At 40.9% G+C, this 415,231-nt stretch overlaps 23 protein-coding genes across 29 annotated transcripts; 15 read left to right on the plus strand and 8 right to left on the minus strand.

The window, feature by feature from the left end:
- Positions 1–43,132: 43,132 nt before the first annotated feature.
- On the minus strand, positions 43,133–52,327 carry dolpp1 (dolichyldiphosphatase 1). Its single transcript, XM_030065142.1, has 8 exons — positions 52,186–52,327; positions 50,900–51,000; positions 50,376–50,460; positions 50,032–50,131; positions 48,919–49,017; positions 46,151–46,279; positions 45,898–45,987; positions 43,133–44,604 (listed from the first exon to the last, which is right to left on the minus strand). Exons 1-8 carry the CDS (start codon positions 52,259–52,261, stop codon positions 44,568–44,570), a joined length of 717 nt encoding a protein of 238 aa, XP_029921002.1. The 5' UTR covers positions 52,262–52,327; the 3' UTR covers positions 43,133–44,567.
- Positions 52,328–55,092: 2,765 nt separating this feature from the next.
- On the minus strand, positions 55,093–71,110 carry miga2 (mitoguardin 2). Its single transcript, XM_030065141.1, has 16 exons — positions 71,052–71,110; positions 69,027–69,399; positions 68,611–68,821; positions 68,388–68,503; positions 68,151–68,271; positions 67,446–67,573; positions 66,134–66,251; positions 65,141–65,247; positions 64,831–64,943; positions 64,653–64,725; positions 62,327–62,413; positions 62,115–62,213; positions 60,753–60,887; positions 60,581–60,634; positions 59,457–59,573; positions 55,093–58,871 (listed from the first exon to the last, which is right to left on the minus strand). Exons 2-16 carry the CDS (start codon positions 69,120–69,122, stop codon positions 58,683–58,685), a joined length of 1,764 nt encoding a protein of 587 aa, XP_029921001.1. The 5' UTR covers positions 69,123–69,399; positions 71,052–71,110; the 3' UTR covers positions 55,093–58,682.
- Positions 71,111–72,503: 1,393 nt separating this feature from the next.
- Positions 72,504–75,335, minus strand: LOC115369542 (zinc-binding protein A33-like). Its single transcript, XM_030066175.1, has one exon. The coding sequence runs from the start codon at positions 74,657–74,659 to the stop codon at positions 73,238–73,240; it is 1,422 nt and encodes a 473-aa protein (XP_029922035.1). The 5' UTR covers positions 74,660–75,335; the 3' UTR covers positions 72,504–73,237.
- Positions 75,336–77,425: 2,090 nt separating this feature from the next.
- On the plus strand, positions 77,426–81,709 carry st6galnac4 (ST6 (alpha-N-acetyl-neuraminyl-2,3-beta-galactosyl-1,3)-N-acetylgalactosaminide alpha-2,6-sialyltransferase 4). Its single transcript, XM_030066044.1, has 5 exons — positions 77,426–77,875; positions 78,047–78,190; positions 79,419–79,828; positions 79,992–80,099; positions 80,207–81,709. The coding sequence occupies exons 1-5, from the start codon at positions 77,864–77,866 to the stop codon at positions 80,391–80,393; spliced, it is 861 nt and encodes a 286-aa protein (XP_029921904.1). The 5' UTR covers positions 77,426–77,863; the 3' UTR covers positions 80,394–81,709.
- A 2,301-nt stretch (positions 81,710–84,010) lies between these two features.
- Positions 84,011–89,490, plus strand: st6galnac6 (ST6 (alpha-N-acetyl-neuraminyl-2,3-beta-galactosyl-1,3)-N-acetylgalactosaminide alpha-2,6-sialyltransferase 6). The gene is made up of 6 exons (XM_030065609.1): positions 84,011–84,084; positions 84,523–84,601; positions 84,725–84,934; positions 85,854–86,266; positions 87,620–87,727; positions 88,503–89,490. The coding sequence occupies exons 2-6, from the start codon at positions 84,578–84,580 to the stop codon at positions 88,687–88,689; spliced, it is 942 nt and encodes a 313-aa protein (XP_029921469.1). The 5' UTR covers positions 84,011–84,084; positions 84,523–84,577; the 3' UTR covers positions 88,690–89,490.
- A 906-nt stretch (positions 89,491–90,396) lies between these two features.
- On the minus strand, positions 90,397–96,409 carry spout1 (SPOUT domain containing methyltransferase 1). Its single transcript, XM_030065607.1, has 12 exons — positions 96,292–96,409; positions 96,137–96,176; positions 93,954–94,067; positions 93,697–93,856; positions 93,504–93,593; positions 93,370–93,419; positions 92,617–92,747; positions 92,375–92,447; positions 92,132–92,230; positions 91,823–91,925; positions 91,459–91,606; positions 90,397–91,089 (listed from the first exon to the last, which is right to left on the minus strand). Exons 1-12 carry the CDS (start codon positions 96,337–96,339, stop codon positions 91,000–91,002), a joined length of 1,146 nt encoding a protein of 381 aa, XP_029921467.1. The 5' UTR covers positions 96,340–96,409; the 3' UTR covers positions 90,397–90,999.
- Positions 96,410–98,150: 1,741 nt separating this feature from the next.
- denr (density-regulated protein) lies at positions 98,151–104,608 on the plus strand. The gene is made up of 8 exons (XM_030065611.1): positions 98,151–98,308; positions 99,757–99,872; positions 99,987–100,006; positions 100,104–100,188; positions 102,431–102,511; positions 102,849–102,965; positions 103,064–103,203; positions 104,427–104,608. Exons 2-8 carry the CDS (start codon positions 99,767–99,769, stop codon positions 104,469–104,471), a joined length of 594 nt encoding a protein of 197 aa, XP_029921471.1. The 5' UTR covers positions 98,151–98,308; positions 99,757–99,766; the 3' UTR covers positions 104,472–104,608.
- A 234-nt stretch (positions 104,609–104,842) lies between these two features.
- Positions 104,843–107,069, plus strand: LOC115369094 (hydroxycarboxylic acid receptor 3-like). The gene has a single exon (XM_030065608.1). It carries the CDS (start codon positions 105,212–105,214, stop codon positions 106,202–106,204), a length of 993 nt encoding a protein of 330 aa, XP_029921468.1. The 5' UTR covers positions 104,843–105,211; the 3' UTR covers positions 106,205–107,069.
- Positions 107,070–107,215: 146 nt separating this feature from the next.
- clip1b (CAP-GLY domain containing linker protein 1b) lies at positions 107,216–136,694 on the plus strand. Of its 4 annotated transcripts, none has more exons than XM_030065604.1 (23): positions 107,216–107,277; positions 110,644–110,844; positions 111,776–112,189; positions 112,306–112,439; positions 112,598–112,722; positions 112,901–113,102; positions 113,406–113,603; positions 114,326–114,429; positions 114,638–114,698; positions 116,926–117,030; positions 119,101–119,262; positions 119,570–119,665; positions 120,100–120,157; positions 120,309–120,406; positions 121,565–121,639; positions 126,227–126,333; positions 129,908–129,953; positions 130,171–130,214; positions 132,025–132,112; positions 132,252–132,417; positions 132,599–132,651; positions 133,421–133,533; positions 134,538–136,694. In XM_030065604.1, the coding sequence occupies exons 2-23, from the start codon at positions 110,757–110,759 to the stop codon at positions 134,770–134,772; spliced, it is 2,772 nt and encodes a 923-aa protein (XP_029921464.1). In that variant the 5' UTR covers positions 107,216–107,277; positions 110,644–110,756; the 3' UTR covers positions 134,773–136,694. The 4 variants fall into 4 exon arrangements, with proteins under 4 accessions (XP_029921464.1, XP_029921463.1, XP_029921465.1 ...); XM_030065603.1 differs by having other exon boundaries at positions 107,248–107,336; XM_030065605.1 differs by having other exon boundaries at positions 107,248–107,336; positions 112,384–112,439.
- Positions 136,695–136,947: 253 nt separating this feature from the next.
- Positions 136,948–144,899, minus strand: bcl7a (BAF chromatin remodeling complex subunit BCL7A). Its single transcript, XM_030065610.1, has 6 exons — positions 144,697–144,899; positions 143,160–143,241; positions 142,356–142,452; positions 141,621–141,770; positions 140,525–140,628; positions 136,948–139,264 (listed from the first exon to the last, which is right to left on the minus strand). Exons 1-6 carry the CDS (start codon positions 144,786–144,788, stop codon positions 139,190–139,192), a joined length of 600 nt encoding a protein of 199 aa, XP_029921470.1. The 5' UTR covers positions 144,789–144,899; the 3' UTR covers positions 136,948–139,189.
- Positions 144,900–148,421: 3,522 nt separating this feature from the next.
- On the plus strand, positions 148,422–154,139 carry eif2b1 (eukaryotic translation initiation factor 2B, subunit 1 alpha). The gene is made up of 9 exons (XM_030065389.1): positions 148,422–148,802; positions 148,906–149,007; positions 149,851–149,987; positions 152,027–152,143; positions 152,284–152,396; positions 152,488–152,556; positions 152,649–152,724; positions 153,165–153,290; positions 153,718–154,139. Exons 1-9 carry the CDS (start codon positions 148,790–148,792, stop codon positions 153,871–153,873), a joined length of 909 nt encoding a protein of 302 aa, XP_029921249.1. The 5' UTR covers positions 148,422–148,789; the 3' UTR covers positions 153,874–154,139.
- Positions 152,977–160,170, minus strand: ddx55 (DEAD (Asp-Glu-Ala-Asp) box polypeptide 55). The gene is made up of 14 exons (XM_030065388.1): positions 160,012–160,170; positions 159,848–159,898; positions 159,548–159,634; positions 159,013–159,104; positions 158,659–158,721; positions 158,375–158,524; positions 158,040–158,229; positions 156,974–157,056; positions 156,746–156,877; positions 156,553–156,645; positions 156,353–156,467; positions 155,325–155,493; positions 154,912–155,204; positions 152,977–154,320 (listed from the first exon to the last, which is right to left on the minus strand). Exons 1-14 carry the CDS (start codon positions 160,117–160,119, stop codon positions 154,135–154,137), a joined length of 1,812 nt encoding a protein of 603 aa, XP_029921248.1. The 5' UTR covers positions 160,120–160,170; the 3' UTR covers positions 152,977–154,134.
- Positions 160,171–161,349: 1,179 nt separating this feature from the next.
- On the minus strand, positions 161,350–164,800 carry tmed2 (transmembrane p24 trafficking protein 2). The gene is made up of 4 exons (XM_030065677.1): positions 164,425–164,800; positions 163,659–163,851; positions 163,016–163,123; positions 161,350–162,934 (listed from the first exon to the last, which is right to left on the minus strand). The coding sequence occupies exons 1-4, from the start codon at positions 164,602–164,604 to the stop codon at positions 162,810–162,812; spliced, it is 606 nt and encodes a 201-aa protein (XP_029921537.1). The 5' UTR covers positions 164,605–164,800; the 3' UTR covers positions 161,350–162,809.
- Positions 164,801–166,388: 1,588 nt separating this feature from the next.
- On the plus strand, positions 166,389–181,450 carry ptpn11a (protein tyrosine phosphatase non-receptor type 11a). The gene is made up of 16 exons (XM_030065169.1): positions 166,389–166,630; positions 167,932–168,054; positions 169,550–169,744; positions 171,794–171,986; positions 172,542–172,661; positions 172,765–172,878; positions 173,414–173,510; positions 173,655–173,734; positions 174,232–174,390; positions 175,874–176,005; positions 176,948–177,102; positions 177,228–177,295; positions 177,965–178,116; positions 178,200–178,318; positions 178,425–178,529; positions 178,623–181,450. The coding sequence occupies exons 1-15, from the start codon at positions 166,617–166,619 to the stop codon at positions 178,492–178,494; spliced, it is 1,791 nt and encodes a 596-aa protein (XP_029921029.1). The 5' UTR covers positions 166,389–166,616; the 3' UTR covers positions 178,495–178,529; positions 178,623–181,450.
- Positions 181,451–182,489: 1,039 nt separating this feature from the next.
- LOC115368810 (cytochrome P450 2D15-like) lies at positions 182,490–188,871 on the plus strand. Its single transcript, XM_030065170.1, has 9 exons — positions 182,490–182,866; positions 182,982–183,144; positions 185,075–185,227; positions 185,332–185,492; positions 185,568–185,741; positions 186,077–186,215; positions 186,597–186,784; positions 187,234–187,375; positions 188,575–188,871. Exons 1-9 carry the CDS (start codon positions 182,708–182,710, stop codon positions 188,763–188,765), a joined length of 1,470 nt encoding a protein of 489 aa, XP_029921030.1. The 5' UTR covers positions 182,490–182,707; the 3' UTR covers positions 188,766–188,871.
- Positions 188,872–189,300: 429 nt separating this feature from the next.
- rph3aa (rabphilin 3A homolog (mouse), a) lies at positions 189,301–217,671 on the plus strand. The gene is made up of 16 exons (XM_030066132.1): positions 189,301–190,052; positions 205,007–205,142; positions 205,291–205,420; positions 205,867–205,950; positions 207,643–207,811; positions 208,177–208,368; positions 208,497–208,712; positions 208,934–209,013; positions 209,405–209,479; positions 214,101–214,210; positions 214,318–214,444; positions 215,075–215,128; positions 215,779–215,930; positions 216,106–216,187; positions 216,311–216,407; positions 216,548–217,671. The coding sequence occupies exons 2-16, from the start codon at positions 205,027–205,029 to the stop codon at positions 216,679–216,681; spliced, it is 1,818 nt and encodes a 605-aa protein (XP_029921992.1). The 5' UTR covers positions 189,301–190,052; positions 205,007–205,026; the 3' UTR covers positions 216,682–217,671.
- A 1,098-nt stretch (positions 217,672–218,769) lies between these two features.
- pla2g3 (phospholipase A2 group III) lies at positions 218,770–224,959 on the plus strand. Its single transcript, XM_030065573.1, has 7 exons — positions 218,770–219,420; positions 219,966–220,098; positions 220,700–220,834; positions 222,355–222,776; positions 223,327–223,456; positions 224,099–224,209; positions 224,463–224,959. Exons 1-7 carry the CDS (start codon positions 218,853–218,855, stop codon positions 224,680–224,682), a joined length of 1,719 nt encoding a protein of 572 aa, XP_029921433.1. The 5' UTR covers positions 218,770–218,852; the 3' UTR covers positions 224,683–224,959.
- Positions 224,960–233,571: 8,612 nt separating this feature from the next.
- ttc28 (tetratricopeptide repeat domain 28) lies at positions 233,572–343,366 on the plus strand. The gene is made up of 35 exons (XM_030065842.1): positions 233,572–233,583; positions 233,987–234,346; positions 295,470–295,617; positions 302,718–302,990; positions 303,339–303,469; positions 311,770–311,991; positions 313,552–313,740; positions 313,869–313,965; positions 319,808–320,004; positions 320,275–320,428; positions 320,528–320,699; positions 322,240–322,408; positions 322,506–322,666; positions 322,758–323,246; positions 324,962–325,154; positions 325,293–325,373; positions 325,465–325,717; positions 327,481–327,590; positions 329,150–329,279; positions 329,575–329,802; positions 330,556–330,718; positions 332,120–332,260; positions 332,398–332,542; positions 332,691–332,870; positions 332,984–333,558; positions 333,695–333,942; positions 336,609–336,733; positions 337,306–337,383; positions 337,493–337,652; positions 338,572–338,648; positions 339,069–339,092; positions 339,519–339,648; positions 339,825–339,932; positions 340,038–340,665; positions 341,439–343,366. Exons 1-35 carry the CDS (start codon positions 233,572–233,574, stop codon positions 342,616–342,618), a joined length of 7,731 nt encoding a protein of 2,576 aa, XP_029921702.1. The 3' UTR covers positions 342,619–343,366.
- Positions 343,367–343,847: 481 nt separating this feature from the next.
- pitpnb (phosphatidylinositol transfer protein, beta) lies at positions 343,848–362,359 on the plus strand. Of its 2 annotated transcripts, XM_030065043.1 has the most exons (12): positions 343,848–343,898; positions 348,692–348,722; positions 352,200–352,345; positions 353,040–353,131; positions 353,332–353,339; positions 353,832–353,906; positions 355,120–355,203; positions 357,116–357,193; positions 357,338–357,442; positions 358,095–358,217; positions 358,456–358,539; positions 359,223–362,359. In XM_030065043.1, the coding sequence occupies exons 1-11, from the start codon at positions 343,879–343,881 to the stop codon at positions 358,501–358,503; spliced, it is 810 nt and encodes a 269-aa protein (XP_029920903.1). In that variant the 5' UTR covers positions 343,848–343,878; the 3' UTR covers positions 358,504–358,539; positions 359,223–362,359. The 2 variants fall into 2 exon arrangements, with proteins under 2 accessions (XP_029920903.1, XP_029920902.1); XM_030065042.1 differs by lacking the exon at positions 358,456–358,539.
- A 1,269-nt stretch (positions 362,360–363,628) lies between these two features.
- On the plus strand, positions 363,629–380,841 carry naa25 (N-alpha-acetyltransferase 25, NatB auxiliary subunit). The gene is made up of 24 exons (XM_030065337.1): positions 363,629–363,777; positions 365,055–365,140; positions 368,415–368,553; positions 369,262–369,380; positions 369,501–369,575; positions 369,703–369,810; positions 370,180–370,258; positions 371,331–371,442; positions 372,846–372,935; positions 373,147–373,319; positions 373,406–373,518; positions 373,620–373,827; positions 374,687–374,776; positions 374,856–375,036; positions 375,124–375,223; positions 375,343–375,494; positions 376,119–376,244; positions 376,340–376,583; positions 376,724–376,847; positions 376,974–377,039; positions 377,138–377,235; positions 377,796–377,906; positions 378,041–378,181; positions 378,271–380,841. The coding sequence occupies exons 1-24, from the start codon at positions 363,720–363,722 to the stop codon at positions 378,391–378,393; spliced, it is 2,916 nt and encodes a 971-aa protein (XP_029921197.1). The 5' UTR covers positions 363,629–363,719; the 3' UTR covers positions 378,394–380,841.
- Positions 380,842–382,126: 1,285 nt separating this feature from the next.
- On the plus strand, positions 382,127–393,387 carry brap (BRCA1 associated protein). The gene is made up of 13 exons (XM_030065725.1): positions 382,127–382,520; positions 383,278–383,439; positions 383,528–383,753; positions 383,847–384,036; positions 384,481–384,594; positions 385,871–386,019; positions 386,442–386,517; positions 386,652–386,790; positions 386,946–387,055; positions 387,130–387,219; positions 387,364–387,467; positions 388,390–388,529; positions 391,755–393,387. The coding sequence occupies exons 1-13, from the start codon at positions 382,442–382,444 to the stop codon at positions 391,982–391,984; spliced, it is 1,809 nt and encodes a 602-aa protein (XP_029921585.1). The 5' UTR covers positions 382,127–382,441; the 3' UTR covers positions 391,985–393,387.
- Positions 393,388–393,554: 167 nt separating this feature from the next.
- Positions 393,555–401,609, plus strand: tor4aa (torsin family 4, member Aa). The gene is made up of 3 exons (XM_030065018.1): positions 393,555–395,270; positions 398,043–398,495; positions 399,732–401,609. Exons 2-3 carry the CDS (start codon positions 398,043–398,045, stop codon positions 400,587–400,589), a joined length of 1,311 nt encoding a protein of 436 aa, XP_029920878.1. The 5' UTR covers positions 393,555–395,270; the 3' UTR covers positions 400,590–401,609.
- Positions 401,610–401,698: 89 nt separating this feature from the next.
- LOC115368717 (voltage-dependent anion-selective channel protein 2) lies at positions 401,699–411,085 on the minus strand. Of its 3 annotated transcripts, XM_030065019.1 has the most exons (10): positions 410,950–411,085; positions 409,606–409,676; positions 408,884–408,933; positions 408,452–408,454; positions 405,821–405,973; positions 405,623–405,675; positions 404,983–405,204; positions 403,552–403,702; positions 403,384–403,441; positions 401,699–403,187 (listed from the first exon to the last, which is right to left on the minus strand). In XM_030065019.1, exons 2-10 carry the CDS (start codon positions 409,670–409,672, stop codon positions 403,096–403,098), a joined length of 849 nt encoding a protein of 282 aa, XP_029920879.1. In that variant the 5' UTR covers positions 409,673–409,676; positions 410,950–411,085; the 3' UTR covers positions 401,699–403,095. The 3 variants fall into 3 exon arrangements, with proteins under 3 accessions (XP_029920879.1, XP_029920880.1, XP_029920881.1); XM_030065020.1 differs by lacking the exon at positions 408,452–408,454; XM_030065021.1 differs by lacking the exons at positions 408,452–408,454; positions 408,884–408,933 and having other exon boundaries at positions 410,950–411,070.
- Between the last annotated feature and the right edge of the window lie 4,146 nt (positions 411,086–415,231).

A 415,231-nucleotide genomic window follows, 5' to 3' on the forward strand; every position in this document is an offset into this window, starting at 1 on the left:
CGACTACATGTATGATAATAACAACAACAACAACAACAACAACAACAACAGCAACAACAATAACAACAATAATAATAATAATGAAGTAAGATTCAGCTGGGTGATGCAATAAATGAACAAATTTCTTAGCTGTACAACCATAGCACAGTGTCGCGCAATAAAACTGTCTTGACATGATGCACAACTCAAAAGGCAAAAGGGACACACAAAAATAAACTAACTAAGTGTAATTCCAGCTTTGTTGTACACAAGTACACATACTACACATGCCAGTGCTGTGGAGTCTGGCATCTTGTCGGAATTCCCACAGGTCATGGGATTCCCGTGAGGCGGGAGCCAATTTCACTCGCAATCCCATAAGTGGGTTGAGTTGGAGAAAAAAAAAATCAAGGTGAGTGGGCATAATAATAATAATAATAATAATAATGAATTTGAATTATGGGGTTAGGTTGAGTATTCTTCCAAGATCTGCTCATTTTCTATTGTGAAGCCCAGATATTTTTTTCCCCCAAATAAACAGCTCCAATTAGGCAATGAAAAAGAGTTTGTGTTTCTTAAAAACAGGACACAAGGAAGGTATTTTAAGTGCGGGAGAGGAGATAAATACAACTTGTAAATATTTTGTGAGACAGAAAAAAAGACTTGTTTCTACTGTCAGTGTTTTGTTGGCCTGCACAAAACACAGACACAGGGGACTCGGTTGAAGAAAAGCAAGTCGACTTTACTGGAGGCTACTGGAGGTTATAGGGCTCTGACTTGAGACGAGCATAAACTGGCTAACAGACGACAAGCTGACTGGGAGGACGAGGAAAGCTCCAGCAGCTTGGACGGCACGAGATGAACTCGCAACAGGTAGAAGGTGGGAAGGCCGGTGGCAGGGGGAGAGGCAGGCAGAGACGAGTGGGCCCCATCAAACAAGCTGTTTTATTGCCCAATTCCACCTCCATTCACTTTGTATTGGATGTTGATGTTGGCCATCCAAGAGAGCGGGCGGAGGGGTGGGACAGTAGTCAAAATACAGTTAACTTAATGCAAATACAGGCTCTGTTTGCAGGTCGATGAGAAATTTTCATCGGACAAAGCGCGATGAGGACTTGTTGTACTCCCTCCCACCACTTCTCCCCCAGGTTTCCAAAAGATGGCAGATAAAATAATCACTTCTGATCCAGGACAGCCTAAACTATATGACCCTTTTTGTGACATCTCTTCCCACACACAACAGCAGACGAGAGAAATGCTGTTGGGTGGAAAGTGGCCAAAATTGCTGGCATCTGTTGTAAAAAAGTATTTGAACTCAATCTTGTGTGACGTGAAAAGTAGCAAAGTAGGCGATTTCAGTAATTGCCCTGGTTTTACCAAGACATACACACACACTCACACACACACAGTCATTCACCGATATAGGGGACAACTACGGAGCCACGACACACACATTTGGTAGAAGTGTGTTTTGGATGTCAGAGTTTTACACTCATGAACTACACTGTTAAAGTGCTGCATTAGCCACCCAGCTTAGGCCCTGTGCCAGCGCTGAAGTCCAGATGAAACGGCATTTCGAGAGTTTCTAACTTCCATACGGTGACGTATTTCCAAGTGAAACAGGATAGACAGGCGAGACATAACATCGGGAGGAATTTGTTTTGAAGCGGAATTTGATTTGGCGGAGAGAAATTGTCTCTCTGCCAGAGAACAGTCTCCTGAGAAGCATTACTTTTGCACAGCCAATTAACAGTTCTGGGTCATAATTGCGTGGGTGTTTCAACCAAACACTCATATTTGAAAGTCAAAGAATTTTGGTCATAACGCTGTGAAATCTGAAGGAGTGTCAGTCCAAAAAAAAAAACACAGTGATGGAGGTAAACCTGCATGCAGCTCAGGCCCCGAGGCAGATACAGTGATTCCCCACCAGCAGACATGGGGCAATCCTCAGTCCCTATATGAATGGCACATTTAAGTCCAGCAGCTCTCTCTCCTTCAGTCTTTGTCCTCCTTACACAGAGGCAGCCAACTACGAGTGAGAATTCCTAAACATAAATATGCCATTCATACGGGAAATAGGTGAAGTAGTATAAATAGCAGCATGGATGTAGCCCCGGCTCTCTGGGGGAAGTTGGTATAGAAGCAGTCGAAATATACACAAGGGGAGGGATAAACAAAAGAAACTTCCTGAACCTTCACATTAAAGGCTACCAGGAACCCAGGCCTGAATGAAAAGTTGGACTGTATCAGACTCCGTACTCCATCCCACATCTCTCCCTCCACCCTGCACCCACCTCCTTCTCCCTGTTCCGCCTCCTCCCCTCCTCCTCCACCACGAGGAAATACTGGAATCCATACTAAGGAATCAGCTCTCTGGTTACTCTACAGATTTTTCACCTTTTTCCAGTGTCTGTATGAGTTTTTTTTCTGCCTTGATCAAACTATGGACACATCCATTTTCATAATGGCACCTCCATCCATTTGCATTAAGTCAGGGCCAAATCGCCTCGACTTAAAAAGTAGTCACTTCCAGGTGGTTCATTTTAATTGCACAGGCTCGTGGGATCAGTAAAGTTAGTTATTCCTGTGGTCATTATTTAGCCATAATTGTAACATTCGAAGATAAACAGTCTCTGATGTAATTAGCTTGTGTTTACTCAGCTAGAGTCTGCACATTTAAACACCGGTTGAGCTAACTGCTGGTTTATGGTAGGTTCTTGGGGAGCAGGTTTTCACTTCTCAGATGGAAATCTGCAAAATCAAAGTCCTTCTCCATTCTTTACCGTTACAGGACAGCCCCAAACACATCAAGAATACACCATTTTCTTTTGAGCTGAAATTATATCTCAGCTCTTACTTGTTCTTTTGCACCTGTTTGCTTTGTGCTGAATTTCTATGTACATGACAGAGTTTCTCTATCAAGAAGTTATTGTTAAAAACAAAACAAAACAAAACAAAAAAAACCGATTTGGTCTATGTGTGTGTGTGTGTGTGTGTGATCTAACTTTTACATATGTGCTCAGGTGAAGAGTGAATAGTTGAAATACATCGGTGTTAGCCTGATCAATAAAGGCTATTTTAATGTTTAGGTAAGAAAACATGCATTAGTGATTTGGGGTTTTGGTTTATTGCTCACTAACAATCACAAGCCAGTCTCTCTTGTTTGCCTAAATCAAACCTTCTGTTTGTTTTCTTCCATTTGTTACAGGCTTGTTAAGATTGAAAATCATGAATGCACCTTTGTCACTTTGTATGTAGTTAACTGTTCAAAAACAATGAAACTGGCTATTCCAATTCAGCTGTCGCAGTGTTTTATATTTTGCAGATCATTTGTGTCTGTCTCGGCTCTTCTGGTTATAGTGACAGCATGTCTTGGAATTGAGAGGCTGGCGCCAAGTCTTAGCTCAGTCTAATATGACTCTTGTAGGAGGGAAAATGACACATCACATATAACAGTAAGGTCCTAAACAGCATCGAGTGTGTTGTAATTTGGAAAGCCTGTGCGAAGAATTATGTTCTTCTCCTTCCCCTGAAATCTTATCAAGTGGAAGTGCTTGTGTTTAAGCAGCACCACTGATTCCTCTCAGTAATAACTATGTGCATGTAATATAGAAACTAACTGTTGTAAAGATACAAATCATGCATGAGCAGCTTCTCTAAAATTCATTGGTATTGAAAGTATAATGCCCAGCCCTCAGGGAGCTAACAATTAATCAAATACTTAAAAGAGAATTATATTGGGTCTTCATTTTAAAGCAATGTGACTATATGGTCTCACTGAAACCTTTGATCTCAGTCACTTTCTAATCCTATTATCTAATCCTGGTTTCCTTCATCTCTGCAGGTAACCTAGCCACGGGGTTAGTTGAGCTACACATATATCCCCAAGGCTTACACTGACACTGTATTGTATTACTTGGTATTCCACTGTTTTTTTTTTTTGTTTGTTTTTTTTTGTTGTTTTTCTGTTGTATTTATTGCTTTTGATAAATTAACGCCTTTGATATAATCTTCTATATAACTTTTTATGTTTGATATATTTTGGCACCAAGTCATAGTATAGATGTTATATTAGTTGTGTGTTCTTCTAGATAACATGAATAATTGCTGATGACTTGGAGACGCATGTTAAATGATGTCATTTATAATGAAGGATGTAATTTATGATATTTATAATAAATGTGCCAAAAATGTGTTGTTGACTCCTGTGAAAATGACTCACTGTGGGAAATGGTTTGACTAATGTTTTGGTGTAAGGTATAGGTCAGTACAGCTAAAATGTATGTAACTATCCAGGGAGAAGGCCTGATTCTCGCTTTGGGTGTCCCTGAGGCCGAGTGACAAATCTCCCTTCAAAGTGGATGCATTTACACAGTCGACATGGCTAGGGGAGCCACTCTGCGTATTTGCACCCCGTGGATTGATCCTTTGGTTGCAGGTGATCACGACCCATCAGCTGCCCATTGTTGTGGTTGCCCAGAACAGCCACAGAGCCAGATGGTATGTGGACCTTGTTAAGCTGGCATTTACACCTCTATGCCTGATTCTGGGTCACTGTCTGATGGCTTGGCTGTTGAGAGGGACCTCCGAGGTGGCATGGGCCTCTCCTCATCAGTCATCAGTACAATTCAATTGACCTTTGCCCTTCTACATCCCAGGAGTGTGAGAGGATCATCAAGATGTTAAGGATGCAGTTGCGGACATGATTCACCTCTTCTGAGGGTGGTCCTCCATGCTTCGCTGGTGAGGTTTTCTTTGTGAGCAGTCACTAGAGATGCTCTTCAGTGATGGTATTCACATGATTGCCCCTGCCCTCCTCCTTGTCCTTTCACCAGCAGGTTTGTGCTGGGTTATAGTGCTTTGGTGCCAGGACCTGCAGGAAAGACCTCCAGGATCTTTGCCATAGATGCTGGCCAATGGCAAAGCCCATTCCAGGGTGAAGGCCGTATGACACAGAAACAGTAGTTACCTGGATGTAACTTCAGCTCTGTGAGTATGGGCATAACCCTGTAACATTAGCTCGGTTGGCCTCGGTGAATCAGGATTTGCTGAGCTCTGCTGGAGACGAGCTGCACTCCCACCATCTTTTTACAGACATGGTCAGGATGAGGATACCAACCACATGATAGGTTGTGAATATTCTGTGAATATTCATTAATTCATTCATTTTCAAACTGTTTGTCCTTGTCAGGGTTGCAAGGGGCTGGCGCCTATCCCAGCACACACCAGGCCATATTCTCTGAATATGCTGTCGCCTATTTTGTTATGTATATGGTTTTAAGCTTAATAAAGGAAAAACACACACATCATTTTGAACACAGATGTCCCACTGGGCTTGGTGGTAGTACTAGGGGGGAAAGTCATAGGGTCACCAAAATTGACAGGTTTCATCCACTAGCCAGTATGAGTGTTGTCACCAAATTTAATGGCGATCCATCAAATAGATTTTGAGGTATGCTGCTCTGGATCTAACTGCTGACAGACCGACACACAGGCCCACATGGTCACGTAGGCCCCTGCATCCCAGCAGGGCAAAATCCTATGCAGCATACAGCATATGCATAGTAGACTGAATAAAACGAGACACCGCATGAAAAGATTGTGTAGTACCGGGAGGGAGGAACAGAGACTTCCCCTTGGCTCAAGTCAAGGGTATTATCATCCATATTAAATCAACGGTTGATGAAACTTTTACCATAAGTTTGCACATTTTAAGCTTACATTTAATAGTCATCTGTCATATGATGCCAAAAAATGAAAAAAAAAAAAAAAAAAGTGCAATGACCTCTGAAAGCATGCTACTCAGATTTAACCAGACACATTGATAGGCTTCATCCCAAGATTTTATATTTGAGGACTCAGCTTTGACTGCCCGTGGCTCTAATTATTTACTGAGGCAGAATGTGAATACATGGCTAAGGAGGAAAACAAGAAAATAGCCTATCAATCCAATGTTAATTCATCATGTTCCGGTTGTTGAGCTTCAGGACTGGAATGCAAAATTTTAGCAGATTGTGCCCTCCTCACTTCTAAGTTTGATGACTCAATGCTGCAGGGATTGAAACAATCAGAACATTCGAGACAAACTGAAAGGGAGCATATCTTCTTCTTTTCCCAAGGCACTAAATTCTTTCATTATAATTTTTTCAAACTGGAAACAGACCCATTGCCCCTAAAGAACAACAGCACTGATAGCTCTTCTACATTAACAAAAATGAATAATCTGTTAATACATGTTCAGTAAGTAATACCTGAAGTGGTGTTTCAAGACAACCTGCTTCCAAAAGCTATTCTTCAAGAGCTGTGGGAATATAGAGTCATGCATCATTTTTCTACGTAGGGTGGACCCCTACTGCAATGATGTGCAACACAGACAGCTTATGTAATTATGAAGAAATTAAGCTGCAGGTAGCTGGAAGCCTTTTGTACCTCCACACACCAGAGTCCACAACATCCTTCAGTCATCCTCTTCACAGGCATCTGTGGCTTTAAAAAGCATGGCAAGATTCCTGAATGACATATATCTCAGAATCAATACCTTCTTAATATAGCTACTAACAGTGACAAACCACACTTCACTTGCCTTTTCTTCAGACCTTTATTTACCTTCACTGCTATCAGTCAAGGTAACTCAAGTTCAGATTCCATAGTGATCTTTATGTTACTGGTGATGAGTAAATAAAAACACAATTCCAAAGAAAAAGGACTGTGTTATTTCACTCATCTTTTATGGCAACAGGCAATGCTATCAAGATACCTTTGAGTAATGTGATATTATATATTGGACTTCTACTGTATGTGAGGGATGACATCAAAGGCCTAGTTTAGACACTGTGTCAGAGCCATGCTGAACTCAAAATGATGTAGCAATATTTACCTTTTCCAAAATAAGTCCAGCAGACTGAAATGACGGAGTTCCCTTGGCCACACTTCTAATGTTAATGGGTCATCTGCATAACTCAGTCATTTCAGACGCTGCTCCACAGCCAAACTCTGACAGCCGGACCCATTTCCACAGGTCATGCACTCTCAGTGGGGTTTGACACCTATCCTGTTTGCTCAGTTTTTCTCAGACCGTGGTGCCCTTATTGAGGTAGTTCGGTTCATTTGGAGAGGTGAGAACACGCATTTGAACTCTGGTTAGCACCAAACAAACCATGGTCTGTCTGAAAGTCAGGACTCTGTACGGTTCATTTCAAGTGAGAACACAATCCGACCTAAACTATAGGGAGTGAACTGTAACCTTGCATGCCATACAGCTAAGAAATACACACATATAGCCTTTAAAATGACACCAAATCCCTACCTACTCATAAGATACATACTCATCACAGTCCGCCTTCTTCTTTGGTATTGTCTCTTTGCAGCACATGTCTTTATGTAAAGCATTGTTCACACACTGTCTTGACAAGAGCTCATATTCCTCACAATGAGCAGTTGTTCTTATTTGGTAAGAACATCAAAGCAAAGTCATAAAGTAAAGCAAAGCAAAGTAATAAAACCCAGGATTGCCATCGCAGTATATTGTTGAGGAGTTTCTCTCATAAAAAAAAAAAAAAATCTGTCCAATGGAAAAAGAACCTGCGGTCATTTGTTTACAAATTTTTGTCCACTTAAAACAGGGCCATCTGAACACTGATCGGAGCTTATGAAAAACACAAGTTACAGGTCACTACATGTATGACAGGTTGTGCCAAGACATTGAAGTTAAGTGAAAAGTTAAGGGAGACAAAAACAGTTTGATGCCAGGAGAGGAGGACAGTTAATACTGTAGGTGCACCTACATATGGGATGACTCCAGCAGGATATATAAGGTGCATTCAGGGGTGGAGTATCAGACTGATTATACCTCAACTACAGCCAAGAAGAAACAGATTGACAGACTGCTGGATGGTGAGACAGAAAAAAGTCTGGAATAAGGACTTGTGCAAATAGAGCAGAGCACCGGCTCCAACTCTCACAGAGTGGGAAGCATTCTGTTCTGACTTGTATCACACTGATGAGAAGGCGGCTATTCTCGGTGTTTTGCCTAAATGCTGAATATTTCAAAGTTCCTGTCCAGCCAAGCGCCCTTCCAAAGTCACTTCACGGCCGGCCTTGGTGACACAAGCTTTGATGGGAGTCTGCTGTCAGTGTTGATACAGGAGTGCGAGGCGCTAAAACACAAAGCTGACATTGCTGCAGTTGGAAGACACAGAAGACAGCAGCAAAAATCTGCCTGGTTTAGTATGAGAGCAGGGAGTTTAACACACTGTAACATGCATGTAGCTTTGCTGCAGATCTTGTGAAGCCTGATCTATCTACACCAAAAAGTAGGCCTGAGAAAGTGCATCGTAGCGCATTCTGGAGGAACAGAGTAGTGAACATAGAGCAGATGGGCAGTGTATCAGTTTGTAAGTAACATATCATATTCACTTATACTTTGCATTTTTGGTCTTTCAAGTGTTTGATAGGTTCAATTGATCAGGCAGGCAGGCAGCCAGTTATAAATACTTAAAAAAATCGTTGAAAAATGCTGAAAAATACAGCTGCCTGATACAACCCTAATAGTGTCTGCTACTGCAAACCCAGCGGTCATCAAGTGGGGGAGTTGGCCATAAGGAACAGAAGGACAAATGTCCACAGCAATAGCAGCCAAGCGACGCCCAAACATGCAAGTGAAAAGCTGAGGATACCAAATTCTTACCGGTGGGAGTTTTGCCCAAAGGATTTGTAAGATTCAGCTGTTGTGGCAAATGGCTGCCTTGAAATAAAATGTCCATCCAAATGCATGAGCAGCACCACTGTGGAGGAATTCAGACCAAGATTTTTGAGACTGAATCTGAGTTCTGTGATATTATGGTGTGGAGTTTGACAGGCAATGTGGTGCTACAGATTGAGCTTGATCCAGAGGGAAGGCACAGCTGGAGACGGCTCAGCGGTTCTCAGCAGTACTCTGTCCCACATCTTACGTTTGGGCATCACTGGTATGATCCTTTCATATGGACTTGTGCAAAATATATACAGTAACTTGTATGCATAATATATAATATCAGCCAACCCAATACAAACACACTTGTAGGTTGTACTTGTACTTGTAGGTTATGCCCCCACCCCGTCCATGTACTGTTTGTCTGCTCCTGACACTGATGTGATGGTGGATGTAGGCTGTTAATGGGTACTGTGAAACTGAATTGCCTTTTTAAGGATAAATAAAGTAGTGTGAAGTCTGAAGTCTGAAGTCATGAAAACGACAACCTGCAAAGCTACATGGGTGAAACAGTGTGAACCAAGTCTTATATGACTGTGGTACTCAAAAGATTTTCCTGAGGTCAGCAGGTCACCTTCACCACCACCTTCAGCTCCTGGTCCTGACCACCTTTCCCTGGCCCAGAAAAATGATGATTTCCATCCCTGTTCTGCATTTTTCTCATGTAGTCCAACGTAAGTCATACTTCTGGAATTAGTCATATAGGTAGTGGACCACACTATAAAACAAATAAGGGCTTCACCGATCCAGAAGGGGGGGTACACTCTGATCCCTCTGTATGGAGAACTGTATCAGTAGCAGTGTGTGTGTGCGCGAGCGTGTGTGTGCACGCGACTGCCAGTCTGACACACAAAGAAAATGAAAGCCTATGATACAGACCACATTGCTTTCATGCAGAAAGTCAGCTTGGTCAGTTTACAAATCTGCTGCATTCCAACTCATCCAACCGGCCCACACATTCACCGGCCCACTGGATTCCTCCCAGTTCTCCCGACGGGCCAATTCACATTGTGTTAAGACCACTGCAGTCTTCACAGACAGATCTATCTTCTCACTTGGTTTTGCTTTGTTTGAGAGCTGTGCAAGCGCACCACATTCCATCTGACAGAGCCTGCCTTTGTGCAAATCAAAGTGAAACTTAAAATCGTACAGTAAACTCCAAACTGCTCGCCTCTGTTTGTCTTGTACAGTAACTGGATAAGTGTCGCCATGAGAATTATCCAGTATGGTGAACACAATGTTTTCCATCCATTGCCTCTACTCAGGAGTTTGGCTCCTCATTCCTCATAATTGACAAGGTTTATTGATTATTAGGTAACCCATGACAGGCCATAACAAATCAGAGTTAAATCACAGGTAAGCTCAGCTCCTTGTCTTCACAGCAAGGTGCAGTGTTAGTATAGCTTCCCTGCTGAGGTTGATATTTCGGCCATCAGTCTTAAGCATGTTGAAGAGGCAAAGGTTTTCATCACAGAGCCCAAACTTTGACCACAAAGCCCTTCATTCATCTGCGGAAAGCGGATTCACAAAATAAAAGATCCTTTTTGGGATATCTGGGTATGATCACAGAAGCATGTAACTACTACTAGCCAATTGTCCAGGCCTAAATCGCTGTCATGTTGTCAGGCAAGGCTGAAGAATATTCAGATCACTTTTTTTTTTTTTACCATGATAAAAAGACTGTAAGGTCTGGATGGAGGGTAGTGAATGCCAGACGGCTAGAAACACCCTGCACGGGCCAGCAGCTCATCACAATACTACCACACACATTACCACACGGACGCACAGTCAAAACTATAGGCAGCTTCGACTGATCGGTCGACTTGATCTGCAAGGAGGTAGCCCAGGAACAGCATGCAAACTCCGCCTGGAAAGACTCAGGGCCAGGATTCAAAGTGGCAGCTGTGATCTGATTCATTTAATCCCTGCAGCACTGAGTTATCAAAATTAGAGGTGAAGCAGGCACAGTCTGTTTAAGTCCCAATTGTGAAGCTAAAGTCGTGTGTTCTTGTTTTTCACCCCAGCCATTTACAGTGACATTCAAAATCGAATAAATGTTTGATACTTATTCAAGATCACAGAATTTTGAAGTGATAAAAATGCATATTTGACGAATGCTTGAATGAAACTGACACATCTAAAGGTTGTTGTTTTGTTTTTTTTTTATCTTGTGCACACACAATTTGGTAAGGCTTTCTCAAATTGTTGTCACGTCAAATATTTCATTAAAATACTGACATGTGTTCTTAATACACAGTGTGATTTTTTTGGTATTTGAACAACTAATACCAGATATTAACTAAATTAATACAAATCCCCTATATGTCATTGTTGCAACTGCCAGTTCTTTAACTTAGAAAAAAGACTGCTGAAAAATATGTTCCAGTTTGTTTGTTACAATATCAAAAGCGATTAGCAAAGCAGTTCAGAGCCAAATTGTCCTCAGCTGAAACTATCTCACTGCCAAACTGGAGCTAAATTCAAAGTTTATTAATAAACCTATCATTTAAAGTGACCACAACATCCAAGACCAGTATATCAAGTTTAATTCTTTACAGATTTAAGATCTAAGACAAAGGATAGAAAGCCAAAGATTCAAAACTGAACGAACTCCAGTTAGTAAAAGTGTAGTCAAAAGACAAACTGTTGACTTCATGAGAGAGAAGCAGTTTCCAAATCACCCATTCAAGGACAAAACATGTCTACAAATACCAGGTCTACAACACCAAAATTTCACTCTTTAACACTGGAGGAATGTCTTGTGTATGGATGAATCACTGGTCAGTCTTTACATTTGCAAACTGTGAGTTACAGAGGTGCAGGGGAGGTTAAGGCAACCGTGCATCAAATGTATGATGGACTGAATATTCAAGCGTGTTCAGGATTCAGGAATTTTCACTCACTCCAATGTTGGTGACTTGCACAATATCAACTACTTATTGATCAAAAACAAGCAGCACTCTATACTGCAGGAGCATGCTATCCTCTCTGGCTCAAAGTTGTGTGTAAGTTGTGTGTAAGAGTCCATGTCATAGCAGGACAAAGATCCAAAACATGTATAGAAAAGATGCATATTTGAAGTGCAAGGAGGAGCAAGAAATGGTAAAATTGCATGGCTTTCCCTCATCAGTCACCAGACCTCAGCCTCACTGAACATCTTGGAGAAATTTTGACTAAAACTTTTGAGTAATTGGTCTACTAACAAACATTTTTCTTCATGTGGTATGTAATACAAGCAAACAGATTACAGAGGCAAAATACTAAAATGCTATTGTCCCAAAACCTAGCAAGCACACTACACAGGGACTATAACACTTTGGAAAGGTTTTAATTGTGTTCTTGTTTCCTCCTAGTTAACGTGAAGCTGCAGTGAAGATACAGCCGTGTCGAAGACCACTCAGATCCACAGCCACAAAACCAACTGTTCCTCCTTTCAAGATTACAGGCAGGTGAGAAGAGCATAATGCTTTTCACAGATTACAACACTTAAAGCTGTTAATGAGCAGCACCGTTGCTATTAGATTCGATGTGTTGCTTTCCCTCCTGCTACAGTCACACGGCACAAAGCTATGACGACAGACCTCAGCTCCCAGAAATCTTCGCAGTAATATCAGACTACCTGAGGCAGACAGATAATAACCTAAATATCAAACTTGCTGTATCTAAACCACAGAGCAAACACTTTTAACAGTTCTTTACATTACTAATCTTGTAATATAGATAGATAGATAGATAGATAGATAAAGACAGAGCTAGAGATATGCAGAGATATAAACATATAGATATTTAGAAAAATTGATATAGATATTGAGATATTGAGATATAGATGTAGAAATAGAGATATAGAGATATTGTGATAGAGATATGGATTATAGATATAGATATATAGAGATATAAAGACAATAGAGACTTTATACTATGGTGTTTTTCAAGTCATGTGGACAACAGTATTTTTTTACAGTCTCAAAAAATGTTTTTTGTTCTTTTTTAATTTTTTACATGTTCAAAAAAAAAAAAAAAAAGATTTCTTGTGGTTGGTCCTTTAGTTTCAAAAAGGAATTCAACACACACATGACCAGAGACTTTGCTGCGGAGCCTGAGGTGATGAAGAATGCAGCAGGAAAAGCAAGTCTTCAGCTCTCAGATCAGCTCAAGATCCTTTATTAGAACTTCCCGAGCCTCCAGTCTCAGATCTTCACCACAACAGACATGAAGGCTGTGATGAGGAGTCAAGCCATTCATCCCATCGCCTAATGAATCATGTATGGCTTTGAGTGTGATGAAGTTTTTTTTCATGTTCTCATAGTGGTATTGTCTTTGAAAGATCAACCATTATGCAACCATTTAATGAATAATGAATATCACACTTTCCAGGCTGTTTTAGGCTGATATGAAGGTAAAAGCCCAAAGGATGGCGTTACATATCTGAAAAGATCTCCTGTGCACTCCTGTCTTCAGCCCCCATTAGTTTAAGCCAAACCTCCCTTCATCTCATTTAAAATCATACTAGCTTTATTGGCTATATAAGAAAGAGATGTGTTACCAAATTACTAAGCTAACACAAAGCATGATGTGCATTTAAAGCGTGTCATTTTCTCCCCATTTCCCCTCGTCTCTCAGAAATCAGAGGTAGGGGGGAAAAATGAGCCAATTTTCACTCAAAGTGTTATCTTGGCAAGTAAACTAAAACAAATGTGCCTACCCATATTTCAGAATGTCAACTGTCTAATTGTCCGGCAATTATCTGGCAGCTACAAGAAAGAAGAATGACAATAAAATTTCTTAAAAAACATGGCTGCTCGGCTCAGTTTGCCTCAAGTTTGGGGTAAATTGGTCCGAGCAAGTCGGTAAATTGAGCTGCTTGGGGGCAAACTGGTCCACTGAATTATTCATGTTTGAGTCTAGGGGGGTGGGGAAATAATGAAATAAATTATTTCAATGTCAAAAGAGTTTGAAGAAAATGTTTAAACTTTTAACCTCTTTACTAAAATAACAATTTAGCTTATTTTTCTCATAGGTTTTTCCCATGACAAGTGAGGATGAACATGCGATCCCAAGTGCAAGCCTGAATTAAATTCCCTGCAGGCAGGTTTGGTGAATGGGAGTCATTTTGGTAAGAAAAAAAAAATTTGAATGACAACCGCTCCTCTTTCCTTGTTGAAGTTCAGCGCTGCCTCCTAGTCCCTCCAACCCTACAAGCACATGAATGCTGCCTAAATGCTCCCAAATGCTCAATCTTCCAGCACTTTAGCTGTTTGGATGTGTGAGCCGGCTTTGGCAGTGATGGAAAAATAAGTAAGTCACTCTTGCAGCAGAGCCTGGGTGCCCTGTGTGTGTATCATCTAAAGAGGGAAGGCATAATGTGTTATTGAGTAGCGTGTGAGCCCACGTTGGTGCAGAGTGAGTGAAATTCTGTGCATTTGTTATTGTTGTGAATGGGTTTGCCCCCCTTCTGTTTATGCCAATGAATGTGATGCCCATTACAATGAATGGAGGGTCTGATGTACAATGCAAAATATATCAGGATGTTTTTGCTCATTGATGTGAAGGACGAGCTCTTCTTTCTGGGGTTCAGTCTTTAAAAAGTAAAGGTAATCACAATCTGTGTTTTACTGTGTATCTACATTGTTCTTGCTTGTTATGTCGACTTGTAATGAAGACACAATTGCACTGATGGGGCCATATAGATGAGTTCACCAGCACATAAGGTTTATAAATCTTCATTTTGTAGATTGTTCCCAAGAATGAGGTCTTTTTAATGCATGGGGATGTTTGCAGTTTAAATTTATTATATTTAGAGTGGCTGGTAAAGCTTTCCTCACACACACTCTAACACATGCACCCACTCAGAGTGTGTGTCGAAACCAACACCTCATGCTTCATTTCACCTATTTGCTTGTTAGGTTTTTCAGATTACTTTTAGCCTGCGTGCACCACAACAAAAATGCTGACTGTGCTGTGGCCCGAACTGACGGTGGGGACGTCCGGATCAAGATTCAGCGGCCAAAATATCCGAGAGGGCAGCACGCAAACCTGTTTTTCAGCTTCTTCAATCACTCAGCTTTCATTGCCATGCTATAACTTCACCAGGGCCCTGATTTTGAAAACTTTTTTATCTTGATCAGAATTGTCAGGATAATCAAATCTTGTGTTTTTTTGCAGTCCAGGAACAGAATGAGCTCACCAATTAAATGTAGGATTGGATCCAAATCCTAAAGATCAGAATTTCCTTTATCAGTTTTGAAAAACTCAATTTTCAGATTTTATCCAAACCGATTACTGCTATCCTATCAGATAATAAAATAAAATAAGATAATAAAAAAAAAAGGAAATTAGTTTTTTTGTAACTGAAAGGAAAATTGCATGCCGCTTTGCAGCCTGTAATTTATAATTCGGTCACCTTTTCTAATAGCGGTAGAAATGTGGTATACACCCATTACCAGCAAAGATGAAGGACACATCACTCTAATGTAATATCTTATAACTTCTGACCACTGTCTGTGTGCGTGGCATACTTGTGTTCTGCCGGTCTAACAGAGACCTTTTTGTAGCAAGCCTTACAATCTGCACATTTTAATCTATAAATGGATGTTTTTGCTATTAATCAGTGAAAGGAGTCACACGTTCCACTGTAATGTTTGTGATTTCAAATTTCGCCAAAGCACCAGGGGGCCTAATGAAGGCTCTGTTGATATTTTAGGTCACAGACGATATAGAGGAGTGAGTGACTATTTTATTGATTTTTCAGTTTAACTCTGTTGTAGTCGTCTGGTGTGTGCCCTTTTCTACACTTTTCTTTTGCAATTAATGCAGTCTTTAATGTGGTACTTATGTGGTGATTATGGATACGTTTTTTGTATGCTGTAGTACTCCATATAACTTCAATGACTGCACTGATTACATCTGAAGGAACTCAGTGAGTGCATTCGTGTGGGAGCGAGTATAAGGTGTGTATGGTCAGTTTCTCCTACAGCGTGGGGTGTCTCCTAAAAATGATCATTGGAGCTTCAGGGAAAATCACAAACAGTGAGGCATCACTCTCAGTAATGCCTCAGTTCCTTTTGATGATGTCTCTTACGTGTTCTCCTCCAGCGCTACACCTCATTACAAAATAAACTCTATCTGGTGTTTGTCAGGCATCCCTCCTTTGTAGTGGTCTGTTTCAATCTACTTGCTGGGCTGCTATAACAGCATTTTTGAGAACTTTATTTTTTTTGTAACAGTAGAAAGCGAGATTCCATCTGTTTGGGTTTCACATCAAAATCATTCTCCCTGATCACACATTTTACACACGCTGAAATTGGCCAAATGGAATGTATTTCACTCAGTTTGGATGGAAACTATCTGTATGTAGGATAGTACTGCTAACTGTTGGTTCTCTAGAAATTGAAATATTGTAATTACAGTACAAAAAAACAAAGCTTAAAAAAAAATCCAAAAGGGTAGAAAGAGGTACAGTCTACATAACTGTACATCTTCAAAAACAGAAGGTGCTACATCTAGATAAAGAAGGAAAAAAGGGGAAACAAAGAGATGAGGCTATCCTAGTGGGAGCAGATGGTTAAAAAATTAATGAAATCAATGAAAAACATGAATGAAGTAACAGCATCCAAAAGCCAAAAGTACATATATACAATATTTACAGCAAAACAAAGGAACAATGTGTATGAGCAAGTCCCAATGTGCATACAGTCTCAGGAAACATGATGAGTTCTGCTCCTCATTCAGTCCTTTGGTGTCCAAAAGGTGTATCCATCACGCTTCACGCTGCACGAATATCCTGTCCTGACGCCCCCCGCCTGGGGCGTCGGCTGACCGGTTCAATGGCCCAAAAAACGCAGGTCGTCGCAGCTGTGTATGTTTTGGAGAAAGTGTTCGACTCGAGGGGCCGCGGTGTCCTTCCGTCTTACTGCACTTTTGTGTTGTGTAATGCGTGTGCATAGGGGTCTGGACATTCCTCCAACAGCGAGCAGCGAACAAGGGCATTTCATTTTGTGTATGACTGATTTGGAAGCACAAGTGGTGAAGTGTTTGAGGGTGACGGGCTTGTTGAGTGGGGTCAGTAAAGATTTTGTTCTCTGGGAGTCAATGGTGCTCTGTGTTATTTCTTTGTATGCTGAGTGATGTTTTGACCAGTCTGTCTCTCAAGCTGCTGTTGTGTTTGACTGTCACCCTCGGCGTTTGCTTGAAGGCATCATGTTTCTGTAGTGCGCTCCAGTGTCTAAGCAAGGTGCGTTGGATTTTGTTGCCCACAGGGGAATATTGTAGAGTGAGCATAATGTGGGGTGGAGTAAGAAACCCTGACATGGGTCTTTATTTATTTATTTATTTAGTCAAATGACAATGATGAGTGATGTTTTGACATTGGCAAAAGTCTCTGAGTAGCACTACACAGACATCCTCAGTAAAAAAAAAATCCCCCCCCAAAACAAACCTGTTATGGTGATTGAAGTTAAAATCCTCCTTCCATTTTCCCTTGGCAAAGACCATCATATGAGGGACTAAAGCAATCTAAAAACCCAATCCTGAAAGATAGATATTCTTATTAAGACTCTGTGCCCCGAGTGACACTATGAATACAATAGTGAGCATATCTGAATTAAGTTGTGCTTTTAAAAATCACCAGTCGCTCCTACGCCCTGCTCATGTTCAACAACCACATGCAGAAACTCAGAACCTGTGGGAGCCAAAAAAGCCTCTATGCCAGTTGCTTATTTTTGTAAAGAATCAACATTCAATAAGAATCAACACATTTCGATGCTGGTCCAGTAAGGCAGTCACTCTCTGATACCACTGGTCTACCAGGAGGTCATAGGTAAACACATTTTACAGAGAAATGCTTTTTCTTGCTGTGCTTTAATGCGCACATGTACAGTATTTCTCCTGTGGTGTTTTACCAGGCCTGCTAGAGTATAAAAATCAATTTTTATGTAATACTGGGATGCTGGGAATTTGATATATTATGAGATTCCACCAGCTTAACAACATGATCCAGCACATGGAGCAGGTGGCTGACAACATATGCTGTCTATACCATCAAATACACCTTTGTTGCTTTGTGGGTCTTTACATCATCATAAATCTGTGTAATCAGCGACACATGAGCAACAAATTCGTTCATATAGATTTGTTATTGTATGGGTATTATCAGTATGCTCACAAATGGGTTGAAACATTTTGTTGTTAATACGAGTCCTGTAATTATATGAGGTAACTTTGCATGAAAAAAAACGTTCGAAGTAGAAACTTCCTCAGTGCAGTTGACATTCGCTTATTAGTTTATTACTAAGACCAAGCTCTGCATGGTCTTAGTCCTATATATACTGCTGACCTCCTTCAACTATATGTCCCTGCCAGAGCCCTCAGATCCTGTGACTCTCTCCTTCTGCTTGTTCCCAGATCCAGGACTAAAGCCTATGGTGAAGCCGCTTTTAGCTCTTACAGTCCCTGCCTTTGGAACAGTCTTCCACCGTCTCTGAGGGCAGCCAACTCTGCTGAAATTTTTAAATGGCAACCCATCTCTTTAGCTTGGCTTTTACTTAGGCACTGCTCCAATTCTTTCCTTATTATTTTAAAGCTTTGTTTATATAGAACCTCTAAAAGGTTACAGAGAGCTTTACATTAAAATGCAAGATAGAAAGAAATAGCTGATAAGTACAATAGAACAATATAAATAGAAGCACAATGAAAATAAAATAATTTCAGGTCAAATTATACTTCTGCTTTGAAGGTTTGCCAGAGCTGCACCACAGTGGCCTGCGCCGGTGTGAGTATTTATAGTTTTGTGTTCAAGAGTCGGTGCCACACTGTGCCAGTCGCTGAAACACTGGACAACAATGTCAAAAACACAGATAAAAACAGAGGCAGCTATGTTTATAGATGGCCAGTACAACTGGAGACGTGCTGACTCCTTTATATCTGATCTTTCTCAAAGGCCTCTCAAAAAAAAAGAAGTAAGTTTCCGATTTTTTATTTTCTCATGGAACTGCTGTGTCTGGGTATTTCTTGGTTGTTTGCACAGATAATGCTAAATTACAACCTACAATTGCCATGTGTTCATGATTATTTTATCAATGTTTGGAACGTATCACAGACAGTGCCTCCCATAGCTACCTGAACCAGACATTATAGTTGTCAGTCAAGGATACATTGAAATATCAAGTTTTCAAGTCTCATGGTGTAGTATAAAGCAAATGAAAAACGCAGCATTCAGAGGTAGGTGGAGTTTATGGTTTATGGCACTATCAACTGGACATTACTGCTGCAGATTGGGGTTCGACTCCTGTGTCAAGAGTTGTGTTCATTTATAGCTAACATTAGAGACCATTAGCTAATGTTTCCTAACCTTAACCATGACCTTTTCTTAACCTTAACCAAGTAGTTTTGGTGTCTAACAAAATTAACAAAGCAAATGACAGTGGCTAAAGTAGCTAATGAGCTACATTCGTTTTGTTAACAGTCACATGACATTGGCCACCATATTAGGCTGTAAGTCTAAATGTTGATATGCATTTAACACATTTTTGGTTTAGAAGTGTTGCCATTTCAGTGTATTTGTTGGTTTGCAAAAAACACATGATCAAATAAAATAGCGACATCGCATTCTGGTGACTTGGTTGTATTGCTTCTACAAACCCGAAATTTGTGGGTCACACAACTGATTTGAAATTTGGATATGGGATATTAATCTACAGAATGTGCAGTTTCTTAGAAGCTTTGAATGTAGTTGAAGTGGGGGTGAAGAAGCAGGGGGAGGAGATTATTCAGGCCGATATGGAAATGTGAGATTATTTGAGCTGACATACAAATTTAGAAAACTCAAACTGGCTTTCACATTGCCACGGGTCATTTTACTGCAATAAAATGCATGTAATATTGCTTAATGTAGCTTTAAGATGTTTATTTAAGATGCTCTGTATATAAAAGTGGATTCTCAGTTATAACGTGATATACATTACAAAGCTAATTTTGACACATAAAATTATCATTGTGTCCACTTGGCTATTTTGTCATAAAACAGGAATATACCAAGTGAACAAAAATATGAATGTCCAAGGTAAGTTGTTACAAAAGTTAGAAATCACTTTCATGTGGGCGCCCCGGTAGCTCACCTGATAGAGTGCATGCCACTTATCAGGGCTGGGTGCTAGGTTTCCAGTTTCCAGTGGCCTAGGTTCAAATCTGAGCCCGGGCTGTTTGCTGTATGTCATCCCCTCTCTCTCCCCTGCCCTTCCCGTCTATCTCTACTGTCAATATCAAATAAAAAAATATATATATTACTCAAAAAAAAGAAAGAAATCGCTTTCATGCTATCCAGATGATGAACCCTGTCAACTTTGGTGACTTCATGATCTTTCCTGCAGCATCCACCTCAGGCCAAAATATTCAAACCGCTTACTTCTTCCTTTCCCCGAAAAAGACCCAAGCCAGCGGCGCACAAGTGGCAGAGGCCCTGCTCTTGTGAGGAGGCAAATTAAAGAAGCACTGAGACAAATTGCTGAGGGTTGATTTCAGTGAGGACCATTTGTACTAAACCGACAAGAAACTCAACTATCAAATTACGTGATTATTCCATGTTTTCAGCCCTTACTTATATAAATCTTCAGCAATTTTGCATAGTGCACCTTTACAGACAAATGATGTGATGTAAATGAAAAAATAAGCACCGCTCAAAATGTCAGTGAGGGATGATTCCAGGACAAAATAGTCTCCTTTTTCATGATAAATAGTGTTTATATTAATTCAGCAAAACACAAAATTATGACCAACTGCAATCTACAATAAAAGCTTAACCTGAAATAGTTTAAAGTCAAGGTGAGGACACAGAGGCTGAGGTATTTTTTGTTTAACTTCCAAGTTAAGAAAACATCTGTACATGTGGAAAGATGATGATCACTGTTTTCCTGGTGTAGGGGATTACATGGCACCAAGGAAGTGTCCCCTGTTGCTTCAATCAAACTGCAGTGCAGATTAAAGTGCCGCATGAGAGCCAAAGTGGTCTTTCTTTCAGATGACACTCTCAGAAGTGAAATTGGCAGTTGCTGCATGAGACAATAAGGATGATTTCACAAAAAATAGCGGGTGAGAATTTAAAAGACAGGAACAGATGAGGAAACAGATGTTGAACAAGATAGTCTGTTTGGTACTTTGTAGATCCTGTTTGTATATTTTATAATGTTTGGCTCATCCTCAAAAATGTTTCAGTGTTATATTTTTCTGTAATTCTGTTGTCAGCTCTGCGAGATACTGTAACACAGATCATCTCCATGGTGTGAAACTGCAACAAATTAATTTAGAAAATGTGATATTTTTCAAAACGTTCTCACCATTTTTTTTTTTTTTTTCTTAAATATGGAGACAGTCGACTGTTTGAGTCTGCTTCTTCTGGAACTTGAAATCTTTGCCTCCCTCACTACTTTCCCACTGTCTAAACAACTTCCCACTCTACTCAAACAAACAAATAGATAAATATTCAAAGCTTCCAAACTTATTGAGTACTTGGTAAAATTCCTCAAGCTTTGCTTCCCCTGTTGCGATCTTATCTAAAAAAAAAAAAAAAAAAGAAAAGAAAAGAAAAAAAAGAAAGAAAAAGATTCAATGACTTAAATTGGAAAATACTACATACAGCATACAACAATTTACAACTTAAAACAATCTTTGCTCCAGGAATATCTGCTTTACCACTGAGAGAACCTGCTGTGAGAAAATGTTGCTGTTTGGGAACCAGTGAAATTACAGTTGAACTCATTCAGCATAATAGATTTATTAGATGACTTGAACATTCAAAACTTGTATGTTGACAAAGCCCAGCTGTTGCTCTGACATGAAACGCTCATACATGAAAAGCTGTTGAAAAGCCGTTGTAGGCAAGACAGCGTGTGCTGCCGCCAAGTGGACAGACTCTGGAATGACAGATGCACTAAGGAGAGATACAAGAGGTTGAGGAATTAAAGTGACATACTGGCATCCTTAGAAAGGGATTAACAATGTGTCATCAAGACCGCCCCAGTTGAGACAAAGACAAGACCAAAGTCTGATCTAATCAAGACTGAGCCAAGATCAGTGCGTCTGTTCAGCTGTCTCATTCTCAAACTGGAAACACTGAAAACATGAAAAAACATTGACAGATGCCTTTGCTAGCAGGAATCTATTTAATTCATATGAACATGATACGAACATGTTTCCTCTGCTGTGGCAATCCTCTGCATTTGAGAACTGACAGAAATCTAGGAAAGTCTTACATGCAATTTGGTGTTAAATCAAAGTTTTGAAGCATAAGGGAAGAAATTCTGGTTCATGTATAAAAGCTGCATTAAATGATAACACAAGCATTAAATTGTCACAAAATGACTCCTTGCAATGCGTGTGTCCCTTTCCACCATGGATCTACAAGTCAGCCTTTTGATATTGTCAAATAACGCAGATTTACTTAATAAGAAAGAATTAACCAAAGAGTAAATTTAATACATAAAGAAAGTATTTTCTTTGTTTTTCATTTAAAGTAATATAAATTTGCTCAACACATGAGACTTAACATAAACAAAATGATTTAACTTACACGGAAAAACAAATACATTTGTGTCCAACTCATTTAACTCTGATAATTAACTCTCATATCACATTTAATACCTTGTGACACACAAAGAACCAGGGAAATTAATCACCGGAAATCCAATGTGGTGTTGGGAAACTTTAAGCCCTGATCACTTATCTGAGCGAACACGTAGAAGTCAAGTGGGAAAATAGTTGCACACTGTAACTGAGACCCTTGACAGCTAAATCCAGAGGCCTTACAGGAAAAGGTTATTTTAAACCAATGCCTTATTGTCTTAGCTTTTGCCATCATGATTATGGGTTGTGTTCTGGACATTTCTTTTCTCTGCCATCTCTAAGTTTCCTCAATTTAACACCACAGAAGTCTGCATTTAATTTTTCAAATATATCAGAAGTATAATGTGGAATATTTTGTTTGATCAAATGTGCAAATGACCATAACACACCACTGGGAGTTCACATGTGCTGTTGATGCCAGTAAATTCACTGTTACCACAAAGGCTGCTGAGATTTGGCGCTCTGAAAAAAGGCAAATCTGGCCTGTCCTCTTTGTTTTGTTTTTTGGGGAATCCCACTACTCTCTGCACACTCCAACACACACATAGCCAGGCTGATGTCGGCTGCATTGGACAGCAGAGTCTTTTGTTAGCTGGCAACACACACACATTTCAAGCTGGTGAATGGCTGGACTTCTACATTTAGCTTGGAATAACATTACCTTCTGAAACTACTAATACTTTCACATTAATATTACCTTTATTATTAATAATAAAGTCTGTCTTTTGTAGGATAACTCATGGAATTATAAATCCATTTTCATGAAACTATGTGGAAAGGTTGGTGATGGGGCATGGAAGAATTATTCACATGTGGAAAAAATATGACTTGGCCTATCTTGTGAGGATAAACTTTAAAGAGTACCATCCAGTGAGTTCAGCTTCTTTTATCTCTTTTGCAATATCTGAAACAACCATATATATAACAATTTACTACAAAGTCCCTTGCTGCAGTGCTTGCGCAGCCATTGGACTGGAACAATCTTAATCTTGTGTCTATTAGAGTGTGTGGAAGAGGATAGTATGGAGTGGTGCCATACTGCTCAGCTGTACATGAAACAGAATGGTTAGACGCCTGAGTGTGGCCATCGTGTTGACCATGTATGTTGAGGTGAGACCTCTGCAAGGGACCTGGTGCCTTGGCAGAACACCAAGGTCATAACATGGAAAACACTGTATTTGAATGTGCTAGTACAAACTGCCCTCTGCTGTAACCGTCATCAGCTGCTTTCAGTTTGTACCCTCAAGTACAAAGTGTGGGTCTTCATAGAGTTTCTGGTCTTCAACCATGACTTTGGTGCTGTGATGCTGTTTAAGGAGAGGCTTCAAGATTTGAAATGTGTAGACCTTCTGATAACATTAATACAGGCAAAGTAGATGAAGAGTATTGTTATTTAGTCTCCCTTTTGTCCAGACAACAGGGCATATACGGATATTGAGGAAGGTGTTAATGACAATGAGCAAATCAAACGGTGTATATACTGACCAAAAAGGCACACGATCAAGAAAAGATTCCAGATGTCTTCAGTGCCGTCAGCAGTACACAGGTGACCATTAGGGTGCCCACATGAGCAAATGTGTAATAGGAAAGGCACATAATGAAGAGTTTGTGAACATTGCAGTGGTGCGTCATGCAGACACAGACAATCATTTTCACAAACTTTCGACGCACTGGTTGGAGAGTGAGTTGTTGGTGAGTTGGAGAACATGCAGTTGCACAGTTGACCTGTCCACTGACTGCACTAGGAGCTACAAGGATTTGGCAATTACCTCCCACCAGTCACTGTCCATTTGAACTCCTGCATCCTACTAGACAGTGCCAGTTGAGCGAACTACATCCCTGGGCAATTAAGTTACTGGACAAATCAAGCAGTGTCATACTTCCACCATGAAGTGGTATAGTGTCATGATGTGTGTTTGTTGTGTCTGTAGTTGATTAAAGGCCTGATTCCACCCGGCCCAGCTGCGTCACCATTCGGCTATGGTGAGGCAGCCAGAGCTGATCGGTCTGGAGTTTTAGATAATGTTTGTGATTCCACCAGACGCACAGCAGTGCATTTCAGAGGCATCCCAGAAGCGGCTCTCCTCCGGCTCTGCTCCTCTAAAAATATGTGCCTATTCTATTTTTGACGGAAGCCGCATCAAGAAGCTGCACAGAGCAGATTGAGCCAGGCAGGAAGTCAGACACAGGAACGGCATTCAGCATCCGGTTACTGTGGAATATATATATATATGACAACTGGGGGTAAAACCGGGGGTGACAAGGCTTATGACACATCAAAAAGTCCACCCTGGTTGAGCCGCCTTTGCCCCCCCACATGATCTGCAAAATGATTTGTTGCAATGTAAAATGTGGGTAAATTGTAGTTAATGGTTCAGACATTCAAAATCACTGCTATGGTCCTTTAAAAACAACAGATAGACATGAAAACAGGAAAAATAAGTTGGGCAACTTTGCACTATAACAACAGAGAGAACTAAAAAGCCAGGGTTTTAAATACAGAAGGGTGCAAGATTAGGGGAAACAAACACTGGCAGTATTGGTGTCTGTGCACGGTGGATGAGGGGCGGGGGTGCTGTCTACTGAAATCTGATCAAATCATAACATAAAGAAACCATATAGAGCACACTGTTTTGCCTGCTGTCTTGCATCCTCTCCACTTCTTTCTCCCTCTCTCCCTCTCTCCCTCTCTCTCTGCTCGTCTCTGGTTTCAGATGGTGTGACGAGGCCTTCTCTGTCCTGCATTAAGCCAACCCACACTCCTCTTATCCTTGTCATTTCACTATATGTTGTGGAGGTGGAGGATAACTGATATTTAACAATTTATGCCTGCAATCTGGACAGGTAATTCACAACGGTTTCACCTGGTCTGGTGTATCACACACTCCCCTCTTCTCTGGTTTCAGTGGGTGAGGAAGCTATTTGTATCCTGCACAGATTAAATACTGATTGTTATGTTGTGACCATGAGGACACATTAAGAAACCATGCGAACATGGTAATATTACTGTAAGTATGAGCGAGCTCCGTTCTGACAGACTAACATTAACAAGAGTTATTTGCATATTTCTCCTGCATATGTGGGTGATGCTAAACCCAAGTGTGGAGAAAGATGTCCAGTGCAGATGGTCTGGCAGTGGCACTTGCTACTTACACAGTCTGGTAGCATTGTTAAGGTAACGTTTAGCTTCATACTAACAGTCTCTCCTCTCGTCTAAAAAAACACTCATGGAGCTGGTGATAATCCACTGGTTACAGCTTGTCTAGCACTCCTTTACTCTTGGTCCACTACTTTGATAAACCCATGAGAGAAAGTAGGAAGGGCTCTTACTGTTGTGGTGAAATCTATTTCATAATAAAAAGGCAAACAGTTTGTGTCCTGTAGTCATCACAGTAAACATGGATGTGTCCAAATTCAAATATTGTATGCAGCAAAACACAAATGTTTGGCGCACACACACACACACACACACACACACACACACACACACACACACAGAGCCAAAAGAGAGAAAAAGAGAGAGAGGGACACTTGTTCTTATGCTTTTTGTTTGTTATGGAAATGGTCTAATTGTTCTGATTAATTAAGGATCAACAAATCTGTTACTTCTTTTCTTCCTTATTTTCTAATTGTTGTCATGAGTATTTGTTGTTGTGAATCTGCCCCCATGCTCTGCTGACAGTCATAGCAGTGGGGAGTGGATTGAGAAACCTCATTCTCTTCATTCTCGGTCTGTTCAATACGGAAGGAAACTACTTGTGCAGAAATGTGTAGTCGCAAAAATACGATTCAGAAATTTGAATACGGGCACAATAACCAAAGATGTAGGCTCTTCCTCCCAGGGAATCTTTTGATTTTTCTTGCTTGTAGTCATGAATATGCTAATTAAAGGAAAAAGTCAAGGCAAAATGAAAGTAAAATGAGGGTTTTTTTTTTTAAGACAGAGAATTGCAGATTTTTTTTCCAGTTTATTATTATCAGCTTAGTGCGCTCCTTTAATTAATACGAGCATACAGTAAGTTCAAGGGGCAGATTGCCAGGTGATTTTTTTTAACACTTCAGTCTAAATCACACACATGTCCAGATTGTATCAGAGTACAGATACAAATATAAAGAGAGGCATCTCTGCACACTCCTAGCAGGAGAAGCAGCCAGTCAGGTCATCTCCTTTGTCTGCAGGGAGAAAAAAAAAAAAAAAAAAGGCTTGAGGCCTGGAGACAAACTGAAGACACCTCAGCCATCCTTTGTGCTTCCTGCTGCATTGTTGTTCAAAGTCGGAGGTTGGAATTTCCCAGTTGAAATTTCCGACTTCTGACCTCCAGCCGTTCAGGATGCACCACGCCAAATTCATTTTTGACCACGGCTGACTCTTGCCCCTTATGTTTTTAACACACAAGTGTGTGTAGGGAGTCACTTGCCACGCCTGCCACCTTCTGTCTTGTACCTTAACAAGCTAATAAATAACAGTGGCGACACTGTGACACTTTACATGCAGAAACATATAGCCCGGAACAGCCACCTGGGTCTCAAAACAAATTAAGAGCTAATTCGTCTGTCTGGTTTCCTACCAAAAACTGATGCGATCAGTCAGTGGCCTTTGAGTGACTAAAGGCGTGGTTTAGGTGATGATGAAGAAACAAGTTACAGTCACTAAGTTGGGAAACACAAACAACATTAGACATCAATATAGATTTTCCTTACAGAAAGTAAGATACTGTGTGCCAATGTGCCAACAAGCTGGCAATATGGTCATGGCAATACGCCTGCTCACTTCCTGCAGCTGTGTTGTGCTGTATCACATTTGTTTGATTGGACAGTGAGCTCATGATTGACAGATGGTGGATCCAATAATAAATAATAATAAAGGCAAATAAGGATAGCTGCAAATGATGCCAGTTTTTAACACATACTAACTCCAGCTGATGCGAGCGCAACGTTGGGACAAATGATTCCACTCAGAATTTCATGAACGTCTGCAAAGATTAAGATTGCTTGCTGAAATATTCAATCAATCAATTAAATATTATTGTTTGATTCCTATTACTGATTCCTTGCTAAAAACAAAACAAACAAACAAAAAAAACACAGACTGAAGCAATCCTATTTATACTTTCTGAAAAAGTGAGTCAAGATTATTGGACACTTTGGTATTTTGGGATATTTCTCACCATGAATTTAATGACATTTGTTAATTGTTCATAATTTCGGGGATGAGGTGCACAAAACAAACATATTCATGACCTTTCTCAGCTCCACTGTGTGAGGCAGCATATAAATAGCTATACGTATTTATCGGTATTTATGGATTTTCTTTCTTTGATACATTTCCTCATGCTGCTGCATCAAATTGAATTTCTCCTATGGTGGATCAATAAAGGTACATCTTATCTTACGTAAAAACTGTTGCTGGTAGAGATATTGTCACTTCCATAGCACGATATGATATAAGCCAATAGTCCTGGTCCAGAATGTGTAATAGAAGTGGGTGCAGCCATGTGTAAAACCAACTTGTCAGCAGCTACACACCGAGTCACAGGACATGTCACAAGGCCCCCTTTGGGAAAAAAAAAAAAAAAAAAAAAGAAAAGAAAAGAAAAACACAAAAAAAGTGGGCATGGTTTGGGATGAAGAGTCTGTGGTCCAATCAGCGTGGGTTAACATGTTTTTTCTTAGCCCAGGGTAAACCTTGTGTCTAAATTTTGTGGCATTAGCCTAATCCGTTGGGAAGTTATACGTCTTTTTGTGGTATAGCTGTCAACTGCCACGCCTCCTTTTGACTGAACAGCCTCAAAAGTTAATCAGGTCGTCTGTAGTCCGTGACATACCTGGTCAGACTTTTGTGATGATGTCAGACTTTTGTGATGATTTTATGATGGCCAGGGGGTGCAAAAAGTGAGTCCCCTTTTCCTTGGCCCATGACCAACCTTCCTACCAAGTCTGGTGGAAATCCAAGCGTCTGGTTTGAAGTTACGTCATGGTGTGACAAATGGACAAACAGACGAACGGACAAACAGACAAACATGATTTTATGGACAAAAATCAACTGCAAGCGCAGAGGAATAATTAAAAAGCAGCCAAGTGCACCAATCACAGTCCTTGCAGTCTTGGGTCACCTTACACATTTTTGGAGAGGTGTGTTTAAGCTTTGGAGGCAGCCTCTGCAGACGATGCAGGAACCGCAGACACCTACCGTGTAGCTAGCAGGTGTCTGCATTTTGCTGCAGGAGTATAAATTGGCCTCAAGCGTTAACTGGCCTTTACTTACCTCCATCTGGTTCAGTCAGCAAGGATGCCTGGCCCAAGATTCAGTGATTTTCTGGCTGCTTCTTCTTCTTCTTTAATGGCAGACTACAGCTTTGGTGTACTGCCATCCTCAAATCATTACTTTGCATATCAATATATAACCTAGAGTCCCTGCTCTTAGCAGAGGGAGGGGGCTGGGCTGTGTGTGACAGGCACTGTAATCATCACACATCTTTGGTGTAGAAAAACAAGTACTGCAAATCGGCAAATTAATCCCTGCCAATTTGCCATCAAATGCTGTAAGATTCAAGGTATTAACACTTCTTGGAGATGGCCATGGTCAACGTAGGGTGGGGGGAAATTGATACCGAAACCCATGCTTTTGGTTTTGAAAATATGTGTGCACACTTTACAATCTGCACTGTCCAATTAGTAATTTTTACTTTGAAAAAATTGTAATCCATGCCCTTGATTTAATAAATTTATACAAAAATACCATAAACTATTTTAAAGAATCCTGAATTTAGTGACCACCTGGGTGACAGCTGGAAATAAAGACATTGATTTGATACATCAAATCTTGTCAAATCTTGCCTATCCCTCTCTGTGTCTCAGGTGACTGACCTGGTTCAGCACTTGTAAAACTGAGAGCACAGATTACTGAATTCAAAGTATGTCAGTGGAGTCATTTGGTTGGACAGCACTCTGATGTTTTTATGATTATGAAGCCAAGTGAAAGTTCAGTCAGGAGAACTATGTCTTTGCACATGCTTTCTAAGAGACAAGCACCAATCAACCAATCACAACCTGTCATACAAACCATTAGCCAATCGTTTTGTCAACCTTAGAAGTCTTCTCTCTCTCTCTCTGCTGCCATTCAGACGTTATTTCAGCACTGTGGATGTTTCATGACCCACCTTCTCCCCTTCACCACCTCAACTGTAAATGAAGTCCCAACACCCTGTTCCCTGTTCCTCATCATCATCATCACCATCTGGGCTCTCTGGGAATTTCCTTCATATATGGAGGCACTATGGATCTACTTCCTGCTGGGGTCTAAGCGCCAAAGATTATTTTATCCTGTTCACTAATAAAATTTAATCTTACTTCAAATTCCTCATTCTCTTTTATTCCTCTTGTAAATCTCTCCTGATTGAAATGTATCACCCTGCATTACCTGTATTCAGTAATTGCATTAATGGCCATGATCTAAATTATGACTAAATTTGCACTGCGACAGTGCAAAGATGGATACATTTCCAAAAATGACTTACATTTCCACCACGTTTCCACCAAGAGTTCAAATATGGATGGCCATCAGATGAAGGCAAGGGGAGACAAGAAGCCCCAATAATGCTGCTTTCAGTGTTTTCTGCCCCAATTGCTGACTGTAAGGCAGCGCTGACTGTCAGGCTGTGGTTATGGTTACAGCTATTGTCAACATGAGGGTTAGGAAGCAGGAAAGGCAAGTTCTGGGCAAGAAAGTATCATGAGCAGATATTGCGATGCAAATCTCCAGGCAAGCCAGCTTGTGGTGTGGAAATCTGTGTTCAGTTCAGTTGCTTCAATCCTCACAGAACAATTTGTGTTGACGTAGCTGAAGAATTATTAAAGGCCGAATGAGTAGGATTTTTCTAAAAAAAAAAAAAAAAAAAAAAAAAAAAATGTATAGACTCATACAAAAATAATCCATCTCCTACCCACCCCTCTGGTCACGAAAAAGGCAAAAAAAGAACAGTGGGATCAGCAAGCAGGTGTAGTAGCCTAATGTTAAAGCTATGCAGATTTTAAGCAAATAAAGGTAATATTAGTTATTACATTGTATCATAATAACACGGGTGCCCTGATGGCTCACATGATCGCGCACATACCACATATCAAGGCTGAGTCCTTACTGCAGCAGCCTTGGTTCAAATCCAGCCCAGTCCTTTTGCTGCATTCATCCCCTCTCTTTCCCCCGCCTTTATCATGTTTTAATGTTTTGGCTCATATCAAACCATGACTGAATGCTGTAAGTTGTGCAACCAAACTTCTAAATATCCTTCCAAAGTATAAATAACTATTAAGTTATGGGGGGAAAAAATGGTTGGGACAGTGAATGGGCATGATGCCACTGCTCATACATTTGTTAAAACTATACTACAGTTACATTTATAATCAGCCAAGCTGTTGTATAAGTAGCAGTCTTATCTTTTATTCTGGATCCTTAAAACAAAACGGAAATCTGAGGGCAGTTTGAATTGGCCTCATGCCACTGCTCATACATTTGTTAAAATAATACCAATGTTATCTGTAATATTACAGGTACCGTCTTTAAGTTTTTAAGCAGAGAGAGCATTTGAGAGTATTTTTTTTTAATTATGTCTCTGTGTTAATTTCTTATAAAAATCTAAAATTGTTACTATTGCAGTTCTTAATTAATTGTCAACTTATGCACATGCACATATTATCTTCCCAGCTTTAATCATATTTTTTTTCCAGAAAACAATGTTATCTCACTGTTTCATTGTTTGTTTGAATACTGATCTGTATAAATAGCTCAAAATTGTTTAACTTGTCTGTATACTTAGTTTCAGTCAGAAGGAGAAATAGAGCAAACTGTTCAAGGAGAGAGGGGTGCAGGGAGACAGGAGTGGCAAGATGCATCACTGTTGAGATGTGACTCTGTGGGAAGGAGTTTGCACAAGTCTGGGAAGAGGGGAGGGGGGCTGCCTAGCAGAAGTTTGCTTCCAAGGGAGGCTCAGACAGGCACAGAGTCTCTGGATGTCAGTGTGAGTCCCCGTAGCTTCACCCAGTCACAGTCGGGCCCAACTGACATTTTTACTATCCTGTTCAAAGGACTTTGTCAGGAAATTGAGGAAAGTAAACTTACATTAATAAAGCAAATACAGACGCGGTCATTGCACTTAAAAAGATCTTGTAAAGCAATCGTTAGTGTTACTTTTAAGTTTTTAAACTGTATTTTCACTACATGTCAGTTCATATTTCAAGTGCATTCCCAGTTCCTGCCCTGTGAATTATTTCACTTGTCAGATGTGACTAATCACATGTGCCAGCAATGCATGCAGGTGAGTGGAGTGACAGGAACCTGGGCTAATGCAGTCAATATATTAACAAAATCAAACACAGCTCTCCAAACACGGGCATGCTCATATGGCACCACGACTTGTAAAAGCCCATTATCAGTAATTGTTAGGCTCTCTGACCAATGACGTAGCCTTAGTTATAAATCCACTTAAGTGACTGGTCTTATTTATGTAATGGTTGGCGGTGTGAGCCACAATAGGCCACCCTCTATGTGTCATAGTCACTGAGCAAATCTGGGCCAAACTCATCACAGTGCGGAGGGATGTAAACTGAGCGCCATCTAGTGGTGGAGTTCTCCAGTTCTGTATTAGGATCATAGTGCACACAGTAAAATAGAAGACGAGGAGATTTACCCACTGTAAGAAAATACAAATGCATTTGTGGTGTATTGACTCACCCAGTTACAATGGAGATTGTTTATTGAGCCACAGACTTAATGTCAGCTTGCTGTCCCATTTAATCTTTGAATTTGATGTGGAACGACTCGGAGAAAACATCCGTGCTCCTGAGATCTGACTCATTTTACATACACTGTGCAACTTTGAGGGGGACAAATTTGAAGATTCACAAAAATCTTTCTGAATAAACGTATAGTAACCACAAACCATAAATATGCTTCTGTGTATTGCAAATTGTGGATGCACTCGAAAATAAATTATCAGCAAATTTAAACACAGTAAGTCGGTTACTGTCAGAAACTTGACTCTTCAAAAAGCAAACTTGCAGATGTAAAGTTTAACCAGATAGTGATACTGAAAAGCATAAATTCATAAGAGTGAACAAAGTCAAAGCTGGGTAATTATGCTCTGAAATTCTTGATATTTGCCAGCGTGTGCTGATAGAAAGGAAACTGAGCTATAGCCTGCATTCACTGCTTGATAGTACCTGCTGCATGGACAATAGCACACTCGAACACGTCTCTCAGTCAAGGTTAAACTCAATGACTACTTTGAAATGTTTTCTTTCTGAAGGGATTAAAGGAGCCTGACTCTGTCCTGTGAGCCACTGGAGGAAAGGTGCTGACAGGTGGAACGAAGACAAAATTTTGATGAAACATTGTAACTTTTTTTCTCTTTTTATATCAACTGCTGTGGAAATTTACTAATAACCTCTTATAACCTCTATCATGTCTCACAAGCTAGAGTGAGACACATGTTCTCTGCCTCACAAAACAACAAGCTGTGTGTGTACTTTTCCACCATGCAAAGTAACGACAAACTCAGGAGCATCTGTGTGCTCCAAGGTCGCCGCACCCTGTTATCTGTGCCAGATGCTGTGCAAAAAAGACAAGAACCAGTTCTGTTTCGCCTTATATAAAACCTCCTGTTTTACTAACCTCGGGGAGCCGGTCTCTACATTGTATCAGCCAGTACATGTGGACGCTGTGAGCTCAAATAAATCACCACAAAAGACAACTGAGTCTCATCATCAATTGAATTTCCACGTTGTCCGCTATTGCCATAAAATGGACGTCAGGTTTCAGTGGTTAGTTACTTCACATGAAGACATTATGCAGGCACTGCTGCTAGTAAGGCACGGTCTATGTTGGCGTTTGATCTCCTTCTTACAGATGCAGGTCGAATGATAGCTGTCGCCGTCTCGTACCCATCCTGCATCTCATTTCTGACTCCCCTCTCTCCTTCTAACTCAACTTCAGCTCCTCTTTGCTCCACCACTGTCTCTGTCTCTCCTCACTATCAGCAGAAGAACACTGGCCTGACAAACTGCCTGTAACTGCCTCCGTCACAGAGTTGGATCGGGTTATGTTTTTGCACCATTCTGTGTTTTTGTTTGTTTGTTTGTTTGTTTGTTTGTTTGTAAGTAGGATATCTCAAAAAGCCATGAACAGTTTTGCATGAAACTTGGTGGAAAGGTTGATCGCGGGCCAGGGAAGAACTGATTGATGGGCATGATTAACTTGGTGAATATCTGGGACGCCCCGGTAGTTCACGTGGTGGAGCGCGAACGACTGGCATATCTTGACAACTGCATAGTGTTGGCAGACGTACGCGCACTACTAGGTGCTTTTTTTTTTCTAGTGAAGTATGCGATGCAGCACTTTTCACATTTCTAAACTTGTCCTGACTGAATATTAACGCTCATCCTCAGGATTCAAAGGCTGACTGATCAATTTACCTATGCCAGGACTGAAGAATCTCTAAGCCAGTGAACACATAAAAGGCACATTTTAACTTATTATTACATAAAGAAAAAGTCAAAATCTTTAAAATTTCAAATGTTATGATAAAACTCTCCATATTTGCTAAAAGATATATCTTTGGAGAGTTATGTGAGCATTAATATTACCGTTTAATATCCACATCTACTATGATGAATAATTTTATATCTATATATTTTTTAGAGCTCTTGATCTAAACAAAGCTTCTCCTTGCTCTACGAGGCACAAGACAGGGTGCTCATCCACCCCATCCATATTCAAATGTTTGATAAAGTAGCTATAGGTTCAGTCATTACTGTGTTACCTCACTTACTATGGACAGTTAAAATATTACAGATTATTATTTCAACATTAACACTCAGCAGCTACCCTCTATCAGCCACTTTCCATGTAACATTAGCTACTGACAAACTTTTAAAGTCAGTTCCAGTGGTGACATTTTGAGAAAATTCTTACAATTACAAGTTTTCTACAAGATTACGTCCAAGCAAAGATGAATGTTATTCACAAAGCATCTTAGCCCATAAGACAGCTCAGACGGTGGAGAACCTCAGAATACAGAGAAGGACTTTTTTAAAAGCTTGGGACCTTCTTGAGTGGAGGAGATAATGGCTTCAAGAGGCTGAAGTGGGAGGAATGCTCTCCAAATGCTGAATGACAGGGATTTAATAAAGCACAAAAGATTATATCATGCAGCATTAATGTTTGCGGTTGGTCTTGATCTCATTAGAGATGCACTCACATCTCCCACTTAGCGGTAAGTGACACTATCATGCCATTAATGCTATTGTGATAATTATTATGAAAGTGATCACTACATTAAGATATTTGGCCACAGGGAAAATGCAGCACACAGCAGTGATGATGTGGTCTGTCAATGACTAACCACACAAGCAATTACAAATCTTTTAACATCATGTGCTGCAGTAAGGTTGTATTATCAAACGCTCTGTCAAAATATGTACTGGCCGACAGTTTCTCTGAGTTGATTTGACATATTTCTCCAAACTATGGTTCATGCTCTCAAAACTGTAAACATAGGCATCATAACAGACTCTCATTTTGCAACACCATCCATCTCAGATTGCATCTTTATAAAAACACGTAGTGACATCAAAACTACACTCATGTATGGTGGTGCAGTGCCAGAACGCTGAAAAAGAAAATCAGCTCAGCATCACGTTATAATGACAAACCTTTCTTGTTATCTTGAGATTTCATAGGCAGTCCACTCCTAACCAGCAAATTTATTTCATTATAAGAAACGTGTCATGTTAAAATGAGATGAAACCGTGTTATAACAAGATATTTTGGCATGATCCACATGGTCTTACACATAATTATACACATTTTACACATAAGTATCATTGTGGTTCATATCTGCATGAAAAACACCAAGCCACTATCATAATCTATTCTCCTGTTGCCTCATTATGTTGTAACAAACCTTTTTCTCATTAAAACATTACAATTGCATTTTATAACTAGTTGTCTCGTTATAGCAAAAAAACATTGCATGTTATAACAAGATAAGTTGATATGTCGTGATAACAATAAAAGATGTCATCATAACGAGGAAAAAAACATCTTGTTGTAATGAGAAAAAGATCTACATGTAGTTTGCAATCATAATGACAAACTGAGCTGATTTGTGTGTGTGTGTGTGTGTGTGTGTGTGTGTGTGTGTGTGTGTGCGTGCGTGTGTGTTACTGTGGAAGCAGCGCTCTGCCCGACATGCCATCTGTTGACAAGACACTGATTTTAGATACATTTAGGCCTACGCAAGATTACTGGTACTAAAACATGTTTATCAAATAGTTTATTAAGAAGTTGCACAATCCTTCACCGATGTCTATTTCTCACACTTTGGGGAACGCTGTAATCATGTAGGGGATTTTTAATCTTGGTGATGCTACACCGTATCTGACATTTTGAAAAATATTAGGATCAGCAGTCGGACTGTACACTGTGGTCTCACAAGAGACCGCAGTGTAGCTGAGTGTTATACTTTAATCACCAGTTTCCACAAAAAGTCCATGTGTGAAAATAAGAGAATTGCTGACAAAAGCTGCTGAAAGTGGCCAAAGCTAACATTTGAGTGGTTAAGAGCGACTGATGATAGGAACAGATGATAACAGCTTTTTAACTTACCTGAAGGTGCAGTAGGGATCTACTAACCTGTACTCTGCAGGGGGGGTGATTACATTTGATATTGTCCCTTTAATGTTGTGTAACAGTTGAAGCAGATGCACCTAATTGGCGCGTCTCTTTCTTCTACCATCTTGTCCATTCACCTGTCCAAGTTGTCCATGTCTTTGTTAACTGTTTGCATCCGTCTAATCAAGGCCTCTGTGCGTCATAAACACTGTCTGTTGCCCTGTTGCTTTCCCTTCATGTGCTCCATGGTCTGTGTGCCTGTTTCCAGTCAGCATGCCTCTGTCCAGCTCGTGATGACCTGGCTACGGCATATACGCTTCATGGCAGCCATTAGTAAAAATCCAGTTAGGAATGTTAATTGATGTGCATTGTCCCAATCAAATAAGCAAATGCAGCTGAAACAGTACAAGATTCAGCTGGACACGACCCCCGCTGACACACCACCACAAGGAAAGCTCATTATTTGTTACAGAGGAACAAATGGCTGAAAGAAACCAATCTGCATTTTAATGAAATCAAAACTGTTCCACTCTATAGGACCCGGCCACATCAAAGTGTGCTGTGGTCAAAGGAAATAAATCACAGTATTGTCTAAGCACAGGGGTCCAGATCCCCATTGCACATACTATGTTCTCATCTGAATATACCGTAATATGTGTGTGAGTAAACGTCTATGTATATACTCATCCACATACTGCTGGCTGACAAATGTTCAAAGAGCGGATCCTGTGAGTGTAATCATATTAGTCGTGAAATCTGTTCAAATGTGTTCTGAAACTAAATAAACAAGGATTTGTTAATTATAATGTCTTTCTTCTTCTGATTGAAAACAACTTGTTTTGACTTAGCTTCTGTTGGTTAATATCTTTTATTATTTTATCTATTATGTGTTTCAGTGGTTTCCGTTCTCATTGTTTGGTGTGTTGTGAAGTTTTGTCTTGATCATTATTATTATCGTTGATCATCATTATTACTGTTGCTATTTCAAAAAAAAAAAAAAAAAAAAACAGCAAAGTTCATGAATACTACATATTAATAAAAATGTTGCACCACCATGCTGAAATATGCAGAAAGGCAGTCGTGAATGTGCATGATGCATGACCCACGATGTTTTTTTTTTTTTTTTTTTTTTTTTAATAGGCCTATTTTTTCAGCCTTCTAGATTATTTTAACCCATCTAGTCTGCGGAGCTCAGCCGACTAGTAGTCAGCAACACAGGCACAGGTACAGGTTGAACATTTGCATACTACAACTCACCGACTGATTGTAAAAAATATTGTTATAATATTTCCAGACCTGATGTTTATGGCTCCCCTTTTATCTAATACTAAATAAATAAATCAATAAATGATGATGATGATGATGATGATGATGATTTACAATAGAAAACAGTAACACATGCATTAAAAAAGCAAAGGAAATGAAATAATAAAATCCTAAAAAGAATAGGATAGGACAAGATTAGGACAAATAGGATATTAGGATGAAGTAATAAAATAAATTAAGATGGTCAAACCTCCCAGCCCTAAGATAATAAAAAAAAGTATAAAACAAGTACAAACGGTATAAAACAGTAAGAAATATAAAAAATATGAAATAACAACAATGATGTTATAACATAAAAGAGGTAGAATTAATTGAAAGGGAGATCATAAAATAGTTTTTAAAAAAGTTTTTTTTTTGAAACTATCGGCAGAGGCTGGTTGTCTTGTTTGTGATGGCTGTTTGTTTCAAATATTTGGGGCATAAGAACAAAAAGCTGCTTCTCCATATAAAATTGCAAACGTCTCTACTATTGTTTCTGCTTTTTCACAAACAGTGGACTCGATGCTTTCTGTGATGGTGACCTTTCAAATGAACAACAAATTATCGAGATACATATTAAGATGTACTGCACATTATTGTGCATCTGTCTACAGGCACAATGGATCTGCATAGTAGAAGAGAGAGTCCTTGGCTCACTAAAACAGGCATGCACAAGTCATTTGTCCCCTTGAAGAACCTTCTGAGTTGAAACCTTGACATTGTGGTGAACTTTTCAGCTCTGTGAGGCTCTTCTTCTTCTTCATTCATAAAACCAAGAACAAACACCTTAGCAAGACTAAACCTGATTTAAATGGCAGAAAGACCAACAGAGGAAAAATAAAATGAAAAAAGAGCAAGAAACAGAAGACAAGAGTATTAGGGTCAGTCATCAAGGCTTTACATCCAAAAAAAATTAGCAATTATTGATGAAGATGAATGGAAGACCCTCAGTTGAATTACCGATTTGCTCATCTCTCCATAATTCCTCAAAACATGAAAAATATCCATCAGCAGAAAAAGTAATGCTAGAAAAGAGGGTTTGCTGCTGTGAGAGCTAAAGGTTAAGTCAGGCCAGGGTGTTACAGGTCTGCATATTTCACAATTCATTAGAGCTGCAGTATCTCAGGATAATCCATCAGTTATTCAGCTGCCCAATGACTCGCTGAACACAGAATATGTACATGGTATATAATGTATGCATAGACCTTAAAAAATATACCCCATATCCTTGGTAGGTAATAAATGGTGGACATTTTAGGCCTGCATTCAGCACTATTTTTCTTCTAAGTCTTGTTTATGATTAATGTGTGTTTGTGCGCATGTGTGTGCATGTGTGTGTTAGTCTCATAAAGGGCAACATCACACTTTTGCACTCTGCTGCCTCACTATGTCTTTTTTTCTCTCCCATTAGTCCTTGGTGCCATCACGGCACACATACAGGAGTAGATTCTGACACAGAAGGGCAAACAGCACATATTTAATAAATAATAATAACCATACATATAATTGCAGGTGATGACTAAAGGAGCTTTAAAGAACAAAATCATTCAAATCAAACAAACCTTTTTTCATCACAAAATTACATAATTTCAGTAGACACTGAACCAGTTTTGCAAAAGTATTTTAAAATTGGCCCATAGAAGGCATCCCAGGGGCCAGTCAGCTGTTGTCCAGCAAAAAGAAAAGGGACAATAAATGATCAGCTCACTGTAATCATTATTAACTGAAAAATTTAGCTTTCTCCTGCCTTTGATTTTTTCAGTGAAAAATATCACACCTACACAGAGAAAGTTACCAGGCCATATGGGCCAGCAAACATCAGCCAGCATATTACTAACATCCAATAACAGTAACAACTATCAACTGTTTCATCATGCAGATTAGCTAAGATCAAATAGCCACATTCCCTGTCCAACAGAAAACATCTCTCAACTCGGCATCGTTCCTCGCATCCTTCCTCCCCTCGTGTTCCCTCAGCTGTCACCAGCGGGTATAAAAGCCACCGAGCGGAGGATTCCTGCTGCCTTGTGGCTGAAAAACAGCCAGGATCAAACACAAACTGAGTGTAAACAGAGGACCTCAAAGTCCACAGCTCTGATGCTGCCACATCACTAACTGCTGTTTGGCTGAGCTGCGAGTTAATCCCTCTAGTTATTTACATACATGCATGTGCAGTGCCCAAGTGTGCACAAAGCGAACATGCTGTAAAAGAAAGATAGATACTCATAAAATACAGGAACAGCCATACTCTTCATATAGTAGAGCACAACAACAAATAAAATCCATTGAAATGAGGACAACAATACAGTCATGGGCCTGATCTCTAACAACAAGGAGTCACAGCACACAGGGACGAGGTGTGAAACCTGACAGCCTGGAGCAAAAAGACTGTGGTGGACTTTTGGAAGACAAGGAGAAGAGATCCCGGCCCGGTGTTCACTGATGGTGAGGCTGTGGAGAGAGTCTGCACCTCCACTGTCATCAGGAAGGCACAGCAATGCCTCTTGTTTCTACAGAAGCTGAGGAGAGCCAGGCTGCTGCAGAAACGTGACGTGCTACTTTATAGTGTGCAATGCTAGGAATGCCAGGAAGCTCTGCAGAAGGTCATCCAGATAGCCCAAAACATCACTGGGACACAGTTGCCAGCAGTTGTGAACATCTACCAGGCCCACTATCTGAGCAGGGCCTCCAACATCATCCGTGACCCAGCCCACCACCTCTTCAAACAGGACATAAAGGACAATACCTGCACACACAACACTGAAAAACAGCTTGTTCTCCAGAGCTGTCAAAGTGCTGAATAAGGCCTGGAGCCCCACACACCACCACCCCTAAACATGCTCTTCCTTTTTTGATTTCTTAATTGTTTTAATTGCTCTAATAATGCTTTAAATTGAATGCCACTGTAATTTAATTGTGTTGTCGTCTTGAACAGCAGTCCAACATCAATATAGTGTCTTCTGCACAGCACATAAAACAAAGCACACTTCAGGTTCTTTGAATAATTCACAGAGTATGATCACACACTAGAATGCCTTTTAACCATGATTTTAAATTAATTTTAAATGAACAATACATGTCATGTGTCACAGTCTCTGATAAGTGTTGGCAGACTGTTCCAAGTGCGAGCTGCTCTCACTAAAGAAGATGACTGCCCAAATGCATTCCTCCTCACAGGTATTATACAATCCCCTCGTGTTACAGACCTACTGTCTCATCAGTTGTTTTCTGTTTTGTAAAAACACTAAGGGACAGGAACTAAGCCATGCAGAATACAGACAAGACAATTATAGGCAAGACAAGTGTGTGTAAATTTAATGAGATGGTCGCAGCTCAGTAAATTATGATTTTTTTGAGACAACAACAATGGTGATGACTGTTTGGTTCAAGCACCTTAAGAGCCTGGTGGCATCCTGACTGTGCAGATTTGAGTCTGTTTTACATTTTCAATCTACTTAGTTAAGTATCATGATTATTCTGACATTATTTTTTTTTTATCTGAAATAGCCTATGACATAGACATGCATTATTAAACTGAGAATTATTGTTTAATTGCAAATTAGGCTGTTTTAGCTCAATGGTTGGATGTGTGTGGGATCAAGCAGCTGCTACATGCCTCTGCACACATTCAGTAATTGAGCCAAGCAAAGGGGGGGTCACCTTTTTCTAAGCTTTGTCTGGGGGGAGGCCCACCATCTCAGACTTTGAAAACCCCTGGACCAAGGAACCAATAAGTGTAATGTTCTGGAGCATTCTGAAACCAATTATTTTTTGTGTCTGTCTGAAAGGCTGCATCTCTGTTAAGACTTCAAAAATCCTAGCCTATGTTGTAGTTTAGCTGCTTCTGTTTTTGAACTGCTGAAAAGTTTATTTTAAACCACAGCAGTCAGCCATCCTACACCCTTATTGATGTGGAGACCAAAAGCAAATGATTGGGTGTCGTGTTGTGAGCTCCATGTGATCCTGAGGCTCTGTAAATGAACATGGAAGCTTTGAAACCTCACAGCAATCTCAGTGGGTGCCATCTTGGAGGTCCACCGGCAGAAGGACTGTGTGCCAATAATAGCTAAAAGAACAAAAACAATACAATATGTCCATCATACAAACCACACCAGGAACAGACTAGTTTGAGAAAGGTACAGAGTGTTTAGAGTAACAGCTACGAGTGAATGATCAGATAGATTTGTCCCCACGTTACTATAATAAATTAAAACTATGTCATTTTTAGCCATATCCCCAACACCAACACACTCAAACTTGTTACTTGGGAAGTTAAAAAGAACAGTTTGTCTTACTCCAGTTACTCAAGTTATTGTTTAATGCTATAGCTACAATGCAAATCAGATATGTTAACAAAACAATAAGATGATGGAAAACAAAGGTTGGCTATCTAAATATATTAAAAAAAAAAAAAAAAAAAAAAAAGAATCATAAATCAGTGACAACATGATAAGTCAAACACAGCACATATCAATCATGTCTATTCTGTACTGCTGATGGAAAAAGTAGCAGCACCATGGGGGGGGGGGGGGGGGGGGGGGGGGGGGGGGGGGTAAAATTTTTACTCAAGTATAGACACATTAGCAGGACAATAAACTGAAGGTATCAAAAGTAAAAGTAATAATTCATTACAGGCATTCACGATTGGGAAATTTTTTAATGCTGTACATGGTCCAGATGGCACTAGGTTTCACTACTCCATATACTGCTGAGTAGATTAAACTGAGCATCTATTAAGTATCTATGATCTGTAGCCTTCAGATAAATTTCCTCCATCGTTTCTGTCTGGAATATAGGGAAGTATTAAGACACACAAAATGGAGTTATTAAAGTGCTAATGATTCAAAACTGTGCCTAAGTATTTGTAGTTATCTTCCAGTGTTGCTGGTGGCTCAGCCAAATGATTCATTTAGTGGAGCTGTTGCCCACAACTGTAATGCTCCAAGTGGCCACTAGATGGAGCTGTCCGTCACCTCAAAGCTTTGCTGTCTGTGTACTGCAGCGCGAGGCAGTTGAAATCACTGTTGCGCCTCCTGGAGGGGCGGTGGGCTTCATCCATTGGAATTCAGCGCGATAATCTCATTAACCCTGGTCACCTGCTTTCACCCGTCACTCCAGATTTTACATTTGGTGTCCATATATAGACAACTCAGTGAAGCCGGATGGTGCCTGAGGACAGACTGAGGTGCAAGAATCAAAAATTAAGAGGGTCGGCCAAATAAGGCAGATGTTGCCTTTTGCATTCAGGAAAAAAAGAAAGAAAAGCAGAGTAGACTTTTCTTAAGTTTTAGTTTTTAAATTAGCCTATACAAGGGAATGCAGCGTTCAGAAGGCTTGGACATGAACTGGACTGCAGTTTGTTTTATTCTCCCAACAAATGTAGTTAGTGGATTCATCCTTTCATTCTAAGTTTGCAAACTCGTTATTTCTGCAAAATAGAGGAGGCCTCCTAATTTAATTCCCGGCGACGGCATGGTTTTACGCTTCTTTATTGTTAACCGACTAAGACTGACTATTAGTAGGAGTTTTTGGTGTTTCCCAGCGCCGCTCGGCCTCCTCCGCCCTCCCCTCTTTGTGCACAGACAGTGAATGGAGTCTTTGTCACGGCGCTTCCATGAATGACAAGACAGCGGGGCAAATAACCGGGGCCTTTTTTTTTTTCCTGGGACAACACTGCTCTGGAAAAGTGTGCTGCGTCCAACCACCATCAGGCAGATGGTGCATGAACTTAAACAGGACTGGGGAAACGCCAGGGGTGGAAGAAGTTCATTTCATTCATTTATAGTTTCATTTTGGCCTCTTAAAAGGAAGAGAACATGTAATATCGTCATGCACCACGACCTTTAATGCAAAAACCATAGAAATGTATGCACAATGTTTTATGTTGTCACCATATTTTAAGTATGAGACGTGAACCACCTCTTTTGTACATAAACACATTGTTTTTTTATTCAGCCTGATATGGGTTACACATGGAAAAAAAAAATCAAATTCTAAGAGAACTATTTCCCTTTGTGGAGCTAATGATATGACAGTTTCAAATCAGCTTTAGATCTCCATTTGACAGCTCTGAACATTAGCTGCCCTGGTTGTGAGGAATAAAGCGTAATCACATGCTACGACTGACCTGAGGCTTTTTGTCCAAAACAAAACAAAAAACAAAAACAAAAAAAAATCCCCTCAGCAGTCATATTGTATGCTTTCTCACTAAACGATATGGAATGTTATCTTGGAAATGCAGGTGAAAAGAAAACTGTTCTCTGCAGCAGCAGAAAACAAGATAAGAAAATGAATCAACAACAAAAAAAAAGTTTCCCAGAATGCTGTTCCCAGGCTGCTACTGTATGTGAGGCATTAAGAAAACACCATCTCAGTCCATTTTGAGTGGAACGACAAAGAAAAATGACAACTGAAACTGAACTGTGTTGCAGTTCACTGTCCCGTATGAACAGAACCCACAACCTTGATGCTCAATAGTACAGATGGTATATTAAATTTACACTGCTTGCAAATCAGCTTTGGAATCTAATATATTAGGACTGACAGTCATAGACACAGAAGGAAGATTGATTAGGGAAAAGAGGGCGGTCTCAACATGTAGCTAGTATTAGTTTTTTTTCTTAAGTTGTAAATTTCACAAAGTGCAAATTTTCATTTATCTTACATTATAACCAATTTTAGAAATTGTTCGTTTTCTATTATATAACAATGAAAAACGGTTAAATCCACTTACCCCATCCTAGCCATAACCAAACCCCCTCCCCAGTCTGACTAGCTTCAACCAACCACTCTTACCCCTACTGCGATACCCACCAGCTATCCATCAGAGTATTTAAAAAAGGAATCACTAAATACATGCTGTAATGATACCCACCAATTTGTCTGAAAACTTGACCAAAGCCTCCTTATTTGGCTCCTTGAATCTCTTACAGTACACCATTACTGTCAGCGTGCGTTTACAGTTAAAATATATATTAATCTATCATTAAATAGTATGCCTCTTGCACAGTCTTGCATGCATTGGAGAGCATTTGGGCAAGCTGTACAAGAAGGAGAGGCGTGTGGACGGACTTGCTCAGGCTGTAGGCTCCGGGCCAGGTCCAGGCACTCTTTCGCCACCTGTAAACGGTTTTGCCCTTAACTCCTTGCAACCACGTCAGTCCAAAAGATGGTTCTCCAGTGTTTTTCGAGTGAGCATTTGTGTGTGTACATGTGTGTGTGGTCCTAAACTCAGTTTCACAAAAAGAACTGTATAGATCACTGAAGTTTTGTTCCCAGCTTTCGTTGTCTGTTCCTGCAATGAGAGAAAAATAATTCTGAACATGCAAGCAGACGCAACAAGCGGAAACAGAACAGGTCAGCAGTGATCATGGCGTCCCCCACGACTGGTGCAAGTCACCTCGGGTGCAACTATTTTTATTTTTTTGTATGTGTGATCTGAGAGACTTGCTGAGTGAAACCTGGGAACTTTTTGGCCTGTTGGTGGTGCCATTGCGGGGCAATCAAACTCATTTTGTAGAGGTTGAATTGTTTTTATTCCACATATGCATTAACACCACTTAAGCTAAATCCTGTGTGGAAGTGTTGCTGCAGCTGCACTGTGAACAAACGCTCACACTGTGTAGAGTAGACCATCAGAGTTTCACCCTTCACTGATCACTAAACACCGCACAGCAGTGTCAGGATTTTATCAAGTGCACTAATGAAGCTCAGATAAAAACAGCAACTTATGGCTAGATTCAGTGAAACAAAACTTTCACTCCAAAGCAATGGTTTGATTTATTTTTCACCATGACTTTGGTGACATCTTGTAGTCTTTGGATATGAGCTGGCAACATCACAACAGATACACAAACCTCTTCAGTTTCAGCCGGTTGACGAGACATGAAAACCGGCGTCACACTGTCTTCATCATCTGGCACAAAACACAGAGGAGTGCAGACGACTCTAGCTGACGTAAGCGGTCTCACATCGCCCTATGTGCAGTTACAGTTTTGGAGAGGTGAGTGAGCCTGTCACTGTGTTTTCACACACAAGTAAATGGCCTGAGTAACTGACTGAGGAAATGTCTCTCCATACTGTGTATTCACAGCACTGTTGTTGCATGGGGGAAAAAAAAATAAAAACATCAGGAAGCATGGACAGAGATAGACTCCTTCCATCATTACACCTGTGTTTTATATGGGCTTGTGAAATTTTACGCAAAAATATTTGTTACTGCTTAATTGAAAATTTGTGCAAACTTCCAATTTAAATGAGAAAAATAATCAAATGTGGTCATTTTAAATTAACTATTCGGGTAACTTTAAGAAAATGTGCTGTAACATGATATGTATCATTATCAGGATATAAAATGCCCTATAGTGGGATATGAGATTTAAAACATATTGCACAGGCCTCAGGTTTTGTCCCAAACACACCAGCAGAGTCTCAGAAATCACATATGACTGATGCGTGGAGCCTAATCCATATTCCCTTCAACAATCTTCAATCATGGGGGACAGATTAAACAGTGACAGATGTGGTTTAGTGTGTGATGTAACAGCCCTGCTTAACCCCACCTGCACCCACCCAAACAGTATCTTACCTTGCCTCTGATCTGGTCACTGTATACTCAAACCACAGGATGTTGGGGATTAGGCTTGTGTCTCGCACCAGAAAGTACTCAGATATTGGCCTAACAGTTGCAAAAGGAAAATGACAGGACAAAATAAGGGAAAGCATGAGGATAATTCTTTTTTTCCCATTCAGTCACTAAACGTTTTAACTTTACCAGTGACAAAAGAGTAAAGCTGGGATTTGAGAGCACACTGAGAATGTGACTTTACACCAGTCCTTACCATGCTGCTATCTTGGGGAATAATGGTGTCAGCACCTCTTGTGTGAAGAAGAACCAGATTATCCCAATAGTACTACCAGCCACGCCACCGTAGAAAACCTGACTCCAGGTGTGATACAACAGGTAGACCCTGAGGAAGAGACAAATTCATGTTAAAGCAAACACATCTCTCAAACCATTTGTCAAACTGCATCTGCAGGACTCAAGACTAGCAAAGTCCTAAGACGTTAAAAAAATATGTTTGAGAGATCCCCCCTAACAGAAATCCTCTACCTGACGAGGAAGGGGTTTAAAAAAAACAACAACTTGCTTTTCAACTCTCATATGATACAGACTGAGCTAATTTCTCATTCATCATTGGTTAGTGCCTGCTTCACTGACAGCTCATCACAATGAGAAAACGTGTGAGGTAGGGACAAATTAAAATATTAATCACTGCAATGTATGAGACCACATAGGGGTGTAAGACTTTTCTAAAGTCGACTCCGACTTCATTGCTGGAACTGATTCACTGAGGCAATGGCGTCAATTTTATGTAATATATACAAGACAACACTAGAACCATTAGATACAGAGAAGCAGCAGAGATTAAACCCACCTAAACTCACACACCTCAATTGTTGTTTTCCCTCATCTGACATTGATGTTTGTTTGTTTTTTTTTTCTTTCACACTCAATCACCAAACAGGAGGGATGGCCATCAAAAAGGGGAAGAGACTAGAAGCTACCAGCCACAGTTACTAGCTCTGCACCCACAGCTTGACCCCCGTGGTGCAAGCAGACTGAGGTTCTTGCTGGTACTCCCCCAACCTTCACCCATACTCACAACCACCCATGTAAATCGCATTGCTTTTTTGACCTGCATCTTTGATGTTTCATTGTTCATTTGGTTGGTGTTTAATTCTAAGGGTTTAACTTATGACAAGAATCACACCCGCATTTAAAATTTGGGATGTCCAGCTTTCACTTTGAGAGGATTCTCAAAGGTTTTCAGGACGATCCCAGGACAGTGGTGGAAAAAGTCAGTCTTGAGCCCTGATCTACAATCCTTGCCAAAAAACATTATTAGTATTCAGGGCAACAAAAATGTAGTGGTAAATGAGCTGGTGGACAACCTAGCTTCTACAGTTGATTCTCAGTCAACATCCAACAATATGAACAAAATGAGTAGGATTTTCAAGAAAGCCTTCATGTGTTTCCCATTATAAGACCCAATCCTCTACATACCTTACATAACTGTTTCTGAGCAGTATAATGTACCCTATGAAATTACCTAAATAATTTAAGGGGAAAAAAAGGTAGGAAAACAAAGTCTAGGTTGATTTACACTCTGCCACATCCCTGGTTGAGTGTGAAACCATGTTTGCCATCATTTAAACATGTGTTCGACAGTGACTCATTGAATGGTTACAAAACATCACCTGGTCTGTGTGTTCAGGTATAGCATCACAAAAGCCACAAACATGACAGTAAGTCAATATTTCCAGTGGTAGCTGGTGACACTAGAGCACACCAGCGACAGTGACGCACAGCAGCAAAGTGACTCCAAGCGAGGTGACGGGGGAAAGTTAGAAAGTGCTCAACTTTATGCGAATGTGCTATGATTCGTAAATATTCGAGGACTTACTACCATGCTAGCACAAGCCATCTACTGTTAAACACATTGCTAAATTGACTTGCTAGGTCCAGCTGGCTATCTGCTGTGTGGCAATGAAGTAATGTCAGCTATGTTTTAAGATAAAAAGCTGTACAACCTCAGAACATTACCCACACGGACTTGGATATGGAAATGTGGGTTACACACACACACACACACACACACACACACCACACACACACACACACACACACACACACACACACACACACACACACACACACACACACACACACACACACACACACACACACCACACACACACACACACACACACACACACACACACACACACACACACACACACACGCCTGCAAGCGACAGGCTCCAGGAGACAAGAGACTACTAGAGACATGAGCAACACTTTTCGATGAATGCAGTAAAAGGTCTAAATGCACAGGTAGTCTCACCTACACCCTGTCTGTCATCTGAAGTCATTAATAAAATAATCATCCTGTTTTTCCCTCCTTTCCACAAAATTTCACATTTAAAGAATCTCTCATGGAAAACAGGAGGCAAAGTGAAAAATAGGTCGCATGTCAAAATTTGGAAACAACAGAGTAATGCTGGGAAAAATACTTAAAACCCACTTCATTTACCTACCACACACACACACACTAATACTTCACTTATAGCTTACGTCCACCATGAAATAATTTTTACAACCCACAGATACCGCAAATCAAAATTAACAAGATTTATTACAACCCCAAGCTGTCAAGCACAAAACTGTGGCTGATGGCAGAGGTGAGCAAATGTTTAATGTTCATAAAGCATCAGCTCCCTGCATGTGGGCAGGCTCTTACGCTCTCCTGTCGAATGAGTTGAGTGCAGCCTAACAATGCCTGTTTTTCTAAAAATCCAGATGTCATACTCTGTGTGTGCTTGCATGCGGAGTGCTTTCCCCACCTTTGATTGCGTAAGAGGACTTATCTTCATTCAGCTTCATCAAAGGAAACCTGATTTAAGACTATTTCACATTTCTGGAATACTGGAGAAAGTACAGCACACCGATGGAATCTGAAAAGCTCACCTCAGATTTAATGACTTTATTTTTTATTTATTTATTTATTTATTTAACGATGGGAGATGACAGGGAATCACTTCCTTACCTGCTGTATGAGACTGATAAGGCCATGCCCAACAGGATGATGGACAGTATGTGTCTCCACAGCAGGTCCACACATCGAGCATTGTTCGTCTGATGCATTCTAAACACAGAGGGCAAAGGGAGTTCAAAATGCATTTCGTGTGATGTTTGAGTGACACCATCTTGACAACAGGAGACAGGCCATTTCAAAACGTCATAAAATTACATGAAAATTCATGAGATTACAACTCAAGGTGTACAGTGAGTTTAAGAAAATAAAAACACACATGAAACATTTAAATCACCAGTGATAATGAGTCTCTACATGATGAACCTTGAACACCAACTTGGCGCTCTTGCAAAGGTGCCAAAGGTCAGGATAATTTTGACTTAAATTTCAAAACATAACAGAGTAAGCCTGATATTTGATGGTTGAGTCTACAAGGTTCTCATTGTTGACCTGGCTCACTGATAAATTATTATTTATTCCATTTTTTGGTCATTTACTGAATGGTCTTTGCTTCAATCAGCCCTCAGTTTTTTTTATAATGCACCTTTAATATTTCAATATCATCCTTGAGTCCAGAAGGTTTCTGGAGGAGTGTATTGGGAGCGTATTAATTTTATTTTTCCAGATCCTTTTTATTGTGTGTTGTTATTTATTGATGAGAAGCACCTTAACTCCAAGTCAAATTCCTTGCTTGTGCAAACTTACTTGGCAATAAGGATCTTTCTGATTGTGATTCTGATTCTGCAGTGATGTTAGACAGAATATTAATAACAGAAAGAAATGCTCATTTGTTGCTTTGAAATAGATAAGATCTATGTTTCAACAATATTGCTGGAAGCTGTATATGTGATGTTTATGCTCCATTGTTATTTGTGATGTAACACCGTTGTGGTCAATGTGTGAAAGGTGGCCTTTTGCCTTGAAACAAACTTTATGGATCGTAACTAAGCCTAAAATTAAAAATCATAACTATTAACACAGGATTACACACGTGATCACGTTCAACAACTGAGCTTCGTCATGGAGCCCTATAGACTTTAGCGAGCAGTCGGTATGCTTCTACTGTTACTGCTCAATGCCTCCGCCCCTTAAACTGCCCCAAAGTAAAAGAAGAGTGAAACTCACCTTAAATAAAGGAACAGAAAGAAGTAAACAACAAAGAACCAGATAAGCTGGGAATGGCTGGAGGGCATCCCATACTCTGTGTTCAGGGTTGTATGAGCCCCTGCAAAAACACAGTAGTGTCATATTAGCAGAGTAAGACAGAGATCAAACACAGAACATGTAGTTAATTTATAGCAATATAGTTTTTCTTGTGTTATTCATATAAACTTGTAACTTGGAGTATTTAATTCCCAGGCTCACAAGTCTAGGATGAATTTAGCCTCTTACCCCCATCCTCCAACACACACACACACACACACACACACACACACACACACACACACACACACATGCATTTTATTTACCTGCACAGGGGCGTGGCTCTCTAAGAATGTGCTTCAGCAGCCAGTTCACCCCCTCATTCAGGATGAGCCCCCCAAAGAATGAAATCTGCACAAGTAGGTCAATATTAATTTATCATCTCTATCCAAAACAATATAAAGACCGTACACAAAATCTAGCCCACTCGATATTATCCTTCAGGCTGTCAGATAAACAGAAATTATTAACATCTGACCATCAAGATGGAGCCTGATTCTGTGGTGATGCAATATCTGACCACCTAAGGTATTGCTGAACGATATATCATTACTATATCATTATCTAGATATGAAGCACATATTAATATCTCAGAAGACAGTGATACGGACTACATCAAATTTAGAGTTAGGGTTAGCCTAAGACAATGACTGCTCTGTTCTGATTAATAAAATACTTTGTAAGGTAATTGCTTTTTCTACATTCATTTGGTATTGTTATGCTAGAGGTATGACATTTTGTCCACATCGTGCAGCTCTAATCCAAGTCACAGAGCATGCACATAACTCACCGTGTGCAGTTCCCGTTTGAATACTATGAGCGTAACAAAACCCACAAGAATTGCTATGGGTAGGAGACTGATGTAGGCCAGTACTTCTCCTGTTAGGTCATCTAAAAACAGAGTGACACAATGCTTTAGTTAAGATATATTATAAACCCACATGAAAAAGGTAAAAATATCACCTTTTGGAGGAGGGAGTAACACTGAGCCCTCCTGTCACCTTTAAATTTACTAACTTTTTTTTTAAATCAGTCAGGGTCAATTTGACCCCATTATTTTAGACCTCCAGAAAATGATTACAATAAAAACTGTTACCCAAGTTTATGTCAGACACTTTATATGTCTCAATTACTACCTAAATAGCTCTTTAAATTAAACACATCACCCCAATACATCATAGTTTATGTGGGAATCATGCTTTTCCCTCCCAAATCTCATATGAACTGGGCTGATGCAGTTATGTTATGGTCCTAAAGCTGAGGGAAGTTTTTTGACAGTGATAAATGGCATGCTACAGTTCCTCAGTGTCTTCCAAAACAACTAAAACATATGCGTGTACAATGTTGATGTCCATGTTCACCCCGTTGTCCCCTTTAAATTAGAAAAGGTCATTAAATACGAGGCAAAAAACAATGTTAATCTCGTATTGAGAGATGTATAACACTGAATAGGGGGTGCAGCTGACCCCAAAGAGAAATGGGGTGTTACAGACCAGTGGCGATTATATTAATTTACAGTAAACTGTTCAGGTTTAGGTGAAGGCAGCAGGCAGTGGTTTCCTGACAGACCACAGTACTTGATCTAATTCAGACCCTCCTAGGTGCACTGTGGCTTCGGCTAGAAATTAGTGTCAGGCCAAGAAACTACTACGTTACTTCCAGCTTTACGCTCCCTTTAAACGCGGTAGGCTGTTTTTAATGCACTTAAAAAAAAACATTTTCACATCGTGGAAGCTTAAATTCCGTTGCGTGTTGCGTATCTCTCCACCAAACTGGGAAACCACTGAGCCCGGAGACAAATTGTCAGTGCCGATGTTAAGCTAGCTGGTTAGCTAGCTGGCTCTAGCCATCATTGTGGACTTTCTCCCAACTGCGCATGCGCTCCAGTCTCACAATTTAGCAGTCCGGGTTACATTCCCTGCTGTGCTAGGGATTCTGCTGCATCTCATTATTTGGCAATATCACCGACGGCCGTGTTCATTGAGTAGCGAGCAAACACACGCTGTAAAGATGGTGAAACAGACGGTTATTGGTGCGGCCGCCGTGGTTACAGAGAAAGCTGCTGGGTTTACTCACCCTCAGGGAACTCTACGTGTGTTAGGGATATTGACCGCCATCGAGGTGGTGCCGAGCACTGCTCTTCCAACGCCATCTTACCCGGACACAACCGGGCTAGCACAATGAAACGCCCAAGACAAGTGCTACACCAATGGAGGGCCGAGCTCTTTCTGCGAGACACGCTCCGGCAGCGGCGCCGTCAGCCAATCACAGGCCGAGGCGGCTAATGAGATGCGCTGCTCATAGAGAAGAACTACTGAATGAACAATAACACAAGAAAGCCAGGACTCAGTCAGACAGCCAGCATGCACTTATTCAGAGGGCAGGCCGAGACAATCACTGTTTTATTTGTTTTATCAGATGCTCGCCATTTGGAAATGTATTAGCTTCTGGGTTACTCGACTGGAATCAGTGGTTGCATTTCCATTGACATCTGTAAGCCTTATTTTCTGATCTGGTGTTGCGTTTAGGTGATGCCCAGGGAACAGACCACAGACTCCTTTTGGATTATCTGTCAGGGTCACTTCTTCTCCTCTGAAATTTCTGCCACATTAAAAACTGCACAAGTGTGGAGTGCGTCCACCCACAGAAGGTTGAGGGAACTACATTTTTTTGTATTGCTAATATTGTATATAACACTGCGTATAATATTGTATACTGCATAACAAACTGTGTTTTGTTAAGAGCATGTATTAAGTTTGCAGTAAAATCCTTGAACCATGATTATCAGCAAATCTGTTTTTTTTTTTGAGTGTGCTTTTTTTAGATAATATTTGATAATATATTTATATATATTTAGATAATATTTGTCAATTTTATAAGTGCTTTTCGCACAGCAGCACAACATAGAAGTAGGCTGCATAGAAATATTTTATGTAATAAATAATCAAACACGAAATACAGCATCCAGCAAAAACATCATAACAATCGACCTATATCAAGAGGCAACCTAATGAAGCAATACACAAAAAAAGAAAAACGTGTATGTTGTAATTTAAGTTTTGCTTTACAAACTGTAGATTGTGTTTCTGCACCATGACATTTCTGGTAAGAGAGAGAAGGATGAGCATTCAGGGAAAGTGGCAGCAACAGCCAGCAGACAGGCCTCTGTTGGCTGTCATCTTTATTACTTTCTCATTGGTAATTACAAAATAATTTCTAATGATCAGTTACACTGCATACACTGTCGTACAATAACAATGAAAGTCAGAAAACCTAAAAAAAAATAAGATTTTTGTCCTTAGCACCCCATGGTCTACCAGGAGCCCAGCTTGGCTGAACGCCCCATGAATATGCAAGAAAAAAATGCCCTGGAAAATAAATTACTGCTGCTACTTTTGGTAAATCTGTAAAATTTTCGGCCTGCAACAACATTGCTTCCACAGTGACAGTTCATAAATTTTCTTCAGTGGGGAACACCACAGTGAATGTTACAAGAGAGAAATGCCAATGTGCTAGCAATGTTTTTCTTTTTTTGTGAAATGAATGTGTTGTTGGACTCTACCTTGAACAAGCAGCAAAAAAATGAAGTTTCTTGTCACTAAACCACTAAGCTAAGCAGTGAGGTTGTGCTCTGTGTCATTATAAATGATGGGTGTCAATATTTTAATACAGACTAGGTTGAAAAATACTGGATCTACATTTTAACAAAGAGGCTGTGACAGGCGCAAAATTACGGTACTGGTATCAAATATGTCATTGCTCCAAAGTTAGGCTATTAAAGAAATTATTTTTAGAATATTTGTTCTATTTGCACGGCCATCCATCCGTTTTCAATATTTGTTGCTTATTACTTACATGTTCCTAATCAGGGTTGTAGGGGGACTAAAGGTAAGGGTAAGGGTAATGAAATACTAGTTAAATTAAATATGTTGCACACAGTAGTGGACAGCAGCAAAGTACATTTTTCAAATATCTGTACTTTACTTGAGTATTTGCTTTTTGAGAAACTTCTGACTTTTGGCTCCACTACATTTCCATGAAGGTTGTCTTCATTTTTAAGCATTCCTTTCAAATCAGCTTTTTGTTTTCTAAAAAGCAATTGGCCTCACACTGTGTTCCTAACAGGACAAAAAATAGCAGCATCCATTCGATTTTGTGACTTGGCGGTGATTAGTACATTTGTGTAGCAGAGTGGGTCTACAAGCAAGTCGGTGCATTCATTATTATTCAGTGGTGGAGTTAGCAGGTTCTGTGCATTGTGAAAAACAATGCAGTAAATGTGTTAATATTGAAAAAATTATTTTTGAATGCTCAAGTGTTTTTAAGAGAAAGTCCTCCAGTCCTTTTTCTCAAATAAAACTTTGACTTAACAGCTTTCACTTGTAGTGCAGTACTACTTGGCCAGGGGTATCTGTACTTTGACTCAAGGTTGTGTACTTTGTCCACCACTGGTTACACAAAATATCCTGGATGCTGCTGATCTCATTTTCTTGAAACTTAAGGGCATGGTGTGTCTCTCACTGATCCACGGTGGCATTTTGATAATTGCACTTTTTGACCACAGAGGCCACTCGAATGCTTGTTTACATGTTGGATTTTGCCCAATGGTACATTATTTGTTTGCTTATCATAATATGTCTGACACTTACACATAACTATTTTTCTCACATCTTGGGGAAATGATGCATGTCCCTGCTGCATTACAGTAAAAATTAGACCTAAGGTGGAAAAGGTTACTGCCCTAAACCAGGTGACACATTTGACTCAGAGTCCCAAACAGGACCTGGCAATGATTTCTCCATTTTAGATTCACTTCTAGATTTAAAACCAGCAATGGGGTTAAGAACAGCCAAGCAAACAAAGCTGAAAAGATTGAATCGCTCCTTTTGCGTCATATATATGCCACTTTAACAAATTGAATCTGTGTAACTGGATAATTGGATTGATTCCTGGCAGAACACAGAAATGTAAAGAACCATCATCTGTTGGGAAAAGACATCATGAACACAATTTAATAAGAAAAAAAATTAACATGTAATAGGCAGAATCAAAATGAACTTACAGTTTGTGCTGGCATTGTAATTTCACAATAGAAAAGACAAAAGGCATGAGTAGGACACTTGTAGTGTACAACAGTGACTTTCATACATAAAAAAAAAATGCACATTTAAGCATTCTCTCTCCATTTTTGGCCATCTGAAAATCCTCGTGAAACTATAATCTACTGGCCGGATGCTTCATAAGGAGTCCATGCCTGGATTTTTAGGAAGTTGCTAAATAGGTAAAGCCAGAAGTACCATTGTCTTTATAATGTTTCTAATTGGGATTTTCAAAACTATTCACACCTAGGCCTAAGTCTGAGTTAAAGAACCTACAATGTTGACATGCAAAGGGCGCTGAGGCAGAAAATCTCTGATGATGAATTCTGAGGGCTGTCTAACCAGGAAAAGTTAACCGATCTTTCAATACAACACTAAACGTTAGCATTTCTTAATGATTTTGATCACCTGTGTGATACTGATTGTAGATACACTTTACATTTTACAGTAACAGGAATCAAAAAACAATGGGAACAGCTTTTAAGCGGCTGGCAAAAATCCAGTCAAAAGTTCTCTTTTAAATAAAAAAAACAAACAAAAAACAACAGACTACAACAACTTCTAAAATTAAAATGATTAACACAACGATGGAAAAACAAAAAAATTTGGCCATGTATGCTGCTACCTATTGATACACTTCATTGCACGTTTTCCATAATGCAGTTTTCTGGTTATTTTTTTGCACTGTATAGCATTTATGTTGTTCATTATCAATAATTTCTCATTTCTACGATGTAATAAATGAAATGGAATCAGTAAAATGTGACTTGCCAGCTAATTTGACTAGGATAGAAAGGGTTTTGAGACATTCTGAACTTTTTTTTTTCATAGCTGTTAAAGTGCAAAAAGAAATGAAAAAAAAAATCCAAATAATCCTGGGCAGATTAAAAAAAAAAAAAAGTCATAGGTCATTTTCTGTACTGGTGATGGAAAGGCTCCATTTACATTTTGAAGTTATGGTTCATTTTTGACAGAGTCTGGAATATTCCTACAGTGCTGACGTATTAAAACACACCAAAAAGAATGCAGGACAATGTTAGTTCAGTGTGAGCTAGCCAAAACCACATTTTTGAGGATGAGCTAAGACAAGAGTGGCTGTGAAAGTCTCTTCAGAGGCATGTTGCAACAGGAACAGGACCAAAGACCAGAAAAAAAAAAAAAAAAAAAAAAAAAAAAAAACACATACACATACACACATTTAGTATGAATAACAAATACCTGACTTTCCTGGATATATGGTTGGGTATTGAAAATGAAACTCCTTTGGAACTATGAAACACAAAATGATTGGATGATTAGAGTCAAAAATTTCTTATAAGCATATAAGCACAAGCATACTTCTATTTCTGTTAATAATAAATCATTCTTCTCATATTTCATTAAGTTAATTTAATATTCAACAGCTTCCTACACAAACATAGACTATAGCCTGCATAAGAGATTTGTTTTTTTTTTTTTTGTAACAGTAATAGATTTATCCTTCTTAGGACTGCATCTTAGTGCCCCTTCAGTCTCTCTTTTCTCCAAAAATATCACAATATTGGGGAAAAGAAGACACCTCAGAGGTTATCAGTGCAATTCTTATGTAGGTTACAGCCTGACTGTACAATGCCCTGACCTTCATTACAGACCGTTGTGAAATCAAATTAAAAAAAAAGTCCACACCGGGACTACTGGATGGCACTGTCCCTTTCCCAGGCCCCTTCCATGGCAAGGTATGCTGGAAAGATTGCGCGAGAGACAAAAAAAAAAAAAAAAAAAAAAATCAAACATACATACAGAATGACAACAAATGAATGTCCATTTGTGTCGCTAACCGACCAATCCGCAACACTGAGGTCGAGGGTTTTCAGAGAGACACCAAAGTTGCTGGATGGTGAAATCAGGCCAAATGTGTGTGCCTGGTTCTAGTAAATTAACAGTGATTGAAAACCGAAGGTAGCTTCTTTTTCTTTCTTACACTCTTTTCTGATACTGATTTACAGCCAGCGAGCTATGCACTTCAAAATTACAACTGCATACGTATTTGCACTTCAGAGTGAGCATACTTGGTAAGTACTGTTATTCAAAGTATTTAATTCTTTATACCTTCATATATCTTGTATTAAGACAACTTTACCAGGCACCATTAAACATTCCCGATATGTTTTGCTGTTTAATTGAACCTAGCTGTAATTACAGCTTGGTTTTATGAGGGAAATCCAACTACCTCCATTGTCACAGAAAAGTTCAATCAATCACAACTATTTGGAAGAATGTTGTCTCGTGAGTCAAAAAAAGTACTGCATGACCCCATTACTCATTTCCAAAGTAATTTTTTTTAACTTGTTACTCCCTGAGAGCAGTAATTCATTACACTATTCATGCTACTTTTCTATGACAATTTCAAACTTGGCAAGCATATCCTCTGTAATGTGATGTTGTTTGAACAGGTGTCCCAGGACACTTGGCACTGTGCTGTCTGTAGTGGAAGGGCTTTATGTGCAAGCTTTGCGCTTGCACATAATTTACAATTGGCAACTATGTCCTTGTCATCCTTTGCCTAACGAAATCAAAGTGAAGGAAATACTCTGATTCAGAAAACCTTTGCCATTTTGCTTCCACCCACTTCAACTGAGAAGACAGCAAAAAAAACATCTGATAAAACTTATGTGGTATGGAGGTGGAATTTAGTTTTGCAGTAGTTCAATTTCAGTTTGAGTACTGAAGATTTATTTCACAGGCCATCTCTTCTGAATTTAGCACAAACTTTAGAGTTTTTGCCCTGTTTGCCTGTTGCAGCACAACACACAGAATACAGAGGACTTAAGTCTGACCGGTGAGAAGACAGGGGGAGCAATCCTTCAGCAGTTATCCACCAGTGGATGGTTTCAAGTGGCTACAGGTGTTAAAAGATATCTTTGTTTTAACCAACATCCTCACCCCTTTAACATAAATCATACAAATACACAATATCAACCGACTCTCACACAATTTCCTTTCCCACTGGAACATAAGGAATAATTAAGTCTTATTTCCAAGACCAGCAGTGATGAGTGACTGTTCTCCAAGTGAAGAGAACATTTCTCTACCAAGTTGCATATTCTACCCGCACAGAAACGTCACCCGACGTGACTTGGAGGTGCAGTGAGTTCTTGATACTGGGAATGCTTCCACACACATCGTGTGCAACATGCAACTAGGTAGCCTCGATACATCAGAGAGCATCCAGTAACAAGGGAAAGATGTCCAACCAGCTGTCGTTGCCATTTATACAAGGATCAATGACAAGTCTGAAGACAACGTATCTTCTTAAAATAGTTGTGTTTGATGAAACCCCACTGTTGTCAGTTGTGTTTGATGAATCAAGTGATACTGCTGGTCCATCCAGTCTTTGAATAAATATAGAAGTACTGTTGAGCTGCCGCTTGTCCTTTGCTCCTGGTAGCACACTGCATTTGATCTGGCCTGTGTAAGCCCAACTGAAGGGCCGCATCAGTGGAGCCCCGGCTCTCTGGGCAGGCCTCCGTTGAGCTCCAGAAGGCTATCGATTCCCAGATAGCCCAGCAAAATCTCACTGCGGCGGTGGGAAAGGTTCAGGATGTCTTCCGCCAAGCACTGGACAGTGGTGAAGCGGACCTTGTCATGGTCAAACATATCCTTAAGGTACTGCACGATTTGTTGCTGGAGAGGAAAGGAGAGAAAGAAAGGTTTCAGGGATTACTACCCAATGTCAGGGAGTAATTAGAGACATACAATTAAATTACAAAATAAATGTAATGTAATCTGTTACAGTTACTGAGACAAAAAATGTAATTAATTTACAGTTACCAATCAAAATGTTGGTGATTAAAAAGGGGTTACAACTGAATATATTGTTTTCAGGAAAAAAAACGTATATCTAGACTAAAACATTCATTCTGTTGCTTTACATCTTTTTGCCGTTCAGGAGTGCCTTGGTTTGGCAGATTTCCAGACAATGTGGGTCAGCAAAGCTGCTGGGACAAATTTGAGTGCAACACCATCAAGAGTAGGAGCGTGTGTAAGTCTAGACAGGCACCATGCATTTGGCAGTATGCGCTCAAATTTTCAGAGCTGGTTTTGATTGGTTCTCTTGTTTGAATTCAACAACATTTTCCTTCTGAATCACAGAAATTTAGACTGCAGTTAAAAAAAAAAAAAGTGATTTATGTGGAGGGGTAAGAGCACAGTGAGGTGCTGTCCAAAAGAGAGACAAGATAAAAGCTTTTAAGTCCCATCTGCTCTTACCTTGAAGATTGTGCACACTTCACTCAGGTGCTGCCTGGGTCCCAAAAACCCAAAAGCTAAAACTGGGCTCACATGCTCTGATATGGCATAAAAGTGGGAGATGAAACCATCAGGAACCTGTCATTGGTAGAATGGCAGTTAGAGAAAGATCTGTCACAATCCATCAGGAAAAAAATATACAAAGGTACATTTTGTGAAACAAGGAAGCAATAAGAGGGACATGGATCCTTATTTTCGTGGATGCACAAAGACTGTCACATGCAGCACTGTGACAAATTGGTATTTTAGTGCCCTGGAAACACACTTTGCCAGTTCATGTGGTATTTTCGTGCTTGAGCACTGGACCTGGGTGTGTTTAATGAGGGAGTGGAAGGTGAGATGTTGCTATTTTGGTAAGAAAAAAAAAAAAAAGTCATTGCGATAAGGCCCCAAGGACCATGTCTAATCACAGCACAACGTCACACTGACAGATTCTACCTTTCCCGCACCCTGGAAGGCTGCAAGAGCTCTGGATGGGTGGCCCTTAAGAGACCTATTAAGCATGTTGCAACTTGCCAGCAACATAGATTCAATAATGTGTGGCTGATGGCAAGAACTGTAATGGAGTGAACATTTGGCTCAAAATGTGTTTTATATGCTTGGACAAGTCAGGTGGCACATTATCATACAGAGCTCAGAAAGTCAGGATGTTCTGTGTGGCATGTTGTGTTTTGCACAGTGTATACATTGTACAGGAAGCCAACATGACTTTTCAGCGGAGACATTGCAAACAGTGAGGCAGAGAAAGGCTGAACTGAATGTGGCGATGGCATAACAGGCCAACCTGATCCGCAGCGTACAACATATCGCCTTAGTTACATTCGTTACTTTATTTGATTTATTCATTTAATCCTCTGACGTGATGAATTCTGTGAAGATGATAGCTTCCTCAAAACCACTAATATATTCCACTACAGCCAGCCTCTTCACACTTAGCGCATGTTGGCAAGGCTGCGTTCAGAACAAAAATAGCAAGTGAGTTTGGAAACGCCCTCTTTGACCGTGTGCTAGAATGCAGCACTTGGTGCTGGTTGATGACATTGCAGAATTAAAATAAGGCCCTTAGTCATCAAATTCAAACTCACCATAAGAAGACGCCTTTTGGCTTTTAGCACAGACCAGCAGGCAGTGGCCAGCGCCTAAGATAAATGTACAAGACACACAGTTAGGTCAGATACCAGGTAACTATTTTTAACAATAACAAACATGTTTAGTGGCAGCATGATCAAGGAGTTTGTGTGTGTGCATGTCATTAACCGTTTCTTTAAAGCTGTCTGACAGCCAGCGGTTCCTCAACACAGCCACCACGGATGAGGGAGGGCTCTCCAGGTCTTCAAACGCGTCCATCAGGATGAAGTCCAACACAATGTCAAAGAAGTTCATACATACCACCTGCATAAAGCAAGACGCGAGAAGCCCAACAATACATTTTATTAAATATGATAGCGACAGTGTTTACACATGAAAACAATGCTTTTTTAATTACTGTAAATACTTGTGGGCCAAGGGTGCCATTCATCTTTAGAGAATATTCAAAAATAATTTTTTACATGATAATTCAGCGTCACAGGAATAATATTATGATACACTGCCTCTAGCCCTTACACTCATTACTGTTGGTTGCTTTGGTTGGTTGCTTGTAATTCAAGTGATCTCAGCTGATTCTCTTGCAGTCAAAACTGATTTGAATAAGAGCCTCACGTTTTCTAAGAAATAAGTGCAACCAGGACTTTTGCAAGTTGGCAATTTACAAACAAATAGTGATCTGTATTAACATATATTAATATGCCTATGTAAAACGTGAAACTGAATGTATTTGTCTGTTTGGATGACGGCTGCTCACAGGATAGCTCAAATCTTTGTAAGCCTGCATATGCTCTGACTATGGACCATCATCAGCTTCCACTATGCGAATGATACCTGGCTATTATCTCAGCCTTACTGATATTCTTGTTATCACAGACACAACTTTCTCTGGTCAAACAAAGATCTAATTGAAATTTGGGTAGCTGGACCTGAGGTGCCACAAGAGAACATGATAACACACTTAAGTTATTGTTGTAGAATATTAAATCTTTAACTAAAACTCTTATGTTTAACAATGTTCAAGCTGTTTGAGTCTATCAGGATTGTACTAAAACTTAATTTAATGACCTGAAACTCTTGCCAAGGTGAGAGCTTTTGTAACATGATTAACAAAGAGAAAGTAATGCCCACTTTTACCACTGCGGTGCACTTCTCTGTGGCCTTCTCAAAAAGGAAAGAGAGCAGCTAAAAAAACTGTAGAACACTGCTGCACAGGCGTATTAGCGAGTTGTTAATCTTTTGTTTCTTATTCCGCTTTTTCAGGGACCCTAAAACTGAGGTTGATACTGTACAATGGCTAAATGTGTGTGCACAGACTAACCCAGATACTCGTCACACACAAGATAAGGTCTTATTTTATTTAAGCTATTTACATGAACTTGGAATAACCTACAACTGAGTATCCCTGTTTCCATGAATAAACCACTTATCAGAATGTCCATAACCACAGATAAGTCCTGCCAAAAAAATAAAAGAAAAAGAAAAAGAAACAGGGAGTTAAAAACATAATGTCAAAGAAACGGCATGTCTCACCCCTCGGCCCTCCAGCTCCATCTTGGTGACAGGCCATGTCTCCTCTCTCTGTGTGTAAAGCAGCATGTCCTCATAGCTCTCTAGGAAGGCTTTAGGACTCTTCAGGAAAAAAATGACAGACAACAACTTAACTACAATGGTGCCAATCTATCAACAAACACCACCAAAATGAACAAGCTAATAATTGAGGATCCAGGTAAGACATGCCTTACCTTGTTTGCTTTAACCATCAACCCTGCAATCATTTGCTTCCCGGTCTCCATGAAAAACGTGCGGTGAGTTTCATCCAACAACAAAGTCTGGGCAGAAACAAAAACAATGTGGACATATGTTCAATGCACCTGTTAAATAATACCACAAACTCAAACGACAACAATCCTGAGACGCTCCTCACCCAGTTACATTTACTACATGTGCAGGGACTCAACCCTGCTTTAATTAATGAATAAAACAACAAGAAATTAATAAAAAAAAAAATTGTAAAATTAAAATAAAAATACATTCGTTTTATAATAATCATAACTATCACTTGTTATATCAAACACAATATGAATGTACTTTCTATATGATTTTGTTAATTACAATTTGATTAAAATGTATTAAATTACATTTAATAAGAATATTGTACAGCAACATAAAAACTGTCACTAAAAATAAAAGAATAAAAAAAAAAAACTGCACTTTATAACTATTTGTAAATGCATTAGGGATGAGGGAAACATCAATTCAGTGACAATCACCAGACAAAGTCAGTGAGACACAAATCTTTCCGTCTCCATCAAAATCTAAGCCTACCACTCCTCGGCTGAGCTGGCCGTCTATAATTCACTAGTTTGAAATTTATCAGCCAACATGAATCTGGGCAAAGGGGGCATCTTAAATGACTGTTACTCAAGGCAGCCTTCCTGTTACAAGTAACTTCAGCCAACAGAGTAGCAGAGCTCTGCTGGTGCAGGAAATAACTACATTATTAACTGTGTGAACTGGTCTCATGTTCCAGCTGTGTTTCCACCTAAAGTATGGAGTGTCACTGAGCTTCTGTCTTTCCTCCACTCTTTTAGAGCTGGCCCATGTGTGTGGCTGAGCCTGCAAAAAAACAATGTGCTTCACAACGTCCCAGTCAGCATCCAAAAAAACACCATTTACCCTCCATGTGTGGGTAAATAACATGTTTTTGCTGTGAAATAAAGTAAATCACTTGTAATTACAGCGCAGGGCCACATTTACGTCGCTTTGTTTTTTGTGTACTGGTGCAGACTAATGTGACCCTCATGGTCCACCAAACCTACCATGACGTCAATCAAACCAAAGCTGTTTACTACTATTTGGTGCTTTCCGCGCCATGTCTGCCTTTGTTTTTGCCATAATAAACATCCGCATGACATGCTATTGGAGATATGACGACACATCTCAGGTGTTAAGTCACCAAAAAGAAAACATGAAGACAAAAGAGAAAAGTCACAGGGGTCAGTGTTCTTCCAAGAGCCCTGAGATCCTAGCTAAAATATGAAGCTGAAGAGTATGATGCAGCTGTTTAATATTTTCGACTGGTAAGAGTTCATTTTGGACCCTGGTCCCCAGTACATACAATATGAAACATATGAAACTGCATAAAGACAGCCTCTGCCAAATAGAAAACAGCAAATGACCACCAAAGGATTATTTTTTTTTTGAGTGAGACAAAAAAGGCACTCAGGCACAGGTCTGAGAGCAAATTCTACAGTATGTTCAACAGAGTTATATTATTTACATCATAAAACTCACAACCAGGTCCCACTTGGGGTGAAGTAATGTAGCTGTGTAGAGAGATAGACTCTTTATTTGAATGAATAATGAATATCCAAACTCACCATGCCAACAGTAAGATTACAGTAACCCATGGTTAGAATAATAAAAACGTTTAAAGTTACAAGTTACATTTTTAATTCACTTCAAGTTGTGCCATAGGTTTAAGTTTTATTTTAACTTAAGCGAGCAACTTTAGGTTGTTCAAAAACAAATCAATATGTTTTGAATTTGAAAATTATTAACTGCAGTCACATTTTTACATTCTGGTTGATTTGACACTGGTCAGAGTGCTGAGTGGTTCAGTCCTTTCAGCCTAGTTTCAGTCTCAGTCAAGCTCAAAACTGCACCAGACCACATCGCCTTTCAAGGTATGAAATGCATGTCATATCTTTTCCTGGATGTACAAAAGTAACCCAACCATGGTAAATGTGACAAATAGATAATCCACCAAGCAGCTCTTTATTTCACTGCAACCTTGTGGTATATTTCATTGGAGGACTTTTGGGTATGAGGGGAAAAAAGACAAGCAGTCGGGAAAACATTGTCATTGTGAGGGATCCTCAAGAAAGGGATTTAGTTTGAGCCGATATTTAAAAAAAAACAAACAAAAAAAAGCTTCTTTGGCATGTTTACAACAAAAAAGATCACAACTTATTAGAGCCCCGATTATCTAAGGAGCAATTACCAGGTTCGTGGAAATGGCAAGCATTATTTATGTACTATAGGAAATTCATATAAAGCCTAACAGACCTGGAATGCTTGTCTCACACAGTGAAGCTTGGCAAGGAAGTCTTGGTCACCGTAACATTCAAGTAGCTCAGTCCTGGTAAAGAGAGAGGGGGATGGAATTAAATGAAACTTGATTCTTTTATTAATGACAATGTATTAAAATGTTAAGTACACCACTGAAATTACAATTCTTAGCTACCTTAGAGTTCTGTAGACCACTTGGCCTTCCCGAACCTGATTCACGGCCTCTTCGTATAGAGCTGCTGGTCTCAGTGGCTGGTAGACTTCTCCTAGAGACATGCCGTCAAACAACTGCACAGAAGACACACATTCCTCAGAGCACGTATCCACGCATGGTATTCATGAGTAAAAAAAAACACAAGGCAGTTGTAACACAAAGGTTTATTAGTATGTGTTACAAATGAGTAGATTTAGGAAGTACTGGAAGATCAGTGGTTGTTGTAAGTCTGTTAGCCTGTCAGACAGAGAGCAGAATAAAAGGAACGAACCTCTGCGGCTGAGAAGAAGGAATCGTCAGAGGAAATAGTAGTCGCATCGTCATCTTGCAGTCTGTGGGAGCTCTCCAAGTGAGGCAAAATAAGGGTTCCTTCACTCTCTGCAAAAGGAACATCACAAAAGGTCTGACCCACAGTGCAGTAATTAAAACGTGGATGATTCTTGCAAAGCACTAATGACGACGAACAGAGATCCAAAAGATGTGTCGGCGCTGTCATCACATAAATTGCTCTCTTCCAAGTGCCTTTTTGACAATGCTGTCGTAAAAATTAGCAACATTTCATGAATAAAAGAATAATTTACTTGTACACCACAGCTAAAATAACTCCTGACGACAAATATTAGAGTTATATATAACAGGGGTGACTGTCCCTACAAAACAAAGCACAGAGCCCAGGACCTTAATTTGTGTTTTTCTCAGTTGAGCACATGCAACCCAGTAAGACTCGTGCCCCATACTGAGGCTCTGTTCATTAACGTACTATTAAACACACCATGTGGCCATCTTAATTGTACCAGTCCAATGACCGTTTAAGAAAGGTCTGAATGTAACCTGGACCTGTTCAGGTTGGCACCATGCCTGGTAGGTATGAATTACACCATGGTCTCATGGTACTGAATTGTCCCACTGATTACTTCAACTGTCGGCACACCAAACTTTAACAGTAGCCTGGCCCAGGAGGACAGCCATACCCACTGGATTTCTCAGACTTAACTGAGCTATTGGTACCATATCTCAAATGACACTGCGCCGCTTCCTTTAACAATCATCAGGTATCAGTCTTCCTATCCTGCACTAATGTTACAATCCTTCTCGACCCAAGCAGACCAGAAAAGACCAGCAAATTCACGGTTATTTCAGACACAACCAACCATAACAACCTGGTTTGATTTGAATCCTGGATGGTTACACTTCTGTCTGGTTACTTCTAAGCTCACCGACTGTGATAGTTTGGTTTTGGTTCTGGGAATGCCTGCTCTCTTACCAAAGTCTGCCAGGAGACTATCTGCTGGGATGGTGCTACCAAAATCCTCCTGTAGGTGGTACGCCCGGTGAAGCAGTGTCTCCAACTTCTCAGCAAACATTTTGTTACGGGTTTCAACCTACCAAAGGGAAAAAAACATCACAGGGCCCACAATCAATGCAACTTTCTTTGGGGAAAAAAGCTTTAGAGTGAAAGTTCACCCCAAAACAATACTTGGCCAAAAAACTGGTATTACATATAGAGTGTAGGAGATGGGCAGTAATGGGGGCGTCGTGAAACCAATTCAGTAAGTGTGGTGCTGTGCAATTCTACCATGTTCTTGAAAAAGCTAAACCAAACGATGTTTCAGTGTAAATACGCCGGTTATTTGTTTCGACCTGAATATACAGAAGAAATCAGGGTAAAGCGGAGATGATGATGCAGAGAAGAACCGAGCAGCTGTTTCATCCAGACAGAAACTGGAGGAGCCTAACATTGTGTCAAAAGTGCTCAGCCATGCCTACAAAAATTCGCTCTGTATTCTGTTGCCATGAATGAGATCGTGGACGGTTCTGGTTGACAGACTTGAGACGGCAGAGGAAAACATGCTGCATCTGACAGAGCACAGTTATTTTGATGTCCAACAGAGCAACACTGGAGATGTTAATTCCCTGCAGGATAAATTGAGAGAGAGGATACTGACATGGACAGAAAAGGAAACAAGTTTTCTTAGGCTAATTGTAATATATAATATCTGGGTATTTCAAACCGCATCTGTCAACAGGGTACTCAGTTTCTTTATGAATTTCACTGTAAAAATAAAAATAAAAATGTACTTAATAGTTACAAAGGTTGGAATTATGCTTTATCTCTAGCATTTGTTCATTTTTTGGAGAGGGTATGTTTTTTGCATGAGTGTTATGGGCAGCTTTTCCAGAAACCTTGTCTGCAGTGCTGCAGTAGAGTCTGCGCTGCCTGCAGAGGGCAGCAAACACACCAAACAAAAAGGAACGACGCTGAAATGAATGGTGACTGGGTGTTTGCTTTAGGAAATATGTGGCCTGATTAGTCAGATCTACATGCACTAGTAAAGTCCCACACTAAATCCTCACATGCACTGAATGTTTTAGTCTTCTGGTTTTTGTGTTCCTTTTTCAACTGAAACAAACCAAGGGATGTCAAACAAACGTGCACTGGACACAAACCTACAGTGTCCCAAGTACATGTGATGTCTAGTGCCCCATAAATTACAATATTGCACTTGGGCTGGAAACTAATCCAACCGTGCTATCAAAAGGCATTCCTGCATTGCTGAGGAGTGCGTCAGGCGTACCGTAGGAATGTCTGCACATGCTGCCCCCTGAAGAGCAAGGCTGTTATTGGAGGAAGTTGAGTGGACGCGGTGGCGAATGTTCAGGGCTTGTTCCCATTTCTGCAGAGCCTCCTCAAACAGCTCCATCCCTTGCAGAAAAAGGCAAGGAAAAACAGTAATGATGGAAGAGAAGTAGGAGTAGATGGAGTACATACACCTCAGTTTCATAAGATATCAAATTAATCAAACATTACATTGTCTTTTACTACTGTCAAATGATTCAGACAAATCTGACAATAATATTACATCATACCAGTGTTTCTTTGGTGTTCATTTCCTTGAAAATACAGGTTTCAGTGAATTTTCTCAAAACTGATTTTGGTCAAAAAAGGATACACCACCTCAAAATGAATAAAAAGGGGAAACTTATTTTCATCCCACCTTGAAAGGATGCAAACATTCTTATTTTGGCAAGAGGAGAGGAGTTTTACAAATTTGCTTCCTCCACACGGATTTATCCAGTCAAACTAGTAACGCTAACATAAAAACATACTAGTAACAAACTTGCATCTCTGACTATGACGCTGCCACTGCAATCCATACTGTATCACCACTAATACAGAATCCAGAAGAGTTTTGTATGTCCACAGCGGACATACAAAACTCTTCCTCGGTATTTTAATTTATGACATTTGTATAAAACTATGATTTTTGAGAAACAGCTACCCATTATATAGAGATTCTCTGCATTTGCATCCTCCACTGCACCGGGCTCCTCCACTACAGGCTCTGCCTCCCAGGGAGTGGATGGATTGGCTGACTGGTTTGGAGAGAGCGGGACCCGTATCTGTAACATATACATGCGCAACTCAATTGCACATATTAATATGCTCCTAAAACTTAAAATAAAGGAATAAGAGGAAAAATGACAAATTGGCACAAATAAGTAACTGTAGAACTAACAGATGCCAGGCTGTGCGAGGAACTTGAGTGTTTACTGGGGGCCAGGGAAGAGATGCCACTCATTGTGTCATTGCTCCGCGTGCTCGGACTCATCATCTGTCTTCCAGGAAACTGACCTGGTCCAGAAAGAGAGCATCCTCTTTTCTACACATTTCTCAGTGTTTCAATAACTGAAACGCATACTGCAATTCCAACGTTTTGTTAAACATTAAGAGGTGCTCACCTCTCTTTAACGATGACGGTTTACCTGCCCTCATCAGCGCCTCAGGTATTCCCACTGTCTTCTGGCCTTCCTTGCCTTGTACTGCCTGTTGCCTCTTCCTCCCTCTCCTTTTCAGCTGATGGGCAGTGAGAGCTAGGGCTACACTGCCCAGTGCTGTGGCAAACAGCACCTTCTTCAGGCTTGGAGTGAGCTTTAGCTGAGAAAATATGGACTGGAAGAAGGAGAGGCATGAACGTATGACTGAACATAACAAGCCATGCCTCTGAAAAACAAAGAGCCCTCTCAGATATTTTCTTTAACATTTATTTACTTTTTTCAGGAGTGTAACTCATTGCATTTTTAAACTGTGGACACAATAGTGAATGAAGCATGTGCTCAGAAATGAAACTAGCATGTGCATTATTAAATTTGCTTACCTGCCCAAATGTGGAATAAAGGAACACCGGTATCTCAGCTACAGTCATGGCCAAAGCCTGGGCAATGGACATCCCCTCCGCTCGTTTGACTGACATCTCAGATAGGAAAATGCCCGCAGGCTGCAGCACTCCGAGGCCCCTTCACATTCACTTTCAAGAGGACTTCCTCTCCGCTCTGGGACCAGCCAGCACAGGGCCTGATGCTCAACCGTCTACTGTCATCCACTTCTGAACTGGTAATCCACACTGGTCCAGCGTCCGCCGGCAATTTTATCCCAGAGTACACAACTGCCTTTTGGAACTTATCTGGGAGTGGAGCAAACGAGCTGTGCGGGGCTTCCTTCCTTTAGTTCTTCATCACAGTTCCCAGACCCTGAGAGGAAAGGGACACTGCATCAATAAAGCATCATTTCACTCTGGGGTGAATGATATTTGATCTGCTTGTTATACTTTGTAATAGCCTGGGACAATATGCTTATCTCCCAATTCAAGACAATCTTGACACTTGGGTGCCGATTCAATGTGTATTGTGTTTCTACAAGTATTGTGATTCGCTATCACAATTTATTGTGATTTCTGTTTACTGAATTATCCTCTAGTTTGTGGATGTGAGGTTTCATATGCCTCTGATTATGCTAAAGGTCACAGTGGATCATTTTATATGGTGATGTTAAATTTCAAAAAATGGTCTCACTACAATAAAACAGCTACCATGGGAGCTCATATTGTCACATGTGAATAAAATTGGGCTTACTGAACTTAGAAAAGTCTCAGCTTTGCAATCAAACCCAATTCATGTAACTCCAAGACAGTTTAGGTCCCAGTTTGAAAAAATACATCATTTTAGAATAGACCAAAAGACACAAAAAGCCCAAAAGAATAGACACATTTCCACTGCATGCAAAAAATGCATGGTTTGAGCCTTAAACTGCACAGGATCAGCATGAGGTGGGCATGTCTGCAAAAGGGAGACCCGTGGGTACCCATAGTACACATTTTCATTCAAATATCTAGAGATCGGAGGTCAAGGGAATCCTTTGAAAATCAGTTTTACCCTCGCCAAAATTTAGCCTAACCTTGGAGCAATATTTTGCACCCTGAACGATAACCTCAGGTCGTCTAGTTTCAATGATACCAATATATTTACGATTAAAAACAAACAAACAAACAAAACATAAAAAAGGGGAATCGTAACACCTGAGTGAATCGATTGCTTTCCCCACCCCAGCTTTCTACCTGCAATGATGGTCTTGGCTCCAGTACAATGAACGGGTAACAGTTCATGGTGTATGTTGGGAAATCAGCCTCACATGAACTGTCAAGCCCAGTGACTTGACTGTCTGCCAGCCCCTCACCTAAGCACTCAGTCTGGTCTACAGCTAGAGAGAGAGCTTTTGAAATTTCCTCCGGGATAAAATGAGGTGTCGATCTGTCTATCTCTCCATACATCCATACATCCATCCATCCTGTGCCATAGCGACATTAAACACAGAAGGTTCAGGGCTTGGTAGCTATCTTGGAGCAATTTAGATTCCTTAACCTTATTAACTGACAACCTAATTTTTTAAATATCATTCAAACAGCAGAATTATTGTCGAGGGTGAATCCAGCAGCTGTTAGTTGATGTGATTTGTTAGTAACTGACGGTTAACACCACGTTAGCTAGCCAGTTAACGTTAGCTTGTCTGTCGTCACAGCAGAGGCCAGGAGTCAACCCCGCGGCTACTTTCTCACGGCTCTGGTAAACATAAGGAATCTCAAAGATGTGTGTGATGGTTTCTTTAGAGTCTGTCATGTTGTCCGGGTTAAAGCAGCGGCATGCAGAGGGTCTTCTCAGGCTGCCCAGGTAGCTAGCACGCCAGCTAGCCCTGCCTGATCTGTCAACATCACATCACAGCCCGGGCTCAAGCTTCCCGGATAGATAACACTGGATGGTTGTGAATTGATATTCTATCCTATGGAGGCGTTTGCGGCTCAGTAAAGAGATAATCGATGGTTGAGTGAATATTCTAATTTCCTACATACCTTGGGTATCCAAAAAGTGTCGGAGAAGGGCATTCCTCTATCACATTGAAAGCCGCATTTCATACTTTGTTAAGGGGCGGGACTTTGGGAGGGAAAATGACGGGCCTGTTAGCCAATTGAACACCGAGTACGTGACAGCCGTTGGGTTTTGGACCAATCAGCTGTCAGATGGGTGTGGCCAGAAAGACTAAAGTCCAATCGGGTCGAGATCACAAAGCAGCACGACCAAAAATCAGGAAATTAAAGCGGCACTGCCTTGCAAGCAGCTAAAGGTTATATGTTTCTTGTTAGCAGTGGTATTTATATTTCGGTGTCCTCTGGTGTGTATGCTGCTTGATTTAATCGGCATGCTTGCTCAAAAATTATTCTGTGCACAACCACCACTACAGCATCATGTAAAATACTGATTAAAATGGAAAATATTTGCAGATGTTACAACTGTCACGATAAAAAAAAAAAAAAAGTTACTTGGGTTTAATCAGTGATCCAAATGCCAATATGATATAATTTGTCAACAAAGTTTGTATGAACAAAAATTAATTTGAGTCATTTCATTCATTTTAACCGTCGCCACCACACCACTTTTATTTTGTAATTCATAGAGCCGCAACTTCCGCAACTTGCGTTGATGTGAACTTTAATCTGTGGGAGCCAGTGAGGTGATGAAAAACAAACAAACAAACAAACACACAAAAACAAACACACAAACATGTTTTGATATTTAATATTTCAACAAAATGCAAATAATTATAATGAGAAACTTCTCAAAATAGTATCAAAACAAGAAACCTCAAAATAATGAGACTTTCTCAAAACTAATTCAGTGTGAATAAGGTAAGACATTATGGTGAAGTGGACGCTCAGCATATCATTTTCTAATTATTCATATAAACACACAACCGTACATGATCTTCCTGGCCAGACGTCAGCTGAGCCGTGTGAGAGCGCTGCCTGTGGCACCAAAACACTTTTCAAGGCTGTCAACTGTATCAAAAGCAGTGTTTCGGCAAAGTGCACTCACTAGTACACACACTTTCTAGTGCCTTAGCCTGCTTGACATTTACCAGATTAGTTATTGTACAGTAGTCAATGTAATTACAGCTAGTCAAACTGATGTTGACACCTGTAATGTTAATTGTGGATTCGCTTTTAAATGTTAAAACAGTTTGCCACACCCCTTGTGCTTTCATGACTCGTCTTATTACTCTCTTTGGGATTGTAAAGTCACTCATCTGTCTGGAAAAAGTACTTGGCATGGCAACCACTTGGCAGCCATTTGGTTATACATGACAGTCTGTTTAACATATAATCCTCACAATGCAGTAGTTACAAATACTTGGGCTACCGCTTCTGTTGTGCTTAGTAGTCACCAAAGTGCTTTTACTATTAACTAAGATAGATTATAGTTCTTTTGAAATAAGCATGAGTCACTGAATCTAGTTATTTTTATACTTTTACTTATAACTCTAACGACAAGCAGGCTAGTTTTTTTGTTTTTTTTTTTTTACTGTTCTTTAAAAAAATAATAAAATAAGATAGAAACTGGCAACCCTCCAACCAGGAACCCACTTCTCTAACCTTTAAGCCACGGTTGTACCGCTATTCTCCGTAATCAAGAAGTATGTCAGAATAAATTAAGTATGAATATGAATATAGAAATTCTGTTTGAGATGCATGTCATTTTAAGGGCCATCTGCAGTTTCTGGCTTCAGCAAGTTCCAACTATCTAACTACAGGTAGCCATATGCTTGTTTCAAACAGTGAATGCAAACTGCTGTTGAACACTAATCTTGTACTGGTCATAAAGTAACAGGGGAAAAAAACTGACACTAGAATTTCAAATTGTCAAGGGAAGCTTGGTGTTAGTAGAAGCACATATTCATATCACATTATGCTGTGTCATTGTACATTATTTGTTCCACAGTGAAATATCTAAGCAGAAAGACCAGAATTGCTCTCTTGACGTAGTGACACAACATCAAATCCCTTAGGATCCAATTACCAGTGAATCATGTTTTTCAGAGACTTTATAATCTGTCCCGCAAAAACCCCATGGCTTTCTGAAAATACTGAGATCCATGGGATGTGGTAATTCTTTCTCAGTTTTACATGGTTTCATTTTTACCTGACACATGATATGTGCTGCAACACAAGTAGTTTCTCATTAACATGACACATTATTGTAATCATTTTCCTCCTGTCTTCACATGCTGTTGCACTGTTGCAACGCCCACAGGTAATATTTGCAGAGGGCATGTGTCCCAAGTGTTGAAGTATGGAAAAAGCTTGTCAGTGAAGGTGTGTGTGAAGGTGTGTATGCGTTCGTTAGTTTCAGCGTTAGAGAATGACAGCCTTCCTTTGTCCCAGTCCAGATGAACTCTGATCCTGTGGATCTTGGTCCTCACTCGGAGAGGAGTGACTGGATTTGACAGGGAGTCTGATCTGTATTCATTATTGAAATACCCTATTCTCCATAATCCAGAATCTACGTCTCTCCTCCTCTGGGAAGAGTCTGCTATCACACCCACTACCCAGTATGTGTTGTTCCCAACAGCAACATCCCAGCTGTGAGTCCCTGAGTCAAATCCTTCAGAGCCCAGGACACAGCTGTAGTTGCCCAATCTCTCTGGGTTTTCGGGATGATTCTGTCTGTTTCCCCATCGCACGCTGGTCAGATCCTCTGACAGGATGAGTTCTGGAAAGGCAGTGTTGGGGTCAAGAATCACAGGAGTGTAAGAGACCACCTCCTTCATCTTGTCCCAGACGGAGAAGCTCAGGTTGCCCAGGTGTTTGGCCTGGTCTATCAGAGACCCCGAGGACAGCCGTGGCTCATCCGGCAGGGGGCGCTGGACTCTGGCCACTGTAGTCTTGTAGTTCTGCAGGAACGAGACGTCTTCAGCTCTCATCTCCGTCTCTATGGCCTGGATTCGATCTGAAAGGGCTGCAATCTCTGTGTTCAGCCCCTCAATCTGCCTCTGTATCATCCCACCTTTCTGCTTCATTTCTGCCCTCAGTGCAGCCTTCCTGGCCTCCTCTTCCGCTTGTAAAAACAGGTGAAGCTTCTTAAACTCCACCTCTATCTGCTTGTGTGTGCACAGGGCCTGGTTCCTCAGGTGCACTACTGTTTGACCAAACTTTATCTTAACTTGATGAAGGACCCTCAGTTTGTCCTGTAAGGGCTTCAGTGATTCCCGAAGTTCCTGCCTGTGATCCTGAGCGGCTTCATCGATGGGTCTGAAGTTGTGGCCAGTGTGCACTCTCGAATCTCGACAGACGACACACACCGGCTGCTGATGGTCCAGGCAGAAGAGCTTGAATCTCTCAGTGTGCAGGCTGCAGAGGAGCTCCGACCTAGCTAAAGCTCCCTGATCCCTCTCCAGTAAAAAAGCCTCACACAGGTTCTTCAGCACCAGGTTGACAGGAGGTGTACGGCTTGAGGACACAGTCTTACAAAAAGGACACTGGCGGATTCGTTTGGAGGCCCACCATCTCTGCAGACAGGCTTGGCAGAAGCTGTGGCTGCAAGACAGGACGACAGGATTTTGAAAAACGTCACAGCAGACAGGACAGAGGAGATTCTCCTCTGTGAGAGACTGTCGAGAAGCCATTTCCTTCCCTCTGAGGCCAAGTGCACACGGATGGAATGTTTTTTTTTTGTTTGTTTTGTTTTTGACGTTACTCTGGTGCTGTAGAAGCAAAGACGGACGGACGACGAGGCAGAGCTGCTGCTGAAAGTTACAAATGAATACAAATTGTAAAATAACAGAGTATCCACCACGATTATGGATCCTAGCCTGGAACGTAAATCCCCGGGGGAAAAAAAGGTGTTTTAAATGCCAAGCAAAACTGTTGTTTCCGGGTGTCGCATGAGGCCAAACCGAAAATCAAAAGTAAAAAGTCAAAGAGGCAAGTCAGAGAGTCATGGTGTCGCTGCTTCCTCTAGTGAGAATACTTTGATAAAATACCTATGGTTGATGTTTTTTTCTTTTTTTCTAAAAGAGAGGCTCGACGTGGGCAGTCAAACACAGGTTAAGTATCAATATTCCTAATTTTCAATTTCTCCTCTCTTCTCCCGGTGTGGGTGGTGGCTGTCAACCATGACGCTGAGCAGTACGCCTTGGCCGATGTTTTCTTCTTTATCCGCAAGTCCTGTTTTCCTCTTTAGTCCCCCAGGCCGCCAATGAAGCGACAGTCTTGTGGTTTACAGTTAAAACAAATTCGATATAGTTTTGATGCTTGAACTTGTCCAAGTCCAACATCAACAAACCATCAGAGTCAGTCCACCGTCACGTAGATTGTTGACAAGCAATTGCGCAAGCGCGCAGGGAGTAAGGACCCCTGTAGAGGAATAGGTGGCCACAGACGTCCTGCTCGAAAATAGAGGGTAAGTAATGCAGCTGTAAATCCTATTCCAGTGTTGAGCATTTCAGTCGCGAGTCTCTTATCTATAGGCAAAAAAAAATTGGCAAAACACCCTGATAAAACATGAAGAGGTGCACGTGCATGGTGTATTCAATGTTATATGAGCCTAGTAACAACAAAAAATGTCTATCTATCTATTTATCTATCTATCTATCTATCTATTGTGGAGGTAATTCTGAGCCTAAAAGTGTCCACACTGTAGAGGGTAGCAAATGTGGGAAAAACTCATAATGTGCTTTTTGGATCTACACAAACCTCACAGTGCTGGTGTTTGGAGGACTGGGCTGTGCTTTTTAAATCTACACAGACCTCACGATACTAATGTTTAGAAGATTACACTGTATTTTTAAAATCTACATGGACAACACATCAGTAAGCTTTGAAAGGCTAGACCATCCTTTTTTAAGGTGCACAGACAGGACAGTAGCATGCTTGGAAAGGCTGGACTATCTTCTTTTAAGGTGCCCATACAGGACAGTAGCATGCCTGGAAAAGCTGGACTATCTTTTTTTAATGTACATGGACTGGGCAGTAGCGTGCCTGAAAAGTCTAGACTATGCTCTTTCAATGAGCATGAGCAGGGCCGTAGCAAGGTTTAGGAAGGCCTGACTATACTTTTAAATGAATAGACATCCACCTGCACTGACCACAAAAATGTCTTTCTTGACTTCAGTTCAAAGCCTGACCTACTTTGAGTGTGCCCAATTAGCCCTCTTCTTATCTAGAAAAGTGACCGCAAAGCATCGGCCGGCATCCAAAATCTACAAGCACAAGGTAAATATGTCCCAATTAGGAACTTTTATCTCATCGGCTGGCCGAATGATGACACCCTGGGATAATACATGAGTTCATTGTGTGAACAAAATTGCTGACAAAGGAAAATAGTAAGGGGGGGCACCCAGGGATCGGAGAATATAAACAGGCGTAAAAACTAAGAACACCAGTCGTCTTCCTCTGTCGACTCACTGTTTGTCGACTCACTGTTTGTTTCCATTTGAGATCTTGAATGAAAATAAACCTGCCTGCTTAAGATTCTGCCTGATTCATAGTCTTGATTTTTGGAGCCTCCAAGACTTATTTTATTGGTGTTTTTGGTACCAAGTCTAAGAAGTTTTTTGAAGTCACTCTGGCCTGATTTGGACCGAAGTTTTCCACATCACTATCTATCTATCTATCTATCTATCTATCTATCTATCTATCTATCTATCTATCTATCTATCTATCTATCTATATCTCTCTATAGATTTTACAATTATCCTAATTGAGGCTAGTAAAAGTGACTTTATTATTTTTTTATAGACAAGTTATGAATTCACAAAACAAACATGGTAATTGTGCATTCAGTTGGTCTATGTGGCTGTAAATACTGCCAAAGGGAACAGTTTGTAGAACATGTTAATATCTTAATAATATGTGCAAAATGTAATAAACAGTAACAGTTGTAAAGAATAATTGAACATACAAGGCTCATAAAAATAAAATATAAATAAATAAATGAAATGAAATAAAATTAATGATTACACAAGGGGGAGTTCAGATCAGTTTTGGCTACTCAGTTCTGTGGGAAATTTACGCAACAAGTCATAATTTTAGGGCTTTTGTTACTTTTATCAATTTTAAGGATTTTAAATACAATTTAAATTAATTTATGAAAACGGTAAAAGTGATTTTTAATTGACAGCCAAACTGAAGCAATGAGACGTTTAGGGGGCAGAGTACATTGCTAGAACAACGGATGATGACAGCAACACCTTTTGGCTTTTGGCTAAATTGCCTATCGGTGTTTGATGCCGTGAGTACCTCGTAACCACATGATTTGAAGCAACGGTGACCAGCAAGTCCTTACGTTACGAGGTCCACGTTTTCCATATTTCCCGTTATTCCCAGACACAAACGTACCTGAATGCGCAACAAGTCGAAGAGGGGTGAATTTACGAGGAGGCACTGAAGGCCGCACGTCTAACCGTCCTCTCGCTTTCCGTTAAGCCCAGGAAATGGACGGAGGCGATGGAGGTAAACAAATCACGCTCGCCGCTCACCGTATCAGACAATAGATAAAAAAACAAAGATTTACCCAAGTGATTTTGTATTTTAACCACGGAAGGGAGGTGTTGACTTGTTGATAAGGCGGTAGTTCACCCGTTTCCAGCCTGTGAGGAGGACTATCATGTAAACCGACAGAGAGAGAGAGAGAGTTGTAAGTCGAAAAGCTCCGAAGAAATCATCGTAAACATCCTCTTAACATCTTAAAATATGAAACTCCGAGGTAGCTAGGCAAATATGGAGGCGGTCGATCCATTTCTGTGTTTCTCAAATCTATCTGTCTTTCTGGAGTGACACATGATGAGAGTCGCCGGGCTCTGGACAAGGGGCTTCCCAAACGCTGTGATATGAACAGTCTGGTGAGGATGAAGTTATTACCTGTGTGTGTGTGTGTGTGTGTGTGTGTGTGTGTGTGTGTGTGTGTGTGTGTGTGTGTGTGTGTGTGTGTTGATGTTCTGTACCGTGGTGTTTGCTGTGTGTTGGGATATGCTCCGTCATTTAATCATCACTTCTCTGTCCCCTTCCTCAAGAGGGTCCTCTGGGTCTTTGTGCTCAGCGCCTGCCTCTGCCTGTTGTTATGGTGCAGACATGTGATCAGGTCGAACGGATCCTCGGCGCTGCGCAGCTCCGGCCTCCGGGGCTACAGCCGGATCTCTGCCGGCAGGACCAACCAGGTGAGGCTCTCATCAAGCTCATGACCCTGTCGACGTGCTGTTAAAAAAATGGCATTTATTCAAGTCAGTCATCAGAAAGCAGAGATTCTTTACTGATCCCTGAGGAGAAATTGGATCAGTTGCAGTGGCTCACATTCCCAAGCATAAGTGAAATGATAAGAAATAGAAAAAGAATGAAGAATGTAAGAATATGTGCACTAGAAATTTGTGGTAGTAGTATGTGCATTATGTATAAATGAGTGCATTAATACTATTGTGCATTAATCCTAGTTGTAAAAAAAAAAAAAAAAAAAAAAAAAAAGTTTGTGCATTACCTATAAATAAAGACTTATATGTATTAGAGTGTCACTGTGACATGTAACCATGTAACCCACACTAGTAAATCTAACTGGGCCCATCCTGTTTTAGCCTGATATTATTATTATTATTATTTTTAATACACTGTATAAATTCAGCATGTCTGGTTTTGCTGGGCTGACACAGCACCGCTCAGTCAGTGAATAAATGACAAAATTTCAGAGGTCTGGTTTCTCACTTAGAGAAGCTACATGTGTATTTTGCTGCCAGTAAGCTTTGGCAATATGTCATCATTGTGATATGGATATATTCTGGGACTTTGGATATCATAATAGCATGATATGGCATAAATATAGTCTTTTTCTGGTTTTAAAGGTTTTAAAACTACCACTGAAGCTAATACTTTCTTTATAATGAGTTATGCACTGAACCTGTTGGAGCACCTGTTGTAGATTAAGCTAAACCCACTTTTTACTCACTCTCATATACATTTACATGCACACAATAGCCAGACTCTTCACTTTAGCATCTAGAGAGAGTAATCCACAAAAATCGATGGACTTGCTTGTCCCAAGTTCTTGTCTTAAAAAAACAAAAAACAGTCCTGCTGAGATTAATTCCAGCAGCTTCTTCCAATCTCAGCAAAAGGAGTCTTTTAGAATCATGTAGTCATTGATTGACCATGTTCCCACCTAAAACTGACCTCAGTACAAGAATTAATGTACAGTACTTACCTTTTTTTATTTAACCAGCAATGCTCATTTGAGGCGATTTTCCAAAAATCAGTCTTAAATTTGGGTAAAACCTAATACTGAATAGGTCTTAAAAAGCATTAAAATGGACTCTTTGATACTTACAGACACCCTGGTGTATGTGTGTGTAAACTACAACTCAAACTACAACATCCTTGGTTTCTCATTTTTCTCAACAGCTCCTGGACACGCACTGCAGCGAGTGTGCCTTAGTGTCCAGCTCAGGCCAGATGCTCGGAGCTGGCACCGGAGAGGAGATCGACAGGACCGGGTGTGTGATCCGTATGAACAACGCACCCACACGGGGATATGAGGCGGATGTGGGGAGTCGCACTAGTGTTCGCGTTGTGTCTCACACCAGTGTTCCCCTGTTGCTGAGAAATGAGCGATATTACTTCCAGGACTCGGCGGACACCACGTATGTGTTTTGGGGTCCTGAAAGGAACATGAGGCAAGACGGGAAGGGACACATCTTCAATGTTCTCCTGAAAATAGCATCCAAGTATCCAAATGTGAAGATCTATGCTGTGACCAGAGAGAAGATTCAGTATTGTGATAGGGTATTTCAGAATGAAACTGGAAAAAACAGGTACAGTATGAGTTTATCACATATTATATTATATTATATTATATTATATTATATACAATTGATAACATTGATAGACAGTAATGATGCAGTGCATTATTTATGTGTATTCTGATAGTTGTGAAATGTCTTTTTCAAGCCTGAAAGTTTGATGTCTCTCATTCAGAATGAAGACAGGGGCATTTCTCAGCACTGGTTTCTTCACAATGATTCTGGCCATGGACATGTGTGACAGTATTCATGTGTATGGGATGATTGATGATAACTACTGCAGGTGAGCTATTTGAAAATATGACCTGACTCAGTGATTATTCTCGCTCTTACCACACCTGGCTGTCTTTAGTAACCATTTCCATTTTGGCACTCCTTTCCTCCTGGCAGTCGAGCCAATCACAGTGTTGTTCCATACCATTACTATGAGAAGAACCGAATTGATGAATGCAGAATGTACAAGGTCCATGAGCACACGCGACGCGGCGGCCATCGCTTCATCACTGAGAAGGCCATCTACGCCAAATGGGCAACACGCCACAAGATGGAGTTTAAACACCCGTCTTGGAGCCGGTAGGAAAGGAGAGACTCAAACCCCAAAGGCTGTTCCTCAAACTCTTTTGGCAAGGACATTCACTTTTGCTGGCTATAGATCCTCTTTTTCTCAGTTGTAGAAGAGCACCAACTCCAGCATCTACTGGGCACTGTTACTGGTCGGACTTTAAAATCCACTCACTCAGCACTTTAACTGGACAAACTGCTTTTTCAGGTAGAAGAGAGCTTGGCTGGACACTGGCCACACAGAGTTACCGATGAAAATGAAAGCCAAATTTACCAACATTTCACAAGTGACTAGTTGTAATTTACTACCATTAGTATTACTCCGTTGTGTATTACTGTATCAGTATATGTATGGATAAAACCCATTACCCAGGCAGTGCTAAAATCAGATTATACCAAAGCTATCACATTATTTTTTTAACGAATGTGCCTTCATTTTAATTTAGTCTGTTTGTTGCATAGTTTTGTTTATACCACAGTCATATTGTGTAAGTTGAATGTAAAAGCTACAATATGCAGCTGTTGTCCTTTGAGGTATGAAGTGTATCATTAGAACCACTTTAATCTAGTATACAGTTTACCATTATTTTAATGTAACAAAAAAGTTGCATATTGAAACTTTAGGCCAATTATTTAACATTGTTACAGCTGGTTACAACCTGCCAAGGCTTGAAGTAGTTATGTGCTTTAAAAATGAGGAAATGTGATATGCACTGCTGCAGTGATATTTCAGTAATGAGCGGAGTGTGATTCCAGCTCAACAGCGATCATAAAGTTTGCAGTTGTCACATGTGGCATCCTAGTACTCTGTTGGGAGAAAAGTCTCCAGCATGTTGTGGTCAAACATGTCTTTATGTCTTGTTTTAATTTTTGTATCAACCATTTATTTAATTGACCCAGGACAACAAACATAAGAAAACAAGTTTAAACATTTCTAGTGGCAGTCATGATCTCTGGTACATAGATTTGCTACTTCACAACTGCTGTTTTGACTAGAAATTGCACCTGATTTCCTCTGCCACATTAATTTTTTAGACAAACTTAAAGAAGATGGTATCGGATAGCATTGATATATGCTTAATAATCGATTTGATCACTATCTGCCATGTTTACTATGTAACATATATGTGCATTGCTGCCTATTTACAGTGAAATGTATAGCACTGCCTTTTGAGTTGCATCATGCTTATTTTGTGACTAATTCCAAAGATGTTAATAATGTTTGCACTACTGAATGAACTACTGACTCGCAAAACATTTTACCCTTAATGTGTATTTCAAATAGCCCATGAATTGTCTACCTGAAAAAGTATTATAAATAAATTTGATTTACATGAGAAATCACACTTATGTATTGATCAATACACAGGATATGATGTTGCTGTCCTTTGTGCAATAATTCAAGGTGAGCCTTCCAATATGGGGTTCATTTCAGAGTATAACATGACGCAATACATTTGCCTATTCGGTCATCCACCTACAGGTTCATTTGACAGGCAAATGTATTTACCAGGTAGTTACTCTTGTTTTCGGTGTGACTCAGTGTAAGCGAGTCATCACAGTCACCAAGTCAGAACCTTCTTCATCACTGTTTACATGAATTACGCCCACGACAGCTCAACAAGGCAGATAAGCATATTTTAATGGCCCATAAACAGCCACCTCGGCAAACCAGAGTCTATTACACTGGTGTGCAACCAACAGCACCACAATGCCCATTTCCATTATTTTCCCATTCCAGAGCATGCACATTCACATTACAGGTGATGTTATATGTGAACCCTGTACAATGTTGCACGCTGTAAGACACACAACCCGTCTTAACCTGCACTGGATAAAGCAGGGAGCAGAGCCTTGACCAGCTTTATTCATATTGTTATAGTGGAAGTTATCAGGAAAATTGAGCTGTCTGCCAGAATTCCTGTATCAAGATGTTGCCATGCTCCAGTAGACTCTGTAACACACATCTGAATATCTCGGAAAATATGTTTTAAATCCTTAATTCAACTCAAACCCCTACATTATACAGCAGTGATCTCTGCATCAAGGACCAGAAACACCTCATGAAGATCTTGTTGTGTTTACACACTCAGAGAAAACTGACAATAGCTTTTTGATTTTTTTTTCCTTCTACCTTAAGGAGACAAATAAGCAGAAACTTAATTATAATGGGTGTTTTTTTATCCTTGTGAATTTGCATCGCTCCTGCTCAGTAAAAGAATAAAGCACTTCATCTATCTTACCTTCTTTTGCTTAAATGGATATCTCAATACATCCAGTGCACTTTTAAAAGTAACATGGCAACAAAAAAATACATATATATAAACAACACAATTAGGACTGGCAAGACATGTGTCAGTGTTTTAGCTTTAGGAATTTCATTTGTTCACTTCTGACCTGCATGGTGTCTCTTACTAGAAGTTTTAATGAAGCGTTTCATTGGTTATGAATTGTATTGTATGTCTTACCACATTTTGTTGGCTGTTCCGTTCTGATTTAGTGGGTGAACATCTATTTTGTGTTTTATTTCCCCAGTGGGTGCAATACCTGGCGGTGTAGTGTTAACTCTTTGAAACTCAGGGGCTCATGGGCTGAGTGGGCTTTTATTTTGAAGGTTAATCAGTCTCCTGCTCTTATCTGGTTTTGGAGCTTCTTCCTTTTCTCACCAATACCACACCATCCTGTAAACATAGACATTATCTCTCAGCTTCTCTACCTTCCTCAGCTCCTTTTTTTTATTTTAATGTTTTCAGTGTTTTCATTTTCTTTGGTTCTAAACCATCTTACTCCATGCTCACTGCCCTCTCTTGGCTGGGTGACCACACAGTAAACCACACAATGTCATTTAAAAAATTCTATGTGTACTTACTTATTCTATTACATATTATATAAAAATGTTTTCCATAAAGTTGAACCAAGTCTGACAGTCACCCAGTATTGGGTATCGGGGACTGCCACATGGAAATTATACTAAAAATTTAACATGTATTCTATATATACATATCCTATAGATATTTTGCAGATATATTTCATTATACATATAGTCCATGCAAAGTCCAAAGGTAAAAGGTCTATACATATTATATAGATTTTTAGTATATTTTAGTGCATTATATATTTTTTATTGCTCATATAAAGTAGGTCTTATAGTTTTTGCTTATATTTTTTGTATTGAGCTACTTTATTTATTCTGTTGTTTGTTGTGTTTTTAATTTTTCTGAAGATATAAATTTCTTATAGTGTTGAGAGGTGTATTTTTGTGGCCTGTTATTGTTCCTGTGCTATATCTGGACAAACTGCTGCTAGTTTGGGATCAATAAAGTACATCTATCTGTCTATACATCGATATATTTATCTTTAAAGGTATTGAATACAGGTCAATATAGATTTTGAGTTTGAAAACATGTAGAGTCATAATCTAATGGGTCTGTTTTCATTGTGTTCATGCCAGCTGCAATACAAGCCTTAAGTTTCATTCTGTTATAAAAAGGATTAAAACACTCCTCATGTAATAAACCTTAAGACTATCACCATATGTGTGTGTGTTTGCATCCTAACAGAGTGTGCCGGGACAGCCCACAGTGTACATTACTGTACTGCAGAGGGGGACGTCCTGGTGACGTCAGCAAGTGGCGCAGGAACATGGGGGACGAGACAAATCAGACAGCGAGACCGCAAAAACCAAGCGCACAGCAAAACATGACAGGGTAAGCCGGATTTTAGCCTTGCATTAATGATAACACGCTTACACGGTATCATCTCTGCCATCGTCTTAACCACACCGGGGAAATACCCTGTGTAAACCAGAGCTCACGGTAAAGGTTATCTGAATAGCGAGCGTGGGGTTGCGCAAGAACATGGTGGTGTTTCTATAATTAAATAATAATAATAATAAAAAAAAATTGGTGTGGGTTGCGAGCCTCTCATGTGTGTTCTTGATGTAAAGAAAAAAAACAGATCAGGTACATACACAACGTGATCCGCATGTTTCATAATCCAATAAGACTGTAAATACTTAAAGGTAAATAAGCCTAACGGTTTATGCAGTGGATCTGCTACAGCTGCCACTACATATATGTGTGCTCTTAATGAGCTGCTGTAAAAACTCCAGAAAGTTAAACATAGCATCTGGCATGTCTCTCTAGGTATGATGACTGACAGTCACAACAAATGCATCGCTGCACTGCTTGATCACAAAGCATGGGGCTCCGGCTCACGGACAAGGTAAGAGGAGGCTCAGCAGTGCTCTGGGTGTGGCAAACAGCCCAGACCTCCAGGTCCTGATGACCCATCACTCACTGACACAGCCTTTATCATTATTATTATTATTATTATTATTATTACCAGGCTACACAGCAGAGCCACCAGAGCCAGAGGTTGCTGATCTTCGGGACCATCTTCATCCTGACAACGCTCCTCATCCTCTACAGCTCCAACAGTGGCAATGATGTCATATACACCCCCTTTCATGTGGCCACCAACCATCATGCTTTCAAGGCCACTGACCTGAAGAAATGGGCTGGGAAAGAGGGTTATGTGGCAGTCCACGGAAACAAGGTACTGTATAAAGCATAACAGCTTGAACTTCATCATCCTTGGTGTGGTGTCAGTTGAGTGATTTAAAACTAGTTTAGGTGTTTTTGTTACCAACATCAGTGTAAACTGTAGGGAACAGGCGCTGCAGCAGATGTGACTGAAGTCAAGTGTATCATTATTTATTAAAACTGCACTATGCAACCTCACGTTGGTGGCTCCAACTGGGAACAAGAGGTAAAGGTGAAGAAACCTTGTAACATGACATCCGTGAAATACAAACAGTGTACTCATGTTTACCAGATTGGCCAGTACACCTTATACAGGGTGACTGTAGGTCCTGATAAAGTCTCAAATCAATTTTTACAAACATTAGGTCTTAATAAGTCATGGCATATTCTCAGCTTTGAATTGATGAAGTCATTTGTCCATCTATTTCTGTTATTCAAAATTAGTCAAATTCTTCTGCAGCAGAGTTACAAAACTAAATCCACTGAACTATTATTTATAATTATCTGTCATATTTAACAGTAGCAAGAAATCCAAATGTCCCACGTTCTGTGACAGAAAAGTAATTAGTAATTACTAAAAGTAAATAAAAAAAAAAAAGTACAGTTCAAAGAATCATCTAGTTAATAATCTACCATATTTCTGGCATGCTTATTTAAATAAGATAAAAGATGATATGTCCCAAAAATAGCCTTACGTTTCACTCAAACTTTGTCTTATAAAGGTCTTAAAGGGCTTTAAATTTGACTCTGTGATACTTGGAGATGTCCTGTTATACCAAAGTGATGAGAAAGGCAAAAAGATCCAATATCGCTGAGCAGATGCTTTTATCTGCTCATTTGTAAAGCACTTTGAACTGCTGGTGTGTATGAACTGTGCGATGTAAATAAACTTACAGACTTGCTTGCAGTTCAATATTGCATTTCCCTTCCAGACTATGACCCTGCATTGCCATGACTGCGCGCTGGTGACAAGCTCCAGTCATGTCCTGGGGACCCAAGCGGGAGCAGAGATCGACCACACAGAGTGTGTGATCCGGATGAACGATGCCCCCACCCAGGGCTACGAGGCTGATGTAGGGAACCGGACCTCCGTGAGGGTGGTGGCCCACTCCAGCGTGTTCAGGGTGGTCCGGCGGCCCAACGAGTTCCTGAACCGCACAGACAGCACCCCCATGATCATCTTCTGGGGACCCCCAACCAAGATCGGGAAAGATGCCAAAGGAACCTTGTACAGATTGATCCAGAGAGTCAGCATGACCTACAGTAACCTGTCTTATTTCACCATCACACCAAACAAGATGCGCAAATTTGACAGTCTGTTTCAGAGGGAAACGGGACGAGACAGGTAGGTATTTAAGGAGGGAAGAGTGAAGTCAAAGTAATAGTCAAATGTTTTGGGAAAAATAACCCTTTTCCAACTTACCTGAACTGAGACAAGATGTTCAAACCCATTTTCATCTCTGTACGCCCACTGGTCTGGTTCCTAGAGGAGCATTTCATGTTAGCTTAGGCCTTAGGATAAAGACTTGAAGTCTATGGGAGTCATTAGCCTAGCCCCATTAAAATCAAAACATAAACCTTACAGCAGCTCTGAAGCTGTCTTATTTGCACATTGTATCATATATATTTGCAATACATGTCTTGTGATTAAAAAAAGGAGAGAGTAATTAAAGGAGAAGTTAGATGGTTGGAGCTATAATCACTGAACACATTTATCCTTATCTATCGCAGTGATTATAAGAAGATCCGGCACAAACCTCTACTAAAACAACTCTTGTTCTTGTTTTTTTAAAAATATATTATGAGAAGTGTATTGCAAAAACACATCATACACTGTGTAAAGAAGACAGCTTCGGAGTTGCTGTAAAGTATATTTTTTGACTTTGATGGAGCTAGGCTAACAACTCCCATAGACGTCAAGTCTTTATGCTAAGCTAACACGACATGTTACCTATAGGAACTGAACCAGCGGACGCACAGAGGTGAAAATGGTATCAAACATCTCGTCTCCATCTGAGTAAATAGGAAAAAGGGATATTTTACCCAAAACATTGGAGTATTTGTTTAAAATAGACCTTTTTTACAACAGCCATAATGAGACGAAACAGCAGGTGTTGCTAATGACATTAATTAAGACTCTGTTCTGTTTAAGTGAGTCAGAGGCTTTGCAGTGGTTGAGCATGCACTAGACTAGGACTTTAATTAATGTGATTAGTAACACCTGGGTCATTCCACGTCATTTCACCAAATGACCCACGCACTTTGGTCTATATTTTATGTATGGTGAAATTCAGAATGGGTACTTTACTGTGGAAATTTGGAAGCGAAAACCCAAACTGTATGAATGTGCAGCTTAAGAGATTTGGTAAAAAAAAGTTCACGAAAATGTTGATGTTTTGACAAATAAATGCATTTCTGGTGCAATGGTCATTGTATTTTAGGTTAATAATGAACAAACAACAAACAATAAATGAATATAAGACACAAACGCAAGCTACAATGGTCTAATATTGAGGAATTTCAGTATTTGCGAGTGGTGAAATAGCCCCATGTTTGGGATAACAAAAAAAAAAAATGAAGAACTTGCATAAGTAAAAAATGTTTTATATCCCAAGAAAGAGCAAGCTTTTGAGTGAATGTAAAACAGTTCTTTTCCTCCTCACAAGCTGATCTTTCTCCTTTGTCTGTTCAACATCAGGCAGAAGTCCCAGTCGTGGCTGAGCACCGGCTGGTTCACCATGGTCATCGCCATTGAGATGTGTGATAATATCAAAGTGTATGGCATGGTGCCGCCCAATCACTGTGGGTGAGTGTGGCCAATGAATGGTGACGCAGGAGGCGCTTATTATATTTTATCAAGCCATTACACACACGGCATGCTTTGAAATTAGCATGCATGGAGAAGCCCACTCACGGTCCTGGCTGTGAAATTTATTGCTGTGTTTTGATAAAACCGAGGAGCTCCTCAGGGCTCGGATTTTGCATAACACAAGATTTAAAGTGTTTTTCATTTATTTATTTTTTTAAACATAGCATGGCTGTAATATAATCTCCAAAAAACACAAAAAATTGGGTAATCCCTAGCTTGCTCTGCTCAGCCCAGAGTGATTGTCGTTTTGTATTTTTCATTAGTTTTTATTTTTATTTTTGTTTTCAGTTCAGTTTAATTTCAGTTAGTTTCCAGAATGGGTTTGCTCATTTCAGTTTGGTGTTTATTGTTTAAAAGTGTTAAGTTTTAGTTTAGTTTTTATTAGTTTAAGTGTTCGTTTTATTATGTTGTTAATTATTATAATATGTGGGGTGTTTGTCTGATTCAGAATAGATATTCCAATACAAATCCAACACTTTGTGAAGGCAGCTGACTCCTTTTTATTTCAGTTAATACAAATGTTTTTTCACACCTAGTTTTAGTTTTTAATTTAGTTTTGGTTAACTATAATAACCTTGTTTTGGCCTAATGGATATCAAGATGTTCTTACTGGATAGGAAGTTTTCATCTCCCTTACTGAACACATGCTTGTCCTCTCTGCATTTTTTAGGATGTTGTCAAACTACTGATTTTAAAATGACTCTTTTTCTAGGAAAAAACAAGGGCCCAAGAAGATGCCCTACCACTACTACAAGCCCAGGGGCCCTGATGAATGTGTAACATACCTACAGAATGAGAAAGGCCGGAGGGGCAACCACCACCGCTTTATTACCGAGAAGCAGGTGTTTGCACGCTGGGCAAAGCAGTACAACATCACCTTCGCTCATCCCACTTGGTGAAAGGACTCTGAGGAGCTGTTCTCACACCAGCCCTAACAAGCACCATGGACTTGATGTCATCGTATTTTACTCGGTCAGTCCTCGGCAAACAGCCACACGTGTCAGGGGGATTCTCATGACCTTTCTGTTTTCTCTTCTGAATGACACTTTTGGGAATCGTCACATGGAAGAAAAAAAAAAAAACGACTTTGGAAACATTTACCACTGGTACAAGCGATCAAGGAGATTGCTTAAGAATGTTTTCTGACACAACAGGTGTATAAAGAAGAAGAATCCTGAATCTCATTTTTGGGAGGTTCCTTAAATACTCCACATGAAAATGTGGCAGCCATCTGAAGTGGGTTTTTTTTTTTTTTTTTTGTAAATAGAAATGAAATGACTTTTAAGATGTATTTTTACATGTTTCTAATTTTTGTGTTAAAATATCCTCAAAATGCAGTTAAGTTGCCCGTGTTGAGGAGGTATTATATCAGCCAGTACATCTAATTAGATATGACTGAGTCTAAGTGGCCTGTAAAACACACCCTGTTCAGCCCTCGGTTGGACTGAGCAGATATCTGTCCAGTAAATACAGCACAACACACACACCTCAGTCAGGTGTAATTAATTTAAAGATATAATCTACAGTGGAGCCCCACAAATATGTGAACAGTCAGGCAGTGCTTGTTTGGGATTTTTACTGTCTTTCCACTTTAGATAGCCACTATGAAGTGCGATTCCATAGTTACCTTCAGTTTGAGGGTATTTTCAACCATGTGGAGTGAAAAAAAAAAAAAACAGCACAATACCTATATATTTGGACAAACTCATATCCTGAAAATTATGTAATATGGCCTCAAGCATTATGTGATATGCAGATTGCGACCTATTTTTCAGGGCATGTACAGAAAAAACCCTCAAATTGAAGCTGTTAAAGGCGTTCTCTATTCTCAGTTTCCTGCACTGTGGCTCGGTTCTCATGTCTTCTCACAATCTACGAATACAAAACTTGCCTCATGAACCAAAATATATATTTTTGTTTTACCTCAATGGCATCGTGGCGCATGCGAGTTCAAATAATCCGGAGAATGTATTCATGGTAATGTTATGTATTGCTCTTAGGACTGCGTGATTAATTAAGGTAATAATGAAACTTTAATTATGGAGTATTGACATTCAAGCCCAAGCTGAGCTGCAATTTGTTAGAATTATCTTCCCTATAAACCTTGAATCTGTTGGCATCTCAGAAAGAGATGCTGGTGATATCCTTGAGCTGGAGAAGGGCACTTCAGCGTGCGCGTACTTTATTAATACTGAATTATGACCAGACATAAAGCTCTTTGACCAGAAACCAGTATTCTATATTGAATTAATGAATTGAATGCTATCATTATGTTGCTTGTTACACTTATTGGAAAATGAAATCATTTTACTTTGCTCATGTTATCTTTATTATCTCTACTTAACCAGTGGATTGCACTGACATCACAACCATCTGTTCCTCGAAACACCCAAAGGCTATTATGAAGAGAGGGTGTGTGTTTCAAAGTTGGATGACTCTTATTAGTCTATTGGAAAGCCTCGCAGTTTTCAGTGATCTCAGTGATGGCAGATATTCTTTTGGCCCTTTCGCTCTGACATCCGAGCTTTTGAATGTGATATTTAATATCACAGCACATCACAGATTCACTTGCAAGTGCAATATCCACCATTTGTTTTAGTCCATACTGTGCAGATCCTGTTGTTTTTTTTTTTCTATTCATTAAAATTCTGTATTGTCTGTTCGCCGAAAATACATGCTTTTAAAAATATATAAATACAAGCAAATTAAAATGTGTGTGTATGCATTTATATAGACAAATACATCAGTAGCATCACTGGAAAAACAAGACAAAAACTGAAGAGTAAAAATAAACATTAGGAGGAACGCCAACTGATCTAACTCAGCCAACTATTTCACAAATTAGGCTTAGAGAGTTATCCAGTGAAATACAGATGATGCTGTGTTGGTGATACTGATTTATATCTGTAAAACAAAACCTGAACATTGGGTTTGGGTGTATGATTCAGTGATGCAGCTTAAAGCCCTCAGGCTAACCTGCTAATCCTGCTGGATGAAATATACCAAAAGTATTGTAAAACCACTACAGTACATTCCTGTGTGATGTTCAGGTTAACAGTTGGCTGTACAATAGGCAGTGTTAACAAGTCTAATTAAGAAAAAAAAAAAGAAAAACAGTCAGTCCTGCATCCTGAATGGTAAAAACAAACGAGGTGACTAATCTCTGTGCCCCGAAACCACTGCCAGCAAGTCTTTTCATTTCATTTCTGTCACAAATCCTCCAGAGAGCCACTGGGAGCCGCTGAGAAAGCAGCTGTGATCTTCTGTCTCAGCCCTGCCATGGAAATTAAGATGGCCTCCTGTGGACAAAAAAAAAAAAAAAAAGGGAGAAAAAATGCACCAATCAGAAAAGACGGATCAAATTCTAATCACCTACAGACGTTACAGGCAGCGAAAGCTATCCAGTGAGTGGAAAATTACCTCTCCTCACCTGGCTTCAACCACAAAATATTTCATAGAGAGAATGCTATTGATGAGTTTTTTAATGACTTTTGAATTACATAGTGAGAAAGAAGCAAATGTGTTTGAGCCTTGGTGTTCCTCAGTACATGAATGATCAGCAACATTAATTTTTTGAGTGTGGATACACAGTGTATGTAGGCTAAAGGTCTGGAGTTGAGTGTGTGTGAGTGATTCTTTCAATCCACCAACACCTCTGTGCCCCTCACCTCTGTGCGAATGGTCCTGCTGCCCTGTGCGGGACAGGTGTTGAGGTAAAGGTCGAATAAAACACTCGGGTCAGTGACGTCCAGCTTCTGGTCGGCGTCTACACTGGCTTCCAATCCCTGCAGGCCGCCGAAAACTACCAGAAGATGTCTGAAGATTAAAAGAAAAGGAAACAGGACAGAGAAATTAACAGCAGAAAAGTAAAATGCAGTTCTTTTATTATTAGTTATAATATTTTGTCTGATATACTAATGTAAGGTGTTATGAATCGCATTGTGTACGAAAGGTGCCATGCAAATAAACTCGCCTTCTTGGCATGTTCACAAATATATTTCTGAGATCACACCTCACTGGCTCAAAACTTACTTAAATGGCGACAGGGGTGTTTGATCGATGTCGTTGCCTCTCTCTGATGTGCCGATTGTCAGATCGTACCCGTCTTTATACGGACCTTCTGTGAAAACGTCACCTGCAGCGACAGAAAGGACGGCAAAGAAGTTGAAGCGATCGCAGCAGGGTGATCCTGCAGGGCTGCATGTGTAACACAACCTGGTGGGTTGTGGGTGGAAAGACAGTATTTTGGCGTTTTGTCCAAACTGATTGAAGAAGTCCCTGGAGTGTGTGTGTGTGTGTGTGTGTGTGTGTTTGTCTGAAACTTAAGCTTGTTCAACCTACTGAGGCACGATGCCAGGCGGACACTGTAACCCCAGTAGAGGCCTCCTTCTGTCCTGGGCACATGCGGGGCGACCACCACACCTTTATATCGCTTGCTCTCTGAGGATCAGTGGACACACACACACACACACACACACACACACACAGACACACACACAGTTAATCACTGTGCAATATTTCTGACCACCTCCTCCAAAAACACATCCACAACACTGAAAAGATTAGATTAATGGACAGAAGTACCCTTGTTTTGTGTCTTAATGAGCTGCACCGTGACTCGTAGTCCAGACTGCAGCTGCTTATCGATCTGAACCTCCTGAGGGACACACACACACACACACACACACACACACACACACACACACTGTCAGGCCACTGAAGGCCAAAAGTATTTTGTATCACAGTGGAACATCCACATCAGCTACTCTGTCGTATCACACCGTCCTGCACCCCCCCAAAAAAACAAAAACATACAGCGTGCTCACCTTCCTCATTCCACAGTTGACTAAGGAACCTTTTCCTGGTTTGGTCGGCCGGTCGAGGACGATCCCCTCCCGGTATTCCAGTTCCTCATCTATCCTCATGTGGTGAGGACTGTCAAGAGGATTAAGCAGACCTGGAAAAACAAACGACATGAACGTAAGAACGCAAAGAAAGTTTTACGCTCCATCTGCATCTGATGTAGAAATGTAATCCTTATACAAGTATGCTACATCATGATCCACCTCAGCCTTCCCCTTTCTGTTCACAGCTCATATTTAACATTTATTTTATGCATTCATTTGACGGGAACAATATAGACAGACATTGTTACATTAAGTGATGCAACCAATGTAGTGTCCGTGGTTTGGCTTTTAAAGGCATAATAAAGACAAACTACAACAACGAAGAAAAGAAAAATATAGGATTATGTTTGTGTTTATGTATACATATATAAGTACACACATGTAGACATATATACACACATTTATTATTACATATGAATGATGAAAGTGTGTGTGTGTGTAATGAGTGCTCACAGATTTGGTTCTATATGGTTTCTCGCTTTCTGCATTATGCCCTGACCTCATTTTCAAGTGCACTATGCAAAACAGATTAGCAGATGAGGAGGTGGATTTTTGAGGTAGAACAGGGGCTGCATTTACACGTACATTAACATTTTGCATTCGCATGAGTTTTTCTTGATCCAGTTTAATGCCAGACATGAATAAAATCTGGAACAGATAAAATTACCGTACCGGCATATTGTAAATCTTGATGCTTCGGGAAAAACCACTTGCGCAGATACCTGGAAGGGAAGCAAAGCATAATCAGAATCTGATAAAATAGTTTTTTATTGTGACTTGACAAGTGAGTCAAAGTCTCTACTCACTGTGGACACTCTAGGTATTGGAGAATTCTGGCAAGCTGAAGGCAAGCCTGTCCCCTCTTCCCAACACCTTTGTATTCCCCCTCCACACTCCTGTAGGGTAAAAAAAACAAAACATCTTTCTTTAGCTTTCTGTTGGCTTAACCTCCCTCAGCCTAAAGTGTGTTGACCGTACTAACTACACTTGTGGACTTACGTGACGTGTTCTCCCTCCTCATCGAACACGATGATCTCATCGACGCAGAACACCGCACAGGCTCTGGCGATCTGGCCGGCCAGGTACGTGCGGAGCTCTGCCGACTGGGCGTTGTCCAGGACGGAGCCTGGCAGGGCCACGCTCACGGTGTACGTCCGCCCTGAGACGCACAGATCACAGTGACACTCATTACAGCGTCTGTCATCATTTCACCCCTGAGGGATACGTGGGCCTGATCCATGAAATTATGAGCTCACCTTTGTGGCTGTGGCTCTGGAGTTTTGCTCTGTTGGCTTCTGCCTCTTGCTGCTTCTGCTTTTCCAACTGTTTGACCAGCTTGGCCTCTTTTCTTTGCTTCTTAGCCTCATTTCCTGCGATTGAGGAACAACCAATCATGGCTTAGAAAATCAGATATGTTAAAAAGTGAAGGCATACAATGATGTGGTATTTATAACAGAAACTGTGTGAATTCTATGAATGTAACCGATTATTTTACTTAGCAAATGAGAGATTTGCCAAGTGAAATAACTAGAGGACTATGACTTTTCTGACTAATTTGATATTGAATTTCTGGGAGAAACATATAAGAAAATTGCTTATGTATTTGAAATTACCTTGAAAATGACTCGTAACTGTGCAAGATACTTTTGCCCATCTAATATTAAAAAGTATACAAAATCAAAATTATTGCAAAATCTGTGGGCTGGGCTGTTAATTTTTTTTTTTTTTTTTTTTATTATTATTAAGGCTGAGCAGGAAAATATATGTTGTTACTCATCAGTCTAATGGATTTTTTTTTTTTTTTTAAGTGTGACTACATTGAGGGTCTACTACAGTCCTTAACTTACTGAGGACAACAGATTTCTGTATGTTCACTTTAAGAACAAAGAAATAGTCATTTTTATAGTATTATTCAAATAAAAATGTTATATATCTGCAAAGGAAGGCGTCATTTTACAGCCTCTGATGCTCAAACATTTCCTTTCGTGTCAGTGGTTTCCGACCACATGCCATAGAGCCCCACAGGTCTGCAGGTTTTCATACCAAGCAAACAATAGAGCAGCTGATTTCACTGATCAGATCCTCCTCTCTAACTGCTGGTGTTTGGTTAGAATGAAAAGCAGCAGACTCTTGGCCCTCTGGCACGTGGTTAGACACACTGTGTGACTGCAGCGTGGTGCAGCTAGAACATAACAGACATGCTTTGACACCTGTCTCTGGGTCAAGAAAAAAGTTAAAAATGGTTGGACAACACAGTTTTAGGGTGTCAATCTTCTTATTCACCATGCAAGTAAATACAAATGGGAGACAGTGACAACATTGACTCATTATACTCTAATTTAGTTATTTTACTACTTCTACAATCTGGACTAAGTCATGCTTTTATCTTCTTTTATCTTTCTTTTCCTGCTCGCACTACAGCAACCAAGAGCCTCTCAAATGTCTGAAACACACACACACACAGGCCACTTTATTAGGTAGACTGCACAACTTTCCTGCTTCCTATAATGCTCAGGTTCTCTTTTTGTCACAGTAATAGAGGTGTTCATTCAGTTCTATGTTTTGCACTGAGCTCATAGTCAGTGCTGCTGGTGTACTGCACTACATTTTATTGGTAAGTGTTTCCACTATTCTGCCCCCCTAACTGTATATAAATACGGAGGACAAAAAATCAGAAACACCTCTCAATATAATGTAGTCCAGTACAAGACCTCTGCAAACTACAACCTCAATTATAAAAATAGAATTAAATTTATACATTCTCCACAATGTCAACACAAACTGAACATTATAAACTTTGTTAAAAGGTAAAATTTATGGCAGAGCTGTTGCACTGAACTGCATTAGCCTATACAGGTGGAGCTGATAAAGTGGACACTGAGTGTATAATGTCCCAGAATTTTGTATCTTTACAACAGCACAGAGTTTAAAATGTATTTTCATCTTTAGACACTACTGTGTTTTTAAATGTGCTGCAATGTGATTATTGTTATTGACCAGATCTTTGTGACTCTTGCATGGCATTTATCTGCATTTGATTTTTGCTGTCATTTCATGTGTTTTGATCACTTCCAGCTGTGTGACAGTCCACGCGGTGGCGCTGTTTCGCACAAACCACCAGCGACATGCAGCACCGTATCAATAGTCTCAAACGGATCAATGCAAAGTATCTTACACAAGAACACAATTCCTTTTTAATTAATGGCAGAGGAGTTTCTGCTGAAGAATCAGACCGAGGGGCTCTCGAGTCCTGCGAGCTGCTGCCCTCAGATTACAACACCAGCCTGTTTGTATGAAGAGTGCCATACAAATACAGTCTGATTGATCGATCGATTGATTGATTGATTGCTCAGCAGAACACAGATGCCGCTGTGGGCTCCTCCAGCTCCAGCAGCACCTGTCGTCCAGCTGACAGGTGTGTTTTAGGCTGTTTACTCACGTTCTGCCTTCCTCTTCTTCCAGTCCACCTTGCCCTCGTGCTGCACGACGTAAAAAAAAACGTGGGAGCGATGAGGAACAACAACAAACAATAAACATGGAAATGCAAAGATAATTACCAAAGTGTAAAAGTCTAACACGACAGTAAAACCGTACCTGGAAGGATTCTAGTTTGGGTTTTTTCGCTACGCTGCCGGTAGACATCTCTGTATGCACTAACACGTGAACTTTGTTTACTTCCGGGTCACCATCGGAACTTCAGAGTAAAAGCATATCTATCTGCCTATACGCACACATACATATCTACAAATATGTGTATATCTACGTATGTGTGTATAATAAAATCTGTTTTTATCTGTTTTTGCAGTGAATATTACCATTGGAACACCATCGGAACTTCAGAATAAAAGCATGTCAGTTTTTAATTATCTATCTATCTATCTATCGATCGATCGATCTACACACACACACACACACACACACACACACACACAAATACATATACATATATAAAAAGTTGTATTAATCTGTCTCTCTTTTAGCATTTCATAAATCATAATTTTAAAGATTACAAAAAACAGCAACCGCACACTCAAAATAATATATAAAATATAAAATAAATATAAAATAAATCATAATTTTAACAGGGAATTGGAAGGAAGTGCAGGATTTTCTCTAGTTTTACAGTGACTCATTCACAGTGTGTGAGTGCCATCTGCTGGTCAAACTTATATCCTGCAGTCAAATGAAGTTCCACCGTAACAGGATCCTTTCGTATGTAATGCGCCTTAGCAGTTTACTACTTGTCTACAATGTTGTTGTGTTGTGGTTATATGTCAGTTAGCAACCTTATTCTGTTTCTATTATTTTATTTTTTGTATTTTATTTGTTTTGCTTCCATGAAATATGTTTATATACAGGGCAGAGGGAGTGTACAGACACTGGAAAACAGACAGGCATCACTGACAATGATTTGGTCGATACTTATGGCAAATACAAAACCCTTAATATGCCCTCTGTGTTTTCCTGAAAGCACTTCTTGATAAGTTCTTAATTTCAAGATTCAACACACGCAAATTTAAAAAATGCAATTATATTTCAGGGGTATCTCAGTTGTTTTGATTAAGGGAAAATCAATGATTTCTTGATATCCTTTAGCTTTTCAGGAGCAACTGAAATGTATTTAAAACAGCGTGTTGAAAATGTTGCATTTCTAATCAGGTTTTTATGTTTAAGTGGCGTTTCAAGGAGAGACCTGCCCGAGTTAAAGCTGTGAAAACTCACAATTTTATCTCTAAACTACACAACACCTTCTGAACCTATAAATCACCTGGCGAGAAATCACAAAAACAGGCTCATGGAAAACCAATGAAAAATGACAATATTTTGGGGTTTGTTTCAAAATCTCAAGCCGTTTTATTTGCAGGTGCAGCTTGGGGAGTCAGTGAAATGTGCGTGTGGTTCTGTCCTCCAGGATCTGTGAAGAGGTTAGCAGAGGCACATGTCATTTACGAGACACGGTGCAGAGATGATGGTAATGATGGCATCAGATCTCACTCATTCACAGCACTTTTCTGGGAGGTTTGGGGCTGCTTCACATCATGGCTGGAGGGGCTACTTTAGGGACAACAGTAAAACATGAGTTCATAAAAATCCCAAATAAATTGAAATATCAGTTGAGACTTGAGGTTTTTGTGCAGGAGATGTTTCTGAAATTTGAAGGCATCAGAAGATGTCCAGACATAAGTCACATGACACCAAAGTCAGATGATGTGTTGCAGCCATAGAAATTGAAATTAAGATAGAAAATAATAAACATGGATGGATGAATCATTTTCAGGTCATGAAGTACCACCAGTATGTTGAATTTGTGTCATACTAACTGCTAAAATTGTATGCAGTGTAAATGAGTATACTGTAGGTACTGTGTAGTGTGAGTGTGTGTTGTGCCCACTCCGAGGCAGTAGGGGGCGGTACTGCGTTATCGCGGTTGGAACCGAGTCCTCAAAAAAAGGGAAAAAGAAAACAAGCGCTACTAGAAGAAGAGGCGTGCTTTCAAAAGTATCTCAACTGAGCCTTATTGAATGAAAATTGCTTTCCAGAAGTCAAACCATCGTCAGTAATGCGAACGACTGTGCGGAGCAGACAGCAGTATTAGAGTGTATTTCGAGGGGTACGTAGCCTGTTGTCTCTTCTCTTTAGCGGCTGAAGTTAGTTTGCTGTGCGGGAGGTTAGCTGGCTGGCTAACAGGCTAGCTTCATGCTCCGTGGTCGGCGTCGCTAACGTCGAAACGCTTTTCCTCCTCGTCATGTTTGGTCTGTGGGTGACAGCCTGCCGAGACACACCATGAATGAGATCATCGACACCACAGGCGGACCAAACTTTAGTCACGTTTCGTCCCGACCTCACCGTGACAGTGTTTGTCACACCAGCCCTGTTAGACTCATAGTGATTACAGTCAGTACAGTGAGCGCTGTCTGTCAAACAGCCGCATGTGTTAGCCGGTTGTGCGATCCCATAAGGCCAGCTACCCACTGGTTCTAGCCTCTTGCAGCTGTGCATTTGATTGGGTATATTTCAAATTATATCAGTAAATAATGTACTTCCAGCTGATAAACTACCGTTCATAGGAAGTGTGTCCTCACAGTGGCTGTGTTGGTGTCGTGTCACCAGGGGAAGGCCTCTGAGTCTGGGGGGGATGATGAAATATTGGCTCTCAGACCAGGCATGAAGGCATGAAAGTAGACCCTATGATATTATGTTTCCACGGGTAGCTACTAGGGCTGGGACGATATGCTTTACGATATGATTTACTTTTATTCGATACTATCCTGGGTGTTGATTTGATACATATTGCAATTCTGCAAGTACTGCAATTCGATATTATGAGTTATTGTGGGTTTTTGTGTTTTGAATTATCCTCTAGTTTGTGATTGGGAAGTTTCATGAAGCTGAGCTTATTCTTGAATGCACAATAGGTCATTTTTGTACAGTGACATGAAATTCCCAAAAAAAAAAAAAAAAAAAAAATGGGCTCATTACAATGAAATAGCTACATGAACAAAATGGGGCCCATTGAATCCACGCGAGTCTCAGCTTTCCAGTCATCCCAAATTTTTGCAACTGAAAGACTGTTTAGGCCCCAGTCTGCACAAATACACCGTTTTACAAGAGGCCAGAAGAACACATTTGGACTGCATGGTTTGTGGCCTAAACTGCATGGGATTAGCATAAAGTGGGCATGTCTGTAAAGGAAGCCTATGGGTGCTCATACAACCTATTTTCATTTAGATATCTTGAGGTCAGAGATCAAGGGATCCCCTTGAAAAAGCAAGTTTTTCCCTCAAGAAAATTTCAGCCTAACTTTGCAGCAATGTTTTGTGATTCAGTAATTCAAAAAATGATCAGAAATCATAAATAAAAAGAATTGTGATACTCAAGTAAATCATTTTCCCCCCACCTCTAGTAGGTACCTTATTGGCAATGTCAGAGCGACAAATGTCAACCTTCTGCAGTGATTTGTATATGAAAGAAAAGTGTATAATTTTTTATCCGTCGTTAGCTTTGATCTGTCTACCCCATCAGCAATAGCTGACCAGTGTGTTTTTTTTCTGTGTCCAGATAATTTGTCATGGCTACTACTGAACAAGTTGAATCTAGTTCTCCAGAGTACAAAGGGGAGCATGGGACAGCTGACTCTGATTCAAAGTACCCATTGAAAGTTCTCTACTGTGGAGGTACACATTTTTCACTCAGTTTTATTGTGATATTTTTCCAGACTTGGACAGCATTGTTCTGGATCCATTTGTATAATGTTTGTAATGTTTTTTGTTTGTTTGTTTTCTCTGCAGTGTGCTCGTTGCCTACAGAGGTAAGTTTATCCTGCTAAGATTGATGGACAGTGTATTGATGTAGACATATGAGATATGTACGTCGTTGTAACCTCATGTATTCTGCCGTGTCTGCAGTACTGTGAGTACATGCCCGAGCCAGCCAAATGCAGGCAGTGGCTTGAGAAGAACTTTCCAGAGGTATTTGCCAGGATGAGTGTAGGTGAGTGCCATTACATACTGTAACCTCACATTTTTTCCCCCAGATCCCTGAATCCTTTACTCAAACATCAATACCTCAATGAATTATTTGATTGCTTGGCTTTAAGTGCTTGAGGAAATGATGCACATGGCCTAGTAAAACTGTTAATTGTTTGCTTGGCAGCTGCTACGGTGGGATTAGTATCATACTGTCCCATCAAAGCTCCGCAGTGTGTGGATAAACTCCACATGTTGATGTAATGTATGCACAGAGACCATATTTTCTGTGAGCAATCACACATGCAGATTTCTTCAAGCTTATAAAGAAGTTTTCTGTGTAAGTGAGTGGACAGGCTTTGGCGTCACTGCACAGGGTGCAGAGTGCAGACTTTTAGAAGCACACCAAAGGTCAGTTTTTATTGCAGCATCAAAATGCCAACTTAGCTACGCTTTAGGTTTCTGTGGTTCCTGCGTACTCTACAGAGGTGGCCACTGTAGTGTATGTGCTCCTTTCCAGAAGTGTGACTGCGCTTCGGCCAACACAGGACCACAAGGTCTATTACTGGTCCACTTGACTGCTTTGTCCTGCGTCTGTGTTTTGTGATTTACTGAGAGTTACCCTGGGTTCGAGAAGTCCCAGCTCCCATTAGGAAAAGTGCTCTCAAACACCCCTCCCAATGGGAACTCCCACTGGAGAGCTCGGCTATGATTCCTGAACCCCCACTTTGTTTAGAAACAGCGTATGATGTTAAATCATTATAGTGCATACCATGTATCAAGGCCAAGCCCTTACTGCTGTGGCCTGGGTTTGAAACTGGCCCAGGCCCTTTGTTGTATGTCACTTCCTCTGTCCTTGGCCTTTCCTGTCTCTCTATACTGTCACTATCAAATAAAGCAGAAAAAATGCCCCCCAAAAATATGTTGTCAAGTGAAAACTGTAAGGAAACGCACACATTCTAATATATATATATATATATATATATATATTTTTTTTTTTTTATTTTTTTTTTTTATTGTATTACCCCTTTGTGCCATTTCGTTTTGTGCACCACCACCTTTTTTATCTGACCAAAAAAAAAAAAAAATGCAGGGTAATGCTTTGGTCGTTAGTGATCAGTGAAGACGACCTTATGCATCGTCTCTCCCTCTTGTTATTTTTTGATTTCGTAGTTTCAGCAGCTGAAAGCATAATAAGTTATGTTCACTTGTGGGTGGCCGTGTTTGTTATTTTGTTTTCCCAAGTGGAGCTCTCTAATGTGCCCCAGTGGGAACTGGGAGGTTTGAACTGGGCACTGTCCCAGCTCCTAGGACGTCTCGAACACAGCATTAAGGCAACGTGATGCTTGTTGTCACCTCTTTTCGACCAGCTGGAACTGAGCCGGTTTGCAAATTTGTGCTGATGATGTTAACACATCCCTAAATTATTCAGGCTGCACTAAATTCAGGTGAGAAAAATCCCAAAACATCACTTTGAGCCAAGAGTGGAGTCTCAGTTTCAGATAATGTAAACAATATTGCATCCGTGTTTATCTAAAATATAGATCGATAAATAAATAAGGATGATAATGTAAGAAATAAGCTCTTGACTCTGTTGCCCAGTGTGTCAGTGATCAGCTCAGGATGTGCACTGATTCTCCTATGCAGAGCTGTAAATGCCCACACCAGCGCAGGGCACTACGGCGTAGCCATGGTGACGCTTTGCCTTAAGAGTAAAGATGCCAAGGTCAGGTTGTGTGTGTGCCCTGTGCCATGTCCCACTCTGCATCAGTGTAGTGAGAAATAGTTACGCTGCGTCATTGCTTTTGAATTGATTGTCATCATTAAGACACCACATCAGTATTAGTGCAAATTTGGGGCAGAAATAGGACAAGGGCCCCAAAAAAGCATTTTCATACAAAGGTTGGTTAGTTGTTCCTAAAGCTGTGATATCCCCAAGCACTGGGGTCCCACTTAAATAAGAAAAGTTTTCTTGAGAGCTCTGAAGCCCCACGGCCAAAACATGTTGTCTGTTTTTAATACTTAAGGAATGACATTTCTAGTTTGATAAAAGGTTTTTAACCCTCCCGCTGCCGTAGTCTCCGGGTCCCACTGACCCTAAGCCTTTCCGCTCAGGGTCCCACTGACCGGGAGACTACGGCAGCGGGAGGGTTAACTTTTGTTGCAAGTTCAAGGAGAAAAGTTTGCTTGGAAAACTTTCTAAAGCTGATGCTGATCGGTTTGAATATTATTTTGCTTATTTTACCTCTGTCGCTCTGGCCTGGCAGGGAACACACCCAAGCAGGAAACTGGCAGTGGAGAGGCTCCCCCTGCAGGCGAGGAGGAGGAAAAAAAGAAGCAGAAAAGAGGTTTGTTGTCAAATCTAATTTTGAAAGAAATTCAGAATCAATTTTGTTTTGGCTTTTTTTGTGAGGTGTTATTATGTTACTTATAACCCTAAATCTTATTCCTTTATGTTAAATATAAAAGAGGATTTCCTGTTAACCTACATGGTAAAAAGAGGCTCCTTACTACAGCCTGTGAAGTGTAGCTTCAGTAGGTTGCTCTGTCGTAGCTGCTTGCAGAATATGATTACATAATACCATCTTGAGTTTCCACATCTATGTTAATCTTGTCAGTAAGTAATTTTATTCCTTGTTATGAAGTGCAGTTAAAGTGTGAGCTATTTATTTGACTGTTTTTTAGGTGGAAGAGGCCAGATCAAACAGAAAAGGAAGCCTGTGCCTCAGAAAGTTACGATAGCAAAAATCCCAAGAGCAAAGAAGAAATACGTTACACGGGTGTGTGGCCTGGCAACATTTGGTAAGGCTGAATGTGTAATGTGTCATACTAAAAAAAATACCAGATAGTCAAGTGTGTTTTATTCTGAACATGCATCTTACATGACTGTTACCTTGCAGACATTGATCTGAAAGAGGCTCAGCGATTCTTTGCCCAGAAGTTCTCTTGTGGTGCCTCAGTTACAGCAGAGGATGAAATAATCATTCAGGGAGATTTTACCGATGACATAATTGATGTTATTCAAGAGAAGTGGCCTGAGGTAAGCTGTCTATAACTTGCATTCAGTCAAATGACATGATAGTTCATACCGTGATGATTATGGCTATAATCCACTGCTGAAGCTCCCTGCGTTTTGCATAATTGTCAGTGCACTTTGCATTAATTGGAGATAGTGTCAAGTAGATGTCTGTGGTGATGTTCCTGCGCTGATGCACAGTGGACCTTCAGTGACGCATGTTAAGTCAAAGACCACTTAACAATTTCTACAGGAGCTCCTTAAGTCAAATTATAGCATGGCTCTAATTCATCCAATGACTCCATGACTTATAGGTTTTTTGTTGTTGCTTATGATGGTGTTTTAAAACCACTGCAAATAGATAAAAAAAAAAATTGAGAATAAAGTGGTAGCATTATAAAAACATAATGCTATGAGAAAAAAGTTATTGTCCCACTGTTACAAGAATAAATTGAGAGTTTTAGGCTAACATGAGGAAGGTTACAATGTGCCCTGTTGCATTGGGATTACATGGCCTTGTTGATGAAACCGCCGCTAGCCTTGTCAATCTATAAATGCATTCAAGTCATGACTTTTATTCTTGTAGTATTACAACTTTATTCTCATAATATTGTGACTTTGTTCTAGTAAATTTATGACTTTATTCTTGTAATTTTACAGTTATATTCTCATCACATTACAAGCCTGTTCTCTTAATAGTATAATTTTATTCTCACCCCCCCCCCCCCCCCACCCCCTTTTTTTTTTTTTTTGTTTTGGTGGCACTAACAGTTGCTTGTAAAGAATGAAAAGCATTATTCATTAGCATTGTCACCTGTTGTAGACAAAAAATTGTAGACAAAAATAGGCACTCATTGACCTAAAAGGAGTGCTATGTTATTGGAAGAGGATAAAATGTTTACTAGTGTAGGTTTAAATGTAGGAGAAAGTTGTTGTGTTCAGATGGTGCATGGACAAACTTCAGATGCTGTAACACAAATGCACAGTGACAAACTTAAATATGTGAGCTCAACAACAACAACAACAACAATGATGCATTTTGTCAGACATCACTGTCGGTTTGTTTCAGATTATTTAATTATTTATTTTGTTTACAGTGTTTTTGTTGATCTTCATTTGTAAAGAGTATTTAGCCTCCAAAGATGTTACGTAGAACCCTCAGTTATAAATGTTAGCATGAGAATGATTTGTTTTAACATGAGAGATGTGCCATTCCATGATTAAATTTATGTATCTGTCCATTACAGGTGGATGATGACAACATTGATGACCTGGGAGAAGTCAAGAAGTGAAGCCCCAATATGCACTTTTACTGAGATGGATGTGACCTGTAACAACAACAGCCTGGCCAAATGTACACATTAACATTAAAAGTCATTTTCTATCTATTTTATTTACTGTATATATATTAAAAAAAAAAATCTGTTGACTTGGCCACTCATTTGGCATTTTTAGTTATCAATAGCTGCTTTCTCTCATTTGCCAAAGGTGTGGTATGTGAATTCCTCCCAAATGTTCACTCAAGCAAACTGTAGGCTAATAAATTTCAATCTCATTTGCCTGTACCCCAGAAGTCCTACGTCTTCTTGAATTGGCATATGTTTATATTTCATATAATTTAAAAAGGATTTGTTTGTTCAAGAGTAAGGATTACTGTAGCCATGACCTGTGTCTGAGTCACTTGTGTGGCCACAAGTTAGTTGTTTTTCAGGGATCCTTGCATCCCACTTGATACCCATGAGTAAAATTATTCCTGGGCATAATAGTTTTATAATGAAGACACACTCCCTAGACAAATGTATCCTCAGTCCTCCGGGTCAATTCCACATCCCTAAAGATAACACTTAGTGCACCAACACTCAGTCCACTTGTGTGTAATGATATGAATGTGTTTGCCCGTGAATTGTTTGCATGAGCGCAAACACTGACTCCCCCTCCTATAGAGGTCAGCTGGTACAGCACATCTGTTAACACTGTTAAGAGCAGCAGAGATACACTTAGGTTCACCGATGCTTCACTGCAGGTTCAAAAAATGAACGTCTCTCAGTCACATAACTGCTGTGCCTTCGACTCTCCCATCCTGGACCAGGTTCTGCCTCCGATCCTGGTGCTGGAGTTCATATTCGGTCTGACGGGGAACTTTGTGGCCCTGTGGATGTTCATCTTTCACATGGATGAGTGGAAGCCCAACTCTGTGTACCTGACTCATCTGGCTGTCGCAGACTCCATCGTACTCTTCTGCCTGCCTTTCAGAGCTGACTACTACAGGCGTGGAAAGGACTGGCTCTATGGCGATGTCCCGTGCCGGATCCTGTTGTTTCTGCTGGCAGCAAACCGAGCAGCAGGGATCTTCTTCCTCACTGCTGTGGCTGTTGATCGTTACTTCAAGATTGTCCACCCGCTTAACCGCATCAACCGCATGGGACTGGGCTACGCTCTGTGGGTCTCCCTCGGCCTGTGGGGCCTGATCGTTCTGGCCACCGGATACCTCCTCGCTGATGACCATTTCTTCTACCGTAACAACCGTACACAGTGCGAGAGTTTCAACATCTGCATGGGCTTCAGTCCCCTCTCCACCTGGCACAACACTTTCTATGTCATTCAGTTCTTCCTGCCCACTGCAATTGTTGCCTTTTGCACGGTCAGAATCACATGGCAGCTGAGAGTCAGGACTGTGGACAAACAGGGGAAAATCAAACGGGCAGTTAAGTTTATTTTAGCCGTGGCTTTGATCTTTATTACTTGTTTCTTCCCCAGCACTGTCTCACGCGTCGCTGTGTGGATCCTCAAGGCGTGGTACAACGAATGCAAGCACTTCAGGGAGGCCAACTTGGCATTCTACACCTCGGTGTGTTTCACATATTTCAACAGTGTCCTCAACCCTATTGTGTACTACTTTTCTAGCCCAGTCTTTAGTGGTGCTTTCCAGAAAGTCTTAAACAAACTGTTGAGAAAGCAAGATGAAAAGGAACAGGTTGCATCAAATGGGAACAGCGTTTCCACCATTGAAACAAGAAGGACATGAAGCCAGGTGTTGTCTTGGCCTGCCTACTACTCTCTACTCTGATTAATGATCTGTCTCAAATCTTAATTCTACTTTGACTCATGCACAGTGAATATGAGAGGCCTGGCTGTTGCAGGCATCATTTCTACAAAATCATAGTTTCTCATCAAAGGTGGAAAATCATGGAATGAAGGATTAGCACCACACAGACAAAAAAAAAAAAAAAAAAAAAGAAAGAAAGAAAAAGATGAGCAGTGAGTAATTGTAAATGAAATTCTTAGTGTATGGCATAGTTTGTGAAAAAAAGAAATTGTGAGTATCACTTCAGATATGACCACTGTAATAGATTATATCTAAGTGTATGAATATGCATATCTATCTTACTTTTGCTCTCTGTGCATATATATAGAGAGAGAGAGAGAGAGAGAGAGAATCCCTTTCTCCCTGCAAATGCTGGTTAGTTTACATAATTTAAATTATTCACTTCATGTACTATCCACAGCATATATCGATATCAGAGACTTAATCTGTTGGTACAAGTGCAGTCACTGGCAGAGTGACTCCAGGCTTTGGCCGCAGCCACAGCGAGGCTCAGACAGTTGCCTTAAAGTGCTGTCGGAAATATGGCAATTTTGATTTAAACGGACATGAACGCCATAACAACGTTGTAAACAGTACTGGGAAAATGTGAATTGCTGTAATAGGCGAGTTGCTGAGATGCTAACTTAAAAGGCGGAGAGAATGGCAGTTTTATCAACACTTCATGTAAGAGCAATGTGGTTTATTATTCTGAATTGTTTGTCAATCTAGCTGTTGTTGAACATTTCAGCAATCACGCTTAGTTTGAACCGTGACTGTCAAACTGTTCCAGTGGTTAATTAAACATTTCTACATACCCGATTCACATGTTGTCCTCATTATTATGGTGCTGCAGCCCATATTATCTTAAACCAGCTCAGTGCGCGACATATTACAATTACGGTGCCGGACATCGTATGGAGTACCTGAAGGCAGCATAAGTTTCCAAGGTGACGTCAGAGTTGGTCGGGCTGGGCAGCGGAGAGAGAGCTGCTTGACAAATCTACTGTTGTAAGGTATGCTGCACTTTTTCCACCGCATCATTTACAGAGAGCCGTTCAACCACAGAGACCAAGTAAGCCATCACAGAAACTTTTCTTAGGCGGGCGTGTCTTTGTTTTGCTTTTACAGTCTGTGAGTAGCTCGCCAGTTGCGCACCGTTAACCTCAGTAATGCTATCTCGCTAATCTCTAGCTAGCTAGCTCTCGCAGCCAGGATTGCATTCCAGCAGGGACTGGGAGCTGCAGGCTAATGGAGACAAAAATACGGCAAGGAGGGGAAGTTTGAACACTTGGAAAGCATTGTGATTAACCGCATCGTGACACATTTAAGGTAGTATAATGAAAATAAATTTATACTACGTTAAGGGGGAAAAAACTGTTATGGTGAAGTCACATCCTTACAGAGATTCCTTATTGCAGCAAGAGTGAGCCCAGACACAACACTCCCATGTATTTGTAATGTAAACTAATACGCGCATCTGTGACGATATCGGAAAACTGTGCTTTTCTAATGCTTGTCTCACGTAAAGCTTGAGTCAAACCAGTGCTCCTCTGTGATGCTCCCAGGCTCACGACACGACATGTTCATTTTTGACAGCTGTAGGTGTGCATGTTGTTTTGGTCTGGCCGTGCTAGCTGGGCGGGGTGGAGAGAAAGAGAGAGAGAGAGCTGAGCTACCGTGAGCTACCCTCAGCTGACATGACATCTCGTTTTACCTGGTCGTTGCATTCTGCCATTAGATGATGCATTATCGCTGTTATCCTGCCATCTTGTCATCATTACACTTTAACTAGAACAACAAACGTTTGTGCACGAGGGGAAAACAGTCCTCTGTCAAAATACACCTTTGTTTGGATGGCATACCAACAGGGAAGCCTAAAGGCGCACTACCCATGATGAAGGTGCTCAAACAAAACACATTAGCGTGGCTGGTGTGTAAACATCTCCTTATTGGTGTAGAAGCTAAATAAAGGCTTTTTGTTGGTGAAGAGAAGCCATTGTTTTTTTTTGTTTTTTTTTTCCTTGATGATATTGTGTTCTGAGACACATCCATAGGGCAGCTATTATTTCTAGTCTTGATCATGTCAGGACATCGTGGTATGCATCATTAAAATGTGCATTGCTGGGAAAGGCTGTCAAATAAATTATGAACCGGAGCATATTTTAGTCACAGTTGACAACCTGCAAATGTATACTGTGATGACAGTGATGGTGATAATAATAATAGTTTTCAGCCATTTCAGTATGGACAATACACTGAAGTTGGAGGAGGGGAAGCAGAATAATTTAGGATGTACATACAGATGCTTTTGACTATTGACTTACAAAATTTGGTGAGAGACACTCACCGTACGGCAGCAGCAAGAACTGACCTGCAGAAAAGGTTTGCCCTCCCATTTGAGGGTTTTGCCAACAGCAGAAACTGGAGGCAAGATTGATATAGATTGATGTAAGAGTTTAGCCATTGATTTTCAGGGAGGCATGAGCAAGGACATTTTTTCAAAGATGAGTCTTCATATTCAGGCTGGGCAATATGGATAAAAGCAAACTTTACCTAACTAACTAACCCTAACCACTTTCCTCAATATTGTAGAGATGACTATTGGTGCTTCCACAAAATGTTTACACAGTGACATTTTTGTTAACGTTTAGTAGGTGGATGTGATGCCCAAGCAAGTAGAGACAAATAATACAACAGCTAGGACAGATTAATAAGTTCAGAAAATGCATTGCTTTACTGTAACACAGCCTTAAAAACCACAACAAGACAACATTTATGCCACATTATGATATTACAACATCCAAAATCCCAGATGATATGTCACTATATTAATAATATTGATATATTGCCCAGCCCTACCTCATATGCACAGTTTTGGGCTAGTTTATCCACAGGTCGTTGTTGGCAAACTGTGATGTGAGGTGATCTTTTCTGTCCTGTATTTGGACTCCTCACAGTTGGCAGTCAGTCCCACTGGAGTTGTTTCATCCACAGACTTGCAAGTGTAATCAGACAGTCGACAGAAGATGTAGTCAGTGATTTACGAGAGAGAGAGAGAGAGAGAGCACAGTAGTAGGGCATAAGTTCTTGATAATCTGTCTTCATTCTTGAACTGAAAAGTACCTGAATTTTCTGTTTTGTATTATGCAGTATAGATGTTGCACAAGCGACCCTGTTGATTTCCCTCCTGATGGTGTTTAAACAGGATTGTCAGTTGTCCTAAATAATACTGAATCTTTTTGTAGTATAAAGTAAAACGTGTCATAGCCTTCAGAGCCCGGTCTGTCCCATGCTTTTCTTTTATAGTGCAGTTCTGCTTTTCTTGTGTGGGACATTGCTGTGGCTTTGTTTTGGTGTACAGTGTCCCCTCTGTGTTGTATACTGTAAGTGTTTGTGAGTAAGCAATGTGCATTTATTGTAGTTAGGTCTCGCTATTGTTTGGATATTTACTGTGTTCATACTGGTATCAGTACCATGAATATATATCTACAGCCTATTTTCTGTTTTTTGATGCCCAAAATAAATAACCCCTCTAAAATCATGTGGAGATGTATCAAAGACTTTGTCAGTTATGTAAACAATGTCTTACATGCAACACTTTTATTTTGGGTTTTCTTGTCTTGATTATTATACTCAATGGTTGATTTCTTTGGTGGTATTCCTATTTGTTGGTTTATTGTATCTCTACTACTATGTTTTGATTTCATGAGTTTATTTAATTGCACTTTAAATGTATTCATTTAATTTATTCTTTCTGCCGTACTTGGACCGACATTGGTACTGAAGTGAAAATTTTGGTAGACAACACTAATCCTGAGCTGAGTGCTCCCATACAAATGGATTATTTCCAGCTGTGTAGTTATTAAAGAGGGAAAAGTACTTTCCATTAGCCTGATACTGGCAGGTACAGAGAGTTGTGTGAAAAAAGGACATCTTTAATATAAAGTGACATCGCTCTGTCCTTGCAAAATGGTCTCTTCTTAGTGTTGTTTCATTATCTCTCTGAATGCATTGTATCCGATTGAATGATACCTATTTCTGTGGCGATCAGCACAAAGTAAGGGACATAATGAATAATTAAGTAGCTGTCTGTAAAGTAATCAGTAAGCCTAGTCTAAATTCCTAACACAGCCTTAGAAGCTGTTTGCTACTGTGGCTTGCTGTAATACCAGAAATAACATAGCTTAACAGAGAGATCTTTTTTATTTAATCTGATAATATTCCTACAAAGACTTAAAATTGTGGACTTAAGTATAGTACCAACCCAGATACCTTGTATAATGTCCTTCTAAAACTGATTATAGGATTACTGTAGTGCGTTTTCATTTGGATTTAATCAGTGTACTGTTTTTTGTTGTTGTTGTTGTTGTTGTTTTTAGGTTTTCAGTTCCACTCTGGTCGGGGCATTGTTAGGTGGTGGGGACGGCCTAGTCCCCCACCTTGATCAGGCCAGACACCCCACAGGTCCCCAGCCGGGGGCAGACAAGGAGCCATGAGTACAAGCAAACCCAGTGGGCTCAAACCTCCCAGCAAAATAGGCCGGCCAGCAGGTGTGCCAGCCAGGACATCCCCCTCCTCTGGTGAGAACCAGAAGAAATTATACAAATGATAGATGAGCTACAATAACTGTGGAGAACACAATGAGTAATTAAGTGTTTTTATTATAGTAATTTTAGTGTTCATAATGTTATGTCAGCATGTAATGAGCAAAGATCACACTCAGTTCAACCTAATATTATTTGGCTTGTCTGCACATTGACCACAGGCAGTCTTTAACAGGAAACATAAAGGAAACTACTGCTTCTTCCATTTTTTGATGGTTTCCCTTTCACCTCTATTGTATTTACTCCATTGTGGTCATAATATGTGGCAAGTCCCCTTAGATACTTTGCATTTTAAAAGTTGCACAAGTATTTTCTTTGACAAATTCTTTAAACAAACAGAGCATGTTTTCTGGCTTCAGTGCCTTAGTAAGTGTGCACCAATTTATTGTAATGCATCTTCATGTGAAGGAGGATTTAGAAGAACAGGTGAAAGCAATTAATAATCAGCTACATTGGAGCCTCATCACAAAATCTATTCACATCACCCACCGAGGAAAACAAACTTTTTACATTCATATATAGATAAAGATACAGATATAGACATAGATACATATAGATATATAGATGTAGATATAGATTTAAGTGTTGTTTTGTTAATAAAACTGTAAGTGATAAAACTGTGACTGGTCTAAACCATCATTACTTTTGTGAAGAAGCTCCGATGTCGTCTATTGTGTGTTACTGTCACCCGTTCTTACTCAGTCTCAATTAAATGGAGGTACATTACAATTATGGAATCATGGAAAGGTTTGGGAGTTTATTTGGCAAATACGTGTAGAAATCCTGGTTATATGACACATACATACATGCAGGGGTAGAGATGCCATGTTGGTTGTTGCAGTGCACTGGAGTTAGATGATCTTCAGAAGGACTGAATAGTGTCTCTAAAGCATGATTGTGATTCCAGGCACTCCAAAACCACTTCCTCCAGAGAAATCCCCTGGCAGTGTGACCTCCCCAACCCAGGATGGCGCCGGGGACTTTCAGATAGGAGAGAGGGTGTGGGTCAACGGCAACAAGCCTGGCTATGTGCAGTTTGTCGGGGGCACACAGTTTGCCCCTGGGCAGTGGGCAGGCATTGTGCTGGATGAGCCTATTGGGAAGAACGATGGATCAGTGGCAGGCGTCAGGTACTTCCAGTGCGAGGATGGGAGGGGGATTTTCACACGGCCTTCAAAACTGTCCAGGACTGCACTTCCAGAGAAAGAAGTGAATGGTGGGCAGGCCAGTCCAGCACAAGCAGCCCCCGCACCAAGCGAGTCTGCACCTACTGGCACTACCTCAACTGGTAACACGGGCAAAATTATCAGTGAAAATGCAGGTGAGTATTGACATAAAAAAATTCTGATGTGGTGTAGCATGATCTAACCAGGTTATTTTCCAGGATCAGTACCTGTTTCATTTGTAAGCACAATGAATACTGTATCTGTGGTTCAGTTCAGGGCACTGGCATAAAGACAAGTGGCACAATAAATCGAGCGCTCACAGCCAGCGAGTCATTGTCTAACCTTTCAGAGACAGACTCAATGAAGAAGAACAGAAGAGAGCTGAGGCTGGGAGACCGTGTGCTGGTAAGAGCCCAGTTTAAAGGAAAACTCCAGTGTTTTGGGCAAAATAGCCTTTGGAGCATCCCTTTAGTTGCAACAGTTGACTTTTGAGCAGCAGACTTTATAATTACGCTGTCTTGACATACATTGTGTCTCTATTTTTTTTCTGTCTTTTTGTGTAGGTTGGGGGCACCAAGGCAGGAGTTGTACGGTTTCTGGGAGAGACGGACTTTGCCAAAGGAGAGTGGTGTGGAGTGGAGCTGGACGAACCGCTCGGCAAGAATGATGGAGCTGTTGCAGGGACGAGGTAAAGCAAGCACGTGAGACATAAAAAGTCACATTTTAACATGTGACTTTTATCGCAAGTAGGAAACATGCATTCTAACACAATTCTGCATCACTTATAAAGAAAATCAACAGATATTCATACTGTGGAGATTTGGTCTGATTGTATGGTGAAACTGCTCTTTCCATTTTCCTCTCAGATACTTTCAGTGCATGCCCAGGTATGGTCTTTTTGCGCCAGTCCACAAGGTGACACGTATTGGCTTCCCGTGCACCACCCCCACCAAGACTAAGAGCTCCAGGAGGAGGTCCACCCTCAAGAGGAGTCCCAGTGCCTCCTCCATGAGCTCGCTCAGCTCTGTCACCTCCTCAATCAGCGGCAAACCCAGCCGAGCAGGACTGGTAAGACGCAGAGCGCTATCCTCCAACACTACCATCTTCCTTCTGAATGATTTCTCCCCTCTACTCACTTTCCTTGCATCCCGATCTTCTGTCTCCTTATGTCATATTCCCTTTTTTAAACTGTTGTGTCATCACAGGGCTATTATTATTACAGGATTAAGGGTGCAACCATTGTAATTTTTGGTGATCTTGGAAGTGAATGCTGTTTTACTATGTCACACTCTTAACTTGCTCTGGAAAATGGCATCAGCTAAATGCCTAAAGCGTAAAATGTCCATATAACTGTATCTGTTTTCCATCCAGCTGACAGAGACATCCGCTCGGTACGCCCGTAAGATTTCTGGGACCACAGCGTTGCAGGAAGCTCTGAAGGAGAAGCAGCAGCACATTGAGCAGCTGCTAGCCGAGAGGGACCTGGAGCGATGTGAGGTTGCAAAAGCAACTAGCCATGCAGGAGAGGTGCAGCAGGAGCTGGCCCTGCTGAGAAAGGGACAGGATCAGGTCAGAAACTTGTACACATCAGTATTACCAGCTGCTATCAGACAAGAGCAGAGGCTAAAGTAAGATTAGATCAGAAACATACAGTGTGGCACAAATCTCACTTACCTTTTCTACCCAATAATTGTCATTCACATATTTTAATGTTTATTTCCACCACAAAGGTGAGAACTGCTCGAACAGTCATTTAGTCAATACATTTAATTTATGAACTGGTTTTCTTTCAACAGTATATCAGTGTACTTTTATGTAGACAGACTGCAGCACTGAGGCGAGTAGCTTCATGCTGCAAGAGCTACATTTTCTCAGCGCATTATTAGAATACTGTGGTGTTCACTGTAAATGTGTCCCCAGCCTGTTGCAAATTGCACTGCAACAATCACATTAGAAATGGGACTTTTTAAAATATTGGCTTCATTGGTACCACTTTGTAGAACTGCTGAATAACGGCACTCCACGATGAACTAGTGTTGTTTTTTTCCTTTTAGATTGCATTGTATTTAATTAGTACTTCACAGTAGAAGTAATGTAAGTTTTCTAATGTCGTCTACGTAATAATTTTGGTAATGATGATGTTATGTATCATATTAATTATTATTGTCATGTTGCTGCTAATAAAACTACTACGTTATTTGTTTTAACATGCCAAAAATGTATTATTAATTTATATTAATGTAATGTGAAATTGTATTTTGTGTGTGTGTGTGTGTGTGTGTGTGTGTTAGTATGCCATTGAGATGGAGGCAAAGTTGGACCAGTTGCGTTCCCTGGTGGAAGCAGCAGATCGAGACAAGGTGGAGCTGCTCAACCAGCTGGAGGAGGAGAAGAGGTGGGAGCTCTCTGTTAGCCTGTAGAGTGTACATGGGACATGGACACCGTTAAAGTCAGAGGTGGAGCCCGTTATCTGATACTGTGGACCACCACTAACATGGTTACACTAGGCTTTCAGTTTTCTGTGCAGCTCCATCACATATGTACAGATACAGTTATTTTCATAGAGACAGAACTGTGAGACGGTTGCAATCCTCTTTTGGCAGGAAAGTGGAGGATCTACAGTTTCGTGTAGAAGAGGCGTGCATCACCAAAGGAGACCTGGAGGTAAACAGTAGTTTATATAGTCCTACTCTCGTTCAAACACACATTCTCTCTCACTTTCAGTCTCATTCTTCTGGATTGATCTTTTTCTCTGTGTCTCTCTTTGTCTCTCTCTCTGTCTCTCTCTCTCTTTCTTTCTCCCTCTCTCTCTGTCTCTCTCACTCTCTCCCCCTCATCTCTGTTTCTACCCTCTCCGGACCAACTCTGAGTTAAACAGAGGTTGACCGATACTGGCTTTTTCACGGCTGATCCAGATTTTTAGAGCAGAAAAAAATCTGCAAATGTAACTTTTTTTTCCAGATTAAAAATACGTAAAATTAAAGAGGATGGGCAATTTATTCAGAGAAGCTCTGTCAGCAACGTTTTGGTCTCAGATGGCATTCCTGAGGCAGCAAGTGAGCGAGTAACATAGCCTCCTCCTTATACAAGTCATCCCACATAAGCGTAATCAATAGACAATTTGGTGATAGGCTCTTGTGAATTGTCCATTCCTCGTTAGTATTGCATCAGCACAAAGTCTCTGTTACAGTAAGTTGCAATAATGTAGATAAAATACTTATGGAGAAAGAAATATTTATTGGTTATGCTTCAGCTTATCTAAATAACAGGCTTAGGTAAAAGATGATTATCAAAAGAATGTTTCACGGCTTTCTTTTAGAAATGATTCTCTTTTATTTAGATTATTTTGGGCAGCTCTTTGCAACTGTGGTGTGCCATTAGGACTGCCATTCAAATTAAAAATACATTCAACTGTGAGATTATGCTTACTATAACTAATAACACAGTAGGATGCAGTGGCACACCCCCACTGTCAAGACAACTCTATCTTAAGGTACTCTCATTTATTAACATACTTAATAAAAAAAAATTCCTCAGAATTAAAAGATATAACTGCATATTGTGGGACTGTCACATTTGGTGAACATTCCACATTTTAGCCTAAAATGAGGCAGTAATGTGTAATGGCAGTTCTTTGCCCAAAATAATGCCTGATTATGCTTTAATAGCTAGACGTATATAGATTTATTAGATTTAGGAGAGAATAACTGAAAGTTTGTATAATGTTGAATGCAGAAATATGTCACCAACACTTAAATGTGAAATAAAAAATATAATTAGACGGTGGCTGTCTTCTCCTTATAAATCCTGTGATGTGGAGCTGTCTCTGTAGAAGATATTGAAAAACAGATATCTGACTGATTTTCAGTGCAACAGCACATCGCTAGTGCTCACATCCCCCGTTTACCGTCATGTATTCAAGCACTAATCAGCCAATCCAATCATTCGGTCGACCTCAGAACCTACTGTACATGAATTAATCTCAGTTTGGATTTTTTTTTTCTTTAAATCCCAACATTTCTTTTGGGTTGTTGTTTATTAAACGAAATGATCCCACTCAAAAATACTAAATAACTGGCCACCAATTAGCATTACCTCTATGCATTTCCTTGTTATCATGAACTGATGATTTAATCAATCATTGCAGCCAAGCTTTTTATGTGTCCTGCTTTCTTTAAATCATTAAATCATCATCTTGTTCGTACACCTGTCTCCCTTCCTGCTGCAGTATTTATTCATTCATGCTCAATTCATGTACTCGTCCTGTCCCACATTTTTCCACCCATTCGCAGCATTTACATTCCATTTTTCACTTCATCCTTTTCATCCAGCTGCCTGTCCTTGAAAACTTGGTGCCTGCCTTGCCTTGAGTCTTTTCACATGCCCTCATCTTGCTCTGCTCCCCGTGTTGTCTGCATCTTCTTCATTCTTTGGAGAAACTGATGTCTGAAGGCTTACATCTATGTTTATCCCCCGGCAACTGGAGTAGAAGCAAACAAGTGTCAGTAGAAGAACAATGGTGTCTTTGCTTGCAATATCCTATCAGGTGAGAAGTGTCTGAGGGATGCCAGAACAGACTAAATCAGCTTGAATCACTCCTGAGAGTCTCCAGAACAGACTGAGCAAATGACTTAAGAGTCATTAGATATTGGTCCTAATTCCCATCACTAGTCCATTGTTCAGAGCCGTTTGATATAAATGAAGGTCTTAATTCTCATCACTAGTTTTTATAACCGAAACACCGGGACCCATCAGTGTTTTCTTACTTACCGGTCTTCTCTTGTAAGCCATGTCTTGTTGTCTTCCTTCTGTCTGTGGCACAAAGCTGGCATGTCAGTGTTGCATTGGTGTATGTTTTCCTTCTCTTCCTCTTGCTCTCTCTTACTAACAGACGCAGACCAGACTGGAGCATGCCCACATAAAGGAGCTTGAGCAGAGCCTGCTCTTTGAAAAGACCAAAGCTGAAAAACTCCAGAGGGATTTAGAGGACACTAGGGTAATGCTGGAAATCTGTCCCGGTCCCACAGTAGGACCGGGTGATACACTTTCCCCAGCAGGTCTAATAATGATTCTGATGTACAGCATATATGGAAGGCATCACTACATGCATATATTATGCAAGTTTCTCCCCTAATGGCCTATTCGCTTCGACATAGGGATATTAATATCTCACTGGCCTTGAGCTTTTCTTATCACCCCATTCTATCATGCTGAGCAGTGTGTGTGTGTGTGCGGGTGCGGGTGTGTGTGTGCACGTGTGTGTGTGCACATGTGTGTGTGCATGTATCAGCAATATGTATGACAGAGCGGCAGATCATGATGATCATGATGATTTCTAACCTCCATTTAATCAAGTCTTACCTGTTTATCAGTGGAGTACTGTGGGACCCCTGCGGTCCAAGGAGGTTTGGAACATGTAAGTGAACCTTTGAATAAGTGAGATTTGGGTAGATCAGTCAAATCTATAAAGGAACCTTTCTCTTACTTGCCCTGTCTTTTTGGGACTAGACTTAACAAACCCTGAGCACCCAGGTATTAATCCACGTTAATGGAGAGGACAGTAAGAAAAGAGCCACCACCATAACAGACCTCCGGTGAGAGATGTGTTTGTCAGGTTTGGGCCAAATTGTGATTCCAGCCATGTAGCCAAAAAGGGTGTCCTGTAACCAGATGGACCAATGTTTGAACCCCCATGAGACCAACTTCCTGCCATGCAAAAAAAGACCTTGAGCAAGTCACTTCATCCCTACTTGCACTTGTTTCTCTTTGTGGTGTCCGGTGGAGTTTGACATGAGGTGCAGGATCCAAAATGTTCAAACATCCACAAAAAAAGTCTGTGTTGTGTATTGTCTGTGACCAGGGTCTGCCCCGAAATGTCAGTAAAACACTTGGCAAGGCTTGAAGGATATCACTGGAAGTCTGTGTATAGTCGTGCTCCCGCAGCCACCAGTCGTCCTCACTGAGCACTGGAGTGTTGTTTTTGTGATGAGCTCGCCTGTTAGCCTAGAGTCACTCAGACGGAAATGGATTCTTTAATTCCTCATGCAGTGAGGGCTGCTCAGTTCCCTAAAATTAATGCAATAATTCCTGTTTCTGCCTGCATCTCTTTGCGGTGCTTTTTTTTAAAAAAACAAAAAAACAAAAAACAAAACTGAAATGTTTAGCTGTCATATTTATATGTTTTTAATCCAACAGAAAAAATATTTTTGTCAAATTCAGTAAGCTAATAGTTCATTTAAACTTCCAGTCTTAAAAAATAACATTTAGTTATTTGCCTGGTGAAAAATGTATTATTTGTCTTATTAATAAGGGTGTGGCCTATCTTTTCTGTTATGCATTCTTCTCTGGTGAACAGCAGAAGTGACTAATTGTAGACATTGCAATTAATTTCTTAACACTGTATTAATGTATAAATTGGAAACACAGGTAATGCAAAAACACAAATGCTTTGTAATTTTTTCACATAGCTTTCTTGCACTGATTTCAAACAATTGGCACAGTCAGTAAATATGGGAACAAGTGCAAAACCAATTAGTGCAGGACTCAGGAGAATTATACAGGAGAAATAAGAATTGGGGAGATAATTATTGCCTGTATACAAGGGCATTCTAGCAAGCAGAGAAGCTTGTTTTACATGAGACAGATAATCTAAATTATTTATTCACACAATCACATTATAGCCAGTTTTCTTTCTGTTCATACTTAGAGGTAACCTGCTCACTATTGTATGTGCTGCAACACACTGGATGGCTGTCAGGGATGGTAGATCAAAAAGGCGTTAGATAACACTAGTGCAGCTCCCATAGGTGAAACAGCAATCCCTTTATTATTGGGCAACTTATTTTACAATAAAGCAACATACAACACCGGTAACTCGCTGTGAAACTAATCTTTGAATTATTCTGATGGAGCTGAATCCACCCATTTTGTACTGTAAGCAGGTTAAACCATTTTTAGTATTTATTTATAGTTAATATTAGACACAAGGTCCACTGTTTACTTTTCTCCTCTCAGTCCTTCTCCTTCTCCCTTGCCTTTATGCTTTCTGTCTGCATCCTCCCTGCAGGTTGCCACAGTGTCTGAGCGGTCCAGGATCATGGAGCTGGAGAGGGAGGTGGCTGATCTGCAGCTCAGGCTGAGGGCCTCCCAGCAGACAGAGGATGCCGTATCTCTGTCCCAGCAGCAGCTCAGCAACCTCAAGGCCCAGGCACAAACTCAGGAGAAAAAGGTTGGTGAAGGCTGTCACACACAGTGAAAAAATTTTCCAAAAACCGACTCCAGCTGCACCAAAGTGTTATCTTGGGAAATGCATTACTCATAGGCGTCGTGGTTGTATGATTTATGGTGTGATTGTAGCAACTGGTGCATTTTCTATTTACATACTTCATGTCAGCCTGTATTTAACTAGGGCAAGGTCCTTGATAAGTGTGGATTGTTTAAGCTACTCCCGTAATGCATAATTTACAGCTCTGCTCAGATGTACCTGTGTTTGGGTCATCCTGTCCCCTGTTGTATGTTCCATATGTCGCTTACAGATCAGTGAGCTGAGTGTCGACCTGGAGAGCAAACAGAAAGAGCTTCAGTCTGTACAGCAAGATAAGAGCTCACTAGAACAGCAGCTAACTAGCCTGGTGAGAACACACACTCACACTTTCTCACACTCACATACACGAGATGTAAGAAAGAAAAACAGTCAGCACATAATAATCACAAAAATCATACATGAACAAAAATCAGTTGCTGCTTCAGTGTTGTGTCGAGTATACTGTAGAAATATCTGATAATTGATTGTTTCCACGTTACAGAGACACACATTCACATGATGTTCAGGGTAATGCTTGTAACTGTAGAGTTGTTGAGAGTTGCTATTTTTTCCCCCCATGCTTACATGAAAATATTTGCTCTTGGGCATCATGAAAGTGACCCCCTCAAGAGAGGCAGCGTTTTATGCACGAAACGCGCATGTTTTCTGGATACAGTCATCTTTCCCTGGCTAGCTCCAGGTGAGAGAATGTTACTATGTAACTGTTTAGCTTGTAGTCACGCTGCCCTTTCTTCATTTCAGAGACAAAAGCTTGACACAGCCGAGGAGGAGAACCGGAGAACAGCAAAAACCATGCAAGGTAAACATAGCAGACTGATGTTTTGTCTTGACTGCATACTGGTTATGCACCTTAGAGAAGTTCTTTGTTTTTCTGTTAGGACAGATTATGGAATCTCTTTGGGAGAAAGGCTGGTGATTAGTAATGTTAGTTGATGTGTATTTTGTGTTAGAGCTGGAGAAGAGTGTGGAGCAGGCAAAGAAAGACAACCAAACCCAGAAAGAGGAGAGCTGTCGCAGAGAGAAAGAGCTCCAAGACCAGCTGACACAGGTAGGTTTACATTTGTAGTCATTAATGTCATTAATAAGTTTTCAGTGTATGTAACAGAGTTTGATGCTGGTACAATATAAAACTAAATTAAAAACACAGCAGCATTGAAACCTACAAATGCCACACAATGACACCTTCCATCTTAACCTGATGTAATTTGGCCGCTTATTGCTATGTTTACATGATATACAAAAGAGCCTGAGAGGTAATGTGTCTCTCTCTGCAGTCTGGGAATTGAGTTTGACTTCTGGCTCCGCCAAGAGCTAACTGTCTGTGAATGCAGTTTCTAGATGATGAATCAGCTTTCTGGCATTTGCCAACTCCTACCAGAGCAGACCCACTTGACAAGCATAAACTGCTGCTGGCTGTCAACAGAGTTCAACCAATTAGTGGTGGTATTCTAGGAAGTTTATTTTAGCCATGTATTGAAAAATTGACATTTCACAACAAAGTATTTTTTTTTTACAAGGTTTTCCATGGAAACCTTTCCGTAAATAATCTTCCTTAAAATAATAGTCGTTACTAGGGTGCTTTCATCCAGACTATAGCACACTCACTCTAAAGCTAACTATGGCTACAGGCCGTAATGTGTTAGTGTTGTACTAACACACACATGCACATATTACCCTCTCTCTTTGAGTTTAATAAGTCAGTGCTACCAGCCAGTACTCATTTTTTATTTAAACTTCACAAAATTTTGCAAAGACTAATATGTGCTCTCCCTTAGTTGCTTGCAATATTTACGAGATGGGAACAAAATTGTTATATAATCATTATAGAAAGTTATAAAAAAGGGTATAATGATGAAAACTGACAGATTTTGGGTAACATCACCAAATTAAATAATACTTCATATACGATTCCTTGACAAAATTATTAAACAGCAAAACTGATAAAAACATGATCAGTCTATAGGAAAATGAAGGCTTGCATTGCTGGCTACAGTTATGTCTATATACTTGAAAAAATTCAGAATATTACATTTCATCAATAGAGCATAAGGAGAGTGGATAAACATGAGTTTTCATTCGTTTCTCTGCCTGGTTAAATGAAAGTTAAAACAGATCAACTGGAGAGACTTTCAGATTTTGCAGTGGCCAGTGTGGGGTGATGTTAAGCTAAACGTAGTTATTATTGATGACCCATTGTGTTTTCCAGGCCACGGAGAATTCTGAGTGCACAGCTCAGTCACTTGAGCAGCTGACTAATGAGAAGAAGACACTCGAAACTCAGGTAAGCAGGAAATATACAATACACTACAACTGTGAATCTCACAGTCGCTGATGTCAGCATGTTGTCATTCACAGGCAAATATCAGTCCTATTTTAAATTCCATTTAATTTCTTGGTCCTCTAATTTTAATGGAATGTTGGCTCCAGCATTTTCTCTGCTCAGTACAAATGTGTCTTGTGTAACATCATGTGTGTTTGTATGTACGTGTACATGTTTATTCGAGTGGGTGTGCATCCTTGCGAGTGGATGTGCATGTGCACATGTATAAAATTAGCCTATCCGGCCTGCAGGGTTTTTATTTCATATTCACATTAGGATTCCCACACTGGCAGCGTATGACTGTGCAAGTACTGGTCATCACATTAAATCAGCCATGCATGAAATGCTGTGGGCCATCATTCTTTCTCCACTGCTTTTCCTTTTTCTTCCCTCTCACCCTCTTGGCTTCATCTCAGTGACGCTCATTTTATATGTGCCTTGGTACTTTTACCACTTTTGCTTAATCCACACTACTTTCTAAATGTGGTCTGTCTGCAACAATTCATTTAATCTGTGGCTCTCTAGCGCCCCCTTTCCAAATGTTTGCAATAATATCTGTATTTGTCTTGCTCGGTCTTTATTGCTCTGTCTCGCCCCTCTCGTAATCACCCTACTTCCATGTCTCTGTTGCGCGGGCCCACTAACCTCAGCAGCCTGTGCGCTCCAGATGGTCAGTCTCATGATGGCAGTAGAAATGGATAAGAGATTAGAGTAGGGATACAGTGCACACACACGTACACTGACACAGAAAATCGAGAGGAATATACACTATCAGCCTCAGGCTTTACTGCTCTCCGCTGGTTGCTTTGCATTTGTTGCTACTTCTGTTATTCCATGAACCATCTCTTCACACTGTATTTCAGCACCGCAACATGACTACCATGCTTCGGTCATGATTTAAACAAGCTGCTGTTCCATACTTTGAGAAATGAAAGAAAAGTATTTGTCCAAACCTCTGATCTGTGCATTAACACAGATTTGCAGCTTCAGAAAGAAATATTTTGGAATAGATTGTGAGACCACTGGAGCTGAGTATTTCTCAGTAGGACTTCCCTGTTAATCAGTCTGCACTTTTATTATACAAAATGCATTGAGATATAAAATCTCAAACAACCAATTACATTCTCACGGTATATCAGACTCCAGTTTTTTGTTGTGTATCATAAGAGATTGTGTCATAAGAGATTGTTCTGCCATTTGCACCAGTTAAAGGATAGTAGCGTAAAATCTACAAAATGTATATGCCTCACGTTTCTGCTAATCTTTTCTGAAAGCATCAGTTTTCTTCCCTTTTATCCAGCCATTGGTATCCGTTCATTCCACTACAATATGAAAATGAACTTTGAGAGACTTCAAACTTTATTCACACCAGTATCTCCACACCATAATAAAGTCGTCTACATTGATTTTCATAAAACACTGTTGTGTTTTGATGACTTGAAACTGGGTGTTGAAACAGTCTCTCCACCGGAAAGTAGTCCCTGTGGAAACATTTGCTTTGCACAGAGAATTATCAGTTCTGTGGTTGATGAATGTTGATGACTTTGTTAGCTGCAGAAGCAGAAGATTATAAAGTGGGTGTTGCCACTAAAAAATCAAATTTGAAAAGGGGATTTTGAGGGATTTTGATTTTATGTTGTGAAATCTTGAGGACGTCCTGCATGATTTGCAGAATGGTTTGTTGGTCCAAACATTCAAAACTTTGGTACAGTTGTCCCTCGCTATAACGCGGTTCACCTTTCGCGGCCTCGCAGTTTCGCGGATTTTTTTTAGTGCAATTTTGCATCTTTTTTTTTTTTTTTTTACAGCGCATTGTGTTTTGCGTCCTGATTGGCTAAGGGACTGTAGACCTTTGTCAATCAATCTCTTCCATGGCGTGTCTCCTGTACAGTACAGAATGCGTTCATTCTATAATACTGGACTTATTTTTCTACGAAGGTTTGAACTTTGAAAGTGTTTAAACAAGAGAGAAACGTGAGAAAATGTTAATGCCTGTCTGAGAAAAGTGTATAAAGTGTGTAGTGAGGGGTTTTACAGCCTTAAAACATCTATAATAATTGTAAAAAATAGAGCTTACGACTTTGCGGATTTCGCCTATTGCGGGTTATTTTTAGAACGTAACTCCCGCGATAAACGAGGGACCACTGTATATGGTACTTTGGTGAAACACAGTTATGTTATTCAGTAATAACAAACATGCTGTTGAATCGAGACAGTCTTGAATAGCACCAGTTATAGCTCCACGGAGGGAAGAAAACACTCTGATAGACACAAACACACACACACTGTAGTGCCTTTGATGTGTAGGGATGCTCTTACGTCTGCCCCTTGTCTCCCTCCCTCACTCATGTTCCCTTAGGCTGTGATGTAATCCTGCACATGTCAGAGTGAGCTGGAGTGTGTGTATGTGTGTGTATGCAGTGATGCCTGGTTGAGCAGAACATTGTTTTACTGAATGGATGGTTGACTCAAGATCTGCCTTTCCTGTGCCTTCAGACATCTGTTGGAAGCGGGTGCACAGACACAAACGGCCCCCGACACTACAGTACATAGTAATACAGCACAGGAGTGTGTGGCATGAATGGCAGCCAATTTTATCGTACCTCTGCAATGTAAAGCACTGCGATGTTGACAAGCAGACAGCAGCTGGCGCTTTCTAATGTTAGGTACAGTGAATGAATGGTGAAGCTTGGAGAGGATGGTGCCGGGGAGAGAGAGAGAGAGAGAGGAAACCAAACTGTGAGCAGCAGAAGGTGGGGGGTGAATGTGGGAGGAGCCTGTGAGGGGTTACATAATGGAAGCGCTTTGCCTCTTTAATGCAAGTGTGAGCACGAGAGAGGTTGGTCAGGCGACGCTCTCTTTTTCTCTCTGAGGCGTGCTTGACGGGGGATGTAAGCCGATGCTTTATTGATGCCTGGTTTGTGTCGGTCTGTCTGCGTATGTCATCAGTAGAGTGGAAGTGGCAGGGGAGCAGCAACGCTACTGTGTTTAGCTGGTTGACCTAGGTAGAGAAGCGGCAGTGAGCTCAGTGCCAGCTCCATAGGTATGGACATAGCTGCTCTGCATCAGGGCTACTCAAGCAACATCTACTCCCCTCACTATCAGGTAGGGTTTATTGTTTATTGCTTTCTCCTTAATATCTCTTTTCTGCAGAGATTCATTTGTGCTTTGACCTTTAATGAATTAAGCACATCCCAGCATGCTGTCTTGGCTCTGTCTGGTGTTTATACTCCACATTTATGCCATTGGGTTTACCTGACATTTCTGTTTAAGTTCCACCTTTGAGAGAATTTGCATTTTTAGCGCAGGCTCTAGGAAAAACGACTGAGGGCAGTCCTGACCCGCTTCAACATTTTAATGTCAAGTACAAAGAGGTGGTTCGAAGATGTGGGGTTCAATTTTTTTTAATGTGTAGTCTTGCTGCTGCTTGACTTATTCTGATGTGCTCCTGCAGACGGGTGCTGCAATGTGTGATTGTGGGTGGGTGGTGATGCACTTTATATAGGATTTGACAGGGATCTAGTTCAGGCATGGACCATAAACAAACACTGAAGGCTCAGACAGGCTTTGGCAGCATTTTCAGTCAGGCAATACAGATAACTCTCTGTGCATGTGTGTGTGTGTGTGTGTGTGTGTGTGTGTGTGCATGCATACGCTCTGGAGACTATTTCTCACCTTTGATATGTGCATAAATACTGAAGTGTTAGACGCTACAACTCTGATCATGAGCTCACTCGGAAGGCAACAGAGAAACTGTGGACAGTGGTGGTGATGTGCTAGAGAGACTTGCTGTACATGGCACCCATACAGTTTGGATTGTTATGCATACGGCTTTCATATCTGTCTGATGGCCGCTGCAGTGAAGGCTTTGAAGGCAAGCCGTACTTGTAGTTAGTCTTTTAAATTAATTATTGATTAGTGCTATTTTAAAGCTGGTGAGATCACAGCAGTTCACGTGTCTGGAGAGCAGTCAGACTTGACCTGTCAACACAAGAGATCTGATAACTACAATCACGCAAAAGCTTGTGGTATTTCTGGGTTTGTGGTAATAATATACAATGTTTTGTGTCTCAAACTTCTCAGAGAATAGTTCCCTCTGTCAGCTGCCCCCCTACGGTATCAATGGTGTCTCAGGACATTTTCTATTTTAAGCGTAATCTTTGTTCTAACTTTGGTGGCCCAGAATATTTAGTCTAATTATAGCTTTTTGGAAGAGGCAAAAGTCTTTAATGATATGTGGAAATGTGACGTTGATTTGTGGTTTCTGGTGTGTGCAGAAGAGAGAAAAAACTGTGATTGAGTGTTAAAACGACTTTTGCAGTCAGGTTTGCTTTCAGCATAATTTTAGTCAACAGCCTCCAAACTGGTGTGAGACTGTAAAATGAGGATGCATCCACACACATGATGTTTCATGTATGTGGCTAAAGGTTAAAGAGAAGCATAAAGATAGGAATATATGCTCGAGTGCCGTGCTTTGTTGTTCTGTTCTGTTTTTAAAATATTTTTTTTCTCTCCCTTTCCTGTCCTTTATCTCTGTGACTTGTGCAGCTTGAGGCTCTGAAACAGCAGAACTCCAAATACCAGGAAGAGCTCAGTCTCTCTAAGGAGAGGAGCAGCTCAGAAAACCAACGAATTGGAGTTCTCTGCAAGGAAATGTAAGTTCGCATGATGCGTTTTCTCCTCTCTTGTGTCTTGCCCAAATGTGACCCCAGCTAGCTGTACCTTAGATTGGTGTGTTGAAGCTGTTTCAAGATTATTGTAGAGAATTGGTACATCATAGGAAGGGACACATTGTCATTCTTACTGGTCTAGCGTACATTTCATTCATATCATTGAGGTTCTTCCTCCACTAACTCTTTAGTACCTTATGTAAATGTAGTTGAAATGGTTGTGTAAACCACATAATTCAAGAGGATGCTCTAACTGTGGTTGTGCTTACTTGCTGTGCACAGCAGGTGCACAGCAAGTAAAACCCTTTCTGTTAAATTGACTGCTCTATAAATAGGGCAGGGTGATACGGACAGAATCAAATGTCACAACATTTTTGACCAAATACCCCCGTAGTGATACTGTGACAATATTGTAGCGATGACCACTGGTGCTTTCATAAGATATTTCATAAGATATTTGATAAACAGTCATTAGTACTTTGGATATGATGACCAAGCAGCTAGAGACAAATAGGCTAGAATGGCTGAAACAGTCAGATAAGTTCAGAAAACTGCATCATTTTACTGTAATGCAGTCTTTAAACCCACGAAAAGGCAGCACTTACATCATATCATGATATTATGATATCCAAAATCCCATATGGTATCTAGTCTCAAATCATGACATTGAAATAGTATCAATATTGCCCAGCCCCATATGCAGTGATTTCCAACACATTTGCTGACTGAAAACTTTTAAAAACTGTGCACATGCAAGAGAAATAAAAGGAGAAACAAGTTAGATAATTGGCTACATTTATTGTTATCACATGATTTAGCAGAGCAGCCAGTTCCACTTTGCATGAAAAATATATGTTTGGCCAGCTGCTCAGCTGAAGCTACCTGTTTTATTAGACAGTTTTTAGTGTAAGATTAAGATATCCCATCCTTTGCAGCATGCGTTTTACCTTGCTGCATTGTTGTGGTTGTGGTGGATCTCTGGCCTGTGGAGATCTATTTATAGCCTGGTGTGTACCTGGATGTGTGCACGTGCAGAAGTATGCAGTGTGTGTTTGTGTGTTTGAAGCAGTCATTTTGCCACACCTCCCCTGAGTCATCAAGGCCCTGAGCTGTGATGTCAGAGCTCCAGATGGATCCTACTGGCTGAATTATAGTCATCAGTGTGTGGCATCCTGGAGGAGGACTAGTCGAGCTTGAGGATGCCATCACATCTCTGTTAATTGGAGCTATTAATTATACACAGACACAGTGAGAGGCCACTTCATCCTGCTCTTAGAGCAGCCACTTAAGTGCCTTAATATCTACACACTGTAATTTGTCTGTTTTTAAATATATATAGGATATTAATGCTAAAGACCAATTTCTGATATGGACTGAGCATAGTGTCTCTTGCATGGTATTTTCCCAGCCCCCACCCTTCATTTTTGTCTTGACAATGTGTTCCTCCATCCTATCCGAGGCACGTCCTTCCTCAGCTGTTATGTAATCCCTCCGTCTCTCCTCCTAGGACCGCCTGGCTCCAACATGGTCATTACTCTCACTATGACCTCAGTGTGTGTGTGTGTGTGTGCCGCTGCTTGTTTGGTGTTTGTTTGCTCGGGGTGTCAATGTGGCTTTGTGGTTATCTGACAGAACAGCTGTAACCACCGAAGTTCAGACAAGTGTTTTTGAGTTGGCATGTGTTGGTTAGTGCCATGTGAAGTGCAGATGTGTTGGAACCAGTTAAAAAAAAAGGTGAAAAGTGAAAACACACAGCTCAACCACTTTGCAGAAACTGCATTTGGCTTTTACTGTCAGTGACGTTCTTAACAAATAAAAACATGGGCAAACAGTGAGGTCAAGTGGATCATCACCATTATTAGTCTAAACCCAGTATTTCAGAATTGTTTTAATTTCTGTTTTATATTCTTGAAAAGACTGTATTTTCATTGGACATATGCTAGTAGTCTGGTACTGCTTACAGTAATATACATTAATCTTATTTGGGAAACATAAGTCAGTTTTTTCATTTTATATCTATAATTATGTTTAAATTTAATTTGTACTGGCTGTTCGTCTACATCAGTTTCAGTTTACTCCTGCTTTTTTTCCCCCACAAAAATCAACAGTGTTATACAGATTGAATGCAGTAGAAGTAAAATGATTTTTTTATACTGTGTTTCAGTGGCATTCCCCTTTAAATCAGTCTTGTCCTTGCTCTGTTTGAGGGGATGATGCTATAGAGGCATGGTGAATGTAATTATACAGCAGGCAGCTAAATTCTTCACGCAGATGGCGCCCAGACTGGTCTGTTTGTTACACACAGCTTCAGAGTTCTTCATATGACACAAATCCAAAGGTTGACCCAAATGGGGCTAAACTGGATTTTTCTAGTAAATCATTTGGTGCCGCAGATTATCCAGATTCATAAATTACCAGAAAGCACTATTTTCAACAGTGCTTCCATACAGTTTCATATATATTCTCTGTTTTTCGCCCAATAAGCATAAGCATACTATAAAAATAAGTATACTATATCACCATAGGATCTTGACATTGTGTATGGAAACGACCCTGGGTTTTCCAAGATTCAAAGCCTTTAAGATGTTTAAAAGAGCGCACAGTACTATGTAAGCTGCAGATATAGATAGACAGATGGCTTTTTGAATGATGAGAATTAGTCAGTAGATTACATATCTGAGCTATTTCAGTGAGCCTGGTGGTTTCAAAGATGAGATAGTAAGTTTGAATCAACTGATGTTTATAATCCAAGCTGTTATTGTCTATGAGCTTAATAGAATTTATCTGAGGCTGAAAATATGCAATCACTTATTGAAAAACTTAAATTTATGACCAGGTTGAATTTTAGTCTGCTAAACCGATGAATTTTCTCATAGACTTGGTTGGCTTTAATGAATATTTGCAGTATTTCTACAGGAATATGTCAATATGCGCACTGGGCCCTTTTTGTTATTTAATGAAATATAAAATGTTAAAGGTGCTTTCAAAAAGACATTTGGAGAAAGAAGCATGCATAAAAGATTGCTTCTAGTTCTTAAATTTATGTATTTCAGGAAAATACTTTGTGAAACATACGACCACAATTGGGCACATTATGAGATGACATGTTTTCTCTAGGCATGCAATATTATGCATGCATTCCCTCCATGGAGCTGTAACTGTTACGCATTGGAAGAAACTCACCAGGTCATGTGCCGCCATTATTGTTGCACCTAAACATTTACATATGTATTTCAGAATTTTTTTTTTTATTAGATTAAACGCACAAAGGTCTGAGCAGGTGCATCAGCACCTCGACAAGAATCCTTTAGATCCTGATCTCATGTGCTTTGGCTCTTAGTTTGAGTGGGTGCATGTTTGTTTGTGTGTTTAGCAGATGTGAACAGACGGTTAACATCTGGCACCACACTAGAGTTTTAAACGGTTTTAGTAGGCTCTCTCTGTGAGCCTGTGAATGTGTTACATTGATCGCGACATGAATGTCACCGAGAATTGAATGGATCACAGCCAGCGCAGCATTTCCAATATGTCACCTCTGCTTTCTCCTTCCTCCACTCAGCGAGGAGCTGAAGCTGGCCTCGCAGAAGTCTCAGCACCTTGAGGAGGTACTGACCTTTCCTAAAGTCTCTCATAAATCTTTTTATATGAACAATTTTTTTTCATCTTGTAATAGATCATGGTTTGCTGAGCCAGGAACCCGGATTTAATTAGAAGGTTTTGGCATAGTGAGGCTCGACTGCCTGCTGTGACTGAACTGTTTCGGCTGAGACGGTTTAATCCTGTTTTTAAATACCTCTGTATTTGTGTTTGTTTATGTCTCAGCACAACGAGGATCGTAACAGTCAACAGCCAGACATGAAAGACAGGTAAGAAGCAAAGGACAAACCACTACAAATTGTTTCTTATATGAATCTACTGTATATCACATATGATTGTTCAGCCATTAAGCATCCTGATTTTGCCAAATGCACTGTCTGTTATCTCAGCTGTTTTGGACTCTAACGCTCTGTTGTCCTCTTACTTTGATTTAGTGGTCGACACATCATCTTTTGCATTGCATTTGCTTTAATGCCAACTTTATTATCACAAGTTAGAAAAAGTGTCACATTTCCAATATTAGTGTTGCATTATTGTTTAATTGATATTCATAGTTTGACAAGAAACCAGAGTCATGTCAAATTTATTTGCGACATACTTTTTGAAATAAATTGTTTAAATCTACATTTTGCAAAATAACAAAAGTTACTGACAGGTTACAGAAACAGAAATCAATGATATTGAAAAGGCTACAGGCTAAAGATTTCAACACAGTTTATTCTGACAGAATTTTGAACATCTGATAGGGCAGTGAGATTTATGCCTTTATAATGTATCAAGTTATGTTTGACACCAGTGAAAGCTTGCCATTAGCTTGTTAAATTAAAAAATGGCCTTAGTTCCTACATTTTTAGGCTATTTGAAGCCCATTCTAAAAGTGGAAATCAAAAGAATCTATGACGGCCACTTCTGTCTGTCTAGACTAGAAACAGAGTCTGCAGGTAGTCTTACTTATCTGTTGATTAATCACAGGATTAAGCCATCCTTAATACTGTACATCCCACCACTAGCAGTGCTGATGACAGAGCAGTGATGGAAGTGGAGATTGAGTGGTTGAGGAGTGGAGAAATGATGGACAAGTTAGGCAAGATGACAGCTTAAGGATCAAGGTTTGTGATATAAGATTGGAGAGAAGCAAAAAGAGGCGGTATGATGAGGAAGTGACTGTTTAAATTAAGAGGTGATGGAGAATTTGAGCAGAAATAACAGCTGTGGAGGGAAAGTGTGCCTGTCTTTGTGTCAGTTAACATTTATCAAGATTTGAGTCTAACAGGGATATTTTAGGTGAGTCATCTAATAATGACTTTGCAAGTTTGGTTCAGAAAAAGATGTGAACGCGCAGCCACTGCCTTTATTAATTATTTTTGAAGCAGGTGGGTAAGATCCACAGTACCATTAATCTACTGAGCCACAGCCAAGTTGACTCTTGCTTCTGTCGTTTTTGCTGTGAGAAAAGTTCTTAATATTGTAGTTTGATACACTTTTGTTTTTAATCAAGAGATGACTTACATTTCTGGCTGTAACTTATGCATGTACTAAAAATGAAATGTAGTAATTATTCTCAGATGCTGGATTTTACAACTTCATAAACCTTGCTTTTATTCAGGAACAAGTTGGATTTGAACTTTGGTTATGTTCCACATGCTACATTATCTGTTGTTTTCAATAGGAGAGTGAGAGAAGGAAATCTCAGGAGGTTCAAAGTATCATGCAAGATTTTGAGTTGACTTGACACAAATGAAATGATAAAAACTAAATGAGATATTGTGAAAACGCATCCCAAGAGTTTTGTTTTTGCTAAACAAAGCATTGCTTATTATTTGGGTTGACTTCTCAGCTGTTTTTTGCTTGGCATTCATCTCAAGTTTAAGTCTGTGGATCTTTGGAGAAGTCTATTTCTCCAAAACCACTGTTTTCATAAGCTCCTTTCTCCCTTTCTGTCTCTCTTTATCTGTCACACACACATAGACACACACACACACACACACACTCACACACATAGAGAGTAAAGCACTGTTTCTGTCAGTCCCAGAGTTCGGTTTGGTGTGGACTTCTGTATCAAGTGATCTCTTTCTGCAGAGAACAAGAAGGGGAAACAAACTTCCAGAAATCCACTGGAGCTTTAATCTCAGACAAAGACCGGGAGCTTGAAACTCTGAGGAATGAGGTACGCAGACACTCACACACAGATATTTTTCAGTCTGTCCTCCTGTTTCTTAGGAACACGTCTTTGATCTTATGAAAACTGAACAGTGTAAGGGACTTATCTGTTTGATGGTTATTGCTGAACACTGATGTCCCTGTAGATCGCAGTGCTGCGAGGAGAAAACGCCATGGCCAAGACCCTGCAGTCAGCGGTGGAGACTCTGGAGAGAGACAAAGCCCAGTTGCAGAGCCGCGTTCACAGCCTAGAGCAAAGGCTCATGGGAACGCAGGCCTCAGAGGGAGAGGACAGGGAAGCTGCATCTTCAGGTGAGGAGACGTGATGCGATTCTTCACAACTCTCCAAATCTCCCCCGACGCATTACGTTAGGTTTTATCAGAGTATAAACACTGTTATGGTTAGGAGACATTTCTCTAGGTCTTCTAATGAAATCATAAGCAACATTTGAGTTTGTCAGCATGTTTTCTCATTTTCACTGTGCATCTGCAGGCGATGCTGCTCTGGACCAGCTGCGAGAAGAAAAGGAGTTTGCCGAGGGACAGGTATAACTGGCAGAAATCATCTCAAAATACATCTCTTTCTCGATTAAACTTCTTGGTCCATGTTGTCATTGCATATCAGTGTGATGATTGATTGAAGGAATCCTTTACTTGATCAGGTAGTCTCATTGAGACTGAAATCTCTTTCAAGAGAGACCCAAGCACAAGAAAATATGCTTTAAAAAAAATGAAACGCATACAGTTCATTTACACATTACAAAAACTGAAACAATTACAGCATCAAAGGTGTCAGAAAGTAATGGTTTAAAAGCCCCCAGGGGAACAAGTGAGCCTAATTTCAAAGCCTTTTGCTGATCTTTCTATTTATAAGGTGCAAAGTAACAGAACCTGGCCCTGTCGAGTTCTGTACTTGTGTGTGGATTATCTAATACTAACTCATCCTGTGATCTGGCGCTGCAGTTACTGGATTTAAAAGCAAGCAGGGTGTTAAAATAACTTTGCGGATCAATGTAATACAGTGAAAATCCCTTCTTGTTCTCAAATAAGACCAACCAATTATCTAATATAAATCACAACTGTAATCATGTAATTGATATGCAGTGATAAAGTGCAAAGCACTGAGATCAACTGTATCTGGTGGCTGTAGAGTTGCATGGGCAGCTGCATATGTGGAATGACTCCTTTCATATGATGATGGATTGTGCAATGTATGTCCCATTTTCAAGAGAAGATTAATATTTCTGTAAAGAGTGCTTTTATAATTTTAAATGTTACGTTTATCTGTCTGACTGTTTATGATTGTCTCCATCAGATCAACTTCCTGAACAGCGTGATTGTGGATCTACAGCGGAAGAACGAGGAGCTGAAGATCAAGCTGAAAAAGATGGCTTTGGCTGAGTTCAATGGCAATGATGAGACAGACGGGTGAGACACACCCACACAATTTCATTTATTGACGAGACTATTTGATTAAGGCAATGCACATTAACATAGTGCTACTTCAGCTGCTTACAAACACGTTGATGTAACTAATGTTCTGCATACAGATATTATAGCTGGTGCCATTCTCCAGCTGCTGTTTTTAGTTATGCTTTTCTCAAACAGACAAAAGAGAAAAAAAGCTGCATACAATTATGAAGTATTTAAATGAGAAATGCAAAGACAAAAAATAATAAAATAAGTAAGTCATTACTATTTCTGGTTCAGCTAACATTCATTTTAAAAACCTTAATAACTTGGATTAATTTTATTGCACATGGTGGTGTATTCCACATTTGAGCACCCTGTACAGAAAAAAAAAAAAAAAACAGAATACCCAAAGGAAGTCTTAACTCTGAGCAATTTTACAGTTGCCATTTTCTGAGCCCTTAGTGATTCTACTGACAAACCTGCAATATCATTAAAAACTGTTTGAGGTATGAAAATAGAGTGGAAAATATCAAAAATGAGAAAATTGCATTGTTTGTTTTTTTATCCATGATCTTAAGCTTGGTTAATCCAAACAGCTGTCTTTCCATGCATCTATATCTGGGCTGCCTTTGGTTTTTTCAAGTGTTTTAGTGTGTTTAAACTCTTTTTGATATATTTCCCAAATGTGAGTTTTAAGCCATATACTGTACATAACATTTGAATCAATTATACAGCTCAGATTTTTCTTTTTTTTTTTCTTTTTTTTTTATGGGACAGCACAATTATGCAGTCTTGCAGGTTCAAAGTAATTATTTTGCTTGAAGCCTTAATACACTTCACTTATAAGTGATGTTAATTGATACCTCGGCTTCGAGGTTGATCTTCACATTATAATGATGACATCTCTATTGCAAAGAGGAGTCTTTTGAGAAGTCTGTCTGTCTGGATGGATTATCAGTGACTCCTCATTGGCAGTGAATTCGTTTCTGAAGTCTTTCTACCTCTCTGTTGTCATCTAGGCTTGGCGAAGGCGTGTCAAAGCGGGAGAAGAAGGCTCCTCCACGTCTGTTCTGTGATATCTGCGACTGCTTTGACCTCCATGACACAGAGGACTGTCCCACCCAGGCCCAGAGCCCCGACTCTGTACCCCACTCCACCTACCATGGCAACCCAGCCGACGAGAGGCCCTACTGCGACATCTGCGAGGCCTTCGGACACGCCACAGAGTCTTGCAACGATGATCAGACCTTCTAGAGGTTTCCACACTGACATCTCCAGACGGAAGAACTCTAACTGTAATTAATAAACCATCACCCTCCCTTCCCTTCACTTTGCCCCGTTCATCTCAATCTCAATTTGACCGGCTCCTGCTACTCTCCCTTACTACACTTCCTACAGTCCAGCTCAACATGCCTGACATTAGGCCCTGCACAGCCAAACAACAGATTTTCCATAAGTATTTTTATATTGTATTTATGTATATCATTGTCACCCATTCTCCTAATCTAAATCCTTTATCCCACGAAAGACTCCTAATCTTTTCTCCTAAGCTAAGCTGTTCTGAATATAATGCAGAATGCTTGTCCAAATATGCTGCTTTTGTGCAATATTTATGTTTATAAGAGAAGGGATCCATCCTCAGCACTTGCCATTTATTTTTTTAATGTGTGTTATTTGCTTTTTATTTTGTGTCTAAATACATCATGGGTGATGATGGACATCCAGTTCCTAATGGGCTTTATTTGTTAATTAACAAGGAAAAAGGAAGCACAGATAAGCACAGTTAAAATTGAAGGGAAAATTAAGCACCAGACATAATGCCTCTCCAACATTCCTGTCTTCTGTATCACATTCCATTATTTTTGAGGCTAAAAACCAATAATGCAATGTAAGACGTTTTACATTTGTTTCAGTAACATTTTACAAAGGCTTTATTGTGTATTAACTGAAGTGTTAACCTATGGAAAAGTACTGAAGTACATAATTATATTGTTTAATTCCCTTAGACAGGTACATAACAATGTATATGCTAACATTACAATAGTATAACAGCACAATATAGTAACAAAATGCTGTGTTTGTAATACATACGCATTAAGCTACACATGGTTATTGTGTACTTACACTCTTTTCCACAGGTTAGCATACACAAGACGAGGCCGCTGTAAAATAAGAGTTACCGAGGAATTGTTTTAGCTGATGATGAAATTATGTTATTTATTCTGTCTGGTTATATGAGATTGGTGTATTCAAAATCTGTCACAAATTACAGTAATATTCTTACAGGAAAATAAGCTAGCACTGATACTAGTGTATAGTATATACTAGGACCACTTTATTATAAATGGGTTTTTAAAACACACTGTTAGATGTTACAGGAACTCACCCAGATGAAGACTATAGAAGCCTGTAGTAACTTAGTATTGCACTGTCCACTTTAAAGATTCAACTTTCAAGAGGCTTAAAAATAGTTACTCTGACGCAAAATACAGATGTCAGGTGTTAGCATGAAGGTCAGTCCAGATTAACCCCATTTTATATTGTTTATGGATTTCATATGTTGTCCCGTTAAAGTTATACCTGTATAGTAATGTGAATTTTAATTATCTTAATGTTCTTAAGCACAAGTTTGGATCATATTGAATCTTTCAGTGTAACAATATATAGTGTATGTGACTAACCAGACACTTGTCTGTAAATAATGATCAGAAGTCTCTTCTGGTAAATGTGCACACAGTGCCATGGAACAGAAATACCTTTGATGTGTACTGTATTTTATTTTTCTGCCCTGTTGATAAGATTGACATTGTATGATAAGTAAGTTTCCACTCCAGGGAAAGCCCACTTTGATAGATATTGACTTTAACACATTGTGTACTTTCTACTAAGTGATACGTCTAACTCGTGCAATGTTTTATATATGTAAGTTTCAGGCACCACCTATAAATGGTTTCTTAGCATTATACAAAGTGTTCAAACCATTTACAGGTGTGGACGCATTGTACAATGTCACTGTTTTCTATGTACTGTATACTCCTAACATTTCAGTAGGAATAACATGGGAAAAATAGACCATGTCTGCTTGTTTTGTGCTTTTTTTCTATGACTTTCTTTATACTGCAATACTGTTAAAAAAAAAAAAAAAAAAAGGCAGAAGCATTATGTAGGTCTTTGCTTAATACCCACAGGGCACCGTGGGCAGATCTACTACCTCTCCAGCAGCATTAAAGCCCACTTATTGTCTCACAGGACAATACAGATTAGTGGTGGCACTGCTCATGATTGTTTCATCCCCAGATTCATTACCACTGGCGGGCTCAGGCAGCCCAAAGAGCCTGCTCCATATTTCACAAACTCTGTTGTCATACGACAGAAACCTCTGACTGTCTGACTCTCAGATTGGTGTTGCAAAATGACACAAAGAAGGTGTAAAAGTTTTGTGACTTTTATTAAGAAAACAAAACCATCGGACATGATATAAACCAAGCACTACTGATGGAATAAATAAGTCAAACCAAACCATAAATCTGTACAAGATCTAAAGTGAAACAACATGGTCCCAAGAAAAAACAACATACAAGATTCATATCTCACAGCTCTTTTTTTCTTTTTTCTTTTTTTTTTTTTTTTACACACAGTTATGAGCAAACTATAAGCAATCGGCTCGATCAGGTGAAAGCTACAACATAAGTGAGATTTGTTTTTTAACTGAGTGTACATAATGCTGTTTATAACTGTTAATGTCAATACATAGCATTTTAAGTACCAGCGCTGCTGGACTGGGAATGAGGTATATGCTAATCCATCCTCTAAACTGAGACAATTTTCTTTTTTTTTTTACTTCTTTTCTCTCCATCCATGTGACTGCTGATTTGCTGAGATCATCTGATCAAGTAATTCTGTGTCATAAAGTATTCCTATCTAGCCCCTGTTACGCGAAGTCATTGGTTTACTGTGATTAAATTGACTCCATTCAATAGTCACAAGTAAATATTCATTACTGCAACTAAATCTTACATGTGTGAGGTTGTACATTAGAGGTCATAGGTCTGAATCCTTACTATTAAGTTCAAGTAAGTCGCACATTGATGTCAATGACAAATCTGCACAAAACCAAGAGCTTGATGCCACGTGTATGGATTCAGCCGATAGACAGCACCTTGAAGGAGGATTAGAACCAATGCTCGAGCTAAGACTGGACCCTCTATTGTGAGCTACAGAAAATTCGTAGGTCAATAGGTAAGTAGTGATACACAGAACATTTACAGAGATAAGTGATCAAATGTAAGTCATGATGGCGGACCAGACAGGAAACCAGTACCAGCACTAGTCTGTTTCAACTTCAGAAAAAGGAGAAAACAAAAAAATACATCAACAACAGAGTGTCACCTAAAGCAGAAACAGATCAGTAACCAGGGTATAGAGAGAAACCGCTTCAATTCTCAAGGTGATTTCTGACTCACGAGGTTTGCGATGTGAAATTTACAGGAGACAAAACAATAATATTACTTTCGGGTAGTGTTTAAATTCCAGTCTCCAATTCTTGTAACTAAAAGTCTAACTGAAACTTTTTGCAGTCGAATGTAAATACTGAATAAACATTAGTGACAATTATAAGGCAAAAAAAAAAAAAAAAAAAAAAAAACAGAACATGGCACCAAAAAGTGTAATTATAAACTGGTTGACCTAAGAAGTATGTTTAATCATAGCAACACAAGGCACACCTTCAGGACCTATGCGACCTATGCTACCTATGCCTGTCTTCACTATTTTTCATCAAAGAGTTTAAACTTGGCCAGTACCGTTGTCTCCTTCCTCTACATACCAGAACTAACTCATCAAAAACAACTGAATGAAAAACTTTCATGGATAGAGAAAAAAGACACATCCACTACAGCAGCAAATCTATCTGTGATCGATTGTGATATACCATAACAGTGCATTGACCCTCCTGAGAAAAAAACCCTAAACATTTTCTAAACAAATATAGAACATTAGTCTACCAGGAGGCGAATTGGGAGGATTGAAGTGATGTGGTCTTAGGTAGAGGTTTCCCATAGCCACTGATCTAGGACCAGGTTAGCCTCTGTGTATCCTGAGCTAAACCATTGAGAGTAAAACATTTAAGAAGGTCTCAGACCAGAGTCTAGGATCAACCTCATCCTACTCGCACTGATGTGGGCATCAGCATCAAATCCCCAGTGTTAATTCTTTTAGTCACAGATGCAGGTCAGTGTTTCTCTGCTGGCCTGGCCTGGGCTGAGCTGGGCTGACAGCGCTGCCCCTGGTCATGGAGGGGACTGCAGCCTGCGTTCAGAGCTTCTCTTGGCATTAGTGAGAGTGTGGAGAACTGTAAGGAAGCACGGAGGGGATTAGTGAATAGAGGTAATATCCATTCTCCCTCTGTGGCAGAGGAGTGTTAGGGCAAAGGTGGTGACTGGGGTGGGTTGACGGTTAGGCGAGGGGGGAAGAGAGATGTCCATTCTCCCTTTGGTATTAACGAGTACTGACGGGGGAGGCGAGGAGAGGGCGGGGGGCCTAAGGAGGAGGAGAGGAGAGGGAGGAGAGCCGGTGAGTCCATTATCCCCAAAGTGTTTAAGGGGTAATGGAGGGAGGTATACAGGGAGGAAGAGAGGAGGGTGACGGAGAGAAATGACTCAGCCCAGAACATTTAACTCTCCTCAAAGTCCTGAGATGAGGACTCCAGTTTGCTTTTCTTGCTGGGTGGGGCCTCCTCCTCCAGGTCCTGCGGGATAAAAACACAAACACACAGTCAGGATCCCCTAAATCACCAAAGACAAGAAAAAACATGACACAGAGAGCAGCTTCAGTGGTTTTGGTGCCGACACATATTGACATCTTATAGCCACGCAGACGGTACGAGGACAACAGCACCTCACACAGTACAACAAACAGAGTCCAATGAGACAAAACAACTCACTCTTGTTGATTGCAAGTCTGTAGGCAACTCATAATTCAGTCAATTTTATTTTTAGACATTCTCTCATTGGGCTAACTTCAAGTCATTGAAATTAAAATGTTCTCAATTTTTGTGGGGACCCCCTAGAACCCCCTCAAGGATCCCTGGGGGTCCCCGGACTCTAGGTTGCAGCTGAATTAAAGCATTATGTCTGAATGACCACACCCACACCACGCCTTCTGAGGTAGTTACACTGTGTCAAATGAAATAAACTTGGACCATTACAGAACATGGTAAGAAAAATACCACACTGTGTAACAACTAATCCTAAATATCATGTAAATAAACAGCGACAGGTTTAAAGACAGCTCGATATGATATTGACATAAAGAACTGTATAGCGCAAGTGACTGTTTACCTTTTTTACAATGGCCTAAAATCGCAGTACCATACAGGACTTGAGCTCAGAGCGGGTTAACTTGGCATTTCAGTCCCACATCCTGAACCCTGCAACAGTCCCAGGTAATTTTCTCGTTCAGCAGGGGTGTAAATTGGTCACCTGCTAATTTGTGACCCATGTAGAGGCGAAGATACGGGACATGCTCTACATTTGAGGCAGGCAGCCCTGACCTCAGTGTAACTTTAACCTGTGACTGTGATGAATTACCAATAAATCACCAATAAATCTTTGGGATTGGACTCTGACTCATGTTCAAATAATGTCGTAATGACACACTGTCAGGGAGGAATGTGGGGCATAATGCTGCGTTTTAGTCAGGCTGAAAAATAGTGACACCAGTTAACCTGAAGGTGAAATGAGCAGTCTGGAAATTATGATCAAGTCAACACACTTTTTTGGAGGGTGAGTCCCGGGGTTACAAAGTGAAATCCTTTGTGTAGAGGTGGGATTTTGAGGAACAGATTACCCAGTTGGCAATAATTTAGATCTAGAGGAATGCAAAAGCTGCTGAAAAGGTCCACTGATCCACTCTCTGTGTCCATTTAATCATTAAGCGTTCAAAACCACTACAACATGTGCTACCAAACTGATCACTGTCTGTGAGGCCAGGCTTCAAACCTTCATACCTGAGTGGCTTTGCTGTCTGATGAGTCCTTCTCCCCTGAGGACTGGCTGTCTCTCTTGGCACTTTGTGCTCTCTCTGAGGTCTCTGAGGAAGGGATGGCCTTACCTGAGGAACACAACACATCGCACACCAACTTCAGAGCAGAAGGCACACTTCTGTATTTGGCAGCCGATTCAGAGGAGACTAAACTCTGCACATAGTGGGCCGGCTGTTGGCAGTAACTTATCGGGGGAAGAACAAGAGACGCGGCTATTTTTGACACATCGGTGACGCAGTGTGGCTGCTCGGAGTAACTGCACAGTTTGATGAAATCACTGAAAAGGGAAGGAGATGTGAGCAGCACTGGGAAAACTGCTGCTACAGGTTGATTCTGTCCATCAGACATTAAAGAAAAAGTTGATCAGGAAAATGACAAAAAAAAAAAAAAAAACAGAAAAGAGAGCCATACAAAGAGAAAGAAATATTCCTCTCTCTCCTCCATTGGTTTTAACGGTTGAAGGTCCGATGGGAATAAACACGGCCCCAGCTGCACTGTGTGTCCCTTGGTGTGGGTGTTTATCTATAAGGAAGTGGTCGTTTCACTCTCTGTAAGTGTGACGTTGCTGGTGCTGAAGCAACTAAGTTATGCTTAAATAAGAGTACAGAGGAAAAAACAACCCCCCCAAAAAAACAAACCAACAAAAATTCAAAGTGAGGTGCATCAACCAGCCAATCAGGCAAGGCGTAATACCATCACCAGATGGCCAAAGGATATTACCATCGTCTTTTTTCACAGGGGCCTTTTTTGACATGAATAGCAGGTAAAAACAGGTGTTGCTAAGGATGTTAATAAACGTCCCATACATGCAAGTCTAACAGCATTTCCAATGAACCAGAATGAACAATAACAGGACCCTGGTTCTGTCAGATCTATGGACCAGAACCTGAATTAATGCCGTTAGTAATTCCTGTGTTCACCTGCTATTTCATGTCAGAATGACTGCTGCGAAAAAGGTCTATTGATTGGAAATCTTTAACACAGTCACAGATACACCCAACTAACATTTGTAACTGTGCATGAGCAAGTGTGTGTGTGTGTGTGTGTGTGTGTCTCTGACCCCTCTTGCTGTCAGGGCTCTGGTCGTTCTTGGTCTCGCTGTTTTCGCGGTGAGACACAGCGGTGGGCTCTGGGGCAGGGCTGGTGCTACAACTGTTTTCCTGTTTCACCGGGGAGGAGTCGGCGATGGAGCTCTGGTTGCTGTTGTCATCTACCAGGGACAGAAAGACCAGCAAATTTAGTCTGCGTTTTCATGATGAAATTGCACACTACTACCCGCTGATCATCTAAGACAGAAATTGCTTAGCCAAAAGGCTTTGGACTCCAGCACTATAATCAATAGGCCATCTCTCTATAAAGACTGACCACAATAATCAAAAGTATGTATTTACAACACTCAGCAACAATGGCTATAAATTACTCAGGATGAAATGTAGGAGGATGCATGCAAAATGCCAAGAGCGATAACAGCGTATCAGCATCTCAACACTGTAAATGGGCAGTCTAAGAAAAAAAAAAAGAACAATACGAAATTGTTCAAGGACATGATGTTCAATAATGATCAGTAAAGCAAAAGAGATTAAATAAGAGACACAGTTTGAATATCCTATCCTGTGTTAATCTACGAGTGGACATACAGCACAAATAAACCTGTCCCAGGACACTGAAAATAACGAGTCCTCTATATATATATTTAAGACCTTAAATTTAGATCATTTGTTGTAAGACTTTTTATGGGCCAGCAGAGGCTGAGAATAAAGCCTCAAGCTGTGGGTCTGCGAGAGGCTGTGCTCACCATGCATGTCCATCATCCCTGGGGAAGAGCTGTTCTCTGGAGTGGTCACCTCTGAGCCGTACTTCTCATCTTTGCCCTTCTTCTTATTCTTGTTTTTCTAAAACAAATGAGAAAAGTGACGGTGTTCAAACAGCCGGCCGACACAAAAACGTGAGGATATCAATGAAAGTCATTTAAAATGTACAACGTTAACATGGAGCCAAACACACAGGATCACAGCCTTCACACGCCTTTTGTTAAATCAAATTCAAGCACTTTTTAAACATTTTCAAGCTGTTTCAAGCACCTTCTAAAATAAATATTTAATCACATTAAATCAGATGTATTTTGCTTTAACACCAAAAATCATGTTTAGTGAGCGCATTCTACAAAGAGGAGACAAATTAAAAGGAAAACACAACAAAGTTCCTGACCCAGCGATTTACTGTGAAAGTAATGAAATTACCATTTCAAGCACTTTGATTCAAAATCCAAGAACTTTTCAAACCTTGAGAATACCACATTAAAATTAAAGTATTCAATGATTTACAGCACCTGTTTGAACCCTGAGATCAATAACAGCAAGTCTAGAAAACGTATTTATATGAGGAATAGTATGCCAAAAACTAAAAAAATAAAATAAATTATTTCTCCATTTGTCAATTTATTTAAGCGCTGATCTAATCTGTGGCTTCTTTTTTGTTCATCTTCAGCATTCCATATAAATAATCAGTTCTACCTATTTTTTGTATACATATATAAACAACCTGTGCTCCACATGTGGTACTCAATGCTTGAGACAGCATGACAAGAGGCTGGACTTACATCATCTGACTTGGGCTCCGTCACTGGGACCCATTTGTAGATGCGAAGGGACGTGTCTCCAACAGTCACCCATTTTTTCTCCCTGTGCAGGAGAGAAACCAAACCGACTCAGATAACAGAAAGGATCTATCGTAGGACACATCACCCTGGATTCAAACTCGTTCTTAATAAAGCCATGCTAAACTGATTCTAAAATAAAAGCTAAATAAAACACAAAGAGAGATGCCTTGTGAAAAGTAACTACTGCTGTTTCATAACATCATAATGGACAATAAGGTAATCTCACAGGAAAACCATAACTCTCTATAGGAATAGAGTACTGGAAAAAAAAACCCACCATAAATCATGATAAGGTGACAAAAATAGACTAGAGCCATAATAATCTCCATAAATATTATAATAATAAAGGTATAAATTATAAAAAGCAGACTACAAACTATTGAGCACATAAGAGCACTAAAAATTATCACACAAAGGGTAAAGTGGTAACAAGTAACATAGCATTATTTTAAATACCATAAATTATTAGAATTACTATAAAGTATTTTGGGGTATCAAAGAAACACAATGTCATTGTTTATTGTTGTTGTTGTGTTTGTTTGTTTTTTTTAGCCACCGTTTGTAAATTGTACTGTAAAAGAGCAAAACCAACAAAAGAGAAAAAAAAAATGTGTCCAAAAACCACACAAACAGAAATAAAATGTACAAAGATTGAGCTCCTTTCCGTTTTTCTTTCATCGCCCAACATAAGATGATCAGAACTGTGGATCCCAACTTTACCAGTGGTACACTTATTTTGGACCTGTAGAGGTGAGATTAAACCACCAGATAAAACATCATATTTTCTTATTTATTTTTCTTTTTAAAAAAATGAATGGGCGTACACAACTGATGTTCATACACATGGCTCCCTTTAGAAAATGGTTTCTGGTGTTATAAGTGTATAAAACAGTGTGTTAAATGTGTAAAATGTTAAGACTGAGTCATTGCGTGTTCAGCCATGCACTACAGTAGCCTACTTCCCTCTCCCAACCCCCACCATGCCTTATTCTCTATCAGACCTAAAGGGCGACTCAAAGCGCTTAATTTAAAACTCCAGACGGACTAAACTACTCCGACTCAAGAGCGCCGTCGTCAAATTGTTTCCAAGTCAGAGTTATTGGACGTTTTGACTCGTCCTGCAGCCTTTTCGACAAGCCGCCTGAGATCCAAGCACAACAGCGGGCAGGAGAAAGCAATGGCTTCATGTGACTGCAACGAAATGGCTTCTGGGTTCAACCCTTGCTGTTAAAATCTGCGGAAAAAATATTCCAGGTTATCCGCTCAGAGGCACCCGGGCTCCGGGCTGCTGCATCGCGCTAGTGCGCCCCGGTGCACCTGAGCTGCAAGTACATCTGCTGTAAATCCCGTTCCGAAATTGCCCTTTCTTTCAATTTCATGCCTTATTCCTTCTCGCTCCTTCCCTCTCCTCCCCCAACAAGCAAGGCTTTCTCGTGTTAGATAACGAAAGGGTGTTTTTTCCTCTCTTTTCTCTTACCATTTTCGTACTTTCTCAATAGCGGCCATAACCCTCTTGATGTCATCTTTTGCCCTGCTCCGGGTCTCAGCTCGGACCGACCTGCCCGACATTGCCGCGGTGGGTATAATATTTTTAAAGCTCGCCGGCAGTTCAGACACAATGCAAACAGTAGAGCGCACAGAGGAGCCAGTGCGCCTGCGCGGCCCCGGAGAGGAGGGGAGGGGAGGGGAGAGGAGAGCGCAGGGGAGGAGGGAGCCTGCAGCTGCACTGTGGAGAGAGGAGATCTGTCTCCCTGCTGTGTGCGAGGAGAACAAAAGAGGCTGCAAAAAGCCTGGATATGCACTCATCCAACAAAAACTTTTGCCTCAAACTTCAGCGCCTGAACACCGTGACATTCACCAGACACGAGGAGGAGGGCCAATCCCCCCTAAACTCTGCTCACACACCTTTTATCAGCACTACACCTCCTCAGCCTGACACAGATCTGAAACAAATTATACAGCACCAAGAATACATTGGAGTAAATGGTATCAAACTAGGACTAGGATTAGGGTCTATTACAATAACAAACCAGTAGTGTTCTGAACATATTTGATTGCCAAAAAATATATGTCTGTCTATATCTGTATAACTATATATGTATTTAAGTGATCTATTTTATTTTTTATCTTGTTTTATTTATTATATAATGTATATATTTTTATTTCTTTAAATTTGCTATATATTTTCTTACTTTTAACTTTTCTCAGGGATGCACCAACTCAATTTTGTTGTATGCTGTCCTCAGTAACACAATGACAATAAAGCTTCTTATGTCGTATGTCTTATGTGTTTAGATCTTAAGAGTAAAATTGTCGTGTACAATAATGGTACTGTGATACTTGATTTATGGGATTTCTCTTTTCACTTGTCCACAAAGATATACTGGTAAATCAGAGAGGTGGTTAAACTATGAGCTGGGGATAATCAGAAGGCAAACAGCCACCAGTATGAACAAAAGGCAGTGGTGTTTTCAGAAAACATTCATGCTTTCCCATTTTTCCCTGAAAACTAAAGCCTTGTGTAATTTACATTGGTTTGGTACCACTTAGTATGATGTGTTTCTTATGGCCTCTGCTGTTAAGAGAGGGTACTGATAAATTACTGATAAAAGAGAAGATTTTTTTGTTATGAATTAATTGTTGAACTGTGTGTCTACACTGTATGGGGAGAGGTCTGGGGAGGATTACTGTCTGGGTACAAATCCCGTGGCCCGCGACCAACAGGGGCCCCCTGATCACTGGAGTCTCTAATCATTCTTTGTGTAGTTATTTGGGTTTATGTTTTAAAACTTAAATGCAGACTCAGTACACATTACACATGCCCAGCGGCACTATGGGGCCCCCAGTTTGTTTAATAGTCTTTTCAGTCTCTTTAAAATGTGCACTCTTACTATGTAATGGAGAGCTAGACACCAAATTGGAAAAATAAATGCAAATATTGACTAACTGTCTCATCACAGAAATAGATATCTAAATTACTCAGATAAAGTTAGATATTATTTTAGCCAAGAACAATCAATAAACATCTGCTCCACTACAAATGTGTCATTTTTCATTTTGCCACTTACAGTCATTAGTTATTGGCAAATGTACCGAGCCTTTCTCGCTTCATTTGTTATTCCTCATTACATTCAGTGTGAGCGTGATGGAGGGGAGCCCACATGAACTTTGTGCCTCTAGACATTGTGCTCCTAAGATCTGGCCCTGATTCTTATACATTCTGTCACTTGGATAATTTATAGCAAAATGAAATAATTTGTCTTTTTGTTGAGTGCACCATGAAGTAATATCAGAGTATGTATGTGTATGATTTCCTTGCTCTCCAGTATCCAAACAACCCTCTGCATAAGAAGAGAGGAGATTTCTTGCTCTAAACTAAACCTGACCCACACTGCATGTAAAAACCACACTTTACTAAAACCGACTCTGTGCAGGGAAACCACACTCAGCAGTCATCAGATCATACAGATCATCCATCACTGCCACACTGTGACTCAGTCCAGTTAAAATCAGAGATAATAAAACTGAGCCTCACCTGTTTTGTTGTGTGTAGAGGGGTGTCTCTCGTCTTCCCTTCAGGTCGTCCCGTTGGCTGCAGCTCAATGTGTCTGAGTCATGGCACCAAATTGCTGCGTATGATGCTGAGGCTGGAGCACAGGATCACACTAGAATCGATTAGATGAGTTTTGCTGAAGTTTAAAGAGGCAGAGCAGGGACACAGTCTCATACAGGCTCTGAGAGGGGTGCTGATGAACTCTTTAGTCACATACATGATGGACATCAGGTTGCCCGGGTGACCTTGGGATGATGCAGTAGAAACCTGGCTATATAACCACCTTGTGTGTGCTCAGATGTCCTGAAGGTCTGACACCCAAGTACTGTTATTACATTATCACAGCTCACTCAACAGACAAAGCTCTGCACATATTTATCCAAACCCAGGAAGACATGCACATTTACCAGCAAATGAACCCTCAGTCAAAATAACATCCCCTAACCACAGGACCTCCACATCATACACATGGCATGCACATGGAAGACACTACATACAAAAACCAAAGAACACCAGAGGCATTGACAACTTATCATCCTGTTATGTTTACCCAGTTGTTCCCATTAAATCAGGAAAAGTCATTAAGTCAATCATTTATTTACAGGACGTTTAACACTGAATGGGGTCAAATTGGCCCCAAAGGTAATAGGAGGCTGGAATCATGTTGATGAAACTGGAAAATGACCACACTGCCCCCTGGTGGATTCTCACAAAACTCAGAAAGACAGGACTTGATCTCTGTAGTGAATTTGATAAAAACTTATCCACTATTATATGACATGTGAATGTACTGCATTATACTATGGACATCAGTTGACAAAATCTGGGCACTCCTTAAAGCCTTCTTTGACGGGTTTTATGATTAAAATTGAGAGACCAATCAAAATATCAAGCCTTAAAAAAATAACTCGCCATCTTATGCTCTTTGATCACCTTTATTTGTGAGTGTGCTACATTGTCTTTATTATTGTCACTACTTAAGTTGCTTATTGCCATAGCAACATATCGGCAAGAGCGAGACAGATTTGGTTTCTAAATTAATTATATTAAAACTTAGAAGAAGTAGTTTCACATTTGTCGAGAAGTGCATGATCCTCTCAAGTTTGGAGCTGGTCTGCTCTAATACAATTTTTCATTGTTCTTTTTGCCACTGATAGTATTAAGTTATTTTGCAAATGCACAGAGTCTTGCTCGCTTCATTAGTGTGGGGCCCACATGGAGTTTGTGCAGCAGGGTCCCACGCTCTCATCATCCGGCCCTGATTCTTATCCATTCTGTCAATGGGAAAATTCATAGTGAAATTAAATTGTTTGTCTTTTTGTTGAGTGCCCGATTTTTTTTTTTTTTTTTTTTTTTTTTTTTTGTCATTTACCTTTATTGCAGCAGACTAGGCCTGTCTGTCCAGTGATTGCTGCTCTCATTGATTTTTAATTTATTATGTGATTGAACTTCATATTTTTATGTAATCCATGTGACCGGTGAACAGTTTTAAAGGGCGAGGAAGGGTGACAGATGTTTTGGTCACTTTTTCTTCATAGTGGTTGAAAGTTGCAGACGTCCATGTGACAGCCGGGCCAGTCGGAGCCGGGGTTTGGAGCGGCCTGCTGTCTGACAGAAAGCGTCACGGGCTAATTTTACACACGTGCCACAGGACACTGAACGTAACCGGTTTACGTGCGCCGTCATCAGCTCGCGACACCTCCGCTGGCGGCTGCATCGTTGTAGGATGAGCCAACATTTGTAAGTAAATAGTGTGAGCTAAACTCGCTCGCCAGAGGTTGGTGTAGTGTATTTGCGACATTAAATACCGTGTATAGTTTGGGTGAAAGTGACAATTGTCCACAAAACGTGAAACGAGAGCAATTTTAGGTGGAAAGTTGAGGTTTTGTTTGGAGCGGAGGCTGCAGTCCCGAGTGAGGCAAGCAGCTGTGGCGTGTTGTCAGAAAGTTTGGGGGCATCTTTACACCGCTAGACACAAGACTTTGACGCAAACCATCTCACCGTGCTGCTTTTCAAGATGAATGAAGAAGGTGAGTTGTTTTGTTTCCTCTGTCCACCCCGTTCCTCCTCATGTTAGCCTCATGTTAGCTTGCTAGCATCACAAACGCCTCTAACCTGCTGTCACCGCGCCAGAGCTGGTGGAGTACTTCAGGACCCAGATGAGGAAAGACCCGGACATGGCCTCTGCTGTGGCTGCCATCCGCACCCTGCGTGAATTCCTCAAGAGAGACAAAGGTCTGATCCACCTCCCTCCATATCTCAACACGTTCACCATGAAAAAACATACACTACTCACAAAAAGTTAGGGATATTTGGCTTTTGGGTGAAATTTATGGAAAATGTAAAAAGTTCACGCTACAGTGATGTTATATCATGAAAGTAGGGCATTTAAGTAGAAGCATACACTGGTGATTTCCTCATCTCAAACAATTTCTTGAAACAAAAGCCAACAACAGTGGTGGATATACCACAACAAAAAATGTCAGTGTCAATAACTTGTCATGTGCCCTTGAGCATCAATTACAGCTTGACATCGACGTCTCATGCTGTTCACAAGTCGACTTATTGTCTGCTGAGGCATGGCATCCCACTCTTCTTGAAGGGCGGCCCTCAGGACATTGAGGTTCTGGGGTACAGAGCTCCGAGCCTCTACACGGCGACTCAGCTGATCCCATAGGTTTTCTATGGGATTCAGGTCTGAGAAAGTGCAGGCCACTCCATTTGAGGTACCCCAGTCTCCAGCAGCCATTCCCTAATGATACAACCTCGATGAGCTGGAGCATCAAACACCTGATGTGAATTTTGCCGTTAAACTCCTTGTTAGAGAACAGCAACTTGTGCAAAAAGTACTGAAACATTGAACAGTTGGACATGTGCATTCAAAAGTTTACAGAAGGTCACGTTAAGTTCATCTGTAAAAGTTATAATGCATTTTAGGTTCATCCTGAAATTTCACCCGAAAGCCGAATATCCCTAACTTTTTGTGACTAGTGTATAAAGTGGTCTTGTGGTGCCTGTGGATCTTGATTTGCCTGTCAGCCCAGTTTAGTGAATTTAATCTTAAGTTTCCCTCTTCAGGAGAGACCATCCTGGGGCTGAGGGAGAGCCTGACGTGGGCCACAGACTGCCTGACAGGAGTGGACTCCTCTGTGGCTGTGTCCTCTGGAGGAGAGCTCTTCCTGCGCTTCATCAGCCTCACATCTCTGGAGCACCAGGTTACTGATGCCCGACACATCGTATCAGGGCTGCACAATACCTCACCATTTATGCCAAATATCTCTATCTATACAATGTGGTGTGACTTTGTGTTCACAATTATATGAATTTTTAAGTGAAGCAACAGTGGAAATGAAGTATTCTTCAAAAAACAGCACAATTATACCAAATGGCCATGCACAGAAAATGCAGTTACTTCACAAAGTATTTTACGGATAAGAACAGACCAAGCACTGTCTTAGGCTGCATTAAAATAAATTACCAAAAAAAAAAAAAAAAAACAATATTAAAATCAAACGTGCTTCAACAACATTTTAAGTGTAACAACAGTGAAAATTAAGCATTCTTCAAAAAACAGTATAATAATGCAGTTACTATACTATACTTTTTTTTTTTTTTTTTTTATCAGAGCACACCCATCATTGTCTTAGGCTAACCCTGACCCTAAATTTGATATTGTGCATATTGTTGTCTTTTGAGATATTAATAGTGTGTACATTCATACCCAAAACAGCACAGAAACACACACACATTCTGATCAATAGCACCATATTCTTTCTCGTGTTATTTTTGTGAAACTGAAAATATCACACCTCACACAGCGGCACATCCGATGTTTAACTTTGACAGAAAGTAGTTTTAGTCACACAAGCAGTTCTTGGAGGTGTAAATAACCTTGTTGAATTAAACCAGTGAAGGTATGGCCAAAGAGACACAGTTTTGTGGCTAAATACTGACGGAGAGAGAAGTCCCTGAAAAAGGCAAAGGGTCAATTAGACAGGTTGAGGGTAGCACTAAAAGGTTAGTTAACACATTGGCTGTAAGGCTGGGAAATATAATGCATTTGTGATATCATAAGCCTAGACATCATAATATTGTGATATGACCTAAGTGGTATTGTAATCTGGCTTCAAAGGCTGCATTACAGAAAAAGGATGCAATTTTCTGAACTGTTGACGCTGTTCTGTTATTTGCTTTTATCTGGTTGGCCATATCGACATTACTAATGACTGTTGTTGTTGTGACAAGTTGGGTCACAACTTTGGTTTCGCTTCAGTTTGTTTTGTTTTGTACATCAGGGAGATAAAAAACACATTTTCTAATGTGCTCTGTATTTTGTCCTATTTGCAAAAATAACTTTTTTCATTCAGAGAATTGGGATAACAATGTGAAATCAACGAATATTCTTTCAAAGGCAAAAGTCTACTGAGACAGTTTAAAACAAACATAAAAGCGTATTCATTAAACTAAATGTGTGAATAGGTTCTCGTACGGTGCAGTGTTGCCGTGTATTGTGCAGTGAACGGTTCGTCTTTTTAGGATTTGGTTTTACACTACATAGCATATTTGATTTTGTCTATATCATCCAGCCCTCATTAGCTGACCTTCCAACAAGACTTGAAAGTTCAATTGGTCTGAGTTCATGTGCAGCTGGTTTACTTATACACCAATAAAAACAAACTGGTTCCATTCTTGTTTGCTCACCAAATTTTTAACCATTTTTACAGTTACACCAATTATAAATTGGTTCCTGAACTGAAAAGTTGGTTCTCAGCTAGAACCAGAAGTAGTTTTCAAGTGTGAACCGCTTGGTATGTGTTACTCTTCCAAGAAAGGTGGAGAGTACAGCTACCAAGAAACTTTGTGGTCTGGTTAAAAATAGAGGTTAAAATGTTTTTGTCAACAGTATTTATTTTGCAGATGCATACACATCTGCAAATAAAGCCATTTCACAGACCATTGGTTTTACACATACTCAGGCGGAGTCACTGTTGTGCACGGCCACTATCCATGATGCAATGGTTGCACTCCAAAAACTGGTTGAAATGCGGGCCAGTTCCTTAAAATGCACCCAGGAATTTTGAACAGAACCAGTCTGAGAACCAGGACTTTTTTTTGGTGGAAAAGTTTGGTTTGTTTAGAAAGCCCCATATGTGAAAACAGCCTCATAGCCAGACACACAGGAACTGATAATTCAGGACTACAGAGGCTGTGGTGCACGTTAGCTGCAGGCCTGATCTCATGCTGTTTGTCCCAGGACCTGTCCCGCTGTAAGAAAGTGATGGAAGAAAGAGGGGAACTGTTTCTGGAGAAGATCTCAATGTCCAGGGCTAAGGTGGCCAAGCTCTGCCACACCTTCATCAAAGACGGGGCCGTGAGTGATACCTCAGTCATTTAACAGACTCTGCATCTGTTTTACTGTCGATGCTCCATATTTGGTCAAAGTAGTGATCGTCGGTCATATTTGCATATTTGTATTCATCTTTCTTTTTGTCCTCAATATTTTCCTCACAGAAAATCCTGACTCACTCTTACTCCAGAGTCGTCCTCAGGGTGCTGGAAAAAGCTGCAGCAGAGAAGAAACGCTTCTCTGTGTATGTCACTGAATCCCAGCCTGATGCAGCTGGGTGAGTGAATAGTGACACCAAATTGTGTCCTAGATTTATTCTTAAGGGACACATACTCATTGACACTGTTTTTTTTTTCTCTCCCCTTTAGTCGACAGATGGCAGAAGCCCTGGGGAAACTCAATGTTCCAGTAACAGTAGTCCTGGATGCAGCTGTGGGGTGAATACTCACTATCAACACTGACTTGTGTAATATCAACAAGAACTGAGTTGCATTTGTGCCTCATATTTCTCCCCCTTTGTTTTGCACAGGTACGTCCTAGAGAAAGTAGACCTCGTTATTGTCGGTGCAGAGGGAGTTGTGGAGAGTGGAGGTATCATCAACAAGGTGCGCTTCAGTAAAGATTCCAGGAAAAAGATATTACAAAAAAAAAAATCCACAGATGTTGCTTGTGATAAAAGCCTCAACTGGGGCTGGGCAATCAAATATCACAATATGTTTGACCAAATACTTAGATATCGACATTGTGGAATGATTGTTGGTGTTTACATAACAGACTCTTAATAAAAACTCATTAGTAATGTAGGTATGATGACCAAGCAGGCAGTGGCAAAAAACATAACAGCGACAATAATCTAATAAGTTCAGAAAATGTCAGCTTTACTTTCGTGCTGCCTTTAAAACCAGGAAAAGACAAGTTAGATCATGACATTATAATATCCAAAATCCCAGAAGATATCTAATATCATATCACGATAGATATAATATTGATATAATTGACCAGCCCTAGCCTCAGCCTCACTGTTTGTCTCTCTTTTCTCACACAGATCGGTACTTATCAGATGGCATTGTGCTCTAAGGCTCACAACAAGCCCTTCTACGTCGTGGCAGAGAGTTTCAAGTTTGTCCGACTCTATCCGCTCAACCAACAGGATGTGCCAGATAAATTTAAGGTACGACGTCACTTGTAGTAACATGGAAGGGGAATGCATTCACTTGAGGAAAAAAAACATGTTTTTTCTGAATTACAGAGATAATCATCTGAGAATTATGAGAAGATTTCATGAGGGGTGGAGTTGTGCTGTTTTTCATTATCAGCAATCTCATTAATTCAGATAAACAGTGCAGATTTGTTTTAAGTGGATGCATCATGCTTCCATATAGTCACCATGGCCTGTACAGAAGCAGAGCGGTTTCTTTTCTGTTGGAGTATTCAGCCCAAAACTTCTGTAATTCTTCTCCATTTAAAAAAAAAAATTATGATTTTTAACTTGTACAAAAAGATATACAAGTATGCAACTGCTCTGAAATGCACAGTTGTATGGAAGATGAAAGAAACATTGTGATAAAGTAATAATGAGAAAATCCTCTCCCTCTCAGTACAAGGCAGACACCCTGAAGACCGTACAGAACCTGTCAGACGAGCATCCTATGATTGATTACACGCCTCCCTCCCTCATCACCCTCCTCTTCACCGACCTCGGAGTCCTCACCCCGTCTGCCGTCAGCGATGAACTCATCAAACTTTATTTATAACTGCATCCCACAATCCTCAAATAAAAAAAAAAACATCACTTAAAAAGGGAAGCGAGCCCATGACTGCATGTTGAATACTTCCAACAAATGTTCAAGGTATCACTTTACTCTGTAGAAAACTGTATTACAATACGGTTTATTGACTCTGTGTGTTACAGTGATGCATTTGAAGAGATACTTTCCCAGGTGTGTGTTCGGTTTAACCAGGCAGGAGGGTGTGTCACTGTCCCCAAGCATACAAAACAGAATAAAGCTGTTGTATCATACAGCTTCGTCACCTGAGCTGTTGCACGCTTGTGATGACCCTTCTGTTTTGCCTTTTGTCTTCGGTACGGCCGTTATCTGTTTTTCAAAGTCCTCCTCTGTGATTTGTCCTTTCTTTAGTTTCTTAAGGAGACGAGTATCGTTTAGGAGCTCCGTCATGTCTTCCTCATCCACATCAGAGCCCTGCAAACACACAGTGGTTTAGGAAGAGCCGTAAATCATTTTGGCGCATTGATTCACTCGATTCTGTCAAAGCTTCGGTGGGACTGTTAGTCACAGGAGATCTATTAAGAAAACAGATCTTTCTCCTGTGCCTTCATATGTGACTCAACTCTAGAAAAAACATAGTTCTAACTAAAATATGAACAAGTTACAAAGAGGATCACATAAGGAAGTGATTGTCCAACATGCTTTTTTTTTTCTACGCTTACTGCTGAACTTTCAAAATTAAAATATATATATCTAACTGAATATGAAACATGGGTCTGGTTCAGTAGATTTACATTTGGGACCACCAGATCCACTTTCTCATTCATACAGATTTATTTTGAAAATTCAGCAGTCAGCTTAAAAAAAAAAAAAAGTTAGACACTGAGTCCTTATGCAATACTCTTTTTCTGAACACAATACACATGAATGGGGAGCTGAAAAATGGGAGATGTGCTCTACAGTGGAGCTCCTGGTGAACGTGAGTGGCAGGAGACAGACTTGGAGCTCAAGAAAATACACAGGCAAATGTGTTACTAAACATCCATGTTGCTTTAATGCAAATACCTCGGCACGTTTCCTCTTGGCAGCATTCTTTTTCTTGCGTTCCTTCTTGCTCTTCTGTTTCGACCAGGCTTTATTCTTTATAAATTTCTTCCTGGGTGGATCAGTTGTGGCTTTCGCTTTCTGCTCGGCCAGCATCTTTTGCCTCTGTTTTTCTCTGTTCTTGTCCTTGTAGCGGATGGTGTCCGTGTCTACGGTTGTCTCAGTAAAGTCGGGAAATGTTTTGCCCCTCAGTTCAGGCATCTTGGGCATGCGAAGGAGTGCAAAGCCACGGGCCAGAGCGGCAAAATCCAGATCTAGATGAAACGAAATGAACAAAATATTTTTTAAAAAGCTTTCTGCTGTGTTTTATGTTTGAATGTGTATAATACAGAACAGCACAAATAGGGTTTAAGATCTCACGAGCGTGTTCCCACCTTTGAGCCTGAAAATAAGGCTACATTCGTGTTTGGCATAGGCCTGGACGAAGGAGACGAAAGCCCTCATGCCCCTGTCAAACGCTGCACGGTCTGCCAGAGCCATGGCCTTCACTTTGGGCAGGACATCCACAACATCACTTACAGGGGACATCTTCTGGAGCGGGCACTGGAAAAAAGTTGGAACATATTTCAGCTTTTCAGGCATTTAGCCAAACCTCTTATTATCAAGAGTCAATTTAGAAGAACACTAAGCTTCAATAATCATTACAGGACACAAATAGCAAGGAGAGCTAGACGAGGCCACAAGTTTAATGCAAGAAAGAGTTGTTTATTGAAAGTGACAAGTATTTAAGAGCAAGCAGGGTGGTAACAAAAAGCATAATCTGTGCTCCTCAAGTGTTTCTTGAAAAGTCTTTTCCAGTGAGGACTGTACCAGTGATTCTGCATTTTTTTAGCCAAATATCTACAAAATGTATATACTTCATGCTTCTGCTAATGTTTCCCTAAAACAACCAGTCATGCTTTACACAGCCAATTATGTGGTTGAAGAATGGTGTTTACCACAGAAGCAAAACATTACAAGGTGGATGTTTCAACCAAAAATTTGAATATAGAGGGATTTTGGTTATATGTTATGAAATCTTAAGTATGCCCGCATAATTTGTAAAATGGTTTGTTGCAATGTTAAATGTGGATGAATTGTAAATGGTGTACAGGCAAATGTACACCATTTGTAAGGTCCTTTAAAATAGGAGATAAAGTGGGAATCTGCCACCAAAGGCCCAAAAAAGAAAGGGGTGTAGGCTGGGTTCAATTTTAAAAAGAGCTGAATAAATATGTTTAAAGGGTTTAGAGCAAGAATAATCTTGAAAGTTGTCCAGGGGGAAATGTGTTCATCAAAAAAATTTTTAAATTTAAAATAGCTGGATGACGGAAATCAGACGTGATGCCTGAGAGCTTTCAAAGCTGTGTATCTCGCTTTCAGGGTTAAAAAGAAATCTTTTAACATAAAAACGACAACTCACTTTCTGGTTGATGGACAAGAAGTTGACGTAGGATTCCTCCATCGGCAGCAGGAAGACCAGGGCATTGCCTTGATTGCCTATCCGTGCCGTCCGCCCACACCGATGTACAAAGGCACTGTGATAAAGACAGAGTACAATGGCTAAGCAAAGAAAATCCACAGTAAGGGATCAAAACTTTTAATTTTTTTATGCTTGCTCACCTTGCACTGCTGGGAGGGTCATACTGCAGCACCCAGTTGACGTCAGGGATGTCGATGCCCCTGGCCATCACATCTGTGCACACCAGGATCCCTCTGCAAAATATTACAAGGCTCATAAAAATACACTGAATTAAACAAATGAAGAACAAAGATCTTAATGCGTGCACCAAGAGACACACAAACTAACTCTCACCTTTTCAGAGCCCGGAAATCAGCAAAGATCTTATTGCGCTTGTTTTTCATCTTGCCATGGATGCAGTGGATGGTGACGTTCTTGACGAGGGTCTCCAGAGCACGGCCGTAATACTCCACACAGGCACATGTGCTGAGAGCAAGACAGCAGCGAGACACCTGAATCACTCTAATGAGGCACTTAGATCAGACGCTTTCAGCTTCGCAGTGAGTGAGAGCGGGAACTTACCTAAAAAACACCAGATGTTTCTCGTGCTTGTGTTGTCGGAGAAACGCCACGAGGTTGTTGAACTTGTCCTCTGCTCTACAAATCTGAAACAGCACAACCACAGACATTTTTATGTCTATTGTAGGGAATATTTCTGCCAATATGACACGCTGATGTGTGAAATAAATGTAATTTTGTGCTGTGGCTGTTGTCAGGATTGTCTAAAGGAGAGCATCATCCAAGCCTGTTTCTTTAGAATTGAATCTCACAGTTTTGTTTGAAAGAAAGTAATATAACAACACATGGCATGTTTTGCAAAACCTAAATTGGAGTAAGTAATTTTCTTATTTTGCTCAGTGAATATGTACATTTTGAAAAGTGTTGCACTTCATTTCTGCATCTGCCAGTGAGCCTTCACAATAAGAGCAGGCATAATAAAAATTTTATGCCACTACAGGAGAGTCTTTATATTCTGCGCAATTAGGTAGAAAGAAATATGTGCATGTGCTGGCATCGGCAATTAGCAAAAAGAAATCGGCATATCGGACATCTGCAAAAAAAAAAAAAGTGATATCATGCATCTCTAGTAATTTCTGCTTTCAAGCAACAGCTAGGCAACGTATTGATTTTATATCAATATCATGATATCATGAATTTGGATTTTGTAACATCATGATTCCCTGGTTTTAAATGCTGCATTACAAGTGATGCGTTTTTTTCGAATTTAACAGACTGCTCTAGGTGTTCTGTTATTTACCTCTACCTGCTTGGCCTTCAAATTCACACGACTAATTATTGTGTATCAAAAATCTCATAGTGTTGATATTTTGTAAAAGCACCAACAGTCATCCCTTTAATACTGCCAAAAAAATACCATATTTGATTTTGTCCATACCGTCCAGCCCCAGCTACAGTCCAACATGTCTGCACGGTGCTCAAGTAACTGTGAAACATCCTAACTTGTTACCATTGAAAACAACTATAATTGCCATTTTATTCTGTACCAGCCACATGACCCCCAGCAATGACACATTCTGCAAGCCCAGGGTCATTTGCCATATGATTTTCAGCGACATTTCACACTCACGGTGTAGTAGTTGCTCAGCCGGGAGGGGGTTTTCTGGGTGGAGCTGGCAGCCACGCCCTTCTCTTTGACGGTGATGCGCACGGGGTTCCTGAGGCCGGCCCTCACCAGCTTCTCCAGCTCCTGCGTCTGGGTGGCCGAGAACAGGCCAGTGCGCCTCTGCTTAGGCAGGTAGCCCAGGATGGTGTTCAGACTGGACACAGACAGACTCTTGTTAGTGGCACCGCTCACAAAAATTAGAATATTTTCCGTCTATTACTGTCATGAACCCTGGTTTAGGATTGTCGCTGTGATATTTTCAATCAAATATGACTCATGACTTTAAATGCGTGCTGTACCTGGCCTCAAAACCCATGTCTAGTAATCGATCTGCCTCATCAAGAACCAGCACATCAAGACTTTTGACGGAGCTGGCCAAATCCAGGCCGTCCGCCTTCCTCCTGAACATGTCCTCCAGGCGGCCCGGCGTCGCAATCACAATGTTTGCCCTGAAATGAGGACACACAAAACGTGAGCAGTCAAGAGAGACACTCAGTGCTTTCTTGTATATTTCTGTTTAAACAGCCTGAATGCAGTGACTGTGGTGGCTGCAGTAAAGGGCTCAGCTGATAACACTACATACCCTTGTTCCTTAAACTTCTCCACGTCCTCTATTGGGTTACTTCCACCAATCAGTAAAATCTGACTGAAAACAAAATGTGGGGTCGAAAATGAATGGCACATTCTTCAGGCATTATCACGATTACAGTAGACACCAGCAAAACCACCACTGCTGTGAGGTAGAAGCCACACATCATCTTCACTACAATCTTGTTTGGTGACAGTCATTTATTTTATGAATGAAGACGACACACTTGTTAAAAGATGCTGCGCCTTGTTTGAGGTGGGGGGGTCACAGTCTTGGAGGAAAAATGGAATGGGAGATCTGGCGGCTGTGATTTGATTTTCTGATCCGCCGTCTCCGCTGCCTGCTCACCTGAACTGTGGAAACTTGTGAATGAAGTGATCCATCACCTCACTGATCTGAAGGGCCAGCTCTCTGGTGGGAGTGATCACCAGGGCACCCACCTGGAAGAAACACCCCTCATAGTTAAGAGAAAAATCCTCCATCGGACATCCAGTGCTACTGTCTAACTTTCCAGATGATCAGAGTTAGAATCAGAATCAGAAATACTTGACTGATCTCTGAGGGGGAAATGGGTCAGTTACAGTTGCTCAAAATTGTCAAGAGCAGAATTAAGTCATAAGAATAAAAAAAGAAATGAGGAATATAAAAATATGTACCTGAGAAATGTATTTTAAAAGGTATGTGCATTATGTATACATCTGTGCATTAATCCTACTTGTAAAAAAAGTATGTGCATTATGTCTAAATGTGCATTAATGCCACAAAATATGACATCAACACACACAGAAATAAAGAACTGCGCATATTCATGTTCATTTGTTCACTTATTGAGACCATGCAGCCATAGTCCAGTCAACAGCACGGCGCCCTTCTTGTTACATACCTGCATTTTCTTCAGCTTTTCTTCTCGCTTCAGGAGGATTTCTATTATCGGAATGACAAAGGCGAGAGTCTTGCCGCTGCCAGTCACCTACAACAATATGAGATTTGGTGAAGCTGCACACGACAGACTGGAAAAACAGTTTCATGTTGTTTTGTTTATCCCCTCTGGTGTGTTTTTGAGACATTAGTGTGGGGAAGTGCACACAATATCTCCATCTAGTTGACTTCAATAATTCATAGGAACATTTTAACTACAGTGTATTACACACACACACACACACACACGCACACGCACACGTACCGCCTCAGCAGCCACATCTTTGTTGCTCATGAACAGCGGGATGCAGGCACTCTGAAACAGAAAAACAGACGAGTGTAATGCCTTTCCTCTCCAGTCCTGTTGGCTGACTGGGTGCAAAGTACAGTGGCTTCAAAATAAAAGCCCCGCGTCAGTGGCAGATTTACCTGTACAGGTGTCATGTGTGTGAACTTCAGCTCATCGAGCGTCTGCAAGATGTGATGGTTGAGTTTGAGGGGCAAACTGTCCCACTTTCCCTCCGTGGTGTTGTCCATGTTGGAGACTGACGGAGAGTCCACGCTGCTCCCCCTTCCTGTACACTGATGTTTACAAGCCGGCTGGAAACACTGCTCATGTTTCGTTCCGCTTCTCTCTCTCTATCTCTCTCTCTCTCTCTCTCTCTCTCTCTCTCTCTCTCTCTCTCTCTCTCTCTCTCTCTCTCTCTCTCTCTCTCTCTCTCTCTCTCTCTCTCTCATTATTATTTTTAGAGAAGTACAGCTTTCTATTAAACATGACAAAGGAGGGCAAAGGACGGATGTAAACTAGAAACTGGAAGGGGAATAAAATCGTATGGACTACTGAAATTTAATGATAAAATATACTGTTTTGTTGCTCTTTCTGCAAAATGCTTCCTAAAACTTCCTCCGACTTATTACCGTCTTGTAAATTTACACACGAGCAGCGGAAAGATTAATAATTTCATAGTTAACAGCATTTTCTCAGAATTTGCTCTTTCCTACTGGAACATTATATTTGGTTTCTATGTTTGTAGCAACAATAATGGTTCATTTTTCTCATTGATTTAATTTTACTCGTTGCCATATTCCATATTCACAAATGCAAATTTACTAACTCAATTCTTGACATTCATGAAGGAAAATGGAACAAAAAGTGTCAACGACTTCTTGCTCACAAAAAGAAAAAGCGACCGAAAAAAATGAAATGTATGCAAAATTTTCAGAATTTTTAAGCAAGTTTATCGTCATACACTCGCGATTTTAGAAATTAATTAATTAAATTATTTAACCTTTTCTTGTCTTATTTTTTAGGTTTTGTTTTTGCTCTACTTTTCTCTTTTGCACTACTTTGTGTTATGTCTTGCTGCTTCCTCTATCTAGGCGATGCTGTTGTCTTCTTTGTTTGTTCATGACTTGAAATAAAGATTTATCTAAAAAAAAAAAAGCTAAATAGATGTGTGTGTAAAACCAGGGTCACGCAAAGGACTCCCCTCCCTAACAGGCAAAGAGTTGATCTTCTTGACGTTCCCCAAAGTCCCACTATACATGTTTCCTGGCTTCTTTTAAATGACTTCTGTCATATACTGAACAGCAGTTTGTTTTGTCGTCACGTGCCTTATTAAGCACTTGGCCCCTCACCTCTTTATTTTGACATTATGCATTTTGCAATCAAACTTACAAAAAAAAAAAAAAAAAAATATATATATATATATATATATATATATATATATATCTGTACAAAACCACAAACACCCTCAAAGTCCAAACAAATTTACAGAATATTGGATTTATTATGAAACTTGGGGATTTTTCCACATACATTCTACATTTGTACAGATTGACTGATCAGATTATTTTTTTAAATCGCACAAAGGAGAGACTGTATAGAGCGGTCACACCTGCCTGAGTGCAGCCGTACGTGCATTCAGGCAGGTATAGTACAAAACTGGGGTATATTCAGTAAAATGCAACAGGTGTAAACCTCTGCGTGATGTGTGGGCGAATACCTTGGACAAAGTTCTTTAGCTTGTGAGCACAAAGATATATTCATGTGAAATTCATAGGCACCTCAGTGTACAAATGTAACACCCTACTGGATATACGCCAGGAAAAATAGACAGTATAAAACTGCTTGCCATCGCATAACTTAAAATCCCAACCCCAACAAAATTACTATCGTAAAAGCAACTAAAGCACACAGCAGTCATTGGGTTTCATGTTACCCTCCCCCAACCCAGCATCAATCATGTAACATGTATTTCAGTATTTCTCCTCAGTATTCTTCCTTGGCTTCGCCGTTACAACCCAAGTACAGTAGTTCAGTTTAAATCCGGCCCAACACTAACTCTTCAGGGGATTACGGAGTAGCAGGATGTCTTAGAAACTTACACTGTTGAAAATCCATAATCAACTGGTGAAATCATAGGGCAAATATGGCAAACCACTGACCCATTTGTAATTTTTCTGAACTACAAAAGGAGTCAAACGTTTTCTTTGTATTGCCTATTAACAAAAACATCCACAGAAGCCTCATGTGGCATAGATTTCTACTAAACAACAAAAAAAAAGGAAAGGAACTTTAGTTTCCCTTGAGGACCACCTACAATAAAAATTATTAATTTAATCACTTATTCACCAGGAGTGCAATTTGTTGTTACAGACAATGTATAGAGATGATATATCTAGTTGGAAACTGTGTAACACAGTTGAGACTCTTGCTAACAAGCCCGTGGCCACTCAAACCTCAGGCTGCTGCATTCTTTCTTCATGTTTGCCATTTTTCGCATTGTAAAAGAGTCCTGGAAACAGGATAAGAAGGGATACATTCTCCTGTGGTGGCATGCCTGTTCATCAGTGCGCAGATTTTTCATCTTGTTTACTTCACAGAAAATTATGAGCCTCATCGTCATTCACATGGACATAAAACTGCACGTAGCTGATGGTTGAGTGAATGTAGAAAAACAAACTTAACGAATGCAAACCCAACTGACATCAATCCAATAATGTTTTGGACCTTCCCTGAAAACGTAAAACTATTAATAACCACATTTATAAAGGTGGAACCAAATGGGTCACAGGAGAACAAAACATAGTTAAGATTCAATTGTTTGTTTTGTTTTTTTTTTTAAGGATTTTACTGAAAACAGCCAGTCTCGTTTCCAAAGTGTAAATAACTGTCTTGGTGTTGGAGAGGATGGTGGGGCACAACAGAGGGATCGCTTCGCACACTAAACCACTCGCCGTACTTCAAAGAATCGCTTCAGGTAGTAGATCTGTCCGAGCGTCATGGCCACAAGGACGAGAGCTTCGAAGAACGACCACAGCACCACTCTGCTGTTTGTGTTGTCGTTGACTGGAGGGAGAGAAAGAGACGGGTTGAGGGAATGTAAAATTATAGATGCAACAAATGTGACAAACTTTGTACAGGACTCACTTGCTCTGTGTATCCTCTCGCGGACCTCCATGTACTCCTGCTCGTGCTTGACAGCCGTCATAGCGACTGCAAGCTCATTGATCATCTCCTCCAGCTTGTTTTGGTGAGCTGAAACAGGGAAAAGACAACCCATCAGTGATAAGTCACAACTCAGAACGGCCCTGGTGCAAAAAAACAAGCATACAATCCATGCACAAGATTCTCATGTCTGCAAAATCCCATGCTGTTTGAAATAAACTCTCTACATGTGGGGAAACAGGACCTTTGTTGTCCAGACTTTTTCCTCAATGTGAAAACCCTCACAACCATTCACGAGCAGGAGAATTTATTCACTGGATACTAATGTGTGTTGTTGTAGTAGTGCACAAAATTAGTTAACACAGCTGGTTAGAGGAAACTCTGCAGTGCATCACACACCAAAGTCACTTGCAGAACATTGTTTTAGCTGTAATCTGCCCTATACCCTACCATCCCAGCTGTCACCACCTATAAAGGGGAAAAGAGTGCCCAAATAAAGTCAGAAAAATAGAAGCGGCTAATACAAGCAATGAAAGAAGGTAAAATTCATCTTGAAGTTGAATAATGGCATTAGACTAGGAGTTTTCTTCTCCTTCTTGAGCACACTGGCACAGCACGTGTCTACCTTCTGTCTCCATGTCCTGGCCTTTGGGTGCCTCTCCGATATCGATGGTGAACATGACAATCTTGGGTGTCATGGTGGACATCTTATTGCTGAAGCAGAATTTGTACGTCCCATCCATGTGAGCTGCCACAGAGTACTTCCCACTGGACTCCCGGTCTCCTTTGTAAATCTGCTTGCCATCGGGACCTGTTATCTGTGCAAGACAGAGAGCAGCAGTGTCAGAAAAAAGAAAGAAAAAAAAAAAGCATCCATCTACATAATATTATTATTTCCTCTGCAGTGCATATCAGGCAGGGAGGGCTGCCTTACTGGTAACATATGGCAACATCAGAGCTAAAGATAAAATGACTGAAATAACCATTTTTACATACAGCTATATATAACTAGACATACTTAAATGCGACCTAGCCCTTTTCAATTTGACGATCAAGATGAACCAGTACAACAGCTGATTAGTTACGACTCAGCTAGCTTGCTTGGACAGGAACTAAGCTAACCTTGCACTTCCGCTGCACTTTCCTATCAATAAATAAACGACCCCAAAATGTCACATATGGTTATAAGCGGAAAACAAGTGCATTAACGCAATAATAATGTATTAATTTAACCGCATTAGCTTGTGCGGTGAGCTCCTCGTCCGGTTGCTAGCCTCTGGTTACGGTGGTAGCACCGGCTAACAGGCCCGCATCAGCCCCCACTTTAGCTTAGAAAGACAATTTCCCCCGATTTAACGAGCTAGATCAATATCTGAGTGCAAATATCTCACCTCGACGTCGATGTCCAGGAAGCCTCCCTCAGCTACCTCAAACATAAGGCCCATCTTGGTGCCGGAGTTCACCCGCTCGTAGAAGCACTCCTCGGCATGGGCGTCTATGCTAACAAAGTAGCCGGACGCGGTGGCACACAAGACGGCCAAGAGCACGACGAGCTCCGACACCGTGAACATGCTGCGCTTCTCTCCGGGCTGACGGTAAGGCGATTGCTTCTATATATATTTTTTAAAGAGTATAACTGCCTCGATTTATTTCACAGGGATGCATGCACAAAGTCACAGGTTAAGAGTTCACACAGCAAAATATTGACAGCGGCGGCAGCGCGCAGTGCTAGGCTGCTCCCTAACTGCCACGTACGGGTTTAAACGGCAAGAGGCGAGGGACAAACTTACTGCGTGCGGAGCGCAAACCAGTCCAACCTTTTTTTTTTTTTTTTTTTTTTTTTTTTTTTAAATTTTATTTCAAGTCACGAACAAGATCCTCTAATGATTTAATATTGATGGAGACTGTTTCCCCCAGTGATGTGTTTTAATAGCATTTATTTATTTATTTATTTTGTTTGTTGAGCATGTCTGACATGTTTGTATATCTTGCATACATTCTCACTAAAGATTAAAAAGGAAGAAAGTCTTGTTCATGTCCAGTATGCCCTCACAGATGTGGACCCAATTTAAGCCCCACACATCTCTATTAGTTTACACATTTCACCCCATCTGAGATTTTTTTTAAGAAGTGGGAATAATGGATTTGAACTTGCATTGTGTCTCCCCAACTTGCCAAAATCTATATTTCATCATCAGTATTGAGTTATTGACTTTTTTAGTGCTTGCACAGGCCAGACAATGAATAACAGTGCTTTTGGTTGAACCACAGGCATGCACGTGTAGAGTTCCCTGGTTTGGTGAAAGTATGTCATGTCAATCATGTCAAACATTTCCTGAAAGACAGACAGGTTGTTTCATAATGATTAATAATTAACATGATTAATATATGGCTGTTCATCTTCTTCGTCTTAGCATTGTTTCTTTTTTCTATTTCTTATCATTTCACTTATGCGTATAATATATTCTTCTTTTGAGAGTTTGAGCTGTTGTAACTGACCCAGTATCCCCTCGGAGACCAATAAAGTATTTCTGATTCTGATCCTTAGAAAATGTTTGACCTCTGTTAATTGTACAGGTTGCTCGTGCAGTAAGAAGATTGCATTTTATGTGCAAAACACCACATTTTCTCCTCTCACACGCCATTGTCAGTCGTATATTGAGTATCCTTACTTTGCACAAGTATTGTTAATAAATATTAAATTCAAAGGTTGACAGAGCCTCTGTGCCACCTCTTTGTTGTAAACTCGGGATTTTACCGATTTACGACTGTTGATAAAAACACGACTCAAAGTCTCTCTCTCTCTCTCTCTCTCTCTCTCTCTCTCTCTCTCTCTCTCTCTCTCTCTCTCTCTCTCTCTCTCTTTTAAAATCTTGTTAACTTGATTAAATGTTAACTGTATTAAATGTTTTTTTTAATGAAAATAAAAAATAAAATGAATTAAAATGAACAAAAAAATATATAGTAAAAACAAACAAACAAACAAACAAACAAACAAACAAACAAAAGCTTCAGCGTCTGCTAACTAACTGGAGTAAATTTGAAATGTTTAAGTAATGAAATAATTTTTGCCAATTTGTGATTTGCGATTTTTACATATTATTTCTCATAGTTTTCAAATATGTTGTTAACATCTGAATATTTAAAAATTTAATCTTTAAATAATTGCAATTGTCCGAGACTCTGTCGTCATACGCACGCGCAAAGTGAAAGTTGATGGGTCTGTTTAATTTATTTCCCCGAGTCTCCCGGACGGACAAGTCACATGACAGAGAGGGAAGCCCCGGCGCGTTCACGGCTCACCAGGCTGACAAACCCAACGCACCCTGCGCTTTGTCGCATGTTTGGTGACGTCCGACAATCGAGTCGCTCTGAAGTGTCCGGGGCCGAGGCCTACAGACTTTTTGTGGCTGTCTGACTTTATTAAAAATTTGCCGTCAATGTGCAGATCTCGGTGGCCGTTTTGAGCGCGTGCGGACCGATGAAGCGTTTGGTCCTGTGAAAGGAGCGCGAGACGGTCGGAAGCGTTAGCCAGCTAGCCGCAGCTATTGCTAACTCCCAGCGAGGAAGTGAGGAACGAAAAATGACATCTCGGAGGTAAGGAGCTGGAAAACAATGTCTGGGGATAACGCTAGCTTAGCTGATTAACCACAGCTGTTGTGGAGGCTAGTTTGTTGGTAAACAATCTTTTACCATCGAAGAAATTTCTGGACTTTACTTAACGGCAGTGTTACAGCTCGCCAACGGCAAGAGCAACAAGGGTCCATGAAGCAGCACCGGTAACCCAAATCAGATGATGTTGGCTTTAAACTACACCACTGTTGTGGATAACGCAAGGCTAGCTAACACAGCGTTCACAGATGTGCACTAGTAGTGACTGACTTGTTGTTGACTTTGGCCACTTTTCATCTAAATCCCTCCTGGAAATGCTTTCTCTGTCATGAAGTGCTGTCAAACCCCCCATAAGGACTTCACCTCAGCTGATATTCCCATTTAAATGTCTCTTTTATTCATAACTGAGCCCACGGAGTGTCCATTGAATACTGCATTGCACAGCACACATTGTTACTGTAGGGATAGGACTGGTTGGAAATAAATAATTTGGCAAGCACTCATGTATCTGTCCAGGTTTGCATGTTTACATGGCTTCACTAAATTGTAGATATATTCTTTGTTGTCCTTGAGCAAGGAAATGGATTGCCACCAGTCTGTACAGTGCCTCACATAGACACTCAGGAACATAGAAACAATAAACACGACTGCTTGTCAGCATTAAAGGAGACATCCATACACCATACATAGGGAAAACACTCACATTTATGCACCCAAGCACCTGTATCCAGCTGTTACAGAGGTTTTTTGTTTAATGACGCTGTGGCAGAGGGGACAAAGTTTCTGTCAGAGCATGGCCCTTTCCAGACCTGGCTCTGTGTTTGCTCCCAGTGTGAAGGATGGGTTGAGGGGGTGCCCTGGTGTATAACGCGTGTGTGCTCTGTGTGTGATGGCTCTTCTGTTGAGGTCTAAGAGGTTGGGAGTGGGGATGCCAGTGTGTCTAACCCCATCCAGGTTCTGAACAGTGAATATGTACAGCTACCATCAAACTGGAGATATTGGGTCCCACGTTTTAATAGGGTCAGACTGAAGCACTCTTTTGTGTATCAGTCAATCCTAAAGTTAAATGAGGAGCGCAGTCTGAGATTAAATGTACGCTGAAGTGTCTTGATATCTGCATAGTGTTATCCTCAGTGGCTGTAATTTTATGTTAATGTATGCTTTTTTTCATGTCCTAATTGTCTTTTCTGATATGTGCTGCCATTGATGCACCCAAAAATTCAGCCCTGGCTAACCATAAGTTGGAAAATCATCACTCGTCATCATCATGTTTTTTCTCCTGTCAGGTGGTTCCACCCCAACATCACAGGTGTGGAGGCTGAAAACCTCCTGTTGACTCGTGGTGTGGACGGAAGCTTCTTAGCCAGGCCCAGTAAGAGTAATCCAGGGGACTTCACTCTCTCAGTACGGTGAGTAACCACATTCACTGCAGTATGCACTACAATATAGTTGTATACAATACAGTACACTGTCTGTGTGCCCAGCCATGTCAGCCCTCCAAGTGATCTTTCTTTCTTGGAAGCCCTGGTGCTGCCAGCCTCAGTGTTAGGCATGCCAGTGAATATTTGAACTTTCACCTAACTTTGAAGAACACCAATTTTATGTGCCACTGTTAAAACGTATTGCTTGACTCTACAAACTCACAGTGGCATATGCTGGGTTTGTTGCATTCCTCTTTGCTCCTGTTTTAGTAGACACTTGTATTTGAAGGGCTGTGTCTGCAGATTGGTATCTGTTGGAATTTACTGATACCAGTGTCACTTACGATTACACTGATAATAGTCTATTCAAGAATTTGCCAAACTGTTGATACAAGTGCAACTGTCTCGTGGAAATAAAGGGAAACTTGTCCCAGCTTGTTCAAACCAGCACATTTTTGTATCTCATTATGCAAAAATAATCAGTTTCACACACAAAACTGCCAGAGTTGGTCACAAATTAGTTGAGAAGAAGTAATTTTTTTGTTGTTGTCACATGTCACATGGTGCATTTCTTTAAGATCCACATTTGACAACAAAAAATATATGTAATCAAAAGGTCAGTCGATATTTGTTCAAGTGCCATTGCACTACCTTTTATAATTTGTATGTAGGGCCAGGCGATTAGGATAAACTCAAATATCACAGTATTTCTGACCAACCATCTTGATTTTGATTAAGATCGTAGGAATGACCATTGATGCTTTCACAAAATATTTATACAATCACCTTTTTGATAACAATCGTTACTGATGTGGATATGATGACGAAGCAGGTCAAAGCAAATAACAGAACAGCTACATAAGTCTAATAAGTTGAGAAAAGTCCTTCCCTTAACTGTAATTCAGCATTTAAAACCAGGAAAAGACAACAGTTGTATTGTTGTGTTACGGTATCCAAAATCTCAGACAATATCTAGTCTTATATCACAATATTGAAATAACATCAATATATTGCCCAGCCCTATCTCCATGATTCTGTCATTCACCTTGTGTGTGTGGGAGAGATGGCAAACAAGTCTGTGAGAGGTGCATGTGACTCAGAGCTGAACTAGCTTTTGTCTCTCATTTAAATCATAATACATGCACTGTGCATCAGACATGCTGGAGGACACAATGCATGCATAATGAAGCACTGATAAATCATCTTGACTTCCAGACAGCCAAGTTGGCCATGGCTGAGTTATTTTCGGACATGTAGATTCACTCTGATTCCTCAGCACTGATAGATTTGGAGCTTGATGAGCCCTCTAAATTTAACCAACGGGACCCAAAAATATCACATGCTAATCTAATTCAGTCATAATGCTAAAATAGGCACAATACCTTCCACTTTGCAAAGGAAGGTACCTACTGTAGTTTGATTTTGATTTATTGTCTGCCACAGAGGATGATGTTTTTCTAAATATGTTTGTGCTTTTTTACAGGCGGAATGGAGCTGTCACCCACATTAAGATACAAAACACAGGGGACTACTATGACCTTTACGGTGGGGAGAAGTTTGCCACTCTGGCAGAACTGGTGCAGTATTACATGGAGCATCATGGGCAACTGAAAGAGAAAAATGGAGATGTTATTGAGCTGAAGTATCCACTCAACTGTGCGGACCCCACCTCAGAGAGGTGAGCTATGAAGTTGGGTGCTATATAATGTTCAATGTTTGCTCAGTGTTACGATGCTATTAATTACACTTTTGTTACTGTTATAGATTTAATTTCTTCATCAATTTTTATTACCAGTTATTATGATTGTAATTTTTTTTTTAAGAAATAGAACTACTCATTAAAAAAATGAGTTTTCAATAGTAGCAAATTATATGTAGGTCTGTGCCTCGATCAAGTGGGCCTCCTCTGTTATCAGAATTCTTAACTAGAAAAAAAAAATGGACATTGATGAAAAGATGTGTGCGTTCCCGCCAACTAACTATTCTCCGCCGTACTCCATTGTGGAGAATAACGGACTGGTCTCCCATCGTCTCTCCATTTTTTTTTGTTTGTCTGTCAGTTTGTTATGTGCAGAGTCTCAGACAAACTGATCAGATTTTGATGAAACTTGACGAAGTAACGCATCTCACCGCTGCACGCCATCAGTTTCATAATCACACCGATTGCAGCAAGGATGGCACAGCAATTACAGGTCAAAGCAAGGTGACATACTGTATTTTTTGCTGATTGACCTGGAAGAGGACTTATCCATGAGTGGATGTTGTGGCTGCTGTTAACTTGTTTAACTTGCATGTCAAAGTGAGGTGATTGTTAACGGTTTGCTTGAGTTTTGTGTTGAAGCTGATGGGACAGGGAGCAGACCAAACACTTTCCGCCATCACACCATACTGTCACCTCACTTGCATAAGATAGATTATCTGCAGCCGCTGCATTGTTAATGTTAGAGCTGAAACAATTAGTGGATTAATTGGTTTAGTCGATTGACAGAAAATTATTCAGTTATTTGTTAAGGTTTTATTTATCAAGTGACATACCAAACATTTGCTGGTTTTAGCTTCACAAATGCCAAGAATTACTTGCTTTTCTCAGTTTCATATAATTACAAAACGCGATTGAACATTTTGTGCATACCTGAGTTGTCTTTCTGCAGGTGCGTGGGATCAAAAATAGACCAAATGTTTAAAGGAAGTAGCCTGCATACTGCTGCAACATGTCATTTACCACACAAACCATCAGCTGTTTAACATTCGGCAGAATTTTGCCAGTAAACCACATGTTGTGTGTGTCTATGATCGCTTGATTGGCTGTGCCATGTTTTACGTGCTGTCTCAGTTTTATTTCATGATGGCCTCTGATTGAAATGTCGCCGTTCTTTTGTGAATAATATCAGGATGTTTTGCAAGTTACAGCACTGTGCAGGATTACCTCCTTTCTACATATTACAAAATAATTGAAAAAAAAAAGTTTTTCTTTGGCTGTTGGTCAGACTAAGGAAGCAATTTGAAGACATCACATTGGGTTTTAGGAACTTGTGATAGGCATTTGTCATTATTTTTAATATTTTATAGATGATAGGTGATTAATGGAAAAAAAATAATCAACAGATTAATCGACAGTGAAACTATTAGTTGGTTGCAGCCCTTGTTAATTTCCACTTGTTAAACTAAGCCCAATCTGAGAGCACCTCCCAGTCAGTTAAAGCTCTAGTTTGTAAATGAAACAGTAGAGACGCAGCTGCACAGTGACATATTTATCTCTATATTTATTCTCTATATTTATCTCTCAACTATAGCAAATACATTTGGAGTTAGCTCTTGGTTTCCAGTCCAGATTTAATAGACCTTTTTCACAGCAGCTGTTTTGACATGAAATAGCAGGTAAACACAGGTGTTACTCATGATATTAATGCAGGTTCTGTTCCATTTAAGTTTAGCGGAGACTTCCAATTGGGCCAGCATGAGCAACAGCAGGACCCATCTCAAACCTTAAACAAAGATACGAGCTTTGGGTGTAATTGAAGTTTCTTTGGCCCTCCATCAAAAAGAGCTAAGCAGTTGCCAAGCATTAGATATCCCTCCTCATGCAAAAAAGTGATACCACTTAAATAATACAGTCACACTTCAAATCACAAGGTGTGATTTGAAGCACATGCTGTGTAACTTGGAAGATGGGTTATGGAGTGGGGACTGAGGGGAGTGTGTCTAACCAGTGAATATCTTTGGGCAGATGGTTCCACGGGCACTTGTCAGGTCGGGAGGCCGAGAAGCTGCTGACAGAGAAAGGGAAGAATGGCAGCTTCCTGGTGAGAGAGAGCCAGAGCCATCCTGGGGATTTTGTTCTGTCTGTTCGCACCGGGGATGACAAGACGGACACCAGCGACAGCAAACCCAAAGTCACCCACGTCATGATCCGCTGCCAGGTGAGACACTCATTTGGCCCTCTGTTCTCACTGCCTGTGTCTGTCTGTCCTCCTGTGTCCTCATCACCTCACAGTGTGTGACATTGATTTGTACTGATTGGATGATGGGACCCACTAGCCTGTGATTAGACCTCTGTGTGGCCTTGGGTTCATTAATGAGCTTGCCAGTGACATGTTTTGTTGATCTCCTTAGCAAATAGGGATGTCACAGGACCAGATTTTTGGTAGTCAATGCCAGTACCTGTAAAATATCAATGATTCTCGCCTGGAAAACCAGGACTAAGTGATTTTTCCCATAAATGCAGTACCAGTCCATACTACCAATACTGTATTAACACTAGTACTGGTAGTTTTTTTTTTTTTTTTTAATTTGGCGTTACCGTAGCATCATTAGTATAGCTAGTATCAGTTCTTGTGACATCTCTACTGACAGACAGGTATTCACTCTTACTGTTTTAGTGTTTTTCTGGAAGTGATGTCAGTGATGTTTTTATCTTTTCAAGCTGCATGAGACTCGTGTGTCGTGCGTGTTGCTAATGTGCTGTTCTTATTTAGCATGACTTAAAGTACGACGTGGGTGGAGGGGAGAAGTTTGACTCGCTCACAGACTTGGTAGAGCACTACAAGAAGAATCCGATGGTGGAAACCCTGGGCACCGTGCTTCAGCTCAAACAGGTACCTTCAGTTACACATCAGTCTGCGTTTTTACAGTTTGGCCAGGCAAAGGCAGCCACTCCTGATTTGTAATTGTTTTAATGGCTCTTTCTCTGCTGTCCAGCCTCTGAACACTACACGCATCAACGCTGCAGAGATTGAAAGTCGAGTGAGGGAGCTGAGCAAACTAGCTGAGGCCACGGACAAGGTCAAACAAGGCTTCTGGGAAGAATTTGAGGTGAGCAGTAAAATTTTTAAGGCTTGATACAATAATTTTATTCTGTTTTCTGTTTTTTCTTGATCACTCATGGATGAAACAGTAAAGCCTTGCTGCATACCGTATGTCCTCACTTAGCAGTGAACCTGTAACATTAATTGCAAGGAGTGTGACAAGAAGGTATCTTGAAGGATCATTTCGCTTATTTTCAACACGGTTTCAGCTAGTTCAGCTCTGTGGTCTATGAATGTTGACGAGTTTGTTAGCCGCAGAAACAAAACATTATGACGTGGGTGTTTCAAACAAAAATCTGAAATTTTAAAAATGATGGCTTGTTGAAATCTTAAGTAACCTTCCATGATTTGCAAAATTATTTGTTGTAAATGTAAACTGTGGGTAAATTGTAAACATCACTGGTATGGTCCCTTTTTAAGTGACACAATTTTGAACATAATTAATTGTCATGATGGCAAAAACTAAGAGAATGAAGCCAAGGATGAAAGTAAGCACGTCTTGTTTAAGTCTCATGTTTGACTCTGTTGTCTTTTTCACCCAGACCTTGCAGCAACAGGAGTGCAAACTGCTCTACAGTCGCAAGGAGGGCCAGAGAGCGGAGAACAAAAACAAGAACAGATATAAGAACATCCTGCCTTGTGAGCAACCCCGACTGCACTTTCACTACAACAGCTTTTCATTGTGACAGTTCTGTCATCACCTAAGGGGATTTTTTTTTTTGAAAAGGCTAAGAACTGATGAGTATCTCTCTCTAACTGTGCTGTTTTTGTTTCTGTCTCCAGTCGACCACACGCGCGTGGTGCTAAATGATGGGGACACAAACGAGCTGGGCTCTGACTACATCAACGCCAACATCATCATGGTATTAGCTGCTGTTTTAATAGACTCACTTCCGTTTTCTGTGAATAGAAACTGGTTCCAAATATAAAAGTGAAAGTCAGTGAAAAATAAGTTTTAGTCTAACTCTACTGAATCTTGATCTACTCTCCTCATTGTAGCTTGTATTTGTGTCTAGCTCTTGTTATTATACTATACTTAATATCAAAAGTAAAGTTTGCCCATATGTCTGTTCCCCCCCCCAAATCAAAGGTTTTAAATTGTCTTTGAGAATTGAGAATTTTCATCTGTCTTTTTTGTTTGTTTGTTGACAAAAACGTCATGATATTTGTCATAGTTTTTGAGAGGTAAATTTTTTTTTAGCTTTTGTCTCATTTTTGTCTCGGAAAAAGTGTCTGACAAATACTTTTAGTCACAGCTGACTGTCAACTGACTGTCATGTCTCCCTCTCTCCCCCTCACTCCCTCTCTCTTTCTCTGTGTGTGTGTGTGTGTGTGTGTGTGTGTGTGTGTGTGTGTGTAGCCGGAGCTGGAGTCAAAGTGTAATAGTACGAAAGTCAAGAAGTGCTACATTGCCACTCAGGGCTGTCTGCAGACCACCATCAGTGACTTCTGGAGGATGGTGTTTCAGGAGAACTCACGAGTTATCGTCATGACCACCAAAGAGGTGGAAAGGGGGAAGGTAAGAAAACACGAGAAACTATAAAGTGCTGAAATATAATTCTGTCAAAGTAAAAGTCCACCCACAAAAAAACAATTAACCTTGCATTTGAGCAAGCGGCAGATTTTGGTATCAGAGTCAAAAAGGAAGGGCTTCTCTCTCGGCCCAACATTTTTCAGCAGTACTCAGCAGTCGTACAGGGAGGCAGATATCGATTTCCCTACCAACAGCGGCCTCAAAAGACCAGAATGCAATGTGCCAATGTCCACACTTTGGGAGTCATGTAACTGAGAAGTCCTCAAGGGTCCAGGGCTGTCCCACTGTGAGACCAGCGAGTGTCCGAGGGCTCTCTTTGGGACTGTTTGTGTCTTTTGTGAACACGTTCCCCAAATCCACAATCCTGCAGGCTTTGCTTGAGGGAATTCCCCACAATCGCATTTTGATGTTAAACCAGCATGACCAGGGATGGGAAATCCTGCTGTGGGGTTAAATGGATTAAGAATATTGTTGGATTTCAGCCCAAAAAAAATGTTTTTGAGAAAATAGGCGGTATAAAATTCCCTCTTCAATTTTGATGTCAGTAAACTTCCTGTCAAGTTATCTAATATTCTTTTGTCATTTACCTCCCAGAAGAAAGAACTGCTCTTTCCATCTTTCTTGAAAAATTCTACATTTTCTTCCACCTTTTGCTTTTTTGACAGCATGTTTGCTAAACTAAGATAAAGCAGCACTGGTCAGTGAAGCAACTGGCCTGGTGGCTTTTTCCTAAACTTCTGGCTGATGGATAGTTTGCAGTGCTCGGTCTAATTAATTTATCAATTTATCATAGGAACCTCTTATTTGTTCTTATTACACATAGTCGATAATAATTGAGTACAGATAATTCAGTTAATATTTTGATTTACAAGTGTGTTTATTTATTTATTTTTTTCCCTCTCTTCCTCCAAAACATCTTGGGGTTTGGATGAGATGTGTTCACGGGCCGTATCTCTGACATCTTTTGTTTATAAAATGGCTTCGTCAATTTGAGACAATCATGATATGAAACCTAACACTGTATGGTAATAGGGGTATGGTATCAGCCCTCAATAACAATATGGTAATGGGTAAATAATTGCTTTTTTTTTTTTTGGTAACACAATTAAATGAATAAAAATGAGCATTTAATCAGACACAGAATATCTTGATAAATATAAATATAGCTCCAATTTCAGTGCTTATAAAAGAATATGTGACTGTGTTGTATTTTAAACTGTATCTAGGAGCTGATAGAACGAAATGAGGGAAATGAGGAAATCAGAAACTGGAGCAAAAATAGAACAGAAAGTAAATTTCAACGACACTTGAGTAGAAAAATGTTTCCCGGAATGCACTGAACATCTCAAATTGATATCACTGTGAGAGCATCCATGAGTGGATTCAGATCCTCAAATAAAACTGGAGGTTCACAAAAGCATCAAGTGCAAGTCGAGTGTGCAAAGTGAATATTATTGTGTCTCAACAGAGCAAGTGTGTGAAATACTGGCCGGACATGTCGGCTCTGAAGGAGTACGGCGCCATGCGTGTTCGCAACGTCAGAGAGACGGCAGCACACGACTACATTTTAAGAGAACTCAAACTCTCCAAGGTTGGACAGGTGAGCAGTGTGTGTGAGCAGTGTGTGTGAGCAGTGTGTGTGAGCAGTGTGTGTGAGCAGTGTGTGTGAGCGTGTGTGTGTGTGTGTGTGTGTGTGTGTGTGTGTGAGTGAGTGGAACTGAAAAGCCAACTGTTAATGAGCCAGTTAACTAAAGCCTTAACATTATCATGCTTTTGAAAATCATTTAACAGCAATCAGTTTCACAGATGGATCTTCATTTGATAAAATCTTATCAAATGATTGTGTCTCACCTAATGCACATCTATTTTGAGGGTCTTGGTGAAATTAAACATTGGGCACCTTTGACATTTGCATGATGAATAATAATACCAGCAGTGCTGTGCAGATCACTGAATATTCACAGTAATATCAAAAGTAGAAGTAACAATGGTTATAATAATTATATGAAGAAAAGGAAAAAAGAGAACACAGCAACAATATGAATTAATAACAACAAATAATATTTAAGTAAGGAAATGTGAATTAACATCATTGTGTCATTTCTTTTGGCCAATACTTGTACCACGTCATAGATTAGGAATGCAGTTACACCTTTTTGCCACCAGAGGGAGCTCCTAATGGAGATAAAGTGTAACATTTAGATCGAACCCTCACTGTGCCTGTCTAGATTGTGTTGTTTTTTATGTTTTTTTTTTTTTTTTTTGCCAGCAGCAGTTAGCCGAAGCATGTTGGTGGGGCTGTGCTCTTGATTTAAGTGGAGACTATCAGTCCATGTAGCTCTTTAAAAAAATCTTTGTAGGTAATGTTGAGCACGATATATCAGTGCTACAAGTGTAACACATTGTACTGTGTTAAATTACAATTTGTGAAGCGTTAAGAATCAGACGACCAATGTATTGAGGTGTCAGTGAATGTATTGTGTTGGAAGCTCAGTGGCAGTTTCCACTGTGTTGTAATTTATTTTTAATCTGCACATTCCAGGGGAACACAGAGCGCACAGTTTGGCAGTACCACTTCAGGGCCTGGCCGGACCACGGCGTCCCCACCGACCCAGGCGGCGTGCTGGACTTCTTAGAGGAGGTTAATCTGAAACAGGAGAGCATACTGGAGGCTGGGCCCATCGCGGTACACTGCAGGTACACACACACACAGAAATCTAATTGAGCACTTCTGCATGCAGGTCACACACACTCCCCACAGACACTGTCAGCGATGTGCAGAGAACAAGTTAACACCAGGGCGATCTTATGCTTTTTTTCAGTGCTGGGATTGGGCGAACAGGGACGTTTATAGTGATCGACATCCTGATAGATGTCATCAGAGAAAAAGGTAAGCCTGCATGGTTCATACACACACACACACACACACAAATAATCTGCGATCCTACATAGCCAGTTTTATTCATAGAAATCGGGCTGCTGAGACTTAATTTAACCCTGTGCAACCTGTTCTTCTTTCAAAAGCATGGGGAAAAATGAGCAACTTAGCAAGAAATTTGCAAGGAATTAGTAAAAGGTAATGTAGTAGCTAAAAAAGCTCTAAAAAAAGGAGGAGGAGGAAAAAAGAGAGAGGGAGATAATTATGGTATAGGAAACATATTTTAGTTTAGTTAGTCTTTATTGTTTGGGGGGCTTGCTCTTTGTGTGTGTGTTTTTTTTTTTTTTTTTTTTTTTTTTTTAGTTCATTCAGGTCATTTCATTGTCTCTTTATTTTTTACTTTTCTTTCCTTCTTTCTTTTTTCAAATTTTTAAGCTATTTTCTTGTAACTTTTGACTAATTTCTTGCTAATAATCAGGTTTCCAGCTAAGTTGCTCATTGCCTTTTTTCCCATGTTTGTGAGAGAAATCAAGCCAATTTGCTCAGGTTTCAAAGGGTTAAATGCTTATGAAAGGCATCTGCAGTGTTCAGATGCCTCTCACAAGCATTTAAACACAAGAAATCCAGGTTTTGAAAGTGTTCAGGCCATGACAGTGTAAATAATATTGTGTTCCCTCACAGGGGTGGACTGCGACATTGACGTGCCAAAGACCATCCAGATGGTTCGTTCTCAGCGCTCTGGGATGGTGCAGACCGAGGCTCAGTACAGATTCATCTACATGGCTGTACAGCACTACATAGAAACATTGCAGAGACGCATAGAGGAGGAACAGGTGTGTAGCTCGCCTCTTTTCGCCTCTTTTGCTTGTTCTCGCTCTCGCCTCTCTGACCTTCCTTTTATTTTTCTCCTCTGCAGAAAAGTAAGATCAAAGGGCGCGAGTACACGAACATTAAGTACTCTTTGTCTGACTTGACTGGAGGAGAACAGAGCCCTTTGCCGCCTTGCACTCCTATCCCGACTCCCACCTGCACAGAGTGAGTAACACTGCTGCAGTTTATTTTAAAACGCATCCCAAGAAAAACAAATCCCTGTTTTCTCATGAACACCTTGTGCGTGTGTGTGTGTGTGTGTGTGTGTTAGGATGAGGGAGGACACCTCTAGAGTGTATGAGAACGTGGGTCTGATGCAACAGCAGAAGAGCTACAGATGAGACTCAACTTCGACCCAGCGCTCTACCAGTTCCAGGTAAAGACACCAACATGGCACCCATGCATAAAACCTTAATATCATCTCTCCATATTACAACAGTTCTTTGTCTTTTCTCTGTCTTTTTTTTAGGAACCTGATACCTGTATTTTCTTTTGTTTTGTTTTGTTTTATTTCGTTTTTCTGCCAGCCACACCTTGACGCCTGAGAACTTGACCATGACGACGACATGGAACAATAGGAAACATGAAAACAAAAAACCAAAAAACAAAAAAAAAACAAAATGTGAGAGAGATCGCCAGACACTAGAGTCATCTTCTTCTCGCTCATCCTTCACGAACGTTGGCCCTCTAGTTGTATTCTAAACCACTGTGATCGTCAGAAGAGCCTTTTGAGAAGCCTAACACGCTAAATCCCCTTACTAAGCCACAGTTTGGGTTTAGCCTTCCTAAAACTCACCCCAACAAGGGCTGCAACTTGCAAGCGCTCTCAGAGGGAAATTTTTTTAGCTAACTTTTGCTCATCTCTTGTTTTTGTATGTATTTTGTCTGTGTTTTTTTTTTTTTTTTTTTTTTTTTAATTAACCAAAGGAGAATTACGTAGATTGTTTGTAGATAGAAGTAAGGAGATTCTTGGGAGCTCCGCAGTTAAGGAAAGAGGCCTGTGCCAAAACAAGTGAATTTATCCACATCTCTCCGCCAGTTTCCCTTTGGCCCATTACGTCTTCTAAGCAGCGCAAGACCAGACCTTATTTGCAGACAAAAATGGGGCTACTTTCCCGTTGACGATGCAAAATCTAGTTTTCCTCTGTGTTATGTAGTATAATGTTACTGAATGAAGAATTTTTGGCATTGTAGTGTTATTTCCATATTTACTGTTGATTCCTAATCCACTGACCCGTAAACATGAATTCCCTTTTCTTTTTTTTTTTGCATAAGAACTGCCTTGAAGAGAAACTATGATTCATGCTATTAGGAGAATGAATTTACTTTTCGTTCAAGTTCATGTGGGGATATTTTGTGTGGCTTTTTTTGGGATACTCAGTATCTTTTTAGTTACCATTCCTGAGCTCAAGCCGAATGTCCTTAATGCTGCATTTTTCAGCAGCATAACAGTTACAGTCACGCCTTGATACGCCCGATGGATATATAAGTAACCTAATCTAGGGGATAGAGAGAATTTTCCAGGGGGGCACGTGTTTACTTTACCCCCCATAATCCTGCACTTCTACGTCAGAGTCACTGTGATGACACGCCGAGGCTTCAGGGGCGTCATCGCTGTGTTTTCTCAGTCGACCTAGCAGGCGTTGCCACAGACTCATGGCTGCCAAAAAAAAAAACTTTAATAAAGTTTTCTTTCTTTTTTTTTTAAGTGCATAATATTGCCTTTTTTCTTTCATTCTTGTTCTTTTTAATGTCAGATGCCTAATTGTGTACCATTGCCTTTTGCGAGCACCACATGTACTTAATTTTCAGAGTCACTGTTTTCAGAAGCAATCACAGATCTCGGAGCTTTGGCAGTACTGATAGTCGTTTTTGTGGTTGTCATAGATTTCAGGCTCCATGATAGTCTGCTGGATCAGTAGTTGTCAGGCAAATTTGCAATTGCACATATGACCTCCCCACCCACTTCTCCTCCTCCAGCGTGTGTGCACACAAGTTTCTTCCCTGGGTTGCAACCCCAGTGGATAGATGTATTTTCTTTTTTTTTTTGTCAAACTAAACCTTTTAACTACTTTCTTTTCATCCTGAAGTAAGCTACTTCAATAACTACAGTATTTGGGGAAGGATGACTCCCAAGGAGATGTTTTGTATATGCATTATAATGCTAGCGAGAATCCATTCACCCACTTCATTTCAAATGTGTGGCCTAAGTTTTTTTTTTTTTTTTTTTTTTAATTGTTGTTTTTCAAACTTTCCCCGTCTCTGCACATTTTCTCACTGTTGTTCCTCATCAGTAAACTGCAGTCCTATGATATGATTGAACCAGCTGTAATTTGCTAACTCAGAATCTGTCTATCTTGAGGGGCAGCTCTTACCAACCACTGACCCAGGACTGAACAGCTTTTGGTGTTCAAACAAATTGACCTTGAATCAGTGTTTCTGGGCCGTCTTCTCCTGCTATCGGTATACTTGGCTCGTTCGAGGACTCTTTTCCTACGTGGCCGTATCACAGCAAGTGTTCTTTGAAGTGTTTCTTTTCCTCCTGGGTGAAGACCATTTGACTGAGTTATGAGATCTTCTGCAGTGTGCTGTACTGTATGCAGTTTTCCCATTTATTGTAGAATGTCTGGTTTTGTTTGTACTTGTCCAATGTTAAGTAGAGCGCTTGTGGTGTTTTGTGTCCCGTGGGGTGTGTGTGAGTTTGTGTGTGTCTGTGTGTGTGTGTGTGTGTGTGTGTGTGTGAGAGAGAGAAAAGATGTGCACACGTGCTTGCTGTGAGAATATGGCTGTTCCAGCCGTGGATACCTGGTCTTTCTGGTTTTTGTTTTTCTTCCCAGATCAAGAAACTGCTTTCCATTTACCATGTAAGCAATTTAGATGCATAGATGTGCCTTCTATGCATATGCCTATGTGTATGTGATAGCATGAATGAAACAAAAACAAAAACAAAACAGTGCTCTTTAGTTTCACCACCATTCAAGAACCTGTAACACTTAAATGTGAATTCTGTCATCCTGAACATCCTGAACAAAAAAGGAAAAAACCGTGATCTTAATGCAAACAAACTATATTTTTTAACATGTATATTGTACATGAATACCTGGTAGAGGAGAATGTACTTACTAAACATATCTACTTGCCAATAAGATATACTGTATGTATATTCCTACAGCTTTCTCTCTGTGACACAGAGGGGGACCTCTCGAAAAGCTTATGAGGTTTATTGTATGACTTTCAATGCAGTTAACCATGTTAACTTCCTCAATAACAATAAACGGCTAGCTCATGCCTCATATTACTGTTGGTTCTTGTGTGTGTGATTTGCACATTTGTAGATCGGTTATGCTTGTCATGCACATAAACATATCCTTTGGTTTACTTGGCCATTTGCCAAACGCACATGGACAAAAAGGTAAAACGGGGACAGTCAAGCTGATAGTGAGAAAAGCTCCTGGATATAGTTTTACATGAATTTGATTCTTGATATATTGCTATATTGCTTTCCTTTCTTTTTTGTCCGCCAATTTTATTTGCAAGATTTCCCATTACCAAAATGCATAAATCAATGTTTCTATAAAAACGAGAATTCAAATGAGTGAAATCTCCCCCACCCACACCTCTTCCAGGCGAACACAGTCAGGGCTGCCATTCACATTACAGACACGGAAATACAAAAATTTATATATATATCCAAAAATAAAAACAAACAAATCAATCAATCAATAAATACTGTAAGTGCAAACATATATGTAAAGTAATTAAGATGTAAAACAAAAAAAAAAACAAAAAAACAAAAACAAAGCAAGACAAATGTGAATATGTACTGAAAACAACAAACCTAAATACATAACAATAATAGTGATCATGACATTAATACTGTTTCACAACTAAAGGGATTAAATGAAAAAGTTGTCATAAGATCACTAAGATGGTTTGTCATTTCCCTTCTGATCCATGTACAGAATACCTAACTACAGTGGTAATATCACCTCCTGGATCCACTGAAAATTAATTTACCGTTCTTAAATCACCATCCTGCACCTGGAACCCATTAAAAGGAGCAGGATTTGAGTGGAAAATGCTCTGATGAAGTCTTTTCATGCTCAAGGGGACATCTAATGACCTAAGCATCCCTTTTTAGTGATTACCTATTTTTCCTCTAAATTAGAGCTGAAAGCTAACTCTGAAAAGCCTTCACTTTTGTTGAGCAACCTGATTGCATAGCCTTTTCTCCAGGATTACTAATGGCTGCGTCTGGAAATTGTTAACCCCAAAGCACTGAACTGAGATCAGTATTAGTTTATCCTAATCCCATTTCAGCTGCCATTGTGCCGTGGCCCCCATGGGGCACGGTGCAAGGAAACTGACCCAAGCCCGTGTGCTTAACGAGAGTAACGACATTTTGCAAGAAGGGAAAAGAGCTGAGGCTCAGTGGGAGGAGGAACGGTGCCATGGATGAAACAAACTGACAACAACAATTTGTTAGATTCATTTTGTTGACTTTTTTCATCATCTCCGCTTAATCCCACTGAGAGGGGAGCTGTGCACGCCATAATGGAAACAATCCTTCTTCTCATTGGGGTCTGTTGTATCATCATGCTTCTGCTAAAGCCACAAAGGCCCAAGAATTTCCCACCAGGTCCGGAGCCGCTTCCAGTATTTGGGAATGTTCTGCAGCTGAGCATGAAGAACCCGGTGAGAGACCTTGAGGAGGTACGGTGTGTTGCCTTAGTCTGGATTTACAGGCGAAGAGTTAGTGTGCGATGTGTCTGTTTACAGTGTGCATCATGGTGTGGTTTATGTGTCTGTAATGTATCGTGGTTCCTAGTTGTCTGGGCGTTACGGAAAAGTGTACAGCCTGTTCCTGGGTTGGAGGCCGGCGGTGGTGATCCACGGCCTGCAGGCTGTCAGGGAGGCTCTGGTGACTCGGGCTGTGGACTTTGCTGGACGACCACAAGGCATGATGATCAACCATGTGACTGAGAACAAAGGTGTGCTTCACTTTCCTGTGTGCCCTTAAACAGTACAGCGTGATTTAAAGGTTACCGGTGATGTTTTTATGCAGAGTCTTTCACAGAAATCGTGCTGACCTGCAGCCGCGCGCTTCTGGCTTTTTTGGATTGAGTAATGCTTGCAGCAGATTACCACAGCGATTATGAAACAACCTGGCTTAGACGGTGTGTCACCACAAAATACACAAGCAACACACAGAAATCAAAATGACTTTGGACTGTGAAAGAAGGGTTGTGCTTGACAGACGGTCATCATGCCAAACATCCATCTTGCTTTTTTAATGTTATATTCAACATCGAGTGTCCTATTAAACAATTATAAAGGAATTAATGATGTGACTTGGAACGCCATGGCTCACTATTTCAATTATTATTATTATTTTTTTTAATTATTATTATTTTTTATTACAAGCAGTGGTCAAGTCACAACCTCTATTCTACCTCCTCTTGATTCCTTCCCACTGTCTGCCTCACACCTCCCCAACACCACTGTGTTCCCATTAATGCAGACTGGGAAAGTTCCCAGAAGACCCAGCTCCCAGTACACAGATGATCACATAGACAGAGAGGTGGACTGACTGACGGACAGACATACAGATATATAGGCAGATAAAATCAGTCTGTAGGTAATTAGATAAACCCAGGGCAATCAAATGGGATGCTGTAAGCATTATGGTGGATCACAAAATGATATTAATCAACAATAACAAAAAATAACTTTAATAGTAATTATAATAACCATAGCAATAATAATGATAGTAGTAGCTAGTTAAAGGAATACCAGATGTCATTAAGGGGGAAAAAACTAATGGTGCACCTGCAGTGTTTATACTCAGGCAATTTAAAATGCACAAAATTAAATTAAACAGCATCTTAATCACATTAACAAGAGTAATTGCAATTCATGACCTTCACCCCAGGGGGCTCAACATGGAGCTACAGCTAATGGAAACTCAAGTGAAAGTCTAAACCTCTCTCCACGTTCTTATCAGTTTCTAACTAATCCAATTCAGCAGCATGTCTCCTGCTCTCTCTCAGCCATTGGTTGTCTTGGTGGCTGATTCAAACAGGTCACCCACTGCCCAAAACCAACCACAGTCACCTGACTGTCCCGACCTGTCCAGACCTGTCCAGACCTGTCCCGCCAGAGCACCCTGACCCTCCTGGGCAAGTCATGCTCAAATTTGCTTTTTTCCCCTTGCGCCATGGAGGTCACACCGAAATAAACCGCTAATAAACTCTACTTGCGAATGCTTTTGTAACATGAAATATAGTTGTGGATTTCAGCCGAGCAATGCAAATAAGGTGAGATTTTTAGGAGTAAGTCCAGGCACATTTGTGAATTGCTAACAAATACGTAACACAGTAGACGGAGAATCTGAGAAGTAATCAATTTTTTTTTTTAGATAATTTTCTGTCAGTTTTCAAGTTTTTGCATTTCTTTTTTTTTATTAACAGTCCAGTATTTTTATTTATTTATTTATTTATTTTTACATATTTTGTACCCATTTTTGCCCATTTGTTAATTGCTTTTTTTTTTCTCTTGTTTTTGAAAGAAATCAAGTGAATTTGCCTGTGTCTCTGATCTGAGGCTTGGCCAAAGTCTGCAAATTGAAAATCTGTCTTTCACTTTATACTTTCCCATAACAAAAGTTCTTAAAGTCATAAACCCTTGTTGACAAGCAGGACAGAATTGTTGTGGTCTTGAGATAAAAACGGCAAATCACAAAGCATCCCCCGGTAACACCAGCGCCCTGTGGAGAATTTCTGGGACAGCTCCAGTCAGGCACAAAGTATCAAATCAGAGGAAATTCTCATGAAAATGGAGACGTCTGGTCACCCTACACAAAAACCAAGTGCTGAAGTTGCTTTTTGAGCTTGACTATATCACCCTCCCCCCCTCCCTCAGGGCTGATCATGGGTAACTATGGAGCTGTGTGGCGAGAACACAGAAGATTTGCTCTGGCCACCATGAAAAACTTTGGCCTTGGGAAAAGATCCATGGAGGAAAGGATCCTGGAGGAGACCACTCACATCTGTAACTGCCTGGAGAAGAGCCAAGGTAAATAAGCCATTGAATCCAATGTAAGGTTCAATTAACATTCAATTATTTATTTAATTGTGTAAATTAATGATGAATTGATCTTCATGTTTTTTTTTTGTCAGGCAGGCCGGTGGATCCTCTGTCTTTGATCCACAGTGCTGCGTCCAACATCATCTGCTCTGTCCTTTTTGGGCAGCGCTATGACTACAACGACGACGTGCTCGCCTTTATTATCAACAGCTTCAAGGAAAACGCACAGATCGCCAATGGAGCCTGGGCTGCGGTGAGTTCACTTGGAACAAACGCTCTGTCCGGGAGGAGGATTCTGTAACCCACACGACTCTGTTTGTTTCCACAGATTTATGATACGTTTCCTCTCCTGAGACGGTTGCCGCTGCCCTTTCAGAAGGTCTTCAAGAACTACAGAGATTTGAAGATGCACACTCAGGCCATAGTGGAGCAGCACAAACACACGCGCGTTCCTGGAAAGCCTCGCGATGTTGTCGACTGCTATCTGGACGAGATGGACAAGGTTTTGTGTGCTTTTGAGAAGGATTAAAATGATCTTAATTCTTGTTTTTTACTGTAACTGCTCATGCTTATCAATAATAACTAACTAATGCACCCTTATTTAAAGGGAGAGTTCACCTATTATGAAAAAAAAAGATATTATTTCATTTCCCCCAAGCTGTTATGTAGGACAGTACCATCTTCCTCTCATTGTTACTCAGTGCTGGATACTGGCTGGTGAAATGTGAAATAATATCTCATTTTTCACAACAGGGGAAACTATCTCTTTAAGCCTGTATGCGATCTGGAAAAAAATAAGGTGTAAGACTGTCTGCTCCGTGCCAACATCTCTCCTAGAGGGCACCAGATGGTGGCTTGCTGGATGAGGAGAGGCTGGTGATGCTGCTGCTGGACCTCCACTTTGCTGGGACTGACACCAGCTCCAACAGCATCCTCTCTGCCATTCTCTACCTGGCCACACACAGTCACATACAGGGTGAGCTGGCTGCAGGCGCCACCTCTCACTATTAATTTGCGCCTAATGTCAAATTTACACACACAGGAGTTTAGATGAAGACTGGCCAGTTTTTTTTCTGATGTGGGACAGAGTTTGTGTGTCGTAATAAACTGCCTTTTGTGTTTCCACATTAATGCATGTCATCATCTTTTGGTGCTGCCTTGTAAGGATAAAGGTTTAAATGAAGCATTTATTGTCTTTGCCCCTTGTCTCTGCATTTCTCTCCACTTTCTCATTCAATTTTTTTCCTCTCCGTCTTTGTGAATCGCTCTTTTCCCCTTTTTTCCTGTCTCTGTCTTGCCTCTCTTTCCCTAACCCCCTCCCACTCTCATCCTGCCTCTCTTTTTTCCTTCCCTCCAGCTCAGTGTCAGAGAGAGATAGACAGGGTCCTGGGGGAGAGTTTGAGCGTCTCATTTGAGGATCGCCACAGGATGCCCTTTCTGATGGCGACCATTCACGAAACACAGCGCCTGGCCAACATCGCTCCACTAGGGGTGTTTCATGCCACCACCAGGGATACTAAGTTGATGGGTTATGACATCCCTGAGGTAGACACAAGAACATACACACGTACACATGCACACACACACACACACACACACACACACACACACACAGAAGCATACAGGCAGCATCTGGACAATTTCTCTGAAGGTCTACATACCCAGGGTTATTAATGACATTACCAAACAGAGACATGTGTATGCATGCAGGGTAGGCAGGCACACACACACACACACACACAAACACACACACACACACACACACACACACACACACACACACACACACTCTAAGTCTGCACATGTATTTGACCTTAAGCTCTCAACATGCATGGTCATGAATTTTGCATGTATCCTTCATTTGTCATTTTTTCCCCCCTTTCCTCTTTGTTCTTATCTCTCCCTGTCTCTCCCTCTGTTCTTTTTTTTTTTTCATTTTACTCCACTGGTCTTTTGCTCCTCGTTGCTTTTCTTTATCTTTCTCTTTGGCCAAGGGCACCCTCATCATCACCAACCTTACGTCTGTGCTCTTCGAGAGCACCAGCTGGGAGCGGCCAAATGACTTCTACCCCGGCCACTTCTTAGATGAAGACGGGCAGTTTGTGAAGCCTGATGCCTTCCTGGCCTTCTCAGCTGGTAAGACATGAGTTAACATTAGTTCAGTTAGTTTAGTTGGACCATTTATTGTAAGAAATGCAATTGCGAGTCCAGCAGTGGCGCGATGATGGCAGCATGCAACACAAAAAAATAACATAAACATCCCCTCACATCAGTACAAAGCACTAAATACAGATAAAAATAGTTGTAAAACACCCATTCCACCACACCGCAGTGGTATAGCACAAGAAAAATATAAATATTACATGGTAAAAATAAATAAATAAATAGATAGATAGAGAAATAGCTTCCTGTTATACCAGTTACCATTCCATTACCTCTAAATTTCACAGGTAAAATGTCTGTCTATCTATCTCTCATATATATATTAAAACTTCACAAGCTTATTGTGCTCTTAATGAACAATAGCAGTTTATAAGATTATAGGCAGCAAGTTTCTTACACTTAGAAAGGGTTTTCTGTGTGTTCATGGTCTTTTCAAGCCTCATGTAGTTTCATGCATTCATATCAGAGGTGCTCAGTAACAGCCACAGTCTGGCACTGCGGCCCACTGAGCAGTTTTGGGGGTTAACTTTTCTAAAGGGCGTCTACCAGTGGTTATTTAGGGGGAGCAGAGCATCGCGAATGCACTTTCCCTGCAAAAGCGCTCCCGTTCAGCCTGGGGATGCGAACAGACAGCACTGTCTGGTCACAAGCCTGCTCACTTTGCCGAGTCTCATCCTTTAAGCACAGATGCATCATTTGCAGGTTCCATCAGATCTGTCATCTGTCAGCTGGAATTCAGGCAGAGATATTGTTTACAGTTTCCCCAGTAGTTTACCTAACTAAACAAACTGCACCTTAATGCTCAGCTACGCCTCGAGTTATTTCACGGGCAAATAAATTCAGCCAGGCAGGCGGAGCTGAGGTACCCCTGTCTCACAGCTTCAGCTGATCTGCAGCTTCTTGTCCGAGGCTTATGTAAGTAATGATGTGTTTGCATAACTAGTGTGTAATTATGTTAATTGTAAATAAGGCGTCAGACATTATACAACCTCCGGACAATAGTTTAATAAGGAAAGTTCTTCATCTGGGAAGAAAGCATCTGTGTAATGCAAGTGGCTTGAACTGCCAAAGAGCTTCTTCATTAGTGGCCGCCAGTAATGTCGCTCATGTGTGTTTGTATGTGTGTAAGCCATGGGAAGTGGACATGTCTTGTCTCTCCTCCTGACCATCAGGTCCTCGTGTTTGTCTTGGGGAGCTTTTGGCACGCATGGAGCTCTTCCTCATCCTGGTTTCTCTTTTGCGTCGCTTCCTGTTGGTGTGGCCCGAGGACGCTGCAAGGCCCGATCTAACACCCGTGTTTGGGGGCATCCAGTCACCGAGGCCTTACAGAGTGACTTTCAGACTGAGAGCAAAACCATGTTGAAGTCTCACAGAACAACCTCACATTAGACTCTGAGTCCGATGTGTATGTATGTTTATCCATTGTATATTTGCCTTTTCGTTCTTTAATAAAGGTGAGCCAAACTCAAGTCCCAGGAGTCTTTCAGAAGTTGATATATTCTGTCCTGTGGTTTAGCAAGAGCCTTCGTCGGCCTATGATCTTTCAAGGCTGATTTGCCATTCAATTTCATGCAAATCTCATAGCCGGCGAAATGTTTGGCCAATTAAGTGTTCAATGTACCATAACTACACAGCAGAGGGGATGCCAGTGGCAACTTATTAGACATGATCATCACAGAGCCACACGAGGGCACCAGCCGACCACTGTTTGTTATAGCAGCACAACTTGGCTGACAGGCAGCTTTTTAGTTCTTGTTGAGCTTTTTCTGCCCAGAAAGGGGTTTTCTGGGACGCGCCAAATGGAAACCAGACAATTAAATGGGATAAACATTTGCTGATATTTATTTCAGGGCCATAGTGATGCATACGTTTAACATGTGAGGATAATGTCATGTATGTGTGAGTAAGAGTGGTGGGCTTTATTGCTCCAGTGACCATGTAATTCTTGCAAATGGCTGCACGTTGACTCTTGGCTCCATTTGCTGAATAATAGAATTACATAATCATTATGGACCTTAATTGCACAGTGTAGGATTCCTATTGGATTTGTATTGTATTGTGCATAATAAGTGCAGCTGTTTAGCTTAAGGGTAAATAAAGGGCCAAAAATAGATCTATTAGAAACCATTCCCATATGGCACATGAATACAAGCCTCTGAGGCATATGCATACAGCCAGAAAGATGGTTAGATTGGCAGCAGTGGGTTGCATCTAACAAGCTATTACTCAAGAGGAAATTTTTATTGATAATCATCACTAATGCACATGTGTGCAGTAAACATTAATTAAGTGCCGTTCACGTCTCTTTTTATTGCACCAAGCTCCACTTTGCCAGCGGTAACAGCATCACCACGCTGCCTGCGCCTCGTGATGTGAAAGGTTTCTCCTATGGATTTTAGTGAAACTGACCGAGAAAGAGAGAGAGAGAAAGAGAGATGATAGATGGAGAGATAGATGAGACAGAGAGAGAGGCGGAGCAAGGCTTTTACTACGCTGTATGGTGAGGAGGTTGGTAGTGAGGAGAGTAGTAGGAGAGGGGGCTGGATGCTGACACAGTGCTGCTGGCATGACGAGCTCGCTGTAATCCTGAAGTGTCACGCATCCTGACAGAAAAAAGAAGAGGGAAAAAAAACTGTTTGGAGAGCCACGGGTAAGACAAGGGAGTTTTTTCTCATTATGCAAAATAATTAGATTATGAATTTATAGACTTATACATTTTTGATTATGTTGCAATTATTAAAACTGTAATTACAACTGATAGGGAATAATTTTCATTGTTGCACTGAAAAAATGAGTGTGTTAACAGTCTGTAGCAGCATTTATTGCCAGACCTACACCAGTGTAATCAAAAATCTGTTGTCATCATATAATTATGTTCAGAAAAGTATTAATCTGCTCTTTACTGAAAATATCCTAACCTCAGACTTTCGATGCTGTTATGCCTGATGATATTATGATGCACTGATGATGTAAATTTATCTCAGAAACATGCATGTCAGCCTAAAAAAAGTGCAAATAAAAAGGTGAGTAAACAGAATTTAGGTGGGTTTACCCTCAACTACCCTAATTATGAATTTACTCATAACTGAATATGAATTTACTTATAATTTACTTATAGCTGACCAATCCATTTTATTAGTGCAGGCTTATTTACATCAAGGACACTTGTAGCTCTCATATTATTTAGTAAAGTAGTTGTGTTTACTGTATCCCCACTTACAGCAGTGATTTGTGAATACTGGCTGTACAACATGGTAAATTAATGTGTCTCCCAACTGCAAAAGAGTGTGTCTCTGAGTGTACAAGGAGACAACAAGGGCTGTCTTTGGTCCCCCGCATCTCCTTGTTCCAGAGTAACCTTCATTACGCAGTGTGAAGGGGCATGCAGGCATGGCGGCTCACTGGCTAACACACAGTGGCAGCAGTCAAGTCAAAGCTAAGGAGGAGGGGAGCAGGAGAGAAGAAAGAGTGGGACGGACAGAGTTATCATGTGCTTGTGTTTTATCGATTTGCAGTGCTCTGTCACTTTTTAAAATTTGCTCTATCATCCATGGGCTCCAAACGCAGCTATAGCTTATTGACCAACTCTCCTTTCCCATGCTCCCTCTAATTCCCTCTGAGTGTCCCTTTTTACCCCCAATGAGCCTTATTGACTGCAGTTTGTGTATGCATCCCTGCATCCTCTGTGTATGTGTATGTGTGTGTGTGTGTGTGTGTGTGTGTGTGTGTGTGTGTGGGTGGGTGGGTGGGTGGATGGTGGATTATATAGGTTGCTGAGTGCTCAGGTGCTGACTGGTGTGGGTATGGTGCTGACCCACGCCTACTCAACACCCCTGTTTTGCTGAACTCAAAGGAAATTCCTCCCACTTTAGGGTTTTCCCATGCAGTGGGCGAATATTGATCAATCTTTAAAAAAAAACAAAGAAAAAAGAAAGGTGGTCAGCTGGAATAATCCTGCTTTCGCCGTATTTTCATCTCTTGTAAACTCTTCAACTCTCATTAAAGGCAGCTTGGAGGCTGTCGAGGCTGAAGACTTGAAGTAAGGTCATTTTAAGATCATTACTCCTAATGAGATACGGACTTCGTTAATCGAAAGTGATTTCGCTCATTTGCTCATATGACCACAATTTATGCTCTGCTTTGTTTTATTTCAGGTTTTTTAAAATATATATATACATATATACAGCCTCAGCCCAACTAAGCTTCTATTTAGGTCCCATTTCTCAGCAGGAAATTGAAATTTTTAAGTTGTACAACTGTCTTGGTCAGGCAGGGCACATCCTTTTAAGCCTCCCTGTTTTGCCCAACTTTATAGGAAATATACAGACATACAGTGGGATACCCCACAACATGCAACATCAGAGAGAAGGAACCAAATTACCCAATATCTGCTAAAAGTCTTATTGAAATTATTAAAATTCATTGCTAAAATTATTATCGATTACTTCTAAGATTGACTCACTAAAAATAATCTATATTACAGCTGTGAGGGTCATAAAGGAACAAGCTGAAAAAAAACCCCTGCACATTTTCCCCATCACTGTGGGTGTCTTGTGTTTGTAAGAGTAAATAAGGTGACTGGGAGACTGAGGACATCCTTTGTCATTAAACATGTTGTAATTAATAGCTACAACACACCCATACGCACAGGCACACACACACCTACTGTGTTCAATTATACTCAGCTGAAGAGAAAAAGGACAGTTCCCTTCTATTTTTCATCCATTGTGTTTGACCGCCTGTCCAGCTTACGCGTGTGAAATTGTCCCTCTGATCGTAAAATGGTGTCAGGGTTAGGGTCAACTCCATCTCAGCCTAATCCATTTAAGCAGTCCATTGAAATTCATGAATTGGTCATTTCCCATTACTCCCACTGAGGGCTTTTTCACTTGGTTTCTTTTATTGGGAGCATTTTCCCATTTGGACGGAAATGTACAGTTATTGGCTTTCCTCCTGTGCAGCTGAGGCATTATCATGCACCGATCAGGGTTTCTCTGTCACTCAATGCAGTGAGAATAGGACAAGTGCTTAGGAAATCCACTGCGATCAGAGGTGACTGACAAGCGGCATCTCATCATGCACGTGTGTGTGCATTAAAACAGATGTGTGTCTGTGTGCTGACAGCTGAAAACAGAACACACACTGCTGATTCGCTGCGATGTGTGCATGTCTCCCATCTCAGGATTAACTGAAACACAGGCTTTGGTGTAAGAGAATTCCCTGCCACCGAAAGTAATCTGCAGTAATAATAGCAACAAAGTCAGCAAACGCGGATGGCTTAGTTGATTCCAAGTTGCACGTCCTGATGTTGGAAAGAGAGCGTTTCTGTTTGAACGTGCACTGAAATGCAGCAGCTCCAGACCGCAGGGGAGCGAGATGCCAGTTGCTGACAGTGAGGTGGCGCTGTTCAGGGATTTGAGGGTGATGGTGGTGAGGGGGGGCTGGCATGGGACATGGTATAGGTGCAAGAGTGAAAATGGACCAATCAGCACCTTATGTCAGATGACTACCCAGGGAGTGACGGTTGCCCGGCTTGTGACCTTCTTTCTCTCCTTCAGATTTCTGTCTCCTCACACAGTTTGCAACCAGCCTCTTCATCAGAAAGTCATATGAAACACAAAACCCAATGTTGTGCCCTCTCTCAAGCACATAAAAATGAAAGTTAGATAAAAGGAGACAAACAGACAGACAGACAGAGAGCGCATAAATCATCCCAAAGTTTGTGCTGTTTTGCCCTGTGCAGGGGACTCAGTGCTGCCCCCGGTGCATGCACAGAGTGCGTGCATTTGTATTTGTGTGTGCATGAGAGGGAAAGAGAGACAGAGAGAGACTGTAATTCTCAGCCACCACTCACCATATGGATATTTACTCTCTTGATTGTTGTTTTGTTATGCACAGCACACACACAGACGGTCATATGGCTGCAGCAAATGTAAAGGAAAACAGATCATTTTTGTCTTTTCCTCACCTCCTCTGCGTGTTAAAGGGAAACTGAAGTCTCCATCCTTGCCTCTTGTCTGTCCCGTCTATTCCTGTTTTTTGAGTAAAGAATAATATACAAATATAACACAGATTTTTTTTTTTTTTTTAGCATGCATTTAAATAGACTAGAGTAGATTTATTTTTATTGATCCCCCGAAAGGGAAATTCAAAAAGACATAGCAGCATTAGCAGTAATTTAACATCAAAGCAAGAAATACAATAAATACAATAATTTAGAAATACAATAATTTAAGAACAGGAAATAAAATAGAAATTGGAATAGTTACATACCCCAAACCCAAATGCGAATTTTTATTAAAAAAAAAAAAAAAAAGCGCGCTTGTGATGAGATACATGGCGTGCATTTCCACTGATTGCACATCTGCAGACACGTGTGAGCATGCACGTATGTGTCATCTCAGCGCTTCCCTCCTGCATCCCTTCAACCTACTTTTGTGTGATATGTTCTGAAAGCCATTTAGTTTTTCCCTCTAAACATGTTTTCTGTCTTGTCACCTCCCCGCATGCGGTGAGAAGCTTTTTCTCCTGCAAACGCGGTGACGTCAAGGCTTTCAGCTGACTGGATCGAAGACCTGAGGTTTCTCTGGTATCTGTGCCCGGCTTCACTGTGATAGCATCAAACAGGGGCTTGTGTGTGTGTGTGTGTGTGTGTGTGTGTGTTTGTATATACAAAGGTAAAGGGTCCCTGGAGAGTTATCAGACAGGGGATAAAGTAGGCGGTGATGGGTCTGTGTGAGTACAGAGCTAAGCTGCATAAGCTGCTTCCTCACCACTCTGATAAACCTTACTGGGGGAGTAAAGAGAAAGTAAGGGAGACGAATGGAAGGACGGGTGAGGATGGATGATAAATGGGCGGATGGATGAATACATTGAGCTTTTGTGGAGATTGATGGCGGGCAAGTTGGAAGATTGATGTCGGGACGGGATCTCTGTTGTACGGGTTTGAAAAGTGACAGCTGGGTGGACGAGGGGGGAGCGGGTGGGAGTGTGAGGGAGGGGACAGGATGGTGAAAGGAGGGAAGTTGGGTTGCGGGAGGGATGGCGAATAGACGAGGGTGTGTGGGTGTGCTGAAATGTTCCACTCTAATTCAGATGGGAGGGTTTGCACTCCTTGGGGAATGTTCTGTGTACCGTAAATAACCGGGATGCTTCTGTTGTCATGGATGAGGTTGCTTGAGCGAGGTTTCCTGAGATGACTTACTTCTCCTGAAATCTAGGGGCCGACCCGATTCCCTTGAGCTCATGACTCGTGGCCATAAAGTGGAAAAGAGTGTGATCACCCAAGCAAAGACATTTCTGCTGCATCTAAATTAGTACATTTTTGCCCTTAACCCCAGATGACCCCAATCTCAATGAATGGAGTAAAGCTTTTTTTGCCATTCCTGCCTGAATTATCTATACTATTAAATTCGATTTATTATTCCACAATATATATCATGTTGACACAATGCAAACGTAAGCACAGATTTAATCCTCTTGCTCTGCAAACATGAATTTTACTACATCTCATGATACAATAAGAACGGGGAAAAAACAGTCTGAAGAAGGAAGGCCTCTCGGCGTAAGAGGAAACACAGGAGAATGACGCAATCTGTCAGAGTTTTCCTCCCCGCAGCGCGTATACACACTCTCCCGCAGTATGTATGCTTGCTTGCTCGCGCGCTGGCACGAAATGCTTGTGTGAGTTTCTGTGTGTGTGGCCCCGCAGCTCTTAGTCAGCCCACATAGTCTCGTGGAGCTAAAATGCCTTGGTTTCCTTTTACTTCACGTCAATTTGCAATGCTTGTCCCAGAGCCACTGACCGTCTGTGACAGGTCCTCTCTCTCTCAGTGCACTGGGTCTGTGTGTGTGTGTGTGTGTGTGTGTGTGTGTGTGTGTGTGTGTGTGTGTGTGTGTGTGTGTGTGTGTGTGTGTGAAAGAGAGTAAGAGAGTGAGAGAGCAAAATAAAAAAGAATGGGTGCACATTTTTTATGTGTCAATTTGTATTACTGTTAGTAACAGGTCATTTAAGGTTTTTATGGGAAAAGACCTATTTCTCTGCGTTTGAGGGAGAGACAGTCTGAGTGTAGAGAGAGAGACAGGCAGGCAAACAGATAGACAGGAAGGCATGAAGGACACAGAGGAGCAATACTTGTCAGAGAGCACATGTGGGAACACTTAATAATGTAAACTGATAGTTAATTAAACTTAAGTTAATAATCATATTACTGTTAACAAATGATGAGATGATAATTAATGATGTTTATTTATTACACAGTAAACTATTTATTAACAGGTATTTGTTAATGACTACCGTAAGATATGTAAACCTTTAAGAAAGCGTTTGTAAAATATCTACAAATATAGCGTAGATAGGTGGACCAGATATTATATAACACTTTGTTGATGGGTAATAACTGGTTCATAAACCATCTATGAACATAGATATTTTTAATTAAACTGATGAAGCTTTTAACTTCAAATCAACTTTCAACTGCTTTCATTAACTAATTATTATCAAGTCATAGTTGCAACCTTACAATAGCCAAATAATGTTTATAGATGGTTTATAAGCCAGTTATTACCCATTGACAAAGTGTTATAAAATATCTGGTCCGTCTATCAGTGTAATGTTTGTAGATGTTTAAAAATGTTTAACATGTGATAATGTGTGCAACAATAAAGTATGAATGAATAGCTTACTGTGTAATAAGTAAAAATTATTAATTATGATTTAATTGTTTGTTAATTGTAATACAACTATTAACTTATCAATTTTATTGATGATGGCTTCAAATTCACCCTCAGACAGCAGAGGTGAAAATTTTATTCTTTTGGACCAGAACAATAACTTACTTTTTTATTTATCTATTTTATTCTTATTAGTTTTTGTTTGTTTGTTTGTTTGTTTGTTTGTTTGTTTGTTTTTACATTGTTCGTCCCCTCTCTCTAAGACCAAAAACATCCCTAATCTAACTTTTCCCCGGCGTTAGCCTGTGAGGACACCATCCAGGCTGTGATCCTTGTGATGTCTGTAAAAACAGCTGAGAGTCTATATAGGTGATAATTGCCCTGTGATATTCATCCCTCCAGCGCTGATCGTTCACTTCACAAGTTCACACGTGCAAACTCATGTCTGCACACAAGAGCTCCTGCTCCCTGGAGGTCGTTCCGGCCGGCTCATGTCATAAGACAGGTGTAAATCAAGCCAGGCTGCTTGCAGTGACAGACGTCCTTGGTGTGGGTCATGGAGGAGGAGCTCTGTCACCGTGGCCTTCTCAATCAGGAAGCCTTATTACCGCACTCGATCATCTTTCATAACGTGCTCATCTCTAATAGCAGCTCTCATGCAAGGAGAGTGAGACGCTGTCCATTGGTCGTGAAGGAAAAGCTGTTTTCACTCCTTATGTTGCGTTGACCACCTGAGGTCAACCTAAAATTTAAGCAGGAAGGGGAACTGCTATGCTTGGTTTGATAAGGATGCTGAGAAAAATTTAGTAAGCATGACCAGCAAAGAAATTCACAGTACTATTACAGCAAATGAGAGAAACAATAGAAATGCAAGTTTATTTTTTAAATTTTTATTTATTTATTTATTTTATATTTATTTTTAAATGTATTAATTTTTTCAAATTTAAATTACTTTAATTTAAAAAAATATAAATATTTTTGCAGAAAATTTTCCCCAAATTTTAGGGGCAAATGCCTTCATTCAGTATTGAATGAAGTCACCTTTGACATCATTCAATACTGAAACACAGTCAGGTTACACATCTGAGCAAAGCTCAATAACATAAGCTGGAGCTATTTGGTCCTTTAAAAAGTAATCAATAAAATGAATACTAAAGTCACATGAAAGCCAATATAAGGTAGTCAAATTGAGTGTAATATGATCTCTCCTTTCAGCTCTAGTTATATCCAAGTTGCTCCAATTGGAACATGTTACAACAAGGAGCTTTGCAGTTTTGTAAAAAAAAAAAAAAAAAAAAAAAAAATCTCATCTCCCATCTCATTGTCTGAATAGAACAGAATAGAAAAGAATGCCTTTATTGTCATTGCATAGCTGTACAATGAAATTTGCTACATCTCCTGAGTGGCGCATACACACACACACACACACACACACACTGCATATTTAAAACAACAAGAATCTCCTCCACCTCCTCATCAAGCTGCAGCCGCTCTTTATTTTTGCCTTCGGACAGTAACACACAGACTTTCACATGGTTCACTTCCTGATGGTCTCCCTCCACTGTCTCTGTGTGTTTTCGTTGGTCTCTCTGTAGCTGATTGTGTGTTCTCCCTCTCAAAACACACAGTCTGTCTCTGCTAACCCTCGCTTGCTTCCTTGGCTAAGGTTTCTTTGAGATGTCAAAATTTAAACATGTTTTTGCTAATCTTTTCCTAAATCTTTACCTACCTTTTATCCATCCACTGTTTTCCATTCATTAGTTTTTTCAAAGTAGCAGCGCCGTTGTGTTTTGCTGATTTGAAATTGGGCGGAGCGAAACGGTCCTTCCACCAGTGAAAATAGTCCCTGGGGAAATGTTTGCTTTACACAGCCACTTATCATTTCTGTGGTTTATGAACGGTGACGACTTTGTTCGCCACAGAAGCAGAACATTATAAGGTGGTTGTTTCAGCCAAAAACTCAAATTTGAAAATGAAGGGATTTTGATTATAAGTTGTGAAATCTTTAGCACAGCCACATGATTTACACAATAGTTTGCTGCAATTTAAAAGGCGGGTAAACTGTAGTAAACAGGCCAAACATTCAAAATCACTGGTGTGGTCCTCAGGTTATTATGAAGCGTATGTCATGTAATTTATAGATTAAACATTTTTCATTGCTGTGCTGATGTTGGAAACAGTTATGAGCAATGTGATGCAAGAGGAATAATAATCCTTATACAGTAGATCATTTTTTTTTTTTTTTTCATTCTGACTCTGGCTGAAATAAGACGATTGCCCATGATGAGCTGTCGTGCGATGATATCAGTGTTATCAGGTGTGCACAGCCTTGAGATACAAGTGATGGACATGAGGTGATTTGGGGGAGGCGGGGGCGGGGGTGTCGAGGGGTCAGATGGGCTGGAACAAGGGCTGCTATTGATGCGCTGTCATGTGTAAGTGGTTTATGTCCTCTTCACTGGATGACATTGAGAGGCAGAGAGGGGTGTCATGTCCCCGTTGCTGCACAGCTCCAATGCACATTGATCGACTGTAAGGCAATGGCTGCTCAGGTCAACAGCCCGTTCAATACTGGATATGTGTGTGCACGTGAGCATGTGTGTGTGGGGGGGTGGGGGGACAGAGAGAGAGAGAGAGAGAGAGAGAGGGTTACTAAGCATGATTGTAATCCACAGCTACTACTCCTTGGACATTACCTTTTATTAAGGTCTTCACCTCTGATAATCACTTTTGTATCTGATAAAGTTGTGTGTGCATGTGTGTGTGTGTGTGTGCATTAATTCAGATTATCGTGCAAGTAAAACTAATCTAAAATCCAATCTCCTTCATTGTTTTGTTATTCACATCCCATCTATCTGTCATTTCCACATTGTCTGGGTTTAATTCCAGTGATGTGATGCCTAGTGACAATGTGTGTGCGTGTGTGTGTGTGCGCATGTGTGTGTGTGTGTGTGTGTGTGTGTGTGTGTAATCCTTTGAGTGGTGAGTCATGGACCGAAAGTGTCTGCCATTCCAGAAGGTTCCTTTTCTTAGTGACTCCCCTCCCGTTCGCTCTCACTCCTAGCCCCCCGGGGTTTGCACACACACAACTCACACACACATACACACACACACACACACACACACATCAGTCAGATTTCCACATTGTCCACAATGACAGCAACCCCTGACATTTACAATCATCGGGGACAGGACATTTTTGAGACCGAAACAGTGAAGGAAAGAGGAGAGAGGGAAGAGAGAGTCAAGGAAGGGCGCTGAGCCATAATAAATCAGAAGGACTTTAAAACTATTCTTACTCAGCACTTTTATGAAGATCTGAGACAGTCGTGCAGTGTGTTATATCTTTCGTATCGATTCTGCAGACCACAAAAGGCAAGGCGAAATGATACAACACAGACTGTTGGTGGAAATTAAGACAGCAACACAATATGTGTAGGTCAGACAAGCCGGCACTAATATGGAGATCACCAGAGGAAAGTGCAGATGTTTCCGCTTGTGTTACATAGAGAAAACGAAAATGAGCCAGCTGACAGTCTGCAGGACCCGTTAGTCAGGGAGGCACAGACGGTCTGTGCTGCCTGGCTGGACCTGAGCCGAGGAGCTGAGGTCATGCTGCCGCGTTTCTCCTCCAAACAGCATCCTCATCAGGAGATAATGAGAGTGCCTCTCCTCGGTGTAAATATCTCCAGGCATGCACACTGTTAACCGGAGTTCAATATCCTGCTCCAGCTATCGAGTTTGCTTTACACAACTCGCAGCCCATCACATCTCGGGCCCTATTTTTGTGAATCACACACAGGATCTAGTCCAAGTTCATGCCAGAGGTGATGCACCTGCTGGATAATTGCAAAAGAGAGTGGAGAGGAGGAATAAGTAGCTGTGGAGGAGGGCTGGCGTCAGTCACCGCTGATTAAATGAGCTGCCCTCGTTGCTTTTGAAAGCAGTTCTGCATCACTGACAAATTTGTAATGGATGACATGAGTCCAAAGTGGCAAAACCTTCTCATTGTCCAGGAGGAACAGAGCCACGAGGCATAACACAAATATTTTTTGTGGAGAGAGTGTCCCTTTTTAAGCTTTTGAAAGCAGAGAGCATTCACTTGATTTCTTTCAAAAACATAACATGTTATGTTTGAAATTAAATGAAAGTTGCCACAAAATTAACTCAAAAATTGAAAACAAATTTGCAGGAAAATTACCATGAAATTGCCACAAAAAATTAAATAAAATGAATCACAAAAATGGGGGAAAAAGTAAAAATTACAAGAAAATTATGAATAAATGAGTAAAGTAATACAAGAAAACTACATTTATAACCATTAGAAATATATATTTAACATTACATTACAAGACAAATACCCTGAAATTACCGCAAATTTTTTAAAAAAGTAGATAAATCATAAGAAAAAAATACGAAAACATGCATTTGAAGCCACATTAAGGAAAAGTACATGCTTGCTTTTTGTTGCTTGTTATTTTTGGCTGGATTGACTGCACAGCACAGCGAGCGCTCGGCCCTGTCATGACTGAATGACTGAGAAATCAAAGTTACACGACTGGTCGACTGTGTGATGGACCACCCCTGCTTCTGTTCTGACGATGAAAATATATTGGCACTGTTAAATGTTAAATTAATCAGGGTTGTAAATCTGCTGTCCAGTACAGCTGCAGCTGCGATGTTTTGGCAGTAAAATGACCCCTCGCGATGTGAGAGTCATCACTGTGCATCTTCTTTCCACCACACAAATTACAGCGAACTTGATCTTATTTCCTGGCTTGAGCGTTCTATGTTTCTGTATCGGCCCGAATAATCTCCTCCTCTCCTCTATTTCACCCCCTTGCTGCATCAACTTTATAAACAGATAAACGTCTCCAAATTTAAGGTCAGTCGTGCGAGAGTCTCTGTCGCTGCAATCGGCACTGCAGTGACACAAAACGTTCATTCAAAGCAGCCTTGACGCTCAAAGTCTGCAGCTTCACCACATTTTCAAATTGGAATTCGGAGACAAAATAATCCAAGTAATCCAACAAGAGCTCTGCGAAAGTTAAATAGATCCCTCATTTCCGTCCCCAAAAACACATCTGTTTGCCTTGACTTTTGGCTTTTTGCAAGAGATCTACCATGAACCGTGATGTACCGTGAGTTTGGCTGCTCAAAATGCTCTAGTGGTCAGAAAAATTACTTAGTGCAGCTTTAAACAAAATAAATCTGACACTGATCCAGCATCACTGATCTGACCTTTAAATATCTCATGTTAATAAAAAAAAATTCTTGTCTTTTTGCATTTTTTTTTTTTACTGATGCTCTGGCATTTTATTGTTAATTTGCTCATTGCAATCTGATTGGTTGTGGGGGCCCTATAATGAGGAAGGCGAGGCCTCTAGTCACTGTGTCTGATCTGCCAAGTGGACCTGATGACTCTCTGCCCAAGTATCATTTCCAGTTGGCGAACTGTGTCTCCAGTGTCTGCAGCTGATTGTTGAACTCCCCTGTGTTCATCAGAATAACGTTTTGACTTTCCCGTTGCTCTGCATCACAGTGACGTACTTCATGCTCTGCTGTTTGTGAAACATGCGGCTGGTAGTTTTCCTCTCACTTTGCGGTTGATGAGAGGCTTAGCGGGACTTTTTTTTCTCCTCTTGCTGGCGTGCTCCTCTCTCTGTCACATGCTTTCTCAGTTCTGATTTAGAATCGAGTCCTTCTACCTGTAGGATCCTGATTCTTTACATCAACAACTACATGTGCAGAGTGATTCAGATGGATGACAGTGGCCCTAATAGATCAATGGCTGAGTCCTGCCGGGGACCATCCAGTGAATGTGCAAGCCTCAGTGGCTTTCAGGACTTCCTGGATGAAGAGATACTGTATCTCTGAAGAACCTTCCTGGTTGAATAAAGGATGAATAACAAAAGAAATAGAATGACGTGTCCTTCCTGGTCAAGCGCTGAAGTATCCGGCTGCATTGCAAAATGCCGGATGAATCTGCTGCCGTAAGCAATGAGTCCCAGAAAGCTCCTCATTTCTTTGGTGCTCCATTACAGCACAGACTTCTTCCTCTGCTGGTCATCTGAGATTTTTTGGACTCTTTCAGTTCCAGCAAGAACATCGGCTACCTCGTGATGATACTGCTCGCAGGCGGGCAATACACTGAATATCAGTTTCTTGTATCTGCACACTGTGTTGTGCACGGTATCTACAGTTGGAATAAGGCACCTTTGGCTCATAGTGGCCTCATTTGCCCTTCACAAGTCTGGGTACATGCTGATGACTTTGCCTGGCTTTGGTTCCTTCATCTTTTTCTGTAATTTCACTTTTTTATCCGCTGTTCAACTCAGGGTCTAAATACATAATAAATTCAGAAAAATGCAGGTTTTTAATAACCACAATGAAGTGTCTGCAGTTTATTTTGCCTAAGCGAGTCAAAAGATTGCCTTTATTCTGTCACTAGTTGAGGAATTTATATCAAAGTGAAACAGCATAACGTACAGTACATGCCAGGGGTATATGTGATTAAAGAAGGTCTATGTGGGTGTGCCCTCACCAACTAACGGCACAAAAATAGCACAGACCACAGGCACCGGTGCTAAGACATGGTCTGAGTGGGTAGAAGCTACTAAATTAGCACCGTGTCACCCAATTTATAATGACACTTCCCACCCATTTTCAAGCAATGCCATGGCGAACCACAAGACTGCTGAATGGACTTAGATGGCAAAAGATGTGCTTGCACTCTTTACGAAACTTGCAAACTTGCATATGCTTGCAGATTTCACAGGGTCAGAAAACTTGATTTGAACTGGCATTAAATTTGGGCTCCATTCTTTCTCCCTGGGAGGCACAAATGATCTTATATCCTAAGACAGCTACACTATATTACCAAAAGTATTCGCTCACCTGCCTTTACTCATACTATGAACTGAAGTGCCATCCTATTCCTAACCCATAGAGTTCAATATGATGTCGGTCCACCTTTTGCAGCTATTACAGCTTCAACTCTTCTGGGAAGACTGTCCACAAGGTTGAGGAGAGTGTTTATAGGAATTTTTGACCATTCTTCCAAAAGCGCATTGGTGAGGTCACACACTGATGTTGGTCGAGAAGGCCTGGCTCTCAGTCTCCGCTCTAATTCATCCCAAAGGTGTTCTATCGGGTTCAGGTCAGGACTCTGTGCAGGCCAGTCAAGTTCATCCACACCAGACTCTGTCATCCATGTCTTTATGGACCTTGCTTTGTGCACTGGTGCACAGTCATGTTGGAAGAGGAAGGGGCCCGCTCCAAACTGTTCCCACAAGGTTGGGAGCATGGAATTGTCCAAAATGTTTTGGTATCCTGAAGCATTCAAAGTTCCTTTCACTGGAACTAAGGGGCCAAGCCCAGCTCCTGAAAAACAACCCCACACCATAATTCCTCCTCCACCAAATTTCACAGTCGGCACAATGCAGTCTGAAATGTACCGTTCTCCTGGCAACCTCCAAACCCAGACTCGTCCATCAGATTGCCAGATGGAAAAGCGTGATTCATCACTCCAGAGAACGCGTCTCCACTGCTCTAGAGTCCAGTGGCGGCGTGCTTTACACCATTGCATCCGACGCTTTGCATTGCACTTGGTGATGTGCGGCTTGGCTGCAGCTGCTCGGCCATGGAAACCCATTCCATGAAGCTCTCTGCGTACTGTGCTTGGGCTAATCTGAAGGTCACATGAAGTTTGTAGCTCTGTAGCAATTGACTGTGCAGAAAGTCGGCGACCTCTTTGCACTATGCGCTTCAGCATCCGCTGACCCCTCTCCGTCACTTTACGTGGCCTACCACTTCGTGGCTGAGTTGCTGTTGTTCCCAAACGCTTCCATTTTGTTATAATAGAGCTGACAGTTGACTGTGGAATATTTAGGAGCGAGGAAATTTCACGACTGGATTTGTTGCACAGGTGGCATCCTATGACAGTTCCACGCTGGAATTCACTGAGCTCCTGAGAGCGGCCCATTCTTTCACAAATGTCTTGTTTCACAGTCTGCATGCCTGAGTGCTTGATTTTATACACCTGTGGCCAGGCCAAGTGATTAGGACACCTGATTCTGATCATTTGAATGAGTGAGCGAATACTTTTGGTAATATAGTGTATGTTGGAAGTTTTAAAACCACCAAACAGTAATTGGCCTTTCTTCATTGTGAATTATAATATTTCTTAGGAAATTAAATTGCTTTCAATTTGTTCACAGCTCCCACCCAGCTACTGGTATTTTGGACAGAATATGCACTATTAAACTGGAATATTGTATTATATAGTTGCGCGCTGTAGGTTTCATTAATTCATTTTCTAAACTGCTTATCCTCATAAGGATCGTGGAGGATGCTGAAGCCTATCCCAGTGCTCATTGGGCGGAAAGCAGGGGAAACATGCCATAGGTGGTAGACACGTTTTGTAGTTGTTTTGTAATTGCCTTAAAAGAACCATAGTGATTCTGCATGTTTAGTGTCATATCTACAAAATGTATAAAATTCAGGTTTCTGCTAATCCTTACCCAAAGCAGGCAGTCGTATTTCAGAACGCTGATATCAGCTGGCACGCTGAGTGGGGAAGAGGACGAGGGGCTGAGCAGGCTGGAGAGCTGGGAAACTTGCTGAGGGGTGAAGGCTGGTGGAGCTAATGACAACGAGGGGAAACAGACAGATGCAGGGGTCCAGAGACAGGAGCTGGAGTCAGGCTGGACGTTCTGCAGGAACAGGGAGAACAGGGTCAGAGCAGAGCAGGCCACAAGTGGAACTGTAGAGGTTCAGAATGGCTGGAAGCGTAAATCTGGTGGCGTGGTGTTGTATCTTTTGTAGTTATGCTCTTTTTGCAGCTTCTTGATTATTGTCCAAGCTGCGTACTTTCTTTGCGTTCCACTTACGCTATATTGTCTGAATGTATGTGTGTGTGTGTTTGTGTAGGGTACAGGATTGGTTGGACAATGTATATGTCTGGCGGCCCCCCAGGGGAGGAGCTCACAGATGAGGAAAAGGAGATCATCAACAGTGTGCTGGCACGTGCGGCCACAATGGAGGCCATGGAGCAGGAGAGGATTGGGTGAGGCTGAAGAGTTGTGTCTCTTTTGCACAGCGTCCTGTGACCCTTAATCAACACAGATGCTCACCGAGTTGAATGGTCTTGGTGTAAAACTTGAACAGCACCCAGTTTGTATTTGTGTTTACACATATTTGCATGTGTCCTCAAGGCGTCTTGCCACTCGTCTGGATAATATAAAGAAGACAGCGTGTGGTGATGGGCAGTCACGCTGTTTGCTGTGCGGGGCGTCCTTTGAAGCCCAGAGGGTCACAGCTGTCCTTTGTGTCCAGTGCAAAAAGGTGGGTGGATAAATGTACTCTTTCTACATGAACAAGGGAAGGAAACATGAGAAAACTGTGTTCCCAAACTCAGCAAACCAACTTCATGTTTTCAGCTGATGTAAGGACAACTGCATGGGGGATTTCTGTTTACTATATTTTTCATAGTGTCATATAAATCCTAAGAGATTGCCTGCGGCTATAAGCAGCCAATGGGCCATACGCTAACTTGTTCTGACACACACGCTGTATTTCCTGGTCTTGTGCACCATATTCCCTTTCTTGTTGCTCTCAGTAACTAAGTAGAGGTTAATGCTAGCTGAACTGTAAAAGTATATGTGATCTATACACCTGCCACCAAAGACCAAATCTGTGTATGTTTGTGGCTTTGTATGTATCTATGCGTGCATGTATGTGTGTGTGCATGTGTGTGTATGTGTGTGTGTTAATGATTTGCTTCTCTGCAGCACATGTGTAGTAAATGTGGGATTTGGAGCAACAGCCGGTCATGTCCTGTGTGGCTCTGCAGGATCTGCAACGAACAACAAGAGGTAAAAGGAGTGACGTATAGAACAGGGATGGCAACACAACATTAAGGTCCAGATAAATCTTAGGGCCACCACATTTGCCATTATGTCTTTTTCAGTTACCCAAATCTGGGCTTTGTTATGAAAAACCATCCCTTCTTCTAGATTTTACACTTGCCTTGTAGCAGTGATTTACACATTTCCAATCGTCCAATGCCCAAGAAAATTAACTTCCATCAATACCTAAAATGGGTGAAGACTTTTATTTCAAAACAAGTGATGCTATGAATATAAAAGGCGAGGCAAATTTATTTGTATTGCACAATTCATATGCAAAGGCAGCCCAAAGTGCCTCACAGAGTACACAGGCAAAAGCACAGGAGACAAATGATGAAAAACAATAAAAGCAAGCAAGAAAAAGCTTAAATAAAAAAACAATAAACAGACTATCAGAAACATACAAGATAAGACTAAGAGCAATAAAACACACAAGCAAATAAACTTGATTTTAAGGAAAATTAATTAAAGCAATAGTAAATAGTCTTTAGCTTGGACTTGAATGTGGTCAGTATTGTCTAAGTCTTTGCACTTCTGGCAATTTTTTCAACATTTGAGCAGCATAGAAGCAAAAGTTGGCTTCACTGTGTTTAGTTTTGACTCTTGGAACAGCGGGTAATCCAGAACCAGCCGACCTGAGAGGTCTGCGGGGTTTTTACTGGGTCATATGATCTGATAAGTAAGTTAATTGATTTATTTTAAGCAATAGTGTTTTGAAGGAGATTTTGCGAGAAACTGTTGCCAGTATCATGACGTGACAACTGGAACTATAAGCTGAGCTTTTTTGGTCCTTGTTACAACCCTGGCAACACCATTGTGGATGGGCTGAAGCTGTCTGATTGCTGTTTTAGATTGACCTGTGATATGATATGAGCAGTTCATTGCAGTCGTCTAGCCTGCTTGAGATAAAAAGCATGTACACGTTTCTCTAGATCGTGTTTTGACATCAGGTTCTGACCCTGATGAAGGCTGGTTTTACCAATTGATACATAAGAGTCACTGCCTTGAGGGTAGAACTTGAAACAATTCAGGACCATGTCAGAGAGACCAAACCAGTGTTCAGGTCTGTGGATCAATACATTGTGATCAGTCATATCAAATGCAGCAGTACGGTCCAATCACATGAGAACAGATTTATCAGAATCTTTGCTGAGGTAAATGTCATTCAAAACCTTGATACAAGCCGTCATGGTTCTGTGTAAAACTTGAGGAATAATGTCTATGTTTTTCTTAGTGATTCAGTTGCATGATGCTATTTTGATGATGCTCCGTGTTTGATGAGGTTCTGCCTCAGGGAATCAAGACTCCTTAAATAAATGCTCTCTCTTGTCAGTCACACTGAGAGTAACTGCTCAGTAATGATGCTGCAAATACATGTAGTCATATCCCTTTTAAACAGATAAATAGATAAACAATACCGATAAGGGAAAAGATATTCAATCAAGTAACTCAATCAATTATTGATTCATTAATCATATCAAAAGTTTTCTCTGCTGTTGGCTGTGTTTTCTCCCTCTCTTCATCTGCCTCATATGTTTAGAGAAGTCTTGAAAAACGTGTTATTACTGTGTCACTGCATATAAAATTCATATTTTCATTCTTTTTTATGTTTTAAGCATTCAGTTGATGTTCTTATTAAGTGTAACATCTGCTGTGCAGATCCAAAAGCGGTCAGGAGCTTGGTTCTTCAAGGGGCAGACCCAGCATGCTCTGCCTGCCCCCCTCACTCTGTCCAGAGCTCGACAGTCCAGCACTGAGAGCAGCCCAGCGGTGCAGGATGAACCACAGGAAGCTACGAGAGATCATCAGGGGCCAGGTACACAAACAGGTACACTGATTTTAAATTGCTGATATACTATATAATATGTTGACTTTTTAAATTAAAAAATATCTGTGGTGGTGATGTCACCACCTGTAGGCCCATAGTTTGCTGTTTTGGCTGCATCCCTCATCATTTAGGCCGTCTTCTGTCATTTTAGCTGCATTTATAGTCATTATTACTACCACTGCTATTACTGTTTCTACTACCTCTATTGTCGCTGCTGTTACTACATATTCAGATTATTTGAAGATAACCGTATTAGTGCTCAAAGAGGGAATTTCACCATGCAGCGATATTTTGCTGTTAGATACTACATGTGGCTGAATTCAGTTCTGGCGTTGTTGTTTTAAATCCATATTTTGACTCCTCAGAACTCAGTACAGAACCACAACCACAGCAATCCTGTGGATCAGAACAATGGGACTCAGAGCGGAGAGCAGGAGCAACAATGGAGGACCATAATGAGAGTGGATCCTGCCCAGCAGCTGTGGTGAAGATGGAAAAACCAGCGTTAGCCTCCAAACCACTGAAGGCAAATGTACAGGAGGCTGCACACACCCCAGGTAGCTTCTCTTAAGTGAAACATGGCAGGGCTGCTTGCAGAAGAGAGATTAACATCAGTATATACAGAATTGTTTTAAAGTTGTATTAAGCGCTGGTCGGTAATGGTATTCCCTCTCTCCTGCCCCAGATGTGGAGAGCAGAAACTCAAAGAGGGAAGAGACAGTGCCTCCTGCAGCTGTGGAGGAAAAAAGACAACCTGTGGTCTCCAACTTCACTCCAGCACAGATTCCTGCCTCCAGTTTTGCCCCACCAACTAATCCTGTGGCCCGTAACACCGCTCCCCCACAACGCCCACCTGATCAAGCAGATGAAGAGGATAATGACTACGACTCAGATGATGCCAGTAACAATGATGATTCTACTTTAAATTAACGTCTGTTTGTTGTTGTTTTTTTAATCATTGTGAACAGTATAAATTCCTTCATGCATGATTAGATGGATAGAGGTTATAGGATACAGGTTTCTCTAACAGGGGTCATTCAAAGAAAGTATGCAAAGCATCTAATATTCCATTTCTATATAAGTTGATGATTTTTTTTTTTTTTTTTTTTATGATTCTGGCAGCCACTCTGGGATGTCTGGAGTTCAGCCTCCTTTATGAACAAGAGATCAATGCCCTACACTGTTGTATTGTCAAAGCTAAGGTAAAGAAGAATACACACACACACACACACACACACACACACACACACACACTTGCCACACACCTTTGTTTTGTTTATTTATGAAAACATTCTATTGATGTGCATTAATTTCCAAACCTTTCACCTTAACCTTATCCTTTGGTTGATAAATCCATAATGTTTATAATGGAGAAAGACATGGAAAATAATAAAATGACATTAGTATAGAGCTTTATTCTTCATTCCATTTTTGTCCTTTTTTAAACTTTTTTTTTTTTTTAATATATGGAACTATTTTGTAGCAAAATAAAAATACAGATCCCTCAGCGACATACATGTACACAAACACAAACAGACACCCAGAGCTCAGTTCCACTGAACCAGAACATTGTTTTTCCTTCATTCGTTTCAGGGTTTAAAGCCAATGGACTCAAACGGGCTCGCTGATCCCTATGTTAAGCTGCACCTCTTACCTGGAGCCAGTAAGGTAAACTCACAGTCTCTCATAACAGACCTAGGTGCTCAATTCTGAAGCGCTGCAGAGGTGTTAATTAATTTCAGCTAGGTGTAAATTAATGTCAACAAATATACCCAAAGTATATTGGGTTTGTTTTTATCACCCATTTTAAATGACAAGATGTAACTGTTGCATGCAGCCATTTACTGATGGACTCAAAAACAAACACACACACAAACAAACAACAACAGCAACAACAACAACAATAATAATACTAATAATGAAATTCTGCTGATTTAATACAGTAACCAAAACACCAAGATACAGCTTGGGTACAAGTTTGTATTTATTCCATTTTTATGCTGACAGATTGGTGCAGTGCAACCATGACCAGTTAACGAATGCACATGACACCGAATGTTTTTTGAGCATCTACTGCTGTATTTGACCTACTTATGAGCATAAGAATTATTATATTACTCTGTTTTGAAAAAAAAAATCACACCTCACAACATAACAGAATCAGTAATGTAGACAAATGGCATTTACTTTGCTTGTAACAGCTCTGGACTATACACCAAACTATGACACACCAATTAATCTGGATTCAAATATCATATTAATATGTTGTTTTTTTTTTGTTTGTTTGTTTTTTTGTTTTTTGTTTTTTTTTTTGAAAGAAAGTCTTTGATCCAAAAAAATCAAGGGTTTTCTTCTGATGACTATGGCACAGTCAACTTGCTTTGTGTTGCTGGTTTGCTCTCTGTCGAGCATTTTTGTTTACTGACGGTGAGTATGTTGCTCTGATGCTCTGGGAGATTGCATTAAACTTGACAGTATGCAAAATCTACTGACAAAGTTATGAACAAGCAAGCCCGAGAGAGGGAGAGACAGAGAGAGTGAGTCACCACAGCAGCTTGCCTGGGCTACACAGCCAGGCCATGTGGCTGTAACTTTGGAATGAGAAAAGCATTTAGCTCTTTCTAATTGGTTTGTGGAACAACTGCTTCCTGCTGTTGTTGTTGCACAGTACATGGTTATCCAGGCTCTGCACTCCCTGGGACAAAAAGGCCCTCAGCTTTTTTAGCCTCCTTCATCTGCAAATCGTTGCTGGCATTTCTCCATGCACTGGACAGAATCTGAGTGTCTTTTCAAGCAGCCAGTTCAAAGCATCTTGAGATAAACCTACAGTAGTAACTCTCCTTATCTGTTTTATGGGGGGAGGGTGGTGGGCATGGCATAATTGCTGCAGATTTCTCAGTTCAAGGCTCAACCAAATACTATACCTCCTCCAATCTAATTGCACACTTCATTAGGAGGACATTGAAAGACTTCAAGACAGCTCCCAGATGGTGCTTTTTCTAAGATGATATCCATAAGTGACATTAGTTGTCTAGGTATGCAGGACACAGAATTCTGTCCATGAGCCGCTGTCATATTGCTGGTGCCCAGAATAACCCCAACAGATGACTGATGATTTGGTGTTATTCCAGGGGAAAGGAGAAAACCATTTCATCCTTGGATTATTGTGACAAGGGAATCTGCCAACAGCCCTTGGTCATCAAGTAAAATTAAACGGCACCCAACTGGTGTGAGAGTTTTTTTCAGTGCAGGACATTGGATGCATGTCAAACGTGGTTGCTGTGTTCACCCTGCTGTGGTCAGTACAGAAATAGATAAATCCATCAGGCTTGTGTACCAGCACAATTGGGCCATTCAAACTACTGTGCAGTATGCATGTCTGCCATTACCTCTTATCCAGCTCTGCTTTCAGTTCTGCCCCGTGTCAGTCCATCCATCTCGCCATTTACTCAACACTTTACAAGGCAACAACATCTCAACATCTGTTTGGGTGGATCGCCATGCAAGCAAATTCATGCACCTCAGAGGAAAAACCCTGTCAATTATAGTCACTTCAGGACTTTTCCTCCAGTGCCACCATTCCTCTCCATTTTGATGACCCCATTACCTTTCTTCTAGTGCCACCCTTAGACCACAGTGTCAGATTTGATACTTAATATCTATGGGGTGGTTTGCCATGAAATTTGGAAGTCACTCTCAAACTACCCAGATGATTAACCCTATCGAGTTTGGTGACCTCGTGACCTTTCAGACTCCACTCTCCCACTGCTTGCATTCCTCCAACATGCATCCAGCCAGCGGGATCACCAGTGACAGAAGGCAGAAGGCAAACAGTAGCAATGGCTCTGAATGTTTAAGCTGGCGGGGGTAAAAACACATTGGACACATGCTGCTGAAATTTGGCTGCCACTGTTTTCTGGCCCAGTTGAGAGATGCTCTTTGCAAAGAACCACACTGGATATTTTTCTCACCTCCAGTCCTAACCCATGTTCCTCAGTCACTTTATCAGTGGTAATGCCAGAGAGACAGGGACCAGCTCATTCTAGGTCTTGAATTTTCAGGGTATCAAACCTATCAGATCATTCTCTCACAGTTGTAGTTTCTTTTAATTATGTTCAAAACAGCCCTTGGTTTGCAGCTGTACAACCACAGAAAGGGGGCGGTGGGGGGTTGTTACGATTTGGATAAGAGCTTCCAACTACTTGTTCCAGTTTAGACCATCTTCATACACTCATTATGTTGATCATTATGCTGAGTTTGTCTGAGGATGTTGTTTATTTTGTTCATAGAATTTGTATGATGTTCATGACATTTATTTTGGGATTCTGTCCCAGGAGATTATCAAAAACAGGGACAGCGTAACACCTCAGGCAGAAAGCCCGTGCAGAGGCTGGTTCAGGATATTGTGCTGTGTAATCAGCCATGGCTAACACAAAGTGATATCCCTGTGCTACTGCAGCCTAATGGCCAGACAAGATCCATAACAGTTCTTTTACAGAGGATCTCTGCTAATAAGAATGGGTGCAAAGCCACTTTTAGGAATTCTCTGGTTGACATTTGTAACACACTACATGTCAGCTGCCAGCCATGTAGTTTGGAGCCATCTGGAAATCCTGGCAGCTCTTTTGTGCTCACTGTGTAACAGCTTTGTTGCAGTGATGGGTCGATTTCTGTATCAATCATTCATTTGAATGGCATTTACTCATCGCTGGATTTGTATTAATCACAAATACAGTGATGTGATGTGCAGGAGATTGAAACAGCTGAATCTCGCTGGTTAAAAACATTCCTGCATTACCTGATTTCCTCTAATAATATTCATGTAGTCCAAACATATTTTGCCAGGGAGGATAAAACACCTCATTATGGGAGTAATGAAGCAATAAATATTAGCATTTCCAACTGGTTTGTTAATTAAAATCACTGGCATGCAGTGTTAACATCACTAAAATACATTACCAGCGTTGTCCTGTAGTACTAATAATATCTGCATATGGCTAAATTAATTCCAGATGAGATAAAAATCCTGGGGTAAAAATGAATAATCTCAAAACCACCAGTGGTAACATTAATGCTGTTTGAGGAGCGGGGGGAAAACTGGGGATGTCACTAGCTGGGACAAAGCACCAAATTTGAGGACTGTCTCAACAAGATGTCTGGTAACCCTAAACTATATGACAATGATATCAAAACTTCACTTACTGGTATAGTAACAGTATAGCTAACTTTTCATTACTGGAAAAACCATTCTAGCTTAATATTCTCCATTTGCTGAGTCAAATGCTGAGTCAAAATTGATCTGCTGCTGGGAATGGTCATGCACACATTTCTTTCTGTGTGTTGTTTCTTATTTGTAGGTAGAGGATCAGTAATCTGACAGACAGCCAGAGAACATGCGGTCCTATCATTTTAGTTGGTCACTTGCCAACTTTAAATTAATCCAACTCCACTCTGTGCCACTGTAGGTATCCTGCCCCCTCCCTCTTACCTATACGCTCACCTTGAGGCACCGCTGTTGTACTTTGCCTCATCACAATCACCACTGCAGTGTTTACAAAATAAGCATATTGTAGAGCTAAGCAGTGTCAGGGGGCAATTCCATAAGTTGTGGATTGTACCTTTAAAGCTGCTATCAGCAAGGTTAGAGACTTCCTAATGATAGCGCTCCAGAGGTGACTCCATGATACTGAATGACAATGAACGTACTAGAGTGTAATAACAGGGTGGATCTATTCAACTTAATAATACACTGGTGAAGGTTGTGATTATCACAATCTAGATTTGCTCTGCGGAACTAGATATCGTCTGTACTTTATTAAATATTTAATCACTGATGAATGAGTAAGGTGACACAGTCCTCTTCCTCTGTGCTACCCAAGTATCAAAATTTGACACATGGTCAAAGTCAAGTCAAATGCTGGAAAGCGTGTTCTTATAACAGCTTGAGGGGGAAATCCCTAAAAGTTATCTCAAGTGTGACATCATTTTTATGGCTTAAACAAACCTTTCATTCCAAGGTGAAAATGAATAGGTTTGGAAAAAGATTGCCTTTAACAAGATATTTTGTAACACCTGTGACATCCAAGCTGTTTATTATATCTGTAAATATAGTGTTTCATTCTTTTTGCTCCCTTTCAGTCTCTTCAGATGAGAACATTTATAAATTCAGGCAGGACATGATATGCATCGTTTAACCTGGTCACTGAAATAGGGAAATCAGAGAAATGTCTTTCTTATTCTCACATTTTGTCTGTCTCTTCCCACACTTTCTTGTGTTATTGTCCTTCAGTCTAACAAGCTGCGCACCAAGACCCTCAAAAACACTCTGAATCCTGTGTGGAACGAGACTCTGGTCTACCACGGCATCACTGATGACGAGATGACACGTAAAACTCTCCGGTGAGAACAACTTTCACATGTCTTACCTCATATAATGTGCCGGTTCTATCACATATCGAAACAAAAGAACCTCTCAAAGCTTGACAGAGCACACTGTCTATCTGCAGCCTTTCAGTGAGCGATGAGGACAAGTTTGGTCACAATGAGTTCATAGGAGAGACACGTGTCGCCCTGAAGAAACTGAAGTTCAACCAGAAGAAGAACTTCAGTGTGTGTTTGGAGAGAGTGATCCCGGTAAGCCTGAAGATACCACTGACAGCTTGCATTGATAAAGACGTGTGTTGTGAAATATGCACAACTTTATAATGTAAGTTGTGCAAAATAGGAATTACTAGAGATAGTGTACCAAAGTCAAAAGACTGATGCATTGACCCCTTCCTCAACGATATTGAGGAAACCCAGCCTTACCCACCTGGTGAGCAAAAATACTATAATTTGACTTTGATTCATTATCTTATTAGGTTGAGATGTAAACCTTCTTACATTCTTGTTTTCTTATATTCTTGTATTTTAATGTATTTTTTTCATTATTATTTATATATATAGTTTATGTGACGGGATTTTTTTCTGTTCCCTACAGTGTTAGCTGTGACCTGTGTTCAGTAAATAAAACATAACAAAAGAAAACAGAGCTTGATGTTAAACACCATTTTTTCTCTTTATGTGATATTCTTTATCATACTTTGAAAAGATTTTAAGATGGGGCCTAGATTATATAGAAAAACATTTTCCTAAAAAACAAACAAATAAATAAACAAAGAAAAATGTTCTCCTTATAATTCAAGTTTCACATGTTTTGCGCACAATGATAATGGTGATACTGGTTGTGATGATGATGATGATCCCGGATTTGTCTCTTTGAAGGTGAAAAAGGCTGTGGGAGGCCCGTCTCGAGGCATGGCGCTCTATGAGGATGACGTAAGACACTCACATACAGTTCATACTTCCATGCTTTAGACATCATATCAGTTGCTCTTCTGCCATCTGGAAGGCATCAAGTCAACACCGTCCGCTTAGTGTGTACAAGCAAAGGGTGACTCTGATCCCCTGTGCGTCCCTTGGTCTTATTTTAGTTTTATAGGTGAATAGTAAACCTGTTAAAATACTGTAAATTAAGTCACTGGTAGCTTATGATAAATTAAAATTTAGCCATAAACCTTCATACTGTATTTAAATTTACAAAATACGGATCTTTATCAGACTGCATAACATAGATAATCTTGTCCTTGAACATATACATCATCCTCCATTAGTAGACATTACATTAATCACATATAATCCTTCCAGATTTCTGTGCAGGATTTCCGGGCATTAGAATCAGTAAAAAAAATTCTCATTAAAAGATGCTTTCTTAGGTTTTAATCCACTTTTAGTATCATTCCACCTCATGGAGGCCTCCCAGTGGCTCATTGTGAAGAGCGTATATCATCTAATGAGTTTGAATCCGGCCCGGACCCTTTGCTGCATGTCATCCCCTCTCTGTGCCCTGTCTTTCCTGTCTTTCTTCACTGTGTCTGTCTGATAAAGCAGAATACATATGTGTGAATATGAATGTTATATGTGTGCAGTTGAAGGACGATGAGGATTCAGAGGAGAGGGGTCGCATCCTGGTGTCACTGACCTACAACAGCCAGCAGAGCCGCCTAATCGTGGGCGTGGTGCGCTGCGCCCACCTGGCCGCCATGGACTCCAACGGATACTCCGACCCCTTTGTCAAAGTGTATGTGTTCAGAGAAAGTGAATCAGTGAAAGTCATTTCTGAACTACCCAACTCCTTCTCAAGAGGGATTAGCTTTTTAGCACATGGATTATTTTTCTACAAACAGGCATACAGATACATGTACAGACTGCTGAAGTGCAATTTTTTCCTTCCTTCCTGCTTGTGTGTGCTGTAGATGTCTGAAGCCAGATATGGGGAAGAAAGGCAAAAACAAGACACAAATTAAAAAGAAGACTCTCAATCCAGAATTTAATGAGGTCAGTTCTTCCAAAACCCTTTATTTTATTTATTTATTTTTGTATAAGGAGTGTTAGATATCTTGTTGGTCGTGCTTGTTTATACTAAACCCAGCCAGTTTGTATTTCATTATTGTGTTTCAGGAATTTGGCTATGAAATAAAACATGGTGAATTAGCCAAGAAAACGTTGGATATTTCAGTCTGGGACTATGACATGGGCAAATCCAATGATTTCATTGGTAAGTTTAGATTGGACTATATCAAGTTGGAATGGATGATATGAAATTACTCCTGTCCAACCACTGATTTATTCCAAACACTTTTTATCATGTAATTTAACCTTTTCCATATTAATGAAAATTTTTTCCTCTGTCTTCAGGTGGATGCCAGTTAGGCATCCAGGCTAAGGGAGAGTGCCTGAAGCACTGGTACGAATGCCTCAAGAACAAAGACAAGAAGATTGAGCGCTGGCATGTTCTGCTGAATGACAACACCGCTCAGTTTGAGGACTGAAACTTAAAAACCCTCTTATATATTTATTTTCTTTCTCATTCAATCTCCTTGTGACGTATCCCTTCGTCTTCCAGTGGACCAGGGGTAATAAAAGGATCCTCTTGATTTGTTGCAAAGAGCAATGTGCATGCCGCATCTCCAACAGTTTTTAGCTGGTCCAGAGTGGATGTCGACCTCAGGGCTCTGTGTCCTGTGGAGTGACTGATAACTGAATCCAGGAAGCTGCCTTTATTATGCACCTGGTCCATTATTGTTTGTCATTTTCAGTGTCACCATATACCTCTATGTCATATCGTTACCCTACTTTTATCTCAGATTTGGCAGTGACTTGATAGAGTGATTATCAGATTTTATGCAGAAAATAAAATCCTTGATATCATTAGACAGTTTGCTTTTATGAAGTGTGCCTCCAAGCTCAGACCCAACAGAGGAAAATCCACTTCCCATGTCTCTGACCTCCTTTCCCATGTTGCTCTGTGCTCTTATCATATGAGATCATATACTGTGTTAAAAACAGATCTGTGCGACTGCTTTGATGTAGTGCTTACGTTATCAAAATATATTCATTTCATGTGTCATTGTGAATGCTTAATACTCTATGGGACAGTTATGGATGTTACCAGATTAATGTGAATAAACACCGTTGATAATGTGAAAAAGCGTTGCATTTGAAGTGCACTAACTTAGGATACAGGTTGGTCCTTCCACCGTCAACAATATCACCACATCGCCTTCTCCTCTGCATGTGTGAGCTCTCTTTATTATAGAGGAACTGTAATACCTGTAAGTGCAAGTGCATGGCATTTTATTATAATGGACAACTATAAACAAAGTACTGGTTTGTAAAGGTTATGGAAAGTTCCTCTCTTGACGTATTGGGGTGATGAATGCTAATGCAGTCTGTGTTGTTCCTTCAACTGGAAAAATCCACATTTTCCACTCTCTGTATTCATCCCATTGCATGTTCAGTCAGGCTTGTACGGAAGCATACACGTGGTTAATAAATAAATACAGGATGGTACCTCCTTTGCACTGCTGGCTCACTTGTGACATGGCAGAAAACTTTGTTTGAATCAGGTGAGATCTGGACCAATCAGGGCCGACAGACACGCAGCTGAGAATTCAGTGAACTTTGGCTTCTCTTGATAAAGCGAGCCTTCTGTCCAAGTAGGTAAAAGTTTATGGACCTATTACCCTCGAACATCAGTCCTCAGCTTCACTTCAATTCCAAGGTGAAGCTTAACCTTCATCAGTGGAAAGATCCTATCTAAAAATAAATCAATAGATATCCCTGACAGAAGTCCAAAACATGTGATTTGCAAAAATAAAAAAGATCAATCATTAAAGATAAGTTCTGTGAATTTTAAGGCTGAATAGATGATCAGCACACATCTGTAGAAGTATTTAGTGTAGCCTGGACATCCAGGATGGCAGTAGCCTCTTCTGCACCTGTTTTTTTTTTTGTTTTTTGTTTTTTTTTTCTGTGCAAATGACAAAGCTAAACATGGAAACTGGAGTATTCAGGCATAACAATGTCATTTTCAGTTTTTGTACCTTGTTTAATACCATGTAACTGGTTTTCCTTTCCAACTTCAAACATTACCTGCCGAGGAAACTTTCATACTGTTAGTTCAACAATCCTAAAATGTTTCCTTTTTATTAATTCATGGATATAGGCTAAAGACAGTGTGAAAAATTTGTATTCAAGAAGAAAAAGGCTAACAAGCTAAAAGGAAGTGCACTTGTCTAATCTTTTCATCAACATATCTTTATTATGTGGTTACATTTGTTTATTGATAGGCCTATTTGGCTTGTATGTGTGTGGCGTGTGTTAGTCAATATGCCGCTGTCACTGATGTGTGGGTGTGTGTGTGTGTGAGAGGGAGGGAGAGAGAGGTGTTTGGGTTAGGCTACAATGCGAGGTCACATGGTTTACAAACTGCCGGTCGGGTGTTGACATCACTTTTCATGCACCGGAAAGCCCCCTCTCTTCATTTAAAACAGGCTTTGTGTCCATGCGTCGGTCAGAAGGTCCCGGGGGCAGTCAGCGACAGAAGCAATAATCTGATGTTGATTTGAGGTGCACCAGCTTCACTGCCTCCAGTTCATCCACTCATAACACCGCCTGTGCGCCCTCGCTCTGACTGCACGGGAGTGGATGCGCCAACATAATGGACATCACAGTCTTCAATCTTTTGATCGCCATCTTATCATCATCACTTCTGACAAGGACCACCGCAGAAACTAGTATCCTCTGCTCCTGGACTAAAGTTATGCCTACCAAAGAGGCGCACTACAGTTTTATCCGGACCGTGCAGAGCGACCCCCGGCAGGCCGCTCCATCTCTGCGCCTGTACCACAGCCTCTGGTCGGAGGAGCGCGCTCTGCTCAGCTGCGCGTGGAGCGACGACGCGGCCGTGATCCGGAGCTATTTGTCTCTGTGCCAGGAGCGCACGGATGAGTTTTCGGATCATCAAGATGAAAATTTTAATACAAACTTCATATTTGCGCCAGAAGAGATGTGCGTCTCCGTGACCTCTCCAGGGGTCACTGAGGGCGCAGAGCGCGCGGGGAGGAGGCCGGTGAGGAGCGTGGGTGCGCGCTCACCCTCCGAGAATCCCGACGGTCAAGGTGAAAGGTCAGGGGTCGAGCGCCACCGCCGGGTAAAGCGTGGTTTTATCGTACCCGGGACTCTCTGGTGCGGCTCTGGGAACAAGGCGCCTTCATATGCAGATCTGGGTAAGCAAGTCCAATACATTTTCCTAAGTGGATCCAATTTTAATCTTTATAATTACTGTCATTATAATGGAAAACAGGAATCATTTGGAAGCCATATTTTTAAAAACAAACACACACAAAATATATATCAGAACAGAAGAGCATTCAGGACCAATGCTGACTTGAAGGTGTGTGTGTGTGTGTGTGTGTGTGTGTGTGTGTGTGTGGGTGTGGGTGTGTGTGTCTGTGTGTGTGTGTTGTTGATCTACACTTAATAACTGGCCACATTAACCAAATAATATCTTGTCACATCATCAGTAGTGGCTCCACTTTGTCAGGTTTGGAAGCTCAGATGTTGGGATTTTGCTGTGATGGTTTTGCGAACGGACATGCCTGTACTTTGTTCACGCTTCCAAGTCTTTATTATATTGTCATTAAATTGTTAATGCAGTTGCAATCAAAAAAGCTCCACCTATCCCCTCTCGCTTTCTCTCTCAGCTGAACTTCATCCGCAGAGATGGATAATTCTCTACCTCTTTCTGTCTCTTTCTTTCCCTCTCTTGCAGGTGTGTTTTCGGACACAGACAGCTGCTGCCGTGAGCATGACCAGTGCAAGCACACCATTCTCTCCTTTCAGTCCAACTTTGGTGTCTTCAACAGCAACATCTTCACCATGTCTCACTGCAGCTGTGATAACAGGTAACAGGGTTTATTACCCTCCAGTTCACAACTTTAAAGTGGTAGTTCTTAATCTTACTCATATAGTGGTATTTGTGAGTGTAAGACATCCACCAAGTTTGTTATGAGAATGAGAGCTTCACTGGGAGTGTACTGCTCCAAAATGGATGAAGTAGATACAGACTGGAAAACAACCCGATTTTGAGCGGCGACACAAAGCTGAAAAAATTATCTTTAAGGACAGTGGCAGTGCTGTGACAAAAACAGTTCCACCATTTTGGAAGCCAAGGGGCTGGGAAGAGTGTTGAAAGTGACACCAAAATAAATATATCTCACTTTGCATTCCTCAAAACAATTTTTCAGCTTTGTGTCACCTCTCAAAATCATGTTGTTTTCTGGCCTGTATCTACTTCATTCATTTTGGAGCAGTAGACTCCCAGTGAAGCTCTGGATCAAATTTAGTGCACACTCACATGCAGCAACACAACCACTATATTAGTAAGAATCTGAACTAACACCTTAAAGTACTCCCACACCAAATGATTCAGTCCACAACCGCTGACTTCTTATACACTATCTACACCGACACAGATTTTAAGAACTGCAATAACACACTTTGCAGGTTCCGCAGTTGTCTGATGGATGCGAAGGACAGCATATCGGATGTGGTGGGATACACCTTCTTTAACCTGCTGAAGATGCACTGCTTTGAGTTCTCACACAGACTCCAGTGTGCAGAAAGAAACTGGTTTGGAATGTAAGTAAAACCCTGACTGATTTATTTTGTGAGACTGTGATACACTGACTCACAGTCTCTTGATGGTGTCCTATAATGTAACCACACCTGAGCCTCACAATTATGGAAATATACACTAATATGTAATATTGAAGTGTCACATGTTGCATTTCTATACGTTTGTATAAGTGTGAAGCAGTAAAGAGTTAGAGGTACAGTACAGGCCAAAAGTTTGGACACACCTTCTCATTCAATGCATTTTCTTTATTTTCATGACTATTTACATTGTAGATTCTCACTGAAGGAATCAAAACTGTGAATGAACACATGTGGAGTTATGTACTTAACAAAAAAAGGTGAAATAACTGAAAACATGTTTTATATTCTAGTTTCTTCAAAATAGCCACCCTTTGCTCTGATTACTACTTTGCACACTCTTGGCATTCTCTCGATGAGCTTCAAGAGGTAGTCACCTGAAATGGTTTTCACTTCACAGGTGTGCCTTATCAGGGTTAATTAGTGGAATTTCTTGCTTTATCAATGGGGTTGGGACCATCAGTTGTGTTGTGCAGAAGTCAGGTTACTACACAGCCGACAGCCCTATTGGACAACTGTTAAAATTCATATTATGGCAAGAACCAATCAGCTAACTAAAGAAAAACAAATGGCCATCATTACTACAATTCAAATAGTCATGAAAATAAAGAAAACACATTGAATGAGAAGGTGTGTCCAAACTTTTGGCCTGTACTGTATGTCAGTGAACACACTAAAACACAATTTCCTTTAAAAGAACCATGTTTAATGTTAACAAGCAAGGACTCCTCTTCATCAGCCCTGTCTTTTCTGTCAGGTACGATTAGCTCTGCAAAACTATAAAGGCGTTTGACAGCAGAGTGAGCTATTTTAGGAGGATGGACTGTAACATGGAGTGGTTTGCACATAGTGTATAGAAAATGGTATACTTTCTTTTGAATTGTGCATGAAAACAACTAAAATCTACCACCGTTTTTCTAAAATTATCAAGACTATGGCAATGTTACAGAACCATTCTGGTGATTATGTTTACCATAACATTTACAAAATGTATATACTTTATATATACAGGCATATTGTAGAACTGCAATATCATCACTACGATAAGAAAAAGGACTTTCAGAGACTTCAAACTTTCTTCACACCTTTATTCAATCAAAAAAATTTAATTATTAATTAAAATTAAAAATGAAAAGCATCAGCACTGTTGGGCAGAGTGAAGGGGTTCCTTTGCCGGAAAATAGTCCCTGGGGAAATATTTGTTTCCACAGCCAGTTATCAGTTCTGTGGTTTATGAATGATGACGACTTTGCCAGCCACGGCAGAACATTGCTTGATTGATTATATGTTGTGAAATGTTTCGTACGCCTTGCATGATTTGCAACACAGTTTGTTGCAATCTAAAACGTGGGTAAATAGAAAATTTCTGAAGCTGTAATGGTTTACCAAGAGGGACAGCATGATGTGTTCTCTTGGAGACTCATTCCAACCTCTGTGACTAACAGGTGTAAGGAGACTAAGATGGCTCTGTATGCTGTGGTCCATCCACCCACACTCTATGAGACTGACGAATCAACAGAGATCAGTGGGAACGACACCACCATCATCAACGCTACCGTCACAACCCAAGCAGCCACAGAAGCCCCGGAGAACAGCACGTCGGACGTTCAGCTGTTTGCCGTCTCGGGGGCAGCGTCCACAGTTCCCACCGTTTCACCAGGCTCCAGCACTGCCCCCGTCACACCTACCGCTAACGCCGGCTCTGCTGGAATGAACACAGTGGAGGGCGGGGTGGAATCAGTGACAGAGAGCAGCAACTACCTGGAGAACGCCTTGGCCAGCAGAGATCTTCACAGCTCTGCTCACACGCCCAAACCTAGCCCGTCAAATGGCCTGCTGCTGTCAGAGCCCGACACTGCTGACACAGGTATCCGACACCGGTCACACCTCTGCCAATCACTCAGTACACATTTAGAGTCCATTTTTAAAGTGCCTTGCATGGTCAAGCACCCCAGTATATCTCTGCCCTACTGAACTCTTACACGACCAGCCAGACTCTTAGGTGACTTTGCTTTTCAGGCAGTTGCACCTAAAATGGTGAATGCCCTCCATGGATTCGACTGACATTTTTAAAACACAGCAGAAAACTGTTTTATTCAGACAGGTGTGGGTTAGCTCCATGTTTTTTTCTTTTTTTTTAATTTTAAATTCTTTTTGATATGCTGTTTTACTCTGAGTTTTACTGTCCTCTTTTTTATGGATTTTATTGCCTATATATTTTTTTGTTAAACCTGTTTGATTTATTGCCATAACTATGTTAATATTGTAAAGGAGTTTTAACAACAACAGCAACCGTAACACCACCAACAACAATAATAATGATAATGGCTTTTTTATTTTTATTATTATTAACACTGTTTTGTCTTTATATAGCTGTGGAACTGAAAAACACATTCCCCAATGTTTCCCCTCCACAGACAAGCGGCTTTCCTGTGATATCTATCAGGATCTGGACAAGTGCAAATCCAAGATCCCTCCCCAGCAGCGGAGGTATGGCCTCCACAACCCAGAGCCCAGGACCCTCTACCACTGCAACTGCACCACCAGGTAAATGCCAATGAGCCAGGCTGGCAATGTATCGCTGGACAAGTATTGCAAAAGTAAGATCTATGTTTTGCAAAGTGGCACGGGAACGTGTGTTTTGAGTCAGCAGAATATCAGTCATATCGAGTTTTCAGCTATAGCGGCTAAAATGGCTATTTTGATTTCTCAATATTGGGTGCACGAGATAAGAACATCATACTTGCTCAGGTTCATCCAGATGTATTTGACCCAAGAGTAAATGTTTACCGTCCTTTTTTTGCAGAGCATACACATGCGTTGTGATAATCGTACACTCACCTCTATTTCTGCTCAAACTTATGTGTACAAAGTAAGATAGGCTAGACATGGTGAGTGGTTTCATAACACAAAACTAGGCCACCGGCAGTCATGCACCTACAGTCACATTATTACATAAGGTAAACTGCATGCACAGGTATCTCTCTACGCAGAAATCATGGGGAGACCTGGAATAGAAACAGCATTTCGTATCTCTCACCATCTCTCTTGCCTCCGTCTCTGCCCGTCTAGGCGCTCTATCATTTAATTTTTTTTTTTTGTTTGTTTCCCTTGGTGTTGGATGCCTATTGATCTGCTGCAGTTTGCAATATGTCTGCTAGTCTTTGAAATGTTTTTCTACCCCTCCAGACTGTTTCAGAGTTTGGCTGAGCAGAGGGAGCTGACTGAAGTACAGGCTCTTCTAGTGGGACACGTGTCTCAGTCCTGCTTCTTGGCACAGGACTGCACAGCGGGGAAAATGTCAGTGCACACACACACACACACACACACACACACACACACACACTGACACAGACACATATAGACACACATACACAGACTGGCCAGCAGGCAGGCGCGCACACTAACACATATTGATACATGTCGAGTCATTCATGGGAAGTGTATTCACAAAGCTTTGATTTCAGCGTGATATATCATGTGATTTATTGATATGAATAGTCTATAAACATCATAAAAGCACTACTGGTGTTTTTTTTTCTTCGTGTAACAGCTGTTCAGCAGTTCTGGTCAAACCAGGCCTTCCCCAGCTGGAGGAGAGGAGAGACATGGAGGAGCAACGCCATCTACAGGCGATAAAACTGCAGGTCAGGAGGCCAAACTCCAAGAGAGCTAAACGGAAAGAGCGGGCCATCAAACTGCAAAAACTGTGTCTTAGGTTGACCAAGGCCAAACTGCACAGGAACAGGAAGGCCTACAGTCATGGTGCATAGGTCTGCTCTGAGAGAAAGGAAGCTCATCTGAATGTGCAATAATGAATATTAAACAGACCTATGGCACTGTCCCAGTGAGGCATGAAGCAGAGTGTAAATTCAAGTAAACTCTTTTTACTCACATTTATATTTGTGGAACAGACCAACATACTTTTTTAGACTGGTGTTCATCAGGTAGTGTACAGCATATTAAGTGTTACTGTATCTAACTTATGCAACTTAAATGATGATAGGATCTGAAACTGTAAAAAAAAAAAAAAAAAAAAAAAAAAAAAAAGATTTTATTTATATCAGTGGCTGTTTGCCTTGAAATATGCAGGAAGGTCATAGTTTCCTATCTTTTTATTTACCACCACAGCAATAGTCTTGATGGATTAGCTCCCTCTTCGCTGTCATTGAGATGTGAGCACAAAAGCTCTTTGTAAATACTATGAGTTGTAGATAAAGTTTTTAGTGGTATGCGATATGACTTATTCTAGAGTCTACCATTTTTTTTAATGTAAATACCTGTACAAACTGCAGAACATGTATGTAATATATGTTGTAGAAGTATTTGACTGTGATTTAAGGCCAGCTCTCCCACAGGAGCATAGCTGAAATTGTTTTTTTTTTTTTTTTTTTTTTTTTTTTAGAATGCATGGAGTATATTCATACATGAGATGGGTCGTTAGGATGATTTATTTATTGTTTTTTAATTAATAATAATAATAAAAAAAAAAAAAATCAAACTACCATTAGCTGTTGTCATCCCATAGGCTATGTAGGGAACAAGATTAAATAAACATCCTTACACGGTTTTGGCATCGCTCTGTCTTCTGTGCGCAGCCTCTAATGTGCTATACTAACACAATAAGCGAACTAACACTGCGTAAAGGCCCCGCTGTAATGAATAGCTGTCAGGTAACTCAACTCCCCTCTGATGTCATGAAAAGTAATTGAAACCTAGCTGTAGACTGCAGCCATGGAGCCGACCGGATCCCCGCCTCTCACCGGACAAAAATTCCGCTACACAGAGAAGAACGGAGCTGGGAACATGGCGCACTAAGCCTGGAATAACTTTCCCTGAGAGAGAGAGAAAACTTTGCAGCGTGGCCAAACAGCACATAGCCCACCGTCCACATCGACAGATAAGTGTGCACTAGCCCGTGGATAGCCTGATTAGGGGGGTCTTATTGTTTTTGATGAGGGGGGGGTGAGTGTTTTCCTGTCCTGCCTGACAACTGCTATGGGATGAAAGTTTGGAGCTGCACTCGCCGGATTTAGCAGGGCAGGATGGAGAAGCCAAAAAACAAAAAAGAAAAGGTAAGCGATCGATATTTGATGTGGTAAACCGCAAGAGGTGGAAAAAGCTCAAGAGTTTAGCGTTGACCGTCGGCCGTGGCTGCGCGCTTTCTCGGCCGCGCGTTCATGCGGTGTGGAGCTGGTGTCCTGTACACTTCTGAGGAAAGCTCGCCTCCGCTCCTGTGCCTGGTATCTGAGCACAGCGGCTTTATGATAGCTGTGTGTCACCGTACGGGCTGACTCACCATTTTACACAGGCTCATCCAGGGCCATTTCGCGACGACTTGTCACCCCGCAGGAGCCGGAGCTGGCGCTGGGAGCCTGAAGTTGCCTCTCTCTCTCACACACACACACAGACACGCACACACACGCACACACGCACACACACACTTCCATCTGATTTCCCTCAGGCTTGTGTGAGTGCTGCTGAGAGCACCGGAGGCTCTCACATCCTTCTATCTGTGCTGTTTTAGTTGTGTTTAGACATTCACTTGTAGCCTGTCATTGGATGTCATCCTGCTGAGACTTAAGGTCAACAGGAGGGATGCATCTTAGTTGTATACAAACATGCACAGTGCTCACCTAAACACCCACAGGAGCACAGCAAGACCAAGAGCTACCTAAACATCTGTTTATGAGAATAATAATAACAGCAATGATTCATCCTATTGAAGGTTTGGCAATAATTTGATATATTGATATTGTGATATGAGGCTGCATATAGTCTGGGATTTTTAGTATTATGATAAAATGTTGTTTTCCTTGTTTTAAAGGCTGCATGACAAAGGGATGCAGTTTTCAGAATCTGATGGACTGCTGTAGCTGTTCTGTTATTTGCTTTTACCGGCTTGGTCATCATATCCACATTAGGAATTTATGTTTCACACATTAATCACATTTTTTCAAAAAATTGGAAAATATTGATGAGCACACAATGCGATGATACGGAAATATTTCCTTTCTTTAATACCATACAGCAAACCCCCTACGCCCACCTGAGCACCCCCCCCCCCCCGGAGAACAGGGGAAAAAAAGGGGGAAAAATCTCATTCTTTATACTTTTTGCAAAAGCACAAAAAGTCATCCGTACAATATTGATATTGAAGTATTTGGTCAAAAATATCATGATATTGAATTTTGTCCATATCACACAGCTGTGATTAGAGTTTATTTATGACTTCATCAATTAATCATTATTCAATTAATGTAAATAGCATAATCAAAATGAATAACGTGAAACACATGAAAGCACAGCAAGGTGAGGGGAACAGGAGGTGCAGACAGTTCAGCAGTCAAACATCAGCAGGTCAAACACATCACACGAGGGCAGGGCTGTGAAAATAAATTAATAAAGATGATAAAGATTATGGCTGGTGTCTGATACGGGTTGGACACAGACACACGATGTGAGGTTAATGTCCATGTGATGACATGATAGTCACCAGTTTACAGGTTCAGGCAGTCACATTGTTTTATCTGTCATTTGTTTTAGATTTGACTTCACACATTAGAGCGAACGATCACAAACAGATCATATGGCATGTACTGTATGTGGAATGTAAAGTCTCTCTCTCTCTTTCTCACACACACACACACACACACACACACACACATAACAGTATTGTTACTCCTCCAGGAATGTTCTTTCTTTGACCTGGGTTCAAAAGGGGGTTGGGAGTAGCAAGGCAGGAGAGGAGAGGGGAAGTGTGTGTGTATGTATGTGTGTGTGGGTATGCGTGCGCATAATGTGTGTGAGATCTTGGAAGGATCAGGACAGGATATGCATGTTGTGTTCCTGTCCTTTTTTTTTTGTCCTGTTTGTATGCACGTGAGAGAGAACAGTGTTGTTCCTCCAGCTCAAACTCTTTCCCATCCAGCCTCCTGTTCACACACCCTAAATACACTTTGTCAGTTCTCTGTGTGTGTGTGTATGTGTGTGTGTGTGTGTCTGTGTTCAAGCCAGCAGATGCATACAACAGCAATGAGGCTTATGAAAACAGACGTTCAGTGGAAGCATCCCGCTGAGTGAGTTAGTGCTACTGTCAGCTGTTTAGCATGTCTGCCTGTGCATGAGTATGTATGGATGTATGTGTGTGTGTGTGTGTGTGTGTGTGTGTGTGTGTGTGTGTGTGTGTGTGTGTGTGTGTGTGTGTGCGCGTGTGGCACTGATTCACCATAAGGGCAGCACTTCAAATAAGCTGCAACAGGGACATCAGAAGACACAGACAGGTGGTGCAGTGAAGCACATCCTGATGAAGCAGATTTTTAATCATACAAAGCACATTTTGGGCAGATTAAAATAATAATAATAATTATTAACATAACAGTGATTTTGAATTTTTGTTTCAAACACCCACGTTATAATGTTCAGCTTCTGTGGCTAACAAAGTCATCAGCATTTATAAACCACAGAACTGATAATTGGCCGTGTAAAGCAAATGTTTCCCTGGGAACTATTTTCCCTGGCAGAGGAGCCGTTTCACTCCTCCAAATTGCAAGTCATCAAAACACAACAGTGCTGCTGCTTTTAGGAAAACTAATGTGGACGACTTTATTACGGTGATGGAAAACTGGTGTGAGGAAAGTTTGAAATCTCTGAAAGTTAATTTTCAAATCATAGTGGAATGAATGGAAACCAATGGCTGGATAACAGGGAGGAAAGTGATATCAGAGTCCAAAACATGAATGCTTCCTTTGGCAAAAGATTAGCACGAGTGTGAAGTTTATGCCGTTCGTAGATGGTAGAGGCTTAAGATGAAAAATCAGTGGCCTGGTCCTTTAAATGATGTGCAGTTTGTAGTAAATGTTGCAACAGTACAGTTACCATTACTGTAAAGGTTTCCTCAGCTGCAGCACAATGGGGAATGGATTTGCTGTAGCATAGGTGTGCCCTTTTGTCCGAGGTGCCCTTTTCAGATGGAGACACTGGGACGGAGCGTTTAAATTGGCGTTTCTAACACTGCTCGCCTGAGGAGCTGCAGGCTAACAGGAGCTGGTAACCAGTCGGAGGGACTTTTCTGCCTCTGTGTCTCCAGCTCTGTGCTCAGGCCTTGTGAACATGCCTCACCTCTCTGCGGAAGCCTGCGCCGGTCAGCAGAGCACTTTTGCCCACATGAATGTTGTATTGACTCTTATTGGTAGAAGTGTGGGTTTTATGAAAACAAAAGAGGACATTTCACTTACCGAACAAAAACAGCAGCTACTTTCTACTGCATAAATGGAGCGGCATAATGTAGTTCTCCTTACTTTCTACCATCTCGACTCTCCTTGTTTCTGGGAAAGTTTCTTTGCTAAACAAAGAAAGTACATTCCTCGGGGCTTATTTGATGTTTCAGACTTGTTCTGTTTTATATTGCCTTCCATATACTCGTAATTTGTACGCTGGATTACACGGTAATGTCAGAAAGGCGATGTATGTTGCTCTGTGCAACACTCATCAAAAGTGAGTTTGCACACGTAGATTTTCAGCATCATCCCTCTATTTCTGGAGCCGTGGCCTCTCAATGATTATGTTTATGGGATTTCTACTTAACTCTGTGAAACCCAGGAAAGATTTAGTTTCTTTCTCTGAAAAAAAAGGCACTTCTTGTAATTTTGTGCTACTGTCATTTGATAGCTGCCTTTTGTCCCGTGTTTTTAAAGAAGTCAAGTGAATTTGCTGAGGTTTTAACTGTTTATATAAAAAAAAGTCAACGGGCAAATTAGCAAAAAAAAAAAAAAAAAAAAAAAAATTGTGAAACAAATTACAAGGAAACTACAATTATTATGTAATCATATATTTCAAATTAAATTGCCATAAAATTGTTAAATAAATAAATATGTCAATAAAGCCGTCTTGTAATTAAATAAACCAACAAATAAATAAATAAAATAAATAAAAACCCACAGGCTCTTGGGTGTCAAAGGGTTAATCGGGCCGATCACTGTGAAAGGAAACAGAAAATATGGAAACGAGGGGATGTAACAAGCAGCGGAGGTTTCAGCCAGATTTTGAGCTCAAGACGCCACAAAGACAGTCCACGGGAGTTTTGCCGCGGCCCCTTTCACCGTCTGTGCACGCTACTGTTCTGTCGTCATTTTTCAAGCCTTTCTTCGACCTTTTTCCTTGAAGTTCCCAACAGGATCACATGGCCATGAAATATATGTTTAATTAAAGACCCCGTGAATAAATAATGACTTCTTTGCCTCACAGTATCATATATGTAATGTAATGTAATGCAATGTAAAGCACATAGACTGTGTGGACTCAAAAATAAGAGGCTTAGTTCACAAATAATGTGCATTGTGTGAGTAGTATTTCCACAGGAAGAGGAGCCCCTCTGTGTGTGTGTGTGTGTGTGTGTATGTGTGTGTGTGTGTGTGTGTGTGTGTGTGTTAGTCCATGTGAAAAGTTTTGGTTTGCTCTTTAGGCACAGTAGGAGGAACAGCCACCGCTGTGGAGAGATAATAAGTGCCTCGGTGCTTTTACAAGTGTTAAGGTCAAGGTAAACTAAATACGTCCTGGCAGGGCTATTCAGTCGGATGATCGAGAGACTCGGGTAACATGCGGTGGCTCGTTACACTCTCCTCCACACACTCGGTTCAGTTCGGTTCAGTTCAAACAGGCTTCATTGACATGACCACAGACAAATATAGTATGGCTAAAGCACATTCCAGGAGGGAAGAACAACAATAGGGCAATAACAACAGAGTGGAAAGCATGAATGAGGAATATTAGACCCATTTATATTCAAATAACCATCCTGTAAAATCAATGTCTTTATAAAATACACAGGTTTAGTGTAAATATTAAGCTTTGAGACTAATGTATGATAGCAAAATCCCTGCATAACATGTCAGAAATAAAAACAAGCTGTCTTGATTTTTGGCGCCTGCATTTCTGAAATGGTAGGAGCAATAATTTGTTTGTATCATTTATTTTGTCCAGTGTCTCCAACCTGGCATATGCAGCTCAGTGAAAGTGGTTTATAGGATCAGTATCTAAGGTTTTGTGCTCAGTGTCTGCGTTAAAAAAAAAAAAAGTGGGATCGGTGCAAATATTACACTACAGCTCTACAACCTACACAGTGTGGAAAAGATTCACTGGAAGTTTTATTATTGCAAAAGTACAGTCCAACAAGCTGTTTTTCTTCATTGCACTTGGTTTACTTTTTCTGGTTCAAATGTAATAGGCTTAGTGGTTTACTTCTTAGCTGAATATGCATGATCCGTACCCTTCTTTGTTTACTTCAGCGGTATCCTGCCTTTGGCAACACTTTACATAACCTCTGGATTATAACAGGCACTTCATAACATCTACATGACACATTCATGAATTCTGACTATATATGGCATAGCGGCTGGAGTTACTGTAATATTGCCAGAGCACTTAAAATGTGAGAATCTCATTCAGTAAATTGACATACATTATTCATGTTTTGTAGGACTCGCACTCCCTGCTAAAAGTGTGAGGATTTGAAAAGTACTCAGTGTGTCCTGTACTCACCAGGAAGCTCTTGGTACGAAATGTGTTAAAACCCGGCACTGAAATGTTACCCCAGTTACTTACATGCTCTAGTAACACAAGCACACACACACACACACACACACACACACACACACAGACATACACACACTGGAGTAATTGAGGAAAGGTTGTCTCAGCTACAAGGAGGCGAGTAATTCAAACGTGTATGCACAAGTCTTTCTTACTTTTTCAAAGACTGCTCCTTGACGGTTTCCAAATTAATCACGACCATACGAATGCATACTTAAATAAAAACCCAACGATGTAAAAAATGACTATTTGCAGATTTTGAAAGTGTTGGCTTGGCCGCATGTTTTTCTCCATTCACTTCCAGAATGGACCCAAAATAGCACTTTTAATACACAAACAAACATGAACGCCATTTCAGTATTAAAAATTAAAGTCCTGTTTCCCATTTTTTGGGGATAATTAATTAATTAACAGACAAAGAGAAGCCATGTCCTTGTGAGAAGTGGATTGACTTCCTGTCACACAGCATGTTCAAAACAAACAGGAAATATAAAAATAAAGGTACCCTCACTGTAGCTGCCACTGCCAGCAAAACAATTATTGCTATCAGGTCATTTTTTTTTTCCTAGCACAAGGTTACTATGCAGAGGTTTCCTGCAGATTCTACCAGCCGGATCTACTTTACAACTGGAAAACAACAAGAAAAGAGCAATTTAATTTCCTCAAAAAAGGGCAGTATGGCTTGTTTTGTATAATGGCCTGATTTGCTTTTGTGTTTGTTTATGTGCTATTAGTGTATTATGAACACCGACACTCTATCAAAGTTCAATTTTGCTATAGGTGGTGTTTCCACGCTCATGTGCAAACAGTTTCACTTACAAATGGTCAACAACTTTAATATTAAATGCTAAACTAACTCCAAAACAGCGTTGATACTTTGTAGTATCTTGTCATGTTCATTCGTTTCCATGTGATCCACGTGAGAGGGCCACACAAACATCTCTGCTCTGATCAGATTTTCTGTGCACATGTTTCAAGAGAATAACTGATGCACCAATGAACGAGTTTATGAATTTCCCAGCCTCTCACTTAAAGCCGTTGGATGATGCATTTGCAAGTTTTCGGAAACGCAACCGTCTGCATATTTTAAGTGTGCATGAACGCTTGTGTGTATGTGTGTGTGTGAGAACGTTACAGAGAGAGAGAGAGAGGGAGAGAGTCAGGGAGATAATGAAGGCCTTGGTATAAGTTCTGGTGACAGGACAAATTTGGAAACACCAGATCAGGGAGGGAGGCAGCCTTTCAACGTTAAAGCTACAGAGAGCTAACCTCAGTGCACATTTCACATAAAGTTGTGTGACAAAAATGAATGAGAAGAACAGAACTCGTATCGGCCTGTCTGTCTTGTCTGTGTCTGTCCCCCTGAGGAGTGCAGACCATTTCCACATGAAGAGTAGTGCACGCTGTAGTTTGGCGCCCCATTTTGAATACCTGCAGTGTCATGCAAATAGGCTTGCTGCAGTCTTGGTGGTGTCTTGGGATCTTTCAATAAATTCGGTAGATAATATCACTAATGTGACAGTAGACCAGAAAATTTTCACAGTTTTTCTTGTTTGATAAACTGCATGGAGGCAGTCATTTGACGAGTCCTCTCCTTCTCTTTGTGCTCTTTAAACGACGTCTCAAAATCAGGGCCGGACAAACCGTGTCTGGGGGCCCCATGACAAACCGTGTTTGGGGGCCCCATAATCACAGAGAAGATTTGTCCGGTGACATGTATTGTGCAATGACTCAACCTTGCATTTAAGATTCATGCATAACCCCAAATAACCACACAAAGAACGATCAGGGCCCCTGGTGGTCTGGGGCTTGTGCCTCCTCATCAATAATCCTGCCTAGCTCAAGATATATAGTGATTCGACATCTTCCACTTCTTTACTGTTCATGTTGTGCACTGAATTTCCATGGCTTCACAATTTCTACAAAATCTATTTTTATAAAGTCAAAGTCAGTGTATACACACACACACACACACACACGTACATAGATGTATGTATAAAATGTGTGATCAGAATGTTCAGATCACAACGTACAACCAACATAAGTTTCATAATTTTGGTGGCTGTGGCCACATGGAGGATCAGGTGGGGTGATAGCCTCACCATCATCTAGACCAGGTGTCAAACTGGTGCCGTGGAGGGCTGAGAGGCTGCAGGTTTTCATTCCAACCAAAACCTCCACCACATGATTTCACTGATCAGTCCCTCCTCTCTGCATGAAGGTGAGGCGATCAGTGAAATCACCTGGTGGAGGTTTTGGTTGGAATGAAAACCTGCAGCCTCTCGTCACTCCATGGCACCAGTTTGACACCCCTGATCTAGACCGTCCCACTATTCCCAGGCTTGTTTAGTCATTGTTAGTATTATCTAAAGAACATATTTAGATTTCCGTTTGTCTCCAAATTGGCCTGTTCAGTGAAATTAAATGACAGTATGCCTAACACATATCCCCTGTCTCATGTCCCTGTCTCCCCCACCCCATTCTCAGTTCTCTCTGTTTGGTTCCCGCTCCGCCAGCAGGACCACAAACCCTCCTTCTTCTTCCTCTTCCTCTTCCTCCCCCGTAGTCTCTCCTGTCCAGTCAGTGAAAAAGGCTGACTGCCTGTCCAGCTCTGGCCCGGGCCTCAGTAAAGCAGAATTCCTGGAGCGCGTACGACGCAGTAATCAGGCCTGCCAGCAGGGGGAGTACGCGCTCGCTGTCCGTCTGTACACCGAGGCCCTGACCGCCGACCCCCAAAACTGCATCCTGTACAGCAACCGCTCGGCGGCCCATCTCCGACTGGGCCAGTACAGCACAGCGCTGGACGACGCCCTCAAAGCACGCGTCATCAACCCCAAATGGCCCAAGGTAGGAAACATGACCTCTGATGAACCTTGACGCTCAATCACACACTCGAAGCGGCTCTCTGCAAATGAAAGCAAGATGGAGATGTGGATGAGTGTGGTGGATAAATTTTATGGAGTGGTGGAGTGGAGGCATCAGTCAGTGGCTGGATGGATGGATAATGGTTGTGACTAATGAAAACACATAAATGTATGTGGAGTAATGGAAATATATTTATGTATATATGAAATTACTGAGACGTTTTTAGAGAGAGATCGAGCACCAGATTGATCACAGAGGTTTATAATTGGCTGCGTTTCCATTAGCTGAAAGCTCAGCTGTGATGTCATCCGTCTCAGCGAGTCCATCTGTCGGTCAAAGCATTGAAGTCGAGCATCTGAGGACACCTGCTGCTGGTTAAAATCTTTGCTGTCTCACTGTGGTCGGCCCAGTTAGTGCTGACAGCCTTTAATTGGCTGTGTGCTGTTCAGAGGAGAGCGAGTTTCTAATTTCCCACTCTGTCCTAACCAGATCCTGTCAAACGCCTTGTTTTGTTGTAGTTTTGTTTGTTACCAATGTAAGGCAACTAAATACAAGGCTGCTATTTAGATTCCACAGTCCACAAGTTATGCTTGTACAGCTTTTGTTTACCTCATCTTGCACTGCACTGCATATAGTCTTTTTATATGTATATGTGAATCGTCTATCTGACAGGAGCAGCACACAGAGCTCAGCTGGGAGCTTGGTGTGTATGACGGGCGATAGGGAGAGAAAATGTACATGATATTGCTCATGACTCATGTTTTGCTGAGTCTCCACCCCGGCTTGGATACTTTCTCTGGGGCAAACAAAACTACACATCATTAGGAATCATAAATTGGCTGCCCAATAAATCAAGAGCTTGTTTTGGTGAAATACTGTTCCAGTTGGTGTGGGTAACATTTAAAAGTGGGACAGCGGCATATATTGAATTGCGGTTATTTCCACTTAAACCCTGTGTTCAGAGTTTCTGGTTCAGCACCCGCTCTTTCATAGGGATGTTCATATACTATTTTTCTTATGATAAACCAGGACAAACATATATCTGTTACACAGTACAGCTCTTTGGCCAAGGGCTAGCTCAGATGTTATTTGCATTTCGTTTTAACATCTCATGAATGGCTGTCAATCATAGCTGGTTTTCAGAGCTGATTTGGTTTCCAGCGGTACGAGGCAGGGTCCAGTGATGTGTGAAAGAGAACGAGTGTGTTATGGAACGCAGACCGAATGAATGTGAGGACACTTAGCGGAGAAATGACTGGGAAAACTGGCTGGATGCTGCTTCAAGTGCTACTTAAATTGGAGGTCACTACCAGTACATTGATGAAGGGAGTGAAGTTTGGTGCTGCACAATGAGAGAGAGTGAGAGAGAGAGAGCGAGAGGGGGAGAGAGAGGGCGAGAGAGCACAGAGTTTGGCCGGAGCCCGTCTTTTTAAGCCTTTCAGAAAGGGAAGTAGGCAGGCAGTAGACAGGGTTTGCCAGGCTACCTCTGTCTGGACTACTGGGGCCGGGCCAGTTCAACTCCACTTCCTCTCTCTGTGAAAGAGAATAGACGGAAGTGGTGTTTGGGTGTGTGTGTGTGTGTGTGTGTGTGTGTGTGCGAGCATTGCATGCCTGTTATTTTGTTTTTGAAACCCTGGCTAGGCCTCAGAGTGAGTTTGGCACATGAAGACAATAACAGCAGCAGCATTCCTTTGTGTGTGTGTGTGCGTGCACGCAGGGGTGGGGGTTTGTATGAGTGTGTGTGACTTGCATAGTGGCGGTGTCATAGCAGTGGGCCTGCTGCAGCATTCGCCGTGGGTCAGAGGCAAGGTCAAGACTAATGAAGTACCAATAAGAGGGAGCTCTCTGAGAAGGATATTTACTTCTGCATGAGTTCTCTCTTTTACTTCATCGCCCAGTCGGCCTCGCTCTCTCCTCCTCTGTCTTTTCTTCTTTCTTTCTTCTTTTCTGTCTGCCTCCCACAGTTCATCCCACTGCTGCTCCCATCGACTTTTCTGTTGGCACAACAGGCTCAAAAACACATTCACTGTATCATTCACTGCACAAACACACACACACACACACACACACACACACACACACACACACACATATCACACATCACACATACATACAAACACATAAGTGACTTGGTCATGGGAACAGATGGGTGTGACCAGCAAATAGGTGCACAGCTTTGCGTGCTGACATCTGGATAGTAACGGAATAGATGAACAGAGTGGAACAACAAAACTTCTTTTTGTTTTGTTTCTTGTTTTCCGCAGCTTTATCCTTTTGTTGGTGCATTCAGTGCACCGCTTTAGAACGTCTTTGTTTCTTTGTGATTCAAATGAAGTCGCATCATGGAAGTAAAAGTGTTGCAGGAGCGAAAGCTTTCCTTTTGACTCATTTGAGTGTTTTTCTCCTGCAGACCCTCCTATTTTGTGTATGAATGTCTTAACTGTCATCCTCAAACTCTTTGAAAGTTGCTAGGCGGTTGCGAAGAGGCGTTTTCCCACACAGGTGCATTTATTCATTACTCTAAGCTTGTGGTAGCTCTGGGAAACTTGAGTGTTTTGCCTCTGCACGTACACAGCCGTACTCATGGGCCCTGCAAAGAAAGACGTCTGCGGCGCTGTTGCATTCCATAAAGGAGCACAACAACCTCATGATTAAAGCTGCACCATCGACCTGTTTTAGGCCACCTCATAAAGAGCCGCGAACACCACAGTAGATCTAAATACAAGTGTTTCAGACCTCGTATTTCTCGTTAAATCTACATTAAACAATATTATACGCATTTATCTTTTACGGTAAATGAGCCTCATACAATTTGAGAGTCATCAATTTGGGTTTTCTTTCCACCATAAAATTTACAGCCAGCCTGTTGTTCTTACAGCCTGGCTTGAGCTTTCTAAATTTCTGTATCGACCTGAGTAATCTCCTCCTCTGCCCTCCTCTTCATCCCCTTGCCGCTTCAACTTCATTCAAAGTTTCTCTGAAATGTCGCACGAGCGCACGATTATGTCGCTGCAATCAGCACTGCGGCGAGACAAGTTTATTCGAAGCATGACCTTACCACTTACCTTGTTGCAGCTTCACCACATTTTCAAATTAGAGGCCAGAGACAAAATAAAATAATCCAATAGTTTAACAAAAGCCTTGTGACAGTTAAATATATCCCTTGTTTCTGTCTCCCTTGTTTTGTTGTTTCTTTTGGCTTCATTCAAGTAGTCTACCATGAACCCTGAAGCAGGACTGACTTTGTTTATGCACAGAATTTGTGCTCTCAACACACTCTAGTGGTCAGAAATCGCTTAGTGCACCTTTAACTAGCAATTATTATCGCTCTACATATTACTCAACTATGGGAATAATCATTCTTCATACTATGTATTATATTGCTTTCTTATTGTCTCCTCTTATTTGGCAATTGCTTCTCCTCTTGTCTTTAAAATTCGGGAAAACTCAGTTTCTTGTCTTCTGAATGATGAGGGAAACCAAAAAGTTAAAAAAAAAAAAAAAAAAAAAGTTTTGTTTGTGGTATTCTTTGGCTCTGAAAAAATCAAAGCAGAGAAAATAAACTTTGCCATACGATAGTTTGTGTGTCAACTGAGAAGATAATGAAGGTGGGATAGAGTTTAGATGAGTGTGTGTGATATTGGAGTGAGTGTGCATGCTGCATGCTGTGTGCATTGGGGGTAACAAATATGTTTTGAAATTTTTACTGTAATTATGACCAAAACAGAAATGGTAATCACCTACACTACCTGAAAATAATCTTTCCTTTACGTTACAGTTTATCTAAAAGGTACCTTGCACAGTTTGAAAACTTGCACCCAAGTTCGCTTGGAGTTTTCATCTGCAGTCCCCTGGCAGGAAACACTAAAAAACAACAAACAAACAAACAAACAGATAATGCCGCAGAGGAAAACTTTATCACCCAACACTGTTCTTCAGTTCCAGTGAATGCAGCCACTGTGAGCTGGAGCTGGAGTCGGGGCAGAGCAGTTAGCGTTCAGCGGGCCTCCTATCTCTCTGCGCTCTGAAGTGAAAGCCAACCAGATGGCAGCCAGCTACGCCCGTCTACGCCGAACGCCCCGGAGCTGGCCGGCACTGTGCAGGCTTCCCCTCTCCTTCCCTGTCATTATGAATCTGCTCTCCAACCACAAACTGCAAAAATATTATTGACATACGTGCTCAGAAAGCATAGCGCCCTGTTTCTGACAGGAACCCAAAGTGAGCTGCAGGCTGCTTTATGAAAGGCCCCACATGACAAGATTAGATGTATTTTAGTGTGACCGGGTCCCAGGATAGGGCTCAAATGATCAGGTTCAGGTCCCTCCCTTGTCTGGCAAATTTAAGGATCCATGACTTGACCCTTGACCTCACTGAAGTGATTATAATGTTCCCCATTGTGTTTATGCTGTATCCTAAATTGTGTCATGGAGAACTCAGTCTGGGTCACAAGGATAATCCACGACTACTTGCAGGCCATGTGAGGAGTGTGTGTGTGTGTTTTTATGACTTAGAACTTGCTATGCCGTCGTGGCACATTCATCCAGATGCTCGGCAAGGAGACACACAATTAAAGATCTTTGCCCTTTGCACAAACTTTATTGCAAGTGATGCTCAGTAGGGATGGGCGATATGTTATCGTTTGTGATATATCGTCAAAAAATTTCCCCACGGTAAGAATATGTCATCTCGCGATAATAACGATAATTACGTGCGCAACGCACTCGCCACTGGCAGCCGGCAGCTCACACGTGTAGCACAATAACAAGCATGGCGGAAGGCGGGGCTGATAGCGAAGAGCTCGTTGCTAAACGAGGCTCCAGCTCGATTATCTGGAACTGGTTTGGCTACAGTAAGTCTGACGTGGAGCAAACATCTGTCATATGCAAAGTTTGCAAAAAAGCGGTGATTACAAAGGAGCGTATTTGACTACAGTAAGTATTATTTTTGAGCAGTATTTGTGGGGTTCTCAAGACTGAATGCGGTGATAGATTTGTAGTCAAAAAGATGGAGTTGAATTGTTTTATATTTTTTATCGTCACTTTTATCGTTATCGCAATAAATGCCAGAAATTATCGTGATAAAATTTTTAGTCCATATCGCCCCTCACTAATGCTCAGACAGAATAAGTAATAACAAGTGCGAGCAAAACACTCCGTTACATCAGCTAATGCAAGTCAGACATTATCAGGATGTTCACCCTTAACTCTGTCAAACCCCAAATCAATTTCTTTTAAAAACTCACAGAAAAAAGGGAATTAACAAATTAGCAAAAAATCACTACAACGAGCAAAATAATAATAATAACAATAATAATAATAACAATAATAATAATAATATAGAAATAAACAAATAAGTAAAACTTACCAAAAAATTACCAGAAAGTTTGCAAAAATTGACTAGAAAAAATGGCCAAAATTTACCAGAAAATAAAAAAAATGACAAGAAAACAGTGATTAAAATGATATGTTTAATAATGCTAGAGGTAACAGTCCAGTGTGACTGTAACAAGCCTGTATATATGTAGGGAAGGAAGTGTTTGTATTTTGATTCACACCAATATGTTTGCAATAAAAAGACCTGCTATTTTTTCAATTATAAATATAAGGATGGGATGAAACACTGATTTTTTTTTTTTTTTTTTTTAAATGTAGGTAACCACTAGAGAGCAGCATTGACATGTCAGGAAACCACCCGGTCAAAGCCTAAGTGAGCTCATACACAACTTACTCTTTGTTGTATTCTTCCACCATAACCCTCATGACCTACATCCCATGAGGCTTTGCAACTCAGTCAGTCACACACATGCACAGTGTTTAATCCAAAACAATACTCTAATAACTCTAATACGCTAATGGGCCGCCCAATTGTTCAAAATGATGCAGTGTTTGCTTTGATAGATGATCACCTTTTAGGAGGGGTAAATTGCTCCTGATCAGTCTTTAAGTAGTTTGGTTTTAAGAGCCACGCAGTCTTCCCTCTCCCATCTCTCCCTCTCATCCTGTCCTCATTACTCCCATTAGGAGGAGCAGAGCCAGATGAAGGCACTTTGCAGCTTCTCCTCTGTAATTTGGTGTGATAACTTGTTTTGAGGAAAGTGTGCATCAGCAGCAAATATCCTGCTGCTCTCATGCGAACCAGTTCACACACACATTTCTACACTGCCCTATACACACACACATACATGCACAAACCTGCATCTAGAAGCATGGCGTGACACTTGCCCTCCTTCATAGACACGCACGCATCTTCTCATTGGCACGGTGTAATGAGCCTTGATGCTGGCTGGAGGAGGTGTGGGCCTAATTGTGTGGTATTAATTGGGAGATACGCACTTACTTCTGCTTACACTGTCTTGCATATAAGACATCTGCTCAAACACAGCCAGAGCCGAGCAACTCTGCTGTCTCAGCAAAGATCCCGAGCCAGTAGATACACCGCACCCATTCTTTACCCTCCTCTGTACACCTTTCTCACACACAATTGGGTGGCTCAGCCGTCTGAGGAGCGGGAGCTGCAGAGCGAGGAGGGAGATAACAGCGGTGAGACAGTGAGAGAGTGACGGGCTGAGACTGACTCCGGTGTGACTTAAATACAGCGTGGGATGGCTGGCTACAGTGCGGGGAGTTGTGTGTGCAGTCAGATGGTAAAACATTGGGTCTCAGCGTTATCTTTGACTGTAAGCCTTGCTTAAACAACCATATCAGTGATTCTGAATGTTTGGCCCATTCACTAAATCATGCCGGGGTACTGAAGATTTCACAACATACAATTGAAATACAACGATTTTTAAATATGAGTTTTTGCTTGAAACACCCACCTTTTAACATTTTGCTTCTGCAGCTATCAAAGATGTCATGTTTCATAAACCACAGAACTGATAATTGGCTGTGTAAAGAAGACGTATCCCTGGGGACTATTTTCCCTGGTGGAGGGACCGTTTCACTACACCCAATTTGAAGTCATCACAACACAGCAGTGGTGCTGCTTTTAGAAAAACTAATGTGGACGACTTTATTACGGTGATGGATTACCGGTGTGAAGAAAGTTTGAAGTCTCTAAAAGTTCATCTTGGTATCACAGTGGAATGAATGGGAACCAATGGCTGGATAAAAGCTAAGAAAAATGACAGTGAGTTATAAAATAGGGTGTTATAAAACATGCCAGCTTGCTTTGGGAAAAGATTAGCAGAAATGGGACGTATATGCATTTTGCAGATATTAGGCTTAACATGCAAATCACTATTATGGTCCTGCTTTAGCTCTCAACTATAAGGACTGACTGTTTTCATCAAAGCTCTTGACCCCTGTGTCGCCGTCCTCCTCTACACGTTAATTTCATGGTGCCCGCCGCCTCACTCACCACTGCTTAGCCTCTCCACCTGCTTGTTGTTGAACTGTCCCAACTATGCCACGTAACACGAGTAGGTACCAGCTTCTACACCATTTGCTGTGGTAGCCATCTCCCTTTTGATGTCCTGGTAACCTTTTCGATGCTTGTAGAGTAAAAACAAACTAATAAAGGGAAAAAAGAGAGAGAGAGCGGGGATGAAGGGAAGGGAGAGGAGAGAAGAAACAAACAGTAAGGAGAGTGAGTCACTAATCATGGGCTGCGTGTTGCTATTTACAGGCAGAGGTTGAGGTTAATGAACACTCACATATATGAGAATCCTGTGATGTCTGTGCGTGGGTGTCTGTGGAGGTTGGTTTGCCACGCTAGGGGTTCAAAGACAGCACTTTTTTTTTATGAATATGGCAGAGTCGAATGAATTAGTGTAATGCAACAACAAGAATGTGTTAAAGCGGAGCCTTTCGCTGCCTCTTTCTGTCGAGTTTGCTCAAAATAATTACGACAGCAACGTAAATCATGCCAGTGTTGGGGGTCAACTGGACTCTCCATCTCATCATGATGGCAGTTTAAAAAAAAAAGATTAAACCACTGACTGAGCTCACCCTCCTGTTATTGCTTCCACCTGGACAGAAATGTGTCACGATGATTAAAACTCTAATCTTTTAAGTTATAAATAATGTCCAGTAAGTAGCAATATTTTAAACACTTATAATGCCGTAATTAATGAGTATCGTGTATTTGAATTGATGTAGAGTTTTCAGTTAGTGGTAAGTGATGTATTATAGTTAGTATAATACATCACTGTAGTAGTATAAGTGTTTTTAAATAGCAAATTATTTGTAAGTATATGAAATAGTTCCTTATTAGCAGTGATTAGAATTTATAGCCTTCAAAAGAAAAAACTGAACTTTAACTAAGGCCGCAAAATTCATCATCCTTCAGTGCAAAATTAACAAACTTTTCATTGTCAGGTGGCATTTTGTTGGCATTTACATCATTTACACACACACACACACACACGTGTGTGTGCACACAGACACACACACGCACTCCCTTGCCAGTCTTTTCTGGTCTCTTTGGACTTTGAACAGGGGTTAATGTGTCTAAATGGAGGCATTTTCTGCCTCACTGAGTGGCAGAAGGGGAGAGCAGTAATTAATGACTTGCAGGGAAGAGGCAAGCGAGGCAGGTTTGAAGGCAATTCATCGTGAATGAGGCTACAGCTATTTTCATGACAGCTAGATGAAATGTTTTCACCTAATCTGCCATTCTCACAAATTCTCAGTACTTCTTAAATAGAGATTCTCATCGGATTTTCAATACAAGTGATTCAACATGACTAGAGAGGCTATTGTGGGGCTTAAAGGGATAGTTCGCCTACTTTGAAAAATGTGATATATCATTTGATTTCATTCATTTCATCTTCACTGCTACACATCATAAAACTGACACTTTGTTTATATAACGATTACCATGGATTAACGTGGGGAAGTCCACCTTAACAGTTCACATTTGGAGCATCTGGCCAGTATCCAGCACTCAGTAACAATGAGAGGAATACAGCACCACTACGGTCCAGCTAGGAGAGAGGTGAAATAATACCACTTTTTTCAAAATGGGTGAACTATCCCTTTAACTTGCGACAATAAAGCCACATATGACTATCTATTAGCAAGTACCGTAGGACATATAGTGTGTGACTATTCAGTGGGATTGAAACTAATGTGCTTATTTATCGGCGTTGTATTCAAGTCACCTCTAAAAGTCCGAGTCAAGTCCCGAGTCAGCGAGTTCCTAAGTTTAAGTCGGTCCAGGTCACTGTACTTCACTTTCAAGGGCCTTTCCATTTCTCATGTTACAGTAATGTCCTTTGCAAGTGTCTGTCCTATTTCAGCCCAGCCCTGGGTTGTTGGGACATTTTTTTAAATGCTTCAGCAACCCATCAATTAATTACAACACCAAAGAGAACTATGAATAAAGAGATTTCAAGTTAAAAAAATAATAATAATAATAAGATGCTGATGTTTTGCAAGGATTTTTTGCTGCCTTGCAAAAAAGCAGCATCATCTAACATTACTTAAAGCTGAGAGACAAACATAAATGAAAAAATAAAATGTCTCTGGCTAAGTAGAGTAATGGCGGCTCTCTAGTGGAGATTAATATGCCGTATCAGATGAAATGCAGCTTCTTGCCGGGTGGGAGGAGCAGGTTCCACTCTAGCATTTTGCCAGTGGAAAGAAAAATAGGAGAAAAAAGAATAGAACTTCTGGGGACCATAGGGACACGATTGTGTTTCTAACAATGAGAGCTATTCATTATTTTTTTTAATGTGCAGGATGAGAACATTTTATTTACATGGCAGCTCCATGATGCAGTTGCATAGATCTTGTGGTGAATGATAAAGAAAATCATCTTATAAAACATTAAAAAACTACAAAGGACTACATGCACATTGCCCATCAGAGACTTCCTTTATATTGTGAAAGGGCTCAGTCTGGAGTTAAGGGACATTTGCTCTTGTTGAGCCTGGCAAAGAGGGAAAAAAAAACTTTTTACAGATCAAATATAAGTAATTAAAAGGATAGGGATTGAATTCTTGGTGTAAGAATATTTCATAAATACAGAAGTTTTCTTTATTTAGTTTTTCAAGTTCTCTGACTCATCTTGAGGGCCAAAAAGACAAACCTAATCCAATTTAGGATTTGTAAAATTATTGAAAATAATACAAGACATTTTCAGTGTTTAACAGCCGAGGATTTTTGAGTTGACAATTCTGACTTCGCATAAACATTGTAGCCTTGTAACCGTTAAAAAACCAAGACTTTCTGAACATCTTTGAAGTTTGTGAATTTCACTGGGGTCTGTGTGAGTGAAATGTGTGAATGTAAACAAATCCATGTTGTCAACATGGAAAACTTTGTTCTTCTCCTCAGACTTGCCTTGCAGCATGCATATTGACCAGGGGCCTCACAAAGCTGGGTGTAGTTCCCAGCAGCTCTTCTGTTTTTATGTGTCACAACACACACACGCCATCATGTGTGTGGAATAATTCACAGATGGTCATCCAATTTTTGTGACTAGAGTGCAAGACTGCTATTTATTTACAAGTGACATGGTAACACCAGAGAGACTTACATCACTCAACGAGTACAACAACAGGACTACAGAGACTAACGTGACTTAAGTTGACTGAATGCTGGAGAGCTGCACTGGTGCAACGCCATCTTACATCACATCTGTCGATTTACGGCTGTGTCGGGTGTGTTCTCCTGGCTGATGAGCGGCTCTGATGGCTGTGTGTGTGTTACTGTTATTACTTTCCAGGGAGAAAGGGAAAATCCCTTGAAACCCAAAATACATAGGTGTCCTTAGACACGTAAACTTTGATGCCTGAGGAAATTTGATTGATTTCTGTAAAAAAAAAAAAAAAAAAAAAAAAATTGGAAAAAGGCAATGAGAAATGACCCAATATTAGCTAGAATTTAGGAAAAAAATACAAGAAAATTACCAAAAGACTGGAAAATTAGCAAAAAGTTCATTATTATCATTTTTTTCCCTAAAACAGTTACCAAAGCATTATTAAATTAATTAAAAAAATAACTGAATAAAAATAAATAGAGTGAATTTTGTTTGGAGCGATAAAAATAAAAATAAAAGCCTGCCCACATGTTCTGGGTTTCAAAGAGTTGAAGGGCTTTAGGGCTGATTTGGTTTAGGAGCCACTCAGTGATTCACCGGATTTTTATTGTAGGAATCAAAACAATCAAGGTGAGCTGAACAACGAAACTTCCTGCCGTCAAAGTCAACCCGTGTGTAAACCTTGTGCAGGCTCTCTCCACCATTAAAGCAAACACAATTACAGGCTCATCTGTTTGGCGCGGACCCCGGTAGCACACTGTGCCAGCCTGGCAAGCATGCCAGCTCCAGCAGGCATATGTGCCACCAACTGTCTGTCTGAGCTCTAAGGCTAGCTTAAAAACAGTGTTGATAAAAAAAAAATGTTATTTGGGCTACATGGGCCTGTTTATCATTCACGCTAATGGGAAAATGTTGAACTCTTACATGAGACAATAAAGCGCCCGCAGACCATCAAAGGATTAATGAATCCAGCACTCAGCAATTCCTCAATCAGATAGGGTTAAGACTTCCTTGTGTATTCCAGCTTATCTTTAACTCAGAAATGAAATTAAAAATTCATCGGTTCAAGTGAAACTCTTGAAAAGCTCCATGTGCTTTTCTCATTTAAGATACACTGTAACTGTAAGGGGATTTATGTGGCTGACATAATTAATCAAATATGCAGCTTTTAGATGTTTAGGTCTCCTCTAGAAAGATTGGGATTGGTTCATCCCCATTATGTACACTGACTGGAGCATTGATTGGGGGTTGATTGCATGTACAATATTTCATTTAAAGCCCCAAAGTGTAGAATATTTACCTCAATATATCATTCTGAAATTCATTTTTGCTTTCATAGTACAATAGCTGTAGAAAAGTGGACCAAATGCCTTGAAAATTGCTTTATTGTGTGTGTTGATGACACAGATAAAACAGACACAGCTTGGAGGGGCATTGTGTGGTTAGGGTGTTTTAATTGACGCTGTCTTCCCTCCATACCAAAACATCTATCATGTATTGATGGCGTTAACATGATTTAACATTTAACATTATTGTATTGAGAGGAACTGCAGCTCAGCAATACTTCACATTCAGTGTGGCTGCACGGTGTGTTGGAGAAGAAACATTGAAAATCAGCTGTAGAAAGGTGCAGTCACATTTAAGAGCATTTTCTATGTCATATCATAGCCTTATTATGTGGGAATACTGCAGGTGCTCATAAACTTTTCAGGAATTTGATGAATTTGCTAACCTTAACCATGACAATGAACATTTTCCTCGCTTTAACCATGATATTTTCCTAACCTTAACCATGACAACGAACATTTTCCTAACCTTAACTATGACATTTTGCTAACCTTAACCAAGTAATTTTGGTAACTAATGAAGCAAACAATGAGCTAATGTTAGGTAGTATTTGTTGGTTTGCAGAAACATAACATGGCAATGTTTTACTGTTCGACTGGGTTGTAACTGGTTATTCGGTGCCAAATTATATGCTTTCATATTCTCCAACAGTAGGAGTTTCCCCAAGGTTTGAATTTCGGTAATACCTCACTGCCACCTTCACTCTGCTCTTGTGTTATGTTAGAGGCAGTGGAAGTGTTATGTGGCGAAGTATGACCTTCACACGTGCCCCGAGGGACCAGAAATGGCTTAGTGTGTACCACTAATACGCCTGTCAGGCACACACTAATAATATATTAGAAGAGTTGAGTTTACATGTGGCTGTGTGTGTATGTGTGCGTTCACATGTGTGTGTTCATATGATGTGCACAATTTAATACAACCTTGCCACGAGGCATGGACATATCAAATTAGCTATTACTTAGCTGAGGAAGTGAACTGCGCCAACACAAATAGAACAGGCAGCACAGGCACAGTCACATATGCACACACACACACATACACACACACACACACACATGCACAGTGTGGTTGCATCTTGCCTGCTCCGTCCATCCACAATAAACTCTCTTATCTCTTTCTTTCTCATACATTTCTTCCTCTGTGTCTCATGGACACTGACAGCTTGAGATTACAATTTAATTCTGTGAATATGTGTGTACATGTGCATTTGTTAGTGTGTGTGTGTGTGTGTGTGTGTGTGTGTGTGTGTGTGTGTGTGTGTGTGTGCCACTGGGTCCTGGTTATAGGATCAATATTGTCTGTGCAGGATGATAACACAGGTGTTGTTGACTCCACGTTGACCCCTGCAGCAAGACTCCCAACACTGATAGGACAATTATTTCCTGACACTGACATTATCATCATTACTCTACACATGCCCTATACACACTCACAATCAGTCTCACACACACACACACACACACATACGCGCTGCGTTTTTGTTAATGAAAACTTGCCGCTGCTCATCCTCAGCAGCAGGTTTGTTTGTGCTTCTCATTTTCTCTCTGTGTGAAGTTTGTCTGCGTGCATGTACATAATTAAAGAAAAAGAAGGTGAAAGATAATTAACCAAAAAAGTAGAAGGATGAGAGTCCATGAAAAGGCTTTCATTTCTCCAATCCAAATTCAAAAGAACCAAAGGAGAGTGAATGAGCCTTTGTGCGATAACACAGGCCTCTCTATCCTCTCTTCATAACTGCTTGTTTTGAGACGAGCACCGGTAAGAGGGAGAGGCAGGAGCCTGCACGGAGGCACCGTTTTCCAGCAAAGCACGTATAACTGAATCGCAGTGGAGTCATTAGCTGAGTTAGAAGAAATGAACAAGTGATCTGCGAGGCCATTTTTATTGGAAACAAAGAGGAGAGAGAATAATGGAAGAGAGAAAAGTAAAGTTGAAAAGACAGATTTCATTACAGGAGAGGCCATTGCAAGCAGAGCATCATCAGAGTTTTACTGGCTATCAAGCTCAGCCAGTGGATCGCCATCAACGTTACCACTAAAACCCGCCTGGCCTTTCCACCATTTCTTTTTTTTTTTTCATCTGTTTTAGCAGCCAGAGGCGATGTGCTGTTAAACATATTGGACCTTGAACTTATAACCTGAGGGGTTTATCATTCTGTTAGCCCACTGCTATTCAATATTGCCAATGGTACAAAGGTGATGCTCCTATCCTTCCTGCTCTCAACGCACTCTCAGGGGAAGGAGATCAATGTCAAAAGCTTGGGTATCTGATACTTAATCAATAATTTCTTCTTAGCAGCACATACATGTTTGGACAGATAAGTACAGCACAATCTCTCTCTCTCTCTCCCTCTCTCTCTCTCATACACACACACACACACACATGTACAGCTGGACGAATCTGATAACAAAATAAGGCCGCTCTTCACACTCTGACCCCTGATGACACCAATGGGAGTGTGTTCTCAAACAGCAACAGCCTTGTTTCAAAACCTCTGAACTCTTGACCTGCACTTGTGTGATTCACTGCTAAGGACGGGACAGGATGTCTGTTTGTGTGTGTGTGTGTGTGTGTGTGTGTGTGTGTGTGTGTGTGTGTGTGTGTGTGTGTGTGTGTGTGTGTGTGTGTGTGTGTGTGTGTGTGTGTGTGTGTGTAAGTTGGCTGGCAACATTGATTTATCCTGACTGGTGCGAGAGAAAGAGGAGGGGGGAGGTGGTGAAGGTTGGGAGTGGGGATGGAACAGCTGTTCTAAGGCCAGAGGAGCTGCAGCATCCTCCTGTCTCCTCCTCTCTGCTGCCTTTTTACTCCAACCTCCGCGTTCTCCTCTTATTTCTCTGACATCTTTTTCACCCTCGCTCTCTGTCCCGTCCGCTCTTTAACACCTGAAGAACTATTGCTAATGCAGTTTCCATCCAAATATGTTTATGCACATGTTGAATTTGAATTTGCATAGATTGTAATTCAAGAATGTGTATAAATTAATACAAACAATGCATAAATACAAATAAATAAATGAATAAATAAACAAAAACATAACAATAATGAATAAAATAATAAACACATTTAAATATAATAGAGAATAAATAATATAATAAATGATAAATAAAAATACATTCAATTAAAACATGTTAAGTACAAGCAAAAATTTTAAAAAAAAATGCATAAATTATATTAAAAAAAAAATCAAAAGCTTTTCTCAGTCTGCATCATACAGCTACACGAGTCTGTGTGGCCTCCAGGCACCTCCTGCAAATGAGGCCATTCATCTTTGCAACCGTACACTGTCACTAACACACATGCACCCAAATAAAAAAAAAGAAAGCCATTTGCAAAACCTGAATAGAAACATTGGAATTAAAAAAAAAAAAAAAAAAAAAAAAACTAAAAAATGGTGGCGCCCCCGTGGCTCACCGTGTAGGCACAGTCTTAATTTGCAGTACCACGTAATGCTGCATGTCTTCCTCTCTCTCTCTCTCTCTGCCCTGTCTTTCCTGTCTCTCTCTCTCTAATGTGACTGTCGACTAAAGCAGAAATTCTCCAAAATAAAAAGAATTAATAATCCCAAATTGTGCAAAAATTTTGGATTATGTGCTTGGCTGAGATGGATTAGTTAGCATGCTGACAAAGAGAAAATGCGCTAAAGGCAGGTGGAAACAGTTCATTCAAAGAAGTGATGATGGTGCAGGGACTTTTTGGCGTGTGCCTCCGCTCCACTGAGTGACAACAAGCATGGCGGCAGATTGGAGTACATGTCATGAGTGGATGGACTTTAAATAAACCCACACACAGCTCAGCGAAGGCTGTTATTACCATTCCTCAGAGCTGGGATCATCAAATATTCTTCATCTTCTGGACGGTTTGGTTGCTTAACTTTGGTTATGTAATCGCCTACAGTCATGCACTTCTCAAAATGGTGGCTGCTGATGTCACCACCCATAGAGAACAACAGGTGGTGGCACCAAAGAGCAAGCACCCTGTTTTTCACCATTACAGGTCAGGCAGATTTGGGTTTGGGGTTTAGTTACTCTTTAAGACAGATTTAACTGACACTTTCATAAATATGCATACTTACTTATGGGCACACTGTTCCATACATGCATACACACACTCACATAAACACACACATTGGTACAATGGCATTTCCCTCAGGATTTGTCACCCGATTGCTGTAGCTTGAGTTACTGCCTGTATGTGAGCTCTTATGATTGGTCATACCTTGTAAACAGCACCACACTGCCGGTCTTAAACCTCTTTATCCTTTGAGATGCTATACAACACGTGGGACGGCTGTCTCTGTGTTGAATCATACGGATGTGATGTGAATGATTTGAGAAGCTTACAGGAATCTTTCACACCGTGCTCACGTCTCTAAGTGCGAGATAAAGTCTGCAGTGGTGTGGCTACATCAGTCTGTGTGGCCTCCAGGCACCGCCGCAAATGAGACCATTCATCTTTGCCAACATATATGGCCACTAACACACACACACACACACACACACACACACACACACACACACACACACACACACACACACACACACACACACACACATACAGCAAATATGTGCTGTGTCTCTTTGCTGTGGATACTGTATGTATGGCGCACACACCCCATGTATCTGTGCTGTCTAATCCACTCATTCTTCACAGCCACAGCAGGCATTTCACCTGCTGTTGTTTCTCCTCTTTATCCTTCCCCTGCACAGTCAGCACCCACTTTCCCATCTCAGTCCCACGTTTTTTTTTTTTTTTTTTTTTTTTTTTTTTTATCTGCCTTTCACTGGTCTCCACGTTTCCTGTACCTTGTTTTTGTTTTCGATTATAGTGAGTCCTGCTATAAGGGAAATAGTGTAGTCTTTGTTTTCGTTTCTCATTAGCGCTGAAGGAGCCTAACTTTTCTCCATCCCCCCCCCCCCTTGTTGGTTTGATGCTGTGATCGGGGTCTTTACTTCACCCTCACCTGAGTTTGGTCCTTCATGTAGAATGACTGTATGCTGATGATGCTAAATGAGGAAGAGAAAAAGGGAGGAATGTGAGGGTTTCTTAATCAGGATTGTCAGCTGAGGTGTTCATACTTGGTGGGGGAGGTGTAGAGGGCTGTATTTGTCGAAAGGGCTGTTGGTCATCTTGTGGAGGCATAGGGTTTAGGTATGGCAGGAGGGGGTCAAAGCAACCCCCCACCTGCGTCACAAATGGAATTCCAGATGGGATGGCTTATTGTTCAGCCATGGAAGGAAGGCTTGTTGAGATCGGTGGTGAGTTGGGTGGTGTAACAGAAGACATGGAAAGATGGAGGGATGGGATGGTTTGAGGGGGCTGTCAAGCAGCAGAAGCCCCACCATCCTGCCTTCCCTTCCACACACACACGCACACACACACACACACACACACGCACACACACACATGCATGCACACACAGATCTGTATTTAACTTCTTGTGAACTACTTCTTTTCTTTGCCTCTTCACATCCTCTAACATTTCCTCATCAGTCACAGAAAAAAGCGTATTGATTTTTTTCTGTGGAATGGATGGGTGTATGTGATGTGTGCGAATGTGTAGTTGTGTGTAGTTGTGTGCGCATGTGTGAGTGAACCTGTGTGTGTGTAAGGAAGACTTTACATCGGTCTGTGTTCTTAGCACTCCTCCTGATGGCTTCTTCTTGTGATGTTTTTGTCGCAGTTTGTTATTTTGTCATAGACTGAAACACACCAGGTCAAGTAGTGTACAGTCGATAATTGTTTGCAGGTATATAATGCTTTGTCTGTCATCATAATGTGTGTCACTTTTTTTTTTTATTATTATTGTTACAGGCAACACACATTGTTATACCAGTGAACTAACCACATCCATGGAAGTAATTACTGGCTTTTTACATTTATTGTTAACATACTGTAGAGTCACATATGCTGTGTGTAGCTGTATGTAATGCTTCACAAAGGTCTTGCTTCCTGATGGGGCTCATGTAGTTGTGTAAGCGCACTGAAGTTTACATGCGCATGCTCAGCCAATCAGGATGAGGCAGCTCAAATTATGGGCACTGCCAAATAAAAGGCAGACCTTCTTGTATTCTGAATTTACTTTTCTCAAGGACCTGAGATGACGAGTTTGCATGGCTTCTTCTGTAACTCTGCTTGCTAGATGGTGCCCAATGTCTCCTGGTCTGATCTCTATCAACTAACATACTGGACATGCAAACCCACTCTACCCACTTCTGATTAGGTAGTAATCATTGCCTTCATTGGTTAGGTTGGTTAAGGTTAGTGTGACGACCAATGGAGAACAGGTAGGGACTCAATAGAGCAACTCTAAGATAGAATAAAATTAAACTCAGTCCTTACTTGCAGAACAGGTTATACAAAGTAACAGTCAAGTAATCAGACAACAGATAGGGAGGAAGGAGAGAACAAAGACAAAGTTCGGGGCAACAAGCAGAGGTCTGGTACACATCAGGAGAAAAATAACAATGCTAGGGAAGAACGCTGGTACGCTTGATACGAGGGACAAAGACGAACTGGCGCTGAGATGGGGAAACACAGAGACTATATACACAGACTGATGAGACTCAGGTGAACCTAATCGGAGCATGGCTGCACAATCCCAGTGGTGGGAACACATACAGGACAGGAAGTAAAGCTATCTGAAATGAGAGGCAGGGTGAGTATGATAAAATAAAACCATCAGTGAATGAATGATGAAATAATGAAAATAGAAAAACATAACCTAGGATGCTGAGTGAGACGTCACATTTAGGGTTAGGGTTGGGTGAGAGTTAAAGTTAGTGAATCAGGGGCAGAGGATGGGCAGGTCAGTATGTCAGCTTAGTCTCTCCTATCCCTGCTGTTGAGTTGCGTTCTCAGTGCCTTGGAGCCAGGCACACGATTTGAGAGGTAGTACGAAAGCTGTCACGTATGGCCTGCACAATCTGGTTTCCACCCTCCCTTGATCCCTCAACCATGATGGATGGCCCCCCACACATCTCAGATCTACAGTGGCAACAGGACCTGCTGCCCTCACCTTACAGTGTGGAAGCAAGATGGTTGGAGTCCTTGAAGATCGAGGCTACAGTCTTGGGCCTTCACCAGGGTGGACAGGAAGTCTGATGTTTTCCCTCAAGGCCTCTGCCTGCTTGAGGATGTGCTGTCTGCCCATTTTGTCCATGGCGTGCGGCAGTAGAAGACCTATTTCACTGCCTACTAATGATTAACACCAGTGTTGTCAACCAAGGTGACCATTTATGGACGTTACTTAGGGTAACCACATTTTCAAACCCCCAAACTGAGACCTTTAAGTGCACTGCATGGTCATGCACTTGCACGTATGTATGCATCATAGGCGTCTTTATCAGGATGGAGTACACATTTCACCTACTAGGTGCACCTTTCCACACCATGGACAGTCCCTCAGCAGACGAAATATTGTTGCTTCTCACAAAATCCACCAAACCATAGGTGAAAACTATAGTAACACTAGTAAAGACAAAACACAAGGATTGCTTCAGTGTAATATAGCCTAACATTTGTGCTGACTGTCAGATACTTAAAATACAAGGTGTTTGTTAGTGTGCACAAGCGCAGGCTGACTGTGACTCATTTTCTGTCAGCTATTTTAGCAAATGTTATGACCCTGGCATAATTACATTAGACAGAAAACGCTGAACAGTTTGATGTATAACATGTCTCTGTTTTTGTTTGAAATGAGGGAATGAAAACACCCATAAAGAGCTTGTAGAGTAAGATTTATGTTGAGTAAAATCTGTGTTGAACATGACGTTGCTGACTGCAGGGGTTGGAGCATCACAAGTAGAAATCAGATTGCTTTGACCCTGGCATTGTTAGATTAAGCCACAAATGCAACATTTGTGGTATATAACATGTGCATACTCAGTTTGAATTGCAGACATCGCCCAACCCAATTCTATGTGCAACTATGTTATTTATTCTGATACCTGCTAATGCCACAATCATTAAAATGTACAAATCCAAAACAACCTGAACCACATCTGCCATTATTTGAATTAGCTTTGAAAAATTTACCTGAATTCAGAGTAATAAATAAATAAATTCAGTCGCCTTTCAAAAATTGGCATATTTGAAATTCAATGTAGGGATCAGGCAAAGAGCCATAAATGATTAATCTGCATCTTTTACCAGTGGATTTATGTTGATCTTAAAAAGTTGTGACTAGAAAGTATGATAAAACTTGTTGAAATGACAACTGTAGTGAATATAGCATTTTGTCACTGCACAGGATGAAAACAATACTATATGAACAATGTTTATATAAAATTATTATTACTATTATGTCATGAACTGTATGGTTCAGTACTAACACAAAAGTGATAATGAGAAGCTATAACTGTCAGAGCTGGATGAACATGTGTTGGACCCTGACAACAAATACTGTACCATACACACACACACACACACACACACACACACACACACACACACCCATACCTCCCAATCCAGTGCATGCACACCTCAAGCCACTCAATTCATCACTGCCAAAGAGTGTGTTTAGTAGCCATGTTGGCTGTGGAAAGTGCTCCATCAAATCGACTTTCCTGACAGATGGTGTGTGTGCATGCGTGTGTGTCTCTTTGCACATGTGTCTGCACGCTTCAGCGGTGTAGTGGTGCATGTGTAGAGGCAGAATGATGATGCTGGTCACAGAGATGAATAGGAGTGATAGAGATTTGATGGAGGCATGCAGCCAGCCTTGTCTTTCACCCCCTCGCCCAGCCTCTCTCTGAGGACTACATCATTCAGAGCAGTCAGCCGCCTCCGAGGAGGCTCAGGCTTCAAAGTTCAAGGTTGAGTTTATTATCCCATCATGGAAATACTGCTGGTCAAGTGCAGTTAAAACAAGACAAACAAATAATACAAATAAATCAAAAATCTATGTATATATATGTATTTATAATGTATTCCTCAAACATTTGCACTATTCAAGGCTGAAGCACAATAGGCCATTACAAACAATATAATTAGAGTTGTTCCGATACTAAGAGACACACGAGAAACAACCGTGTAAAAAACGTCAGAGCAAGGGGTTAAAATAGGTTGCATTGCTTGACGCCTCACCGCTGTCAAAAATAAATCAGCCTTCACTGTTTCTTAAGACAGTAGACAGCAGTCTACTATAAATAATGTCAGCAATTTGGCAATATTTAACCCTAGAAAGTCCCACCAGTAAGAAGGCAAAATGTACAGTATGCAAGACTTTAGATTCAATCATATCATGTCCATACACGGTTAGTAGTATGCAGATGTTACATTTTACTACAATGATATCAGATCAACACTTGCTATTGGCCGATATGCAGGTTCAGGCATCAGACTCTGTATCAAGAAAGAAGAAATGGTATTGGAGCAACTCTAAATATAATAAATTTTATAACAGTGAAAAATACAAAACAAGAAATGTCCCACCTGACGCAGTTGAGCATAAATACAATTAAGTCGCTTGTTTGGTAGGTGTTTTTTATTGAAGGAAAAACTGACCTCCTGGATTTAATTCTGGCTGCAGAATTCCTCCTTCAGGTTGACCGTTCACGAGGGACTCAGGCGAAGGGCTATGCAAAGACTGAGAATCTGATTACCTTATTCAGAATGAGGTCAGTATAAAGTTGAGCTGCAACTAGCTGCCAGCTCTGTACTGACTTGACCATATGCACATCAAACCGTGGCATTATTGACAGTGATCACTGACACGTCATGTTAAATTATCAACTGATACATCATCTCCACATTTAAAGCTGAAATGCAGAAATTAAAATGAAGAATCAAGGCAACAAATGCAGAGAATTTAAAACAATGTGAATAACAACATTGCTCTCAGTTACATTACTATGCTTGTACTGTAGTGAACCGTATCAAAAAGACATATGAGTTATATAGAAATGCCTTCTATGTTTTGTAATGGTAATGTAGAGCTGAAGTGTATATTAATGACCCTAGCCTCCATCTGTAATGCCATTTGCATACCTCTTGTGTCTGTGTGCCTGGGTGTGTTTGTCTTTGTTTGCTCCTTGTAACAGGTTGTAAATATGCAGTTTACAGCGTTCATGAAAAAACAATGAGGTTGGTGCCAGCCATGAGCATGAACAAATAACACATTCGCGCAGAAAAACAGCTACTGCATTATTGATGGGGTCTGACGAGGGGTGTGATTTAAGATCAACTCCTGGCTGTCAGACATAATGGGAGAGAGTCTTATGTGAAGTGTCATGTGCATGCCTTTGTGTATTTGTTCAGCTGTACATACAGTATGTAAATATATTTACTGCATCTCACCCTGGTGGGCAGCCTGAGTAGTCATACAGCAGATTGTAAGAAACTTAAAAACCTAAATCATGCAACTCTAATGAGGACAAGCGGTTTGGAAAATGAATAAATGAGTGGCCAGATTCTGGTATGATCCTTAACTCTCACTACACACACATCACAACACAACACACAGCATCAGTGAGAGCTCTTACCATTACATAACCAGACAGAGGCACAACAAAACCTGACAAGACTGCTGCAGGAGAAACGCACTTCCCTGGAGCTTGACATGCCTGACATGTAAAGATGAAGTAAAATGATGAAGTAAAAACAACCCTTTATTCCGAATACATCTGATAATCGCTCTCATGTCTTGTGCCGCGTTGCAGTGCTGCTTTAGAAAAGAAGTTGCAGGAGCTGCCAGTTCAGTACAGTATAACCCAACTTCATGGTGCGCTGAATATCCATAATTTATTATACATTTAAATATTATAGCATTGCACCCAGTGTGTGTGTGTTGTGTATCCTTAACCCATGTGCTGTAATATTTAAATCCTATGTAAATATAATTAACTCGTCGGTTACAAATAAAGCGCTTAAAAAAGTGTGTGTGTGCGCATGTGTATGTGTGTTTGGCAGTTTGGCAGGGGATGGAAGCCAGCTGCTGTAACATAAGTTCTCTCACTGTATCACTACTCTGTGCCATCTTCAAAAAACACCCAGTGGGATGCACCACGCTACACCTGTCATTATCACAAGCATAGCTCACAGCTGTTTCCCCTCATCAACTGTATTATTATTATTCAAATTATTGCTATTATTCAATAATAAGTGCTTTTTTTGTGACAGTCGTTTTATGTCGTGCTACATTTGGAAGATTACGTGCTGCTTTCAGGGTTGGTACAGAGCCAAACAGAAAAATATGAAGAGTAGGGCTTTGTGCCATTTTGAAATGGGCTTTTATACTTCTGATGTGGAGGTTTTCAGCATTCAGTAGCAGGCAGTTTGTCTTTGATGTTCGTATCAACACAGCAGGAGTCACTGTTCTCTCTTAAAGCTTTCACCTCACACAGGAAATCTCACAAGTCTCACTGTAATGTGCTATGGGTACAGTCGGTGGTGTTTCATGTTGCGTGTCATTTTCGTTTTGTCCCAGACCAAATGCTACATTATGTGGTTTGTTTGCATCATGCTGGCTCAAGGCCTCAACAGTTTGTGTGTGTGTGTGTGTGTGTGTGTGTGTGTGTGTGTGTGTGTGTGTGTGTGTGTGTGTGTGTGTGTGTGTGAGTGCCTGGGCATGTGTGCAAATGTGTGGATGTCCGGTATGTGCATGCCCCTTTGGGTGTGTGTGGGGGCGAGTCATTGTGTTTGTATGTTGTTTATGTGTAGTTAGTTATGTGCATGTACATAGACACATGCAATGTGTTTATACATTCTGTTTGCAGTGCCTGTGTGTGGTTTGGGAGTCTCAGTGTTTTCCTCAATGGAATTATCAAGTAGATCCATGACTAAACATTAACTTTTACAAAGTGGTTTCCATTTTTAGTCACCTTATATTTTGAGTAATTAAGATATTATGCCGTTATACATCATTTTAATGAATGAAAATGTGACATAAAAGTATGTTTAAACTCATTAGTCTTATTAATGTGTCTGCCCTCAATTCCGGGTATGCAAAATAAATTAACTTATAATAAGTTAATACAGCAAACATGACGTACTGCTTGCCTAATCTGTCCTTTAGCTTGTCCTAAATATCTCTAATACAAGAAATATTTTCTATTTTCAAGGCCAAGAAATGGTTGTCAGTTTCTCAAAATGGTTAAAAACTGTTACTGTCGGGCCCTGAAATAGATTAGAAGCCTATCAAAAGTATGCAAGATTCAGATAGGAAGACAGTCAGTCATGTTGTCGAACAAGGACATGGGATGAAGGAGCACCAATGAAGCAAATTCTGTTTCTGTTTGTCAGCCTTCTCACCTCTTTGAGTCATCACACACGTGCACACTCACATGCAAAAATGTGTCACACCCTGTATCAGTCACGAAATCCCTGGGTGATTTGCTTGGCTGTTACCATAGCAATGCAACATTTCCCTTCCCCAACTTTATGTGAAAAGTGTTGTATCTGGATTTTGTTAAGGATTTCTTCACATCACTCGTTTTCCTGCAGTTAAATCTATTTTGCGCGTCACACACTCTTGGCAGCTTGTAATCATACTTTCCATGTCACGCTGGCAGACTCTATTAGAGTGATAGGTGACTTAAATGACTGGCTTACAGGCTACAGTTGTGCTCTGTGGCTTTTTTAAGGATTATTCCACTAGATTGATAGGTTGCTGATGTAATGATTGTCTCATGCAGCATCTGTCCAGGGAACTGACCTAAACAAATTTATTACAGGTATACACCAAGGCTCAATAAACCTGACTCACTTGCCATTTCATATTTTGATTTAACATTAAACATATTCAGGGCAATTTATGAACAACTCAGCCTAATTAGTAATAACGCCTCCACTTTCTGTAACCTGATGAGCTGGGCCCTCTGCGCTTTGTCGAGTCTAATGGCACTGCATCTCAGTAATGTTTTATCTAGCTTTTCCCCGTCTTTGAACATGGATTATTGCCTGAATAAATTATGAAGCGACGCTTTATCTCATGGATTGCGTGTGTTGCCATACCTCAAAATGTTAAAATGTTAAAGCAAGGGATTCATTTTCTGTTTTGACATACAGTAGCTGGCACAGGTCTATTGTGTGTTTCTATGCGCTGTCACTGGTTTCAGTGTTTTTTTACAGTATGACATGAGGACCTTGGTTTCATCATTGTGTCCAAGAAATGACATCTTGGGTTACTTTGTGGTATTGCATTCTCAAAGGTATGAGCTTTTTCTTTCCTTTTATTCATTTGATATCTGTTAGCAATAAAAGCAAGTGTGGAAATATGTACAGAATCTGGTACTCTCTTATGCACTTTAGATTGATTCTGACACCTGATGCCGCGTGTTTTCGTACGAACACTAATGAGTCTCTTGCTAGAGGACAGGCGAGCGACAGAAGGCGGGACAAGAGGAGGGGCAGTCTGTCATTTGCTACCTTGTCCTCATTTCTTCCTCTCCTGTTTATTACATCCAACTGCTTACACCAGCATTACATCACCGCCGCCTGCCTTGATCTTCTGGTTCTGATGTGCTCCTCAACCCCCGAACACAAGCACATAATAAAGCCGGCCTCTCATCCATTTTGGAGCATATTCTCAAACGAACGCAACTCCGATTCACATCCACGTGAGCGAACACACAGTCACCAGGGGATCTCCAGAGAATAAGGCTGTTGTTCTGTACGTAGTTGTCGTAGTCGTGAAGCCACCAGTGTTCATCACATCTGTAATCATCATTGTCAGTGTGCAGAGTGTCAGCTCTACACAACATTTTCCCAGGGAAAACGTCGTCAAGCAATTGAGATAAATTGCTTGTGATCTCAACTTGCCCCACCCCACCCCCACATGTATTTTGAATGAGACACTGAACAATAGCACCAGCTGATGTCAGGTGAGATTGGTTGCAGTGATGGAGATGGGGTTATCTGTAGCCTGATGATTAAATTAAAGAGATGGCAAGGGTGCACATGGTGCTAAATGTGGTAATTCTCCTTTAAATGTAATTTGCCCCCAGTCATTTATGTCTGGAGATTATGTTGTTTTTCAAATGACAGCCACACACAACTGGACACCATTGCATGTGTGTGTGTGTGCAGCTACATATATTCAAAGTGGTATTAGTGATCTCCATTCTGCACAACAATTTACTCTCACTGTCATTCTGTGAAGTTCATTTCGTTTATTGATCTGAGAATCTCATTACAAACAAGCATAAGCACGCCTCAGTCCACTTTAACCCCGGCCAGTGTGTAGAGCTGACACATGTTGTGTTGTGAACAGACAGGTGTCGTGTTGTTGAGGCTGGACAGCTGTCTGGTCTCCCCTGACCCAGGTTCATTTTAGGAGACCTCAACACAAAACACACAACAGACAATAAGCATCTGCACGGTTACACCACTCGGCTTTGCGGGTACCTGTCAGTGAAAGTATTTATTACATACACTGACCCCCTTTTGTGCCACACTTAGCAGTGGGCTGACACCCCCATTAACTGTGGGCAACTGTCTTTGCTCCTCAGAATGTGAGGGTTCCTCGCTCCAGAGCAAGGTTATCCTAATTTTTTGGAGATATCACCAAAAAGTCAGGGTTATGGTTTGTGGTGTGAATCGAAGTTATAATCAAGGGTAGAGCAAAGGCCATATAATACTTTTGAAATGCAATAAAATGTTTGTTGTCCAATCAAAACTGTGTTGCTATGTTCTTAGGACCTTAACCCTGGGCTTTGATTTTCAAATCCTTAACCCAATTAACCCACTTAGCTTTTAACTGGCCTTTAGGGTCTGGGTTACAGAAAGTGTGAACCTAAGCCTTAGGCAAAATGTGCCCAGAGGGTTTAGCCTAGGGCTGAACAATGGAAGTGTGAAACAGGCTATAATCAAGAAAAAAATATACTTTAGTTGCAGCGTATTAAGAGAAACCAGCTAAATTTGTCTAAATTACTCCTCTCCAGTGCTGCATCATTAAACTTGATCAGACTGATGCCTGTGTGTTGCTGTGCTGCGGTATCCACACCACCTGCTGCAATTTTCCACTCATTTTGGGAGTCAGATTTGTACTGCTCACAGGGCCTGAGCGGCGTTTTAACTACCGACTCCAAACAGCACCGACGAGGAGAGGGTTGTTCAGTGTTGAAGGCCACTCTGGTGTCCAGAGGGGCCAAGAAAATCAGCCGCTGATCTCCAATATACCCTGAAGACATGTTTTCTCTTTGTGTGTGAGCTCAAGACAGACACGGATGTTGCTTCCCGAGGATGTGTCTATGGGTGCGTGTGCACGTGCTTTGTATGTCAAATGTGTTTGAATTCAGATACGGGCTCTGCGCGGCAGAGATAGGTGATGGTACATTCATTAGCAGGTCTCATTATGCCCCGTGGGTGCCTGTCACCCTGTCAACTGTCATGCAACTGTGAGTCTCCTGTCTCTGATTCTCACCTTTTCTAACCCCCGTCTTGCGCACATGCACATGCACGCGCGCACGACACACTCAGACACGCACACGCCACTCCCACAGAAATACATGCTCATTCTATCAAATATGATCACAATTTTAACTGATCAGTGTGCCGGTTTACAGACTGAAAGGCCCTGCATCATGTGACACCTGTTTAATCTCTTCTCACTCTTTCTCTCCTGGCATTCTTTTTTTTTTTTTTTTTTTTTACCAACCTCACTGACGCTCTCTGCTCTTTGGGCTTGTGGCTCTTAGGTACTCTCGCCGCTTGTTTATACTGGGGTAAAAGATCTGAGAGGCTTTTCCCGGGGGCCCAGTGTCTCCGGCTGGCAAATTTTTCCTGATCCCCCAATAATATTATCGTCAGCTCCAATTTCAAACAGACCTCCCTGCCACCCTAAGTGTGGAGATGCAGAGGGAGGTGCGTGGTTCTCCTTTTCCCCTGCTTGTGTTCTCCTAAAACGGTCACAGCCATGTGGTTCCTTTTTTGGTGTTGTTTGATTTCTTGTCCTCTCTGCTCTTTGATCACCGTTATGTATGTAGCCCTTGTGTGTGTGTATGTGTACCTCTGTGATTTAGCATTAAATTTAAATGATTAAAGCCTGAAAACTATAAGGTCAAGTGTAGAACTATTTGGAGTTGCTTAAAAATTTCTAAGGACCAACATATTCACAGCTTCACGCACAAACCTTGATAATGTGCCTGTACGAGCTGATTTAAGATGTAATTTTGAGCAGCCTGTGAAACATCTTTTTAATGTACTGTAACTTTTCTGGCTCTTTATAAGTGCTCCCATATTTTAATCAAATATTTTAATTGCTTTAATTGGTGTCCCTGTCATTGCTGGTGTTACTTGATGTGTTTTCTCTCTTCATGTCCTTGTGTGTCCATTCAGTTTATTTATGTCTGTGCTACTAGGTCAGTCTCTTTCAACATTTTGCTGTTTTCTCCTACACTGTTCTGCTGTTTCTTCTCTTGTCCTGCTTTTATTCCTCCCCCAGTTTCCCTATCAGCAAGCCTTTCGCCTCATGCCAGGCAGCCATTAGAATAAGAATTTGTTCTTAATGGACTTGCACAGTGAGATGAAAGTTAAATACAAAATAAAATGTTTGCAGAAGGGCAAAGTCTCTCCTTCCCTCTCCCTGTCTTCCACACAAATACTCTTCCTCCAGTGGGGTAATATGGAGCCCCAGAGCCGAGCATTCATGGATAAAAGTTATTCTGTCTATTTGCCACTGTCTACAGTTTTCAAAGGATTCGTTGTAAAAAAAAAAAAAAAAAAAAAAAAAAAAAATCAAATTCTCTGCAGCTCTTTTGTACTTTTCGCAGAAGGGGTCTTTGCTGTATTATTTAATTCTTGTGGCCGCGCATTGTTCCCTCTGAGTTTATTGAATTACAGCGTCTTCAATAAAAAACTGGCAGATTTTAGAGAGAGAAAGAGAGAGAGGGAGAGAGAGAGGGAGGGAGAGGGAGAGGTATCAGTGTGGGGTCTTGGATTACCATCTCAGCTCTCTCAGCTCACGGTTCAGTCTCTGCTGAACATGTAGCCCACAGAGCCGCAGACGCTCCCGGAGCGGACGGACGCACAGCGCGCTTTGGGAGGAAAAACACGCGGAGGGCGAGACGCTGCTTAAAGACACGACCGCGCACACAGATCGCTGTTAGAAGGGTCTTTTTCATGACAACATAACCGGATTATAATAAAACTCCAGCATCCAGCACGTCTGCAGCCCCTCCGACGCGACGCACAAGCCTTGTTTGAAGCCTGTTCCAGCTGGTCGGAGGCAGCGTTGAGACGGGGCTGAGATGCTGCTCTCATCACTTCATCCCCACCGGCTGTGACACTTTGATGCTGCACATATCTGGTTTACAAATATGATGAAATGGCAGCCCCGGAAGAAGGTGAGTTCTTTGTGGCTTCTTTACAAGCAGTCCTGGTAACTCATAAGTTGTAGCGGAATGTGATGAATGACTGGCACCGTGTGAGGAGTTTGGGATCAACAGGGCGACTCAAACACTTAAATTCCGCGCAGTCACGGGCTTTATAATAAGGATAATCCTTTAAGAATTTTTTTGGAAAGAGGCTGTAGTGCAGAAAACTATGTCTATAACCCATATCATAGGAATTTTGTAGGACTATTGTAGAAATAGTGGATAAAGAGGGACAACTCCATAAAGTAGGATAAATCCCCTGTAGGAATATTATAGAGATACCTCGGATGATTGTAAAATGAAGCCACTTTAAAGGACCATACCAGTGGTTTTTAATGTTTGACCCATTTCCCAGGATACAATTACATATTTTACATTGCAACACACCATTTTACAAATCGTGCAGAGGTACTAAAGATTTCACAACATACAATAAAAATTGGTTCAAACACTTATCTTATAATATTTTGTTTATGGGGATAACAAAGTCGCCAACATTCATACATCACAGAACTGATACTTTGCTAACATTTGCCTGGGGACTAGTTTCTGGCAGAGAGACTATATCACTCTGCCCAATTTCAAGTCATCAAAACACAACAGTGCTGCTGCTTTTAGGAAGACTAATGTGGACGACTTTATTATAGTGATGGATACTGGTGTGAAGAAAGTTTGAAGCCTGAAAGTTCATTTTCATATCATAGTGGAATGAATGGAAACCAATGGCTGGATGAAAGGTTGGAAAAATTATATGGGATTTATAAAATACGACTGCTTGCTTTGGGAAAAGACAGGCAGAAACATGAAGTTTACACATTTTTTAGATATTACACTAAAAATGCGGAATCACTGGTGTGGTCCTTTAAAGTAATCAGTATTATAAGGCTAGCGTTACCACAGTGTAATTCGAAGATTGCATTCTGGAAGAAAAGGTCACCTTTCTTTTCAGGTACGATGCACCTGTGCACTTTACATCTGATCCTTTTTAAGAGTGAAAATATAAAACCTGCAACTGTTCAGTTTAAGCAAGTGCTAAAAGGTCTACACTACCTCTACCTAAAATAGAGGTCATCCCTATAGAAGAGCTAAAGGAATGCTACAGAATTTTTTGGTATGAAGTGTTAATTTACAGTTTTGTTGTATGGAAGGAGCAATGTCTGTCAATTGCAGGATCCTGCACTACATAACCCCCTGAACCCTCTCTGAGAATGAGTCTGAGAAGACAGCTGCTGATTTTTAAAAAGCCTCCTTGATCTCTTGTGTGGGCAGTGTGAGCCAGCATGGGATTTAGTGGCTAAACAAATTTGTTTCTGGTGCTAAGATAATAGGGAGCTAGAGTGTCCGCTCTAATCTGTCGAGGCGAGAGAGCCCCAATTGTGGAAAAGTTCCTCTCTCGCCCAATGAGTTCTTAACTGAGAGGGTCAGTCATCTGTTGGAGCGGTAATGGCAGTAATAGGAGGAGAAGAGACATCACAGAGTAATCCTGTATAATCCACCATAAACAATGCAATTGGCTGGGTGTATGTGATGTGTGTGTACATTCATCTGCACTTGCCTGTGCCTGAATATGTTCGTCACAGCAGGGCTCGTGTTTTGAAGCGTAAGGCAAGAGGACATGTTGATGTTGAGTCGATCCTTATCATCCTTTCTATTAAATCCTCATTAATGTTATTATCATCATCATCATCGGTGCTCTGTAGAGTTCTTATTTGTATTGAGCCACTTGTGTATTGTGCAGTGAAGTGGAGTGTGAACTGTGAATTAGAGATACAGGGATGCTGTTGCGGAGAAACTAGGCTGACCTGACGTTTCATTCTGGGTTTACATGTGTAACAGTCGCAGGATTCTCACAGGATGACGAAAGCCTCTGAAAGAGACTCGGAAGATCACTTTATGTGTGTGTTTGTGCAGCTGCAGATCTACACGAGAACTGTCAGGGTTCCCATGGGTTTTAAAAAATCCTCGGAAAAGAATCCTTGTGGTACCTGTTGCAATGCATTTGTAAATAAAGAGCCGTCGTGGCTTTTCAGTGACTTACGTTGAAGCTGATTGTAGTTGTTGTTTTGGGGGTCACTTATTTTGTGAGTGATGAGTGAAGACTCGTACACCCTGAGCTGTGATCTTCCCTCTTATAACAGCCTGAATAAGGGCAGGCATTGTCAGATGAGCTGCCAGGTATTACTTTGAATCAAACTGTGATTTGTCATATAATCAATATTCCCTTTCTCCCCAGCTCACACGCTATAAATGAGTGCAGGTGTGGACACAGACACACACACATACACGCGCACCTCCATATGTACATGCGAAAGTAGCACTATATCTCTGATATGAAAAGGTCATCTCATTTGAAGGAAAATGAATGAAGGAAGACAGTAACGTAGGTAGGAAGGAAGGACAGGAGAGAAAGGGAGCATAGTAAGGAAAGAGATGGGATCTAAACAGAAGATGAACAGACAATGGAGAGACAAAATAGAGATGAAGACTCTACAGGCTGGGTGGCTGACGAGGTCTTAGGGGTTTTCGCAATCACCCCGGCTGTCCTTCAGTGGATCGTTTCACCTCGATCCAGGCGTGGGACCCATCTCAACCTGAACTAGAATCTGTCACTTTCATCTTACAGAGGAAGAGGAGGATTGAGAGAGGATGGACAAGAGGGTAGGGAGGGAGGGCAGTTTCTCTGCTCTCTCTGAAAAGACTGTGAATTAAAGCAGCAAAGCTGGTATAGATTGAAAATATGTGTGTTTGATACATTGCTGGCCATTAAGACTTTGGGTTGCTACAAACTAAAGATATGTGATATGTCTTAAAACAAAGCATGCAATCAGATGACCTCAATAGCATTAACATTAACATATATAGCACATACCTCAGGAGCTCTATATCTAATGAGCAGATGTGTAACTCTCACATTTGTCCTCATTAGTAGCTGATTTATGACTATTTATCCCTGTTTGACCCACATAGTTCCAACTCAACATGGATCTAACTGTGACTGTGAGTGGCTTACTGTGTTTTGAGGAGCACAGAATCCATATCAGGCTTTTTTTTTTTTTTTGTAACTCCCTCCTGTTTACTCATTTGTCTGGTTTATTTGTCTGTCATATTGCTGTGTTTTGTTTTTTTTTTTTTTTGTTTTTTTTTGTTTTTTTCTCACTATGGATTGCCCATACACATCCATACAGTATAATCAGTAAAACTACAGTGCACCAGAAACACAATCACTGATATTCTATCACTGCAAGGCCTAAATATTTAACATTGTTGTTGCTGAGAAACGATGGTGGAGCGAGGGGGTGGCTGGGGTGGCCATGGCCTCCCCAAGCACCACGTCGGTGATTTTTTTTCCCCGTGCAAAACCATTTCTGCACTGCTGCAGCACCACTGCCAGACACTTTAGCTGCGTGAACATCCTCTTATAGTTTTGGCTATCAGGAGAAGGCATGACAATGTCTGATCCCATGGGTGCTGTGGGATATGATATATGCGCAATGTAACTGGCGCTTTTGAGTTCCTGACATCTCTTTCGTATAGACTGTATTCCCACCCGAGGACGACTGCAGACACCTCCGTGAAGTTAATCAATCATCCCCATGTTCTATGATCGCATGCCTTTACGCCAGCGCAGACCAGATTTTACTGTGCAAGTGTTGTAACCCAGTGATATGACACAATATGGCTCTGTGTCTCATCCTGCATTTTAGCCTCTTTGTTGTAGTTGTGCTCGTTCCCCACTGGTTCAGCGCCGTGCAGCCAGAGAAAATGCTATGGTACACGGTGCCGTGCCATTGGTCTGATGGCCCATTATTCTGTAACCCCAAGAGTCCCAAAAATGTCCCACCGGACCAAAAGCTCATTTGTCCAACATTAGCATGAAAACCAATGCCCACTGCTTGGAAGGCCCGTCACGCTGAAAATACACTCTGAACTTGTTGGAGTTCAGTGACTGCCGGTATCAGGCAGAGTTTTGCATCCACCCCTATTTACCCTAACCGTAACCTGAGGAAACCCCCACCTAAACCAGGGATGACCGTGAGTAATTTACTTGCCGTTACGAGGGAGCTCTTCTTTTTTAAACATGTACATGCCTGTTTTTTTGCTTTAATTTCTAACCCTAATTTCAGCAGGACTTCTTCCATTTTGGCAAGTTAATTTTTAAAATGTTAGTATTTATTTTACTTACCTCCCACCCTCTGGAGTAATTCATTTGAGCTCTTGATCTGGGAAAACATTAGCTAATCTTGCCTATCTCCAACCAAACTTAACCAAATTTTCAGAGTGGACATTTTTCGGACCATTGGGATTTTGGGATACTGGGACATTTTTTGAACTATACAGACCACAACATCGTAAGGTGTGATGAACAGTATTGTAGAACTATACTGTTACCTTATAGTCTGCAGGTGTGACTCTTAAGTATTTTGCCTTTTATGCATATTCACTTTGTGTACATGTTTGTGTGTGTGTGTGTGTGTGTGTGTTTACTTAAACTTGATCCAGGGCTTTATTAAATATTAATTCCATGAGTGGATTGTTGACAGTCAGCTCAATGAGACTCCCTTGAAAAAGGCGGTGCATATTGGTTCGAGGGGGCTCATGAACATTAGATTGACTTGCTTGTTTTATTTATTTATTTATTTATTTAATTTCATTTTCAGTGGATAAAATAGGAACTTTCTCTGTTTCTCTCCCTTTCTCTCGCCGAGGCAATGGTATTTACCCAGCAGGGGCTCATGAATCATTTCATATTCTATTCTTTTCAGTCGGATTGCAATTGGCAATGGACTGGGTGTAATGTGTTTACTCATAATGCAGCTGAGCCGCTTAAAGCTACACTCCTGCCTCCGATTTAAGACTTAGCTGCCCCCCCCAAACTGAAACCTCTCTTTGCATGAGGACTCGGTACAACATATTGTTTGAATGTGTCCACAAAATAATCGCCACATTGTTCTGTGGTGCAATAATCCAAAGGAAAGACACACTGTAGGCTCCCAAGCCTGGAGCCACTGGTTGAATGCCATTATGTGCTGCACCATTATATGACCATGAAATGCAAAGGAAGCCCCAGAAGACTCCACTTGCTTGTCATGTAGCTTGAGGGAACAAAGAATAGACGGCTTAGCCCACAGAACTTGAATGGAGTAGAATGGTCATTTGGCTGGTACAGAATAAAATGGTGATTATGGTTTGTTGCTGAAGTGACAGGGGCACGTCAGTCGAGCCGTGAAGTGTGTCACAGTAGCTTGAGAAGTGAGAAGACATGTTGTGCTGTGGTTGCTTGCTCAAAGCAGTAATTAGCATTAATGGTTACCACTGGTTGGTCCAACAAGCCTCAGTTCTCCTCCAGTAGACCCCTCTTCATGCTCCAGTCTGCACTGCTTGTTTGTCAGCCGCTTGCCACAAGTCGGTTTATACCAAAATTAGCTCGTTACAACAGCCACAGTTCTTTGCAGTGGCAGCAGTACATATAACAATGGCTGCTGCTCTGACAATCCTGGTGTGTTGATTTGAACAGGAAAGTCTGTTCTGCCCCAGTCAAACTCTGTGGCTTAGCCATTTGACTACATCAATAATTCATGCAACCATACAGTAAACCATACAGTGTTATAAAGATTTCTAAAGGAATCCCTCCATTTTTTTTTTTTTTTTTTGGTTGAAACACCCACAATACAATTTTCTGCTTCTGCGGCTGACAAAGTCGTCTCCATTCTTAAACCACTGAATCGATAATTGGCTGTGGAAAGCAAACATTTCCCCGGGGACTATTTTCTGATGGAGAGACCGTTTCACTCCACCCAATTTGAAGTCATCAAATCACAACAGTGCTGCTGCTTTCAGGAAAACGAATGTGGATGACTTTATTACGTTGATGGAGCACTGGTGTCAAGAAAGTTTGAAGTCATTTCAGTTCAATTCATTTTGATATTGTCATCATCTAAGAGGTTTCCTTGGCTCTGAACTCAGGAAGCTTCTTGGATGAGTAGCTACACATGTGGCTGTCCTCCAGATAATTTAAAATGCATACACTGTCTTAAGATCTGTCATTAATTTTGACTACATATGAGGAGTATTTAACTGTATAGTCTACTGTAGTCAAAATTGTGTTTTCAGGAGTCATGATGAATGTGCATCGAGTGTGGAGTCACTAAGGTGCGCAAAGTTAGTATTCATTGACAGTAGTCATTTAAAAAAAAAAAAGTGTCCTTGTGTCTTCTACTTCTCTGCCTCTTTGAATTTGAGAGGCAGAAAATGGTTATGCATAAAGGAATTCCCTCATTGCCAGACTAGACTGTCGTCTCCTCCCTCCTTCAGAAATCCAGTGCATCTCCAGGCTGAGAGGACAGCCCTCCACTGCAGGAGCTTGTCATGTAGATAGGGCTTCATGGCTGTAATATCCTTGGGACATGTTTTTCTCTATCTGCAACCCCCTCCCCTCCCCCTCCCCTCCCTCTCCCTCTCCCTCTCTCCCTCTCTGTCTCTTTTTTCCCCCCTTGATACACCTCTCCGTTTATTTCACGCCTATCACACCGTCTGTTCATAGAGATACTGTCTCTTATTGGGATCTTGCTAAACCTAATCTGTCCCAAGGAGGATGTTATTCCCTTTTTTCTCCCCCCCAACCACCTCTCTTGTTTCAGCTGCTCCTCCCTTCATCCTTTCTCTACTCTCTGGAGAGGCGGAGCAGAAATAAAAGAGTTTTTCTTTCATGTAAGCAGACTGCAGGGAAGGCCAAGACAAGGCACACGACTACAGCACCACCTCTACCCCTGCTTGTACCGCTGTGCTCCTTGTCAGTGGCCAGCAGATTCATTGTCTGTGTTTCATTTAGTTTAATAACTTCCTTGACTGACATGTTGCCATCACGCCAAACTCTCTCCTGTACCCATAGACCCAGAGCAGATGTGCAGTCAGCATCGGTTCATTTCATTATTTCATGAAAACACATTTTATCTGACTGTTTACGAAATGTGTGCCCACTAGGCCTTTTTTGAAGCACTTTTTGAGCTTTTTCAAAATTGGTTTCAAACGGTGCAAGAGCAAGTATTTCCCTTTGTCTGTATAAGAAAAAAAACTCCACCCAAAACTGTTTTTAGGCCTTTTGTTTACTTTTTTTTTACACAGCTTCAGGTAAAAAATATTCAAACTTGTCATAAAGGAAATGCAGCCTAATGGTAATTAGATGGTAGATGAGATGTTGTCAGAGATGCAACACTTTTTTCACTCACCACAACAAAGCATTTCACACCCCGGCCCACAAATTCCCACAGCCCAGCTCTCCCAGCTACACAAAGTGAAGAAATGTGACTCTTTTACCTGTTCTCTAATGTTGGCAGAGGAGGCCTCGTGTCTCTAAACTGAGTCAGGTGGGAACCGTGTGTGGGAGTGGGAGAATTTGTGTAGTGTGTTTGTGTGAGTGTGTGTCTGCATGTTTGTGCACACATGCATCTGTGTGCATGAATGTGTGTGTGTGTGTGTGTATGTGTGTGTGCGTGCCTGTGTGTACCTGCTTCTGCAAACAAGGGAGTTGAAGAGTGGGAGAAAGAGCAAGAACACTTACTCCTTGTAAATGGTTTTGTTTAAATGAGCTTTTTGGCACTGGAATGGAAGAGAACAGTCATTACTCTGTTGATCCAATACACTTAAAATCTGCCCAGCTTCCTGTGTGTGTGTATGTGTGTGTGTTTGTGTGTGTGTTTGTGTGTGTGTGTGCCTGTGTGCGTGTTTACATCTTGTTGGCATGTGGGTGTGGCCCCCTGGTGAGCTGTCATTGTGTTATTCATGTTTGTAGGTGATTAGCCTAACCTTTGTCAACTGGACACACCCTCCTCTCTCTCCTCCTTTACTTTTGACATTATCTTCCCAGTATGTCTTGCTGATGAGGGCAAAGCAGCCGTTCAGTCCCTCTGTGTTAAGTCAATGACAGCAACAGATCATTGGTTTGTCATTTTCTTCCTTAAAAAGATAGGCTAGTGTGTTTGGATTGTGTCTTACCAGAGTGGCTATTCCTGTTTGCCAGCACCCTAAGACGAGCCTCAATGTTGGGAGCCCTGGTAGTTGTCGCTGGTGTTGCTAACCTGATCCTTTGGGTAACCGAGTCCCCTGTAACTAGTGTTCAGGGTTTGGGGCGGTCAGGGGAGGCAGAGGGGCCAGGCCGGGACGAGCAAGAGGAGCAAGTGACAGCTCGGGGTGGCGTGGCGTCTTACCTCTCAAGACCGAGACAAATTCTGTGTTTTCTGCTGATGGATTTACGTCACGCTGTTTCTGTGAGTTAGCAAGGAGGCTGACCTAGTGGAATGTAGAACGTAGCCGCAGACAAGAGGGTAGCTTGTAGCCAACAGCTGAAACAATACAAGAATCGCAAACCTGATTGTTATGTCAATGGTCAAAACCAAACGCTGATTTAAATCAATTTTCAATATAGAATCAAAATTGTGACACCCCTGGCCTATACCCTTCATTAAACTGGACAAAAAGTTTGACTGAAATGAGTGCATCTCCAGACATAAACACAAACAAACGCAGACACACACGATGCCCTAAGACTTACGATCACTTAGAAATGCTGGACAGCTGCCAACAGTCAAGGTTTCCATTACCTGATAGAGTGAAAACTGGGAAAAACAGTGAGGGAAAGGTGAAGAAAAGGGAGGACAATGGTAAAGAGGTCATGGAAGGAAATACAGGGAACAAAAATAACAGTAAGACAATGACACAAAAGAAGTAAACAGCGGGACAGAGGGTGAAAGAGCCAGAGAGAGAAAGACTGCTTCCCATCTTCATGATGGGAATAACAGAAAGAATGTGATGTGTGCGTGCGTGTGTGTGTGTGTGTGTGTGTGTGTGTGTGTGTGTGTGTGTTTGTCTGTTTGGGAGGTGGACCTATAATACCAGCTGAAAGTCTCAGTTGGGCTGACCCAACAGTGTGTGTGTGTGAGAGAGAGCGAGAGAGAGAGAGAGGTTTAGTATAGTTTAGTGAATATGGATTAAATAGTTCATAAAGTGTGTAACAGGACAGTGTGGATGCCCTTTCTCACAGGAATAGACTTAAGTCTGGAGAAGGTGATCAGTATTTATATCACCTAGTCAAAATAAAGCAGAAGATATATGAAGGTAAAAGAGAAGGCACCATGAATGTTTGTAGTAAGAAGTAGAGTGATCTGTCCAAGGTGAACGAGACATTATTTCAAAAGTCAATGCTGATGTAGAGACTTTTGTTTGCACGTGTGGTAGCAATGCTTACACACACGGGAGCTACTCTGCATTCGGGAGACAATGCACAAAATGAGGGGGCATGAATCATTTTGCAAGCTGCTACACTGCCGAAGTCAGAAAATACCTCTGCACACTTGTACCCCGTGTTGGAGCAGGTGTGTCGGAGGAAAACCACAAAGGTAAAAAAAGGTGGCTCAACTTGCAACAAGTAGCTCTAATTGTGTAGACCTTTTGTTCTGCAAAACCGGGGGTGTGCACAAAGCATCCTAGTTTTGTGACATGGAAGTGTTAGACTGCCACATTATTAACCATTACAGCAACTGCCTGCCCCCTTATGCCAAATTCATGAAGGACCTGTCCTATTTCCAGCCACAATGGCAGTCTGAGATGCACAGACTGCTTTGGTGAGCCCTTTGTTTCGGTCGCTCCTCACTAACGTGCACAGTGGATTGTGACTGTGCGTCGTGATGATAATGAGCCATCAGAAGTTACTGCTGCTTTTGATGCAAGATTTTAAAAAATGATTTCAAACTTATACCCAGCACTTTGTAGGGAGGGGTCATGATTTTCAATTTTTGCATTTTATTTTGAAAAATCAAATAGTTAAAGCGATATCGGGAGAGCTTGTGTTCTCTTTTGAGTTTGGCTCATTCGGTGTGGCTGACTTCCACACAAGAGCAGACGAGAGCATTTGCCACAGTGCTGTGACGTGGGCTAAATAGTTGCTACTGTTTTAAAGGGAGAACCATGCAAAATCAAAATCAAAAATTGGAATAAAAAAATTGTTGAATAGTTTGTCGTGAATATCAAATAGCAGTTTTGTGTGAAATGCCCATCCCTAGCATTTATAAAGGTGTTTTGGGAATGCATCCCTTGAAAGGAGTAGTTGTTATTGAGAATGGTGATCATGCAGCCACATCAGAAATTAGTGACCAGTTTCATATATTCATATTTCATATACAATTAGTTATCTCTGGTTGTCTTGTCTCTGCCGTTATTATAGAAGACCTTGTTGCACCAAGAAGTGCAGTCCGGTGCTGATAGCAAGACTGTTTGTCCAGGACCTTATCACTATTTCACTTCTAACTAATGAGGATCCAGACTGGCCTACCCAGCCCTACTTGTAGTGTGGTCATCATAGGGGCAAATCATGAGCAAAAGGTCAAAGGGTCATAATCATGAGCGGGCCAAATTGATGAGACATGAAGCAACAGGAGAACATTGTGAGGCGCTGGATAGAGCACAAGTAAGTGGTAATGATCTGATGGTGCAGCCAAGTGACAGATGTGTGAGGGGCTTCCTGTGCAGAAGCCAGTCCTCATCTCATCTCCACTCTTATTAAACTCAAGGCTGATGCTGTTGGCGCACTAAGATGCCAGCCTGGCCATCATTTGTTTTTCACTATTCTCTGTAAGTGGGTGAATCTATTTCTGTAAATCTTATAATTGCCACATTCAAGGGGTAAGGATTATTAATACTAGGGATGCACCGATATGGAAATTTTGGCCGATACCGATATCCGATATTAATATTGCTGTTATGGCCGATATCCGATATTTACCGATATCGATATGTTTTTTTTTTTTTTTTTTTTTTGGAGTGGATGTTTACCAGTAAGCGTGACTCCAATAATTTAACAATATGTTAAATTATTATTTGTTTTAAAAATGTAAATTACTTATCAAACAGACCTAACAATTCAACTACCAATGAATGAGCAGTAGCATGCATGTGATAACACAGATTGAATATGAAAAATAAGCCGAAGTGATACCTCTTCTCTGAATAGACAAGCTAAGCCAGTGTGCTGCTGTTAGCCAGTGAAATTAGAGCAGAGTGGCACCTCTTCGCTTTGTTACACAATCTACGCCAGTGCGCTGCTGTAGCTGGAAAGTTTCTTTGCTTTTCGGCTCGTGCGGTGCCGGTGCAGTTATTATTATGTCAAATTCCGCGTTAAAAATAGATTGTTTTATTTGGCAATTCTGTCCACAATTCTGTGATCGATAAGTTATTGACCTGGCTTTTGAATTGTCCTTGGCAAATATCTTGGTTTGGTCGAGTACTTGTTGTATTGGGCTCCCAGCTGCGGCGGTGGCTGCTGCTGTTTTCGCTTTTGCCTGCTGGCTAACGTTAGCAGCATTAGCTTTCTGCCATTGGCTGTGAACTTCTGGATGGCGGTTTTTCAGATGAGATAATAAATTTGTAGTGTTGAATGACTTGACGCGGCATCCTCCTCGCATTACCTCGACTTTGCAGGTGTTGCATACTGCTTTTCGAGTATCTTCTTTCGACACCGTGAAAAACGACCACACCGCCGACATTTTTTTTCTCCTCTTCATTTTAACACCCCACAATCCTGGGCTGTTTATGTCACTGACACGTGCCCAAACAAATACCGCATGACCAAATCCCCCTCCCCCTTTCTCTCCCTCTCACCCTCCCTCTCCCGACACACATACACAAACAGCAATTAGACGGATATAAACATTGGTTGTTAATATTGGTCCAGTTTTACTCATCTGACCGATGCCGATATGTTAAAAAATGACGAACATCGGCCGATACCGATATTAATGCCGATATATCGTGCATCCCTAATTAATACATTTACTGTTTATATTTTTTACTGGCTTGTTTACCGAGGTTATACAGAGATTCTGGTTTGTTTGTATGATTGACTCAGGGGAAGTATTTCTGAAAAGTAGAATAAAATCAAGCCAGACGTGTGCTACGCTAATTCTCCCTCACTGAAGACGGAGATGTGTCCCATGTGACATCTTTCTGACAGCATTTTGAGTAGATTTTCACTTTTTCATACGGTACTAAAATATTTCCATGCCCTCCCATCTGACTGAAGAAGATTTGGTAAAATGATAAATTGGAAAATGTTCTGAAATGTCAAGACATAGATGCCAGTGTTGAACACATGACAAAGTTGGTAAAAATGTCACGTAAAAGATTGGCAGATGAAGAAGTTGCTCGAGTAAGTTTAGAAATGGGTGGGTAGAGATGGAGGACTTAGTCGTCAAGAAAACTGCCACGAGAGTAAGTTTCACTTTTTGAGAAGGTTGATGTTATAAATGAGTTTTACTTTGTAAATGTTTTCTAAGGCACATGAAATTCAGTCACTAAAAGTGGTAATACCAGAGTCAAGTAGCTTGCACAAGCAACCAAAGTGAGAACAGGAGGAAATTTTAAGAAAGACTCCCAGCAGAATTTCATCTGAGACAAAATCTGACCTTTCAGTATAATGCAAACTGTCAAACTGTCAATCTCATATGTAAATTTCATTTGTAAAATCTCATATGTACTGTCACTTTGGATAAAAGTGTCTGCTAATTGTGAATTGTAACTGTAATCGTAACTAAATCATAAAAGACAGATTTACTCCTTGGTTCACAAAGTTTCTCAGAAACTCACAACAGAATTCATGATTAAGGGGTGACACTGCATTAATGCGAAAGGTTGAGAAAGGTCTTATTGAAACATTTGATGTCTCAAAGCATAAATTATTCTGCTTTTTTGACACGGAAATAATCATGTGCCAGACTGAGAAGTTAAAGAGCTCAAGAAATCAGAATCTGGATGAGATTATTGAATATATTTAGTGTCTTAGAGATGATTTCAAAAAGGAATATTTGAGTGATTTGCCCATTGCTTCAGTTTGTGTAAGAAATTCCTAATTTTTTTGTGTAAGTGTGATTTTGACCTGTGAGACGTTCACCATTCCCATAACTCTTTGTAAGTGAAGTGGTGTGTATATATCAAATGTTTGTGGGCATCCACAGGGTGCAGTGATGTATTTAACGTAAAACACTTTTTGGCAAGACTTATTTAGCTCAGATACTATCAAAACCTTTCTGAGCAACATGCACAAAACACATATGTGATACTCTGAGCGGCCCTCTCACCCACTCGCCCATTTCAAGCACCCCAAAGCACCGCAGAGAAGCAGGTGGGCTATACAGAGATGTGGATCAGTAAGCAAAAGAAAATCAGAGCTACATACAGAAAAAAAAAATGTGCATGTGCAAGATTTACATTTCTTTGACAACTATTTACAGTTGAAGAATCTTCTCTATCACCTCATGAAAGCAGCAGACACTTCTGAGGGCCCCTCTGAAGTGCTGGTTGAGTAGCACATCACTGCCTGTATGTTCATGGTGCCTGTGCACATGAATTCTCCATCAGACTCAGGGAGTGGGACCTCTCCCCTTGGGTGGATATGCACATTGTTACCATCTACACCAGTGACAAAATGTACTTATAGCATGAGGAGGAAAAGATCTCTTCTTTTCATTCCTGGCCAAGTCCTGGAAACGCTACAGAGACGACTGACAGAGTCACAGTGTGTATTCAGGAAGAACTGCTGTGTGATTTTCCAACTTTGGCTTGTATGAAAAAAACAACCCAGATCAAAGTCAGCACCTCTTCACTGTCTCTCCCGCTGTAAACAAAGTGTGCAGGGAATTTTTATAGAGTGGGCTTAACAGAATTGGCTGTTAATATCATCATCTTGCGTAATGAGAGGGTAATGATTCGAGTGTAACATGGCGTGGGGGGTAATATTCCAAGAAAAAAACTTTTTAGATTAAAGTCTTAAATTCATGAGAAAGAAGTAAAAATTTCATGTTTTTTTTTCCTCATGAATGTACAACTTTAATCTTGAAACTTCTGAGTTTTCTTCTCGGAATATTACAGAATATTATCCGATATGGCCCACTGTGCTGGATTGGGTATTGGTGAGTCTATGCACTGATCCCCGACCATGTAATTTATTATTAAACTTCAGGCGTTTTTGTGCACAGTTACTGCACAAAAAACTGCCGTCCCTCCTCGAAATCTCTCTCTCCCTCTCTCTCTCTCTCTCTGCCAGAGTCACTATGCAGCAGTCCATCACTCCAACTCGCTATCTACTTCGCTTGACCTCCTCTCTCAAACTACTGGCTCGCTACGTTGCTCTCTTAACCTCATTCACTGTGTAGCTTGCTTGTGTTTTTTATCCTATTGCTGCAGTGTTTTTGCTCCGATATCGGGTGAAAAAAAATCCTGATGTGCGTTTGTGTTTTTATGGGCGAGTTTACCCGCTGCAAGTGAACTGCTTACAGAGCTGACAAATGAGAAACACAACAGTGTAAAAAATGTAGGTGTCAGACTTTTGATTCGATCATATCACATCCATACAGGCTTAGTAGTAGTACAGCTGTTCCATTTTTTTAAACGCAATGTATTGGATCAGTATTCGGTATCGAACAATACTCAAGTTCAGGTATCAGAATCAGTATTGGGAAAGAAAAAATGTTATCGAAACATCTTGCCTACTTCCTTATTCTGATGTTTACATTTTTGCTTTACATCTTTATCTAGTTTTAACCCCATCTGTCCGTCAGTGCTTTCTGAATGTGGGCAATTATTAACTGTCATGTAGCACTGACATGTTATTATTGATTTATAGGGAAATCAAATTGTTGCTCTTTATGCTGCTGTTTTCCACTGATTTCCTTAGAGGACAATTCTGGCCACAGTGAATGTTGAGCATGTTTTCCATCATGCCCTTTCTCTTGTAAACATTGCTGTAGATTTTATTTATGCTGTGCTATTACCAGAGAAACAGTTACGTTACCTCTTCGTTTGACTCCAAGTGAAATTATAACTAAATTTGTGCGATGTAAGGTATGGTATGTTGTGCATCTACAAATGTTTGCAAGTTCAAGTGTTTGAATTCATTATCACTAACTCATTATGAATGGGAAGTAGTGTGAATGCTTTTGAATGTTTTTAATTAATTGTATTAATCTACATCTGTGGAACCATGTGTTCTTCAAAATCTCTTCAGACTGCGTACACACACACACACACACACACACACATGCACACACTGCTGTCATTCTGATTCAGAGTATCTTACAGAGGGGAAAAGGATGAGTCAGTGTCAGCCACAAGGTCGGATTCAAGAGAAACAGTTTGGATTCTGCAAATCGTGAGCCTTGTGAAAGTTGTGCTGTAGTTCATAATCAAACTATGTGATTTTTTTTCTCAGTGGCTGATATTGTTCATGTGCAGCAGCCATCTCAAGGTCATCTTGTTGCAGTCGTGCCGTGAAGCATAAAATCATGGATGTGCAGGAGCTTGGCTGTTTATTATCAGGAGCGTATTTCTTAGCACCGGTTACTCTCCCTCACTCTCTCTCTCTCTCTCACTCACTCTCTCTCGTTCTCTTTCTCTTTTCCTCTCTTCTGTGTTCTGTTTGTCCAGTAATGTGGAATGAGCTGCAGTGCGGCAATTTATTTTGAAAGGGCAACAACCAATAGGGAAAGTCCAATCCGTGGCCAACCAATCGTGTAACGTTGATCAGTCACTCAGTCAGTCAGTTACTCCCCTCACTCACTCAGCAACACACTCATCTTAAAGGCTGGCACCAACTGAGTCCAGCCAAAAACATCCATGTGACTGTGTGTACATACGAGCATGAGTATGCATTTATATTTAAATATGCATATGTATTTGCTGGCATTTTTGGATTATACTACAGCTGCAGCCATCTGGTGCAATCCATCTGTTTACAACCAGAGAACAACTGCATGTGAGCGATACAAGCACACACTCAACCACACACACAACAGTCACCCAAATAAAAGCAGCTATAGGTTGAGGTCAGACCAGTGTAAATCAATATAAGTCATTAGAGTGTTGCTGATGAACACACAGCGACGTCCATGTCTGCGGCTGAAGGTACACAGCTTCAGCAAAGCAGTGGCTAACTGTCTACCTTTCTTCCACAACACACAGCCCCTCACCCGGATACTGACATGGAGGTCTGTTTAAAGCCCCCCTGCAGTTCCTACCTGACGTCTTCCACTGCCAGCACTCACAGTGTCTACCATACAGTATGTAACTCTCACAAACAGGCAGTGTAAGGTGGAGAGACAAGATGTTATCACCACCAAACAGAAATGTATTTTTCACTTTGGTGTGTCAAACCCAATGTTTGCACCCTGCAGTATTGTTATCCTTTTGCATTGGACACTTTGTGTAACCCAGTACAAAACTACTCTATGGCATTCTAACAATTAGCTTTCCTTTATTGATCTACTGTATAGTGAGAACAATATTTTCAAGGGTGACCAGGTGTCACCATCCCCATTTTCAGGGGACAGTCCCCTAATTTGATGCTTTGTCCCTTCTGGAGTTGTCCCAGGAAATGTCCGACACCACCTCCCCCTCCTTTCTGGACGGCGCTGGTATTACCAGGCGACGTCTTGTGATTTGCAGTTTTTAACTCAAGACCACACCGATTATATCCTGTTGTAAGGGTATTTTGCTTTAAGTGCTTGATTTATGGGAAATGTAAAGTTTTACAGTTCTTTGTTTGCTACCAGAAGAGAGGAGGACACATCCTCAGTTTGCAGATTTTGGAAAACCATGGGAAAAAAGACGTTTAGCAAATGAACAAAAAATTACCAGTACATTAGTGAAAAAAAAGCCATTACTAACCCATTACCAGAAAATTCACAAAAAAGTCATATTGGCCATTAAGCATCTGTAACAATTAATAATGTTGACTGCTGTAATATAAACCTGCAGTGTACATCCTCAGTATAACACAGATGTACATAATGAGTATAAAACACAAAGTAGTAACTGTGAGACTGCAGATGTTAAATGTTTGAAGATGTTACATGTTGGATTTTTTTTTAAACACACCATCGGACTGGTGGACAGGGGAGGTTTTTGCTGTCAAGGATGCCAATAAAAAGCAAGAGCCACTCAAAGTCTGATGATAAATTGGGAGAAAAGACGGGTTTCCATTGAGTTTATCAGGCTTTTCTTGTGGTGCTACAGCCGTTGTGTGTGTGTGTCGGTGTGTATGCTTGTGTTTGTGCTCGCATGCATGAATGTTGTGTGTCTTGCTTGTGCCCGGGACTGGATGACCTCCAACCTCCCTACTTCCCCCTCTGCAGATTCTTTTAAGGTTATTTGTCCCATTGACCCATGGCGCGATAAAACTGACCTGCTCCAAACAGCAGCCCTGTGTGTACACATGCATGCATGCTGTGTGTCTTGCAGCCCATGGCCTTCATTACTTTGGCATAGAGAGACAGTGGTGGTGGGGGGGGTTGGGGTTAGTGACGGCGGGGAGGGCAAATGTCACTCTGGCTGGAAATGCTAAGCTAATACGGAGGGTTTCCGGAGAGGTAGGAGGAAGAGAAACTGGAAACTGAAACTACAAAGTGAAAGGTGGAATAGATACTCCAAGTCTCTGTATACAATGAGTACTTACTAAGTCTCTCTCTCTCTTACTCACTCTCTCTCTCTCACACACACACACACACACACACTTACACACCATCTATTGCCCATAATCACATTCCAGAGCGTTCCTTCCGCTAAATTGAATTGTAATTGGCAGACAACGGGCGTGACATCACAATTCACAGGCTGGCTCATATAGAGGCTGCACGTCTAAATTGAGTCTAAAGTGGGCCATGCTTACTGATGAGCCAAGAGCATTAATAAAAGAGTGAGGGATAGAACAGGGGGAAAGAGTCACAGTCACAGGGTAGGAAACATCATGGCAGAGAGAGAGAGAGAAAGAGAAAAGGAAGCCTACTAACACTGAAAATTAATTGCCCATTGGGACCAATTTCATTAATAATTATTATGTGTGACAACCATAGAGACTAGCAGATCGCATCAGAATGGGGTGCACAGCCATACCTGGGTAATCTCCTGTGGGAAAACGGATCTTTTAGTAGCAGAAAAGAAGTGTTGGGGTAGTGTTTGGATTTGCAGAGTCCACCTCCTTTTCTATTATTTTTTTCCACAACTGTTTCTGCACACAGCTGTATCTGCCCATTTCTCATTGTTGTGTGCACCTGCTTTTATAAGGGGAGAGATGGGAGGTGCTCATACACACATAAGCTAGTTGTTGCAGCAAATTTTGCCTACAAATGACCAAAATTCATAGATAAAGGCCCATTTTTACAATTGAGACATCCAGTTCAGATCAGATCAGTCCATTCACGCTGCTAACTCACCAAGATCATTGGACCAGAATATTTCTTACCACAGTAATGCCTTCCACATAATAACATTTCTACACTTGCAGCCTCCTTAGCAGTTCCTTTCCATACATTTAAAATTATGAAAGTGGAACTAACATTTCATGGCAACAGACCTTTTTCACAGCAGCCATTTTGACATGAAATAGGTGAGCACAGGTATTATTAATGACATTAATTAAGGTTCAGTTCCATTTAGGTCTCACAGAGCCAGAGCAGTGGTGAAAAGGGTCCATAGTCAGTGTTTAGATTTTGTATTATTTTCTCGCTTGAGCCACACAGATAGACTTGTGCACATTTTCTTATCAGGAGCTGTGTTCTGAGCTGTTAAATGTTTGCTTTGTCATGTCATGTTTTCTTAGAGACCTGAGATGCGGCCTTTGTTGTAAGGAAGTGAAGTGGTGCTGCTTTACTGCTCCACCTCTGCTGTTCAAAGATGCTATCTCACTCTGCTTTGATATATATATATATATATATATATATATATTTTTTTTTTTTTCATTATTATTATTATTATTATTTTTTTTTTTGTCATAGCCAACCTGTGCCTGAAATAGGAAATGTAATATTCAGGTTTAAGAACACAGTCTATAATCACTGGTAAATTTAACCCCATGAAATTATCAGGAGTGGAAGTAACTAATTACATTCGCTCATGTTAATGTAATTAAGAAGCTTTTTGTGTGCATGTGCTTTTTGAAATAATTTTAAAACCTGTGTACATTTTTGCTGAAGTAGTGTACTTAACTACATTTTAAATCACATCCAGCACAGAGTACAAACTCTACATGCTGTCTGGAGGCGTCAGAAACTAGACCTCGATAAACTGAAAGACTGTGGGGAGTAAATGGTCAGTTTGCAAAGATTAGAGGAGCAATCTGTCTTTACTTTTTTGATGCTCTTTTGTTAAATTTCCAAACTTCCACTTAATAGAATCTAATTTGAACTTTGTGCTCTCGACCTTTGAGGCTTTCATTGGTAAAGATCAAAAATATTGTTTCTAAAAAGTAACTTTTACTCTCAGTACATTTTAAATGAGCATCTATTTACTTTTACTAGATTATGTAGATTTTTACAGTAGTACTTTACCTTCTATGTAAATAAAAATATGATTACAGTAATAATACTTATACTTGAGTTGTAATTTCTACTGTTCTTTCCAACACTGGAGATTCTGATAGTCCATACTGGTTGAAAACAGAACCAGTGCAAAGAGGTAGTATGTTGCCAGTGAGCTGATAGTGGAGGGAGCCTCAGTGGGCTGTGGCTGATAGAAGAAGCTCCAAAACCTTTTCTTTCTTTGGCACTGGATTATATTTCATATATATATATATTTCATAACCCAGTGGTTTTCAGCTTTTGGTTGAAATACAGGGAAACAGACTAGAATATAATAAATTTAACAGCTGCAGTTTTACTAATTCTAATACCTATAGATGCAATAAACATCCTGAATACTATAATTTTGTTTTTTCTCCAGACCTATGATTAGTTTTAACATCTGAAAGATACAGCTGAGTGTCATTTGTACATGGAAAGCAATGTGGTGTCAACAAATTGCATCGTCAGGTGGTTTTATGAAAAGAAAATAATATCCACCCTAGTGATGAGCCTTGAGGTATGCCACACATAAACAGAAGAAGACTAATTACTTTTCTGTCTGATAAGATGACTGGCCCGAGGCATTTCTAAATTTGAATGTTAGGAAAGCACGATGAATCATGTTGAAGTCTGTGCTGAAGTCAAGCAGCAATAACAACAGATTTGAGTACTCACTCAAATCTGCACTCATCAGACACAGTACTTCCAGTGATGTGTACAAAAACAGTCCAATTTTTCTTTAAAAAAAAACAACAAAAAAAAAAAAACATAATGTCTTTTTTTAATCACATTTAGCAGTTGATGTGATGCCAAGTTCTCTGTAAAATGAAAATAACACAGAGACTGTTGATAAAGCATTTAAGGACTAATGGATCAAAATGGAGATTTTTCAGTAGCAGTTGAAAATTGGCTGTCTTGACTTAGAGGTGCATCAAGACAGGAAAGAGAGCAATTCACAGCGGAGAGGAGTGCAGATCACATGGCCTCCAAAATCAGTTTCTGTAATCTGGTGTGAACAATGAGTGCTAAATTATTTCCTTTTGCCTCTTCACCATGAGGCGAGACTGATAATACAAAGTTTTCCAACTTCCTACAGTAGAGCTCTGTGGTCTCAAAATGAGCAAAGACTTCTTTTCCTTACCAAGAATCACAGATTTAATTTTTTTTCCCTCCAAAGGTCATGGATATTGTGGTCGGAGAGGTAATGAGAGAGAGAGAGGAGGGAGGAGGAGGAGGTTAAGGAAACATAAAGAAACCACAGAGGAGCGGAGAGAGAAAACAGTGAGAAAGGGAAAAGGCGCTGTATGAAACATAGAAAGAGAGAAAATAGTTGCAAAAGAATGCTCGGCGAATCTGTTCCAGCCCGAGCTGTTCTTTGTGAGAAACTGTAATGGATGATAGGCCTCGTAAAAGTTTTGTCACCTTTTCAAATGCCAATAATACCCTCTGTTACTGGTCTGCCTCACTCTCACGCCAATAATGTGTTCCCCTTTCTCATTAATGTGCCGACAAAGCCTCACATCGCTCCAGGCTGTTTGGTGTGCGTGCATTTGTGTGGGTGTGTGTGCATGTGTGACCGTGCCAGAGAGAGAGAAACAGAAAGAGAGAGAGAGGAAAAGAGGTGAAAGGAAGAGAAAGGAGGAATAGGCCAGAAACGTGTCTATTTCTGCATTAATGCCCGATGCATTTCTTCCTTGAGCGTCTTCTTGCGTTCCAAACCTGACAATCCTTTCATTGGATTAGTCAGGCTAACTAAGAGCACTGTCAGTGAATCAATTACACCAAGAAGATAGTCGCACACAAGTACATGCATGTACACACAAACACGCGTGCACACGGTGGGACACAAGCATATTAAAATCTGTCTATCCGTATCAGGTTGAGGATGGCAATTGCGTGAATTACGAGAACGTGCTCCTCGAGAACGGAGATGTTTAAAGGCTAAAGATGTCGTTGATTCATGAATGAATGTTCCGGGCTAGGTGGTGCTTCGCCGTGAATTAACTCAACCTGTGAGCCTGATCAGGCTAGATTTGAAATAGAGCGAGGGTCTAATTAGCTTTGTAGGGAATCATTAGGAGTTTGTTCTCTCCTTGCCCTGATTCAGGGAGTGGGAGCGGTGCGGTGTCTTCCCCTGAGTAATCACTGGTCTCTTTCCCTCCTCTCCTCCTCCTCCTGTCCTCCACCTCTCCTCATCCCTCCCTGGATGATTTAGCTCTAATTAAGATGGTGTACCACTGAGGAAAAAAAAAAAAAAAAAGGAGAGGGGTGTTGACCCTGCTCACAGTACAGGAGCGAGGGTGTTAAAGAATGGTGTAAATATGGAGGGAGAGAAGAGGGGGTGATAACCAAGGTAGTGAGATGAGTGTGACATGGGGAAATGAATTAGCACCCCATCTGTTTTTTTATCCACCGATGCCTTTTCTTGTCGTTTCTCCCTCTCTATCAGAAAATGTATCAGCTTTACAGTTATGTTCTCTTTGCCATCGACCTTGACCGCCCCCCTCCCTTTCCCACCCCAGGTATCCTCGCTCCCACCTCTCCCTGTCTCCCTTGGCGTCAGTCCCGCAGAGGTCACCGATGCAATCAAAAGATCAGCCGGCCCTTTGCACTCACACGCACGAGCACGCGCACGCACACACACTGAGTGACAGTCTAATTACCCGACGTAAGAGACCCAGCCGCCTCTGCTCTACTGTAGTTAACAGGATCAGAAGACCGCTTGTCCTCCTCCCCTTCTCCACCATGTTTATATGTTTGCGTTGCACGTGGTGTGGTGTGTATGTGTGGATGTGTGTGTGCGTGTGTGTGTGGGTGTGATTCACAGAGGGAGAGAGATTGGAGCAAAGACAGTCAGCAGTGTATTCACATATGTGAAAGGGTCAAGGGAATCACTCGGGCTGTCTGGCTCCAGATAGTGGAAGTAGAGCAGAGAGAGAAAAGTGAATTGCTTTGGGTCACCCAGGGAATAAACCTTGTGTGTTGAGGTTAACTAGGATTACTCTGTGTGTGTCTATGTGTGTGTGTGTGTGTGCGTGTGCCTGAAAATGCCAGGCTTTTTTGTTTGCTCTAATTCAGGGCTCCTGGGTCAGTGTAACTCAATCTATAAGAGCCGCGCTCTGACGCCGCCCGGGTTAAATGCGTAACCGGACGTCCCAGTGGGTCGTTCTATAGAGGTAGGTATTGAAATGTACTTTAAACAGCAGCAGCCGCAGCATAACACGTTTATGTGACGGCACAGAGGCGGAGGTGGAAATCACGGTGGTGAAAAGGCGGCGCGGAGTGAAGGTTGGGAGCAGGGGTCGGCGGGCAGCTGCAGTGAAGAGGGATGCCGCCGCGCTGTTTAAGACAACACACACAAGGAGAAAGACACGTCGGCTGCCCCTTGACGTTGACCTCCAGACATCACATTTCAAAGGCACATTGAAAAAAAAATGCTCTGTACTGTTTGTCCCACATGTGTTGTCTTACTGTACTCAGCACATCATCAAGCCCATTTGACCGCCTGCATCCATTTGATCCCGTGGCCTTGACCAAACTGGAAGGATGATCAGATGTTTTAATGTCCAGTATTGGGCTTCAAACAAGTACAAGAGTAACATTATCACTTTACTTATTACTCTCTAGGACGAGTAATGTGATTACACTCCTTGTTACCTCCACCCACAGAGTTGGACGGGCTCTGTTTGCACCCCCTTCTGTCTTTTTGTTTACTTTTTGATATTTAAAACAGTTCTGAACAGATTTACATGACACTTGATAGAAAAGTCGATCGTGGGCCAAGAAAGAGCTGATTGGTCAACGTGGGGTGTGGCAGTGGGCGTGGCTTCACATTTAAAGGAGTGTAACTTTAGGATGGATTGAAGCAACATTGTGAAACTCAAAGGTGGGAATGGAGGAGGGTGTGATTAACTTTGAATTATCCATCATGTGGAGCCATCATACAATTGCACTGTGGCGACGAAGGTTTGAGCTCTGAGTCATATTTCTTTTCTGCTACATCTGCAAAATCACGCATTTCCCCGTCGCTTGTTTTTAAAATTCAGGATAACTGAAAGATCTCAGAAGCCAAATAACGTTGATGACTGATGTTAGCATCCTTTTTACTTGTTATAATAGAAGTTGTGACTATACGTAGCCCTTTAAACTCTTGATTTTCCCTTAAAGTTCCCCTTAAAAGTTTTTTTTACATATTGCATGGTCACATACATAGTCTGTATCTGCTTCATTAAAGCTACATCATGCTTATACTGAGATGGCACTAAAATGGCACAGTTTTATGGCTACAGCATTTACATCAGACAGACAATATTGACATGTCCTCTGCATCATTTTATACACATTCCCCTGTAATTCAACAGGACATATTTGGTATCTTCGGAAACCTTGGGATCTCCGGTAGAATTTCACATAAAGTTGAGTGGGTCTGGACAAAACGTGGCTTAGCAGCAATGACAAAGAGGCGTGGGAATCCCCAGGTAACTTGCAATACGATACTTTCACAGTATTTTACCCACGATAATGATAGTATCATGATACAGGCGATTCTATGACACTGTGATACATTGTAAGGTAATCACCTGAGGATATCTGCAACTGCAAATACACTGGAAAAGGCAAAATAGTTTTCTTCATAAGCAGGAATCAAATGAGAATAACGGTAATCAATAATTCAACTTCCATCGTATTTATAGATTGGGTGAAAACAAAACCAACGCTTCAGCCTTTGTTTGGAGACACTGTGCTCTAAGATCACTGTAATATAATCAGTGAGGTTGAACTAGTAAGTCGCTAAACAGCTCATTACGAGGTAAAGCAGTAACATCGCTGCCACCCAGCTCAGCTTCCCCTCCTGGTTGTTGAATAAGGCGCCGACAGTTTATGGCCTATGGAGGATGTTAGCACGGGCAGAGCTCGGCTTTGTGCTGGCACCTCTGAGATCATCGAACACTTCTGTGGCGTCGCATCAGACAGACAGAGGCGCCTAATGTGTTGGCTCCAGATAAATGCTGTAGTGCCTCAACATATGATGCCAGTAATGACCCTTGATGAGCATATGGTCGTGTGTATCCACCCAAACACACAGACACACTTATATCCATGCAGGCTCCAAAACAAACACAAAGAGGCGCTCACTTTCATATTTCCAGCATCTCTGTCCCTGATTAATGCGTATGAAATGAGGGTGTTGTTTTAACCCAAACTCTCATTTTACTCTTTTACCCCATGACTTTTGAGTTTTCCTTCAGCTAAAACACACTGCATGATAAAACACGCCTCTGGAGCGAGAACACATGCCCTCCTGGCTCTGCAGGTCCGTGTGAGAGGGTGTACAGCTGGTCGTGTAACATCTTTATTGGTCCCAGTGGAAACAGTGGTTATGGCCACTCCAACTCGATTATGGCATCTTGGTTAGTGTCCCACTGAAACACAGATAAATATTCATGCAGATAACCAGGGAACATTTTGTGAGTGTATGTGTGTGTGTGTGTGTGTGTGTGTGTGTGGGGAGGTGCATAAATGCTTAGATGAGAACGTATGAAATTGGTTTACCTCCCAGTCTGCAACACTCCCACTCACAGTTTCATTGTTTTCTGTGTTTCCTGTTGTTTTTTTCACACACATATTGACTCAGTTGCACAGGTTCAAATGAGGTTTTTACCAAAAGACTTTTAAGTGTCTTTGTTTCTTACTTGTGTGCGCGTGTGCGTGTGTGTTTTCAGTGCTGGGAAGATGCTTGTTCAGCAGCATTATTTCTCCAGCACACAGCTTTACAGGCTGACTAGTCTATTAGAGGAACCTGTTTGAATCACAGAGCCCAGCGTCACGAGAGGGCCGTTAATTCCCAGACCGTGAGTAACTGTACGCTGCAGAGCTCTGCTGCTTTAAACGCACTGGGTCTTGATCATACTTTAGCCTGGTAATAAGAAGCATTAAATTTTACAAAGAGAGTGTCATCACAACAAAGGTGGCTGTTTTTTTAATGAGTCCTCTCCTGGGCAGCTAAATAATGATCTCACTATCCAAGGCTCACAGTTCACAACTCACACAGCAGGTTGTTCGATCACCCACAGCGCTGCCTCAGCTAAATGACCCAGCCACATCAACACAAGCGATTGACCAATTATTGGTTCAAGACAATTATTGGGGTGGACATTCTGAATTTTTCAGTAATTGGTATTGTAATTTTCATTTACATGATATGGCTAACATGGCACCCAAGTGGAAGAAGGGCAAGAAAGCAACTGGTTACAATTTTCCTTTTCCTTTTCACCGGATTTGTCTTTAATTTAGTTTTACAGACAGACAAAAATGCTAAGTTGTGGTGTGTCGCCCCTAGTTACCTGCCATAAGGATTACGGGGTTTACAAACGGAAGCATTTAAATCCAGTAAAACTGATATTTTCCTCTCAGTTTTACTGGATTGTAATGCTCGTGCAAGGCGTCTTAACCATTCACAAGCATTTAAACACAAGAAGCTTGATTCAGCATCACTGATCTAATTTTTAAATCTCTAATTTTAATAAATCATAATACAGTTTTTTGTCTTTTTGATTATGTCCTATTTTAAAATTCTTCTTTCTCTTTTTTTTTGCATTTTTGTTCTTACTAAACCTTGCTTTGACGTAATAGTGCTAATTAAACATTAATAATAGTAATAATAATAATATGCATTGACATTTCTAATACAGTGAATTTTGACACTGCAATTTTCAGCTTTATGAACAAATGATTATCAGTCCTATAAGTATCGGTTATCAGCGTCTGTGGTTAACATCATAATCCGCCAATCCCTTCATCAATACCTGTTCATTCTTGTGGAATAAAGACAATATTTCCTGTCCTGTCTCTGTTCTAGCCGCAATATGCAGATCAGAAAAGTGTAGATCTTTGTAACAGCAGCCAGGGTCATATCAAAGCACCACAGAGCGACGAGTGATAAAATAACTCCACTTTTGCTCCCGCCCAGTCAGGGAGGAGAAACGGTTTGATGCTTTATTCTGGAAGCACAATACTTTAAAATAGTAATATTCAGTGCTGACAGTTGTAGCTTTCTCTCGACACTTTTCTGCGTGTTGTTTTCCATCTGGTGTGAGAGCGCAGGAGCCGGCTCCAGGCTGTCAGGTGTAAATGAAGCCTCTTCCTCTCAGCTTCCTCCGTCTCCGTCAGATCACTCAGGGCCTGATACACACCTCCTAAACAACGATAACAAACCACTGCCGGGTCACCGCTCTCCTGCTTGAGACCGAACCCCCTTGCAAAATTAGGCAATTGTCGATTCAGGCGCTTTTGTCGCGATAAAGTGGGAGTAAAGTTTTCCTCTGTGTGGTTTTCCGGGGTCTCTGATTTTCAGAGACATCAATCTCTATCATGTCTGCTTTGCATGATCCTCTCTCGCTCACACTCTCTCTCCTGCTGCTTGTGTTGCCATCTGTTCCCGATTAATGTGAGTTACGAGCAGTAATTGAAGCATCTGTTCATCCGGTGTGCATCCTTTGCTCAAACACACATACAGACACACACACACACGCACAAGCTCAGCCTCCTCACCCTCTCTCTGTCTTTCTGTCCCTCTCTGTGTTTGTCTTTCTCTCTCTCAAACCTCTTCTTGAAGTCTTCCACTATTATGTTTTTTTTCTCCACACGCCTAGCTCCAGGAGCTCTCAAGGTGCACATATATTCACACAAACACCACGAGTGAACACACACACACATACATACCTTTATGCACACGCACCGTGGTACCCCTGTCTCTGTTATTGATCGCTTCACTTTGGTAAACTGACACAGACTTGTCAGGTAATGTTGAAGTCGCTGCCTAAGTACCCGAATGGGAATCACAGCGAAGCAACAGCAAAGACAAGCCAGGCAAGACGGCTGCAGTTTGTTAGAGTCAGTGAAGTGCTCCCTTAATCCGACAAGATGTCTCTCTAAGATGCTGCGGATTGTCGTTTAGACTGTACCCGTGTGTGCTGAAGACACAGAGACAGAGAAAAGAGGGATGGCGTGCTTGCGAGGGGTGCATAGAGAGGTGGTGGCAGTGTGCCTGTGTGACTATGAGAACTGTACCCCCTCCCGTACGTGCCTAGCAGGCAGTGGAGCCAGGATGGGCTAATGGGCAGGATGAGTATGGGTAGGAGGCCGGGGGGGCGGGGTGGTGAGTGCAGACTGTACCTGCTGTCACTTTCTGTCCGATTCTGGCACGTTTGTACCCTTGAGCGGGTGAAAAACTGTGGTACACACATACCACACACATATACGCCCTCTTACATATAAATAGACACACAAGCCACCGGGCACCACCCCACACACAATGTCAGGGATAATGGTGATTTTGTCATAATTGCTACTTTTGATCTTTCCGTCTTTAACGTAATCATCCTCATCTATCTGAAATTACCCTCCCATATGGCTCCCCAGTCATCTGATGGATACTGTGGTGTCCTCCAGACAAACCAGTGTTAGGGGACAGATATTAGAGGCAGTGCTAAGTAGAGGTAAGTAGACAGGTGGAGTCTCCATATGCCACCCCAGCTACCAGGCCAGCTCCCATCCCAGTTCAGCCCGGCTCCCCTCTCCAGCCTGGATAAGGGGGCAGAGGGCAGACTGCTGGCTCCCTCTTCTCAGCATGGAAGCTGAGGATCAGTGCTGAGAGCTGTATTTCAGCCTTTGTCAGCTTGTGGCTGTGACCGTTCCAGGCCTACGTGCGCCCGCGCAAGTATGTGTTTGAATTAAGGGATGTGTCTCCAGCCGTAATTACCAACCATTTATCCCACTTTATGCCGATCAATAGTGAAATGACACGTTGCCCTGCGCTCACTTCTGCACCAACATACTGAGAGCCGAGAGCCTAGCACATTAGATTTAGACTTGACCCGTGGCTCCATTCATTTCAGTGGTGCTGTCTGAGGAAGAGGACAGGACAAAGGCAGTGTGGGTGCAGAGAAGTGGCAGTCCGGACAGGAGCTGCCATGTAATCTAATTCCTCTTTTCTTTGTCTTCATTCATTCACTGTCATGTCAGATTATGCTTAAATGGGAGGAGGGAGGAGGGAGGATGATAAATGAGGTAGAAAAAAATAAGAGGAATGAACCGGGAGAGAGAGGTAGACAAGACAATTAAGTTACAGTCTGGTCTGTATTGGGAGAAGGAGAGAGCGGTGGTGGTGGCAGAGGCGGCGAGGGGGGGGATGTGTCTTCTGCTCGATTCCCCTCATGAATTTGTTGTCATGATTCATTGTCTCTAATGTTGCTGTGAAATGCACAGGGGATCCTAATGAAGTGCACAATGTGTGTGTGAGAGAGACAGGTAGCGTGCAGACAGATGCCTGTACATCTGTATATATATATATGGAGAGAGAGAGAGAGAAAGAGGTGTGTATGTGTGCGTTTGGTCACTGTACACCATAAGCACCTAATTCAGCTGTCCTTGTACAAACCACTGGGGAAGAAAACCCGGCCTGCAGTGAGTCAAAATTAGGACCGAACAAAATCGCAAAAAAAAAAAAAAAAAAAAAAAACACATATTGAAGCATATTGTAGTTATTTTGACAGATACTGCAATTGCGATATGATTCAGGGGTAGCATTCGTAACATAGTGGTGCTAAGTTTTGAATCATAATTTTAATTTTTTACTGAAAAAGACAGTGATCATGTGAATTTGTTGGAGTGCACCCAGCAAACATGTTGTCCTACGTGTGGAGAATGCGATTTGTCGGCCAGGGCATCTCTGTAGTACCAAAAAATGAAGATGATGGGCACAACAGTTTTAAATTCAATTGCTTTTGATAACATTTATTTAAAGACGCTCTGTCAGCAACGTTTCGGTGTCAAGTGACCTTCCTCAGGCAGGGGTGCAGCTATCTGTTTCCTCAGGCATATGCAAGACCCACCCCACCGCAAGACGCATTTCCTCAACCCTGGGCAGTATTAAAAAAGACACATGCTACCATGCCCATATGTAATATTTAATTCTGAAAAGCAATCATTTTTGGTCTTACCTGCTCTCTTCTCCTTTTGCACCACCTGCACCCCCTTTACCTCTTTACTGCTGAGTGAACATTAAAAATAACCCCTTTGTCAGGCACCTTAATATTCACACACTCTATTCAGTGTGTTAACACAACACACCAGCAGTTTTTAGGTGTAGCAGTTGATATGTACTAAGGCAGCTAATTTTCACAGTATTTTTCTCAGGTCTGGATTAAAGTGCACCACAGCGCATTTACTCTCATTCACGGTTGCATCCCAAATTCTCGCAGTGCATCCGTAGCCATAGATAAGTAAATTACGGGGAGGAGGAGGAGGAAGATGTGCTTGCTGCAACGTGTCTTACCATTACATTAACAAGCACTAAGTCAGCAGCGAATGAGATACATTAACTTATCATTAACCACCTTTGGATCTATCAGTCGTCTATTTAACAACAGCAAAACAAAAAGCTGTAAAACTGTGCTGTGGAAATCAAGCTGTGGGACACTAAAATGAAGAGATTTTTCAGACTCATAGTGGGCTAACATATTTTAGGTGTTGATTCTCAAAAATAACGACGTGAGTAACGTGATTCTTCAACCAGACTTATACAGATCGACCACTAGCCAGCTGCCTAAATAGATCCACTGAATCCTAAGAAGAAAAAAAAATCAATGAAAAATTAGCTCACATTAGATTCCTAGAGTAGCTCGGAGTTAAACTATTCTGTCATACATTTTATTTAAAAATCATTCTGCAATGTAATCTTTCCACAAATAATCTTTGTAAGGCTGCTCTTTCATTCATAAACCGAATCACTCATTATTTACAACTACCTTACTGCTTTGTGCGCCGTTACCATGGCAACAGAATTTGAAACATTTGAAAAGTAACCACTTGTCTGCAATATACTTGATCAATTGAAATAACTCATCTGCACAACATCCAAGAGCAAAGATATAATACATCGCCTACATCCTGCCTAATAGCCCAAAGAGAAAAAAATAGCCCACATAGAAATACTGTGCAAACTATATGATGCAGCTAGAGCCAAATCACAGGGATTTGGCCAGTGATGTAAATGTAGGTTAAAAAGACGGGGGTTTGACAGAAAATATTTTAAAAAGTTCAGTATGTAATCTGGTTGTAGAAATTATATTTTTGTTCTTGATACTAGAACAATTAATCAAAATATTTGTCCAATGTCCAGATCGAAGGAGCCACATTTTTTATTTGTTTATTTCCTCTTTTTGTATGCCTTAGCCTACAAGTCATATTCTCCAGACATAAAAGAAAAGACCCCAGAAAAAAATGACATCATAATTTTGTGAATATGTTCGATCTGGACTATCATAGCACAGTGATGTTTGTGTCTGGCTGTAAAGCTCTCATGCACCTCCGCGCTCGGTATGCCAAGGCTAACTGGCCCTCATTTTCTAATGGAGGCAAACGCATTGGCTCACATTCATTTTGAGGTGATTCTTGGCATGCTTCCCTGTCATCTTTGCATATAAATGTCAACAACAGCGGCACCAGAGCAGTGACAGTTCACATTCCTGTGACCTGCACTCACTATTTGTGTCTAAAGGCCATGCAGAACTTGGCAAGAGGGCCTTGAGTCAGTCAGCTCCCGATTACTGGAATAGACTTAAAACCAAATTGCACATATTTGGTATTCGGTTAGTTTTGGTGAACAACAATAACAACAACAAAAAGATTATAGGCCTGCTGTTGAGCTGAAGGTGAAGTCCAAATAGGCTGTTGGCCTGTTCATAGGAGGCTGGCGCTGGATGTCATTTATTGTACATGTGAGCTGTGTCAATGTATCACTACTTTTGAGATAAATCAATCAATAAATTCAATATTGTATCGGTCTGTCATCACTATAAAACAACAAAATAAAAAGCCATAATCCGTTCTTGGCCTATGCATTTCCTGCACAAATTTTTTATCTTTCAGCCATGTTTTTGGTGCCCCTTTTGTTATGCGTCTCCATGCATTGCATATGCTGCATCCCATTAACGCTGCAGTCCTCAGGCTGCAAGTGAGTAAGTAACCTAGCCTCCGTTAGTGCACAAATGATTGTCTATTGATTACACCTGTGCCTGATGAGCTGTGCAAAGAGGAGCCTGTGTTACTTGCTCACTTGCAGCCTGAGGAAGTTCACTTAAGACTGAAGCGTTGCTGACAGTGCTTCTCTGAATAAATGTTATAAAAAAAGTGTTGCACCCATCATCTTCATTTTTTGACTATTTTGGAGTTGTGGAATTTAGTCCTGTGGACATGCAGCACCTTGCAACCGTGATGTGCCATTAGGGCTGCCACTCATACATTTCTCTAGTACCAAAAATACTTCATTTGTGATGGTGTTGTGTCACACATTTTATCGTTATCCAAAAAATTGCAGCTCTGCATTTTGCATATTGCACTAGTCATAATGTATTGTGCTGAAGTGGAATAAAATATTAAAATGTTAAATGTAAAGTATGGTTTTCAAGACTCTCTTGTATCTGTACCGATGGCAAGAACATGAAATCCTCAACTACACCTCGGAAATGTGAATTTTCAAAGTTGATGTCCAATTACCTCATCCCTCCTGTATGTCTGCAGGCCTACTTCCGCCAGGGGGTTGCCCTGCAGTACCTGGGACGTCATGCCGATGCCCTGGCAGCATTCGCCTCCGGCCTTGCCCAGGACCCCAAGAGTCTCCAGCTGCTTGTAGGCATGGTGGAGGCTGCCATGAAATCACCCCTTAGAGGTAGGCTTGTCAGAGAACTGACAACAACTGTGTTTGTATCCCCGTCTCTCTCACTGCTATTCTGTGTCTGTCATTCCTACTATGTCTGCCTTCATTTCTCTTTTTCTCTCTGTTTCATCCTGATGCCTGCCTCTTTCTCCTCCTCCCTCCTCATGAACATCACAAGTCTTCGCTCTTTTGCACAGAGGACCCGAAACTTGTGATTGAGGCAGATTAAGACTGACAGAACCAGTCAAACAAACAACAAACAAATAAAGCAACTAGATATGGCTTGGTGTTTAAAAGTTGAGCCCTAGAGGAACAGGCTGAGGTATAGGTGGGGGGAACTGTCAAGTTATCAGTTATCTTGCTTTTATTCCTATATTAAATAAGCCTCCTCTGGGACCAGGATGTGGAGAAGTCAAAAGCCGCTGTTGATGCTTCAGAAACTGCAAAGAAATGGATAAAGACTGAATGAGAGAACAGAAGTTAGAGATAAGAGGAAACAGAAACATGAAGAGAGGAGAGAAATAGGGAAAATAAACAAAACAGTGAATAAATAAAACAAGCAAGTCAAATAAAATGGAGAGCCAAGTGCAGAGAAGATAAAATTGAAAATAAGAGTGAGAGAGAGTGATTGTCTGACAGTGACTGTCTGTTTGTCTTTTTCTCACTTGGGTTTCGTGATGAAATATTTAGAAGAGAGATTCTCATATTCCACTGATCTGTCTTTTCCATAGTGCATAGTGCACTTTTATGTTCAGCTCTCCAACACCACAAGATGACAAAGGAAAACTGTCAACGTGAGCTGCAGCACATGGAATTTCCCCTTTCTTCTTATACTCTGTAACGGATCTTACACATCTTTTGTTTTTGAGGGTATACGTTTTGATTGAGATGATGCATACTGAGCATAGTGATACGTGACTTACGAGTGGCAAGCAAAAGAGAAAGCTTCTTAATTTTTTCAACATAAAGAATTTACCAGCAGCAGGAAAAAGCTTTAGCTTAAGCAACAGCATTGCAGAAGAAGGAAGCAGCTTTATTATTATTGTTAGTCCTCGGTGATGATGGGAAATTGTCATGATCATCTGTCAGCTGAGTGCATGACTGACCACCGATGTGATCATTTTGACTTTGCCAGCTGCCTTGAATGCTTTGGAGTTTTGCACTCAATGCAGGTGCTGGCTCAGCACAATATATTGAAGGAATGCTGTGTAATTTTATGATGTTTTAGTACCATCTGGTAGTTATTGCTGTCCACATGTGTGTGTACACACTGAATTACAATCTTAGTAGTGTTTCATTTATCATAATTTGACGCTCTGTTTAATACCTCAACACAACTTATGTTAGCACAAAAAGTTTGAAATATTTAAAAAGTTGCATCAAGTTGTATCAAGGAAACAAGGCAAATGTACATTTTAGGCTACATGCTTTATATGCAACAAGTCATAAAAGTCACAAAGGTTGAGCGTGAAGGAGAAAGCAGTAGCAGCATCTTGCTAATTGCTTAGGATAATTTAGGTACAGCACAATTTGCCAACCTGAACATAAAATGAAAACACCGGTCATTAGTTCCATGGATGTCGTTAGTTTTCTATGATAATGTTATTCCAAACTTGACTGGGCAAGTCCGGTGATTCAGCAGTTTTAAGCCGGAGTATTTTTGTTAGTAATTCATTCCTGTTTCCATCTGCAAGCCTGGCCTGGTGTTTGCTTTGTCCAGTGTGTAACCTGTGTGTGAAATCTGAAGATACAGCAGCAAACCAAAAGTGTTTGAAAAATAAAGCTGCTTCACGCTGTTTGTTTTCCACCTTCACCACGTCTGTGAGAGCAGGGTCATCTTAGGCTGTGGGTTCTCTTGAAATCCCTGCATTTATACACACATAGCCGACATCAGCCTGGCTATGTGTGTGTGTGTGTGTGTGTGTGATTTGGAGCAGGGAGGAGGGTGGATTTTCACCAAAACAAAACAAAGGGAAAAACCAAACTGGCTATCTTCAGAGCTCAAAATTTCAGCAGTCATTGCAGTAACAATATATTGACTGGTATCAATCAACGGCACCCATGAACCCTGAGTGCTGTGTAATGGTCATTTGCACATTTGAAGACACTAAAACTCATCACTGCACACAATTTGTCTTTGGAAAGCTATTTAGAGCAACAAATGGAAAAGCTTTCATATGCTTAATATTGGTTGGATCACTATTTTAAACATAGTATGAATCAGTAATAGAAACCAGCAAAAATTACGTTTATTTATATGAAAAAGTTGTGGATTATTCACTTCCTGTTGTATGAGGGTAACTCCGACAATCAGGCTCCAGACTCTACCTCACCCATATCACACTGTGCCTCCGTTTTTCCTCTTTACTGAGGAAGAGGAGAAGGGCAGGCCAACTATGTGTCAGCCTCTGGCCTCCACCATCTCCATTTGCCCTCCAGTCCACTGTATACCCAAACAGCCATTACTTTTTCTCCCCATTTCCACAGTAGGTATAACCACCAGCAGATTAATGGCGGCTGGCAGTATCTCCAGGGCTCCTCCCTCCTCATTTCATGGTTTCAGCTCTGATTTTTGTTGCTGCTGCAGTTAACATTCCCCATCCTTGGCACCATCGGACTCAGCCTCTCATCGTGCCACTTATGAGCATTCCCTAAGTCCATACTAGCAAGGGCTTAAGCGGCACCTCAGTCAACCCAGGGAAAATCCCTCTCTTTCTTATGGCTGGTGGTTTCAGTGCACAGGCCATCCAATTCATTTCTTAGCGTCTGAGAGTTTTTCTAGGCCGCTCCCCAGGCTTTTCCCTCAGCTCCTCATTCCCTCTATCTGCCTCCAGGATTACATTCCATGTCCCCAGGTGTGGATTTTGGTGTTCTCCATTTGCTTTCCTCACCCCCAGTCCCAGCACCTACAGCTCCAAATGCCCAAGTCATATTCTCACGTTTCCCAAATTTATCACAACTTCCTTAAGTACTGTAAGCCTCAGTTACCTGCTCCATCAACCATCCCCACAGCATTTCTCTTATGTCCAGCTGCCAGATGGAGAGTGGCTTATTTTTCGCTCTAATTTGACCTGTTGTACACTTCGCAAGAGGCTCTGACTGCACCTGTTGTGGCCTTGTGCAACCACACTGAAATAACCCAGTTTTGAACAGGGCAACTGTGTATTTTTGCTGCTCTGTTATTGCTTCTCATAATGTCACATTGTTTTAATGAGTCAGCACAGCTAGCTGGCAAACAGCAATAGGGATTAACTGAAAATAAACAGAAAAATAAAATAAAATATTTTCCAGCAATGCATCCAACGATGCACAGATCCATTATCCAAGCATCATTTTCGACATTTATTGTTGTAGCCCTTCAAATAAACACTGTCGAGAGCCTGGAAGCTTTGAATGGGTGTGTTGTTTTTTCCATTTTGCACTAGCCAGGCAGACCTTCTGCTCATGAAAAGAAATCATATCAGTAGAGAAACAAGCACTCATGCAAATCAGGTTGTGTTGACAGCTGATGCTTTAAAGTTCAACCTTGGTTGGATGGTTGACTGCTGATTCACTCAGCTCTATAGAAAATGTATTGACCTCTGGTGAGTGGACTTGTTGATAGTAACACATGCTGGTTGGTCTCTATTATAGAGATGTGTCTTTGTATTGGAGAAAGAAAGAAGTGAGATTATTACTCAGTCATAGCTCACAGTCCCCTCAACCTAACACCCCCATCATCCTCCTTGTTGTTCTCCCTCTGCTCAGGTCCATTCAGTTGCTGTCATTTCCGTACTTATCAAACAATAAATGGGCTGCATTTATTTAGCACTTTTCTAGTCTACCAACTACTCATACTGATTTACAGTGTATATCTCACATTAACCCATTACCGTGCACATTATGTGATGGTGGAGGCCTCCTCATCAGGAGCATGTGGGGGTTCAGTGTTTTGCTCAAAGACACTACAAACCAGGAACCTTGGGATTACTAGATGAGCATCCTACCACCTGAGCCACAATGCCTCATCCCACCTAAACCAAAAAATGTGTAACTACCAGAAAATTCAACCCCTAGCCACTGATCCCTCATTATAACTTTCTAAGCATGCTCCCAGTATTAACTCTGATCCCACTAAGTCTGATCCCTTAAGCCTAGTCATAGACTAAAATGCTCTTTTAACTGGAATAACTCAAAGTCACTGTCTGGGTTATGGGTTGAAGTAGTTCTAGATTTATCTTAATCTAGATTTAAAAGATCTGATTTCCAGGTCAAGGACCGGTCCTGAAATAAAAGAAGTTTTAAATTAACCCCCCTAAGGCAGTAGGTCTCCCTTCAGAGTCCTGCTGTTCATCAGAGAGGAATCAGTGTCCATCCCGTTTCCCCTCCAGTTACACATAAACCTGGGCTTTTCTAAAGCAAGTCCAGGTTTAATGAGCTTCATCAGGTTAAAGTAATAATCCACAACCTTTTCATATAAATAAATGTTCATTCCAATACTTTCATTCACCAAGTGACACCATACAATCATGATTCAACCTGTAGCCAGTTCATGAAAGCTTTAACTCTTGTTATTCTAAACTCCTGTTAGGGCGGGGATTTGTTTCTAATAAATGTAAGACAGGAAAAGAAGTGGAAATAACAGTGAGAGTCTTTATTATTAGCATTACAAACCAAACCAAAAAAAAAAAAAAAAAACACTTAGATCTTGTGGATTATCACATTAAACTTTATCAAGGACTCCATTATCCAGAAGTAACTGATGTGAAGTTAAGATATGTTTGGGGAAGTCACTTTTCAGGCCATGATTGATTATTCCAGATTAAGGCTTTCCCAATTAAATCCCTGTTTGGGAAACCACCCTGCAGGGTATGGCGCCTGGACCACCAAGGCTGATATTTCTTCAGCCATGACAGTTTCAGACCCCAGGGCTGATTCCTCTTAAATTTTACACGTACAGTACTGAAAATCTGCCGTGTGAATCCTTAGTTGGAGTTGCTACAGCTTCTCTCTGTAAAACTGGGGAGCTGTCCGAGCCAATGGTCCTGAACACCAGATGTTTGGAGGACATGCGTACATGGACACTGTTTTTGGCACCGTGGAACAGGATTACACTCTTATGTGATGATCTCATGTCCTGACTAGAGGATCTACAGATGTTTACAGATGAGACAAGGCTCTACTCAGTAGTGGCAGCAGCAGCAGCAGCACTTGTGGGGTGCAGAGTAGATATATAAGACTATTCTCATTCATTCAAACATCTGTACAACCTGTTACTCCGTCTGTTGATTGCCAGAACCTTGTTGTTGCCTCTCTTAATTTCAGCATCAGTCATGCAAAATGCTGGCAACAGACACAGATTCAGATAGGGCTCCTGTGCCTCCATATTCATATTCTGGTGTGATATTCCCCTAAAGCACACTCGGCTCAATAATTATGCTTGGTTATTAATGGCCTCAACTCTGTCACATTTAAGTCATGTCACACTGGGTAGAAATATTTTAATATTTTCTCCTTCCACTGTGTTAATTGCATTACTCTTTTGTCATTCACCAAGCACATCTTAATTTCTCGTCCTCATACCCATCGTAATGCACAGCATGCTCAAATTCATGCGTGGACTGTATTTATCTGCCCTGTTTGCCTGTAGAAAACATCCAAACTATCTTGCTTCTCTGCAGGTAATTTAACAGCATGCTTCCCATGCTACCTTCAGACTGTCCCTAACCTTAGACACCCAGCCTTCATGCTCAAAGCCATATATTTATTATCTCATTTTGACCTTCTCCTCTGATCCAAGTTCATAACTCTGTCCTTGTAATTCTCTCCGTACAGTTAGTGCAGTGTCAAAGACCCGATATGTATCATGTTAAGCAAAAAATAGTAGGGGTAGATTTGGCCAACCCATACACATATTGTTTGCCATCAGCTTTAAATACTTTTCCCTCTGCAAGCTCCAATATTTTCTGCTGTTCACAATCACTCACTGTTTCTTGTGAGCCCTCAACCTGCCAGGCATCCCTCGGCTCGGCTTCCATCTCAGACAAACACAGATTTGCGTGGGTTACCTTGATCATCAGCATTCTCCGCTCATTCTGCACCAGACGCGACACCACCAGATTCTGATGGCCTAATCAAAAACATCATCAAATAACTGTGAGGGTAGCATTCTGCTCCCTGTGAGACGTATAAGACGTTCAATGCACAACCAAGGTCTGCCAGCTACAGTTGATAACTCCAGGCAGCTGAATTTAGTTCGAGTGTTACAGGTTTGTTCGGTTGCTTTCGAGAGTTTCACCACAGCCTTGATGTGAGGCTCACTTCACTCCACCATGTCATTGCCAGAGATACTGCACAGCCTTTCCCTTTCCTTATGCACGCCACATATTTTTTCTCTCTTTCATTACAGTCTGAACAAGTAGAATCCATTGTTAATCTCTAATGAGAAACCAGCTCACTGATTAGTGTTTTTTTTTTCTTCTTCTTCTTCTTCTTTTTTTTTTTTAATGACAAGTAGAAATTCTGTGCCACCAGGGAATACTGTTATTACCTTCTGTTACTGATGAAAATATGACAAAAACAGTTCCTTGGAAAAAGTTTTATTTTTAAAGAAAACCTCATCAACAGGCATAGATTTACTATTCCACATGAACAAATGGAAATGCATGCTTATCACTGGAGACATGGTTCATTATTATCCAACTTCACATGTGCCCAACCAACTGTTCTTTGGGTTGTTAAGTGGGTAATTTCAATCAGTATGACTTGGCTAAAATCCGGCTACATTTAATTGACATTTGTGTGAAAACACCAAAGCTATTGCTAAATTGGAATCTCAAACTAGTGCAGTGAACTGAGACATGAGTTCTTGAAATGGTGCTAACTTTTCAATAACTAATCAGTTTTTGGCTGCTCTGTTTTCTGTTCTTTTGATGTGTTTGTGACTGTAACTCTTCTTGACATGTGACGACATCATGTTGGGTCAATGAATGCTGGGAGACGGTAATGTAACACTGTGTATGGAGCTGTATTGTCAGCTTGTTTATGGCGATACGCTACTTGATATAATGATAATGATCTGTTGGCATGTTTGTTTTGGTCACAATGTGTGTGTGTGTGTTTCCCCACTGCAGACTCTCTTGAGCCCACCTATCAGCAGTTACAGAGGATGAAGCTGGACAAGAGCCCATTCGTGGTCGTGTCTGTAATTGGCCAAGAGCTACTGACCCACAGTTTCCATGGAGCCTCAGTTGTGGTCCTGGAGGCGGGACTAAAGATTGGCACATGCTCCCTGAAGTTGCGAGGCTCTGTCTTCTCAGCGCTAAGCTCTGCGTATTGGTCTTTAGGCAGCACCGACAAGAGTATGGCCTACATGCAACAAGACCTGGAAGTGACCAAGACTCTAGGTACAGTATGGGGGGGGGAGAAAGAAAAAGAAATGTGAGAGCAGTAGAGCAAGGTTGGTAAATAGAGTGTAAACAGACATTAACAGGGCGGATCCAGGTTATTTTCAAGTGGGGTTCACAGGGGGGGACATGGGGGCGCCGCTCGGCAGCAACAAGGATGAAGGCTACCAGCTACTCCTGCTTCTCCTGCTCCTAAATGCAAGCAAAGTTTCTTAAACCATAAAATTCACTGTGTTTTTATGTCTTCATCATGTTTATATTGGTAATGTGAATTGGGGGCACACAGAGTGGCCAGTCAGATCAGATGGAGTACATGTCAAGCACATAACTGCTCTGTGGTGTCCACAGGTGACCAATCAGGAGAATGCCGCGCACATGGGAACCTTGGCTCCGCCTTCTTTTCCAAAGGCAGTTACAGAGAAGCGCTGACCAATCACAGACATCAGCTAGTGCTTGCCATGAAGCTCAAGGACAGAGAAGTACGTTTATGTGTATTTGTGTGTGCATTTGTGTGTGCGTTTGTATGTGTGTGTGTGGGTTTTTTTTTGTGTGTGTGTGTGTGTGTGTGTTTCTATGTATAACTTGACAATGTCACCTGTAGATCCTCTTAGTGTATTCCTGAAAGATCATTAAGTTCAGATAATTACAGCCAAAATGTGTGCAGAAAAACGTTTTTTTGCTTGTTTGGTATGTCTCCATCGGCTTCCTTAACTGCACGCTCAGTTTCTCATGATTTCTCGAAAGCAGTTTCTCTTTGCCTCAGGCCACTGCTAAACTCATTGGATTTCTACTGAAACGCTTCAGACAGTTGTGAAAACCATAGTTAATTAGATTGCTGTCACAGATTAGACTTTGGCCTCTTTATGTCTCAAAACACAAAGTAAAACTGTCAGGTTGTTTGTGTATTTTTACCTTCATTTAACTGCTCCCATATGCTTGTGAAGGAGTGTGAGCCTGTGTGGCGCACACGTGTGTGTGTTTGTGTGTGTGTGTGTGTGTGTGTGTGAGAGAGAGAGAAAGAGAGAGAATCTGTGTCTTTGTCTGCGTGTATGTGTGCACCTGTTTGTGTACATATGTGTATGTGTGTTTTGATGTATCACAGAGGTCATTAAGCTATATTGCTGTGAAATCATTCTAACTCAGTTATATATACACACACACACACACACACACACACACACAGAACGGTGGATGCATTGGATGCACTCTAGAAACAATTTTGTTCATGTTTCCTCTTCTTGTGTTTAGAGCTTTTGTTCATATCTGTCTTCAGCTAATCTTGTATACTGCTGAGCCTATCAGCCTAATATTTCTTGTGCACATTTATGACTGTATGATCAAGGATCTATCTCGGTTGCAGTTATTAAAAACCTTTTAAAAGCTGTAGTATACCACAACTGAGTATTAACCCAGCTGGCTTTAGTCCAAGCACTACAGAAAGGTAGATATGCAGGCAGTGCCGCTGTGTTTTCCCTTCTCCCAGTAGACAGAGAAGAGAGTTTAGGAATTGGCTTCTGGAATTGTTCCTGTCCAGATCTGCACGCCAAAGTAAGATTGCATGCCTGGCGGAGATCTGCACTCCACTGAGTGCACTCGTCTAGTTATTTTCAATGTTTTCGATGTAGACAATAGAAAGAAAAAGAAGAAAGACAAAGAAAGTTGCCTCTGGAGTGCATCCACCTTCCTGCGTGCTTGGATCAATTGGAGTTGCACCCACTTCACTTCTCCCTCTGGATCCCTCTGGATTTTACATTTCACATATTCCAGCATGTCTGACCTTGTGTGTGTTAATCAATCAATGCTCAGTCATCAATGTTTTATGTCGATGATTCTTAAATTTTGTTTGCTTTCTGTGCTGTGTGCATATGTGTGTATATACATTTGTATGTCTGTATGAGTACACTCCTGATCAAAATTTTAAGACCGGTTGAGAAATTGCAAGAATTTACATTTTGCACTGTTGGATCTTAAGAAGGTTCTAAGTAGAGCTTCAAAATGCAAAAAGAAGAAATGGGAGTGAGACAAAAAAAAAAATTGAGTAAGCAATTTATTGCAAACAACCATTAAAGTGAAATAGGCTGTTCATCAGCTGATCAAAAGTTTAAGACCACTGCCTTTAAAAGCCCAAATCTTCACAAAAATGTGGATTCAATGTCATTTTCTGTCAGGTATCCACACTGTTGCTTACTCAATCTTTTTTTGTCTCACTCCCATTTCTTCTTTTTGCATTTTGAAACTCTACTTAGAACCTTCTTAAGATCCAACAATGCAAAATGTAAATTCTTGCAATTTTTCAACTGGTCTTAAAATTTTGATCAGGAGTGTATTAGACTGCATGTGAGTGTGTGTATCTGTTGGTAAGTGTACCAGATTATGGCTTTACCAATGGCAGCAAATGCTCTGTTGTCAGTGAGATTAATGGCTGATGGAGTATTGACTGTTGCTCTGTCTGTTCCCTTAAAGCAAAATTTAATTTGGTCGAGTGTTGGGTGGTTGTATAGTTACCTGGGCGTGTTATGAGTCCACATGGTGGGGAAATATCATTATCTGCTCTGCGCTCCCCTGAGCTGCTAATGCACAACACTGTATTTCTGTTTCTCCATTTACTTACATAGCAAAACAGCTCCCAAAATAACACTTTTAGCACATAAATGAACATGAACAAGGCAGATTACGCCAATATCAAAAATAATTCTCAGTCCCCCTTTTTTGAGGAAATGAAACTGCTCTTTTTTGTTATTTTCCTATTTGAATTGGAAAGTAGATCCAGCAGGAAATTTCTGCACAGTAACCCTGCGCTACAAAGAAACAGCCCGATAATGCTTTTGCAAATAATTGTAATTACCTCAAAAACAACTAATGGATTTTTTTTTTTTTTTTTTTTTAATATTGGCATAATCTGCTTGGTTTGTGTTTATGCGCTAAAAGAGTAGTCTTTTCCTACACATGTATTCTCTCACAGTTTTCCTCATAATGTAGAATTTGATTCAGTGTCTTTTGATTGATGTGCCTAATTATGAATATAAAGTGATTGGGCAGATGGGCAGGTTTACAGGAAAGGATATTTGTGCACATTCTCATACTTATAAGCACTTATAAGTAATTATGGCATGTAACTCAGTGAGCTCTCACTAATGCAGAATTTCAGTGTAAAGAACAATGTGTTATGCCCACTGGACCCTGCGATCCAATCATAGTGGTGGCTTGACATCTCTCTCACACACATACACACACACACACACAGTCTCTTAATAGTACATGATTGCATCCTGGAAGTAGACAAGTCGATAGCGTGCCTGTCACTAAGATGGATGTCGGGTTGAGCCAGTTCATTTTAATGAAAGCAGTGTGTCTGAATGTATGTTTGCCTTTGTGCTGGTCTATTTGTCTGACTCGCCACGTCTGTTATTCGAGGGTGCAGACACATTTCTGGGTTTGTCATACGTCACGCCGTTGTCCTCAGAGTGTGTGATGGAAACCAGAGGTGGCGTGTCTCGTCACGGATCTATCTCTTTCTGTGTTTTTTTTTTGTTTGTGTGTCGGCGTTTGTTTATGTGTGTTGAGAGCCGTGAATGCACCAGGGACAGAGATGAATGTTTGGGGAGTTGACAGATGATTATTGAGCTTCTCCTTCACAGGTGCACAGCCTAAGGCAACTCAGACATGGTCATCAACAGAAATCCATATCTCCCACTGTGTGCTCGGTTTGTTATGGTATAGGTGTTTATTTGTTTGGCGTGCGTTTCCAAACAACGGCCATGTTCCCAAAGAAAGACACCACTGGCGGAATGCTGATTTTTAACCAAGATGTTCAAATATGAAGATGGACTTACAGGAACAACCACCCTGATAATTATGCACAGACATGTGAAGTATATGCGATTTTCAGCTGTCAATTTGGTGGAAGAAATATTAGCCTTTGTTTTACTTTTGATTGGTTTGAGACAACATATGGGCTCATATCAGTCACCTATAGATTTACATTTACCTTTATTGATCCCCCCCAAAGAGAAAATTCAAAATGACACAGCAGCAGTCGCAGTATGTTAACATCAAAGTCAAAAATACAATAAAAAGGTAGGAATATCAGTCTGTCTATTGATCTATCAGTGTTGGTTGTCGTACAGTATTTACAGTACCCTTGTATAATGGCACTTATGTTTTATTTTTTCAGGATTTTTTCCCTTATTATTAATAAAGAGACTGAGAAAAAAAAAAAACTGAACAATGGTAGAAAATACATACAGCTAATATTAGCTCATGAGGAAAAATTGAGGTCAGCACGAAAGCATAAGCAGAAAAAGTTTCTTTGCCACAATAAAGCATTAAAGAATTTACTGAGTCATTAAAAGAAAGATGAAAATTTATCATGCATTTGGTGTTGATATTTAGTTTTGCTTACGCTGTACACCGGCTGTAACAAGCACCAAACTGGTGAACTGTTTGAAATGTACACTCAGACAGAGATAGATTGGCCGCACCATAAAGGCTGCATTATACTGAAGTGTCGCTATAGCTTTGCTGTAGTTGGGAAAAATATTTATAGTTCTGCCTCGGGGGTCTGTGCATAGACCACTGAAACACTAGACAGAAAGATTTTTATTAATTCTGCGCTGATGAAGCACAGATAAAAACAGAGGGATATTTTTCACCATGAATTCAGTGACCTCTTCCAGGCTGTGTAGTCTTTGGGGTGAGAGGGTATACAAATGAACATCAGAACATATTTGCGGACCTCTCCGTGTCGTCTTTATTATTAATGGAAGTCAACTGCGAAACACAAAAGTTGTCTTGCATTGCCCCATACACAGTTACATTTATGGAGGGGTGCATGTTAGCTATGGCATTTACAGACGAAAATATTGTAGCTAAACAGAGGCATTTTGATCCAGAAGTATAAATTGCTCCTAAAGGGATGTTTCAACCATTTTGAAACATTTGATACTGTTTCAGTATCAGGTGTTCTAGCTGTTATGTAGGTCAGTAGTGGTGCTATCCTCCTCTCATTGTTGCTGAGTGCTGGATACTGGCTGGATGCTCCAAATGTTGTTAGTCTGCTGCCATTAAGGTGGACTTCCCCCTGGCTAACTTTCTTAAAAATAACCGCCTTAATTCACTCAAAGAAGGTGAACTACCCCCAAAATGGGTGAACTATCCCTTTAACTATACCTGCGTTTCTATTTTCTTTCCCTCTCTCTCCTTCTCTTTCTATGCGCTCACCCCCACAGGCTGATAAAAAGTTTGGTACGACTGAGAGTCACTCCAACATGAATCAAGTTGACCCAAGTGTATCATTCTCTGTGGCAGTCTCTGCTCACAGCATCAGTCCCCAATTAACTGCTTTATCCCATGCTGAGAGTGGAAGGCCCATATTGTGAATGATTGAACATACAGTGGCTGTTGGAAAAACTCCTGCGTGCCTTTGCCAGTTATTGAGCTCAGCAGAATCTTTTTTTCTGTCTTTCCTCCTCGTCCTTGCCGCTTCTTTTATGTTTCCACGGGTCAGATTTAGAGTCTCGTCTCTCTGCACCGGTTTTGTCCCACAAGGTTTCTCTCTGTCCAGCCACACATAAACACATTTGCTTTTGAAGGGTGAAACTTCAGATATTCTGTATAAGTGAAACATCATTTAGGTGGTGTGCCTCTCTTTCAGGCATGTACACACACACACACTCATGCAGGTGCACTACATGTGTGAGTGTTCACAGGCCTATACACAGCATGATTGGATTTTGCGAGTATATTCTGGTATGAGGGAAACATTTTTCCCTTGAGTGAAATCACACTTGTGTGGTCAGTTGAGTGTACACACACACACAGAAACGTCCTCGCCCCCTTTATTAAATCTCTGCTTTCTGGCTGGAAGGCCGCTTTGGAGATGTGTCAATTGGATTTTATGTGTTTGCACTCATCACTTTGCTGGGAATAGGGACTTTAGTAGATATACGCTCCCTTCTTTCATGAAACCACTTGCACTCGCACACACATACACACACCTGCGGCATGCAGCGCACACACCCACACATTCACACAACTGAAAAGAGCAAGGTGTCCTGATGCTAATTAGCAGCGGTAAATACCATAAAAGGTCAGTTTGGATGTGAAAATCCTTCACTTCCTATAGAAAGATTTTCAGTGATAGTTTTTGTCACCCATTAAGAGCCTAATGTAGAGGAACAGCATGCCATGACCCTTGTGCTTTCAATGGGCTGAATTTTATTTGATGGATATGTCAGTGTTTTCTCCCAGGACAGTGCACAGTAACACAGACAAACTTCGAACCAGCTTGCAGAGTAAAGTACTTTTAAGCATTTCTAACACTGTTTTCCTTTTTTGTGTTCTTGGAATAACTGATCCAGGCTCCATGGGTTGAATTTCTGTGAACACACTCACATTCAAATCCTCACTATAGTATTTAAACCCTGTAGATTCATTCTCGTACTTCTGCTTAAGACCACACTCCCCTGGAAGTCAAAGCCGTGAGAGTGAAAGTGAGAGTGTGTGCAGGAGATAAATGAGTAAAGAACATGCTAATAACACCTTTTCAATTATTCATAGTTTCCCCTCCCTCTCTCCTCGTCTTCTCTCAGATGTTTGTTAAAGCTGCAAACATGTTCATTAAAGCCTTTGTACCTTTCTCTTTTTCTTTCTCTGTCCCTCGGTGTGGGCTTTGAAACATTAAATTTGGATTTTAATGTCTTACTTTGTGTGTGAGTCTATGTGTGTGTGTGTGTGTGTTTCAGTGACACCACAGTGAGTGTCTGTGCTCTACTTTGCTTTGTGTTAAGAGTGGCTCTAACTTAATTATTGTCATTGATTGCAGCAAGTAAAATTGTTATCGGGATTGCCTCTCCTTCACGACAGGGTTTACTGATAATTGCATCACTTGCATCACACTGGAAGTTCACAGATATAAACTGTGTAAGGGTCCAAAAGGCACAGTCATTACAGCGAGTGGCCTGGTCCTCTTCATGCCAGGCTGAAGGTATTGTTTGTTAGGATTGTCCTGTCTCACCAGTATGTGTAATGAACATGAGCTTCAGATGCAAGCGTGAATGCCTCAGGCATTAAGCTGGAGCCTCAGTAAACTTCACAAGTCGTTAAGCCGAGTATTGATTTTCTCTGATCGTTAGAGGGCCAGTCGGTTTCGTGTTCAGTCTGTCACCCGTGGAAAATGTTTGCTGTGAACTTTATAGTAAATCATTGACAATAAAAGTTTCAGATCTGTGCAAACGCTGTGTCACTGGATAGTGGCCGAAAGGATATTGACAAAGTTTTCAGCCATAATGACATAGTCTGGTGCTTCCATTTACAGAAATGATGATGCCCAGTTAATGAGTCTTTACAAAGACAACAGGTAATTACATCATCTCGTATGGCGAACTGCCCAAGATACAACTGACTGCCAAAGCAAGCAGTGCCTGAGCAAAGTGTTTTCAAATAGGATTTTAGGAAAAAGCAGAACAGCTTCAGTGTCTTTTGATAGAAACAGTATAGATTGCATAAATTGCTAGAGTGAATGACATGCTTTGGACTTTGCTTTGAGGGATGAACTATTGTTATTCCCAGATTCCAGGAGTTGGTGTGTTTGTAGTTTGTAGAAGAAGACAAATCTCTTTTTTCAAGATTACCTGTAAGTGCTGTCATTCCCCATTATTGAACTGTAATGGAGTAGAATTTATATGCTGCTTGTTTTCAAACTTTTTCACATTCTCGACCCACAACTTGACTCTCATCAAGCCCAAGACCCCCACTTAAAGTGACTTTGTCATTAGAAGACATGAAAAGATATTTTGGTTCAAGGGAATTATGAAATTGTCTAGCAGTCATACTTTATCTAATACACTACATGCCATGGGGTGAAATTAGTCATTCATACTTAGTTTTGTGTCATAGTGATGTGTAGTGAATTAACCCTTTGAAACCTGAGCAAATTCATGTGATTTCCTTCAAAAAAATGGGAATGCAAGGCATGTGCACAGTGGTGCCTGGGTGTGCTATAAAGCGTGAAATATGTCAAGCCAGATTGCGATGCTCTTGTCTTCATTTTTCTGGTTAATTTGGAGAAGACAGTTCCTCAGACATCACAAAGATTTCCCATGACTCCTCTGATAGCCAAACAATCAATAGCAATAAGCTGAAGATTAATCAGCAACAGAGCAGGCAGGATCCCAATTACTAAGGCAAGAGAGTGAGCACGGTGACTTCAACCCATTTCTCTCTCTCTCTCTCTGTCTAATCAGGGAATTGAAGAGAAGAGAAGAATGTTTAGTTAGTGTGTTCAGGAGAGCACTACACATGTGTGTGTGTGTGTGTTCGTGGACCGGTGCCCAAGCACGTATGCATGTGTGAAGCCAGCAGTATGAACATAGTACTTATGCTGCAATGCTCATTATGATTTGCACGGTATTATGCCTGGAGAGGCCCAGTAATTGGGGGGAAGAGTGGTGCTAGGAATCATTAGTTGGCTGAAGGTATAAAAGTGTCTTATATGCTAACTGAAGCACAGTAATGCAGATAGGAGCAGGACCACGATGCAGAGGAGGTCTTGGAGAGAGTGAATGATGGGAGAAGGTGAGAGTATCGCAGCGGGGTTGAACACACGGCTGCAGCTCACATTCATCAGAAACAGAATGTGAAAGATTACTCCACTAGTCTCCGGTATATGTGAGTGGGAGTTTGTGTTTATGGGTGTGTTTGAGTGGACATGTTTGTGTGTACATGTTGATCTTGACATGGCCCTGGACATTAACCGGTATATGATCATGTTTATCTGCAGGCTGCCTCCAGTGCTCTCAGCAGTCTGGGCCACGTGTACACAGCTATAGGTGACTATCCAAACGCCCTCGCCAGCCATAAGCAGTGTGTGCTGCTGGCACGACAAACCCAGTGTCAGCTGTCAGAGGCTCGCCAGCTGGGCAACATGGGTGCTGTGTACACCGCGCTGGGAGACTTCAGCAATGCCGTCCAGTGCCATGAACAACATTTGGATATAGCAAAGGTACAGTCCTACAGTATACATGAGGAAAGCCCTGTCCCTGATCTATAATGTTGCTGCTGCTTGAAAACCTTGTATCTCCCAAAGTAAAACAGCCCTGGGACCTGGGCCACGAAGCAGGATTAGTGGTTAACACAAACTAACTAACTTGTACAGGGTCACAACCACGGCATACTTTAAAGGTATACTCCAACATTTAGGGTCAAATAGCCTTTTTCCTACTTACCCAGACTGAGATAACATGTTCAATACCCTTTTCACCTCTGTACACCCAGTGGTTTGGTCCATATGGGTAGCATTTCATGTTTGCATTGCATCAAGACTTGAAGTCTATGGGAGTCATTAACCTAGCTCCGTCAAAGTAAAAAAAAATAAACCTTGCAGAAACTACACAGTGTGTTATGTGTATTTGAAATACACATCTTGGAATTAAAAAAAAAAAAAAAAAAGAGAGAGAGAGAGAGAATCATTTCAGGACACAGTGATCTGTGCACATCGAAGGTATAGGTAGATCCAGTATGAATTAACAATTCCAGGTAACCCAGCAACAATAGACAATATTTACATTTTATAAAACTGGAGGGAGAAGTGTAAATTGTAGTTAAATTTGTAATTTGTAATTAATGTGGTGATAAATTCAAACCTGAAAGCAGGTCTACTCTCACATGGGCTTGCATCAGAAGTGTCTTTGGAGGGTGCAGCAAAATCTGGAGTGCTACTAATCTTGTTTGTACATTTGGCGTCTTCCAAATCCATCATTTGCTGAATGTAGTCTTATCAAATTGCCATATATATGTTGTTGTATGGTTTTTTAAACAACCTCAGGTGAATTAAGGCCGGAGAGAGATAAAGACGAAAAATGTTTTGCAGAGTGCATAATCGCCAGCCAGCAACACTGCAGCCTGCATCTCCTCTCCCTCTCTCTCTTTGAAGCTCTCTAACTTCTCACAGGGATGTCTGTTGACAATCAGAAAACCAGAATCAAAACAGACATTCCCTCAAGTAAAGTCCTCCATCAAAGTGACTATTGAAAATTCATGAGGTAATTTTTATTTTGACAGTTACGATCTCTGCAGCTGGAAATGTTGCATTTGCAAAACAGTTTCTTCCTGTATGGGACCCAGCGGGCTGCATCTTGGCGCGGTCTGATCTCTATTAAACAGAAACACTGTTGCCTCCTGTCTTTGGTTACATAATAAGTGATAGCAGTAAAAGAAGATGTTTTTTGATATTGAATTTCATTATCCGAGCTGGGTTGTTTTTTTTTAATGCCTTGAGAAGTTGAAGTGAAAGTCACGTCGGATGCTTGCAAGCTGTCACACAAATTTGGTGATAATTATTGTCAGTCAATCACATGTTTACTTTGAGAGAATCATTCCACTAGCTGAAGCTGGTGATCAGAGTCCCAAGTAGTAATTTATACTAGCCATATCAAAATAGAGAAATCAGCAGTGTAACACAAGATGAAACAAAAATGAGGATATTGATCATGGAAATTGCAGTGCCTATGAAAAAGCGAAATTGAATTTCTGAGTTGAGGTGAAATATTTACTTCTTTGGCAGACTTTAGAGAACCGGCGTGAGGAGGCACGGGCATACAGCAACCTGGGCAGCGCTTACCACTCTCAACGGGACTTCGACAAGGCCATATCATACCATACACGGGTCCTGGAGTTGGCACAGGAGCTGGGCGAGAGGGCCATTGAAATGAGGGCATATGCTGGACTGGGGCACGCTGCCCGATGCATGCAGGTCGGTACCACTTAGTGATAATAAAAGCCTCTTCTCAGCGCTGTACAGTATGTGACAGGGCTATTCTGTGTCATCACTCTGTGCTGTCATGTCATGATGTTTGAGAGATCAAACTGTCTGTCTCCCAGGACCTGGAGAGGGCGGGACAGTACCACCAGCACCAGCTCGAAATCGCTCAGGAGCTCCAGGACAGAGCAGCACAGGGCCGGGCCTCTTCCAACTTGGGTAGGCTTAATTCAGGGTCACACTGGGGTTAGTTGGCTGGAAGTAATGTTTCTGTGTGTGTGTGTGTGTGTGTGTGTGTGTGTGTGTGTGTGTGTGTTGCAGAAGAGTGTTTCATCTACTCTTAGTTATGTTAGAACTGAATGTGAGCCAACATTCCCACATTATTGAATAATGTGAAAAATTACATGATTTTCTTATATTTTTTTTATCTAAAATTATCAAATAATGTAGCAATAAAGGGAAAATTATACAATTTCCTTTTTCTAAACCAGGAGGACTTATAAAATTAATGAATAAAATGTATAAAGTAGCAAGGTAGCGGGGAACTGCATTCACTGGTCCTTGATCAGTGGATTGTAATGATTTTTCTCTTCTTTTTTTTTCAAATTAAACAAAACTATGCTGATTATACTAAAGAATGGTTTTATATCAGGGTGACTAATATGAATGTGGTTTTAACTTCTTCCACTCCACATGGGTGGAAGGCTGTGGAGGCTGTGATTATCCTAGAGGTTACAATTGGCCGTTCTATACCGTGATGTCAACTTTCAAAAAAGTTTCATCACACATGAATAAAATTGGGCTCATTGAATTTAATCCAGCTCCAAGACTGTTTGGACCCCAGTATGCAGAAATACACATTTACTGCATGCAAAAAACTACATGGTTTGTGCTCCAAACTGCATGGGATTAGCATAATGTCTGCAAAGGAGAGACCCGTTGGTACCCGAGACCCCTTTTTCAATCTATATATCTAGATATCTGGAGGTCAGAGGTCAAAGGACTCCACTGAAAATGGCTATGCCCTTTTCTCCTCTCTAAAATTTAGCCTAACTTTGAAACTATATTTCACCCCCTTGCTGATAACCTAGCACGACTTGCTTGGTACAAATAGATTATTTAGGTCTGAAGTTTCTTTTGATCTTCAATATAGCTTTAAAAGCCTCTGAAGGACAGCAGGTCGGCCGAGGACTTCAGTGTCCCCGTTGGAGTTTCAGAGGTTAACAATTCTGGTTAAATTAACCCCATTGAGTCCAGCCAGGGGTTTCCTTTCTGAGTGCTGACAGTGAGCCTGGTTCACTTTCTGTCATGTGAGCTGTTCACAGAGGCTTCCCTTGTTCACCCGTGGGCCGCCCCGTCACTCTGCTGTTGCCACCGTGGCTCAATAGCCTGACCAGCTCAATGCTGCATCCATCAGTCAACATCACACATGTACAGATATCTACCATGTTAAAGGTTCTCCATATAGTGTATATATAATGTATGTGGAGATATGTCTAAATTAAAGGACCACACTCATGATTTTGCTTATTTCCCTTTTGTGCTTACATAAAACCATTCATTCCACTATGATATGAAAATCAACTTTCAGAGACATCAAACTTTCCTCACACCAATTTTCCATCACCGTAATAAAGTCTTGCACATTAGTTTTCCTAAAAGCAGCAGCACTGTTGTGTATTGATGACTTGAAATTTGGTGGAGTGAAAAGCTCCTGCTGCTGGAAAGTAGTCCCTGGGGAGACGTTGCTTTACACAGCCAGTTATCAGTTCTGTGGTTTATTAATGGCAGTGACTTTGCAAGCCACAGAGACAAATCATTATAAGGTGGATGTTTCAGCCAAAAAAGTCAAATCTGAATATATGAAGGATTTTGATTACATACTGTGAAATCTTCAGTACCCTCACATGATTTTGTTGCATTATGAAATGTGGGTATCTTGTACTAAATGGGCCAAACGTTCAAAATCACTGGTGTGGTTCTTTAAGTGTAGCTAGAAATTAGCAATAAGTTAAAAGAAAGTAGCAGCCGCTGCTGCAGCTTTGTTTGAACACTCTTTTTGCACGGCGGCAGTTGCTAGAAATTGAGCTGAGCATCAGATGACTGAGGGCATAATCCCAGGATCCCTGGTCTCCCATCACATTATCTCCTCCAAGCCTCCTCACAATGCCCAGGTGTGACACAGGACCTTTGGGTGCACTATCACATGATGGCCTTAGTGCCTCTCTGGCCAATCAACACTCATGTTTTATTAACAAGGGTTTGGTTTCTGCGGCCACAGTGATATCTGAGAGCGGTGAATCTGACTCCACCGCTGAGTGGACAACTCACTACTTTGTGTGTGTGTGTGTGTGTGTGTGTGTGTGTGTGTGTGTTGCATCACAATGGTAATGTGAGTGTTGACTGAAATAATTGCTTAACTCACTCTCCAGCATCTATTCAGCTGTCATTTTGAAGTGAATTCATGTCTACTGAGACTACACAGCATCCTTGTCGCATGCGGTTTCCACCGCCCTCTTAGTATATGTCACTACAGAGCTAATATGCATGCAAATGGAAATAAGCCTTGTTTTTGTTCATCTTCCAAAAAAGAATCATATTATTTATCTTGTGAAATATGCAAAAGGGATGCACACAACGCACTCAGATGCTTTGATGTGTGACTAACAAGGCATTGCTGAAGTTATTGCCACTTCCCTGACAGACGAGCTACAGTCTGTGGTTTAGATCAGTGATTGGAATCATCATTTATGGATGATTACTTTTCTCTGGCTCTGAATGCTGACTTGACGAGCTCCCCCTCCTCATCTCGCCACCACAGAGCTGCTGTTGGTTTGAACCACTATCCATTAGTTGCAGTAAACCATGTTGTTCACTTGTCAAATATAGAAAACTCAAACTTATGTCTCATAAGAACTTAGATAAATTCAGCATTTTGACAGCAAGGCTTTATAAACCATTATTTTCCTGCTATGTCCAAAAATATCCCAACTAGGGCATTGGCCCAGAGGCGACCAGTGGAACTGCTTAATGATTTGTGATGGTGGCATTTAAAGATTAATTACCAGACTTCTTACATCACAGACAAAGAATGGCAGCTGTTGTCGCAGTCTAGAGACTTGGACATGCAGGGGCTCAGAGGGGAAACATGTCCCCCTCACCTCTCACTTTATGCCACCTGCAAATTGTTACCTAGAGTCGCTGAATAATTAACCCACTGTCAGGAGTCAGCCGACCCACCTCATCCCTATTTCATCTTTCTCTCTTTCTTTTGTGTTTAAATGCAGCTGCCTTCAAAGGCCTTTCAGAAGATTTGAGAAGTATTTAAACTTTCACAAACATCAAACCCTGTGAAGCCGGAGCAAATTCACTTGATTTCTGTAATAACATGACAAAGAAGGCGCTGAACAAATGAGCAAGAAATGACCTGAAAATTAGGAGGAAATTAGTGGGAAAAAAAGACCAGAAAATGACAAGAAATTTACTAAAAAGTTAGAAAAGGCAATCTTCAAAAAACAATAGGCACAAAATTAGCAAAAAGGGGAAAAAATTACAAGTATCTAGGATTATAATGATAATTCAGTCAATTAAACTTTTTGTATAGCACTTATCATTCAAGCAAATGTAACACAAAGTGCTTCACACAATGGAACAATAAAACACACACACTGGCACAAAAACCATAATAAATCACTCAGTAAAGCAGAATTGATTAAGAGTTCATATATACCTAATAAAAGTGATTCAGAGCTGTTACTTTATTATATTTTAATTTGTTTGATAAAAAGTCCTGAATACTCTGCCCCCCTCACTTTGGAAATGACGCCTCCCCCCATGTGCCTACTTCAGCCACTGTGAAGACAGAGGGCAGGAGCTCGCTCTGCTCCTCCAGTCTCACTGTGCTGCCTCAGCTAAACACTCTGTCATCAGATCTCACCACATTCTCCACACCTCTAATCCTGTCTGCTCCGTGCTCTTCACACCATGTCCCCTCCATGTTGGGGAATCCCACAGCCCTCACAGGACATCTACAGATAACCTGCGCCCCGACGCCCTGGAGAAGTGCGGTTGTTGGCAGGTTGTGCTTTGAGGGAGATTTGGTGCGCATGTGTATGTCTGAATGTGTGCGTGTGTGTGTGTGTGTTCACACCTGTGTGAGGGGAGTGGGGCTGCTGGGTGTGACTGTAACGTATTCCAGCCAACTCGGCAGGCTTCTCTGTAATCCTCTTAGCCCAGGACCCCATAGAAGCAGGTCTCACTTTCCTATCAGCAGCTGCATCCCCACATAACCCTGCCTCCTACATGTTTCTCCAAATAGTGCCTGTGTGTGTGTCAAAAAAACCACAATGTGTTGTTGTGTCTGTTGCATTTTTTCAGTTTCCCCGAATTTGCAGTTCAGTCTTTTTAGTATTTCTGCTTCCGCCCCCTCGCCGCCGACTCTGTCTGCCTCCACACTGTGAGGGTTAAAACACAACCGAGCCGGCAGCGTGCCAAAGGGTCAGAGAAGTGTAGGACTCACCGAAAACCAGACTCTCCTGTCCTGCATGTGTCCCCCCCTCTCTCTCTGACTCTCTCACTCCGGAGCAGACTGACATGAAAGCCACATGTAACCCCTTCCATCTGCTGTCTCGACACCCCCTGTATCCCCACTACCCTCCCCCTCCCCCTCCCCCTCCCCCTCTGTCCTCCGCTCTCCTCCAGTCTCTATTCTCCTCTGGATTTAAGAGAGAAATGCAGTTAATTCATACAATTCATAATAATTATGAATGAATTAATTCGTAAGTCATGATTTTATTATTGTAGTTAGAAAGTCTGTGTTATTAAAGGTTTTTTTGTTGTTGTTGTGGCCATAGCTGCAGATTGGCTTCACAGGGCAGATGGATGGTCAGACACACACACACACACACACACACACACACACACACACGCACCTCAGATTTTAGTAATCACTGATAATATTCCTCTATTGTCCAGATTTATCTCTATTAGTGATTATTCGACAAGCAAATTTTTTTTTAGTTTACAGACAAAACAATCCAGGTATTTGCCATCCCATAACACATATTGGAACAGAAAAAAACAATCACTCCCTGACCTGTTTATCTGTTCATCACAGTAGTTTTGCTCCTTTGAGACCTTTTAAAGTTAAAGTTTTGTGTATCTGTGTGTTTTTTTTTTTCTTTGAGGTGGTTGCAGCCAGACTGTGTGCTAACAACAAATGCCCTTGTCCCATTCACGCCCTAAAAACCGCCACTCTCCAAGCCCATCTGCTCGACTTTCTACTCTTCCTGCTCATGTGACTGCTGTCGGTCTCTCCTTCCTCTCCTTGTTCTCTGTTTTTCAGTCTCATCTCGCAATCTTCATCTTAAACTTGCTCTCTGTCTTGCCGTTGTTTAGTACGGAGGAGCGCTCGGTGATGCGATGCTAGATATCATTACACTGAGAGCCTGGAAGGCAATAGGGACCCACAAGTTTCCCAGTTGCTTTTCCCTGGATGGAGAGACGGCAGAAGTCTGCGTGACTTTTCTCTGGATCTCTGCGTCTGTGAGACTGAAGTTTTAAGATTCACAGCAGTGGATATTATTAGATGTGTGGAGTTTTCCCACTGTAACTCTTTAATTATTCACTACTTTGCACATCTTTTTTTCTGAGTTCTGAAAAGCCTGTGTGCATATATATGTATATGTTGTATTGGCATCTGCTGTTTATATGTTATCTGTCATGTTGCTGCGTGTGGGGTCTGTGTCTGATGCCTTTGAAGTTAGTATGCTGACAAAATCCCTGCATGGGAAATAGCTGCTGATTGATGTAGTCGTCAGGTCAGACAGACTGGGGTGAGCTCAGGTCTGTCTGTCTGCTCTGGCATTCATTTCAGTGGCTCTATATGCTCTTGTAAACATCACAGATCTTAATCATTGGGTGTTAATGCTAGAAATCAATTCACGGGGAGTTGAATCGAGTGCAACCAGATTCAGCTCTCCTTGAAAAACCTGGATGACCGGGAACCTTCACAGTCATCTAGCAAGCAATGTGTCTTTCTCCTCTCCTTCCGCTCTCTCAGGTATCATACACCAGATGAAGGGGGAGTATGAGACAGCACTGAAGCTCCATAAGACCCACCTGTCCTTAGCCCAGGAGCTGGGTGATTATGCTGCCCAGGGGAGAGCCTACGGTAATATGGGCAATGCCTACAATGCCCTGGGTGTCTATGATCAGGCTGTGCGATACCACCGGCAAGAGCTGCAGATCTCACTGGAGGTAAAAGTCCACTCACTTATACACAGACAATCTAACATACTATACCAGTGTTTTTGTATGTTTAGTGTAATATCTACAAAAGGTCCAGACACAGCAAAATGTTGTGAAATCTATTCTACGCATTATTTGCGAAATGGTTTGTTGCAATAGAAAATGTGAGTAAATTGTAGTAAATGGGCAAAGCATTGCAAGTCACTGGTATGTCCCTTTAATACAGTTACATTCACATGCAAAACATAAACATGTGCATTTGTTTTTTTCCTGTGGCAGGTGAATGACCGTCCATCCCAGGCCTCCACACATGGTAACCTAGCTGTTGCTTACCAGGCACTGGGCGCTCACGACCGAGCTCTCCAGCACTACCTGCACCATCTAACGATCGCACGGGAACTTCGTGACACTCAAAGTGAAGCCAGAGCCCTAGGTAGGCAAGGGGGTAGGCTAGGGGATGAACTAAAAAGTTAAGAGATTTGAATGAGAAAACACTGTGTAAAATGCTGTGCACTCTTATTATTTTTCCCAGCGAACCTGGGTAACTTCCACAGTTGGAGAGGAGAGTATGCCCAGGCGCTGCCATACTACCAGCAGCACCTGGCTCTGGCCCCAGGCCTGCAGGACCTGGAGGGAGAGGGCAAGGTCTGCCACAACCTTGGCTATGCTCACTACTGCCTTGGACAGTACCGAGACGCTGTGAGGTCAGACACACACAAAGTGCCTGGAAAACAGATTTTTGTCATTAAATACTCCCTTGCAGAATCCAATTATGTTCCAGTCAAAAAATATATAGAAATTGTAATGGTGGATTTTGACTCTAAATGCACATTTGATTACAGTACTTTACATTTTATTTTTACTGTACATTCCAATGGACAAAGTATCTAAAAACATGTAACATTGGAAAATCAGTCGGAATAAATCAAAACAGTACCGTATTTCACCAATTAATCGCCCGGCCACAAATAGCCGCCTGGTTCTTTTAAACGCCTGGGGTCTGCACCCATTTTGCGTATTAAATGCCCACCCGAATAACCGCCGGGGCGATTATTTGCATCATATTGAGGTAACCCAAAATAAGGCTATTCACCTTATTTTTGCAGAAGTAAACAGTTAACCGCACAATAACTGTGCGGCACTTCCATTTTCCGTCAAAATAAGAGAGCTAGCTAACGTTAGAAAAAAGGGTGTACCGTAATCTTAAATCGACCGACTGTAAACATGTTGGACAGTAACTGTCATCACAGTAATGGCCTGGTGCAGGTCTGTGCAAAAATAAATAAAGGCCTGCAGCGAATAGCCGCCTGGTTCTTTTAAACGCCTGGGGTCCAAGTTGATTTTGCGTATTAAACGCCCGGGCGATTAATTGGGGAAATACGGTATTTTCCTATTCATTACCCTGTTCCCTTCCTTGTTTATTCCAGTGGACAAATGTTTTTGAGAAAATCTTGAGTAAGAGCTATGATCTTTCATGTGATATTTTGACATGTATAATTAATATAACATCTCGCGTTTACTTTAAACACAATTTAAACACAAATTACGTAACAATATGATTAACAGATTGAAATGTGCCTTATGCATCCTCCTTACTTCACAGCTGATCATGCTTGCTAAAAAAGGTGTGTGGTTCATCAGCAGTCCACTTCAGATGATGTGAAGTACTGTGATTGGCTTATAGACATCTAATCAAATACGTTAAATAATCAAGTGACAGTAATCGTAGATCTAGACATCCCAGAAAAGTTTTGTCCGTTGGAATGGATGGGGAATCTGAACGGGTTAATTTGTTTTAAAGGTCATCATGCAATATAGGTATATATACATGTGTGCATCAGCTGTACATTCACAAACTACTTATTATCATACCACAGTTAGTTCAAATTTTGCATTTTAATTAGCTTGAACTGTAGCAACTAATATACAGTCTCATGCAATCACGTAGATTGAACCATTTTTCTTTGCAGTATCAAGTGCCAAGTGCTGAGCTACAGCACTGTGCCAGTATCTGACAGTGTAGCATGACCTCGACTGTATTATTGCTTAATGAGAGGCATGTCTTGTTAATGAAAGACCCTGTGGGGTGGCTCCTCTATTATATTCGCTTGCTTTTATTTTTTCAACTTCAGGGCTATAGAACAAAACACAGTACATTTCAGACTAATTTGTGTGTGTCACATTGGCATTAACTACCTCAGTTAATAGCATACGCTGACTCACATGTTTTTATCCGGTTCTTAGGTATTATGAGCAAGATCTGGCCTTGGCTAAGGACCTCCATGACAAACTGGCCCAGGCAAAAGCCTACTGTAACCTGGGTTTGGCCTACAAAGCCCTGGGGGAGTACAGCAAGGCAGAGGAGTGTCAGAGATACCTGCTCTCATTGGCACAAGCCTTGGATAACACACAGGTCACTTGCTAAGGCCATTTTCACTTGTTTAACAACAGAGTGTATGCTTTACATGGACAGTGATAACAAGCCTTTATGTGGTCCTGTTTGTTGGCAGGCTGTTTTCAGGGCCTTGGGAAACCTCGGGGATGTGTGTGTGTGCCGAGGGGATCTTTCTGGTGCGGTGAGGTTTTACCAGCAGCAGCTATCACTGGCACAGAAGGTCAGCAATCAGAAGATGGAGGCTGACGCTTATTCAGCACTTGGATCAGTCCACAGGTAATAGTGCTTTCTTTATTCTCCTTTTTATTACTCTGCATATCTGTATGTCTTCTCTTTGTCTCTTGCTCATCCTTGTCTTCCTCTTTAGGCTGCTCCGCCAGCTGGACACAGCCTTGTCCTTCCATAGCCAGGAGCTGACCATCCGCAGGGATCTCGGCGACCAGCAGGGGGAGTGTCGCGCCCTTGGCCACCTGGCGGCAGTGCACATGGCCCTGGGGGACTATGCCACAACCTTCCAGTGCTATGAGACCCAACTGGGTCTGGCACAGGGGCTCAGGGACGCACGACTGGAGGCCCAAGTCCACGGGAACATGGGTATCACCAAAATGAACATGGGGGTGTTTGAGGAAGCCATCGGATACTTTGAGCAGCAGCTGGCCATGCTGCAGCAGCTGAGCGGGACTGAGAGCATTCTGGACAGAGGCAGAGCCTTTGGGAATCTGGCAGACTGCTACGACGCTCTGGGAGACTATGAGGAGGCCATTCAGTACTATGAGAAGTACCTGACTGTGGCGCAGAGTCTCAACCATGTCCAGGATCAGGAGAAAGCCTACAGAGGGCTCGGCAATGCACACAGGTACGTAAATCATGATATAAAATAGAATAGAATAGAGCGCTTCTATTTTCATTGCACAGATGTACAATGAAATTTGGTGCATCTCATGAGCAGCACAGACAAGCAGCGTTCACCAAATACACGCACACATAGACATTGCATATCTTTTAAACACTGTTTGTATTTTCAGGTTCATCACTCATCGCAGCATTGCTCATCTATATCATTATTATCATTAACGAAAACTAACAAAATAACAAAAACTAATTGTGAAAAAACATTTTCAACAACTGAAAGAAAAACAAAAATGTGGCTTCACAAAAAAAGTACTGCAAACTCTATTGCAAGTGTACAAAGCTAACTAAAATAAACTAAAATTTTAGAGAAAATGTCTTTAGTTTTTGTCTTTGTCAGTTTATTTCATACAGGAATGTAATACTCTGGGTGGATATGAAATTTATCTTCCAGCCGTTTTTAGCTGGGCCAGTAAGCTGGGCCACACAATGAAGACCTTTTTAAAAATCGCACCTGACAAATACTCCGCATTACAGAAAAAAAAAAAAAAAAAAAAGACTAAAACTAACACTGAAAGAAATAAAAACTAAACTAAAGCTAAGCACTTTCAAAAAAAATAAAAACTAAACTAAACTAGCAAACACACTGAAATTGACAACAAAAAGTCACATTGAATTAAAAATGCAAACTATAATAACCTTGATCTGTACCTGGTGCTGGAGTAATAAGCTTGTTGCACTTTTGCATATGTTGCATCTTACAGAATGATCATTGTGAACATAAATAAATGAAATATAAAGTGGGACATGAATGCAAAAGATTTGTTTCCGCCATACACTCGGGCATGTATCTAACAAATAGGAGGACAAGGGATTGATTTCTTTCTAACCTTCCCAAGCGATTTTTCATTTAGCCCGGTAAATGTCTAGTTTTCTTCCTCTGTTTGAAACCGTACCTGGCAGCAGCCCCGCTCTAGTGCTCTTGACCTTTGTTAATATTTATGTTGACATTTGTATTATTTGTGAATTATGCACCTTTCCAATAATTTTAATTGCCTTTGACCTTTAGTAATTCCATGCATTTATGCAGGCATCTCAAATGAGCGTTGGTTGCATCTAGTTGCACATTTCAAATAAGAATAATCATCATCGCCTCATAATACATTAACAATTATAATAGTAACTACTAGAAGTGGCATAAGTGTGACAGGAGGTGTGAGGCTTTATACTGTGTCCTTTCATGCAAAACTTCACAAGTAATGTTCTCTGACAGAACAACAAGGCCTGATGATGAGTTTCCTTTATCTCTCTTTTTTAGTCTGTCTCAGCTGCTCCCTGGAGTGTGAATGAGACGGTAATGAGGAGAGAATAGTCATTGATTTATACCAATGAACACAGCCTTTGTAGACGTTGCTTCTTTTACGGTTTCTCCCCGAAGACTCGGAGCTCTGTTGTGTTTTTGCAGCGCAAAATCAAAATGTCCTGTTATTATCAGCCAATTTGTTGCCTTGTTTGCTTTCTTAAATTGCCCATATGGGCCTCACTGGAAAAAGGAGGCCTTTGATATTTAGAAACCCTGTGTTATTTCTTTAAAAAAAAAAAAAAAAAGGTGAGCATAGCTATAATGTTATTTCAAAGAGCTTGGTGTGCTAGCAAGAACAAAGAAAATATAAAGAAATGTATGATGCATGACTGTGTTTTGCCCGCTTTTTCTTTCATCAGGTCCATGGGTAGTCTCCAGCAAGCGTTGGTGTGCTTTGAAAAGCGGTTGGTGGTAGCCCATGAGCTGGGCGGGGAAGGAGGAGGTAAGGCTCAGGCTTACGGGGAGCTGGGCACCTTACACAGCCAGCTGGGCAACTATGAGCAGGCCCTGTCTTGCCTGGAGCACCAGCTTAACATCGCACGCACAGCAGGGGTAAGGATTTCCCTCTGAGGGCTCTTGTTTCACACATGCTGTCGATTTTCTGTCCTCGCCCTTGCTGAATATAACAATTTGTCGTCTTTACAAAATGCACATTATGCAAAGAAACCTAAACCTTACTTTTACTGTCAGGACAAATCGCTGGAGGGTGAGGCGAGTGGCGCACTGGGAGGCGTTTACCAGCTGATGGCAGACAACGAGACAGCGCTACAGGTTTCTGCATTTATAACACACCACAGCTTATTATGACTGTTCACTTCATTAATCCATCCATCAGTCGATTAACTGAACTTTTCTGCTACAGTGGCACCAAAGGGCCCTGGATATAGCGGAGCAGACAGGATGTGGGAGGAGCCAAGGGCGAGCCTATGGGAACCTGGGACTGACCTATGAGGCTCTGGGAAATTACGAGAGAGCCGTGGTTTTCCAAGAGCAACACCTGAGTGTCGCAGCGCAGACCAATGACCTAACAGCTAAAACACTGGCCTATGGGAGCCTGGGAAGGATACATCACGCACTGCAAAACTACGCACAGGCTGTGATGTACCTGCAGGAAGGTACACACACACACACACATACACATACACATACACACACACGCTTTTTTTTTCTACAATGATAAACATACACAACAGACATAAAACACCAAGCAAGAAAAACAGTCAAGCAAGCCATGTCAAAAATGGCTCCTGCGCCTTCAGGAAATCGTTTTGTGAATTCCCTTTGCTAAAATCAATCTGTTCCATCTTTCCATCTTAGCAATAGAAAATATTTATTTTTTTTTAGCAGTAACCATGCCTGCCTTGAGAGCCTGTTTTTCTGATGGGAGAGAAGAGCCCTCGTCCTGTCAGAGCAACCAAATATTGCCAATTTACCATCTGGCTGAATGTTTATTTGATATTGTTTGGAAAACCAATTAAATATGCCACAGTAGAAGTTACCTAATACTGGACAGAGCCAGAATAAGAGTGGTAATGAATAAAACAATCGGTGTAAGACTTCAAAACAGAGTGGTTTTGACAGGGATCAACAAACTCTTGACTAACGATGGAAAGTGAACAAGTCGGTCACACTTTTACCTGGCCTGCCAGTCTTACAGATTCCAGTTAGGGAGGCACTGAGTCTCGCTGCAGACTTTGATCTATCTGAGTATCTTATCTTATCTTTCAAAGCCAAAGTTTGTTTAGGCCTGAGAACACTGAGAGTTGTATTTCCAAAAGCCTCTAGAAGCATGAAAGGTATTCATGAGTCTGACTTTGGCTATTAGAAGATCAGTGCTAGGCTATTGGCCCTGCAGTGAGGTTTCCTTCAGGCAGCTTGTTGTCAATAATCCTGTTTGATTCAACTGCTTTAACTAGACTACTCTTTGAAACACACACACACACACACACACAGACATACACACATAAACATACACACATACATGCACTTCTCTCTCTCCTTATCTCTACTTGTAAAACTGCATCCTTTAGGATGTTGGTTTTAAATAATCCTGTTTAAGTCTCTTGCCTTAAATATTCTACTCTTTGAAATACCACACTTACACAGACGCATGCAGTTAGTCTGGGAAATTTTAAAATACAAATTCATTGTAATATTTGACTTAAAATGAGTGGTTTGTTCCATGTATTAACTCCTGCAGGCTTCATTGGGTCTGTAAGACGTGGTCATGGTTTAAATCACAGATGCTTAGGATTTTAATTAATCATCATTTCAACATGGAATGAAAAATTTTGGAGTTGAGGTGAGGACAGAGCTATAAAAAAACATGGGCTTGTGTGGCTCCAATTAGCCTCTCTCACTGATAGAAGGAAACACAGATGCAGAGCATCACACAGCCAGACAGAGAGGAACAGGCAGAAGCGTGAATCAAGACTCAGTGTTTGAAGAGTTTTCTCTCAAACTGAGACCCTAATGAGAACTAAATACAGCCTGCCATGACTGTCTGCTCTCTCACAGCAGGGGAGATGAAACACATTTGAGACAAACCGAAGGGGAGAGAGAGGGAGAAAACAGTGACTTTGGATTTGAATTGGCAGGATAGCAGACAGGAGGGAAGAGACAAAAGAAGCAAGGAGAGAAGACGAATGGAAAATCTGAGAGTGCAGGACACAATGCAAGTTAACTTCATCTCAGCAACAGCTGTCATATGTCAAAGTGATGTGACTGCCAAAGAGATGATTTTAGTGTAAGCCTCCAGGAGCTAGTAGTCAGAGGACTTCAGTGTGTTTATGTTTGGTCTGCTTTCTGTCTCCCTCTCTCTCTCTCTGTCTGTCTCTCTCTCTCTCTGTGTCTGTCTCTCTCTCACTCTGTCTCTCAGGTCTGCGTCTGGCAGAGCAGTTAGGCAGGAGAGAGGACGAAGCTAAGATACGACATCGCCTAGGCCTGTCCCTGTGGGCCAGTGGAAACCTAGAAGAGGCACAACACCAGGTGTGTGTGTGTGTGTGTGTGTGTGTGTGTGTGTGTGTGTGTGGGTTGGTGGTGGGTGGGGGGTGTGGGCGGGATGCACACACTTACATATGTATGCACATTATCTGAATGTTCTGTAGTTTCCTGATTGCCTGTAAGGAACGTATAAAGAAGGGACAGTATGACAGTGACAGCGTTCCAAATTTACTCTGGTGCCAGAATTTGATGCCACTAATATGGAAGTCAGTGGGACAAGCATGGAAAATCCCTCTATAACCCTCTATAAACCACTACACCTACGCTGTTTGAAGCCTGACAGGACAGAGATTCCAGTATGTGAACAAATACACTTTAAATAATGCAGACTGGTGTTCTTGATCCTGTGTGCACATTAGTTGGCCTTGTTACTGGTCTCAAAACATCAGGAGCCTGTCCAGCAGCTGCATAAAGCCTAAAGCCATGAGCTAAAATTAATAAAACAATGCGAATGTTGGCCACAAGCAAGTTCAAAATGTGCAGTCTCATATGAGCTAGTTAGCAACAGGCGAATGACTCTTTAACGGGGACGAACCCATGCAAAACAATGGCAACTGCACAAAATTTGTCCACACTCGCACCAATTTGGGCTCAGGTGCTCCTCAATGGCATATTGTCCCCTCCATCTTCATACGCTCCTTTGTTTCTTGAACTTAATGTCTTAAATGCAGTGCGAAGACAGGCACTGGGGCTCAGGGATTTATTGCTGCATGTATTTGGGGTTTTGGATGTTTTGGGTGTTAGTGCCATTTTTAGAATGGCATCAGCTGCCTCATGCCCTCGTGTATACCACCGCCCTCCCCTAACCCTCGGTGCTTCCTCGAGAAAATCAATTTCTTCAATCCCTCAGCTTGAGCCGGTCCTATCTTGAGGAGATTATAATACACAGGCAACAAGAAGAGTACTATCAAACGCTGCACACATACATGCACATGCCATTGGCCAGAACTGTGCAGGATGACAGCACCGAATCAGTTAGACGCTGATTCGAGGAGGGGGCTTGTTTAGAGCAGCTCGACTGCCAGCTCAACAGTCGGCTGCTCTGGTCGTCACTGTTACTGACATCAGAGGCCTGTCAAAGCTGTCACTCCAAAGCAGAGGTGAACTGTGTCATGTATAGACCTCTTACTGACAGTTACACTGATCAGCTCCACATCCCACCGTATTTCAAAGACAACAAAATTGCCCTGTGGGAGTAAAATGATGCCCTCTTCATTTGACTGCATGCCTGTGATCTCAGGATATGATGCATAGCTGAATTATCTTCCATATTTCAGTCTCCTATTTGAAGAAAAGAAGCACGAACACAGCAGTCCTCCTGATTGTCTAACTCTTCATGTTGGTTGCAGTGTACTCATACTGGCACCTACTGGTCAACATTTAAACAGCCATCTGTTTCAGGCTGGGAAGACTGACAGCCTGATGAGACTGGCACCCGCTGCTCAAAATTCCTGTGATTTATACCTGGTTTGACTTAGTAGATTCTACAGTTTTACCCACTATATTAATGTAAATGGTGTGTTTTTGCCTGTGTTGTGTTGTAGTTGTACAGAGCATCTGGATTATTTGAGACAATTCGTCATGAGACACAACACAGCACCGATTACAAGCTGTCTCTGTTTGATCTGCAAACCAGCTCATACCAGGCTCTCCAGAGAGTCCTCGTCAGCCTAGGTAAATACATACTCCTTCTCTTCTGCTGTTTTTGTTGTATGAGTCACTGTGTATCACTTTTCTTTTACCTCTGGGAGGCATTCTCACCTTCACTTTTTTCTGTTCACACTTTCTCCCTATCAGGTACATGCAAACTATCACTTTCGGGCCTGAATGTGATGCTTGTGTTTTTTTGTTTTTTGATTTTTTTTTTAGACTTTCTATTCTCCTACCTCCATCTCCAATGCCAACCACCCATTTGATATTGATTTTGTCAGCTTTATCTTCTCTGCTGTCTCTTCTTTCCACATTTCAGGCCGCCATGATGAGGCATTGGCCATAGCAGAACGAGGTCGAACACGTGCCTTCGCTGATCTCCTGGTTGAACGTCAGAAAGGAGGGCAGCAAGCCACAAACTCGGACCCTTACATCCCAGTTACTGTGGAACACATCCTGGATATAGTCAATGGGCAGAGGGCTATGGTCCTCTACTATTCTCTAGCAGGAGGTTTTCTGTACAGCTGGCTGCTGTCTCCTGGGACAGGTACACACACACACACAAACACACACACACAGAGTTTTGGCTCATTCTGTAATTGTTCTGCCCCATGTACCCAGTAGTTCTGTCAATCAATAGAGGGTGACAACTGTCAGCATACACACTTTTTTTTTTTCAATTTGATTTCAGTGGGCTTAATTAGCATAGCATTTGACAAGATGTTGAAAGTAGGGATATTAACAATAAAGACACCAAAATGAAAATTCGGAAAGAAGCTCAACCACCTCAAGTTGCTAAAAGAAAGTGTAAATATATCAGGTTATTAACATTTTCCTGGCATCCCAGCCAGGAAGTACAAGTGCAAACTTTGTCAGAGTATGACAAAGTTAGAGGCATTTACAAAATCAGGAGAGATATGGTGCTGGTTATCTTTTGTTAAAGTTGGGTTATATCTAATGTTCTCAGTGCTAAAATATTTGACCTGAGGCTGGTTGAAGATTGTGATGTTAGCAGGTGTTCAGTCACCCAGTCCTGGCACTTTATAAAGTAGACTATTTTCCACGTTCACCTCTTGGTGGGTAAATGCCTTATAATTATCAGAGTGTGTTTATATGGCCCCAAAGTTAGATGGTTGGTTTTCATTATTTACTCTTCAAAAAGTAGAGGATATATGCCTAAATCTGCCCTGTGTGCTGAGTTTGGGGTTATTTTTTGTGTCCAGATTATGCTTTGCATTGCATCCAGAGTTTTAACGCTTTAATTAAGCCTTGTGTTTTACTTGACTGAATTCTGCCGCAGGTATCGTGAAGTTCAATGAGGTGTACCTGGGAGAGGCCGGTGTCGAGGCGTCTGAGTTCCAAGAAGGCAGTGCCAGTCCACAGGGAGGAGGAGGTCCTCTGTCTATGGAGCAGTACATCTCCAACGCCAGAGAGGCCCTGGGAGTGGACAGCCATTACAGCAGGTAGTGTTTTTAGTTGATGATCTACTGTAGACAGAGGAGAGACTTCTTGTCAGCACCTTGGAAGGAATCATTTTGTGTATATTCACTGTGTACAGTGCGACAAGTGAGAGATGGAGAGAGGATTAGAAGTTGTCAAGAGCCAGTTTCTAATCCATCACATGACTTTTGCATTACTTCACTCATTAAAACACAAGGAGGAAGTCATGAAAAAACAGGGGAAAGGTAGCCACACACTCTAGATCATCTTTCATCTTTTTCTCCTGCTCTCTGCTGCCATCTTTTTCTTTATCCTTTGTTATATTGCCCACAAGTTCTAGCGTTCATTTGGCACCAGTGGGCTACTTTTATAAATTACTACCATGTGTCATGTCAGCAAATGTTCCCCCACACAGACTGTTACTCAGCTCTCTGTGAAAACCACTGCAGTGGGGTTACTACAGCCAGCAGCAATTCATTGCCTCTCTCTCTCTCTCCCTCCCTCCCTCTGTGTGTGTGTGTGTGTGTGTGTGTGTGTGTTTGCACGCACGTTTGCAAGCTGTGGCCTCGAGCTCACATCCGCTTTAGCATTTCTATTTATGTGTGATGACTGAGAGTCCTGCTCATCCAAGCATCTGCACATACAGCGTGCAGGCTTAAAATGTTTTTCTACCCACCAGTTACAATTTTACTACCTGTCGTAGGTAACCCATGAAGCAGCAGCTGCTAACATAACATCCATCAGATCTTCTTAAGCATGTGAAGAGTATAGCCAGCAGATTACATAAAACGTAATGGTGTTTGCTAATGGAAAGTTTAACTCTATTAACTATCAGTTCAATACAAACGGTGATGAGACCTGTAATTTATGGCCACCAGCTTCTCCCTTCAGTAATACGATCCTTTTAACTTTACCTATAAAAACATGTCATGGCAATATTAATTACTGTTAAGCTAAAAAAAAAAAAAATATTCATTACAAATTACTCAATACTCATTTCAAAAACAGTATTGATTATTACTCCCTGAGAGCAGTAATTTCTGTTACTCATTATATAACCGTTCTGTCACAGTCCCCCAAATTGGCAATCGTTTCCTTTTTTGAATGATAAAGGAAACCAAACAGCACTGATGTCCAAGGTCATATTTTGCTCTATGAATTCAAAGGAATGTGAGCACCGACAAAGTAAAGTAAAACTTTCTGCCATTTTTTTTTTTTTTAAACTAATATAGCTTAGTCTAATATAACAATAGCTGATTATGAAGAAAACCAATTGGGGAGGTAGGGATGAGATATTGTTTTTGGATACTTGAATTTCAAGCTGATATTGAGATGACATGAGTGTGTTTTTTCTTCTTTTTGGTAACTGATATTATTGAACTGATACAGTAATTATTTACGTTGTATTTATGTTGTTTGTCCAGGGTTTGCTCCAGCAGTGAGACTGAGAGTGAAGCAGGAGACCTGTTAGAGCAGCAGTTTGAGGAGCTGAATAATAAACTCACCTCAGCTGCTGACCCCACGGGCTACTTGCGCATGGTGTCCCGAAACAACCTCTTTAACAGGTAAACACACAACACTGCTCACAGCGCTATGGAGCAGACAGATAGACACACTTGTTTGACGTCATTCTAACCAGGGACTGTGCAGTGTGTGTTGTGTGTGCTTGTGCCTCACCGTGTTTGTGACTGTGTTTGTGCAGGAGTTGCCAAAGCATGACCAGCCTATATAGTGCCACAGTGTCTCCAGTGAGAGAAAATTCATCCTCTCTTTCTTGCCGACCCAGCAACATTGGCAAACCTCCTCTTCGAGCCCTTTATGACTTACTCATTGCCCCAATGGAAGGGGTATGTATGTGTGTGTGTGTGTGTGTTTTGGAAGGGCCTGTGGACCTTTCCTCTCCTTAGTGAAATGTTTAAATAAAGCACATATTTTATAGCCTTTCCTCCTGCTGTCTGTCCTCCGGTCACTCTTTCTCTGTATCTATCTCTCTAGGGCCTGATGCACAGCAGTGGCCCTGTGGGCAGACACAGACAGCTTGTGTTGGTGCTGGAGGGAGAACTGTATCTAATCCCTTTTGCCTTGCTCAAAGGCAGCTCGTCTAATGAGTACCTGTATGAAAGGTTTAGTCTCATCTCCGTCCCTTCTTTAGCCAGCCTGGGAGCCACGGTCAAGGTGGGTGATATACATTTGAGAGAAATATAAACACAGGTATCAACACAGCCATGTGCAAAAGACAGATGCTTAGAACAGTTGTTAATAACCCTTGGACTTGTTTCAATCCACAGCCCCATCCTCGCCGTGGGGGTCCCTTACTTTGCTCAGATGGAGGTTCAGTGGCAGCAGTGGTGGGAGCTCCCCGCTTGCCCCCTAGTGTAATGGACCGCTGGCTTTGGGGGCCCCTTCCTTCAGCCCAAGATGAAGCTCTTTGGCTAGGGGAACAGCTTGGATGCCATCCCTTAACTGGAGCTTCTGCGACCAAGGAGCGTGTATTAGCAGCCCTTACTCAAGCGGAGTGTGTTCACTTTGCGACTCACATATCCTGGAAGTTGGCTGCGCTGGTCCTCTCCCCCAACCAAGACCATACCGGGGGAGAAGGGGCAGCTGGCAGGCCCAAAGAGAAATTACCATGTGGGACATCGAGTTCAGGCGAGACTACGGATCAGGATGCAAAGGTCAAGTCTTCATTTGCAAAGAGTCACAGCAGTCCAGAGAGACTCAGGGGAGTGGATGAAGCAAGTGATGATGGCGAGAGTTTGTGTGAGATGGAGAGTGTTTGCGATAGCCCACCACTTCAGGACTTCCTGCTCACAGCTGCTGATATATTGAACCTGTGTCTGAATGTCAAATTAGTGGTTCTGAGGTATGACACAAATTCTATAACTTTCAAAATCTATTTTACAATCTGTTTTACATTATACAATTCTGTTTTTGTCAAAGCCCGTTGGGGATGGCAGATCTTTCACACCTCTGAGGGCTACTCCCTGTTCCTTTCTCAGGTTGTACCCAGAGTCGAGCAGCAGAGTGACAGCTGACGGGGTGGTGGGGCTGACTCGGGCCTTTCTGGCTGCAGGGGTACAGTGTGTGTGTGTCTCTCTGTGGCCTGTACCAGCAGCTGCCTCCAAAGTATTCACACACACCTTCTACACAGCCCTTCTCAATGGGATCAAAGCCAGTGTAGCTCTGACAGAGGCCATGAAGACACTACAGAGCAGCAAGCAGTTCTCACACCCCTCCAACTGGGCTGGTAAGAACACATCCACACACTTTTCCTTTAATGTATATTTGGTCTTGATATTGGAAATAATGGGAATCCAAAACAAGCATGCACAGCATATAGGAAAAATATGTTCTACTTTTCTTATCTATTAAAGAGTAGTATTTCTCAGATACATCAGGAACACTCAAACACAGAGATCAGGCTCGAGACAAGGAAGATGTTTTGGCAGACTTTACAAGGGAACTCAATAATTACATTTACAGGCAGCTGTCAGGAGCTCTGTTACCAGATCATCATGGCAGTAACAGGGGACTGACCAAGGCCTAAATATAGAAGGTAATGATGCTAATAAGGAGCAGGTGTAGATCTAAATGAGTAGTTTGCATGTGGAGGACTCTTGGGTAACATGTAGGCACAAAAGGGAACAAGCTCTGCAGAACAGAGAGAGACAGACCAAAAGGGTCAGACACACAGAGAGACAGAAAAGGGGACACAGGGAGAACAGGGGGGAAAGAAATAAAGAGGCAAGCATTATCTAACAGAGAAGTAATACTAATGATGAGGACCTGCAGGGAACTTAAGAGAATGGTTGTGACATGATCCAAAGTGAATGATGACGATAGAAAGTTTGGATGAGCGTCCATTCCAGGATGTTACTGGCAGGAACCTAGAAGTTCTCTGTAACCTTCCCAATCCACCAAGTACTGGAAACCACTTCAATGGTCACGATATCTCAGGAGCTGGCAGGCACCCCATCTAGGAGGCAAGGAGAAGGAGGCTTAGGTTCTGGAGGCAGAAGAGAAGGAAATGCAGGCTTGGGTTGGGACACAGGAAAGGTAGGATGTACATCAAGGGATCTTGGGAGCTGCAGATGAACTGCTGCAGTGCTGACTCTACAGAGAACCTTGAATGGATCTACATAATGGGGACAGAGCTCATGGGAATCTCTCCTGAGAGGCAGACTATTTGTATAGATAAACCCACCAATGGCTGGGTGGTCTGTTGTAGATATTAGGCAGTTGTCTTGAGGAGAGGAGATCTGGTTCTTTTCCAGTTTCTGTGAATGTGATGGATGAATGCCTCAACTGATGGAACTCAAATTAGCTAGGTCTCTAGATGGAATTTAGAGGGGGAGAGACCACTTGCAGATGATGGGAGAAAAATATGGGTGTACTCTTCCCAAGAAGTTGACTGCTCCGCGAAGTGGTATTCGCAGAGACAAGATAGCAGAGGGTGTTTTCTAATTCTAGGTATAGGTGTACAGTTTGGCCATTGGATAATGACTGGTACCCTGAGGAGAGATTGACAGATGAACCCCAATAGACAATGAAAGTTTTTTCAGCAGCAAGATGAGAATTCAGTTGTCCTGTCCTGAGGTAGACCATTTAGGTGAAAGACATGCAGCAGATGGGAGTTTGGGTTAGGGTTAGTCACTTTGTTAGAATTACCTTGGACACCATCCAAGGTTGGAAGTCCAGTGATGAACTCCAAGCTAATGTGGGATCAAGGATGAGACAGTTAGAGATAATGAAAAAAAGAGAATGAAAAAGACTTGCTGGGTGCTGGTGAGAAAGCTTGTTTTGGGCACAGCTGGCACTGTCACAGACCACGGACTGAGTTTCTGAAGCAAATGAATAGCCACCAAAAACACTTATGGAGGAAGGATAGAGTGTGATAACAAACTGAGATGACAGTTCACATGAGAGGAGTGAGCACACTGCAGGATGTGGGGGCAGACAGAGACAGCCACAAAGAGACAGGTAATGGGACTATTACCTGTGCCCGGATTCTGTCATTGCTCCTTATTTACAATGGTTTTGATTACCCTGGAGACAGAAGACACATAATGGTTTCTGGTGATGATGGGTCTAGGAACAGGTTCTTTAATGGAGTCATTAAACTTAAGAGTGCATTCGATTTTGTATTTTTGGAGTTGAGATGATGGTAGAGGGTGAACTTGAATCTGGCCAAACAAGCTTGCCATTGAGGTGCTTGGTGGACTCATGGCAGCAAGAGAAGAAGGTACAGGGATAGTCAACAGGAATGCCACCACCACCACAATTCAAAAGCAAGTCACATTCGCCAAGGAATCATTGTATTTTCCCCAGATTGCCCCCATATCTCCCAGGAGGAGTGACACGAGGTTCCCAAAGAGAAATTAGGCTGAGGCAGGTCAGAGGAGAAAGGAGTTCCAGTGATTGATGGACTAGTTACCAGTCCATCAATCCATGATGATCTAACAGAGAAGTTTGTACATAGAGGACTCTGGGGTGACATCTGCTGGCACACCAGGGAACAGCAAGCAGCAAAGAGAGACAGGGAGAGACCTACCTATCTACCTATCTATTTATTAGTTTCAATCAGTAGTTGTAAATTTTGACTAAATCTGTAAATTCATGGATCAGTATGTCTCCCTGTCAAATTAAACATTAAAAAATAAATTAAACAGTCTCATAAAAGCAGGCTAAATATCTAAAAAAAAAAAAAAAATTACAAGGATCATATGATATTAAAAAAAATACCCCTCTAGAAAAAGGTATTAGACAAACAGTCCACACAGCCACTTGTACACACACACTTGTACACAGACAAACACACACACACACACACACACACACACACACACACACACACGCATATTTATATATTTTGTCTAAATTACTCCCAGTACCCTCATAGGCATTTTCCCTCAGGTTACATGCTGATTGGCAGCGATGTGAAGCTGAATAGCCCGATGTCCCTGGTTGGTCAAGCCCTGGCAGAGATCCTGCAGTACCCAGAGAGGGCAAGGGATGCCCTAAGGGTTCTTTTGCACTTGGTAAGAGACATTCACACTTCTAAAGCTACACAGCCAATTTGTCAGTGTTAAAAATTAACACTGTCAGTGTTAATTAAAGTTCTCACCCATCACACTTAAATTAACACCTTAGCTTGTTTTTAACCCTGGAGCAACATGAGCTGTATGAGCTTACAAACTGCTCTCCAATGCACACTTGTTAACACAAAATATTTAAAAAATCATTAATTTTGAACACTGCATAATTTTCTGTGTACTTAGATGTAGGCAGATTACAGCTCTAAATATGGCATCATGAATGATTTTTAAGAGCAGACTGAAATCAATCTAAATCTTCACTTACAGATCTTCATAGTAAAATGAACTATAATCAAATCATTATTACAATTTTCTGCAGGTTTCCTTTTTCTTTTAAGTCATTACTTTTTTAGCAAAATTTTATTTGCTAAACTTCAGCAATCAGATTCTGTCAGGACATGAAATCTCCAAAATGTCATAAGTGACACTAGAAAACACATCATCCCGCTTACTAAAATCTCACAATGACTAATCTGACTTTCAGTTTCCCTTCCTCTCGTCTTTCCTCTCCACAGGTTGAGAAGTCTTTGCAGCGTATTCAGAGTGGTCAGTGTAACCCAATGTACACGTCACAGCAAAGCGTAGAGAATAAGGTCCGTGTGTGTCTTTGTGTTGATCTTACCGTTTGTTTCTTTGTCTCTACGCTTCAGCCTCTGCATCTGCTCTGTTCATGTAAATGTTATCTGTTTTCCTCTGGATAAGGTTGGTGGCGTGCCCGGGTGGCAGGCCCTCCTGTCTGCGGTGGGTTTCCGATTGGACTGTTCTGGTAGTGGTGCTGGTCTCCCTGCCGCAGTTTTCTTCCCCACATCTGATCCTGGGGACCGGCTTCAACAATGCAGCACCACTCTACAGTCCCTGCTTGGTACCACAGCTTTTCTATTATTCAGAATGTCCTTCATGTTAGCCAGTCACATTGATATCAAAACAACCTTATTGGCGCCTCCAGGATCTTCACCACAGAAAGCAGGCTCTCCCATGAAATTACAAATCATTTGAGGGAAATTAAATCAGCCACAGACTCATGAAGAATTTAGACTTAAAAAGCATGAACTTCCCAATATTGCCACTTGATGCCACTACAGTACCATGTATTGTCCCGGGCAGGTCACATGGGGTCATGAAGTCATTACTGCCCTCCTTAACCAATCTGTCTGACAAAAGAGCGATTCATGACTAAGTCTAGTTTTAAAATGGAATTGTAGCTGCCGCTCAGATGGCCTCATCATCTTGTTTTTGTGGTTTTGTAAACAGATGAGTTTTGTTTTTACAGAAGAGAAGGTTGTGCTCCTTCTACCTCTTGTTTATTAAATTCAACTGAATTTACAAGGCTCGTGTATTTTCAGTTTCAGTATTATTACAGTGACTTCATCCATCTCATGAACACATCTGCAGTGCTCATGCATAAAAAAAACACTTGCTAATTAATGTGGCATTACAGGTTGTTTTTAATGTTTGTGCAATATTGCTGAGCAGAAAACGGGACATTTGACTGTGAAATCCTAGAGGGACTTCTATACTGAAATATACTATGCTGAAGATGCTTTTTTCTTCCCAGGATATTACAGTACAATGTATGCATATGTTTTAATTAGGATTGACTGTAGTGGCAAATAAACACTCAACCCTAGCAACATTACATTAACATAATTTCTCCATCAACGCACATAAAATCACATGTCCCACAGGCCCAATAATCATTCTAATAGAACAAACAAAAAATGTAATTATGGATATGTTACATCTTTGCGTGAAGATTTGCTTAACTTCCCGTGCGTTCCCAGGTCTTACTCCTCCCGCTCTCCAGGCTCTGTGTAAACTGGTGACAGCATCTGAAGCTGGAGAACAACTCATTCATAAGGTAAACTATTGCACGGATTCTTGCCATCAGATTCAGATCTGAGCAATGCATGTTCCTTTTTATCATCAAAGTGCATCTGATGTGGACATGGTATGTTCTGTCATGGTCTCATCTGTCATCTTGCTCCTGAAGAAAATAGATTTTTCCAAAGCCGGTTGTTTTATTTGTTAGTGAAAGGGGTCTGCAAAGCAACATTAAATTCATTTACCTTGTGCGTTTAGGATCTTACCTCTGCCCCTGGTTTCATTAATCGTTAGTGTTAGCGCACATGAGCTCCATACAGGTATCATCAGATATCATCAACACAAGCAAGTCATCATTAATGCATGGTTGAGTCTGCGGTATCTCACTTCCAGTTATTTACACTGGAATAAATCACTAAAGCTTTGTTTCCTCCTCTCCCATACCCACCACACAAAGGCGGTTAAAAGCATGGTGGGAATGGTAAGTTTTTATGATGGAATTGCTGACTTGGTTTGACAACAAATATAACTCAGGCTGATGTTTAGTGATGTTTACACATTGCAGATGTATTTGATATTGTTTCTGTGGAAAGTGATTTTTCTTAAAAACTCTGACTGAAGAAAGTCACTTGAGACCAAAAAAAAGCAGCTCATAGGTTTATAACAGTATTTTCATGTATTATCATACTGTGAAGTTGAAGGAAGGAAATGTTAAAAATGTATCTGTACAAAATATATACTTTTAAAAATTTAAAAACTACACTCTCATATTATCTCTGGTCACAGCAACGCAAACAGAGTCCTTTTGATTTTTCAGCCTGTTTGGATCATGATTCTTCTGTTTGCTCTCAGTTCTATCTTGTCTAAAGTTAGTTTTCCAATTTATCCCACCCTTTTCTCTCTAAAGCTTCACCAAGTGCTGGTGCAGTTGCAGTCAGGGGACAAAGAGCAAGACTTTTCACTGGCTCCCATTCAAGTTTCAATAAGTGTGCAGCTGTGGAGACTGCCGGGCTGCCACGAGTTCCTTGCTGCTCTTGGTGAGTCGTCAATAGACTAAATCCATTTTGCCCTCAAGTTTGAATCGTAGTTGAACAATTGACTGGCACACAGCGTCATCATGACAGCATGTCCAGATATTTGTGAATGCCACACACATACTGAGACTGAAGGTTATTGTAGCATCATAAAAAATTGATTACTTTCTCTCGCCCAGGGTTTGACCTGTGTGAAGTAGGTCAGGAGGAGGTGGTGCTGAAGACCGGGAAGCAGGCTAGCAGACGTACTATGCACTTTGCCCTTCAGTCCCTTCTGGCACTCTTCGGTGAGAGGAATTCAAAGCCAAATCCAGTCCTTGACATTTACTATTCTCTGTGCCAGCCTCACATCTCCCTGTCTCATTTATCTACCTGTTCTGCTCCTCTTTCAGACTCCACAGAGCTTCCCAAGCGACTCAGCATGGACAGCTCCTCTTCCCTGGAGTCTCTCTCCTCCTCACAGTCAGCATCCCAGCCACACTCCTTACCGCTGTCTCTGGGCTGCTACCCACCACAGCCTTCATTCTTACCTCCAGTCTGCCCAGACAACCTTTCTTGTGATGCCATCTCTGTCTACAGTCTCAGTTCCCTCGCCTCCTCTCTCAGTTTTCTGTCCCGGCCGGAGCCTGCAGGAAGTGACATCATCAGTCAGCGCTCTCATCAACAAGAGCAAGAGAGACATCGGGGAGGAGCAGGGCTCTTTGCCTCACACCGGCATTCTGGCGGCTTGTCAAGAGGTCGACTGACCAATCTTGGCGGAGGATTGGCAGGAGAAGGGGAGGATGAAGAGTATGAGGGATTCTCCATCATAAGCAGTGAGCCATTAGGAGGAGGGAGGGAATGTGACACACTGCCACTGCCTGCGGGACACAGACACAGCAGAGGTGGTATTGGTAGAGGATCTGCTGGGTATCCTATCACAGTTTCCTCCAAGGGAAGCATCAGCACTCCTACATCTCCAATCAAAGCTCCACCACTGCCCATAACAGTTAACACCAGCCCCAAGCCCAAGGACTCAATGTAAGTAGAGCGCTGCTGTTTCAGTGAAACTGTGACAGATTGAGTCCACCCCAAAATTTTGTTTTCTCTTGACCCCTTTATTTCTTTTAAAGCCTCACAGTGAGCTCAGCCTGTGGACTTTTTATTCATTAGCTTAATTCAACCACAGAAGTTTAACACACATTGTCTTACCCTTTCTACCACCTGTTAGTTCAAGTGGCATACAGTTTCTTTTCTTCTTCACATAGGAGTAAGTTTTGACTATAGGGCTACAAAACACACATTTTAATAACTGTGTTAAAGAATTTACCATTGAACGAATAATAGAACCAGACAATCTTTGTGAATTAAATGTTAGTCATTAGATTTGAATAGTTCATTTCAAAACAAATAATCTGTTCTGTAAGAAATCATTTTTTCACCCAAGGAATTTAAAGGACCATACCAGTACAAAATGTGTAAACTTTATGTTTCTGCTAATCTTTTCCAAATCTTTTCCAAAAGTAAAGAGTCACAACTCTATCAGTTTTCCTCACTTTTATCCAGCCATTGGTTTCCATTCATTCCAAAATGAAATTTAATAGTTAACCATATTTAATATAAAATTGGTGTATCTGTAGTAAATGGGCCAAACATTCAAAATCACTGGTATGGTCCTTTAAGTTTCCAACTATTTGCTAAAAGATCCCATCATGTATTTGTTACTTTTTTGAAGTGTAAATGTCTTACGCCACAATACTGTGTCTTTTATTGTCATGACTACTGGATATTTTGTTCTTTTTACTTTCTTCCAGCTCATCCCGTCATGTGACTGGGAAAGGGAAGGTGAGCAGCTCAGAGTCGGACCAGTCGAGTACTGAGACAGACAGCACGGTCAAATCCCAGGAGGAGAAGGCTCCAAGTGGGCCACTGGATCCCCAGGAGCTGGCACAGAAGATTCTGGAGGAGACCCAGAGCCACATGCAAGCTGTGGAGAGCCTGCAGAAGGCAAAAAGTCGAGGGAAAACTCTGATTGGAGCTGAGAGGAAAGAAATGGAGAGTGCCAGACAACCATCTCTGTCCACCCCCACAACCCCAACTCTGACCCCCACAGGAGGAGGGCGAGGGTTTCGTCCCTCTGAGACCAGTGCTTTTAGCAGACCCAGTAGCAGAGCAAGTCTGAAGGCCAGTTCCTCGCCACTCACCCTCTCCACTCATCTGTCACCCCTCTCCACCACTACTTCAACACCTCCTTCAACTCGGCCTAAACCCCCATCCCGCTCCTCATCATTGCAGAAGATCAGCTCTGGCTATAACAGCCCAGCTCACACCTCTCCATCTCTGTCCCTCTCCTTGAAGGAGCGGGGTTCTCTTACTCCTTCAGACCTACACACCCAGGCTCAGCTCAAACTTAAATACCCTACCTCACCTTATACCACCCATATCTCACCTTCCAATGCCACTAACCTCTCTATCTCTGGCAACGCCTCTCCCGCCGGCAGCGCCCCATCACCAGCCCTTTCCTATTCCTCCACAGGATCTGTGTCAGCCTCGTCCAGCCCAGCAAACACCCCAGAACTCAACCAGTTAAAACAGGCTGCGCTGGATGATAAAGTTCAGGCAATTCATAACTTAAAAACCTTTTGGGCCAACGCTGCCCAGAGACATGATGTCCCAAGCCCTGCCAGTATACTCCGAGGAGGTAGTAAAAAGATGAGCACAGTTCAGAAAGACGTTTTGGGTTTGTTGAACCTTTCACCTAGACATGAGTCTGTCGGTAGGAATGTAGAGGGATCGCAGGATCAGAGCTCTGATTACCGACCCAATGGTCACCAAAAACTGGAGACAAAACCACCTCTAGCACCATCCTCTAATGTTACCACAAACTCCAAGGAAAACAGTCCTGGTGGTCCTCCTCACCCTATCAGAGTTCCCTCTGGAAATGGCTACAAGTTTCTCTCACCTGGACATTTTTTCCCTTCTTCTAAATGTTGATGGTTTGGATATTTGCCATGTTGCTTGCAGAGCCAGTTGGCCCATCCTCTGTTTGATCATTGGTGTATGTATTACAACAGAAATTGTCCATGTATCATCAAAACACAAACATGTTGTAGCAATACCTGCTGAAGACAAGGAAAAGTACAATTTCACCTTTTAAAAGTGACTTTACATGTCATTTACTCTTTGTGAAGGGGTACTACACTAATGTTTTGACTGTGATGACTGTGCCTTCTTCTGGAGAGAACTGGAAGAACAAAATGATCTCATGTATGAGGAGTATTGAGTCTTGGGCTTTAAATTTCTTTCATGACTGACTAGAGAGCATGTTTCCCAATGCCTCCATGTACACTGAAGAAACTTTGACTTACAGTCTTTTGACTGAATGCCTGTTACAGCTACAGAGTAAGGAGTACATTTAATGTCAACCTAAACGCTCGCTATATTTGTGTAAGTTGATTAGCCACCTGAATTGGATGGATTTGGGTTAATGGTGTGATAATTATTCTTAAATGTCATTACCAATTATTATTGTTGTCATTTATTTTGTAAATAAACTGTGTTTTGCATTCAGTATCACACATTTTATAAAGACAATTAAACCAAGGAAAAAGTAATGAAAAAAATTTTGATATTTTTTATGGAGATCAATTTTATGTGAGTAATTGTCAGCATGGTACCGTACTTTTCAGTGATTCAGTGTCTTTATAATGTACAATTTTGCAGGAGTGCCAGACTCCTATTTACAGAGTAAGTTGCTAAATAAAATAATAATAATAATGATAATAACGGTTTCCCTCAATCTCTCTCTTTGATGACATCCATCAATATTCAAATTGAAATTTCCACACAAAGTCCCACTACTTCTGTATGATAAACATAAGGCGTTTGACTGAGTCTGAAAGAAGTAGAAGTAGTATGTATATCTTAATGATGAAACATCTGCAATATAGACTTGTGATATTTTCAAGCATCATTTCCATATATCATTACTACAAGGACCTCCATGTTTGTCGTGATAACTTGCTGGTGAAATTGTAGTATTGCAAAGTTATTTTGAAAACTGATCTGGGGGGGAATATTGTGATTGCAGAAAGAAAACAGGGTCAATGTAGTGTACAGTAGTGAGGAGGGATACTGTGGTGGACAATGGCGGCCAGTCCTCAGCCAATCAAATGAGTGAGGAGGGCGGAACGGACTTGTTGATAATTCTGCCTGACGTTTCCTCCCAGCGCAGCCGCAGCCGGGGAGACGAAGATGGTGCTCATCAAGGAATAGTGAGTCTGAAGTATTGATAAAAAATTTTCTTACGACGCATTTACATTGATATTTTGCTCCTGCCGAAGCGATTATTAACGTGTGATAAGCGTATCTTTGTAGTCTCTTGGTACCGTTCGCGGAATATGGGAGTTGTTTAGCCTGTGGGAAGCTAGCAGTGAGCTGGGTGGATCAGGACGTGGGTAACGGGACGCACACCGGTCTTTTTTAGGCGTTGCTACTGAGAGCTAACGTTAGCCAGTTAGTTGTAGTGTGAGGAAGTGAAATTGGCTTTCAAATTCAATTGAGCTATACAAAAATGCACCACTGTTGGCATGCAGAATTTGGACGTTAACGTCAGTTTGAGTGCATTTGATGGTTTTATACATTTCCAATGAGGAGCTAACCCGTTAGCCCACAGTCTATGATATTTCACATAGCACTGTAAGCTTCGGGTCCCGTGAGTGACAGATTAAGGCTCCATCTCCCTCGGATTTACCCTTAGCTAGTTAGCTAGCTAGCCTTAGCAGCTAGCTAACACTACTAGCATTACCGCTGTCTTCTCTAATCTAGCCACACAGCTAGCTAACTGCTAACACTTTCCCTTGATATGTAACATTCGGTGTGATTGGTTGTTCAGCAAAGTTGTTGAACGTAGCTCTGACTTTATCCAATAACACTGACCAACATTACCAAAACCCCCAAACCTCAAAGCTACATTGCGGCTATGTAAAGACTAACTAATGTGACTGCTAACTTTGTCAACGTTAGCATTGAGTGGTTAGCCTATTAGCTGGGCGGCTAATAGTAACGTTCAAATATTGCTGCCACGGTAAGCTAATTAGGTAGCGTCATCCAACTAGTGCACTTAAAACAAGTGTTTTATTACGACTGCGATGTGTTGGTCATCATGTCAGATCCGTGTCTAGCTTGTGTTTGCTAAGCCACCTTTCACTGTGTAACGTACAGTCTCCTCACATAACGGTACCTGTTGTAGCGATTACACACAGCGCTACGTTAAACCACTCAACCAGCTCTTTTATTCCTGGGTGCTTGCTCTATATTCATCCAGCCATGGTGCCCCACCACTGTAGGAGCACCACTGCCGCCTCGATAGCAAAAAGAAAGTAATATGTACCCAGATTTCCGTCTTGAATGTAGCTGGTACAGTAAATTTCGTGTTGTCATGGCTGTTGTCAGCACCGCAACCACCACAGGACCCACAGCACGGACTGGTGCGATATAAAAACAAATATCTTCAGTTATTTCTGCTACAAAAGATTGCAGAGGAAAAAAGATTGCACTGCACAGACTAAACTGTGCTTAATGAGAAATTCCCAACAATCCCTCCATTGTCACACCAGGGAATATGTTAGATATCTGATTTACAATAGACGCAATTTTCAAGCAAACTTTTAAAAATCAAATCATCTTTTCACAAATATCAAATTCATTTTCAACATCTGATTTATCTAATAAGACAGATTTTTCATTCTGTTCATCTCACTTCAGTCACCTAATTGCTGCAAAATGGGGTTGTCAAGCAGACAGACTGTCATTAAAATCTGTCATAAATGTTGCAGTGATACAGGGATTCAGTATTGGTACTGTGCGTTATCGATTTCTTTCCCCCACCCGTGCTAATTATTATGCAGCAATAATTGCATCCAGTTAATCAATGCCTATTCTTTACCCAAATTAGCAATGTTCCTTATTGTATTGATATGAGAAAATTTAATATCAAACTCATGTTGCTCTGTGCTCCTGAACTAGAGCAAGATCTGTGAATAAGTGTGTAGTTATGTTTTGAAATGCTCATGGAAAGTGACATCCATTAATACACTATCTGTAAGGTCTGTGTGCTTTTTGCATCACACCATAGGCCAGACCAATTTTCCAACTGCACCGGTAGAAAAGTGAAAGACCTTTTATCAGTTGGTCATTTTGGTGACCCCTTGGCCAGACCCCTCACACATCACCGTAATGATTAGTGCAGGCATGATATCAGTAATGGCTTTTAGACAGAATTTTGTTTGCCACAGTTTTAGGTTGTCTTGGCCTGTGTGGCTTATTTGTATTTGTGTGTGAACTTGGATTTTGTTGTAGTATTCCACTGGAAGTATTTCCCATGCTACACCCCACTCTCTAACCCAGTGTAACCTGCTAGATGGGTTTATTCTGCTCTAGTTTGATGTAGGTCAAGCCTTTTTGCCAATGTCTCCCTTAACTATAAAATGGCCCTCTGGAGTTTTATCAGTGTGTTCAATTGACCCCATTCAAAATCACTGGCAGCAGACACATCAATACAGTTTACGATGAGCATCATTGAATACAGAAATCGGTATTGAAATTCATCGCTGTTTAGATTTTAAAAAATGTGTAAAAGTAAACAAAGTATAGTTCAAATACTTTCCAAGTAATGATTTATATAATAATTAATAAACACAGCTCTATAAAAATGAGGAAACACGGCTTTGCCTTTCTCATAACCTATAAAGTGAGCTGAATACATTATCATAACATACATACCCTGTGTTATATTGTCACCGTTTTCAGTGTAGAGTTTCTCAAAGTTGCAGTAGCTAAAAAGTCTCTCTTCTTTCATACTGAAATCAGAGTGTCTATCCACTGAAACAATAATTTCTCATTCAGATTTAGGGGAAGGGTATTCCTCTCTTTTTCACTTCCCCTATGGTTAAGTTTTTCCAAAGATGTGTCTCTAAGCCTTTGTTTTATTTGGACACATGGGTACCTTCAAGAGTTATGATTGATAATGCTTAACAAAGAGCTTAATAGACACACACACACACACACACAGACAGGAGAACTGAAAATGCATCAAACACTTCAGTAGGGATACTCCATATGTAATCTAACACTCAAATAATGCAGACAAATTTTGAGTAGCTAATATCCAAAAAGTTATTATTTCCATGGAAATTTTCTAAACTTAAAAAGAAGTACAAAAAATGTGATTGGTCATGGCTGTCCACATGAATCCATTTTAACTGTTCATATATGTTAGTTTCAATCTGTTTTCAAGAACACTCAGGCCTAGGCTATATGTTGTCTGTACTTGGCTGGTACCATGTTTGTCTAGATTACCATTTGTTAGAGACAAAGTTCACAAAGTTCAACTTGCTCTTGTTGTTACATTTGGTTTGGGAAAAAACACTGAATGCAGAGGGCACATCCTATGTTGCATGACCTACAATCAAATTGTCCTAAAAACAACAAGAAAAACCTGGTGTAGGTTGTCCAAGTCAGTTTTTTGGTGAATTTATACTATAGAGTATGTGTGAGAGTCTGGAGATTTCATTATTTGACTCAATTTTGATTGTTGGGTCACAGTTTGTCACAATCTGATTTGAAGCTAGTTTCTAAATTCAGTGCAAGTATCTGCACTGAGCACCACAAGCAAGGTTGCTTCAGTTTTTAACAAACATAAGCTGTTATTAATTGTCAAAACATAAAATTGTAATATAAACATATGTATTCTTGGTTATGTAGCAATGCTCTGCTTTTACCTTGCAACCTAATAACTAGAAATATCTAGAGTGACATGCAGGTCAATCAGTTGATTTAAGATTACCTCTTCCACCTCAGGCGACACTGTTGGTTCTGTAACAACTGTTGCTAATTTTAGTTGAACAGGTAGCACATACAGAAGTCCCACCTCATAACAAATAAGCAGATGTCTATTCTGCTGCAGTTTCTTACACTAAAATACTGAGTTATACTATTGATCTACATTCTCTGTCTGGTTGGAGGGCCGCATTGTCACATCTAGCACTTTGGTGCTAGATGGTAATGGTTTGGTGGCTGCCAAAAATTTCCAAAAGCCAAAAAGCCCTGGCACTGTTCTATAAACCATCTCAGTAATTGCATAAATTGACAGCCATTAACAATGTAATTTGGGTGGCTATTACAAATTTGGCTATAGGTCTAACTCCATGACAATTTGTCTAAGTATCATGAAAAAGGCAGCTCTGCTTCACTGAAGAAATGAAATGTAGTGCACATAACACAGGAATAAATATTTGACCATTAGATAAATAACATTTTTCTTGGGATTTGTACATGTAGATATATGGCCTCTCTTGTACCAGTTTATGACAACATCAGCCATCGTGAATGCACTCTAAATTTCATACACTTGCAGGGGCCAACAGTTAGACTGCTTCACTAAGGCATAGCTCAGTGTGTTTTTCCTGGAAATCTAGGGATAGGACAGTGTACTGAAATTCAGTATATCACAGTGCAAGTGTGACAGTAGCAAGGATACAGAAAAAATAATTACTATATTAGCTAGGCTACATTTTATTCTGTTTTAGTAGTCATCATTGAAATGACTTGCCCATCACAATTTCACAAGCTCTCCCTTGTTTTCACTTTGTAGTTACAGTTTTTGGTTGATTTCCTACCAAATCAGTGTCATTGTTAGAAAGATTTTATGGCTCAGAAATAAATAGTTTTTGTACATACATAATAGTTATACTTTGTTTTCTTTGAAGTTTTATTTCTTACATTGTGTCATGTTGGTATTGAATCATGAACTGCGTATTGAATTGTATCATGAGATAAGCATATTGTCCCTTTCCTAGTTACAGCCTAGCTTTTTGAGTAAGAATATGAGTCCTCAAGGGATGACAGCTTTGAATCTTGTAACATTTCCAAGTACACTTAAACCTCTGTATTGCCACTAGCGGATATGCTATGTGCTATCAGACGTTAAGTGAATTGAACTTCAGTGTAACTTAATTGCCTTTCTCTTCCTGCCTCTCCCTCTGTTTTTCTTTTCTTTCTCTTCTAGCCGTGTAGTCTTGCCGGTCTCTGTGGAGGAGGTGAGTAGCATTACTTTCCAATATTATTTCCTTGCTGGTATATTTTTAGTCATCTTGACCGTGGAAAAGCTGATTATTTGATTGATGTATTTACTCTAGATGATGCCTTATCGGTATATGTCATAGCTGTGTTTGCAGTGTTTCCCACATGTTAACATTTACATAAACAAACAAACAAACAAAATCGCCATCATTCCTCAGTGGCAGAAGTTTTTATAGCATGTTGATTTCTCAAAATACTGATGGAACCCGATCACAGAGGAGATGGTGTTGGTGAAATTACAACTTGATAAAGAAAAAAAATAATAATTTTCTCACTGTTGCACATTAGTGGTGGGAGTCTGGCAATTTGATACCATCATGATCTTTTACCCAAGATAACAACGGTATCACAATACAGCTGATTCTTCAAATATGCGACTCCGTTAACAGCTGGAGTAATGTAACTTTTTGGAAGGAAACATCCCTATTCCAGTACTGGAGAGAAAAAAAAGTTACTAGTAACTGTCGGTCCTCTAGTTGAAATCTCCACATAGGACACAGGTGCTGAACCCCCTTTTTAGGTCAGACTGAGCCCTTGTGCGTCTCTCAGGTGATGTCTTGCACAAGCAGATGAGGAAGAAAGTCATGTATATAGTGACTTTATAATAATTTGTGTGTGAACTATCCAGCCTCATAAGATTCTTCTGATGTGACAGTGAAGATTTTGTGATATGCACTTCTTAACTGCAGCAGAAGGGATCAACTTAGATCAGTTTGTTTCCATTCAACTTTTTATTTTGTGGGAGCTACGCCTTTGTCGTGCCACTGTGCCACAGATTAGCCTATGTAGGGGCAATTGCTTTACGGCCCAGAGATGTATACCCATAAAGTCTTTCCCTCAGGTTTGAAATATACTTGGGGGTTCAGTGTTTCCCACAGAATGACACTGTAACTGCCACATGGACAGGGTGTCATGGGGGTTGGCGAAGAAAACTGTATTGCTCACCTTGCTTCTATCTTCAGTTCTCTTTTTCACACACAAACACTTCTAGAGACCCTATCTTACACCGAGCGCAAAGCAGCACCAAGCGCGAAACAAGTGTCTTTGCCAGTTGGCAACCATTGTAGTTGGCATCTTCCCGTCCAGCATCCATGTTGTGTAAATGCACATTATCTGTATGCCCATGGGTGTGTTGGTGTTAAAATCAGGTATGGTCAGGTGCATTGTTGGTGCATTGCTGTCTTGGGGCACTTGAAAGTCATTGCGCGATTGACCAACATTAAGCAGGTCTGAGGTCAGTGGCAAAGTTTTCACTGTTATTTTAAGGGTGTATTATTATCAAGATAATAATGACCATCCACACAGGCGGATGCACAACATGGGTACACTCTACTTGTTGCACACACAGAGATACCTGCTTCACCACAGGGAGCTTTGATGGAATCCAGCAGTTGCCATTGATGCTGCTCTGCTTGTGCCATTTTACTTGGTGCTCGAGCAGATTTCTCTACAGAGAAGTATTACTTCTAACCTGACAAATGTGCCATTGTAATAAAAATCCACCAACATACATGGTACTCCAATTGGTTTACTGCAGGGGTGTCAAACTGGTGCCATGGAGGGCCAAGAGGCTGCAGGTTTTCATTCCAACCAACAACTCCACCAGGTGATTTCACTGATCACCCTACCTCCAAACAGAGAGGCGGAACTAATCAGTGAAATCACCTGGTGGAGTTGTTGGTTGGAATGAAAACCTGCAGCCTCTTGGCCCTCCATGGCACCAGTTTGACACCTGTGGTGTAATGTGTAGGTCAGGGGTGTCAAACTGGTGTCATGAAGGGCCAAGAGACTGCAGGTTTTCATTCCAACCGAAAACTCCACCAGGTGATTTCACTGATTACCTCATCTTCAAGCAAAGAGGAGGAACCAATCAGTGAAATCACCTGGTGGAGTTCCTGACCCCTTTCAACCTTGTGCCTGGCGCAAAAACCCTTTTTGTCCACCTTTTTAAAATAGCAAAAGTGAACTTGGACACACCCTAAATGCACTTGCACCATGCTCTTCAGACTGTGCATTTAGATTGTTAGGTTAAGAAACTGTGGCCACAATTTAATCCATGAACAGGCCTGAATGGGTTGAATTATACTTGGGCAGCCATTAGCCCCTTTTTACACAGCCTGTTCAAGGCGAGAATGTTGCACCATTATTCTGTCTTTCTGTGCTGTGTCAAAGGTATGAACATGGAATGGGGGAGCATTGTCATTCCGGTGTTAAGCTGGCAGCAGAGGTAGTCACAAGCTGAATTGACATCTGTTTAAAAGGGACAACTGGCAGGACTGCGCTCCCACCAGCACTGTTGTGTACAGGTCACACCTCTGCTGCAGGAATGCTGGCATGCTATGTAAAATCACACACTCGGGCAACATTATGCCGCCTTTGTTTAGTTCAGTGTTTTATTATTTACAGGTCTTTATTATAGTAGTATTGTGGAAACTTGGCTACTTGCTTTTCTTATCTCCTGTACATTAAGTGGAACCATTTCTGGTCTTCTCTTCACAGGGCTTATGTTGGAGCTCATAAAAGAGCCTTTGTTAGACAGCGCTGGTGTTGATGTGACAGGCTGGTAGTGTTGGTTGCGAGAAGAATTGAACCCAGGGCTGTGTTAGTCCTTCAGACCTCCAGTGTCTGTTTTCATCGTGGTAGGAATCACACCGGTGTTAATTGTAACTCCTTTTGTCCAGTTGTAGACTACATAGACTCAGTTGTAGGCCACATCTTTTAAATTTTTATTTGCATCAGTGCAGAGTAAAATACTTCTGTGTTGCTTTTAGGCTGAGACATTAACAGAAACCAGCAGTCAAATGCCGGTACGTTTGGGCTGTGGTTTCCAGGTTTTTCTACTGTCTCAGCCATTTTTACAAGTGTGGTGGAGGTTCAAATAGGTCTCTGAATTTTGGAAACCACAAGTTGCTATGGCTGGTGGACAAAAAACTCAGTTCCTGCTTTGGTTGCTTTAGTTACATTAGCTGTTGTGCTACATCTTTTTCCCATAAATTAGTCCCTGTAGAGAACAACTTTACATGGCTCAATGTAGGAAAAGTATCAGGGAAATATCAGTAAGACTGTAAGATGTGATAAGAGTCAATCAGATGTTTAGATAACACTTGAATGGGGAGCAGAAACATTTGTCAGGTCAATTTGTCCTTTTATAAGAGATGTACTCCTTTTTTTAAGTCAATGCCATTGAAAGTTGATTTTGTATTATTTGCAGTAGCTGTTCGAGTTAGATTCAGTAATCACAGGATGGAAGCTGCAGTGGTTGGTTCCACACTTTTTCTGTTTGTTTCCATTGTGTCTGTTTATCTCATTCTGTAATTTTTGCAGAAGTACCTACATTGAAGTCACCACTTTTCACAGTTCACTGCAGAGTCATTACAGTGGAACTCGAGTCTTGTAGTCAAAGTGTGTGTCTTACCTCTTTCTGTTCTTCTCAGTATCAAGTAGGGCAGCTGTACTCTGTGGCTGAGGCCAGCAAGAATGAGACGGGAGGAGGAGAAGGCATCGAGGTGCTGACAAACGAGCCCTATGAGAAGGAAGGGGAAAAGGGACAATACACACATAAAATCTACCATCTAAAGAGGTAGGTCTTCAAAATACAGTGTACCACTGACATGCAGAAGCTTTCACATAGATTTCACTATGACAGAGCACACATGTACAACTTATAGTGGAAAGTGTAACAGTTGACAAAAAATACTTTTTCTACATGGATCAAAATTGAAAATTTTTGCATTCATGTTAAAGTTTATTACACTCAATATTGGCATTCAGTTGTCATGTACAGAAGGTGGAGCATCCATTTTATTTCCAGCTTTGATGATTGATTTGCCTGGTTGTATGAGGGCAAAAAAAGGAACCTGAGGCCAGAACGAGGTGCACCCTGTGGCACAAACACCGCTCCATTATGATGCTCCAATATTCCTAAATGATTATGCCTCCATTCACATTGCTAGTATTTTTTTTTTGTCAGTTCACGTGTGTTGCGTGATTCCTTAATATAGCAAGAATTTGGTGTCGATGGTTGTTTGGTTCTTCAGCCCAGTAACAACAACATGAAGGTCTTGTTCATCTGTCAACTCGTTAAGAATAAGATCAACTTTGCTGTGAATTTGATATTACATCTGAGATTCATTCATAAAGTGTCCAGCCCTAAATATGTTAAATTTTAGTTCTTGAATCTGGCTAGACAAGACAAACGGTCCTCTGCTCCAGATTTTTGCTCTGAATATTTTAACGTCCTCTGTGTTGACTAAATAATTTTTCTCCCACTACAGTAAAGTCCCAGGTTTTGTGAAGATGATCGCACCAGAAGGAGCATTAGTTTTCCATGAAAAGGCTTGGAATGCCTACCCATACTGTCGCACTAGTAAGTTTCAGCTGAACCACCGCACCATGCATGCTCTATTAAATGAAAACTTAAGCCACCAGTTTTTATTAACAGTACACAGTTCAGTGGTTTTGTCAGTAACATGAAACTGTCAGTTTTCAACATTCTGGTCTGTTGGTACTGATGCTCATTTTTCGTTTCTCTTTTTTGTTTTTCTTTTTTTGCTCCATCCACTGCAGTTGTGACGGTGAGTTGTTTTTAAAATCATGCATCAGGTGGAGATACACAAATGTTTATCAGTGTAGCAGTCTTGCTGTTATGTGAAAGACAGTGGATGCTGCCATCTCATTTAGTGTTTTCGCAGCTTGATGTTGCTGTACCTTATCTGCAAGCTAACCTCTCTGGCAAGGGCTTAAAATAGATGAGAGCAGAGCAGTTCACCATCACCACTGTTTCAGTCTAAACATCTAATTGGTAAATTGGATTAGCTGTGGGGTTTAAGTACACCTCTCAGAACCCTCCATTCATGGTGATTGCTGCATTGAGTTTCTGTCGGCTGAGATCAGTTGTACTCTTTATCAGTTAGGTTGGGCATGGCATTTGAATTCTGATTAATTACTTGAAATTGACTGTTGAGATTTTTCTCAAAAAACAAACAGCTAACTCCTTTATCTACAAGCACAAACCAAAAAAAGTTATTTTTCCTGTATGAATTATGTGTTGTTTCTTGCCTTTTCAGAATGAGTACATGAAGGACGACTTCATGATAAAGATAGAGACGTGGCACAAACCTGACATGGGAACAGTAGAAAATGTAAGTGACTGGAAGGGACTGTCTGGGGTCACTCCCAATCTGATACGGTTTTTTAAATTGACTGAAAAGTCTATTTTTCAGCAGTGTGGTTTGTAAAGTGACTCTCAAATCAAATCCGTCTGCAGTTAGACTCTGCAGCAATATGAGGCAGATATCTGAACTCTTACTGAAATGTTCAGAGTGTATTTTTCCACCACCAAGCTGGGTTTGTCATCCAGTGCAATTAATTTAGTTAGAATCCTGATGCTTGCCACTAGGTGGCGAGCATCCTAGATGTGGTGTGCTCCACTCAGATATGCAGATTTCCCCTAAGGTACTAACTTCTTGGTGGAGTCCAAGATAAGGTGTCATTGTTGAGAAGCACATATATTATGTGAAATACTACTACAGCTTGTGTCTTTTTAGAGATTGGTAGACTTGCATGTATTTGTGCACATCAGTTTTGATTAGAGGGTATTGAATCACAGCATCGTTAGTATACAGACCAGGTATGCTGGAATTAGTTGCTTCAAGGCGCATTGTATAGTTTTGAAAGATGAATTTTAAACACTGAAAAGTAAAAAAAAAAAAAAAAGAAGTAAAAAATTGCATTGTTTATAGAAACAAACAAACTATCTTAAGAGGAAAATGGGTCACAGGGACACATAAAAGTCAGCAATTTACTGTTGTGGTTTACATCATTAGGGCCCACAGTGTTGTTTACATACATATTTACTATTTGGAAAGCATCTTCTGTTTAATTTAAAGTGCTCAATTTTTTTTTTCTTCTTTTGATTTCTTAAATTGATTTAAAAATGCATGAATAATTGAAGGTTCTGCCTGTGTAAACAAATGTTTTTTCTAAATACATTGTGCACCTTTAATTAAATATAGAACTGGCAGGGGGTAAAACATGTTGTTACTTACAGTCAACAAAGTGGTGGCGAGTTCAGAGTTGGATGTTGAATTTAATCTCAAAATCTCAAACCCTTACATCCCTGGTGTCGGTATCCCAAGAGCTGAGTCGGCGGATGCACATGAAAGAGAACTAGCCCTTGTTACAAAACAGTTTCATAGTGTTGAGTCCTGTCAGATTTAGACACAGTCACGTTTTGAATCATTGGAAGTAAGACCCGTTGGAAAAAGTGTTTTTGGTTACTTGTGTGCTAACTCCACATGATCTCCTCCATCTCAGCCTTTACATGGCTTCATTGCTTCCCTTTCTCCTTGTCAGGTGCATGACCTGGATGAAACTACGTGGAAGACTGTGGAGGTAGTTCCCATAGATATTACAAACAGAGATGAAGTGGCCTCTGGGGTGAGTTTTTTTTTTTTTTTTACATTTTCAATAGTGGTGGTCCAAAGTCTAGCCACATAGGCTTTTACACCAACAGAAAAACAAAATAAAATATAAACAAAATAAGTGTTAAAACACTTAGTGGGTGCACTGGTTGTGGTGAGAATATGAATGTAATAACAATGCTGACATCTCCGATCTATAGTAGGATGTCTCCACCATGAGGACAAGGCTTGGTCCTACATGTTGATTGATCCACCTGTCTGAATGGAGGCTGGATAGCCTGGATACACTTAATTTACACTTTATAAACTTCATTAATTTGTCTATGGTTATCGTGTTGGTCAGCCATAGATCCTAACTGGATAGTGGTAGTGGATAAGATCCTTAAACTGAAACAACAAGCTTCATTCTACACTGGATGTATGTGTGAAATTTAGTCAAATTGCTCTTCATCACATGCAAACCTAGAAAAGCCAATAAAGTTACATGGTTTGGAATTGCATTTGTTTAGTTATCATTAAAGTATGCTTTCTTTATCTTATGACAGATGTTATTATATTAGAATTAGTCATATAGCCTGGCAGTGACTTTTCAGGTGTGTTCATATGCAAGAACTAGTCAAATATTTGGGTGGAGGGAGACCAATGAACTTCTTATCAGATTTAGGTTGAACCTGATGTTCAGTTTATAGCATAACTGGGTGTCCATCATTGAAATTTTTACTAGAAATATCTGTCCTTAGATGCTGAAGAATTTATTGAGTATTGTTTAAAGACCACCAAAAATAGTGCATTATAACTTATAAGATACTTTTTAAAACTACTCTCGGTGTTGATATGCTTGCATTTATATCAATAGTAGACCACATCTACTCCTTAAACATTTAGTAGTAAGTTGAGGTGCTGCTCCTTGACTCATACCGCATTGGAGCTCTCTCAACCTTTGATTCAGTGTCAAACTGGAGAAGACTGAAATGGTCTCAGGGATGCCGTCACAGAGCTTGATAGGTTATTCTGTACTTAATTTGCTCTCTTTTTTCTTTTTTTTTTAAACAAAACTCAGGATTCTTTTAAATCCCCCTCTTAAGTCCAATGGGCCATGTCTCAGTCAATAATACCCAAATTAACAAGTTAGCGTGGGTTTAAAATCTAAAAGGAGACATTAAGCCATTCTCATCCGGGTGGGGTACAGTTGTCCTCAGGCTACAGCGTTTCTTATACTAGCTCTTGTACAATAATGACTTAAGTGGATCAGTGTTGAGGCCAAGGCTTAATCTGAAGGTCCATCTGCTGCAGGTATTCACCACTCTTTCACAGCAGATCTGATGGATTAAAACAGCACTGTGAGCCCTGGGCTCAGAGCCCAGTAACAGGGAAATGTGGTGCGGTGATGAGTGATGTGGATAAGTGTCAGAAGCTGTCTATGTTGTCACTGTCCAACAGTAATTCACTTGACTTGACATATTTAACTGTGCAAAGTAAAATTCTGATCTTTGACCCTGTTTTTAAATCTGTGTTCTATCCTGTTATCATACAGGCTTCACATAAGAGCATGGAGTACATGCCATATAAATTGCTTTGCAACCAAATAATGATGTTTGATCGTGTTTGCAGTACCATGCTAACTCTAGGGTATTGTTGAACTGCATTTGTTTAGTTGCAAGTGCACCCTGTGGGACTCTTGGGATGGTTTGTTAGACTGTATTATGCAGACCATCTCTCAGAAACATTAAGTGCCTCTGAACATTTTCAGCACATGGGCTGCAAATAATGCATTGTGTCTGGCCAGCAGTACTTCCTTTCCAGCAGATTTTAAATTGACACTCTGTTTATTGCACTGTGATCTGATGGACAACTAAGGTCTCCACTGCTTTCTCGCTGGATCTTATATTTTCTATGTTGTTAGTCATCTGTCATTTCCTTTTTCTCAGGACTACAAGCAAGAGGAAGATCCATCTCTTTTCCACTCTGTTAAGACAGGCAGAGGACCTCTGGGCCCTGACTGGAAGGTATTGGCATATGTGCAGAGGTCAAATATGTACTGTTTTAATGATCTCTATGATCTCTCCATGTTAATAAATCACTCATATCTGTACCTACTGAGCAACTCTTTTATTTCCCCTCAAAACTGTTTTGCTTTTCACTCTTTGCAGAATGAGCTGAAGGCAGATTGTCCATATATGTGCGCATACAAACTGGTCACTGTCAAGTTCAGATGGTGGGGTCTGCAGAGCAAAGTGGAGAACTTCATCCACAGGGTAAATCACAACATCATTTTATATTATTTCTAGGCATGCTAATGAATAATGGCAAGAAATTGTCCTCATTGTGTATGAATGAATGCCTAAAATTCTTTTGCTTAATTGAGCTATGACAAAACTTACAACGTGCCATCATGATGTCTGGGGTGTTATTCTTAAATTGTGCAGCAGAGGGAGCCATTTCATTTGGAAATTCCTCCACTTACCTGTGAGAGAAATTAAATTTAACCTATTACATTTGGGAGAGAGATGAGGCAGACAAGAGCATAAGAATATTTTACAGACAAATGACTGAAAGCCATCAAGCCTTGCCGTTGTGTGTTCAGATTACTGCCATCATTCTTTGTCTGTTGCAATCATCCTTGATAGAAGGAAGGGACAGGGAACAATTTGGTATCTGTGTATGACCAGGACCTCTCTGAGACTGAAATGTTGTTTTTGCCATCAGATTATTTTGAACTGTTGCACAGTATGCAGATCTCTCTTTTTTTTTTTTTTTCAAGAAAATGATTTAAAATGTGTATCTTTAATTGATTCTGCTAGTAATTTGTCTTTAAGTCATTCATGCATAATAATCACCATCTCAATTTCAAACACAACAGGCTCTTAAATGGGTGCATGAGTTCCATCTCTCTCTTTCCTTCTACAGCAAGAAAGACGTATTTTCACCAACTTCCACCGCCAGCTATTCTGCTGGATTGACAACTGGGTGGGTTTGACCATGGAAGACATCAGGCGGATGGAGGAGGAGACTCAGAAAGAACTTGAGGAGGTAATTGACCAGCCATGTGCACAACCATCCCTCCAGAGATTGCTAATGTCCCTCATACCTTTTACAGATCTGCAAAAAACCAGGGGAGTTCATGCTTGAAATGTAGATTTCTCTTGTGGATGACTGATTATGGACATAATTATCATCGTGTTTATTTCAATGTTGACCAGCCTGCTGGAGGAGCCACACGATATTTCCCATCCTTCATTTAACTCTTTACTCCTGAATTTCACAATAGATGCGTCAGAAAGGAGATGTGCGAGGCACCTCTGCAACGGAAGAGTAGGCCCGCCCCTGTAGGTCAAACCTAGAGGCAGGCTGAGTAAGTCTTAAAAAAAATAAATAAATAAATAAAGGGGGAGAAGTGGTGGCCTTGCATGGATTCATTTTCCGCACTTTTCTTCATGCACCTCTTTTCTCCATTCATTCACCACTTAGCATGTTTATTGTTTGACTGCTGTCCAGCTTAGAATTTTTGCAACTGTCCACTTGTTTTGTTTTCAGTTCCATTGTGCTTGACATCTTCTCAGCTCTACATGTTGCCCTCTTCCCATTCCTGTTTTCTTGTCATGTTCTGTGCTCTTCCATTCAAATAATTTTTCCTCCAGTATGACTGCTTATCATGAATGTGCCTTTGACGCTCTTTCTTGCACGGCTCCTGTTTACTCTTTTTGAACGCTTCACTTGATGCTTTCAGTGTGTTTTCCTGCTGCTGATGTTTTGAGATGTCGGGAACAAAGCCAATAACCACTGCTTGTTGAAGGTTTTCCCTTTGAGTAATGTGGAAGTTAAGAAGTTTTTATTGACTTGTATTGCTTACAGCTGCATGAGTTGGTGCTGTGACACAAAACACACCTTATTTCTGTATTTCTTCTTTCTTTATTACCAAACGGAAAGCGACTTTTCTGTTGTTTTGGGTTCATCAAATCCCCACCACAGCACACAAACACGATCACACTTACCTACTTAGTAATTTTGTTCCCATTCTTTTTCTTTCAATCTCAGCTACGTAAAACAGGTCCGATTCGAGGCACCAGTGCTGCTCATGAGCAATGAGGCAAATCAACCAAACCCTGTCATGATGATGTCATCAGAGACACATCCACCATGATGAGGAAGTGGCCCTGACGTCTGCTCTTCTCCTCCTGTCTCACATGATTCATTGGGGGGTTTGACAAGATTGGTTAACAGTACTGTACAGATCCTATCCCAATCACAAGCCTCCTATTCACTCAGAAAAAAACAACTGGTTTTGCATACATATAAAAAGAAAAAAAAAACTTTGCACAGAACGTAAATTGCCTGATATGTAATTGTTAGTTGAGTATCAAAATGGGCTTTGTTTTTATTCAGATGTGTAAACCGTGACTCAGAAAGTCAAGCCTTTTGAATTGGGTAGAATGTTGTTTTAGTTCCTGGTATAAAGGCTCCCACAATAATTGGTATGAGATCACCTAAACAGGTATTGGACCATTTTTTCCTCCCTACATTTCCCCTCTTGTATTATAAATGTCTCTAGTTACTTTTATCCTTTTCTCCCCCCCACAACATTGTCTATATTCTTGTCCAGGTAAAAATTTGTATAGATCTGCCCCCCTTTGTCTCGTCTCACTATCCCCTCTGTCTGGCAGTTGGTTGGAAATGATGTTCTTTTTGTTTTGTTTTGTTTCTTTATAGTTTGGATTTTGAGGCTAATCCATACCTGTTTATTATGGTTCCAAGGAAGTAAAATGCGAATGCATGGTAAATAATTCTTTGCTACTATCCTCCCACACATGCACACGCCCACATGTCCCACATTTACACATGCACTCTGACACTTCTCCTCACAAGTGCATGTGGACAACAGCAACTCCTCAGTAACTGGCATTGCACGAGTGTTCAGTCGCTGCAATGCAGCTTTGCTCAAGTGGATTGTCTGTTTATTAGAGGGAGGGTTAGTGCCCACTACAAAATTTGGAGTATGGGTCAGAGAGTTTGTACAATACATCTCTGCATCTGCGTGTTAGTGTGTGCATCTGTGTGCTTGTTTGTGTCATCATCTGCCTTTACTCTTAAGGACGTTTCACTCTGAGGAGTGAGATGGAAAATGTTCAGCTAACACTATCAGGATTGCTGCTTCTAAGTGGTTTTAGCACACAGCAGTGCTTTCACTTCATGATCAGCATGTTGAACTTGCCTCATGCTGTTGCTGCATGTCCCCTCCCCCTGGCTAGGGCTTTAAGTAGAGGGCTTGTGGTCCCAAAGCCTCCCAAGAGCTTTTATTTTACTAAAACAGAGACGAGAATGAGAATCTGTGTTTGCGCGTGCATGAAGGTAGAATTGTTCTTACAGAACCTTTCTTGCGCTCTCCCTTCATCTTTCTCTCACTCTCTCTCGCTCTCTCTCTCTCTCTCTCTCTCTCTCTCTCAAAACTGACTGAGCATATGGGTCCAGGCAGATCTGCAATGTTTGTTGCAGTTGTGGATTGACAAGCATTCTGGGTATTTAGATATTTTATTACTTTTTCTTTGAGAAGGGTTGTGTGTGTGTGTGTGTGTGTCTGTGTGTGTGTGTTGTACCATGTAAAGTGATTTTAGCATTTTATTTACCTTAACTACAGGAGAGTGTGAGGTCATTCTGAACATGTCTTGATTTTTATTATTAAGGTTGAAATTGCTTTGAAAAAAATTGGACTTTTACCCACAAGGTTGGAATAGGGTAAAAAGGGTCAAACGGTATAAGTCATGATCTTCAAGCAGATGGTGACTTTATTCTGCCCTCTATCTTGCTCCAGCTCTTTTTGGCTGCCCTCGGTTCTGTTTATCTGACTTCAGGTTGTAGCATCTTTATCAAAGCAAGACGTTGCTTTTGTTCTCTCTATTTTAGTTTAAGGCAGATCCTATTGGGCACTAGCTTAAGTATTTTGTAATGTTTTATATGATCAGGATGTATCTTAGTATTACAGTTGTGATTAAGATGTTTATTTAGACATGTGTGACAGCCAGTGTCTCCAAAATTCATTTCATTTAACCTATATCTGTGCACACTGTATTGGAGGGGCTTAAAGAGGGGGTCATAAGTGTACATTTCAGTATGCCTATTGTACAAATAGGTCAACTTTACAGATATCGACTTGAACTGAATAGTCACAGCTACTAAGCATTGTCAGGTCTTATCATTTTTTTCCAATACTGTACTGGTAACAGTAACTTCAAGTAAATGATGTTCTCAGAGCAGGTAATGTCAGCTCTGTGGACGGTGTGCTATTGATCACAGTATGTAAGGTAATGCATGCTATCCAAGTGTTGTTTCACATACCATGGGTTTAACTGTACCTCATCCATGCCTATGAATGTACAGGTTTACTTATGAGAAGATGCATGTGTCAGATTATGCAGGAAGTTGGGGAACTGCAGGAAATATGACATATTTTACACCTGTACAAGCCTGACATGTATCCATGAAATCACTGTTACATGAGGATGAATGACTTTAGAAAACACAATTGAAAGATTTTTTTCCATGGTAACAACTCCAGAGTTTGATGTGCATGCTCTTTTTTTCAATTATTTGCAGTTTCCTTTCTTTTGTCTAGATATCCAATTATGTTTGATCCAGTGCTTTTGAGAAGCTCTTTAACTGCATCAGACAAGAAGGGAAATAATGAAGGGAAGGTTCTCCTCAAAATCAAACTGGATTCAGCTTGACCTCAGACTGCTCCTGAGGAGTTAAAAGTTCTGACTGAGTTTGATAATGATGGGAATTGTCCTCTAGACTAGACTAGACTAGACTGTGTGATGTACATTTTTGTAGCATTACCAGTGATGCCAGCCAGGGTATGACTGTGAGGGGAGGGATAGCAGCATAGGGAACAGATTGAGTCCAAAATACTGTATCTTTCTTGTAATCATGAATAAGCACTTGCAAAATCTACTGTTTCATTTGTTTTGTTCTGTTTTGTTTTTTGTTTTTTTCTTTTTTGAAAGACAAAGTTTCACAATGCATTCAATTTTCTCTTTTCTGATAAGGTGAAATTCAGGGGAATTAGTAGTGAATGTAATACAATTAGTTTGTTTTCTCCCACAGCTTTCAGGCTGTGAAAGAAGGTCTAGACAATGGAACATAACAGAATATCTAATAAATTTGAACAAATAAGAAAATTGCTGTGTTCTCTTGTTTTGTTTTGTTTGTTTGTTTTTTTATAATCTTGGACTTCGTCCTCTAATGTTTTTTCCCTGATATTGTTATTTGATTAAACTCAAGAAATTCTAAAAGCATATTAGGTTTTATAAACATTTGTATTTTGCTCATCCAAACAATTATTGGCATCAAGAAATCTTACCAAATCATCAAAGCTGCAATATAGAAACCATGCCTTTTGGCCTGTTCAATTTATCATTACCTTTGAAGCAGACTACCAGTAAAAGTTAGATGTGTCTACCACTGTTTTGTACTGGTTTTTGCATACAATTAAAGAGCTATTTTATCATAGCTAATAACTAGACATGCTGTGTTTGAATGGCAGCAGTGTATATCACCAAAACGACTCGAATTTCCAATGATACCTTAAGACTGCAAATTTGAAAAGATTTGATCAAAAACTAGTTACCGCTTTCACAAATTCCAAGTTTGGCCTGAGGGTGTCGCTAGAGGAAAGGTGGTGGGAATCAAAATCAACAGGGCTCCTCTAGGAAGGAGCACCAGCTCTACAGGAGTCAAACCGCCCCTAAACACTTCTCCTCTGACTCCGACTGACCAGAATTTTAGAAAATTAAAAGACCACACAATGCCAAAAAAGCAAAAAAAAAAATAGTTCAAAAAAATTTATTAAATCCGGGTGAATTCTGATGGTTTCTCTCAGCAAAATGGGGAAAAGGGCGTTTAGCAAATTACCAAAAGTTACCAGAACATTAGAAAAACAACCCACGAAAATGACCAGTCAATGGCAAACCTTTAGCAGAGAATCAGTAAAAGTAAATTAATAAAAAAATAAAAACAGGACCAAAAAGTTGGGATACAATACCAGAAATTAGTACAAAAAAGTTAAAACAAATTGCAAGAAATGTGAGAAATTGTTATGATTATATATTTATGCATTAAATTACGAGAAAATAACTTTGAAATTACCCTAAAATAATTGATTAAAAAACAAAACTATCAACGTTTCATTTTTGCCGTTATTTCCGTTTATTTTGAAACAGGTTTTCATACTTACTAAATGTTTAGACTGAAGAGAGTCCGGTCTTGTTCATTGAAGTGCAGCAGGACGGCAGCCCGCTCCTGTCTGTCTGTCTGTCTGTCTGTCTGTCTGTGAGCATGTTACCTGACGTGTTAAATAAATAGACAAACAGGACTGTAGGTGTCTGCCTGACACAGTGTTGCAGTGACACCGACATGCACACTCACACACGTGCCTACATCATTACCGTGCACGGTGCCCTCAGCAGGAAAAGCCTCGCATCACGATTAGAGGCCCCCGCGCATGCGTGCACGCTCAACGTTACCCAGGTAAACTCCACCATGGCGGCTAGAGGCCATGTGCAAGATCCCAACGACAGGAGGCTCAGACCGATATACGGTGAGGATTCAATGGGAAATTACACACGTGTGCCTGTTTCGAGGTTTGTTGGACGTTGTCGTTCCTTATCCAGCGGCACGTCTTCACAGTAGCTGCTGCTGGAGCCGGAGGGCAGCTCCGCGGCCCCTCCAGCCGCAGCCGCGGACTCTGCTGCCTGCAGCGCCCGGTGACAGCGCACCTTCACCGGCGTGCCGCTGAGCCAGGCACGGCACTAGTCCCAAGGCGGTGTGAAGAGACCAGTTAATCTCTGTGTTTAAACTGTACATACTCCTTGTTGTGTTCTTATGCTGATTAGTCCAGAGATTTGTCCGGTTAGGATTATTCCCAGACACAAAGTGCTGTCTCCTTTGCTAACGTTAGCTATTTGACAGCTAGCTACCTAGCTAGCCAGCTAGTTACGATTTGCAGTGTGTTGGCCTGACAGTATGCCAGGCATGCTGCAGCTGCATGTATGTGGAATCACAAAGTGGTATATTTCTGTTGGTTATGTCCCCTGGTTGTCATCTATTTAAGCTGGGAATATCCGTCTGTCGAGTGTGACAGGGTAGCTCAGTGTTACCCTGCTAGCTTACGGCTAACATGATGCTCATAACAGTTTAAGGACAATGCTTGTGGCTAACTTGGCTAAATGATGAGTGGTAGCTTACACCTAGCTAGCTCGCTCGGAGCTGTCATAGCCCATAGTTCTGCAAATGTACACAAGGGCTGGTGCGCTAACACTTACTAAATAGGGTTACAGATATTTTCATATTTGTAAGTGTTAAGTAAAAGTGCGAGGCTTTGCCCTTTCCTGTATGTATGACTTACCATGTATTTTCTGTCATAGCTTTGCACTGAGTGAACCTCCACCACCTTTCCCAGTCCTGATGTCCATTCTGTCACAGCCTTTACTGATTTCTAGAAAGGTTTTGTTGGTTTACGACAAGCTGTTTTGTTTTTTTTGTCGTTTTAACAGTGATGTTCAACAAAGTTTCACAGTTTGAACAGAGAGAATAGACATGACATAACCACAATGCACTGTCTAGCACAGTTAATTTTGGCACCCAGCTGTCCTCAAGAGCCTGGGCTCGAGAGTGTGTGTGTGTGTGTGTGTGTGTGTGTGTGTGTGTATGCACTCAATAGGCATTCAATAAGACATTCTTAGATACAGCTTTACACATTAATATGCATTTAGCTACAGTAGCTGATTAGGTGTACTCAGACATTAAAAACCTACTCTGTGTATACAGACAGATATTTTCATTTGTGTAATTGTACTGTCCCTTGTGATTTCACAGATTATCTTGATAATGGCAACAATAAAATGGCAATCCAGCAGGCGGATAAACTGCTGAAGAAGCATAAGGATCTGCACTGTGCCAAGGTATGTTGCTTAGGGACTATTCTCATCGAGAACCATACATTTTTCTGTATGTATACACATATATAAATACCTACCTAAAACATATTTAGCTGCTGTTCTGGTTGACAGCCAATTTGTGTTTTATCATTGGCTTTGTTGAAAAGAAAATGCTCCTCTTTCATCTGTCAGATGAAGTTCAAGTTTACTCTGATGCGACCTTGGCTGTAACATTCCTCACATACTGTCTGGAGTTATCGCAAATCCAAAGACAGTTAAGAGACAAATAGGTGTAACTGTGGGATGTGCCCAGGGCGCTACTGTATTGTTCAAGATCTTTCTCTAGTTATAAGGGTAATTGTAAGAATTAACACAATTTTAGAACTAGTTGGACATTTTTGTTTGTCTAAATATGTGTAATTCAGTATGGAGTTACAATACAAATCCCACAGAAAAACAACAGTCCCAGCTTTTGGGACAGGGTGTGATAAGAGGTTTAGAGATGAGTGTTCCCAGACAAACTCAAGTTGTGGTGTCTACAGTTTGCGCCAGTGTCCCAACAGATGTGCATAGTGACCTTGTACGAGATGCCGATAATGGAGGTAGAGACGTTAAAGAGAGTAGAGAGTAGAGACAGCTCATTTGTTAGGAAATGCCCAGAAGTCCCATTATCCACCAAACCGCAGTGATGCGTTCCTTTTGACCGCGGTAAGAAAAAATCCTTGCTGTCACAACCCTAGTCAGCGTTTACATCAGGCTGCAAAGGCAGCTTCAGAAACAGGTGAAAAGAGCAGCCAGTAGCTCTGACAGCAGCTGGGAATCAAAACATGGAAGTCTGCCTCATGACTAAGAGGAGAGCTTTATGTCCTATAACGGCATAGTTATAGGAGGAATCAGTAGTCATGCACTGTTTGCAGCTCTTGCTTAATTGTACTATTCAGTTAAATTTGGATTTAAGGGTGAACTTATTACACTTCGGTTTGTTCAATTTTGGTGTTTTAATAATTAATCTGGCCGCTTCAAACCTGAAGCATCAGGTTTCTGATAATCTGGTTTTAGTATTGTTGCTACAAATTAAAGCTGGGCAGTATATCAATATTACATTGATACTGTGATATGAGACTATACATCATCTGAGATTTCAAATATTGCACTATTTTGATGTGGCATGAGTGTTGTATTCTTCTGGCTTTAAAGGCTGCGTAACAGTAAAGGGATGCCATTTTTATATACATATAGACTGTTCTCAGTTCTATTGTTTGTCTTCTTCGTAATCATTCATGGTTATCATATTAATGACTTTTCATCAAAAACCTGCTGGGTATAAATATCTTATGAAAACACCAGTTGTCAACCCCACAGTATCTTCTCAATATCAATATCAAGGTATTTGATCAAAGATATTGTGATATTTGATTATGTACATGTCCTAGATCTATTGGCTTCTGAACCGTTAAATGGGCTTGAATCTATCGACATCAAGGCCAATTCATATTTCTGCATCAAAATGCCTTTGTAGCTGCATGTTTGGGTTCTGTGGCTGCTGTGTAGCCTTCAGGGACTCCATCTGTAGCTTACTCACACCTCTTCATGAATGTGATTGTGTAGGGCAATGCAAGACCACAAAAACTGTGACTGATCAATTAAACCACTTAGTACTTTGGACATTTGCAGCTGATTTCCACAGATAGTTCATTTTTAGAATGCATCATCCCCAAATTATATAGAGTGCCACATGCTACTAGATACTGTCACCGCTGTCGATAGCTCCTGCATAGCAACAGCGACAGTTGGACTCAGAGGTATAAACTCGCCTTTAGCTGTCCCTTAGTGAGGTTAGGTTTAAAGTTAACTCACCTTTTCAGGCACAACAGATTTTAAGTGAAGATACAACACAGTATAATTGAATGTAGTTCTAGGCCCGTAGTTATCAACCGTTTCAGGGTAGGATATCGGTCCTACTTTAGAAACAAAAGCATATGAGCATTCCTACGACACAAAAGCATTCATATCTCAGCCTATAAATAGGAGAGCTGCAGAGGTGCCCCAAACGGTTGAGAGTTACCACAGGACACTGCAGGGAGGTCGCAACTGCAAGCGCGAGAATTTAGGAAACAGGGAAGGTTGATAATATAATAATAAAGTTATCAGTAAAACAAAAACAGTGATTGGATTGAGCAGTCATTAATGTGACTGACCTTGTCCATGAAGCCATTTATCCATCTATTGGAAGGTCGTCTGCCCGCTGCACAAATGAATGTAATCGCTACAATTACGTTTTCTTGCAACTGAAATAAGTGACAGTAATTGAAAATGGATGATCTCAGATTAAATGGTGACTTAGATAGATAGTTAAATAATTTACTAACTAACAGGTAGATAAACTATGCACATAAACAGTCCCAACTATTATGTACGGCTGACAGTAGCTGTTAAGCTACTTTGACCAGAAATCCTCATTTTCCTCCACCAGCTCAGTGGATAGCATCAACTTTTGTTTGGTACTGTTGGCGTGTCTTGATCTCACACACTTGCATGTTGTTTTCATGTTGAGCGTGGGCAGAGTGGCTGACATGGTGTCTTCAGTACTCTCCTCCATTGTACTGTCCCTAATGGCTTTTTATTTTCAAAGCTTTTTTTTTGCATTTACAGTAATGTCATGAGTGCAGTTGTCATTTGGAGGAGCTCACCTGGTTCACTGTCTCTCCTCTGCTCTGCTGGGTGAGCAGCACACACACAGGGGGCTCAGCCCCGCCCTCAGAGAGCAGAGGAGAGAAACTCATGTGACCATAAATGACAGCAAAATACAGTCAAGACTGTTGATGTTGTTTTTGTTTTTGTTTTTCCAAATATATGCTCTCTTATTTCATTTTAGCTCAGTGTTGAGAGTCTCTGCTGTGTTTTGCTGTCATTTATGGTTGCACTAGTTTCTCTCCTGCCTCTCTCCTCTGCTCTTGTGCTTCTTGTAGCAGAGCAGAGGAGAGACAGTGAACCAGGTGAACTCAAACTCAAGTAAAAAGCCAATAAGAGTAATTTGGTCCGTGCAAAAGACGGACAGATGACACACCGCCAAATATGTGCATAACATTTGGTAATATTTATTATTCTCTGTTATAAGTTCATAATATTACCCTGAAATCTGACTTTATTTGTAGGTTCAGAGTAATACACTTTCTCACACAGACACACGCACAGAGGATTCCACCCCACAAAATGACACTCCATCCCTAATCTGAACAGTGACACCTCTTAGTCACTTAGTCAGCCTCTCAGTGACTCCATCTCTCTCTCCTCCCAGGTCCTAAAGGCCATCGGTCTGCAGAGAACCGGGAAGCAGGATGAAGCCTTCACTTTGGCCCAGGAAGTGGCCACCCTAGAGCCCACCGATGACAATTCGCTACAGGCTCTGACTATACTGTACAGAGAGATGCACCGCCGTAAGCACATACACACACACACACACACACACACACACACACACACACACACACACACAGCTGATCTGTAATATACTCTGGATGGATAATAAACCGCCCACTAAGGTGAAAGCCACTAGAAGTGGGTCAGCCGCCATATACGCCCAAACAAACAACAAGATGCGCAGCATATGCTTGAGGAAAATAAATAAATAAAAGGAGTGGGAAAACAGTCCATAGGTGATAGTAACAGAAGAAAGCTCAATGTTAATCTGCACTGATATGACATCATTTTAGGCTGCATAGATCGTCTGAAGGCTTGCTCAGACCTCAGAAAACCTAAAATCACTAAACTGCTCAAATTACACAACTCTACACAACTGAGTGCAGATGAATGAAACCATGATGCATGTGGGTTTTTTCCTAAACTTTCTTTATCTTCAGTAAATACAGCATTACAAATAAATTCAAATGAAGCATTGAAATAATTGATTAGATTTAGTGATAATAAAGCTATAATATAGCTGTTATAAAGTACTACAAAGTTGGTTGTACTAATATGATATCCCTGTGGCTTCACTTCTTCATTTATTACTTCATCAGCAGTCCTGATTTTATTACAGATCAGTCACACACACGTTCACACACAGTGTTTTGGAAGGCTGGTGACAGTATTGCAGCGAGTGTGTGTGTGTGTGTGTGTGTTCATTGGTATGTCTGTTGTTACAGCCGAGTTAGTAACCAAGCTGTATGAAGCTGCGGTGAAGAAGGTCCCTCTCAGTGAGGAGTATCACTCTCACCTCTTCATGGCTTATGCTCGTGTGGGGGAGTACAAGAAGATGCAGCAGGTGAGAGAGCACATGGCCGCACAAGCATATATATACATAAACATGCAAAAAAAAAAGTGATGCTGATGAGTGACAACATCTGTACCTTATTATTTTGTACATCTGTTCCCTTTTGTATAGGCGGGAATGGCCCTCTATAAAATTGTCCCCAAGAATCCTTACTATTTCTGGTCTGTCATGAGTCTGGTGATGCAGGTATGGGTGGGCTTTTGCCGCATGATTCTTGTCTGCATGCATTTATTCTCATTCCGGCAATATTGTTGTCATGAAGACGTGCTTGAGTAATGCATAGACTTTTTTTTGGTGTTTACATTTGTTTTAGGCCATCTCAGCACAGGATGAAAAGCTGGCCCAGACCATGTACCTGCCTCTGGCAGAGCGCATGGTCGAGAAAATGGTCAGGGAAGAAAAGATCGAAGCAGAGGCAGAGGTAAGGAGTCCGGATAACTATCAGATCCTGTTTTAAATTCACTTATAGAGCTCTTAAAGATATGTTTTTTTTTTTTTTTAGTGAACTGTTTAGGCTTGTCTGTTTGCTTGTTTGTTTGTTTTCCCCCTGTTGAAAAGTTTAATCATACCAACTATACCCTACGATAGGACTACAGTTTTCAAATGCGAAATTGGTCTTGTGTTGCAGTCTACCTGGCTTTAAAAAGGTGTCAGAAAGTTTTAAGTATAATTTGATGAATCTCAAGAGAGCTAAAATCATGTTGCTGCCACTTGGTGCCAGTAGGCTTAATATTAATCACATTCCTTCTAACATTCATATTTGTTCCTGGTTTTGTATGTGTTACTGTAGGTACAACTGTATTTTATGATCCTGGAACGCCTGGGAAAATGTGTAGAGGCCCTCGACGTGATTAGAGGTCCACTTGGGGGTAGGTGTGTGTGTGTGTGTGTGTGTGTGTGTGCTTCCCATGAATCCTGGAAAAGTTGAAATTTATAGATTGGTTTTCCAGTCATGGAAAACACCTGGAAAATTGGAAAACTGACAAGATGTCCTGGAAATACTAGTGAGATCCTGAAAAATTAGAAAGTTTGAGATTGTGATTTTTGTTAGCACATTGTATTTTTGTGCATGGTGTTGTAAAAGAGGGTGTTGAGAGCTCAAACTGTTTGTAAACACACACAGTTGTACTGGGTTCATGATAAGTAATTGGCGAAAAGCTGCATTGAATGAGCTTTTTCCGTCACCGCAGTGCTGATTGCAGTGACAGAGGCGCTCACATCACTGATCTGAAACTTGGATATGTTTATCTGCAGAATGTGGGTTTCAGAGAAGCTTTGAATGAAGTTGAAGCAAATAAGTAAATAACAGGTTGACTGTAAATTGCATAGTGGAAAGAAGACCCATAGTGATGCCTCTCACATTGCAAGGGGTCATTTTACTGTTAAAAATATCTATATTGCTTAATGTAGCTAAAATGTTTTTAAACGTAAAAATGTTGTACAACACACGATGTGTTGACAACATGTAATTTGAGATGTCAGTTTTACACAGTTTTGAGCTATGTGGCCACTTTGCCCATTTGAATGATACTGGGATGTGACCTGTGAGCAACAGCTAATGCACACAAGTCATTAAATATTTTTGTAAAGTCCTGGACAATGATTTCCGTAAGAGTGTGAACCCTACTGTGTGTGTGATTTGTATTTTTTTTTCTACTTTTGAGGTCCTCACAAGGATAGAAAGATTGCAAAAATTCTTCAAATGATTTTTTTTGTTTATGAGTTTGGAGTATTTACATTAACCACAGTCAAGGATGGGGATGAATGTCATCAATGGAAAGTCCACATAAGTATTATACAAATCTGTATAGGTATTAACATGCAGTATGTATAACTGTTCTGAGATATTTCTGTGGATTTTGTAATTTCTGGTGTGTGGAAGAGAAATTCTCATTCCTCCCCACTGTGTGTGTGTGTGTGTGTGTGTGTGTCTTCCCACAGAGAAACTGACCAGTGAGTTACAGAGCAGAGAGAACAAGTGTATGATGCTCTACCAGAGGCTACAGCGCTGGCCAGAGTGCAACTCCTTGGCCCACAAGCTGCTACTCAAAAAGTGAGCTTGAGTTTCACATCTGTCTTACAAGATGCTACTCAGACCGTCCCCGTGCCGTCATCATTTACAGCCCCTGATGCACCAAGCTGATGGCTGGCGGTTGGCTGTCAGTCCTCTTTGGGCCTGCTGTGTCCAGAGATCAGTGATATTGCGACAATGGCACTGGGTTAATTATGTGCAGTGTGTCAGATAAAAAAAGAGACCAACACAACGGCTGTGTAATGGTCCACTATACTATAAGCATTATAAAAAGTTAAAATATTTTAACTGACGGGATTTACCACCTAATATTATGTGGTAGGCGACATCACAGAACAGAAATTACGGTGGATTTGATCAATGACCAGTTGATTAATTTAGGTGCAGTAACAGTGAAATTATGAATGACCAGCGACATAAGTCCAAGGAGATATAAACACTTCAGTTTGCTATGTCAATGTAGTATAACATTATAGCCATATGTATTATGAGTTTTATTGGATATTATTTTATAAAACAAACACAAAACAATTTTGTACAGTAGAATTTTTATTCCTGCAAACTATAGATCACCATAGCAACCCACTGTCCTCAAGTGTTTGTTGCCATCCTGCTGGCTCCATCATGCTGTTTGTTTTTCCATGCCGTATTGCCAACTGCCATTTGCCTTTTCCCTAAAAGGAAAAAAAAAGGTTTCCAATACCGATTTTGTGGTTGATTATCATGGCACCGATCAACGCTTTGAAGCGTTCGGGTCAGCCCTACTAACAGATAAGACGAGTTGTGATAAACAAACTCTGTTGCACAAGCAAAACACTGATGGTTGGGGTTGACAACGCCAGAGCCAGTTGGAAGTTGTCAGATATTTGCATGATTTGTATAAAGAAACCAGAGAATGGCGTGAAAATGAAGGGTGAACACTGATGTTTGTTTGTTTTTTTTTTTTTTATGTTCAAGTCAAAAAGTAGGAGGAAGCCCGATGAAGCAGTTTACAAAACTTATTGTTTGCTACATTGCCTTTTACTACATTTATTTATTATTATTTTATTTATTAAGTTTACTAATTTTATTTACTAAATAGTGCTTTGTTGGTGTATGGTTAGACTTATAGACATTTTTGATTTTGCTGTGCTTGACTAGCGCCCAAGAAATTGTATGGCTGTGCTGGAGACATCTATATTTTTAGTATTTTTTTTTCTCCATAATCCAGAGACTTCCATTTTACTTTTGCCTCATGCTGGTATGGAGTGTTATTTTCTTTCTGAATTTGCATGCCTGTCAACCATCAGGTGTAGTCTGTGTTGTGTGTTTTTAGCAGGAGACATGATGCGATGCAGAGTGATCTGACCGTCTGCCTTTGTTGGTGCTCCTTCTTTGAAGTCAGCCTCATTTATCCCAGGGTTAACACTTGTCTCTCTTTCCAGCCCTGATGATTGGCAGTTCTATCCCTGCTACTTCGACTCTCTCTTCCACCTGATGGACGATTCATGGACCCCGCCAGAGGAAGGAGAGCAGTAAGTACAGGGGGCTCATTTTGAGTCAGATGTTGGTGTGTGTCCACTAAGTTCATGTCACCGGTCCAACATTTGGACTTAATGTCCAGTAGGGTCTCCCTATGCATATTTGAAACCTGTCTCCCTACAGCGATGGCTAAATCTATATTTGTGTTGGTCGATTAGCATTTTATTTGAATGTCCTTCTCTTTGTGTTTCCTTCTCTCTCCAGCTGTGTAGAGGGTTCAGTACATTATACTGTGGCTGAAGTGGTCAGGTTCGTAGAAGAGAGAATTAAAGGGGAGGACAGCAAAGAGTCTCGTCCACTCAGAGGCCCCTACCTAGCCCGCCTGGAATTAATACACAGACTAAGAGAGAAGGGCTGTCCCGAAGAAAGCCAACTAGGTAAAATCTCAGATTGTAAAACATTTATACACCCTTGTTCTGTGAAGGGCCTCGCATTTGACCGTCGGTAATTTGGTTTTAAACAGGTGAGCCCTTAGAGTTAATGCTGCAGTTCTTTGGGAAGTTCGGAGACAAACCTTGCTGCATCACAGACCTAAAATTATACCTACACCTGCTCTCACCTGACCAGCACATTCAGGTAAAACATCCACCAGTTTTGTTGCACTGTTTTTGAGGTCCCCCGTGTGAGCTGAAGTTGTGATATCTTTTTTTTTTCTTTCCTTTCTGCTCATGTTTTAGTTCATAAACCGACTAGGTGAAGCAGTTCCACTGGGGGAAGGAGGAGAGGAGGGATTTGCTTTTCCGGAGGATACCAAAGCGCTACAAAGGCATTTGTGTGTGTGTCAGCTGAGCCGTGCACTCGGACTGCATCACGCTCTCGATACGGATGGAAAGCTGCGGCTTATCACAGAGCTCAAAGCTCACTATCATCATGGGCTCCAGTTTGGTAAGAGCATTGGTGTTTGCTTTCGTAGACCCTTTTTTAATACTTGGCTTTCTGGGCAGTCAGATTATCATCATATAGAGTGAAGGCATAAAATACAGGTGCAGTGTTTCCCCTAGAAATCTGGCTTTGGTGAGGGGGGATGTGCGCGGGCGATGCGTGCACATGAAAGTTTTGGGGGTACACAAACATTTTGGAGGGTGGGGACAATATTAATAAGTTTCTCAATATTCTTCAGATTCTTCAGATTTGTATTTATTTACTGAAATTATATAAATTAGATTAATAACCAACCTCATTGTATTTAGTTTATTTGATAAAAACACGGTCTAGACATGTTCTGTAGAAACATGACGTTAAATTATTTCTGTTGTGATTTTATTTATTTTTTAATTTAAAAATGAATTCCAGTCACCAAACCAGACACATGACCACACTAATAGCAAAGTGTAAATGTGCTGCACCTCCATAGAGCAACTGTTGAAACTGAAATCAAATTTCATGCTTGGTCCTAACTCTATATGAGTCATATTTCCAAAAACAATGCACATCAAGTACTGAAGTATTTAAGCACTTAAGTACTGTGATTCTGCATGTATCACAATTCTATGTCACAGTTTATTGTCATTTTGTTTTTTGAATTATATCCATCCAGGAATTTTTAAAAAATCCATTTAAAATTTTAATTTAAAAAAGAAGAATCACAGTTCTTAAGTGAATTGATTCCTCTGCCCCAACCCCGATCAGATATGCGTTTTGTAAATGTGATCCACCAAAATCATATGTAGACTCGAGGGCCTTGTTGTAAATGCTTAGCTAAGCTTTTACAGTGAATAATGACTGTTTTTTCCCCCTTCAATAGGGAAGACGTCTCTGAAGACGGAGCTGCAGTTTTCTGACATGTATTGTCTCATGGCAGCTCACGTATATATCGACCTATGGAAAGAGAACGGTGAGTCAGTATTTTTCTTTCCTAATCACTGTCTGTTTTTGTGATAATGTGTGTAAAAGTGGGGTGTTGTATGTCGTAGGAGACGAGAACATGGTGTTGCAGTGTTTGGGTCTCCTCCAGGAGGGTCTGTCCCACAGCCCCTCCAACGCCCAGTTCAAGCTGCTGCTGCTGCTCCTCTACTGTCACCTGGGAGCCTTCGAGCCTGTCGTGGATCTCTACTCCAGCTTGGACGCCAAGCATGTACAGCATGACACCATAGGGTCAGTGCAAATCAGCAGAATCCTCTATTTAAACCACATCTCTAACAATTGATTTAAGAGCGTAAATATGCCCTCTCTTATCTTTAGGTATCTGTTAACACGTTATGCTGAGTCATTGGGTCAGTTTGCTGCTGCCTCGCAGTCCTGTAATTTCTCCCTCAGGTTTTTCCACTCTAACCAGAAAGATGTAAGTCTATCCCACTTCAAGATGTAATTTCAAGTAGATTAGAGCCTTTTAAAGGTGAGGTGCACATGCTTGACTTGATTTGACTCTTTTTTTTTTTTCTCCCCTTGTCCTTTTGCCAGACCTCAGAGTATATCATCCAGGCATATAAGTATGGAGCATTTGAAAAAATCCCAGAGTTCATTGCTCTCAGGAGCAGGTTGAACCAATCGCTGCACTTTGCCCAGGTCCGCACGGAGAGGATGCTGCTGGACCTATTCCTGGAGGCCGACATGTGAGAACACACACTCACACCGACACATAAATAGGGTGTCTGTGGTCCTTAAAGTGTCTTAAATTCAACCCCATAAATATTAGTTCTTAAATAGTCACAATTTTGAATTCATTACCTCTTAATTTCTTCATCAGAGTCAGTACTAATAATGTTACAAAACTCTTAATCTACTGAACATAGCACTGCCTTTATATTGACTTGCTACGCCTAACCTCTTGGAAAAACAGCTATTGAATATTAACCCAGCACAGTTTATACTTACCTGTGATATCAGTGTGACAGGTAAGTATAACTAGTGAGAAATTCAACAAAATTTTTTTACATACTTTTTCCAAGTTTTGTAGAAAAACGTAATGGTTGGATGTATTACAGTACCACCTATAACAATTCATTGAATCATCTAGTTAATGTTCCCATTTAAAACTTATCTCTGTTTCGGACCAAATATATTGCACCTGACTTTATACTTCACCTGCAATGCTTATTTAAATAGGGAAAAAGATTATTTGTCCAAAAAACAGTCTTACATTTAGGCCTAAGCATTCAAAACAACTCTCTGATTCCTGTAGACACCCTGATAAAGTTAATTTCTTAACTTTGTGTTTTGCCATTTGTTTTCTCCAGTGTGCTGAGTCTGGAGGAGAGTGTGAAGGCCATGGGACTGTCTCCAGAGGAGGATGACATTCCCTGGGATAGCATAAGGGACAACAGAGACTTGACTGTCTTTACCAGCTGGGACCCCAAGGACAGGTGAGCATTTTTATAGCTTTTCTGTGTTCTGTTGTTTATTGACATGCTGTTATGTTAAGTTATCTACAGTATGTGTGTGCTTGCTCCTCTCCCAGACATTTGACTGAGGAGCACAGGCGCCTGTCTCTAGAGGAGGAATCTGTTTGGCTGAGGATACGTTCTCTAACACTTCGCCTGCTTGCCTCATTGGCCCTGCTGGGACACACTCCCTCGCAACAAAACTCTGAGATGGCCAATGAAAATGGTGTAGGAGACAAGTCGTCCATCCTCAGCAGCCTGCTCTCCCAGCTCGACCAGACTTTACAGACAGCAGCTCAGATAGCAGAAAAACACACACAAGTAGGTTTTCCAGAAATCTCCTCTCCATGTTGTCAATAAATAAGCGTCTCTTATCTTTTGTAAAGCGCATTTGAATGACAGTGAATGCACATGCGCTGATTATATACAAAATCTAAAATGATGCTATTGTTGCAATGCAGTATCCATTCCTGGGACCCCCCTCCACTCGCCTGGCCCCAGCCCTGTCCAGTGGCAGCTGTCAGTGCCAGGTTGCTGCCCTCCAGCTCTCTGTCCATCTGCAGGAGCTGGAGACTCTCGGACTCGGTGAGAAGCAGAGATGGAAATAACGTGAAATCGTGATTATATTACCTCAATTTGCTTTATATCTTTTATGGAACTAATCCATCCTTTTTTTGTGTGTTTGTTTTTGTTTTGTTTCTTTCTTTCCAGATGAGTCATCAGAGCTTCAAACCCAGATCTGTAACGGTTTCAAATCATTAGTAGTACAGCTTCAAGGTAAGTTACCAGCTTGATTTTTTTCTTTTCTTTCCAACAAAGTCAGCAAAACCAAAATTAACAGCCTTATATTTTTTCTCCTCTCTCTGTATACCCAGAAATACTGAATAAATGCAAAGGAGATTTATTGGAAATGAAGGACAGCAGATTAAAAACATGGCCTTCCTTATTAGAAATCCACGTCTTCTTTGTTGAGGTGAGACTCCTGTGCTTGCTTTCACACATAGGGGGATGCGTGTGACTTAAAGTGATAGTTCAGATTCTTACCTATATAGTGGTGTTTCCTTCTCCATGTGATTGTAAAACAAACATCTTTTCCAAAATGTCAGAACTATTTTCTGCTGTAGCACTGCCATTGTGTCACTATGCAGCCCCATTTTCAACCTACAGTGTGATATAACCGCAGCGCCACGTTGGAAAACAAATCTGCCGTTTTGGAAACCAGCTGGCTGTAAAGAACAGTCAAAGTGAAACCAAAACAAATGTGATGTTGTGCATCCTTTAAAACATTTTTCCTCAGTCGGTATCTACTTAGTTCATTTTGGAGCTGTGCTCTCATTCTCATGACAGGGAAGGAGTTCATGCATTAAATGTGGTGGATGGATTACACTCACACAGACCAAGAAATACCACTATATAAGTACATCTCAAACTTTCACTTTTAGGGCACTGATTTGTGTTTCTGACCACTTCTGGTGTTCCTGCACCAGCTGTTGTAAAACTGATAGAAAGCTGTGATGTTGTTGTCCTCGACAGACGGTTTGCATAGTGTTCTGGATGGCTAGTTACTGTGCCAAGGTTCTTCGACCACTCAAGGCGAGTCTTCAGAAGAAGAAAAAGAAGAAAAAGGACACAAACACAGCGCTGGTACAATTCATCTTGTTTTCAGTCTTCTTACATATCCTTGATTGATAGATTGATTGAAATGTTCTGTATATGTGTCCTTGATCTTACACCCGTATTACTCATAACTCACCGCATTTCTTTCTTCTCCCGTCCAGCCAGCGGTGGTGTGTGGGTTCCAGGAGTTCACTGGGAGCTTGCAGGAGCTGCTTGCCCAGGCTTTGGAGCATATAAAGGGGCAAGAGACTGGCATGACGGCCCTTAAACTGGCCAGTTTCACCTTGGAGGGACACACACAGGTGGGTGTGCGTACGCATGTACATTGTCTCTTTTATCACCCTGAAAAAGTCCCCTGCCCTCATTTTTTTGTGTTTTTATTTTTATTTAGGAGGAAGGGTCGTTTATCAAGGCTGCTATGGACAAGGTGCAAAGCAGTTACCTGCGCTCGCTACAAGAGGTGGGAGATCTGCTGAAGAAGAGAGCAGAAACTCTAAAGAACCTCAAGATCTGAACTCCATCACACACCCCCAAAACAAGATTACTGTTCTCCCACTATCACCCTCCAACGCCGTACAGCACCATCTTACCGTCAGCCCACCAGCTAATCTACACAAGGCCTACTTTCCCTGAACCCCCACCCCGATTTTTCACCTACTTCCTTTTTTTTTCTCCATATTTTTCTTTAGGTTTGTTGAGCCTACCGTCTGAATATTCTTTTTTCTTTCACTCCCTTACATACACAGACACACACACACAAACACAAACACACAAAGACATACGCACACCTCTGGAACATTCACAACTCTTATAGCACATAACCTTGTAAGTTAGTCGTGAATTTATACAGCAATTATAAGTGAAAATGAGGAAAAAGACATGCTCCATAAAAAAAATAAGAGCATTTTAGAAAATGAAAAAGCAGTTTTAGATTAACTACTCTAATAAATTATTGTACATAGTCTGCAGATTAAAGATCTTCAACTACCACAAACTCCTTGACTGAATGAGAATATACAGTAAATACATAATAAACCACTATTCTTTTTTTGTCAGTTGTTTCCCCTTTATTGTTTCCCTTTATTGTTTTCTGTTGATTCCCAGAGCGATCTTCAGTTCCTCTAGCAAAGTAACCCCAAAGGGTCCAGACACATTGAAGTTGCAACTATTAAAAAGGAAAGTTCTGCTTTTGAGCATGCTGCTTTTCCAGCTGTATCTATCCTGCAAGTGCAAGCAGGCAAAGTTTTGCATCATATTTCCAAATTTGCAGGAATGTATACCGATGCACTCTATGGAAATATGGACACCCGGCACAGAGCAAACAGTAGAAGGCCTTAGAACTGAACTTTCCCATTCATTTTTTTTGTTTTGTTTTGTTTTCTTCTTTGATTGTCTTTTTTTTTTTTTTTTTTTGCTTTGTCTATCTTGTGTGTTGCGTTGGTACTGAAAATGGAACCACCTCTGTAGTTGAAGTATTATTATAGAGCAAGGAAGGGATAAGCTACATCAACAAGATTTTTTTTTAAAAGGTCAATTTGTGTCTTGGCTCTTGGCTTTTACACTGAACAGTGTTTTTTTTTTTTTTTAACATCCTGTTGTGGAATTGGACATCGTCATAGTTCCAGCACAACAGAAATCAGTTATGGGTCAAACAGACAGAATCTTTTATAAATCTAGTTATTTTTCAACGTCTGATTAAATAAATGTAATCATTTATGCAGTCATGTAGAATTATGTTATAATCGATGTTTCCCCACTCAAACCATGAGTTTGTGGTGGCTATGCGATCATGGCATCACTATGAGACCACTTGATTTTAGTCGAACAACTTACAGAGCAGACACAATCAACATTTTCATGAATATTCGTGTTGATACCGAACACCCTCTGAATCTAATGCCACTGAGAATGTGGAACATAAGTTGGGCCAAAAGTGCCTGTGTCCCTTTTACAGACCAGAATAACTGAGAGGATTTTGTCTACTTTGACCCAAATCTGATTACACTCTAGAGAGACACTTGTTTTCTGCAAAAAAAAAACAAACAAACAAAAAAAAAAGCATTTCTTCTGTCGAATATTTCATCCAGAAAAGAATCTTTTACAGTTTAATTTGTCACAGCTTAGACCCAGAGAGGTGCGTTTCATAAATAATTAAACATTGGACCTAACTGTAAATAAATGTTAATGCAACCTTTGAAAGTACCGTGTGCAAGGACATTAGTTGAATGTGTGTTTTGAAAGCAGCTGCAGTAGATATGAGATTTGTCCTGTATTAATGTTTTTCTTTCCTTTTTTTTTTTATTTGTCATTCCCAACTTAGGCACCCACCTCATTTTCTTAAACCAATGATTTCTCCATCGTCCCTCCATCTTCTCGGTTCATATACAAAATGTATATCAAAGCCCTTTTTCTGTTTTGTTGAATCATTTCTGACTGTTTGAAATCAGAAACAAACAAACAAAAAAATAGATGTAACCCATGAGAGATCACCAACAGTTAACAAGCAGACTGTAACATTGTTTACAATTTCTAATACCATCGAGGAGCACTGACAGCTGTGTGACTATTGCCACTGCAGGTAATGTGCAGTTCGGTTTGTTTGGGTTTACGATTCTTGTTTTTATGAAGAAACCGAAGAGCAGCGAGGAAAAAACTGTGAGCCAGTGGTGATTGCCCCGCCCCCCTCCATCCCTCCCCTCCTTGTTTCTCTTGTATATGCATACAGACACACAGACACACACACACCTCTACAAATAAATGCCTTTCACAGACTCATGCCCAACTGCTTGAGAGGAGCGCGGCTGGAGAGATGTTTGTGATCCGACTAGATGTTTTTTTTGTTGAGGCTCAGAATAATGGTTGACAATCTGGAGTGTCATCTCACCTTCTCCTTCTTTTGTTAGAAAATGGAAAACAGAAACACTGGAATGTCAAAGCTTTTTTTAAATAAAATGAGTAAATAAAAGATTAAGTTTGTCATATGTCTTTACCTGTCTTGGACGCTAAACTAGACATGATCAAGGATTTAATACCTGCATTCGGATGGAACTTATTGTTATGTCCAGAATTAAACACACAACAAAATGAAGTTTTAGGCTGCTGAATCCAAATGGCCTCTGCAGCACATGAACATGTTAACCCTTAAAACATGTTCGACTACCGAATGTTGCTTTAAGAGTAATGAATTATTGAATTCACCCTTAATAACCCTCATCAGTTTTGTCTATAGGGCATAGACCTGCTATAAGCATTTAACCAGCATCTTCTGCATCTTCATGACTTTTTCTGTTTTTACAAGAACTGCCTCTAAACATGTTTCTGAACCGATGGTGTGTTTCAGACATGCACTGAAAATTATACATGTTATGTTTTTGTGTTTGGGCTTTCAGAGACCCCGTAGCTTTAAAACCTGATTAAATATAAATACAATGAGTTTTACTATCCATACCAAATAAGTCTGTGCATCCACACTCATGTACCCAGATGAGCATGTACGCACACACACACGCAGGAACAACACACATACAGTTTCTGGTTAACATATTAGTTCATGTATAGCCCACATTACATTTGAAGTATGATTTAAGTATTCCTTATTTAGTGTGACATTAATGTTTTCCATATCCTGTCATTTGAAGACCAGATAGATATATTGATGGTGGTGGTGGGGGTAGATTAATTTAGGCAGCAGACACCGTGTTGCCTGGAGGTGGCAGACTATTCTTAGCAATAATGAAAACATCCTTCCAAACACAACTATAGGCCATCCCATGTGTGAGTCTTTGCCTCACGAGGTTAACTCCAGGGCATGGACACCGCTGAGGATAATGACTTCTCTATGGCAACTGCATTTGAATATCTGTGACACAGACACCACACATACATCACATATGCACATACATCCACCTCCAGACACTGACATGCCTGTTCATATATAAATTCACCTTTGAGTGAATTCAGCTGTCACATATATGACACACACATACACTCACATGTCATCTGTGCATCCTATTTCCTGCATTCCAGTTCAGAAATCCTAATAACATGAGAATAAATATCAGTAGACTATGCATTTAAAAAAGTAAACATGTTGTCATACATTAATATGTTAAGATAGTAGACATAAATATTTAAAGGACCTGTGCTTATAGCCTACTGTAGATTGTTGTATGGAGGTTTATATTATATTTCCTACAGGGGGCAGCAACATGCCTGACATACATTTTACTCTCGTTTCAGTATCTTACGAAGAAGAATGACTTCCTGTAAATAACAAGGGTTGCAAACGCACAACCGTACAGTGTTGTGCATTGTATTGCTAACGTTATAGAAATGTAATTTTCTAGTCATGGACGGAGAAGAAGAAATTATTTGAACTAACTGACAGTGAGTTGGTCGCGTGGCGTCACGGACCTGAAAGGCTTTGCCTCTGGCTGCCTGGCTAGCTGGACTTATATGTGGCAGCTAACTAGCTTGCTAGTCACTTAGCTAGACCCACACAGCTGGTTAGCTGGTGTCATTAGTTTTGTTTTCTCGCGGAGTAGCCGGCAACTTTATAACACATGAGTGTGTCTCTGGTCGTTATCCGTTTGGAAATAGCCAACGAGTCTCCTTCTCCACAGGGTTTCCAGTACTCAGCTGGTGAGTCACTCTCGGCTCCAGTCACTGGAGTTAGCCCGGCGGCTAACAGCAGCCAGCTCTGACACACAGCAGGCACACTACACACTTTACTAATACATTATAACAACAACAACAACAACAACAACAATAACTTATTTTTTATGTAGCCGAACCCACGCTGTTACACAAACTTCCTTACAGCTACTTAGGGCAGAACAATACATGGTTATCATGTTATCTGAATTTGAACATGCACAGTATTAATAACTCAAAAGGCAACAGTATGGACAGTAGTGTTAGGGTTAGCTTAAGACAGTTATTAGTGTGTTCTGATCTTTAAAATGAAGTTTCTTGAAGAATGATGATTTTTCACTGTTGCTACACTTAAGATTTGAAGTAAGTGTGAACCCATAGTCATATCATATATTGTATCACTGTCGAGATATCTGGCATAAATATCAAAGTATGAAATTTTGTCCATATACTGAAGCTGCACTACTTAGTAATGATAATGTCACATCAGTAGTTTTTTCCAAAAAGAGTTTCAAAACAGCTGTCACTGCTACTCAGTTCATTATTTTGGATTTTTAAAAAAGCAGTTTTTTTTTGTTTGTTTTTTTGTTAACAATTAGAACAAATTGTGTTGTGTATGAATGCCCAGTGGGTAGAGGTGTGTGTGTGGAGAGAGAAGGATGGAGGAAAGAGATGTATTTAGCCCAAACTGTCCATTTGATCCCATGTAAACTTCAGCTTGTCATTGCATCCCTCACCCCTGCAGTTGAGGGCATGTCAGAGGAGGAACTGCAAGACAAAGCTCTTGGCTTGGCCAAGCTCACTTTGAGCGGGAAGACGGAGCTCGAACAAGCAGCTATTCTGCACCAACACATCGGCAGCAGAGCCATGGGAGACATGGTCATTGAGACGTTGGAACCAAACCCAGGTAAGGCTTGACATTGATTGTTTGCAGAAATCATAATGAAGCTTACACATATGAAACTAGTGAATGTCCTCCTTCTTGACTGATAAAGGAGGGGGTGAAGACCCTGGTGGTTCAGGAGAGGAGAAAAGTGAATCTCAGGCTGCAAAGACTGAATCAGACAGTAAGGAGGGCACCGAGGGTCCACAGGACAACCCTACGGGGACGGGCACAACTCCAGACTCGCCCTCCAAGCAGCTGCCAGACCAGATCTCATTCTTCAGTGGAAACCCCTCAGTGGAGATTGTCCATGGTATCATGCACCTTTACAAGACCAAGTATGTTCCATCTGAAATGTATGTATGCCCTAATGCACAATATTTATGCCATTTCAGTGAGATAGATGATTTTTTTTGTATGTATTGTTGCAGCAAAATGACATCTTTGACTGAAGATGTTAGACGTAGCGCAATGCTGTGCATCCTGACTGTCCCAGCTACTATGACCAGCCATGACCTCATGAAGCTTGTGGCACCTTTTAATGATGTCATGGAGCATATGAAAATCATACGGGACTCCACGCCTAACCAGTACATGGTTCTGATTAAGTTCAGTACACAGGTATGGTCTCAGTATAACTCATAATATAGTAATTTATTTATTTTGACAGGAAAGACCTCTTTCTATCTGTTAGCAAGATATCTCAACAAGTAACAAATTTGATTTGGATGCAGTTTGGTGGACAGATGACCCTCAGCTATAGGTCCAGATCTGGAATGTCTGCCACTCAATGATTCATTTTTAGCTATTGGTCATGTTCTGGCATCTCCAAGTTGGCTGTTCAGAGTGTTGCTTTTTTGTAGAAAATCAAAGCCAGATGCCAAAGCCAAACATTTAGACAGAAACTGTTCAGGAGGCTTCAGCTTTGCAAGTTGCAGGATTGTTCAGTGTTGGTGGAGGCTTACATTCTATCAAGTGCTGTGTAGTCAGGGTTTTGTTTTGCATCTCCACATATTTCTGTTTCTGTTCACATGTAACGCTGCTCTTTTCTCTGTCACTGAATAGGCAGACGCAGACAGTTTCTACACAGCATGTAACGGCCGCCAGTTCAACTCCATAGAGGAGGCAGTGTGCCAGCTGGTGTATGTGGAGAGGGCCGAGGTCATAAAATCTGAACAGGTATACAAACCCAGTAAGAGAGTTTACTTATCACTCTACTGAAATATCAGGGTGAACACAGCTGTATCTAATGAAAGTAATTAAGGTTCAGCTCCACTCAAGTCTAGCAGTGCTTCCAGTGAGCCAGCTTGAACCACAGCACGACTCTGGCTCTGTTAGATGGAGCACAACCTTCAGTAATGCCATTAGTAACACCTGTCTTTACCCACTATTCATGTGAAAATGGCTGCTGTGAAAAAGATCTACAAGAAATATATTCCCTAAATGACTTGAGGTTGTAGTTGGCAGAGGTCTTGTACTGGACTACATTTTGCTGAGAGGTGTTTCTGATTTTTTTCCCCTCCCTATTTATATACAATGAGGGGGACAGAATATTGGAAACAGCTCTCAATAAAATGCAGTCCGGTACAGCAGCACCTTTAACAATGAGCTCAATGCCAAACATAGAACTGAATGAACACCTCTATTACTGTTACAAAAAGAAAGCCTGAGCATTATAGGTATTACAAAAGTAGAACAGTTGTATTGGATAGTACAGGTGGACCAAATAAAGTGGCCACTGAGTGTATTTCTCATTCATTTTTTTCTTTGTCTGAAGATGTTCTGCTTCAGTGTTGCACACCCACATGCAGTGAATCATTAACCATATATAGATAACATATTAACCATATATTTAGACTGCCTTTGTTCTAATATTATTGTCTGGTGCATCAACCACAGTCGTATTAAAACCTCTTCCTGAAACAGTTAACCTCAGAATGTGATGTATGATTATCTCACCAAACAGACTGCCCCGACTGGTCAGTCAGGGCCCCTATTGGTCAACCAATGATTTAGTTGCAATATCAAATCACTAGAAGGGGAGTGTTACACCTGCTGCAGGTGAGACTCAGACTCATTCTGATGTCGTTTTTTTCCTTGGTGGGCATAATCGTCACTCAAGTGTTTTAAAAATGAGTTCTGAAAAGGACTTACATCATGCAACCACTGGAGGGCGGTATAAATAATCCTCATTTGTTCTGTTACTTTAACTCTATTTTCCTTGCTGCAGTCTGTGAGTGTTGGTTGTGGGCCAGTTCTCATTGTTTCTTAGACTGATCAGTGAAATCAGCTGTGGTAATGACGGGTTAGAATAAAAACCTGCAGACTCCTGGTCCCACATGAACCACAGCTGCACATCGCCGATGCATTTTATCACATGTTGTCTCTCTCTCACTTTGTCTTTGTTTCTTTTTTTCCCTCACATCTCTCCCACTCTTTGCTCCACCCCTCTTAGGGAGCCAGTCTGCCAGTGATGGAGTTAACCGAGCTGCCCAAGTGCACTGTGTGCCTGGAGAGAATGGATGAGTCAGTTAATGGCGTCCTCACCACACTCTGCAACCACAGCTTTCACAGCCAATGTCTCCAGCGCTGGGAGGATGCCTCGTGAGTAGCATGCATACTCAGAGCACAGTACCACTGGAATTACCCTGTTATCAGTGTTTTCCACATAATATTAATTTTTGGGTGGTTCAACCAGATGAGTCTGACTGCCTTCAGAGGTGATTCATTTTGGGTGATGTTGTGCACAAAGCAGGTCTTTCTTATCAGTGCAGTTTTCAGACAATGATTAATGCCGCCAAGCACTGAAACTTGGGAACATTGCCTAAACGATACATTAAGGAGATTATGGAAAATATAAATAGCTAGCTATATGTTCAGCTTGGTTGGCAACAATGATTACATCAGTACAATAGCCCCTCACACCGCCCCTTTTCACTGCATAAGTGCATATTTGTGACATTGAAGGTTTTTGCTGCTATCGTTTGTCATGTTTCCGGGTGATAAATATCTGTCCTGTTCTTCAGGTGTCCTGTATGTAGGTACTGTCAAACACCAGAACCAGTTGAAGAGAACAAGTGCTTTGAGTGTGGCGTGCAGGAGGTAACTAACCTGTCTGTGTCTGCGTAGCACGGCACGTCTTCCAGGGGCATCTTAACAGCGTCTTCATTTAATTCATTTTCCCATTTGTTTGTAATTTAATGCTTTCTTGTCCCACCACATTCTTCTCCCTGTAGAACTTATGGATTTGTTTAATCTGTGGGCACATTGGTTGTGGTCGCTACGTCAGTCGCCATGCCTATAGGCACTTTGAGGAAACGCAGCATACTTACGCTATGCAGCTTACCAACCACCGTGTCTGGGACTACGCAGGAGGTAGACAATTTGTGTGTGTCTGTTATTGTGGATAGAATATCCAACTCTAGGTTTTTATTATTATATTGTGGTTATTATGCAGGAACAAATCAAACTGGATCTGTCTGTGGCACTTGGTTCGACATGGATGGCCTAGCCTGTGATCTTTGTTGCAGATAACTACGTGCATCGGCTGGTGGCCAGTAAGACGGATGGGAAGATGGTGCAGTACGAATGTGAGGGAGACACCTGCCAAGCAGAGAAGATTGATGCATTGCAGCTAGAAGTAAGTGTTTCTTTTGTTTCTTTCTTTGTTAACCAGCATTTAGGAAAGCTCTAATGCATTTTCATTGTCTGCAGTACTCCTACTTGCTGACCAGTCAGCTTGAGTCCCAGAGGATTTACTGGGAGAATAAGATTGTTCATCTGGAGAAAGACACTGCTGAGGAGGTACTGAGAGCTTAATACAATGCAGCATTTGATGCCTTTCAGAGGTTCAGTACGTGTAGCTGTGTTTAATAACTGATTATTCAGTCATAGTCATGGATTTCAAGTGATTTTTGTGCAGTCAAACTTCTGTCTTTATGTTTTCAGATAAACAACATGAAGGCTAAATTCAAAGAGACCCTAGAACGCTGTGATAACTTGGAGCGACGGCTCGGAGAGGTATCCAAGGAGAAACAAGGCATAGAGAAAAAGTAGGTGTAGACTGCTGCTAGCCATCAGTAATTCAGTCATCTTGCTTGCTTTGTCCACTTCTTCAAATGACTTTCAGTATCCAGTTATACCTGGGAAGAATTGACTGGGCACATCTGAACAGTGTTGATTTTTATTTTGCTCAAATTGTGTTCTAATGAGCCTGACCACTTTGGGTGCGGCATAATATAATCTAAGTGTAGAAAATTTAGTTGCCCTTTTTTCTGTTTTATTTTTTTATAGTTGAACTGTTCATAACAAAGGAAAAGTAAATAAATAAAACCTCAAACACAGTGCACTGCTTTCCACTAGGCCTGTCTATTAATTCAGCAAGCAAGCAGTTTCATGGCTTTTTCTGCCACATAGGCTGTTTGGGTATGCATGTAAGAAACTAATTAGCTGAAAACTAGAAGTTAATGTTTTAATTATGTATTTAGTATAGGCTCAATTGGCAGCAGTATTGGCAACTACCTGATTGTGAGATACTCAGTTTTGGGCTATAGCAGAACGAGGGATGGCCAGTAGCAGGTCTCTGGAGCAGGAGTCCCACACAAATTATCTGGAGTCCTTCGCAGTCTTCCTCAACCTGAAACACTTTCTTCAATTTCTCGGTGGGCACCATACTTTGGTGACAGACAATACAACAGTGGCAGCTTATACTAACCATCAGGGGGTTTGTGTTCCCATCAGTGACACACGCTGGCACACAGACTGATATTATGGTGCAGTGAACGTCTCCTGTCTAAAAAGTATTTGAACACAGATTTTGGAGTTGTTTGCCATCAAAACTTCAAATCAGTTGGGCCAACTTAGGTTTTTTTTTTTTTTTAATTTGGCCAATTCCTTATTATTCCTTCGAGGTGAAGGAATAATAGGTTAAGAACAAGTCACTAACACAGGGTCCTGCTCTGCCTCTACCTTCAGGTATACCCAGTTGAACACGCGTGTGATGAAACTGAGCCAGGACCTGAAGGAGGAGCAGGAGATGAACCGCTGCCTGAGAGCCAATCAGCAACAGCTCCAAACCCAGCTGGCAGAGGAAGAATGCAAAGGACAAGAGAATGGTAAGTAGTAGGTGTAAGAGCAGGGGTTAGTTTGTACTCAAAATATAGACCTTTTACTCTATGCTCCAGTTGCCTAAGATGTATTCAGTGTTTGATGATCTCAGCATTTATCACTGCTGTTATTGAACATTAACCCTGTCTTTAGGCTACACCACTGATTATTTCCTTAATTAATTTAAAAACTCAAGTCCTTGCTAGCTAAAACACACAGGCAGGCAGTGGATGGCCGTCAGTTTATGATGTTTACCGTCTCATCCCTGAGGCTGACTGCTGCTGCCTGCGGGCGGTTTCACGCCCTGCTTGCAGCTACACCAAATCTAGCATGCCCTTCTCCACGTCAGCTTATTTGCTGTTGAGTCAACTAGTTGTGTGGTGACTGCTGTACACCTTTGCCACCACCTACTACTGTTGCTAACATCTAACTAATTACTTAGCAAATGCCAGACTGAAGAAATATATCTAGTACAGCAGGTTTATATCTGGGGAGTGAAAGCCACAAGGCATGCATGGAATGCTTGGCTGTCAGTTACTCAGAGTTATTCTTGTTTACCCTTCACATCACCTGCTCTTGGCTTCAAATAATTTTAAATTCAGATTGCAGGAATTATCTGAGAAATCTTATGAACAATTGACATTTTCATCATTATTTTTCCAGTCACTTGAAAAAGAGAAATAAGCCACACAGTCACCAGGATGGTGTCACGTAGAGCAAGTCTCCACATAAAAGAGAAAATTAGTTATGCTTTTTTTTTTTTGCCAGCAGAAGGTAGACAGCCAAAGAATGCACCATGCAGTTTCTGTCACTGTTTATCCACCCATTCATTGCAGACACTTAAACAGATCCACTCTCAGTATCATACATGCATGTCTATTTGTAGAATGACAGTAAGGCCACAGAGGCACGGTCGTTTTAGCCTAGAGGTAAAAGGCTTGGACTTATTCAGGCATATCCAGAGAAAACTTCCTCATTTATGTAGCGTCATTTGCAAATCATAAACAAATTACAGTTACACTGTAAACTGTGAGACCAGCCAAGTCTGTTGGTCACATTCTGCAGAGAGGAGAGAGGAGCTGCTTGGTGTGTGGTAAGACTGCACTGAAATGTGTGTACAGAGGTTGGACAAAATAAAGGAAGCACCTCCTGTAACTGCATATGATTGTTAAGTGCTTAAGCAGTGGGGCTGCTCTTTACCTTCAAATCTGCTTCAGCCCTTGAAGTGCTGTAACTTCAGTCCTGGATAATGGACCCTTTTTCGAGGAGGGAATCTTTTGGTTCTCAGGGAATGAAGGAGGAAGCAATCTGCCTTACAGTAACATAAAGTTGTCTGAAAAAGCATACCCCACTTTTGAATTGTGTAGCAGTGACTGTCATATTGAAGTGAAGCTTAATAAGTCATATGGCCTCAGGTTCCTTGGCTGTATATGGACAGGCAAAACAGTCGGCAGATCTGAATTACATAAAATGACTGTCCATTACACATCCAATTAGGGCTGGATAGTATCTGGATATTGGATAGTATCTGGTATGAATCTGGATATTCATCGGTATTTGTTTATGAAATTTTGGGATTTGGATATTCTTTTTTTTTTTTATAGTAGTCCACTGTCGTTTGACTTTACTTGTCATCTGTGAGTAAACTCGCAAGATTTTTTCATCTGCAGTCGAAGCGAACATGGCTATAGTACAATACAAAAGCAAGCAAGCTACACAGTGAATGAGGTAAGAAAGCGACATAGTGAGCCAGCAGTATGAGAAGACAGAGAGAGGAAGAGAGCGTTGTGGTCGAGATTGAGAGATGGAGAGAGAGATAGATAGATATGTTTTAGTGAGCTGCACAGTAAATGAAGAGAGTGGAAGTAGGCAAAATTACTATGTGAAGGTTTTGAATTACTCCAACACGAGTTGTTCATCATTGTCATAACGGCACAAAAAACTGGGGGGTGATTGGGCCAGTTGTTTCTGTTGAGGCTGTTATTGTTGAGGCTGAGTCACAGAGGTGTTGCGTCAACTCTGAGGTAATTTTTGGGGTTGATGTTTGGTGTTTAGCAACTATCCGGCTGAGAGTTTGTATGTGACGTTTGGCTTGAGTGGCCTGTTAACTGATAATGTCTTTAGCTCAGACATATTTATGTAGCGTCTATGAGGAACAGCCTCATAGCCACTGTTCCTTATGAAACAGTGACAAGTGGAGCAACCTTCAGCAATGAAGCTACTGACAAACTCACTCTAACAATCACACCTCATTCAAAGCCAGCTCTCCTTTCAGTCGTGATGGTTATTGACCTAACCTTCCTCTGCCGTTCAGCTCTGATGATGATTGTTTAAACCAGTTGTACCCAGTGCTTACACACACTGTTTACTTTGAAAGGACACACACTTTGTGCCATTCCACCCATTTGTGTTTTTTCATGAGGGGGATTTCAGGCTTTTGGCATGCATTCTTCTTGTAGAAGCATTAACGACATATCAACTAATATCAACAAAGCTTTCCTGTTGGAGCTGCTGGCAGTGTACATGTGGTATCAAGGCTCACTGGGGAACCGACATGCACAAGTGAAAAACTTAACTCTGTGGGTCTGTCTAAGCAGTCTTATGCCACTCGCTCCTGTTTGCTTTTCATGCCATAAGAAAGTGTTATTGGAGATTTAGTTATGTTAAACTTAGCAAATGTTTATTTGGAGCCCTTAAACACTGTTACAGTCTCAAAGGGCTCTTCAGGCCCATAGTATATAGAAAGCAAAATGATACCCCCTGACCTAAACTCTCAGAGCAACCAAGAAAAACGACCATCCCAGAAGCCTAAAGGGGGAAACTGAAAGAAATCTTGGGAAGAGAGAGGGTAGCCTCTTCCAGGCTGGACAGGAGGGAAATAGGTGCCAGAATTACAAATTTAGTCAAACAAATGGGTTGTGCCGATATTTTTGTTTTATTGGAAGAGTTTTGAACTTCTAGAGCCAAGAGTGGGTGCCAACAGAATGACTTGCGCAGACAGGACAGCATACATCACTGCCTCTGGGCTGAGACGGTCCATCTCTTGGCCCATTTTGGTGCATGCCTTCTTTATTCATGGCAGGACTTGGGTGGTTTATTTTTTCCATGAACTGATGGAGTGGTGCTTCCTTAACATACTTAAACGTCAATCTTCACATGTGAAAAGAGGGTTTTTTTTTTACGTTTATCATCTGTATGACTCTTGTCTGTATGACTGTCTGGGGTCTTCATAGCGGCGCATAAGGATGGGACAATAGCCGAACTACAGGAGCAGCTGAGAGACGTGATGTTTTACCTGGAGACCCGGCAGCAGATTGAACACCTGCCTCCAGAGGCTCGCACCGAAATTCAAGAAGGACAAATTAACATCCCTGCCAGCCCCTCAGACAGCGCTCTGGGCACGGCAGGGGCAGCCTCCGCTGCGGCCAGAGGCAGAAAAAGTCGGATCAGGAAGAGGAAGTAGGCAGCCATTATTAAAATGTAATGGAACTGGATGTGCCAGAAACATTGATCCCCTTCAACATGGACATGTATATGATAGAAGACCTTTCTATTGTGTGTTTGTGTGTGTGTGTGAGAGAGAGAGAGAGAGAGAGAGAGACATTCTGGCCCCTCAGAAGGTACTCAAGAAGGAACAAGCAGTCAAATAGGATAAGTCTAATTTGTTTTGTAAGAGAGTAAATTGTGTAAATATTTACCTCTGCCCTTCTCAGCCTGGATTTATTGTAGCTTTACCAGGAAGAAAAGTGGTGATCAGGGGGAAATGTGGGCAAATTGATGGCTCACTGACAGTAAACACAAGAAGTTACCTCTCTTGTTCAAAAATGCTGGCTTTTCCACATCTAAAAATTGTGTTTATCGTTATAAACAGTATCTATTTAATCAGAATTACGTTGACTACCTTTGAGGTTCAGTTCATGTTAATGATCGTCCTTATAGATTTGAGCAGCCGGGGTTAGTTCTGCAGTAGTTTTGCAGGTTTTCAGAATTTCTGGGTGTGAGAGGGCAAATGGAGGCCACAGAGATAGGTGAAGAATGTTTGCTTTCTGTAAAAATATGACTGAATTTGAGTGTTGACATTTTTTCCTTGGCAAAACACAAAATCATTACTGGCTGGCTCTTGTTTTTGAGGTTCATTTTGTCCAGTCTTTGTGTGACATTATATAAAATGTCTATAAATAAAATTCTTCATCATAAATTTTGTTCACAAAATTAAAACTGGAAAAAAATCAGGACAGCAAATGTACAGTATTTTAATCTGAGCAATTGATTTGACATGTCACTTTGCTTTCTTATCCATGCACTTGGTTGGAGTTTGAAAGTCCCAGGACAGAGACCAGAACACAACCATGTAAAAGCCATTTTTTTTTTAAGAGCAACAGGAAGCGTATGTATCCTTTGTAGCCTCCTGCTCTTGTTTTCTTACCTGTGCTCGGCTGAGGTATGTGCCTGTAAAACTGTCATGCATACAAACCAGTGAACACTGAGGATCAGGCCCCGCTGGAGGAAACTGAGACTGAAAATGTTATGTAAAAAAACAGAAACACTTTAAAAAAATATATCTCAAATGATTGCTAGCTCCAAAGTTCTGTTGTTGGCTTTTTCACTCCTTTGAAGCATGGCATATGTCATATAGAGTTTTTATTATATTTATTGTTAGTGGAACGTTTGTATTCTTGTAAAAGCTTTAGATGGCTCCAAATGGCCTTAATTAAGAACTGGGGTCTGGACAGCACATATATTTGTTACAGAGTTGGTTCAGAGCTCCTATTGCATCAAACAGTAAAAGAAAGTCACTTCTATGCAAAACGTGTCCTTTGTGAGGTTTTGCACTAAGAAACCATCAATAAAGTGGATGAAATGTGAGCGTTAGCAGTCAGAAAAGTGTCACTTTACCTGTAGCTTTTTTTTTTTTTTTTTTTTTTTTTTTTTTTGTCTTTAAGTGGGCAGAGCCAGAACATTGATTTGGAGTTTCTTTTTCTTTTATGTTGTTACATTAAGTTCAGAAAAGGGAGGGGGAAAAAAGATTTAGTGTATGTATGTCCATAAACTTTTTTATTTTTTGCACAGTTGAGCCCAACCTGACAAACTGGACAACACACAATAGATTTATTTTAGACTACTCTCAGTCTCAGTTTTCATAATTCTGCCGCTGGTCGTATTTTTCTAGGTTGTCCAGGATGTTGTAACATGATTTTATTGATGATGAGGTGGAGAAGTGAAACAAATGCTTGTGTAATTGCCAGTAACTAATACCAGCACCAAGGTAAGATACACTACATTCACAGTAAAAGGCTGTTTTTAGACCTCTGCACCACACAAGCATGGCTCTTGTTCTGAGGCAGCTGGTTCAAATGAGTCCTGGGTGACGACTCCAGCCGTGAGAACACTGACATTAACTAGTGCAGTCTCCAGCTACTTTTCATCTTACTACAACATAACTGTTTACTCGCAGCAGCTTGTTGGAAGTAAATTGTATACATTCTGGGCTTAACTACACCTTCGTTTCCAGAGTATACACTACACGGAAATACTGAGAGGGATGAAAAACGAGGTTATTAAAATGACTTCCTTGTGACATAATGTCTAAATAAAGCCCTGCAGCTTCCTCTTCACACCAGTAACATTCTCACAATATTTAAAACTACTCAGTTAAGCTTCCTCTTTTGTATAAGTCGTGACTGGAGCAACACAATATCAGTGATCCATATCTGTAGACAATCAAATTTGTCTGATACAGTGAGGCCTTTTTTTTGCCTTGTAAATAGAAAAAATGCGCCCCAAGGAGTGTATTCAGTTCTCTTATCCATCGGCTAAATCACTTTATACTACAACCTTATATTGCACCCTGTTCTGGTAATGGCTAATAACAATACAGAATATTCTGATTTGAGGAGCAGCAGCCAAGATAAACAGACAACCTGTTGCACAAAGAAAAGATACACACCCATGAAATGTGGATCTTAAAGAATTCGATACCACCGTAGCACAGTCTCCCAAGACTTAACACCGCGCTCTCACACAGATATCAGGTCACTCCTGTGTGCAGGATATTCCACGCAACAGGCTCTGCTTTTCTTATCACAGTCACAGGCAAATGAGGCACGCAATATGCAAACATGTGCCACACCTCCCAGTTTTCTATTTAAATCCCAAGTAGCCTATAGTCTGTGCAAGCCCATATAGCATGCATGCACGACTTTCTGTCAAGTGATTTGACACATTTCTTCAAACTGAGCCTCTGAACCAGCCATCTTAACCTTTTTGTGTAGTGTAAAGAAAATGTTGCATCACCAAATTGGGGTTAAATCACATGAAAGAAAAGGACAATGTGTGTTTGAAGGTTTATGTTCTAATCTGTAGATGATGTAGATGTGATGGCAGTATTTGCTATTTATGAAAAGAAATCTTTGTGTTCATTTTGCAGTGGGATTGTGCTCTTTTACAAAATGCTTTAACTGCTGTGAGGCCATCAACCTGTTTGGGGAAATGTGGTGAACCAGCTGAATGAAAGGGTTGCAACTGGGTAGACAAGTGTGAGAGAGAGAAAGAAAGAGGAAGACAGAGGAGGAGCCTACAGAGGAACAGGACTAGGGAGGTCAAGATAGAGCGATAGGAGGGTCCTTCCTGAGTTCCACTCGCTCTGAATGCTCTGTGGCCCCGTTCTCTCTTCCTTTCACTCACAAATTATGGACTAAAGCAAGAGAAGGAATTTCATTTCTGAAAGTGGCATACTGTTCACCTCTGAGGTAAGCAGACTGATTTTTCTTGCATGTTTTTCTCTTCACCTGTCACTCTCCTGCTCTTGCTTTACATATACAGTTTGCAGGCTGAAGTATGTGCAGCTGGTTGTTCGGGCTCCAGGCCAGCTCCAGTCCCTCTCTCTGATCTGTGTGAATAAGAATCAAAAAGGCTCAAATAAAAATGTGTTTAAATAGTTTGTCCTTAAAGTAAAATTTGAGAACAGAAACTGTTTACTGTGTGTGTGTTTGTATGCATGCTGGTTTGCATGTTTTCCATTTAAATTAGTTCAGTGGAAGTCAGTAAAGCGAGCTCCGGCACAGAACATGCCCTCAAAGCGGCATAAGGCTCTAAAATGTCTGGAATGCGTCCAGGCTATGCAGGTCACTACATGTGAAAAATGAACAGAAGCAAGGAAGAGAAGTGATGTCAGTTTACTCAGGCAACAGTGTGCCTTTGTGAATCCTCTGCTGTGAAGTAAACTGACTGAGAAAAACATAACTTAATGCATTCTTCCTTGAAGTTGAAAGTGACCAGATGCCAAAATTGACATGCCATGCATATATACACACACACACACACACACATATATATATATATATATACATATATAAACCTGTATACATTCACTGTGTTTGTTTATGTGTGATGCACTTTTCCAAAAAGCTTAAGGATAGCTGAGACGGTTAGGACAGGGGCGTGGTGGACACAGAGGATGAGGGGCACACGTCCCCTCTCTCCCTCCCTCCAGTGTAGTCCAGTCTAAATAGTTAAGTCCCACCTTATCCCTGATGCTTTTTTTGTGTGTAAAAGCTTATGAAAATCAGTAAAACATTACTGTAATATATGCAAATAAATTAAAAATAAATTTAAAAAATCATTACAAGGAAAGTGTTTATAATTATTTATTATAAATATACAGTGTATTTCAAATTAAATTATAAGAAAATTACTGGAAAATTACCACAACATTTTGTAAAATAAATAAGATAAATAAAAATTGTAAAAATGGTGAAATAAAACCAAACCTGATTTATTTCCATGTTAAAAACAGCACAAATAAAAAGGGAACATGTCCCCTCTGTCCTTTGCTCTTTCTTTGCTCTTGTCTATGTAATCTGTTATGGTTAGTCCAGTTATTAAATAGTTAGCCCCCACCTTATATCTATCGCATTAAAAGTAGAAAAAGTAGAAAAAAAACTTTAAAACTTACAAGAAAACTATTAATTGTATCAAATATACGGTATATTTGAGAACATGACCACAAAATTACCACAAACAATAAAAAATATATAATTAAATACATAAATTCCTACTAAACAACAAAATGTATAGAGAAATTAAGTGAATTTTGTAAAGACATAGTGCTAAACCTGTTTATGTATTTTCATGTTAAAAAAAATATAAATAAATATTGAAGTCTTGGACATTGAACCTACCTCACTTTTGAAACGATGGCTGTCCCCCTGTGTCAGCAGCTGATCTGTAATTAGCTGCATATTTCAGCTCTAAAGATGCCACTCTGTGAGGGGAAGCGGCGCTGCAACCACAAGCTCATGAGCTGCCGAGAAGAACTGAAAACGGCTTCATTTCAGCCGGGTTTCAAAACGGAAAGATGATAAAGAGCAGCGCTGCCAGACTGCAACACTGACATAATAAACTGTGACATAAAATCCTCATTTGTCAGTTACGTCATGGTGAGCTTTTATTGCTTCTAACAGTTTTGATCAATAAGGGCACGGGAGGAAAGCCAATCAAAAGGGAAAAACCCAATGAGTGGACTTTACCTGGAAGAGTTGTTATCAAGTTATCAGGCTGGACGGAGGCATGGAAGTTCCTGGAGACACTCCACTTCCTTCTTTCAGCTGGAAAATTTCCAAAGTATTTTTGTGTTGATTTGCATAATCACCTTTGGGGGAAAACAATAGCTGTATAATTGGAAAAAGCACATAAGCCTTTGTGCAAACCTATAACGTATAAAGGACACTAATTATGTTATCAGTTCCATTATTATTTTAATTTCTTCCGATACAGCGGAATATGAATTGCATCTAGTGAGCCTGTGCTGAGTCACAGAGGCTCTGGGGTGTCTTATCAGGTCAGTGTTTATAATTATAGGCTTGGTTGGAAACATTTTAATACCACCCAGAATCCTTTTAACCCGCCTGCACTGCAAGACTTAGTCACTGTGTTTCCGTGTCCACTGCGTGTGTAAGTTGCGGTCAGAAGCAAATGCTGAAATCTTGCTTGTTTCCCCTCTGAGTATTTCACTCTGTTACTCAGCTGCAGTGTTGGTTCTTTCTATCAAACAAGAGGAAATGGCTGAGTGTAATAAAACGCCTACATGCCAAATATATATATACACACACACACTTGCTCCTCTCCATTCAGTAATATTAGTGTTGTATTGGCGACTGCCAGGCTTTACAAGATACAGGTGGGTGACAAATGAAAAGAAAGACCAACATAAAGTGTCAGAGCAGCTTCTGGCACAGATTCTGTGATTCTCTGGAGGTCATTTATTGTTGATTTAGTCTGTGGATTTATTGTAAGTTGCATTTAGTTTGCTTTGTTTAGGCTCCATTTTCTGTCGACTGACTGCCAACAGTTAAACCCATTTTCCTTTTCTTGACATTAACATTTAGAGTAACAGTTAATTAAACTGTATTATTAGAATGTTTGATGCATTACTGTGAATACTTAATGTGTAAAGGTTATGATTGAAATGTCACAATATTGACAACATGATGGCAGTCCTCTCTCTCTCTGGCTCTCTGCAGATGAGTGACCAAGACAGCAGTGCCAGTGACAGGCTGTCACTGAGCTCCCACACAGAGGGAGAGATGGAGGGAGAAGCAGAGCAGGATGAAAAACTGGGAGAAAGCAAAGCCCCCAGTTTCTCCCGGTTCTCCGCGTCCCTGCGTGCTGTGATACGGATCAAACAGAAGTACCAAGCCATGAAGAAGCGGCGTCTGGAGCTGTCAGCTGGCCCGGGAGGAGCCGGATTCCCTCCAGGAGCCCCGGTGCGTACCAGCCCTAAGATCTTCACCTTTGATGGTCTGACCCCCTCGTCCCTCCCGTCCTCTTTACCCACCGTTCCCCAGAGAAAAAAGAGAAGAAACAAGAGGAGGGTGCTGTTTCCCAATGGAGGTGGGCGCAGGGCCCCACCCACACAGGAGCGCAGCCGGGCCAAGTACTGCCTCTACCTGCTGTTCGCCATCGTCTTTCTCCAGGTGAGGTGGAGACGCTGACTGCAGTACATCAAAGGAAGTTATGCTTGAATTCAGCATTACAATCAGTGACTCTATGATCTGTCATCACCCACCAGTCATCATGAGGGGTGTAGCAGACATGGGTGAGGGCATGTTCCACTAATTTCTGAACCTGTCCTCTCTGTCCCGCACACTATTTCACCTACAAACTGTTAAAAGTCCAGTTACTAAATAATTCATAGGTAATAGTTAACAACAAACTAGTAAAACTGACAAGAATATGTCCAGAAATTTTCTAATTAATTTAAAAAACGATCAAAAAATGTGTTAAAAACAAGAAAATTTGTTTTTATAAAAAGTAAAAAAAAAAAAAAAAATACAAGAGACTTATTGTTATTCCAGATATATATTTAAAACTAAATTATGGGAATTTCGGGGTAATGTTATGGAAATGTCATTGTATGTTTTCTTCCTATTTTAAAATATTTGGTTAATTTTGTGGTACTTTTTTTGGTGATTAATTTCAAGAGAAATATATTTTTGAAGAAATCAAGAGTATTTGCTCATGGTTAAAAGGGTTTGTCTACATGCAATAAAAGTGACACAAAACAGTTTATATTTTTATGTAAAAAAAAAAAAAAAAAAATAATAATAATAATACTCCTGAGCAATCCATCCCCCTCACTTGTGAAATGATCTTGGCTTCAGCCTTGATCATCATTCTTCTCTGTCAGCCTCTTCTCTGTCTCCTGTGCTGCAGTTACAACAAGTCTGGGAGATTAAGTTACAATTTGATTGTTATGAAGGAATGCAAAAATTTTTTTCAAATGCTACACGACAATGCTAACTATGCATTCAAAACAGTTGTGGAGGGTCTGCACAGGTATAGTCACCTCTTTTTTCTGGCAGCATACAGTAAACCCAGTGGTAGCCTCCTGCCATTGAGATGGACTGTCCCTGACTCAAACTGTTAAAAGTGAGAATGAATAGAGTAGAATAGAATGAATAGAGCATTTGGGGCAACCAACCATTATCCAGCACTCAATAATGATGAGAGGAAACTAGCACCACTGCTGTCCTACATAACAGCTAGGAGGGAAGTGAAGTAATATCACATTTTTCAAAACGGGTGGATTATCCCTTTAATAGTGAACCAGCTGCACAAGAGGCTTTTTAGACACAGGGAGATCTATTCTGTTGATATCCTCATGTCATCATCAGTGCTGACTTTCTGTCACCTCTCTCCTCTGTCTCCAGGTGTACAACGCCATAGAGAACCTAGATGACCATGTGCTGCGATATGACCTGGAGGGGCTGGAGAAGACGCTGAGGAGGGAGGTGTTTGGTCAGCAGGGAGCAGTGGAGGGTCTGTTGGCCCACCTGAAGGACTACCTGTCCACCTACGTCCACAACAAGCCCCTGGTCCTGTCCCTGCACGGTCCCAGTGGGGTGGGGAAGAGCCACTTGGGACGCCTCCTGGCTGGACATTTCCGCTCAGTGGTTGGGGAGCCCCTGGTGCTGCAGTACTATGTCCTCCACCACTGTCCCCTGGAGTCTGATGCCTGGAACTGCGCCCATGCATTGTCCATTATCGTATCAGAGACAGTTGCACGCGCTGAGGAGGAAGAGAAGATCCCCCTCTTCATCTTTGATGAGGCTGAGCACATGCACAGTGAGATACTGGATGCCCTGATGGAGCTCGTGGTCTCCAAACAGTCAAATGAATACTTAAATGCGATTTACCTGTTCCTGAGCAATCTGGGCCACAACCACATCACCAGACATCTGCTGCACAATGCCTCAAGTGTTTCTATGTCCATGACAGTATCTGGGCGTCACAGCAACCTAGTAAAAGAGCTAACTCCACTACTGCGTGACACTCTGGAGAAGCTCCACCCGCTATGGACAGAGGCAGACATCTTACCGCTGAGCCTTTTGGAGAAAGATCATGTGATGGAATGCTTCCTGGATGAAATGACCCGGGAGGGGTTCTACCCGGATCATGCCCACATAGAGCGTCTGGCTGGCGAGATAGATTACTACCCTTCTGTTGGGGGGCATGAATATGCCCGAACAGGCTGCAAGCAAGTGGTGGCTAAAGTCAATCTGCTGTGAAATCCTCTCGAAGAAATGTTTATACATTCCAGATTCTTCAACCATGAACGAATCGTTTATGGGAAGTACTTTGAAGGAATATGGACACAAAACTTGAATGACAAGACAGAGCCACTGAATAAGAAGATTTCCAACATGACAGCAAGGGCGGTTCACAGACACTGGCAAGGACTTCTGGCTCTGTTATGTCAGAAATGGCATGCAACCCCATGCAGAGGAGGTCTGGAAATGTTTGTCTGGTCCACAAACAACCCTTAACCCTTTACTCTAAAGGCAACGTGTATTTAACAACTATTATTAGGCAGCTCAACCAGACATTAATGCTGAAGAAAAGAGTGAAGGAGACCTGCTGGCCAGTCACTGATAATTCTGCTATGGTATCAACAGGGGAAGAACAATGATGGACCAAAAATGACACACAGCACCAAGAGAAGTGCAAGGTCAATTCACAATAAATAAAATCTAGAGCTTTTATACAGCTTACAGTGAAAGGTCAAACATTTAAAAGGTAATCTGTCATCTATCAGTTGCAAAAACTATTTCCCATGCTTTATACACTGGTGTTTCTGAGAAATTAGATGCAGAATCTTGTTGACTTTTGTTTGCAGATGAGTCTGTAGAAGTTTCAAACAAGACAATTTGCAAGACAGTAGATTTAGTTCCATACTGTGTAATAAGTAAAGGATATGTTTGGAAGGACTGATATGCTAATACAAGATGAACGGAAAGAGATGATTTGCACTATTGTTGCAAATTAGTGCTATCAGGTGGCTATTTTTTTTTTTTTTTAATTTTTTGTTTTCTGAAATCCTGCCGACATTTGTTTTTTATGCAAAGTTTAGTCTTGTGGCATCTCCCCTCATCTTCCTGTACTGCACATATACCAGATATCTTCAAGTCCCAATATTTCTATATACATTTGTAAGGATAGGCTATGAGGCTTCTATGTGGACAGCATGTGCCTTGCAATTAAATACACAATTTGAATGTTGATGTTGCCAGCATGTGTTTGATCAAATAGCAAGCTTTCTTGAGAATGACAGCATGGCTATTATTTGCTCTTCACTGTTCTCTTGACTTGTGTTAACAAAAAGAAGAATCGGGACAACTTTCAGACATTGTGTTTTTATTAGAATTCCCTTAATTAGCATTGGAAAAATGAGGTACTGTGTCTAAATGACAAAGAGAAAAAAGAAAGAAAGCAATGACTTTTATAATAACAACAACACAATTCGATGGGAAACAAAAACACAAGATGCACATCTGATGCATGATTTATTACCAAAAGGAAGAAAGGACAGTCATGTGGAACACAACAATCTCTTACTTTATCTTACCAAGTGTTTTGACTGGAATCACTCAGAGGACAATAGACTGTTATTTTATGTACAGTGGGAAATGATCTGAAGAGTGTGGACTGTTTCCAGGAGAGAGCAATGAGACAGTAATGAGTGCAGTTCCCTAGTATCATGAGAAAACATCTCTCCATCATGTAAGACTGCCTGGTGCCACTGAACTGCCACCACATCCAAAACATGGAACAAGCAAATGCAAAATATCCTAAACATCCTTACTCGTGACTTCCGTGCTAAAACAGATAGATGAAAACAATATTGTAGAAATGACAACTAACTACATAACCTACTGGAAGATTCCACTATATTGATTTCACCTACCAAATTAGTCGTCACAGAGGATTCAAAAAAATGAGACCATTTAGGGCTATTGGTACTGAACAGAAGATTTTCAAGCTCTTCTACAGCTATGTATGCTGACAGCAGCAATACAACTGAACCCTGCACTGACCCCAACCAATCAATGCAATCCTATGGTGAAATTCACGGTTCCTTGTAACGCTGACCCCACCAAGTAACCACCAGCCGTTTATTATTATAGACAACAATTACGCTGAATAAACAGTGGTCCGCAAATAGTCAAAACAACCAAAAATATTTCATACTCAAACAAATACACACATACACACACACACACACACACAAAAAAAAAAAAAAAAACAGTCAGCACCATTTTCACTCAAGCAAACAAGCTTTCTGCTCTGCATCTGGGTTTTCATTTCACATGCTTTTAGGAACAGCAGAATACAGAAGCTTAGATGAGCTACACATTTACACCAATGACTACTTCAGCCAAGACCTACAGGAGCATAAATAATGTCACTTCATTTACCATAAAAAGGACATTAATCCATAATCTTACTATGTGCTGTCAGCTAAGAGGATCAACAAACACACCATCAGCTTTGTCATTACCCCTCGTGTTTAAACATGATGCTGAGATTTGACTATTACTGTCGTAAATGCTCACTGAATGTGTGTGTAAGGGGATCATCACTGTATGAGCAAGTATGTGTGTGAGAGGGGCCAGAGAGGAGGAGCTACTTGAACGTGGTAGACCCGGGTAACAGTGTGAGTGTGTGTCTGTGGGCCAGAGGAGTGTGTGGGGGTTGCTTCTGGGCTTTCCTTTGTTGGTTGATCTTGTTCTCTCTTTATGCCTCCAGCTCAAAGCCCATGCCGACTTTGTGTCCACCAGCATTGAAGTTCTTGCCATCGATTAGGGCTGAGAGGGTGACTTTGACGCCTACGAAGACATGAGGCGAACAAGAGCATGTTAGATCCGCCAATAACACTCTGGATGCATTCAAACTCCATATAATCTAACTAACATTCTCTGTTAATTGCTTCAGCGAGGTGCAGTCGTGCAAGAGAGCACAACCATGTAGCTGTAAACATCACGTGTGTGGTTAGGACAAACATGGCTGGGTTGAAGAACGTACCTGGCCGAAGGCTCTGGGTGTAGCCTACTCCGATCAGACTGGCATTGTTCACTTTGGCCTGCAGGGTGAAACAAGATGAGACATGAGATGTCATGTCACTGTTCGAGAACTTCTGTGGGCAGCTAAGACTCAAGAACAGCAGAGTCAAGAGATAGGTAGAAAACTCACAGATAGAGAGGCATCTTTGTCCAGCTTGTATTTGGCGGCGATGCCAAAGCGAGTGTTGTTGCTGCCGGCCGTCCAGGCCAGAGTGACCGCTGTCTCCAGCTCGTCGTTCACCTTTTGGTAGATGGACCCCCCAAACTCAGTCCCATCATTACTAAGAGACAGGAGAGAGAGAATATAATTACACGCAATTTTCTCAAAATAATCAAATTGTAGCACACCCAGCAATAGTGGAGATGTTAAAGGACCTTATCAGTGATTTTTCATGTTTCATGCATTTACAAAATATACTTCAGGTTTCTGCTAATCTTTCCCCAAAGCAAGCAGTTATATTTTATAACTCCAGTATAATTTTTCCCATCTTTTATCCAACCACTGATTTCCATTCATTCAACTGCAATATGAAAATGAACTTTCACACCAGTATTGCATCACAATAATAATAATAATGATAATGTCATCCACATTAGTACCCCCACATGATTTGCAAGATAGCTTGTTGCAATGTAAAATGTGGTTAAATTTAAGTAAATGGGCCAAACATTCAAAATCACTGGTATTGTCTTTAAAGTAACCCAATGAAACCACTTCTCCCCTTCCCTTCTCTGTCTCCCCTCCGGTCTTCCTTTCCACTATCTCACAGTCTGAGCAAATAATAATAATCAGCAAATATATAATCCTAGCTATGGATAAATACAAAAACGCAAAAAGTATTTAAACCAAGATGCAGCAAGATGCATCATCCAACAAAGTTTCATTAAAATGGATCCTGCGATGTAGGCTAGCAGTTACAGCCTTTCAATGTTTGAAATATTGACTTTTGATATTAGTGTCCTGATTAGGCCAACATGGTGATTTTTTTTTTTCCAAATACAGTCTTAAAGGTTGATATTATCTTCATTCATCATCATCTGGCCTTTGTATTTCCCAAGGAACATAAGCCATTGACGAGAGCCATCCTTTTTGGTTTTCACTGATGTACTTGCCCCCATCAGGGTGGGGATGCTACCCCCAGGCCCAATCTTCTCCCATTTCTGGTTTCTGATGTGTTTTGGAGCTGATTTGTTAGTCCCCTTCCGTAACCTATTGAACTCCAGGTAACGAATTACAGTCTCATACCACATGAAACCACATGAAACCACACAGGTTTGGGGTCATGTGCACGCTGCTTTGGCATGTCCAGACAAACCAATGTTTCAGTTTAAAATCGTGAGATGTAATTACATTGCCCCCATCAGGCCACTCATAGTAATTTATAAAAGGTAGGTTGATGTGTGTAGCAAGTTTCATGTAAACTGAGCTTCTAGCATCCCCACTTGGCCAATTGTAATTCTTGCAGATCCATCATCACTCCATGTTTCATCAGCCTCGAGACGCACAGTCCCATTTCTGATTGTCCCCACTTGTCTTTAAAAAGAGCACCTGAGTACTCACACATTGGTGTGCAGCTGGAAGTCCCCAGCCCTGTATCCAAGGGCAAAGTTGTTCTGAGCCAGTTTGGACTTGGCGGTGTCAAAGGCCATTTGGTAGCCGGCCAGCCAGCCCTCGTAGCCCAGCACAGCAGCAGCATGGATGATGGGGCCCTCGAAGTCGATGTCACAGCCCAGGTTCACATAGTCGCGTTTGTAGCCCGTCTTCAGCTTGCCACTCTTCTTGCTGAAAAAGGAACAGGAAACTTACTACAGAGCCTCACTTCACTGCCTTCATTCCTGTAAGGCCTCTAATGTTTGCAGTGGCATGCCAGCAGGAAACAAAAACAAGTAAAATAAAGGGAGTGCATAAAAAAGGGTAAAACTGGATTACACAACATTTCAATAGGCTTTAATCTGCATGAGTGGAGAAAAAAATGTGGTGCCAAGGATAAGACATGGCCTATACTTTGTCGTGCCTTATGGATAAAAGTGAAGTTAATTCTTAACAGACTGATAGATATGCCTAAGACATGCCCATGCTTGGCTCATTTGAGGTCCCCATTCTACCCAATTCTACTTACTTTTATATTTATTATTTAAAATGCCATCTAATCTGGGTCATTCACAGCATGTGTCATTCTTACAAATGAACTTAGACTCACCCTGTATTTGGTACAAAAGATGTATCCAAGGCAACCTTCAATCCTTGAGCCAGCTGTAGCGAAAGGAACAATTGCACTTAAAAACAAACACTTGAGTGAAAGACTCACAAGGCAATTTTATCAGGTGCAAAATATGTTTCAACAGATTTCTGCATTTAGTTTAAGCAAAGACACACACACACACACACATACACCTACCTGGTCTTCCACGGTGACTTCAGTAGCAAGTGTGTTATCTGTGTTCCACTTCTGATTGAAAGTGAGGCCCAGCTCCTTCATCTTGTATTTGGTCTCCAGACTCCCTGCAGCCTTCCCTGTGTCTGTGTTACTGGAGCCAGATGTGTTGAACTCCTAAGAGGAGGAGGAGGAGGAGGAGGAGGAGGAGGAGGAGGGTGACACAGAGGAGAGAGCATTAGTGTGTCACACTTAATTAGAAAGAGCAAATGTAATGTGACTGACCAAAAGTGTGACAATAATGAACAGAACGATAATAACAATGTAGAATATCCAAAGCATGAGCTGGAGAGGGGAAAAAAAGATGTAAAAAAAAAAAAAAACAACAACTTCTAATTACAACTGAGGTCACATTTAATGATTCTTTAACTATGTGACGAGAAACTGTAAAGGAATAAGGAAAACCAGTGGTAGAAAAGGCATGTGACAGAAAGAAAGAACTGTAAAGGACAGTAAGACAAATTTGAGACAATCACACAATCCTTAACATTACAGCTTATCATGCAAGACACAAGGACTGTGATGGACAAAACAAAAACACGAAAACAGATCATTTTGATCAATACTGCAATTGTGTTTTTCACTGCAGTATAATTAGGGCAATATTTCAAATTCCTCAAATTACATGGTTGGATATCACTGACAACAGATCTGACACACACTATATCAGTATCTGCCAAAACAAACCACAACATTTAACTGAAACTGTGAACTTCACAAAAAAATATAGATATAACTTCCTTTTGTTGCATTAAAATAAATTTATACATCACTGGAACCCCTAAAGGACAGTCTTCCGTTTGATTTCTAGGCCCATTCCATTACTATGGAACAGTCTACTACACCATGTAAGAAATAATTAATCAAAAAATTCAAAATAAATTTTAATGCTCATTTATTAAAGCAGTATATCCTCGATACTGTGTATATTATTTAACCTTTATTTTTCTTACTTTTCTCTTCATTTGTTACTTAGGTAGCATTCTTCAACTGTATCACACTTCAATTATTGTGCTCAGTTAAGGATACCTTGTGACTATTCATTGTTAGGGGTGTTTAAGTCCTGCTGATTTTTTTTTTTTTAAATATTGTATTTTTTTTTTTTTTATCTTTTACCTGTGTTAATAATGAATTTGACTACACAAGCCATGAGAACTGCTCTCTGCTTTCTTCATCACAATTATTTCACACAGATACTCTGATAAAGGATGCATGGCAGTACTGTACAGTTAAATCTTAATACAATTGTATGACAGCACATAGTCACACAGGTTACAATAAAGTGTATGTATGTATGCAGCCTATATTTGATAACATTAACTAGTGAGCCAGGTGGCTTGGCATTACTGTGTGACAGATGATCAATGACGGAGCCAGAGAGATGTGATCTTAATTAACTTTTGATTAATTGGGTTGACATGCTGTCACCACACAGGCACCACATGAAGGCACGGTGTCTGTACTTGTTTCGGCTAGACTTGTTCACATTGAGGTTATATTTTAGCAGACTGCCAATGCTGATGAGACGCACTGCGATTATGTTCTCAGTGAGGCTTCATTATATTTTGTGAGCATCTTAGAAAATGAACAGACCCAAAAGCCCACCTCAGTCAAGTGATTATATGACAAGTGACAAAGTGAGATTGAAAACTGCCTCCTTCCAGTCCAACCAGCAGCACAACAAATCTAAAGCCGACCTGCCAAGACACTAATGTACGAAATGACAGCAGTGATGCACACAGTTACATCAAAGAGTAACTCAGGAGAAATTATGAATATTTGATGACGCACCACTGTTCAAAAGTTTGTATTGTATGTTTGTGTGTCTGAACAAGCCATTTCTTTGAGCCATTTTTAAACCAAATGCCATTGTACTGCACTGTACTGTAGCGACTGAAAGACAGAATTTTAGCCTCAGTAAACACCCCATTTTTGTTTTATTTGCACTTAATATAATGGGAGTGGTTTCACTCATACCCAATGAACTCACTGACGTGATTACTTTAAGATGAGGTAACTGTGTATTTTTGGAAAATGGGGCATTGTGATGACAGTAGATTTACTTTATTTATTAATTTAAAAAACAGTTATTTTAAAAAGTAAAAGTACTTTCTTCTTCTGATTTGTATCTCATCTTTTCCAAGACCCAACTGGCCAGACACACCGCTTTGTGCCTTTTCAACTTTACCTCTGGTGACTGGTCAGGGAGGTTTCTGATTCATTAACAACTCAATATCTGCCCTTTTCAAAACTGTGGCCTTTTGCATTTTAGATGTTAAAAAAAGATAAAAGAACAAACAAATTACAGTGAATATAAAACACGTAAATGTAACACTAAACATGTAAACTGAATATGCAAGAAATAAATTACACTGACTTACATGATTTAAAATGATAATAAATGACTAAATGAGTTCCACAAAGACAAAACAACAAATATGACAATGATGGTCACAACAATAGAAAAATGCCCATAACTGAATAAGAACACATGAATGACCATTAAGTGGACAAACAGGACAGAAACTTGTCAAAAAATGACCGCTTCCAAGCACACAGATAATCAGAGCTGTTAGCTCCGGGACCAAATCTTACCATCTACATTACAGCGAGAGCGGTCCAGAACAGAAGGCAGCAGCATGGAGACAGAGCAGGGGTTAGGAAAGGTGGGTCGAGAGACAGACAGGCCACAAATGCATACGGGCCTGTCATGTTTCTCTAGAATAAAGCACAGATTAAAGCCAAGCACAACAGCGTCAGCAACGCCAGTCAAACCTGCAAAACTTTGAGCGGCAAGTTACAGCAGAGCTAAGGGAGCTCAGGTATCATAGTTGCATAATTGCTGTTTTTTCATGTTCCTTTATCCTTTCCTTTTCTTTCGGCGATGATGGCACTGGGAGGTGGAGGCTAGAAATGTTAGAAGTTATGCCAAGTGAAGACAAGACAAGGCAGGGAAGGGCAATGTGCTACGCAAAAAGCATCTAGGGGGTGAAAGAAAGCAAAAAGACAGGTAAAAAGCCTCCTCACCACACCAGATTGTGATTTGGTCTTCAGGTCCAGCTTCACAACACCGAAGCCTGGTGCATTTCAAAAAACGAGAGGCATCAGCAGTTAAAGTATGTTAAAAAAATAATGAATTACATCATTACAACAAACACATTACATCTATCATTCAATCAATCAATCAATAAGTAAGTAAGTACGTAATGATGCACTGAGTTCAGTTTGATAGAGGATGCTGCTCTGAGCAAAATCTACATAAAGACACCATATTTGGAAAAAAGAGTGGGGGTGGCGGGGAGTCCAGACTCTAAACAGGGTGACTACATGTTTTCTAAATTATATCCAAAATGTACAACAAACAAAACAAAGACTTTCTTTGAATGTCAAACTTTTAACTACACAAACAGTTTAAATCTTTAGTCCATCTTTTCTCTTATATATTTAAACAGCAAGTCCAGCAGAGATAGAACATGCTAGCCTTCAATTCTATATCATCTTAAAAAGAAAAAAAAAATAATAAAAAACTCAGATTTGTTATGCCCCTAGTTTAAAGACAACATGTCTATTTTCACATGTGACATGCGGTTGGTTTTTGCAGATTCCTCCATTACCACTAAGTTAAAATGTATATTTTGCATATTATCATAGTGGGAATATGTCTTCCATGTAGACATCCATAAATCCCATGTGATGTATGTGTCAGGGATGCCTCACGGTGCATTTAATCTTAACAGGGTTGTACTCACCATAGCCCTTGCTGAATATGTCCTTGGCAGCCTTGCCCAGGTCTGAGTATGAGGGGGGGACAGCCATTATGCTAGAGAACATAAAACACACAGTGAAGTGATGAGTGACTCTGTCCCCTTAATCAATCTGCAACAACAACAATCTGTGTTTTTACATCTTACTGTACCAATGAGACAGCACAGTAGACCAAGCTAGACATGTTCACTGTTTTACACACATTTCAAGTGATCCATAAGTCATCAGTCACCCAGTGAGGGATGCATGTTTCATCTGAGCCTTCAGTGATTGTGCCCAACTAGCATCAGCTAATCATGACCTGGAGTAAAAGCTCAGGGCAAGCAGCAGTCAACATGATCAAAGCACCTTTAACTTCAATCAGCAGTGTGACCGCTTCTGTGTCTACCCTCCTACTAAAAATGTAGTTTTGTCATGTAGCCAGGCAATCAGAAAAACCTACAGTCATCAGCTCACGAGCAACCATGATGCCCAGGGAGTACCAGCTGATGGGAACAAATTGTTCCTTGAAAGCCAAGAGGGAAATCTGCAACCCGGCTGAACCGAGAGGCTGCCTGTGCACCGGACTAGGTCCCACGGCACGCAGATTAAACCCAAACTAAGAGTTAAATCAAGAAATATATGTACCGAATATGCCAACCTAGCTGCTCTTTGAGCTTCAGAGGAATAAACCCATATGATGGCTGATGTGCCTCAAGGTTGCGAAAGGGCCCTACCTCGTCCTCGGCATATAAAGACGCCCAAATGACAATTACTGAGGACACACAATAAAAACAAAATTAATTCCGTTATGAAAGGTGCATTAAAACTTGTATGGTGAGCAAATGGTGGTGGCCCTAGCTGTATCGTTAGCATGCTGCAGTAAGTGATTCATTTGGGACAAAGAGCAGCAGATGGGTCAGTGAAAGAGGTGTGGGGGTTTTGTTTGACAGCTTCCTAGCTGTTCTGTTGGGTTAGCTATCCAACTAGCAACAAAACAGTTCACCTGGAAAATTGGCCGCCGTTCAAAACGTTACTGTTCTGCCCCAACAAGTACACACACACACCCTCCGCAGCTGGCTACCTACCCACCAAACAATTGTTAAAGTTGCCAACTTGTGCTGGCCTCCAAACACAAACACACAGGCAATTGTAAGCGAGGATTAAACTGTGCATTACCAGGCTAAACATCATTATATAACATAGCTCAGGAGGCTAGCTAACTAGCTAACCTTGGATGGAAACGTAACGGTAGCAAACATTAGCATCTAACGGTCCAGTTGGTGAAACCGCGACTATCAGCTCAGTTCTTCGACTAAAACGCAGCAGAAGTTTTAATGTCCCCTTACCGGTGCTGAGTTGTTTTGCAAGGAGAGTGTGTAAAGCCTTGTGTGCCCCTGGCGTGATGCTGCTCAGCTCAGTGCACTGACAGCTAGCCGAGGTTAGCGGTAGCTCTGTGGAGCAGGGATAGGGCACAATGAAGGAGACACACGGCGCATGCGCGGTGTCATCTGGACTGCAGAAAAAAAAAAACGACAAGCGCCCGGACAGAGAGGAAATAAACAGGCGAGAGATATATCCCACTCTCTGATGACGACCATTAGTATCAATAATATCCACTTTAGTCATTTGCCAAGCTATACTGTAATATTTCCATTACACAGTTGTAACCATGCCTGCCATAAAGAGTTTGAATGTTCCTCTTGAAAAATCCAGTTATATTTTATAGTTAGACTGTTCAGCTAGGCTTTCTGATATTACTAGGACCAAACTCATAAAGGTACAAAACCATGAAACTAAAAATAAGTGAAAAGGGAGATTTTTTAAAGTGAAGAACAAGAACAACAAGTGTTTTTTAAGAAGAAGTTTAAAAAATTAAACATTTGCTTGTGTACCTCAGACTCACACAGACTAGCGACCATAATGGCAAAGTCACAGTCAGCTTTAAACATGAGCCTAATCTGTGGGACAGTGAGAAGGGCCCTACCTGAGGGTCTCAGTTTCCTCTCAAGTGGAAAAAGCAGTCTGAAATGTTGTGCTGAGTGAGGGCCTATCTATATTTTAAACATGAGTGGTTATTCTCAGGCCATTTGCTGCATGTCATCCTCTCCCTCTCTGCCCCACCTTTCTTGTCGCTCTCTGCTGTGACTGTCAAATAAAGCAGAAAATGCTTTAAAAGGCTATGTATGTGGTTTGGATCACCAGGTTTTTGGGAAGATGTCTGCACAGACTTGTGAAAAGACACTCTGTTTTTGAGCGATGATGCCATGTGAGAGGATGTCAAGGGAGAGTGGATGGAGCCTACAATCAAGCCCTGTGGGACCACATAAGGATCCTAAAGAAAGATGATAAATCGTCTATTCTAACAGAGAAGAATCCATAGGAAATATAGCATTTAAGTCAGCTCCATGATGAGCTTGAGATGCCCATCCAGTGCTTCACAAAATCAATTAGAATTCCATAATCAATAGTGTATCAAATGCCACTCTCCAGAAGGACTAGAACTGATCAATATCCTGCGTTAATGAACTGAATAAGAATTACGCCTGAGGGATGAAGGATAGGTTTTTCATGTATAACGATGGAGAGATCACACGTACACTATGTATCTCAGTGGTATGGACGATATTGATAATTGGAGGGACTGTGTACCCATGTGGACCTAAAAACACTCACCTCGCGGCCTCTCTTCCCATCCTGAGCTCCTGTGTTTGCTTTATACTGTATTTGTAATGCATGTGTATGGTTAAATCACACAGCTTTTGGCTTTAAGTTGAGAGGGGGAAACGCTTGGATAGTGATAGTTTTTAAATTAACTGTGTTCTTCATGGTTTAGCTTCCCAACAGTTTACTAAAAAAAATCAATGAAGTAATTCAATTTTTTAATCAATTGCCAATTAACCAACTCTTGCATAATGACCAGAGATTCATGGAAATTTTCCAGTTTGTGGTCATTTTGGCTTTTAGAATATTTATTCAATTAATTGTTGCTGTTGGGTTTGAAATCCGGTGCTACTTGCAGTTTTATAATGGTATGCAAAGGGAAATGTGCTGGAGAGGGGAAGTTCAGAATTAAATGGCTTGAAAAAGTGATGAGGGTGAGCCTTATTTGAGAGGAAGAAAGAACTGTGTTTGGCTGAATGCTCACCATTCACACATTTAAGTAGTCCTCCCTCTCTGTGGGGACAGAGTATGAGAGGAATGCAAGAAATTCAGCCAGCACTGAGTCGCGGTGGCTCAGCGAGGCTCACACCATGTGGCTGCAATGATCTGGGTTGACATCTGGTGTGGGTTTTATCTATTAGATAATACAGGTAGAATTTACTTGACATTAAACCTGTCAGGGAAACTATCTATGGACCTCACCGCAGACGATGACAGATTCATCGCTGTTTTCCATTTTGACCTTAAAAACGTTATTCATGCTTCCACAGACTAAAATACACACAGTCTCACACTCAGTCACATGCTCGTGTCAACTGTGTGGAAATAGTGTGTTTTAGCGTTTTTTATGTTCATAACATGACATGACAGAAGACAGCCGTTACATCCGCAAGTGTTATGTAAAGAAATAGCAGCCATAAAACAGCAACACTGTCAAACTTATTTAACATTAGTAAGAATTGTGGTGTAAACATATATTACAAAGTCAGGAAATGCCACAAAAGGTTCAGCTGGCAAGTCATAACTGCTGTGTAATGAATGACAGTTTATATAAAATATAACCGCTTAATAGTGATAAATATCTTGTTATAGTATAAAGCTATGTACTGGTAGCTTTTGATGAATCCATTTAGGTAACAATGGAATACTGACAAATTTCAAGTATAAGAATGATAGCTTTATAACAACAAAATAACAAAGTTCTCAGATTGAAGTCACATGATGTAGAGAAAAATAAATACAACATATTTCCATGCTGGGTCAGTACAATTTACCTGTTTACACTTATTTTGGGTTTAAAAGGCAATTTTGTCAATGTGTCAGAAGAATAATAAAAGGATTTTCCATTGAGTGTATGGACATTTACTTATTGTATAATATATCTATATGTGAAAGTTTCATGAAAGTACTTGCTACTATTAAATTGAAACAGAAAAGTAAGAAATGTAAGTTAAAAACAACATTATGTTCACTCTAAATTTAAGAAACAGAAGAATCTAGGAAGTGGTTTGAAACATGGTTGTGACATTAGTGGTCTAGGCTCTTCAGGCAAATTGTTCCCCAACCAACCAGGAGGCCTAATGGCTTAATCTGACCTTTGGACTCTGGAGCGGGGGTCTGAGGCACACCGGTTCATGGGGGGTTAAAAAGTCAACAACATGGAGCCAGACACAGCCATGCTTTAGAAGTGAAAAGTGACATTTTAAAGTGAAATCTGCACCTGAACTTTTGGGGTGATGTAATTTTGTTTTGTTGTTAAAATCCTAGCTGCTGTATTTTGTTCATTATGGAGATCTGGAGGAGAAGAACATGAGTTTCTCCAGGTTGAGATTTTTTGGGGGAATCAATAAAGTACGTCTATTTATCCATCTGTTGATCACAAAGATAAGATGTAGGCTATCTGTACATCATATTTGTCACTGACTCTGACTTTGGAGAACTGCATCTAGACTCCCTGTGGAAGCTACAAAAATGCCCAAAGGCTATTTAACTTCCTGTCAGATCAGAGCTCAGTGCACAGCTGTGTCAGAGGAAAAGCAGCATCAGAGATCACAGATACTGGAGGGACTGAGTGGAAAAAAGGCCCTGAAATAGTTGGTGACCTACAAAGAGTTAAAGGTGGGAGCATTAGTACAATAAATCAAGCAGGAAGAGACTTCTGTGTTGAAAAAACAGGTTCCTGGGGGCAATTATGAAATAGTAATTTTGAAAAATACTGGAAACATCATAGTGGGAAAACAAAACCAAAACAAAATAACATATCTTTTCTGCTTAGCTCTTATATTCCCTTGCCCCCACTCCCAACACTCTTTCACCACTACTCTGCTTGATTTTTTTTTTTTTTTTTTTTTTTTTTTTGCTGTAGATCAAACTTGCCCTCCATTGAAACCATTGTAAATCCCTCTGGAAAACAGTAAAAAGTAAAGTTAGTTTCATTGAAGTTTAACTATTCAACTTAGTGTTTGCCCTTCAAAAGTCAATAGCTTCCTCACTGTGTAACGCAGAAGTGTCAAACCAGCTCTAAAATGTTTGTTAACCCCCCCAATAACATCTTCACACTGTACTCTTATTTTTCCCCCACATATTTTTATCACATAATATTCATAAATTAATGGCAATATTGCCACTGTGTATCTCAGAAGTCCCAAATGTTTGTTGTCACCCCTAATGCCATCTTCACCCTTTATTCTTTTCATTTCGGGCCTAATTTTTTTTTTTTTTTTTCATTTATTTTTTAATACATAATAGAATTACCAATCATTTTCAATAGCATCACCACCAACAACACAGCTGGTTTGGGACTTCTTGGTTAACAGTGTGTAATTATCATATAATAAAATTTGTGAGAAAAATTACACCCAAATTGGAAAAAAAAAAAAAAAGTAAAAGGTTAAGATGTTATGGGGGATGTCATGAGTTGCCCTGGGTCTTCTGAGATAAACAGTGGCTAAACTAATGAAATCATTG

This window comes from Myripristis murdjan, chromosome 12 (genome assembly GCF_902150065.1).
Source record: "Myripristis murdjan chromosome 12, fMyrMur1.1, whole genome shotgun sequence".
Taxonomy (NCBI): domain Eukaryota; kingdom Metazoa; phylum Chordata; class Actinopteri; order Holocentriformes; family Holocentridae; genus Myripristis; species Myripristis murdjan.

Bases quoted from the DNA above. Each gene is read 5' to 3' on its own strand.
- dolpp1 (XM_030065142.1), bottom strand. From the start codon at position 52,261: ATGGCGTTGGAAGAGCAGTGCTCGGCACCACCTCGATGGCGGTCAATA. The intron at 51,001-52,185 runs GTGAGTAAACCC...CTCTGTTTTTAG, and splicing joins ACACGTAGAGTTCCCTGAGG to ATGACCTAACAGGAGAAGTA. The intron at 50,461-50,899 runs GTGAGTTATGTG...CTACTTGTGCAG, and splicing joins TCAAACGGGAACTGCACACG to ATTTCATTCTTTGGGGGGCT.
- miga2 (XM_030065141.1), bottom strand. From the start codon at position 69,122: ATGTCAGTCAAACGAGCGGAGGGGATGTCCATTGCCCAGGCTTTGGCC. The intron at 67,574-68,150 runs GTAGCTGTTTCT...TTTTTCTGCAAG, and splicing joins AGAGAATCTCTATATAATGG to GGATGGAGCTGTTTGAGGAG. The intron at 58,872-59,456 runs GTAAGAGCAGAT...TTTCCTCTCCAG, and splicing joins AAGTGTGCACAATCTTCAAG to CAACAAATCGTGCAGTACCT.
- LOC115369542 (XM_030066175.1), bottom strand. From the start codon at position 74,659: ATGGCTTCTCGACAGTCTCTCACAGAGGAGAATCTCCTCTGTCCTGTC.
- st6galnac4 (XM_030066044.1), top strand. The intron at 78,191-79,418 runs GTGAGGCTCTCA...TTTTCTCAACAG, and splicing joins CTGCCGGCAGGACCAACCAG to CTCCTGGACACGCACTGCAG. The intron at 79,829-79,991 runs GTACAGTATGAG...TCTCTCATTCAG, and splicing joins AATGAAACTGGAAAAAACAG to AATGAAGACAGGGGCATTTC.
- st6galnac6 (XM_030065609.1), top strand. From the start codon at position 84,578: ATGGGGCTCCGGCTCACGGACAAG. The intron at 84,602-84,724 runs GTAAGAGGAGGC...TATTATTACCAG, and splicing joins GGCTCCGGCTCACGGACAAG to GCTACACAGCAGAGCCACCA. The intron at 84,935-85,853 runs GTACTGTATAAA...TTTCCCTTCCAG, and splicing joins TGGCAGTCCACGGAAACAAG to ACTATGACCCTGCATTGCCA.
- spout1 (XM_030065607.1), bottom strand. From the start codon at position 96,339: ATGTCTACCGGCAGCGTAGCGAAAAAACCCAAACTAGAATCCTTCCAG. The intron at 96,177-96,291 runs GTACGGTTTTAC...TACGTCGTGCAG, and splicing joins CCAAACTAGAATCCTTCCAG to CACGAGGGCAAGGTGGACTG. The intron at 91,090-91,458 runs GTGAGGGGCACA...TTTTGTCCACAG, and splicing joins GCAGGACCATTCGCACAGAG to GAGGCCATCTTAATTTCCAT.
- denr (XM_030065611.1), top strand. From the start codon at position 99,767: ATGGCTACTACTGAACAAGTTGAATCTAGTTCTCCAGAGTACAAAGGG. The intron at 100,007-100,103 runs GTAAGTTTATCC...CCGTGTCTGCAG, and splicing joins TGTGCTCGTTGCCTACAGAG to TACTGTGAGTACATGCCCGA. The intron at 100,189-102,430 runs GTGAGTGCCATT...CTGGCCTGGCAG, and splicing joins ATTTGCCAGGATGAGTGTAG to GGAACACACCCAAGCAGGAA.
- LOC115369094 (XM_030065608.1), top strand. From the start codon at position 105,212: ATGAACGTCTCTCAGTCACATAACTGCTGTGCCTTCGACTCTCCCATC.
- clip1b (XM_030065604.1), top strand. From the start codon at position 110,757: ATGAGTACAAGCAAACCCAGTGGGCTCAAACCTCCCAGCAAAATAGGC. The intron at 112,440-112,597 runs GTAAGAGCCCAG...CTTTTTGTGTAG, and splicing joins GGCTGGGAGACCGTGTGCTG to GTTGGGGGCACCAAGGCAGG. The intron at 132,418-132,598 runs GTGAGGAGACGT...GTGCATCTGCAG, and splicing joins CAGGGAAGCTGCATCTTCAG to GCGATGCTGCTCTGGACCAG.
- bcl7a (XM_030065610.1), bottom strand. From the start codon at position 144,788: ATGTCGGGCAGGTCGGTCCGAGCTGAGACCCGGAGCAGGGCAAAAGAT. The intron at 142,453-143,159 runs GTAAGTCCAGCC...CATTTGTTTTAG, and splicing joins CGGAGCCCAAGTCAGATGAT to AAAAACAAGAATAAGAAGAA. The intron at 139,265-140,524 runs GTATGAAGGTTT...TTTATCCCGCAG, and splicing joins CAGACAGCAAAGCCACTCAG to GACCTGGAGGAGGAGGCCCC.
- eif2b1 (XM_030065389.1), top strand. The intron at 152,397-152,487 runs GTGAGTGAATAG...TCTCCCCTTTAG, and splicing joins TCCCAGCCTGATGCAGCTGG to TCGACAGATGGCAGAAGCCC. The intron at 153,291-153,717 runs GTACGACGTCAC...TCTCCCTCTCAG, and splicing joins ATGTGCCAGATAAATTTAAG to TACAAGGCAGACACCCTGAA.
- ddx55 (XM_030065388.1), bottom strand. From the start codon at position 160,119: ATGGACAACACCACGGAGGGAAAGTGGGACAGTTTGCCCCTCAAACTC. The intron at 158,230-158,374 runs GTACAGCACGCA...GTCTGTGTCCAG, and splicing joins GACATGGGTTTTGAGGCCAG to TCTGAACACCATCCTGGGCT. The intron at 155,494-156,352 runs GTGAGTTGTCGT...ACTTTTTTCCAG, and splicing joins TCTTGTCCATCAACCAGAAA to TGCCCGCTCCAGAAGATGTC.
- tmed2 (XM_030065677.1), bottom strand. From the start codon at position 164,604: ATGTTCACGGTGTCGGAGCTCGTCGTGCTCTTGGCCGTCTTGTGTGCC. The intron at 163,852-164,424 runs GTGAGATATTTG...TGTCTTGCACAG, and splicing joins TCCTGGACATCGACGTCGAG to ATAACAGGTCCCGATGGCAA. The intron at 163,124-163,658 runs GTAGACACGTGC...TCCCTGTTTCAG, and splicing joins CCAGGACATGGAGACAGAAG to CTCACCAAAACAAGCTGGAG.
- ptpn11a (XM_030065169.1), top strand. The intron at 171,987-172,541 runs GTGAGACACTCA...GTTCTTATTTAG, and splicing joins ACGTCATGATCCGCTGCCAG to CATGACTTAAAGTACGACGT. The intron at 178,319-178,424 runs GTGAGTAACACT...TGTGTGTGTTAG, and splicing joins CCGACTCCCACCTGCACAGA to GATGAGGGAGGACACCTCTA.
- LOC115368810 (XM_030065170.1), top strand. From the start codon at position 182,708: ATGGAAACAATCCTTCTTCTCATTGGGGTCTGTTGTATCATCATGCTT. The intron at 185,742-186,076 runs GTTTTGTGTGCT...CATCTCTCCTAG, and splicing joins ATCTGGACGAGATGGACAAG to AGGGCACCAGATGGTGGCTT. The intron at 186,216-186,596 runs GTGAGCTGGCTG...CCTTCCCTCCAG, and splicing joins CACACACAGTCACATACAGG to CTCAGTGTCAGAGAGAGATA.
- rph3aa (XM_030066132.1), top strand. From the start codon at position 205,027: ATGTATATGTCTGGCGGCCCCCCAGGGGAGGAGCTCACAGATGAGGAA. The intron at 207,812-208,176 runs GTACACTGATTT...TTGACTCCTCAG, and splicing joins GGGGCCAGGTACACAAACAG to AACTCAGTACAGAACCACAA. The intron at 208,369-208,496 runs GTAGCTTCTCTT...CTCCTGCCCCAG, and splicing joins GGAGGCTGCACACACCCCAG to ATGTGGAGAGCAGAAACTCA.
- pla2g3 (XM_030065573.1), top strand. From the start codon at position 218,853: ATGGACATCACAGTCTTCAATCTTTTGATCGCCATCTTATCATCATCA. The intron at 220,835-222,354 runs GTAAGTAAAACC...TGTGACTAACAG, and splicing joins GAAAGAAACTGGTTTGGAAT to GTGTAAGGAGACTAAGATGG. The intron at 224,210-224,462 runs GTCAGTGCACAC...TTCGTGTAACAG, and splicing joins GACTGCACAGCGGGGAAAAT to CTGTTCAGCAGTTCTGGTCA.
- ttc28 (XM_030065842.1), top strand. The intron at 234,347-295,469 runs GTAGGAAACATG...GTATGTCTGCAG, and splicing joins TCAACCCCAAATGGCCCAAG to GCCTACTTCCGCCAGGGGGT. The intron at 327,591-329,149 runs GTGTGTGTGTGT...GTTGTGTTGTAG, and splicing joins TAGAAGAGGCACAACACCAG to TTGTACAGAGCATCTGGATT.
- pitpnb (XM_030065042.1), top strand. From the start codon at position 343,879: ATGGTGCTCATCAAGGAATA. The intron at 352,346-353,039 runs GTAGGTCTTCAA...CTCCCACTACAG, and splicing joins AAAATCTACCATCTAAAGAG to TAAAGTCCCAGGTTTTGTGA. The intron at 357,443-358,094 runs GTAAATCACAAC...TTCCTTCTACAG, and splicing joins TGGAGAACTTCATCCACAGG to CAAGAAAGACGTATTTTCAC.
- naa25 (XM_030065337.1), top strand. From the start codon at position 363,720: ATGGCGGCTAGAGGCCATGTGCAAGATCCCAACGACAGGAGGCTCAGA. The intron at 373,519-373,619 runs GTAAAACATCCA...CTCATGTTTTAG, and splicing joins CACCTGACCAGCACATTCAG to TTCATAAACCGACTAGGTGA. The intron at 375,037-375,123 runs GTCAGTGCAAAT...TCTTATCTTTAG, and splicing joins GTACAGCATGACACCATAGG to GTATCTGTTAACACGTTATG.
- brap (XM_030065725.1), top strand. From the start codon at position 382,442: ATGAGTGTGTCTCTGGTCGTTATCCGTTTGGAAATAGCCAACGAGTCT. The intron at 384,037-384,480 runs GTATGGTCTCAG...GTCACTGAATAG, and splicing joins TGATTAAGTTCAGTACACAG to GCAGACGCAGACAGTTTCTA. The intron at 386,791-386,945 runs GTAGACAATTTG...TCTTTGTTGCAG, and splicing joins TGTCTGGGACTACGCAGGAG to ATAACTACGTGCATCGGCTG.
- tor4aa (XM_030065018.1), top strand. From the start codon at position 398,043: ATGAGTGACCAAGACAGCAGTGCCAGTGACAGGCTGTCACTGAGCTCC. The intron at 398,496-399,731 runs GTGAGGTGGAGA...CTCTGTCTCCAG, and splicing joins TCGCCATCGTCTTTCTCCAG to GTGTACAACGCCATAGAGAA.
- LOC115368717 (XM_030065019.1), bottom strand. From the start codon at position 409,672: ATGGCTGTCCCCCCCTCATACTCAGACCTGGGCAAGGCTGCCAAGGAC. The intron at 408,934-409,605 runs GTGAGTACAACC...GAAATGCACCAG, and splicing joins CATATTCAGCAAGGGCTATG to GCTTCGGTGTTGTGAAGCTG. The intron at 405,676-405,820 runs GTAGGTGTATGT...CTTTCGCTACAG, and splicing joins AAGTCACCGTGGAAGACCAG to CTGGCTCAAGGATTGAAGGT.